General features: G+C 32.3%; 5 protein-coding genes, 1 long non-coding RNA gene and 1 other non-coding gene across 13 annotated transcripts; 4 read left to right on the top strand and 3 right to left on the bottom strand.

Moving 5' to 3' along the window:
• Positions 1-20742: 20742 nt before the first annotated feature.
• LOC111030557 lies at positions 20743-24198 on the top strand. 3 transcript variants are annotated; one of them, XM_022310107.1, is made up of 8 exons: positions 20743-21052; positions 21587-21631; positions 22572-22622; positions 22878-22910; positions 23079-23126; positions 23298-23360; positions 23429-23472; positions 24154-24198. In XM_022310107.1, the coding sequence occupies exons 1-7, from the start codon at positions 21040-21042 to the stop codon at positions 23431-23433; spliced, it is 258 nt and encodes an 85-aa protein (XP_022165799.1). In that variant the 5' UTR covers positions 20743-21039; the 3' UTR covers positions 23434-23472; positions 24154-24198. The 3 variants fall into 3 exon arrangements, with proteins under 3 accessions (XP_022165799.1, XP_022165800.1, XP_022165797.1); XM_022310108.1 differs by lacking the exon at positions 24154-24198 and having other exon boundaries at positions 23079-23130; positions 23429-23772; XM_022310105.1 differs by lacking the exon at positions 24154-24198 and having other exon boundaries at positions 23298-23772.
• Positions 24199-86000: 61802 nt separating this feature from the next.
• LOC111030558 lies at positions 86001-88086 on the top strand. The gene is made up of 3 exons (XR_002604118.1): positions 86001-87316; positions 87398-87579; positions 87742-88086. It is a non-coding gene; the product is annotated as an uncharacterized LOC111030558 (long non-coding RNA).
• A 46307-nt stretch (positions 88087-134393) lies between these two features.
• Positions 134394-324868, bottom strand: LOC111030554 (protein TANC2). 5 transcript variants are annotated; one of them, XM_022310097.1, is made up of 22 exons: positions 324618-324868; positions 260589-260787; positions 146341-146544; positions 144097-144197; positions 143894-143978; positions 143702-143815; positions 143496-143591; positions 142412-142732; positions 141919-142026; positions 141511-141798; positions 141228-141436; positions 139845-140137; positions 139042-139483; positions 138858-138979; positions 137919-138419; positions 136586-136901; positions 136343-136511; positions 135387-135568; positions 135135-135304; positions 134868-135057; positions 134700-134800; positions 134394-134632 (listed from the first exon to the last, which is right to left on the bottom strand). In XM_022310097.1, the coding sequence occupies exons 2-22, from the start codon at positions 260761-260763 to the stop codon at positions 134464-134466; spliced, it is 4356 nt and encodes a 1451-aa protein (XP_022165789.1). In that variant the 5' UTR covers positions 260764-260787; positions 324618-324868; the 3' UTR covers positions 134394-134463. The 5 variants fall into 5 exon arrangements, with proteins under 5 accessions (XP_022165789.1, XP_022165793.1, XP_022165792.1 ...); XM_022310102.1 differs by lacking the exons at positions 260589-260787; positions 324618-324868 and adding exons at positions 192798-192876; positions 196393-196779 and having other exon boundaries at positions 134464-134632; XM_022310101.1 differs by lacking the exon at positions 141919-142026.
• Positions 251838-253849, bottom strand: LOC111030555. The gene is made up of 2 exons (XM_022310103.1): positions 253506-253849; positions 251838-253189 (listed from the first exon to the last, which is right to left on the bottom strand). Exon 2 carries the CDS (start codon positions 252623-252625, stop codon positions 251870-251872), a length of 756 nt encoding a protein of 251 aa, XP_022165795.1. The 5' UTR covers positions 252626-253189; positions 253506-253849; the 3' UTR covers positions 251838-251869.
• Positions 324869-328470: 3602 nt separating the features above from the next.
• Positions 328471-396073, bottom strand: LOC111030556. The gene is made up of 8 exons (XM_022310104.1): positions 396055-396073; positions 393850-393987; positions 393593-393738; positions 380283-380458; positions 379314-379440; positions 376782-376891; positions 370321-370397; positions 328471-329032 (listed from the first exon to the last, which is right to left on the bottom strand). Exons 1-8 carry the CDS (start codon positions 396071-396073, stop codon positions 329022-329024), a joined length of 804 nt encoding a protein of 267 aa, XP_022165796.1. The 3' UTR covers positions 328471-329021.
• Positions 387385-387458, top strand: Trnai-aau. The gene has a single exon. It is a non-coding gene; the product is annotated as a tRNA-Ile (tRNA).
• A 31303-nt stretch (positions 396074-427376) lies between the features above and the next one.
• Positions 427377-428940, top strand: LOC111030559. Its single transcript, XM_022310109.1, has 2 exons — positions 427377-427648; positions 427714-428940. Exon 2 carries the CDS (start codon positions 427815-427817, stop codon positions 428913-428915), a length of 1101 nt encoding a protein of 366 aa, XP_022165801.1. The 5' UTR covers positions 427377-427648; positions 427714-427814; the 3' UTR covers positions 428916-428940.
• The last annotated feature ends 1654 nt before the right edge of the window (positions 428941-430594 follow it).

Here is a 430594-nt window from a genome sequence, read left to right as displayed (position 1 = left end):
ATTACATATTTTTATAATACTATATTTTTTTAAATCTTTTAAACATATTTATATTACATATGACTTTTTTCTAGAATATTTGTTAAATGATAAATAATAAATGATATGGCAACGTTGCACGTAAATTCGTTCTCAATCGTATTCTTTTTTGGGTTTTTTTAGGGTCAGTGGTAAGTTCTTAGTTATTTTTAAGTGTTTTCAATCGTTAAGCCAAAAAGGCATAACGTTCTCAATCCTTCGATAGCCAAATAAGTTTGACCTACATATGAGAAACCATGTTTATAATGTTCCATACTTATCCACAAAAATTACAAATTTTACAAATTTTTGACAACAAAAAATTTGAGAGTTTTCAATATTTTGATGAATTTTGTCAAATTTTGAATCTAAAATGTTAATAAAATAATCAATATTTACAATTCATTATTAAAAGAACTTCCCTATAATTTTGTATATTAATTTAATTGTCTTCGTTTTTAACCCATTATATTGTTTTTATTGTCATCTTTAGAAAACATTTTGACAAAACATTTCGGATCAAAAATGTGCAAATTATTTAGTGTTGGTAATTCATAAAAATGTTTTCATTTTATCTAAAATTTGAAAGTTTAAGAATACAATGTTTTTTTAAAGGTATAAAAGTGCAGCTACGAAATATGAAAGATTAAAAATTTGATTATGATACTGATATAAAAGAAAGCAATGCGATGGAGGGTCAGATCGTTCTTTTCTTCAAGTTAGATATTGATATTCGACAAATTCTTTTAAAGATAGTATGTTCACTTGCTGTAGAAAAAAATTATATATTATCCATGTAATAATAATACAATACAGTATGCACAGTTAAAAAATGTGTGTGCTAAAGTTCTGTTAACGACATACGTTATCACTTTTCGCACTGTAAGCATTATGTAGACAACCAAACATTATTTACATACTACTATTTCCCAGATGGTTTACTTAGTTGCAATAGATGCAAATGTTTAACCCAGAATAGCTCTTTAAATGCTGTTGTCGAACAACTTTTATTTCCATTATTACGTACTTAATCTTTTATAGTTTCGTCTTTATTATTAGTGTATTGCGTCGGTACCCACAAAAATGGCTAAGCATATTCATATGTTATTTATATGTTTGATGTTCTATATGGTGGAAGGTGATGTAATACTTTCTAAGAAAGAACGTAAGTATATTTTTTATTTTTTTGCATATAATTACGAACTACAAAATTAATATGTTTCTAGAATCTTAGGTGTAAAAATATAGCTACAATTTAAACGCATAGAATTGGAGTGGTTGTTATGAAACAGTTATCAGTTCATATTATTCGTTATTAAAAAACTGTGCTTATATAGTTTTTAGATTTTTTGGTTACACGATTAATTACTTGTATGCAATTTACGATTGTCAGCTATAAAAGTTGAACATTATATAAATATTGAACTTCAAAATAACATTTACAGTATCAATTTGATAAATTTGAAATTTATTTAATTATAAAACAAAATCGAACACTTGTAATATTAATCTTTTTCAACTGATATTGTGACAATATATCAGGAATCTTTGATTATATTTTCATGCTTTTTGACAAAAAAAAAAAATAAAATATATTGACATTTGTAGCAGAAAATATTAAAGAAAATTTGAAAATTGAAAATCTCCGTAGTATTTGTGTATGTTCACAGTTCGTTTTTCCACGGTAAGCGGGAATATTTCACTCAGACGACTCAAAATAATTAACGTATCATACAATACAGTAATTTCACACTCAATGTTCACCTATTCACCAATTACAAAAAAATATTTACCATGTACACTAGGTTAGATTTAAATTTTTTTGTCAACTTTACTGAATAAATACTTTCAAGTAAAGTAGTAAACACAAAAATTATTACAAACATTACTTTTATTGTTATAAATTAAATCTAAATTATATTTATACAAGTTTTCTTACTTCTCTAGTCAAAGGTACATATTCCATCATACGATCATGTATTAATATACAATAAGTATATCCAGTTACACCTGTAAAAGATTCCGATGCTTTTATTTCCAATTGAATATCCACAGCTTTGGCAGTGAAGTATCAGATCCTTTACAGGTGTAACTGCTTATTGTTTATTAACTCATGATCGTATCGTTGAATACGTACCTTTTTGCTAGAGAAGTAAGAAAACTCGTGTTAATATAATTTGTTTTACTTTTACTGCCCCCAAAAGGTGACGAGAGACACACACAAAAAAAACCACATAATTGTGAAATCAATACATTCATCGCTCCGCTCAGAATCTAAAATGGTCTTTTCGAACACTTATAAAGTGTGTTTTCAAATGGGCACGATACGTTTGTTTGCAGTAATGAATTTCTTTTAGATGTCAACTACCTTGTATCATATGATATACTAACCTTTAAATTATTTAGAATTTGATCGCGCAGTCAAATGCTTGAGTAAGTAATTTTATTTTACTTTGCACTATACACATTGTTCACATAAATACATTGAGTTTCGCTCAAAGCGATGTCTTGTCTACTGCATAATTGTAACTAATATGAATATGTTGAAACGAGTAATATTTATTCAATTTATATGACATGTACATTTGGTCTCTATCAGCTATGTGTGTATAAAGTATAAACAATAATGAGTAAACTGCAGGAACAAAATAATGACCTGAAATCTGTGTATATCTTTTTTTTTTATGAAAAATGTTTTACAATAGTGTTGTCTATAGAATCGTTATGTACAACCAGAAAAGTTATAATGTTTCTTTCTTTCATCGTTTATTCATCAATATTATTGAACATCAAAGCTGAAAAAAGATGTATATTCCAAACGCTGAAGTCGTTTTCTAACTTTAATCTTAAAACGTACACATCTCTAAATAATGTTCAAATACTGTATAAGTATTTATGTTTTAAGCATATTTATACCGTTGTATGTAGTGTACGTCAAATTGTGTACTTGACTGCACTCAAAAACATTGGCTTAAGTTTACTACCGGTGAAATAAACAGGTTTCATTTTGTAAACATTTTTTTTTTGGTATTACTAATTACATATTTAAATAATAATTTTTCCGAAATAAAATTGTATCTCTATTATTTTTAAACTTAAAAATCTTAAACTATTCACTATCCATAAAAATTATACATATATATTTCATATAATTTTTATTCTTTTATAAAATATTATTGTTCAGAATATTCATGAGCATTTGATGTACGATAATTTGGTGCAGGTAAACTGACAATGCACAAATGATACGCCGCAATTTGTATTGTACACTGTCGTCGACAGTATACGCGTACTAATTATTGGCGTTTGAAAAAAGATTAAATATGGGTAAAATTAATAACTGTACCTAGAAAAAGTTTTTCTTTAATGCTGGTTTACCCTCAAAAGTTATCAAATATTGATATTTGATCTATTTGTATGATATATTTGGAGGTTCATTAGCGTTCATCGTTCTTCGCTGTTAAAAATAATATTCACTATAATATAACAAAAAGTATATTAATATTATTGAATTATATTGAAGTTTTTTCTGGAACTCACACATTTTTTATTCAAATAATCGGGACCACCATTGGGGTTAATTGTCGTTGACTGAACCAAATCATTCAGCGACCCACTCAAACACACGTAACAAAATGTAATCAATCTAGGCTCAACAGTTTAGAAGTATTAACGAATTGAAGAGTTATATGTTACATAAAGATAATTTTCGATGTAATTTATGATTTTTATAGTCCAAATGTTTGATATCGAAGTTGTAGAAGTAGACCCAGGTATATTCATTTTTTCAGTAGTAATTATGCATAAATTTAGTGTCATTGCACAATTTAAAAATTATTATATGAATTATTTTGTCATTAGGTTGGCACGCATGTAGCTTATAAGATTGACTTATAAGAATAGAAACAATAATAATTATTCTTTAATAGATTTTGAATTACCAAATTCTTCTACTGGTGGAATGAATCATGTCCGTATGTATTCATTACTATTGTTATTTTTATTGTTGCATTTAATTTTTTTATAATGTACTTATACCGTTTTTATCGATTATCAAATATATTACAGTACCTAGATAATAAAAATAGTAACAAGTTACATGCATTAATTATTTAATCAAATATGAATTAATGATAACACTCAGAGCGGTCTACATCTAGTTGGTAAGTGCTGTCTGTGTCTGTACACCAAGATGGTAATAAAATATGTAGGTACTATAAAACGTAGCATAAAAGATAATCTTGTTAATTGTCTTTAAAATTAACATGTACCATTTTTTAGGCTTCTTTCTTGGAATAAATGGCAAGATGAAATGAGTTTATTTTCTAGTTCTCAGTTTTATTTTGNTTGCTTGATATTCAGTTCTTCATACTTGTTCTAATATATTGATGAACTATTAATTGGTATTTGTGTTGGCTTATTGTACATACCACACTCGTTATTACAATTTAAAAATATGTACAGTATACGTTTTACTCATGTAAATCGACTGTCCAAAATAATACTAATAATTTTAACCGATTTTTTTATGCTTCTATCACAAATAATGGCAATCGCGTAATGTTCCATTAACTATTTCGGAAGCCTAGTTGAATATCATAGGCCTACCCACCTAGCATCAGCTAGAGACATCTAGCAGTTATTGTGATTTTTACACTTTATGTAACTCGAATGAAATATTTTGTTTTGATATTCTGTCCATAAGGGAAAATCGAGTGTCATCATTTATCACACCAGGCTAAACGAATAATTAAAAAATTATTATCTAGTTTATGTTGTAACTAAGTACACACGTGTGTAGTTAACTAGATTAACTTTTAAAAACAGTAACATATTGCGATTTATGTGTAATGTAATTAATCTTTTGACAGCTATTGTCTTGGGAACTTATTATACATTTGATTCCGCAATAGAGAAATTCTGTAAGTACCTATACATTACTATTGTCATTCATATTGTTATATTTGATATACTACATCTCCATGAAATTGAGATTTCATAAATTGAAAGCAGATCGCTAAATTGTATTCTTGCAAAGTAATTTAAAAAAAAAATTAAACTTTAAAAAATATTTTTAACCACATTTTTGGTTTTTACCAGTGGTTTTCAAACTTTTATTATATACGGCATACCGTACACTTCAAAACATTTACAAAGCACATTCACCATTTTTTAGATGAGCAAATGCAATCGATAATTTATGGAAAAACCGAGGCACACTTAGTACGTAGATACTCGTTAGGTTAGGACCCAGTTAGAAAACCACTCTTTTATACTATTAAGACATTATACACAGTCCTAATTCTATTGAAAAGGAAATCAAAATGTTAGTATACATAGTAGTAAGCAGTATGTCAGTATATTACTATGCAAAAAATACTATGGAACCTACCAGTGCAGTAGGTATCTAAAATGATTCAGGGCCTAACTGTCCTAACTAGTATAATATCTAGAAATTTGAAGTCTAGGATCCAACTCAGATGCAGCCATTGATTTATGATCCATACCTAACTTAATTTTTCTTTTAAATGTTCATGTTTCTAACACGAATGATATAAATCCATGTAGATAAATATGAAAGACGCGGTTGAGATGTGTAGCATTCGGATCCACGGTTGATCAATTTTACCGTCATAATAATATATGGGTCTAACAATAACTACAGGTCAATAAATATGACATTACAATTTCCTGGCTAATCGACTGACGGCCCTGGCTTAGACCGCGTAACCCCAGGCTAGTTTGTAATATTATTTTTCTTTTTACAGATAGAGCTTATGCACCGCAAACCGATATTGAAGACGTAATGATTACATTTTGTAAGTCTACATAACTAGTTACCTATTTCTATTGTTATATCCAAATATGTCACAATAGATACTGCGCTTATCGATGATTAAATAAACTACAATAGTTAATACAAATAAAAATACGCATTCATTTGTGACGGTTGGGCCCTAGGAAATAACCACGCTAATACTACATAAGGGGAACACTCGAATTATTTAAAGGATACGAAACGATAGTTGTTATCATTGAAGTTAGTTTTTTGGGGACATATTATAGTGGGATTGCAGTATTCAATCATTAATAATTGGAGTTCTTCGATTTTTTAGCAGATCCTGTTGATATAAAATTTTATAATGTGCATCGTATGCTCGTATGCATATGGTGCTTCGTGATTTTGGATGCTATGTTATGGATTATACAGGAAGGGTCAATTGCATTAAATTATAAAGGAATTGTTTACTGGAAAAAAATATACAGAAAATCGTTGTTGCGATTCACGAAACAAAAACAATATTTATAGGTTTTTCTTTTTTTCGGTTAGTAACTAGGTAATTTTTCTGCGGAATTCCATCAATTGAATGCAATATTATAGCTTGTTTTCCTCTCGGAGTCTTTTCCGACATAACGCAGTTTTCTAAATCGCAATTTAGGTGGAATAATGTAAATTTTTAAAATACAATTAAAAATATATTTTATGGTATAACCTATGTGTAGTTATTTATATACACGTCCTATAATGTTAAAAAAATAGTATCTCAAATAATATAGAGCTTTACATTTGTCGCATTGGAAAGGAATAATGTTATCGTCGATATCAATAATGCCCAAAAGACGGCCAATAATAATTTGAAAATAAATTATATTTAAATTTAACCCAGTTTTTTTTTCGACCAATTTGAATATTATCGTTAGGTCCTGACTTTAGCTGCTCAATTTACACATTTACAAACGATAACGGAGCCAAATAAGAAAATAGTATTTTTATTCGTATTTTATTTGATAAAAAACGTAATAATATAACACACAAGTTATAACATTATAGAATACGTAATTATAGTGAAGAACTGCCGTCGCTTCAAGTGAAATATTTTAGTTAGATATTCGATTCATTATTGAATATTAAGTGTACTGTCTTAAGTGTATACTCCATCGCAACATGCTAAATTAATAATTTAAATACAATTATGTATATTAATATTGTAACTAAATACACAAGTATGTGTAGTTGGTTGGACTGCAATTTAAAAACAGTTACAAACTGTGATTTATGTTTAGTAACATTTATCTTTTATAGATGAACGTTTAGATAATGAATTTGACGACATATTAGCAAACCTTTGTAAGTAAACATTATTAGTCATTTATAGCATTATTTTTAAATACATTATAATGAAATCTGTGCTTTTAGATGGTTAAAATATATATTATTTATATAATTGTTCTATTTCTTACTAATGTAACGTTTGTGTGAAATTTCGTTCCTACGTAGAATATATCAATATGAGTTTCTAGTGAATTGTCTGTATCTTTTTTGTGATAGGGTGATTGTTGTATTTCATTGTTCTAGCTATGTATTTAAGATATTATGTTTCAGTACTTTTTATATCAGTTATAGGTTCAATAGCTACGCTTATATGACACAGATTTGACTGCTACGGGATACTTCTAGAGCTGGTCTTAATCCTCTCTAGTTGTTGATGCCATTTATTGGTTTTAGTGCAGAATAAGAAGTTGACGTCTAAAGGATTCATCCATACCTTAATTTCGAGTTTGTAATTAATTTGTGAAACTTGATTGCTATCTTCGAAGCACTTGCTCATGATGTGTGTGATCATAATTGTTGTACCCCTAGCTATTAATCTATTATCCAAAGTAACCACCAATAGTTTAAACAGATTTTTCGTTGCCATTAAATTATGTGATACAGGTGATATTAAATTATGATCAATAACTAAATTTATCTTTTAAATCCACTGTAAATTCATTTGGAATCTGAGTTGAATATTATTGATCTATCGAGAGATACAGCAAAAATTGTGAACTTAACACTCAATAAATTGAGTGAAATCCATTTTTGTTAAATATTCGATCCGTTATTGACAATTGAAGGTCACATTTCATAGCATCAGGCTAAATTGATCATTATTATATTTTTATATATTTTTTTGTTGTAATTATATAAACGGTACACAAGTTTGTGTTGTTGAGCAGATTTTAATATCAAAACAATAACAAAATGAGATTTATGAATGAAATTATTTATCTTTGTACAGTCGAATATTTAAAAGAGAATTCCAATTTCCACGCTGCCTTGGAGGCTTTAGGTTAGTATTTATAACTAGTTATATCCAAATATAGCTTTAATGAATCCAGTGCTTCTAGATGATTTAATATATTATTACGATAGGTACTACAAATAAAAATACCCATTAATTTTATAGTAAAAATATGTATTATTGATAGCACGTAGAGCTATTTATAGAATGTCCCTATTTTAATATTGTATGCATACCCTCTTATAAAATGTGTTAATTTGAGACAAATCTTCTGTGTATAATTTTTTATATTTTATGTTGTATTAGAGGGGGATGGCGTATCAGCTGAATCGTATCCTTGTATGTTATTTTTGTCAATGATCTTTAATACTCAGTATAATTAAATGTTTAAATTGTAAAGCCTTTATTATTCATATATATTTTATATTGCTCATAAATTATGTTTAAAATACACGATGTAATATTACAATCAACACTTATACTCGAACATAATTCAAATCATTTCAGTGCCAATCATAAAACTTATTAAGAATTATATGGAAATTGGACATTTACGTAGGTACTTTTTAAACTGATTACAAAACAATAAGACATAAATCTCATACGTTATATTGGATTTATTATTATATTATAATATTATATGCTCTAAAACTATGAAATGGTATTACAATTATATTCATTTAAAAACTAAATGTTATTCAATTAAATTTTTTTAATTTTTTAAAGATTACTATACATCAGTATATTCCTTTTGTGATCGATACCGAAGAGGATTAGAATTTAAAGATAGTAAGTAATATTTTAGTACTATAACAAATTCACAGATCACAAGAATTAATTGTGTATTTTCGTGTTAGATTGAGCTCGTTGACTTCAAAATTGTAAACATGAGTAGTACGAGGTTGGTAAATATTAATTAACAATATAATCTGCCTAATATTAAACAACAAGTTGGTAAATGTTTGGCTTATTATGTCCAAATTTAAATTTATTTATATTCATATAATATTTAGTGTACGGATAATAATTAATAAAAATAGTTCTAATGAGAGGTGAACTGGGTTTCATTCCCAATTTCTATGGTTAAACTCACGTTTTTAAATTGTATATTTTTGTTGTGATTTGTGGTATATTGAAAGTCGTAATATTTGTTGTAATATTAAAAAGCATGTTGTATTTACATCTCAAATTAATATTTTTGGGTTAAATAAGCTTATATTGTAAATAAGACATAGTTGTAAAAGTGTAAACAAATTATTAAAATATCTAATGTAATAAACAAAATATAACAAAAATATAAAATTCTAAAAAAAAAAAATGAAAATACCAGGAGAACAATTAATAAATGAACAATAAATTTCGTATTTTTATAAAAAAATATTTTCAATACAATGCACAATTTTAAAAGCTAAAGTGTTAAATTTTACCTAAACTTATGTGTCATTTATTTAGAAATATATGATTTTTAACCTGGTTTAAATTCATACAACCTATAAATAGTTTTGTTCCTTTTATAAATCATAAACTCAGTTAAAATATTTATTGGTACAATGATAAAATGTATTTAATCCATAATCAAAAAATTAAATAAAATCAATTAATATTTTATTTTTCAGATAAACTTTCAACTCCATTTAAATATTGTATTAATTCAATTTTATTGACTTGATACATTCATTAATAAATAATATTATTACATAACTTAATATCTACAAGAAAACTATCTAAATGTATTTATTATAATAATAAATTTAATATTATATAATACATTTTGTCAATACATTTAAAAATTTAAAAAATGTGATAATGTTGCTATATGAAAATTAATTTACTTTGTCGTTTGAAGAAACATGGTGTACATTATTACTCAGGAATAAATAATAACAGTTAAACAAAAACAAATCTTGTACAGTTAATTTATATTGCCTGTGCCTTTATTTATTTCCCGCCGTACCACCACGTTCTGGTCCTCCTCGTACATTAGTTTAAAACTATTTTGTGTTCATGTTGTATATCTTATTTGCAAAAGAAGAAGACAATAATAATATGAAATGTTATATAATTATATGTAATTGTACTTACCACTTGTTAGTTCTTTCTAATGACTGTTAAATTAAATTTAGAAAAACGCATTTAACTATGTGTTTTGACTTTGTGATCTATAAATCGTGCACAAATGAACTTCAACAATTTTACACTACTACTTGATATTATTATTAGATTACCTTTTAGTTTATTAACCGATGTTATAATTTGAAATATTAAATCCACTTACCTTGTATTGATGTGGATCCTTGTTGTGGTGGTGGTAACGTCTCTGGTAGGTGTGGATCGATGCGCATTACGATTTTTACGATACTACGTTCTTTTCTCTAAATACAGTGCGTTTACTCTTAGCCTCTGTGGTGAAATATAGCTACGTTTTCTTTTCTTACTTTAATGACACTTAGAAAACTTTAATGCAGTGAATGGATTGGAAGTAAGGAATAGAATTAGTCACTATGATTATTTTTTTTTAATATTTGCACTCTGTGCCCATGTTGGTGTTAGAACACCTTTATAGTTATTTATTCGTTTACTGTGGTATACGTTGTGTTTTGAATTTTTGCCTCGATTTCGCCTATATATTTGAGGTTCGGTTTTCTTAAGAGACAAGGAATCGGTTGTGGCGTTTCCTTCCACCTGTTCCAGACTCCTATGGTCAAAAACGTAGAACTGCAAATATATTTTAATGACCCAAGGTCCGTCATGAACAATGAACTATCAAGCGGCGCCTAGTGTGTTTGTTTTATTATTATTAGCTTTCGACTATATATATTTTGAGGTTCGGTTTTCTTAAGAGACAAGGAATCGGTTGTGCAGTTACCTCCCACCTGTTCCAGACTCATATTTTAATGACTTCCTGTTGTTTTCACGATTATATGATGATTTATTCGTTTTGAAATACCGATTGCTTAATAATAGTCTAACTGCGTAGTATTTTAATTTCGTTGATTTTTCACACCAGAACATGTCTTCACCTAGCCTTTTCACCCCATACGTTTATTATAGTATAAATTATAAATTATAAATTATAAAGCATATTATTTATATATTACAAAAATACATTTTTTCAACTGATTTTTTAACAATGTACCTATGGTCTTGCATTATATTTTCAATATATTTGACAAAAAAATAAAATAAAATAGTAATACAATTTCTAGAAAAAAACTTATAACTTCAAAATGTCTGTAAACAGAACTGATTCCCTAAAGTACCAACCAGATTAACTTTTGTACCAGAAATGATGATGTTGATGAAAATCGAAGCACTTATAATGCCCCAAAAGGTGATAAGAGATACAATAAAAAACACAAATCAGTGTGCAATCAATACATTCATCTGTCTAGATCGATTTAGAAACTAAAATTGTTTTTTCGAATAATTATAAGGTGTGTTGTAAAAATGCACACTGTACTTTTATTAACATTAGTGACTTTCACTAAGATGTCAATTCGTCAACTATCCTATATCAGATGTTATTCTAACCATTAAATTATTTAGGATTTGATCGTGCAGTCAAATGTTGCAGTAAGTTATAAATTAAATATATTAATATTTGATCTATACTTGTGATGTAATTGGAGATTATGTTAGAATTCATCTTTTAAGGGTGTTTACAATACTAACACTTATAACGGAACACTGCGACTACGTACCTGGTAGAATTTTTACAAAAATAAGTTCGTTAATTATTACATGATGTTTGAAGTTTTTTCTGTTACTCAAACATTTCATAAATCATCATGGACCCACTTAATGGTGCACAAAAAATGTAATCGACGTAAGCAAAGCAGTTTAGGTTTAGTTTATACAACTACAGCCAAATAGAAGAAGTATTTTACAATATAAAGATACCATTATTTTATGTTATTTATGATTTTTTGTGAGCAATTTTTTAGTGCCCAGCTTATAAAAGTAAACTCATGTATGTTCATTTTTTTCAGAAATAAAAAGAAACTAATTTTTATTGTCTAACTGTACTACAAACGAAATATTTAACAGCTAAAAACTAGCCAAAAGATTACAAGATACAAATTTAAAATGTCGCTGTTACAAATAGCTCCTATAGATTATAATTCTACTTTTGACACTATTTATTGGTTTTAGTGTAGAGTATGATGCTCGAAGTCGACTGAAGCTGCTACACAATTGTATCGTAGTTGAAGTTTAAATTTGTAATTGATTTATTTATTTTCAAGTGTTTGTTAGTGTTTTGTCTCTGACATGTCTGACTAATAATTATATACGAGGTAATATGTAGGTAATATGTAGTATCCATGTGAGTCGAAAGTCCAAAATTTGCCCCCTCTCAAACTCAAACTTTTTAAGTTCAGCCCATTATCACTATGCAGAATAAATGAAGAAACTAAAAAAAAATAAAGGTACTAATCATTTTAACCGAGTTGATTATACCATCGAATTATGTTTGTATGTGTATATTACAAATAATGGCTATTGAGTTTTTCTTATCATACATTAGTTCATTTGTGATTCTAGTTGAATATCATACACTTACTAAGACATCTGTAGGCCCTTATGATTAATACACTCTAAATAATTTGTAAGAAATATTTTGATTGGATATTCCATAAATTAGAGAAAATCGAATGTCATAAGTGAATTATGCTAAATTAATAATTTGAAATTTATTATACAGCTTATTTGCCAACTCTGTAAGTACTCAATTGATTAGTTGGTTAGGTTGTCTTATAAAACTGAGTTCTATGTGTAATATAGTTAATTTTTGATACTTGTGGTCGTGAAAATTTAACGAAATTTGATGGTGCAATGGATCGTTTCTATAATTTTTTTCTGTCAATTTTTGCATAATGTATTCTATGGTTATAGATAATTATATGTGTATATCATAATAGATTCAAATATGAATTATTTATAACACGACATAGAGCGGTCTCTGTATTGTTACAATGTTTCATATACCAATCTGCGAATCTATTGATATGTTATGACATTCGATTATTTGAAAGACAATTTTATATAAATGTATATATTATATCATTATTACAATTCTGCACCAGGGCATTAAGGAAGTGGGCACTAAATCTCTACGAAGCAACATAATATGCTAAATTGTATTCTTTAAACTATCAAAAAAAAAAAAAAACTGTAAAGAAAATGTTTAACCATACCATTTTTTTAAACTCTACAGGGATTTAGTACAACTATAAAAAAGGGTTTAACTGATGTAGTATAGCACAGCGCAGCTGATTATATAACAGAACTCCAAAAAACAATTACTAATCATCTAGTTGGTATGTGCTGGCTGTGTCTGTCCACCATGGACATTTGGCACTATTATAATATGCAGGTACTATAAAATGTACTTTATATGATTATCTCATTGATTGTCTTTAAACTTATCATGCACCATTATATTCTATTAGATTGCTATTGAGGAATACTTGAGTGTCATATTTTAATGAATAATGATAAACTATTAGTTTTCATATTGTTGCGTTTTTGTAGGTGTAATTAAGTATTAAAAAATAAGAAATAGGGATTTATTTGTAACATAATTTATCTCCTTCTGCAGACAGAAATTATTCATTTGATGTAAATATTACAATTACAAAGGAAGATTTTTGTGAGTATACATTACTTGTTAATCATTTTGTTGTACCCAAATATGTGATAATGGATTCTGCGCTTATAGATGATAAAATATATTGCACTTGGTAATACAAATACTAATAATCATTGAACTATGATGGTTAGGTGTGTAAATTATTTTGAGTTCTAAATTCATAAAAATATTTTCATTTTTATCTAAAACTAGACATTTTATTACAAGGGTCTTTTCTCGATTTATAATAGCAACTGAGAAGTATTAAAGATCATCAGCTCGATTTTTTTTTAAAGGTTCAATTATTGACAACATTTTTTAAAGCTTCGAAATACTACTAATTCTAAATGTGTAAACCGTTCAACTATTATAGCTAAGATTATATATTTTTAAACAAAAACTCAAAAGTAGTTATGACAATAACCAAAGAATTTTAAAATTTTAAACGCTTAGATTTTTTAGTATATATATTTTAAGTTAATGATCGGAGGAAATTATAATTCATATTTTATACTGAGAATAATTTTTTTTTTTTTGTATAGCTTAAAATTGTATTATTATATATGCTTGCAGATTGGACACGGTTCTTTTAAAATTGTATCAAGAAATTATGTTTTATTGCTCTACAAAAAGACTTAATCAACCATGTGCCTAATAATAATGATAAAATATTATGCACACTATTGAAAAATACGTATACTCAGGTAGTATTTGGAACATAAACTTTTAAAGAAGTGTTGTGTAGTACGTATTATGTATACAACCAAATAATATATTTTACAATTCTCCAAATTGTTTACCCATCTGCAATAGATACACATGTTTTTATTCTTATCTTCGGAATAACCTTTTAAATATCGTTGTTGAACAATTTGTACTACAATTTGTACTTAGTCTATTTAAACTCCGCCATTATTATTAATTTATTGTTTTTACCTACAAATATGGTTGGACAAACTAATATGTTATCTTGTTACAAACAAGATAGATATTGTAATGTAATTTTTTGGCGAAAAACTATTCAACGTATTGTATTAGGCCACGTTTAGCAATATATATACAACATATGTTTAAAATGTAGACACAAATGCATATTTGATTTCCTTACTAAAAATTTAATAAATTGAAAAAAAATATAAAGACTAATACATTAGCATCTTGCCAGCAATATGTTTGACCTACATATGAGAAACCAAGTTTATAATGTTCCATACTTATCTACAAAAATTACAAATTTTACAAATTTTGACAAAAAAAAATTTGAGAGTTTTCGATATTTTGATGAGTTTTGTTAAATTTTGAATCTAAAATGTCAATAAAATAATTAATATTTATAATTCATTATTAAAATAACTTCCCTATAACTTTGTATATTAATTTTATTGTTTTCGTTTTTAGTCCACTTTATTGTTATTATTGTCGTCTGTAGAAAACATTTTGACAAAACATTTCGGATCAAAAATGTGCAAATTATTTAGTGTTGGTAATTCATAAAAATATTTTCATTTTATCTAAAATTTGAAAGTTTAACCATACAAGGTTCCTTTAAAGTTTTAAAATTGCAGCTACGAAATATGAAAGACTAAAAATATGATTATGATACTGATATAAATAAAGCAATTTGGTGGAGGGTCAGATCGTTCTTTTCTTAAAGTTAGATATTACTATTCGACAAATTATTTTAAAGATAGTATGTTCACTTGCTGTAGAAAAAAATTATATATTATCCATGTAATAATAATACAATATAGTATGCACAGTTAAAAAATGTGTGTGCTTAAGTTCTGTTGACGACATACGTTCACACTTTTCGCACTGTACGCATTATGTAGACAACCAAACATTATTTACATACTACTATTTCCCAGATGGTTTACTTAGTTGCAATAGATGCAAATGTTTAACCCAGAATAGCTCTTTAAATGCTGTTGTCGAACAACTTTTATTTCCATTATTACTTAATCTTTTATAGTTTCGTCTTTATTATTAGTGTATTGCGTCGGTAAAAACCAAAATGGCTAAGCATATTCATATGTTATTTATATGTTTGATGTTCTATATGGTGGAAGGTGATGTAATACTTTCTAAGAAAGAACGTAAGTAAATTTTTTATTTTTTTGCATATAATTACGAACTACAAAATTAATATGTTTCTAGAATCTTAGGTGTAAAAATATAGCTACAATTTAAACGCATAGAATTGGAGTGGTTGTTATGAAACAGTTATCAGTTCATATTATTCGTTATTAAAAAACTGTGCTTATATAGTTTTTAGATTTTTTGGTTACACGATTAATTACTTGTATGCAATTTACGATTGTCAGCTATAAAAGTTGAACATTATATAAATATTGAACTTCAAAATAACATTTACAGTATCAATTTGATAAATTTGAAATTTATTTAATTATAAAACAAAATCGAACACTTGTAATATTAATCTTTTTCAACTGATATTGTGACAATATATCAGGAATCTTTGATTATATTTTCATGCTTTTTGACAAAAAAAAAAAATAAAATATATTGACATTTGTAGCAGAAAATATTAAAGAAAATTTGAAAATTGAAAATCTCCGTAGTATTTGTGTATGTTCACAGTTCGTTTTTCCACGGTAAGCGGGAATATTTCACTCAGACGACTCAAAATAATTAACGTATCATACAATACAGTAATTTCACACTCAATGTTCACCTATTCACCAATTACAAAAAAATATTTACCATGTACACTAGGTTAGATTTAAATTTTTTTGTCAACTTTACTGAATAAATACTTTCAAGTAAAGTAGTAAACACAAAAATTATTACAAACATTACTTTTATTGTTATAAATTAAATCTAAATTATATTTATACAAGTTTTCTTACTTCTCTAGTCAAAGGTACATATTCCATCATACGATCATGTATTAATATACAATAAGTATATCCAGTTACACCTGTAAAAGATTCCGATGCTTTTATTTCCAATTGAATATCCACAGCTTTGGCAGTGAAGTATCAGATCCTTTACAGGTGTAACTGCTTATTGTTTATTAACTCATGATCGTATCGTTGAATACGTACCTTTTTGCTAGAGAAGTAAGAAAACTCGTGTTAATATAATTTGTTTTACTTTTACTGCCCCCAAAAGGTGACGAGAGACACACACAAAAAAAACCACATAATTGTGAAATCAATACATTCATCGCTCCGCTCAGAATCTAAAATGGTCTTTTCGAACACTTATAAAGTGTGTTTTCAAATGGGCACGATACGTTTGTTTGCAGTAATGAATTTCTTTTAGATGTCAACTACCTTGTATCATATGATATACTAACCTTTAAATTATTTAGAATTTGATCGCGCAGTCAAATGCTTGAGTAAGTAATTTTATTTTACTTTGCACTATACACATTGTTCACATAAATACATTGAGTTTCGCTCAAAGCGATGTCTTGTCTACTGCATAATTGTAACTAATATGAATATGTTGAAACGAGTAATATTTATTCAATTTATATGACATGTACATTTGGTCTCTATCAGCTATGTGTGTATAAAGTATAAACAATAATGAGTAAACTGCAGGAACAAAATAATGACCTGAAATCTGTGTATATCTTTTTTTTTTATGAAAAATGTTTTACAATAGTGTTGTCTATAGAATCGTTATGTACAACCAGAAAAGTTATAATGTTTCTTTCTTTCATCGTTTATTCATCAATATTATTGAACATCAAAGCTGAAAAAAGATGTATATTCCAAACGCTGAAGTCGTTTTCTAACTTTAATCTTAAAACGTACACATCTCTAAATAATGTTCAAATACTGTATAAGTATTTATGTTTTAAGCATATTTATACCGTTGTATGTAGTGTACGTCAAATTGTGTACTTGACTGCACTCAAAAACATTGGCTTAAGTTTACTACCGGTGAAATAAACAGGTTTCATTTTGTAAACATTTTTTTTTTGGTATTACTAATTACATATTTAAATAATAATTTTTCCGAAATAAAATTGTATCTCTATTATTTTTAAACTTAAAAATCTTAAACTATTCACTATCCATAAAAATTATACATATATATTTCATATAATTTTTATTCTTTTATAAAATATTATTGTTCAGAATATTCATGAGCATTTGATGTACGATAATTTGGTGCAGGTAAACTGACAATGCACAAATGATACGCCGCAATTTGTATTGTACACTGTCGTCGACAGTATACGCGTACTAATTATTGGCGTTTGAAAAAAGATTAAATATGGGTAAAATTAATAACTGTACCTAGAAAAAGTTTTTCTTTAATGCTGGTTTACCCTCAAAAGTTATCAAATATTGATATTTGATCTATTTGTATGATATATTTGGAGGTTCATTAGCGTTCATCGTTCTTCGCTGTTAAAAATAATATTCACTATAATAGAACACTGTATACATTGTAGCTACGGCTTGTTACAAAAATAAGTATATTAATTATTGAATAATATTGAAATTTTTTCTGGAACTCGAACATTTTTTATACAAATAATCGTTACCGCCATTGTGGTTGATTGTCGTTCCCTGAACCAAATCATTTTAGGTACCCACTGAAACACAAAAAAAATGTAATCAATCTAGGCTCAAAAGTTAAGAAGTTAAGTATACAAGTATAAACAGATAGAAGAATTATGTATTATATAAAGATGATTTTCGATGTTATTTATGATTTTTATAGAACAAATGTTTGATATCGACGTTATAAAAGTAAACCCAAGTATGTTCATTTTTTCAGTAGTAATTATGCACAAATATAGTGTCATTGCACAATTTAAAAATTATTATATGAATTATTTTGTCATTAGGTTGGCATGCATGTAGCTTATAAGATTGACTTATAAGAATAGAAACAATAATAATTATTCTTTTAATAGATGTTGACTTACCAAATTCTTCTACTGGCGGAACGAATCATGTCCGTATGTATTCATAACTATTGTTATTTTTATTGTTGTATTTAATTTTTTTATAATGTACCTATACTGTTTTTATCGATTATTAAATATATTACAGTACCTAGATAATAAAAATAGTAACAAGTTACATGCATTAATTATTTAATCAAATATGAATTAATGATAACACTCAGAGCGGTCTACATCTAGTTGGTAAGTGCTGTCTGTGTCTGTACACCAAGATGGTAATAAAATATGTAGGTACTATAAAACGTAGCATAAAAGATAATCTTGTTCATTGTCTTTAAAATTAACATGTACCATTTTTTAGGCTTTTTTCTTGGAATAAATGGCAAGATGAAATGAGTTTATTTTCTAGTTCTCAGTTTTATTTTGTTATGCCAGTAGTGTTTATTGCTTGATATTCAGTTCTTCATACTTGTTCTAATATATTGATGAACTATTAATTGGTATTTGTGTTGGCTTATTGTACATACCACACTCGTTATTACAATTTAAAAATATGTACAGTATACGTTTTACTCATGTAAATCGACTGTCCAAAATAATACTAATAATTTTAACCGATTTTTTTATGCTTCTATCACAAATAATGGCAATCGCGTAATGTTCCATTAACTATTTCGGAAGCCTAGTTGAATATCATAGGCCTACCTACCTAGCATCAGCTAGAGACATCTAGCAGTTATTGTGATTTTTACACTTTATGTAACTCGAATGAAATATTTTGTTTTGATATTCTGTCCATAAGGGAAAATCGAGTGTCATCATTTATCACACCAGGCTAAACGAATAATTAAAAAATTATTATCTAGTTTATGTTGTAACTAAGTACACACGTGTGTAGTTAACTAGATTAACTTTTAAAAACAGTAACATATTGCGATTTATGTGTAATGTAATTAATCTTTTGACAGCTATTGTCTTGGGAACTTATTATACATTTGATTCCGCAATAGAGAAATTCTGTAAGTACCTATACATTACTATTGTCATTCATATTGTTATATTTGATATACTACATCTCCATGAAATTGAGATTTCATAAATTGAAAGCAGATCGCTAAATTGTATTCTTGCAAAGTAATTTAAAAAAAAATTAAACTTTAAAAAATATTTTTAACCACATCATTGGTTTATACCAGTGGTTTTCAAACTTTTATTATACACGGCATACCGTTCACTTCAAAACATTTTCAAAGCACATTGACCTTTTTTTTAGATGAACAAATGCAGTCGATAATTTATGGTAAAACCGAGGCACACTTAGTACCCAGATACTCGCGGCACCCAGTTTAAAAACCACTGGTTCATACTATTAAGACATTATACACAGTCCTAACTCTATTGAAATGGAAATCAAAATGTTAGTATACATAGTAGTACGCAGTATGTCAGTATATTGCTAAGCAAAAAATACTATGGATCCTACCAGTGCAGTAGGTATCTAAAATAATTTAGGGCCTAACTGTCCTAACTAGTATATGTAGTAATTTTAAGTCTACGATCTAACTTAGATGCAGCTATTGATTTATGATCCATACCTAACTTAATTTTTCTTTTAAATTTTCTCTTAATTGAATATATGTACTATATCCGTCTCTTAAGGATTGCCAATATAGAAATGCTTTACGGGACTACGGCTTGGCCTTTGTGAAATGAATTGTTTGTTGAGGTTTAAAGTTGTCGTGTATATAGAAATGTCCATTATTGAAAATTTTCATATTTTTTTAGCAAGATACAATGAAAAATTTGCTAAACTAATCATTTTAAAATTATTGTACATATATATATTGTAATTACGTACACAAAAGTGTAAATATTAAAACAATAACAAACTGAGATTTATCCATCTATTTTTCTATATCGTTATCTCGTAATCTTTAAAACTACTCGTCCGATTCCCTTGAAATTCAACACAGATATTCGGCCAGATCAGGGGAAGGTCACCGGCCACAGGAAGTAATGTTACAAGTTTGTTATTACTAAGGGCGAGCTCAAACGGATTAATATTCAATGTACATAATAAAGTATATAATCTATATAAATGAAAATGAAACTTATTGTTTTGTATAAAAAAAAGGAAAATACTAATGGTGGAGATCTCTAACGGATTAAAATTCAAAAAACACGAACGATATAAATCCATGTAGATAAATATGAATGTCGCGGTTGAGATGTGTAGCATTCGGATCCACGGTTGATCAATTTCACCGTAATAATAATACATTGGTCTAACAATAACTGCAGGTCAATAAATATAAATTAACAATTTCATAGCTAATCGACAGATGGCTCTGGCGTAGACCAGGCTAGTTTGTAATATAATTTTTCTTTTTACAGATAGAGCTTATGCACCACAAAACGATATTGAAGACGTAATGAATACATTTTGTAAGTCTACATAACTAGTTGACTATTTATATTGTTATATCCAAATATGTCACAATAGATACTGCGCTTATAAATGATTAAATAAACTACAATAGGTAATACAAATAAAAATACGCATTCATTTGTGACGGTTTGGCCCTAGGAAATAACCACATACCACATAAGGGGAACACTAGAATTATTTAAAGGATACGTAACGATAGTTATTATAGAAAATAGTATTTTTATTCGTATTTTATTTGATAAAAAACGTAATAATATAACACACAAGTTATAACATTATAGAATACGTAATTATAGTGAAGAACTGCCGTCGCTTCAAGTGAAATATTTTAGTTAGATATTCGATTCATTATTGAATATTAAGTGTACTGTCTTAAGTGTATACTCCATCGCAACATGCTAAATTAATAATTTAAATACAATTATGTATAATAATATTGTAACTACGTACACAAGTATGTGTAGTTGATTGGACTGCAATTTATAAACAGTTACAAACTGTGATGCTTAGTAACATTTATCTTTTTATAGATGGACGTTTAGAAAATGAATTTTACAACATATTAGCAAACCTTTGTAAGTAAACATTATTAGTCATTTATAGCATTATTTTTAAATACATTATAATGAAATCTGTGCTTTTAGATGGTTAAAATATATATTATTTATATTATTGTTCTATTTCTTACTAATGTAACGTTTGTGTGAAATTTCGTTCCTACGTAGAATATATCAATATGAGTTTCTAGTGAATTGTCTGTATCTTTTTTGTGATAGGGTGATTGTTGTATTTCATTGTTCTAGCTATGTATTTAAGATATTATGTTTCAGTACTTTTTATATCAGTTATAGGTTCAATAGCTACGCTTATATGACACAGATTTGACTGCTACGGGATACTTCTAGAGCTGGTCTTAATCCTCTCTAGTTGTTGATGCCATTTATTGGTTTTAGTGCAGAATAAGAAGTTGACGTCTATAGGATTCATCCATACCTTAATTTCGAGTTTGTAATTAATTTGTGAAACTTGATTGCTATCTTCGATGCACTTGCTCATGATGTGTGTGATCATAATTGTTGTACCCCTAGCTATTAATCTATTATCCAAAGTAACCACCAATAGTTTAAACAGATTTTTCGTTGCCATTAAATTATGTTTATCTGATACAGGTGATATTAAATTATGGTCAATAACTAAATTTATCTTTTAAATCCACTGTAAATTCATTTGGAATCTGAGTTGAATATTATTGATCTATCGAGAGATACAGCAAAAATTGTGAACTTAACACTCAATAAATTGAGTGAAATCCATTTTTGTTAAATATTCGATCCGTTATTGACAATTGAAGGTCACATTTCATAGTATCAGGCTAAATTGATAGTTATTATATTTTTATATATTTTTTTGTTGTAATTATATAAACGGTACACAAGTTTGTGTTGTTGAGCAGATTTTAATATCAAAACAATAACAAAATGAGATTTATGAATGAAATTATTTATCTTTGTATAGTCGTATATTTCAAAGAGGTGAACGAATTTGACGATATCATGGTGGCCTTAGGTTAGTATTTATAACTAGTTATATCCAAATATAGCTTTAATGAATCCAGTGCTTCTAGATGATTTAATATATTACGATAGGTACTACAAATAAAAATACACATTAATTTTATAGTAAAAATATGTATTATTGATAGCACGTAGAGCTATTTATAGAATGTCCCTATTTTAATATTGTATGCATACCCTCTTATAAAATGTGTTAATTTGAGCCAAATATTCTGTGTATAATTTTTTATATTTTATGTTGTATTAGAGGGGGATGCCGCAGCAGCTGAATCGTATCCTGGTATGTTATTTTTGTCAATGATCTTTAATACTCAGTATCATTAAACGTTTAAATTGTAAAGCCTTTATTATTCATATATATTTGATATTGCTCATAAATAATGTTTAAAATACACGATGTAAGATTACAATCAACACTTATACTCGAACATAATTCAAATCATTTCAGAGCCAATCAAAAAACTTATTAAGAATTATATGGAAATTGGACATTTACGTAGGTACTTTTTAAACTGATTACAAAACAATAAGACATAAATCTCATACGTTATATTGGATTTATTATTATATTATAATATTATATGCTCTAAAACTATGAATTGGTAATATAATTATATTCATTAAAAAACTAAATGTTATTCAATTAAATTTTTTTATTTTTTTAAAGATTACTATACATCAGTATATTTCTTTTGTGATCGATACCGAAAAGGATTAGAATTTAAAGATAGTAAGTTATATTTTAGTACTATAGCTAATGCACAGTTCACAAGAATTAATTGTGTTTTTTCGTGTTAGATTGAGCTCGTTGACTTCAAAATTGTAAACATGAGTAGTACAAGGTATTTAGATATTAATTAACGATATAAACTGCCTAATATGTCAAATTTTAAATTTATTTATATTCATACAATATTTAGTGTACGGATAATAATTAATAAAAATAGTTCTAATGAGAGGTGAACTGGGTTTTATTCCTCATTTCTATGGTTAAACTCACGTTTTTAAATTGTATATTTTTGTTGTGATTTGTGGTATATTGAAAGTTGTAATATTTGTTGTAATATTAAAAAGCATGTTTTATTTACATCTCAAATTAATATTTTTGGGTTAAATAAGCTTATATTGTAAATAAGACATAGTTGTAAAAGTGTAAACAAATTATTAAAATATCTAATGTAATAAACAAAATATAACAAAAATATAAAATTCTAAAAAAAAATAATGAAAATACCAGGAGAACAATTAATAATTGAACAATAAATTTCGTATTTTTATAAAAAATTATTTTCAATACAATGCAAAATTTTAAAAGCTAAAGTGTTAAATTTTACCTAAACTTATGTGTCATTAATATAGAAATATATGATTGTTAACCTGGTTTAAATTCATACAACCTATAAATAGTTTTGTTCCTTTTATAAATCATAAACTCAGTTAAAATATTTATTGGTACAATGATAAAATGTATTTAATCCATAATCAAAAAATTAAATTAAATCAATTAATATTATATTTTTCAGATAAACTTTCAATTCCATTTAAATATTTTATTGATTCAATTTTATTGACCTGATACATTCATTTATAAATAATATTATTACATAACTTAATATCTACAAGAAAACTATCTAAATGTATTTATTATAATAATAAATTTAATATTATATAATACATATTGTCAATACATTTAAAAATTTAATAAATGTGATAATGTTTCTATATGGAAATACATTTACTTTGTCGTTTGAAGAAACAGGGTGTACATTATTGCTCATTACTCTGTAAATAATTGTCAACTCTATTGGCGAGACATTCAACAGATTAGTAGAGTATACATTTATTTAAATTACAATTTTTTAGCTCATAGACTTTGCGCATGTGCAATTCACTAAAAGGAATAAATACTAACAGTTAAACAAAAATCAAATATAGTACATTTATTTTATATTGCCTGTGCCTTAATTTATTTCCCGTACCACCACGTCCTGGTCCTCCACTTACCTTAGTTTGAAGCTATTTTGTGTTCATGTTGTATATCTTATTGACAAAAGAAGTAGACAATAATAATATGATATGTTATATAATTATATGTAATTGTACTTACCACATGTTAGTACTTACTAATTACTGGTAAATTAAATTTAGAAAAACGCATTTAACTATGTGTTTTGACTTTGTGATCTATAAACTGTGCACAAATGAACTTCAAAAATTTCACAGTGAAATTGTTCTTTGAAAATATATCTACTGCTTACAGTCTGAAATAATTATGAAGAAAAAATAATAATAATATCCCAAAACCAAAATCGAAATCAGAAATAACGTATTCGGGTACAAGCGATTCAGAATGTTGTGCATATAATTTCCTTTTTTCTGAAATGTACTTGATATTTAGCATCTAAAAGAGTTTCCATCTTTCAAAATAAAAGAATTTTAATGAATTTGAAACTGCTATAATGAACTAATTTAAAATACTTTTTAAAATAATTGTTTTTTAGTATAATATTTTGAAACTGTTTGAGCCCATTATTGTATATTTTATACGTGATATAATTTTTAATGTTATTTTTTAGTAAAAACTTATTTAACCTACTGCATTAGGCTTCGTATATAACATCGATTATACATCTTCTTAAATTCAGCCACAGCGGCATATTTAATTTTCAAACTAAATATTTAAGAAGATGAAAAAAAAAAAATTACAGATAATGTACCAACCTAACAGAAGGTAATATGAGTAATATGACCTAAATATGAGAAACGTTGTTTAAAATATTCAATACTTAACTACACTAATTACAAATTTTACAAAATTTTATCAGCAAAAACATTTCCAAGTTTTCGATATTTTGATGAATTTTGTCAAATTTTAAATCTTAAATTTTAATAATAATATCATCTCTATGTTTCTTTAAAAATATTTAGAACTTATTTTTATAACAGCTGAGAATAAATATTTTAATTGTTTTTTTGTAATTTAAAAACGGTTTTATTATATAGACTTACAGATTAGACAAGGTTCTTTTAAAATTTTTGAAAGAAAGAATGTTGTATTGCTCCTCTACAATAAGACACTTTATCAACCATGTGTCTCATAATAATAATAAAATATTTTGCGATCTATTGAAAAATGTATATTCAAAGGTAGTATTTGGAACATAAACTTTTTGAGAAGTGTCGTACAGTCCGTATTATGTACACAACCAAATAATATATTTTACGAATTCCCCAGATTGTTTACCCATCTGCAACAGATACACATGTTGTTATTCTTATTTTCGGAATTACCTTTTAAATACCGTTGTTGAACAACATATACTAAAATTTTGACTTAAACTATTTTAACTCCGATTTAATTATTAATTTACTGCTCTTACCTACAAGTATGGCTGGACAAATTAACATGTTATATTTATGTTTTATGTTCTATATGGTTGGAAATATAGATGCAACATTTACACCATTGGAACGTGAGTATATTCCGTATTTTTTTTTTATTCATTTTATATTACTAAATAGGATTAGATTTCTTTTAATATTGTTTAATGCCCATAGAAAAAACCCTTATCTAGCTTGCTCAATATATTATGCTTACTTTTATTCTATACCTTACTTGAGATTTACATTGGCCGCTATTAACTATAAGTTATAAGTTATGAAATATGACCATTCATAGAAAATATGATATATTCATATTATGTTTAAATATGATAAGAATTAAAATATTACTAGTCAACCCCTTTAACCTATATCAAAATATTAAAAAGTGTTGTCTGTACTGAACTGATTCCCTAAAGTACCAACTAGATTGACTTTTGTACCAGAAATGATGATGTTGATGAAAATCGAAGCACTTATAATGCCCCAAAAGAGATGAGAGATACAATAAAAAACACAAATCAGTGTGCAATCAATACATTCATCTGTCTAGATCGATTTAGAATCTAAAATTGTTTTTTCGAACAATTTTAAGGTATGTTGTAAAAGTGCAGACTGTACGTTTAATAACATTAGTGACTTTCACTAAGATGTCAAATTGTCAACATTCCTGTATCAGATGTTATTCTAACCAATAAATTATATAGAATTTCAGCGTGCCGTCGAATGTTCTAGTAAGTTATTTATTTTACACTAAATGTTTCTGGTATCTCCAAAAACGATTTGAAATGTCTACAAATCCAGTTACATAGTTTTCTATTACCTATATATGAAACAAACACTCATTCAACTCTCATGTTTATTTAAGGGTATACTTTCTTTATTTAAAACAATTAAAACCATAAACACAAGTTACATTGTGAATTTAATGGCTATTAATATGAACATGTTTTAAAGGAGTCATATCACAGACTGTATAAAACTAGATGGTTCATTCTCTATTCCCCTCATTTTATTTTCTATAACGTAAAAAAACAAAACCTATCTCGAAAAAGTGTGACCACAAATTTGGGAAATAAGTATTTATGAGAAATTATAAATAAACAATAATGAGTAGGCTGCACGAACAAAATAATGACTCTAAATCTGTAAAAAATTTCATAATCTATCAATGGACCCACTCAAAAGCGCACAAAAAATGTAATCGACGTAGGCAAAGCAGTTCAGGTTGAGTTTATACAACTACAGCAAATAGAAGAAATATGTTACATATAAAGATAATTATTCGATGTTATTTATGATTTTTTTAGGGCAATTGTTTGGTGCCCTGCTTATAAAAGTAAACTCATGTATGTTCATTTTTTTTCAGTAATAAAAAAAAACTATTTTTTATTGTCTAACTGTGCTAAAAAGTAAATATTTAACTGATAAGCTAGATATTAGCTGATTTAGTATAGCACAGATCAGCTGATTATATAAAATAGAGCAGCGGTTCCCAAACTTTTACGACCACAGCACCCTTAAAAAATTGTTTGTGTTTCGCGGAACCCTAATTTTTAATCCAACTCAACTACAATTTTTGTAAATTAAAAAAGGAAAATCAATTCCTTAAACTCTCAAGTCTAAATAATATTTTAATGATACTGTTAATGACTTTTCATTATTAAACTTAGTTTTAAAAAAAATTTTCAATCAATCATTTTTTTAACAACAAACATTAAATAAACATAATTTTCTCAATAATCTCATACATCTAACGGAACCCTTGACATTGTCCCACGGAACCCTAAGGTTCCGCTGAACACACTTTGGGAAACGCTGAAATAGAGAGCCAAAATACGAGCAATAACCATCTAATCTGAAAGTGCTGACCGTGTCTTCCATAATGACTATGCTATACCATATATTTCTTTGTTTCATTTATTTTTATCCCAAGGGTTGCTTAAGATTTGGTTTTTCATAATTTTACTAATATATTGAGTATCTTACGTGTCAGATTGTTGCATATGCCACACTCGCTGTTACAATCACATGAGCATCAGGCTCTTTGATTGACCAAATTATGTTTTTTTTTTTTTTGCATGAATATTTTTTGTGCTCATTGTTGATCTATTTAATTGTTCTGACCACGTTATCAAGTGATATTTTAGTCCTATTTTTTCAAATTTGTTCAAATTTGTAATTGATTTTTTTTATTTTTAAGTGTTTGTTAGTCTTTTGTCTCTGACATGTATGATCATATTTTTACAGCCTATATTTAGTGAATTGTTTGGTTAGATTTTGAGGTACAATAATTATACACGAGGTAATATGTGGGTAATATGTAGTATCCATGCGAGTTGACCGTCCAAAATTTGCCCCCCCCCCCCCCCACTCAAACTTTTTTTGTTGAGCCAGTTATCTTTCTGAAGAATAAATGAAAAAAACAAAATAAAGGCACTAATCATTATAACCGAGTTGATTATACCATCGAATTATGTTTACATGTTTATAATACATCTAATGGCTATTGAGTTATTCTTATGATACATTAGTTCATTTGAGATCCTAGTTGAATATCATACACTTACCGAGACATCTGTTAGTCCTTGTGATTATTACACTTTATATAATTTGTATGAAATAGGTATTTTGGTTAGATATTCTATCCATTAGAGAAAATTGAATGTCATATGTGAATTATGTTAAATTAATAATTTGAAATTTATTAAACAGTTTATATTCCAACAATGTAAGTACACAATTGATTAGTTGGTTAGGTTGTCTTATAAAATTGAGATGTTTGTGTAATATGTCCCATATAATGTATGGTTAATCATATTTTGATAGTTATGGTCGTGAAAATGTATGTAAATTTGATGGTGCAATGAATCGTTTCTGTAAGTATACATTGCTATTGTTATTTATATTGTTATATTAATTTTTTTCATAATGTATTCTATGGTTATAGGTAACTATATATATCACAATAGATTCAAATATGAATTAATTACAACACGACATAGAGCGGTCTCTATATTGTTACAATGTTTCATATACCAATCGGCCAATCTATTGACATGTTATGACATTCGATTATTTGAAACACAATTTTATATAAATGTATATATTATATCATTATTACAATTCTGCATCAGGAAATTAAGGAACAGGGAACTAAATCTCCATGAAGTAATTTAACATGCTAAATTGTCTTCTTCAAACTATCTAAAAAAAATATAAGCTATAAAAAACATTTTTAACCATACCATTGGTTTAAATTCTACAGGGATTTAACCCAACTATAAAAATGGGTTTAACTGATGTAGTATATAGCAAAGCGCAGCTGATTATATAACATAGAACTCCAAAAAACAATTACTAATCATCTAGTTGGTATGTGCTGGCTGTGTCTGTCCTCCACGATGGCACTATTATATGCAGGTACCATAAAATGTACTATATGTCTATAATCTATATATGATTATCTCATTGATTGTCTTTAAACTTATCATGCACTATTACATTCTATTAGACTGCTATTGAGGAATACTTGAGTGTCATATTTTATTAAATAATGATAAACTATTAGTTTTCATATTGTTGCGTTTTTGTATGTGTAATTAAGTATTAAAGAATAAGAAACTGGGATTTATTTGTAATATAATTTATCTTCTCCTGCAGACAGAAATTATTCATTTGATGAAAATATTGCAATTGCAAAGAAAGATTTTTGTGAGTATATATTACTTGTTATTCATTTTGATATATCCAAATATGTGATAATGGATTCTGCGCTTATAGATCATTAAATATATTGCACTAGGTAATACAAATACTAATAATCATTAATCTGTGACGGTTAGGACATTTGAGGAAATAACTATTAACTACGCTTCTACCGCGCAAACCACATAAGGGGAATACTTCCGTGGTGACCTATATGACGTACTGCGACTCATCAATGAGAACACGTCGGAAAAAAATCTTAGTTTTTGTTAAAGTTCAAAAATAAATAAATATCATAATATTTATGGAAAATTTAAGTCAGGGACGGAAACCTAAAAAATTTGGCTATTTCGATTTTGGTTTTTAAAACCGGTTTTTTATTACTATGGTTTTGGTCTTTGGTTAACCGTTTATATATGGGTTAAACAACAACATAATTCCTCAACATGATTACACTAAATATTTAGGCATCCATTTAGACAAAAAACTAAACTGGGCCTACCACATAAAAAACAAACGAAAATCATTAAACCTACGTCTTCATTCTCTGAGACATCTTCTCCGTTCTAAGATGCCACTTAATATTAAACTACAAATATACAAACAAAATATACGCCCAGCCATGACATACGGAATTCAAATTTGGGGATCCACGAAAAAATCAAATATCTCTATCCTTCAATCCTTTCAATCAATTAACCTAAGAATAATAACAGGAGCACCATGGTATGTTAGTAATCAATCTCTCCACAAAGATCTAAGAATTCTAACACTTCCTGAACTTGCTTCTTGCTACTTTAAAAAATTCCACAGGGACACACAAAACCATCCTAATCCTCTAATATCTAATCTCCATAATCCCTCTAACCCTATTAACCCATTACGTCGACTCAAAAGAAACTGGGATAGAGACCTTCTCTAACTCATCTTAGCACAAATTAGTTTCCAATACTATTTTTCTTTCTTTTTTTGAAGTGGTGTCAATGGGCTTCTTCTTCATGCACGATATACATGCGTTGTAACTTATTGTTCAGACATTTTTACTTATTGTATTATGTATACAGATTGTAATATTTTCTTAATAAAAAAAAAAAAAAAAAATATGGGTTTAAAAAAATTTGAGACCTTTTACTTAACTAACGACTATACACAACATTTTTTCCTAGATAAAAAGAATTTAAAATATCAAGAAAATGTCTAATAGCTATATACTTAAATAGCCTTAAACTTATTATTTAATAATCAATAACGATTAAAACATCCGAATAACAGCTTAAGCCGAATAGCCAGTACACACTGACGGAGTTCAAATTCACATCACGAAATAACAGAATCACAAATCATAATACATTTAAACGAATTAATATACGACTATATACGATCTATTTGTATAATTTGTTAATAATTGTATGTATTATTGTAATGTATATTTTTTCCAACAACATGTTATTACGACTGGTCGACGTCGGACCTTATATTATAATATATATATTATTTAGTGATAAGAATAACTAATAACTAAGAATTAATAAGTATAACCAGTATTGACAAATTCAATCAAACTAATGCTGGAAAATGCTAAATCTTAATCTAATGGCTCTAATGCACTTATGCATAACAGACGGTGTTCACATAACACGAAAAAATATTGTTCTCGCTCTGGTTACCATTAAAATAAATCATCAAAACTGATTATTAACCGGTTTCCGTAACTGATTTAAGTATAATCGATATTGCCTGTAAGGTTGTGGGGATATACTTAGATGATAGATGTAACGGCAGGAAGTTCCGTCCCAGCCGTGTGTGTGTCGGCTTTACTAGGTACCAGTGCATGTTTATTGTTATTTTTCCGTACATTTGAAGAACAGAAAAGTGAATATCTGATTAAATGCATAGAACGCTGGGTTACCGAACAAACACCATTATTTTGATAAAATATGTTGAAACTAGAGGTGTTAACGATTTTGTGTGGTGCGTTGTGTTGGTTGGGCTATCCCAGATATGTTATAGTGCGATCATAATAATCAATAATTATTTATTTATGTTATACATCTTTAATCAGTTAATAATTAATATCAAAGATAATTTTGAGCTTTACACTTGTCGAATTTGAAACGAATAGAGTTAACATCGATAAAATAACGCCAAAATAATAATAATTTGAAACAAAATTAAAATTAAATTTAATTCGGTTTCTTAGACCTGTTTGATTATTATCGTTCTGTACAACTTTATTTAAAGTAAAATCAAGTTTAACTAAGTTAAAGTATTATAGAATAAGCATAATGTAAAATATTGTTTGGATATTTGATCCATAATTAAAAAGCGTGAGTGAGTGTCATACCTCATTGCATCATGTTAAATTAATAATTTAAATACAATTATGCATTTTTATATTGTAATTATGTACACTAGTATAGTAGTATGTGTAATTGATTAGACTGAAATACAAAAACCTATCATCTTTTCAGTTAATCGTTTTAAATGGGATCATGAAAATATGATTTCGCACTATCGTAAGTGAACTTAAGTAGTTATTTATAATGTTATTTTTAAGTATTTTATAATTTATATAGATGGTTAAATATATTATTTATATTATTGTTTTATAATTCTGACTAACGTTCCGTTAGATTGCCGTTTCGTTACTACGTTGTGTGATTTTTGCAATAAAGTTATTCAGATTATCTCTCTCTACTATTATTTATAGATTGAACTCTATCAGTATAATTATTACGAGCACTATATCCCTTTACATTCTTTAATGCAGTTCAATTTTATACTTAATACTTATTGGTTTTACGGTAGAATAAGAACATGCCAAATTAATTTGTAATCTTAGTTGAATATCATTGATTTATTGAGAGATTCAACAACCTTTGCGATTCTTACACTCGCAATGTTGTGTAATGTCATTTACGATTAAATACTCAATACGTTACCGAAAATGGAGGTCATATTTCATTGCACGACCCTTAATTGTTAGGTTTAATATAACCGTATGTATTTACGATGTAATGACGAAAACAGTACACAAGTATGTGTAGATGATCAGACTGTAATATTAAAATGGTAACAATATGACATTTTTGAATAAAATAATTTATGTTTTTATAGTTACATATTTTGAGGAAAAAGAAAACTTTAGAACACTCATAGATGAGTATGGTAAGTTTTCATGACTAGTTATCTAAATATTTTATATCGTATACAGTATATATAGTTGATTAAATATATAGCTATAGGTACTATAAATAGAAATACTCATTTATCCTGTACTAAAAAATATGATTAATTGTATTCTTGTTGAATTTCTTATTAACCGTGCACCGTGTAGTTAGCGGGTTGTTGTAAAAATATTTTTAGACCCAAATTATGTGTGGCTGTGGGTATGACCTATTCAATGTAAATGAATGGTTGCCTTTTTGCGTAGTATGAACTGTAGATTACAGTAGAACTCCGATTATCCGGACTACTTAATGTCAAGGATGGTCCGGATAAGCAAATATCCGGATGATTGACGTAGAATATATCAAAAGTTATATAATTGTACGAATATATTGTACGCATGTATTTATCATTAATATATAATATGTAATATAATTTAAAATTCGTAACCATAAACAAATGATTTTATTATATATTTAACTGAAAAAAAATAATCCTTAATTATTGGAGTTCGATTTTTCTTGCCTCTCAGACCATTTAAATGCCAAATTCAATGCACCAAAAGCTTCAGAATTTGTAATGTACCTACGTCGGAATGATGGATGTTATTAAGAATAAAATATAATATATATATTCTTTACCTAATCTAAAAACGACTGCGAGACAGGTGTAAGAATAATGGCACTCGCCGTTTTTTTTTTCTCATCCGGTTAATTGGATGTCCGGATGATTGGCGTTCGGATAATCGGAGTTCTACTGTTCATTTATTTTTCTGTATGTATTATTATTGAAAGATCATAAACCTCTCTTCGCTTGCTTTATTATATTCATACCATTATGTAATATGTATTATTATAAGCCAATGTAGCAGTGTATAATATTATGTTATACTAGTGAAGAAATCGCCGAATAGAGGAAAATACCCTGGTAAGTTATTTTTGTCAAAGATCCATAGTTAAACGTTTCAATATCCCCTATTGAAAATCTTTTATAATTCACCTATATTTGTTGATGTGTATAATGTATGTTATAAATATAAAATATAAGATAACAATCATTTCAGAGCCATTGAAACAGTTTTTAGAGAATTATTCGAAAAATGGAGATTCAGGTAGGTACTTATTAAACTGATTACAAAAAAATGAAAAAAAAACATAATCACAAGCCTTATTTAGTACTTATTATTGTATTATAATATATACCTAATCTATAACTATGAATTGGTGTCATAATTTATTATATTCAATTAAATAAAAAAAAAAAATGTAATGCAATTCAATGTTTTTATTTTTAAAATTATTTTTAGATACAACATCTGCCTTTTGTAATCGATACAGAAAAGGTGAAACTTTGTGAGCTAGTAAGAAATATTTGAGTACTATCACAAATTCACTGATCACAAGAATTAATTGTTCATTTTCGTATTAGATTAAACAGGTTGTCGTTGAAAATGGAAAAATTAGTAGTTCAAGGTAGGTAAATATTGAATATACATTATATAAAGTGCTAACTAGTGTTAACGAACAATTTAGTAAGGTATGGACTGTGTTTAATTCCCAGTTTATATGATTAGACCTATGTATTTTAAATGATTATTTTTGTTGCGATTTCCGATACGTTGTAAGTTGAAATATTTGTTATAACATTACGCAACATATATGAAAACCTTAAATTAATATTTTTGGGTTACATTGTGTTAAAAACATTATTGAAATGTGTATTTTTACAAATTATTATAATATCTAATGAATTAAATGTAACATTATGAAACTATAAAATTATAAAAAATAATATAGAAACAGGAGTACATTTAATAATTCGAAAATGTCATATCCTTGTTGAATAAATATTATTGAAAGAATGAAAAATTCTCAAATATTAAGTTTGAAATCGTACAACTTAATTTGTTTCTTCAATATAGAAAAAGATTGATGTTAACCTGGTTAAATATTATACAACTCATACTTAATATAGTGTCCTTTATAATTATATTATACAAAAGCAATTAAACAATTCCTTTTTACTATGATAAAATGTATTTAAGCCATAATCAATGTACTAAATTAAATAAAAATATTATTTTTTTTTCAGATAAACTTTAACTCCATCTGAATATTGTATTGATTCAGTTTGATGGACTTGATACATTAATTAATAAATAGTATTATTATATAACTTATCTACATGACAATCATTGAAATGCTCTTATTATAATTATAATTGTAATTTGTAATATTATATTATTATACATTATGAAAATAAATTTAAATATTACATATTAAAAAATATGATTTTTCCATATGGAAATATATATACTCTATTGTCAGCGGAAACAGCGTACGCATTATTTCTCATTTCCCTGTATATAATCGTCAACTTCATTAGTGAGACATTCAACCATATTAATGGATCAAACATTTCTATAAATTACAATTTTACTAACAATTACAAACTCTGCGGAAACACAACACACATAATAAATTTTAAATCACGAATGTGGAACAAAACTTATAATTGATACGGTTTCCGGAGTCCTTCGGAAATCAATAGTTCACAGTTATCTTTACGCGGCGAGCGAATGAGGGAACGAACAAACGGGAATAAGCGCGAGTGTATGTTCTTGGTAGGGAATCGTTTCGAGATAATGCTCGAAAACGGTACGACGAGAAAGTGGTGATAATTTTCTGTTGAACCGTTGGTTGTACATCTTTGAAGCTAGACATAGTAGATGCGATTGGCAAAAAAATGTAGCAGAGAGGGTTATACACTTGTGATTATGACATCTAAAAATTAATATTGAAATGCAAGTTTGAAGTTATAATACCTATTATACGTAAAACTCAAGAAATAAAGGAATGGAAGCAGTGTGCCTAAAATGCCTATACTAAACGCCGTGTGTTACAATTGTACTTTTGATATTTGTGTTTAGCCACATATTTTAATGTATAGTATGCAAATGTTATAATAGTGGGTAAATCAAGGAAAAATATTTTGCTACAGTAAAATTCATATAATAGAAAAGGTCGGTGAAAAATAAGGCCACTTTCCCCCACATCAGTAAGAAAATTAAAGAATTTATTGAAAAAAAACTTGCATTTAATGATGATTGTATATAATGAATGTTTTATTGTGAACAGTCACCAGAGTGAACTGTATGAATTATTGCCAATTGTTAGTACTGTATGAGATTGCAAATCATTGAGATCAATGGACATCAGAAATTAAATTTTACTACTTTAATATATTGTGTTACGAATATTAGTAACAATGTATGTTTTAGAAATGTATAACTGTTAATAACAGTTACCCATTTTAAGTAAATAGTATCGACCAAATCGAAAACATTAGTCTTAAAGTACTTATTTGTAATTGCACGTATTAGTACTTACTAGTTACTGGTGAATTAAATTTAGGATGACAAATATAACAATATGTGTTTTGACTTTTTGGCTTATTAACTGTGCACAAATGAACTTCGAAATGTTCATAGTGAAGTTGTTATTTAGAAATATATGTACTGCTTAGTATCCGAAGTAATTATAAAGAAAAAAATAATAACAATATCTGTAAGCCAAAATCGAAATCAGAAAAAACCTATTCGGGTAAAAGCGATTCGTAATGCTGTGCTATAGTTTCTTTTTGTGAGAAATTCACTTGATATTTAGCATCTAAAAGAATTTTCATCTTTCAAACTAAATCAATTTTAATGCATTTGAAACTGCTATAATTAACTAATATAAAATACATTTTAAAAGAATTATAATTCATCCGTTGTAGCAAATTCAAAGTTAAAAATATTAATAAATTCAAAAATGTATTGTTTTTAAAATATTATAACTTGAAACTTTTTGAGTATATCATTGTATATTATATATGTGGTACAATTTTTAATGTTATTTTTTGGCAAAAATTTATTTAACCTACTGCATTAGGCCTCGTATAACATCGATTATATATCTGTTTGAATTCTGGCACAGCGGTATATTTAATTTCGATACTTAATATTTACAAAGGTGATAAAAAAAAAAATACCAGAAATGTACCAACCTAACAGAGAGTGGTATAACTTAAATATGAAAAACCTTGTTTTAAATATTCAATACGGAGCTACAGCAATTACAAATTTTACAAATGTTAACAAAAAAATTCACGAGTTTTGTCAAAATTTAAATTTTAAATCTAAAATGTTAATAAAAATATCTTTTGGATTTTTTAAATATATAACTTATTATTTTAACATCTCACTGAAAACGTTGTTTGTTAATTTAAATGTCAACGTTTTTAAATATATAACTTATTATTTTAACATCTCACTGAAAACGTTGTTTGTTAATTTAAATGTCAACGTTTTTAATCCACGCAATACTTCTTTATTAGTGTTTGTAATTTTGTAAATGACATGTTGAAGATACAAAATGTGTAAGCTCGATTAAATCGTTCAAATTTTATAGCTATGATTTTATAATTATAAACAAAAACTTAAAAGTAGTTCTATGACCAAAAAAACTAAAAATTTTACAGACATAGTTTTTTCAATAGATTTTTTAAGTTTATAATCGGAGGAAATTATTATTTATACTGAGAATAATTATTCTAACTGTTTTTTTGTAATTTAAAAATTGTATTATTCTACTTCCAAAATTTTAGCAAGAAAGTATGTTGTATTGCTCTTCAAAAAGACTCTATCAACCATGTGTCTAATAATAATAATAAAATATTATGTGCACCATTGAATTATACGTATACTAAGTTAGTATTTGGAACATACGTTTTTTGAGAAATTTCGTACATTACGTATATGTATACAACCAAATAATATATTTTACATATTCCCCAGATTGTTTATCCAGCTGCAATAGATGCACATGTTTAAATTCGTATTTCCGAAAGAACCTTATGAATACCGCTGTTGAACAACTTATATTAAAAATTTTACTTAGTCAATTTCAACTCCGGCATTATTATTAATTTATTGTTTTCATCTACAAATATGGTTGGACAAATTAAAATGTTATCTTTATGTCTTATGTTCTACATGGTTGGAAATATAGATGCAGAACGTACACCATTAGAACGTGAGTACATTCCGTATTTCTTTTTATTCATTTTATATTAACCTATATACAAGTTGTAATACACCAAGTGATGTCTTCTTCATACATACAACCGTACACGTATAATAGCATATTTATGATCTGCAGAACTAATTATTTTGAGTCGTTTATTTTAATTTACTCACTAACTTAAATGTAAGCATTTTATCCTTATAAAATGTCTATACAGATATTTTAACTTTAAATAGTTTAATACAATTGATATTTGGCTTATTATTGACATTGTTAATGTTAAAAAACGCGGTATGTGGGTGTCACACCACTGTACTATACAGTAGGATACCAGTGGGGACTGTATCTAATGGATGGTGGTAAATTGGAATTCAATGATATAAAATCATTCTATAAAAAAAAAGCGATTCTAAGCAAAGATGATTAGTCAGTACGATATGACTAACTAATTAATTTATGATATTATTGTGATTTACGTAATTTCTTTACTATTCAACATAAGAACTAGAGGTAGGTACCTAGGTTAAATTCACGGGTGCCAAAACATTTTTTTAAGTCAGTGTGTGTGTATAATATAATCGTGATGTACTCTAACTGTTTCAAATAATTACTCACGATTGATTAATTTTAATTAGAAACAATTGATTAGATCATTATTCTTGAATAGTTTATAATATGTAATTTCGTCCAAATTTGAACATAAACTATCTTTAAAAAAACTTTGTTAATATATTTTTTTTGATCACAGAATTAACTAGTTGCGTGCAAAATTGTTGTACATTTTTGATCCTAATCAATAAAAGTAGAACACTTTATAAATATTTAACAAAAAAGTAATTTGTAGATTTTCATTTTTATAAATTTGAACTTTAAATGCTTACAAAATAAAATCGTACAACTGTCTTTTATCAGATGTTATTCTAACTATTAAATTCTTTAGGATTTAAACTACTAATGGAATGCTTTGGTAAGTAATTTGATTTTACTATACAATATACACATTGTTAATATGGGTACATTGACGCTAAATCTGTATGTATCTTTTTATTAAAATAAAATGTTTTTCTATGCTTGCAATAGTGTTAACCGTAGTATCATTTTGTACAATCAGAACAATAATGACGTTTTAACATTATAACCATGAATATGTCTCCATCTTTATGGTATAAATATTTCGCAGTCACCCACCTATACAGGTGTTCTGATTATGCACATTTCACAATCAAATCTGAGCTGATATAACTAAAAGTGTCAAATAATTCTACAGAAATGCACAATTTGCATGTGTACATCAAATGCAGTTCTCAATACTCTTCAAACGTTTATGATATTTCTAAAAACAATTTGAATTGTTTACAAAACCGGTAAATTAGTTTTCGAGTACCTTTATAAGAAACTAACATACATTTAACTTTCATATTTATGTAAGGTTATACTTTCATAATTTCAAACAACAAAACCATTAAAAATAAGTCCATTAATTATTAAATCGTTTTTAAGTTTTTTCTGGAACACGAACATTTTTTAATCAAATTATCTGGACAGCCATATAGAGATTTAACATCACTTATTGATCCACTCAAAAAAAAAAAAATGTAATCAATGTTGGCAAATTAATTTAGGACCTTACATAAGTGCAGGTTGATGAAATAATTATATACATAAAGATAATTATTATCATTTAATTATTCGATGTTATTGATGATTTTTATAGAGCAAATATTTGATGCCCAACTTATAAAAGTAGACACAGGTATTTAATTTGTTCAATAATAAAAACAAACAATTTTTTGTGACTAACTTTCTTACTAAACTGAATATTTAACTGATAAAAGTTAGTCAAAAGTCATTAACTCTTGTAGTGTAGAAGAAAGCATCTGATTAAATAACATAGAACCAAAAAATAAGCAGTGACCATCTAGTTATTAAGTACTGGCTGTGTCCGTCCACCATGACGGTACGGTACAAGTAATACTTTGTAATTCTCGGTTTTATTTTGATTATATCCCTAAGGTTCTTTTGCTTGAGATTTAGTTCTTCATACTCGTTCTTGTGTGATAATTATTTTACATGGCGGATTATAACTCGTTGTTAAAATCTCATGAGTATCAAGATCTGGGATTGACCACTTGATGTTTCTTACTCTGCATGCATATTTCTAGTGCTGGTTATTGTTTTATTTAATTGTTCTGGCCTCGAATCTAAGTGATACTTCAGGCCTTTTTAATTAGGTTTAGGTTCATCAGCTACATTTAGATAATACACATTTGGCTGCTATTATAGCCGAATAGATTCCATAACTTATAACTCTGCTGTTGATACTATTTATTGGTTTTAGTGTAGAATATGACGCCGAGGCTAGAATGAAGCTGCTGCATAGTTGTTTCATAGTTTAATTTCTAATTTGTAATTTATTTGTTTATGTTTTAAATGGTTTAAAGTCTTTTGATTATGAATGATCAAACTTTGAATGCCTATATTTAGTGTGAATTGTTTGTTAAGATTTAGAGATTTAATATTTTGTTTAGATTTTCTATCCGTCAGGGAATATTTATTGTTATACTTCATTTCATCGTGTTAAGTTAATAATTTAAAAATTATTTTATAATTCATATTGTAAATAGGTAGGTACACACTTGCGTAATTGGTTACATTGACTTACAAAACTGAGATTTATGTGTAATACAGTTAATCTTTTTATAGTTCTTCCCTGTCCAAACATATCTTTTTTTTTTGGTGCAATGGAATTTTTCTGTAAGTATACATTACCATTGTTATTTGTATTGTTATATTTAATTTCGTTAAAATATATACTATGATCATAGATAATTAAATATATAACAATAGATAGTAAATATACTAACAAGCTACATGCATTAAACATTTCATCAAATATGAATTAATTATAACGCGTTGAGTTGTCTTTGTATTGTTACAATGATTCATATACCAATCGGATAATCTATTGACATATTATTACATTCGATTATTTGAAACAACCTTACACATATATTAATGTTTATATTTTATCATTATTATAATTCTGCATCAGGGGATTAAGGAAGCGGGAACGAGATCTCCACGAAGCAACTTAATATGCTAAATTGTATTCTTCAAACTATCTAAAAAAAATATAAACTGTAAAAAACATTTTTAACCATTCCATTAGTTTAAAGTCTACAGGGATTTAGTACAACTATAAAAGGGGGTTTAACTGATGTAGTATACCACAGAGCAGCTGATTATATAATATAGAACTCCAAAAAACCATTACTCATCAGCTAGTTGATTTGTGGTGGCTGTGTCTGTCCGCCAAGATGGCACTATTATAATATAATATTATGCTGGTACTATAAAATGTACTATATTATATTATGATTATCTTATTGATTATCTTTAAACTTATCATGCAACATTTTTTAAGCTGATTTTGAGAAATAATCGGCTAAATGAAATGAGTTTTCGTTCTCGGTTCTAGTTCTCGGTTTTATTTTGATTACATCATTGGAATTTTGTTTGCTTGAAATTCAGTTCTTCATATTTTTTCTGATGTATTCATGAACTATTAATTGAGTATTTGTGTCAGCTTATTGAATATACCACACTAGTTCTTACAATACAAATATATTTGTAATATGTATCATGCGTGTAACTTACACGGTGTAAGTCGACTGTATACAATTAGTAACAATAACATTGAGTTTCATATTTTAGTGCATAATGATAAACTATTAATTTTAATATTGTTGTACATTTGTATGTGTAATTACGTACATAAAAGTGTGAAATATAAAAAAATCACAAACTGAGATTCATTTGTAATATAATTTATCCTTTCTGCAGATAAAAAATATTCACATAAATCCTATATGTATTTGGCAAAGAAAGAATTTTGTAAGTACATATTATTTGTAATTGATTCAAATAAGTCAAAATACTGTCATAGATACTGCGCTTATAGAAGATTAAATAAATTGCAATAGGTAATTCAAACACTAAGTATAAATTAAATTGCCTGTGAAGTTGTGGGGATATACTATGATGTACCGACTGAACGTTCCGTAACATCCTTGTATGTGTCGGCTGTACTTTAGGTACCAGTGCATGTTCTTCTTTATTTTTCTGTGCATTTGAAGAACAGATATGTGATTATCTGATTATCTGATTAAATATATGGAACACAGGGCTACCGAACACACACCATAATTTTGATAAATATTGAAAAACGGGGAGTTGATAATTTTGTGTACTTTATTGTGTAGGGGGGAGGGAGATCATTCCAGATGATATTGAACTTTTCAATCATCGAAGTATAGATTGTATAGTAGGATAATGTGGGTGTATGTACCACAGCCCACACTCATTCGTCGTAACCCATGCCACGCTACTGATCAGAAGACATGTTGATTTTTTCACTCGGATATCCGGGGTTGAAAAATACAGCTACACCTCATCTCGGTCGGTCTTATATGTATTGATTATTACCAAAAATATATATATGTTATTGCTAATATTATAGAAGGGATGGTTGTTATCATTGAAGCTATAGTTTCTTGAGGATATGTTATAGTGCTATCATAATAATTAATACCTAATTAATAATATATTGTCCTATATAATTTTTTATAATATACCTGTACTGTGGTTGTAGATCATTAAATCTCTTCCAGTAGATAATACAATTCCTAACAAGCTATCCGCATTAATCATTTAATCAAAAATGTATAAATGATAACACGTAGAGCGGTCTCTAGATTGTTACTATAATTCATAAAATCTGGCTAATTTAGAAAAACATTATAGTTGATTTTGATTATTTGAAATAAATTTATATATTTATGCACATATTATATCTTTATTATGATTCTGCATTAATGGATTAAGGAAGATGGAACTAAAACTAAAGGAAGTAACATATGCTTATGTGTATTGTTGTCCTATCATTAGTCTATTCTCTAAAGAGGTTATAGAATGTCTGAAGTTTTTTGAAATGTTAAAGATAATGTTATAGAAGTAGTATAGTATGTTAATTGTTAGTATGTTTCTAATTAAAAAATATTATACATCTAACTATTGCATTACTTAAAATAATCTCTGACCTAACTGTCCTAGCTAGTACCTATACCGATTTTAAGCTCATTATCCTGCTCGGATGCAGCTGTTGACTAAGACTCCGTACCTAAATACATTTTCCTTTTAAACTTACTTTTCAATGACTCTATGTAGATATTATATCCATGGAAGTTGAGGAAGTTGAGAATGCAAGGACAGATTTTTTTATTAAGTCGTGATCACAGAGACGAAGACGAATTGTTAAGCGACGTAGTCGAATATGGGCGCTTGGATGCGTCACGTTCGAGTCGCATTCGTCATACAAATATCGACAATAAGGAAAAAGACACGCAAATAGCAGGTGTAACCCGATCAACTATGGTAGCTATGCCGAAGAAGGATCATACAAAAACTGCAACAACCGGAGCACTAACTATTCGCTCGTGTTATAATTGTGGGTCGAAAGACCATATTTCGCCGCAATGTCCAAAGCCGAGAAGGGAGAAGGGCGCGTGCTACGAATGCGCGGCGACAGATCATCAAATAGAAGCCTGTCCAACACGTAAAAAACGATTCGGTGATGACGGAAAACCGGGGTCGGCTGGTCTGATGAATATTGACGTGGAGAGCGACAGTGGGCCAACAGACTAGTACTCGTTGCCTTATGAAGTTCGGTGCGAATACAATGTACCAGTGGAGGAAGAGGAGGAGTGTCATGTCAGCTTCAACGCGGTGGTCGACACAGGAAGTCCGGTAAGTTTACTTAAACGCGAGTTTGTACCGAATAATAATTTTGTACTTAAGTCCGCGGACGGCTGTAATTTTTCGGGAATTAATGGCGAGAAAGTCGATGTATTAGGTATTTTTGAAACAAAATTATTGGTAAATAATAACATGATGAATATTACGTTTTATATTGTATCAAACAATACTATGAGTGCAAGTGCGATTTTAGGAAGAGACCTTTTAACAAAACCGGGATATAAAATCGAATTTATAAATAATGAGGTCAACATAATTAAGGTGAATGACAATGAGACCGCGAAAGAAACAGTTGATAATTGGAACGAAATATTATGCATTGATTTTAACTCAGATATAAACGTGCGTACAGATACAGTGAACATAAATCCCAATTTATACTGTGATGTGAATGATAAATTTATTTAAATTTATAATGATGAATACCTAGCGCGAATAAATGTAGAACCAAATGGTGACGATAATTGCAATTTTGAAATGAAAATAGTGTTGAAACACGAACAACCTATATCTTTTGGGCCGAAAAGGTTGTCGTACAGCGAGCAAGGTAGTCTGCGTAACATTATCAACGAGTTGTTATCCGAAAATATAATAAGACCGAGTAATAGTCCTTATAGTAGTCCGATTGTATTAGTGAAGAAAAAAAATAAAAGTTTCAGGCTGTGTGTTGATTATCGAGGGCTTAACAAAATTACCGTTAAAGATAATTTCCCGGCGCCTTTGATAGATGATCAGTTAGACCGTTTAAAAGGAAAACAAATATTCACTTCGCTAGATTTGAAAAATGGTTTTCATCATGTACGCATGAACGAAGCTTCTATTCCATATACGTCATTTGTCACGCCTTTAGGGCAATATGAATACCTGAGAATGCCGTTTGGGTTGTCAAATTCACCTCGGGTTTTTAATCGGTATATTCAATCTATATTTCATGACCTAATTTGTCGGGGGGAACTACTTGTGTATTTGGACGACCTGTTAATAGCAACACAGACTTTTCCTGAACATTTTAAAATATTAACTGAGGTTTACGAGTAAGTTACGATTTAATTTCGATAAATGTTCGTTTGGATATTGTGAAGTAGAGTACCTCGGATATATAGTAAACAAGCACGGTATACGGGCTAGTACCAAACACGTCGACGCGATGCTTAATTACCCGGTCCCGAAAAACCAAAAACAGTTCAGGCAGTATTCTTAGGATTAGCTAGTTATTTTCGACGTTTTATTTGTAATTTTTCGGTAATAGCTAAACCATTATATGACCTTGTAAAGAAAAATGTCGATTTTATTTACGGTGAGCAAGAGCAGGAAGCATTTAAATACTTAAGTTCAATTCTAATAAAGACACCCGTATTAGCTATATATTCACCCACGGCGGAAACGGAGCTGCGTTGCGATGCGAGTTCGTCCGGTTTTGGGGCAATTTTACTTCAAAAGCAGCCCGATAACAAATTTAAACCCGTGTTTTACTTTAGTCAACGAACATCTCCCGTTGAATCAAAATATCACAGTTTCGAGCTAGAATGCCTGGCGGTCGTATATGCGATAAAGCGTTTCCATGTATATCTATACGGTATATATCGTTTAAAGTAATGACGGATTGCGATAGTTTCAGATTAACATTAAATAAACAGGACGTACTCGAATTTCCCGGTGGGCTTTATTTTTGCAAAATTACGATTTCAGTATTTTCCACCGTCCTAATAAAAACATGCAGCATGTCGACGCGTTTAGCCGTTGCCATGCAATTCTCGTATTAGAATCAAATAACAGGTACTCGCCGCTCGACAAAGCACGGACGACGATATTGTACAAATTAAAAATAAATTACTAACGAACGATAATAAATTTTATGAACTACGTAATGGTTTGATTTATCGCAAAGAGAACAAGCGCATTAGATTTTACGTTCCGAAAACAATGGAGAATAATGTGATACGTACATGTCACGACGATATGGCCCACGTAGGTTTGCTAAAAGTTATTGAGAACACATCTCGCGTGTATTGGTTTCCCGACATGAAAAATAAAGTACGACGTTATTTAGATAATTGTTTAAAATGTATTGAGTTCTCTAGACCTAGTGGTAAAAAAGAAGGTTTTCTCTTCAGTATACCGAAAGGAGATAAACCATTTATTACCTTACACATAGACCATTTAGGCGCGTTAGAGAAAACAAGTTATAAAAATAAATTCATTTTTGTGGTAATCGATGCGTTCAGTAAATTCGTACGCCTTTACCCGTGCCGTACTACCAAATCCGATGAAGTGATTAAACATCTGCGTAATTATTTCCAAACTTATTCCAAACCTTGTCAAATAATTAGCGATCGTAGTACATCTTTTACGGCTACTGATTTTAAAGAGTTTTTAAAAGACGAATCAGTGAAATTGACTTTGATCGCATCAGGTACACCCAGAGCTTACGGTCAAGTAGAAATAGTGAATAAATCTATAGTACCAATGCTAGCTAAATTGACGGAATTAACAGGTAGGTGGGATCGAGTGTTACAAAAGGTAGAATTCGCTATTAATAACACAGTGCACAGCTCCACAGGCCAAAGCCCTAGCATGTTATTGTTTGGCGTACACCAGGTATGTGAAATTAATGACGAGATACAGAGAATATTAGAAAACAATGGGACAGATAATCCTTCTGATTCTGAGAACCAAGGCAGTGGAACGGATAATTAGAACCCAAGATTCGAATGTAACACAATATAATGCAAAGCGTAAGGAACCGACGATTTACAAGGAAGGCGACTATGTGATGATAACAAATGTGGATGTGACGGTAGGACAAAATAAAAATTCCGAGGACCATACGTGGTAAGGAAAGTGTTGGATCGAGATAGATACATAGTAGGTGATATAGAGGGGTTTCAATTAACTCAGCGTCCGTACGAAGGTATTGTTGGACCGGACCGCATGAAAATGTGGATCCGTGTTTGAAGTACATTATTTATTATTATGCTGCTAGGTACATTTTCACATTTACTACAAATTTAATATAATATAATATGTCAATTTATTAATTTATTGTTTATTGTTACAATTTATTTCTTTTCATCGTTCATTTTTTTTTTTTTGGCACATGTAAACCATATTAATGTAATATTATACTTATGTATTTATGAAACAAATGTTGATTTATATTCGATGTAATTTTAATTTTATGTAATGTTCCGCGAATGGACTTACTTAAAATGGTCTTACGCATTGACTGATGGCACCAATCCCGATCTCGGGCAATTGAAAAGCACCGTCCAACGATGTCTCAAAGACGAGCTGATGAGATAAGTAGGTACACGATAGTGATACCCAACCAGAAATACAATATAACTTACGTAAATGCTGGTTATGATGGTGCTTTATTATAATAATAAAATAATACAACGGCTTCGTGTCGCACTGACTCGGCCGGTACAGAATTTAATGTGTCGCAATGACAGAACAGGTAATATATTATAATATACGATTAAGTCATTAAGCGTTGCCGCAGTGACAACGAAAACAAACAATTCCGCGTTTCTCCAATAGCAGAAAAAAAAATGAAACAAAATGTGTAAATTCACGAACCAACAAAAAAATATTCTCTTGCAATTAATATATATACGACGATGTGATATGAAAAATTTAACGGTAAAAATTAATAACAACAATAAGGGCGTTGGCCGCGTAATCACAACAACATTAAAAACAGATAATATAAACAAAGGCAATATGACGACAACGATAACAATAATAATAAATTAATTTATATAGGTGATTATAATTCACATATCTAACTAGTAACGATTCAATGAGGACGAGGGAGAGGGAGAGAGATAAGACTGGTCGCCGCCGCTGTGCTGTTTTGCATGTCGCACGATGGTCACTACAATGTGTCGCGGCAACACAAACTGAGATTTATCATGTATGTTTCGTAAAATTTATCGTTTTTAGATAATGATCTATACTTTCATTTTCTCACTAAAATGAACTTATTTTAAAAGTAATCAAGACAAGTTATTTATAGTGTTACTTTGAATATTTTAATATATTTAAATTAATTACGGTCCATAACTAAATTAATAAATATCAATTTAAGTTTAGGGTGTATTTCTGAATCTTTTTTGTGTAAGGCTGTAAGGGTAATTGTGCCCTTTGTGTAAGGAGGCAACCTGATTATGGCAACCGTACGACTCAACGGCGTCGACGTTGCCGTCAGGTATTGCCCGCGCTCGGAAGTATGCTGGCGTAAGGGTGCTCGTAGGCGATAGTAGTGGATTGTATGGCGGAAAAGAAAGTTGGAACGAATAGATGCGATTGCAAAATGTTTCGTGGTAACAGATAATATGTACAAAACAGTATATATTTCGTGTTTTGCAATAAATGACTCAAGACATATGTTAGTAATTTTAATAGAGCTCGAACACAAACCGATCGGGAAAGGAAATAATTAATAAATAATACAAAATAAATATCAAATAAACAAGATAAGACACGACAGGTGTAAGACGTGATAACGATGAGACTAATTGATAGCTGATGATACCGTTGTCCCGGGACGTCGATGTTCGGCAGGTTGAGGTGGACCGGGTTGCGACGATTCCCACAACAACAATCGGAGCGAATAAACTGCCGAAATACAGCGAAACACGAGATCACATGTCGAACAGGAGCGGTTCTTGAGAAGCCACAAGGGGGGGGCGGCGAAAATATTTTGCATATACCTACATTATACTTACAATTTGCATTCATCTCAAATTTTTTTTTCTATTGTTTGGTACATGAGATGTAATTGTAAATTATATAAATTATAAACTTTATACTACAACGGCATAACATAAAGATATTATAGGTATCAATAAAAAAATTAAAACAAAAATTATTTTTTATTCAAACTTAATTAACAGTCAAACTTCAAACATATTATTCATATTAAATAAACTTATAACTAATATTAATATATTATTTATATTTTATATGAAGGTAATAATTATAAATTATAACTTACAGAACATCAAACATATTACAAAATAAAGTTTCTTTTGCGGTTCTTTTGCTTGGCAAATCTTTCAATAATAGCATCTGTGTTTACTTTTATATCTCTATGAACATGCAGAAGCACCAAACCACTAAGTCTATTATTTCCCATTCTAGATCTTAACCATGTTTTAACTCTAAGGAAATAAGCAAAGCAATAAGCAATAAGCAAAAAGCAAAAAGCAATATATTTATATATTTGAATGAGTAAAATATGCAATGAAGATTTAATGACTAATTTATAATAAATTGTTTAACATTATTAATACAAATACATTTATAATTATGTTTAATAAAGTTCAAAACATAATCCTTTAGAAGTGTTTAATGTATTTAATTATTTTAAATTCTTAATTACTTAAAATGTTATAGGTACCTTTTTAGAGTTGAAAAGCTACGTTCAGCTGATGCTACACTGATGGGCAATGTACATATAATTGCAAAAATTGTTTGAATAGTAGGAAATACTGTCTTATCACATTCAGATAAAGAACGAGCGCCCTCTATACTTCAATAGGAGTAAACATTTTTGTAAACAGTAAACATTTTGACAAAAATTAAAAAATAAAAATATCGCCAAAACGATTTTTAGTTAACTGTTTGCTAATTTATATTTTTAGTTTTTACTCGGCCCAAGGGGGGGGCGGTCCATCTATCGCCCCCCCGTAAAACCGCCACTGATGTCGAATATGGTGAACTGCGCTGCGCACACAGCGGGCGGACGATCACCGGACTGTTTAACCGTGGTTTTGGCAAAACAAACGTAACACGGTTACCGACTTTGGTTCGGGATCGCGGCCAGGAACATAACACCAGTGGATCCGACCGACCAAGAGCGGCGCGCGGCGTGTGCAAAGATGCCGAGAACGGTCTCGCGGTGTGTGCCGTCACGGCGAAAGCGTAGAAACCCGGCATCATGTGACAAACACCATTGAAAGGGCAACCATTGGGATTTTATACTCAATAAATTGTGAAACTAACTTTTGTTAAATATTTGATCTGATAACGATATCTGAATGTCATATTTTATGGCGTTAAGCTATATCGATAAGTTTAATATTATTATATACATTCATGTTGTAATTATGTAACCGGTACACAATTATGTGAATTTGATCAGATAATTATATAATATATCAATATATGTAATAAATCGAGATTTTTGAATTTAATGATTTATATTTTTACAGGTAGTGCTTTTAAAATGACGGACAATTATTTGGATATAATTAGGGTTACTATACGTCCGGATTTCGTCCGGATTTCAAACACCAATTGGCGTCCGGATTTGAAAAATGTCCGGATCTTATAAAGGTAACCATTTAACGTGGTTATATTGATACAAAAAGTTATGTTTGGTGACAGATTTCCGGGTTCACTCTGTATAAATTAATAATACCTAATTTATATTTATTAGTATATGTTAATTAATTATTATAACATGTTTAACCTAATAACTCTTATGTAGACGTTTTATTTATAGATTTAAATAAAATTGTATTAATGAAAGAACAATACTGTTTAACTTTAATTTTACCAAAATCTAAATAATATTGTAACTTTTATATTACATAAACTCAATTAAACTCTACATTGGTACAACCAATAAACGCTATTACTCCATTATCATAAAACTAAATAAATAAATATGTTATTTTATTTTTCAGATAATAGTGGAGCAACACCATCTAAATATTGAATTGATTAAATTATTATATTAACATGATATATTTACTAATAAATAATAAATAATATAACTTGACTACATAACAATTACATGTTTTATTTTTATATATCTTATTTTTATGTTTCTTATTTATACGAGACAGACATTACTCACAAATATAGAAGTTAATCATTAATAATGCTATTTCCAAAGAGTTGAACAAATTGTTTTAAATAAATCTGTTTATTTATGCAAATGACATTCGGTTCAAAATATTATTTAAATTTAAATTTTACAGCATTAATAGGTAGATATCTGGCGTATGTATAGAATATAAGAAAACATAGAACAATATAAAACAAAACCAACTAAAATGCTGATATGATATGTACTTCAGACATAGTTATTAAAGTCGAATAATAAGTTCCTGTCGCTATTTGATCGCCGTGGGTACAAAATCATGCAGTAATGATAGCCATCCTTTAAATATTGTTCTTGTTCTACTTCTCCATAAATTTAATTTAAAAACATAAGACTTTGTTTTGGCTTTACAAATAATACAACGATTATAAAATAAAAAAAATAAATAAAAAAATAGAAACGGACATCGTTATCGGTGAATGTATAAGTAAATGTGTAAGTTTAAAAATGTGTAAAAATAAAATAAAAAATAAATAAGTAAAATTGTAGTGTACATAATGAGTGAAACATTTTAGTATAATAATATATAAATCTAGTTTTTTTAAGTAAAAAGTCATGTATTTTACATATTCACTCACTGATATATCTTTATTTTTATATTTTGTAAGTGTTCTTTCTAAGAGTTATTTTTTTTTGGTTTTTATATTTTGGAATTTAAATGGTGCATCTAGGCTGTTGATTTTAATGTACGTTTCTGTTTGTACTTCTTTTAATTATAAAATGACGGAATATATATTGGGGTGAGTGGAATTAAATCTTGAATTAAAATGCGCATAAAATGATCACATGCAATTGTTGTTAAATACGTTTCAACTGATGCACTGGCCCACATTTCAGGCGGAAACATAGAATCTTCTCCTATTTATGTTTTCGGGCCGAGCAGAGTCGGACTGGCCCGGACCGCTAGTCCGCAATTGTGGACGGGGCCCCGGCTTAATTATGGTAATTTGGGGCCCCTGATTTTGTACCTATTTTTATTATTATTATTAATTTAAAGTAAATAGAAATACGAAATAAATATTTTTTCTTTCAAATCAGGAAACGTATTATTGATTACAACCTTGAAAAATTCTCAATAATTATTAAAATAATGACATTGTTATTATCATTCTACGAATTTAATAGGGAGCTGTTTATATACAAATATGTATTCATAGATTATAAATAGTGTAAAATTGTTCAATTCTTGTGACTCATAAACAATATTATATTATATTATACGGGCATATGCGTACAACTTGGTATTCGCATTGCCGCTGAATACTGATTGTAACTGAATTATTATATTTTGGTTAAGTATTGTACTCGTGCACATGAGACGGCAGCCCGCAGGTTATAAATAGCTTGTAAAGTCAATAATATGTTCTTATAATCAAGCCGTTCTAAATTCAGAATTCTTATCTATGATAAATAATTATTAATATTATAATCAAATGATACAAATTACAAAAATAATAATTTATAGTTCAACAACGTTGTATTGTTCATTTATTTTGTTTAGAAAATGGTTATTTGTTATCATGCCCTTAAAGCTAAATTTAAAGATTTTAATTGTCGGTTGAATGGTTCATTTCAAATTATATTTATCCTTTTTTTGGGGGGCTACTGTTGGGGGCCCTTTTTTCCAAATCGCGGACTGGGCCTTTTCGAGCCAGTCCGACACTGGGGCCGAGTTTACAATCGATTTATTTTACTACCTGAAATTTCCGGGCCGAGTTTACAATCTACCTATTTTTATTAAGTACCTAAAATTCTCGGGCCGAGTTTACAACAAAAAAGGCTCCAGTTTACATTTGCCCAAAATGAATTGTATTTTAGGTACCTGCTCCAGGGATAATATTATAAAAATGCATAAATAAATGTTTTTAGACCTTTACAATATTTTGCAGCTGTTTAGTTTATAGTAATAAATACAGTTTATTCTTCTTATACCAACTAATTAATATTTTTTTTTAACTTCTGATAGTACAAATAGTTAAGTTTTAGTTTCCTCAAAGTCCAATTACTTACCCTCGTTACGTGTAGCTTAAAATGTATTCCATGTATCAAATTGAACGTCAGTGTTAATGTTGCGATTGAAATAAGGATTATGCTCAAATTTTGAATTACAATAGAAACATCTGAGATATAATTGTCTAAACAAAAGTCGATAAAAAATTATCTTAAAACTACATTAAATCAGTAAAAACAATATATACTACTGACATAATTCCTGATCTACAGTAATAGTTCCTATTTTATGTAATATATTTTCAAAATAAAATGGGCAAGCCGGTTCCGATCTATTCTACATTCAAATGAATCTGAATATTTTGAAAACAACTGTTGTATACTAAAAATAAATTAATGTACATGTTTACTTTTTAATTTCAAATTCATACGAATTTTGTGTATGATTTTTCAATACTAAGCTATCGAAATTGAAAATATATTAAAATTTCAACTACAATATAATTTTATATAATTTTATATTGTACATGTATATTTTTGTCTAAGTATGTTTATTTTAAATTGAGTTATATACAATGCGTTTGTAAAAATGAAATTATTTGTTCCTTTTGGGTCTCAGAGCATTGTTTATTGTAATACGGTGACATTGTTGAGTAAGGACATTGCATATTCGTTTATATGCTTGTTAGATGTATGATGTGATTGTTGAATACGTTTAACTATCTTAAATGATTTGTTGTTTTTTTCATCTGAAATATGTTTATTTGTTTGTCTTTAATTGTCTGCTTATTTCAATGTTTCTGCCTCTTAATAAATCACATTGTACTTTAAGTTGCCGGCTCGTGCGTCGTTATTAAGGGGCAAATTTTTGGCAATGAGCAATTTCGTTACTGCCACAAAATATGGCATTAGTGTTAGTCAACGATGAAAATAATAATTATGAGTCAAGCTGTATGGGGGTATAGAGGTATCTACTTACGTACTGCACGCACACACAGCAATGCGACTAAACATAAGCATGTTTTTTGCACTAAACACGCTTTACATGAACAATTCTCGCTAGTCATAGAGTGGTTTATTTTGTCAGTTAGAGGATAATTGTGACAAGGCCCATTCGACTTTCAAACATAATCAAACATAATAAAAATAACCAAACCTTGGTTGTATTCAAAATCATACAACATTCTTTAGAAATAAGATTTCGACAATATAAACCAAATGCAAGTAATAACTTATTTTAGTTAGTATCATTGTACCAATAGTCCTATAGGAAGAATTAAAAAAAAAAAAAAAAATTATCGAAATCGGATGGTTCTTCAAATCGTGAGAGTTTTTCCTGTAAGCCAAGTTTTTAAATAAAAGAAAAGCACACACCCACACGTAAACACACTTACTCACCCACCGCACACTAGCACTCTCTGGTCTTGATCGGCGATCTCGTCCACTTCTACAGAGTCGCTATTCATATATACACACCTATTACACAGGTCGGCGTGTACAAGGTGCGTACAGAGTATTTTGGTGACTGGGTGGCGCGTTCTAAAACTGTAACGTTCCCGGCCCGAACATTTCGTGGGGGATCGGCTAGCTGTGGTAATAGTTCATCTTTAGTGATGGAGATCTGTTGTTGAACACCTCTGAATATTCATCACACTGGATAAAGTCATCATCAATAAATGTCGACTGAATGACCAATGGTTTCATCTCTGTCGAGTTTAGAATTGATTGGAGGTCAAAATGTTCGGGCCGGGAACGTTACAATATTAGAACGTGCCGCCCGGTCACCAAAATACTCCGTACGCACATTGTACACGCCGACCTGTGTAACAGGTGTGTATATATCTATAGTGACTCTGTAGAAGTGGACGGGATCGCCGATCAAGACTAGAGAGTGCTGGTGTGCGGTGTGTGAGTAAGTGTGTATATGAGGGGGGGTGTGCTTAAAAACTAAAATAACGATAACACGGTTTCTGGTAACTCCGAGTTGCTTTACAATACAAATTTAAATAATACACAATAACAGAGATACTACAAATGATAATAAAATGTTGATTGAAATGTATAAACTGTTTAATTTTGTACATATGATTTTATAATTTTAAACAAAAACTCGAAAGTTGTACAAACAATAAACAAAAAAATCAACAAACTATATAGACGTAGTTATTTCAGAAGAAATTTTATGTTCATAATCAGAGGAAATTATTCATTTATATTGAGAGTAATTAATATAATTACGAATTATTAATTATATTATGGTATGAGGGAATAATATTTTACAAATATGTAGCAGAGGGGGTACTGTACGCTAGTAAGTAAGATTTCGTAGGTTACCATTTGTAAAAATACCCTTTGTTTACCACGTGTGAATATATTTCGCGAACGAATTTTAAAACTCTAAAAAAATTATCTAACAAAAAAAAACCACTTACACGTTTGTTTAAATGTTTTTAGGCCTTTGCAATATTTTGCAGTTGTTTAGTTTATTGTAATACATACAGTTTATTCTTCTTATACCAACTTAATAATATAATTAAAATATTTTTTTTTTAACTTCTGATAGTACAAATGGCTCCTCAAAGTCCAATTACATACCATTATTACGTGTAGCTTAAAAATGTATTCCATGTATCAAATTGAACATCAGTGTTAATGAGTGCGACTGTATGGGGGTTTCGAGGTATCTACTCACGTACAGCACGCACACACATGTCAACAGCAATGCGACTAAACATAAGCATGTTTTTTTGCACTAAACACGCTTTCCATGAACAATTCTCGCAAATCATAGAGTGGTTTATTTTGTCAGTTGGAGGATAATTATTGTTACAAGGCACATTCGACTTTCAAACATAACCAAAACTTGGTCGTATTCAAAATCCTACAACAATCTTTAGAAATAAGATTTCGACAATATAAGCCAAATGAAAGTAAGAACTTATTTTAGTTAGTGGCATTGTACCTATAGAAAAGTAGGAAGTGTTATCAAAAAAAAAAATTATCGAAATTGGATGGTTCTACAATTCGTGAGAGTTTTTCCTGTAAGCCATGTTTTTAAATAAAAGAAAAGTTCACAAGCAGGCCCCTTCCATGAAATCAAAAACATCTAAAAAAATACTATATTATTTTTGATGCTGATGGAGGTAAAAAAGAAAAAATTGCAACGATATAATAATAATAAATTATTTTATGCGCTATTGAAACATATATCTACAAAGCTATAGTTCGAAAAAATAAGCTTATTTAAATTTGTACACCTTCGTACAGTACGTATTATGTAGAAAATAAAACATTATTTTACCGGTACTACTATTTTCCCAGATGGTTTATGAAGTTACTTAAATACATACACATGCGTGACCTAGAAAAACCCTTTAAATTCCGTCGTTGAATATATTGTGTTACTATTCTCACTTCATCATTTTCAACTCCGTCATTATTATTCATTTATTTTTAGTACCTACAATAATGGTTAAACATATTAATATCTTATTTATATGTTTTACATTCTTTATGGTTAATTGTATAGGTATTGAATTGACAAATCAACAAAGTGAGTATATTTTAAATGTTAATCAATATTATACTGAAGAATAACATGAATATATGTTTAGAGAATCTTAGGAATAAAATATATAATTTTAATTTTAATTCAAATTCATAAAATATTTAACGAAAAAATACATTGTACATACACTCAATTTAATAAATTTGAACTTTATATGATAAAAATGCTTATAAAAGAAAATCGTATGTATAAGGTTTGAATTATTTCAACTTATATTTTAACGAGATACCAGGACAAAAATTATAGAACAAAAAACTAAAATAATTGAAAATTTAAAATGTCCGTAACAGTCACTGATAGCCTATGAAGACAAAAAAACCCATCATTGTAAAATCAATGCATTCATCGCTCCGCTCAACATCTAAAATTGTTTTTTTGAACACTTATAACTTTTAACCTTATAAGGTATGTTGCACAAATGTACAATTTACGTTTGTTAGCAGTGATGACGTTCACTTAGATGTCAACTGTATTGTATCAGTCATCAGATGTTATACTAACTATTAAATTATTTAGTATTTGATGAAGCACTCAGATGTTTAGGTAAGTAATTTGATTTTACATTAGAATACACACATTGCTAGAATCAACAAATTTTCTTTCGCTGATCGTGAACACTTATCTACTGTAAAATTGTAATGCATAATAAAACGTTTAAGAACTAATATCGCGAATTAAATAATACCAGATGGTTCATACCTTATCCTAGCCATGATATTTTTAAAAAGAAGTAGAATTTATGAAAAATTATTTATTTTTAAAGTGAGAATCACTGATATTTATCACTCACTCAAAATTTCTTACAGTTGTCGTATTATAACTTAGGTTCAATAATTATTGTAAATGTGTCTTACAATAGTATGTTTCTTAATTCTTATATGCGCTCCTATTCCACATAGGAAGGTCCCGAATATCAGTAAATTTATAAGTGCACCATTTTGTTTTATGGAACTCTGGTAATGTTTAGGCATTTCATATAAACCTCCAAGGGAACCACTCGCACATTCACCAAAAATGTATATATGTCAGTATAAGCAGTTTGAAAGGAGTTTGCAAGAGTACAGACGTAAAGAAAAATTATATAATATATAAAGATAATTATTCGATGTTATTTATAGGGCAAATGTTTGATAAAGGCCTTATAAAACTGGCCGTAGGTATGTTCTTTTTTTCAATGAAATAAACACAATATTATTTTATGACTAACATTGTTAGAAAACTCAGTTTAGTTAAAATCCATAGTTTTTAAGTGCAGGCCGTTTTTGCCCATCATGACGGTCATAATAATTATACAAGTTATACTTTCTAGTTATCGGTGTTATTTTGATTACGTCAATGGGGTTTTCTTGATATCATTTATAGTACCACCAGCAACGTGTAGAAGATACAAATTTGGATGCTACGAATAGCTTCTTAAACTTTTAACTCTGTGTCGCTGTTGCTGGTACTATTTATTGCTTGTAGTTAGGTACACACTTGTGGAGTTAATTGAATTGACTTATAAAAACAGTAAAGAACTGCGATTTATGTGTAATATAATTATTCTTTTGTTAGATGTTGACTTCAAAAATAAAGATACATTTGATGGTATCATGAATTATTTATGTATGTATAAATTACCATTGTTATTTATAATGTTGTATTAAATTTTTATAATATACCTATGTCCTATACTGTGGTTGGAGATCATTAAATATACTCCAGTAGATAATACGAATAGTAACAAGCTGTCCGCATTAATCATTTAATCAAATATGTATAAATGGTAACACGTAGAACGGTCTCTAGTTTGTTACATTGATTCATAACAATCAGCTCATTTAGATATATGTAACTTTATTTGATTTTGATTGTTTGAAATACATTTATATATTAATGTATAAATTATATCTTTATTGTTATCCTGCATCAAAGAATTAAGGAAGATGGAACTAAAACTAAAGGAAGTAACATATGCTTACGCGTATAATTGTTATAATATCATTAGTCTATTCTCTGAAGAGGTTATAGAATGTCTAATACTAAATACTAAATGTTGTGCATCTAACTTTTGCATTACTTAAAATAATCCCGGACCTAACTGTCCTAGCTACGTAGTACCTATACTGATTTTAAGCTCATTTTCCTACTCGGATGCAGTTGTTGACTAAGACTCCGTATACCTAAATACATTTTCCTTTTAAACTTACTTTTCATTGACACTATGTAGATATTATATCCATTTTCAAAGGGGTTCCAAAATACAAAATAGAAAGGCGGGACGCCCTGGATAAAACTAAATGTGCAGTGTTGAGGTTATAGTGCTTTTGTATAATCTTATAATACATTTGTAAGTATGTATACCCAAGTAAGTCGACCACAAAAAATAAACCAAACATTCAAATTTTAATTTAATTTTTGATGTTGATGATTTATGTGTTGTGTAATTTATCTTTTTACAGATACAAAGTATACAAGTATTGAGGAAGTTGAGAATGCAAGGACAGATTTTTGTAAGTACAATTCACTAGTTATTTATATTGTTGTATATTATGTAACAACAATTACTGCAATTATCAATTATTACATTTAGTTTACTTAATGATACATATACTAACACAAACATACATTAATGTGTGACGGATCGGCCTTTTTAGAAAATAACTAAGCTTCTACCACGTAAGTTGAACACCTACGTGGTGACCCTTGGACGGTACAGCTTGATGTACCCGAGGATACGTCTCCAAACCCGTACACTTTATTTAAGTTTAAAAATATATTAATCTCATAATGTTTATGAGAAATAAAAGTTTATCTACGTTTCCGTCTGCTCGGCCGCATATGAAGATACTGATTATTATTAAAAAAAATGTGCTATAGTATTAGGATTATAATTTATAGCTATTATTGAAATAATTTTCTTGTGAACATATTACACTTGGATTGTAGTATTCAACTATTAATAATTGGAGTCATACATCCTTAATAAGTTGAAAAATTTTAATTCCTTATAGTTTCATGTTTTACACTAGTCGCGGGCGAAAGGTAAAAAATATGAATTTCGATAAAATTATGCCTTGACAGCTGGACGATCAATACAAATTTAAAGGCAAATAAAATTTATATTTTCTCAAATTTCTTAGATCCATTTTGATATTATTGCTAGGTCCAAACTTTAAGGGCCCAATATTGACAAATTTATAAACAATAGTGTTGTAAATCAATGAAGAAAATATTTTTATTTGTATTTAATTTTATAATACACATATTCTAATATAATACACAAGAAACAACATTATTGAATACAAATAGTTTAGCAGTGGCCTCCACCAAGTAACAACATTTTTAATGAGATAGTTACTGAAACCTGACTACCTGAGTATCACACTTCTTTACTTCACGCTAAATTAAACATTTGAATAAAATTAATATTAACTGAGATTTATCATTTATAATTCGTAAAATTCATCGTTTTTAGATAATGGTCTACAATTTCATTTTCTCCATAAAATGAAATTATTTTGTAAGTAATCAAGACTAGTTATTTATAGTGTTACTTTAAATATTTTAATATATTTTAATAAATTGTGCTCCATTACTAAATTAATGAATATAAATTTTAGTTTTTGGTGTATTTCTGAATCTTTTTTGTGAAAGGCTGTAAGGGTAATTGTGCCCTTTGTGTGAAGAGGCAACCTGATTATGAAAACTGTACAACTCGACGGCCTCGACGGTGTCGTCAGGAATTGCCCTCGCACGAAAGTATGCTGGCGTAAAGGTACTCGTATGCGATATTAGTGGATTGTATGGCGGAAAAGAAAGTAGGAATTAATGTTTCGTGGTAACAGATATGTACAAAACAGTATATATTTCGTGTTTTGAAATAAATGACTCAAGACTTATGTTAGTAATTTTAATAGAGCACGATCACAAACCGATCGGCAAAGGAAATAATAAATAAATAATTCAAAATAAATATCAAATAAACAAGATAAGACACGACAGGTGTAAGACGTGATAACGGTGAGACTAATTGATAGCTGATGACACATTGACACCGTTATGAAACCCGGCATCATGTGACAAAAACCATTGAAAGGGCAACCATTGGGATTTTATACTCAATAAATTGTGAAACTAACTTTTGTTAAATATTTGATCTGCTTACGAAATTTGAAGGTCATATTTTATGGCGTTAAGCTAAATTGATAAGTTTAATATTATCATATACAATTATGTTGTAATTATGTAACCGGTACACAATTATGTGAAGTTGATCAGATAATTATATAATATATGTAATAAAATGAGATTTTTGAATTACATGATTTATATTTTTACAGTTAGTGCGTTTAAAATGACGGAAAATTATTTGGATATCATCTACTTTTCATGTTAGTATACATAATTAGGTCCATACAAATATTTTAAAATGTATACGGTGCTTGTAGATGATTTAACATATTACAATAGGTAGAACAAATACAAATACAAATATGCATAAATATTACTATACAATATAAATGTATGTTTATACACAGAGCGATCTGATGAACTTAACGATGTAAATTCATATATGTTGGTTATTACATAGTGATCATGTAGATTAGAGATATCGTTATTAGAGAGTCGTTTTAAAAATCCCTTTAGACCATAATTATATGTGCGACTTTGGCTACTATGTAGTTAATGTTTATTAACATACATTGTTTCTGCCTAATAAAAATTGTACAATACAATTATTCAGTACATCTCTCCCTATTTTAATTAAAACATTAAACAAAAAGATTATACGTTTTATATTATATTTAACGTTTGAATGTAACAAGGACAACAAGCCTTTCACATTTCTTCAGATTATTTTAAAATATGCTAACCATATTATATCATTTTTATTATGAGCCAATGCTGCGATGTATAATATCTTACATTTTATGTTAGCTTTTGTACTTTACCATGAGGAAGATACAGACTCAAATTACCCTTGTAAGTTATTTTTGTCAATTATCTATAATAATTAAATATAATTACACGTTTAAATTTTAGACGATCTATAATTCATATATATTTGTAACTGTGTATAAGGCATGTTCTAAATATAAATTATAAAAGTACAATGAACACATAATATACTCGAACCTAATTCAAACCATTTCAGTGCCACTGAAGAAGTTTCTACTCGATTATCGGAGTAATTCTATATCACGTAGGTATTAAACTGATTAAAAGACAATACATTCTATAGTTATATATAGAACTTATAATACAGATTTTTTTCTGAAACAGCAATCAAGTTTTGTGATGAATACGCAATAGGTTCACAGCCTTCAACTAGTAAGAAATCTTTTTTCTATCACAAATTCGCAAATCACAAACATTAATTGTGTATTTACATACTAGGTTCATCACAGGGTCGTTAAAAATTTAAACATTAGTAGTTCAAGGTGACAAGGTAAATATGAAATTAATTATATTAACTGTGTTATATTATACATCGATTTGGTACACTTTTAGCTTTTGTCACATTTCCTAACTATATATATTCCCCTATTTTAATATTTATAAAACTAGTTTCAACGACAGTTATACTGTGTTTAATTTAAAGTGTTTGTGCTTAGACACACGCTTTCAAATTCATTAATTTTTATGTGATTTTCAGTAAATTGTATTTTGCAACATCTGTTGTAACATTGGACAATATATATATATATATACATCTCACATTGATATTTTTATTAAAATAATGTGTTAAAAAACATAGTTGAAAAATGTTTACTAATTATTAAAATATCTAATACAATAAACAAAATATATTGAAATGAAAAAAACTATTAGAAATAATGAAAATATCAGGTGAAAATTACATAGTTTAAAAATGTCATGTTTCTTTAAAAGAATATTTCTGATACAATGTCAAATTCTGAGATCTAAAATCTAAATAATATTGTAACTTTTATATTACATAAACTCAATTAAACTCTACATTGGTACAACCAATAAACGCTATTACTCCATTATCATAAAACTAAATAAATAAATATGTTATTTTATTTTTCAGATAATAGTGGAGCAACTCCATCTAAATATTGAATTGATTAAAATATTATTATATTAACATGATACATTTACTAATAAATAATATAACTTATCTACATACAATTATCTGTTTTTTTTTATATATCTTATTTTTATGTTTCTTATTTAGAAGACATTTATTACTCACCAATATAGTAGTTGATTGTTAATAAAGCTATTTCCAAAAAGTTGAACAATTTGTTTTAAATAAATCTGTTTATTTATGCAAATGACATTCGGTATAATATATTATTTGAATTTAAATTTTAAAGCATTAATTTTTCGATTTCTGGTGTATGTATAGAATATAAGAAAATATAGAACAATATAAAACAAAATCAACTAAAATGGTGATAGGATTATGTACTTCAGACATTTTAGTTCAAATCGATGAATATAAACTCTGGTGTAGGTCGATGCACGCAATTGTTAAAAGATTAGTCCACTATTTATTATTGCAATTGATATACAATATTGTGTAAGTTTAATAACTGTTTAAATCATCAATTATATAGGTAATTGATATATTAGATATTTTCTAGTTATTTACCTTAAACTATCTAAAATGTGAAAGATAAGATATACAAATTTCTTTTTAAGATTTAAAATAGCAGCTAAGAAATACTAAAGATAAAGAATTGCTTTTATTTTGGAACGGTTTTTCTTTTGACAACATTTTTGAAAACCGTGAGAAATTACAAACTATTATTGTTCAAGCCCCGAAGTAACAGGCACTGATCACGTAACCTACCGACACACTCACACACATGATTAGAGCGCGGATTTATATGCATTATAAACGAACCAAATATGCGTTAAAAAACCCTAAATATGCATAACTATATGCACTAAAATTTTAAAATATGCACGAACAATACAAAATATGCATAAAAAAGATAACCAAAAAAATATTTATTTTCTTAACATTTAAGTTATACATTATATTTAAAAAAATTATCGAACACAACATCTACTTTTTTTATTTGTTTTCTTTTTTTTGTAGATAATTTTAATCTATAAAAAAAAAATAGTAATCAATTTATATCAAAAATGTATCCTAAAATAAATTTACTTACTTAAATTTGAATTTCATTGTATGAAAATCATTTTAGCTTTATTTAGCTGATATTATAATAAAATATATTTCAAAAATGTCTAAAAAAACATCGAAATATGCACTAAAAGATGAAATATGCTGTTAAAATTGTAAAATAAGCCCTTAAAATAGAATAATGTCAAAATACGCAAAAATATGCCCTAAAAAAATTTCATTTTTAAATTGTTATGTCATGAAACAAATTTTGTGCTCACTTAGCTTATCATACGACCAACCAGAATAAATATGCAAATACATACAAATCCACGCTCTACACATAATTATCATTGTTTATATTGTTATTATTTTTGTATTTAATTTTGTTGTTTGTGAATTATTAGGTAATATATGTAAATTAAGTTGGCGCGTATCGGCCGCCGCTGGATGGTCGATGTACGATTTTGCACAGCCGCCGGATGTAATTCAGTCTTCCTTTTCCGTTGTTACGTGTCAGCGCGAAAACAATTATTATTATATTTTGTAGGCGCAATTCGCCAAATTCAGTATACTAGTAATTCTCTGAAGAGGTTATAGAATGTCTAATACTAAATACTAAATGTTGTGCATCTAACTTTTGCATTACTTAAAATAATCCCGGACCTAACTGTCCTAGCTACGTAGTACCTATACTGATTTTAAGCTCATTTTCCTACTCGGATGCAGTTGTTGACTTAGACTCCGTACCTAAATACATTTTCCTTTTAAACTTACTTTTCATTGACACTATGTAGATATTATATCCATTTTCAAAGGGGTTCCAAAATACAAAATAGAAAGGCGGGACGCCCTGGATAAAACTAAATGTGCAGTGTTGAGGTTATAGTGCTTTTGTATAATCTTATAATACATTTGTAAGTATGTATACCCAAGTAAGTCGACCACAAAAAATAAACCAAACATTCAGATTTTAATTTAATTTTTGATGTTGATGATTTATGTGTTGTGTAATTTATCTTTTTACAGATACAAAGTATACAAGTATTGAGGAAGTTGAGGATGCAATGATTGATTTTTGTAAGTTCAATTCACTAGTTATTTATATCGTTATATATTATTTAACAATAAATACTGCAATTATATATGATTATACTTATTATAATGGGTGATACGTCATAATATACACATACAAATACGCATTAATGTGTGACGGATCGGCCTTTTTAGAAAATAACTAAGCTTCTACCACGTAAGTTGAACACTTACGTGGTGACCTATGGACGGTACAGCTTGATGTACCCGAGAATACGTCTCCAAACCCATACACTTTATTTAAGTTTAAAAAAATAATAATCTCATAATGTAGCTACGTTTCCGTCTGCTGGGCCGTATATGAAGATACTGTATATTATTTTAAAAAATGTGTTATAGTATTAGGATTATAAGTTATAGTTGTTATTATTGAAATAATTTTCTTGTAAGGAAAAAATATGAATTGTGATATAAATAATGCATTAACAGCTGGAAGATCAATACAAATTTAAAGGCAAATAATTTATATTTCCCCAAATTTATTAGACCCATTTTGATATCATTGTTATGTACACACATTAAGGGAAAATTATTGACATATTTATAAGCAATAGTGTTGTAAACAAATGAAAAAAATATTTTTAATTGTATTTAATTTAATAAAACACATAATATTCTAATGTATTACACAAGAAAGAACATTGTTGAATACATATAGTTTAGCAGTGGTGTCAACCAAGTGAAATATTTTAATTTGATAGTTAATTCATAACTGAAAACTGAGTATCACACTTCTTTAATTAACGCTAAATTAAACAAGTGAATAAAATTAAGAATATTAATACTGTAGTTCGTACACAAGAATGTGTAGTTGACTATACTGAAATATAAAAATAGTAACAAACCGAGATTTATCATATTTTATGTTTCGTAAAATTTATTGTTTTTAGATAATGGTCTACAATTTCATTTTCTCACTAAAATGAACTTATTTTGTAAGTAATCAAGACTAGTAGTTTATAGTGTTACTTTAAATATTTTAATATATTTTAATAAATTGTGCTCCATTACTAAATTAATGAATATAAATTTTAGTTTTTGGTGTATTTCTGAATCTTTTTTGTGGAAGGGTAATTGTGGATTAAAATTGCAACTATTGTGATTTTAGACTCAGTAAAGTGTAAAACTAACTTTTGTTGAATATTTGATCCGTTTACGAAGTCTGAATGTCATATTTTGTGGCGTCAGGCTAAGTTGATAAGTTTAATATTATCATATATATTTATGTTGTTATTATGTAACTGATACACAATTATGTGAAGATGATCAGATATTTATATACCTAATATAGGTAATAAAATGAGATTTTTAAATTCAGAGATTTATATTTTTACAGATAGTGCTTTTACAACGACTCAAAATTATTTGCATATAATCCACCTTTCAAGTTAGTATACACAACTAGGTCCATACAAATATTTTATAATGTATATATAGCTTGAAGATGATTAAATATGTTACAATAGGTAGAACAAATACAAATACAAATATGCATAAATATTACAATTCAATATAAATTTCTGTTTACAAACTGAGTGATCTGGTGAACTTTACGATGTAAATTCATATCTGTTGGTTATTACATAGTGATATTGCATTTTATGTTTTGTGAAACAACCATTATAAATTTATTTTTTAACTCTCCATTAAGAAAAATTGAATTAAGTCACCACGAAATAATCTTATACGATATTCTTTTTGCATTCTGTATTAATACAGCGATCAGACGAACTATGTAGTTTAGCTGCAAGTTGCTGTGAAAATCATTTTAGACCATAATTATATGTGCGCCTTTGCCTGCTATTTAGTTAATATTAATACATTGTTTCTGTCCAGTAAGAATTGTACAATACAATTATACTAATAATACTATTTTTATTAAAACATTAAACAAAAAGATTATACGTTTTATATTATAACTATTTAATGTTAGAATGTAACAAGGACAACAAGCCATTCACATTTATTCAGATTATTTTAAAATATTTTTTCATTTTTATACCATTTTTTATTATGAGCCAATGCTGCGGTATATAATATCTTACATTTTATGTTATATTAGTAACAAATGAGCTTGAAGCAGACTCAACTTACCCTAGTAAGTTTTTTTTGACATTGATCTATTGTAATTAAGTATAACTACACGTTACAATTTTAGACCACCTATAATTCATGTTTATCTGTATCTAACTGCTTATGCATGTTCTAAATATTAAATATAAATGTACAACGTACACATAATATACTCGTACCTAAATCAAACCATTTCAGTGCCACTGAAGAAGTTTCTATACGATTTTTCGGGTAATCATATATCACGTAGGTGTTAAACTGCTTATAAGACAATACTGAATACATCATATAGTTATATATAGAACTTATAATATAGAATTTTTTCTGAAACAGCAATCAAGTTTTGTAGTGAATACGTAATAGGTTCACAGGCTTCAACTAGTAAGAAATCTTTTTTTTCTATCACAAATTCACAAATCACAGACATTAATTGTGTATTTACATACTAGGTTCATCACAGGGTCGTTAAAAATGTAAACATTAGTAGTACAAGGTGACAAGGTAAATATGAAATTAATTATATTAACTGTGTTATCATGTTATATTATACAACTATTTGGTGCACTTTTAACTTTTATATTACATAAACTCAATTACACTCTACATTGGTACAACCAATAAACGTTATTACTCCATTATCATAAAACTAAATAAATCAATATGTTATTTTATTTTTCAGATAATTGTGGTGCAACTCCATCTGAATATTGAATTGATTAAATTATAATAACATGATACTCTAACTAATAAATAATATGATTATAATATGACTTATCTACCTAACAACTATCTGTTTTATTTTAACATATCTATGTCTATTTTTACTGGTTTGTGTTGTGCTCTGAGAATGCTATGTAGCCTATGTAGAATAGTGCAGAATCTCTTAGGGGTTGATTATGGGAGTCAGTTGTTGCAGTACAAAGGTCTGGGTTTTTTGTTTTGTCTATACATTGCTTCTTATAATGCGTTCATTTTAATGTGTTTATTGGCGATTTGAATTCACTAAACATATAGATATATACAACTATATAGACATACTCTGTGCAAATACAATATGAATAACATATAATATGATGTATCACAAAAAATGTAGAACAAAAACAATATTATTTATACGGTGTCCGAAGTCAATCAGAAATCAATAGTTCACAGATAACTTTACGCAGCGAGTGAACGAGGGAACGAACTCTCACTATATAAACAGCCATTATTGTGAGTAGACAAAATAGTCATTGCCTACATGAGGTCACTTTTCGTTCTCGGCTCTCTCAGCACCCGAGATTTTAAATATTGAATGTAGAATATTCAATATTGTGTTTCAGTATTTATGTAACCTTTCATTTTTTTTTTAATAGTTTCCAGTGAAGAAGGTTTATTTTTTTATTAAACATCATATTTAATTAAACAATTTTTAATTTTCACAACACGTTCAGTCCCCACATATTGGAGACTTGGAGATTTCTTATAGTTTTAGTTCCCTGATAATGTATTCAGAATTTAAAATTAAATACATTCCTTAATACTATGTTATTTTTATTTAATAATTTCAAAAAAAGTATAATGTAATAATCAATCAAAAGGTTGTATTTATTTCTGTATTTTGTATTCTTTTTGTACCTACTGTCTAATATTCTATTCATCAACATCTAATAGTTTAATTCTATGCATAGAAAAGCTATTGGCTATTTCCTGTGTTCAATAATATTTATAATTTTTATTATTTGGTACCATAGTATTGGTTATTTATATACATATTTTTTAAAAAATAACTTAACTTAAGTTAATACGTTAATTTAAAACAATAATAATAACTTTTAACTTAACTGAGTTAAAAAAAAATAATAAGTTAGTTGTTGACTGTGAACTCTTTAAAATGTTTTCCATCAACTTTCCTTAAAAAATTATCATTATTTTTCCACATCTTGAAAAAATGTAGTTTCCATCTTTCAAAGTATCTGTTCAACTTTTGTTGATTTCGCCGCTTATAAAGGTAAATAATACAAAATATATTTTAAAAGAATTAAAATTCATTATTTATAACATTCGTTATAAAATATTATTTAAATTTTACAGCATTAATAGGTAGATATCTGGTGTATGTATGGGATATAAGAAAAAATAGAACAATATAAAACAAAACCAACTAAAATGCGGATAGGATATGTACTTCAGACATAGTTATTAAAGTCGAATATCAAGTTCCTGTTGCTATTTGATCGCCGTGGGTCCAGAATCATGCAGTATTGCTATCCATCCTTCAAATATTGTTCTTGTTCTACTACTCTATATTATAGTCCATTATGTATTATTGTAATTGATATACTACATTATGTACGCTTAATAACTGTTTAAATAATTTATTATATAGGTACTTAATGTATTAGATATTTTCTAGTTATTTAGTTTAAACTTTATTTAATTTATTTAAAATATGCATTGCATTATTATGAATGGATACAATATTATATCACAGATAAAGGTATTGGGTAAAACTGGCAGGTATTGATACAAATATTTGAAAATTTGAGTGGTTCACAAAAACATAGTTCATTAGACATATTGGTGTATTTTTTTTTTTTAATTTTTATAAGAGAAATTAACTCTGCATTTTTGGATATTCAATTAATTTTTGTCAATTTCTTTTATTTGTATATAGTTTTATATGATACAATATTTAATGTTTATATTATTATTTTTCTATTTATGAATTATTTTAGAACGTTTACTATAATTCATTTATTTTGTATTGTTATTGTTAGGTCTATGGCTATGTCTATTGGTACTGGTTTGTGTTGTGCTCTGGGAAAGAATATTTTTTTATTGACATTAGTAGTAAATATTTGGGTGAAACCCTTCAAACTGAAAATGTGCAAATTATTTTGAGTTGGAAATTCTCAAATATTGTTTAAAAATTTGAAAATTTAAATACTTAGTTTTTTCGGTAGGCATTTTAAGTTCATAATAGCATTTTTTGGTTATACAAATAATACAACGATAATAAAATAAAAAGAAAAAAAAAGAACAGACATTATCGGTGAATATATGAAAATAATTTTTAATTATTTAATTATTATTATTATTATTACGAGGGTTCAAATCCGGTTTCCTTCGTCTCCAGAATCAAGTTAGATTCTTATATATATAGATATGTTTGATATTATATCTCAATTGAAATTTTTTTACTTCAAATGTTATTTACTTATTCCGATCGAAATATGTGTTACCATTTGTTAAATAGCAATTCGTTTAAGATATATGAATATATTTCGCTCACAATAAAAAATTGATTTACACTTTTGTTTACCGGTTTTAAGCTTTTAATATAATATGTTGCAGCTGTTTAGTATGCCTACGACAAGTAAACAAAAGTGTGAGTCAGTTTTTTTTTGTGAGCAAAATATACTCATATAGTCATATGTGTAAAACAAATCGTCATTTAACGAATGGTAACACATCTGAAGTTAAAAATTAAAATTTAAAAGCTTTTACCGCTTTGCTTTACATTAAGATTAATCAGAATATTTTGAAAATAATAATTGTTGTATACTAAAAATAAAATTATATAGATTCTTTAAAATTTTAAATTCATACAAAAATCGTGTGTACATTTTCAATACTAAGCTATCAAAATTGAAAATGCATTAACATTTGAACTACAGTATAATTTATTCTTTTACTTTGAATACAAATTATTTACGAAGATAATAAAAAAAAAATAAAACAAAATAAAGGTACTAAAATAACAGTAAGTAGTATCACCTAATTATCAGAATCCTTGTTTAAAATGTTCAAATGTTCAAAACTTAGACACTTAGCTACAAAAATTTCAAATTTTACAAATTTGAATCAACAAAGTTTTTTTGAAGTTTTCAATATTTTAATGAGTTTTATCAGATTTTTAATCTAAAATGGTAATAAAACAATCATCTCTATGTCTTTTTTCTATTGATAACTTATTATTTTAATAACTTACTATAAAACTTGGTTTTTAATTTAATTGTCAACGTTTTTAATATAGAATATTTTTTTATTGACATCTGTAGTTAACATTTGGTCAAAACCCTTCAAATTGAAAATGTGCAAAATTATTTTAAGTTGGCAATTTTAAAATATTTTTTCATTTTTATCTAAAATTTGAAAGCTTAGCAATACAAGGTTCCTTTTAAGATTTAAAATAGCAACTAAAAAAAAATTAATGATCTACAAACGCGTTTTTTTTAAAGGTTCAACCTTTGACAGCATTTTTCAAACCTTGAAAAATTACAAATTATTTTGTAGTTAAAAATTTTTAAACCGTCTAATTTTTATAGCTCAGATTTTTAAATTTTAAGCAAAAACGAAAGTAATTCAAACTATAACCAAAAATCAAAAAAATGCATAGACATAGTTTTTTCAGTAGAAATTTTCAGTTTATAATTGCAGGAAATTATACATTTTTTTGAGACTAATTATGTTTGATTATTTTTTTGTTATTTAAATATTTTATTATAATATAGATTGACCTACTATATTTTCTGAAAATCGTTTTTCATTTTCAATGGCATTATAATATAAATGTATAATATTATATTTTCATATTTTAAATTTAAATTTTTAACTTCAGATTTTATTCACTTATTCCGATCATGTGTTACCATTTGTTAAATGACGAATTGTTTTCCACATATGAGTATACATTGTTAAAAAATCTGACTCACACTTTTGTTAACCTGTTATATGCTTTTAACAAATGTTGTAGCTGTTAAATTTATTGTAACATACAGTTCATTATTCTTATAGCAATTCATCACATAAGAAGTATATATTTTTTTAAATTTCTAATAATACACAAAGTTTCTCATAGTATCGACTATTTAGTTACCCATATAATGTGTAACTGAAAATATATAAAATGTATCAAATTGAACAATTGAATTAATTTTGCAATGGAATTAAGGATTATGCTCACATTATCAATTACATTAGCAGCATCTCAGATATAATTTTCTTAATAAAGATTGATTAAAATTATCAAAGAACTACATTAAATCAGGAAAAAACAAAAATATTATCAATAATATCAATCGAACTTGAAAAGATAGACGAAATAGACTTGAATGATATTATTGTCATAATTCCTAATATCTGCAATATCTTGTATAATATATTTCAAAAATGCACAAAAATTAAAGGGACAGGCTGGTACAGCACTGCTCTTCATTTCTTGTCGAGTTTATCACAGTAGTAGTTATCTTAAGTTTAATTTTAATTATGTATCAAAGTATATGAAAAACGATACCGATGGAGAACATTCCGTCAGCCTTTTTTTATTTTCCAAAACCAAAATACTTGAATGAAATAATTAAGATATGAGAAAATAATACTGTAAAAAGATGAAGCAGAAAGGGTACTGTACGTTTGTGAGTAAGATTTTGTAATCGAAAACAATAACATTGAAAATCAAGTTTGACGTCATACTACATGTTACAAGGCGAATAGAGGGAATGCTGACGCATGCCTAAAATTCCTTTAAAAAATGCCATGTGTTTGTTATTTTTAACTTTGAAATTTGAAATTTGAGTTTTCATATCGTTTTTCATTATCAATGATATTATAGTATATAATAATATAATATATGTTATTTTATTTTATTTTCAAATTTTAAATTATTACTAATGACATTATTTTACTTATGAAGCTAGAAATATATGTTACCATTTGTGACAGCTCACTTTGTTTGACACATGTGATTATATTTTGCGCAGGTGTTTTAATATGTTAAAAAAATTATCTAACAAAAAAGATCTCTTACACGTTTGTTTGAATGATTTTAAGCCTTTGCAATATGTTGCAGTTTGCTGTTTAATTTATTGTAACATACAGTTTATTCTTCCTATAGCAATTCATCATAAAAAGAAGTACATATTTTTTTTTAACTTCTGATAATTCATTAAGTTTTTCATAGTATCGACTACTTAGCTACATATATGTATTGCTGAAAATATATGAAATGTATCAAATTGAACAATTGAATTAATTTTGCAATGGAATTAAGGATTATGCTCACATTATCAATTACATTAGCAACATCTCAGATATAATTTTCGCTGAAAACTTTTTTAGCGCGGCGATCAAAAAGAAAAAAAATATAATAATAACAATAAGATCTTACGACTTACGGTCACACTTTTTCGTTACAAAAAATATTTTTTCAGTCACCGCACCAGTCTTATGATAAAAGCTATGCAATAACTTTAATATAAAAGACAGTGCGAGGCTTTCGACGCTAAAGTAAGTACGCTAGGACAACTTGCGGTCAAAAATTAATTGCTTGTCTTGAGTCTACTATATTTAACTCATTAGATTTTGATATTAAACGGAAATTATTATATTATAATATATAAATTGATAAATTTAAGTAACTTTACTTTCCTAAATTTATTTTATATAAATAAATTAAACACTATCAACTTGAAAACATGACAAACTTACACTAGAAGATGTGACGTGAAAATAACGGGACATTCTCAATTGATTTATAGATAATCTATAATCATTTAAAATAAACATATTGGTGGCGATTATTGAACTATATTTAGATTATTACATTTATTTATATATATTTATATATATACATGTTTTTATAGGAACAAGACATTTAACCCGATTTTATCCAATAAGGCCACGACTGCTGAGGCTCGAGTTTTCAAGTTGACGTTTGTAAAATAAAAATAAACCACCATCCTAAATTTTAAATATTTATTTTGAAATAAAATAATAAAATTGCAGAGATGATCTCAACGACGACCAACGCACAAGTTCCGTATCGTACATTCGTATCAGAGAGAACGTGATTAAAATTCGATTTTTTGAAAATCTAACTAGAGATATTCATAACTAATAAGCATCTATTTTCAATCAAAGTCTCATATGAATCGGTACGGTAGTTTCAGCAGTGCCTTAATAGTTGATTAGGCAGTCAGTTTGGACACTTTCGTTCATGACACATGCATATATTTCAATATTTGTAAATTATAAAATATAATGTTATTAAACACATTATTACTGTATAAACACTATAAACTGTGCGCCGAGAGAATTTTTTTTGCTCATCGTGTGCGAACTTCATCTTTTTAAAATTAATTTTGGGCCGTTAGGAAAGGTGTACAAATGTTTATATTAGGATTACAAATGTGTACAAATAGAATAACAATCGTTGATTTAATTTTTTTTTTTTTGGATATTCGAGTATGGTGGTGCTAATGTAACGGACCTTTGCCAAACATAAAATATAACACCCAGATCAAAAAAGCCACAAAAATAAAAAATATAATACATTTATCCAATAAACACATAGGTAAATTTTATATGGACTCTGAGTCACTGTCATATCGGAGGAAACGAAGAAGCAGATAAAGTAGCCCGAAATGCTATAAGTAACTCCAACTCCTTAACACTTTCTCTTATGTCAACAGTTGATATAATCAGGAACGTTGACAAATATTGCATACAATTATGGGACTCAGATTGGCGTCCATCTACCGATGATAAATTAAGAGAAATCAAACGCTCAGTAAAGCTCTGGCAAAAACTCAACCATTCAAATCGAAAAGAAGAAGTTATAATGATAACCGACTCAAAATTGGCCACACGAGAGTTACACATGGATATACCTAATGGAAAAGACCGATCCTCCGATATGCCGTTCTTGCAATTTCTCAACCACAGTCAGACACATCATCATCCATCCACTGCCAAATCTTCACGGAGCTGAGGTTAGAAAAAAAAATGTAAAATTCCATGTAATCTATACGAAGCTATAGGACCCTAGGTTGACACACAAAACATAATCACCCTTTAAAAAAAAAAATTGAAATTTATAACTTAATTTAATTTAAATTCCATTATTGTAAGCTAATAACCTTGTAGTTGATGCTGTAATAATAAAAAATTTTATAAATTATAAATCATTTTAAGCATTATTGAAATATATATGTGTACAAAGATATAGTTCAAACATGAACTTTTTGAGATTTTTACACCTTCGTACAGCACGTATTAAGTAAAAAATAAAACATTATTTAGTATTTACCTACTTCTATTTCCCCAGATGGTATACAAAGTGTTTAAATACATACACATGCGTGACCCAGAATAACCCTTTAATACAGTCGTTGAACGAATTGTATTACTATTCTCACTTCATCTTTTACAACTCCATCATTATTATTCATTTATTGTTGGAACCTACAAAAATGGTTAAATATATTAATATGTTATTCATATGTTTTATGTTCTATATGGTTAAAAATATAGGTGCGGAATATAAAAAACAAGAGCGTGAGTATAATTTTTATTTGTTTACATATTACGACCAATCATATATTAATATGTTTGGAAAATCTTAGGTAAAAAAAAATATAATTACAATTTAAATTCGAATTCATAGAATTAGTGTTATCTGAATGAAATAGTAATCAGTTCATGTTATTAAATAGAATGCGATTTCGTATAACATTGTTTTCCTAAAATCCCGTATCTGCGTATAAATGTCGTATCCATATCGCGTTATCGTACGTTTCACGAAATGGACAGCATTTGTATCCTTTTCACGAAATGGAATCGTGGTTTCTCTTCTTCACGTAATTACACAATATGGATTATATTTTGTGAAATTGATGCCTAAGCTGTCATCAGCGGAACAAGTTCCGCGAAGTTCCTACGATTTTATAAATATTCAACTACAAAATAATTTGTATCTTTCAATTTAATACATTTCAATTTTATAATGAATATGGGCCCCCACACGAACATGTTCATTGGGGCCCATTATCTTCTTGAAGAATAAAATAAAAATAAAATAAATAAATAAATAATATGTAAATATAATAAATGTTTATAAAAGAAAATCACACATACGAATTTTTAATTTTTCAACTTATATTTTAAAAATATATCAGACGGCTTGCATTATATTTTCAATTTTTTTGACAAAACAAATGAAGTTGTATCGACATTTATAGAAAAAAACAAAAAATTGAAAATTGAAAATGTCCATAACAGTAACTGATTCGCTAAAAAAAAAAGTGGATGTCGCTCTGCTGTACATAAGGTGTCTAGGAGGTGGCTGTGATGGATGGTATTGAATTTAAATTTAATGATATCATATCATTGTATACGAAATACGATTTTGAGCGGAGACTATAATATGTCAGTCTAGGATATTTTATATTGTTATTACTTATTATTAATATGGTAGATGGTAAATTGAATTAATATTATTCTTAAATTATCAGTGATGCTGGAAAAATATTAAATATAATTAAGTATGTAAAATTGAGCTGTTTTGGAACCGAATTACAATAAAATGATTAACATTATTCTTTGTGTTAATATGCAATCTTATCCAAATTTGAACTTATAATGTCTGTAAAAAATTTTTAGAAATATCAAAATTTTGATTTTTTAGATTTTTTAGGAACTGAAAAACCCACTTAAGAAGAAACTTGTTTTAAATTTTCAATTCAAAGCAATAAAAATTGAAAATTATATACAGTTTTACCTATAAAATCATTTTCAATTTTAAATTTGATAAATAGTGTCAACATTTGAACTTTAAATACTTATAATAAAAAATCGTGCCTATGTATTTTTGATATTTTTCAACTGCTATTGCAACAACTTATCAAGTGTCTTGTATTAAATTTTCATGCTTTTTGACCCAACTAATAAAATTTGATAAACAATGATGGAAAAAAAAAATGAAAAAAAATGAGAATTGAAAATGTCTGCTCATAAAAATTTAATTTGACTTTCCGGTAGAAACTTTATTTTGATAAAGGTAGACAAACTTGTAAGAAATTTTGTATTAAATTTTTAAATCTTAGATATAAATAGAAAATTTTTTATGAATTTCTAACTAAATATAAATTGCTATTTTTCGTGATTTTACGAATTTTATCAAAATTCTAAGTTTAAACTTTCATAAAAAATTATTGTTTATTTACGATCAACTTATTTTTAAATTTCTATTAATAACAACTTACCAGGAATCTTGTATTACATTTTCAAGTTTTTTGAAAGAGCGAACATTTTTTTATTGACTTGAGTTTAAAAAAAAAACAAATAATAGCTAACATAAAACATAAAATATAACATTTAATATGCCTATATATAGTTCAACACTAGTCAAAATATTTTGAAAATTTTATGGTTTATAGAAAATGCTAACATATATATTGAGTAAAAATTGCATGTATCTATGGTAATTTTCGTTAGAGTTACACTAAAAACCAAATTTGATTTTTTCGAAAAACTGTTTTGAGTAAAAATTCCCGTTTTTCTTTAATCGTTTGTTTGTTTTTCTTGTTGCATTTGAAAACTCTTGGGAATTTTAAATGTTGACCTCCCGAAAGCAAAAAAAATACACTTTCCTACCAGAAAAGTTGCTGTTGAAGAAAATCGAAGCACTTTTACTACAAGAAACCGTCATAACAGACACACAATAAAAATTAAAAAAATATATAAAAACACACATCATTGTAAAATCAATACATTTATCTCTCCGCTCAAAATCTAAAATTGTTTTTTGAACTCTTATAATATATTATGTTGCCCAAATATACAAGATACGTTTGTTAGCAGAAGTGACGTTCACTTAGATGCCAACATTCTTGTATTGGATGTTATACTAAAAATTAAATTATTTAGAATTCACGCGTACCATCTCCTGTTTTGGTAAGTTATTTGATTTTACTTTACAATACTCAAATTGCGGAAATAAAAACATTTTGTTCACTGATCGTGATCACCTATCTACAGTCAAACTGTAATGTATATTAATATATTTTAAAGACTAATATCGCGGATATATATCACTCACTCCAAATTACTTACAATTGTCATATTATTTTTAAGGTATAAAAATTATTGTAAATATGTTGTACAGTAATTTATTTCTCATATGAGTTCCTACTGAATGTAGGTAGGTTCGAGTTAGCAGTAAACTCTTAAGTGCACTATCTAGTTTTATATAACTCTGGTTATATTCAGACATTTCATATGACATGTATACATTTTTGCTAGGTCGATATATATCTGTACATTTTTTTAGTACCTATTTATTTATTTATTTATTTATTTATTTATTTATTTCAAATATGCGGACAGTATAAAATAAACATATTTAGTATGTACAAAAAAGATTTTGATCTTGAATTAACAACTAAATAGTGCATAAAGCTTAAAGGCCTGTTAATTTTAGTTGAAAACATATTTAATACTGTAGCTTAGAACATATATTTTATTACCCACGGTCATTAAAAGGTTGGAAAGGTTGTTCGGGATATAGTTTCTACAGGAATGAATTTGACCTAATGAAAAACCTAACCTAGTTTAGGATCTCGGGTATTAAATAGATTTATTTTGAATTTTATGAGGGCAAGAAGTTCGGAGCAACCATTAGAACAAAATATTAAGTTGCTTAAGAATTTTGATAGTAAGGTACAATCATTCATTCAACTCTCATATTTATTTAAGTGAATAATTATATTTTCAAAATAACCAAAACCATAAACTCTAATTCATTTGTGAATTGAAACCTGAAGTCTGCATGTAGTTGGCTCATAAATAAGATGTGACCCAAGGAAAGGAAATTACTGGATCGCCAAAATGTTTTTCTTTAATGCTGGTTCCAGCAAATTATCAAATTTTAATATTTGATCTATTTTTATGATGTATTAGGTGATTACGTTAGAGTTCACGTTTATCGTGGTTTATACAAATGTTCACTATGATAGAACACTGTACATTATTGTATCTGCGGGTTTTCACAATAATAAATATATTTATTCAAAAATAGTACATACATTTTTTCTGGAACTCGAACATTTTTTATTCCAACCGTCCGGATCACCGTGGAGATAAATTATTTAACGTCCCCTCATCTTAACCACCAAATTACCCACTCAAACGCACACAAAATATGTTATCAACGTAGGATAAGCAGTTTGGAAGGAGTTTATGCAAGTAAAGACGGATAGAATTATTATATCTTATAAAAAAATAATTATTTGATGTTATTTATATAGAGCAAATGTATAACAAAGGTCTTATAACAGAAAATACAAGTATGTTATTTTTTTCAATGATAAAAACTCACCATGTTTTTGTATCTTACTTCTTTACAAAACTCAATATTTAACTCTTAAGAAATAGCCCAAAGAAATTAACTGACATAGTATTGGCAGTATTGCACAGAGCAGCTGATTGTATTACATAGAACCCCAAAACAAATGCAGTAACCATCTCTAGTTTTTATGTGCTGGCTGTACCTGTCCACCAGAACGGTGATATTCGCCACACTCGTTGATACAATCACATGAGCATCCAGATCTTTGATTGAGAACCTGATGTTTTTTCCTCTGCATGAATATTTGTAGTGCTTTTTATTGTTGGATCTAATTGTTCTGGCCGTGTATTTCATTGATGTCTCAGTAAATTCTATATCAAATGTAGTTTCACCAGCTGCGTTTAGGTGATACAAATGTTGCTGCTACGAATAGCTTCTTAACCCTATAACTCAGTTTTTGATCCTATTTATTGGTTGTATTGTAGAATATGATGCTGACTTGTGCATAGTTGTTTCATGGTTTAATTTCTAATTTGCCTTTGTTTTGTTAATATTTGTGAGTGTGATCATATTTTTTTTTATTTAGTACCTTTATTGAGTGAATTGTTTGTTAAGGTTTCGAGTTATTGTATTATATGTGTACGGGCCGGGAATAGAACAATAATAGTCCGTGATGCCGATCACCAAATGCTCCTTAGCGCTACTCTCCCACACCTACCGACCTGTGTATTTGTGTGTACGTAGGTATTAGCAATTCAATAGAAGTGGACTGGGTCGCCGAGCAAGACTATTGAACACTAGTGTGTGGTAGGTGTGTATGTATGTGTGTGTGTGTGCAGACCTTATACTAACGGTAGGAGAGTAACTTAAACAAATAGTAACAATTTTTCTGATAGGTAGTTGATATGTTGTATAATTATAAAGATTTAAATATAATACACAATACAAATTTAAATAATACACACACAATATAAAACATGGCCCTTCTGGGCTTCTGGCCCAACAATAATAATAATAAAATGTATAATGTTATAGTAAATAAATAAATAATATAGAAAAAACTCTCAATTGGTGGAGCACGGCTGGCTATCTAATACCTATATCTAAAATAAATACAAATTGACACACGACAACAAACAATATTGTAATAATTAACGAATAGTAATAATAGATACTTGGCGATTGATGCCTTGTGACAATGAAATAATATACAAAATGTGACGATTCGTGTCTTACAATGTGGTTAAAATGTGGAGATTAGAGCCCACAGAGAATACAACAATTTGTGGCTATTTGAGCCAAAAACATACAAAATATAATAAACCACTGGCGATATGCGCCGCGAACAATCAGTTATATCGGGTTGTTAGTGGAACGAATTAATAACGGATTGCGACGGCCGTGCTAAACATAATGTACGAACCGACTCGTCGACATCGTAATCTACAATATGTATTATCTATGCGATTCGACTGTCCAAAATTACATCAACAATTTATGATGTTTTTTTTATGCCATTGACTTCTTATGTTTATATTACACCTAATGGCTATTGATTTATGATAATCTGGTTCATTCGGATTCCTAGTTGAATGTCATAGGCTTACCGAGACATCTGACAGCCACTGTGATTTTTACTCTTCATGCAATTCAAATGGAATATTTTTCTTAGACATTCTATCCGTGATAGAAAATGTTGTGTCATAATGTATTGCATCATGCTAAATTCAGAATTTAAAAATTATCATATAGGTAGTTTATGTTGTAATTAGGTAGTAGTTTATTAGATTGACTTATAAAAACAGTAAAAAACTGCGATTTATGTGTAATATAATTATTCTTTTGATAGGTGAGGTCTTTGAAGATAAAGGTACATTTGATGGCGCGCTGAATTATTTGTGTATGTATACATTACTATTTTTATTTATATTGTTATATTTAATTTTTTATAAATTTACCCATACTGTGGTTGTAGATCATTCAATATATTCCAATAGATAATACAAATACCTATTACCTACTAACAAGCTGCACGCATTAATCATTTAATAAAATATCTATAAATGATAACACGTAGAGCGGTCTCTAGATTGTTACTATGATTCATAAAAGCCGGCTAATTGAGAAAAACTAGAATTTAGAATTTAGAATTTATATTATTATATTGATTTTGATCATTTGAAATAAATTTATTCATTTATGTATATATTATATCTTTTTTATGATTCTGCATCAAAGAATTAAGGAAGATGGAACTAAAACTAAAGGAAATAACATATTATGCTTACATGTATTGTTGACTTATCATTCGTCTATGCTCTAAGGAGGTTATATACGGTCCAAAGTGTATTGAAAAGGGAAGGATAATGTTAGCAAAATTGAAAATAGTACAGTATGTTAGTATATTAGTAATTTAAAAATATTATGCATCTAACTACAGCGCAGTACTTAAAATAATCCCTGACCTAATTGCCTCTAACTAGTATACCGATTTTTAAATTCATTATCCAACTATGATGCAGCCGTAAACTAAAACTACGTACCTAACTAAATGTTTCTTTTAATTTTACTTTTCATTGAATCTATGTAGATACTACATCTGTCTTCGAAGTAGTTAAAAAATAGACATTTTCTGAGCGAAGTGGGTTGGACAACCCTGGATAAAATTAATTGTTTGTTGAAGTTCAGAGTTGTTGTATAATCTTATGTATTACTTATGGAAGTCAACTACGAAAAATAAAACCAAACATTCTAATTTCAATTGTAGTTTTTGATGTTACTGATTTATGTGTGTATAATTTATCTTTTTATAGATAGAAAATATTCATCTCAAGACACAAATCAAGCAGCAATGGCATATGTTTGTGAGTAAACATGACTATTTTTTTATATTGTTATTTCCAAATATGTCATAATGAATACTGAGTTTGTGGATGGTTGCAATAGATAATACAAAATACAAATACGCATTAGTTAGGAAATAATTTATTAAATAACACGAAAACCTATAATTCTCCACGCTGATTCAAAACTACTGTTGTACCTGTCACTTTCATACATGTTTATTTCATCTGTATTGTCAGTTTTTCCTAAACCAAACGCTGCTTGATCTCTACCTATTGTGACATATTTGCATACATATTTTATAGACTTTATTGAACTTGTTATTATTTATATAAGCAATAAAATTACGCAATAACACAGGGTTATATGGAACTACCCACCTACCATCTAAGTCTATTGACTTAATGTTCACTTTGTAACCTCTGTCTTCTGTTAATCGTCTTCTATTTTTTGGATAGCCATCTTCACATCTTTGAGTTTCTTTAATTATAGTAAATAGATAACGTTTGCTGCATACATATTCTTTACATTTTCAACAAAATATATTTGTAAAAATTAAAGGTTTTACTTATTATTTGTAATCAAACTGCCATATAAATTGTAGACTTGTCCTTGAACTTTAAAATTTGGCATTAACCCCTCTTAAACAGTCTGTTTAGCACCAAACTATGTCATTTGAAAACAACTATTCGACTTCCTAGTACGATTAATGAAGTAATCGTGATCAGGATGGTCTTCCTGAAGTAAACTGCGTAATGGTTCTGTTAGTGGTTGCAAGGGATCGAGTTGTGTTTTACCTATATTACAGCACATGCCACGTCTTTCGACTATCCACTTTAGAGTATTACAAAATTTACATTTTTGGTACATTCAAGATTGCTTTTCACATGGACTATTTTATGTGGCATGCTGAAGAGTCAGTACGCCAACAAGTTAAGTGATTTAAGCATCAAAATTAAATAATTCGAATGTAGTTTATAGATAAATTGCATAATATCAATAAATCATTTTAATTATTCTTAAAATTATTCATATTATTCATTTTATTATTAAAATTATACAACTATTAAAGTTAGGTTAACCAAGATTACTTGGAATTAGCTAGGAAAAATGACCTGACGGGACAATCGTCTGTCTTGGTATGATGCCGTACAGTAAACGTCGGGTAATACAAATTTTTTGTAATAAAATTCGACAAGGACAAGTAATTTAGCTAGAAGTAATATAATACACTAGGTACGACATTATATAATAGGTATAATTTAGCACTCAAGTCACGCCAAGTGAAGTATTTTAATTAGATAGTCGATCCATCATTATAAACTGATCGTTATACTTCATTGCGTCACATTTAATTAACAATTTTAATAAGATTAAGAATTTGTATACAGAAATAACGTACGCAATTACGTGTGGTTGATTTGACTGAAATATAAAAATAGTAACAAACTGATATTTATGTTTTGTAAAATTTATCTTTTTATAGTTTTTAGTGTAGAAGAACGATTCCAATCTGTGATGGATTTCTTCTTTAGTAAATATGACTAACTATTTATGGCGTGATTTTAAATATTTATAAACATTTTAATAAATAATGATTCATAACTAAATTAATATTTAGATTTTAGGTTTTAGTGTACTTCCAAATCTTTTTTGTGTAAGGGTAATTGTTATAATATAACTATTACATTGCTAAGGCCATGTATTTTAGATTTGTTTCAGCCCTATTTATGTCAGGTTCAATGGCTACGTTTGCAGGACAACAATTTGAAAGCTACGTTAAGCTTCTAGTGCTGGTCTTAATCCACTATTGTTGATAATTGTTTTTAGTGTTGAATAAGAAACTGATGTGTAAAGAATTCATCCATCCCTTAATTTGGAGCTTGTATTTGATCTGTAAATCTTGATAAGTATCTTCGAGTCAACTGCTTATGATGTGTATGATCATATTTTTAGTATGGATATTGAGTAAATTGTTTGATGAGGTTTTGAGATATAGTATAATATGTTTTATCGAAAGGAACATCAATAATTTAAACTGATTTTTTGTTGCCACTGAGTTAGGTTTATTTGATACTTAGGTCCTACTGCCAATTAAATAATTATCCATGTATCATCAGATTTTAATATTGTAATATTAATAAAATGATGACTTATCTTTTTACAGTTGGTGCTTTTTCGATGACAAAAAATTATTTACAAATAATTGGCTCTTTAAGTTAGTATTCAGTTCTATACAAATATTTTATTAATAGATGATTAAATATATTAAAATAGGTAGTACAAATACAAATTCAAATTCAAATACGCATTAATCCTATAAACCAATATATATTTATGATAACACACCGAGCGATCTGATGAACTTTACGATGTAAATTCATAACTGTCGGTTATTAAATAGTGATATTACATATCATTCTTTGAAACAATTATTATAAATTTATTTTTAACTCTCCATTAGGAAATAATGAATTAAATCACGACGAAATAACCTCATATGATAAATTGTAGTAAAAATGTAGTTTAGCTGAAAGTTGCTGTAACAATCTCTTTAGACCATAGTTAGGCTTTACCTACTATCTAGTTAATGTTAATGCATTGTTATGTTTCTGTCTACTAATAATTGTACAATAGGTACAGTTATTCAATACATCTCTCCCTATTATTATTAAAACATTAAATAAAAAGATTATGCGTTTTATATTATATTTAACGTTAGAATGTAACAATGACAACAAGCCTTTCACATTTCTTCAGATTATTTTAATATGCAAACCTTATTGTATCATTTTTATTATGAGCCAATGCTGTGGTGTATAATATCTTACATGATTTTATATTATATTAGTGAAAAATAAGGAAGAAACAGACTCAACTTACCCTTGTAAGTTTTTTTGGTCAATGATCTATAACAATTAAGTATAATTACACCTTTAAATTTTAGACCATCTATAATTCATGTATATTTGTGACTGTGTTTAATGCATGTTCTAAATATAAAATATAAAAGTACAATGAACACGTCCTAATATACTCTAACCTAATTCAAAAAATTTCAGTGCCACTGAGGAGGTTTATATTCGACTATCGGAGTAATCCTATAACACGTAAGTATTAAACTGATTAAAAGACAATACATCATAAAGTTATGCAGAACTTTTAATATAGAATTTTTTCTAAAACAGCGATCGAGTTTTGCCGTCAATACTCTTATAAAGAAAATATCGGGAACTAGTAAGAAATCTTTTGGTACTATACTACTATCACAAATTCACTGATCACAAGCATTAATTGTGTATTTACGTACTAGGTAAATCACGTGTTCGTTAAAAATTCAAATATTAGTAGTACAAAGTACCAAGGTAAATATTAAATTAATTATATTAACTGGGTTATATTATCCAACAAGTTTTTACACTTTTAGCTTTTGTCAAATTGTATAACAATATATATTATTTTACTATTTATAAAACTAGTTCCAATGGCAGTTTTACTGCGTTTAATTTAAAGTTTTTGTGATTAGACTCACGTTTTCAAATTCATTATTTTTGATGTGATTTTCAGTAAATTGTATTTTGCAAAAATTTTTAACATTAGACAACATATATATATATATATATATATATATATATATACATCTCAAATTAATATTTTAATTAAAATAATGTGTTAAACAACATAGTTGAAAAATGTTAAAAAATTATTAAAATATCTATTAAAACTAACAAAGTACAATTAAATCATAAAATTAAAAAAAGAAATAATGAAATATCAGGTGAACATTATATAGTTCACAATTTCATGTTTCATTAAAAAAATATTTCCGATCCAATAGAAAATTCTCAGATCTAAAGTATAAAATCGTATGAATTAATTTGTTTGATCAATAAAAAAGTGGTATTATGAACCTGGGTATTATGCATACAACTCAAACGTAATATAGTACATTTTATATTACATAAACGCAATTAAACTCTTCATTGGTACAACAATAAAATGGTATTAATCCATAATCAAAAAACTAAATAAATCAAAATGTTATTTTATTTTTCAGATAATTGTTGAACTCCATCTGAACATTGAATTGATTAAATTATATTAACATGGAGATAATTAGAGAATAGTGTATCTACATCTAATCTATTGATTTATTTGACCATGTCAAGCTCCATATAAGGTTTGTAGATTTAATTCTCTTAGATGGACGGTTTACTATGTTTATTTGTATTGGAAAGTTTGGATAGTTACATAGTTCCAATAACATTGACTCGGTCTGGACTTGTCTGCGTAGATCCAACGAGGAGTTATCGAACCGTACGATCTAAGGTGGCCTCGCGACACTTGCGTACAAGCGCCTCCGCGAGAGAAGCCTTTACCTGTTTTTCAATGGGATACGGGAAGGTGTCACCAACATAAAATAATAACAACTATCAATTTAACTTGATTACATTGATATTTCCAAACAAAACAATTGACATATTAATGCAAACCGAGCATGATCGTGCGATATGGGGATACCTAAAACCTATGTTGTCTACACCGCGCAGACCGGCGTACATATTTAACAGAGTATTATAATATTATATAGACCTATATCAACAATTGATAATAGGTGATACAACTAAATAATAATAAACGATAATTCTTATCTGACGGCCGATGACGGGAGAGATGACGCTTGGCAGGCCAGTCTGGAACGACGTCGGCGATGATCTCTCGAAGGGTGGTACACCGGAATCGTGCCTCGCAACCTGATTGGCCTGGACAACATGGCCACGATAGGTGCCTCGGGAGAAAGACGTACAATGACGAAAAAAAAATACACTCTATATACGTCCGCTCGAACAACATTGACAATATAAACAACTAGATAACCGACTATCCCGGCACGATACAGAATTTTAAAGTTTTCCCGCCATTTGCCTAAACGGCAATGTTTGCATTGTTATGTGATAACACGATATAGATAACTAACAAACAGTGGGGGGTTACGGTTTTTTTTTTGTTATAAAATACTGTTATCACATTGAAATATGAACATTGCCGTTTAGGACAAATGGATCTTCGCAGGAAAAAACTCCGGATCCATGACGTCATCATTTTTAATTTTCGTTATCAATATTGTTCTTATCAAATGTTATAATGACAAAATACTCCTCGATTTATTTTTATTTATAAGGAGCTTTGGTTAGGTTAGGTATTTGGATTGAAAGGACCAGATAGGTTTGAGTAGTAGCTTGTAGATGAAAATAATTTTGTTATGTAGTGTGACATGTTTGTACGAAAGGAAGCAAAGCTGTCTTTGACGATTGTTTAGGACTAGTCACTTATAACAGAATTATAACTTTATTTGGTTCAATTTTTAGGGGGGGGCTATAATAATCCAATGTAAATTGATCCACAGGGCATCTTCTCCACACCCCCTTTGATTTTTTTTTGGAAGGGGTCTATTAAAATCTTTGGAGGGCTAAGCCTCTTAAATCTCCTCCTATGTCCGCCTATACTACTATCATTGTATTGTACCCAATTATTTTGATATTTAACACAATGCAATGTAGGTGCTGTAACATATAATGTGTACCATCAACAATAAACAAGAATGTTCTTTTAAAAAAATTGCAACAAAATATTTAAAACATTTAAGATGTATAGTAATCATCTTGAAACTATGCATGAACTATGAAGTAAATTTAGTACACAATAAATTTAATTTTAACAGAATTCAAGGTACGTGTATATAAGGTGTAGTATAACATTATTTTTAAGACTTTTATATATAACTGATAATCATTAAAAATTGTAATATAAGTCAAGGAAAAGGAAGGGTGTCAGTATGTAAAACAAACATCTCAAAAACACAGTGAAGATAAACAATATATATATTTCTTATGTCATAAATCTTTTGATTCAAGGACTACTAATAATGTAAGGAACTTAAATTAAGACATACAATATGTAAAAAAAAATAGTAATAATAGTAATCAAATTAAACACTTAATACAATAGGGTATAAAAACTTGGAAAAGTGGAGGGTCTGTAAAAACTTGCCATGTATGCCCATCAAATACAGTAGTCCATAAAGAGAGTTCAAAAATTAGTGCTGATCTTCTATTATAGTACTCATCTTTGGCATACTATTTAAATTGCAATGCAGCGAATCCCTATTGAAGAAAGGAATACAATTGCAGGTAATCTACATATATTACTATTGTGAAATATATTTTAAAAGATTGGTAAAAACTGTAATTTTATCATTTTTAATCTGAAAAAAAAATTAAAATTATAATTAGTAAAAAATTAAAATATTATTTTCAATTAAAATGGTTGACATACCATCCATTCTCTTTCAGGAAAGTTGGCAATTTATTGGTGTACCAGTCAACCGAACATTATATGACATTCGAGGATAAGAAGTTGGGACAGAATTAAAAAGGATTCATTTGATTTAAAAAAAGACTTACACAACATTAAAAGAGATTATTATATTTCATACAATACTAAATCACATAAAAATGATGCTGTCAGTGTGAAGTTGTCAGTCTAAAGTGGAAAAGACTTACTCATCATGTAGTTTTGAATATTTTTTACGCTGTGATATGTGTCATATTTGTATACATTCTTACAAATGCACTTGCTTGAATAATGTAATAATCTAATAAATGTATAATAAAACATTTGTAAACACATTCATGCATGTGCTACTGGAAGTGAACCAACCCAAATATTAAACTTTGAAACAAAAATTCCGGCTACATGACATAAGCGCCAAAGGTACAAAAATGACCTATCATTTGCGCCAAAATTTGTATGACATAAGCGCCAATCTAATATTGTATACCTGTTGTACTTAACACATGGCATAAGCGCCAAAGGTATAATAATGACCTATCATTTGCGCCAAATTTAATATTTTATTTCATATAATATATTACATTAAAAAAATGTTCAATAATAAATTGTTAAAATATAATATGAGTATAGGTATGTATACATGCAATAAATATAAATTTAATAAATTGGTTGAGTTTTTGTAAAATAATACATTTATCGATTAAGATTAAACGTTTGGAGTTTTTGATCGATATAGTTCTAATTATAATATTATCTGTTATTTAATATCTTTTAACCGTAGCACCAGTGGCGGCTCGTGGTGTTCAAAGTAGGCGGTGTGTAATTATTGCAAAAGTTTATTTTAAAAAAATTAGTCTGTTTTAAGCATAAATGTAATTAGTAAAATATTTATTAGCATTTTTAATTTTGAGATTATACAGTTTTAGAAAATAATATTAAGTACTTTAAAAAATATTAATTCGGAGTATAATAATAATTGTCGTTTGTTTGTTTTTAAAATTTAATTTTTTTATATAATAAATACAGTTAAACAGATATTTGTTTTCACTATTATATCTAATTAATATATGTGGTGAGCTCACACTTGCACACCTAGGCACGAGCCGCCACTGCGTAGCACACAGGTACCTAGAATTTTGGCGCTTATATACGATACGATTTTGGCGTTTTTGTAAAATACGATTTTTTTTCTCATCTCATTTTGGCGCTTATGTCTTTCACCGAAAATTCCGGCTCTCAGGCCGGTCCAGCTCTCATGTTTCAGGCCCGCTTTCAGGTCAGTCCAGCTCTCAGGTAAGTCCCACTCTCAGGTCAGTCCAGCTCCCATGTTTCAGTCCCGCTTTCAGGTCGGTCCGGCTCTCAGGTCAGTCCAGCTCTCATGATTCAGTCCACCTCAGGTCAGTCCAGCTCCCATGTTTCAATCCCGCATTCAGGGCAGTCCGGCTCTTATGTTTCAGTCTAGCTCTAGGTCAGTTCAGCTCTCATGATTCAGTCCCGCTCTCAGGTCATTCCGGCTCTCAGGTCAGTCCAGCTCATATGTTTCAGTCCCGCTTTCAGATCGGTCCGGCTCTCAGGTCAATCCAGCTCTCAGGTCAGTCCAGCTCATATGTTTCAATCCCGATTTCAGGTCAGTTCGGCTCTCATGATTCAGTCCCGCTCTCAGGTCAGTCCAGCTGTCATGTTTCAGTCCACCTCAGGTCAGTCCAGCTCCCATGTTTCAGTCTCGCTTTCAGGTAAGTCCCGCTGTCATGTTTCAGTCCAGCTCTCAGGTCAGTCCATTTCCTATGTTTCAGTCCGGGTCTCAGGTCAGTTCCACTCTCGGGTCAGTCCAGCTCTCATGTTTCAGTAAATTTGAATGGGAACGTTAAGTTATTCACAAAAATTGTATTCGACATATACATATACGTGTATAGAATGTTGGTCTTCCGCGTCATTTCTTAACGTGATTGCGAAGTGTACGAACCGATTGCAAGTGAAAACGGCATACGTACGTCTTTTAAAAGAAGTTTACTACTCGATTCGTTCACAAACGGTGTACGAAAAGACGAAAATGATGGAGAAAAAACGACTAAAGCGAAAAATACGTGCGATGTAGGGCGTAACAAATAATACACTTCACAAGGACTTAAAAATACAAACTGTTGAACAACTAAACAAACAATACTACACTAAATTTCACAAAAAATTACATCTACACCAAAATCTTCTTATCTCCCTCCTATCATCACGTACACTTCCTGATAATCCCTCTAACTCGTGATCTTCTATGATTCAATGTAAAATTTAAAAAAAAAAAATCAATAAATTATATTTAATTTAAATCTGAAGCGGTCTAATGACTTCCCTTATCCTGTCATTCTATCATTATATTATATTGTTTGTTGTACATATTATCACATTTACTTATTATGTCGTTGTTGTTACAGATTGTACATTTTCTAAAAAAAAAAAAATAATAATATAACTATCATAATTCTCAATGTCTACAATAATTGTATATCATATAATATATTTTAAAAATACACAAAAAGAAAATGGGCAAGCTGCAGGTACAGCTCTCCTCTGCATTATTTGTCGAGTTCATAACAGTAGTAGTTGTCTAAAGTTTAATATTAATAATTTATCAATGTATCAATCTATAAGATATCGATGGAAAACAGTCAGCCTTTTTTTCTTTTCCAAAATCAAAATTTGAAATAATTAAGGAAAGAGAAAATAATATTGTTAAAAAATGTAGCAGAGAGGGTACTGTACATCTGTACATACGATTTTGTCTTCGAAAACACTAATATTGAAATGCAATTTTGACGTCATAATACCTATTATACATGATAAACGAGAAATAGAGCGTAGGCAAGTGTTTATTATATTTTGTATTTTTGAAATTTGAAATTTGAGTTTTTCACATCGTTTTTCATTATCATGGGTATTATAGTATATGTATGATAAATTGTTACTGATGACTTTATTTTATTTATTGATTTAGCATTTTGTTTGCCACATGTGAATATATTTTGGGAAACGAGTTTTAATGTTTCAAAAAAATGATCTGACAAAAAAAATCGATTCGCACATTTTTTTAAGTGTCTTTAAGCTTTTAAAATATGTTGCAGCTGTTTCTATTATTGTAACATACAGTTTATTCTTCTTATGGCAACTCAATAATATAATTAAATACATTTTTTTTAATTTCTAACAGTACATCGTTTCTCAAAGTAGGTATCGTCCACTTAGGTAAAATCATATATAATTACATTATATTACACTTATAATATAATCTTTAACTTAAAATATATCAAATATTATATTATCAAATTCAACGTATGAGCTAATTTTACAATAGAATGGATTATTCCGCTTACATTACCATTTACCAGTCACAATAGCAACATCTGAGATATAATTTTCTTAATTGAAGTCGAAAACAATGTATCTTAGAACTACTTTAAATCGTGCGAAAACAACAATTTTAGCAATAATACCAACCGAACTAGAAAAAGTGACGAAATGGACTTTAATTATATTATTTAATATATTTTAAGATATACAAAATTAAAATTGGGAAGCTGGTACCGCTCTGCTCTATACTTTGTGTCAAATTGATCACTGTAGTCGATGTGTTAAGTATTCCATAGTATAATAATAAATTACTATACACACTATTGAGAAGTTCGGATAGCTACTAAAATATAACTAGGAACATAAACGTTTTGACATTTTTACACCTTCATAAAGTAGGTACATATTATGTAGGAAACCAAACATTATTTACTTACTACTATTTCCCCAGATGGTTTACAAAGTTATTACATACAAATGTGTGAGTCAAAATAACCCTTTAAATACCGTCGTTGAACAAATGTTATTACTATTCTCACTTCGTATTTTTCAACTCCGTCATTGTAATTAATTTATTCTTAGTAGTTGGTAATTAAAAACATGGTTAAACATATTAATATTTTATTCGTATGTTTTATGTTCTATATGGTTGAAAATATACATGCAACATATGCACCATCAAAGCGTGAGTAGGATTTTTATATTTCTTACATATTATGACGAAACGAATACTAATATGTTTGGATAATCCCACGCATAAAAAATATAATTACAATTTAAATTTAAATTTAAAGAACTAGTGTTATTTGAATGAAATAGTAACCACATCATATTATTAAATATAATTTGACTTCTTATAATACTGTTTTTCTAAAAAACATTATCTACGTATAAGTACGATCAATATTATGCTTACTTGTTTCTACACCTAGCTTAAGATTTGTGTTGGCGATTTGGGTTGTATTCATTTTTTGTTTAAATATGTTATTTATTATAATAGTAGTTCCTACCTATAACTTATATACAAGTATTAAATACTACTGTAATAATTTTTCCCTTATAAAACAATGTAATTTAAGAGTATTATGCAATAATAAAAAGTGATGTTTTACAAACTTATATGTACGTATATTATAAAATATATGATATGCATGACCAATTTTCTATCCTTAATTTTAATTAACTCATCATCAAACTTAAATTTAAGAATATTATCCATATAGAAATGCCTTTATTGATATTTTAACAGTTAAAAACAATTAATATTAGGCTAATTAATAACATTATTAACTATAAAAAAAAGTGGTTGAGTGGATTTCACTCTAATATACAGTATAGTACAGTATTTCATAGATTTAAAATTAAATTTTGATGTTTACAAATTATTTATATACATATTATAAAGAAAAAATATTAATAATTAATTTTAAAGCAGTAAATTAAAAATAGTATTAAGTAGGTATTAACAGGCAAAATTTTAAAAAAATTGATTTTTTTGTAATAATTAAGTATTTTTACCTTATGATAGTATGTGGTGGTTGCACTGCACAACAATATATTGTTTGCTGTGTTCAAATGTCAATGTTCTCCGGTTATCAGCTAATATTTGTTTATACTCCGAAAAACTTCGTTCGATATCTACCGAGGTGATTGGTGCAAATGTCATGTAGGTCATATCATCAAACTTGAAGTCTTCAGGAACATGAAGACATCTCGTGAAACAGTTTTTCCTTCCAAAATGCTTTTTATGTTTTTAATAGCTTTAAATCCGTTATTCTTTTTTAATACAGTTTCATGATGGACAACACCGATAACTTGGCCCGCAGTTCAAATAATTCAAATTTCAAACCAGTGGTTATTCGTATTTACCATTTACTATATTAAGTAAACGAACTAACTATTTAGCCACACAGCGGGTCGATTATTATTTATCAATTAGTAATTATATACCCGTTCATGTCGTACAAGCCGTGATAGTCTTGTAAAGAATACTTTTATTTTGTACTCAGAATACATATTTGAATAATGAATAAATGAGAATTAATGTATTCAGACAATTTAGAATATTTTTTTTTCATCGCTAGTTTTTGTTGGTTTTGGAATGGTTGGAAATTAACATTTATTAGGTAGTTAATAATTTAAAATACATCTATATAATATAATTACAAATAGTTATTACCTATATTTATAGTAAGTATTTACAATTCAATCAAATACATTCTTATTAAATTTTAAGAACATAAACACCGACACCAAAAACTCTTTCAACAGATGCCTTGGAAGGGGGTTTTATCGATTCCGCCGTTTTAATGTCAATTCCGACGGCTATTGATTCCGCACATTATTTGTTTGTGTTGATTCCGCCGAGATTTTTTATTTATTGATTCCGCCGGCTATCAATTTCGGTGGATATTTGTTTATCTTTATTAAACTGACTGTACTTTTTTAATCAATAGTATAGGTATAAGATACACTCAACTTACCATAATTTTTTTAAATTTAAATTTAAACATTTCAAAAAGAATTTTAAACATTCTTGTAAGTAAAATTTATTAAAATAATATGTTTTATAATTTATTTAGTTAATGCCAAAAAATCAAAAATAATATAGTACAAATAAAATAAATAATAGTAAATAATAATTAAAATATAATAATAATATTAATTGATTTATTTTTCAGAATAGTGCTTTAATGCCAGTCTTATATACTTAAATCTATCAATTTTTTTATTTAAATAGTCTTCAAAAATGATTTCTATATATTTTTTTTTTTCATAATTTTTATTTTAACTTATTTTATTATTATCGAGCCCTTTTATTATTATATATGTATTAGTTTGAAGTTTTAAATTTAATACATGCGAAAACCAAAATATATTAGGATGTGCTTTGTTAAATTGAGTATAAAGTTTCGAATGAAACGATTCGAAACTGTTTGTAGTTCGTTCGGAAGAAATTGAAGAAGATGCCCACATTTTTTGATTACATTTTGATGTTTCATCAATAAAATTATCACATATATAATCGCAGAATTTTTTTAACCTTGGGTCATCAGGAACGACTGACATAAAATCTTCATTAAAGATTTCACTTGCTTCTTCTGCATTTAATAATAGTCTTTTATATTTTGTTTTTATTAAAATAAATAATTTACAAATTTACCATCATTTTGGAAAACTTGTACGTGAAAAAAATAGTTTATTTATTTTGTTGGATTTTAGAATTGTTTGAACTGATTGAATTATTTAAGTAGTATTTCCTAAGTTCCTACTGTAGTCTGTAATAAGTACAATTACATATATTTTTTTAGGATAGTAAAACACCTCCATTGTATTATACTATTTCTTGTACTTTAATAAAAAGGTATGATAATTAATTGTACATGAAAAAAGTAACTTATTTTTAACTAAGTTAAGATGGTTTTTTTTCTACTTAACTTTTAACTTTTAACCAGTAAAATAAATAAGAAAAGTAACTTTTAACTTTAAACAACTTAAATTTTTCTATATTAACTCAACTTGACGAGTTAAAATGGTTAGTTAACTTGATCAGCCTTGCAAATATGTATTAATAATAACACGTAGAGTGGTCTTTAGATTGTTACAGTGGTTCATAACAATCGGCTTACCTTTAGATATATTATTATATTTGATTATTTAAAACATCCTTCTATATGTATGTATATATAATATCTTTATTTTGGTTCTTTTTTTTTTTTTTAATTGTTTATGGCATCAACTACGAGGTTATTAGCCGGAGGTACTGTAGGGTTTGGAACTGTAGGGTTTTTTGGAACTGTAGGGTTTGGAACACGTGTGTGTTTGATTGGCAGAATTTCGAATGGGGCACCCGTAGGTTTCTGCCATGCCCCGGGGGTGGGGGATGGCTGCACTTGTTCTCCGGTCACCGCGACTTGTCCGGAGAAAAATGCCGCCCGGTGGCCGAGGATCGAACAGCGTTATTATGGTTCTACATCAAGGAATTAAGGAAGAAGGAACTTAAACTCCAGGAAGTAACATGTACAATTGTTGAAAACTGGTTATAAACTAACTGAAAAAAAAAATAAACTGTTCAAAACATTTTTAACATTAACATTAATGATTAGTCTATACTATGCAGAGATTATACACAGTCCTCAGTCTATTGAAATGGGAAGGATAATGTTAGTTAAGTAGTACAGTATGTTAGTATATTTCTAACCAAAAATATTATTGATCTAACTAGTACAGTAGGTACTTAAAATAATCACAAACCTAACTGTCCTAACTAGTATAGCAGTTTTAAGCTCATTATTCAACTCTGAAGAAGCCATTGAATTATACCACATAGGTACTTTATTCAATTAGATGTTTGTCGAAGTTTAGAGTTATTGTATTATATTATGTATTACCCATGTAAGTCGACTACGAAAAATAAAACCGAACATTGTAATTTTAATTTTTTATGTAACTGGTATAAACCAACGTGACATATTGAGATGTATGTGTAGTATAATTTATATTTTTACAGATAAAATTTATTCATCTCAAGACTCCACTCAGGTTGCTATAGCGCATGTTTGTAAGTATACATCCCTATTTATATTTTATATTGTTATATAATATGTCATAATGGATACTACGCATATAAATTATTAAACTTATTACAATTGATGATATAAATACAAATGCAAATACTCATTAATCTGTGACGATTCGGCCTTTTTAAGGAATAACTACGCTCCTACCATGAAGTGGAGGTACGTTACACCAGCACCACAACCTAAACCAAATTCTTCAAAATTGATTCCATGCGTTAGTAACCGATTAGTAACCATTCGTAACCGAAAAATCGGAATTCGTAACCTAAACCGAGTACCAGGAAAACCGTTTTTCCCAACCGGGTGCTGGCGTAACGTTACACCAGCACCCGCATATTGAGATAATGTACTTAGAAAGTTCAAACCTAAGATAGACTTTAGTAACCGATTAGTAACCATTCGTAACCGAAAAATCGGAATTCGTAACCTAAACCGAGTACCAGGAAAACCGTTTTTCCCAACCGGGTGCTGGCGTAACGTTACACCAGCACCCGCATATTGAGATAATGTACTTAGAAAGTTCAAACCTAAGATAGACTTTAGTAACCGATTAGTAACCATTCGTAACCGAAAAATCGGAATTCGTAACCTAAACCGAGTACCAGGAAAACCGTTTTTCCCAACCGGGTGCTGGCGTAACGTTACACCAGCACCCGCATATTGAGATAATGTACTTAGAAAGTTCAAACCTAAGATAGACTTTAGTAACCGATTAGTAACCATTCGTAACCGAAAAATCGGAATTCGTAACCTAAACCGAGTACCAGGAAAACCGTTTTTCCCAACCGGGTGCTGGCGTAACGTTACACCAGCACCCGCATATTGAGATAATGTACTTAGAAAGTTCAAACCTAAGATAGACTTTAGTAACCGATTAGTAACCATTCGTAACCGAAAAATCGGAATTCGTAACCTAAACCGAGTACCAGGAAAACCGTTTTTCCCAACCGGGTGCTGGCGTAACGTTACACCAGCACCCGCATATTGAGATAATGTACTTAGAAAGTTCAAACCTAAGATAGACTTTAGTAACCGATTAGTAACCATTCGTAACCGAAAAATCGGAATTCGTAACCTAAACCGAGTACCAGGAAAACCGTTTTTCCCAACCGGGTGCTGGCGTAACGTTACACCAGCACCCGCATATTGAGATAATGTACTTAGAAAGTTCAAACCTAAGATAGACTTTAGTAACCGATTAGTAACCATTCGTAACCGAAAAATCGGAATTCGTAACCTAAACCGAGTACCAGGAAAACCGTTTTTCCCAACCGGGTGCTGGCGTAACGTTACACCAGCACCCGCATATTGAGATAATGTACTTAGAAAGTTCAAACCTAAGATAGACTTTAGTAACCGATTAGTAACCATTCGTAACCGAAAAATCGGAATTCGTAACCTAAACCGAGTACCAGGAAAACCGTTTTTCCCAACCGGGTGCTGGCGTAACGTTACCCCGGCACCCGCACGTGACAATAATCTTAAGTAGATTATTTTAATCCTTATTATACTTTTTGCATATATTTTTTTATCTAAACTACCATGTCCTTGATCAAAAGTATTTTTTTTTTAAATTTTTTTAAAATACGAACATATAGCATAATTTTTTTCCCCATAATTTTAAATTATTATATTTTACATACCTAATATAAATTTGTTTTTTATTATTTGTTAAATTTCACTATGTTTACAAAATATATACCAAAATTATGTTAAGAAATGTTGTTGAGTATTAAAAATAAAAATCAAATTACTCGTAATAAATAAAAAAAGATGTTTTTCAACTAATATTTTATTTTTTTAATGTTATATTCAATAAAGAAATTGAATACTTATTAAAAATAATTAAAAAGCTCAAAAAATAAATGCATTTTTTTAAAATATTTATATTTTTAATTAATGAAAAAGAAAAAAAAACATTATCATTTATAAAATATTAATGTTTTACAAGTATTTATTTTTTAAGTCCTTAGTTACTTACGTATATTGATACCAATACTATTTATTTATTTATGTGGTAAAAATTATGATAACTTTTGATAAGTACATAATTTATTTCGAACTATGGAAATAGCATACACCATACGACATACGTTAACGTTAAGGCGTGTTACAATTGATTTTTGTAGATGTGTCGAAAATAACTCGAGCTCTTCAAGAACATGATTAAATAATACCAACGATGACGACAATGCTAGTGCAAATTACGCAAGTGTCAGTCTATTACTACAATACTTAGTACTCATATTTTTATTTTTATTCGTATAAATTTCGATACAACGAGTCATAGAGTAGGTACAAAAAATATAATATTTTGAAATCAGCCAATAATATAAGTTTATATTTATAAATTGGATAATATTATACATATTACTATAGAAAAATTAAATTATTTTGGTTTATTACGCATGTTGGAACATGCACATAAATGAACTAAATCATGTTGACGGCGCCGGTGGGTTTATATTATTGGGGCAATCGTCATTACCTCATTACACCTCACTTAAGATTTTATACAGGTTCCAGGTGTTTGTTGTTAATTCCATACGATTGGTATTAATATTTATTATGGGTAGAACACCAAAAGTTTCATCTGAAAAGACTGCAGCTACCATTAAAAAATATCAAGATCAATTGATACGTGAGGATGGAAAAAGTAAGTATTTACTCGAATTTAAATTTGATTTCGTTGAGTTTAATACTTATATAATATATTTAGCTAGCTAAGATCATTACTTAAATGATTGTATAATAATAATTTTTTTTAAAAATCACTAACATAAGTACCTATAATGTATGTAATATAATATATGTAAAATAGCCTAATAAATATCACATTGATTGTTACTGCTGGGTACCTACTAGAGGTGGGTCGAACGGTTCGAGTTCGAAAACCGAACCAAGTTTTAAAAAAACCAAACCAAACAGAAATCGAACAAAAAAGTTCGAAAATCAAAATTGTTCGAAAATTAAAATAGTTCGAACACAAAAAATGTACGGACACCAAAAAATTCTAACATGTCAAACGTTTCGAACTGAAAATGTTCCCGGATATTATTTTATTTATTTTTTTTTTTTATTAAAATAATTTTTTATAAAAACATAAAAATCTGCTCAGAACCATCCCGTTATACTGTAAGTACTTAAATCATCATTATTATACTATATTTTATATTATACTATATATTTAAATTTTAAATATTACAAAATTAAAATTATAACCACGATATCATCGTTGGACACTATACTGGATGTACCTATAGGTCAAATAGGAAATGGGAGTTACATGATGACACGAAAATGAAAATACAAAATATAAATCCTTCAAAAAATCTAGATATTGAAATTTTAATTTTCACAATTTAAAACAATACATTACCTATTTTATTTTATTTTATATTTTACTTTAACAGTTTACCAGAAGGTGAAAAATTTGTTTTTTATTTTTTATAATTATTTATAATTTAACAGTGGCACAAAGTAGTGCACTACTAATTATGGACTTTAAAATCATATAGAAAATTTACAAATGAAGGTTTTTATTGTATGGTTTGGTTTATTCTTGATTTTGGGACATATGCTATCCTATTAACTCTCATACAAATAACAACTAAGGTATCTAAGTTAAATAAAAAATGAATTAACAAAAATATTTTTAATTTCAAGCAAATTATTTGTTTTTAATGTGGCATAGGTAATTATGCCATTTATTTTATACATTTTTAGTTAAAAGTATAAAAACTGAACTTTTAATGAAATGAAAATCGTTAAAATGACAATAGCAAACTCAGAAAATAATAATTAGGAAACTACATCACCTTAATATATTTTCAACCCAAATAAACTTGTTTTTAGTAAAAAAAATTAACTTGTTACATAAATATAAAATATTCTTTAGCAGTGCTATTCAAATGCGTTACGCTAAACTAACACCATATATTGGAAAAGAAATTTTCATAGTTTGAAATAAATTATGTACTTATCAAAAGTTATCATAATTTTTACCACATAAATAAATAAATAGTATTGGTATCAATATACGTAAGTAGCTAAGGACTTAAAAAATAAATACTTGTAAAACATTAATATTTTATAAATGATAATGTTTTTTTTTCTTTTTCATTAATTAAAAATATAAATATTTTAAAAAAATGCATTTATTTTTTGAGCTTTTTAATTATTTTTAATAAATATTCAATTTCTTTATTGAATATAACATTAAAAAAATAAAATATTAGTTGAAAAACATCTTTTTTTATTTATTACGAGTAATTTGATTTTTATTTTTAATACTCAACAACATTTCTTAACATAATTTTGGTATATATTTTGTAAACATAGTGAAATTTAACAAATAATAAAAAACAAATTTATATTAGGTATGTAAAATATAATAATTTAAAATTATGGGGAAAAAAATTATGCTATATGTTCGTATTTTAAAAAAATTTAAAAAAAAAATACTTTTGATCAAGGACATGGTAGTTTAGATAAAAAAATATATGCAAAAAGTATAATAAGGATTAAAATAATCTACTTAAGATTATTGTCACGTGTGGGTGCCGGGGTAACGTTACGCCAGCACCCGGTTGGGAAAAACGGTTTTCCTGGTACTCGGTTTAGGTTACGAATTCCGATTTTTCGGTTACGAATGGTTACTAATCGGTTACTAACGCATGGAATCAATTTTGAAGAATTTGGTTTAGGTTGTGGTGCTGGTGTAACGTACCTATGAAGTGGAACACTTACGTGGTGACCTATATGGCCCGTACAGCGTGATGTACCCGAGGACAAGTCTCTAAGCCCATAAGCTTTATTAAAGTTTAAAAAATCTATTAATCTCATAATATTTATGGGAAATAAAAGTCTAGCTACGTCTCCGCTGGCTCCGTCGCATATGTACTGATTGTTATTTTAAAAAAAATGTGTTATAAATGTTATAATAGGATAAGAAGTTATAGTTGTTATCATTGAAATAGGTTTTTTGTAAACATATTATAGTGGGATTGTAGTATTTAATTATTAATAATTTGAGTCATACATCCTAATTTTTTTTTTTTTAAATTAACTAATATACAATCTATACCAGATGACACAATAAGCATATAGACTCAGAGTAAGACTAGACATGATAAAATTGAATAAAGAAGCCACCCATTGGTGACACTTACAAAAGGAGAGTTTACATGTTAGTTAATTAAAAGATCTCGGCACCACTTATGCTTTAGGCGCCTTGGAGGGTTGATACATCCTAAATAAGTTAAACAATTTGTATTCCATATAATATCATTGGTGCAGTTTCGTCACACCAAGTGAAATATTTTAATTGGTGTAGTAATATAGATATTAATATAGTTAGTCGATTAATGACTGAAAGCTGAGTATCATACCTCATGGCATCATTATTAATTAAAAAAATGTTATACTGTAATCAAATTGTAACAAATTGAGATTTATGTTTAGTAAAGTTTATCTTGTTATAGATACCTAATCGTTTAAAATATGATCATTTAAATGTGCTTGATTTTGTGTGTAAGTATATACAATAATATAATTATTTAAAATGTAGTTTTTAAATATTTTACTATTATTTATATCATTATTCAATTTCAAAATAATGTAAATCTAGTGTGTCGTTTATTTTAACGTAGTGTGATTTGTACAATCTAGATATTCGGTACATCTCTACCCGTTATACATAAAAGATTAAACTCAATTAGCATAACCACATCCTTCTACATTCATTCGTGTTGTTTCAATGTATACTCACTCTGTAATAATACTAAAGTATAAATACGGTCGTACCTAATTGCTCTAACCGTGTATTTAAGATTTGTTTCAGCAATTTTTATATCAGTTATATGTTCAACGGCTACATTTGTATGACTCAAATTTGACAGCTACGTTAGGCTTCTCGAGTTGGTCTTAATTCACTATTGTTGATACTATTTATTGTTTTTGTGTAAAATAAAAAATTGATGTGTAAAGGTTTCAACCATCCCTTAAATTAAAATGTGTGTATCTTGATTAGTGTCTTCATTAATCATTGCGTCAGGCTAAATTGATAATTTTAATATTATCATACATATTTATGCTGTATTTACGTAAGCGGTACAAAACTATGTGCAGTCGACCAGATTTGAATAAAAAAACAGTAACACAGTGAGATTTATGAATTAAACAATTTATCTTTTTATAGTTGATTTTTTTAGACCGACGGAAAATTTTACAGAAGTCATAAAATATTTAAGTTAGTATTCATAACTAGACATATCTAAATATTTTGTAATGTATATAGTGCCTATACATGATTAAATGTATTACAATATTTAGTAGTACAAATATGTATTATCGATTACACGCAGAGGGATCTGATGAATGATATAATGTGAATTTATAACTATCATAATTATCATAATTATATTACACTTATTTGTTTGAAAAAAATTGGTTGTAAACACATTATTTTCTTTCTCCGCCGGGCAAAATTTTACTAAATCGCCATGAAATAACCTTATATTATGATGAATTGTATTCCATTTGCAGTTCTTATTAGCGATCCGATGAACTATGTAGTTAGATGCTGCAGATTGTTGTAAAAATCTTTTTAGACCGTATGCTTATGTGCGGCTGTGCCCACTGTCTAGTTAATGTTAATGTATTTTTGTATTTCTACGTAGTATGGTAGAGTACAGGTATTCAGCTCATCTCTTCCTATTATTGTTAAAAGATACACTGTCGTCGTTATAAACAAACACCACAAGTTTCCCATTCCTTCCGGTTGTCGTACTATGTGCATACACTTTTATAACATGTGTTGTTATGAACCAATGCTGTGGTGTACAATATGTTATAATTTATGTTTTATTAGTTTCGGATGAGCAATATAAAAACTCACAATACCATAGTAAGTTATTTTTGTCAATGATCTATAATTAATTGTAATTATACGTTTAAATTGTAAAGCCTCTATATCTCATGTATAATTGTTACTGTGTATAATGTATGTTTTAAATTCATATTTAAAAGTACAATTAACACTTATACTCGTTTCTAATTCAAATTATTTCAGAGCTACTTTATAAGTTTCTAAACAATTATTTGGCTTCTGATAGTAGAGGTACTTATTAAACTGATTACATGGCAATACAACATAAATCTCACACGTTATGTAGAGCTCATTATTGTATTACCTATACAATATGTATATATACATAGTATATATGCTCTAAAACTATGAATCGATATTATAATTATATGCAACTATCTAAAAATAAAAATTAACGCAATCCAATTAAACTTTTTTATTTTTTAATAGAAACATTTAATAAACAAGCAATTCCGTTTTGTCGTCGATATAGTCAGGGTGAAAAAGTTGTGAGCTAGTAAGAAATTTTTTAATACCATCACAATTTCACAATTTCACAGATCACAAGCATTAATTGGGTATTTTCATATTAGGTTGAGCACGCTGTTGTTAAAAATGTAAACATTAGTAGTATAAGGTGTAGGTAAATATTAAATTAATAATACTCACTGCCTAATATTAACCAACGATTTGTTAAATGTTTGTCTTTTGTCAAATTTGATAACTATATATATTTATATATTTCATGTGCAGATAAAATTTTTATAAAACTAGTTCCAATGAGAGGTGGACTGTGTTTGATTCTCAGTTTTTATGATTAGACATATGTTTTGAAATTTATTTTGTTGTGATTTACTGTATATTGTATGTTGCAATATTTGCTGTAATTAGGGCCTGGATTTATATGCATTTCCATGTTTTAGTTATTTATGATAATACACAACGCTATATCTTACTTAAATCCCACGAATGTGAAGTTTTTCTCGATTAAAGTGTATATCTGCTAGACACCGAAGTGCATTTTTATTTGAAAATGTATCCAAGTCTTTAGCAGTAAACTATAACTCTTCAGGTAATCTAGAAATGTTATACAAATATACTAAATTGATTTTAATTGACTTTCGTTCATGAATTTTTATTTAGATGAGTGAATGTACTACTAAACACAATTAAATTATTTCAAAAGTTTTTTGTTCCATATTAATTATTTGATAACGTATATACATTTTAACTAAATACATTTAATTAACATGCATTTTTGTTTAAATATTGTTGCATATTTTAATGAAAATCAGTGCATAAATTCATGCATATTTCGTACATTTTTAGTGAATATAATTTCAGGCTTTAGTTAGAGTAGTACAAGTACACAGCATGATATACGAAAATCTCAAATTCATATTTATGCATTTTATTGCTTTAAAAAACATAATTGAAAAGAGTATACAAATTATTAGAATGTCTAATAAAATAAACAAATTATAAAAGTCTAAAAAAATAACTATGAAAATATCGGAAGAGCATTTAATAGTTTAACAATTTCATATTTTTATGACAAGAATATTTTTGATACAATGAAAATCTCTCAAATCTAAAGTAATAAATTGTATTGCTTAGATTGTTTGATCAACAGAGAAATTGATAATTGTTAACCTGGTTAAGCAACTCATGCGTAATATAGTACCTTTTATATCATATAAACACAATTCATTTATTCATTGGTAGTTGGTACTATGATAAAATGTAATTAATCCATCATTAAAAAACTAAATTAAATCAAACTATTATTTTATTTTTCAGTTGAACTTTCAGCTCCATCTGAATATTTTATTGATTAAATAATATTGACCTGATACATCTATAAATAAATAATATTATTATGTAACTAAGCTACATTAAAATTATCTAAATACACTTACCTATTATGATAATAAATTTTTATATCCAATAAATAAGACGATATTTCGATATAGAATATGTATATTTGGTGGCGTCTCGTGTATACGTGCACACTTGCACTTGCATTACTTAGTAGATTTGGCTGCCAAACTCAAGAAAAATTGAAAAATTGAAAAATTGAAAACGTAAATCATAATAATACAACGAAGTTCCTCTAGCCATTTGATCGCTGTTGGTCCACAGTCATTCAGTATTCTTACCTCTCCTTCAAATCTTGTTCTTGGCATTCCTCGACGGTATGGCTTGTAGTCTGTAGTCTGTTCTTATACGATTCAGGGCCGTCCATTATGCTCGATTCAGCTCGAAGCCTGGGAATCTACTATCAGGGAAGCTTACTAGAGATTAGAGAATGGTTTATCCACATCTAATCTATTGATTCATTTGATCGTGTCGAGCTCCATTTAAGGTTTGTGGATATAACTACCTTAGATTGATGGTTTACTATGTCTATTTGTACTGGTAAGTCTCGATAGTTACTTAGCTTCAATAACATTGTAATAAGATATAAAGCTTGTTTTTTTTTAAATTGTATTATCTTTTATTTTGAACTTGTTTTTTTATTGATTTATTGACAATGATGGAATATTTAACTACAATGTTTTCATTTTTGTTATGTTATACTCATATTATACAAGTGTACAGTAAAAAATATGGAAAAGTAAGGTGACAAATAAATATTATTAAGGTTTAATGTTAACTCGGGTCACCTACGTGGTCGAAAGTGCTATCAGTTTTATATGGTGGACAGAGGTGGTTCATCACCACTTGTATGCATCGGCATGCTCTACATGACAAATGTTATTCTTTTTGTAATATTTGATTCTCTCCAAATTTGAACGTAAAATATCTGTAAAAAATAACTGTATTTATAAATGTTTTAGATTTTTTAATTACGGAAAAAAAAGCTTAGGGAAACTTGTTTTCAACTTTCAATCCTTAGCTATACAAATTGAAATTTGTATGCATTTTTAACTAAAAAATTATTTTCAATTTTAAAAATATTGTCAACATTTGAACTTTAAATTCATTTTTGAATAACAACAAAATAAGAAAATCGCTACACGAGAAATCGAGCGAATATCCATGCTGTAAAAATTTTAACTTCGAATGCTCATTAAAATTGAATTTGACTTTAAAGTGAAAATATTTTTTTTGATAAAGGTGGAAACTTATAAGGAATCTTATATTAAATTTTTAAATTTTAGATATAAATGAAATATTTTTATGAATTGCTAATACAAAATAATTTGCTAATTTTAGAGATTCTTACAAATTTTGTCAAAATTCAAAATTCAAACTCTCATAAAAAATGATTGTGGAATAATTTCCACTAACAAGAACTTTCTAAGAACCTTGCATTACATTTACAAGTTTTTTGACCGACCTAACAATTTTTTATCTACATTAGTTTAAAAACAACAAATAATAATCGAAAATTCCTTATGCCTATAAATAGTTCAATACTAATCAAAATATTTTAAAAATGTTATGGAGTATAGAAAATGCTAACACAAACATTCAGTGAAAATTTCATGTATATATGGTTATTTTTTCGTATAGTTATACTAAAAACTAAAATCAAGTTTTTTGAAAACTGGTTTGGTGAAAACATTTTCGTTTTTCCTGCCGCTCTTAAAAACTATTGTGAAGTTTAGATTTTTACCTCCCGAATACACAGACCAGATTCACTTTCCTACCAGAAATGTTGCTGTTGAAGAAAATCAAAGCACTTTTACTGCTCCAAACCTTGATGACGGACATGAAAATTAAAATGATAAAAAAATAAATAAAAAACCCCCATCATTGTGAAATCAATACATTCACTCCGCTCAGAATCTAAAATATAGAAGATAAATAGGCAATACCTTATTATACAAAATCGTTTTATAAATTATTTACAATGTTTATAAATGTTAGTGAATTGTTATACTAACATAATTTAATAGGCATTTACAAATTGATAAATAATAAAATCATACATATACTCAAATTTTAAATAACGGTGGTGATGAATAAAAATAACATTTTTTTATGAGCCTAACAAGAGAATAATATAAAATGAAAAAAGTACCTTCTAAGTGTAAATAAATAAATGTACTAAATTATCAAAATTTCTTTTTCTGATGTCAGTGTAGAACAAATGCAAACATTTCCAGACGATAGCAACCACTTGACAGAAATTCAAATGTACTAACTGCAATGGCTTACAAATATCAACTTGATTTAAAGAATAAAATAATTAGACATGCATTTAAATTTGGTTTGTCAGTAAGTTGTTGTCACTCATCAAATTAATTCGTTGACGGCTATTGCTATCAAGTATTTTGGTAAACATTAAATAATTTTAAGGTAGTAAATTATAATAATATATTATATCATTTATATCATTGATAAAATAATTTGTTAGTATAAAGCACTATCATAACGGTCTCTCATTTATTATCTAAAATTCTAAACTCATCGATTTTCAGATTAAGAAATGCAATTAGGATTTAGGACATCATAAAAAAAATAATCTGTAATTGGTTATATACTTATATAAAACGGCAATACCGATATATTATACGTTTTGTACTACCTCCTGTATACTGTATACTAATAAATTGAAAATTTGTTACCTAGATTCTCAAGGTCGTTTAACGAAAGCACTTTTAGTATTATTCACTGTTGACATTTTATAAATTAACACCAATATTCAGATGTCGATAACTCCTTCAATATTATTAACACATTAATGTAAACGACACGTCAAAATTTATTAAAATTAAACTATGCACTAATCATACTTCAAAATGTTAGGTTTCCATTTGAATTTTAAAAATTGACCCTCGCATCTCCCACTTCTCATTAATAAAAAAAATATTTAATATCAAATTAGTTTAGATTAGATGATTCAAAAAGAACATTTTCAATTAATTTAAATAATATATCACGCAGAAATCTGCTGTCACATTAAATTTAGAACACCCTATATATTATATTATAACGGATTGATCGCCAACCAATAAATGACTTAAAACGTAACTACTTAAAATAATGAATCAGTAAATTATTAACATAATTTAATGTATTTGCCTGTGTCTTAATTTATTTCTTCTACCACCACGTCTTGGTCCTCCACAAATCACAGTTAGAGGACATTTTATGTTCAAGTTGTGATTCTATTTGACAACAGCTGAAGAACAATAATATTTTGATTTTTTTGAAATGTGCTACATTTGCATAAAGATCACCACATATATTACGTTCATGTCGATGAATTTGTAGATAATTTGAATTCAAGGTCAAATTTTATAGACGATCTCAGTGCATATAGTATATACAATACACATAATGTATTATGTGGAACAATTATTGTGGAACGAAAACAATTATTTATACGGTTTCCTAAGTCTATAAAAAATTAATAGTTCAAAGATATCGAGCAAACGAGGGAACGAACTAACGGGAACGACTGTATGTGCATGGGTGGAGATTATATCGAAAATAAGTCTCGAAAAACGAAATGACAAGAAAGTCGTGTAGTTTAGCCGACATCTAATAGACAAGATTGCATAAAACGAAATAAATTTGCTATGAACTTTTATTTATTTTACAAAACCGAAATTCGTGTGGAAATAATTAAGGTATGAGAAAATAATATAATAAAAAAATGTAGCAGAGAGGGCTCTGCACATGCGATTTTGACAAAGCAACTGAAAGAGTTTCCATCTTTCAGAGTAATGCAGTTTTGGTGAATTTTCTCAGCTGTAAAAGCTAATTAATATAAAATATATTTTAAAAGAATTATAATTCAACCGTCATAAAAAAATGAAAAATTACACAAACGTATTGTTATTAAAATATTATTCGAAGATACTTGAAAGTTCATAAATTATAAGTATATCATTGTATTTTATAAATGCAATAATATTTTTAAAGTAGTTTTTACCCAAAAACTTATTCAACCTACTGTATGAGTAATATATCTGTTTAAAATTTAGGCGCAATGGCATAGGTATTTAATTTGCATACTAAGTATTTGCTCAGGCAATAAAAAAAAAAAACGTTGTAACAATTTAAGAGCAAGTAGTGTGACCTATTTATGGCAGACCTTGCTTAAAATGTTTAATACTTCGCTATATGTATAGCACAGAAGTCTCGTGCCATATATTAATTTAATTGTCAACGTATGAAATCTATAATATTTTTTTTATAGGCGTCCGTAGTAGATAAACATTTAGTATTTTTTATATACGACCATGATTTTCATACAATTCTGATAAATCTTAAGTTATCGTCTATATGTACCACAAGCTGAACAGTTAGATTCGAATAAAAAGTTGATGACGATGAAAAAATATTTAAATATGACTACAATAATAAACTAACATTTATAAATTGTAAATTCAATGTTTTCGGAAAACGTTGAAACAACATAACATGACCATAATTGGTTTTATTGTACTTATCGTATAATAAATGACAAGTCACTACAAATACAGTTTAAAAAACATCGACGGGTGAAGGACTATTTTCTATCCGTATGGTTTTTCGTATGCATCGATATATTATTGAAATTTAACTGAACACATCTAATACAGTGACCAACTTGACACATAATGTAGAGCAGAGTTGTACCATCTTGCCCATTTTATTATTGTGTATTTTTAAAATATATTATATAATAAACAGTTATTGTAGAGGTTATAAATTATGTCAATAATATTATCATTCAAGTCCATTTATATCTACTCTTTCGAGTTCAAATCACAATTGATGTTATTGCTAAAACCGTTGTTTTCCCCGTTTTATAAATGTTCAGCTACACATTATATGAGTACTTAAGTAGACGATACTTTGAGACATAATATAAGTGTCAGAAGTTTAAAAAATTATATTTTCATTATATTATTGAGTTGCTATAAGAACAATAAGTTTATAAACTGTATATTACAACAATAGAAACACCTGTAACATATTTCAAAGGCCTAAAAGCGAGTAAGCAAATACCTGGGTCGGTTTTTTTTTTTTTTGTTAGATAGAGTTTTTTAAGTATTGTGCTCATGTAATGGTTAAAGTAATAATTTATAAGTAGTAATAAGTAATAATTTAAGTATGTGATATAAAATATCATACATTTATATTATAATATCATTGAAAATGAAATCTCAGAAAAGATAGTCGGTCAGTCTCTATTATAATACAATTTTTAAATAACAAAAAAAAAAATTAATATAATATTACTTTCAATATAAGTTTATAATTTCCTCCTATTAGAGGACTTGAGGAATATTAATAGTGGCAATCACTATTATTGGTGAAAATGTTGCGTACGGACATTGCATGTTTGTTTCTATGTTTGTTGGATGTATGATGTGATTGTAGATTACAGTCTTTTATCCAAAATGATTCTTTTTCTTTTCACCTTAATGATGAATGTTTGTTTTTATTTTTATCTAGGTATTGAGTTACATGGGTATTTTTCTAGAAATAAGAATGCAATTAAGAGAACTATTGCTGTTCTCTGAACAAGTTCTCTTAAAATACATACCTACACCTTATAATGTTAAATGTGTTGAACTTGTATTATGGATACTGTATAAACAAGTTATGTTATTTTCACCTAAAAATTTAATTCACTTCAAATCTAATTGCTTCTATCATTTAATACATCATATTTAATTTAAAATCAAATCATAGACTTCTAAAACAAAAATATGAAATATTTGTTAATGATGGAGTTATAAAAAAAAGAAATGCGACCATGTTATTATAATAAAAATTAGTAAACACACTATTAAAAAATGCGTATACCTACTAAAATATAATTCGGAACATATACGTTTTGACATTTTTACACCTTCGTAAAGTAGGTACATATTATGTTGGAAACCAAACATTATTTACTTGCCATTATTTCCCCAGATGGCTTACAAAGTTATTTAAATACGTACAAATAGGTGACCTAGAATAACCCTTTAAATACCGTCGTTGAACAAATTATATTACTATTCCCGCTTAATCTTTTTCAACTCCGTCATTGTTATTAATTTATTGTTGGTATCTACAAACATGGTTAAATATATTAATATGTTATTCATATGTTTTATGTTCTATATGGTTAAAAATATAGGTGCGGAATATACAAAACATGAGCGTGGGTATAATTTTTATTTTTTTACATATTATGACGAAAATAATATTAATATGTTTGGAGAATCCCAAGTATAAAAAATATAATTACAATTTAAATTTAAATGTATACAATTAGTGCTATTTTAATGAAATAGTAAACAACATATTACTAAATAGAATTCGACTTCTTATAATATCGTCTTTCTAAAAAACCGATATTAGTATGATCAATATTATGCTTACTTTTTCTATACCTAGATTGAGATTTACGTTGGCAGCTTTAGTTATGAGTTTTGAGTTATGATATATGACAATTAGAAGATATTAATAGTTCCTACCTATAACCTATGTACAAATATTAAATATTACTGTAATGATTTGTTGCTTATAAAACAATGTCATTTAGGAATATGCAATAATATAAAGTGATGTTTTTGTCTTACAAACTTAAAAACGTATAATAGCAAATTTATGTTACTCATGATCAATTTTGTGTCCTTAATTTTAATTTACTCATTATTAAACTTAAATGTAAAAATTATTATCCATATAGAAATGCCTTTAAAGATATTTTAACTTTAAACAGTTAAAAGCGATTAATATTAGGCTAAAATATGAAGCAATAAAATCATTGTATATGAAAATTGATTCTGAGCGAAGACGGTCAATAATATTACTAAGTAATTTACTAAGTATTTGATTCTATTATTGTGATTAACTTCATTTATTTTACTATTAAGCACTAGTACTACAGTAGGTTAAATTCATATTTACCAAAAAAATTAACTTTTAAAAATCATTATGTGTATAAAATATAATCATATACTCTAAACATTTGAAGTAACCCACAAATAATATTTCAAAATTACATGAAATAACTTAAATCAATATTCTTGGTTATTTAATAATATTTATGAAAAAAACAGTGTTTAGAATATATTGTTTAGAATAAACTGCTCGTGCGCAACATTATTTTAAATTTTTGAGCGTTAGCTATAAAAGTTGAACATTTTATAAATATTTAAAACAAAATAATTTGTACATTTCCAATTTAATAAATTTGAACTTTATATTATAGAAATGGTTATAAAACAAAATCGTACTATTGTATTTTTAATTGTTCCAACTTATATTTTTACAATATTTTAGGCACCTTGTACTATATTTTCAAGCTTTTCGACAAAACAAATGTAATTGTATTGACATTTATTGAAAAAAAATCTAAAAAAATTGAAAATATCCGTTTACAGTAAAATCGCTCCGCTTAGAATTTAAAAATGTTGTTTTGAAAACTTGTAAGGTATGCTGTCAAATGTACACGGTACGTTTGTTTGCAGTAGTGACGTTCACTTAGATGACAAATATCTTATATCAAATGTTATAATAACCAATTCATTTTTTAGAATTTGATTATGCAATAGATTGTTTTAGTAAGTAATTTGATTTTACTTAACAATATGCACATTGCTCATATAAATACATTGAGTTTCGCTCAACGTGATCACTTATCTATTGTACAATTAAAATGGTTTTAGTAGTATTATCACAGATTAAATAAAACCATATGGGGCACACCTTATTCGGGAAATGTTCTTCTCAAAAGAAAGAAAAATGTATGAAAAATAATTGGCTTCTAAACTACGCATCACTGATATTTATCACTCACGATAAATTCCTTACCATCGTCATATTATATTTTAGGTACAATAATTATAGTAAATAATATGTTGTACAATAATTTATTCCTTATATAGTCATATGTGATTCTACTGAATGTAGGTAGGTTTGAGTTAGCAGTAAATTTAGAAGTGCACCATCTAGTTTTATATAATTCTAGTAATATTTTAGGGCATTTCATGTGATACGGACATTTGTGCTATGTCTATGTGAAAATCTGTGTAAATATTTTTATTTTATAATTTTCCATGCTTGCAATAGTTTTATCCATAGTATCATTATACATTTATGTGCAACTGGAAAAATTATAATGTTTCTTTCAACAAATTGACACCACATTTATTATTTATTTTGTAAAGTTTACTTAACGTTTACTTTAACTATTAATGTCACAGTCGTCTACTGTATAGGAGTGCTAATTATTGGCGTTTTAAAAGAGGTTAGGTTCACTGTTCACTGGCAATTTATTACGACTTTACATTCAACTCTTATATTTATTTAAGGTTATAATTCCTTTTTCAAAAAAACTAAAACCTTAAACGCTAATTCAATTGTTAATCGAAATCAGGGGTCGGAAATATATGGCCCTTGAGCGAGATCCGGCAAGAAGAAGAAAAATATCTGACATTTTTGTCTTAAATACGGGTTTCCCGCACATTATCAAATATTGATATTTTAACTATTTGTATGCTGAATTTGGAGATTCAGTTAGCGTTCACCATTTATCGCGGCTTATAAAAATGTTCACTATGCTAGAACACTGTACATTATTGTCTTGGGCTTGTTACAAAAATAAATATATTAATTCTAAAATAATGTATTTATTTTTCTGGAACTCGAGCATTTTTTATTCAAATTATCTGGACCCCTATTGAAATTAATTATTTGTCGACCCTCGGTTTAAACCACCAAGGGATCTACTCAAACACACACACACAAAATGTAATCAACTTAGTATAAGCAGTTTGGAAGAAGTTTATACGAGTACAGACGAATAGAAGAATTATATTATGCATAAAGATAATTATTCGATGTTATTTATAGAGCAAATGTTTGAAAAAGGTCTTGTACAAGTGACCACAAGTATGTTCTTTTTTCAATGATAAAAACGAACTTTTTTTTGTGACTAACTTTGAACAACTACTATTACTACTAACTACTAACCATCTAGTTTTTAAGTGCTTGATGTGTCTGTCCACCATGATGGTACTATACTATTTATACTTTCTAGTTCTCCGTTTTATTTTGATTATATCCCAAAATTGTTTTTATTGAGATTCGGTTCTTCTTACTTTTTTCAGTACATTGATTCATATCAGCTTATTGCATATACCAAACTCGTTGTTACAATCTCATGAGCATCAGGATCTGTGTTTTTGATCTGTTTTTTTCCACCTGATGTTTTTTCCTATGCATGCATTTTTTTTAGTGCTGGTAATTGTTGAATTTAATTTATTATTCTGGGCTTGTATTTATTACTTTGTACTGTCTTTATTATATCAGTTATAGTTTCACCAGCTACGTTTAGATGATACAAACTTGGATTCTACAAATAGCTTCTATAGCTTATGTTTGTAATTTATTTGTTAATATTTATAAGAGTTTTTAAGTCCAATATTTATGATATGTATGATCATATTTTTATTTTTTAGTAAATATATTTGGTGAATTGATTGTTAAGGTCTTGAGATATTGTATAATATATATTATTCATGTGAGGAGTCGACTGTCTAAAATAACATAAATAATTTATGATGTCTCTTATACCATTGATTTATTATGTATATCTTACACCAAATGGCTATTGATTTATGATCCACTAGTTCATTCGGTATGATAATTGAATATCATAGAATTACTGAGACATCTGGCAGCCATTGTGATTTTCACTCTCTACATAATTCGAATAAAATATTTTACTTAGATATTCTATCCATTATAGAAAATGCTGTGTCATAATTTATTGCATAATGCTAAATAAATAATTTACAAACTAATATATAGTTTATGTTGTATTTAGGTAGGTACATATGGGTGTAATTTATTAGATTAACTTATAAAAAAAGCAAAAACCATTATTTTTTTTTTTTATTGATCTTGAGCCCGGCAACTGTGGCCATTAGCTATTAGTAGGTATTGTAGGTTTGTATTGATGGTTTGTAGGTTTTGGGTACGGTAGGGGGGAACACGTGTGTGTTCGTTTTGGCAGAATTTCGAATGGGGCACCCGTAGGTTTCTGCCATGCCCCGCGGGTGGGGGATGGCAGCACTTGTTCTCCGGTCACCGCGACTTGTCCGGAGAAAAATGCCGTCCGGTGGCCGAGGATCGAACCGCGACTGGCTGCGTCGCAGCGGAAGCGTCAGACCACTCGGTCACCTCGTCCCCCAAACCTGAGATTTATGTGTAATATAATACAATTATTCTTTTCATAGGTGCTAAATTTGAAAACAAAAATACATTTGAAGGCGCAATGAAGTATTTCTGTATGTATATATTACCATTGTTATTTGTATTGTTATATTTAATTTTTTATTAATGTACCTATACTGTGGTTATAGATAATTAAATATATTTCAATATGTATTAAAAATACGAGTACTAACAAGCTATAAGCAATAGTAATTTAATCAAATATGTAGGTATTTGGTTGTGCCTATCAGTTGCTACACAAAAATAGTCAGCACTGCCTTAAGCGAGGATTTTGTAATATAAGGAATGTATTAGAGTTGTTGTAGTGGACTGTATAGTTAAGTTAAGGTAAAAGAGGTTTTTTGAATTTGGTAACAGTGATATAATTTAATATGATATAAGGTAATATTTTATAATGGGTGAATATTGATACTTAATAATAGATCTAATAATCGTTAAAATGACTATGATACTGTAGTGGTCCAGCCCACAGATCGTGGTGTATAAGACAAGAGATGATGAGGTGTAAATAATTCTAAGTCAATTTTAGATTGTTATGAACATAGACTTTATTTTAACATGTAAAACTGATAGAATAATTTTGGTACACTGAAATTTATCAGAGAGTCGACTGGCGTGAAGGTGCTCGTACTGGCTCTGGTAAATCACGTCTGAATATCGGGTGGATGGGTCTCTGTTTTATAGGCCTACTCTCCACTCTTCTCCTAGCGATGAGATAGCGCTGACCCCGTTTACTATTGCACGTGTGCGTGGGTTTCCAGGAAACGGTCGCCCGGTCGTGTTGGTCGAGAGATTAGAGTAAAGATATTGTAATATTATATTTAACATTTTTATGTCCATAGATGTTTCACGTTTTAACTCGTTTCGTTTATATTCTCGCAACGCACTTTCGGTAGTCGGATTCTCAGAACTACGCACCCGATTTCTTATTGCGTCGTTGTTCTTAAATCCCCGAGGTCGACAACTTCCTAATGTGAATAATCTCATATTATGTCCCCCTCGCTATTTAAGCCTTTAAAATATATGCGTATATGGTGGGACGTCAGTACATAGCAATACATTGTTGGTCTGGTTGGCTCAATACAAAATAAGTGATACATAAAATAATTGAAAGTATCAATATTCAATATAATAAGTATAAATATAATAAATAATAAATAATATGGCTCGGCAGCCGATTACCTGCACAGACTGATGTCCGTTGGTGGCTTTGAACCGGAACGCTACCGTCTCGGGATGCCCACACTAGCACAATAACTATTTCAATGATATAAAATAAAATGTGCGACAATCCTGGAGACGTGCGAAAAATGGGCCACCAGCTCAGACGAAAAATTCACAATGACAGGTGATATGTAACAGAAATATGAATCAAGTGGTTAGGGCAGATACAATGTACAATACAGGAACAGCTTGACATGATAGGTATAAAATAATTTGAAAAGACGGAAAAATGATATTTTGCTTTTGAGAGATTAATGAGACTAGAAAACTTGTTACATAGTAATATAGATATTTTGGCTTGACAGCACGATGCAAAAGAGAACGAAAAAAAGATGTGGTGTAAGCGTGATGCCTTAAATTTGAGAATGAGATGAAGTACCGAAACAATGCCTCAGTGCCACCTACGCAAATAACGAAGAAAACTTGATATTATGATACTTTCGATGACACCGAGGAAAAAAACTTTCGACTTTTTAGAAATATGAGAATGATAATAATATTTGTAATAAAGTTCGTGTTAAGACGTCGTACAGTCCACACGTTAATTGCCTCTCGTTCCGCTTTATCAGCTCTCGATAGCGTGTGCATTGTTTGCTGTGTCCAGCTCGTCGCGATATTCGTACCGTCGGTAATGTATAATTTATCTAAACATTACCCAAAGTCAACCCATAATTTTCTTTATCTACATCATTATGAGTTACTCTAATCGCCCACCGACTCCTACCACCAAATATCCCAAATCGTCAAAAAATAAACATTTAACAGATAAAACTATTCCACCGCTTATTATCACCAAAACACTAATAGACCAAACGGGTGTCAATAGCCCCTCGGACTTCTCTGACAACGAAAATGATTGGCAAACAGTCCAAACAAATATTTCAAAACGCTCAAGATCTCCCAACAGCTCTTCTCCTCCCACAAAAAAACCTGACAAAAATATTTTTATTTCGGCAAATCGTTTTTCTCCGATTGCTCCTTCTGACGAAATTCAACCTATGGAAACATCAAGTACCAATACAAACCCTGTAATCAATGTCAATGAAAATAAAACATCAAAGCCACCTCCTATCTTTATTCATGATAAATTAAATTACAACAACTTCTGCGAAAAAATCATCGAATTAACTGATGCTACCGGCTTTGATTGTAAAAGCTCTACCAAAGGTCTGAAACTCCAAACGTACAGTCCTGTCTCCTATAGATCAGTCGTATCTTACCTCAAAAATAATAACGTCTCCTTTCATTCATTTCAACTAAAAGAGGAGAAAGCATATCGCGTCGTAATACGAAACATGCATCATACGGCTGACACCTCTCTTATTAAACAAGAACTCTTAAATAAGGGATTTTTCACTAGAAGCATAACGCCTGTTACAAACAAGCTAACCAATACTCCCCTACCGATATTCTTTATTGATTTAGAACCAAGTCCAACAAACTCCGGTATTTTCAAACTAACTTCATTATGTTATACAAAAATTAAAGTTGAAACTCCCCACCCAAAAAAAGAAATACCGCAATGTCACCGATTCCAAACGTACGGCCACACTCGTGGCTACTGTAATCACTCTCCCCGTTGTGTACGCTGTGGTGAACAACATGAGTCAACTGAATGTACCAAAGATCGCAGCTCTCCTGCCAAATGCGCTCTATGTAGTGGTAATCACCCGGCTAACTTTAGGGGCTGCCAATCACACCTAAATCTTAAAAAAACATTATCAGAAAACCCTTCAAAAAAAATTTGGAATAAAAGTTCTTTTCCACGTCAATCAACTGTAAAAAATACCTATGAATCTACACACCAAGCTTACTCCCAAAATTTCCCTCCATTAAATCAAGATTCTTCTTCTCGCAGTCATGATAACAACTCAAAGGATAATCAAAATGAAAATATCTCTGCACAACTATCATCATTTATTAACGAATTTAAAGCATTAATAAACCCTCTAATATCACTCCTCACCACAGTCATTGATAAACTTATTAAAAATGCCAACAAATAGTTTGCAAACACTCTCCATACTGTTATGGAATGCAAACGGCATCTCGCAACATATAAATGAACTACAATTGGTCCTCGGTGAAAAAAAAGTCGAAATTGCACTTATTACGGAAACTCACTTAACTAAAACTTCATCGCTCAAGCTATTTGGATACGATATTATCAGAGCTGACCACCCAGATGGTACTGCCCACGGAGGCACTGCTCTCCTAATCTCAAACAATCCCTCTTCCTCCATACTTGTCTCTAAACATTCAAGCAGCTAGCACATCAATAAAAATTAACTCTATAACTATCTCCATTTCTTCTTGCTATTTCCCGCCAGGAAGACCCTTCCCTTTGCCCGAACTGAGTAACCTTTCTCAAACTCTAAGCTTCACTCATGTTATTGGTGCTGACTTCAACGCTAAATACCATACATGGAGCCGCACCACCAACACTAGAGGTCGTGCTCTAGACAACTTCATCTCGCTCAACAACCTCAAGGTAATAGCGCCGCACTCTCCAACCTATTGGCCATCGCATGGCAACCGTCACCCCGACACCCTTGACTTTTTTATCACCAAACTACCAAACCGCTTTTCCACTGAACTTGTAAACCTAAACGATCCAGCTTCTGATCATACACCTGTATTACTCCTCATTGGTGCTCAACCCACTTTGAAGCAAAACAGACCAACCATTACTCCGGGTACTACAAATTGGAACAAATTCAGAGTTTTCATCTCAAACAAAATAATTCTTAAAACCAAATTAAAATCATCTTCCGATGTCGACCAAGCAATCACCCAACTCTCGGATGTCATTCAAACAGCAGCCATGGACTCATCTACCCTTCGCGCACCCTATTCTCAAACACCCAACCTATCACCGGAACTAAGACAACTTATTAGTGCCAGATCTAAATGGCAACAAACTCACTACCCTGCAGATAAGACAAAGTACAATTATCTTTCCAATAAACTTAAGTCAATACTTAAAACTCACAAAGCCAATCTTTACAAAAATCACTTACAAAACCTCTCTCTTACAAATGGATCTCTCTGGCGCAAAACTGAGTCAATACTACGAATTAAGGACTCTCCTCCGCCTCTTCGCTGTGCAGACAACTAACTTGCTTCTACAGACAAGGAAAAAGCAGATATTCTCGCTGAAGAATTATCGGGCGTTTTCAAACCACATCTCATTCCTACGCCAGCACCACACATGTCGTTAGTCATGGAGTCTCTTCAGTCTACTTTACCTATGGCCCTACCTACAAAACCTACTTCCCCAGCGGAAATAGTGGGTATTATTAAAAAACTGGCAAACAACAAATCCCCAGGTCATGACCTCATCTCTAACAAAGTCGTCAAAAATCTACCCATGAAATCGATCGTTCATCTTGCTCATATATATAATGCAGCCCTTCGGTTATCTTATTTCCCAACTACCTGGAAAACATCTGTTATTGTTACAGTACTCAAACCTGGTAAGCCTCCAGAAAACCCCTCCTCGTACGGGCCCATCAGCTTACTACCCGTTCTGGGTAAAATCCTTGAAAAAATCATTCTCAAGCGAATCACCACCATAGCACAATCAAAAAACAGCATTCCAAACTTCCAGTTTGGCTTTCGTGCTCACCATGCCACAACTCATCAACTCCACAGGGTTGCGGACACTCTCCGCAGCACTCGAAACCAAAAAATACTGCGCTGGTGTTTTTCTGGACGTCGTGAAAGCATTTGATACCGTCTGTTCGACGGTCTCCTTTTCAAACTAAAAAATATTTTTCCAGCCCCTCTATACCTAATACTTAAATCCTATCTTGCCAACCGCTCTTTTAATGTCCGACATAATTTACAACACTCAAAAAAATATCCTATATTTGCTGGTGTCCCTCAAGGCAGCGATATTGCTCCTTTCTTATACACCATTTATGCGTCGGACCTGCCCACAACTGAAAATACCTTAGTTGGAACATATGCTGATGATACTGCCCTACTATCAGTTTCTTCTGACCATACCACCGCATCCCATCAACTTCAAACTCACCTAAATGCTCTCTCACAGTGGTTCACCAATTGGAAAATAAAAATTAATGAATCCAAGTCCTCTTTTGTGACTTTCTCACTCAGACCTCTAAACTGTCCAGCAGTAACAATCAACAACATCGTCATTCCCCATTCAACAGAAGTTAAATATCTGGGTCTTACATTCGACAGACGCCTTACCTGGTCTCTCCATCTTAAAGATAAGCGTAAGAGACTTAACTCTAGACTTCACCTGCTAAGGCCACTACTTCGTTCAAACCTTACCTTACCCATCAAAATCATTCTTTATAAAGCTCTTCTTCAACCAATATGGACATACGGTATTGTAATCTGGGGTTCCGCTAAGAACTCAAACAAGCGAACCATACAAGCCTTCCAAAACATCACTCTTCGCTTAATCACTGGTGCACCCTGGTTCGTCTCGAACGAGACCATAAACTCCGACCTCAAATTACCATCCATCGACCGTACAGCTGCTATCTACTACAAACGCTTCCTCACCAAACTCCAAGTTATTCCTAATCGACTAATTAATGAATTAGCTTCACTAACACTTCCAGGTAATCTAACCAGACGTCTGAAAAGGAAATAGTGCCGTGATATGATAACCTAAGTTTAAAACTTATAAATATAAGAGGTGTCACAAATGTGTGACTCCCTCCTCATGCGATTACTCTTGTTAATTGTCTGTACATTTTTATCACTTTAACTTATTGTACTTTGTATAGATTGTAGTTCTTCTAATAAAGCCAAATTAAAAAAAAATAAAAAATAAAAAATAATAATAATATGGGAACACAGATATGTACATAGAATAAACTAGATTGCTATCTGCGATACAGCTGCACCTGTGTATTTAGTTGAAGCTCCGGCCGCCATTCTCATCGAGCCTAATGTTCGTTATAAGTTATCACTCGTGTTTATGAGATAACATTATATGGTTTGTATTTGTCATCGAGATAAAGAATACACTGGAGCGCGCACTCCTAAACAGAAAACGAGCCGCCGTGATAATAATCATCCCCACCACCGTACGGCAAAAAACTATTATTTGTACGTTTGTAGTTGCAGTATTTACAGAAAAAATGTGAGGTACAGTTTCAAAATAGCGAATCAACTGTTTATTTCATTAGACTTGTTGATCGTTTATTTGATATATTAAACTCCCGAATTCCTTTTTCTAAAGGTTTTAAAAGTCCGATTAATTCGGGAAACATCAACTCAATCAAAGCTATATTCGATGAAACGACAAGTTACTTTAAAAGTTTAAAAATACAAGAAGTTCCAATTATATTAGGTGGTAGAAAAATGTTTGTTCTTGGTTTTATTATCACTATGGAAAGTACCTTAAATGTAGCATATCAATTTTTAAATAAACTTCAAAGCCCATTAAAATTTGTACTGACTTATAAAATGTCCCAGGATCATTTAGATCTTTTTTTTGGATGCATAAGAGCAAGAGGTGGCTCGAACAACAACCCAAATGCATTTCAATTTAAAAATTCGCTTCGGCAATTATTGTTCACCAAAAATATAACTGTTGAATCTGGAAATCGAACTTTGATTACTCGGAAGGTGATGGGATAGAATTCCGATCTGAAAAACGCAGTTTTTCTGATACAAATAAAACTCCTGATGATAATGAGCTTGAAAAATATTTGATTCATCTTGATAATGTTGATTTGGGTTATTATGTTAAAGATATATTATCATATTAGATTATATTGGTGGTTATATTGTGAGAAGTATTATTAATACAATTGTGTGTGTCAATTGTGTTCAGCTACTTTTAAAAAATCGTCTAGACCATGAATACAGTAAAAATTCATCTTTTACAACTTCAGTAAATAGAGGTAAATTAATAATAACTTCTAAGGCTGTTTCATTAATTGTACAACAACTTAAAAAATCTTTTCAATCTGTGATTATAAGGGAAAAAAATCTTCATAGAAATGTAAAATTGTTAATTAAGTACTGAAAGTGCTAGAAGAAGTATATTGAATAAAAATAGTTTATTTTTTTTGCGAACTCGCATCCTATTGATGTTGAATTTGGCTCACACAGTCATGAATATTCATTATTTACATTAATTTGTCAAAAATGTATTAATATTCGAATGAAACATTATGAAAAGCAATTTAATATGTGTGAGGTTTTCAAAAATCATTCTTCCCTCAGGCACAAACTTACAAAAGTTATTTTGTTTAAAAATCTATAAGTATAAATTATTGTTCTCTGTTATACTATTTGTATACAATACATTTTTTTTTTTTTTTTCTGACATGGTTCATATTATACATAACAATGTTTTAATAATCTAACTAGCGACTAGCCATAATATTATAATGTGAAGGTACACAAAATAAGAAGTGGACAGTCGCGTACTTATTTCTGTGATGTACTATGTTGTATTATAAATATTGTTGAATTATTATTTTTATTATTTAAATGTCAATTAAGAAGATAATGTCCATTAAGTATTAGGTTAAAATAATAAAATCGCATTTATAGCAACAACAAAAAAGTGAATTCTTCGAATGTTTCCTGTGTACGGCATACGTAATAATATTTTTCTTGCCGTACGGTGGTGGGGATAGCGTTTGAATCGACGCCGCCCGACGGCTCGTTTTATTTATGTGTGTAGGTATACAAGCGCGCGCTCCAGTGTATTCTTTATCTCGATGGTATTTGTAAAAATGTTCTATATTTATTATCAACCACGTTATCATGTTATCACTTATCGACATTGCATAGGTGTGATAAGGTAACATTGGCCTCTTTTTAAATGGTGGATGGTAGCTTCACATATTATCACAGTTAGCAATCTAGTTTATTCTTATATCTGTGAATGGGAAGCATAACAGCCATAATCAGTAATCGGCGGATATATCTATGTAGGTATTTCATCAGCCTTCGAAGGATTGATAAAAAAGAAACGTTTTGAGCCCCACGGAATGGACGACCCTGGATAAAATTAATTGTTTGTTGAGGTTTAGAGTGATTGTATAAACTTATGTATTAAACATGCAGGTCGACTACGAAAAATAACATCAAATACATTGTAATTTTAATTTTTGATGCCACTGACTTCTGCTTATGTCGCACTTATGGACTATTCAGTTAGGACCCATTACTAAATTTTCCTTTTACATTGAATATGAAGTCATTTCGAATCATAGTTGAATATCAATGACTTATCAAGGCGTCTGTCAGCAATTGTGAATTTTAAACTCTATAGTTCGAGTAAAATATTTTGATTGGATATTCGATCCATTAGGAGAAATTGAGAGTCATACTTTATTGCATCATGCAAAATTAATAATTTTTAGTATTATTGTATATTTATACGTACATGAATGTGTGAAATATAGAAATAATAACAAACGGATATTTATGTAGTACAATTTATCTTTTTATAGATACAATTTTATCATCTAAGAACGACATTGAGGATGCAAAGAGAGATGTTCGTAAGTACACGTCACTAGTTATGTATGTTGTTAAATATGTCATAATGCATACTGTGCTTATAGATGATTACATTTATTACAATAGGTGATGCAAATACAAATACCCATTAAATTAATGCCACTCATAGGTCTTATTAAAATTTACAAATATATAAATTTCATAATATTTATAAGAAATAAAAGTATAGGTACACTTCCGCTGATTCGGTATCAAATGTATCCATTAATATTTTTAAAAATGTGTAGTAATAGGATAAGAAGGGATAAGTTGTTATCATTGAAATTATTTTCTTCTGTACATATTATAGTGGGACTGTAGTATTTATTCATTGATAATTGCAGTTATACACCCTGTAAAAGATAAACTCTTAAAGAGGCCGAAAAAACAAAATAAATAAATACAAAATCGTACAAATTCTTATTTTATTTGGCAAGATGCATTAGAAACAAATATAAAAAAAACATAACTCGACATTATGCCTAGTATTCCACGTTTTAGGGTAAAACATAGCGCCTTTTCTCAAAAAGTTTTGCACCACTGGTACATTTCTACAGCTAATTGCCCTATATCTAAAGGACGCATTCCATAAAGATCGAAAAGTTCAATCAACGCTCCTCTTTCTTATAAAAGCTAATAAGCAAAAAACATTATTTTACATTTTTACATTATCGACACATCTGACAGTTATTTGATAATTATATTGTCCCTACTTGTACTAAAGCCAAATTCCAGTTTAAAATGGTCAAATCAAGAGCTGTTTTTCCTGACTTATCTGTATGATCGATGGATACTCCGCGATCTAGTAGATATTGATATACTGTGCAATAGCTACTCGTCCTTTCAGACAAGCCCAACTCAAGGAAGTCTGTCCCTGGCGATCTTTATTCTTCAGCACTCAATTCTGCAGCACAACTTATTTTTGTTACTTAACGTACTGCAAATTTAAAAATCAAGTGTAGAAAAGCAGACAGACTATGTAATTCCAAGTGCCATGCTTCTAAATCTTGTTCAAATAATTAGGTAATAATAAAATTATAATTTATTATAAAAATAAAATGAAGATACTTGTTAATTTTTTTTTGTTATTCCATCAAAATATTCGTAATATTATGGTACATGAATAAAATTAATAATGGTTGTTTAAAAAAAAAATCAATACTGTAAATAGGTAATGATTATAATTTATAATAATTATGATAAATAATATTAGTTGGTTAAAAAAACAATTTGTGGTTTACATTGCCCGGCCACTATAAAAAATGAAAAATGTGTTGTATCGACATTAGTTTAAAAAAAAAATTATGTCAGTAAATAGTTCAACACGAGCCAAAATATTTTGAAAATTGTATAGTGTGTAGAAAATGCTAACATAAACATTTAGTGCAAATGTATCTATGGTAATTTTAGAGGTACACTAAAAAAAAAATCAAATTTTCAGTAAATGGTATAGCTTAAAAAATCCAATTTTTCCTTAATTTTTTGTTTGTTATTCCTGTCGCTTTTGAAAACTATAGGGTATTTTAAATTTTGACCTCCCAAATGCACCAACAACATTCACTTTCCTACCAGAAAAGTGGCTATTGGAGAAAATTGAAGGAATTTTACTTGCCAAACCGCGATGACAGACACAAACATATTTTTTCTAAAGCACACATCATTGTAAAAATCGATACATTCATCGCTCCGCTCAGAAATCAGAATCTAAAAATTGTTTTATTTGTTTTTTTCATTTTATGAAAAACATAATATTAGAATATTATACACGAGTTACAACATTATAGAATACGTATAGTTCTGCACTACCGTCACGCCAAGTGAAATATTATAATTAGTTAGTCGATCCATAACTGAAAAAGTGTCATACTTCATTGCATCACGCTAAATTAATAATTTAACTAAAATTAAAATTAAAATTGTTTATACTGTTATCACACTAGTATTCTCAGTTGATTGGACTGAAATATAAAAATAATAGTAACAAACTGATATTTATGTTCCTTAAAATTAATCTTTTTATAGATATTCGTATATCTTATGAATTTAAGTCTGTGATGTGGTTTGTTTGTAAGTAAACAGGACTAGTTATTTATAGTGTTATTTTAAATATTTTATATTGTATACTGTTCTGATAGCTGGTTAAATATATTATTGTTATTAACATATTTTGTATTATACATATTATTTTGTAATTGATTTGTGAATCTTGATTAGTATCTTCGAGTCGCCTGCTCGTGTATGATCATATTTTTAGTACCCATATTGAGAACATTTTTTAATGAGGTTTTGAGATATAGTATATAATGTATTATCCAAAGTAACACCAATAATTTATATCAATTTTTGTTGCCAATAGCTCATGTTTATTAAATTCATATTAAATTATGAGCCATAACTAAGTTTTTCTTTTGAATTGACTAGAAATTCAGTCGGAATCCTAGTTGAATAGGTATCATTGATTAAAGGAGAGATTCAGCCACCATTGTGATTTTTACACCCAATAAATTGAGTGTAACTAACTTTTTTTAAATATACAAACCATTCTCGAAAATTTAAGTTCATATTTCATTGGGTCAGGCTATAATATATTTATGTTGTAATTACGTAAACGATACACACTTGTATGTAGTTGGTTAGATTTTAATATAAAAACAGTAACAAAATGAGATTTATAAATAAAATGATTTATCTTTTTATAGTTGGTTTTTTTGAACCAACGAGAAATTTTTTAAGAAATATAATTTTTTTAAGTAAGTATTCATAACTAGTTATATCTAAATATATTATAATGTATGCAGTGCTTATAGATGATTAAATATATTATAATATATTAATATGTAGTACAAATACGAATACAAATACGCATTTATTCTATAATAAAATATGTACTATTGATTACATGCAGAGCGATCTGATGAAAGTTACGATGTAAATTCACAGCTACCGGACATCACATAATTATATTACTTTAGTTAGTTTGAAAAAGAAGTTAAAAATATATTATTTTAATTCTCCATCGGAAAATATTGAACTAAACACCATGAAATAACCTTATATGATACATTGTATTCTTGTTGCATATCTTATTAATACAACGATCAGACGTAGGTACTGTGTAATTAGCTGCAAGTTATTGTAAAAATCTTTTTAGGCCGTATGTTTATGTGCGGCTGTGCCTACTATCTAGCTAATATTAATGCATTGTTGTGTTTCTGCGTAATATGAATTGTACAATACGGTTATTCAGCACGTCTGTTCCTATTATTAAAAGATTATACATCATCTTTTTAATGTTACAAGCACCGCAAGCCTTTCGCATTCCTTCTGGTTGTCATATTATATGCATAGCCTTTTATAAAATGTGTTATTATGAACCAATGCTGCGGTGTATAATATTTTATATTTTACCTTATATTAGGTAATAATAGTGTACTTGGTGACGTATATTTTCCTGGTAAGTTATTTTTGTCAATGATCTATGATTAATTATAATTACACGTTTAAATTGTAAAACTTCTATAAACCTGCAAATTTGTTACTGTGTATAATGTAGGTTTAAAATTTTAAATATAAAAGTACGATGAACACTTATACTCGAAAATATTTCAAATCATTTCAGAGCCACTGAACAAGTTTATTTACAATTATATGGACTGTGACGATAAGGAAAGCCGAAGTAGGTTTACTTATTAGACTGATTACAAAACATTAAAACAAATATCTCACACGCGTTATGAATAACTTATTAGTTATTACTGGATTACATATATGCTCTAAAACTACGAATCGGTATTATAATGATATACAACCATCTAAAAATAAAGAAAAATGGAATTCAATTAAACTTTTTTACTTTTTAATAGCCGCATTTAATAAGGAAGCAATTAATTTTTGTCGTCGATACAGTGAGGGTAAACCGTTGTGAGCTAGTAAGACATTTTTTAATTCTATAACAAATTCACAGATGACAAGCATTAATAAATTTTTTCATATTAGATTGAGTATCCTGACTAGTTCCAATGAGAGGTGGACTATATTTGATTTCTAGTTTTTATGATTAGACCAACGTTATTTTTTCATTACACAAAATAATTTAATGAACATCTCAAATTAATATTTATATGGGTTTTATTGCTTAAAAACCCATAGTTGAAAGTGTATAAAAATAATTAGAATACCTAATAAAATAAACAAATTATAATGAAATTATAAAATTCTAAAAAAATAACTATGAACATATCGGGAGAGCATTTAATAGTTTAACAATTTCATATTTTTATGACAAGAATATTTTTGATACAATGAAAATTTCTCAAATCTTAAGTAATAAATTGTATTGCTTAGATTGTTTGATCAATAGAAAAATTGATAATTGTTAACCTGGTTAAGCAACTCATGCGTAATATAGTACCTTTTATATCATATAAACACAATTCATTTATTCATTGGTAGTTGGTACTATGATAAAATGTAATTAATCCATCATTAAAAAACTAAATTAAATCAAACTATTATTTTATTTTTCAGGTGAACTTTCAGCTCCATCTGAATATTATATTGATTAAATAATATTGACCTGATACATCAATAAATAAATAATATTATTATATAACTGAGCTACATTAAAATGATCTAAATACACTTATTATAATTATTTATATTATATTATATCATACATTTTGATAATACATTTTAATATTCAATAAATAAGACGATATTTCGATATAGTATATGTATATTTGGTGGCATCTTGTGTATACGTGCACACGCAAGTGCACTTGCACTACCTATAGTAAGTTTATAAGCAAAATGTAATGCATACAGAACTCTTAACTTTTGCTTCTTTAGTACCCATACCTTCTCTGAACCCAAATTGCATATCAGAGAAAATCTTATTTGTTTCTAGGAAAATCAGTTTTAAGTAGAGCAATATACTAGTTTACTACATATATAGTTATATACTTACTAATATTATTGGTTTTTCTATCATCATCAAGTAAGTTGATCACATTTGAACTAAATACTGTCAGTCGAATAATCTTTTAACCACTAATATAAGTATGTTACAGACTTACAGTTTGAATTTATTGCAGAGAACATAGTTATTTTTGTGTACTGTATTAGTTATGTCTTGTATAATACTATATCGACGTGACATAGATGCCCAAATAACGAAAATTCAGCTACTTCTAGTATTACCGATTTAAAAAATTAAAAAATAGTTGAATTTGTTAACAAGTTTACCTTGCATAAGTTGTAGCACTTCTTCAATTTAAAAAAAAACCGTAAATATCTATCCACATATTGAGGAGTGATCGGAAATAAATATAAATCGAAGCTATTAAAGTGACTAAATACTTATCCCTACAGGTACATCCCACCGACACAATAACCTACCAAAAATGTACAAAAAAAAACGTAGTTACCTATATTCTTATGTTAATGAAATTATTTGAAACACATTTTAAGCTTATAAAGTAACGGTCTTTGATGTTCAAAAGTCACCGAAATCCAAATTGTAAACATCATTTACTGTCGGACGCGTAGATCATAGATGTTACTTAATGGTTTGATTCGGTAAAAAAAAAAAAGTACTGTTTGTAGATCAAGCCGAATGCATTTTTAGCATAGGCGTTTTTATAAATTGTGCGGCATAATGCAATGGCAATCATTTAAATGAAAAATTTGAATTTGAGGTATAATTACGATAAATACGTACGCAGAGCGCAGTGCAGAAACTACAAAACGTATTGGTTCAGTTCTTTTAGTTCTAAAATTGTCCGACAGAATTCGGTGTACGTATTTAATACCGAAAAATCACATAATACTATATTTAATTTAATTATTTATATGATGTCTTTCGTGTTACGTAATTTGCGAAATAGTGAGTGAAAACAGTTCTGAATAAATTCCGTTAAAACATATTTTCTATCATCCGGATAACAGCGGTGACTATATCAGTTAAAAACTATTGGTTATTTTTAATGGAAATCTAACTATAATGTCAAACCATTGGTGTAAAAGTGCGCTTACCATTACGAATTAAGTTCTTCAACACAGTCCCTTGAATCACTTCACATAGTAAAAAAAGGTCGTCATACATTTAAACAATTGTTTTTTTTAAGTGACAAGTGGTTCATGCAATAACCTTATACTAGGACAAGAATGGTGTACCTATAATATTTAACAACAGCATTACGAGAGGTGTAAAAACACGTCGCAATGATGTAGGCTGTCTTGATGGCAAAGCACAATAATCTATATTTCTATATATCTTACCCTACTGGCCTACTACCCCGCACTATCATGCATATTAAGTAAGCGACTAACACACTACGTGTTTACGCTTTCCATGCATTCATTGCTTGTCATTGATTCATCCGATTTTAGTAGACTATAAATATTGTTCCTGTCATTTCAGGTAAACGAAGCACCGACCATCTGAAAGGTGGGTTTATCGAGTTTTTATCGATTGCCGATAAGTCGCGATAATGTGCAGTTTAGTCATGTAACGATCAGCTACCACAACAACGGATCGGTCGCTGTAGTGCTAATGACGCTACATTTTGTCCATATACATTGTTCGCCGGATTTTAAAATCTGTGATTTTTTTTCTCTGGGGTTACATAAAAAGCATTGTTTATGAATCTCCTCTTCCAAAAGATCTTGACGAATTGAAAAGTCACGTCACAGAAGCCATCAACTTGGTTACAGTCGACATGCTTCAACAGGTTTATGAGGAATTTGAAAATCGCCTAGATGTGTGTCGTGCAAGTAAGGGGGGGGGGAGGGGGGTCACGTTGAACTAGGCATTGCACCTAAAACTTAAAATAATCCATTCAAATGTAAAATGTATTCTAACATGATTAATCAAATTTTACAATAAATATGATTTTTTGAAATCGGATGAAACATTTTGGAACACTCTGTATAATAAGATATGGGTCCATGTGTGGGTTCAGTACGGATCATAATTTAGAATATTTTTTAAAACTATAATGATAAAATATCATGGTATGGCGGCATATTATGTACCTATTATCGCGGTATAGTGCGAAATTGGCCGAGCGGCGCGCGGCGGTCGCCTACACGGCTTAACCGCGGTATAATGTAATGCGTCAGCCACTTCAACTGCGGTATAGGGTAATTCGGCAACCGCGATCAGCGTTGTATCTGGTTAACCACGAAACCAAGCGAGGGAAACCAGATATTTTCCATCGCCAGTCATTATTAGTATTTGGAAAATGCTATCGTCACTTGCCTGATTTTCGTTTAATGCTTGATCAAACAGTTTCCACGTCATCTTCGTCCACTTATACCTATTATTATAATATATTATGCCTAGTGGTGTACCGAAAGTGCATTAAAATTCCAACGAGATTATACAACGAGCCTAGGATGTATATCTATATGAACTTTATAATTTCCACTCCGGCGAAACGCGTTGTCCGTCTCCAGAGGATTAAGATTCACAGATGGCAGTTGACGAGAAAAATCACATATTATCAAGTTAGTATTTTATCTATATTCATATAGGCTTCTACCCATCTAACTAAAATCAATTAGTACGTTAATTTATACTCGAAAAAGTTGATTTTCCCAAGGTAGTAAATTTGATGCTTTGACCGCCATCGATCAATATTCAATATAATATAAAAGTATCTATATTATTCAAATAAGTAGACCATCGGCCGGTATAATAAACAAATAGAGGTGCGTTTCATCTATATAATAATATAGTTAGTTTGCTTTAAAATCCGAGCCCTAGTTATTTGTATAATAGGTTGTGCATAGATTACCTATCTTTTTTAAGTATTTCAATAACAAGGTATTGGTAACACGGAGTCATAAATATGCAATTTAGGTACATTGACATAATGAGTTAACTTTAATGATCTGATCGCTAGCGTCTAGCTAATTCATTGATATCGTGTCCACTATAATATCGAATTTCCATCGTAAAATTAGTATATAAAGTAAATAAAGATTAAATTTGTATAAAAAAATATCAATTATATAGCTAATTAGGAATTTCTGTAAAATAATTTATTTCAATCAATATAATATAATATAATAAAATATTCTTTTAATAATAATTATTATTATTATGTACACATAAGACAATTACAAAGTTAAGTAAAAAAATGTCGCTTTCCTTTATGATAACTCTGATTTTAAAAAGCATTGAAAAGATAAAATCATTTTTCCTTCTGTAACTGTTTTTAATGTGGATATACATCAAATCGCTGATGCTGTATCATATTTAATATTAACTAAATGCATGTGGATCTTAGAAACATATATACACTTATTTGATGAACACATCGTATGCAGTTCAATTGAATTTCTGTTGTTTTTTTTTTTACTTAAACTTGCCAGATGTCCACTTACCAGTTATTCCTGTCATGCGTGAGTGTGCATATTATTTTCTCTTTTTAAAAACGTTTATAACGGACGACACCGAGTATACAACAATTAGATCGATCGATTGGGGTTCGGAAAAAACAGAACAGGCCGTAGCGTTAAAAAAATCAAAACACATTAATTATATTGGTCCGGTAAACACAAACGGAATACGAAAGGACGAGGGATGGAAAACGGAAAACACGTCGTTGCAGTATCGGAGAACAAAAAAAAGATCCCAACGTTTTTTATTTCACTCTTGAAATTATCATCGCACAATTAAACCAAGTTTTTGGGCCAAAATTAAAACTTGGATTTAATTCGTAGAGTTTAATTACTCAGCTGCAATGTGACGCAGACATGATATCAGAATCTTTAGAGTAATATTGACACGGAAACAATATGCATATAACGTCTGCACACATTTTCGCAAATTAAAATTAAAAACCAGTCACTCAGACCTGTAAGATATGCGTCTGATTACAAGTTTAAAATGTAAAATAATACAGAATCTACAATTGATACAACTATAATGAGTTTTTAAATTACTATAGAATATATTATACATTAATAATAACTATAGAATACGCTCGATAACATAACTTGTGGACGAAAAATATTAAGTCCATTGAGATAAATTCTTTAAGTTATAGATCAATACTTATCGGCCACCGCTGGCCATTTACCTCTTTCACTGTTAATTGGCAATGGACATGCGTCAAACAAAAACCGGAAATAAATCGTTATGAAGAGACCAGATTGAAATGAAAAATACACATACTTTTTTTATTACTAACGGTTTAGAAATCCAAAATTTTATTTTTTTATGGATTCGAATTAAGAATGTGTAAACAACACTTAAATTAAGTATGCCCACAAGTAGTTATAATTGGATGTACTTTTTTTGATCCACTGGAAAATTACATTTAATTACACATTTATATGTAACAATAATAATTCCATTGAAACGGAAAAAATACTTTCAAATGGTTAGAGAAGAAACAAAACAATATATAAAAAAAAAACGATTATGCAATTTAAATTGTTTTAATGACATTGACATTTTGTTCCTATGTATTCTTTTGTTAGGTATCAAAATATCTTTCCAGAAAAACTTTTTAAAAAACCTAATCGTACGTGATACAGCAAAACCTTATTCTAAACTACCAGAGGATTCATTAGAACACTTATTAAAATTTTAAAAACCTACATTCTACACAAACTGTTTCATAGTAAAATTATGTCAGCACAACCTAAGTTGTATCAGAACTCTATTGTTCACTCTTTAAAGAATAATCGTTCTTCAGATGTATCATTCAGTATTTCAGTGTGCTAATTTATAAATATAGGCGAGCATAGAGTCTTGCAAATAACCAAACAAGTGATAACTTTATATATAGACAGTTTTCAGTATTTAGATCAATAAAAAAAAAAATGTTATTAATTGCCAATTACCATTGGTTATAATTCTTCAAAAATAGTAAATACTAATAATGCAGTTATCATCATATATACATTATACATGCACTGTAATACAATATAATTATGTTTATTGTTTACATTATTTACACAGTTTAGTCTACAAAACAAAACAAAATTGTTGATAAGGTTTACTCAGGTTTGCATGGGTTAGAGTCCAACCTATAGACAGTAGACAGACATTGCTAATATGTTAAGCTTGTATCCTCTTAATTCTTAAGATCAAAATTATTTTATGTTTACCTTTTACATTTAAATGTAATAACAATATTAATACTATTATACAATTTGTTGTTTAAGCAAGTACTATACTGTAGATAAACATAAATTACATGTAAAATACCAATTGTTTAGTATTTTATAAAAATATAAACAAATAATAACAAACGTTAAAATATTTAAAAACAAAAATTTAATAGCTTTTAATTTTTAACTAACAATTTTATTATTTTCATTTATTACCATAAAAAAAAAAATATATATAATTATATAATTATTATATTCATGTAAAACAAATTATATTCTATTAAGAAAAAAAAACTGTGACAAAAAATAACATCTATCTAAACTAAATAGGTACTTTTAGAATGGTATACAATAGAAATATAACTATCTCCATAAAACCAAAAAAAAACAAGCTATATAAATAAAATTAGTAACATGATTGCACGTAAATTTCATTGATTAGTCAAAACTCTTCCGTCTTTCTGTAATCACGATATTTCAAATTGAAATTAACATCACATTACAAAAATTAGTAAATTAACAAAAAAAAAAAATCAGGAACAATGTCAATAAATTGTGTATTAATAAAAAAAAACAATTGTGAATAGCACAATATTATTTTTAGTTTTCAAACAATATTTTAATAATAATGATTGTTGTCATAAACACGGCAAGTAATCGTTGTACACACTATTGATGTGCTGTTGAATATTTAATTTAATTCAATAAAATTTAATTTTTTTTTAATTTGATTAACTAGTTAACCTATCATTAAGTACGTACAGGACGATTCGTTTCTAAATAACGCTTTTATAATAATTATGGAAAACCACATAAAGTTGTCTAAAAAAAAAAAAAAAAACGAATCATTAGGAAAAATTATCTACGTTGTCATTAGGAACATTGTCATCGATTCAGAGGTAGGAAGGTCCGGCGATCTCTTGATTGAGCCCAGTGTGATCTAGAGCCAATTTGCTTTGTATGTCATCCTTGAGTCTGAACAGAACGTGTCTAATGTCTGAATTTCCAGACGGTACCAGTCTCACAGCTTCTTGGATGTCTGTTAACGCATCATCATATCTCCTATTAAATAAAAAAAGAACCATGATTATTTTCCATAACACTTTATTACTCTTTTGAAGTTACACACCTCAGGTCTTTTAGAGCTTTGGCTCTGGCGTAATACGCTTCAAATGATGTTGGTTTCAGTTTTAGCACTTTTTCTGCAAACTCGACAGACTCATGGACTTCCTACAATACAAATTTTGCCTTAACATCTTGATAATGCATAAATGTATTACAAGAACGGTATACTTACGTTCAACTTCCTTTTGCAACGTGAAGTGTTTAGGTAGAAATTAATCTGAAGTTGCTTAAACGTCGAGTCTAGTTCGTTTTCTGGTGGGAATTTGTTCAGAGCGTATGTATATCTGTAGGCGGCCTCCTTTAATCTTCCTTTTCTGTACAATGTGTTTCCATCTTCCAAAAGCTTGTTAAGCAAAACCAACCTATACAACAATTTGTATTGTCAATAAATGCAATTGTAAGCAAACAAGTGAGAAAATTGGAAAAAAATTATGCTTACATTATATCTGGTTTTCCTGATGCCATATTCCACGTTGTAGGGCCAAGCTTAGCACCTCTTCTCAAAAAGTTTTGCACCACTGGTACATTTCTACAGCTAATTGCTCTGTCTAAAGGACGCATTCCATAAAGATCGACATGTTCAATCAACGCTCCTCTTTCTAATAAAAGCTAATAAAAAAAAACAACATTATTTTACAATTGCATATTATCGACATATCTGACAGTTATTTTATAATTATATTATCCCTACCTGTACTAAGGCCGGATTCCCGTTTAAAGTGGCCAAATCAAGAGCTGTTTTTCCTGACTTATCTGCATGATCGATGGGTGCTCCGCGATCTAATAGATATTGGGCAATAGCTACTCGTCCTTTCAGACAAGCCCAACTCAAGGAAGTCTGTCCCTGGCGATCTTCAGCACTCAATTCAGCACCTGCATACAATTAACATACAATATAATATACATAACTGATTAGTAAAAAATCTACACTTATTATCTATAGTTATTATTTGTTTAACAAATTAAGCAGATTTACAAGTATAAAATACAAAGCATTAATATTGTTTTCAATTCAAAAGTGATAAAAAAAATGATTTTATTGTAATCTGAAAAGATAAAATCACCGAAAAATTTGAAAAAATGGTACACTAGCGCAATGTAGTAATTTGGAAATAAGCATTAATCTTTACAAAAGCAATAACTAATTTGAAAATATTTATGATGCATAATTTTAAGAAAACTTTTCTTTTGTAATTATAACTTGTATAGTATACACCCCCAACATAGAAATGTACACTTCATTTTATTAGTTAACTATTTTAGATTTTAAGTGTATAAACAATAGTTTTGAAAGGACGTTACTAAGAATTCATTATACTAATCTTTGGAATCATAAAATTCAAAAACTGAACACCTCAAACGCTGTAATGTTTATTTAAGAGTGTGCAGACGTTTTGAAAATATTAATTTAAGATTACTCAATGTAAATAAACTTGAAAAAGATATATTTTTCTATATATAGAACAAAAAGTTTCTGGAAAGGAGCACTCTCTCTGGAGTACCAACACTGGCAATAGAGTAACAAAATGAATTTTTTTTATAGCCTAATCCAAAAGTCATCTATTGAGTTTATTCGGCTAGCTGCAATAGCGATGCAATACAAAAAGTGTCATCGACAACGAACAAACGCTAAACATGAGTCCTTACCACTGTCGAGGAGAAGTTCAACGATACCAGAATGGTCCTCGGATGCGGCCATCATTAATGGCGTCCTTTGTTCAGAGTCGACGATATCAACGTGGGTGCCGCTGTGCAATAGAGTCTCGACCACTTCCCATTGGCCGTCACGAGCAGCCAGCGCCAGGGCATTCATACTCTGCAAACAGATGCCAAAATCGGTGGTGAGAAACGGTGTCAACAGATGGTTAAGATTTCAAACGTGGTAATTACCTTCAAGTTAGCGGATGACACCTGTGCACCACGATCGATCAACAGTACCACGGTAGACTTGTGACCGTTGGACGATGCCAGCGTCAGAGCCGTCTCTCCCGACAGGCTGTCCTGACCGTCCACTGTGACCTCGGCAACGTCCAGAAGATATTCGACGACGTCGTCCACCCCACGTCCAGACGCTTGGACTAGGGCCTGCTGAGAGGCGTCTGTATGGTCGACCTCTGCTCGAGGATCGGTGACGGTCCATTCGCAGCCCGACAGGAACGCCACTACGTTGAAACGGCCGTTTTTCGCGGCTTCTACTAGCGGACACCTGTTGAGGGGAAAATAAGGAAAAGTCTCGGTCAGTGAAAGCGAAATGCATAAGATTTTCTACATTAGTCTAGGATTAAGTTAAGTCCGATACATGAAAACCTTTTTTTTTTTTACATAGGTTTTAATTTAAGTCTGTTATTTTTCAATTATTTCTTTGGGTTTTGTTCAAAATGTTTTTCATAATAGTTATTGACAGGGGAGTGAATTTGATAAATTATGGTGTTTTTTTAATTTCACTTCCATTTGTTGATGAAAATAAGTTTGATAAAACTTTGAATTGTCTTACTCTACTGTGCATATCACGGATAATTATTTTCAGAAGCCTTGAACATAATATCAGATGGTTATATTTCAATACTTTTCATTCGACAAAAAGAATTGTCAAAACATGTGATATTTCAAAATTAGTTTATAATAGTTATATTTTAAATTTTAAAAATTGAAAGGTTGAAAAATGTTGTTCCAACATTAGTTTAAAAAAATCATGTCTATAAATAGTTCAACACGAGCCAAAATATTTTGAAAATTGTATAGTGCGTAGAAAATGCGAACACAAACATTCAGTGAAAATGTATCTATGGTAATTTTTTTTAGAGGTACACACTAAAAGTCAAAATCAATTTTTCCGAAAACTGGTTTGCGTAAAAATTCCGGTTTTTTCTTAATTTATTGATTGTATTTCTTGTTGCTTTTAAAAACTATTGGGTATTTTAAATGTTGACCTCCCAAATGCACCAACTACATTCACTTTCTTACCAGAAAAGTTACTATTGAAGAAAATCGATAAATTTTACTGCCCCAAAACCGTGATGACAGACACAAAAATATATTTTTTTTAAATTAAAAACACACATCATTTTCAAATCAATACATTCATAGCTCAGCTCAGAATATAAAATAAAAAAAGTGTGTTCAAATAAATCGGGTCTTAAATCATATATATTTTTCAGTTTTCTATTTCGGTTTATGTTTTATTTGATTCTCGATTCGAGATATTTTTTTTTTAATGACTCACCTGCCAGCCGAATCTGTGAGCCCGGGCGACGCGCCAGCCTCGATCAGTAGTTTAACCACATCGATATGACCCCGGCTCGCGGCCATCCACAGCGGCGTCCGGCCCTGGCTATTGGACACGTTCACGGAAGCACCGAACTCCAACAAAAGCGCAACCATGTCGTAGACGCCTTCGTGAGCGTAAACGCAAATGGCGGGCGCCCTTCCTAACATATCCGTCCGGACATCCGGCGACGCGCCTGCGAGCAACAGCAGCCTCGACACTTTGACGTTTGGCGCGTACGTGTTGCGCATGGAGCACAGGGCGGACGACACGCTGCTCGACACAGACGCCAACCAATTGGCCTGTAGATCCCTGGACGACGCGCCGTCCAAAGGCCGTAGCGTCACGTTCTTGTACAGATGGGCTTTCAGGATGTGATGGCCCAGTTCCAGAGTCTTTTCGCTGTCCAGCGGAGCCTGGAGCCTCGAAAACCGTAGGGCGATTCCGGAATGTCCGTTTCTGTGTTTTTCGAACGACGATAAAAAATAAAATAAAAATAAAAGTAAAAATCGATACACTCAGTTGTGGGAAACGGAGTTACACACTGTTATGCGCAAATAAAAAATAATTTAATGACTTTAAAATCGTTAAAATAGTTGAAATAATAACAATAATACCAATAAGTATAGTGTGTCTATATATTTCGAAACACGTTGTGCTTTGAATAGACAATTTAAATGTTGTTTTAAGAAAGGGAACAATTATTTTTTTATAGCGGATCCAATTACAATAATTGAGTTCGGAGAACATCTTTTTATGTTTTTTGTTTTTTGTTTTAAACGAGCAAAAAAGTTTTTTTTTAACCAACGAAATGTATTAGTTCAAAATGATGTAATTTCAACACAAGAATTCAAACCATGTATAAGTAGATAATAAAAATGGATCGATTATACTGACCTTAAATCGCACACGAATTTCTTCGATTCGCTGTCTTCGCGTCTCATAAGCCATTCCCTGAACGACGGGTGGAAGAACATGTAAGTATTGTCCAGTCGTTTTATGAGCAGTCCTGAGATCAACTGTGTAAAAAAAAAATATTTAAATATCGGCGTTCTCCCCTAAAAGTATGTTTGTGACGTACCTTGAACCTCTGCAAGAACGCCTCCCACGAAATGAAATCGTCAACGTTCAGCGAGTTAACAGAATAGTAAATTTCCAAAATTGTCAAAGGGTAGAGCGCAGCAAGACATACACTCAAAATGTCGGCAACCTTTTCGAACGAGCTGGTCGTCGGGAACCTCAGGTTGAAATGGAGCTGATATATCTGAGCCAACGTGACCGGCAACACCTTGAAGCTTTGGGACTTGGCCACCAGGTGACCTCTCTCGATCAGGTCCAAAGTGAGTTTGGCGAAAAGAAACGACCCATTACTAGCGGCTTGCAAGTGTTGACAGAACTTTAGCTGTCCCGTAGTGCCAGCTATCAAATTGTTCTGAATACTGGCACTGTTGGTAACTCGGAAACTGATGTAGTCCATCATGTCTTTTATCACATTTTCTTTGTTTGCAGAGCTTACATCCATACTATTATACAAATGATAACAAAATAATATTAGTTTCGAGGCTTATCAACCGACATTATGTTATTAAATATTCAATAGATAGGTAGGTATCGGATTTAAATGCTCTCAAGAATACTCAAACATCCACTATACAAATTAATTTATAGAATATAAGAAGAGTTTGTAATCTAGAAATATTCTGTTATTAGTTTGATTTCAAAATAAATCAGAAAATTATAGCAAAAACCGACGTTTTACTGATGTAGGACACTGAAAAATATGCCTTTATGATCGAAAAAATCTAAAAACAACTACAAAACTCGAAAATATCAAAGAATATAAATACATATTACAATGACAAACACCATGTCAGGCAGACTTACCAAACTTTGGTCAACGGCAACGGCGGTAACGCGTCTTCCAGGTTGGTCCTCAATGTAGCAATTACTTTGAGCCAAGTCGGAAACTTTGGCATGTGCTTCACTAAAAACGAAGCAATCGTGTCCCCATGATCAGGTCGGTGATATTCAGCTTCGCATAAGCCATCGATGACGATCACTAGACCACCAGTGCCGATTGTATTGGCCAGACGACTGAGTGCACTCAACGGTTCCAGGACACCTCTAGTGAATGCCGCGTCAGGATCTACGATGCACTCACGCATCGACAGTGAATCCTACAACAAATAAAAACGTAGAAATATACATTTTTAACAGTTTTTTTGATAACCCAAGTATCACAGTGTTATATATTTGAAATGTCCTTGTGAAATTGACAGTTAAAATTGAAAAATGCATTTTAAATGAATATAAATAAATATGAGGTAAAGCATATACAGTCTCGAAGATAACGCACACCACTGCCCTCCCGTCCACCTTTACTATATTATATTGTTATTATAATTATTATTATCTAGTCCTTTCTTAATAATATAATTATTAATTATGCGTTTATCGGCGATTGCACTTTTGCGATTTCGGGTTTCTGTCACAGAACACGGCACCGGGAACTCATCAGTCTGTCACAGAACACGAGACCGGTTGAAATAATCGTCGATAAACAGCATATAAAAGGCCGCACGACCGTCGACCAGCTACCATTCTTTTACCTGATCTGTAGCAAGACCCACCCGGGCAGACTTGCGCATTTCAGATAGAAACATCCACACCAAAAAAATATCGGACGGTATTTATATTGGTCAATAGTGCGATAGTCAGATTATCCGGCATTGCACCAACTGTCATACCGTTCGATAGTTTTCGTCTCCCCGTCGTGCGCACTTTTACTATCGTATGGTCCCATCATAGTGAACCCAGTGTCATTTTTTGTATTAAAATAAATAATTGGTCAGTGAGACATACAACCTTTTGTTTCTTTTTTTTACATTAGCTCATATTATTAAAACAATAATTCCAATACGCTACACACTTATTAAAATATATTATTATCTAAAATATATAAACACATAAGTTTAGAATAAATTTGATATCAATAATGTCATTATTTCTATCTTAATGCCTTTCAGTTAAGAATCGGAAAAACCATTTCTACTCAAACGATGATAATTTGTAATATTTTATTTTCTAAAATGTTCGTTAAGTAAAAATATACAATAACAAACAAAACATTTTTATACTTATAGATATAACTACCATTAACATAACGTTTGTCATTTTAAAATTTTAGATGCATTATTCAACTTTTGAATTTACAAAAACATACGGCCCCGAACCGGTTTGATTTGGGTTGATTTTTTATCTTCTTACCTGAAGGTTGAGCTCTGTCAGCACGTGTTGTCGGTATAAATTCAGTTGGGGTGCTTGGCACAGCTGAGCCGCCAGCGAGTGTACAAATTCGGGTATGAGGCACGTGCTGTTGTTGTCGGCTTGGCAGAAGTGGTAAGCGACCACGCGCGAGGCCAGTGACTTGACGTCCTCAGAAACGATCGAGGTCTGAGACGCGTTCACGTCGGACACTGGAAACAACGAAACGCGAAGGTTAGAGTAATGCGAACTCCACAACGTGACGATTGTCTAAAAATGAACTTACCATTCGATTTTAGACGACCGAAACAGCTGTGCTCGACGAGCTGCAAGACGAACGCTGTCTTGCCTGTGCCCGGCAGCCCGGTGACCGCGACGCCGGACGACTGGGCGAGTAGCATTGCTCTGCTTATGTCCTGGACCAGCCACTCGCGGCCAAGAAACAACGGGTCTGACTCTTGTTGGGGCACCTCGAAGAAAAGCGGTTTCAGCACGAGCAGTTGTTGTTGCTGCTGCTGCTGAATCTGGAGCTGTTGTTGTTGTTGCGGGGACGTTCTGTACTGGGCGAATCGCACTGCTCGGAGAAAAACACAAGTGGCAAATAATGAATTGACGTCGTCGACAATATTAAACGCGAAAAAATGAATTGTTAATTTATAGCGTAAAACCAGTAGACAGAATATAGACACCATACCTTTGGGATCGATGGGTCCCTTTATCGTACCGGATCTAGCGGACCTCCTGGTCGGCTGCCGCCTCGTTCTAAACGAACGTAAATCGTCTACAGAGCCCGCTTGTAATGCTACAAGACAAACACAAACAATCACACACACGCACAATATAAAATCGCTGTTAAAACAAAAGCCGAAGCGAGGTGAGTATATGATATACATAGAATTAGTTTAATTCTAAACCACGTCGGACGTTGAAAAAAAAAATCATCCGATAAATTATATTTAAGTAATTACGTATACTAGCAAAAATAATGGGCTCAGACACGAAAGTATTTTTTTTTTGTATTAGATATAGATAAAGATAACAGAAACGCGTTTACTGTACTTGGAGTTTGTTTTTTTCCCCTATAAAAATATTGCCTTAAAATCTGAACCCTTTAAAGGTTAATAGTATTTAGTGCTTAAATTTAAAACAATATAAGCGTTTTTATTTCATATTAAAATTCAACTCACTCGTGACAGAATGTCTTCGGGTCAAAGGGCTACACGAACCGTTGCTCTGTCCGGACATGGACATGAGAGATCCGATGCTGTCGGATGACTGTTCTTTGATCGCTTTGTGTTCAGTCTCCGAGGACCCCGTGAGCGTGGACACGGGGCTCCCATTGCTCGACACCGGCTTAGAGTTGATGCTCGACAAAGACACGTCCTCCGTAAATGATCTGGAATTACTGTCTCTCGACAACAGTAGTCCCAGTCTTGTATAAAGAGTGTCCGAATTACAACTCCTCTGGTTCAAGGATCCTCGCGGTTTCACGTTTCCACCTTCATCGTCTGCAGTACACAAAACGAGGCACGATTAATTTATTGTTATTTAAAAAGATTAAATTTTCGACAAATAAACAGAATTGAGTTACAACAAATAGGTGCACAAAGCTAATGTCCGTGTCCATGCAATTACAAGTATAAAAACAAACAAAAATGAACACAAAACAAACATGGGTGCTTTTCAAATCTGTGGCTTATTTTTACACACACACACGTATATTGTTTCCATACTCCTCACTGCAGTGTTAAATACTTGACTTTGAAGTCGAAATAATTTTACAAACATAATAAGTTTTGGGTAGCTTTTTGATTTTACTTGTTTGATCTGATTCCAAAAAACTTTTCACTAAAAATCGGCGAAACCAAAAACTCGTCCGACTACAATACATTATAGAATCGAATAAACGTCTCCATGATCCGAACAAATCGTGAATATAATGGATCACCAAAGCTCAATTGTTTTATACTCGCAGATATCCTTCGAGTGGTTTGTTTTATCGAAGAATACGTAGTCGAAATGTTGACAGTATAAGATCAATACGACGACCAAAGTTTGTATGGAATACGTTAGTTAATATACAGTAATAAAATCAAATTTATTGATTTGACCTTGTTGTAGAACAAAACATTTAGGTTAACACTCAATTTCAGAGCTCATTCAACGGTTTAACTACGGTGACATAATGTTAATAAAGTGTTTTCTAATAAGCTTAAGTGCACACACGGCCAACGACAAACAAAAACGTTTCATTTTTAGAACCTAACAAACCTCTCAACGACCACAGAGATCTAATCTTGCCCAACACCACCGAAGACCATCGCCGCTGATCCGTAGTAGTTACTGTTGATGTGGATGCTGACATTACTGAATTCCATAATGCATTGAATACAAACCGTGTTATATTAAGTGTATACGCATAGCTTAGGTATAATATGTATTATATTATTATAAAGGTCGATTTAAAAAAAACTTACCGGAGAGTGCGTTGTCCGAGGGCGACCTGGATCCACTGCGCATGGACCATTGATTTCGTATGGTTTTCGGGCTGAGAAAAAATTTTCTTCTGCTCTGCGGAGGAGTTGGACAACCTAGTGACCAACAAAAAGGATGATTGAATTTAAATATAAATTTTTTTCGTCATTTTTTTTTTTGTCTCGCCCACTCACTCTGAGTCATGACTTCGTCCAAGTTCCTGTTGGGTCTAGGAAGCCTACTAGGCGAATGACTGAGTTCCTGTGAACCTTGTCTCGACTAAAATATACGAATACAACAAACAGTAATAAGTAACTGTACAACAGGTGTACACACACATAATAACATTGTAATAGCTATTATTGAAATAGCTCGGTTATAAGTGAATGGCAATTACTTGGACGTAGGGTGAAAAGTGTCCGTTAGTCTTGACCCTTGGTCTGTTGGTTCGTGTGTTTTGCACATATATCGGCTCGTCGGTCAACGATTTCTTGGAAGCTGTACAGAGAAAGGAAACAAATATTATGAGTTGATTAGTATTCTACACGCGCGGAAACTTTCGTCAAGACAGTATTGTACAGCTGGCATACGCGTGGAGACAGAAGTATATAATATGTTTAATATGTACTCATCAATCAACTAGCTATGACTAACACGCGGGGAAAAATATTAACCTGCGCGATTTCGATGTAGTTTTTTCGACTTCAATTAAAAATATATTTATTTCGTTTTGGTTCATTGTCTATTTTTTGTTTTCGACTTCCGACAATTAGACGACGGCGACACGGCATATATAATATAGGTATAATGTGCGTATAGTTTTACCGAATATCGTGGGAAACACGACAGTAGCGGTGTCGAATAAAAACTTAACTACCGTGCTTTGCCCTCCGTCAAATGATAATTAAAAAAATATATTATAACTATATAAGTGTTAAGTATTATATAATATTTTACGCGTTGTGTACGACAAAACACATATGGGCGACAAAAAAACAGTCAACCTATAAACTAGGTATATGATGGTGTATTGTGTACCTATATAAATTGTTATAAACTACACCACATATTTTGTTTTCTTATTGGTACAATACCCTCGGCGACATGGCTATTGGGTTTAAAATGGCCACATATTTATATGTGTTAATTGTTTGAAATTATAAATTATAATGTAGATAATAATACGGTACCTATATCATGTACATAAATAATATATATATGTTCGAATTTATAATATTACAACGAGAACTTCTATGTACAATACATAATTAAAAACTTTTTCTAACCTTTGTGGAACCTCTTTGAAATGAAACTTTTTAATTTTCAATTAAAATCATTTTTCCGAGTATTTTGACGAAATTGGTCGAGGAAAACATTTTTAAACCTTTGTATTTTATACTGTTAAAACAAAATATAAACAAAACTTTGTTCGCCGCGAAAGTTTTAATACGTGTGTTATTAAAGTAATCATGAGTTCGCAACTCTTTATTTTACTATATAATATACCTACTAATAACAATTTATAAATAATCGAAAAAAATATATTTATAATATAATATCTCTTTTCATACCTGTGTGTAAAAAAACCTTACTACAACGTTTATTACAATATAAATGTTTTATTTTCTACATTTTCTAATTTTTTTTTTTTGTTTATTCGAAGAGCAAATAAATTAATATACGATTAACACGAAGTTGTGTTTTGAGTAAGTTAAAAACGAGTGTTTATCAATCATTATTATATTATTATTAGTTATTACAGCGTTACTTTGCTATATTATTTTTCATTTACAAAATGTAATTTAATACAATCGATCGAATAATGTTATTCTTAATGCGAGTAGTGGGCACCCTGCAGCAGAATATAATATGGCCATTATTTTTTTTATCAGAGTTTGCTTAGTAAGCATTTGATATTGAATTATACTTTCGAAAAAAATAAAAACAAAGTACTTTACGAAATTATAAAATTCCTAAACCCTGATTTCATTTAAACGGTTTCCCCGGAGAGGTCGTTTGAAGCATCCGGTGTATATTTTGAACGGTTATTGGTGGTTGTTGTTTTTTTTATATTCTTTGAACTTTTAAAGTGGATAAACTTTATTAAATACAGTCTTTCTTAAATTCAGTCGATATTTTAAGAATCAAAAGTCGCAAATCTATTTCCAAACTTAGAAGGATAATACGTGTGTCGAAATAAATTGGTAAATATCTGATGAAAGTCGTTGTTTAGTTGATGATCAACAGAAATGTAAATTAACGAAGGGAAAAAACAAAAAAGAACTCTCTGCAACATGTCCGTAAAAGAATAAAAGAAGTACCTACATAATTTGGAAACGACGAACGACTTAACCAATAATAAACAATAAAAATCAGCTTTGAAAAAAATATTAGTGTATAAATAAACAAAAATAAGCCAATACAATTTCAAAGAAAAATAGTAGATTATTATCATAACTTGATTAAGTCGTCCCTGACAGTTATGGTGTTTCATTGCTAGCGACTACGAGAAACACGTCGTACAGCTGTAGTACGTTACAAATTTCAAATTTGACGTATAACACGGACGAAAATCAATCACATAATAATATATTAAAATATGTGTCTTAAAAAAGTCAAGTCCACTGGATATATTACGTACCTTTTGGCACGCCGTCGTCGTCCGCGGTCGCCGTCGCGGCGCACAGCGGACAGCCCTCGTTGCGGAACATGCACGCGTAACAACGTTCGTGTCCGCAAGAGTCGATGAGCTTTCTCTTCTTGCCCTTGTCGAAAGGCATGCCACAGCTGGGGCACGTCTCGTCGCCGTCGCCTTCTTCCAACAGCTTCCGTATGGCGGCCAAATCTGAAAACAAAAAGAAAAAACCAAACCGTTATCACATGATACCGTATACCGTACACTGTCATAATATATTAATATTGTATACATTTCAATATACGCTTTAACTTTTACAGACTACAAGACGGCGGTTTCAGCGAAATTTGAGTTCATCGTCGGGCATCGCTATGAAAACTACCCTCCGAGGGGTAAGTCCAATATTTTTCATGGGAAATAATTATTTATTGCTAAACCCATACATACATATATAGTAATTATTATTATTTTAGAAAGCGCGCGGAGTCACCAGAACGAATAAACAACAATTTTCACACCCGCAGACTTGCGTGTAATATAATACCGAGTGATTATACACGACGACGACGACGCCGTTATTATAATATTTTCTATCTAGTAGTCTTTGCGAGTGACTGTCCGAATGCATCATGATCAGCCGCAAACAGGTAAAAACAACAACAATAACAAAAATACTGTAGAGGAGTTCATTCACGACTACCACGGTCGTGGTGAAGTGGCAGGACGGAAGAGTTTAAAACAACCGCTCGAATCCGGTTTTAATAGTACTGTATATTTATTATTTACTTACACCAGTTTCGACCGTGTGGGCGTATAAGAGAATCTTCGTCCCGTCCGACTGTCTGGCGCTAGTCCGACGATACTCATGTCTCCCCCCCTCCCCAAAATAAAATAATACATCGTCGCGACCGCCACGGCACCGTTTTCCACCTAAATGACGTGTTTATGTTATCAGTGCATCTGCAATGGTCGGTGTACATTATTATTAGTAACGTCACCGCGGTTGTGGCCGCACGCGGTGATCGTGACCATCACTAAAACCACTGGTCGTAAAAGGCCGAATGTTTAAACAGGGTTTCCATAATTCACGTCACCGTGTCTTATCGCACGGTACCTAAATTTAATGTGTTGGTAACAAAATGTCGGTAACAAGCGTTACCTATAAAAGTCAAATACATTCAACCCTACACATACCCTATACAACTCTATACAGTACTGTGGAAACCCGACTTCACACGGCGGCCATTTCGCATTTTTCGCACATTTCGCGACTACCACAACCACTCAATGACGGAGCAGCGTGATGTATAAGGTCGCGTATTGTATATTAAATAACTATATATATATATGTACACCTAAACTGCCGTCGTAAGGCCACCCGCCCCCTCTCTCCCGCCGACGAATAATCGTTCCCACAGTCGCAGACGGTTTCCCACGCGCCTTTACCGCGTATACAATCCGCAGCCCCGGGACGAACAACAACGGCTGCGTTTATCGGAAGTGGGTTGTTTTTATTTTTATTCCCTTCGCCCTTTTTATTAAACATAAAAAAATCAATCGCACGGAACACGATTGCTTCGGCACACTCATATAAACACGCCGAAAACTGAAATCGTTTGGCCGCGACTTGCGCACTTGCTACGGCTAGTGTAGGGGAGGAGGAGACACGGGGACGCGGTCGAGTAAAAAAATGTAATCGTATATACACGAGACTCTTCCTACATATAGACATATATAGATACCAGGACCGTGGTATGAGTAACGGCGCGCGATGTGGGAGCGGCGACGTCGTCACATATGGTCCGTCGTCTTCTCGCGTACGGTCATAAATCGTTTTCGGGACGCGCAGCAATAAAAAACAGATTCTACATTTCGAACTGCCCCAGAGGCGTTTCGGCAATTACTTAAGACACGACCGCAGATACACACATACACACAAGACATCGCACGCACATAATATACATATACACTGCAGCAACAGCCACGCATATAAAATGTTTACTTGCGTATACAAGGACCTGCGGAAAAACAGGAACGAGTTATTATGAAAACGAATTAAAATCAAATAATATAATAATATTATGGTACTTTGCAGGGGATTTAGAGATTTATGGTTGAATTGATTCGTATAGACGGGCAAATGCCATCGCTACAAGTATTAAATGACGCACAACTGTCTTGTCGAAATTAGTAAACCGTTACAAAGTGAAAAGATTCGGAATTACTTCTCGTTTACTTGTTTAAAGGATACAAAATAACATGCAATAGGTACGTAACATAATATTATGTTGTCGTTTAGAAAAAACTAAAAAGTAATGAGTTTCGAATGGAAGTATGGGACTACATATTTACGAGAGGTTTTTGTTTATACCGTATTACACCAACATTTTTTTTTGGAAAACAGAATTTTAATCAAATATTGGGCTTAAAGTTTCAACAAATATTACACCTACCTGCCTATATTTCGTTCGGAAAACAATTTTATTGACTTATAAAAACCGTAGTAATCTACAAAGTTAGATTTTTTATCTTTTTTTCAATGACTGTTTGAATCAAAAACTAAAATATGGTACATTACACGCATTATTATGGTTTCTGGTTTATTGTGTGACATTAAAATAACGCGTTGGAAACAAGCATGAAAAAAATAATAACACTCGAATCACTATACGGCGTTACTGCATATAGTGAAGTCATTAGAGTAACGAGTACATCTATACATAGCTTATTATTCATTATGAAACGCTGAATTAATGAATACACATATAATATTATATGGTGGTCGTCTGTACATAATACGATGTGGCACGCGGTGTGACTGCGGAGTGAATGATTTCGACCGGCGCAGCGGATGCTCTCGTCTGGCTGTGACGAGAACTAGTTTCGCGCGCACACACATAAATATACATAAATAATAAATATAACATTATATACGGGTATACGAATCACCGGTGAGATATTATGTATACATATTAGGTATACGAGTTTCCTTTTTACTAAAAATCTTCTTCACCCCCCCCCCCCCCCCCCACCGTCCTGATATGATATTATATTAATCGAGTCAAAGTGCGGGGTGGTCGTAGATTTGACAATATTGTGCAATTGAGATAATAGGTTAAACTAACCAAACCTACAATAGAATATCGTCGAAATACTTTAATATTATCCACCTTTTATTGTACGACGATTAAGCTACGACACGAACGTTTAGTTATAACAACACGCGATCAATGCGAAAATAAAAATAATAGAAACTATATACATCGTTTTTCCCCAGTGCAGAGGTGGCACGGTTTATACCGAGGTCAAGGTTAACATTTCGGCGGTAGCAAGTGAAATATAACTATTCTCGCCTCCAAAGTTGAACCCAGAGAGCACTCAGGCGGATCGATGTAAATATATATATATACACATACATAGATATAAGTATATAACCTACCTATGACTATACAACTTGAATTGGTTTTTATTTAGAATTTAATCAAAAGTGAAACAACAAAAGCAGGCCCCAGGATAATACGATATTATTCAATGCATTCGATAATGCCATATTCGACTGTTTAAAGGGCATACTTTAATGTTTTTTAATCATATTTGCATGGATTTTTTTAAACGTCGTAAACATCATAACCACAATCAAAGGGTACATGCAAATGCATTATACACCACGTTGCATGTTGAATCTATATTATATGCACATGCACCGTGTACCGAGATGAGGACGACGTACCGAGCACGCTGAAACTCAGGCCGCTGACGGGCCTCGGATGGCCTCCTCTGCTGCCGCTCTTCAGCGGGCGACGTGCTCCTCTTCCTCCTCCGCCTATTATTCCGCTCTTGGTTATCATGTCGAACGCGGCGAACGGCAATCACTATTATTCAACAGGCACTGTTTCTGTCGTATTTATAATATTGTTATTAGAGTCGTCGTCGAAAAGCGTGTTACACAACGAAATTAAACGCACTGCGCGCCCGCGAAACGAAAAACAAACCACCGACTGCGAAGACGACGACGACTGTGACTGCGGTGCGTTCATTGACGCGTACCCGACACGAATGGCCGAGCCGTCGCCGCCGTCAATAAAGTTCATTGAGAGAACCAGTGGGCCAGGACGACTTCCCACACGCGTGCAACGCTTACACTCGTACACGACACATACGACGACGACGACGCACGCACGCGCATTCGACCCACTGCAGTGAGCGTACAATACGTTTACGTTACCATTAATAAATAAGTTTTTATTTTTATTATTTATTATTTTTTATCTTCCACCGCACATTCAATAGTAATATACAAACACATTTTAACGTATGATATAGTAACCGGTAAGTTGTAACTGCGTGTACATATATTTTAATTTTTCTTTTTAACGAGAACCACTCGTATCCGTAATACATCGAGAGCTAATAATTTATCATTTCATTGATATTTTCTACGTTTACGCGCGCGCGTTTTATGCATATTACATAATATTATAATAATATTATATTATACCGTTTAACCGAATCGGAATGGGGCGTGTCCGTAGCTATGTATAAAGCGTGTATCCATACAATATTCTGTACCTCTATATACGTATATATTATGATCATAACCCATTTCACTCTGCACACTCACACTCACAAACCTACACACACACCGTATATTATAATCATGAAGGTATGTTTATAATAAGCCTCCGACGGGCGAGGGAATAAAATAATATTATGTCTAGTTGTTCGGAGCACGAACAAAAAATGGTACAATCGAAGTTGTTTATTATATCTAGATGTAAACACAAAGTGCGAAGACCCAAATCGAGTGGCCCCAATTAGCGGCGCCGGACGTTCAATCTATCGTATACTATTTCATCTTCATGATACGTATATTATTATTATTATTATTAATGAATATATCGTATATATATAATAATTTATTATGCACGCCGAAAAGAATGAGAGAGAGAGAGAGAGAGTGGGACAGAGATCGTATTATAACATTAATATAATATAGAGACGAAACGCCGGCCCTAACCTAAATTGTGTCAAACGACCCGACGACTTCGCTCGTCTGTATGTCGGCCAAGCCGTCGTCGTCAGAGACTGACGAACCCGACGACTTCACGATTTATTTGATCGGTATATATATATATATATATATAGTTCATGTGTGTGTGTGTGTGCGTGTGTGTGTGTGCACGTTACACGTATATTATATTATATAGTACAAAGCGATGGCGAACTTACGGCGTATACCGAGCACGATTTTATTTTTTCCAAACACCCCTAACGAGAACCTTTTATATATATATATAAACATGTATTTTGGTGCTCGTAATCAACACTCACAAATCGAGTTATCGAACGTATAAAAAAATATAAACTGTCGACTCACCAGCAAAATTTTAGCCGTTGGCGTAGATATATTATAGACGATATATATATACATGTCAACAGTATGCTACGGCATTGGGGTAAGTGTTATGACACCGGTATACATGGTTATAGGTACTGTTACGATCAAATGTCTTATAAAATACTAAACGTACATATAAGAACCGAGTGTTATAAGAATGATATATTTTTAATGCAATAACATTTTCAATACGATTTTCGATCTACCGTCAATATTTCATTATCCGATGGAAACGTATTTTTCTTTCAACCCAAACCACAACAATGAACATAACATACATATATAGGTACATATTTTGGTACGATAAAATAATAGTATTTTGTTAATGGCACATAATACGGTCTATAATAATTTATAATTTACATACTTATTTTAGAATTATCATTCAAAATGTTATCGTTTAGTTTACCTTTATTTATTTACTTTTTATAACACTTGATTTTTATCATACAATCAGTATTATGAGATATTTGATTGCATAACACTCTTACCAGATTCGCATATATTATATTATTTGGTATATCATTGTATTAAATTACACGCTGCGATCAAATCACCGAAATACACGGTGCATGCTATATACAGGTACTCCAATATACATCATCTAGACCGAGCGAGTACAGTTCGTTGAAACGTATAACACCACGAACGACTGGAATAATAAAAACACGAGTGGAATATTTCGATAAACGAGTTTTATACGTTGAAAATGTATATTGTGGCACACATTATTATTATTATTATTATAATCTTAATCTCTTGTCGAACCTACGTGTTAGCGACCGTATCGACACGGACGGAAATTAAAAACTTATACCTCGGTACCGCTACTGCACGTCGAGAGTTGTGTTTTCGTATGTGTACATATAGTGTAAAGGTGCCTCTACCATACGCGCCTGATGGCAACAACATATTTTTACGGTTTACAGGCCGGTGAAAAGCGCCATAAAAAAAAATGTTATCCCTCGTTAATGAAATTCAATTAGGGTTGTGGCGGGGTCCGAATATTATAATATTATATCACATAATAGTACATATATTACGTACACTGTACACGCGTAAATTATATGTACGGCAGGAATCAGGAGAACGTTTCGTTAAACGGATTTCAAACCCCGCTACTGCGCCAGTAAACCATTTTTTTTTTATAAGAGTCTCGTTCGTATTAAATAGGTGTATGATATATAACCAACACTCTCGAGTTTTTGGTTTATGAATAATATGTAGTCGATACAACGAGAGAAACGGGTTTTTTTTAAGCAGGAATGATGCGATTGTCACAACAATACGATTAATAATAATAACAATAACATCGACGATATTTATTTATTGTGGTAACGGTGTAGGGTCTGTAAATTACAGCACAGAAGACATCTAGTTGGGTACAATAGTCATAGCTTCATAAGTTTCAGACGAATAACTATATTATAAATATGTATATACACAATAAACTACAACATTAAATAATATAAATATTAAAATGTCATACGTCATAATTACACTATTATAGGAATTATGACTCATTTGAAATCAAAAACATAAATATTAAAAAAAAATATATACATAAATAAATATAAATTACAGTATACTGTAGTTTTTAATGAACCAGTCACCAGGTTAATACGATTTTTTGATGAATCTACATAACAATGTAGTAAAGTATTTTGGAAAAATATTCAAACATTTTTATCTGTAAATCGTATTTGTAATATATCTAATATGTTGTATATAATGAAATGTCATTTAAATATTAAGTTAATTTTAATGCTAAAACTCAAAAGCCTATGTAATTAAAGCCTTTTACCAAATATAAGAAAAAATAAAAATTTTGAACATAAAAGTATACTAGAAAAGATATTATAATACACATTTTATATTTTACGCAAAGCGATAAGAATGGATTTGTTTTCGTATTGCACAAAGTTAAATTACTCAGCAACTAAATACGCGTTCAAATGTATAGTATAACAACTAAAAATTATGATGCATTAAGATTTATTAAAAACAAGACACCTGTTTAACGATTCACAGTAAAGTAGGATGGTTCTCATTGAAAAAAGTCTGTTTCGCCACAGGAGACTTCTTAAACGATACAAAAATCTAAGCACCTGAAAACAAAAATCTAAGCACCTGAAAATATGGGGTTTAAAAATTTCATAAGTCTGAAATTGAACGAGCGCATTATTAAATAAAAAAAGCGGCGTGTGAGCATCGTGCTTCGTAAGACACCCTGCATACTGTATATATTGTACACGGGTAAAGAGAAACCGGGTGAAAACCGTCTCTGTCGTTGAACTGCGAAAACTTTTAAAAGTCGTTCAAAGGTTTTCATTCGATTAAACGAGGTAAAAAGAAACAGCTATAGCAGACAATATAATGCGTATACTTTTATTTTATTTCACGATAGCGTAGTTATTCTTTCTCCCAAAAAAAAATGGTGAGCGGTAAGCACTTGAAATATATCGACGGAAATCCAATTTCATTCTATCCTCGATTCGTTATTATTATTATTATTATACCTACATACAATCACGTAATAATATTATTCTGCATTTAATGCCTGCAACGCGCAATGTACGCACACTTTCGTTTCACGATGACACATAAATTCGACGTAAAATAACCATAACCGTGTTTCAAACAAGTTGTCGTTCGGCCGGCACGTGTTTCCGCAGCGAATTTTTCCACTTTCGAAAGAACGAAAACCAGCACCGTGTAAATTATCACGCCGCCGCCGCCGCGTCTAAACCGCAGTGACTTTTCACAAACACCGGTGGCGGCGGCAAATATTGTAATAATGAAAAAACTTTCGGCCCGTAAAAAACTCCCGCTGGCGTCGGATCGCGCCGCGGACGGAAATAATGAAGGACGGCGGCGGGCGGTGGAGTGAAATAGTTATAAGATTTGGCGACTTGAGAGCGGCCGTATTTTTCAATACGCTCGTAGTCCACCAACTTTTCTGGTCGACCGGTAAAAATATACGACGGCGATGGTCATATATTATTTTGTTACAAAGTGCGTTAACCAAACGTTATTCCGCTGCAACATTACAGAATCGTGTAGATTTTGATAACCGCACGCGGTCTTGTTCGAATGAAAATCCATACATACCATAATACCATACATATTACCGCGCGGTTGTCAATCTGAATGTCACGACCCCAATGGACAGACGGCTAGAAATACCTATATTATCGTTACTATAACATTATTTATTGGGCTACCCTCTCGAAAACACTGAATACTTATAAAATGCAAAAGGGAGTCGTCCGTTTGAGCGCATGTGCCCATCACGTCTTTTTACTCCGATACTAGCATAGGTATATAGGTCATTTGAGCTTGATTTGCAGCCACCTGACTCGCCTTAACCGGTCATCGCGAAAACGGACAGAATCCCGAGTTTAGCGATGTAGAAAGATCGATAATCGCCGACGTAGCACGATGGACAGCTAAAGCACAGTGTTCCCGTCAAGCGCAGATATATTGTCTCGCGGAGATGGTAAAAAGCGGCGTAGAATTTTATGAATTTCGTGTCGAAATCGTGTACGCGATAACACGATATTTACTGTGTAATATATAATAATCATATATACAGTATAACACTTTATTAAAATGGCGCTACAATTACGACGCTCTGTGACGTGGAAAGGTTAGGTATCAGCCGCTCGGACGTTGCTCCGATTTCGTGTCAGTACAAAAAAATATTATAATATATATATATATGTATGTATTAATTATTACCGGACGAATAAAAGCTGTTATCGCTCGGAAACCGACCGGACCGGATAATAAAAACGGTACGCTGGTTATAATATTATTATTACACATTATACCTATACGTATATTATTATTATGCACGAGCGGGCAGTAAAAAAAATGATATTTACGCGATAGTACGGAGCGGTGATAATGTTATCATCATAATTTTTAACAATATAATACAATAATATCGAGGCGTGCAGAGTACTCGCTGCAGGTTTATGTAGGGATAATGCCACGCCACGGACGACTTATTATTATCCACATCGAAATCGTCATGAAACGAAAAACGCGGCGCGCAATAAACTCGATTTCATTACACCGTGAACGTACCTATGATTTAGGTACTTTCGATTGTTCGGAAAAAGTTTTAGCTGCGATATTCGGCGATGAAATTAAAATTTGAAAACGATTTAAGGCGATACCCATCACGGTGGCGGTAAAAATAATCAAACCTAGAACCGAATTCAAAATGTCTACGATATAATAATCATAAGTCTTATACGCATTATGATATAACAGTTACTGCGTGACGATAAGATCGAATTTTATTCGTATTCATTGCCATTAGATAAAATCCATTAATTTAAAAAATCCCATGCTCACCCACCCTTTTCTAAATCTTATGATGATGGGCACCATGATACTGTACAGTCGTTGCTGCACACGGGCTGGGGGCTGTCGATATAGAGTATGAGATTGAAAATAAACCGTCTACTGCGGGTCGTAGTCAAACGGACGTATAATGGGTAGGTATATATTTTTATTTTCGAAAAAATGAACGTCGAAATCGAGATAAAAATGGTCGAACTAAATGGTCCTGCGACAGGCTCGCTGAGCGATAACGTAGGTCAAATGAGGAGTAGGTACCTTTTGACAATAGAAACGGAAGGTTTATTTCGATTTTTTTTCCTTTTTCAGTAATATTTCCGGGCTCGTCGACGATCCCTCTCAAACGCAACTCATACATAGATAACGTTATTAATAATATATCGTTTGAACATAATATATTGTATAATATAAATTCCGATAACCGAAACCGCGAACACGGTCTATATCAAGCCGACCCAGGTTATACCTTGTTATACGAACGCAGTCGGTGGTTATTGTCTGTGCGAAAATTGATAGCGCGTGTACCTCTCTTCAGTGCACGTTATCATCATCATTATTATTATTATTATTATTATTATTATTATATACTACACTGTATGCGAAGGGCACACGGAATCCACTTCGGGAGACCATCGCAAGGCGATATTTTATAATATTATGTGTGTTCGTCGTTAACCGCGGCTGCCGTTTTTAATGTATACACATTCTATTTCGCGAGTACATCATTTAATTATTAAAAACAGAGACTACCACACGATAACAGCATATATTGTACATTAAGAACAAAAATAATCGGTGAGCGGTACGCGCGAATTCGGGGCGTTTCAATAAGACCTGACTGCATAGTAGTCATATAAAATATAACACTTCAAAGTAATGTCAGATCGCATCCAATATATATTTAAATAATAAAACCCAAAATTCAGTATAAACAGTGGCACAGTTGGGGTGTTGCAAGTTTGTATATGTCTTATCCAACGTTGTATTTATTTAAGAAAAATAATAGTTAATAAATATTAAACAATACTCCATAATATCACCTATATACCTATAATACATTAATTTAATCAATAAGACTAGATCAATCATCACAGTTGTTATTACTGCATGTAAATTTCAACCATAATTGTGTTAGGTTTGCCTTTTCATTCATTGGCGTTTTGTCTTAAAACATAAAAAAAAAATTGTTGATACCTTTTTTATACATACATTTTTTTTTATCAGAGGATAGAGGTCGTTGAGGGACATGAAATATAAAAGAATTGAATATCCATTACACCATGAAAAAAACCTTGTGTCCTCGGATCACACCACTGTTAAACACTGATAATTAATTGCAATTACAGCACAATATTCGAGGTAAAAAAAAGGTGCTTGGGTAAAGCAGGTAAAACTCAGCAGGCACCCAAGGCGGGAAAATTATCGGGAAAAAAACGGTCGGCACTCTTTTCGCGGCGGCCGGTAGGTTTTAATCGTATGGTAATAATTATATTTAAAGTACATATTTTACCTTACCCGACTACCCCTCTATAACACACGACGGGGTGCGAATTTGAAAGATCGCGTTCTCGGCGGCCATACGGGAAAACTTCGTAACTGCACAATTAACGATCATCGTCGGGGGACGAAAACGACCGGTCATCACGTGAATAAAAAAAGAAAATATTTTACGCGTACCTACGAAATGGGCGTGACCGACTTCTCCAGATTACACGGTCGACGAGAGCGTATAATCGTCCGCACAAACAGCAGGCAGCAGTGGTGCAACAGTAAGTACAAAATTACACGTATATAGTTCGGTCATCGCAGTGTTTAATAATTATACGTGATAACAAGGACTGGGCGGCGCCGTGTCGCAGTAAACTGTCTCGAGGGGATTCGAAAAGCATCATTTGTATGCGCGGAGTTCTGTGTGCGGGCAAAGTAATATTCATGTTAAATAATGCGTATAATCATGGGTTGAATTGATCAGTTTTCATTCCACATCGCCCCAATGCGATTTTGATATTGAAAACGGATCTGAACGTCCTGTAATACGTTTACCTGGGATCCCATAGCCACAGATACCAAAAACTTTTTACATTTATTCATATACGAAAGAGCCGAGTTAAATACAGACTATATGATTTTGTACATTTTTACGATGAAATGTCGATATAAGCATTTGAGTCCGAATTATAGATAAAAATTGTAGTATGATCTAAATGAATAAAAAGGAGATAATAACAAGAGGAATCGAAACCCTGGTCCGAACTCTGTATGAGGCAATTATAATATAAAATACATCAGCACACGGGGCACACAGTCGGTATAGGTACACAAAGAAATAAAAATTACTATTAAGTTTAAAAAACAGTCTACCGACAAGGATCCCACAAGAACCTAAAATACACGGTCTTTCACGGCCTAACACGTTTGTTTTCGTACAGTCGGTATATTTTCATGCAAACTTCAGCGCCTCTCGTGGAAGAGGTGAGTTTTTATAATTCAGTGCCTCGGCTACCGAGGGGGGTGCCAAGTGTATAGACTTAGGGTTCGCGGCCCTGCACCGGCTTGATATTAAATAATAAAACATATTATTATGATCTTATCTACTGACATTTAATCGCGTCTGGTACAACTACCGTGTTTTTGATATACCTACGGTCAAAGTACCCAACTGACTAAATAATTTGTTGACTTATGCGCGCTTGCACCCCCGTCGCGGCAATGGTTTAATGTATAAATGCCTACCTATAAATTAAAACGAGATTGCAGGGGGTACGGTTTCGAACGTTTTTCCGAAAAAAAATAAATGAATACGAGAATTATAACGATTGGTTTCGAAAATTCCCACAGCCACCGCGCCACCACTAAACTCTAGAAACACGCCGTATTTAGCCGTGGATCGAGGGGCTGGAGAAGTTTGCCTCGACATTTTATAATGTTTCAAGTTGTTGTTGCTACACTACGATACACGTCCAGGCGACGGAATCTGCATGTTATACAGTCGTAAAATTGGGACTCGGGCAAAACGATAATATTTATCCCGACAGCGATTCTGCAGTCCTTCGAGCGAAGAGATGATCACATGCAAAGCCGGTAAAATGTTTTTGAAGGATTAGCGCGGCGGCGAAGACGATTTACTCAAAATCCTATGTACACATACTGCAGTGGAGGCGATTAAAATGAATATTTAGCGATTCCCCCGTTAAACAAAACAACTAGAAAAAAAAACGGTTTGCAGCTTTTTGTCGAAAATTATTATGTAAAACCGATGGCTAAAATAATAAAATGCTATTAAATAATTATCGTCGAGTACACGTCTTTTCTCGTTTCGCGCAACCCACTGCAAGGCGGCCGTTATTACTCATTACAATATATGGTTATAACGACGTACAATAATAATAATAATGACCGTCCGAACGAAATGTCACTGTACACCGTTGTTGGGCATAATATACATTTATTATATTATAATATTATTATACGGCTGCCGCATTGTGTTTATTGTTATTACGACCATAGAGGATTTTCGTCCCGAGCCACTAATGTAAAACTAACGACACCGAGTTGCAGTCGGCTGCAGACGCGCATCGAAATAACAATGGCCGACGTATTTATGCTCGCAATGCACTTGCTGGTCGCCGCCGCCGATGCAGTGGGCGCTGAGCGGACACTCATATTATTATAATAAATAAATAAATAAATAATATTGTGAACTATGGCGATATTCGACTGTGGTCGTACATTAATACATGCGTTTCTTCTCCGCCGATGTCCGGGGTTAAAAAAAAAAAAAAAAAAACACCGTGTTTATAACAATATTAGTTATTGCGCAGAGGAGTTCACGACGGACATCGGAGGGGACATAATTTTATTATTACGACCGTCGTCGTATCGAACGGCGATAAATCGCGCAGCGCGTACCGGCGATTACGTTATTATAATAATAATATACAGGTATGTCAGCCAGTACAGCGGGTACTTACCTCCTACACACGATCCGTGCACGAAATAATATTCATAATAGTTTTGTATTACTGTAATGATACGCGGCCGAGCGCCGCCGCAATGGCGCACACTTTTTTTTTGTTTTTTGGTCAAAACCGATAAGACGCATACGACGTCCTCGCTTTATACGCATCGCGGTCCAGCAGCCAGGCCGCCTCTGAAACCGCACCTACCCTTATCTTCTTAGGGATACCAGGCCTTGACCGCGCACGACCCGAAATCGGTCACCCGGTTTGAAATGCACGTGCCGTACCGCGGTATATAGCTGGTATCCACGACACATCTCACCCGCGGCACAACCGTGCCAGTTATGATTACGGCGCTTGCGCACAAAAGGTATGCGTTTACATTTATTCGGGCATTCCACACAACAAGTGCTCGCGTCACCGTCGTGAGCGTCTCCGAGCCGTCGAAATGGCGATTTTCCGTAAATACGTATATGTATAGTACCTGAAATAACTACACATACGCTGTACCTCGAGTCCGTCTCGGATTTAACGAGAGCAGAGGGATTCGTAATGTCACAGCGTTTCTCGTTATATGGGATATCATATTATCCAAACACCGGCACCACAACCGCGGCGGCCACGGCGCATGCGTATTGTGTACACGCGCACGAGGATGCACGGGAGCATCGCTGCACACGCAGGCATGGAGATAAAGATTGAATTTTAAAAACTCAAAAAAAAAAAAACAGAAAAACGACTGCAGTCCGTGACGAATTAGTGGTACACTCTCTGTACACACGAAACGTGAGGTATGTTATCGACTATTAGCGGGTGTGTGTGTGTGTGTGTCTGCGTGTACCTTACACATATACCGGCGATAGCGAACCTTTTTCGGGTCACGTGTCAAAATAATTATTGTGTAATCGGTTTTTTAACGCAATCATTTCTAGTGCCAGTATGCCTTCAATATAAGGTGTGTTGATGGATCGTATAGATCTACGGTATAGATATTTACGTACCCACAAACATTTTGCTCGTCCTGACGGGGTTCTACAGAAATTCACGAATATTTTTTTCAAATCAGTTTCGTATTAGTTTTAATGCGGAACACTAGCAACATCGATAATAATAAATAATTCATCCATTAATATGCAGAATGTTCATTGCCATCGGTTGGCCACCCCCGAGTCAATGTGCAAATAACACACGAGCGAGCTCCTCGAACAGGGCACTACGTTTCGACATATTTTTGCGGACGTTGTTTACATATCCCGGGACATGAAAAAAAATCTCAACCGAAATCGAAAAACGCGAGCACAACCGCGGGAACCGCAGAACAAGTATGCACGATACGTATACCCGGGTACCGGTATACCGCTGCGGGTTCCCTTGGTATAGATATACGACAATCATAATATCACATACCCCGGCGTCAGATATTACTATCGCGTGTTTACCGGATATTTTTTTTTCCGTCGTCGCAGATAACCTGTGGCTAAACACGCCGGTCCGTATATGGTGGTCTCCGGCGGGCGGACACAGTCAATAACAACGTCGTAGGCCATTCGTGAGAATGAACTCGCGTGTACATGTGTGGTGTATACCGCGCATACCAAGTACCGCAGTACCATAATACGGTATCGAAGTATACATAGAGCTATGTCTATACCTGTGATTACTATACGTAGGTATATATATACTAGCTGCAGCCGCTCGCAGCCGTGTGCAGCAGGACGGCGATCATTTGGTCCCGCGACCCGCCGCCGGTGCGAAGGACCATATTTCGCAGGTCTTCGAGTGACGATGGGAAGGAGGGGGAGGCAGAGTAACATGTGGAAGAAATACGTGACGGACGGAAAAACTATATTTATAAGTATTTATATACATATGTATACAATATATATATAGAGGTAGGTACATATGAGTTCACGTTATTATAACGGGTACGCATATATATTGTAAGTATAGTCGAACTCACGCGGAGTGTGCAGGTGGGGGGGGGAGGTTGAGAGGGCACACGCGACCCGTACAAGGACAGTTCTGGTACGGCAGGACGGACACTAGTCATCGTTATTATGGTATATATACGCGCATGTATATAATAATATGATATGAACACTTTAATAACACCGTCGGTATAGGTGGTAATATTATAATATAATATCGCGCATATACAGATAATTGTATAATGATATCTCGTCTGCGTGTCTCCCTCGGGCCAGTCCGCGACTTCGACCCGGCAAAGGTTTCTAAAACAAAAATATTTTCTACGGGTATGAGCTGCAGCAGTTGTCGCCGTCGACACTTGAGCGCGACCACTACGGCCCCACGAGCGGCGTCCGACTACAGCCGCCGACGTTTACACCTCCTTTTATTTATATACCAGCGAAGACGACAACTATTGTGATATGTATACGGAATAGGATAAAAACCGTTTACGACCGACCGCGGATAGGTGATATTTATTCTCAATATGGGGGAGGGGGGCTTGTCGTCACATCGCAAGTTGTCAAATCATTTCATAAAACTTAGTTTAGAAAAGTATTTATCGGCTGCCGGTATGATTGTCGACGAATCGTCGCTGTCGACACAATACCCTGAACCCGTCGATAATTGTATTAGTTGTATTACTATTATTTCGTTCGCCGATATCATCTATAATGCTTCATATAATAATATGTTAACAGTCAGTTATGGACTGATTTTGTCAGTTAACGTCTTCGTCATAACGAGTCAAACGACAGATAATATAATCACATATAGGAAAAAAGATCAGAAGTAATCACCAATATAGTAATACAATATGGTTTCAGTGTACTCAAATACATTTTTTGATACGTAAAAAACTACTGACTTTTTTTCTTCTTTTTGTCCATTTTTTCCACGGACCTCTTCATCCCGAGGTACATTTCAATCGCTTGGCGGACAAAAAAAACGTGCGTCGACTACATTGTAATAACAATAATACCTACGTCGTACATGGGATAGGCAGGTAAACGCGTTAAAACGCATAAACTCGGTTTATTGTCAAACCGCATATCATCGTTACACTTTTGTGGCTCAAGTCCCTCCCGCAGTGCCAGATATATTGTTTCGGAACGAACGCGAGCTATATTGTGATGATTCAGCTAGAGGCGATGGAAAAAAAACCAACACGATAATTTAATAATACGATATCATTACTATCGAGTAGGCACTCTACGGATCGTTTATCGTGGAGTATAATATAATATCGTGGAACGAGACCGTTATATATACCGAACACATATTATAACGACGACGTTTTCAAACGCCCAACTGTTGAAAAACACAAATTATCGAGAAAGCTGTATATATATATATATACATATTGTTATTACACGCCTAAGTATTTTAGTACCACTTGTACGAATATCACATTATATGGTACCTATAAATAGTGTTGTTGATCTCTTTAAACAAATCATTACTCGAAAGCGTTCAATGATCATATTACCAAGTGCTATTATTGAATGCACGCGTACATTATAATGATATATTATCGATTGACGGTCGTCATAATGAAACACATAATGTGTAAGCGATCAAACACCGGTTGCGTGGTGTAAAGGAAATTAAACAATGATTGGACGCGCGTAATTAATTACGACACGATTAATGAATAAGTACACTGCGGTCGAGAGGAGTAAATATATAAAATAAAAAAATAACCTATTAACCAAATTGTATTCTGTATTTCGTTTCTATATTAGTTTATCAGCGAGCGATGATAATGTTTAAGTATAATTATAGCAACACGCAGGTTCTACGTGTGCTAATTGATGATATCGTAACGTTGCGAAACCGCAGTAAAAATGCAATAATAATAAGTAACGAAATAAAACCGAGTAAGGAAATACTAACCTAACCGTTTTTGCCGTACAATGTAAAAACGGTCATTTCGGAAAGGGGAAAAAACACGAGAACCGCAACACTGTCTGTTTTTGCGATGGAACCGTCGAGCACAGCGCTTTTTCCTACGTCTTGCGAGTATCGTATCATAAAATATATACGATTATTATACATATAGGGTGGTCCGAATTTCGCGTTTCAAAATCGGTCGGTGTATACAGAGTGATGCATTTAACATGCTTAACACTATATAGTCTTATTTTTTCCACATAATTTGAAGTCCCCTCGGAATAAGTAATTAAGAGTTTGTTAAAATGTATATTTACGAACGCCTTACAATAATATTATGTGTACAACGACGTACAGAACTGCAAAAGTTATTCTATAACGATGAAAATAAGTAATTTAATTTGCCTTCGAAAAGGTTAATGTCTCAATGACATTGAAATTAAATGCATTTCAAAATTATCCGGAATAATAATTATGAACGTTTACTGTTATGAAAAGCACTCCGTATGTATTGCTGCGTCTTCCGTTTTCGTTGTTAAAAATTCGGAGACCGTACACATCATATACACAATTGCTTGTCCTTTGCATTACGAAAACAATATTGTTAAGAAATTCCAAAGTTAATGCACGTAATACAAGTCCGATTGATACGGAAGTGCATGTGACATATGTCATACATATAGTATATAATATTATAGCGTACAAGTAGGTGATTACTGGCGTTCCAACCAAAAATGTTGCTGTATGATATTATTGGAGTGTTGTTAACAGACCAACAACCAATATTTAATTTAATGAAAATCAAACGGAGAAAAAAATGTAGAGCCCGTAGATAGAAAAAAAATTTCCGAAATATTAACAGATTTTGTTTTTCGGTGTCATTTAAAAAAAAATAAAAAAAAACAAATTCGATACTTGAATAAATTAAAATCGATTGACACCTAGAACTTGTGTAATGACTCGTACCGCGCCGGTAATTTGATCAAAAACAAAAAAATACATATATTTTCGGATGCGATTTGGTCGTTTGTATACGTTTCAGACACAATATCACACACACGCGTGGGCATGTATATATATTATAATATGTGTACTGCAACTACAGTGCAACGAGAAAACATAATATTATTATGTAAACACAATAGCGTAGGTGGTAGGTATATTATACGAACTCGATTCCTTTTTAGACATATTTTATTTCTGCGACCATTGTCGTGAGGCGTGCGAACGGCGCCGTACTCGGCGGCGGCAGGAACGATAACACAGCAAACCTTTGTCGCGAAGAGACGAGACGACCGGACCGATAAATCTTCGGCATCGAGTACTGTTATGGCGACATGCGCGTGTACCCAACAAAGGGACGTCGTCGCCGTCGGAGACCCGCGATCAGGGGGGCAGGGATGATGATCCTGTCGTGAGGGCGTATCAGGAGCAGGAGACGAAAAAAAGAAACCGCCAACACTGACATTATGTATTGTACACACGAAGGTAAGTATGTATATTGAACACACCGATACCTATGTGAGATACACCTATGTTCGACCGTCGTATAAGTCGTTTTCCGGTCGAAACATCACATTTTACGAGCAGACGCGGAGCAATAGTGCACACAATATAATATATACACAATATTTATAATAATACATGACGTACATATTATATACATTTGAACCATTGATTCGTTCAGCCCGGGTACATGCGGTCGTCTAGTATACCAATGTACCAATATTATGTACAATAGGATTCTCTTAAAGGTCAACACATTCCTTTTCTCCAGTATTGCGTCGACGTTTTTGAAAACATTTTTTTCCTCGTAATTTATAACCATCACAAAACGGCATTTTTTTTTTTTTTGAGTTTTCACTCTTTTCAAATTATACTGCGAGTATGCATTTCTCATTGCATATTCCTAAGCAGAATATATATCTGAAGAATTCAATGTACAAAAAAATCAAATTTAGTTGAGTTATAGGTTATTAGTGGTTCGAAACGACCCGCAAAAGAGTAGCCTCTAAATGTTTGTGAACTACTCAGCTCGTCTAATATTTCTAAATATTAAAACACTTAGGTAGTAAAAACTGTAAAAACTGAATAAAACAACTATAGTTATAACATATAACATATATAAAATTGGAAAAATATTTTTTTTTTTCACAAATGTCGTGTACAAAAATTACGTCTAAATAATTACCTCTAATTTTATAATAATTATTGTTATTATATACTGCACAAACAATAGATAGATATTCCTCCAATATAGTGTAGATTAACACTTAAACCTCTTGTTATCATAAAAACCATTATATACACATTCTTCCGATTTTGTATACTGCGAGTATATTTCAGAATAAAGACAAACGTCGTCGAAAATGATTCGGCTAAAATATGTATAAACATTTTTTTTTCAAAAACCACAAACAGTCTATACAGAACGACGCGCAGAAGCACTATATATAAAATGCGTATAATATGTGTACGTGATAATTGTATGCATGTATAATGTATACTTTAAACTAAATGAGTTCTCGTTTCGGTTAAAAACATAAAATGCAATTTAAATTTATGTTAATACACTAATTAACATCAGTTTTTTTTTTATATACCCTCTACATATATTAAGCTGTGTGTGAATATAAATATAATAAATATACACAGAACACGATAATTTGCAATAGTAAAAAACAGAAGAAAAAAAACACGATCATCATTATTCATCGTAGCGCGTTTAAGGAATTAAAAATAAATCATTTCAAATTACGGTATAATATGATGTTTATATTTTAATATTTCCATATTTTAATGTCGGCATTTATATATAATATAATATTATGATGTGAAATAATGGTAAGAAACTGGGAAATAAATTTTAACGAGAAAATTAAAAACCCCAGCGACGCTCTTATTATTATATATATACATAAATACATAATATACGCGGTTCGACGGCGGCACACACGATTTTGTGTATATATGTATAATATAAATACACACCTGCAGCAGCCTACGCGTTTATCATAATATACATATATGCATATAAATTTGTAATATAATGATATATTGTAGATGCGGAAATGGACTTGATACCACTATATCCGCGGGTGGATTAAAAAAAAAAGCTCTACAGTCGGCAAACATAACGCGTAAAAAAATATTATTCAGGCAGCATTTTTGTTTTTTAATAAATATTTTCAGATGAATTACCAATTAATAAAATAGAAATATACATCAATTACTTGATTATAGCGGTGACTGTATGCATGCGAATTGTTGTTACAACATCAAAATCGTAACTATAAATAGGTTTGTTTTAAGCAAAATATTCATATTGAAGTGTAATTTTTGAAAACAATACGCAAGGATATGAATAAAAATGTATCAACACTATAATATCATGCTTGTTTGTTTATTATAGTAACCTACTCTGTGGCTTCTCCTAGCTTCAAGTTTTCGTCGTAAATTATTCGTTGTTTATAATGTTTTTTTGTTTTTTTTAACGTAGACGATATCTACATAGATACTTGCGTACAGATTGTCAATATACGAGTAAGTGTTTGAGATACAGTTATTTCGAATCGTTTTCCACTCGGTTTTCCATTATATGTTTGGTGTAGGTAGTTAAAAAAACCGAATGTAGAAGTTCGGGATACAGGCTCTCACGGAGTATATAATAATTGATATCAACCACCACCGTCCACCATCAGAAGTGAAGATTTGTTTGTGGCCAAAGTTTTGAAAATGCACACATATCGCGTTGGTACACCTATAATAATATTATGTAGGTAGCGAATGCCGTCAAAGCACCGATCTCGCGGGGTAGCGGAAAACATAACTCGAGTTTTGTTTTTCTTATCATCATAAATAATAACAATAATAATAATAATACCAACAACTGTAGTGATATTCGCGTACGATCGCGGTATAGGCCTCGAGGAATCCTCCACGCGATCGCGTCATTTGCGAAGAAAATCGCTCGTCTTTACAGCGCAAGCACGTGAGAGTTATAAGACCTCCGATAACTCGCGCGAAATAAATTTTGTTTTTTTCAGGGGGGGGGGGGAGGTGGTTAGGTTATAAGGGATGGGGCGCACAAGTGCGCCACGGCGGTGGTGATGCGGACGTGTTAAATGCGCACGTTTAGCGGAGGAGAAACTCGCGCGTGTTCAATGGCGATTTCCCGACGAAAGTATGATTAATATTTTGTATATACATATACCGAGCGACGACTGACTATACGATAACACCGCCCTCGATCAACCCTCGGGACCTGTGAGGGGAGGAAATACGTGCGTGTATCACAATATTATGTATTATTATAATAAATTGTTATAGCTGTTAACTCGACGCACCTCTATATATACGTGTATATACTTACACACGTGTGTGACCTCATCTCATCTCGCGGCGACAACAACTAATAGTGGTAGGTCAAAAACGCATTAATATAATAAATAATCTAATGCTACGCCGTCGTTCTAAATATAAAATATTGTTGTTTTTTTTTTTTTTACGATCGGGCCCGCAGAGTCCGGATCGTCCAGAGTTTCGTTAATGACCGTATATATTATTGTTGTTATTAAATTTTTTTTTTTTTCACTGCAAGGCCTACGGGAACCCTAAAAAAATGTTAAGAACGTCGTCACGGAGACGGTCGGTAAGCGTCTACTGTACAGACATGAACGACGATGAAATATGATTAGTCCTCAGGCCGGGAAACCACCACGGGAGAGGAAGACGTGTGGTACGTCGGAAATTCGATCTCATCCCGAACGCAGCGGCGACGAGTGAAACTGAAAATGATTGTTCGACTTTGACTGCGCTTGCTTTGTCTGTATTTATTTTTATGTTTTTATAATTTTTTTTGTTCATCATTCCACCCGAACGACGTCGCGCGATCCGAACAACGATAATCTCCGACGTGGAAACCGCACAAGATTTTCGTTTAGAATTTCCGTCGTCCGCGGTGCAGCAGCGACGTGACGTCGACAACTGTGTAGTCGGTTGATGGGAATTGGGAGGTGAGCAGATGAGGTGGTGAGAGTAAGGAAAAACCGATATAGCTGCAGGGTAATCGAATACGAAAAAAACATTTCAGACGGCCGTGGTCGTCTGCAGCAATGTTACCAACGCGCTTATAATTATTTAACGACGAAGTGAATTTATTGAATATAATGTTCCAATGCGCACGGTTCATTTTCGGTGCAGTGTAGGTATATGTATTTTTTTTTTTTTAAATCCTGATCATATTTTGAGATTAAGATTATTTTATAATTCCGTTATTCATTAGGTACACTTATGTAATATAGTTCCCAAAATGTTCGATGGTATAAATCTAATCTCAAATCTATCGCAATCAAATACTTTCACACTTTTTATAATAATATGTAATATACACTTGGAGAGTGTTATGATTCCGTGTAATTAGTACTTACTAGTGAGTAGGTAGGTACACACGATAGATAGTTAAATAGTTTCGATAAAAAAAAAAACACAACCGTTTTGTCGACTTTAAGATTTTCCGCTTCCATTGGAATTGAAAAATCTATAGAACCTAACAACTAACAAGTATTATTTTTATTTACCCAACTAATAATTTAAATTGATAAGGACGTGTAATATCCACAGCAGTGAAATGGTTAGTATAAATTGCGTTTGCGTGTGCACTCAATTCACGTCACACTCGTCGACCGAGCACCGTTCGTTGGAGGGGGGGAAGGGGTCATACCATATAGGTAGATACACTAATTATTATTGTTTGTACTCGCCCGTACTGTATTTATATATACATATTATACACTGCTGCTCGTGAAAATTCAATGCTTTAATTGCAAATCATTTATAACGTTTGTGTGTATATTGTCGCGCTCAGACACACTCTGATTAGTGCCACACACGTATAAAATATATATAGGTCCACCGTCCGTTCAACCGTCCACCGACACCCCCTCTCTATCACTGCTGCTCACTCGCCTCGCCATTAGCCGGCATTGTGAGCATATATATATATATGTGTGTGTGTGTGTGTGTGTGTGTGTGTGTGTGTGTGCATTATATATTATGTATACTTTATATAGCGAAACAATTTACTAAAAGCTTCTCATCCGCGCAACGGGTCTCCCCGCGGGGCGTCGTTTCAACGAGTCGACAATTACCTGCAGCGGCGGCGGAGGTGTAGGTACTATGATATAATAGAATCTATACCCTGCGATGATTTCCGTAAGCAATTATACAATTATAATTATAATATCGTTTTTTGATACAACAGTAGCGCGCGATTTGACGTGAGTACCTGTGAGTAGACCGCCCTGCCGAGCCGAAGAAAAAGATTGGACAGCGGGAAAAACGGAAAAAACAAAAGAGCTACAGCGAAGAGATGAGAAAAATTCGACGACGGACAGGGGGAAGCTCACGAAAGCTGGGTACATATACTTAACAAAATGAGTTGTGGGTAGCCGGGCGACCGGCGGAATATTGCATCACCTATGCAAACTAATAAAGTTATGACAATTATGAATATTATATGTTATTATTAATGTTTACGGAACAAAATTACCTAAAACGTTTTTTTTTTCTTTGTTTAGTACAGTTGGCGAGTACCTTGTCGTAAAAATGTCAACACTCGTTACAAATATTATCAGCGTGCGCTACCGAAAAGAGTTGCAGCTGCATGCCGTAGAGAGCGTTTTTATTAATATTTTGTTAGTGCACTAATAACATGATGAAACTATAAGCCAACTATAAATCACCTATTATGCGTTTATATTATTATTATGAATGAAACTGCGATTAAACATTGTCGTCGCTGCCACGGCGAACGAGTGAAAATAACAGTGCCTTTATAATTGATTCGTTCTTGGCTCTTGACCTTTGCGGCTGCGTGTTGTATATAACGTTATGATGTGTGAAATTAATACGAAACGATTAAAAATTAATCCACTCGACAAACTCGATTCGTTTCGGCGTTCATCGCAACCCGTTTCTGTACCTTTGATTTTTTTGCTCTCATTGCTGCGACAATGCTTGCACAATTCGAACATTTTATGCTCGACAATCCATAGACGGTACACAAGATTGAACAGGTCGTACGAAATTTCACGACACAGCGGGTTATGGGTCAGCTGCGGGTTTGGTATTGCAGATTTTAAATTCAAATCGCATCTCAGTGTTGATTTGATGACCATAAAATATTGGAAACCGATTTATTGTCGCGACAAACGTAACGGTATTTATTATGCGGCCGAGCGTTTTTACCGAAGCGTATTATTTTTTTTTTTTTAATTCTCCCCGAGAAAATGTACAACGAGAGTGGCACGAGATCGCGCCAACGGGCTGTTTTGGGAAAATGCCGAGCGCGGACGTGACGATGTTCGGTATTCAGTTCACGGACAAGGCGCTCAAAAGCCCGAAGAAACGAAAAAACAAAAACAAAAACCAATTAAGAGTCTCCCCTCGCTACCCCGCGGCTAAAAAACGGAAGCGACAGTGGGCGTTTTGTCGACGTTTTGCGGCAGACGACGGTTGGTTTCGAGTTTCGTCGCTGATGCAATAATTTTATACTCGCTGACCAGAGTGGATCTGCGGGGCACGTAATTTCGTGACGATATTTTGTGTACATCACATATCATGGGAAAAAAAGTCGATTGTCCACTCGCACCGTATTATTGTATTATTATATTATCGAGTATTGTACTAATTTATTTTAATAATATTATTCTCTCCGCCGCCTACGTCGTCGAGTGGCGACCACCGACCGCGGCTATATTATGATCGTCGTAGTTTTATCTGAAAGCGATTTTTTTCTCTCTTTTCCGTAATTAAAACCGTCAAACAAATATCAATTTAATACGTAATAACGTGTCGAACGTGTCCGCCAGAAATTATAATCTTTCCGAGAAAACCGATAGAAGTCTGATATTGATTAAAAGCCGTAGTGCTACCGGCTTTTCCGTTAACACCTCATGACATAGAAATGTTATATTATAAAAACTATTACATCGATTAATGTCGTTTGGTACGCGTATTACAATAATAAATAGGTCGTTCAAATATTTGATAAGTCGTAATCGAATGGCGCAAAGAACAAGAATTCAGTGGAAAATACACATTTTTAATATGACAGAATTTGTGTGAATTTGTATGTTAAAAAAATAATAATATTTATAATGATCCGCGTACTGAAATACTCAGATCAGCCGAGTCATACGAATAAATTATAAACGATTATTATCTCAGATTTTCTTACAAGGCGTATTGACATGCAGGTAGGAAACCTATACAGAATTTAATCCTGTATTAATTTAATCCTATTTATGCGATCCGAGTATGAAAACAACATTTCCAGGACTATATATATATATTATAATAATCTCACTACTGTAATAATAATTATATATTGTCTATATGTAAACATTTTTTTTTAACTTATAAAATTATATAGGTACTACCTTTAACATTGAAACTCAACAGGCAAGTTTCTGTGTATACACAACCCGTTTTAAATTGATAAGTACCCGCATTAAACGGACGCCGTAATCTACATATTTTATATATTATTATAAATTATAATAATAAAAATTAAAACTTCCTTACTACTGCAGCAATGCGTTGTGGATACGTTCTGTCTACATATAGAAATGCCCGCGGTCGTATTTTGTTGATAATTCCTCGAAAGGTGTCTAATTTTTGTAAATATTAAATAATAATAGTTTAATCATTTATAGGAATTCTAAACAGGATTACTTTATTACAATTTATAATAACTTGGCAAACTAATTGATTAAACAGCGCGAAATTTCAAATTTATAAGTACAAAATAACAAAAAATTTAAAACACAGCTAGTACAATAAAATTCTATACCAAACATTTTCCTGAGTATAATATACAACAATACGAATTTTAATATTATATTTAAGAGTATTTTTATCCCTCATTATTTTCGTAGAATTACGACAGAAAGACGACATCAATAAAGTCTATAACGACTTTATTTGTTTACAATTTTAACTATACATTAACCATGTCACTGTTGCATGAATATCGTTCATTCTAGCTTAAGGTGGTAGAAGTGTGGACATATGATGAGTCTTCGACGTCGATCAAAAATAAGATATCTCGAGAGGCTATAGCTATACTAGCTATTGGATACAAAAATGACTCAATTTATCAATTTATATTGACAAAAAACGGTTGTTATCGAGTAAAAAACCACTGTGCCCTATATATTACGCTCGTGTATCTCCCCCACTAAATACTAATCAAAATAGTTTCTAACTAATATAAATAATATACCTACATAATTCAGCTACTTATAAGATATTATTATATCAATGGATATAATATATTTTTAATAATGTTTTAAAATATTTATTTAAAAACCAACTCTACATCTAAATCATGTATAGGTAGATACTCTGGTGTTTCACAGATAATAACAAAATTATCTAAGCTAAATTCTGTCTATGATTAAATTTCAATTTTAAATTTTGAATAAAAAATAGATCGCAGGTTAGGTACAATCATAATTTTCTATTCATCTTATTTGTTTGGCCTGGAGGGTCCTCCATTATGGATGTTTCTTGCAGGATGCTGCCTCCAAAATATACGCCATTATGAAAAACATGCATAGGTACAGCTTTTGATTTGCAGGGGTAATCAAATTATGAAATTATGAGTTTGTATGCACGGATCGGCATATATGGAGACTTTTATACAGTAATATAATCTAACATAATGTCTTACTCTCTACACTCGACTGGAGAAATGGGTGGCTGGTCATCGCAGGGGGGACGTAGACATATTGTCATGGATCAAAGAAGAATTTTATCCAGGAGAAGCTATACATACGATTTTCAAATCACGACTGACAGCGTAAAATCTAATACATTTATTTAAAAATGCATACCAACCGCATATTGTATCGCATTAGTCGGCCGTATATGTATAGACGCTTGTGACCCGTTTGAAGCGCAGAAAACTCGATCAAACAACCGATAGACTATACTGCTAAACCCGCGTGATTGGGTGAATGAATGCATTTACATTTGCAATTGTGGTGAGGGAGGTGGAGGTGAATTATAAATTTAGCTCGTCTGGTTCACACTGAATTCGGCGGCAAAATAAACCGTGTAAACGTTCAAAAAAACCATTTCGGAAGGAGGTGTCGATAATCGATTCGGGAATAGTATATAGGTACAATAATTCAGCTGCAGTATAATCGGATAACACACGGGTGCCGACAGGACAGTGTCGTATAGTGTAACAAAATATATGTCATCGTCGATCGAGTATAATGTTGAAACTGCATAATTCTTTAGACTGGCTAGCGATCGATCGACAAATACTACTTTGGGACACATCACGCTGTGTGAGAACTCGCTAATACAAACGACCGCGCCGTCGCGACCGAACAACATATTATAGTAATACATTATTAAATTATATTTTTAGATGAGCGTTGTTCGGTAAAATAAACTGTTGTTGTGTATCGGAGACGAAAAAAATGATGAAAAAAAAACAAATCAAAAGGCCAAACCGGAATTGAAATCTCATTGCGCTGCTGCAGTCACGAACAAAAATGCGTACTACTTAATGATCGGTGCTCAGCTGTGTGTGCGCGCGCGCACTCGTTCGGAGATCATTTGGGAATAACAACACCGTGACAAAGAGTTATTGGTCGCTTTAGGGCTCTCCTCGTCCGAGACAGACAGATAGACAGACAGACAGGCAGCAACCCTTTGGAGTCGCACGTCGCTGAACACACGTACGCAACGCACACGCACACACACACACACAAGAGTCACCCTATATACGCTAGGCGAGGAGTTTCATGGCCGTCCACATTTTTCTTACAGCTCTCTCTCACACACACACACACACACACACACGGTATAATATATACAGCCCGTCATTCTTTCTCGTTTGCAGGTAGTCATTATTAGAGCCACACACACGTACGTACACCATAAACATATATATATATACATTTATTATTATTATTATTATTATTATTATTATTATTATTATTACTGTGGTGGTATCCTTTTGTTGAACGCTAGTTAATTCTCCGCCGTCTTCATCGTCTTCTTCTTCTCCGCTTCATCTACACGCGTCGTAGTATATAGCCGTAGTATATGGCTCCCGAGGCGGTGTGTATTATATACAAAATTAACAACGGACGACGACGACGACGACGAAGCGTAATTTTCACGCGTCTCCGGCGGACAGTATAAACTGCCAGTTGGGTATATATATATATATATATATACGGCAACGGGAGACTGTAGTGCGGGGAGGTCGGCAGAACGGATGTCCGAACGACGCTAATCAACACACGATATATAATAAATATAGCTGGCCGTGCAGTCGCACGAGACAAGCTTTTGAATTACGGACTACGTTTTTCGATTGAAATACGGACGAACATAATATTGTGTTGCATATAATATTTATACCTACGAGTCTGCGCGGCCTACCTGTACGACGATAACGCGACACGGCGGTCTCATTTTTCATAATATACACACTGCAAGCACACGTGGTCGTACAATCGTACGAGTAGCGAACATATACTACGTAGTAATAATATATTATGGGTGTATGTGAATAGTATACCAACTACAATATCACGCGCGTTTACTGTAATTAAAACGAAAAATTCAAAGACTTTAAGACGTCACGAGCGCACACGAGCAAGTGCTCTAGGGAAACGCACAAAAATTCCATGTGAAAAAGTAGGTAACTACATATTATCTACCTACCTGTACATATACATAACACATTTCTGAAAGAGTAATGCGTGCACTTTAGATTCATCCAAAAGGCTCTTTCTCCCTCACTCACTCTCTATATATATATATATAATAATTATATATATATAAGTGTGTGTGTGTGTGTGTGTGTGTGTCGTCACGAGCGAATATATACATAATAAAGGCTCCTGAAATGTCAACGGTTCGTACATTTGCGCGCGCGCGTGTAAAAGACGCGGTGGAATACTAATGAAGATGTGTTAAGACATGTGAAAATAAAAATGCATTACGCACGACGTTCGAAAGAACACTGCGCGGCGGGACACACGACGGGGCGCGTCATTCGTGTACGGGTCGCTGCATAATAATGAATTGTACTTTTATAATTGTTGAATATAATAAGTCGAAGCGCATTTCCGTCGGTCCCGCAACGAAAACATGTTTCTATCAAATAATAAATAACTGTAGACTGCTGAGAGAGAGAGGGTGTGGGGGGAGAAAGCAACGGATTATGCAAAGCTTAAAAGCGTATAACGAATATTACAACAAGAGACAAAATAGTATATATATATATATATGCAAACAACGACGTGTGTATAATATTCGTCGGGGCAGCGCACTGCCGCAGCAGCAGGGTTTAGAAGTTTTAGTTTTCGTGGAAAATTCCGCTTTAAAGTTTCGTGTACACTAAACTCCGCGTAGTAAATTTAAACGCAGACATTAATAACGGAAACATAATTTGTCGTAATTTCAGTTACGTAAAATATGTTTTGTGTATTAACGCCGCCGACGCTGCGTACACCTATACCCACACTATATTATCTGCACGGTATATAATTAGCACGCGCGGAAACGAGATGGCAATTAACAGATATATTATGATGGTAACCAGCTACCTCCAACCTGGTTAAAAACCTAGTGCAAATAATATTTCGTATCGAGAGCGAACCCCTACAACGCAGTATCCTCCTTCTTCGTTTATCGTTTAACAACATATCGAGCGGCATTATATTCCCCGTGCCGTACGCCTATACACTAGCTAGTACACACTTATACCTGAATATATATATATATATGCAGGCGCTTTCGAAGCGGACGTATAAATTGATCGGTTCGTGGAGGAAACGCGAAGGTATATAAATTTAGATACGAAAAAAAAGATAGAGCGAAAGTAGAATTATGGAATATATACACATAGTTTCTTTCATAAATCAACGCGAGCATAATAAAGTCGTATACATCGATAGATCTCTGCACACATAAAATAAAAACGGGAACACGGATTTTACGACGACTATTCTGTTTCCTCGCTTGTCGACGTATACCAGTGTATAATATAATATATCATGCGAAATGAGCAAGCATCACATACACGCATATATATACACATAGGTATAATAATATAATGCGTTAGGTATATCACATAATATATTATACGTGTATATAATATAACCGTGCGCCTTCGGTTTGCAAGTTAATTTTCATTTTTCTTTTTGTCAAACGATGTACTATAACGTTATATATTGGGTCTAGGTATATATACAATACAATACATGTATGTTATTGTGACAGTAAGAAGTAATTTGGAAAAAAAAAAGTCTATAGAACTGTTACGGCACGAGCACTTGATTTATACGTCGGCAGTTTGTATAGCGTAGCGTTGCAATCGTGCAATATACATATTACATTATTATCTACCGAATGAAATGACAAAACTCGCGAGGGCGTTAAACGAAAAAAACCGTAAATCGGTATGCGCATGGCGACTGACCGACGTGCGATAACGCATTATTATTATAGGTATATGATGGGTATGACGAATTATGCGACAGCGTTGATGACTCAACAACGTTTCGCGGTCAGGGTAAATGTATGTATTTACTAACTATTTACACTATGGCTAATGGCCATAGTGCCCGGGTTTAAGACCGATGAAAAAAAAATTATACATATTTAAATTTTAATATAATATAATATGTGGTCGAAACGATCGAAAAGTGTTTAAAAAAAAAAATATAGTCTTCTGCCGAAAACTGAGCGACGCATCGACACGAAAATCCGTCGCGTAATCAATATAATCACGAATTTTCTTCGCTATACTCTAGATAATATAGTTAGTATAACTAAGTATAACTACTACATTATACACCGCCAGTGATCTCTGCTCAAAACTCGTAACGAATTAACACAAGTCGGCAAATCATACCGACTGTATATACATTAAGTCTAAACGTAAATGATTACAATAATAGTCACTGTATATACGTTTATTTTATTTCATCTATAAGCAATAAATATAGTATTACCAAGACCGTATTGGGTCGATAAACATGGACAACCAATATTTATATTTGCGTTGAATCGTAGACAACAATATTATATCTGCCAGCATGTTGTTTCCTAGGGGAGAGCGAATCTTTATAGACGCATTATCGTAGTAACAACGCGGATAATGGCTGCGTGACTGAGAGAATGCGTCATCGAAATACTTATTTAAAAGTCAAATTAGCGATTTGTATTTTTAATTACAAAGTACACGTTTGTTTTTCCATCGTAAATGAGTCTACATCTTTGCACCGATGCTTACATCGGCGTGCAACGGAACATGATTTACAACATAATAGGCTCATACTCATCTCACAGTGTTGAGAATCTTAGTCGACCGCTTTCGTGGGCGAAAGTACACATAAAACCGATTTGCACATTGATATGATTAAGCCGCGGATCAACCGCTTATTTCACAGCAGATAATTTTCTTCCCGGCGCAATACAACCAGTACTATATATATATATATACCTACAGACAATACGAAAATACGATATGACGACGACGATGGGAAGTCTGTGCTCGAGAAATTTAAAACGACAGTATATAGTGACGTGTATACAGTGCATGTGTATGTATATATATATATCGCAGCCCGTCTGTGCATTCCGGATACCGGACGATTTACGATGACACCCGAAGGACACGATTTTTCGAGGACTCTGAATTCTTCGAGTACGTATATATATAAGTATACGTATAATATACGCGCATGTCGACGACGAATATATCGCACAACCGTCGTCGTCTCCGTCACAATAATATTGTAGAATAACAATAACGACGACGACGTCGATAATAATAACGTTCCATTATAATAACAACACAATAATATAATATATAACGGATAAAATTCGACGACGCATCCGAAAGACGTTGAACCGGCCGACGACGGTGATGGTTTTTTTCGTGGGAACTCGCACGTGCACAGCACTTGTCCGAAAAAAAGAATTCTTTGTGATAATATGAGGAGAAGAATTTTCTCGTCGGCTTCGCGCGTCGTCCTTCCGAACGGATCTCCTACTATGTAATATTAGAAAATATAATAGGTAGGTACTCGTCCGCTGCAATTGATACACTATACACACGGTCGTTTTCCGTTGCGGGACACGGCGTGGTGCAGGCGCCGGTGGGCAATCATTATTACAGATGACCAGCAGCTATACATGAGAACACTGCAGCTGCACATGCACTCGCGGCATTACATAACACGGTATACGGTTACCGTGGGCGGACACGGGATGACCGCGAGTCCCCGGTAGCCGTCGCAGTCGGAAACGACTCGTCGCACGTCGCTCCGGGCCTGCACGAGACCGCTCCGCCGCAGCAGCTTCCGCCGGGGCACTGATAATGGTCCACACACACGCGCATTTTATAATACACCTGAGATATTATTAAGTACGAATGAAGTACAGTGTGTGTGTGTGTGTGTGTGTGTGTGTGTGTGTGTGTGTGTGTGTGTGTGTGTGTGTGTGAGTGTGTCTTGCATAACACTTGTACGGTTTTTGAACGATCGTTAAAATCGTAAAATACCGCAGGTACTTCACTTTTGTACGCACACATTATAATATTATGTTGACGACAATGTTTTTTTTTCCGATTACTCGCCTCCCCCGACAGTGTTCATTCATCAAAACATCATCTTTTTGCCGTCAAACCGTCGAATTCTAGAAGATCCGCTAAAATATTTATATAGCAAATAACCGTTATTCACATTTATTGAAATAAAATAATATTGGAATCGCAATACTTGTTATAGTTGAGCTGCAGTTATGCATTTGAAAAATTATTGACATGTCGTTTTTCATGTGCTTCGTTAAATGTATTTTGTATTTATAATTTGAGTTTCTAACAACGTGTAGAACGGTATTCACGGTTCTGTATTAAAATTAACTTTTAATTAACAGTATAAATTATTTAGTTTTATTAAATGAAATAATAATTATTTTACTGAATTCACCTAACTATAAAAAATCTAAATAATATTATGTATAAAAACATTAAAAAAAAATTCTAGTAAATAACAGAGAAACGAATTTATTATTTTTTTTTGTTTTTAATTATATTTAATCGATCTTACTGTTTAAAAAAAACACTCTTTCATACGATGGCATGCCTGCTGACACACCCTGTATATTTTTTAATAGCGTCTTCGACACCTGCTCATTTTCGGATCGGCAAGACCACCGCCGCCGCAGCCGACCGTTCTTATTAAACGGATAATTTATTTGTAACGACAGGACCGGTATTTTAGGGTACCAACAGAAAATAACGTGTTGGACGAAGACGACGAGTGTAACAAATAAAATATTATATTGTTGTTCGCCGACATATATATTATTAACAACCAGTGCATGTGCGAGCATTATATGTTTATATTTTTCCGCGAATTCGTCCGCGATTTATGGCCCCAGCCGACACGACTCGGTGGTAGTGGTTGTGAAGGGGGGGAGCTGTTTTTGGCCAGAAAGAGAGATTCGCCGACGGCCGTACATGCGCCTATATATACACGTTATACGCACAAACGCCCCCGCACCCGACCATCGGTGAAGCGCGTTAAAAGGGATCTTGAAAATTGGTTTTTGTCCGCGTGAATAATACGCGGGGGAGCGGCGGCTTCGGTTTTCGTCGGAATGGCGTTATTTTTTTTCTCAGCTCCCAAACCCCTCTCCCCTTCCACCCCAAACGTGTTTTAAATCATAACAAAACGTTCTCATCGCGTATAATAATAATGTACCGGCAAACGGTTCCCATGGCACTTGCGCACCGTATTATACACAGGTCAGGTGGTGCTATTATAGGTGAGGCGCATATTACACACTATTGTACGACATCATCATAATATGAGACCGAAGAGATACCAACGCCATTGCAACGCGAATTATTCGCGTCGTAAACGCCGTTCGCCCGGAGCCGAAATGTATAATAATATATAAATATGTTATAAACAAATTTATTACATACGACCGCCGTCTCCGTTCTACCTATATGATATTATATACGTGTAAAATAATAGGACGTATTATTATATAATTTAATATAATATATCGTTTCGAGTAGGCGCGATGGACTCGTATACCTACTGCAGGTGTACTGAACATAATAAAAGATACGCTCACTATTCGTTTACCGAAATCATTATACTATATTATATTGTATACAAACGGAGGAAATGACGACGGAGAGGAAACGACTCGCTGATAAGAATCTGCACGGCACCGCATATCACACGGGTAGTAGAAAAGCTACATCTCTGAATAATTATCATGATTTCGCGTTCGTCCGCCACCAATTAATAACCGCGAGGATTTAACTTTGTTTCTTTTTGGAAAATGTTTAGAGTATAAAATAATATCATCATCTAACGAAGTTCATTACATAACATTACATAGTATTAAAGTGTACACCGTATAGGTACCTATATAATATGTAACATCACAGCCGTCGTTATACGTTTAAAATTTGAATGTAAATATTTAAACGAGATTAAAACCCACTGCGTTGTATATGTACCTAATGCTCTAAAAATACACTGCTGCACATGCACGGAGACGTGCAGAACAAACCGGGTTCACGTCGAATTACCAGAATATTTTTATTTTTTATGTTTCATACTACCTATCCACACGTTGAAATACGTATATTCGACCGGCTACGCGAGCTTGTTTGTTTTAATGTATCAATTTATTATAAAGGGCCGAAGCGACGCAAAAAAAAAACCAACACTCCAAACGTCCGCGTACTCGTGTTTACACGGGAAAAATGGCAGTTTATTCCACAAAAAATAATACATAATATACACGACGGATGTACTGCATGGCTTGACAGGAGTCAACAAACAATTTTCTAGGTATCCCTAAGTATAATACCCATGATATATTTATATTGAACCGTCGAAACTCAGTTTTCTGATTACACAATATTATTTAAATGTTGTTAATTTCACAACTAAAAAACCGTCGTTGTTATACTTTGATCCATATATTTCTTTATACGCGTTTATTGCGTTTCTATAAATTCTAACCACAAATACTGATAAAAGCTGTATAATAGTGAACTGTTCACAAAACAATATTGTTGTCATTATGTACGGACGATAAAAATTGTCAGACATACTGTTCACTTTTCATACATATTCTGTTTCCGGGTAGGGTGGTTGTATTTAATTATATTTCTTTAGTTTTGTTCTTATTAAAAATATATTCTGACGGTTGTAGGTTATTTTTTCCTGTTTAGCTCCAACCAGTACAGCAAAATTGCAAAAAAAAAATCTGAAAAACGATTTCTTCGAAATACACAGGTACCTACTACAATAATATTTTACTTTCCATTTTTTGCGTACGCCATAATACGTACAAGTTACACGAATCTTGTTGAAAACTTCTTGAATATATAATAGGAATCCACGAAAAACCGTTCGCAGAAAAATAAAACAACAACTACAACAATGAGTTGGATTTGAACACTAGTTATACCACTGACAACGTTGTTGTAAAAACGATATCGGTTCACATCCGGAACGTAAAATCCATAACGACCGCCTGGGTACTCTGCGCTTAGTCGGATTATCTATAAGGGTCTACGATATCGATACTCGTCCAATCGGAAATCTTTGCGTCGTCGTCTCGCACAACAAGCGATTTTGACTTACAGTTTTTCGGGGCTAGGGGGGTAAGGCGATGTACCCGAGTAAAAATGGAAACAACGGTTTGTCAAAATATTTCGGAAATATTGGAAGCTCCAACATCACGCAACTCGCTCCGACTGTACAGTGTGGTATCGTCGAAGCGGCAGATACGACGACGCCATCGTTGCACAAAACCACACAAATACGGAAAAAAAAACTTGAAAATCAGAGCTGCAGACGACTGTGAGAACTAATCCTGGTTTGTATAACTTATATATGCGTGATTCCGTGTTACTGCTTCAGTGCGTAATGTAGTTACACACGACACGCTGCACAGTGTCCGCCCCGACGGCTATATTTTTTAATGTGTACATACGTCATAACATAACATAGCTGCAGAGGAGGGTATACTCGTCAGACGCGGTTTTCAGGTTTAAATTTATGCGGACGGGTTGACGGCCGCGATCGTTATATTATTATTATTATTATTATTATTATTATATAGGTACTCTGGGGGCAAACGGGGTACACGCACATATAGATCGGAGGATTGATATACCCAAAGCCGACGCGGCGGGGCTGAGGATAAAACGCTCTTTGGATGTCTGACGAGATGTTATCCGCCGTCATAACTTTGGTCGGACGTGTAAAAATCTGTAAGTCATCTCGAACGTATAGGTAGGAGAACCACTGAGCTTCACTATATTGTATTCGGTGTGACCGCCGACCGGTATCGTCCCTGTGTAAGTATTATACGTATAGTCTAAAATATTTTCGTGCAGGTACGATATATCGGTACACATAATATAATGAACCACGCGTCACATCTTTTCCGACCAAACCTTCAACGAATATTACAAAATATCACTTAATGTGTTGAATGGACAGTTCCTCCACTTTTAAACATTTATTATTTGAATATGAAATTTAAAAAATACAGTATACATTTCAAAATATTTCCATAAGTATAATAAATATTTAGTTCTAATATTTGTCTTAAACTTATAACTAATTATTATTTTTAATATTTTTTTTTAAAACTTCCTAATCCACTGAAAATAGCCGAGGAGAGAGAAATTCGGCAAGTCCATTACTTACATTATGTATATAAGACTGCCACATAATCCACCAATCGTACATTATTATCTGGTTATTATTATAAGACTTCGTTCGAAGATTCGCTAAACGCATGACCGAGCGAGAAGAAAATATAAAGTCGTTATATTGTATTGTTAACCTATAGTTGATTTATTTGTATAGATAACATTTTTGGAACAAAAATTACCAAATATCATTTGCTTCAAAATTTAATATCAAGTTGGGTGAGGCAGGAGGCGTTAGAAAAATGTTGCCCTTGAGCAAAACACATTTTCTAAATTCACCACTGAGCCATATAACATTTATAACACTGTTTTACAAACGGATTTCGATATAATATATTATATTATGGTAATATCATAAAAACCGTGTTGCCCGCGAGTTATGACCACATACAGTTCGTGCTCCGATCCGTATTTCATGCCTCGGTGGATTTTCATATCTTCGGAACGACACCGCTGCCGACGGTAGGTCACAGGTGGCCAACCACCACCGGTATACCGGGTCGGCAAAACGGTCTTTTGCAGAAAAACAAAAACTCACAAGCCCATTCACACATACCATGTTCTAGTGTTTTACGAATAACGTTCATCATTAAAATATTTGATTATTTGATTTTTGTATTAAATACATTTGTACAGAAATGAGAAGTTTTTTTTCGTTTTCTGAAAAATTTAATAATTTTGCGAATTCACTCTCTTTTACCCTGCACGCACCGTCCAACTATATATTATAATATACAGTTGTACGTGGCACCAATAACTTGAATAATTATTGTACACGCAGAGCGCAGTTCACGAACCTCGTGTGTACCTATACAATCATGGAATTATACGAGTAATACGTAATGTAAGTTATAACTTATAACATATCATACGTACCAGTGCAATATTAGAATATTTTGCAAACTCGCAGTCTTATTAAAGTATAAAACTGATCATTGGCCCTGCGACCAGAGGGTGGTCTTGAGTTCGGACTCCTACTCCCGTGGACAGAAACAAATATATTTATTAAGTGTATTCATTTATTCTAGAATATATAATATGGATAAATTATCAACTATAATAAAGATTTTGTGGTAGTTCACATCATGATAACACAACAGCTATTTACGGAGAACATTTCCCAACGTTCGGCACATCAAACGAATTACTGCAGAGTGCGGACCTCACACACAAACAAATTCTGGTTAAGCTAATAGGAACTGTAAAAAATTTTTAGCAGTTTTTTATAGTTCCTACAATACGTTTTTATTGCTCGTAAGTAACGGAGACGGTCGAATCGGGGGCCAACTATATATATACATAATATACTACCTACACATATAATTATATATAATAACATATATATATACGACTGCAATAATATGTTCTCGAGCCCAACACACATTTGTCCGTCTTCATCCGTTTGTATACTCGTACCTATAGTTGAGCGGCGGAGATTATAATGATTTTCTGCACGAAACACGCGCGCACATATATTATTATCGTCGCATCGTGATACACACACCGATGCCTCTATACTGCATAATATAGCCAAGATGCACCGCCAAGATAAGTGCAGCGTTGTCCTGTATGCAGCAGCTCTATACCGGACACGCGTGGTCAGCCAACGACCACAAATTTGAACGATCCTGTATAGGGTTCGCTAGTTATCAGCCGTAATCAGCGTGTATCGCCGAGACCCGCGGAACCGTTTAGAAGGGCGGCTTCTGTGATATTTTTTTTTTTCGTCCAAGTGCACAACCATATTATAAAATTCCTGCGAAGTGATGACATGCGGAAATCGTGCGATACACTTATCATAATATATTATTATTATTATTATTACTAAAGCGGGAGGATTCGCGCACAATAATGGCGTACAGTTTCGCATAGGTGTGTGGTGTTATATGTGTTCTCGCCATCACGTGGTATTTAATGACGACGACGACGGTGGTGGTGATGGTGTCGCGAGCTGTTTGTTCGTCGAGATTTTTAATGATCACGACCACGAAGTGATCTCGCAACACCTATAACGGTATATCACACGATTAAATAATGATTCGATGCCGCGTCGCATCATCGCAGCGTGTTCGCGACAAACACAGCATCGTAGGGTATAACGGAAAAAAATATTGTATCGAGGTGTCAATAACGGACCAAAAGACTTGGCTCAACACACCCATCACAAAATGCAGTGTCGTCGAGGACTCATATTCGGTCGCAATTAGAATATAAATACATAATACAATATTGTCCACAAATAATTTTTATTGTCTCCGACAATAAACCAACTAACTAACTGGTAAGGTATAGGTACCTATAACAATAAAACTGTTAACGCGTTGTATTAATGCAGCGTCCACAAATAGCGAGTCAAAGCTCCAGCAAAGCGTTAAAAAAAAAAATCGTACCTACCAAGACTTTAATGTTTTTTACAACAGTTGGTTACCAATAATATGAATGCATGACATGTAAAGGGTGATTTCCCGAGCAGGTTCATCCCAATTTTTTTCTTTAATTGTGAATTTGTTCAAAATATAATTTTTTCATTTTTGTAAGTAGGTAGCCACAATAACTATGCTTAAAGACCATATTTTACAACAATTAACCTTTAAATTGCAAATACAAATCATGTGTTTATATTTTATATCACAGTGGACACCGACCGAATGATTTAACAATTCAGATTTATTAAATGTTTTTAAATTTAAATTGTTCTTTGGTTATGTTCTTTTCATATACGACAATGTATTACGTTTGTAATTTGACGATTAACAAGACGTACAAACACTATAATATCTCGTATCGACTACGTGACAACACTTGGTACTTTTTACAACGCCAAAATACACAAGTTGATAAGGTACCTTAATACAAACGAAATATAATATTATTAATCGGTATTGTTAGAGTATATACAAATAAACAACATACCTAATATATTGTTATTTTTGCTCGTGTATGTATAATATGATACACGTATTTTAATGGGACCAATTTATTATAGATGAATGTCCTTTTTTCCAATTACGGTAAAAATACAAATCGTTTGGGAGAGTGGTCGATGTATCATTTTGAAAATGATTATAATATTATTTATTTCGTTGAAATATGAGTGTATACTTCCTATACTATTACGGGTTCGTGTTATTTGCATAATATTATAGATTGTATTTGTGTACGAATAGGTATATGTATTAAAATAAAACTAATATTACAAACACGATTCCAATTGAATTATTCTATTGTATTCAACCTTCACCAAAAATATTCACTCTTCAAACAACCCACGAAAATAATTGTTTAAAGCATTAAAACAACACAATTGCGACCAGTTTTCAAAAAAAAATGGGTACATCGGTACTTACATACATCTCACTAAAAGTCGTACTAGTCTATGAAGATGTTTGTACTTTGCAAACGTAAACATTTAATCATCTAATTGATAATTTATTATAACAAAAAGGGTTGCTCTCATTTGAAAATAAGGCAGACATTTAAGTCGGTAAACCTACTTGAAATTTTCAAAAACCAAAATGTTGATCAATGCATTATTAAGGATGAAATATGAAAAATAAAATTGCACGCTTGATGAATCACTCTGTACATTGTGTATGTTAAACGGAATATCAATAGTAAAACAACGGTGGTCGGTGACGACGACAAAATATACAGGGTATACAATCGGTAAAAAAAAAACCTAACAATAATTAACCCCTCGGTATACCTAGCCTACAGTAGCCATTTACCGTTAATTCAAAAACGCATATAATATTACTCAAGTACATAATATTATATTCTAATTGGAAAGAAATACCGTAGCACATAATTGCAATAATAAGCAGATATATATACATAATATTTTATGGCTACTAACGAATCGCCAGCAGTAACACAGCAATATTATCACAACGGCATGTTTTACACGACCTTTCTTAGATAGGTCGAACGAAAAGCTACTATTATAATACCAAAGCTGCAGAAGTCAGACAATGTCGATACGCATTGTGTGTGTGTGTGTGTGTGTGTGTGTGTGTGTGTGTGTATTTGTGTGTGTGTGTGTGTGTGCACTCGCATTTAAATCGTTCGTTAATTGCCATTTTCTTTTATTTTGCAGGCAACAAAATGATAATAATATTATATTTAATGTACCATTAATTATTTTTAATTAATTAGACCGGAAGCCGACGGCTTTCACTCGGAGGATGTGCGCGTGCGCGTAAAATCCGTCGAATCCCAAAAGACGTAGCTCGAGCCGTATAATCAATGTATACACCGTATGATCTAGCATAGAGTCTATTGACTATAGAGTACATGCCTATATAATATAAAAATAAAACATATATTGTTATTAGCTACCTAGAGCGTATGACTTTATAGTATCATAATCAAACGTCGGGCACGAACGAACGAGACGTGTTCATTAGGAGTCATAGCGTATAGACGATATTTTGTTTTCGCCTCTTCAATATTCGGTATCGAAAATTAGGCGCCCGCCCCAAAAGAATAAGGACGAGACTGATCAGAGAGAGGCTTTATGCTCTATATAAATATAATTATTCAATCAACTATAAGGCGAGGTATTGTTGTATTATATTGGTTTTTCAATCACTCCGGAGGCCGTGTCTTTAACAATACGAATTACAAGCACCTAATATACGATTAAAATTCCACAAGTTCCACTTTATCGCTTCTTGGCGGTGGTGGATGCGGCGCGGGGGATACGTCTATATAATACGATCGAGTTTTCATATTTTTTAATAAATTATTTAATAAATTATTTTTCTAAATACGATGACTACACGGCGCATAACACCATCACCTAACACATAACACAGGCGAACCAAGGGGGAGCTTTTTTAAGGAATGCGTGGAGGGAGATAACCCATCACTTTGCATCTATATTTTAAGTATTATTAAACCATATAAAAATTATGATTTATATTTTTATCACGGAAATTGAAGAAAATCAAACATTTTGAGAAGTAGAAACATAATTTAATTTCTTAATTCTTCTGGAAAATCAAATTTAATAAAATTAAGAATTTTTAACAAATTGCCTCCTCCACAAAAAAATGTTTTGAATATATTTAAAAATATTACCTAATGTGCAATAAACATTAATACATAAAGCATATCATAATAATCAAAAATTTAAAAATAATATTTCTCTGGAGGCAACAAATCAAAAACGTATTAGGCTTTTCCAATTTCATTGGAAAACTTATATAGATTAAATAAAAAAATTATTTTTGTTTCTGTAGAGATGTGGGTTTAAGTTCGTTCCTAACCTCGTAAACACCCCCCCCCTCTCACTACACACGAGTCTCAAGCTTTTGCCGCGTACACGGAGTGATGTAAAGATAGATTTACTGAAATTACGCAGCGCTCGGACCTAGCAGTGAATAAAATACACGACAATATTTCAATGAAAACAATATTAAGACCCTGCATAGGTGGGTAGGGATATATTATATTAACTACATAAAAGAGTATTTTTCATACGCGCCTTTGGATCGATTTCACGCTTTCTACGAGAGTCCCGAGGCCCCGCCGATGGGTCAAATATTGCGTTTCGCGGAGAAAGTCGAGAGAGGATATTATCTATAATATTATAATAGTTTTGTGTTTTGTTTTGACGGCAAGCCGCTGCTGTAGCGTGGGTCGCACGGGACGGACGGCGCGACCGGCGGCAGAAAACAAATTCGGAGTAGACCACCACCGCAACAACAATACTATAATAATATCAAGTATATATATATATATATATATATACACACACACGATAGTACCTGTTAGGGCCGCACTACATATTATAAAAGTGTATGCGTATACCATATATATATTTTTTTCATTAATTATATGTAGGTCGGAATTAATTAGCGATCGGATTTTAGCAGTCGCGTGCGTGGGGGCCCCGGAGGCGACGTCGTTGTGTCGTCGTCTGCTGCGACGGCAGGACCTCTGCACGTAGGACCCGCGGCGTTGATGTCTCCCGAAACGCGCTACGTCTCCGTACGAGTACTCTACATAAATATTACTATATATATACGCACACGCCGCACAATACAATACGAATGTTCGTATCACACACACACATGCTCACACTTTCCAGCACCCTGGCTTGTATTAGTATAGTTGTCCGCACGTCGTCGGTAAAAGAGCTCGTGCGCGGAGGTCTGTGAACGTTTGGAGAATAGATAATAATGTCACAAACACGCGCAGACACAAACATATATAAATATATATATATATAAAAAGGTACGCGACGACGACTATACGCTCGTTATTACACAGGCACGCAGGCAGGCAGGTAGGTGTACAATACATGCGTATTATATTATATTATATTGTAGTGTGCGAGTATTATACGACGTACCGGAATTCGTATTGTTCTCGGAACGGCAACGGCGGTGGCGGTGGAGGCAGAGGTCCGAACACGCTGGAATGCATCCCGGCCGGGACTGACGACGACCGACGAGCTCGTTTTCGGTCTCTTTCCGGCGGCATCGAGGACTTCGAAAATTACTGTGCCGAGCCAATCCGACCTACGCGCCCGCCACCGTTGCAGTAGTCGTCGTCCCGGGGGTATGAGGTTCGGCGATATCTTTATACATGTACTATGTATATACCAATAAAACACGCTTGCCCGCGTTTTCCCCGTCGAGCGCATGCGAGATACACTACAACTATATACAGACATTCTACGCTATTATTATGTACCGTCAACGAGTGGCCGGGAAGGTAGGACGCCATAATAATAGTAATAATATAATATCGTCGTAAATATTATTATATTATTTCATAGCGACGAACTGATTTATGACAAAGGAGCTTATCCAGCGCGTTTTTCCTCGGGGCCATACGCTAAGTAGATTCAGTGGCTACCTACAGCATAATAATAATAATATATAATACACGCGCCCTGGATTTTAATACAACAATACACTGCACCGCCGACGATGACGGGCTACAAGACCATAAAAATATTTATTAATGACCATAACGATAATATAATAGAACGGTACACTGGCACGCTGCAGGTAACTGCAAGTAATACATATATATATATATATATAAGTAACTATAAATTAATAAGCTTGTATTACTTGACGCAACTTAACCCTCCCTGCTTGGATTTCCTCGCTGACAACCACATGACAAACTGTAACTTGACCACTACTGCATCAAAAGATAACCGACTTTCATTGAGCCAATATTTAAGTTCTTATTTGTAATGTTTATGTATGGAACGAGGTACCATTTGATATAAGTTTTGTCTACAAAATTAGTGGGTGCGAAACTACAATCAACAGTATACTTGCTAAAGGGGACGATGTGTTAACGAGTTTGCTACATGCGGCAAAAGAATAAGAAGTGATCTGGAGCCTAAACCATGATATAAAATAATGGATACCTTCATCAATAGTCGAGTAAATAGTCTACGTTTACAGCAGTACACCAGTACGCATAGAACACCTCCATCGGGTCAGCATCTGCAGTCTTTCAGTTGAAAAGTGTTGTCCAACTACGTAAGTAACGTCGAACTCAAACACGGGTAGGGGTACCGCATACCGATATTTCAAACTTTACGGTTCATGTATATTTATGTAAATTAAAGACGAAACGGAATCTTAGAAAATGTTTCTATTATAATATCGTTATATTATAATCGCCCGATTACGATTATACACTCATATATGCCTACATCGACGTGGGGACGAAAAATCGTACTTCACAGTGTGCCGATCATAATACGCACACGGTTATAACGTTGTTAACCGCTCGTTATGCGGACCGCGTAAAAAAAATAACGATTTGTTATCGAAACCGTATACGAGCGTCATGCCGCCCGCGAGATTATCTCATGATATTACGAAAAGTATGCGGGAAAATCATATCTATTATCTGATATTCTATCGTGTAAAGCGTCGAAAAACAATATCGTATAGCCGACGGGCTCCATTTAAATCAATCACCCGCCGATCGAGCGTTATAATATTATGCACAATGTACCGTCTCATTAACTATAATATTACAATCTATGGATCCGATAAAAATCTATACTCCGCAGTTGCGTCGCGCGTGTCGTACATATTATTATTAAATAGGCGTATATTCAATTTATAAGTGTTCTTATTACTATTACTTTCGTCAAAACGTGCAGAATATATTATTATTATTATAAACACTATAATAATCGCACGTAATCAATTAGGCATGGGTATACCTCGTAATGTTAAATAATATTATTTTATACTTTCTGATTTACGATAAGAAGCTGCGGATAACGTTACAACCGCTTTCGGGGCCGATAACCGTTTACCATAATATTCTAATAATATATATTGGAAATTGTTTGAATACGTTTGGCAAAATCCAGATACTATCTCAAAGTCAACGGCTGTACCTATGTTTCGCCTGGAAACCCAAAGCTCGCGTTTTGTGTAGAACGCAACGATAACGTTCGTGGCACGTATAATGCTCGCGAGCAGGTCATCAAACGCCAATGGACCACGACGACAGTGTTGTAGACGGCCAAACAAACGTGCTTCGAGTTTCATTCGGCGAGCCAAATTTGCCCACTCGACGAAAGACGAATTACTACGACGACGGCCGTGTAAACATAAACCATTAAAATATTTATCTGGACGTGACGAAGGTTTAGCATTATATAATATTAACACGTTTCGCAATATTTTTGTTTGCAGTAATAATTATATTTCGTATACACGGGTACGGGCGCTAGCGAACACGTATATAGTATATTCAACCTTATTATAATGGTAATTATTAACGTCTTTCCCGGGCGCATAACATCCCGAGAGATGAACAAAATAATAATAAAATAATAATACAGTGACGACTCGAAACGCAACACCATTCGTAAGTAGCAATATTATTCTGCGAGCTTAAAACGAGCTGATATAATTACTAGAGCTCTGCAGTACATATTATTACTGTAGGCAAACGCTTTATTTAGGGTTTATTTAAACGCCACCCGATTTTTTTTTTATCCCACCTGCGTCTATTCGAACACACTTATATAATAATATCCTGTTGGGTATCATATTGTGATGCTGTGTGTGTGTACCTGAAGATATGTTCGGCCAAAAGTCGTCGTCTTCCAGGTCGCACTGCTGGTCGTGTCCTGGCATGGTTCTGGCGATGTCCTGCAAACGTGATTATTGTAATGATGTATCGCTATATTATTTTAAACAATACCTACACGACCATAATATAGTAGTTAATATACCTATATACACGACGACGAGTATCATTGATCGCCAGCTGTACACGACAAACCGGCGCGAAAACGACCACGTTTCTCCGTTATCATCTATTTACGCATAATGCGTAGTAAACTTCATGATAACGATATAATATATTATCCATACTAAGTATAAGATCTATGATATTATCACTTGTAGTTTTATCGCGGAAAACCATTGGAAATATGAGAGTGGATGCGACCTCATCACACGGGCATTAATTGAACAGTTATTTGAGATTACAATACACATATGACAAAACATAATAAACGACCCCCGCGGAAGTGAGAGACTGACTTTCTCCATATCATACGTAAAAGACATCTGCGTTACATGCATTTACATGACCTATCAATTTTATCAATGCGAAAAACGACAACAACTGTTTATAGTTTTGAAACGACGCCACAATAATAAGACTACTGATATTATAATATACATATAGGTACCTACAAATACGAACACATACAACGGCGGAAAGCGAGTACTGGAGATAAGTTTTGACGGTTAGAAGGTCTTCCGGTCGAACGGCGCGTATTGAGTTTCTCTCAGCCTAGTGTTCGACACATGCTACACAACACCGCCGAGATCGTCACACGGCACACACACACGCCGAGACACATGCCCACTCGGATATAGCAGTGGCGCTCGTACTACGATTATTAATATTCAATGACGTAGTATTACGTATGTGTACGACGACGGTTATGGCGGGGTGCGGTTTCAAATACGGGATTTTTCACATCATCGCTCGGCTTCAAAACCCAGGTCGGAGAGGTTATTTTGGGTCGGTCGACACTGCAGGGTCGGACGGGGTGGATGACATACTGACCAGCAGCTACTAATTCAAAATAAATACCCTGCCGGTATCTACCAGCTTTAACCTAAAGTGTTACCAACCGTAGTTACTACTTTTATTTTGTTTTTATTGGCGAGAGTAAAATGGATGAGGAGTACGGATTTCAAGGGGCAGATGCTGAAACGAATTTTTGACAAAAAAAACAATATCATATCGACACGTCAATGAACCTGAGTGTAATATGCAGTTTGAGAAAACTGTAATAGAACGCGGAGGATTTCGGATGCGTAAGATGACGTTAATAATAGAATATTTCGTGAAAACAAAAGCGGCGGAATTACTCGGCTGCATTCGTTGTTCTTTTTATGGGAGTGTGTCTTAATACTTATACAGTAGACAGGTACCTAGTAGGAGACCGTTTCGAATCGCGGCGATTACCACGGTAATGAAGAAAAACAGAGGTAAAAAAAAAAGATTATTACTGCGCCAGCTGTGCCGTTCGACCATACCAAATCAAGAAGTCACTACCTGTCTGACTGACTGTACGGCGAACCGTATACCTAGAAAAAACTACTCGCCACTAGCCTCGAGCCAGCCCGTCCGTTTCGATTTTTAAAAAAGATTGCAATTCTTTTTTACCTTAGGCTGCCGTCGTTAAGATGGAACTACAAAAGACGACACTCGGCTGTGATTAATTTACGCATGGTAGGCGTATACGGTGAAAAACAGAAAAAGGCATCGCGAGAGCGAAACCATCGTAAAACGACGTTTTAATTCTACTGTTACTACTTATAGGTCAGCCAGCAGACTCGAAGACGCATCCGAAAGAAAGATAATATTATGTTAAAATATAATACGGACGGCAACGGTTCTTAATAAATACGAATGACGCGTTTGTCATTAAGACCAAGTTGAATCGACGGCAATTTACACAGCGCGTATAACCGGTAATTGTATGAACTGCGGTACATTCGAAAAATATCGTTTGGAGAGTCCGACCGGAAACCGATACGACGCGAAGATCGATCGTATACACTTGAAACATAATGTCTACCGAAGCCACTCGAAAAACTTCGATTTAAACTTTTGACACTCAAGATTTATGGGGAAATCGTAGTTGCAAAGGACTTTGCTTTGCAGGTCAAAGATACCGCTTTCGCAGTCCATTACAAGTTTAAAAAGAACTCTTTTACTACGACCGACGGTTTTCGAGTGTACTTCAAACACACTTCGGGACGTCGACAAAAAATATTAGTTCACACGTTTTTCGGGAGGCTAGCGCTGACTGATTACGTCATAAAAATTGACAACGACACGCGGACATTTTCCGCCCAGCATTACCATACTCGAGTTCGAGATTCGACACCGGTTACAATGAATGTTCAGAAAACTCTCTTCACACGACCGAAATGGGTAAAAATACAAAACTCGTCGAGTAGAATGCGTCATAACGCACCGACACCACCAACCACTGCAAGACCCGGCGAACCCCCGAACCGAGAGCCGGTTTTGGGAACCACCCTCTATTCGACCGTGTATGTTTTACTACGACCCTCCGACTGCATAATATATAATGCGATATCCCCCCCTCCCACAATACACAGTATCGATCGCGGACAACAAAAAGCCAGTCCCTCGGTTTTTTATTCAACATAAAATATAATCCGACTACGGTGCACCTGTTGTAGTTCAGCACTAGGAAAGCCTTTCACTCTTTTAGGCTTTTGACCGACGTTAAACGCGCCACGTCATATTATTTCCGGCACTGCGTAGAAGGGTAAATGGGGGATGGAAATTCTGAAACCGGCGGGACACTATGCGGTTCTAGGCGCTGTGCTCAAAACCGGGTCGGCGGTGTATAATATGCATAAAATTGGCGAGATCGACTGTAAAAATATTATCGTTGTTTGTAACATATTATATTAATTAAGTTGACGGACGGACGGTCGAAACCCGTGGGCGACGATAATATTATACCATATGATATTATAATAAGTGCTCAATAATAATAATATACGCGTTATGTCGTAAACGAATGAAAGTCCGACGCTCGCGTGTCCTCGGCACACCTCTAAACAGCTCGTGACTCACTCGCTATGCGCCGGTGACAAAAAATAAGACATGACGTATCTCATGAAACCAGGTACCGGGGAAACGGCAAGTATAAGTCCCCAAAAAAAGCCTCCCTATCCGTGAAATCAAACCGGAGAACGGGAACGATGGTGGCGTTTCGCCTATGCCTCATAAATGGTTCAATGGTAGCCATCCGCGCCGCCAGCGATGATACACAATGATACTCGTTAGTCGTCACCATAGACCTTTTACTAATAGACAGCCAGACAGGCCTTCTTCAAGTTTTCGCCGTGTCTAACCTATAGGTGGCGCTTTTCGGTTACTGAGTTACTCTGGTAAAGTACAAAACACATGTACCTACATACATAGTGGCATCGATACTCAATAGATTTTTACAAAACGGGCTGCTCCACATGTAGAGCAGCGAATATCGATAAATTAGGTATAGGATGTGCCGGTCTATGAGTAACAGGTCTATGGTCGATGGTCGTTACCTACTCGTAGCCATAAATACAATTCTAGCACAACATGACGTTGGTACGTACCTTGAATGTTCAGTGGAAGCCGCGGCGAGACTCGAGCGCACAAACTTAACGATGCGAACACGAAAGTCTAAACACTGGAAAAAAAGTAAGGTAGTTAAGTACTCGGCACTCGGGGCGGCTGCGACCACACGTGCTTAACAGCCAAAATCCGAACTATGGCGGAACGGCGATTTCGTTACGTTATAACCGAAACGACAAGAGTAAAAAATAAAACGTTATCGTGGATCACTGACCGCGGGGGCACGCGATTTTTCGAAAAACAAAATTTAATAAATAAATAAAAACGCGTAACGACTGCGACGACGGGACGAGTGGAACGCACGCGCACACGGTACGACGCTCAAACGGTCGCTGTGCAACAGACACGCACTCGACGCACACTGATCGCGCGCACGCACACACACTCTCGCGCAACCACGCCACACGCACACTACTTCAGCGCTTCCGACGGCCCAACCTGTTGACCCCGCCGCACACAACAACAATAATAATATTATTATTATCTCGTTCGGTTCGGTTTTTTCGCCGTTTTCCGAAGCGAACGTTTCGTGGACCAACACACGCACGATAATGAATAATGTTAATTTAATCAATGCGTTGCGAACGGACCGTTTCGTGGTAAATAATAAAACGTATTGCACCCGTCCACGTCTTGTAGTGTTTAACCTGGCAGCCGCACGTTGGCCGTCCGAACGGAATGCGATTAACTACACTGACGATAATAATTGTTATTGTGGTTCTCGTTATAATAATATTATAACGATGATTATAATTAGCATTTTAGCCGCTGCGCGTTATCACCGTCCGCTTTCCGGAAAAATCGCTCTAAAAATAAACGCGAAAACAATAATATTATTATTATTGCCGAGTGTTGTTACTGCAGTCGATTCCAAGCGGACCCCGTGTATCGTGTTTTTCGTACTTTACCATGTTACGACGGTTTACGTCGATTCTGACATGTCTACGGAAAAAATAAAAAAACAACGAAACACGACAAATAATGATATCATTATTGTGACGATGACAACTTAACAACGCGGGTAGGTGCCTGCAATATAATTTTATTTTTACCTACGACACATTCGTCTTACGATTTCACGACACGATGTTATATTGTCCAAGTCTAACCTATAATAAAATATGGGTCGTATAATATTCGTAACTGATTTATCCCAATCAATAATCGCAATCTACCACGCGTGTTCTACAACGAAAATGCTGACTGGTAAACAATCGCTGCGGTTGGGAGTTTGGGACGTACACGTCGTCGTGTAACGAACAAAATATTATTTAGATGTTAAGATATTTGGGCTGTTCGAACAGAAATTAAAAACACCCGCATGGAGGTAAAATTATTCGAATTATTTGTATATTTCTATTATATGTGTGACACCTTTTATAATACAGTTATGAAAAGTAAAAACGCTCGTTGTGTGCTCAGTGCTTGGCTGATATTTATTTTTTTCGTGACAGGCCTTTGGCCTAGTTCAACGTTCGATTTGTTTGAAAAACTTATTGTTTCCCACGACCGTTTAGAAACTTACAAGAACGGAGAAGTGCACTAGCACTGAAACGGACCACACAGTCCTCGTGCAAGTCTTATATTCGCCGTAAATAATGCGTTAATTAAAACTATTAAGCATTGCCGCTTGTCAGGCTGTCTGCAAATGCTGAACGGACGTTGGTAACATTTTAATGTGAATTTATGACGTTTATTTCGGGACCGTTTGAACGATGCGGGGAGAGCATGGGGAATCGTGTTTTTCGTGAAACGAAATTTAATTTTATCTATTAGTGTTTCGACGATGTCTGTTATTACACATTCCACGGAGGACTGTGCCCGCTGTCGTGTACCAAAAAGACATTAGGACGAAAACGAGACTCCAGAAAGGTTGCACTTAAAACGTGCGTTTTATAATTACACATCATGACCCCTGCAATACCGGTCCGCCGTTCATTATATGCACCAGTCGACGACTCGATCGGTCGTCCAAAATGTACCATTATTATTATTATTTTCCACGCCGTACGATTATTACCAGCTCGTGAAAAATTATGACCGCGTGAAAGACACGAGTACATTTAATTTGATTATGGCGGACGTGCAGTGATCTCTCTTGGTTTTGATTAATCGTCCGGGCACACAAAATACAACTATTAAGTAATAACATCGTGAAGACGTAACGTAATGTCCCGAAAACGTTTGGAATGATTACGATATTATTAAACTCAATCTGTTTAATCATTTTTAACAAATTCATCGCTTATCATTTATCAGGCAATTTGTTTCCGGTATTTTACCTTGTTAACAAGACCATAAAAGTAATAATTTGTGTTCGAAATGCGAGCACGTATACAATATAGGTAAGTACTGTACAATATTTATCATATTTTAATGAGTTAATTAATATATAATATTCAAACAGCTATTAGATAAACCTTGTACCAACAAAACATAAGAAAATAGATAAATTGTTTCATTAAGTATTAAATATAATAATTAATAAGTTTATTACACTCTATTGAACGAAGTTATACAATCGGTTGTTCAGCTTGTAAAAGAAAAACACCTGAGTATCTAATATGCATTTTTACCCTTAAAGAAATGATAAAGTTCAAAATTATAAGAATTTATAATTGTTTAAAAGACGTGAAACCACGTCTATGGTTGGTACATGCGTCCTATGAAACACTATCTCATACGATTGTCTGAATATTACAAATCTATCATATTATTATACTCGATAATTGTAGGAGCACTGAATACTCAATAAAGAATAATCTGAATAATCACTCTTCGTGGTAACTCGAAAATCGGTGAAAATATTCAGTGTATCGGTGTAGCGAGAATTCGAACATTTCGAACAATGCTCTGTTGCTACTGAAACTGATTCCATACATTTTTCATGTTGTCATTGCAAACAAACGTGATAGTATTTTATTTTTCAGTGATGATTTATAAATTAAAATTATACACGATATTTATTGTAAAAATAAGTTTGGTTATTATCTGTATACAAGCTACACCGATATACCAACAGGTATAGTAAATCTATCCCCCATATAAGAATCCATGTAATTTTAGAAAAGTGATACTTCTGGATATTCTGAGGTACGAGTACGAATTAATATTGTGTTGAAATAATATTTTGAGGTTTTTAGTTTTTACGGTTAGAATTCAGAAATAAAACGTAATTATGTGTGTTGTGTGTGTTATTTAAACGCATATACTGAAATCGTTAGGGTGAGTAGAAACTGTAAATAATATTCTACTCCCAGATTTTCATATTTCTAGACTATTTCAAATAATAACTCAAATAGCAATAATAATTAGTACCGCTCTTCGATGTCTGCATGGCTGATACTATATAACCACTTTGAATATTAAAAATTAATGTAATTTTGTAACGAATATTAAAATATAAGGTAATAAACTAATAACCGTTATCAATATGATTAAACAGATGATCTCGAACGTGCGGAAATTGATTGAAAATCGTGCAATTGTGCGAAATCTTAATTTCATCCATAGGAAGTATGAAAAAAATGGGTGAAAGTATATTCCTACATTAGCGTTAAAGTTAAATATGAAAGTTCCTATACATTATTAAGCTACGTATAAGGTATATATAAATGTAAGTTCCTATACTTTTAATAATATGAATTAGTAATGTGTGAGTCCTTCTTGGAACAAACAGCAACAGTAAAATTGTACGGTATTATCATGACATGATCGTCAAACTTTTTGTTTGTTATTAAATATGTATACAGTATAGTTAGCACCTACTGTATATTTTATAGTACCTTGTTAGTTGTTATGGAATTAATTTAGTTGTACAAGCAATAATATGATATTGTTGTAAAAAAGTAGTCTTGAGTGCCCAAGTCTGATTGAAGCAAATTCGTATTTTAACTTATGATATTTATTCATTTTGAAAATTATAGGAAATCCTATGAATACGTTTTATAACCCTTGTTAGGGTGTCTTGTAACTTCAAAAAAAATCTTATTTGTTTGAGAACTCACAATATTGTGTTACACATCCTTTTTAGATTCGTGTAGGTACTTTAAATTTGCCATTCGTGAAAAAATAAAATACATTGTGTGTGTGCATCATTAGCATACTACAGTTTTACTACATACATAATAAAACACACCTATCACATAAAATTAACATCGGTTTGCGCGAGTTTTATTTGGCTAATGATACTTACAAATCGCGATAAATTAACCGATACGTATCTCGAAAGGGAAAGAAAGAAACAACCTTGAACGAGAATAAAATCGTAAAAATGTGATAAAAACCGCAGATGAAGTAGTTACCTATACGGTATACGCATACACGCTGGCGGGTGGCGTAGGATAATATTATGTCCATCGCTGGGACAAAAAAAGAAGAAAAAACGTAAATAAAAAACATAATAATAATAATAATATCTATATGCGTGTCAACTACAGCCAGCGATGGATACAAACGTTCGACACGCCATGTGGTATTTTATCCACAGGCGAGGTCAAATAAATTGGACCATATTTATAGTTTTCGTTTGAAAACCCGATAAAAGCATTTGCTAATCATTTACTTAAATCAGCACATTAACAATTATTGTATCAACTAATCGCGATCGCAAGGATTGCGGGGAGTAAGCTACAACCATCCCGAAATCTATACGATAGTTTTGTGGAAATTTAAAGTAGTTTACAATATTTTATTATATTATAATACCATAAACCCTCACAGCCGTACCAGTGGCGTGCACAATGCACATCCCTCCACGAAATTCTGTGACATAATATTATGTAAGACCATACTGTAACCCCCTAACCACGTAACCATGCATTAAAATTGTAATTTGTCAATGTAGATTTAGTATTATTTTATATCCAGTAGCCACGGTATCAGCATATCAAACTTTTGGGCATCTCTGTTAAGCCTCCCCCAGATTAAATAACAAAATTTCAGCACCTCTATCCCCTCGAGTAAGATACTACTACACCACTGATTCTCATCACATTGACTCCACATATTATTCGAATAACATATTTTATAGATATTGCAAAAATTCACATCCGTGGGCGTTCAATTAAAAAAAACGCACCAGACGACATATTGTTTCTACTAACCTTCTATATAGTCGAGGAGTCTACCGGTTAACTCGAAACGCAACGACAAGATTAGCACGATTCCAATAACTCTACATCGATCACGCAAACGAGTACTTACTCGAAGTACAAAGTATGGTCCATCCGAGTCCATAAGTCTGCGTAATAATGTATAATACTATATTAAACTATAAGGTTACGTGAGACTAAATTGGATTTTCGTAAACCGCAGAGAAAGCGATCGGCTGCAGATATCATACCCATTACCCATGCGACGTTCGGTGCATAATGGATTTTTATTCCAGTCGTTCGAATGATATAAATGCAATAAATTTTTCGACTCGTTTGCACCGAGCCCGCGGTCTTTGCGTTTCCCACGACTTCAGTAGTTCAGTCATAAAAATATAAAATACATCCCGAGACGCAAACGCGGTAACCACAACAACATTATAATATAGATATAGCGTGGTGTTGTATACTCGCCGTGGATTCTGCTCATTTGTACGCATAAATTATTAGACAAGTGGCCGAGATGAGCCTATGTTACTATGGATATTATACCCACCGATGCCACGTGACTATGACGTCATACTATTATTTAGATTATTATTATTATTATTACGGCTTTCATTCTCCGATAAATTAATTTACAACAACTTGTTTTCTATATGGTTGCGTTCGCCGCTTTATTGGAAATACGGAATTCAGTCGTGCTTATATACACATAACCTTATAAATATATAATATATATATATATACATCATAATAGTAGCCTACGCAACTCGAGTGACCGGATGTTATTGGGCGGGTACGGTTCGGAAATGTTTGAAACTAAACTAATAATAATAATAATAATAATAATGTACAGTAATAACAATACATTTACCCATTGCGCATACCCCGTATTTACTATGCATTGTTGACGCCTATTTTTACAATTGAGTTTAAAAGTCATTCGGCATTCACGGCTAATTTAATATTTTAAAAACGTACAGGTAATTTGAAATCATTATAATTTACCAACACACAGGCATGCGCTTACGTTACGACGAAACATACTTTTTCGGTGTTGAAGAAGAGCACAAACGCGAAGATAGAGTTTTACGCATATAAGTATGAGTAGACGGACAAGTGGTTTGTCATTTTTGTGCCTGATATTGTTTTAATATCATCTCATTCATTATTCCTTTCGACGTTGGCGAGTGTAGTTGAAAAAATATTATAACTTACTATCAATATAGAAAATCAGTAACCGTCGGCCGGAATATTTAATAAAAGTACGTCGAATGTCGATGACTATTATCTAAAATATAGAATAGTGACTATATAGGTTTTAGGTAGGTAAGGACCGGTAGATATGTACTTTATGTACAGGAGCAGGATCGTATATTTATATAGACACATTTAGTATATAGGTTACATAAGTTCTATATGTTATACCTTTCAGGCAAATCATTACAATTTGAAAACAAAAAATTTTATAAAGAATATAATCAATAATATGTTATGTTTCTTTAGTTGTGAGTCATTATGGAATCGCTTATGGAGACTGCAAATTTTGGATAATCAAACAAAAAAAAAATTTTAAAATTGTTAAATATAGTTTTCTACAATTTAAAACTTATGTCTTTAGTCCATTTCAAATCATAAGAATATAAGATCATTCATTATTATGCCAGACTACTTTCTTCATTAGCACTTATAATATAATATGTTTTTCGTTTTTGTAAACGCATCGATGCGTGCCCCACGAGTGGACGTTAATATTAATAACTAATATGAATAACAAGTAATAACCATAATATTGGTATATTTAAGACATACTTATTAGTAGGTTGTGATCTTGCCATAATAATAAAAAATAGTATTTTACACACAACAATTTCTTTAAGTGAATTGCGCCACTAACCCACTACATATTCCACAACTAGAAGGTGTTATGATAAAAGTATAATTTATATGTAATTTAATTACCTAGTGGTAAATAACACGTTAAGCTGGGTACACAGAGACAACAACATTATAAAACAAAACGGTGTTTGTGTTTTTAAAAACAATTTAGACTGACCGTCTGTTATGGGAAAGTTCAGCTTTTGTTTGCTATTTACCATATGTGGGACCGGCATTACACCTATGCATTTCCACTATAGAGTTGTAGGTATATACCTAAAAGCTACCCATAACAATGTCAAGGTTAAGATATCTTAGGATACATTTCACATTACTAATAACAAATTTGAATTTAAGCCATTTTTGAAAGATATTCTAGAATAATATAATCAATATTGATATTATACACGATATAGCCGATGTACGTTATAACAATGAATATAATATTTTCATTATTTTAAACGTTTCGTTTCTAGTGTACGAGACATTACAATAAACCAACTTTTTTTTGTGTACAAAACTATCGTTATAAAATATAAAAATACAATTTACCTTTTTTTTCTCTTTTTTTTTTTTGGTGGTACCGAGAACCGGAGGGAGAACTGCTGTTAGCATTACATTCCCTCCGGCCCAAATATAATTTACCTAGGACGCGTAAAATCCGATATTAATATAACATGTTATTGCGCTAAATTCTACCGAGATCCGTATCAACATCAAAATTATTATTACAATAATATAGCCAATTAAAAAATATATTATATACCATAATAAATATCCCGAATAAAGCGGAACGTAAGCCGAGCCAAACGCCGGGGTGTATATAGATAATCGAAATATTTCAATCAAAAATTGTATTTTTCGCTGGCTAGTGGCCAGTCGACGGTATGGTATATAGTATAATATAATAGTAATAATATTATGTACGTGTTGCCGGAGAAACCGAAACCCCAACGCGAACGTTGTACACTTTATATTATTTTATACTGTCCACGCGTGCCGTCGGTTTATTAAATTCGTACGCGTACCACATATTATTATAATGTTCGCGACATAAAACCGACAGCGGACATCATCGTTTCGGATATTATAGATTTTTCCGACCGCAAATCTCGTTAAATTTTATTACGATTTTAATATTGCACGAGGCCAAGTGCGCTAAATCGTTCTCAATAATAATACTATATTATTTATGTATTATAACAGGCTCGCATTCGAATACCTGCGTTGCAGCCAGTCACGTCGTTGTATCAAATTGGGGGTGGCCGAGCGGTATACTTAGTATTATAATTACAGCGGCTGTCGACAAATAACTAAATTATTATGTACAGGGTGATATTTGTCAATAAATGCCACTCGCATTTATTCCACCTGTGTTTGAAACTTTTAAGCGTGTTTTTTTTTTATATTGGTATACTGCAGAAAGAACAAATTATATTATTTTTAAATTCTTATTAATAATTGTTTTGATATTCAGCCCTGTCTTGTTGGGATACCAAGTACCGAATGAGTAGTTTCTCAGTTATCAATCTTTAAAGCGAAAACTGTATAGGAATAAGAATATAGGTATTGATAATTTGAATACAATATCAATGTGAATAAATAGGTAAGTATATATAAACGAAACAGACGACGTAGTCATCCGCGGCCACCGCAGCAGCCATAAACTTATTGGGGTCTATATATTTTGTACTTATACACATGAAAATAGAATACAAGTACATTATGTAGCTGAAACATTTACGATTTTCAAAAAAAATTTTTTTATGTTTTATAATTTTCAATCCGATACAAGGGCAATATAATTTTTTTTTAATTTACTGAATGGGTTATAACCTTAGTGATGTATTCAAGAGTATATAGAGACAATATAATAATAAAGAGTATACAAATTCAAACGCTACTTGTTTGAATAATACTTGAATTTCAATTATGCATAAGATTTATTCAAAAAAATTCGTTCGCAGTGAAATGGGAATGTCTTCGTTTGGAAACCAAAGTTTGTGACAGTATACAGAGTGAATCCGTCCGATGAACCATAAACGGATTAAACGCCAAGGAAAATATTTAACGGTGTCTTGAAGTTAAAGTGCTTGAAAATATGCAAGTCCATCAGCATGCCTAAAAGTTCAAAAATCATAATTTTTTAGATGATCTTGGTTGAAAAAACACGTTACACTCGACTGTATAAAACAATAAAACGTATAAAACCATTTTAATTAACACTAATAACAATTCTCTTCGTTTATCGGATATCGCATGCATAGCACTGTTACAACATTTGTAATTAGTAATTACTGTAGTGTAATATTATTTTTTGGACCAATTAATTAATGTAAACGACGACACATCCTGTTTCTTTCTCTGCCGATTTGCCGGCGAGTGACGCGACGTCTCGGGCGTTCTCGCCTAACAATCATTGTCATTATAAGCCCTCCTTAGAAGCGATATCGCAGTCGGGCGAAAATTACAATTATTCCCGAATTGGTTGATTTCTGAAAAAATTAAAAACGATTCTCAAGGATAGCTTGACGCTTCCAAAAAAAAAAAAAAACAATAAACCTGCGATACTAATATTAGTAAATTGTCATGCGTAGGATCAAACGGTTTTAAAAAAAAAACGTCTAAGCCAACGGCCGAAATTCAGTAAAGATAGCTTGTTGTGTTACAGAAATTTATTTTAATACCAGTCACTTTAATTGGCCTTGTTTAACATCATGTTTTTATTTATTTTTAATAACAATAATAGGCATTTTTAATGATCCTGGTGATAATACGAATATACATTACGTAACAACTAAAAAAGTAATAACAGTAATAACGATGATACAGCACTCTTCTTTTTCATTACCTCTGCAGGAAAACGTTTACTACGAATAATACATTAAACGTCGATAATTTAATTTATAACGACATCTCGAAACATATTTAAGCTTCAAACTCCTATAATTAGTCTCGACTCTCGATCGAGTAGTGTCAGTATAACCAGTTTACCACTTTACGTCTTTACTCATAAACCAATTACCAAACCTATCTGCTCTCATAGTTTCTACTATATCATTATACGTTATCGACTAACCGATTAGTTATAATAAAACATGTATCACTCCTGAAATGTATACCTACGACAGATACTGTGATATTGCTCAAAATATTTCCTAATATATAGCATATTAAATATATTTTAAGATTGATCCAGAAATATTTAAACTAATGAGCTTATGAATAAATTACATAATTATGAATGCATTACCGTTGACCACTGTAGATCCAAATTTACAACATATGCTGTCGGAAAAGTAACCTAATTGGGTTCAAAAAAAAAATGTCATAAAAAAAACCATTTCCCTTCCTATTTTACAGATTTAGGATTGCCTGTACACAATAATATTTGTTAAAAAATCACATTTAAAGTATCGACATTGATAGAAAAAAATTGTAATCAATTAGGATTTAGGACTTTTTTAGGGTGGCATTCAGCCATTGTCATAAATATAAATATAATTCTAGATCTGGGCTTGAATTGTGTAATTGCATTTACTGTGTGGATCTTAAAAAGTCGAACTAAATGTATGATTAGAAAGACTTTTCGGCTGAAATGCATAATGTAATATACACGTGAGTAATAGCGGTTTACGACATGAACATAACAGTTTATCAATATTCGATAGACAATAAAGTTTTTATAACAATAAAAAATAATTACTATCATGTTCGGTTGGTGGTCTAACGAAAATAAATCACGTTTTATTGGTTTTCGTAATTTTACGAGCAGCTATCATCTCCGCTGTATTCCAGCTAAGAGTTTTATTATTGCATTTTACCGTATATCAACAATTATTTATTGACTCATTTTACGAAGAAGCCATTTTTAAAAAAACTATTTTAATACCATTTAAGATCACAAGGAAATATAGTGCGGTTCGAGATAACGGAAAATTATTAATAGTTATTAAAACGGATTTCTTTATGAAATTTCGCTGTAAATATCTTTCTAATGATTAATGTATTTACTTTACGTGTTTTGTGCGTCTAAAAATATAATGTATCTATTGAGTAAAATATTTTTTAGCACGTGTTCGTATATTTTCGTTCCATATATGATTAATATCGTTACCGGTTAACCCAGTTTCCACGAGATATAGATATTAGATATTATTAATAATCTTGCACTGAACGCGTGACGCATCGACTTATGAGTTACGACAAACCAATTTAGTGGTTACACACACGTTCACGACAGTGTTGACTGTATATTAAATTGTATTTTTGATTTAAATTTAGCGTATAAAATGTACACAATCCATCGTTTTCATTTAGAGAATTTCAGAATAACTCAACGCATCATTTTGTTGATTACTTATTCTCAGTACGACCAAAGCGTATCAAGGCAAATTTGAGTTCAGCGGAACCAATTTTATGTAAAGTCAGCTTAAGAACGGAATTCAATTGATTGACCTATTATCGAGAATAATAGAACACCTCACTGTGGCTTTTATTGTCGATATTTTAATTTTGAATTGAGTTTTGACTAAATATTACAAAATTTTAAAATGATCACAATTCGCTTTAATGTTAAATTATCAATAAAATCCAATAATATGCCCTAGGGCCTGGATAATACTCTTACCTTTAAATTTAACTGTATATAAATTCAACCTATTAAACAAATAACTAACATTCTAACAACACAAAATTGGTCCTGTCGAACACAAACTTTTTAAATTAAGTGTGGGACGGAGTAGGAAAGCTATAATAGTGCTCTGATATTCTCTTAATTGCTACCATAAAATAGTATTTTTTCGAAAGCACTTACGTGGGAGTGATTTCGTTATAAACTTAAGAAGCTGCATAACATAAAAAATTGTTGGCTGCAAGCTACTAACCACCAAGTTTATGTCTATCCGTAAAACAGTCCGAAATGACTCACAATTACTTTTTTGCTGGCTCTTTCGTATTTTTTACCAACATGGAGGGTCAGTCCTTCAATATTTGGTAAAAATTTAACTAAATTAAGTCAACAAAAAGAAAAAAAAAATAGAACACTAGGAATTATTTCTAATCAACTGACCGATGGACAGTAGTGGTGCTTGTCGCTTCGTGCGCCGAACCCACCTCTATGAAAAAATACTTCGAACGATACGGTGCAGTAAAAAAAAAAAAAAAAAATACTAGCCATAAAAAAAATTGCATGACCTAAATAATTTCGTACCTGAACAAAATGTATGTCTTGATGTGCATCAGCATATTTGATGTTTATTATAGAAATCAGAAATCCAGAAAGAACGATCCTTTTATTTTATAAAAACCCCTAAACACGATATGAGTCAAATAAACGGAAAAGTATAATATTATATATTGTTATTGTGGCACTTATTTTTGTTCGCTTTGTCTGAAATACAGTTGTTTGATATTACGTTATTATAGCTTTGGTTGGTTCGTTCGCGGTTGACGGTCGTAATAATAGTAATGTATAAGTATACATCTAAATGTAAACCTAATATCACGAACGTCACGTGGAATGACGTCGCGATGATAAGAAAAACCTATGACGGGAACGGAGAGGAAATTAAAGAGATTAAATACGTTTTGAAAAATAATTCGTTTACCTGTTCGCTAGAAAGTTACTGACATGTGTAAGAGATACGGGTAGCAGAAAAGAATTCACGTCAGTCTTTTTTCACCGACCTGGACAAGCGGTATTGGGGTCGAGTGCATGGGAGCGCGATGGTCTCGTGTGGTCGCTATCGTTTTGCCGTCACGGTATGGAGTACGGAGAGTGAAAAACAGCGAAATCGAAGAGTATAAAAAAAAATAAAAATAAAAGAGAAATAAAAGAGGCACTCGAGACATCGGATGAATCTATTTAGTCATCCGGATAAACGAGTCGTGAACACGACCGGAAGTCCGTTGAGATAAAGAAAAAAAATTCATTTATATAGGTACATTTTAATACGCTCGATTGTAATTCACCGGGCACCTCCGTGGCTACGTATTTTTATGTATATGTAATATGTATGTATAGAGACGCTAATTGCAGATAATCTAATAAGGAGCGGTAATTGTGATTATTTAATTTTTTTTCACCGCCGCCGCCGTCGCTACTACCTATATCATTTTTATTTATGGCATTATAATTTTTATATTAATGCGTACTCACCTATATAGGTAGGTACCTAAGTAAATCTAATATATGATTATCGGGGCTGGGAAGTACATGCACTAAAAATAACTTAAATTATGTGTGTGTAATAATTATCATCGTGGTCTAAAAAATGCTTAGATATATGTACTTAAATATGCAGTCGAAAATGTTTGATTTTGGTATTAAAATACATTCATGTGTAACGGCATTTACTGGTGTATATAAATTGTTCAAAATTAAAATTAATTCTTAAAACTCAGGTCATCATTAACATTCAAAGTACTTTACCTTGAATTTGTGTTTCCTCACTAAACTATACATATACTACAGATTTATAAATTTTTTTTTATTGCTGGACGTATCTGTTTTGCTAAAAACATTATATTCTTTAAGTGTTCTCACCAAAAAAATCTATCGATGGAATAAAAAGTTGATCAAAGTGGTACTTAATAAGTGTAAATGAGGAAGCCAAAATTATTGAAATATTAAAAAATATATGTAAAGATAAAATGTCAAATGTCAAATTTTATATTGAATCCTGCATGTTATTATTAATCAAATTTCTAAGTCATCTAGCATTAAATATGACCTATGGCATGATTGATATGCAAACGAGAATTGAATTGGTAATAATATTTACCATGTCGATGTACGTTTTATAGTCGCAATTATTGAATCAAAAACGATTTGTACTATAATTCAAATCGCATGCATGATCAATTATTCTGCTCAGACGAGGCAGTTTTGGTCGTGTTTTTGAAATTTAGTAGTTTGAGATTAGGTAAAATATTGCTATGTTGGCCAACGGACGATTGAATGATTGAAGTAAAAAATAATCAAAATTATGACGTCAAGTAGTTTTAATTTTATACTTGAAATGTCTACAATTTTCCAGCTGTAATTGAAACTACCTTTTTCGATTTAAAACTCATGGTTACAGTCGGGTATCTGCAATGAACAATCTCGACGGCAATTGTCAGATTCAAGATTCAATTGTCAGAAACAAGGAAAATGTAAAACCATACTTAGGTATGTGTAAGTGGTAAGTACCTATTCGAGTAAAACAGTTAGATAATGTTGGATCCTTTCACACTGGCTTCGAGTCCACATTAATTGGTCGTATGCAAATTAGTCATGGTACAAATTTGTAGTACTTATACTTAAGGTTGATAAGTCGCAGACCTCATTCTTTTTCGTAGCGATAACTGATTTAATAACATCATGATACGTGCACAATAATACCTTAATTGTATGCACATTGCACATGTATGATGTACAGGATGATTCACCACAGCGCGTACTCACCCCATTTTCATTTAAAAATGAATTTATTCAAATTCTGATTCTTGAAATCTTAAAATATACACTTGTATCCATACTATATACCTTCATACTATTTAAGTGACCGAGTGTATTTTTTTGAACTAAATAACTTATTATAACTCTGAAAACAAATAAATAATGCGATTACGTAGTTTTTGAGTTGGCTCAATGAGCCCCAAATAAAAAGTATAATATTATATAACATCATTATTAGTATTTAATACCTGTACACTATTTACTCTAAATATGATATAATATCGTGAAAGGGCACACAGCGTGGTATAAATTGTATGCACAGATAGTTGTGAAAAGATCGAATAAACGGCGAGTGTCCGTTGTTGGGCCGTTAAACCGGCAATATATAGACGCGAGTAATTACGGAATTATATATTATTATTACGAACGGAAAAACATCGTCCGCATGCAGCGGAAAAAGAAAGAAAAAACACGATTATAGCGTATTATACGTAGGCGGAACTCGAATCGCATTATAACATTGTATTACACACATGGATTGTCGATGTGTTTTAGACTGTGTACAGGTGAGCGGCACAAAATATGCAAAAGATTCCCATTATTGTGTATAGTATTATAATTTTCGCCTTTTCCAGTTTTATTTTATTGCTATTCTCTTTTCGCCCCGTCGCACACCGGCTGACCGCCGCCGCGCCGTCGAACAGGTGGCACGGGCGCTCCTCGACTAGTTTGCGAAAAATATTACAGTAAAACGCAATGACGACGACGATGATAATAATAAAATAAATAAAACGCGCACTTGAACACACACACGCAAAGCACACACAACACGCGCACGCACTGCAATAAATACATTGTCGTACGAATTATTACACAGGCCGAGCTGCAGAATAAACCGGATATAATTTATACCGTCGTCGTGTGTGACGAGCGTATCATACTTGCCTATAATACTACAACTGCTTCGTCGTCGTCGTCGGAATAATAATAATAACATAATATATTAATATATTATGCGATAAATTCGCACGGGTGTGCGTTTTGCGCGTGTACGTTAAGACTTACATAACAATATTATATATTATATTATGCGGTACGCGTATATTTGCACGCGACGAGTGACCGACCGCGCGTTATATTATTATCATATTATTATATTATGACGTAATACAATATTATGCTCAGCGAAAATGATACCGATCGTTTGTATTAAAGAGACTGTTTGGTGTTTTTGTTTTAATTCCGATTTTTCGCATTTCGAGAGGGCTGTATCGCCGTTATCGCTTCACGCGCCGGCGCGGGTGGATCTAGGAATGAATTTATATATAATAGGGGGCTAAACATAATTTATGCACCCTATTGTAATACGTAGGTAAGTGGTTATAAATGAATAATGATTTAACACTATTCGTACGGTACCTAGCATATCGTAGTTTTAAAATGTATAGCGATGATGACTCGTAAGCAAAGTATCGAACGTCACACCTATGTTATAATATATTCTATATATAGGACGTCATTTTAAAGTGTTACATTTAAATCAACCTACGAACGCGAGAGAACTACGGTCTGTCGATATTATACTATTCGAAACAGCTGCGGCGCTCATCATAAGTCATACCCAGCCATCAGTATATTCGTGCCCCGTATTTGAAATCACATCATCGTCATCATCATCATCGTATTATTATTATCGTAACATAATATAGACATATACGGTAGCAGGTGACTTTTCGGCCGCGTGACTCCTCGGCCGTATAGTGAATTTATCACTGCGGGAAAGTTCTATACAGCGATTATCGCCTCCGCCTTCGCGCTTTCCTCCGTCGCGACGACCACGCTCGTCGTCTTCCGTCCGTCGCTTATTCTCTCTACGATATATTATAATATATTATAACGTGTACACACATATATATATATATATATATATATACGCCTTATAGACATCGCGGAGACTGCGGGACAGTGATAATATGTGCGGTACACGTCGTATATTATGTGTTATAATAATTATAATGTACACGCGAACGTACATAATATAAAGTGGTGTGCTGTAGGACGACATATATATATATATATACACGTACGTGTGTATGGAAGACGAGGCGAACCGTAGTGGTGCGAACTTTACCAGTCAATATATATATATATATATATATGCTCGCAGACGGAATATAATAACGTACGGACGTTTATATGTATAATACATTCTATTATATATATATATATAGGCGTCGGATTTCGGCGGCCTTTAAAGGTTTTCGCCTTATTTGATTGCAGAATTCCCCCGGCGAGACATCGTTTATATTATGTGTAGGCTCGCTGTTAAACTTTATTCTCGCGTTCGCAAGTCCACACGATTTAACGGTCGTTGGTAGAGGTATATATAATATATAGGTACATATTATATAGTGTTGAACACTTCAAATCCTTCTCCGACGTCAAATAATATAATATTATACAATAATGCGAGTAACATAACAATATTGTAAATAGTTAATTTCGAGAAACGGCGAAGACTATACATATATTATATTGTACAATAGTTGTACAAAGTGATTGACTCTATACGCGTGTGGAAATCCTCTGTGCGAGAGTGTACTTAATCATAACACTTAAGTACATGCAGTACAACAATAATGCACTATATTGTACCGTTATAATATTGTGTGCGTGTAATATTCGTTCGGTTACTTTATTACTTATTACCTTTTACCTGCATTTCCCGGATTCTATGTTATGAGAAGTTAAAATACATTTCCCAGAATATGTGATTTAATGTATACCTGTCTAATTGTATGCACTATTCAAATGTGGAAATAAGTACAATTACGGGTTTTTTCTGAAACAAACATTTGGGTACACGGTTTTAATTAGCTATCATATATGATACGTATATACGTTGTACGTTTCATTAGAATAACAATGAAAAAATACACGCATATAAAACATCATTGTAATAATTTGTAGCCCTATAGTGGGACAAAAACATATATTGTTCTCTCTATAGGCACTAGTCGCCACTTGATTTTGTATAAAATCAATTGTACAACTAAAGTTCAAAAGTGTAGACACATAGGTTCGCTTGAATCACTCCAAATACAACAAATATAAAGGTGTTCGAATCCTGATATGTTCTATCTTCAGTTAAATTTTATTTAGGATTCGACGCAATAATTCACCGATTAACTCAGATAAATGTGAAAAATCATACGATGTACAACGAAGTAGGAAAATCTCTAAGACGTCGACAGCACACACACACATACACCCCAAGATACGGCGCAAAATTAAATTTCTTATTCCAATTCTCTGCGCCCACATGAATGAGTAGGTACGTACTTGTATAAAATACAAAACTGCTGAAATGTTTTACTCCATTCGGTTATTGTACTTTGTACGGATATGCAATTGCTTCAAGTCCTCGTCCCTGTGTATGTCTCAATATACGTATGTTCCTGTTCTAACTTCTTTTAATCCCTATTTATAGGTACCGCGGACTATTATTGCTGTTAATTATCATCATCATGATTAAATCGGAACTCAGTTAATCTAATGACGGCTATTACTTATTATAATAATATTATATCGTGCCATCACGGCGTTCTATGCGTCATACGGTGTATGTTTATTCGATTGGAGAATTTTCCGATTACTCGCGCACTTCTGGATCGAGAGTAAACGACAGTTATAATAATAAAATCATTGACTCCCGTTTTCAGTATATAAATAACAATCGATTGATTGTATGGTAAACATAATAGGTAGGTGGTATGTATAACTATATATAAGAGTACGATTTCGAAGCTGAAATTAATATTTTCGATAATACCTACGCGATGGTATTTGTGCGTAGTCATGGAAAAAAAAAAACGTCGAATAGCATTGCGAGCATTGACGATTAATAAACAATAACGTCTTAAGCGTAAATATTTATTGATGAAATTCGAACAATGTGACTTGTATTATTGTTCTAACCGTGTTTCAATACAATCGTTTCCGGTAATGTGAAAACAAAGCGCGTATAATTTTTAATAATAATATATTAGACGCATGCGCGCACGGGTGACGAATTAAACGAAAAAATTATCCCCGAGATCTCGTAAAGCTCTGCACCACGATGCGGACTGCACCCGATTGCGTTCAGTACAGTTATCTTGCAATATATTTCACGACGAAGGACAGCAGAGTACCTATATAGCGTTCGATTCTGATCGAAACTGTAATGCGACTACATAATATTATCTATACCAAGTTAAAATCGAGTCCACGGTTCGCGTGGTATGTATACAGAGTGGTTATTTTATCTCGAATCGAATGAATATACGAAAATAATGGCGATTTTTAAAATGTTGTAGTTATTTGCATTGAAACCTTACTTATTACGCCGAGAATCGTAGGAAAGCATACAACATGACGAGTTAAAAAATAATTATTTCAAAATTGCATCGAACTTCATTACTTTGATCTATGTCGGCAATACACAATTGTACAATAATTGTGTATGGTATACCGTCGGATGCCACAGGGATTATACCCTTTAAAAAATGTATCTTTTTCCCGCCGTAGACATCGCGCACACGTTCATGCAGCTATACAGTTGACCTGACGAAAAGTGCGGATCGCTGTATAAAATAAGCCCATCATTATGACGTGTGGGTGGTGGGGTGAATACTAAATTACCTATTATTATAGTATAGTCCGCGAGTCGTCAACGTCGATAAGAACACGCATTTCTGCTGACATATGATCATATTATAATATAATATATAGGTACTAAACGTGCGTATAGTATCGATGGTCATTACAATATGGGCACGCGCAAATGTATTTTTTTTCAATATGTTCGGTTTGCGCAAGCAGTTGGACTGTTTTCTAAACATATAAATATTTTGAAATGAAATCGTTTTTAATAATGTTGAATATTACATAACATTTTTATAACTGTTATATTTCCAATGCTGTTTCTGAGTTGTGAGGTATTCATAAAAGTGTAGTAGGTACCTACTCAACACACATGTGCGCTAAATTTAATCTATGATGCATACGAACTACTGTTGTCTGTTAACCTTGTACGCGAAACCGATTTTTTCATTGCAAAAAATGTCTTTATTTAACTGTGTATTTTACTATACATAGATTATAAATCGGAGGTTTTTTTTGTGAATTCTTTAAAATTGAAATTCGAACCTAGTAGTTTCTTGCTGTACACACTAATAAGGTTGTCCTGTAATGTGGTTTTACAAACATATACAATATATACTCTGTAAATTGGATTTAGTGTTTTATTTATTTATTTATTTATTTATTAACGGACCATATGATCCAATTACAATAATTTAAATTAAACATAATTCAGCGAAACATACAAATAAGTAAATCAATAATTACCAATACAAAATAACACAATAACACAAAAATTGTTGTATGCATAATTATTAAATGATGCAAAGGAATAAAAGTTACACAAATCAATTTTTTTATTATTAGCCATCTTCATAGGAGAAGCTGATGCATAATTTATTAGTGTAAAATCATAAGACACAGTGGTTGACCAGATACTTCTACACCGAGGGACATTGAAATTGAGAAAACCTAAAATTACTTAAAATTATAATTACATAATTGAGAGTTACGAAGGGAAAAAACGGGAGTGTGATCACCCTGTATATAAGACGTAATGATTTTATATATGTGCTGGGTGATTTTTATACATACATACTAAGGAATAAGAATAGGATAGTAATATATTAAATACTAAATACTTTGTGAATGGATACGATCTCGATAATTAAAATTCATTTAGGTAGTAATTATCGAGCTCATATCCATTTTACAAAGCATTTTAGTATAATAGTCTAGCTATTATACTTCTTATCTTATTCCTTAGTATGTAAAGAGGAATAACTAAGGAATTTTTCATTCAATTTCGATTGCAATACGTCAACATTTTCAGAAAAATTATCCGAATCACATTTTGCTTTAAAACATATAGGTTGTCGTTTGAAAAACAAAAGTTGGTATCGCCACAGGGTAATCCTTAAATGTTGTGAAAAATCTAAGCACACGAAAATATCGTATTTAACTACCTACGCTTAAAAATTCCAAAAATCGGAATTTGAATATACGCATGATTTAAGCATAACAATGGGGGGAGGGGGGGAGGGGAGCATGCTTAAAAAATCACTCTGTATATTATATTATATGTGTATAGGTTACACTGCTGGAACACAACACGCCACAGTACGAAAATCCGTCTCTCGTCGCACCTAACACTACCATCATACATTTAATTTGTATCAAACGAGGTCATTCGATATCGTCTGCAACGTACTCTGTACGTGTATATACACTGCACATGCACGTCGTAGCCAGTATTCTATATACAATTGCAGTATTTATACAATACATAGTATTAAATAATAAACTTGTGTATCGTATAGGTGTCGTGCGCCTGTGTACATATCACAATATAAATGACATTATCGAGTGCAGCACGCTCCGGGAATCGCAAGCGGACGCGATGCGATACGGCGACGGTGAGAAAATCACGTACCCGGTCCCCGCTGTTAAATTCTGTGACGTCGTTTCGGGCCACGTACCGAAACTCTCGGACGGAGACAGTGTGCACTCCAAAAATAATAATTGTAATATTGTAATGCAACCATGATTGTTGTTCGCTGTTACTATTATTATTATTATTATTGACGTTTAAATCGCATACGGCACCTCTATACACACTGTATAGGTATCACAATAATAATAATAATAATAATAATAATAATAATAATGACAATAGTACTGCAGCGTTCGACGATATTATATTATATACACGTTATTATTATATTTTGTATAAATCCGCAAACAATCTCGAGTGCCCGCGTGTGTGTGTGCGTGTGTGTGCGTGTGTGTGTGTGTGTGTGTGTGTGTGTGTGTGTGTGTGTGTGTGTACGACCGGTGTTGGTGAGTTGCTGCCCGTGTTTATAAAACACACGTATACGAGTTGCGGCCACATTATATTCATCACTTCGTATCAGCCTATATCAGCGTTACCCGGAAGACACCACGAGGTTGGCTGGTCGTGTCCTAAAAATTTGTTTTATTTTTTATTTTTTATTATTATTTATGTCAAAATGTCAAAATTTACGGTAAAATGAATTTTTTAAGATTATTGGTTGGGCAAAAACTTAAAACTTAAAGATTTAACGGAATCAAACTGCTCTATTTCTTTTTGTTCTAGTTTTGTCATCTGTTAATGATGTAAATGATTTTTTTTCGCGTATTTCCTTTGTTTTTATTCCATTGCTTGTACATTTGATATACGTTTCTGATTGGATTTCTACTAACACATCAATAAAATAAAAGTAAAGATGTTAGGATGACTAGAGCAGAAAGATAAATTTAGGTGAGAATGAAAACTTTCACAGCCGTTAGTAGTACGGTTACAGCTAGCAGAAAACTGTGCCCAAATATTTGGGGGAAACATGGCGTCCGGGGATACATAGTTTTCGAAAACATAGTCGGTAAATTGTACAACCCGATGATCATCTATAGCGGGTAGTATTGCTAAAAAGTCATCCGTGAAACGATCAATGACGTTGTCAGCATCCAAAAATGGCAAACCAAAAAAAAATTTTTAAATAATAACTTTCATCTGTATTTGTTTTCTATACATTTTTGAAAATAACTAAACTTTGAATATTCCTCCACCAACTCATACTACCGACACCTGCCGGCACAAAATATATAAATTTTCCGGGCCGCAGTTAACTTAGTGATAAAAAATATGACCGGGCCGCGATTCGCCGGTCTCCAACACGTTAATGACATGTCGGGCCGCAACTCACCCATGCCTGTACGACACACGGACGATGCGTGTCTGTTCGATATTATGTTACGTATAGAGTTGTGTGTGCGTAGGTACACATTATACCTAGGTAGGTACTCGTTCTCTGCAGAACGGTATTGAAAACGTGACGTCTGTTATTTATTTTTGGTCCGTTTCGCTCTCCTTAAACGTTTTTATACGGAAAATTCACAATCGAAATCGACCTGTTGTTTCCGGGAATTTCGCCCTGACCACCCGTCAAGCGTGCGTTTGTCATTGCGTTGGCTAGCTTACCCGTACCTACCGCCTATGCGAGAGCCGAGCGTTCACGTCTTGTACATTTATTATTATGTGCTCCGTCACAAAAGATGTAATATTATCATTATTATTATTGCCATTATTGCCATTACTATTATTATTATTATTATTATTATTATTATTACCGTCGTTGTCGTTTTCTATATTATTGATTAACACGCGCGAATCGACAAAGAATTTAGACGATCACGTCCACACTTAAACGCGTGTGTACGACGGCGACACAATGTCGTGTGAAGTTATTGTGTACTGTTATCGAACGTCACAAAAGAGACGAAACATTTTCAATTCAGGACGCGTTTCCAACACGTGAAACTATATATTTTGTTTCTAATCGAATTTACATTTAGACACCTTTTATCTGCACCTACCTACTATGCAGTATACCTACACACATATGGGTATGATATCGTTTTCGATATTGTTACAAAACCGATCAGTACTTGAGAGGTATAGCTTAAATTTATTGCGAATACTTAACAATAAGATATTAAAATATGTTATCAACCCTGAACCGTTATCGGCCATAACAGATTATAATATTATTTTAGCCATACGCGTGTATTAACTGGAGACAAACCATCGTTTCCCTATAGTGACAAATTTTGTTTTTCAATTTGCGTACACCCCAATTTATAAACAATACATAATTTGAGTTTAATTGTTTACATATATTATATCTTATCATAAAAAATTAAGATTTTAGATTTTTACAAGAATTCTACATGGTACTACGTTTAATATGATGCTGTCACAACCATACCCTCATGTGTTGTCTCGGTATGATATCATATAACATATTAAAACAATTTAAAATAATTTAGAAACGTTTATTACTCAGCAAAACTGTAAAATATCGTATACAAATATAAATCTATTCATTCTATTCACTCTAATATTAAAGCTAACAACATGGCATTGGTTGTAAATAAAAAAATCTGATCTTTTTTTAAGTACAATAAAATAAGATGATTTTAACATTGTTGAAGTATGAATGTGATTATTTTATTGTATCATACGAAATTAAGATCTTTGTCACACATAACATGTAAATATTTTTCCAGTCTTATGAGATTAGATTGTTTACAAATACATAGTATCGTAAACGAAAGAAGAAAAACGGTAAATTGATAAAAATAATAGTTAATACGATATGGCTAAACACAAAATCGTTAAATATAGAAAGAATAACAATTACCTTCACTTTTTTTGTAAACACATTGGCTGTATAATTCGTATATCCTTGTACTTTGTAGTCTTAGAGGTGTAAGATCGTATCTGCCGGGCTGATCGCCGTTTGCGACACTAATTATTTTTTTTTATTTTTAACACTAGGTATATTATTAATAACCATAGATCTCGAACAAATTCGTTGAACCGATTGATTTATGTTTCGTAAAAAAATAACTATATAATATCTACATCTTCTACGGAGTAAAACATATTATGATCGTGGTGAAAACATGACGCCTCACAATTTCATATCCCAATTTATACGGCAAGCACCACGTTACAGCTATTCCCGAAGGTTTGCTATATCGTGATCTATAATTTCGTGAAATCGTGATCCCTCGCGATTCAATCTTTCATCAATATATAAAAAATATCGATGCGGGGTGCCGTTGGCGCAGACGAGTGGTGTGACTGCAATAATATCTTACTATTTTTTCATTTGTTAAGGTATAGATTGTATGCATTTTTTTTAGTAGGTGCTGTAGAACAATACATTCAATTTCCAAAAAGTAAGTACATACTTATTTACTCGATTCGTGTACAACAGATACCTAAATGTTAAAAGTGTAGCTTTATTTTGAATTTTCTTTCTTGTAAAGCGTTTAAAAAAAAAATTATTTTAAGGCATTTGTACGCGGGCCCTACTTGTTGCACTTTAATAATAACGTCCGAGTCGATGAAACCATCGATCCAGCGATGTAGGTATACGAAATTGATCGTTTTTCAATCGTCGTGCTCTGTTCATTCTACTGACAGCCGCGCTTTCCACGTAAGTATGCACCACATGCTTAATGTCATATAGGTTAAGCACTCATACTCGCTGCTGCATCGATAATAAAGGTTATTATGCTAGTAGTGATATATTGTGTTAAATTTTAATTTGAAAGCACTAAAACGAACGTGCGGGCTTATAATATGTTGCACGGCGAGTGCGCCACTACACTGCACCGGAAGTGCAGTTGCTGATTTGCAAACGCCCGTACTCATCGAGTGTATTATTATAACGTATTTACAATAATAATAATAATATGTTCCTATATCATCATACTGCCAGAGCGTTCGGAAAAGTGATGTAAACAAAACGCTCGTCGAGATCCGCGATCCGTCACACTCATACATGCATATATAGTGCACTCGAGTGCACCGCTGCAGCAGTTGCAGTGTTTGTTCGAACGGCCGTGAGTGGTGAGTATTATACTATACACATAGCGTACCGTCTATACCCAGGTATAAGTACTGCTTCTAAATCACTTTCATCTCGGCTCGGTTTTTGAACCTATACACCGGTCGTGGTATCTATTATGCGGATCGTACGCGTCAATCATTCTCGACGTCGACGGGCCGATCGTATATATTATAATATTATATATTCGCGTTCGGTTCGCCTGCACGGCGGCGGCCGTATTGTTTTTGTACTTACACGCTCCAACTCGCATAAACGGTAATATATTATTATAGCACATTATATTTACCTATATGTGCGTATTATATATATATATATATATATATATATTATTATAATATTGACCGTCGAGTATGGGGAAATTTGAAAATGTATAATAATAGCCCTGCACGACTGTATATATACAGTTTGTTGTACACGAACGGAGCACTCTCGAGTCTTGTTCGAGTGTTTGCTGTCAATTATTAATTTCGCTCACGCGCAGAGGCGCCGCACGGCCCGCGAAGTCTCATCAAGCCCGCGACGGCGATATAATATAAAATACAAATATCCGAGTTCGCCATTTGCCGACGGCCGACCGTTCGTACATGTGCTTTTCCGCCAAGAGCTATTTTAATTTCTAGAAACGAGGGGTTTCAAGTATTTTTTGGGGCCGATTTCCACCGCCCTCCCTCCCCCCAAAAACACGTTTGTCGTCCATACAAAATTATTGCATATTTTTATGAAAGTATTTTTTCCTTGAAACTAAACACGGCCAAAATAATATTATATCTATGTGAAAAGTGAAACATGAATGTATGAAACCTATGGCTAAGGTCTCTATGAGTATAATATTATGAATATTGCGATGAGAACGAAAAAAAATTGGCCAGACAACGGAAAAGTTACCTTATTGTACAGCTAAGAATCAATAAATATAATATTATACTGATATACTGCAGTACGCATGTAGGTATAATACAATGAAACTTTCATGTAACGAAGTTCCATCCAACCGAATTTTCTGTTTAAAAATTTTTTTTTTTGTTAACTTTGACCACCATTATTGTTAATCATGCGTAAATTATATATTTTAATAGATTTCTGTATATTACGAATTTTTTTTGTTCCCTATGTGACTTTTTGGTGGAGAAGTTGTTTCATTTTAATTTTAATCTCGTTTTATATTGTTTTAATTTTTTTTCGCGCTAGGTATTTGTATACAAATTTCAGTTATAACACTTAATAAATAATAAAAGAATAAAAATATCCATAAACTATGGACACAATTTTCACCCTAAAATAGGTGCTTATGTTTTGAAAAAAAAGTTTAGCTGTAAATCAGCAATAATTGTTACTATTATTATAAATTATAATACAAATCGACTTCAAAGCCAAGTACTTATACGCGTAGGTATATGATAATTTACCACGAATTCGTGATAACTCTCTATTCCTATGTATAATAAGATAGCACCTAAAAGGAATTATAAAACATTAAGTCATTAAACTATAATTATTAAATGATTTATTTTCAGTAAAATTAGTATAGGTATGTGTTTATAATGGGTTAGGTAGTATAATTTATTGTTTTATAGCTCACATTGTTTTTTCAAAGATATGATGATAATATGTTCGTATAGAGGTGGAGGTAGAAACTTGACAATGATGTATGCAGTTCTGTTGTTTAACAACAGTATAGGTTCCTAGTTATAAACGTACACATTGATAAAGTAGGCAGAGCGTACTTAACGATTAATTTAGTGAGTATAATATTGTAATAAAACAATTAGGAGACAATTTAATATATGGTCGATAATGGAATACTCCTGGGAGGCATCTGAAAATTGTATTGCAAAATACTTATTTATTCGAATGATATACGACACAAAATTATCGATACCGTAAAAATCGTCGGACTATCGAAATTCAAACCTGTAATTGTGTTTGAAATTTAAAGATACGTACCCACGTCGTATTACACGCGTCTTAACTTGATAGTTCGCGTCAGCATAGTTAGGCGTCATTATTGAAACACTTAGGTAATGCCTGCAGATAACATCGCATCGATGAAATAAATATACCGTTTATTTATTACAAACATAATATACCTGCAGGTATATAGTACGCGGTATAAGGTTCGTTACACTCCACAAGTCCCGAGCTTGAGCGTCGTCGGTCTGTGATATTTTCGTTTTCAAGTATCTCATGTGCACGTGCAACGGTTGTTGGCCCAGCCTATACAGAGCAGTAAAACGACGGAGAGCTGTTATTTTTATTCATTATTTTCGATTCCATCCGGCGGATTCGAATTAGTTTCTCGTACAAACGGTCGCCTCGCACCGAACAGGTTTTAAGTGCCGGTCGCGTGACGTATATATAAATATTTAAAATCCGAAATACACACGATTCGCCGAGAGTCGGCATCGTCGCTAGTACCTACCTGCGAAAGTTTATTCACCCAAAGTTGTCATAAACCGATAGCATCATAATGACATCAATCGAAAGAGAGCACGCAGTGTGACATTATACGCTTCATCACTATACAGTATACATATTGTATCGATATAAAATAAACAGTATTATTATAAAATAAAAAACGATATAAACCCATGGAAATATCCTAAACTCAATAGAAAAGAAGAAACCATAATAAACCGCCTCCGAATTGGACACACACACCTAACGCACAGCTACTTGATGCGAGCAAAGACGATCCTCCACTATGTGACTCGTGAAATGTACTTTTAACGGTCAATCACATCATTGCAGAATGTCAAAAATATAACCAGTATCGAAATCAATACCACATCTCCGAACAAATTTGCCAAGCACCACAAGGACCAAACCCACAGGACGTAAAAAACTTAATTTTATTCTTAAAAAAACAGAATTGTACAATTTAATTTAATGCAATCATGTAAATACTAAAATACTGACAATGTAACCAAACAATTCTTGTACTAATGGCCTAGTTGTCGGTGTATATTTCAGATCAATAAAAAAACAAAAAAAAAAAACAGTACTATTATTGAATCATATGCTATAAACGGCGTAGGAAGAAAATGAAACTGCGATCTGAGATACACAGCTAATCATACATATTAGGTGATTGGTAACTGCAGCAGATTGTATAATTATATAGTCGTCGAATATGATAATTAAATAACGACGTAATTAACTGCGGTCGTATTATGCATATGGGCAGGTCGTATACCAATAATAATAACAATAACATTCGATCTGACAAGTTATTAGATCGAGTGTAGGCATTTCGTACGAGTGGGCGGACGTTATTGACTGAATACGATTTCACACGTCGTAAAATTAAATAACGGTCACTTCCTTTTGTAATCCTGCCTATAAAGATTATATTCTGTGATAACTATAATAGTTGTGTATCAATGTCCGACAAACACCGCGTAGATAGATAATATTAACGCAACGTGTCAAGATTTCGACAACGGAAACGGTCTTAGAACGATGGTAATAATTATAATATTGTTATCATTCCAAGAATATTAATTCTTTTGATACGAGTTGGTACATCTTATGATTATGTTAATTGTTCGATTTAAAAAATAAATGTGTTCACGTGCGGAAACGAATCAATGCCCATGGTCGGAAACGCCGAGTGTCAGACGGAATTAATTAAACGAGGGATTTGTTTTTTTTTTCTTCCAAATTCGTCCTGCTTACATTTCGCGAAGACTGTATTTTATTAGTGGGTGTGCACTCCGCTGTACTCAAAAATGGCATACACATATTGCAGCATGGGTGGGTAACTGTAATAATTTAAATTGTACACACGTTTTAACGTGCCGTCGTACATATTGCACGTCCACGGGCGTCTCGAGTTTACAGACGAGCGTTTATCAAATTATATCGACTCGTTATTGAACATGTTTGTTTGCAGTTTGTTTGTTTGTTTTTTTATCGTTCATTTGGTATAGGTAGTATGGGCACCTAACGTATCATATATTCGAGACGTAAAACACGGACTCGGTACAACCGATCGTAAAGTTGTTTTAATCGAGTTTCGCAACAAAGCGGTACCTATACGAAAATCGATTAAAGGTGTTTTCGAAATTTCACGTTTTTTGTCCATTGCGAATCTAAAATATACTTTTCGTCGTATCATATTGGCGTTTTGTGCGATTGCTTTTGATATTTTTTGGTGACATGGCGTGTTATGATTCACGTCAAGATTGAGCGCTGCAGCGGAAACGATGCGACCGCGGTAGGCATAATACATATTTCGTACTATAAAGCAAACGCAAAAATAAAACTGGATAAGCTCGGAATTCGCTGACCAATCGTGGTAACAAGAACGGTAACCCACACGCCGGTTCACTAGCCTGCAGTCGGCAGATACGAGCCGCGTGCACCAGTATACAATATACAGCCAGACGGTTTTTCGTGCAAACATTTTCAGTTTACATTTCTTGATAAATCTCGAGTCACGATTTTCGATCACTATTTTAATCTCCCAAACCGCATAACCGATTTTAGTGAAATTTCGTAAACGTCTCTTGTTTGGTCTAACTTGAGAGATAGGACAGTTGTCATCTCGGTAAGTGGGCCTTTGCTTTATCGCGAATTGTGTAGAAGAGATTTCGATGTTTACGACGGGAATGGTTGCAATTGGTCACATGCTTACACGCCATAATAGTAATGGGATAAATTAGAACCTAGATTTGTTGTCGTTGGTTACTCGGGCAGCGATGAGCTAAAACCATTATGGTTTCGAATAATGAAATAATATCTCAGAACAAATACGAGAGTTGAATGTCTATAGCACGCATATAACGTGCTCGGAAACTATTTTGTAAAAATTTCAAAATGTATTCATTTTTTACAAATATATTTATTAAAAATACTAATATCTGGTTCCGAGCAACTTCGATCACATAGCTGGTACCTATATATATATACCTATATAGCGGCGGCGAAACTCGGTCGCGGTATAAGCCGACTTACGAGCTGACGTTAAACCACGTCCGTGTACCTAATCCGTTTCGCCGTCTGCGCACACACTCTACACGTGCACACACGCATATACGCGAGCATTTCATATATTATTTTATTATCATGCATGTACGAGTCTCGTCGCGCATTGGAAACCGTCGTCGACGTTGTTGTAGAGTTGCAAGTTGTATTATATTTTTATAGTTGCAGCTCGGCGGCGGCGGAGTGCCAACCGGTTACCGCGACTACTTGCATCTCTCCTAAATTGGTAAGAACCGCACGACCACATGTCCGATGATTCATCGGTATCAACCACCGCCGCCGCCGCCACCACTACTCGTCCGGTATACACGTGTGTGCGCTTGTGTGTGAACAAATAAATGATTATATATATATAATATATATGTGTGTATGCAGTTATATAAATGCACAACACACTCATTTGAACTCCTCCGGCGGCAGACTCTTCGGTCCATATTGTATTATCACTATTATTATTATTTGATTATACTGCACTCGATCGTATTTTTATCCCCCCCCGCACAAGTTTATTACAATAAAATAATACACAATTATTCAGGGCCGTCCCTAGACCCTGGACGATGGAGTTCCAAAGAGTCCGAAAATAATGTCACCGACAGTATTTTAGCCGTCAAATATTTAGTCTAGGTACAATGTCATCACTCTTTTGGTGCGTAATACACGCAGATTGCACGATTTGTTTTTGCTTCTATAGTGCCCAAGGTAAGTTAATTCTTCTGAAGTTTGTTAATATTTTGAATCGATTAATACAAAAAGTTCTTAGCTTCTTAGCTGTAAAGTATAAAGCACTTGTGAGTATACATAGAAATATTATACATGTTAGGTAAAGGCCTTTCGATTATTGTCATCGCCCTGATGCTATTACATTAGGTATAACACATTTATGGCTGTGACTATGTAGCAGCTTTATAATAATTTAGCATTATCGCCCAAAAAATAACTCGTCATTTTCACAGCAAAATCGTCGCAAAAAACCATACAGAGTCACATACTCATCCGTGTCCCGTAGTTTAGACGTTTGCGATTATGAACGCACACGCACCAACGGACGAAACATTTTTTTTTTTCCGTATCGATGACGGATACTCCCGTTTCAGTTTTACCATAACGTGATAATATATCGTTATAATATACCATACGCGCATTATGTCATATAGTCATTATATTATTATGTAAATAAATACGATGTACAATATTATTGTATTAAATTACGTGCGCGCCCACCGTTTTCTGTGGACGGCGTCGTCGATCGGTTTAAACATTATAATATTATCGTTATTATTATATTACTAACGTCGCGCTGCATAAAAATATTATCGTCGCGATGGACGTATCGATTAACGAGCTGGTTTTGATTTTGAACGACGTACACGGAAAACGTTTTTGCGCTTTCGTGTACACGGCGGCGCCTCTACCATGGTACCATTTTTAAATGCTAACCTACCAATTAAGTACCACTCTACACAATGCCCAAAATACTATTGTGGTACAAATGCGAGTGACTCCACAGCTCGCTCTGCAGCCGTTTAATCGAATTGTCGAGAAGAAGTTTTCGATTCCGTGTGAACCATGACCTTTCGGTGTACGAAAAAATTGTTTCCCCAAAGCATAATGATAATACATTTTATGATTGTTATTTAAAAATTAAAAATAATAACCGTGATTAATTCTGCGGTATAATGGCCTTGCGCCGAGACGGGAAAAACGAGACTATATTATATTATATATAGTATGAAAGCCCACCACACCCCTCAACCACACTATATAATAGATATACCGTACCACTAACCTTTTTTTTTATTATTATTAAAAACGATTCTGCAGTTTTTATTCTCAGTGAAATTACCCAATTTCAACGACCACTTTGTCGGGACGGCATCATAGACGCACGTGCGGAAGGTACGAAATAAAAAAATTAATTCTTTAGACCAAGCAGCGGTTTTGCGCAAAAATACCCTCAGCATAATATAAAATTGAATAACATTATTAAATAGGTATGTATTTATTGAATTTGCCGACATTAGTTTATTAATCTAAATTACGATGAATATCATCATATAATCGATGTTAAAATCAATAAAATTTCATTACCTATACGGTTGAAGTGGTAATATTAATCATGTTCCGTGAATAAAAATGTGACCATTGACCTTGATAATATATAAATACATTTTATAGATCGTAAAATGAATTATTATCAATTAAATTACGAGAAATTCGAGAAATTAATTTTTATTGAAATTCATGAATTTGAAAATTATACATGACGCATTACAATCTAATCCACACAAGCGCTGAACGTCGAGTTATAGTTATTTTTCCCAAAACACTGTATGACGACAACTCCACGCCATAGCGGCTCTAGTCTCTCGCACGTTGCAGCAAGATAACTCTTCAGACGAGACGCGTAGGTATAAGACAGGGATGGCAAACCTTTTGAACACTGCGTGCCCAAAATCAGTAATAACCTTTTTTTTTTACAGCGTGCCATGAAAAAAATATTAAAAATATTATATTTTGTTATACTATAATTTTATTGTCTAATTAATGTATTAGTATAAAAAGGTTAGTTTAGGTTATTATAGGTCCTATAATATTATATGTATTATTATTATTACATATTATTATTGTTATATTTTTATAATATATTATAATAGTAAACATTTTTGCGTGCGCACAAAATCTTTTCTCGTGCCATGGATTGGCCATCCCTGGTATATAATATGGAAACCGTTAGACACATAGTACGCACTTGAACGAGAAACGGGGGGGGGGGTCGTCGGGGGAGGGTGTAAGAGCCAAGTCGTCTATTATTTTTCTACGTTCGACACGTCGACTACATAGTGGAACACGGTCTGTCAAAAATCTGCAAGACGTCTCAAAGTATGATATTATAATGATGCGCACTGTACGAGCATACAATAATGTGATATTATTACAATTATAATATACCGTCGAAACGAAAGCATTTAACCCGCGGTTCTGTAGTAAAGCGATACATGTTTTAGTCGAGACGTGCAGCGTACACGCGGCTGGCCCCCACCCGCGTGGTGCAGCTGTGCAAGAGTTCGATGAAAAAAAAATCATGTTTTGACGACGATGCGCACTCGCTCATCTCGTCGTACATACACGAAACGGAAACCACCTCGGAAGACGTGCGACACATGGGCGACAAATTGTTTCATTCCACGTTATGGTTTGGAGTATTGTTTTTAATTTTCGCGTTTTTTATAGCCGCGAGTGCACTGCGACGGGGCTGTGACTATGCAATGATAGAACACGTCGCAGGATCCGAAGCCGCATCGGTGTTATTTTTGGAAAAGACGATTACGGTTGAACAATATGCACGCAGTACACACATAATATTATGCAGTTGCAAGTGATCGGCACGACTGTGGCGAGTTCTGATGATTTTTTCTGCGTAGGGTGCAGTCGGTATTTTTTATAACACACCATTATAGGTATACCACAGCCACTGCAGATATCAAGTCTAATGACATTGCTCACCGTCTGAACTATTATTAATTATCAACGATTAATGTACGAGCGTTCAAGTAAATATCACACACTAGCGGTAGACGAACAGGCGATGATGGCGTTCAAGAGAAACGTAGTTTAGTCTACACTTGTTCTACAATGGATAAGAATACAGAATAACGCCTACAATTTTGGTACGAAAAAAGAAAACCGTGAAAGACCCGCACTTGTTGATTTAAAAAACGAAGTTCAACACAATATCTTTGAGTTCTACCGAACCAATTTTGTGGTGTTCGTTTTAATTTTAGAGAGACTCAGAGAGAATTATTGACCGGCCGATGTTAAACTTAATAAGTAAAGAACGTTATCGCTGTTTTGTACGTTGGTTATTTACGATATTTTAATTTTTAAACGAGTTTTTTGTATACCTATAGGGTTTCTATAATAGGTCACTCCAATATTATTAAAGGTTAAAAGGTAACCAAACAAATTTGATTCGGCTAAAGTCAAACGAATTACCATGTTATACGTTTGCAAGACGGAGACAAGCAGACATGGGGGTGTGGCGACTTCTTAATTAAAAATAACGGTGCTTTGCGTCGTGCTTATGTATTTTTATCGATAAATATTAAATACCAATATTTGCTAATCCCAATATAATATTAGGTATATAATAATACCATCACGTCTGCGGACGTAACAACATTTTAAATACACGTTTAAAAATAAAATCTATAGATTAGTAAGGATATTTATAATATTATAAAATTTATATTATTTATTTACTAACTGATTTCAGTTTGCGTTAAAATATTAATTTTGAGTTTTGACTAAAAAGTAGATGGACTGTATAGGGTGGACCATTTTTTTCGTTTTAAAAACTAAAACAATAAGCGACTGACAAACGTATAGGTACGCGATGTATAATCTATACCAGCTTTACCTCGATAATATTACACTTTGTCGTCTCCATTGGCGTATACATATACAATACGTTGGTCACGAAATGTTGATAACACGTTATCGTTCGACTATAGAGTGATTATATTTAAGCTCGGACGACACGTTTGTGAATTATTGTGAAAAACATACTCTTTTAGAGTCCGACAAAACGTGATACCCGGTACCGAAGTGTTTTTGTTATTGTTGTTGTTGTTGTTGTTGTATGCGATCTCCCCAAAGTTATTGTGAAATATGTATTTGTTCAAAAAGTTGTTTTTTTCTTTCAAGTCGTCGAATGACTATGATAATATAGTATATTATAGTCAACTAGTCAAGTATACAATTTTTTGTAACCACCAATGTCCCACGATCAACGTTTACGACACCGAAATACCACGCGCAACTAACCACTAACCGACTATAACCAGTAGATGTGTCGGACCTATATCAGCAGCGGTCGGGTTACAGCTGTTTTATTTTTTTTCGGTAGCACGCTAAAGCTATAATGCTACTCGTTATCACTACTGCTACTTTTGTGTTACATCGAAAAAAAAAAAAACATTTTCTCGACTAAATCAATCGCTGATTTATTTATTATTTGTCTGTCGTCACTATTTTCTTGGGTGCCTTATTCACGTTTATTCGTGTACAATTGACTACATGCACATTGTACAATTAACCGCGGTTATTTCGTGTAGGTACCTAAATCATAATATTTTCACCGACCGCATTGATATCTTAAAACTAATTTTTCATTTGACGCATCTGTATGTGAAATTACGTTTTTCGATATAATGTGCCGTTAAGTTTACCTGACAGATTGAATTCCCGTGCCTGAAGTCTAAACGAAATAAATGTACAGTGCCGCATACTCGCATACATGTCACACGAGTAGGACCATGGGTACTGATTATATTGTTTTATCGTGTCGGCCGATTTGTATATTTGTGTACCTTTGAATCACGCCCAGTGCTGTCCGTACTAGTAGTTATTTTATAAGTCGTTCTTTGAATTTTGAAAAGCATTTACGTTTATAGTCATGAATAATAATATTATGTCGTATATCAAATGTGAAAGGTGTGAAGATAGATTAATCTTTAAAGGATACATTTCTTTGGAAAAGAGGGTTTACAAAAATTGATATGGAAGTGTGAAAATTATAAAAAAATGAAATACAAGAGACGTCTACAAGTGAGCAGGTAACGATAAAATAATAAAAGAATTAGAACACACTTAAGTTCCGGAACTTCCCAAAAGTCGAGGACTTCAAATAAATCAACGAATTAAAACAATTAAGCAATCGAACGGCCGGATTTCAGAACACGTGTGGTTTTAGGTATAATTTCGACAGCAGTAAGTATACACTTTGTAAGTTTTAAATACATCTTTTATTTGTAAAAATATTTACAATTTTATTTGAGGTTGACATAATATTAGTTTTTATCTACGTTACCTAAATTTAATTAGTCCTAGTAAATTTGAAAGTGTATTGGTGTGTTCAAACTAGAATAATCGTTTTACTGTCCAACTTAAACAAAATCTATATTGTACAATATATAGCAGGGCATTCCATAGCCGTATTATGAAAATCCAAGGTCTTTGCTGAAAGATCATAAAAACGTTGGGATGACTATCAAAATAGAAGAGGCATAGTACATAATTTTCAGTTAAATGTTTAATCATTTGTGTAGTAACATATTTTATCAATTTGTAGTTTATATAAATGTGTATGGCATACCCTAATTTATATTCGTTTCTATTAATTTACAAATACGGGGAAATTTTACTTTGAAGAATTAATAGATTTATACATTTCATCAAATTACTAAATGACTACGCACGATGAATTATTGTACACTCGGTTAATTGTGAACGCGGTGAATTGTCACTCTCGAATTTTCCAGACGGCAGGCTTGTTCCATGTATTTCATCCATGTTGTTGTGTGTTTTCGTAAAAACTAAAAAATTTCTTCTCGTATGGGTGTAGTTGGTACTTATATATATATCGATATCTGGTCACACATTAACCGGGATGTGACCATACATAGTAAGGTGTTTAGAAAAAATTGGTAGTGGTTCGATATTTTTTTAAAAAGTGGACGCGGCTCTTCTGAGATTCATAAGTAAAAATCTTTTGATACAATATTTGTCAGTCATTACCGTGATGCAACATACGGATTGTATGGGTATCGAAAATACGACAATTTTCAGCCGCCTTGAGTGACCGCGGTACATAGGTGCTCACGGTTTATATACCACGGCCGGTAGGTAATCGCTCGGAATGACAACGACTCGCTGGCGTCGGCGGGGAGCGTTTTTTCTCTGCTCTCCTGAAGATTAACCATCATCAGGTATGCAAGTCACGTGCAATCGCTCGCGATAACATTCTCCGCTCCAGCTCAGATAAAACGTCGCGTCCTCCGTTTGTTTGTCGAGCAAGAATCACATCACAGCCAGCAATGATGCGATGACGAGGCGGTGTCGATGGGTCGTAGGAGAATGATTTAATAGTGTTATTATTGTCGTCACTAAAATACAATAGTCACAATATGTGTCGCCATAATAATAAAATAATCGATGTAGGCGAGGACAAACCGCGACACAACTGCAACCAATAGTATATAGGTAACACTGCACACTTGTGTTTGTGGTGTACAACAGGTTTAATACGGCGCTTGATGAGTAATAAATAAAAAAATTCTTCGACGACACACACGAAACGCATCGGTCCGGGGCAATATCAAAAGTTAGGGGGGGACACTTTAGACACGTGTATACATACATATATATATATAGACAAATCGAATGTTATAACGAGTCTGCGGTGACGATGACGACTACGAACGTCCGAAATAACCCTTCTAAGCCGCGTAATTATACGTCCCGCCGTTATAATAATATCATAATGGTCGTCGACGTGTATTATGTTACCCGAAAACGAAGACGACGTGATATATTATTATTATTATTATTATTATTATTAGTGCACAACGATATGCCTAGTATGATGTGCCCGCGACCAGCCCGGGCGGCGTATTTTTTTATTACAATAGATAGAAGTGTATTACAACAGTTTGTCGAACAATTTCTAATATTTTCGTGACGACGTGTTCACGACAATGGCTGCTGGTGTATAATGATCGTCCTGCCGTCGCGGTTGTACAGGGTGGTCATCACAAAGAAGTGCTCACCACCGTTTACCATTAAACCGCAATGTAGGTATACTGGGTATAGGTAGTAGGTACATTTGATTCGAATTTGTTTTGCCGGTTTTAAATAACTGATAAAATCGATCAAATACATAAAAAATAATATATAGTGTGGCTTTTGTAACTTTAGTTTTTGGTTACCAACTACCGACTAACTTTTAAGTGTATTTATGGGAAAATAATGTAACTTTTTCTGTTGAGTTTTAGAATGTGTTACTTAAAGTATTATCCGTATATTTTAGTTAGGCTTAATTGATAACATTGAATTGAGCATGCGAAATAATTAGAATATAATCGGTATTAAATTATTTTTAGTCCAATCTCGAGATGTCTGGTAATACATGGTAAAAGTCAAATGGTCGGGATGTATACTGCTTGTGATTTTCAAAATATTTAAATTATTCTAATCTTCAATAAGTTTAAAAGTAAAATCGAAAAATAAAAAACAAACTTACACAACAATTTATTGTTGTTAAACTAGAGAGCGAAAAATATTGAATATCGTGCTGGGTTTTTCCCTCGAGGGAACATACTTTTGGCTGATCGAAGTAGAATTTTTGCTTCGTTGTTTCTATGCGATCTGTCTATTGGGAATGTCCTGTATCAAAGGATCTTATTTTCACTATGACTATACCTACCGATACTTTTTAAAGTAATCATTAAGATTGCGAATATTATTTAATTTATGACTTTTTCTCAAATGAAGCATGTATTATAATATAATTAAGAGAGATGAGTCTACAGTAATTTCCTGAAATTAACAATTTATTATTGTAGTTAAGATTTAACAATAAAAAACATAACACACGTAGAAATACATAATATGAAACGTGGAAGCATAACAGCACTGACATTTTGGGTGTTTTTTGAAAAAAGCAATTATATAACACACAAATAATGTAATAAAAATGAACTCGTAATGAAAACATTTTATCATTGATTGTAAAATTTGTAAATAAACTAGAGTGCAACAATGCAATAATGCATTCTAATCATTTGATGTATAAAAATGTAATCAATTTTGTTTATAAAAAAAAAACATTGCATTTTTTAATATCACTTGTTTTCTTCGAAACTTTAATTTCTCGTATATTATCAGTTGTTTTAAGGTATGACTTAAATTATATAATAACAATTAAAAGAATTTATCGGTTCAGTCTGTTTATGGTGTATACAGATATAAGAACATTATATTAAATACATATATGGTTTGTATAAAACATATATGTAGCCAATTACTGAATAGACAATTCTATAATCGATGATTGAACATAGTATTATATAACAAATCCTAAAAAAAATTAAAAGACACTTACATGTACACGATTCAAGAAACTGCACGAGGAGCTGACTGTGTATTAATATAATATCATTAATTATATAATTATATTAAACTGTTATTTACTTTATAACATAATAATCTCAGCCTTTCTAGTACCTACCTTTTTATGTAGAGCAGAAAAAATAAAACAACAGGTTGTACTATATATAATTATAAGTATAAATCATAAAACATTTTGGGAACTCCATTGAACAAAATATAATTAATTATTCATAAGTATGTATGAAGGTCGCGATTCTAAGTCATTAGTACCTGTCTGCAAACCATATAATATATCATGTAGTTAAATATATACTTTAAATAATAAAATTGAGTAGAAATCTAATTTTTAAAACGCAACGGTGCAATATACTTGTACATCATGACTAGGCGTATAAAAGTATCAAAATCTGGTTTTGTTAGCTCGACGATTTGTCATCAATTTAATAATGCTAACACGCGAAAGCAGGTACACATCACGCATACGTTTGATCGGAGGCCCGAGACGCAAACATTATAATATGACATACGTTTGTAATATGAAAAAAACAATAATTACCAATAACATTAGTGGGCATATTACCGTAATACATAATCGATTTAAAGTTGTAAAGATTTCATTTAGCAGGTATATAATACAATAGTACAAAGTACCCATATATACAACGCCTATCTGACCTCAATAATGTGAACTATTGTATTTTCATGCATCTGTACGCGGCCCACTAGATTAAAACTGATTAATTTTTCGTGATCACTATTTACATATTTTTAATAAACGAACAGGATGTCGAATGAAGCCTACGTGAAACATTAATTTCATAAATACAGCAGGTTAGCCGTTATATATAGTTGTATCACAGCGTATAATAATATTGTATTATATACATTCGTTTATGCGGCGAAACATTTAGTAGTCAATATTAATTTATTATCTAAAAAACATAGTACTAAAATAGATATACAAGTGTATTGTAATATTATGCGAATAGATTCAAATACCACGGGTTAAGCTCACCTATTATAGTCGATTTGAATTCGGCTGTACGATAACACTGCCTTCGAGATTCAGAAATCATTTTTTTTATTTTACACTTCACACTGCCTATCGTATCTATTTACAGAGATCGCAATACGTAATTATAATGCTATTGCTGTACATAAAGTATAGACGGAACACGATATAAATGACGATTAAATATTATAATAGACGCCTATAGCGTAATATAGCTCGTCCGCGTATTTCAATAATTCAATAATTATTTTTTGCGCGTCGTCAACGAAAGCCGACAATTATTATTAAGCTATAAGCCCACACGTCGCGCGGAAGACCATCGGCTAAAGACACATTTATTTTATTATGTCGAAGGGATTGAACCGGCTACATGGTGAGACGTACCGGATGTTTTTAAATAGAAATTAATACTTTGCTCTCCGACGGCAAAACGCCTTGTTCGTGTTTGCTCGGAGCGCAGACCATAATAATTGTTTTTATTTTTTTCTAAGAAGACGAGACCCTAAACCACACATTATTATGTACATAATATACGCCCGTACACGAGCATAAAACTTACGACTACAACTGCAGTGGCTCTTTAAACCGTATTGACTTTTACCGAGACCGATACAGTAGAAAAAAACCACAGGCACCCTTTATTCGGACTGTAAATTATTTATACGCATAATAATGATTGCGTTATATACGATGACACGCAGTGGAAATCGTTTATAACGGACACCGGTATACTAGTGACATATACCGGGTTTAACGACCTAAAACCTAAGGTCCGGGAAAAAGTCTTATGATATAATGTAATACCATCTTTTAAAATATTATGTGTTTAAATTTAAATTTTTATATCGTATACTCGTGACGTGCTCAAAACGACCGTAATCTGGTGTACTGACTTTTTTTTAAATCAGTTTATCATTATTAGAAAAATATCATCTTTACAGATAAAGACCCCAAAAACAATGGTCACTGGTGAAATGGGCTGATTTTTAAGCAAAAACCCAATGAATTAATACAAGCCCGTGGTGAGCATCACGCATTATGAACGGTTCGACGGGTTGCGGTTGGATTAGATCAAGTAATAATATTGTTTTCTTGGCAACAGCGAGAAATAAAAATCATCCGAAGTACACGAAATTGGCTTGACAAGAAGTGGCCAAAGTTTCGGGGAGGACATTACACAGATGACCTGCAGATTTAAAATACAGACTAATTTTTTTTCATGCTGGTATAAATGTATAATACATAATTGATAATATTTTCATCTAATTCACAATAATTGTTGTGAAACAACGAAAACTCGTTTTTGAAGTTTTTACATTTTGATTTAAAGAATATTATAACGCATTACTTAAAATTATCTCAACTTAGGTTACTCTCAAACGGAATCTTTATTTAAAATTTGACGAAATAAACCCAAATCCATCCTTTTGATCAAATATAGGAAAATATTGTCTTAACTCCGTTATTCATGCATTGTGAAAATTACACAATGACAGTATTATTGTGACCAGACATAGGTACATTTTATAAAATAAAAAATATTAATGCAAAGCTAACAATTATTCCTGAAATGTAATTATTAAAATAATAATAATGTTGAGTTACGATTATTGTCTTTAAATATGTATATATAGTCCTATAATCTATCTGGTTACGGCAATAGTTGTGAATTTATTAGACGAAATTGTTGCCATAATATTATGTTGACACATAATACACGGTTTTTGGTATTTGAATTTTGGTTACTACCAATTATTATGTCATATTTTTTTCGGGCTTTTGAATCTTATTTTTAGCGATTTCTATTGTATTAGACATGATTATTTTTTTCGTATATGCGTTAAAGTACTCGGTGACAATTGGTTAGAAATAAATTCATATCTACTCCACTTTTACACGAGGTCAAATTAACGTGGTTTTTTATATCACGTTTTAGGGATATAGGTTATTGTGATACTATGTACTAGCAAAACAAAATATTTTATATTTTTAATATTTATCCACCTTAGTATAAGGTGTTTTCCATTCATAATGTTATCCGACAACAATGTTTGCGCAATATTAATGCTGATAATATACGGTGGGTGTACATGTTGGTAAACATTTTTGTGTTTTAAATATTGGAGCAATCACTCATCATCACTTTGCATTGTTCGAACGGAGAGGCGTAATCAGAAAATAATTTAGTAAAATAAAAAATCACGAAATCGGATCCATACACGACTATAACATAATATATTCTATTCTATTATCATAGTATTTGTAACGCGATTGATAAACATATGAGAAAAAAGCACCAAACATTTCGGGTGATGTCTGAGCACGCCAAAACACCGCAGTCCAGCGACGTGATGCCTGACTTTCTGGGCGCAGTTTTGGGAGACGACTCGCCTCAGCCGACGTACTTAACTATATTATGTTATTAATTGTTACAGTTGTCTTGACACGCCTAATCGCTATGGTTGAAATCGTCGTTACGATTAGGTGTTTTAATACGGTTGTGGTGGTGGTCGTCGTCGAACCCGCAAACGTCGTTCGCCGATAGGTATATTTTATTTCTTTCGGTCGTTTTTATAAAATAGTGTTACGTCCCAGTGCGATTTCCTCTCGCGTGTTCGTTAAACAAATCGAATTAATCGACCGATAACGGATCGTGGCACTTTGCCCCCGCACTGTGCGTCTGTAATCGACGTTCGGATCTCTCCGCATCCGTCCGGTATAAATAATATAATAATATAATACCTGGGCATATGTGATGAACGATAATAGTGTAACGCGTTGTTGCGCGTAAACATGTTAATGAGTACAATAACTATTGATAGGTATAATTATTATATTATCTACAAACAGGTGTCCGTTATCGGCTGCGCGGCCGTAACATTATTATGTGCGTTTTGTTATTTATAGACGGCCTGCGTTTGCATTTTTGGACCAGTTCTCGGAACAGAGAATATCGCAACGATGTTGTGTGGATTCGCGAGTCGCCACCGACGCCGTGAAAAAATAAAATTCCTCGCGAAATCATCATGTACGCACTTCGTGCAGGCGACTTTTGAACCCGCGGGCACACGATAATATTCCACAATATTCTATAATGTTATTGGTAGGTATTATATAACAATAATAATAATAATAATAATAATGATATTATCGTGTTCGAACGCCGCGTCCTTTGCTGTGCGAAATCGACGCGATTAACCTTCCACTCGACGACTCGGCAGCTGCTCATTCACGCCAGGTATGGGTTGTACACGCATAGGTTAGGTTAGGCTTATTAATGGCACACCGGGCACAGGCAGTGTTGAAAAAGCACACAGAGTAATAGTAATTGATCGTGTGTGTATAATATAATATTATAAAATATTATTTTTGTTTCGCCCGACTGTGTTTTGTAACACTCGCGCGCGCGTTTTCCGTCGACTTTCTATCCGATCGAAGTATTTACGAGTGAAAAAAAATATGGGTTAAGGTAATCGAGACCTCCGCGTAATCGCATAACGCGCTTACTTACATGACTTATATATATTTATGTGTACCCATGTGCTTCTTGAGTAACGATACGCGTATGTGTGTGCAAGTGCATGTGTCGCGTAACACGAGTAGTTTCGGGTTAAATCGACACCCACGTGGTGGGCTGGGGGGGGGGGGTGCTGTGCTCGGGGCGAACGTGCAAAAAATAATACGTCGCATGTTCAGCGATACTATATTTATTGCAGTAGGGTAGACCGCGTCCTGTACGTATTGGTTGTTGTACTGCAGCATCGTTGAGTGTTTTTTTTTTGTTAAAATTTTTTTTTTTAATTTATCAAACGCATTTAAACGCATTTCATAAACGTATTTTAACACATTTTATACACGCATTTTAATGCGATGTGGGTCACCTGCAGAACCGGGGTAGTGGTAACCGTTTGTAGGTATCCATGTACATTGTTTTATATACTCGATATTACATTAATGGTTTCTATAACGCTTCACTGCAAGACGTTTGTAATTTTAATACATTATTTTTATACTATATAGGCGTGTGTTCAGTATTAATGAATGATATGATGCGGTAACAATAGATTAGCTCGAACTCGTCATAGCAACAAGTCCATAGCAATATAATATGTGTCTACGATTAAAATATAAATAGACAAATAGTTTTTGTTTTTCGTTTTAACTATTGCTTTTTTTTCACCGGAGAGTCCACTGAAATTTGATACAATATGCTATGGTTACGATTGCCGAATTTTTATTTTGATAATCCGAAAACCCCAACAGTAATATTATTATAGGCGACTTCCGCCGGTGCAATTTGCCTGTGTTTGCGTAGAATTGCAGCACAATGTTGCAATATCCGGTTATGACGTGTCGATTAACGAAAAGCATCGACGGCCGTCATCGCCGTCTGGGCCCACCCGTTCGGCGCGTCATTGAATTCGCATGCCCATGGACACTAGTTTAGGTTAAGTACATAATTAAATACATTGGTACATGTGATGTACGATGCTACAAATTTTGCAACGAAATTACACGATCATCATATTATAATATGGTTTAACGAGATGGTATCGTTGGGGTTTGTCGGGTAGGATGCTTATGACATGAAAAAAAGGTGTAGATAATATATTATGCACAACAAACGACGAAGTGTGCGTGAAAAAAATCAAATTACAAAATGCGTTGAAAAATTGTTTTTGATATTAGCCAATAATTAATAATAAAAAATAACTAATTTCAACTAATTATATAATTTATACTTTTGAAAATATCTAGTATATATTGTTTTATTTAATTACTAGGCTGCAATAAGGTTTTCAAAAAACATATTTTGAAATATAAAATTCAAGAAAAATGACTTATACAATGTATACATGCAGCAGTTTACAAAAAATTACATTTGACCAATGGTGTAAAAAAATGCCTACAAAAATGTTGTGACTAAAAATTTTTGATATTTTGCAAAATACAATTTAATATATCATATCTGCTTCTTCGTCATACTTAAAACGGATTTATAAATCGATCTGCAGTAAGTTGTAACTCTACAAAACAAAAAAAAAATCATATGTATCTGCTGCACCTCTCATAACCCTGGCTGATGATACGCCGATGGTGTTTTGTCGAAAGGGCGGTACCTATACCACTAAAAATCGAAAAATGAGTTTTTGGTACCCATCAAAATTCGCAGAAAAGTCATTATTTAATGCTCGTTTAATACAATAATATATTTAGTGCTGACACATGCAGTATATTATACACGTATTACATTCGATCGGGACTCGCGACAAAAGCCGATTTCGCCACGCTGAGATATCACAAGTCAACAACCGACACAACTTATATTGTATCGGAAAAAATAAACGGTTACAATGCGAGTAGATAATATTATTATATGTCATATACGTGTATATACATTGAATAATTGTTTGTGTCGTCGACTGTGCTGCCGTTTGTATTAGGAATTTCGAGTGTTTTCGACGGCCATTTTCGAATTTATATATAATATGAACTTGGAACAAATATCATAATATTATATAGTATATAGACCAAAATTCGTATTATTACAATAATAATAATAATAATTTAAACAAGATGACGAAACGAGCATACGTCATAATATTAGTTATAAACGTACTGTATAATATAGGATGAGGTGGCTCCAAGAGGGGCCCTAGGAGCCGTGACCTCTTCCCAAGCCCGTATTTCTAAAAATCGTATACTGTTGAAAACAAAATTTCAAAAAAAACCTATTATGATGTCGAAAGTTTTCTGAAAATTATGACCAACCATGTCTCTGGACCCGCCCCTGTGTATAGGCATGTTTCTGCGTGTTTGAGTCTAAAGTTTACAATATTTCCTCAAGTTAGTCTGTACACAATAATAGTCATTGAAAACGTGTTTATTGAAATTCGACAATATGTATAGGTTCCGGTGAACTCAAATCAACAGTTTTATTTCGATCAATTTTTCGAGTTCTAGATATTTTCGGTTTATTACCAAATTAGTAAATGTACATTGTATAGTATTACTGTGTATTGTATTATGTTTATCGGTAGTATACACTTTACGATAAATTAGAACAATAATCGCCGAGGTCGTCACAAACCGTCCGAGTATGATCACAGAAAATAATCAAAAAGCTGAATATTTAATATTTTTTTTGGGACGAGGGAGTATCGCTAAAACACCCTTAAAATTCGCGCTTGGCCATTTTTCGCATTCCTCAGAGTTTGCGGACAAAGAAATGATTGTGACCGACGTTATAAATGTATATTCCGACGAGTTAAAAACTATTCACAGACGGTTAAAATATGTGAACTTTAAAGTTTTGGTCAAAAGACGTCTGCACATAAAATTTCCGATTAGTAATGATATTTGGTTCTAATTTATAGGTATAGTTTTGCTTTTTTTTTACTGGCTCTAGAAACTCATTTCCATGTCATTATTTTTTAAGTATACTTCATAAATATTTTATTACAGGTAAAGTTGAGAAAACAAAGTTTCTGATATGCTAATCTCTTAGGCCGGATAAAATAATGATAATAAAGCGTAACGTTTTCTTTCTTATATAACATATAAAACTGTTGATGTATAAAATGTCATATTGTTTTAGACCGTTTATTGTTATAGTTTCATTTAACGACCGCAAGACAATATTGCCCCGTAAGACCAAAGTCTAGTTCGAAAAATATATCCATTTACTTTAATGCGCGAAACCGTCGCGTCGTTATCATAATTGTGTAATAACATTTAAAAATAAAATATTTTAATTTGTTGGTGGCGTTACGATTCCAACATCACAACAGTAATAATATTCTATTTAATATTTTAATGAATTCAGCGCTGTATAAAAAAAAAAAAATGAGATTTTTTCATTTTCACGCCCTAAACAGTTAACAGTCTAAACGCAGCTGCCTATATACCAGTACTTATGTACAGTGTATAAAACGTGTTATTATTATAAATACAACTATTGACAATTTAATGTCGGCGATCGCGGTAAACTGCAGCACACTTTTTATTTTTATTACATTGCACGTACTTAAAATTCGAAATCAACAATAACGGTTGTGCACACTCATCACATCATTTTCAAACAGATTTTGATTTTGATTTTGACATCGAACCAAAATTGGTACCTTCTCGATTCAAACTATATATGTATATAAACTGCAAGTAAACGATGCATTGGAAATAACTTCGAAACATTTCAAATGCTCTTCAAATGTAAATAAACGCACAATTATAGGCCATAATATGCCAAATATGCCGAAAACCTGGAAGTATGCAATCAAATAAATTTTCATTTATTTTGAATGCTCGCGTCACACGAAGCGGTTTTCCATGTCACCTGTCATTTAATACGAATTCGCAAGATCGATATGCAAATGCGCGGACTTACGCGGACTGGTCATGAGTGACGTCATTGACATATTTTTTTGCACATTACAAATACGAGCGGGTATGCGGTCTGCTCAAACAGAAGAATAATTATTATAATAATTTGAGATGGATATCGTGAGCATATCAACCGTACAATGTAATAATATATATATCATTTAAGATTTTCACTATGCGCCGTTCTCAACTTACATGACGATATAAATTATAAAAAGGTCGATTTACTCTGCAGTCTCCTTATTGGTCCTTGTACTCAAAGAGCTCATAAATTAAAAAAAAAATTTTTCTCGAAATATTCATCTGGACGTGAGGAATGACCGGAATAATGAGTTTCGTCGAGACTTCAAAGTTCGTACAACTCACCCAACCATGCGGTTTTTTTTTTAACGACAAAAAGTGAACGGCCAACCGCGTTAAATATATATTGTTTAATCACTCGAATTTCAACACGAGCACTACGGCTTCTACTGCAGTTGCTGTTGTGCCTACCGACAGAAGTCGTGATGAATAAAACTTGACGGGGCCTGTTATTTAAAACGTACGTATAATACGCATTATTGTGTTTAATAGTGATATCTAATTTCGTTTGAAGGACGAGGCGCTCACAACGTCCACAGCCGGACCGATTTTTTTGGGAGTGTGAGCTTACATGTACCTAATGTATACATGATATATAGAAACACGAAAAATGGTCATGTCATATTAATAGGTAAGTATAGGGAACGGATCAACTATACGTATATATATTTTCACCGGCTTGCAGTCGTTCTGTACAATAATAATAATTATTATTTAAACGCTCATATACGTACATTTGGATCTATCGCGTAACCTGTTTAATGGATATACGCGACGGCTGAGAATTTATACGTTATATTATTCCTTTTGCTCGTATATATATATATATATATATATATACATTATTATTTATTATAAATCGTGGTCATTTGAGAAATGCTTTCGCAATTGGACATTGTCATTTATTCCGTGTGCACACACGCACGCATTATGTACGTATTATGCCGATCGCGCATCACTCCAATTAAAATCCCCGCGTTATTGCGGCGGCGACTTAAAAATACGTTCAGACCTCGGGTCTCTGCAGCAGTTTTATTTCTGATCGGTGTCCTTTGCTTTGTCTCATGACTCGACTGTGAGCACGCCCTCAAGTCGTTATCCGAAACCGGTATTATATAATGCAGCTCATAATGGAAAGACATAATGCGGTAACCGATCAAAGAGAAATAAATTATTCTACTCCAAACCGTTTTTTTTTCTCCCACAAAATTGTCGCAGTTTCCACCAACCGTCTAAGACATAGATACGTATATATATATTGTATATATTATATATATATATATATGACGAAAGCTGCATAATAATATGTAAAGTAAGAAAAAAAAATTGAGATCACGCAAACGGGATACTTTAAGCGTAGGCAATACAATCGACGTTGTGCAGTCTTCTACTTCTCCTCATACTCGGAAAAATCCGACACAATCATACGGGGGCACGTTGGAACATTATCATCGCGGGCGCATTTGAAATATTATTATTGTGAATTCGCATTTATATTATGTAGGAAACAATATTTGCGATTCAGAGAGAACCCAACTCCGTGAGTGTAATCGACGTGCGCGCAGATTTTGCATTCAAAAATATACCCTCGCGATAATGAATTATTAAAATACATAATGTATACACGGTGTTCTGCCAAGTAAACTATCATCCATTTTTCCTTAAACGCGAAAAAACTTTCAAAAAAATCGTGTGCCTAACAATTTACAGTAAAAAAAGGTTGGTCTCATTTGAAAAACAGAAGTGTATATCGCCGCTGGACACTCTTCTTAAATATATATAGTACATAAATAAATCTATTAATAATTTAAAATATGGTATTTATAAGTGTACATGTAGGTTATACGTACCTACTTAAAATCATAGTTTGAATACATTTATTGTATAGGAGGCGACTAGACGACCTACCATTTCACGCCAAACGTTGCGACCCCCCGAGATGGACATCTGTGCTCCATCCACACGGCGATGGTCATGGCTGAGTCAAAAGTCCTGACCAAACCCAATGTTCCGGTTCCGGAAGGTTGTGTGCACCTTCACCAGGAAGCGGATGCTGTCGTAACCGACCAGGCGGTGACCACACACACGGTATAGAACCTAGACGCCGGTCATTGGTCGCGTCTTCAGATTCTTCAAGCCACATGCACATGGACGAGGCGACGAGACGTGTTAGCTTTTTCGCTCAAGTTCGTCTGACGAAAATCTACCATTCCAAGCCAAACGTTGTGTTGTTGCGACACCCGAGATGTCCACTTATGTGCCATCCCACACGATACTCGGAGTAGAGTCCAAAGCCTTTGTCAAACCCAAAGTAGCGATGCTTGTCGATTGCGTGGACCTGCGGCAGGAAACGCGTGCTGTCGTTAGGTTATACCGTAACCCAGTGGTAACTACAAACACGGAAAAACCTAGGCACCGATCATTTTAGTACCAAAAAAAAGATTTTTTCGGACGGATGTGTTGCCGTGCGCAGTGCCGAGGGATTTCTGTTGTTGACACTAAATCATTAACCAACCGATCATTTTTATACCTACTTACAGTCATCCAATCTACGACTGGAATAGTTCGAATATTATATTAAGTTTGTCGTTGTCGATGAATCGCTGTATAGTTGACCCTGTTTTATTACAATTTATATATAATATATACCGTATGCCGACATACCGTGTACGGTACAACCATAATTATTTGAAGTTTTTCGATACTCCGTCGTTGATGTAAAAACGTAAGGGATGATTATAAAAATGTCAGGGAGATAAAATATAAAATAAATAATATTTGAATCATACGTAGATAGTACATAATACCCACAGGCCACAGATGAGTATGATGTTTATTCAAACGATTAATACTTATATTTTTTAGGGATACATTACATAATATGTTATTATATATAATATACACTTTTGATGTACATTCCTGCATGTAAAAAATATTTGAAATAATTATATAAATTTGTAACTACCACAATGCGATGATGTAAAACGTTACGATTAAATAACTCGTACCCACATTCGAGCATGTAGTGCACACCATATAAATTGTTTATCATACATTACCTATACATTATGATTATGTGTAAAAATTGAATAGTATGCTCGAAAGTGTCTTTAATCAATACCATAGACATTTTCAGACAGATTTTAAAATTGCATTTTCTCAAATCTACATTGAATCAATAATTTAAAATTGATACATCGTGCATGTATAGGCTGCATATAATATCATACACCCGAGCTGCGCAAAAAAAAAGTATTTATACAATATTATATATCAACCCTTCAATATCTACCGCATAACTTGTGGTCATAAAAACCGACCACAACTTCTATACCCGTAGTTGAAGTTTGGTGGCTCATGATCGAACATCACGGTATTATACGACATTGTAAAGTGTATCATAATAATATGCCTAGGTATGAGGGGGGTGTACGAAGTATTTAAATTTACGATATTATTTGTGTGTGTGTGTGTGTGTGTGAAGGAGGGGGGGGGGGTATAACAACAATAATGCTTAACGTGTCGTTGGCACATATACCTAATGATGAATATACTGCAGCTTATCAATTACAAAAAATATAATTGGAGATTATTAATAATAGGCCTCATTACGTATTTGGGCGAGAAAATCGCGATTCCGTTCCAAATTGGACTTCCGTCTATTATCAAATGATTGAACGAATGATTTTCGACGAGCGGAAGAAATTGAAAAAAAAAACGGAGATGAGAGACGAGAGTTTTCGGTCAAGGTTTGTCGGCTGGAGTTCGGGTATAATAACGTTCACACAATTTAATAATAATAATAATAATAATAATAATGTATATTAAGGTACTCCGCTCTGCACGATACTTTAGCACGGCCGTTAAGCTCATAGGTCGTTTATGCGCAGTCATATACATCATACGCCTTGTACAAGTATAGTATAAATACGTATGAGCGGACAAATTATGCCTTCGCCCGGAAAACGGCCGCGGAGGATACCGTAAAACCGCCGGAAAATCGTCCGACCCGGGCGGTCGGGGTTCTCCGCGTCGAGCATTAACGCCGGGGCGTAAAAACTTTGCACACCTGCAAGAGGAGGGGACGCCACTTGGGGGGGGGGAGGGGAGGGGCTTGTGGAGGGGCGAGGGATAATCTAGAGTGTGCGAAAAAAAAGAAACGTTCCGTCGTCGCCGATAACGCCGGACGATTAATTCCATTAGTTCATATTATTATTATATGCAATTTATCCAATTAAAGACCGTACCTGCGTGCATATACACGTACAAAATGATAATATATACCCCGCGAGCACCATAATATAATAATAATATACTCCGAGTATATACCTATATACATATATATTATATATATATATGCGTATCGGTTTAGGTTTATTGTTGTTGTAACGCGCGTCTATCCTGCTGGAACGTTTCCAGCTCGTTTGAGAAATATTTATACAAGTACCTACCTACCTACCTACCTACCTACCTACCTACCTACCTACCTACACATCGTAATGTGCATAAAGTGTGTTTAATACGTCGTATATATATATATATATAATACCTACCCATTACCCACCCGGCGCAATAAGTATATTATACATATACGTGCACCGCGAAGAAATGTAAATAAACCGAAACGAACTCCGATCGCACAACTCTGGAAGGCGATTAGCATTTTTTTATTTTTTTTTATTTAAGAGACGACGACGACGGTTTTATTTAATTATCGCAGTGCACGTCGCGGGTATATTATTATCATTGTTGTCGTAATCATTTACCGCCGCACTCGCTCCATTGCCCGCGCCAATAATCGACGATTAAAAGGTTCGAAACCGTGTCGGGTGTACACTATACGATTATTATAACTCATGAGGCGCACCTGCTAATGCACCAGTACATAATATTATTGTAATTGCATGTAGAGACAAACGAACGGGTCGGGTGACGGGTGGCGTTTTCGTATTGTCCGAGAAAATTAATTTTATTTTCGTTTATTCGTCTATCGCGTGTACCCCGCGATCCGAGCATCACTGTGCAAAGGATAATCACGTTTGTTTTCTTCGCGATTTTCGTTTTTCCATAAAGGCGGATTTTTGTTTTTTTTTTTTCAGACTTTACGGCCGGAATACTGATTTATGCGAACAGTTTTCGGCCTCATCAATAAGCGTTTGACTATAGCGGACCATAACTTTTGACTATGTGCATGCACTTTGCGGCGTGTACCCTTCTGCACCCTTTCGTCCGAACTCCAAACGCTTTTCGCGAAACCGTTTATTCAATACTCGTATTATACGTTTTGAACGTCGGGCGAAAGTCGTTATTTTGCAGCGTCCGATTACGAAACGACCCGCTCGACCCGCGTAAACAGGGTGTGGGGGGAGGGGGGTTCATAGGGCTCTGCGGGACGGCTTTGGTCGCGGCGGAAACTTGAAAACAATGTACGATACCGACTGGGTGGGGGGAGGGTGGTAATGAGATAGGAGGAGATCGCGACGACGAAGAATAACTACGGTCTCCTGGGGGATGGCGAAAACAGACGTGTTCACATCATCCCAAATGGGATTTGCTAGACGTTTAATCCGCTCGGGAGCTCCCTTGATCATTCCCATTTTTGCCATGTGTTCGCGTGCTCGAGTAATAGTTAATAAATAATATTGTATGGAGCGAACTCGCAAGTATGGATTAAGTCCGCGTGTTCGTTTACTCCATTATGCACGTTGCTCCGACAAAGAAACTTCACAGCCGAGTAAAGGCTGCAGGGCTTTGCACACGAATCATATTTTATTCGAGCGTCGGGCCTCTGGAGCTGGATATATAGGCGCAGGGTATTTGGTTGTTCAAACACCGGAATAAAAAATTCAAACAGACGATTAGGTACTCGTGACCGTTATTAATCGGGTTGACATGGGTTAATGTGGGTGATGAGTTGTTCGGGAAAAACTTGGTTTTAAAATTATGTAGGTACAAAATCTTTTAGTTTGTATAGGATATTGTTTAATTTCATAAAATATTTCAGATAAAAAGGTACCACAGTGTACACTGCTCAATGATGGATGGAACAAAGCATATGATAATACATCATTTAAGTTATAACATGTCGATAACGAGAAATTTATTATTTTATAGAAGTATTATTACCCTCAAAAATACATTCTCAATTATGTACACATTATTGTCACATCAAACTTAAAAAATTATTCTGGTTTCGGTTGTAATATTTCAGTGTTTCAATAAGAGAAAATCGTTCTGGTTACATGAGAGTGTTGGATATTTTTGGGGTCTCTGGTTCCGGTTAAATCGGATGCAAAGCCCTGCCTATTATCTACATAGGTTTACTAACATCGTGAACCACCAAGCAACTTACTATGAGAGATGATACCATATTATTGTTTTCAATCCACACTACGACACTGCGATGACTGCAATGGCTTCGATAATTTTTAAAACATCTTGTATACACCGTACAGTGCACCAGTGCACGCGTCATCCGTCGCCACCAACATCTGTGCGTCAAATGTTGAAGTGTTCAATATTATAACATAACTCCTATTTTCGTTCTGTTTATAATCAACGTCATAGCTGTGAATGAATTCGCGATCATGTACATTGTACAACATCACACAGTTGGGTTATTTCGACGGTTTAACATTTAAAAACAGCTCTTCGAACAATTTTCGAATCTTATACAATTCTACGCACGAGAGTAGAAATCGGCAATTTAATTTTCACCTAGGAAGTATATTATCATGAATAATAATATTATACAATGATGTGCGTGCGGTCAAACACTAATAATATTGGTCAACTCGTAATGACTGTGGTTTGGTGTTGTTGTTGTTTTAAAATCGACCAAATTTCGTTGACGAGAGATCGTCGTACATGTGGATGGACGTCCGACCTGAGCCACGGAAGGTATATATTGTGTATATTTTAACTATGCGCAGGCGATGTCCGTCGGGTAATTGATCACGATTTGACCTACATTCGGTCGTCGCGGGTAGATGTTCGCCAGCCGCGTGAGAAAGCATTCGAATAAATAACGAAAAACATAATCCGACTTTGTGCGCGTACGATTGTCAGTGTCGGAATACAACACACACACATACACACACACACACGCATCGGCTTTAATTATACGGATTTTTTTTCACTTTTACGCGGGTATGTGAGAAGTCGTATAATCACCGCAGCAGCAGTGTCCGCCGAGGTGTAATCGTGGAAAACGTGCCGCAGAAATGGTTCGTTCACACACCGAATGTGAACCTATATAATATCACGTGTAAAACCCGTAGGTATTATAATAATATGCGGAAAAAAGATTTTTTTTTGTCCCTACGTTTGTTTTCGCAATGCGCGCGACGTGATTTTTATGTTTTTGTCCGCTAGCGAGGTTTCAATTATAATAATATTACCAGCCCGTCCGATTGAAAATCAAATGACGTTTCCACTCGTGTTAATAAGTTTTCATTATTATTATTATTGTTATTATTTTACCACGATTATATTATGGTACATAGGGCTGCAAACGAGTTGAGTCCCAACACGGAATTGTGTCCCTCAGTTTTTTTTTAAATCTACACGAGTTGTGTGTATCTGTGGTATATTTTTGTGAGATACCCAAAGTAACCCACTAGTTGTGTTCTGAGTCCTGACGAAAAAAAGTCAGCACACACAATTTGTGTCCGATAAATCATAATCGAGAAATTCGTTTATTACAATAATACCTTTATTTTACACAAGAATAAATGTTATAAAATGTTGTAAAATGTATATAAATTAAAAGTAAAAACACATAATTACGAATCACCGACAAAATATCGCCGGTAAAATATCGCGTGACCAAAATATCGCAACTAAAATATCGCGAAACCATGATATCGCATGGAATAAATATCGCCAGTACATATATCGCCAGCATGAAATATAGCAGTAATTTAATTATAAATAAATAATATATTTCAAGCATATAATATTGTTGTATTAATATATAGTAGAATTGATAAAAATTATAAAAATATGTATAATTTAATAAAATTGATTTTAGTATTAAAAAAAATAAAATATGTATATTAATTAATGGAAATATATATTCAAAGAAATACCTTGAAGATAATCTTCAAACTCTCGATTATGATAATCTGCTACTACTTTCTTTACTCGTTCAGCCCAACTAACTGTCTTGTTCTTTTTATTTGGCTTATTTGGATTTCCTACTATACTTTGACTGTTTTTAATTTCCGTTAGGTTTTGTTGACGCCTCAAACCGTTTATAAATTTATAGATTGAAGGATGTTGAGCTGAAAGTAAATGAGCAAATCCGTTGTTAAATCCTTTACATATGTTGTTTGTTTTATCCCAGTCACTTTGTATTGCCTCGTATACATTCCATAGAGGTATAGGAAATAACGGAGGATATCTTCGTCCTCGTTTTTTAGTACCAATCCAAGTCTCCTCAAAGTATGTTAGGAAAGGAAAAATAATTTGATTATTTTTAACAAAAAAATCTAATTTTAATATTTTTTCATAAGCATCACAAACATCTGATGGTGGTATAAAAGCCAGAGAAGCAAAATAACGAATTTTTGAAGAGAAAATTATATTTTCCTTGTACAACTTTTGCATTTCTGGAATTGTTTGTATTTTTTTCCAAATAGCTTTCATTAGATGAAAGTAGCAACCCCGTTGTTTTGTAGATGGAAAACACTTACTGTATGATTTTCTAGAAGCCATTTCGAAATCTGTCATGATAGACTCTGGTTCGAACTCTCCAAGTTCATCAGCTAGAAAATTAAACAAAATATCGTAAGCTTGTTCTGTTCTGTGAGTCATTATACTGTATATCAATGGGAATATGGATCCGTCATTTAATTTTCCGTGAATTACAAAAAACTGATTAAAAAGTGGCGGAGCAGATTTAAATGTTCCATCCGCATACCATTGTGAACATTTTTTTAATATTTTCAAATTATCCTCAGTACAAAATACCAAAACACGTATGTTTTCACTTCCGGAGTCAAAATATAAAATTTTTTCTTTTTTATCTGTTATTTGATATATATCAGGAATTGTTAGTTCTTCCACACAATTAGGGCGTAAAGTTGGAAATTCCTTCTTCCGTACTCGCTGAATTGTTCTTTTTAGGGAGTCAATTTTTGGAATATAAGAAATTATTTCACGAGGTAGTTCTTTTGAAGTTGAAGCTAAAACTGACGCTGAAGTACTAGTAGAAGTTGTTGCATTTTCTTTTATTTCTGATATAAATTGGATTGCAGCCAATCTGGATGCCTCCGGTAAATGAGTGTGATTGTCAGAGTCCCAAACAACGTTATTTGATTGTGTATGACACCTTCCACGGCATTTTTTACTGGCATATTGACTGCACTTCCAAATAATCTGAAAATAATAAATAATTGTAAATAAATGTGGCAACACACAATTATAAATTTCCCGCCACATTTTGTATTTTCTATAACCAATAATTTATATAAAAATGTACGATTAATAATACATTTACTATAATAAAATATAAAAAAAAAAAATAATAAATTACGAATATAATAAAAAATAAAAAATAAAAATTATAAATTATGCAGGTGGCCAAAACTCTGCTATATCCTTCAAAATGTCTTTAAATAAATAAATCCGGTCTTTATTAATAATTAATGGGAACACAGATTATTCTAATAATAAGTAATATTATTTATCTTACCTTGGAATCAGCACCATATTTTTCTTAGTAGTAAAGTATATCCGTTATGGACTAATAAATTTTTGCCTTTTGCAGTTTTTAAAAAATTCAACTCCATTTAAAATTAAAATGAATAAAAAAAAAACTCTGTAAAACTGTATAAAAGTGTCACGGTGACAGTACGAACTACGAAGTATTACTAAATAAAAATTATAAAATGAAAAACCAGTATACTTGAATGCATTGCTAGCTAAAAGGTGAATACGATTAGATAAGATTAAATCAAACGCAATTTACAGACGCGATAATAATGTACGGCTGTATTATTTCTTTACGATATAATGGTTTCGCGATATTTTAGTTGCGATATTTTGGTCAAGCGATATTTTACCGGCGATATTTTGTCGGGGTACCCATAATTACGTACTGGGCAAAAGGTTAAATGAAACTATTTTTAAAAATCAAATTTTCTCCACATACCTATAATAGTATACCCTTCTTTTTTCATCGGAACATAACTTTTTAACTGTGATAAATAATTTAATATAAAAATAAAAGCAACAATTTAAATTTGCAGCAGAGCCGTCATGACGTCATGACAACGTGTCGTTAGCCTTTGTCGTTATAATCTACATTGCAACTACACATAGAAGGAGATAAAACAAGTCCAAGTTGATAGGCTGTGCAAATATGAAATACTTAAAGGGACGCCTAAAATAATGTGAACTTTTCCTCAAAAATGAATAAGTTATGTAACAACTTACATTTTGTCTCTATTAAAATAGAAATTAATTTATTCTCCTAATATTATAAGTTATATATTTATATCATCACAGAGATTTTGAACTGCTCCGTCAAATTCTTCAACAACAATTTCCTTAGACTTTTTCCAGAAAACCAAATGTTAAGTGTATGAATATTGAATTATCGGAGAAAAAATGTCTTTCGAGGGTTTTCATGGAGTCGGAAAGTACTCTGCAGAACAACCCATTTGCACTCATATACGAATCGATAGTCAACGAGTACCGAGACGAGGCGGGTCGTGCCAAAGATAAGAACTTAACGTGGACTCCAAAAGTGGGCCTCAAAAAAACAGAATGAAATTTAAAAACCATTTGAAAACAATAACGAACCAGTATATACGACCACGACGGAAACTGCAACGGAACAATAATGCTCGTGAACTTTTGGGGTGCTCGGGAATCGGTCCGCCGATCACCTCCGCCCGTGTGTACGGTCCTAAACTCGAGCGTAACCGTCTCGATGTACCACGGTAACGCACTGGTACAATACATTATCCTCCGCTCTATGATCATATCGTCACCGGAGGGTCCAAAAATATAAATGTATCGATCACTCGCACGCAAACAGCCGTAATGGGCGGCAGTCTGGTCTGTCCCTCGTCTTAATAGTAATATTTATTTATATATATATAATATGTATCATCTATGCACCGACACTCGACAGTTTGGAACTCTGCTGTGTCTATATAATGATACGTGTGTACATTAATAGTCACGTAGACTCGTCGAGACGAACACGACTTTACCGGAGATTTTTCATTAGCGGTCCGCAGTCTGTGTAGCCCGTCGTGTAACGCCTTCACCTATACGACATAATATAATAAGACGACACTAACGATCTGTCGTTATTCACTGTGCCGCGATAGGGTCCGGAGACTACGGCGTTGCAAGTGTAATAGAATATTATTCTCGTATAATATATGTTTAAAATCTATATTTGTATTTCGTGTGCGACCGCGGAAACCCATTACATATTACACTCGGCGGCTCGGCATCTCAATAATGTTGTATACCTGATACCGTGTTCGAAATAATATCTGCAACGACACACACGGCGGAATGACGTCATCGCCGCGGTTTCTGTCCGACTGCACCGACGATCCGAGACACGATATTATAGGCACCTCCGAGAGTATGTTTAAATCAATCGTTAATAAATAGTAATGGCGACTTAGCAGATCTTTCGAGACGTGCGATGTGGTGACGGCGAAACGCGTTCCGAGTTTTCTGTAATTGAAAAGTCGTCTATAAATAATACCGGTCGATCCGCATTTGACGGAAGACATCCATAATCGTCACTTCAAAAACTATTCAGGTTTCAGTAGAATATTATTCGGACTATGCCGGTCGATGAAAAACAAATTTCGGACCAGCAGTTTACTAGGTAAGTAGTTATATACTAGTTAATAACTAAAGTATTTCGAAGTTATGCCGAGCGGAGCGGAGTGATTATAATATATAGGGATACACCACCGCAAAATGTTGGTTCACTACTCTGGTCATCAAACTTTAAATGTTTACAGCAGTTAGTAAGCTGATCGTTCGAAATTTGATTTTTTTAGTTTCCGAACACTTTTAATAATATTATTTTACCAAAATTTTAATAGAGAAAAACTGAAAAAATGATTGCGATAAAAATAGTGAGAAAATTATATTTTTCTCCAAATATGTCGTTTTGCAACGACTTAAAGTTGTGTATAATTTTTTCCTTAGTGTCTAACAGTGAAATAAGTGAAACAATACGAGCGAGAGAAGAAGACAGAGAGTCGAAAAAAAAAATTGTGAAACGAAGTTGCGCCTGTATAGTTGTCTTATATTATAGATAATATTACTATGTATAGGCGCATATAGCACTTATAAAAGCTCGTTTGGTAAGACCCACACGCATGCGTACACGTGTGTGCAGGTTATTTACTTTAAAATTTTTTTTTTTTATATTTCCGAATGACGTAGGTTGATGGACGTTTTTTTTTTCGTACGTAATGTATTTATCCTTATCCGATAAAGTTATCGGATTGTTTACTTACAGATGTGATGCGAAAAGTATATACTTTTTCGGCGCGTTTTCCGCGAAAGACCTGTCGAGGGTGAATTTTTCAGTAGCGTATTATGAACTACAGTTAGTCGGTTCGTGCGATTTCTCGCAATCAAAACAAAGTGTTCCATACAACACCCGAAATGTACATCGAAATTCATTTTTCCGGTTTCCTAGTACGTACAGATTGTTTTCGAATAACGTCAATAAAACATATGAATATTTAAAAAAAATATATGTTTATATATCTATGCTTGCGGGCAGAGATTTATTATGCACACTGACCAACGGTGGTCTTACACGCGTTACGTATACCATATATGATGTATTATTTACTTTTTTAAAGCAATAATTTTATTGGTTTTTCGTTCTTCCTAGTATACCTACCATACATCAATAAATTGCAATATGATACCATGTACTATTTATGACATAGGTTTTGAACGAGTTGCGTGAAAAGCAGTACCTAATGAATATCTCGCGTATACCTGGTATGTGTTATGTAAAATGTAGGTGTACGTATAACGCATTATATAATTACGAAAAATGTTCATACCTTCCCGATTTACACATACACAACAATATCACAATAGAATACTTATTTTATCGTTAATCGATAAAATGTTCGTATTATTTCATAATGCGAATCAAAGGTCCCATGTGAAATATTTAACGAGTGCGCTATCTTACGGTTTAATGAACAATTCTATATTATATTATTCAGTAGTTATGTTCATGTTATTTTTGTCCATTGGTAAAAATATTACCTACAATTATTTTTGTGAACCGTTCTTGCTGTAAAAAATTGTTGATCTTGATGAATTTAAAATACACGTGACTGCGGCAAAAATATACACGCACGTTGTATTTAAAGCGTAGGTATACATGCATATTGCAAATGCAGCCGGAAAATCGATTTCTTAAAACAATTTCGAATTTTCTGTCATATTGTTGGTAAGAAAGTCATTTGAATGATAAAAAACAACAATATTTTTAAACTTCTGGGATTTAATATTGTTATCATTTCCATTACGGACAAATGGAACACAAACTCATCTTACTATATCATAATATAGTTTTTGATAGTTGGATAAACTTCGCATAGTACCTATATGATAATGTAATATTTTAAACAGTTATTAGTTATTAGTTTATTACCATAATACGAATCGGGTTGGAGTCGATTACGTAATAAGTTCGGATTGATTATTATAATTTTGGAGGTTTACAATATATTAATATTACAATTTTTTTTTATTAGAAAAACGGTCGTTCTACCGAACCAATCTAAATGTTATTTCTGAATAATAGTGATAAGCGTTTATCATCGAATTTTAAGCGCATGCTGCGGCATTGTCAAGATAATTAGAGTGGTACAGTACAAGCGACAAATAATAAAGGGACATTTATATAATATTATGAACGAAGTACACTTAGTTATTATTGTGCATGTTTAGTGTCGCTTATTGTCACCTCTGCAACTATACGGCCATTAGCTGTCTGTAAGTTTTAGTGCGTTTATTACTGCCGGGGAAGGTACGGTGTGTTAGAACACGTGACTGCTCAAATTAAAAACCCGGGTGGTCACCCATCCGAGAACTTGTGATACCGGCTCATGCTCGCACTCAGAAACCGAACGTGACTAAATACATCCAACGTGCTATACCAGGCCACGACAACTTACAATAATTGTCGTAAGACGACATTAATTACTAATTATAAAATAAGATGATAAAATATGTTTAAAAATATTTACAAATTAGTGAAATATGTAAAAATATGTAATTATACCAAAACATGTAAAACTAAAGTAGGGTCATTTTAATAGGAATGATTTAAATCATGAACATAGCTTATCGAATCTTAAATATCTTGTTTTAATAAAAATATGTATTCACATATAAGCCCGTTCCCTATTAATTAATAACATCCATATACGACTGTACACGGACAATATCATTCAATTATTATAGAACACCATCATGTACTTTGCATGCTTCGAGCGATATCGAAATCTCGTATTACTTATTCGTGATTGCAGTGCAGTTGTGACTGCAGGAGACAGCAGCAGGAGTGATGTGCGAGAAACAATAAATCATTAGTATTTTAAAGCTATTGTAGTCCGTACGGCTATACAGACCGACGTTCCGGTGGGATATGAAAAAAAAAAAAAAACAATTTTTCGGTTCGGCTCGAGAGCAGTGTAAAAATACAACAAAAGAAAATCTCTAGGCTTTTAAGCCTTTCAATTCCGACTGCAGCAGGACTTATCACGTGTTATTCGATTTATAAAAAGTCACGGTGCATGATGCATATACCTAACCTACAACTGTGTATAGTGCGCCGAGTTGTACGCACACAACAATTTATAAGCTCGCGCGCCTTCACTATTATTGTCGTATTTGAACGGCCGTACGAGAGCGATCCGAACCCGACAGACGGACGGAGAATAATACAACGAATAATACTTTTTCCCAGCATTTCGTATTTTGAACTGCGCGAAAAAACAGCTGGCCAATGTACGTAGTCGTGTATAGGGTAAATATGGTTTTCTCCGTTTGACACAAAATAGTAAAATACGCTCGTATACCTGCACGCACGGCGTTATATATTGCAATAATATAGACCCAATTTAAACGAGCGTAGTACCGAGTGTATACCAAGTACCGGGTACTGGGGCACCTGACATCGGCGATACCTCGAAAACGGGATTTGCGCGGGGCTTAACATGATATGTCAACACAAGAGAGTTGCGTGCACCGCGTACGAATTCACGCAATGGTAATTCTCAAAATTGTACTCAAATGATAATTGGAAAACTCCGTGTGCGTTGTGCTGCGACGGGAGAGAAATTTCCATGGTCGGGTGGCGTAATATTTGGGTGAAATTAATTTAGGAGGCATACGCGCAGTGACGGTTTTAAGACTGAAAGGATGTGTACTCGGAAAAACACCAAAGTGGCCTCGGGGAAGACTTATCCTCGACATACCTACCTTTTACAAATAACCTTTGTGCTGTAATTTACTTGTGCCCTTACATTTTATAGAACAAAATAAAGGCGTCTGCGTTCACCGACTGAACGCCAGTTAAATCCTCCGTTGGAGACGCATACCTATACATATATATATATATATATATAATATAAGTATGGCTTTTGGCTTTCGAAAATTGTACCGATTGAGAACACTTATTAGTTCACAAAGGGCTCGTTGTTGACAAAAAAAAAAAACATCCAATACAACTGAACACAATATAACGTTGTTAGGTATAATATATCTTTTGTTTAATAAGGAAAAGTCACACAAGTTGGAATCAATTTACGAAAAATCTTCTCATTTATATTTCTGATGATATGCAACCGGGGATGAGCAAGTCACTCGATTAAGTTGTAACTGCAGATTACGTAATACAATACACTGTGACTTGGAAATCTGTAACTGATTACGAGTTGCACCCAAACTTAGTTACGTTTTAAATATTACAATCCACCAAATTAATTATTTTTGTTTATTCATTCGAGAAAATAATGACGCTACTAAATATCTGTTTGTATGCGAGATTAGCGTGAAAAATTTATTATGTAAGTTATAACTAATTAATTCAAAATGATTAATAGGTATAACAAATCATTAAATTATTGGTTACAAAATATCAGACGATGTAATAACTAAAATGTGTGTTGCGTTATACGATGTGCGGTAAGATCGTATTACATTGATAAAATGTATAAACATTAAAACATAAAACGACAAACTATGTGCAATATATTATTATGTTGACACGATCTACGGATAAAAACCTTTAAACGCAGACAGTAACTTATAATACAACAATGTTACAAATCCTTTGCATTACAAAGACGATTGGATTTGGCAATGTCGGAACAAAGAAAAAAAGACACCGTGTTCGATCGAAATACGAACAATATTTTACTGCGATGGTATAAGGACCGTGTTCAGTCGTATTTTACCGACAAGGCAAGACGTATGACCCGATGGATTATTATTTTTTTTCTTACCTTTCCTAATTCGATTTGGGACGAATTACGACGATATACGACGTTTGATATACCACCCCGCGTGAACGCTTTTAGGGTTAATTTTCAAGAATGTCTACCCCATAGTCGACCGGCGGTGAAAACACTTGAAATTCGCTATCGGGACGTACGCCCAAAAATGCTAATAGATATCGTGGACTTTCAGCCCAGCTGTTGACCTACACGCCTGAAAACAGTCAAACTTATTCGGATTTGAACACATCACTTACCGTTCGCCCAGTTGGACTCGATGGTGACCAGCGATTGGACGTAGTCGTCGGCCGCCGTTCCCGTGTCGTCAGCTGCGTTGTCGCTTCCGTCTTCGTCTCGGATATCCGGTTCCGGATCTTCGGTCTCGGCCTGCAACGGCGTCAACACGTAATCGTCATCGCCGTCGACGTCCATCGCGGCCGTGCCTTCGGATATCAGCTGAAACACGACGGAATCATTACCATCTCATCTCTCATCCCTCCGTAAATCATAATGATAATATCATGCAAAGAGGATTTTGGACCACCTTCTTTCACCCTCTCTGACCCATCAATCATCATTGTCGAACCAACCCTACGATGTAGAGCTATCTATCAAAGCTAAGAACGTTAACAACTGTGTTCGCACGTTGGATTTTCGTACAATATTCAAATTTATCAATATGCAAGTTACGAGTACGAAAAATATTACTAAAAATAAGCATGCGCCCATCTCGCTTCAAATAATTCTAAAAAAAGACAACTTACGAACACACTTGCATAATGTTCTTAAATTTCAGTTTGATAATGGGTCAATTTAGTCTGATACTAATGCTCACAGCACAAGGTTGGTTTTGCTAACTCAAATTTTCAACGTTACGCTCGCGAGTCAAAGAGACAAAACAAATGGTTCGCTGACGTTATCATCGCTTCGAAAGTTTGGATGTCTGTTACTCGATTACCGATCGACCTAAAAGATTCGGACGAAACTTGTCGGAGGGACAGCTATGGGTAGGTACATGTCCGGGATTAGCAAATAAGCTATTTTTTTTTATTCCTAAAAAAACCGCAATTCCTTAGTTCCACTATATAATGTCCCGCTATCCCACAATGCATATTATGTACATAAACCGGGTAGGCAAAGTTGTTGACGTTGTAACGTCATTACGCGTTGGCGTTTTAGTATGCAAAGTTTGCACGCCTAAGTACATAGGTACGGTAGTCGGTATGAAGATGATTCATTTATATTTTATGGCACGGTGCAGGCGGCGGCGGCCGTGACGTATATATTTTCAACTCGCGTGTATTATTGCATGTTTTGATTTCTTTAAAAGCGAAATATTTTTAAATTTTCTACCGCACTAAGTACCGACTTTTGAGCCCCGGTTGCCACTCAAGCACTCAGGCAATTTTGTTATTCATACCACCTATCCACGAGTAAAAAATACCATTATATTATGTTGTAATTTTTATTGTGTATAATGGTGAGTTCTATACAGGTGTGACTGCGTGGGGGTATTATTGTGATAATACAATACGGTTCTCGAAATGGAAAATTGTTCGAATAGCAACGATTATAAAAATTAAAATAGCATTAATTGTGTCTTTTTGTTTTCATCATTTCAAAATAATGTGTACATTAGATATGACTGGAAGTTTTTTTTGCACTCAAACCTTCGCGGTATTACACCACCTCGTTTTAACGATAACAAAGGAGGCGTATTTATATTATTTTTTTTTTCAATAAATAACTTAATATAATATAATACATTTCTATTTATAATTTTAATATTACGTAGGTATGAATAATATTTATTTGATCAATCCTAAAAAAATATACATTTTCTTAACGAAAATATATTACAGATTTCAGACATCGTACACTAAGCTGTTACATTTACTAAAATAACGTTTGTTATTGTATTTAAATGTTTGTACATTCTACAGAAATGCAATATAATATTTTTTTAATAACATACTTTTGATTTTGTAAATTCAATTTTCACTGTGAAATGTTCAATTTCCACAGGGCTTCGTATGTGTTATCATTTTTATTTCGTTTTCGCAACTTAAAGTGTCATCAGCCGAATGACTATACCTTTAACTAACCACCAGAGAAAACATTTTTCTGAATTGAATTCGGTGAACAATAAATAAATAAAAGTGCGGGCTTTAAAATACGTAAATGTTTAGCCATATCTACACGAAATGGGACAAATAGTGGTGGTCGTTTCGCATTAAGGACATTTAACCAATAACGGCCAAGGCGAATCGTCCTAGATCCAAATCTACAATAGGTTGAAATGTTAAATTCGTAACCACGAGTGCGTCAATATATTGCCCACATACAAAAATAATTTCAACTTTTTATTTATTTATTTTTTATCGTTGTATCATAAAGTAATTTATCATATTTATACATTTTTTTTCAACAGGTAATTATTAGTGTTTTAATGAACCAGAACTGGTAGAACTCTTTAGTTAGAAATATTAACAACACGAACGGACGCAAAGGCTATAATATTAACTAGCCGGAAAGCCGGTTCCCGGCCACTACGAACACAGATAACACAATGATGTGTACAGGTGGTGGTGGTCAAACTTTATAGTGTATATCATATACGACTAGCGGTAATAATAATGAAAACAAATTTTCGACCCACTGCCGCCTCGGTGGATAGACCGGATGTGTATCAATCGTCGTATCAATCGCGTAAATATATAATAATAAATACCGGCACACCGGAAATAATATAATATGACACGCGCCTTCAGCGGACGCTGTGGACGACAAGTCACATTACGGAGTATGTAATAAGTTATGACTAATAATACACGATATTATAAGGATAATATATTATTTAGGATATATTACCCAAGGTTCTTACCCAGTTGCACAGCATCGCCATAGCAAATATGTATAGCACGCCTACCTATAATAATAATATTTAATATACGCGCAGACGACGATCACCGACTGTCGTCGACGTAACTGTTATTTTTTTTCCGTCAAGTCGTCGACGGTGTATTTCTTATTATTTATTATCATTCATCCTATTATCGCGTATACAAAATATTATTATAAAAGTACGCTCGACCCTCGCGATAATAATTATAATAAATCCGCCCGCGGTGCAGCCGAGCGAATAATATGACACCAGCCATAGCACCCTGCAGACTCACAGGAAACAGTGTCGTGTCAAGCAGTGAGGTGATTTTTATTTATTTCGTTTCTCCCTCCGCGAGACGTATTTAAACTCACTCGTTTTTCGGAACGGAGTCGGAAATACCGACGCTGCCACTCCAACGCGTGTGAAATATATGTTATATACCGTGGTCCTAATATTTTCAACGGTTATTACCGCGTCATTCACTAGTTTAAGACGCTCGTGTTGTTAGTTTTGAGGTTAGACGTAATATTATTATTGTAATAATATTATATGCTCGATGCTATACTCGAAATGTCGTCGTGGCCTATCTCGTGACATTTTAGTGAAAATTAATTTTTGAAAATTAAGAACTTGTGACACCCATAGAGTTAATAATATAATATAATGTCCAGAGGCTTGCTGACTTTCAAAATTATTCCTATCAATAGTGGTTTTCGGCCGCACAAAAAAGTTGAGAAAAACAGAGATTGGCCGGCGATGAAAAATAATATAATAATACATACTGCGTAGTATATATTTTTCTCTTTCTTCTTATTTCGTGGGTATTTTTTCCTTTATTAATTATCTCGGCGTGTCGGTTTCGTTTTTAACGAACACGCCCGCGATGGTATCGTTTTTGCGGTTTTCATCTCCGGTATATACCTATACACTACTGCACTTCGCCGAAACCGTATAAATCCGTCGTGGCGGGTCATTCGATCGGTTATTATTATTATTAATTATGGTTACCGCTCGTCCTGGCCGTTGCATGCGGTATATGGTTAGGCGCGACGGATTAACTTCGCGGACGCAATGAGTTGCGCATTATTAGAAGTGTAAATCATTTTCAAATACTATTGACGCGAATTGACGGCGAATCCGACGGATTTAAAAATACGCCCGCGGAATGATAATCGGACAAAATCACGTCGTCATTTTTTTTTTACACGCCGATGGGTATTATATACTATACGATATGATATTATATTAAAAATAAATAAAAAACACGAGTTACTTATGTGGTCGTGGAGGTTATTTTTGCACCACCGTCATCGTGACTCGAAATCAAAATGCACGGACCTATATTTTACCTATATATTGTTATTATGCGTTCGATATTATTATTATTATTATTACCACTATTATTGTAATATTCTCGTTCGTTTTTTATGCACGCCCACACCTTAAACCGAACAGCGCGTACATCATAAGCGTATACAATGTTTATTACTGTTACATGATAGGGATATTGTTGTGCGATATTAAGTTATATTTTATTATTATTATTTATCATAATGTATATTGTCCTAGTTTCTATTATAACATCACGAGGATTACCTCCGGGCTGGTAGTTGCTTTTTATCGCTCGAAGTGTAACAAAAAAAAAAAAAATCATACATCAATGTTTTAGAGAGTTTGCATTTATTTATCCCTTTGATATAAAAGCGTACAAAGGAAAACATCTCCTGTAAAAATCATAATATCGTGTTTGTATAAAATTTGCTGTTATTATATTAAATTGTGATAGGTATACGGATCGATGGACCGTGCTTAAAACACAAATGTGTATATAGAACTCTACAACAATTAGGTACAAAAAAATTACAGTAAATTGCTTGGAAATTATATTTTAGTAGAATTCAAGTAGAATTAAACCGGAGTAAAATAAAGTAGATAAAAAAAGTTTTATAAAATAAATTTGCAAATTTTGATATTGATAATCGTTACAGCAACGTATTAACATGACATTATGATACTGTTGTACAGTGCATATTTTTATATATGAGACAAATAGTTTGGATTTTTTTGTTATGAATAATTATAACATTTGTGTGATTAAAAAAAAATTGTGAGTAGGTAAATCCTTCATAAAACTAAAGTTTAAAAAATATTAATTGCAATATGTATAAATAGTTATAAGTCGATCATTATAAATTCTATATAATAACTGTTAAGTACCAATCACATTATGTATATTACAATTTCGAAACGTATAAAAACATTAATTGGGACGAGTGAATAAATAACTATAAGTAGATTATCAAATACAAATAGGTAACTACCTATTAAGTATATTAACTATCAACCATATTATATACAATAAATATATATATATAAACTGATAATTTATCACGTATTACAATTTATGTGGTTGTTTAGTCTTCTAATGAAATGAAAATAACCAATCTTCTTGGCACTACAACTTGTATTATTAATGGAATTCATGTCGTTATTTTTAATTGTATTGTGCCTAACAAGTGTTCGAAGCAATTGTCCGCGCACATAAATCAATATTCTTACGTTATGAATTTAAAGCGTGAAAGTCGATTAGGAATCTATTAAAACACTTTCAATTGATAATTAGTGTATGCCTAAGCTGTTATAAGTTATAAGTGCTTACCTACTTACGAATCGAGTTTATTTATTTAATGAGCGAAGAAAAAAACGTAAAACCCATTCATTAAGCGTTCGTTAATGATTGTTGTTCCACAATTGAAGATTTTCTTCAAATAATTTCTCTTACATTGCATTTCGTTTCAAGTGTAAGTATTAATTTGTAGGAAACATTTTTCGAAAACCGAAATGCAAACTTCGTATGCGCTCTCCGACAAGACGTGCGGTACTGTCTCTCATACAACACTAAATAATTATAATTATTAAATGTACATAATACACTATTATTATACCACACTGCGTATATGGCATAAGGTTATACGAAATATGACTTGTAAGAGCAACCGCAAAGAAACAGTTTAAAAATGTATTAAGCTGAAAAAACACACGACTAACGAGGGCGAGCATAGAATTAGCCGAGGTCGTTTGTTTTGGGCCCCATTACTGTTTAGTGTGGTTTTAATTTATATTACATTTTAATTATCCGACCGAGGCGAGACATTCACAAAAACACGGTGTACATAGCCGACTTCCCTTTTATTCGCGTGTATTATGACACGTAGCCGGAGCTATATAAATATATGCGAGTGAGATAACAACTGTCGAAATATTATAATTGACGTAGGAACCTAAACAATTCTGTACACAACTTAAAATATGTCCTACAGACATGGGTCGAGTTCGGTGAAATGATCCGCAACTGTATACATATTATATTGTTATTTATTAAGTGCTTAAACGCACGTAATTATTATGATAGAAAAGAAAAAATACACCTACCTAACCGCGGTATTCTCAGGACCGTTGCGGTTACCCGTCGTAGTAGGTAATGACGTTTTAAGATGAAATATCAAAGTTGCACGATCAATAACGTACAATAATATTATACAGTCGTATAGTTCTAGTGAGAACCGTGAGCTATCTCAAAGTTGTCTACAACTTATACGTCACGAGACATGGATACACACGTGAGATGCTACACGAGTTTCTTATTGAGAGGTCTTATATCGTATCATCGCCATTGATATGATAGACGATACTGGACGAATGTATTATAGGCAGGGGTTAAAGTGGGGGGGGGGGCAGGAGGACTCAGTCTCCCCACCTCTGACGGCTGTTAAAAAGAGTCCGCTTTAACGAATTAAGATTTTATACATCAGGCATCATCCATACAATTATCTATGGAACGCTTAAAACTATATGGAGACATTAGTCCCTCCCGAAATGTTTTCCCACTTTAAACCCTGATAATAGGTGAGGTATGTCTGTAGGAAATTGAGTGACTTTTGCCAAATAATGGCTTTTCATTCTAGTAATAATATAGTGATAATAATGCTCCAAAGTTCACCAAATTAAAAACAATATTGTTTATCGTTTTGAGCCAATGTACATGAAATATATAGACAATAGCGCTGCTATCGCGGTCAGTTGCAGTATAACAATAGTCGTTGATAAACGTCGTACACTAAGTTATTATTTTTAACACTAGATGTTTTTTTTTTTATGTGAATAGCACAACTTTTAATGGAACTATTGTAATTTACGAAATAAGTCTGAACACTAAAGATTGAATAAACTCGTATTTTCTGTAATGTAAAATATTATTCAATATACCTACCCACATTTTGTTGGATTATATAAACAAAATAGTTGAAAATGTCGGAACATTTTTCTCGGACGGCCCTGACGGCAGGCTATTAAAAACGATGTGCCTCGCCAAACCCACGATGGAGCTTAATCCGGCCGCGGACTCGGTAAAATTTTCCAGCAAAGTTTCATAGAAGGGTGTTTTTGATTACATTAGTTGTGAGGTCCTATGTTGGTCGACATGCAGTCTGCGCGCCAACACGACAGACTCTAGGCCGGAATTCAATACGAAATTCAATCATTTCCAAGCGTACGCTATTAATTAAAGTTGAAAAAATACACAATGTGCAGAAATCGCTGTATATACAGAATAATGGCGCACAGAAAATATTAGATTTTTTTCACGCAGCATCCGCCGTCGTATACATTATATATCGACCATAATTCACGAGTCGAGTCAGCACTTGTTTCCCGTTTTGCGAAAGACCGTTTGAACTGGATTTTCAAACGTCAAACCGGATATTAAAACGACGTATGCGTGAACGCGATAAACATCAGCTTTTTAAAATGTTTCCAATAAAATATCGAGTGCCTACACCGCCACCCGTGTCCAATGTATCTGTGTACACAATGTGGGTAACTACTCGCACGTTATTATTATGCAAATACGTGATATATATATATATATACGTGCGATGGTATATTATTTTTAATTTCGCATTTAGCCGACTGCAGAGACCAAATAATATAAACTCAAGGAAAACGAATAAACAGATTAAAAATAACCGTCTTTGACAATATAGCCCGCAGAAAATCCCTATATATATATATATATATCATTTTATAATCTTATTTATTTGTCATCTCTTCCGGAGCAATATGAAAAACGTAATAGAGCTTTTTTTTCTCCGTCTCCGCATAAAACACTCGAACCTCGGCCCGTGTCGGCTAACGCAATTATATTTGTTGGGGCAAATAACCGTCGTCACTTACAGTTTTTAGTCGTCGCTCGCACTATACAGTTTAGCTATACAGGCGCCTCCTATACATACTGTTTAGCATATATATATATATAAATTTTTTTTTCTGTAAATAAGCTCAACAAGCCGATCGATGTAATTAATTAACGAGAGACCCGATGCGAATCTCTACAGTAACTTCGCGCACATCGCACTGCACTCGATAAATCCAATACAACGTACAACGTACATAATAATATGTGTGTGCGTAACTCACACGGCCGCCGCCGCCGCCGTATAGAGAATTATTTATGTACGAGCATTAAGTTATTGGTAAAAAGTTTTCAATTTTATTTCGTCTCTGGGGCGAAATATCTTTACGCTGTACAACACTGCAGCACCGCACGCTAACTTTGTCCCGTGCACTTCGGTAGACGGAAACCGTGCGATATAATTTAGCATAGAACTTTTAGGTTCCAACAAGCACTGCGGCCGTATACAGTCTGTGCGTGAATCACATCGCGGAAAATACGTCTTGTGTAGGTACAGGGCGATTCGCCGAGCATGAGGTTACCATTTGATCACGGGCGCTCGCGATATAAAATATGTAAAAAAAATAGGTTTTAAAATGTTTGGATTGGCGTCCGTTTGTGAACGCAGGCGACGAAGGCTTATTTTTTCTAGCCGATAACATGCCGGCGTTGTCCATTTTTTCAGTAAATCGTCAAGCAGATTTTCGAAAATACTCATACATTTAAGTCGATTAACGAGTAATAATCGTGCAGTGTTAGTGCACAGTGCACATACTACCCGTACATGGGATAGTAGAACTTGATATTGGTTTTGCGTGAAATATCAAATACGAGTAGGTATGTATTACGTAATATTTTAGTCTATTATACTCATTATCAAAAAACGATTTTTTACAAATGATGTAGTGTCATATAATATTTTGAATTAAATTTAAAAAAAAAATAATAATAATAATAATACCTGCCCGCTTATCTTCAACACCTATCATCGTATTATTTTATTTAGTGCACGAGGTTTAATAACTCGGAAACTTTAATCGTCAGAATTTAGATTTATTATATTATGCCTCAGAATTTTCACAAAATTAACCAGATTAAGGCTTTCAAAATGTGCAGTAAAACCGGAGATTCTAGTTTGAAAAAATGAAATTTTTTATTGCTATTGGACATTCTGCACGTGACGTACAAAAATATCTACGGTGTTATAGATTTTAGAAATTAGAATAAATACACCATTAGAGGGGTAAAAGTGGGAGTGAGCATGCTTGAAAAATCACCATGTATCATCACGTTCACGTTAAAAAATATTTGTATTGCAATACTGTTCAAACTCTTTCGTTGAAAACAAACGAATTTACATTTTTTTACTACGTGAATGAATTCATAATATGGTTTTCGATAATCGCTTAAAAATACATCAAACGCGTATGTTATTATAACCAATTATGTTATTTTATTCACCAAGTATGCCATCCATTTTTTCTTCTTCAATAATGCATATTTTATTACTCACAATCTGATTTTGGAATTTTTAATGCAAAGAAACCATATTCCAAAAATCAGAATTTTGAATACATTCATTATATAAGGAACAAATATAGGTCAATCACTCTGTAAATATTATATACATCCATATTCGTGCAGACATATTATCTGTTTTTTTTATTTTGTGGGACTTCTAACGTAAAAACTTTCTGCAAACTAAATAGTGCACAAAGTAACGGTTTATAGATATGATTTTTTAAATTTATTCTTTCATTTTTTAGAGGGTAATTTATTTCGTAGACACTTTTTAGTTTATATCTGACAAATAACACTTAACCGTATAGACAATACTGCCGTTGCATGAATATTAATTATATTATTAATATACATGAACATTCTGTACTTGTGTGCGTAAAATACGCATAATTATTGTTTCAATGTTTCTTTTAAATAATTTAAGTTTTAATTAAAAGTCGATTACCTAATTAAAAATTTAAAACCATAAACGACACAAAGAAACATTCTTGAGTCTGAATAATAATTGACGTCCAATACAATTCAAACAAAATGTGCAAATGAACGTAAACTGTTATTACTATATAGCACTCATTTTTTTGTTTGTACAAAGGACCTAAGTATCAAGAAAATTAATCGACAAATATTCTGAAGATCTGATAAACAGTGCTCGAGACTTAAGTAACAAACCGTAATTTATTATTGACATTGAAAGTGATGTAAAATTGAACTATTTGGGTAGGAACGTGGAAATGTTGAGTTTAAGTAAATAATTGATGTGAGCGTCGAAAGTGATTTTTCATACAATCTCAAAATTGCACAGAATCAAAAATTAATATCAAATTGTTTTTGTTATGTGCAATTTTATACATATTTCCTATGATGAGACTTTTGTCGGAAAAATTCAAATCTAAGATAAAAAAAATAAAATAGGATAATCATTACAAATAGTAACAAATATATGAACAATTTTTTCTAAAACTATTCGTGATGCAAAGCTAACTGCCGACTCGCAGCTATACCTAGACCACCTTTGATGTATAGGTACATTGAAATGACACAATTAAAGAAATCTCTAATGTATTATTCACTTTTTATTGGTAATTTATCTTAGGTATATCCTATATTTTATTGTAGTGCAGTAAACTCGCAATAAAAACTACGAATGGGAACGATTGATAAAATAGCGCAAATAAATAAATTATCAAAATCGAAAAATGGCTTATCGTCTTTAAAAACCGCAAGGTTATAAATTTTATCGAACGTCCAATGATTTCAAAATGCATTGTGGTTATTGTGTTTACAGAGTATAAATCACGATGGATATTTTGTAATAATTGAAAAAAAGGAGGTACTTATTAGGTATTTTTAAAACTAGAATGATATTATCATATACTTAATTAATCCTATGCCAAATGAAATGTTTAAAAAAAAAAAAATCACTTGTTTGTAGCTATCGTGTTACAAAAGGTAGAACAAACACGTACCTACACGATAGAAATTATACACGATATTGTACTCAAACAGTGCTTTTTCAGGCAAAATAAAGTGGCAGGCGCACCACATACGATTGGACAAGAAGAATGGACGAGCCTCGGCGTTTTGTGCAAGGAAATTTAATTAAAAATAAACAATAAATTCAGTAGAAACGTGCATTTTAATTAGATTATATAGTTACGATGAGCCGAGCACAGACGAGTTTATTTTGAAATTATTACATTATATTGTATGCTGTATTACGAAATAATCAATGCGTATTCATATTTCTATATTTTGTGTATAGGTAAACCTATATATAGGTGTTGTTATTAACTCGTCTGTAACATTTCGCAGCTAATTAGCTAATTGACAGCAGTCGTGATTGATGTGAATTGATGATAATGTGTAACTATAATAAAACAGCGTATTTTTCAACTCGAATGCTAAACAGTCGAGAACAAAGTCGCTCTCGGTATTTTTTATTTCAATTTCTACGCAACAGTATACCTAGGTATATGTACTAGGTACACTGCGATGTGCGTCACTCATCCGTTCATCTCCGAACATTTCGACTGTTTTTAGGGGAGGGTTCGACAACGTTCTTCGAGTTTTTTAAAAAACAAATCTCGTTGGTCGTGCATGTGTTTTCGGTATCGAAAATCCCTGCAGGATAAGAGAGCGATTACGCCAACGCTGGAAATTTTCCACGTCTCGGGAAACGGGTCGGATGCTTGACATCACAGTCCTTTGCCGGCTGTTGCCCGCAGCCATATCGTACCAATACGTATGTTATATCGTACTCGGACGGCTGGCCGGCGGGCACGTGCACAGTACAATGTCCTTTGCAGGGGTAACGGCTCATAAATCGTAACCAAAATAAATGACAAATTAAAAGTTTCAACGTACACGACGAAAAATGTTTTCACGCTCACAGTTCGATATAACCTCCACCCATTCGCGCCCACCGAAACATCAACCCTGTCTGCATACGTGCCCCCCGATGATGGGCGTTTCTGCTGCAGCAAGGATAATGTGAGTGAAGTTGGCCCCCCGACTTCGTCCGATCGTTTCGAATCTATGCCAATATTTTGCAAATTAATTGAATCAACCGCGAATGACTCCGGCGATATAGAATACTTATGAAAAATTGTTTTAAATATATATATTTTTTGTAAACGAAATTAAATGATCTACATACCAATGCATAAAAAGTAGTTGTGCAATAAATTACAAAAATATATGATAAAAAAATTTTTCATAAGTATTCTATAACGCCAGTCATTCGGTTGCAAGAAACTTGTAAAATTTACGAAACGATCGGACAAAGTTGGGGGGCTGGCTAAAAAATTCACCAAAAATAAAATATCGATTTGCAAATCCTAAAAACTAATTTGAAATTATTTGCAACTAATTTGCAAAATATTGGCATAGATTTCGAAACGATTGTACAAAGTCGGGGGGGGGGGGGCAGCTTCACACACATGTAAAGACACGGGTGCAGGTGGATTTCTTTTCCTTTCTCGAGAAAACGCGTAAGTCACGACGGTCAGAATTTCGCACGACGATGAGACGTGGAAGAAAAAAATGTACTCGTAAAATCTCAGAGCTGCAGAGTGTTCGGCGCCTGCGTGTAGACATTTGGTGTTCGTATGGACTTTTATTTCCACTGTAACGTATGCGCGTGCAGGTGTTTAATTGAAGTTTGCAAACAAATTAACCTATTGTCCAATTATAAAGTTTGTTTGGATAAATAGAGCATATTATGCGCGTGTGCTTGCGCTCACGTCCATACATATATATATATATATATATATAATATAAGCTGGGGATGCTACGATCCCACGGGGATTTACTAATTATAAGTGGTTATAACTGCATTATCTCCCACAGTTTTAAATTAGCGAATATCCACGAGACACTCACCGTCGACCGTCAAATTATGGAATATACGGTTTGATTTATTTTAAACACAATTCACGATGAAAACTAATAATCATCCGCCAAACTTGATGGCTTTACATAATTCAGCTTGTGAACAAAAACAAGTTAGGTGTACCTATATATAGGCATCTGAATTGTTTTGAAGCCATCTTCTAATTGAGGAATTCAAGAATTTTCGTAATTCTATTAAGCCTCGTGGTGTGAAGAAAACTGCAAGGTATATATACGTAAAATAATGTTCCTGATATATAATTATTTTAATGAATAACGTCTGGAGTTAATATTTTATGCCTGCCCTATATATGTATACATAACGAGCGTATAAAACACTACGCCTCAGGACCGTATAATTATTTGTTCCGTTTATTTTTGTTATGGGTGCATAATAATTATTATTTTTTAAATATAGCTCACGCCGCTGCAGATGCTATTTCCAAAACAGGAATTCGCATGTAAATACAATTGGTAACTTTTCGACTTAATTGAGTAGGTCCTAAAAATGTTTCTCTCCGACGGCATTATGTACTTAAACATTATATAGTATCATAGTTTATCTATATATAAAAAGTTGTTGGATAAATCTTCGATTTTATATCTCAAGCAAATCGTTATAAAGCGTATAAGCAAAGTTATATTATATGTATAGGTACATTATGTATATATATATATATATATATATATTAATGGAGGAAGTGTATGAAGTGTATTCAAAGTTTTATCGCTGTCTTATTTATAGTTTGCAATTTTTATGGTGGCTAAGCCTTAGGGGAATTTTGAGTTGATAAATTAAAAGTATTTCAAAAGTGAATATTTTTAGAGATAATTTTTGTAAGGGTATTATAAAGGTAACCCTACGTATCTTTATTCAAAATATGTTTATTAGAGAAAGGGAAAAATGACGCAATACTGTTACATTGGAATTGAATAAAATATATATTAATAAATAATAATAACTGAAGTAAGTAGGTATTAAGGCACGTGTTTTATATATACATAACATAAATAAAAAAAAAATAAAAAAAGGACATAAACATAAATAAGCTTGTGCATAATAATACAGCAAACTGTAAATAAAATCATTTTTTTATATTATCTTCATTTTCATATTTAATAAATTCACCTACGCAGTACCTAACGGAAGTAAACATCTTAAAATATTAACAATTTTTGGTTTTTTTTTTTTAGAATCTACAAAAAAGAAAGCTTATAGTAGTTAAAAATTATTATGGCACTAAAATATTACATGCCTACTAATATATTATTAAACTATAAAAATCTATAAGTAATATTGCCCAATCAAGTAATTGTTTGTCAATTGAAATCTTTTAATTTACTTTATTTTACAACTATTACTATTTATTTATTTATTTTATTTATTTAATTTTAATTTCATACATATATACATACATATGAATTATGAATACTGTATACATACTATACCTGTTATTATACATTTATTTTTCCATACCATCAAATAGGTAATGTGCTTTTTACTAAACAATTCTCATTATCAGGAAAATATGGTAAACAAACAAAATTTGGTTATTTTTAGTAACATTTTATTAAACACAATCTTAATAAGTATATATTCTCGTAAATAAAAACAAAAAAAATGCAACATCGCTCGTATCGTTATAATTATACCTATTTGAATGTTGGACGTTGTAAATACAAATGTTTTGATAAACCAGCCATGGTGCCGTAGTCAGTAATATGCTTAGCAATTTATTTATTCTATTTAATAATACAACGATATGATCTTTAAAAGCAAAATATTTTTTAAATATTAAACAATTAAAATTAGTTTTGTGTTCATAATAGGACGCCGTGGGGGCATTTTCGGCATTAGCTGCAGTCTTACGACACTCCGACTTGTCGGTGTTGTCAGACGGCCAGTTGAATCCTATAGTTGTGCTTGAAACACGAATACAGAGTAGTCCTAACAAAATATAGGCACGTCAATGAAACGACACCTCCTGAACGAGTCCAAAAATCAATGGACAACCGATGAACTTACGACGTTCAGATAACGGATTCCAACCTCAATATTTCATTCGAATAGTTTTTTGTTCAATCTCGTGTCTTTGTTCGTATGCGTAGGCGATATTAATATAATGACGACGAACAAGTCTAAAGTTAAGAATTGGAAGTCTGGAAATAATAATTATCGGCTAGTCTTACGACGCACTGTCATAACTTTGTAAACAAAAATATTATAGTGTACAACTATTATAATGGTAATCGATATCGCAATGAATTATGTTGTTAAAATACAAAATATAATAAGCACAGGTTTAATCAATAACGATAACAACTGTTATAACTTATAAGACACATACAGTTCGAGGTGTTCAGGCGTAATTAAATCGCATCTGGTTTGCAGACAATACGCAATCGATAATAATAATAATAATAATAATAATAATAATAATAATAATAGTAATAATAATCGTCCGTAAAGCATCGATAAAAATATAAAGTGAATCGAATGGTGATGGTGATAATTAGTGTAGTTACGATTTTAGTTGCCGTCCAGTTGTTGTTGAGGTTACGATGAAACCCTTAGCCCAACGTTTAGTTTGTAGTCTGTAACAGCTGTACAGGCATTGGCCATGCATAGTATATTATAATATATTTAATAATACTATTATTATTATAATACAATTCTTACGACAAACCTTATAAAATAATGCATTATATTTCGTCGGAGTTATTAATTTTTTCCCCTCGCATAAGTTCACTAAACATTGTGACCAATTTAAAACCGATAAATAAGTAGCCATAAAACTCACATCATTCGCCAAACTGTCGTTAATAATCCATCGTGCTGTTATACTATTTTTATGGTGTATATGGACGTGTGGCGAGTAGCGTGTCATGTCACGCGAATTCAGATCGTCCAAGAAAATAAGATATTCATTTTTTATTTTATCTAGATAAAAAAATAACTCATCTATTGTCTTGTGTAGATAATTATTGTGCCAGTTATCTTCCTTAACGAGTTTCGTCCAGATAAATCAAATTTAAATCACCCTCAGTAAATTAATCATTTCTCAAGAATAGTATTAATGTTTTTGTTAAAATTTAAAAGTACTTAATCAGAAGATTTTTCCAATCGGCAGTTGTAGCACAATTTCATTTAGCAAATGTTAAACAGTCGGTACTTTTGAAACTCTATTTTATGAATTGCTGACATTTTAGACGAGCACGGGTAACAAAAAAACCACCAATAAATTAATCAAAACCAGTACAATCACAATTTCATCAATTTAAATCTTATTAGTACACTTAAATGGCTTTTTATTTTATTTGACATTTTGTTCAACTTTAATTCTAACTAAAACCGTGTAGCGCTCGAGTTAAAAGTTTAAAATACAATAAAATAAACGAAAATGCATGTTAATGGAGTCAACATTTGGTTTGAATCAACTTATTTTTGACGAACTCAGACTTTATTAAATTATAAAGTTCAGCAATGTTTTGCATAAGGTTATTATAGAATAATACTGTCCACTATAATATCTCCAAAGACGCAAACATACCGACAATGCATTTATTTTATCGGCGTTGGTGATACGATGGATGCCCCGTGACTCTGTAAAGTGTTGTGTAATTTGAACCTCCTCTGAAAATTGACGAGGTCTAGTCCAGTCACAGGGTCCGAGGGTAGGATTCGGACGAAAAGTCGAGTAAAATCTCAAACGCACCCAGACGAGGCTCAAATGATTTGACACACCTAGGCGAACTTAAGTTATGCCGCCCCTTATACATTTAAATACTATATCGAATATTTTTTTTACATTACTAAAATAAAATAAATTCTGAGCTCGTTAGGTGTCATTAGCAACTTGCTGCGATCGACGGTCCGCCGAAAGCGTATTACACACTTTTATATATTTTGTCCGATATCGTACTGACCAAATTTTATATTTTCATTTTTCGGTACACGCGATTTCATACGAATAGGTGCCAGGATTTTGATAAAAAAAATCATCTGATGTACAAAAATCTTAAAATCTCACCTACCCCTTGAGCCGGGCCCGAACGCACCGCGGTAGTCGGGTGCATAATAATAACATGACATAATAATAATAATAATAATAATAATAATAATAACAACGCAATATATACACATGACCGTCGACCCACGGGCCGTAAAAATGATATATCATAGATGTGACGTTATTATCATTGCCCGCTCGACTGTGGGACGTCGAAAACGAAACACATTATTTTCTAATCGGCGTATTATTATTTTTTTTTCGCCCGTCGTCGATAAATTAACGCCTTTCCGTGCATATAGCGACGGCACAGTCGATACACTGCACTATATAGGTATACACACGATATGTATATTAATACACAACATGCGACACCTGAACTGCGTTTCACCCGTCCTCACTTATATATTATTATTTTACACGCGACACGTATAATACGTACGTACGCGATAAACACAATATTTTTATTATAATATACTTTGCGCACCGTAAATCACGTTCTCGTCGAAATCCCCTTGCACGGCAACAATATAATCGCGTGCCCCCCTCTCCGCCACTGTCTTCCGTCGTCGTCCTTAGTCGTCGTCGACGACGATGATAATAATAATCCTGTGCGCAGCCCTTAGCCAGTGAAATCCGTCCAGAGATTTTCTCCGCCACCGTCATCGTCATCGTCATCATCGCCGTCACCGTCGTCGTCATCCCCGACTAATTAATGCCTTGTATATATAATATATAATATATTATTATTATTATTATTATTACCATCTCGCGCTCTTGTAACGCCATCAATCACTGTGGAGGCGGCGCGCGCACACACACACGCACACACACACACACACACACACACACACACACACACACACACACACACACACACGTTGTAATGTACGATCTCGTCTCGTTTATCGATTCGTAAGAGTCTGCGGTTGTTGTCAGCCACGTGTCTCCCGCCGAGTCCGGGGTGGGCGCGGCGGGGTGGTCCTCGTGGTTCGGACCCATCCTGCTCCTCCTTAAACCGACGACGCGTGCAGGAACGTTATTATTTATTTATTTTTCCCGGGTGACGCGCGTGCATGTCAATAGTATACGTATATATACAGGTAGGTAATAATATCGCAAGACGTAGTCGGTGCGCTTATCCCGACCGCTCATCGCTCACCCTCAAAGGGTCTCGAAATCGAAATCCTGACCGCGGTAAACGATTATTATATTTATTTTATTTCCACCCTAGCGCCTTTCCGACGCCTGCACGTGCAGCTCGCGTTCGACAAGTCGCGAGCGTCCCGAACACTGCTGTCGGCTTTTTGCTATCACGTCGTCGACAAACTGCAGACATTTTGTTGTTTTTTAAAATCCACCTTTCCTAAATCCTTTTTTTTTCGCAGCAGGAGCAGCCGCGATGCCGGATATGCGCCGTACCGGCTGCTGTAGACTTATTTCCGCACGCGTAAAAGTCGGTCCAACCGAAAATCGTTTTATCGTCGGGTCTACAATATTAGTTCATTATTTTCGTGGACACAAATTATGTTCATGATTACTAGTTATGAGGACGGACTACGTGGAAGGACTGTACAATATACGGATATGCGTCAATATCGTCGACAGTGCAATAATGGCAGATGAAAGTTACAAATGACAAATGTGTACCTCGTGATTCTCGTCTGATTCATATTGTACAGCATTACCAAATGACATATTATAATTGTTCTAATTTCTCGTAGCTGTGTACGATTCTTCTGTGAATTTAGGCTCGTACAATAATAATGAGTCTGCACTAGCTCTCCTGCCTTCATATTATTATTGTTCGTATTGTATATCTAATCAAATCCAGATCATTGTGCATGTGAATCATGTCACCATGAATGTTGACAATCTGCAGTTATTCTCGGTAATGATCGATACTAAAATTGAAAGGTAGTCAAAGTGAGTGAAATTTAATTTATCTATTTGAAAATATTCAAACGACTGAGAAATATTTATTACATAATATTTTTTCATTTATATTAACCAGTAAAAAGTTTTGAATGCGTCCAAAAATTACGGTTGAAATTTAAAAAAATTTGTTTTGGTGAATGAGATCGGTGAATATTTAGCATGCAGCTTATATTATGAGTTTATGACGTTCGACTGTTCTCGAAATAATCGTTATATTTATCAGTTCGTTCACAAAATCATGTTTGTGTTGTAGAAGTCACGAACGCACGATATTATCTAGTACAATATGTCACACGCGTTTTGTTTACTGTTTCCGACTTTTTTTTATTCGTCCCCAAACTGCAGATATTCTGCTGCTTTTCAAAACGTCACTCGTTGCGAGACTCGACATGTTAAACTATTAAAGTCCTATTTTTGTAGCGGTCTCATTAACGGATATATATACTGCACCAGCTGTAATAGTTTTATCAGGCATATTTCCGCACGTGATTAGTAAAAGTCGGTCCAACCAAAAACATTTTTTTCGTCGACTCTAAAATAATATATAGGTAAGTTTATTATTGCGTGGGCACACAAATTCATGATTATTAGATAACGGATTGAGCAGAACTACTGAATAATGTAGATAATATTGCAATTGCAACTGCAGAAATCTGCATAATATGACAAATGTGCATCTCGTCTGATACGTTGCACCTCATTACCGATCGAAATTTAATTAACTATTATCTAACAGACAATAATAATTGTTTTTTATAGTTTATTCAACTATGTCTTATAAACATGTTCACGGTGTCGAAAATCTACAGAATTAAGATCATTCTTGCACAGAGCACGTGTGAACTTCTCCCGATTGAAAAAAGTCTAGAATCTAAACAACGACAATAATATTTTAAACGAAATCGGATATATCAAAGACTTTGGATTCCAATAATAATATTATTGATCGCTTCGATGGTGGATAACAGGGTACTAGGGTAGGCATATTTTCAGTTGTCATTTTAAATGCCTAGATAAAAATATTTTTAACTTTTGTAAGTAAATATGTATATAATTATATACGCATATTATGTATACATATTTAGTTTAATATTCTTTTATTCAATATCATTCAACCGGAAAAAAAAAGTAGATGACACACCATATACTTCGCTATGAATTATGATTATCATATACTCGAGAACGGTTGTACGTAAACCAACAGTTTTCGGCCAACGATTGACGGGGAAAATCCTGTACGACCCGGTCGCACGTACACATTTTATTGCGTCTTCGCCGTCTACTGCTATATTCTATATTAAAGTACCTAACGTATCCAAGTTTGGACGTTATCGAATCGCGAAACGAATGACGTGCAGACTACAGAATAACGTGTGGGAAGTTTTTTATTCATTGGGTCTCATAAGACCGCCCTCTTTTACGCGGTAATTGTATGTGACTCGAAAAAGAATGTTTCGATTTGGTTTATTAAGTCGCAGAGCATATTTTCTAACGCTATAATTTAAGGCGTAAGCTCAAAACCCGGATGCATTTATTGAATTTTAACGATTTCATCGAGAAGAAAACCAATTAAAATACATAATTCTATATGCGGTTGTCTCGCTTAAAAATAGAACTCTGTTATATATAATGTGTTTTATTGATCAGACGCATATTTGTGTCACGCGAGGTTTGTGCTCTCACGTATTATAATGCCGTTTGCACTGAGCAGACGGTATATTATTGTTTATTAGAATATTAGTATTGTGATATCTCGTTTAATCCAGATCGTCGTGCGTGTATATATGTTAGCGTCAATGTTGGTAATCAGTCATTCTCTGCAGTAATGACTGTGACTAAAATTGATGGTCAAAGCGGGTGAAGTTTAATTTATTTATCATAATCCTGTGTTACTTGAATGACTCAAGAATACTCACTCATATGATACTATTTTATTTATATTCATAAGGCAATATAACTGCGAAGCACTTTGAACACGTACGTGCTGCCCCCCCCCTCAACCCCGATTGAATCCTAAAACCAAATCGGAAAATATTTAGAATGTATTTGTCCGACCGTTCTACCGAAACTATATCGTTACCAGCTTAGTTCGTTCGCAAAAACCGTTTTTGTAATTCGCACGTGCCCTCTCCCGCCTTCCTCTATATGCTCGAAAAAGGTGGCGATAAAACCAAACGGTAATATTCAGTATCGCGATCGATAAACGAATTATCACCTTTTTGAAATACTTTTATAAAAATACGACGACAAAATTTATCGGTCAATATCACGTAAATACATACCGATTGCACCAATACTGGAGTCGCCCGGCATTGGCTGAATATTTTCGCTCGACATTGACGGGAAACATACGTGTAATGTTATACAACGACATGTCATGACACGTTTATGGCTCGAAAAAGGCACGAGCGATAGAAAAAATAGTTTCGCTAAACCTGTGCGATAGAATACAGAAAAACGAATATACATATACGTAGATTACTGAGCAGTAGTAGTAGTAGTAGTAGTAGTAGTAGTAATAATAATAATAATAATATGAAAACGAACAAAATAATATTCAAACCGTCTTCCGGAGCGTCCCGTCAGTCAAACGTCGACTATTATTATACACCGACGTTGTCACGCGGATATAACGATTTACCGGTTTTCGTGTGCACGTGAAATGAGATCCTTTTTAGTCATTTCGTCCCGGAACCCGTTGTTGTCGTAGCCGATATATTATGTGCGATAGTATAAATTATATTACATATCTTATGATTTATTAGCGTTCGCCCAGTCCCGTACGGTACCACTCTAATATATATGTAAACATTTTTTTTTTTATTACACGATGGTCGTACAACTGTACAATAAAACACAACACGGACCAACGACCGGGTTCGACGTCCGCGTCTTCACAGTCGAATGTTTCGTGTGGTGTGTGTAAAATACACTAAAAAATGTACAAAAAAAAACGTATATTAACCGATTTCGTAGGCCGATTAGGATTTTTAGAATACGATAATATTCACTGGAGCCTGTCTACAATATTTAACGTCTTGCACCGCGTGTAGGCATTACTGTAATATCGCAAACTATCGCTTCAAATCGAATTGGAAAGGATTTTTTTTCCACGATTGTTATTAACGAGTATAATATATAATATTATCATATTATATTATTATTATTTTCAAACTTCAGATTTAATAATATGTGTTTAGAAAGTAATAAACCTATGCGATTATTATGGAAACTAATATAACTATATACGCTATCGGATCGCTATAACTTGTAATATATATTATATATAGGTAAGGGAACCTATACGAAACGTGACTGCAGTTTACGAGTAAACGGTTTTCGAAGGATGGAGCTTGTTACTGCGGATCAGACGACGCTAGGCTTCTGCAGCAGAGTTTTGTGAGAAGGTTAAGGTGAAGGCGAGACGAAAACGACGGAAAGACGATAGAATTTCGAATTCGGCAAACATTTATCGCAAAGTGGTGTGCATACATCGGAGTTCTCTCTCAATCCCACTCTCTCTCTATTTGCACGCTCTTCCCATGTATATTTTTTATTTCTCGTAATTTTCAAAAGTGCGCATCTGTATAATACAGTCGAGCACAAGGTGTGTTGTATTGCGGGTGTATATGCAACTCTAGTCTATATTGTACACTTTTATCGGCGACGATAAAGTAATTTTTTTTTTAAATTTCAATTCTCTATATCGTTTTTTCGTCCTTTTTGTTTTTCTTTTTTGACGAGTACCTATATATTTGGAAATTGTTACTTTTGACCCTCACCCAAAGCACAAACCATGCAGATGTAATTTGCTACCAAAAATCTCGCTTGAAGTTGGACATTGGAGCATTTCGTCTTAGAAAAAAACACATATCAGTGCTTTTTATTGTAAAACAATATTATAGATGTTGAACTAACTACAAAATAATTAAAAATGACCACCTTTGAAAGAACTTATTTTGAGTATACGTCTTATTATGTGGGATCAACAACAAGCTTCTAGTAAATGAAAATCCACACGTCATCTTAGTTATTTTAATACCAATTCGCGTGGAATTAAATACATTTTTCTACCCGTGTAACCAATACCGGGCAATACATAGGTATTACATTCATCCCTCTCAAAATTATCATGAATTATTTTTCATCGTATTTAATTAATTTCCTAATTCAAACCATTATACGATACCAATCTACACATGTATAATACATGTTCAAGTGATTGATCGTTTGAATATTATTTTAACATAATCATAAATTATATATAACTCGTTATTTGCAATTTGCAGTGTTATTGAATACAAAAATGTCCGTAATGCATCAAACACCCAGAGGTAAACGCAGACAAACATACTCATTTAAGACATATTGATTTCCTCTATATCCGTATACATTATACTTTATACTAAAAATTGTTTATATTGAAATAGTGTGGAAACGAGAAGGCGCCACACATTAAAGGACAGACGATTTGATCGATTATGTCGTTATATAAAATCAAAGTTATAAATAACTGTCCACCATAATGAAACTTTAATCGACAGCGTAGGTACCTGCAGCCAGTCATGCGATTTGTTGGAAAGCATCAGATAAAGAACAAACTCAATATAATTTTCTTGACGTCCGAGTGAGCACGCGTCAACAGCATAATATATATTATAATTACAGTTTTTAGAAAAGTATTTTATAAACAATAATATTAATAATGTAATACGTAATAATCGGCAGAGAGATCGAATACACAGTATTGTATTACGTTTATAGGCATTTGGGCACAATTTCAACCGTTCCAACTGTTCAATTCGATTTATTATAAATTATAATATTGTAATTTTCATTTCGTTTTGCGTAATTAATTATCCACTTGTTTAGGTACTAAAAAATATATTGTTCGTAGTATAATGATATTGGAGCACGGATGTGTATGTACATTTTAATTGTTTTCATGTTCGTAGATTCTTACAGTTAAACTTCAGTATATGGATCTGTACGAGTCGTTTTAGCTATAACTCTATGAAAAACTTTTATTATTTTAAGTAACTATAATAACTAAAGAAAATAACGTCATGGAATGGTTTTTGCGACGGTAGTTATTGTGTATTCAAAATATAATATTGAATAATGATTGATTTAAAAAGACGAATCTTCAAGATTGTTTATTGTTTTGACATATTCAATAAATTCCTCAGACATCTGGGGGCTTCTTTAGTATAAACGAATTAAATGACGAATGAATTATAATAATAGGTAATCTGGTAATTGATGATAGTCTCAGACCTAAAATATTAACTAATCTCAATCCTACAACCCGAGCGTGCCTGGTTGAATAATAAAAACGTATAATGGCGATATTACATTGAAATAAGAAATGTATTTCTGGATATTTGAGAAACGCATTGTTGCAGTGTTAATGTTATTTTCTCGAATGTAAAATATTGGGAAATGACTTAGAAGTCGTTTGTATAAAAAAATCTCAGTGAGGACAAAACATTTTAATACAACCATAGAAATGAAAAATCGTATTTAACATTTCCATTTCAATTAAACGTGTACACAAATTATTTCTTTTACATAAATATGAATTATTTAAATATGATTTGAATAAATTAAATTTGAATAATCAATTGAAAAATGATAAAATTGTTGAATCGAGGAGAGAAAACGCGTGGGAATGCGTACGGCGTTCAATCTACGTATATACCAATAATATAGTAGCCCAAGTTATATTTACTTATTATGTACCTAATACCTATACACACACATATATATAAAATAATATATTACCTACATTTATCGTTATTCGACGGAGTTTCGCTTATAATTCTTATTTTAATACTATATATATATATATACCTAATGTCATACCAACGGACAAGCGTTATAGGACTATGTCGACTGAGAATATTATAATGGGCAGGAAAAGTTTCGCTGAATAAACGTTTCAAATTACACGCAAATAGCCAACCGTACAAAGTGCAAACGGGTTTATGCTATACATTGTGCGCGTATCATATTATAATATAATATAAATATATTATAATATATTAGAAGTGAGAGATCGTAACTATGCGGACTAATAAACGACGGAGATTATTGAAATGCTCACCGGAATGGAGTGCGCATAATATAAAAAACATTATAACATATTGGCACGTGAGCGCTATTTTCTCGGGACAAACGACGAAGGTTATTAATTTTTTTTGAAAAACAGAAATCGCGGCTAGGCACTACACTCACGTGACTGTGAGTGCCATCATGCTTTAAGCGGACGAATGAAAACTGACGGCCCAGAAGGTCTAAGGGGAAAATCTTAACCAGCAAACGGTTTTTGATATTATGCTCATACTCGATATCACAACCTAATCCGACATTTGTCATTATTTTTAATTGTACGTACCTGTATAATTATTTTTAGAATATCGTACGGTTTACCGAGCGGCGTGCTCATGGCGTATAACCCACTGCGACTGCGTGGATCACAGTCTGCAGATGTGTTTGTATTTATTTATTTCCATGACAAAGTCTGCTTGCTAACTTCATACACTTGAGTTCGGTCGAAAAAAAAAATATATTATGTTGTATCACGCGTGAATATAAAAATGATTTATGTTAAAAATATTAACTAGGTTAAGATGTTATAAAAGTTTGTTGCTCGTTCATTGTGTATCTGTGTACGTCGAAGTGAGTATACGACAATAATTAATATAAAAAATGAATTATCTATTATATTGGCATCGTACAATTCGAAGTGAATTTTTTTGGGGCAATATAATGTAATATGGACAAGACGTCAACCGCAGTCTTCGACCGATGACAAGCAGCGCGAACGCAAGTCCGAAAATCACAGTTTTTATATTACGCTCGGTCAAAATGTTTAACCACTTGTTTAGAGCCGAGTTAAGCCCCCGGGGGTAAACGTTTGCAAGGGCGCAGTTTTAAGCTCGGATTTCCCTTATTTATTCCTTCAAATCAAAGCCTTACTCCACCTTAACAGCCCTAACCTAAAACTGCGTAGGCTCTATGACATAGATTTTTACCTATTACCTTTATTCTATAATCTATTATATTATATATTATATAATATATAATAGTAAAAATTTTCGCGTGCCCACAAAATCTTTTCGAGTGCCATCTCGGGCACGCGTGCCATGGATTTGCCATCCCTACTCTATGTAATGTTAACTATAAAAAAAAAATGTTTATAGGCTCTATGTAATGTTAACTATTTATAAATAGTTTTTTTCCCCCGAGTTTTTTTTCAAACCACGACAAAAATCCTCTTATATCTGAGCATAAATAGATTGATAACAATATTTTTCTGTCACAAGTCCTCATAAACGTCGAACTATTTCCAGTCATTTGAAAAGGTTCAAGCTGGTTAGGATTGAGAACCACTCATTCAACATTGCTGCCAGAGTATTGATATTTACAGACTACATATTATCATAATCATACAGTGATAATGTAAAATTGTTAACATTGTTTTTCTTTTACTGTAACATTAATTTATTTGGACGATCTACATTATTCAATTATTTGAATCATCAATTATTTGACCACCGAACATTGCGGTAAATGTATAGTATAATACAGAATTACAAGAGAACAGTAAGTCGCCAGTCGAATAACTCGCATGCGTCATCTGTGTTTTTGCATTTGCGTGAGTGAGTGTCCCTGGAGTTTTGATGGTCTCGGGTTAGGGCCGGGGGTGTATACACTTCGTGGTAAGGTATACGCAGTTGTTGACCACAGCGTTACATTCCACCCCCCCCCCCCACCCCTAGAAAACGAATACCGAGAATTTCGAAAACTCTCCAGACGCGATGGGCACATATATAAAAATCGATCTCCGCTTCCGCGGCCGCGGCACAGAAACTTATTATCGCAGCTTCTCTCGGCATTCGATTCATCCCCGTACCTCTATAATATTGTATAAGGGCACGGTTCCAGAAAGTCTCGAAAACCTCAATCCGCCAATACGACCGAATACGACGTAAAGGATACCACTCACCGCCGCCGCCGTCGCCCACCCGCGCGCGTTTCCAATCGCTTGTTGTCGTGACCGGGTGGGCTAATTAAAGTCTGCACGTTATACAATATATATATATATAATATGTAGGTAACGTAACGCGCACAATCGATCGGCATTATTCACACACACACACACACACACACACACACACACACACACACACACACACACACACACACACACACCTAACCGAAATATACGCGACCATTATTATTCGTGTCAAGTGCGCGTCCTACGGCTGTTTGCCTCGGTGTGTAGGCATGTACGAGATTCTGAAACAATACTAGAGATTCATAAGACGTATAGGCAGTCGTTATTAAAAAATAAAAAATAAAAGAAATTGGATGGTTTCGAGATTTCCGATGTTCCCTACCACCATGATGCGTATTGTGCGAGACAGAGTTGTTGTTATTTGAGGAGTCCTTTGCCATTATAATATTATACTTTAGAGTTTATTGCGAACTTACGACTGCAGTCACGATTCTTAGAAACGTACTGCCATCGCTCAAACCGAATCAACGGAGCACAAAGGAATTTCTAGAATTTGTGTGGCAAACACGCTGTGCAAACGGTTCGAATAGACGACTTAAGACCGATCCGCGTGCACAGATCTTTTGAAGTTAAGTCAAAACAAAACCAAATAATATGACATCATACTATAATACTAATATAGTACTATAATAATATTTAGGTTGGTGGTGCAGCGTATATTGTGTAAAATGCATGTTTATACACGTTTGCGGAGAGTCTTTGTACCTTCATTACAAATAAAGTCAAATAAATCGTGTACAATAGGCAAAAGTATTATTATCATTATATAGGAATCTTAAAATTAAAAAATGCCAAAAACAGATAAATTTTTTTTTTAAATCTCTTTATACTACTACAACAGAATAAACGATGGATACGTTAATTATAAATCGAAAAATAGTTTGTAGTTTGTACCAGTCGTATTATTATAGTATACTGCAGCTTATTTTTCTGCTAATGAACAAATAATATTTTTTTAAATAATACATTTTTGATTTTATTAAAACCATAAGACTTTCCGGACAAACACGCTTGAATGGGCACGATCAAAAAGTTCTCGCATATGGACGTTACTAGAAATTTTCTTTTGAACTGAATGATTTCCACGAGTCAGTCGCGGGATAGTATTATACCGTCGAATTGTATAGATAGGCGTCGGGATAGACTCGCGGTACCTACCTGTTCGCTTCTATACAAATCGTCGTTTTCTGGTGAATTACAAACAATCATCTATTCGCACATTAATTTTACGACTAATTACAGATAAATCGGCCGGAAAACGTCATCGACCGACATCTGACCACTGCTGTGCAGCCCTCGCGGCCCGAACCTTATTCGCCCGGAAGTGGATAACTTCACGGAAACACACTGAAATATGAGGTGTGTGTATGCGATTTACGCGTTGTGTGCACACGATAAAACGCTAGCGGACGTTAAGGCGAATTGCGGTTTATTATAGGCGACAAAGCAGGCGACGAACGGCACGAACAAACGATGTAATGTACATTCGTATGACCAGCAGACGTCTCGTATCGTATAGTCTCGCGCACGTGGTACTGTTTGCCAACTCACATTATATACAGGGGCGGATCCAGAAAAGCTCAAGGGGGGGGGGGTATTTACCCATTTACCCCTCCGTTGGATCCGCCACTGATTATATAATGTATGGCAACAATAAATATTATACAAATTTAAATATTTACTCAAACTAATACTGACACTCTGCAGTTCAAAATTACAACTCTAATTTTTTATTTTTTTTTTATTGAAACTTATTGTTCAAGTCGTTATTTATTTCATCAACGATCATGCTTTTACCTACCTCATCTGCAGTAACCACCGATGGACATAAACACTAATTTCTCCTATAATTGCTATTATTATAATATTATCGTTTGTAACCAAAAGCAACCAGTTTTAAACAACAATTTCTATCATTAATCTCAAAATCCCCTCTCGCCATTTTATTTTTTAATACTATTATAAACTATTATTTTTAGGTATTTATTTTTATCATTCTGAATTCTGATTGTTGATCGAACGAGTGTAGTTACTGACTATAGCAAATATTTACATGAACCAAAGATAATACTATTTTTGTCAATCATAATGGATGATGGTGATGCTTATTAGTTATTATACTCCAATAATATGTTATTCTGGAATGGTATAAATATTGTATTGTATTCGTAAAATTATTTTGGTACTACGGCATTTGCAAAATGTAAGCACAATGTACTTGCTAATTACACTTGTCACTTCGTCCACCGCGTGTGTCGAATCCAGGTCAAAATATCTAGTACTAAAATATCCAAGGTCAAAATGTTTGAAGCTCAAAAATCCAGAGTTGAATAGAAACAGAGGATAGGACTTCTATGAGAAAAATACTATTCAGGTCGATGTTTGATCGAAAACCGGTTGAAGTCTATTTTTTTTTTTTAATTAAAAGCCAAACATTCAATGACGTTTCTGAAAACCGTAATAAAAGTTGTTTTTATCAAAAGCGCATACAAATTTAATATATATTGAATCTGTACCTTTATACCATTCGTTATATTATTATAATGTGTTATTTCCTTTGACTTTGAATTGTATGTAACTACATACTTACATTATGAAATATGTTTTTCAATACTTTCCTGGAACTTCTTCGTCGTCATATGTGTACATATATTATTATATTATTTAGCTGATCGGAATGGACGCAAAACGCTATAATAATATTGTGTGTATATTTTATATATATATATATATTCCAAGCACTCGAATGTGTACGTAAACCATGTATGTATATATATATTATATTTATGCCATAATAATATATCCGGCTAGAAATTATTGATCTGAAACGGCGTGCACGTATTTCGTATTTTTTTATATTTATTTTTATCGTACTCTAAACCGTTTATTTATGAAGTTTTCCAAAGCCGAGTTTGCGGGCTTCTACCTATAAAATAATAATAATATATATATATATATATATGTGTTATTAGGTACTATTATTATTATTATTATTATTATTATTACTGTACGGGTGCGGCTGAGAACACAAGACCAATTCAACCGTTTCAATTTATTCGCTTGTACCTATATTCATATAAATACAACGGTCGCTGCACATATTTGTTGTACGTTACATATATTATTATTGTTATTATACGTATATATTATTGGCGACGCAAAACGAACCGGCAAAATCGAGTGCCACGGTAAGGCGGTTATTTGTTGATAGAAGACAAAAAAAAAAATAAATAATAACAATCTAATCGAAAACGCGGATCTCTAGCCGGACATAAAAGCAATGTCGTGTATATATATATATATAGATGTATGCACTCCTATTATTATCGCAGTTATGCACCCGTAAAGGAGCTGCAGACCTACAAAACTATTAGACTAAAAACTCGACGACGCCATCGATGCCGAGCCGCGATTAAAAAGAGACAGCGACCGCGGTGTTTTGAAATTCAGACGAAAATCTATATCACACGGGTGCGGTTTATAACGCGCGCCCAAAACCCAAAAAATGGCGGAACTATATACGGGGACGATGTGACGGGAACTGAAGCACCACAAACCTGGATTTATGAAGCATATTTAATTAAATTTTTCTAAGAATTCATCAACAGTTCACATTTTTTTTTTATCTCGCATTCCGATTGCATTGTGCGTATTGTGTGTCGTAGTGGAATCGTATCGAGTTGCATTAAATTATCATCGCCGTAAGTTCAGCAACGTGTGAATGTAGTTTTTCCTCGGTGCGATTATGATTAAACAGTCGGTCAGGTCAGTATGCAACAGAGCTTCATTACAACTCAAGTATCATAGTACTCTTAAACATCGAATGAGACTCGGCTGATTTAACTGACGCTGGGAGCAATATCGAAAAGTTTAATACATTTGCTTGGACATGGATCGAAAGTTATGTTTAATATCAACTACAGCCTACAATCGTAAAAATTAAAATGTGTTGAAATTTTTTTTTTAATAATAAATTAATATTATATTTTGGTATAATGGTATAATATTGACATTGTCGTGTGATGTGTGGGGTTTGAGCCCTCCCCCCCCCCCCAAACAAGTCCGCGAGCGTTACGTTGTTTTTAGTACCTCCGAAATTCGAACTCTAGTTTTCTTGCCCCAGGGCCCAAAGCAGGGGGGAGGGGTTAGTCGTTTGCTTTTCCGCTGTACCTGCTTAATATAGTGTGATATAAATCGAGTGCGGACGACGCACGCTGAAACAGCGCTGGCCAAACGGCTAATATTATATCGTATCAGCCTATACCGATAGATACGCGCTGACGGCTTAAAAATAGCACGTACGAACGTTAAACAGGACTCGCGACGTTTACCGGGGCGGGGAGGTGTGTGCGAAGAATCTCTCGGGAAAGGGACGTGGCGGCAGAGGAACAGCGGGGAGGGGTGGTAAAAATGTCGACGACGATTCGGGTCCGGAATCGAAAAATGCCGATCCGTCCGCTCACAGACCGGAACGGCTATAAGGACTGTGCAGGCGCGGCGGCGGTCGGGCGATCGGAGACCTTTAAAAGAATTCGAGTATTGTGTCTACCACGCGGCCGATGTGTGCTTGTGTGTGTGTGTGTGTCTGTGTGTGTGTATGTGTGCGCGCGCGAGTGTGTGTGTGTGTGTGTGTGCGAGTGTGTGTGTGTGTGTGTGTGTGTGTGTGTGTGTGTGTGTGTGTGTGTATCGTACCTCCGCTCGTCCTTGCCCGTCGTCTATTTCCGTTTGTGCCGCGTCTGCCGCAGCGACTCAGCACTCCTCTCCCGAGGGTCACACTCTCTTTTTTCAACCCCCCTCCCCCTCGTCCACCCGGTCATCTGCCAATGGCTTGCGCGTGTGTCTCCTGCAGCCTCTGTACAAATGCCAAACAACCACCGTTTGTCCGCCAGAGTCGCTCTATTTCTGGTGACCGTTTCATTAACGGCGGCGGCGGCGGTGTATCTCGACTCTCATTCATCGTGCCGTGTATATATATAGGTATATTATATAATTTACCGTCTAGACGGGACCCCACCGTGAATTTTTAATTTTTTTTTTTTTTAATACTTATTTTTACGATTTTCCAAATGCGCTGGCACGCGCGCACGCACGTATGTGTTGTATTAGGCGAGCGTGATGGTGTATACGCAGCCACCGTTTTTTGTCATGCTCGTCATATTATACAGTTTGAAGTCCACAGTGATAATAATAATAATAATACCTATATTATACGAAAAGGATATTTTTGAACCAACTTGAAACAATACAATATTATTATAATATGTTTTAAACAACCGTGGTCGCATTCGGTAGGCGGGTGGGTAGCGCCACCTGCAGCACTTGTGTGCGAGACACGTGGTGGGCAGTCGGTATTTTATAACGACCGATGTAAAGACATTTCCATACGCCTCGGGTCCAGACCATATTTTGTAGACGCTGAGGCATAGTACAAGCACAGGTGGTTAACTTATTTCCCAGACATTGCTTTTGTAAGCATAGTATACAAATTTAAGATCAGACAAAAGAACGAGCGGTCTTGTATAATACTCAAATGATCGGTTTATTTCCTGAAGAAAATCCTGTCTACATAATAATATAGTATATAGTGATCCCTGAGATGGCCGCGTAGAGATGTGTATAACATCATTGATCATAGAGCAGTATTTAAGTGTAGTCAAATGGCAATCATATATTGTGCACACATAGCGATACAACTCGATCAGCGGCTTGGCGGAAGCAGCCACGCATCTATTACACACGATTATTACCTATAAGGTAATAAAGTAATGAAAAGAAATGCGTTCGGGCGCGTAGGCGACACCTCAACAGCAGCCGACGAAGGTACCTACGTAAAATCTTTACAAGGTAATTCGTTCATCGTTAAACACACATATTGTTTCAAAAACTATTTACGTTTTTGATGATATTCGTTTTACATAACTCAAAGTCGTTGCATTTTTGATTACCTATATTTTTAAGTTATCGCTTGTAAAATATTTTACTTTTTTTAATGACAACTTGCATTATTTTAGTCATATATTCCGGAAGCGTAGTATTATTCGGGGTATTGCGATATATGAAAATACAATTTCGGAATATCAGCTGATTAGACATTAACTATAAGTATTTATGGTTTAGACGATTGGAGTAGAGGGCCAACATTGTGTTAGGTTAGCTCTCTTGGGTCACTCAACTTAGCTCATTTAAACTTAAATTTCTTATAACTCGTAAGTTTAAACACCTAAGTAGGTAGGTACTCCGAAAAGTGTTCTGCTGTGGAATAAGGAACTCAAAAAGTATATTTTCACTAAAAAAATATACATTTTCAGAGAAAACACTCGACGTTTCGCCATACTAATAATTCGTGGAATATGCGAGTCTGATAATAATATTATCTTGACATGTATAGGCAGGTATATTCTACCTACATTATGTGCATCGTCGCGTCTGTCCCGTGCCGGATTTCGGTGTCGTTGTTCGTTTCCGGTTTTGACGCGTTCCTCGAGAGAAAATATGATGAGTAAAAATATGTAGGAATTTAAAAGGGTTTCGAGCGTCGTCACGACGGGCGTTTTCACGCGCTGTCGTCTCTGGCGACGGAGACCGGAACGGGAGACGTGTCGCGAGTCGGAAACGACCGCGTCGTTGTGCATAACAACACGCGAACGGATCTCCCCCGCGCGTTTGGTGACTCTAAATATATATGTATATGACGTGTGCAGCTCACACACGCACACACGTATATGTGTGGACGCGCTCACAGCCTACGAAACACGAGGGACGAGGGAGTCGACAAACTGTGTCAGTTCTACTTTGCTCGGCTAAAAGCACTCGGCACCGGCGTAGCACGTGGTGGGCGTCGCAGTCGTGTGCCGCCGCCGCCGTAACCATAAAACATGACAATAAATAATACGCAATATTATTATTATATACAGAGAGCACGGGAGAGCATAGTGTAGGACCGACCGAAACCCGAGACGTTATAAAACGCGTATAAGCCGACATATTTAGCTGGTATGCACTAATGCCCATCATATAATATGATATACCGACGGATTTTTTCACGTGCACACTCTACTTACATATATCTGTTGTGACGTAGTGTACTCTATTTTATTTTCATTTTGTTCCGCGAGACGTTTCTGAAAGTCGAAAACCCAAAACGATATATTTTCATCGTTTAAATCCCGAACTCTGCAAGCCTAAGCGGTTATTATTATTTGCTCGCCGGTAAAATTCCGTCGGCTCTACAATATTAGCGTGGACCATAAAATATGGTGATAATGGTCGAGGCTCGGATTTGAATGATCTAAAAAACAGGGGAAACACGACACAGTGCCCCGACATAAGCAATGTCAATAAAAAAAAAAAAATAATAATAATATTTTATGATCTCAATTTGATCCAATTTCACACATTCATATTTACGAAATATATGTATACGAAAAAAAGCCCTCAAAATAAACTAAACACGGGAAACAACAATTTATTTCATTTTTCGATTCTATATGACATGCATGAATAAATTAATTTTCTGGTAGAGAAATGCAAGTTTTATTTTAATCCAAAATGTATAACCCGATTCTTTAGAATTCGCAATATTGGGGTCTATATAAGAGTGTTATTGATTTTTTTTATATTTATACATTATTATCAATCAAATCATTACAATAATATTACTGTTCAATAACGTACTTCAGTTAATCGTTCTGACATTAAATTATTTTTATTTTTATCAGATATATTAAAAAAATTATAATATACTGCAGTTATCATCATAGGATTCGACTGTATTAAAATGCATTTATTATTATCGTTGTTTTGTGCCGAGGTATAGTTTCGATGCCAAGTCCAATTATACAGTGTATACTATGTGGTTCACCCCACCTACCACGGTTGGATATTATAGGTTTATCTGTACATTAACCCAACAACAGTTGTATACAACTATTCACGTATTATTTTTGTACGTGTTTTATAACTCATTATTTAATTTCACTAAACACGGTGACGACACATGCGGATACGACCTTCTCCCAAACTCGTCGCCTAATGCCAGCTGTATTATATTAAATTATGAATCATATTATTTACTCTTATTTGACTGATGTAACAAATCTGTGAAAATCTGCCATACACGAGGGTGGGTTAATGATACAATTTTATCGAAGTGCAGTTAAATTGCTTTGTCCGTAAAAAAAAAACCTTCACTTTGCACCATTCGTCGTAGTCGTCGGGCTTGTGAAAAATTACAGAACGCGTTGAAGTAGAACCATAACAGTTATGCGTTACTCATAAAAAGTGTAATACTCAATATTATAGCTACACTGTTTATTTTTTGGGAGGTATCTATTCTTGTTGGCCAGAACGAATCCGATGGTCGCAATGGTCGAATGTGGATCGAGCCGGCGGAGGGAGTCGGTGCGGCTTGCTGCAGTCAGTGTCAGTTGTCGATGAAATTATTATGTTCGACAAGGAGTTCGGAAGTGATGAAGACTGCGGCACCAACAAGGACATTTTGGCCGACTTCGGAAGACTGGTTACGCAGCGGTACTAACGCACGGGGTGATGGCTGCGTCAGTGACCAATAATTAATTACCACTTTTGTTATGTACCTACCTTATACGCAGGTAACCTAAATCGATATATTATCGAGCGATTATTAGGTCTTTGATGGCTGGTCGCAGCGAACTTGTACATATTAGGTGCAAAAAAAAGATAATAAGCTTGAGGCGATTTATTATTATCATTGAAACGGGCGAGATATTCGATCGAAATATTATATCGTGTTTCCCCCGCTCCGTTACGGACGTAACGCAGTGCTCGAACCGAGCATTCCTCCGTTTTCGTTCGGCATGGCAGACTGCCATTTTCAAGTCTCGCTAGTTAAGCGTTTACTTTTTAATCAAAAAGCATATAATACAGTTTGTTCACTGCGAACACACACTCCTCGCGAAATTCAATTTCACCCGTTTCGCATGTATACAATGTTATATGCAATCGTATCATAACACTTTGCAGCCGGCTAGGTGTTATCGCGCCGCAGCCGATTATGCGAAATCCGTGGCAGCGTTATGGCAGTAGTTGTAGTTGCACAGTGTTTTCTTTTGAGATTTTCTCGGAGCGTCCGAAACACTCGAAATTGATTACTATCATGACGACCTGCATCGATTGTTCGAGCCTTCAGCCCGATGCGAACTTTGATGTATGGCCGCGGAGTATAGTATTATACATGTATACGTACATAATATATAATATTTATATATATAGGCACAAACGTGGTGGACGTGGCCGTTTGCGTTTTTCGAGATGGTTTCGCTAAAAACATAATATACCGCGAATATCGGCGATCCGATCGTAAACGGCGGACGATGATTTGAGTATATTATATAATACACACACACACACACACACACATATCCACATATATATATATAAGTAGGAGAAAAACTGTGGAAAAAATAATCATAAAAATCCAGCCCGGAGAAACTTCGGAAACTCGTGCGATATTGATAAACCCATCGAAACGACATTATCGTAGCTCCGGCCTTTGCCGTCGATATAACATTATATATATATATATAGTGTACGATATACGACACAAACGGATCGAAGCATCTGCCGTGTTTAAAAATCGTTTTTATTTTCAATTCGTGTTTTATTATGTTATCAGTGGATTTTTGTATCCGATGCAATATCTGCAATGTTTTCCGCTGTTTCGTAGTAATTTCGTGTACTTACCTTAGAGCCACCAAGCTTGAAAACGAGTGGAAAATGAGATATATACACAGGTACTATTAATATATATATATATATATGGCGTAGGTACACTATATTATTATGTACACCATACACTCACTGTACTGACAAATAATAACTTTGGTTCTAGTCAATATTTATAAACTATAATATTTGCGATAAATATCGATTAGAGTTAAGTGTTTACGTAGTAAGTCATAATTCTGTTACATCCTGTTGGTGTATAATATTATAAACGGTTCGAGTAAGCTACATTACGGTAAATATTTATTGGCATACAAATCTCGAGAGATTAGTTTCAAGAGTTTTGTATATTATTATTATGTTAGTTTTATTGTGATGTTTACAAACCGATGTTTTTCTATTAAATTATATCAATGCCAATACATTTAATGAAACATAATACAATTATTATGTTTATGACGGTTATAGGTATTATACTACAATCGCCGGTAAGTTTATCAGGAAAACATAACAGCAAAAATCTCAGTTCAGCCATCAATATGATGGCTCAAAATAATGTCGATATCAATAAAACCAAAATGTTGTCAATTGTCAAATCAAAAAAAGTCGCAAGTATATTCTTAATACATTTTAAGTATTTAGATAAGTACCTTAAAACTTGTTTTAATTTGTAATGACTTTGTTATGAAACTAACTAATAATTATCTGCTGAATTTTTTTCAGAGGAATTAAAATTACAGTACAATGTTTAGGCTAAAAAAATTTAATGATTTGTATTATATTTTTTTGTTGAATACACGTGGGGACATTGTTTTTGTTTTATTGTATTTTGTTAACAAATAAGTATGTTTTTTTAAGATCATGATTTTAGTAGCAGTTAACCTTTTTTTCGCATGAAGTAAATTCATCAAAATAAAGATAGTTCAAAGTTGTTGATTTTCATCACTTTGCATGGCAAATTGTAAGAACCTCATAAAAAAAAAAAAAAACGTTTAATGTAAGTTTAAAAACTTAATATACAGTACAATCGACATAACAGTAATTAGTTTAAGCACTTAAAATTTATTTTAGCATTAAAATTAAATTTTTGACAGAAGCTTAGAGTTAACAGGTAAGTGAAAAACGTAGCAATTCGTCCCATTTCGGGTGCATTAATCTCGTGTAGCTGGTATACAGTATACAGATTCGTAGGTACAAGTATCAATCCGTCCACGATAATTCAGATATGTTGTTTAATTGTACGTCCTATAATAATATAATAGTTACCTGAGTTCAGCGATCTAATTTCGCCAAGTGACTTTTTCGGTCGAACTATCATAATATTTTATGTTGAATTGTCACAGCTCGGGTCCGGTAAAATGATTTATGCAAATATTGCACTGAGTTACAATAAGGTGATTTTTTAACGTTAGTACGGCGGCGCCCGTTAGAAAACTTTTTGGGAACAATTGTTTCATTTATAAAATTCGAAGTACTTCTAAGACTTCCTATTTTTCATGTGTGTTATTTTTTAGGTTTCGCACTTTTTCGTAGCTGTTGTAATAATGACAGCCGCCATGATATATATATATATATATTTAATTTCATAATCCTGCTGCTGTATAGAGCGTATTTTTCTAAAAAAAAAAAAAACACAACACTGACGCACGAATACCGATTATTGAACCATTATAGTTTTATTATTTATGAGCGTTTAAAGTTTGGACTTTTGTATACGAATTCTCCGTGGTCATATCGCTCATTGATCTCGTGAAATCGCAGTTTGCTCTACTGAGATAGTGTCATTACTCGCCGACCGTGAAAACTTTAATGATTGCTATTAATAAATAAAGTCACATGAATATTGAACCGTCATCGGTTCGAATCAATCGATATTCGTAAGTAGGTGCTCAAAACTATTCGGGTTCAGCGTGACAGTACCTACCTATATGTATGCAAAATTAAAAAAGGTTCAACTGTTGTGTAAACTGCTGTTAAAACCACTAAAATTAAGTAAGTATAACTTGTTGGCTGATGAGTATATTATAATACAGTTAAATTATATTTTAATTATTATAAATACAGAGCAGTTGTTCACAAACAATCCAAAAATAACAACTTAATTAGTTTTAGCCGATTGTTGATTTAGGCCATAACATGATTATATTATAATTTATTTATTATATTATTTTAACAAAACAGTTTTGTATAATCCAACTACCTACATTAATAGCAGCGGCCCGTTGTTTTTTCAACCCGGTTGTTGTGGTTTTTGGCAGTTTTTGTATTTTGCTCTGCCCAAGCCCCGGCAGTAAAAAGTATTATAATATAATGTTACCTAGTCATCAAACTTTCCTTAAAATTAATAATTATTGATGTGGCAATGCCCAATTTACTCTAGAGCAGTGTTTTTCAAATGTATTGTCTTTTCTCACTTCATCGTGGCATATTATTATAAGGTATTAAAATTTTCAGCACAAATTCGATAAATATTTTATATTTCTAAACAAAGAGCAGTTCTAGAGCTGAGAAAACTCATCTCCTCCATCACACTTAAACATATTTTATTACCATTAAACTATTGGCATATATATATATATTTGTATTTAATATTTCATATTACCTACTAATTGTAATATACATTATTTTTACAGGTCTGTAAGCGAGTTCATATTTGGACAGCATACCTTCTTGGGAAACACTGCTTTATAGAAAATATTTGTACAATTGATTGCCCACTGTGTCTACTTGCGTTAGTATACGTCAATTTTATCAGTGAAATACCTAAATCAGGGCATTAATTGTATTATTAATCGTGTACTGTCGCAGGTACAGATTGCCGGTGTGGTGCGCGTATAATACTATGAAATAGTTTGTTAATATTGCATTAAACGAAAAACCACTAGAGAGTGAGATAGCGCACCAGGCTCTATGAATTATTATATTTGTGGCTCCGTGGCATACCTTAACTCCTGCTAGGTTATGAACCATGGTGAATTGTGGTCGATAGATTACTCGAGAGAAGTGGTCAGGATTTTCGCACCCCAGTGCCACATTATTATGTTCTTGCAATTTTTAATAAAATGTCAATTTTTGACAGTAAAAGTTAATTTGATACTAGTTTTATGATTAAACGGGAAAAACGAACTAGGCAGACAAACAGCTGTTGTTAATTAAATTTCAATCGCTGATATTTTAATAAACTGATACGAGTGACGACGGTGCAAGCTCACATTTGGTTGAATTTTTTCGGCTTACACGATTTACTCCGATTACCATTATGTACATGGTCCACGAACTCCAATAACAGAAAGTGTAAAAAAGGTGCATTTGCTGATTGAAGAAGTCGAACTATATCGATTGATTCGGATTGTTCTATTAAACATATTTATCGAAATTATAGTTTATACAAAAAAACTATGGGTCGGAATTTTGTTTTAGATACATAAAAATCGTTAAAAAGTTTGCAGATTGACAATTCACTGTAATGAGTAACAAATAATTTTCTCTCTTGAAAAAAAAGGATGATATCGCCACACGTCACTTCTCAAATGATAGGTGAAGTATTTGAAAAAATGGTCTGTGAGTAAAAATTCAAAATTCCAAGACAGACAGAATTTGAAAGAATCCATTGTTAAAGGAAAATTGATGGTGGGCGTGCTTAGTGAGTCGCTCTGAGTACTGTGGGCTCGGCGTGTGTGGTGGTGTCCTGGGTAACGTGCCGTCGCAATACCGTACAGTGTTTTCGGTTTGGTTTCGATCAACCACCGTCGTCTGTGCCGCGGCAGTCAACAAGTCGTTGCAGTTAGCGTCATTAATCCGTAGGTACCTACTAGGTTGATCGGTTTGGTTTTAAGTAAGGTGTATTAATGTGATTTGATCTACCGACATATTAGCCCAACTGTGTTTTCCATACATACTACCACACTTAATATTTGATAAAAATACATTTTACTGGGCCACAAGATATGTGTTGTTCACACCAGCAGTTAAAAAAATAAATGCAGTGTGACGTTGCTCAAAAATGGCCGGCCTAAAAAATGTCCGTCGGAGTGGTTGTTGTGGGGCGATAAGAGAGCACCGCTTATTCATGATATTATTATTGTTGTGATTTATTGTTCCTCCGCGCCGCTCGCTGTTCCGGCTTCCGTTTTCCCCGCCTCATAGCGATATATTTTTTTCGATTTTTTAGCAGCGACCGCTCATCGTTCGATGTCGATTTCACAGTCTTATCTCGGGAACCCACGAGCATATATACACGTCGCCGGGGTTCAGTGCGGTCCGAAACATATTAATATCGACGTTGAGAACGGAGCTTTGTACCCGATTCAACCGGAACACGGGACTACCGTAAAGACCATATTAACCGTAATGAGTAATAACCAGCTAATATCAAACATCAGTAAGATGTTTGAAGGGTTCATTTTTAAATTTCTAAATATTTCTATTGAAACTCGAGAAAAATTATTTGGAAGAAAGTGTTGAGGAATACTCGAATATTCAATAGGTACAATACAAATATATTATATAATAAAATTATATAAAAAAAAAATGCGATACTCGGCGATAGACAGAACCTATTCTAAATATCTACCGAACAGCTATACACTGGACAAACAATATTTGAACATCAATGCTCAAATACTTCACAACAACGGTTCTCGATATTTTTATAGCCAAGTACCACCTACACAGTTTGAAAATGTTCATGTGCCACTTGACAAAATAGCTTTTTTTTTGCTGATCAAAAACATATTCGTTGTCTTACGTGTATGGGATTTTATTTTATTGGGAATTGCCAAATTATAACAATATAATGCTCATTTAATGCAGAAAAATAAAACTAGATATGCACAATTATCATTCATATTATTATGATTAATATCAAATAAACGAAATGGTATTTAATGCGACTATGACCATTGATTCGTAGGATTTTTTTTTATAAAGTGATATTTTCTTCGAGTACCAACTATACAAGCTTTTTTTCACGTACCACGAGTGGTACGCGTACCGCATGATGAGAAACGATGCTTTACAACACTGATAATAACACTAAGTGCAGCGTACCACGCCGACCCGCTCTCCTCCTCACCCTCCCCCCCCCCCCCAACAACGCCGGGTCGGCGAGCGTTAAAAACCGTTTCCGTTCGGGCCCGGCGACTCTCGGGTGCCTCTGTGGGTGCCTCCGTCGGGACGGCGTAAAAATGTACAAAAAGGGTTGACGGCAATGCTCGTCGCACAGACAGACGACTATAGAGTCCATAAATAGAGCCGCCGCCGTGTAGAACACATTATTTGTATATTTATATTACACACACACAAGACTGTGATTATTATTACGCTGGGCTCGACGACGGCGGCGACTTGCGTGCGCATTTCCGGAGGGCGTTATGTTTCTTTTTAAAAATCATTTTTTTTTTTTTTATTCTCAGACGTGACTTTTTTTCCGTTCATAAAAACGCAGAAGACTCGAGTCGTTAACATTTGCAGAAATCGGAGAGGAGGGGTGGGGGCTTTGCCCACTAAAGAGTGTCCCGAGCCCACACCACCTCCCCTTAAAAACAAATAATAAACATTTTCAATGTTATTTTTCTTTACAATTATTTTCCAAAACGTCCGTAGAAGAAATTATTATGTATGATATTATGATTCTCTGTTAGTAATATTTTAAGTTTGGTATTCAATAATAATTGTTGAGCTTACGTCTACTGCGTAGTCGATTTGAATTCAATAATTAATTGTAGCTTAAGTTATAAGAAAAAACAATTCCAAGCGAAGGCGACTGGCAATATTTGAACAATTGTTTGGAACGAAGTTGTGAATATAAAATAATTTTTGAGTTTTTGGGATTTGAATAACTATTAAATAAAAAAAAATTTTAAAATTTTTCAACGTTATCTATAGTGACATTAAAATTAATTTTTATTGCATTTTAAGGATTAGTGCCCTAATTATAGTATTCGTTTTCCGTCATATTATAATATGGTTCTAACCCCATTTTACAGTGACTCAATATCCAGTAATATTGGTAGACGGGCACACGAATAACTTTACTGATAAGCGATAATATTATATAATATTGCGCTGTGATGTCATAGTTAGATTTCGAGGTTTTCGAGTTCTAGTTCGTTTGATTCTATGGTTTGAACAAGGTCGAATAAAATATTATACGTCACTATATTATTTAACATCCAAACGAATTTCATTATAAAAGCTCAAAACGTCCAACTTGGTTATTTGTCCGAATTGTGTAGTTAACTGTTCCGAACACACGCCACTCGGCCCTGTCCTGCGGCTGAAACGTCGCGAAGCCAATTCGTTCCGAAACGAAGGATTTCCTAACACCGCCTCGAGCCCGGTTGAAGCGCGGTTCGCGGTTATGTTGGACAAAATATATTATATAAATATATAAATATATACATGTATTATATTGCGTATGTTATGGCGTGTTTACCGCGGCGGTCGTCGGGCAAAACAAATTCGATCGATTTGTGTAATATATTTTTATTTTTTTTTTGCAGCTTTACTGCAAACAAACTGGGCAATACTGTACAATCTATACTATAGACATATTATAGCCGCGGTACCTACTGCAATAATATGTATCTGTGTGGGACTACCGAGTTATACCTATATACCGCTAAAAGTATACCACTCCGCTCTGTAGTTGATGAAACGTATGCATTTACAGAAATAATTACACATACACACACACAATATAATATATTGTTTATATATTGGTAGGAGGTATGCGTACATATGCGTTTTATTCAAATGAATGTATGGTAACAATGTACACGTCCGTTTTAATTAAAATTCCATTTTATAATTTTTCTCTTTTCGGCCGTAAAACATCGGGCTAAACGCAATAAAAACGAATGAGCCTGGCCTAAAAATAATAATCCTGTAGGTACGCCGTACATGGAATTAAAAAAGTCTTAAAAAATAATAAGGACACAACACTAAAACCGTAGAACGAACTGCGGCCGACATATATTATTATTATTATTATTATTATAGGATTTGGTTGCCAAATGCCTACGATTTAGTATACCTACAGAATGTTTTAATATATACAAATGTAGGTACGCAGTTGGTACAGAAATTACTGCGTTGTCGTCGAAATTCGATAAAAAAGAAAAAAAAACTTGTGTATAATTAACAATTTTATGTTGTGTGCTAGCGATGGTTGCATGGTAATTGCGTCTCGTTTTTGACAATAAATTCCAATAATACGACAGGTAGTAACACGTGAGACGTACGCAAGTCACCCTATCTGTAAATCAATATTTTTACAACAAGCGAAATAAGTGATGGGTATTGGATATTTCGGATAAAGCGCTAGGAATCCAGTGGTGTATTTACAGTGGTTGGGGGGGGGGGAGGAGTTGGTGATAGATCCCTTTGGACTTTTCTAAAATAACTTTTTGCATTCCAAGACAGTATTTATTTATAAGTGAGTATTTTATAATGCAGAAAAAAAACGGGTCCGAGGTAGTTGGCGATATTTTTTCGTACAATGTCTCAGAATAATAATAATATAATCAATGTTCAAATGTCCGATGGATATTCTGAGAAAATGACCATTAAATAATATTAAATCTCACTATAATATTTCATGTAATATTATCGTAGGTGTATGTCCTCACCTAGTTATTAATTATAATTTTATAGTCATAATTACTATAGCCTATAGTCAAACCCGTCTTAGGTCCTCTGCCTCGGGCCTTCAAGCATTTGTATAAAAATTTGAGCCTCACGTTATAAAACAATTATATTCTCACGCTTCGCTTAAAAAAAAATTCCCCTACTAAAGGCCGGACTATAGTTGTAATTGCTTTAGCCTTTAAACCGGACTTTAGTGATTTCACCTTATTTTAGGGCATGGTTTAATGGTTTAATATTAATGTTATGTGTTGTCCTAGGTAATAACTTTTACTCAAAAAATATGTTAGACTATATAGTTTAGTTTTTAATATATTTTCTAATTATTTTGATAAACAAGATAACTTACACTGATCGTAATTTATTTTTAGTATGTTTTAATAGTTTAACGAACGATCAAATATATCTAATAGAAGTAATTTAAGTTTTCTTACAAATATTGAGTTTAAAGATGGAAAGAATTTAGTGTGTCTACAAAAATTATTTGGTAAATATACGGAAACATAGTATACGATTTCATAGAGAAAATAATTGTTTTAACTACTGTTAATACATTTGAACCTCACTTTGATTCTGTTTTGGAATAAAATTTCTTTCAAATTAGAGGAAAATAATCAATAATTATAGCCAAATCGGCCGATCGGTGGACTATATTATTATTACGATCATTTTTGCTAACATAATATCATAACACGACACAATATAATAGTTACTGATAATATTTATATTGTAATTTATAATAATGATATTGGAATATTTTATTTTTTGATTACTAAAGATATTTAATTATAATATTATGTATCCAATTATTTTTTTTGTAAGTACATATTTTGTTAAATATATTTTGGGCATTGAAATTCGTTTTATAAAGTGAATACGAAAGTTGGGCTGCAGTTTATTTTAGATGCTGGACATTTGGAACACGTTATTGATTCAACTGCCGAAGATGCATTTTTTAAATAGTTTGTTACAAAAAAATCACATTAAGCATATAGTATTCATTTAATTTATATCTACAACCCCAGTATCAACCTGAAATATATTTTGCGAGGGGATTAATTTTTTTTTAAATAAATACCATGCTCAGTTGCTGACTGATTTTCGCAGAATTGGAGAAAACCATAATTTATATTTTATTAGTTTTTTATTATGTGAAAAATACTAACCGCGTTACAATTTATGAATACATTCGTATGAGAATCAAAAAAATATAACCAAACAACAATCTTGGACATGGGCTGCTGAACAATATTTTATTTCGATTTTTGATTAGGTATATTATCCTTGTTGGTTGTCGTATTTTTGTTTTTACAAACTTATAATTCGTATCATATAACCTAATATTAAAATTATTAAAATCTGTACAAAAAGTACTTTTATATTACTTTTAAATAGTCTTGGTTTGAAAATGACTATTTATTTCAAACCGAAACAACAAAAAAAATGTAAATAAATTATTGGTTCAATCAAAAACATTGTTAAAGAACACGTGGAAATTGATCTAGATACAGATGAGAATACAATATTAATAATCTACAACGATAATACGAGTACACGTGTTTAAATTCCCCGCCACTCAAAAAAATTGACAAAATCCTAAATACACCTCTGTAAAAATATCCATCTACATCGGGGACGGGACTCCTGACTAGTGCTGCTGTATTTATTCATAGATATTCATAAATTATTACACCTATATGCGTTTAGAAATTAGAGCTGTACGCTTACCAAACGGGTCTGTCCACACAGGCGCTTCGGTACATAATAATAATAATAAATAATAACAATACGACGTGTACCTAACACGCCGGCGAGACGGTATATTTTACTACGACGGGATTTTATTATTTCAAGAGCGAGGAAAATTCTCGGGACTTATTTCGTGCATGGATATTATACGTACACACGCGCACACCTTGGCCCGGGGTCGTACGGCATAATTATTAGTATTATATTTCTTCAGATTTCAGCGAAAAGCGGCACTGCAATCTTTCAAAGGTTTTACACAACACTGAAAAAATATTTTAATACGCACACCGTACAGTGTTCTTTTGCATGTTAATTCGTCGGCTGCAGAGGAGTCGTCGTCGGAGCGCGTTTAGCGATGCGTTAACACTCGTGTGTACAGTATATACATGTTTATATGGCTGCGAGTGTGTCTGTGAATATATGTACAATGTGAGTGTGTTTGTGTGAGTGTGCGTGCGTGTAGTCGTGAGCGCCGCGAACAAAAGAGGAAAAAAATGTACCGATGTACATATATAATATAATATAGTCGTAAAACATTTGCAAAAAAAAAAAAAAGGAAGAGGCGAGAGACGCACGTCGTCGTCGGTCGACGTTGTAGTCGATGGCGGTGGAGCTCGTTCGGTTTAATTTTTTTCCGTCCGTGTCCCGATAACGCGCAAACACGACACGCCCATATTATACAGGGCGATTCACGCCCGAGCATTATTATAACCTCCCCAATTTCGTACCTACCCCTGATTATCATTCGTTCGAGTTCTGATCTTTGACGGTTTCGTATCGGAAGCCGACATCTCATGAAGATCGCATGTATTCAGGCCCCTGGAGAGATGTTTCATATCAACTCACATCAGATTTTTTTTTCAAATAAATCCTCACTTTTTTCGGTTTATTTTAATTAATCGATTTTTTATAAATCAGCTATAGAAGGAAAAGTCGGGGATCACGAGTATAACTGAACCGCCTGATTGAGGTACGACGTAAGTCCATAAAAGGCGATTCTGAGAAAACAAGAAAAACTGTTTTAGAACTACCAGTGATTGGATACCGGCTTGGATGAATGTTAACAATCATTCGAAACATCGAAACGAAATAATAATAATAGTGATAGTGCAACCAATGTGCACAACCATGATATAGCTATAGTTACTTGAACACTCGAAATAAATAAGTTATTATTTCGGCCCACTTAAACTTGGAGTGATGAGCGATAACGACTTATGAGTTGTTCAGAGTACAGTCAATATTTCCGGGTAAAAGATTAAACAATAAATATACGTCCAAACGTAAAGGACACTGTTTCTAATGTTTCCATGTCAAGAATAGCCATAAGTCGAAAGTGTGAAGAGTGAGTTATCCAACAGGTAAGTACCTATAACATATTAATGGAAATAATGCAAAAATAAATGAACCCCCTATTTGAGAAACGGCGTAAATCCATAAAAGGTAATTTTGAGAAAACAAGAAAAAATGGTTTTTACCCTACCAGTAATAGATGGTTATTTCTCAATCATACTGATTATTATAAGTGGTAAAATTGAATATTTTTTTTTGCAAACGTTCACACATGATCCGTCTATTATTTGATAACGAATTCCGCTAAATTTCTCAATTTGTGATATTTTGTGACGTACGTCGTTTCTCAAATAGGTGGTTCAACTGGGGAATCGCCACCATGTATTAATTGATAATGTTATCGGTTTGTCGATATAATATTAAACTTATATTTGGTCATCGAAAAATGTCGCATACAAGTTATGGACAAAATCTGCAGAACAAACATTATAAATTGTTGGTCATGAAAGGCCACGGATCATGCATTGCAGCTTATGTAGGTACATATTTTATAATATTGAGCACATATTAAAAAAATATCATTATTTAATACGTTCCTATTATCCTATTATGTCATCACTCGAAAATGTTACTCTATAAACCAACAAATCTGAATGAATAAATAAATAATTACACTGAAAAATGGCAATGATAGGTACAAATTCAAGTTTTAAAAAATATATTTATGTTGTCTGTCTCAGTTTTTTTTTCATTTCTAAAACCTTCAGACAAAAATCACTCTTATTGTATCACATTTATAGTTGTGTAACTACACTTACACAATATCACCTAAATAAACACACTAATCATGTGCCCTATATACCTATGCACAATGATATGGATTTGAGTCGGCCCGAATCTATATTTTACCTAATTAATATTGTCTATTCAGTCACGACTACATAGACGTCTGCCTCATAAATATACCGCCCCGCAGTGCCCATAATAGTAATATAATATCGCGTTGTTCGTTAACCGACCGGAAATAAAAAATAATCTCGACACCTCTCCTCCAGCGGCGTGTCGGAGGATTGCGGGGGGGGGGGGGTGGTTGCGGTGTTCTCGACGACGGGTCGGTGCTCGGTGCAGGGCCGATGGGTGGACGCGAGCCGGCGATAAGCGAAAATTAAACCCGACGAGATATAAGTCACCCACCACCCGCCACACGCCCACACCACCCAAGTCGTGTACGTGCCTCGGCAGCTCGCCGCCGCCCGCAACGCTGAGAAAATGATTTTTCGCCCGTCCATCATCATCCGCGGCTTTTATAACACACCCGCCGCGCACCCACACATACGTATATACCACACACACATACATGGGTTAAAACGTATATGACTTGTGTCACACGTGCTGTGTGAGTACATCTATGATCTATATATATATATATATGTGTGTGTATATGACTGCTTCAGGCGAGTATATACGAGCACGTATACCTGTATATGTATACATTATTTTACACGTATATAATACATATATATATATATACTGGCAGTGAGTACGTGCGCTGTAGCAGTGCCCATAGTATATACATATATATATATATATATATGTGTGTGGGTACAGTATATACACTTATATACATACGTGCGTTCGGATCAATTTGGAGACATGTCCTCTGGCTGAGTTATAATGGCGTGCAGTCGGGTTCGTCTCAATCTCGCAGCAGTTCGGCGCAGTTACTTAAAATACACCCCACAAATTTGTGTGCGCATAATACTTATTACCATCATATTATACCTGGGTATGCGAAGTGCATGCTTTTATGATACACGTCAACAAATATCGTGACATACTATACAGAACGATTAAAAGTGAGCACAACACATCTCTCGCGGTGTGTCAAAAAGTTGCGGGTAGGTATTTAAAAATATAATTATACGACGACGGATTTTTTTCGGAAAGAGTTTTATTTTTTTTTAACGACAGGCAGGTATTATATTATATAGTTCTATGACGAGATCCACTTTTGTCTCAAAACCACGGAACTGATTATTAGTTAAAAAACAAATATTTTTAATTTATAAGATTTATAGAGGGCCCGGGCAAACATTTCGTACAGGGTCCCAAGTTTGTGTGTGGGGGCCCCGGGTAGGTAAATACGGTTTTTACCAATTTCCAACGCGATGAGCTGTTAAAAAAAAAGCTCGGTATACACTCTTTACCTGTATGATGTTATTGCGTGTCTAAATCAGTGTACAGTCGGTAAATCATCCAAGTACACCAGGATGGGGTTCCTACCATATGAAAAAAAATGGCCTCCTATAAGGCTCTAATTATAATATTATACATACGGCTCACATTTTTTGTGTTCAGGATAATATTTTAATAAAACCCACCTGCATTTCACTAAGTCGACATATTTTGGGTCACCCGTATGTTTGTCCGGGAGATAGCACCTACAATGAATATTATATTTCGTACACAGAAAAGACGCGGAAATAAACAGTATCGTTTATCAAATAACAAAATCTAAATAAATGATTTTGCAGCGACGTGTAGTTGCGGCCACAAATGTTTTTTTTTGTCTTATCTTGCGAGCAGAATTCGAGTAAAATATGACAAAAGAAACAACAGGATGTTAAAAACTGATATTTTTCGGATATTCCAACTATTACTCTACTAACTATTTCTAACTCTAACTTGTCGATTGTTTTTTATTAGACAAAAAACGTGTGTACAGTAATTGTTCGAAAAAAAAATAGTCCATCCAAATCCGCAGAGGAGAATAATATTGAAAAATAAAGGGCGTAAGTACATTTTTTCAATACTTTTAGGTATCTCGGAGTTCACAACTTTCGACTCACGAAAAGTCCATTTAAGTCCAAGGTCATCCAGCTGAAATATTTAGTGGTACCTATCTTAGCTCGAACGCAATGCAGACACGCGAAACGAAGGCAGGAAATATTCTCCGACGACTCGTTATCTCGAACACGCAAGTCGTCGGCGTGTGCATAATAACAATATTGCGTGCAGATCATGTACGGCTGCTGGGACAATGATTCTGAACGAAACTGCCTTGGCGGCGGAAGCATCCGTTTACGAGAAACGTCTTATTCGAGCAGTGAGCTGAGTGACGTTTTTTTCCCATCTAGATATGATATTGTGATGTTGAATTTTAGAAATTTAATCGTTTAAAAACAAAACCTAAAAACATCCTAAAAAAAATGAAGTCTTGTAAAAAATGAACGAATCCTCGCCCATTAAAATAAAAATAAATAAACTTGTGTATTAATTGGTCATAATATTATGATAGATCCAAATAGAATTTCGTAACAATTTTACACAACCAACCGTGTACACAACCACCGGCATATTTATTACAGTATCGGTCAAAGTTCAAATTTTCAAAACAAATTTTCACACAAAAGAAATGAGAAAATAATATGATATTACAAATATGTGATTAGATTTTAAAAGGTTTATAATATAATTAATGATGCGTCCTCGGGAGTCCCCGTGTCATTATATTAATTAATGATTATGATAAAATTAACCTGCAGATTTTTATTTTTTGCTACCAGCAGCCAGAGAGTTAAAAAATAAATTTCAAACAAAACGTTATTCGCTGAATATTGCTTTTCAGTGAAATATGTATCATACTTGTATATACATATACCTACCATGAATTATGTTTTCATAAATTCGGATAATTAGTAATTATAAACTCCTCGTTGATGATGATAATATTATAGTTTTATAAAACGTAAAAGGGTGTGGATTTTTTTTTATCATTAATTTTACATTAATCAAATCGGCAGGTTAATATCGTTTTGTTTACAAACTATAGGGTTGAAATTAAATTTGGAAGTGTATGATTTTAAAACAGCGTGCACCGTGGACTGGGTGGGGTGCTAATATAAATTGATTAAATCTAAAATACAGCAGGTTAAGGTTTTTACTTACGGAATTATATTTTTTTTTCATTATCTACTTTCTTTAATTAAAAACGTAAATGGACAAAGGAACGATGGGTGGATGACGTTCAAGGATATTAAAGTAATCAGAGTAAGGTATTCGTTAATTTGATTTATTTTATTCAATCCCTTGCACGGGAATCGTTCGAAGATATAGTATTTATAAATTTGCTGTCCAAACGATAAAAACTAATAGAAACCACCCCATTAAACAGTGAAGAAAACATTTTTTAGTAATGATAATAATTTTCATCTAATTCATATTAGTTTAAATAAATGAAAAATACAAATTTTAACTTCTCTGCTTAGATTGTGACTAGCAAATTGAATATTGCCTATTGTAAAAAATGACAGAATATAAAAAAATAAAATATTAATTTTTAGGTAATAAGTGAATGGATTCGTGAGAGGATACCAAAGACAGTTTGAAAAAAAATATATCCTTCCAGTGCAACATTTACAGTCACTGTTGCTCTCTCATAAGTACGAAATTGCAGGAGCAACACAAATATTAAGTGGTGTACACAAATACTATTGACCATCGCACGCATTGATGTGCTCTTTGTATCAAAGTGCTGGAACGTTCAGTAAAAACAAAAAAATATTTAAATTTCTGGCTCGTTATCGAATCGCAGAAAACTCGGCCTGGCTGCAGCACAGCAAGAAAAATAATATTATATGGATATCATACAATATTATATTATTATACTCTCAGAGTCTTCTGCGATTTGTCATGTTTTACCCACCCATTGGTTTCATAATGCGTCAAATGTACGAGTACGTAATAATATTTCATATAACAAAATTACCGTGAAAACGTAATATCGTCAAAGCCACGTGCAGCCTCGCACTGCTGCGCGAAACATACAATATTATGAAGTCGAATTATATTTAATTAGACGACATATTCGCAACGTGCATAATATATTATTATTTTCTGTACAATATATTACTCTTATCATATTATTATTATTATTATTATTATTATTATTAAACGATGTTGCAGATGATGTGATTTGACGTAACGCTGTACGGCGATGTCTCTTACGGGGAAAATTGTCAAAGAAAGTCGAAATCGAAACGTATTCGAGTACACACGGCTGCAGTGCATACGAGTATACATTTATGTACTTTCCACGCTGATGCGGCTTTAACAGTCACTCGGACGGGAAAAGTTCTTCCCGATAAATTTTGAATGAGCGCCACGAAAACCGAAAACTTAGTCTCTCACTAATTCATATTCATCATAGACCTACCCCGGTATACCGAGACCGTGACGGCGACGGTCACTGCGAAAACCTTTGGCCAGAGACTGAGCATATATTATTAAACCTATATAGACATAGGAGCTCTGTGCAGGCTCGAGGCCGTCTGCGTCTTTCGCAACTTACCCATGTACCTACTTGTGCTCCGAGAAAAAATTTCGATTTTCAGACAAACTCGACTGTCCGAGTTCAGAGGTCAGAGGTTGTGGCGGTGGATGGGTGTGCACACGCATGACGCACTATAATATGTGTGTACGACGTAATGAAATCACAGAGGCGGCGGCGGGGAGGACATATACCGACCAAGGGTTGGGTGCGACGACGGTGCGTTGATATAATTTGTCTTGCGAACACCGCAAGTCGACTCACCGGCGTATAAATGCGTTATGCGTGGACACATAAATAATTTATAATATTATACTTTACGAGATATCAATCGTCGTAGTTGACTTTGCGTCTTGTGAAGTTTTAACGACAACGTCCAATCACGAGTGGCCAGTTTGTGGTGTTGGGGGGTGGGGGAAACCCGGGGCTCTCGCCGTCTGCGGAAAAATAATAATACAGTAGACGCCGCTTATAAGACTCACGGATATAAGGTTCAGTCGCTTATTAGACTCAAAATCGTCTGGAACGGACCGGACGTATCAAAATACATTTAAAAAAAATCGGGTATAAGACTCAAATTTCGTAAAATAAATAGTAGAAAATAAACTTTTTTGGTTATAATTTATAAATAAATTGGTATTGAAAAATTAAATAATATTCGTGTTGATTATTCCTAGTTTCTGTTGGTACCTTATAACGTACAATAATTTTTATAGCAGATAAAAGTTCATATTTATCGCAACGATTATCGTTATTATAGTGAGGTATCTGATTATCTGGCGGCTGCACAGTTATCGTAATTACGGGTACATAAATACACATACGTATATACCTAACCTTTATAATTTTTTATTAATGTAAAATTTTTATAATATTTTTATATGTAATATTTACCTATTATAATTTTAGTTTTTTTTAGCAGGATTATTAAATTTATTCAACAATAAAGTATGTAATATGTAATATTATGTGTTAAAGTATTAAAATCAAAGCAAAATATGTAGTAAAATAAAATTTATAAATACGTAATTAATTTTTTTTTCCACTTCGCCTATAAGATTCATTCGGTTATAAGACTCACTTTGTGCTGGTCCCAAAGTGAGTCTTATAAGCGGCGTCTACTGTATATGGACTTTTAGATTAAATATTCATTGAACGTTCATATACCTAGCGAAAGGATGCAGAACGCGTGCGATGAAGATAATTCCTGCACACTGCAGATGGAGTCAATACTAATGACATCCGTAACAAATCAAGTTTGGAGTGTAACGAAGACATTTTCAGTACCTACTGATAACTCGAATAAAATGAAGACCTCCCGTGGAGATCGGTGTATGTTACAATATTTTCAAAAACCGTTTTATTACATTAATTGATACAACTCAGTGTTGACAACACATCGTGCTACATTATGTATGAATAAACGTACATTAAGAACTCCGAAAATTGATTGCAAGAAAGCGTTTACGTATAGATGTTAGACTATTTGGAACCGAAGTACCGCGAATTCTACATACAATTATATAGTCAACAATAAAAACACGCAAATTTAATAATCATATTATAATATATTAATTTTTGTTGTAATTACCTAACCATGTACTAAACATGCACATAACTGACTTCAGTAGTCTATATACAGTTATTTGTCTCCTCTGAACAATTTCATTTTTGTAACATACACTGATCTCCACGGGAGGTCTTCAAATAGAAAACAGTAAAATATGTTTGTACTACCTATAACCGACGGCAGTATACACATTGATCATTGCAGTGCGTCTTGTTCTAATTTATGTCTTAGTGACAATCAAAGATTATATAATTTTTAATTAATATGCTCATCCATAGCGTATATATATATCTGGTAATATAAAACTCGTTTTTTTATGAGCATCCCTATTTTATTTTACATCCACTCTAAAGTTGAAAATGCCTGAAAGAAATTGTATTCACGTGCAAATAATTTTAAATTAATTTTGCAAAGTAAGAAAAATTACGATATCCCGTGAGGTGATTATTACAAATGTGGTCACATCAGCAGTATAGGTACCTATTTAGCAAATATTATTGTCAAAACCACGACGGACATAGCCACCATTAATATATAGTAATTAATAATAATAATACCGACTTAAAAATATGGTGCATTTAAGTTTTAACTAAATTATCGTATGATAGGTATTCTCCAAAAGTATGATTTAATAGTATCGAACTGTGAATTTTCTGGTGATATTTCTTGTCCGTTGGGTACACGAGCGCGGGACACGCTAGACCAGCAATTGCTGTCAGTTCCCAGCCAGGTGCAGTGTTCGTAACATTATAGTGCTGAGCACCCTCCCCCCTCCCCTAATGATGTCGTGTCGTTCACGTGACGAAATGGAAAACGTAATTGGATTTTCGGGCAGTGGAAAGGCGAGACATACGTCGCATAAATAAGGAGGCAAACCGTTAAGACCGGGTCAGCGAAACATTTTTCGGTTGCTGCTAAGTGCCTTCGCCCGACGACGCTGGCTGTACCGTATACCACACGTATACCAACTCACGCACACACACGCACACACACACACATACCTCCGAGCTCAAGTCACATACGTGTACGCGTGCACCTATATATTATACGGTATATGGCTTACCAGGTGGTACTTAAATCGGTACCTACCTAAATACTGGTTGTTGTTGTTGTTGTTGTTGTTATTGTCGTCGCCGAGCGGTGGATAGAATAAAGTGTGCGGCATGTACGTATGTATAAAATACACTCGCGTGAAAAACGCAATAACGGAGTGGTTAAGTCGAGTTAATAATAATAAAAGAAAAAAAAAAAAACCAATAATAAAACGGAGCGTGGCAATAACGCGACGAAATCGCGGACATTTTTATATAGAGTTTTAAAAATAGCGGAGACTAACGCCCGCCGCACCACCATCATAATACGATTCACGAGAGTTTTCCGCTTGTCGTGTGCGGTACGTAACGATGCGTAATACTAGATACATACACATATAATATTATTATACGAACCGAGTGACGTTCTAATAATATTATATATATGCGAGTCCGACGCGTAAGATATTATTATTATAATAGTTATTACGGCGGCCGACGACGACACATTGACGGTGACGACGACCGATAATGGTATCCGCACCGTCTGCGCCGATCTACGAAGCCTCCGACACATTATTTGTAGTTCATATAATAGGATATAATAATATCTTATACGATTTGGACGTCATATACCCCGAGTCACCGTAATCTGCATAATACGGTTCAGTAGTCGCAACACCCGCCGGGAGTGATGATACGTTTTTCGATGGCATAAATTGGTACGTCGGACGATCTCGCGATCAGAACATTAATATGCGGTTTAGGTATTAGATTACAGAGCCGTTTCAAGTACGAACCGCGGCTGCCGCGCGATACACGATCTCGAAAATATAATAATATGATTTGAACACTGCCGACGATGACCCACGTATGGGCATGATTTTTACCGAAAGTTCTACGATTAAAAGTTTGCATAAGACTTCGAAGAGGAAAAATCAATGGCAACATACGTTTTGGATTTTTTTTGTGAAGTAGGTCGTTTGGAGAACATAAATAAATCGTTTATTCGATGTGATAGGGTTCGAGTAGTAGAAGAATAAGATTTTCGAAAATCTAAAAAAAAACGAGGACTTGTGCTATAATATAGTAAGTAGTAACTGAACATTCAAACGCCCACTCATATACCGCTGTACGACAAACAACACTTTTAAAAATAACCGGTGTGTGTAAAATACGGTGTTCATAACTTATTTTTATTCTATATCGTTAAACTGATTTGACCAAACGTGTAGGTAACCCCCCCCCCCCCCCCCCCGTTTTTTTGTCAATAAACTATTCGTATTATTTCGATCCCTTATCCCGTTCCTCGTCTCGCTCACTGCAGAATCAACGCTGTTCTTCAAATAATATACAAAGAGAAATACGCTGGCGATTTGTAAGGCGGCGCTGTGTACATACTATAATATTATTGAAACACACACACATATATATATATTAATAAAGACATTTACCGACTGTCGGGTACACGAAGAAACGGTGCGCGCTCTAATACATTATAAGCACAAAAAGACTTGTCACGCGCACCGACGACGGACGAACGGAAAGTTGCCGTCTAGAAATCGGATTGCTATTTACGCGACATCGGTCGTATATTCGGTATTATATTAATACGTATACAAAGTAGCTGTACGACCAGGCTTTGTCCGGGAAAAATTGGACAGACATAGAATACCCAGCTATGTGATGTCGGCGTGGATCTCGGTTTTAGGAAACTTCAGTTAATATGCTGGAAAATCGGTCCATCGGCGTATACCTCACTTTGTGAACTCTTATTCGACCGAGGTCCGTCCGTGTTGGATTGAATGTAGTACGTGGTATAAACTATACTCTCTAAACTTTCCCGATATTTCTAAGAACGACCTCTGAAACTTTCATCGAAATCGGTTGGAGTAGTTTTTCAGTCTTCGAGCTACAAACATAAGGACATTGGCTTTTCATTTGATGTTCGTTAGATTAACAAACAAACAATTAATTGAATATACAATTATGTAATTTGATTTTAAAAATAAAACGCGTAGCAAAGCAGGGTGGGTCGGCAAGTATAAATCAATTTTTTTTTTAATTGTATTATCGTGACCAACGACTGCAGTCTGCAGTACTGTGAAATATATGAATAAAAAAACTACTCGATTTTCATGAGTAAAAAGGAAATTCACGTGTAAGCCAATCTATAGCGGTGGAGTTGAATAATGAAGCTTAAAACATTGAGAGTCTCAATAGGACTTTATCGACGTGTTTTTTTTATCGAAATCGGTCCATAAGTTCCTGAGATTAGCCTCCAGTGAAAACAACTCATTTCACATTTATATAATAATATATATAGGTACCCACTAGTAGATAACATAACATCTTATATAGAAATATAATAATTCAGTGAAACGTACATGTTATCACAAAGCAACAAACACAAATCGTATTGTCGAGAAAATTCCATTAATTATAATTACATAAAAATTCTGAGACTTCTCGGTTCTTCAATGAAGAATCCACGTGCTCCTCGACCGACCGTCACCGTCCAACAAAACGGCCACAGTTGCCAGTGTTGAAGATCAATGGAAAAAAAAAGAAAAGAAAAGAATCGTGTCGAACACATACGCCGTGTGAACGGACGCACTTTCTGTTCGTGGCAAACAAACGCGGATTTCAGCTCGAAATTCGGAGTGGAATGCGTCTGACAGTAACATTATCGTCAGCTGTTGTTATATTTTTATCGTATGATATTTCCCATCTCTCGTCAGTGCTTTCGTAAGCATATTATACCGTCGTCGCACTTATACAATATATACATGATGACCGATCGACAGATTTCGTTTGGTGGACGACGCGTCGCACCATCAAATGTATCATTGTGGCGTTTCGAGTCACAGCAGCGGGCTGTTTTACCGAAAGGGATTGCGATTTTCTGTATTTTCCGCCGTCGCCGCCGTCAATAATACTGCTGTGATGCCAGACCGCGTCCCAAGTTCTAACACACACAATTTATTGATTGTTGAAAAACCTCATAAGTATTATACACGTAAAACAGATATAATAAGAGTGAAATTTCATAAAAAATACGTATTCCGAATACTATGGTGAAATGTTTAATATTGTTATATCGTTTATCAAAACTTCAACAACTTTTATTCGTAATGCTTACTCCGTTATTTTTTAATAAAAGCGAAACTTTAAGTTCAATATTGCTAAGATTGCTTTATATTTTTAATTCAACATTTCAAATACTTCCATTATTCAAAACACTTTACAAGATTAACCAGAAATAAAACGATAAGTTATTAAGTTATAATAACCACTATGCTGAATGTAAACAGTATTTCCTACAACAGTTTTAGGATATTTAATTAGTTTTGATAATCGCTGAAATCGGTATTTTCTACACATAGGTACTACTACTATGTACGGGCCGAAATCGAGGTATGAAAAATAAAAAAGGTAACTTCAGGCTTCGTCAATATATTGTATACTCGTATAACGTATATTTATAGAAATTTAGATGTGTTCTATTTCAGGCTTACCAATCGATGAGGATTCAGAAAAACGGATTCGAATACGTCGTGAAGTCTACTCGTAATCGACTTAACCACATTTCCGATTTGTTTGCCTAAAGTTAACCAAAAAAAATTGAATACGGCAAGACAAGCTTTAAAGTTCTTATTTTGTAAATTCACTCGGGTGTGTCTTGTTGAGAAAAAATCAAAAACGAGTGTAAATGGATGTCAAGTAAAGTTTGCGCAGAATTCAAATCTGCTTTCATAATATTTATTATTAGATCGATTGGTGCCTACTTTCGAAACTGAATACGTCATATATTTTCTATACTGTGTGTGTGTGTTAGAGAAGACCACTTCGAATTATTTAGTTAAGTTTGTAATTGATTATTTACTAAAAAAACCATCATGTTATATAATATATTTAATAAAATATTTTCGACTTGATTGTTTAACTGATTTCAAAATCATTAAATAATAATATGTAAGGTTATACATGTCTAATTATTTTAATCAAGTACGGAGATATAGATAAAAAAAAATATTGATAAGTCGTTGTAATTAGTCCCATAAATCTTAATTAACATGTTTTTAATTTTGATAATATTTCCAAATTTAAACACATTTAATTGCTTATTTTATGTATCGGTATCATTTTTAATTTTCTTGAGCTGAATTACAGTTTTTTTATTTTTATTTTTTCTAAACAAATATTATAGGTGTTTTGCTGTTTTGCCGACGAAGCGCTATTCTATAAAATAATGCAAAATGTGTTATTTTTCAACAAAACCGATTGCCAATTTTTTAATTACGACTAACCTAACGATTTTGTGACAATACAATGCAATAATGTATATTATTTTCCATAAAAATCTATGCCAATAGTATAACACACTAACACAGGTATTATTATTATTATTATTATTATTATTATTATTTATTATTATTATTATTAATAGTATTACCACAGATTAAATACATTATTATTATTTTTTATTTAATCTGTGGTATTACACACAATAATATGTAAATATTATACGCAAACGATCTGCATTTCGGGAGTTGACTAAATTATTGCAATTTTTTTTGTAGTCTCGTCACTATATTATATGCATACACTGCAACCAACTTGACCTACACATGACGGGACGGGATGATTCAACGACATTTTACGCACCTAGATGTACGAAATAATTTTGTATAACGGCACGTCGTCAGCCGACGGGAGTTTAAAACGGTCGATCGTATCTGCAGACAGTTTTCCGCTTCCTCTTCTGCGGCGGTTTAATAACCGCGTTTGCCCGTATAATGTTATACCGGGTAGGTCGTAACGATAAATTGGACCATTGCGCCTTTCGGGACTGAAAATGTGCTCATCGTTCTCGTCGGAATGCCGAGAGACGCTTGCAGTTGGATACCTATTTATAAGCCGTGCTGCAGGTCGATACGCAATAATAGTAATAACTCTAATGATAGTAATTATTGTTATTGTGATTAGGTGTACGCGGTCGTGTGCGGTGCATCGGTGCATTCCGTCGGCTGCAGTCGTATAGTATTATATCGTTTCATATTATCATTACGCAAGACGCTCGTATTATAAGTCTCGGCCGTGTATATAATAATAATAATAATAATAATAATAATATAGAGGTAGGTACGTAAGAGCGAAATAATATTATGAATTATGATGTACGCGCGCGGTAATATCACTATAACTTCGTCGTCGTTAAGTACGACAATTAAATCGTATACCTTACAATATTATATATATGTATGTACATACCTACGCGTGTGTATATTAGCATAAACTAAACGACAACCGCGCCGCCGCGTTATCAATGAAACGCGATCGCCCAGAGTCGTAAAAAGATATAATACTAGTATAAAATTATAATTTAATAATACAATATTATCATGGCGAGTACCCGTGCACAAAGGCCGTCTCCGCCGCTGCATCGTGCGTATCCGCCGGAAACGATAATTCAGAGTTCGAACGACGTGCCATTACGGTTGTTTTTTTATATTTTTTATATATTTTTTTTTCATCCGCGGCGTCGTCAAACACGTAGGTATTATCGTACCAGACGGCGGCGTGTGCAATGTATTTTCGTAATTTATTACGCATAATACTATATACAGGTGTATATATGCATAAAAAATTATAGCACACGTGATGGCGTATAAATTAAATCCACGGCCGTAGTGTTGTATTAGGTCTGCAGTGTGGTGTCTGCGAAGCTCAATCTCGGCGGTGTGTGTGTGAAAGGGGGGGGGGGGGTAATTTGTATTCCGATTTCGTGTGCACACTTGGCTTTAATAAAACGACGATGTACGGACACAGACATGGGCGGATCCAGCCCGTGTTTAAGTGAGGGGAGGGGGTTATTTTTAGTGTTTTTGTCATAATGTAGAAACGGATAAATGAGGCGAATGGATCAACCACCGAACACAGATATAGTATGATTATCGTTACCTCCGATATAGTTTGATATCAGGTCAACTCTCACTAACAACTAAAGCCAATACAACTCAACATTTGCCATGCCGGTGCATTGCGTCTTCTCATCAACTGCAGTACCTATTGCTTTTTTTCCTTTTTTTTACACCGTACTTATGTTGAAGAAATTAAAGAAAATGTGAAGATAAGTTGTGTTAATAACTAATAAGTGACTGTCGCGATTTATGTCTATTGCTATTATTATTTTATGGTCTTAAAATGATTGCAGTATACTGGCCAGCTGCAAGTATAGGAGCCGGCATAAAATGTGCATGTTCGCTGCAATATCGCCAGTTCCTTTTTAGGCTATGGGTAATTGGTACCCAATTGAGTGATGTAAGTGTCAGTACACGTAATGAATAATCAACCATTCAATTATAATTATTCACCGTGATCACCGTTTATTCGACGTGAGAGAACACATCAGATTAAAAAAAAAATAGGTCATTGGAGCCAAACTCTTCACGACACCTGCCGTATCCGTAAATATACGACTGAACAGTCGGCCATTTCAAATCACAAATGCACTGCCACCGTGAACCGTCGAACTTACGTTTATACGAGCACAGTTGGGAAAAAAAACAGTAAACATTTACAGAGCACAACATTATTTACTCATCAATTCTACAGACCTATTAATCGACACTTTTGACAAACAATCTCCAGGGGTAGTTCATACACCCTTAATATAATAAATCCCTCTCTGATATTTTCTTATCGATGTACCCACACGTTACCACCTAGGCACCCTTTGCCCGTAACCACGTTTTAATACTTTGGTATATCGGAATAACTCGCAGATCAGCAGCGACCGCGGTTTTGGTATACATTAGTGTTAAGCGTGCGACGACGACGATTTCGAAATAGAAATAGAAATCGATGCCGACTGTATTAATAATTTTTTGACCGGAAGCGTTAAAAATAATAATAGTTGGTTTCGAAAAAAAAATATATATAAAACGGAACTCGACAGACGAGACAATTGGACGCGTTTCACGGTGTGACGTACGGACGTCGGTGTTCGTTAATGGACTACTATTACAAATTAACATATTATTCGCTGAATGTAAATGTATAGCATGTATATATATATGTATGTAGTTAGTGACTCATAAAGTCCCGATTGTTTAAAAATGTCTGTCAAATTGGTCGATTGTATAGATTCATCTGTTACGCTTCATTTATCCAAGTTGTCTATAATTTTAACATGTTTTTCACCTCTGAAACGATCGCACTATGCAACTATTTGTACGCATAAATATTGGTAAATAATATTATATAATATAATTCGATTCTTTATAAAAAGTTATAATAATTATTATACATTGATTGTAACAATTTTAAATAAAAACCATGAAGGCTGTTAATAAAAAAAAAATTATACTCTTTTGGACATGGTACTCTATTTGATTACAAAAGAAAAATCAACTATCTTACTATCAACCTGCTATTATTAATTTTACGATAAAAAATGCTTATATTTCGTTTGTAACTATACAAATTATTTTTTGCAACCATCGTGGTGTGGTGCAATATTGTAATTTCGTTATTATTAATTAATTTTTCCTGCGAAAATGTAGCATTATGATATTGCTTATCAAATATAAAATATCTGAAATTCAATATTCAAAGTTAAATAAAGCACGAATCAAAATCGTAAAAAAAAATAATTTAAATACCTACAATGGAGTTAACAATATATATAATATAAAGTAATATGTATTTTAGCTTGGCTTATTATAAATTAAATAAAAAAAATATTTAATTAAATTCTTTTGGTTAGGAATGATGGCGTTTTTTCAGCTATACCTACACATTTTATGTATACAATTAAGTTTGTGAAGTTAATATTTGTTATTAACCTTTTCCTCCTCTGCAATGCTTACCTCGAAATGTATACGAATAAAACGCTTATAGTTTACATTTCAATTTTCGAATTTATTTACGTGAGCAAAGAAATGAATAAATGTTGTAATAATAATAACAACACATCCTGAAGTCCTGCTCTGATATTTCGTTTAAATCGAATTCGGATGTTCCTTATTTTATTGATACCGTGAAATTACATAGTACGAAGAGTTAATACAATGTTTAAAAAAAAAAAAACCAATAATAGAAAACAAGTATTATAATATTATAAGCCCACCCACCCACGAAAGATACACACGACGAGCATCAAGCTCGAAACTTATTTTGTTATAAAATAATAGTACCTACCTTTAATTTATGCGAGCCCGGCAAACTATAATGACTCATAAGTTATAATGCTTACAATTAATATTGATGCATCAACTACGTGCAGTTAAGTAAATTAATCACAAAATACGAATTTTCGGCGTTCTATTGTTTTTTCCGTTTCGAAATAAATTATCAAAACGTGCAACGGCTCAGCTCAAACTTTTCGTTTTAAATAGTTCAGTGATAAGTTCCGTTACAAACACAGTCTATTAAAACTAATAATTATTGCAAGCAGCATGTAAAAAGGTTTTTTAATTTTCAAGTGGTATCTGGAGTGGATTTTCTGGGAAAATTGCTTGGCGAATACCTACAAATAAATTAATATCATTCACCGGAAACTCCGTACTCGACGGTCTGGGATCATTTTTTATAGTCTGGAAGGGGGGGGGGTAACAGTAGTGTTGTATCTCATTTTCGGATTGTTGCTAATCTCGCCAGTTATATAATAATATATTATCGTGTGGAGTCTTCGTCAATAAAAACGACGCATTGCATTACAGAACAGTAGTAGAACGTGCTGCATTTCGCGTCACCTATAATGCGGTTGAGACCTGTTTATTTTTTACCATAGATGTATACTATTTTGGATCCACTGGGGCAACGGAATCCACCGTCGCAACTTTTCCACACCCAAAAACGCCCCCCTTAAGCCAAAAAATGTATTCGTTATCGGTACTCACCTCGCGTGCGTCCGTCGAGTGCGGTCCCGCGCGGTTATATCGTCGTCGTGTGCACGCTTTGTCCTCGGCCACTGCAGGTCTGTCTAGGCGGCGGCGCCAACGAATAATATATTATTACCGCGCTAATTGCACTGCATTACGCGTATTGCAAATTATTACAATTTTTTTTTTTCGTTTTTTAAATTACTATTATTTACTACCGCTGTCGTCTGTCGTCGTGACGATTGCACACTCGGTTACTCGAAACGGACGCGGCGCGACGACTGCGACTGCCGATGCCACCGCCTCTGATATCCGTTGGCGCCCGGCGTTTAAAAATACACCCTGTGCGACGCGTCGTCCCTACTTGTCCGCTGTGTTATGTGCCCGACGTACACTCTGGACGGGCCACCAGAAATTATTGCATCCTGTGTAAGCCACGGCGGTCGTCGGCTTCTTCTTCCTCTTCTTCTTAGGATTTTTGTTATTTTTTTTTTTTTACCGGCAAGCGCGTGCCACCCGAGAGGACTTATGAGCTTGCATCGGATTTCTCCGATCCTCCGCGGCCGACGCGTACACGGTATCATATCGTATATTATTTGACTTTGCATGAAACGATAATTTATGTCCCCCGCGGTCGTGGCGATATCGTAATAAATAATAACGGCACCATTGGTTGGGGTTGGGGGGGGGGGGGGGGGGGGGGGGGGTCGAGGAAGAAATGAATTCCTCGTATAAATATAGAGCGTTTAAACATGGTCGCGTTATTATAACCTTACGTAACAGTACTTGCCAAAAAATCGAAAATCGTTCTCCGTGTTTGATTTCAAACGAAAAGTATACCTGTATACCTATATGTACCAGGGTACTAAAATGGAAACGGTACACGTTATATCTCCCTAGCATATAATATTATAGTCATGCGCATTAAAAAATACACAAAACCGACGATTAAAGCTTATAATAGGTAAGGAATAATTATATCTGCAGCAGTTTAAAATATTGATTACATTTCAATACATGTTTTCTATATTCATCAATTACTATAGTTAGATAACTGAATTTATAAATACTTACCGTTTTTGTATTAAATGAGCCATATACAACGCACGGTGTATTATTATGTTAATAGTTTAAAATTAATACAAATAAAACTTGAGTAGAACAACGTTAACCGTAGACATACTATAATTGGATTTTTAATAATTATACCTACCTAGCCGGTTTATATTCAAGTAAATTTTTAGTTCTCTTCAACATCTGCAGTGCTTCATCATTCATCTCGGTCCTTATTTTACTCATATATTATAAATACGAATGTACATATTATTTTATAGAAATGTTATGGACCATAATCGTTGAAAATATCGATTAGATAGTAGTACAGTTGTCTTTCTCGGCGACGACTGCACCAAGATAAGATTATAAATTATTATAATAATATTTTTGGAAGGTTTTATACAAATTAAAACCGGCAACGTGATTGGCGCGGTTGGCAAACGTCACCGCGAATCGAAAAATATGTTACTCTTCAGCAGGCTGCGCAAAAAGTTCTGCGCATGTCTATACCCCTTTCGCTTGAGAAGTACGTACAACTGAGAAACGATAGTCGGCGTTGCATACATAAACCACCGGAAAATTTCGTCGGGATTTTTTTTCAGCCCCTGTGTGGCGCGTTGCAAATGGTTAGTTCAAGATGTTCGAAAATCTTTCTTTTCTGGAACTTGGCAGGGAGTACGCAGTGTGTCCGTTGCGTTTAAAAAATCGATTTCAAAATATATGGTTGGCTACAGAGTGTTCAAGTTTCGCTTATATTGTATGCACCGAGATGAAAGGTGCCAAATGCGTCATTTCAGATTTCACCAAGTGGGGGGAGGGGGGGGGCAAAGGGTTTCGAGAATATTATAAAATAATATACCTAATAGTAGCAACACCGTGGGTCCGCTAAGACAGGGGACACGGTATAATTTAATATTACTAATTACTCCATGTATAAATATATATATTTGAATTGTGTTTGTGGGACGAAACTAAACTATTGAGCCATCAATCTGCCGCAGACAAAACTATAAAATAATTATGGGTTACTGATCAATGTATAGGTAACTGATAAGTGAATATGCAACCAATGTATCCCGAACTATAAATTCATATTTAATAATATTATAATATTATTGTTTATTATTGTGCATGTAAGAACGTTTCTCCCCGTTATATTATTATGATTGTTGAACTATCGACTTTTATACATTTCTCAGAGCTGCAGAACGTTCCCTTTCAAGTCTACCGACCCCTCCCCCCTCACACCCCACAAATGACGAGCCCCCAGTGGGCACGTGGCATGAAAAAAAACATCTTCTTACAGGGAAGTGCGGACACATCGTTTTTTGTATCACAAGTCGTCATTCGGCTGCTGAGGCGCAACACACACGACGTACAACAGTACACAGCTGTAAAATTGAAACTAAGTTTTTTTAAGTGTAACCCGTAACATAATGCTATAACAACAATAATGACAACGGCGCAATGAGATTTTGGTCGTATGCATTTATTTATTTTTTATCGTGTACACAAAAACAAACATAATGTACAAACATTTCTACGAAAACTATAATAATAATAATATATATATAACCGTACGGCATAATAATACTCAATCGATTTTATACATATACACAAGGGGGACGGCAGTGGCTACTCGATTTCTTTTATAAACTATATAATTATATAATAATAATAACGGTGATCACAATAATATTGTGTGCTAAATTGTATAATTTGTCGCTATAATATTATAATCAGGTCGAGGTTGTAAAATATTAAAAAACGTTTCGTTGGTACACGTGATCAATTATTAAAATGTACATTTAATATCGACAAATTAAAAACAATGAAACACTAGTACAAGTCATTGGAACCATATGTTGTGGTAAGACACACCGCTATATAGCCAAAGTAAGATTAAAAATATTTTCGATTTTTTTTCAACCCGCAGATCGGAGAGAGGACATTTAAATACTTTTTTGGAGGGAAGCTACATCAAACTGTTTTAAATCGATAAAAAAACCGTCAAGCCGTAAGATTTTACCAAAACGATAAAACCGTAAAAAAAAACTTATACCTAAATACACACTGTTTATATAAGAACAGATATATTATATTATAAAGTCAGCCTTTCAGTCACGGAACCAAATAATAATAATAATAATAATAGTAATAATAATAAAAATAATGAAAAAAAAGATTAAACATTTAAAAGTTTTGATGATGAGAATTTAATAATGAAAACAAACTTGTTAAGATCTATCCGTTGGGTGGCTCAGAGTCGCGTGGTAGTTTGATCGCCGCCGTCGTCACACAAAATAATAATAATTGAAATAACGACGGCCATAATAATATTATAATATAGGTACCTGCTGGCAACGTCACTTTGGAGGGATCCGCGACTTTTTTTTATTTAGTTTTCATCGATGCATTTTGTATAATATTGCGACAATACTATTTACATTTTACACTTAATATAAATACACATAGGTAGTAGTTATCGAGATAATACAGTTACAGGTGTATACGACTTAAGGGCTAAAACGACATTAAAATAAATTATACATATAATTATTACAATATATTATATTAACTGTATGTACATGCAGATACACCGGTGAAAACCTCGAAACGGTTTTGTAGTTATTTTTTTGTATTTTTTAGGCTCCCTTAAAACATAATATTATTATTGTTAATAATGTCGGGAAACTGGTATTTTTCGGAATATCGATTTCGTGTGAATACACACACTAACTGTATACACAAGACCTACATAATATTTTCGGTCTCGCTTATTCCGATCGATTGCCATTGTTGCTACCGTTGTTTGGTTTTTTTGTATTTTTTTTTTTTTATATTACATTCATATTTTTATTTATTATAACACAACATGTACCGCGAAAACGAGACTGCGCGTGAAAAGAGGAAGTCCGTTGATGAAAAGCTTATCGTTTTAATAGTTTACGGATAATAACATAATATTATTATAATAATTACAATAAAACATTGCTCGCGTACACAACACGCACACGCAGACACACAACGATGTGTGTGCACTGTGCATATAATATTATTATCGTATTTTTGTAATATAATTATATACAAACATCAAATACATATTATTATTATTATTATTATATACATCGACATCATTCATGGTACGTCTTATTATGTGTGCACACCTTGTTCCGAGAACTTCGAACAATAATTTCGTTATTATAATATTTTATAATAGTTATCGAATATATTTTTTTTTTTTCAATACCGACTATTATTATCTTATTGTAACAATAATATGGTATTATGCATAATACACGGTTGCGTTGATACGTCGTCGTATTCTTTGTTCAGTCTCCGATCGAGGTCCATCCTCGGGTCTCATTAAACGGACTCTGAAACAGAAATAATAACCGCGTTAGACGCAACGTACAAAAATCAAAAATCAATACAATAAACACACATCAATAGTAATTATTATTCATAATTATTTATTCGCGCGTTGCAGAGACAGGTTTTCGGCTTACCCATACATGGAACCATCGATTACGTGTACGTATTATGGTTTCGGTGTCTATTTTTCTACCCAACACACGTGATGACAAATTTCAGAGATTTCGTCTTAATATTTTACTATTTAAAATCGTCGAATGTCAACGAATGAACCTTCGTTGAACTCGTAAATTCTTTAAATAAGACTTCACCGATAAATTATTGTACGGGTACAATGTGACTGTGAATAAATTAGGCATCGAAATTCATCATTAATTCTAAACACCATGTCTGTAATATTAGTTTTATGACCATACATATTGGTATCGGGACAGATTCAACAGATGTTTAAGTTTGATGAAAATCATGAATTTCAAACCATATACAGCTATAGTAATAAATGAGAGTAAAGACTCCGAGACCATTGCCGCGATTTCGAATACTGTTCGAAAACTTAAACAGAAAGAAAACACCAAATATTGACTTCGTTTAGGTATACTATACAACATAACGTACAATTTTGTTTTAATCGTCATATTTACACGGAATTGCGTGCTTTATCAACGAATTTTACTATTATATTTTATCAATACTGCCTACTTCCGTTACGCCTGAGATTACAACATTGAAACAATAATTTATAATCGTAATAATATAATGTGTGCGCACTATGAACTCATCATCTCGCCGTGCACCGATCGATCGCCATCATATGAACTGTAATCACATTAAGTTTGTGCGTCTGTACAATTATATACTCTTTGGAATGAAAGAAAAACATTTGATCCGGTGCAATTATGACGGCCGTTTTGTCTTTGTCTTTATTTTTTTAAGCCGCAGACAACAGACGTCGTTTAATAATAAATAATGTTTTTTGTAGTTTTCATTGCACGGAATTTCGTTTGGTTACTGCGGTCTCTCTGGCCTTTAGGTAATATATTAATGTATAGAGTAGTTATTTCACTCGGAATAACAAACATTAAAAATCTAAATTTACAACCGCCCGTAACTGTTACGGTCGAGCTTGTTTGCCAACATTTCAGTCGGTTCTCCGTCTTCCCGTGCCCGCGAATCGTCGGCGCTCATACAACGCGCGTACCACATAATATTAATAATAATAATTGTAATAACAAACGCTGTACTCTATTTAGTATTTAGCCGGAAAACCGAGTGCGATAAATAGTTCGGACGCGTTTGCAGGTAAAACACGATAACACGCGTTGTGGGCGAGTCACGTGCGAACACAAACGGGCGAATAGTTTCGACTCTCTCTCTCTCTCTCTCTCTCTCTCTCTCTCTCTCTCTCTCTCTCTCTCTGGCATGGCGGTTCGTAGGGTGGTTACGATATTTAAAAATTAATTGTTATTGACGCCGGTAAATAATCGTCCGAGTCGTGCGTTTAGAGTAAGACGAGTGTGTCCGTATTGGTTGTGAGGACGGGAGCGAGAGGAAGTACAATATCGAACGCGGCCGATCAACGGTCCGCGAACCGCAGACATTGCGATAATAATAATATTATGTAAATCAATTCGGTACACGTGATTCGCTTTGTTCGATGTGCCACCGCTGAAGCGAAAACATTATACTCTTAGAACAACGAATATAAACGACAATGTTTTTTTTTATTAAGTCGTTCGGATCGCAGTTTGGTTGTCACTTTGCTTACATGTGCGTGTGAGTGTGTGTATGTGTGAGTGTGTGTGCGTGTGTTGCAGAATCAGCGTTTTAACATTGAAATCGTTAGCGACATTAACAATTGGTTTTGCGTCGAGAAACTACCAGCTTTAAAGTCAACAAGGCGCAATGTCAGGATCAGTTTCAAGTGTAACACTTTTTGACTTTAATTCGTATACAGCTATGTATATTATGTCATTGAATTGTGTTGGGTTTTAATAACGTATAGCAAATAATCGTCTTACAGTCGACACTACATAGGCAACCAAAGAAGTTAGATGAGATATTTTCTTTCCGGGTATTGATTCAATAGAGGCACTGATTTCAATCATAAAATTCACATTGAAAACATAAATATTTAAGCCTCATAAGATTCGACAACTTATGCCGATGCATTTATATTACGTATTGTCTGTTGCACTGTTTTAACTAACACGATGTAACTCGCATAATGTCATTAACACTGTCGAACCACAATCGCCGGAATGCACCTATATTGCCTATACAAAACGCCCGTTAAACCGTATAAAGGGTTTTATTATTATTATTATACTTTGAGGGGGTTTTTCCCGTTAACGAATGCAATACCTTTTTTTTTATTCGTCTGTTGTTTGCATTGAACCGCTCGAAACAAATACATACATCATTACGGACTGTGTCATTTTCATAATTTATATAAAAATATAATAGCACACTGCCCGCTATGAGTGATTTATTTTGATGAGCTCCGATAAATTACAAAATATATAAACACAATCAGACATCGTGCGGTAAAAATATATTTTACAGACATTTTACCTGTGTAATGTTTGTTCAAAAATGATTTACACTTACACAATTTGATCGTGGAAAAGTGAACAAACTACTGTGAACAATATTATTATGAAAAAACGAGATTATTAGATTGATAATATATTGAAGTATTTCGGCGGTACAATACTCGTAAACATTACTGATACTTTAAAAATCAACAAATCGATTAAAAATTGTATACTTTTAGTAGGCAACTAAAAATTTAAAACACGTATAAAAAAAATGATTTAATAGATACCAATGGTCTATAGGTACAAGCTAAGAATGATGATGGTTAATAACAATAACAATAATGGCCACAGCAATACCATTAGCAATAGATACTTTTTACTTGGAAATCAGCCAAATGGTGTTCGAAAACGAGTAAATTATATCTCAATAATATAAAATACGATCGGGATTATCCAATATACGTGTAATTTTATTTTGTTATTGTCTGGTTCACTAGGGGATTTGATAAGAATATTTTTAATTTTATTATGTGATTAGAATTCAGATGGTGGTTCGAATAATAATATACTGTATAATAATACAGTGCTAACTGCCTATACTCTGTGAACAAAATCACATTTGTGCAGGTATATTATGATGTTTTTTTTTCTGCGGATCCGAAATAATTATAAAAGTTGATGTTATTGTTTGAAATTGGATATGAAATTATATCACACAACCTATTTTATGCTTTAAAAAAATATTTTTGTTTTGCCCAACAAAAGTTCTCCTCGTGTTGAACATTTTTAATTAAAATTTAAATTGTATGCGACACTCGATTAGTTCACAATTCGCTGCTGATATATTTTTAGTTATCTGTAATACACATAATGATCAATATGTTGGAGTAAAATTGACCACAATACCTGCGATAGTATAAAATCGAATGTTTCCCGGAATCGTACTTAAAAACTAACAACCCGGGTCAACGGATAAAGTATAAAAATGTCTCTGGGGCTAGTAAAGAAAAACCATTAAAAGAAAAAAACTTAACCTAAGTAGAAATTATTGAATCGAAACTTCCAGGAAAAAAAACCCGGGAACATAGTTTCAGGAATAATTCGTGGAATTATGTACGACACGAGACTAATTGCAAACCATCGACGTGAAAACGAAAAAGTATTATTATTTGTATATAGTGTCTATGAAAAAGGAAAAACACCGAAAGTCGATGCGATATTTTAACCAAACGACTCGGGTCTATATAATGGTCCAACGTCACTCTTTGGCTAAACCGGGCGGTAAAAAAATGCATCCAGGTTTTTCAAACAAAGAGTCCTCTCATTATAATGACAATATAATACAAATTCAACGAACTAGCACAACTACAGCATAGCGATGAGATTATCACATATTATTGGCGATAGTTACTATTATGATAACGAGTTTATTTTTCGAGTTCACACACATTACCACTCGGTAAATTTCTAATGTGCAACAATCCATCATTGAAACACTAGAATTGTATTTAATATTACATAAATAATTATACATCAATGGTAAAATACTTTCAAACACATAATCTTATAATATATCAATGCTGACACTCCGTCCACTGTTTTCGATCGGGCTAAAGTATACAGCTTAGTAAGGTGATAGTTGTCATTATCGTCATAAGTCTGTTGGGCGATGGTCAATGGGGGGGGGGGGGGGAGATAGACAGGGTCGCGTTGATTTTTCCTCATCTATATATATAAACCATAATATGTGTGTTGCACTCGTCGAGAGGTGTGGTGTGAAAAATGCGATCGGTTATTGATGCGTCGTTGTTCGAGACCTAAGATATAAAAACAACAACAGCGATAGTAATAATAATAACATTCGTATAGTAATAACTAGCAAGCAGTGAAATCGGATTTCGCACAACAAACAAAGGAAAACTGCGACGAAGAACTATAGCCACCGACCTCCGCCGTCGAAAAATATGTTTTCAAACGTGTTTTTGACAGTAGGACATTTGTCAATAGACAAAAAATAAACACTGTGGATGAAATATTTTTCTCGGACGCGATCGACGCATAGAAACTTTTCGTTTTAAAAAACTTTTCCGTCTGGACAAAAACAAACGGGACAGTGTAGCCAGGCGTGGGCATACTGCAGTCGCTAATCGCATCGATTAAACACGACGTAATTTATTCAATCGAATTTATTCACTCGGCTCCCATTGCGTCTGGCCATTCGAATAGTCGTTGCACAATGCAGCAGCAGCTGCAGCAGAATACTTGTACCCACTCTCGGCGTTGGGTGGGCGTTGACGGTGTAGTTTTCGTACCCAACATACTCGCGAATAACATTTTATTATACTCAGGTATATACCTAATAGCGTGATAAAAACATTTTTTTTTTTTTTCAGCATCGAGTACGCATATCGTTATAATATTACAGTCGGCGGTTTCGCCGCGTGTCATATCGACACAGACCTAGACTTCCGGTCCGGGGAACAGGAGATTTATCGTCGGCGGCGGCGGCTGTGACTGCAGGTATACGGCGGCGGACCGGTTGGTCCGCGGCGGAGAGTGGAGAGCGCGTGGGCCGCGGAGACACGCGATTTCCCGGCAAAAGCGAAAGAAATTTAATAATAATATTGAAACGATCTCTGTCGTTGCGCGAACGAAACGCGGTGGCGAAAAAAAATTTCCGACGGATGTTTAGTATATGCGTGTGCGAAATCACACGTGTTTCACGCCCAAGTCTGTTGGAGTTGGGATTTTGTGAGATTTACAAGACGAGAAAACGGTCGGTCGATCGCTACGGGCGCGGGGTGGTGGCGGTCGGTGTCCGAGTGCGGCTGCGAAACAGCTGATCGTCTTCGTTCGTTCGGAGGACCGTGCGCACAGCCAACAAAAATAAAAAAAACTTTCGATATGATATTATGTGAATAGGTAGCGAACAATAAAGAATAAAATAAAATAATTTATAGCCGATAATTTGATTACATCGAGAAAACCCGGCGAGGCATACAAAATGTGAGCACTCAAACGAGTCTGCGAAATAAGCGATGACACAAAAACGAATGGGATTGGGAAATAATGTGTAACCGCTAAATAAATAACAAAATGAAAAAGTGATTTGACCTTGGTATTTCACATAATGGTGTTAACATATATTATATTATATTATATTATATTATTATACTTCCAGTGATGAGTGATTACGTTCATATTGCTAATATGGGTACTTTAAATGCGTATAATTACTGTTTGAAATTTGGTTTCTGGCGTTCATATAAATATGCTTTTGCTCAACCTATTTACCATTCTCAACCTTTGAGAATCTAAACAATCGATAAATCGCAAAATATTATTTCCGGCAAGTCTACTGGTCGGCTCGTTGTGCAACGGTACATTACGGTTTCCAGCCTAAAGGCTTTGCATAAACCAAAAATAATTAGTCACATTGCGTAAGATACAGTAACCATTTGATGACTAATTTCGAATGCGGAATAATCATTTTTGCAGTCAGTGTACTTATTTTAAAAATGAGGACATTCTGCTGCATTCTAATGTTCTATTTTATTAGTTAAATGACAATTAACACAAAATCTGTGTTATTTAATAATACTAGTATAAAATATACACTGTTAGTTTTTATGCATGGCATAAGACATTTTGATATTGGATAAACATTAACTAGTATCAGGATTAATTTTTTTTTACTTTTGTTGGTGTGCAGAGGATTTATAGAAAAGTTTTTTTTAATTGGCAATGTTTCATACAAACGTGCAAGGCATCATTGAGGGAATCTCGGTGAATATTATACGGTTTTATGTAATTTTTTGCGCTGCCTTTGAACGTATTTTTTTACACTCTAAAACACGCGTTCACAATTTTCGAATTTTAAATTCGCAATATGTTACAAGACGTCGTGTATCATAATATATTGCGCTCACCCGGCACAAGACATAACCGACCCAGAAAAAAAAAATGAAAACACACACATTAAGTATATTATTATTATGAAAGTACTTGTTCGGGTTATAATAGGTTGATAGTGTGTATTTCGCATAGACGTTTACAGAAAAAAAAAACATTCTGCCACATATTATTCTCGAGAACGAATAATTAAAAAAATTACGGGACGCCATTTGCAAAACGAAAAATAAAAATCACCAAGGTAAAAAAATACTACAAAGCACTAATTACTCAATTAGTGAATCCTCTCGGGACACTCAGTGCATTGATGTAACAATAATATTATAATGTTATACTCGCGGGGCGGCTCGGTCTATGTATACTGTATAGGTTCAACCAGGGGGCTGAATTTTAATTATTTATTTATTTGTTTTGAAAAATAATCCGTGTTTGATGTCATATTTTAAATACCAAAACAACCCGAGGTATGTGGTTCGACATATAAGTCACGAGTAATATAATAATAAAAATAATAATTTAAACGTTATTAGTAGATATTTTACCTATGGCCGTGAAAAACAATTCGCTATTCATTCGTAAAATCTTTGTCCTTATTATTACGAAAAATACTATTTTAACGAAGATTAGGTATTTCTCAACATTTTCTTGGTTTTTTTTTTAAATAATCTAGGGTTGTCAAACTATCGTGTACTTTTGATTAGATTTTATAATATAAATCGTATAGTATGTGTGCATCACATTTTACGTGGTACCTACCCTAGTGCGCCCACTCAGTTCTTCAAAACTTTAGATTCCTACTTAGAACCAGGAATGAACTATTCGTCCGAAATGTAGCAAAGCACTAAAAAATAAATTCTGTTTTAAAATAATGAATGAGGAATGTATGCTGTCGCTAAAAAAAGTGAAAAGTAAAAAAAAAAATAATAATAAATACTATAAATAAATTACTTTTTTCAAAAACTAATGGATTTTCAAACAATGAGTGGTCTTTGATACAATGATCGTCCGGTCCTGGTTTATGTAAAACGATTAGATTATTAAAACAATACGGTGCATAGGCAACAATAATAAGCATAATATTATAATATGTCACTATTAATATTAGCAAAAATTCGCTGTGTAAAATATTAAATGGGAAGTACCTACTCCACGATTGTGTCTTGTGTGGAAAATGAAGACGATACGACCGTCGTCAAACGATATCATTAAAAATCGAGGTTGTGTTTATTGAGACCGGAAAACATAAATTATCTTGTTTCTTTAAGAAAAAAAATTCTTATAATATAAATAAATTTCGAAAATCAGCTTGTTCGTTTGCTGCTCGCACGGCCTCGCCAAGTACCTGCCAGTAGTAGGTAGTAAGTACTCACATATATTTATATTATTATGGTTGCGCACGGTGGTTTCGAGGTCGGTTGGAAACAAAAATTGTTTATTATACTATCCGTAGGTACACCAGAAAGTCAACATTTTCATATTTATTTAGGGAGCTAAACGGCGGGACCCTCGAATGCATTGATTTGACCGTTTTCCGGGCTGTTTAGAATACACAAGCGACATATATTATTATTTCACGTTTTTATTTATGGAAAATGATTAGAACCCGCCGCAGAAAAACAAAAACAACATATAAATAACGCGTGAACGTGTACCGAATGTTTATGCATTCGGAACACATGTCGTTATTCTCACTCGGAAAATTCGCATGATTAAATTTTGTCCGGTTTGTAGGTCATCACGCCTTGGGCGGATTTCGCCGTACACGTCGGACCGTCTTAGAAGCCACGCACACGAGTCCAACAATAACGGCCGAACTCAATAATATAACAACAGGAATAGTAATAGTAATAAATAATAATATATTATTTTCGAAAAAAAAAAAAAATGATACCGTGGCGAAAAAGAAAATTGTTTACACATTAGCATGACAATAACGACGGTAGTTTATGTATATAATATATATGATGGGTAATCCTACAGCGTCGCGCCGGTCCGCTGTTAATGTTTTACTGAAAATTTAAAGGTCACCGCCGGATAAGTCACGACGGCGGCGGCGGCGCGTGGGATTCGCTCGTAGAATGCAAAATTGTCGGTGCGAAAAAAAATTGTCAACGTGTTGTGGACCCACTTATGATTGTTTGTATACGGGGTGACTCACAGCCCACACCCCCTTTTTCGATTAATAATATTAATTTAATCGAGTTCTGATTTTTGTAGTTTTTAAATGCACACTCCTGTTATCGATCCGTACCACGCTATGTATTAATGCAGTATTGCCTTAAAGTTAAATGCCAAAGAAACATAATTTAAGAATTTTTTTTTTTGTATACTTTAAGTGCGTATCAATTGCGAAAACGTTACTACAACATTAAAATGACTGCAAAAATAATAAAACAAAGTAACACAGCTCCTGGAAAATTAGCAGTATAAGATAATATTTTAAAAATGCATACTCGTTATTTCCATAAAGTTTCTAAATACGAAAATTATTTTATGAGCTTATGACGAAGAAACTTAAAGGTTTTACACGCTTATGTACAAAATGTTGAGTGCTGGGAGTTCTTGAAAACTTTTTGTCTTCAAATGGCTGTTGTTCGTGAATTTTTTTTTTTAATTGACTCGGGTGCCATCTAAAAGTTTAGATAGCACCCATCTCACTTTACAATACACCTTTTGAAGATTTCCGAAAAAATTATAAATTATATATTGCATCATAATAAAATAAACACATGCGCAAAATTGTCTTGTCGATGCACTGCAGCTGCGGTGTTTAATGATCGATACAATTATTTCAAATACCAAAATGGTGAACCTCATCTCGATGACCGATTGGTCTCAAATTTTATTTTATGATAAATATAATAAAGCCTCACACGGATATACAAAACATCGTAATAATCGATTTTGATTTTTTTTTTGATTAGGGTAATGTGTTTTTACTGCAACTGGAATAGCAGTGGTTATAATATATTTGTATATGGTAATATTGTTATATTTTAGTGCTGCGCACTAACTGTAACCCAAAATGTATTGGTTTAAAAGAAAACACAAAATAAACCAATTGGTAATTTTGTTGTTGTTATAATCGCATAACCACTAACCAGGTTATAAGTTGACCCCCCCCCCCCGGAATTCAACGCCTAGCTTTTATGCTCAGACCAGCAAATTGTGATTTTTCGTTCGCCATGTACTAATATTAGGCCGGTAAACATAATATTATAATTTAACTGCTCAACTACCACAACTACCCAGTTATATCAGTTATATACCTACTACTTAATCGTAAAATCATGCACTAAAAAATCCGAGATGGGTCAGATAAAAGATATCAGAGATGGGTTTATCCGTTTATCGATTTGAACTTGTAAATACAAAATACATTTTATTAATCTGTGGTTTTACTTTATCGTCATAATAACAATCTACTGAATAATACAACAATATAATGTTAATACTAAAAGAAATGTATACGTAAATGTCGAAAAAAATTGAATCTCCGCGTGTTTCGCTGTTTCAATTTACGCGCTTTCGGTGCTCCGTATCACAAGCTCGCTTTCTAGACTCATCAAATTCGAAAGACACAAATGTGACATTTGGGATACCCGACTGCAGTTTTGATACGAGCACCTAAGTTATAACGGTCCATCTCAGTGTAGGTACATCTCACGCTGTATTATTGTATATATAGTGTATCGTTGCTGTTTTTAAAACGTTCGTATATACGAGTACACCATACGCCCGAGCCGCGAGACTGCGGAACGACGATCGCGGGCGACGAAATCCAATTTCAAACGAAACGCGCTACCGTGCGAGTGCACCGATGAGTTATTTCAAGAGTCGATTTCGAGAATATTCGCGACGGTATAAACGGACTGCGACGTTCGCGACATAATAATTGTTATGAACGCCACCGCATATGCCTGTGGTGTTGTGTTATATTTTATATTGTGTCTCTGGTTGTATCCGTAGACGTCAATTTGTTGAAAACCGTTCTCTGTGTAGCGGGTGACAGTCAAATGTTGTTTAATAGATTATTAATAAAAAGAACACACGTTTTAGATTTAAATGAGAATATTATACTTTATTAGTTTTAAGAAATATAATTTATACTACAAGCATACTACTTAACTCGAATGAGTCGGGTTCAAGACTAAATTGCCGACAGGACCGATACTATAGTCTTGTCGCGCATAAGCACATATCTGCGATAAGACGGCTACATACAGGCGTTATTATATTATGTAAAACAAGCGTCTCTATAGTCTCTATAGTGGTGGGCATATAACATAATATACTGTGCGCGCGGAGCCCGCGGGTGGGTTCGACGGCGATCCGATAGCGACGGACAGCAACAGCCGAATTAGACATTTGATCCGACAACAACATCGTCATACAATGCGTGCAGTGTGAGTGCATACGAATGCCATACAGCGCCACGCCGTACGCGATATTATTACATCGTATCGCACGCGTCCCGTCCGATGGCCCGCAGACGTCTCTACAACCGTAACGTTTCATGTGGGATATAATACTATATATAATATTGTTGAGTACGAACACCGAGAGTAGCCCGACGAGATGCCGGAAGCGTTCGGCATCGGTCGTTTCGCGTCCGTAAACCGAAATTTCATTGGAAATATCGTTGTCGTTCGACCCGCGAGGCGCCGTTTTTTAAAAGCCTGCAATATAATACAATACACAACAGTGTAACGTTTCCCCAGACTCCCGCCGACATCGTGTTTTCTCAATTTTTTATTTATTTATTTATTTTTTATATCAGTAATACAGTAGGTAGTTCGTACGCAGTATATTATATAGTATACTCAATTTGCGAGACTAGAACCGACATTTGTACGAATATGGTACTGTAGATATTCACGAATTCGCGTGTTGTCGGTGGTCGGTTGGGGGGGGGGGAGGGTAGGTAGAATCAGACGACTTCTCTCGAATTTCTCCGATGTCCGTATAAATTCGTACACGTTTTTTTTAAGGAAGACCGGCGCTGATGTTTTTCTTTTTTTTTTTAGAAAAAAATTGGTCTTGAAACGAGCCCGGTTCTAGGAACGTTCTCGTCGAGTTTACGATTATCTTTGGACCTAAATTCGTAGAATTTTCGGTTCTAGTCGTAAAACGAAGTACTGAATATTTTGACGAATCGCTTAAATACAACGCGAGGGCCTGGCGAAACGCAGGTGCGTCATATACAAAACTGGAGATCGTAAATACTTAAAACGGCCACGGTCGAGTACAGTTTACAAACGCCTGCCGATAGAATATTATTACATCAATTTTTTTAATATCTGTAGGGTCTATACAAGGGGTGTACTATACAATATAGACACACATAAATGTAATATATTATCACTTGTAATTATGCTAAAAGCTTGAATTAATATTGAGATTGAAGAGGACGTCAGCTTGATCAATGCTTAACATAATAATATATCATGTTACAAAACGCATTCAAAATAAAATCAATACTTCATAATATGGTTGTTGAGTAAAATCTTGTTTTTTTATAAAAAAAAAAATTGATCAATATTTTTGAGGATTCGACATAAAAGTTTTGTGTTTTATTTATCGTCGGACTATATTCGACTTTACAGATATATTATATAAAATATTCTATACAATTTATTATGCACGTTTATAGTTGTGTGATATTGCATGCGTGTTTTTGTCTATCGAGAACATTATCCTATAACGTTACCTAGTACATTATACTCATAAAGTTGAAAAATAAGTCACAAAAAATTTAATTCTTCATGATTTTCGCCGTTAAATTATATCACACATTATATTATTATCACACAATTCTTTTGAAGTCAGTTTTTGGCGTTGCGTAACGCACCTTTTGAAGTGAATGTCGGAAGGAACTCTTTTTAATCGGTTTCCGAGAACTCAGTCCCTCACTTAAGCTTTCTCTCACTCTCAGACTCGTATTATACAATTGTATGTAATATAATATTATGATGTATGTATGAGAGTGAAAGTGTCATCGAATTTCTGGAATGTAATATTCAACTCGTTTAAAAATGCTGTGATTTTATTTGTTGGACGGAATAAATTATTATCGTAACTATTTTGCGAATAAATTGAGTATTTTTTGTTTTAAAATTCGCGATGAATCGTCTATAGTACTATATATTCGTGTTGGATATACAAATTATATTTCGCTCCTTTCTCTCTCCGGATTAACTTTTGTTTATTTATTTACTTTTTATTGTTATCTTGTCATCAGTTTTACTCGTTGCCAGTAGTCAAAGATTGTAAATAATAGTTACAGAATGAAAAAAAATATATATACAAAACTATATCAGCTGTGTACCGATTCAATAAATATAACTAACACAAACTCACGGGCCAAACGTAAAAAAAAAAACATATTCGCTGTTTAACAATATCGACTTTTGCACTTGCAGAGCGCCAAGGTGGATTTTTTTTCGAACGTCGAACGGTTTTTTCCTTACTAATCTGGTAAATAAAATATCGCTATTTTTACGGTAAAAAAAAAAAAAAAAAACACAAAACAGTCGGGATTTAATTTCGGAAAGTTTATGGCGTGAAAATGAAACCGTATATCTTTCGCGGGGCGGATTTCACTGCGCTTATGAATAAATGTTGCGCCAAACTCACATTTCACGGATAAATTTCCCGGCGGGCCACACGATTACAACAACAACAATAATAATAATAATTATTATAATCATCGACAAATTACGACCACCGGAACACGATGTGAAACAAACTCGCAAGTGTGCCGTCTCATATGACGATGACCACGGTCACAAACGGCGACGGTTTCAGCGAGTAATGTTTTTCTTATAAAACATTAAACACCTAAACTTATGATGCATACAGTTTAAAGTATTAAAAAACGATATTGTTATCTAATGTGTATTGTGTTATTTTTTGAAAACAATATTTATGATGTCATTTTTTGTTTATTCTGCCTGCATAGTGATTTTTTTCAGAATTGTATGCACATAATAATATAGATTACTGTTATTTTTTAGTCCACACCGTTTCGCCCAATAACCCTCCGTTACGGACCGCCATAATAAAAATATTTATTGCGACGAAAGGCGTGAGCGGCGATATCGGAATAAAACAGACCACGGCAGTGGTGTAGCTAAATTGCCTATCCGCAGAGCCGTGTTACAGTTTTTTATTGTTGAAAATAATAAATTGCAAAATATCATGATTGTACTAGCACAACACAATTAAGTCACGATATTAGATTAAAGTCATTGTTATGCGTGCACTGTAGATTATACCAAAGACGGTTGACACGGAAATAAGCGTTTTGTTATGCGCACGACAAACACAATAAGTTGAAAAGTTTTTCGGCTCATCCTTTGTCATATTATACATGTTCAAGGGAGGGGACGGAGAGTTTCATTGTGTTTCGGATGCAGTGCTCTACGTGCAAATCTACTGTTCTTTTGTCTTAAAAAAAAAATTGCTTATTTGTTAATATTCCAAAATGTCTTTGATATCTGCGGCCCCGTAAACATGAACACAACAGTAACATTGACCAAGCATGAGAATCCGGATGAGAAAAACATTCAAATATTTTTTTGAGGCCCGTCTGGTACAGTCTAATAATAATTAAACGAGCGTCATACACAGACCTCATTATCCGAGATATAAATATCATAATCTATATCGACGGTTATCAACATTTTTACATCCACTTACCACCCAACTATTACCACCGTTTTAAATATTTTCGCCTACCATATGAATGGAAAAACTCTTTGAAACGCAATTAGTTATGAGTAAACGAAAAACTTTAATTAGTAACTAAATAATATTTGAAAATGCTGCGCCGTTGATTGTCAGACATTATTGTTCCCGACTACTTTTACCGTCTTGTTAATTATCACAGCTGTGTGGAGTAAAAATAATTATGGCATACAATATAGTGTACCTCCAAGGTGGCCACCTTTACTTAAAATACACAGGTTGTTTCACCATGCACTCCTCATTTTTTTTTTAATTTAAGAATATATTTATTCGAGTTTTGATTTTTCAAATTTACTTCAAGACTATATTCTCAAATTCTTGATATTTTTTGTAATACGGCGAGAGTAAGACAGTAAAACTGATGTGGGACGTTGGTGTTTGATGAACTCAAAAACTACTCGTTCGAATTTTGATTTTGATACGTCAACATTCCCAGTAAGACTATCAGCTAAATTGTTGGTAATAGGACAAACGGAAGGGGTACTTTGTCATATTTTGAAAAATAACAACTGGTATCTCCGCTGTGAAATTTTTAATTAGTATACAAAAAGTTTCGAAAGTTGAAACTGTGGTCTTGCTATTCGAGATAATTTGTAAAGTTCAAAAATAAGATTTTTAATAACTGCGTTACTGAAAAAACGGGGTGAGCATTATTGACGTGTCACCTCACACATGCAATATATAATAATAAGGTAGGTACATCGACACTGTTTAGAATTTTCATTTAAAATACATTTCCTTCGTCCACTAACTATATTACCTGTGATCTTTCAACTATACGCCGAATAAGGTGAACATAACACCGACAGGGAACCACCGATCTAAATAATTCTAAGCACGGACACAACAGTATCGTTAAAACTGTGCTTCTACGGTTCGCAGGAAACCGCTGACTTGACCCGTCGATCATTACAACATCACCTCAGTTTGCATGTTTATCCTAATAATAGTTCGTGAAATCCGGCGACAAACTCCAAGTCGAACAATCCTAATCCCACGCCACCATGCCTTTGGTCGACTTTTTGCTGTTGCTCGGCAACCATCCCTTTCTGTGTCTCACTCATTCTCTCCCTCTCTCTCCCTCTCTCTCGCTTTCTCTTTCTCCGGGTGGGTGGCCTCGTCGTGGACGGACAAAAGTGTTATTTTTTCCAAGCTTAGATCTACGAAACTGGATAAAAATCGAGAATAATATATGTCATGGAAATCAGATTTATGTCTGCTACGGTCCGCACAGTATGTATTCTGCGATACGCGTACAAATTACTCTCGTTTTTTAACACCCGTTTTTTAGAAATGGAAATCTGGGAGAACGTTTTTTTTTCTCTTCTCGGGGAAAAATAAACATTAAATTCCTGCTACTGATACGAGTGTTTCCTGCGAGTTCGTATACCGACGATACAACAACTTACGTTGTACCTGGTAAAAAACAAACTCAAGCTGTTTGAGGTTTTTACGCCAAATTCAAGCATTCAATCACATTTTAATTTGTATTTTACACATTACACCTATCCATGTTTCTGGTGTTAACGCATTTTTTTATCTACCGGAACTGTTTAAACGGCAAATTAAAAAAATAAAATTAAAAATAAAATATCATATTATACTATTATCTTAATGGTATTATGAACTTAATAAATGGCAGCTTGGTAGTAATTAATAAAATAAGAGTGGTGGTAGATGTGTAAATAAAATCTACTAAAAATATTAGTTTGCTAATATAATGTGTAGGTAACTCCTAGTGCAAAAAAATCTAAAAAAAGATCTTTACTTATACCTATAATACCATTATGTCGTCTAAAATAAATTGATTTAAGTGATTTAGTAATTTAGTATACACTTCCATTGAATCTTATTTAATGTGTCGTATGCGACGTAAATCGATATGTTTACATTTTGGACAAAAAGAACCCGAATACAGACAGACAAATGTTCCCTAATTTTAAGCGATAGAGAGCCAAAAGAATAAAATTGTAATAATTTTCGCTTAAACGGTATTTCACTTTTTCAACAACCCCTTTATTACGGAAGATCAAAAATATTTGACGCGCAACACAAATAGGATTTCCAAGAATGATTATTATTAAATATTTCCTTAGGATTTTTCAGTGAATAAGACCAATATTGTGATTTTAATTATAAAACATAAAATATTCAGTGTAAACGGATTATGAGCAGTCGATAAAGAAGTTACTTTTAATAGTGTTGTTATTATAATAGAAAATAAGTTGTTTATATAATATTTTATGAAACTTTTTAATGATAATAATAAAAATGTATGGAATGAGAAAAAGTTTTCATTTATTATTCATAAAATGTTATTTATTATTCCTAGCTAGTCTAAGTATTATCCGCATAAAATACATTTTAAAAGATAAGGCCGAAAATTAAAAACAAAAATAATTCAAATACAAATTTATCGAGAAAACCAGGCATAATGAGGAGACGGTTTGATTAAATTCATAACTATAAATTATTTCAACAAATAAAATACGACTTTTTTTGTCTTTTCGCTCGTCGCTTTGGCACCTGAGCGGAATAATGCGTTCAGTCAACCGAATTTATTACCATCTACGTTTTTATTTATTTCCAACGTGCTCGCACGTGTATAACTAATGTCAGGGACTACAACAGATGTCTACGACGTTTTATACGTATAAGTCAGAAATAAACCAACGACGTGCCGTTGATAGTGTTACTATATTATGACGGACCTGACAAATGTGCTCCGATTAAGAGACGTTTCGTCTAATGACTATGGAGGTACAATGTAATTGAGCTGTGTTACCATTTTCGTCTAGAATTAACTAACCACGCCTATCTGTATAGTGGCAGAGGTATATCGTCATATTTGCCTACACCTTTGGTCATTTTTTTCTTCGATACTTTGTACCTGTTATACAGGTGAACACGATGTACGTATGATGAAAATGTGTAGGCAATGTATACTAGCGAGCTACCACTAGAAAATATAATTGATAATATACTTTTCAACCTAACAAAGTTAGATCAGGTTAGGTTGACAGCGAGTGTTGCTTATAAAACACCCGTTTTCAAATTGCACATTGTTCTGTAAAAATGAGTTTATTTACAGTTATTATTTTTTTATTTGTAAAGTGTTCTCGACAAGGTCATCTTCCGTCGTCGATAACATTATTTTAACATTTTTTTTAGCTGTTTAACCAGTGGTGGCTCTTGGGTTTTTAATGAAGTAGATTTTGTACGTATATTTACGTACGACATAGTCGAGCACTAAGAAATTCTAAAGTTTGTTAAACAATAACGACGCTTCCATCACGTGATAACCTGTAAAACGATAATAGTTTTCTCTCCGCGGATAACACAGGTAGCATTGGAGGGGAAAATACTAACGCCAAAAATCTAATTAAGTCACAAGTCACTACGAGATGTTGAATATTTTCTGTAATTAAGCACACGAATCAATATTTTATTTAGATTCTTCTCAGCGGCCCCACTCTGTAGTTTTGATGGAGCAAAATTCTCGAGAAATTGTAATAACATGACAGGATATACCCAACTGTTTGTGATTGCCATGGGAGATGGAATGTTATAATATAACCTAATTAAAAACACTTCTGTTCTCACCTGATTTGACAGGTTTTTATTCATCAAGCAACAAATTCATTCAACCAATTCAGCATGCCACTTAATCGAAGCGTATTAACAAAAATATGTTGTGGGGCTGAGTAAACGTGTTTTTTTTTTTTGTTTCTAACCGATTTTTTGGAAGGGTTTCGGTGTCATGGTCACTTATTAACAAAAATATATTTACGATTTATGATGGATTTCCTTTGTAGAGTATATAATATGTTTTTTTTTTTAAATTTTTAATTTTTAATTAAAATATAAATGCTATTATTGTATGTTATTATAAACTTGCAGTTTTTTGAATATTAAAGTTACTTAAACTTTCACTCAGAGCACATTTACTAGTTCATGAATCAAAATCCGTTTTGAGAATTGAAATCTCGTGGTGTTGTCAGACGACATAGTTTATTATTAGTACATCGTTTTTATTGGCTCGAAAATGTACACATATTATAGTGACCGTCGATTGACTTGTGCATGCGGGAGTGATGTGATTAAAAACCATTCATTTATTCTTCACGTCAATAAAATATTTCCACGCAAGCCTCACATCCAACTATATTATGTCCCCGCGACGGGTAAACGTCACTCACTGACAAGTCATCAAAAAAAAAAAAAAACCACTCATATCGATTTGCCCAAAGCGTTCCGTTCAGAATGCGATTGATTACGGTCTCCGAAAAACAAAAAGAGCACTATTTTAGAAGCCCGTCAGAAAATTGCGACGTACCCGGGCATAACAATAATACATTTTGTGCGGAAGTGTCGACGTGCTATGAAAAAAACTATAGGCGGACGAGAAATAATTTTACTTTGCGCCATCATTCTAGTTGGGTCGGTTGAACTGGCTCGGCTTTGAAATCGAACGTCATGGTAATCGTAGTACCGCGAGCACGACCACCCGGTATAAAATAATATACAATATATTATGCCAATATTTAATATTTTTACACACACAGCGAGGAATACGAAAAGTTTGCGATCCGTCAATATAATACACCGTCCGTCGCGTGTATGCCGCCTTCTGGGCGGCGTCCGCTGTCTGGGGACCTTATGTAATTCATATAATCACACTTTAGTGTGCACCGCTGTCCCGCGAAAATGTATATCATATTCGGGCAAGAGATACAAATCTTGTGATAAAAATGAAAAACGAAAAGTTTTTTTTTGCAAAATATACATGCGTATAATATTGTACGATGCACACACGTATCGCTTTCCCCGAGGACCCAAACTTGTTTGGTCATTTCGTCTTATGTTCTTTTGTTCCCGCGGTCATACACTTTTTGTGTCGTTACTGTCCTTCGGTCGCGCACATTTTATACGAAATATATATATTTGTGTACAATAATAATATTATTACACGGGTCCGAGGGCGAGTTTCGTGAAACATTTTTATTTTTCATCTCAAATCAGAATACACCGCATAATATTGTACGATATTTTTATTATTTTTTTTTTTTACCCACAAAATCATTATTATTGTTATTATTATAATCACGAACTGCGTTACTCTCTGCAGACCGCGACATGTAAGGCACGAATATACATACTATGCACATAATGTGTGTGTATATTTGTGTAATAATAGAGAAGTTCGTCGTGGTAGGTACGCAGTATAAAATATTTGCTTTTCACTGAATCTTAGTAAATCTGATGAAAAAAAAAAACCAAACTGCGCGACATAGATTTTTCATAATATATACGCTGCATGTGGTAAAGCAAAAATATATATTCGACGAATATTGCACGAGTGGAAGGAAGAAATGAATGTTTGGCTTCCAACGCACAGTTTGTGTATGTGTAGTGACGTATAGTCGAATACAAGCTCGACGTCATTATTCTGGAATCGAATGGGAGAGCATGTCAATGAAAATTCTGTTATATACCAAAAGTATATACGTACTACTGTATGACGTATATTATAATATGCCGGACCGAGTAAGATGGCTAATATGTTTTGTAACTTTTTAAATTGAGTTAACGAAAAAAAAGTGAAAGTGAAACTTCAAGTCAACAGTCGCTTTTGTTCTTTCTAAAATGTTAAAGTTTTAGGAAAATAGGAACTTTACTTAAAAATCAGTTACGTTAATTTTGAAACTCAATATGTAAATAATCCATATCAAAACAAAATTACGTATATTATATTTTGATAAAAATAAAATATGCATACCTATAATACACACTAAAAATAATGTAATATTGTAGTTAAAACCGCGCGTAATTTAAGAGTGGATAATATTTTAAGAGAACAAATAACAGTAGGAGTATAAATACGACGATTGACAAAACTAAAAGAGTTGTTAACTATGTTTGTCAATTTCTTAAGGAATCACGACTCCAACATCTATTTGGTGATGAATGATTCATTTGCTTGAGGGATTTGAAATTAATATGTTTCGGGGAGACTGCTATTTTCTGTGGACATTCATATTATAGATTTGTTTGATTCCTATTGAAACAAAAAAATAGAAGGTTAACCCTTCGATAGTTTACGATTTAAAATTTACAAGACATATTAAAATATATTCTCATTTTTTTTTTTTTGTAAAAATAAAAAATATATTTTAAATCTATGGGATTTATATGAGAAAAAAAATTAACTTAATGTTACAATAAAATTAATCATCTAATTAGTGACTTTATAATATAATGGAACGAATTTTAGTTCTTCAAGTTGAAAGTAACTTAGTTAACTTATATTTTTTAATTCGTTAACGCCCAACCTATTGGTACGAAACTGGTGCGAGTTTGAATTAAAATTAAACAAAGCCAATGATATCCTTTGCCGTGCCTTTAAAATGTTGTGTGGTTGCGTGCGTTACAAATATTGCTGACGAATATCCATGTCTGCTTATTGAGAAAGGCCCTCAATATTTTTAGACGGGCGTTTAAAAATCGGGAATACTAATATTTGTCTTGTTTATTACCGAAAGGATCATATTTTTTTTATCATCACACTCGCCGTAAAAATACGCATTATAAATTATAATACAGGAAGATTCATCAAACATTCTCACCACTCTTATCCACAATTATGCGATGAACGTATTCAAATTTCAAATTTGGATTTTTCAGAACAAACTTTTTTTTTTACTTCGGTTTAGAAGATTTTATTTTTTGTCCAAGTATTCCATCGCTATCAACATTAATGTACTAAGGATAGTAATCTTTTATAATGATTTAACATCAAACATCTATATAGGCCGCTACATTATATTGAAACCTATTATCATGACTATTATGATTAGTCCTTGGTACAACACGTTAAATAATTCAGAACTTTATTCATTCCAATTTCAATTTATATACCTACATAAAACGTTTTAAAAAAACATCTGCTTAATAATTTACAGTAAAAAGAGTGGGTTCTAAGTCAATGAGTTTTAATCACAACAAGTTTTTTATGACAACAGGGCTCGCCTCATTCAATGGCCTGAAAAAATGAAGCACTTATTCGAAAATCCCAAAAATCGAAATTTCAACAACAATAATAGGGGTAAGTATAGATACTGATCATGCATATTATTAATTATTAAGTATAATAAACGCTAAGCTACTAAGCTACACGTCTCTTCACAGTGTTAATATTTCAGTTTCTTTTTTTCTCGGCGTAAAATAAATACGCACCAGATAATTTCGCTTTATTAAAGTAAACTAATTAGACCGAATAATTACGTTAGGGGAGCGCAGTAAGAGAAGTATCTCGCTAATTGGAGTGCCGGAAATACGACGCTCGTTTTTATACGTTTTGCGCAGCATCAGTCACAACAACTATACTTACTTCGTATTCGAAATAGGTCTCTCTCTCTCTCTCTCTCTCTCTCTCTCTCTCTCAGTTTGTACGTCTCTCTGAACTCTCTCGGCCACTCTTTGCGAACGTAGCGGAATTTGGCAGGATTACATTTTTTTGAAAATTAATTTTCGAGGTTGTACGATATTTTTTTCTTCGGCTAAGCCGCGGACGACCGAGAGGTACAAGAGGGATGTAGAACCATTACTTAATGGAAAAAGTAGAAAAACCGGCAGGACCTAGATTTTTATTATTGTACAGCGTCATATATATGTATTTATTTATTTTTAAAAAAATATCACATTTTACCGAGGGATTTCGCCAATCTTCTTTTTATCGCTCTAAGAAACCGTATTTTTTTCAGCACGAGTGCACGACTTTAATCCAAAGCGTGTATAATATAATGTATAATAAAACCTCAAAGCAACTGAGTGTTTTATTATTTTGTACGAAATAATATCACATAATATACACTCACAACATCGAGACCCAATACACGGATGTATAATATTTATTGATATGTGCGATTAACAAAATTAAAACGATGATTATATGGGTATAACGTCAATAATACATTTACTAAACCGATTCCTATATTGTCGTATGTCCTATATGCTGTGCGTAATATCTGATTGTGAGCTGGACTCATTGTACTGAAATGGTTGTGTAAACCGTGAGCAAAAGGATCGTGTAAAGAAATCTCGAGATTGAGAATAAAAGGACGTTAACAGGACGCACAAAGTCTGTCGTATACATAGATACGTGTAAAAAGGACGGCGACGACTGTGGAACACACGTCATATAATACCTATGGCGTATTATACGAGAAAGTGTGTACAGTGTTGATCGATCGAGAGGACAAACGTAGGTATACGTACGAATCGGTCGAGACGTCGAAAAGCGTAGCCGACATAATATTATACACGAAATTCTAAACTGAATCGAACTAAACCATAATATTATGGTTTCTAAAGTTGAATTATCATGTTGCGAGCAAAATAAACTTTTACCTATAACGATTCACGTTGCATACTTCTAAACACACTTCTCGCGACCAACCAAGAGCTATAATCAAACAAATATAATAATTATTCACCTACAAATCCGAGATCTAGTTATGATACATATTATGTATGCAGTAAGATTGACATTAGTCATGAGTGACAAACAACGATATATTATCACAGCCGGCAAAATAGCAGCTTCACACTTTTCCGATTTTTTAAGACGCCGTACAGTTCGTGTTTAAATTTTTTCCCGTTACATGAACAGCTTTTATAACAAAACAGAATATAGATTACTTAATTTAATATATTTAATACATTGAAATGATAATTTTTAAATATTTTTTCTTTTGAGTTGTGAACATCATAGTATAAGGGTTTGATGTACTATTTAGACCCACCAAAAATTTCGTTGACTTATTTGTAACCATTATAAATTGTTGTTAACAATAAAATAAAATAAAATAAATACAATAAAATATATTTACAATGTCTCATTTTAGACATATTATAAATAATAATAATAATAATAATAATAATAATAATAATAATAATAATAATAATAAAATATAAAGGGCTAATATCAGTATTCTAATATATTACAATAATGACAGGGTTCATTGTTGTAGGGTGGGAAAGTATTTTATATTTCTTTAATCCGATTATTATTATAAAATATCTGAACTGGGTTGTTTTGTTTTTATGCGGGCATATTTTTTCTCAGAATATGTGTACATTTTATTTTTAAGTAGAAAAAAATCTTATGACAAAAGTGCCATGTGTATTAAGTATACTCTGGATTTATATGTAATAAACTCGAGTGTCTAAATCCAAATAGTATTCAAAAGTAGGAAAAGTTGTAGTTTTTATAGTTTATAACATTTAGCGAATCTACCCTGATTTTCCCAATGGCTCCGAAAACAGTTACACAAACTTGATCGAAGCAGCATTTTCAACTGTGTCTGAGCCTGAACGATTAGGTTTGGTTAGGTTAGACAGTTGCTAATTATTATTGTTATGTTATTGAACCCCATCGTTATCAATCCTCCGTCAACATGTATAGTGAACATACAGGTGCAATTTCATGACGTCTCTACTGAATTTTCCGGAAGATCTTTAGTCGACGAGCGACGGAAAAATTATCTCTGAATGGTATCCTATATGGTCTTTGGCATATTGTTAACTAATATAAATGACTCGATGAAATGTTACATTAGAGGCGTAATAAAATGTATTGGCGCCGACAACACAATATAGCAAATAACAATGTTTAAAATACGAGCTAAGAACTGTAAATAATTTAAAAAAAACTACTTATATTTTATACTTTTTATCTATACAAATATCCCAATTCAAATCAAAAATCAATTTAGCGCGTCTTCTACAGAATTCAATAATAATTTGTTGGTTTTTGAATAGTTAGCTACTGACAAATTATATCGTCGTGCAGACGTTAAAATATTATTACAAATCAGGCTGTTTTTTTTTTTATTATTATATAGTTAAGACTCGATGCGAAAATTAAAATTAAATACAACGATTAGGCGTAGGTAAATACTTACTGGAGTGAAATTGAATTGAGTAAACAATCATAATATTATAATATACCGCGGGCTTAACACGTTGTTTACCTAGACGATTATACAATATCGTTCACCGGTACCGGGACACTCTCTGTGCATATTTACAAAGCGGTATTATTAACAGTGTCGTATATGCATAATCGTCGTGAGAAAACGAGCGCCTCCCCCAAAACCAGGTAATTTTATTATTACATAATTTAATTAGACCATCGTGAATTCGACACACTCTGTCTCACACACACACACACACACACACTTGCACATATTTATTTAAGACTTTGCACGTGGTGTAGTAATTTTATTATTGTACACCCGAGCGACGGCGCGTATTGCGTTTCGTCCGTCTTCTTTGACAGCGAGAACTGCATTTGTCCACACACAATTCTGTCCGGGACTTGTGCACTGCACTGCATACACACACACACACATACACACACACACACACACACACAAGTCGCCCTGACACGAAGAAAAGTAAACTTTCGGAAAACCGCGGTACCTCATTAAAATTATTTACGAAACTGTAATGAGCGTGGAGCGGATATTCGCGGAGACTTAATATTCGCGCCCGGGCCTGACGATTCGAAAGTTTGCGTGGAAATTACTTAAGCCCCGTGGAAGTTTTCTTTACGCGAACGAAAATCTTTTCACACGTAAATCGTTTAGGACACGGTGACTTGATTTGATAACGAGACTAAAATAAAAAAAAAAAAATGGTAGGTATTACAGTAAAATAGTTAGTTATTATAATGAATTATACTACAATCTTATAAGCCTTTATTATCTAAGCCAAAGAATTTCGTTGGAGGCAAGTCTGATAACAATTTTAAATGTAAGATTTAGATAGGTATCTACATGTACATATACAATATCAATACATTTGAATGACGCAAATTGGAAAACTTGAACCAACATAGAATATAAATTAAGTGCCATTATGAAAATGAAAAGTTTTGAAAGGTCAAATCAAATTAAAACCGTACCGGACGATTGAAATTTGAAACTGTAGTTTAAATTTAATATTTACACCCCAAAGCAATTGAACAATGAAGTATTCTTAACCTAATAAAATTATACAAACCAAAATAAATTAAATGTTCGGTTTTCAAGGAATCCCTGGGTTTTTTGGTGGTTAATTGATATATTATAGTTGGAAATATTATAGATGTATAATATAAAAAAAAATTACCTTATATTTTCATAATTAACTGAATCTTTTCTATATCCATGGCCCGAAAGAAATAACGTAAATGACGCTTGCGTCTTTTCGATTCACATTCGTATAGAATTTAAAGGTAGATTATTCACTGTCATAGTACTCCATAGTCCGAGGGTTCCCAGGTATTGGTACACAACGACGATTCGGATGACCGCGCCGAAGCGAAAATAAAAAATTCGAGAATTTCAAATTTCAAATCAATATGTTTTCCGTTATTCTGGATAATATGCGAACTTTCCTTACGAATGAATACAATATTGACTTCGTATATAATAATATGTACCTATATATGGTTTTCAATAAGTTTGAACAGTGGCCAATTGAGTTTAAGCACAAAAACATAATACAAATCATAACAAGGTTTACTGATTATATTTTGACATATTCACTGTAGCACCTACAGTGGGCAATAAACTCACATTTTTGCCGCGTACGGTTTTATATATTTAGCTGTATAGGTTCAATGAGATTCCTTTATTTGATTCAACAACGATGTCGTCGAACTTTTTCGAAACGAGTCTTATGACGATATATCACCTTTTTGTTTTTCGCCGACGGTAAAAATCCGCGTAAACACGAAATCGTGACTAATCGATAATATTATACAACCATACTACCGCTGTATATGCGATGGTATCGCTTCGTCGCAGCCGATTGTTTTACACCGAAAATGCGGAATGCTACGGCAATATCGTTTAATTATTATTGTACTGTTGGAGTGTTGTTATAATATTATTGGCACTCGGCGCTGCGCTTTGCCAAATCGAAATTATGCGCATACAGGTCATAGGAGATAACCTCCGCGGATATTGTAAAATATTAAATTTTACTGCAGGTAAGCGACGTCGCTATATCGGGGCTACCGGCGAAAAACCACGGTCGCAGCAGCTAACCGGTGTCGAGAATCACCGGTAGATATTATTATCATGGTTATTACCGCAGTTTTCCAATAACGGGGCCTCCAGCCAAAGTGTGCTGCAGCAGTGCACCCACGTAATAATAGCATTACACCTTCGGTTTGACGATAATAGTGATCGCAATTATATAATATAGATGCGATGTGGGTAGGGGCACCACAGCTGCTGTTGCGCGTGCGCGGGGTACATTTGCAGCCGAAACAAGAGCCCGTCGGGGCGCAAAGGGTTCGTGTGCGACATAACGTATTATTATTATTTAGTAATTAAAAACAGTGGCCCCGGGGGCACTCGGACCTGACGGAGCTTAGATCCTTTAATATACAGCACTCGACGGCATACGCACATAATGTATGTCCTGCTTGGTCCTCGTCGACCCTGCTGCCCGAGGCTTGTCTTATTTACGTTTTGCGACGCGCCTGCGTTTGAAACTGTTTTAGTTATCTCGTTGTAATTCGAAAAAATTAAATCGTAGGCACTTGCGCACTTTTCGCCACTATTGACAAGTCGTAGTATATTATATGCACGAGGATTACTACCAATTATTTCCTGTACACAACGGTACATTCAAAACATTTACACTAGTTTCAAGCTATAAGTACACTCATCGAACCTTTTAGGTTTGAGTTGAATATAATAATAATAGTGCTGTAGTAGATGATATTATTATAACGATTTATATATAAAAAAATTGAAACGCCAGGTTTTCCGCAAAAAAGAGTCCAATCTATCGTATAACAAATATAAAAAAAAACATAGTGATGTCTGGGTAATGTAAATAAATTATAAAACACCCTCAGGAATAGAGGCTGACACACCGTCTCCGCTGAGAATCGTTTTTCGAATGCAATGATTTATCATTGAATTCAAATTTAACACATCCATTACAATGACCTCCTCAACGACTACACTGACTATACACTGTCTATCGAAACCTTTTATACAGAAAAGTGACTTTTTTTGTTTTAATTTAATTGTACGCCTCATCATTCATCGACTAGCCTTAACGACCTCTGCGTTCCTCCAGAATTTCTAGAGCGAAGATCATTTACATTCACGTTAAAGCGTTTCATTTTTTTAGTATACGTTTTGGATATCGAGGAACATAATACCTTTAGCACCCCAAAGAAGACTTCTATCAGACATTCAGAATAACTTGTATAAATTTAATTGAAAGGCAAGAAAAACTCTATAATTTTACAGTTTTAAGGATTATTATGGTTCTCACTTGTATATATTGTAGATTGGAAATTTTCGTTGATTAAATGGAAAAAAAAATGGATTATTGTTATTTTTTATGGTTCAAAATTCAGAAATTGCAATCAATATGATTGTACATTCATGACTGTTTCAGTAAATATAAAATTGCTTACAAAATAATATATTTTTTTAAATTTATCTTATAAATATAAATATTAGTAAGAATAATATTAAGTTCTACTAGGTATTAGTTCCCTGAAATTGTAATCATGAAATATGAATAGTAAATGACACGTTTCACCAGCTAGTTTTTATCATAGTCATCTTTTATATATTTTAAGTTTTACCATCAATAATAATGCGTTATTTTAATTATTTAATATTGATTAAATATTGACATTAATCAGTTTTAAATTTTACAAGTAAAATATTTACCTATTAAGTTATAATGTTTAATCATTAGCTGATCATAATATAGTGTTTTTTTCATTATCGAATGTAGAGACACGCAAGAGGCTCGACAAAAATAGAATATACCTGAACACCTTCACGACGCACTGGACCCCGACAAAGAATCGGTCAAAAACTTTATGAAAGATATTTGATTGTACAATTTAATTTAAATTATTTAAGTACCATATAAACAAGTAAAATAAGCAAATGGTCACGTCTTTGGGCTTTGTTCTCTGATAAAAAAAAAAATAAAGTAATTAATCCAAAATTGTATACAGCATATGTATTATCTACATATGCGAAGAAAATTTAATTTAAATATAAATATTTCACCATCGAATTTAATTAATAAAAATATTTTGTTGTGAGTGAATTGCGTGTATATGACGGGAACAATGATATTATAAAAATCATTGATCTACATGCTAATTTTAGTCGGAGGGCAAACGAATAATAATTAACAAGTTACTATAGTGTTTTATGACAATTTTCACAAGTTAAATAATAATAATAATAACAATAAAATATTCAAAAACCCGAGAAGAAAATTTTAATCGAATATTTGTCTTTCTCAACTTCTAAAGTCAAATATTTGAATATGAAATAATTAAAAAAGTAAAATAAAAGTATTCTGTTGTTAAAAAAAAAACTTTCACCGTAAATCTTCAAAAAAATAAACTTACATACACCGAAAGCTTTACCTACATATTGTATTATTTTTTTTAATAATTTATTGAAGTTAAAGAAAACAAAATTAATATTTTTTTTTTTTTCATTTGAAGTTTTCCAATTTAATATTTTTTCCGGCGCATATATTATTATAAACAATACATTTTCCTGTCCAAGATTGGCTAATAACATTATAATAATAAACAATGTATTATTATTAAAAAAATATTATGTCTCTACTCCATGAAATGATTTTGAACAATATATAGTCTTCAAGACTAAACGCAGTTTTGTCCTTATATTATGCGATATATCTACTTATTTGTTATTTGATTAAATCGTAACGACGAGTAAACTATAATTAAATTACTATTAGTATATATATACCGTGCTACTGGTATTTGAACATAATTAAATCTATTTTAGATTGTAAACGGACGAAGAGACGTAATGCATTTATGACGATGCGCGACGGGCTAGGCCACGTTTTTCAGAAAAAAGTGTATTTCAAAAGTTTTATGTGGCAAGTTTCTAGAACGAAATTTGTACGTGGTCGATTTGTGATGGGTTGTTCTTTGAAATGGGTTACTTCTAAGTTTTCAACGGGATTTTGGCGAGTGTATGGGAAAAAACTACTGAAAAATTAAAAAAAAACCTTTGAATCGTCAAAATTAAGGTTATATATTTCGTCGTAAATTGGAAATTTATAAGTCCGGAATTTATAAGCCTGGACATTTAGCGAATTTCTTGCAATGTGCTCAAAATAGTATTATTTAAAATAATATTTTGTTTTAATTTTTAATAAAATATAACTTTAATTATTTTGTTTTTTTTTTCGAAGATCATAGGACTTGCGTCAATACAAAATATTTTACTCGTATCGAATACTCACGATTATTTTCTATTATCGCCGTGAAGTACACAAACCTCCATGGCTGCAATACTGCATGGACCTAAATATGAAACTCAAACGACGATAGAATACAATTGGCGGGAAGAGAATTTGCAAACAAAATATTTTTCATCATCACGACACGATATTACGGAGACTGCGAAATGCCGCCATTGAACCTTGGTATGTGAGACGTATTATGATGGATGTAAGAAGTCCGTTTTGCTCTCGAGTCAAAAACATCCGGTGGCATATTATAATAATATAGGCGAACTCACGAGGGCGAATAATTTTCTCGAGATTTACCGCTCCTAATTATTGTCATCCGTCGGTTTCGTTTTCTACAAACGGTTTCGGGTGACGTTGCATAATATTATCATCGCTAACGCCCTCTGCCCGTGATATGCAACACAATACGCTTTAGGGTCATAATTAATATGGCCGATTCACCCAAATCGTGCTCACCCCCTTTTATCCGTTTCCCTCCTTAACCAGCTTATCTGTACAGATCCTAATTTTTATAATTTTCAAGTATGCCTTCCTAATTGAAGATAATAATATAACATTGTTTTACAATACCGATTTCATTTTGTTTGTTTTTATTACATCGAAGGGTATTAAAATAATATCAATTTTACATAAAATATACAACAAGTAGGCTCACCCCCTTTTTTTCTTTAATATTGAAGTTTTTCAAAATCTGATTTTTGGAATCTTTAAATATACTCAAAGACCTTATTTTCATATTCTTGAGATTTTTTGTACCACTTAAAGAGTGTCCTGTGTTGATACGAACGTTTTTCAAATGAGAACCCCACTTTTTTTCTTTAAATTATTTAGCAAATAATATTTTTGAGGATTTCGATGTATGGAAATCAAAATTCGAAAGAGTAGTTTTCTAGTTATTACACATTTTGTGCTAAGGATAATATAGTTTATAATAGGGAAGAAGGACATGCTTATATAGTATACGTTGTTATCTACAGTCTATACAGATAATATAAAATAATACGTAATTTTATATTTATTTAGTCAAACACTTAGATAAGCAAGTAAAATCCTTCTTGATTTATTTTAAGTTATTTTTTTTATTCCATGTGTAGAACTGTACAAGCGTATCCCTATTATGGACTAGTATCCTTAGTACGAATTCTCCAATAACTAGGAAACCACACGTTTGAATTTTGATTTCCATACATCAAAATTCTCAAAAAAATTATCCGCTAAATAATTTAACGAAAAAAAGTGGGGTTCTCATTTGAAAGACAAAGGTTCGTATCTCCACAGGACACTCCTTAAGTGGCACAAAAAACTCAAGAATATGAAAATATGGTCTTTGAGTACCTACATTAAAAGATTCCAAAAATCTGATTTTGAAAAACTTCATTATTAAAGAAAAAAGGGGTGGAGCATACTTGTTGGATCACACTGTATGAACAATCCTTTTAGTCTAGTATTTATTATATTCAGATATGATTGCATAAGTTAACATATGGCTCTATATCGCATCATTATCATCTTTAGTAGGTATAAATGCAGTTTTTTTTTCTTTAAAGAAAACGATGTTTTGAATTCCAAATTATAAACATATTTTAAAAAAATAATCTGCTTGACAGTTATCAGTTATTTAGTTATTTTGAGAAAAAAAAATTTGTTCTGTTACTACGGTACACGACTGACATGAAAAAAAGTAAAAAAGTATTTGCAAATCGAATCTATTATAGCCGTATGAATACTAAAAAATTAAAAAATTTGAAATTTCGACAAATGCTAATGCATAACAAAATAGTGTGTGCTCATGAATATACTGAATATCATGTAAGTATATAACTCGATAATCCTTACACTTCTTCCCTACGTGTGATGTGCATAATATAAAAATGAAATTGACGTTTTATTCGACGTGTGAAATAATACTCCGAACTCAATCAAAGACTTGACGCATTGTATTGGCACAGTTGCATGCAGTGGCGTGATTTTCGAACGGTGGATGGCAGAAAAATGGTGAAAAGAAAACCCGAGGACAATACGGCAGCTTTACCAATTTTCAAATACATGTTCACTATATATAAAGCATACCCAAACGTATTTAATCTTTATACATAGGGATAACGAGTAATCTTGGTTGTTTTCATAGTAAATTATAAAAAAAAATATAAAATCTTTATTTTTTGAAGAATTTGTGAAGTGTTTTAAGTGAAAATATATGGTGAAATTTCTTTGATCGTTTTCTGAGTATGCAAAATTTTCGTAAATTAGAGCTAACAAGTATTTCGTATATTGCACCGCACCCGAGCACTGAGCAGCACTGTAAGGCATAATGATCTATGAAATTCAAAAACACTTGTTGCTGCCATCAACGTGCATGATTTTAATTCGAAAAATTAAAAAAATTATTCAAATATTTATGTAATCAAATAATTTTAACCGTTGAATAAAGTAGATCATTGGCTTTTGTATTGATGATTAACCATTTCGTAAAATGTTTAAATAATTTAAAATCTATGCGACATATTGATACATTTTAAAGCGATTCGGAATCTGTACAGAGATCAGCAATGATTGTTCTGTTTGAGAAAATTAAGACCTCCGGTAAACGTTGAAAAAGAACAAAGGTTCCAAAAATGTTTTACAGATTTCATTCATCCAATGTGATTTAGTACTATTTACCGTAAACATAATATTGTAATTCAATAAATTTGACATTCCGCTTAATCCCATTAAATCGAAGCTTCATTTTGACTTCGACGTTATACCCTTTTTTGCCATACATAATGTAACACGTTCGACGTACCTAAATATGACGTAATATGTTCATATTTTTCCAAGATTATTTTTATAACCAATAATAAAAAGGGAAAAAAACATATTCTCGAAACATCACTACGGGGGTGTAAGCTTCTTGCGAAAGTTTATGTAGTTACGTTTTTATTTTATTATTTCTTCTTTTGATCTGGAAGTGATGATGAAATTCCTCATAAGGGGGAATTCTAAGCGTAGTGCATTTAGTATGGAGATAAATATTTGTGTAAAAAATATAAATAAATGCAGATTGTATGAAAAAATTTGATTTTTGATTTTGAAAATTTTTCTTTGACAGAATATGACGAGATTAAACTTTTATCATAGTGCATGATCTTTCAGTATACCTAAGTTTAGTTCCTAAGCATAAAGGCAAAAAATAACCTTTCAGCTCAATATAGTTCAAATACCAATATAAAATGGTAAAACTGTTGAAGATGTATTTTTCCAAAAATGATTGAAAATTTCAAACCATAATATTATATTATTATGGTCATCGCAGAAATGTAATACACGTCTACAGAAATCTCACTGTACGCGTTTAATCCAATTTGTTTCCATTTTACCAAAATTCTAAAAGCAACATGGCAATTGTACTGATACGCTTATAATCCCAATTTGTCGACCGATTTCCAGATACATGTGATATACGAATCGTACGGAACAGACCAAGGTGGTCGTCTTACTAAGTATTGTCTGGAAAAAACCCATCATAATGGCAAAAACTAATTACCTCGCTGAGAATCTAAAATTCAGAAAGATCCATTTGATAGTACCAAATATTTTGCATTTATCAGTACCTATACAGTATTTATAAGTTCGCATTTTCCAGCTGTAGTAAGAGTTATAAAGAAAATTATATTGACTGCAAAAAAAAAAAAATAAATATAATACACGAAATATATTTTCATTAAGACAGTCGTAATTCGATTATAACGGAGGCTGAACATTTTATAAGTCTACCGAGTTTGTCATACTAGTTAACGACATTGTATTCGGTTATAATTGCAGAAAACATAAGTACCTGCCTATTCAACCTAATTCAGAAATTTAGAACATATTATTTTCGTTTAGCTCCATAAATAAAAACCTTTAACCACACCTAAATTCATACTTAATCAATTGATATTATTTCGACCGGAAGAGCCGCCACAAAAATGCTTAGGTAATGTATTACATGCAGTCTACTCGTATTATATACTGTAAGACAGTAATTATTGTTGAATACAATTAGTAACGTTTCATTTTCTCAGGAAAACAAATTATAAATAGTGTGAAACAATTTTATTTCCCACCTGAATGAACCTACTGACGGAACCATATTATAAAAATAATATGTAGCTGGTGTATAACACAATAATAATTATACACTCTGATTGTTAGAGAACAACGACAATCATTTTTTCGAGCATTTCGTACACATATTTTTAAACTATTATAAATAAAACAATTGTTTTACTTTTGTGAACAGAGCTATCATATATATTATTTATAATATGCGTACAGTGTCTTAACCGACTATTAAATTAAGGTTTTGAAAAGTTATAAAAGAATTTAATAACGTATAATATGCACATGCGCCGAAGGTGATCCTGGTTTTAATATTATCTGGCACGAGTGAGAAAAAATGAGTATAAAGAAGTAAAAACATAAACTTGTCAAAACAAAAATATCAAACAAACAAAAATTACACACATTTTATGAATTATTTTTTAATTTTAGTCTTATAAAAATAATTGAACAGGTTCTATACGCACGTCATATTTCATAATAATATCTCTAATTTAAAACATTTTAGACATGATAGATTTTTATATTTTTAAATAATAATTCTTTAGTGGGTATACTCATAGTGCATTTTTCTACTGAAATTGTTGTGATCGTAATGCAATAAAATCACAGCCATAATAATAATACTGGACGACGGCAAAAACAGATACTCAACTACACGTCAAGACAATTTTCAATAAGATACCAACCATCTACAGTAATAATATCATGAAATCAAATATCCATTCAATAAGGTATTAATAATAACTAATGTGACAACTTTCAAATCATTTGATTCTAAATTCCCTTACAGAAGCCTCAAGTTTAGCAACATATTTAGAATAAAATGTAATCCATGGAAGTACACTGAAGTTATCATATCCATAGAAATCAAATTCAAAAATGTTCAATATTTGACCAAAACCAAAAAACAATTGGTGTATTATAATAATTTATTTTTGTGTCATTTAAATTTAAATTTATATTCCATTAAGCCACGGTTGACTCAATTTAATATGTACTTAAAGCCTAATAATAGAAGTAAAACAAAAATAAAGCAAGTCGAGTAAAAATGTACCGAATAATAAATATGATATTCGTCAAGAAAACAATCCCATCTGGTGGAAACCTATTTTTTCTATTTATTACATCCGATGACATTTGCATTACAATATTTTTATTTTTTACCATCTCAACCCCCCAACTTTCCAAACCGTTGTCAGTTATAGATAAATAAATAAATTATTACTGAGCGACCTTTGGGTTTCGTTTTAATGAAGCTGTTTATAAAGTTCAGGATCTTCTACGCAGACGAAATAAATCGGTGTGATGTAACGAGATGACTCTGCACGTATGTTATAAAGTTTTTTGATCGACCAGTTTCAGCATTTAATAATTTAATTAAAACCTACAATATGATATGCATGAACTCACACTCGTTTCGTTTGAGATGTTCAAAAATTGCAAAATAATATCTTTCGTTCTTTTTGCTACAGTTTACATTGGGTTGATATTTTTTCGTTGTCAACATTAAAAATATCGGAATTTAGTCACTATTCTAATCGTATATTGGTACGTCGAGTATTTAATGACATTCATATTGCCGTTTGGCTTGCATTTCTGAAATCATATTATATTATGTACATCGTTGCTGTTTCATTATCTTCGTATTATGCATTTATGCGCTTGGGGTTGATTTTTTAACATTGCATTCCATTGTGATTTGTTCATCGGTTATTCTAGTTTTGTCGACCCAAATTAAATTTAAATGAATAATAGATATCTCATTCCTGTTTTTAAAATAATGTAATGCTTCATCTAATTTGTTTGAAAATTTTAAACGCAGTAAAGATTTGAGGTTTAACATTTAACTTAGATACATCTTGAGTATGTGCTTTACGAATCCTTTAGTCCATATCTTGCTTTTCTGTCCAAACTCTATGCTTAGGAATTTTATATTCAATTTTTGTACTACGTTGACGTGTTGAAACTATTATTCAACAGAAATTTATATTTTTTATTTTGTTTAAGAACATTTTTTTTCTAAATGTCAACTTAACAAAGAAAATTGTTGTTCGGATATTCACTGTATTATATTATTATTACAATTTTGAAGACTCTCAACAATAATTTTTTACCGACAAATGTATGTATTATTATTATAATTTTTTTTTCAAATGTTTGTATTATGCAAGTATAATTGGTACATAATTACTCCATATACATCATAATAATTGTTCGATTTATTATTTGTACGCTTTTTATTGTCAGATTTTAATAGGTTGGTGCATTATAATTTCTTAAACATTGCTTTTCTAAGGCCCATCAAAAAGCGGATGTATGATACATTATTATTATGCTCTTAAAAATATGAATTATCTAAATTAGAACCCAGTATTTATCGATATTTATTTTTGTGATCCTGGATTTTATCTACAATATTTATGAAATTATTACTGGCAGCGCCGCAATGGAATTCATGGATTTAATCTGTCATTTATTTATTTGTTGTCAGAAATCCAAAGCCATTTATATGTATTGGAATCTAAGTATTACAGCATTATAAGGTTGAGTAATAAATATTTCTGTATCTCAAATGCTTTTTCACAAAAAAAAATATATTATTTGATGGAACATTTATTTATTTTTATCCAAAATTGTATTGTGTTACTTAAAATAATATACAGGTAAATAGTTTGTAATTATTTTTAATCCTTCATGTGAAAATGTTTGAAATAAATAACTTCAGTTTTCGATGGTACCTATAATGCATTTAGCACACTAAAGTTGGATACTTGAATAAAATTGATTTTTGGCTTATGTAATATTATAATTAAAGTATTTCAAAATTATATGTTAGTTATTAGTTATTGTGTAGTTATGTATTAAATCTAATAATACATTTGTAATAAGGATTACATATTATTATTGTTTTACAAAAAATAGCTTCTACCCAAGGCTGCAATTTGCGGAACTGAATAGTTTATTGTGGATTTTGGTGATCGAACTTCAAAAGAACGGTTTTAAATTAAAGCTCATTTCATGTGGGATAATAAGGGTAGACTGTGAACGTAAAAAAAACACTATAATATGTATATATATTCATCAATAATGTATCTATGACGCTGATGGACGACGTACACTATAGGTATACTGTATGGGTAATATTAAATAGCTAGTCTGTAAACTATCAACATTTAAGGTGACGTGTGTAACAATAAAAATACAGTAATTATAACGGTTGAAAAAAAAACAATTGAGGATAGATAAGCTTTCAAATTCACCATTTTAGTTCGCAAATACTTGTAACGTTACGGGCAATAGCTCGTAGATACTAGAGAATGAAATAACATGTAAAACCTTAGGCATGGAACAAAATTTGAACGGAATGCGCTTTAATCTTAAGGAGACCCAGCCGTGCAACAGTAACTATTTATAAGGGTTGTCGTTTAGATGGTTTTGTCAAAATACTTAAGACCAATGAAACCGTAATGACACGATTCGGAGAATTTTCTACGTATTTTTAGGGCGGTCGCGTTTTGTTTGTGCTTATTAGACCAATAATCCGAACGAAACGACGCAAAGTACACTGATGCATGTCCAATTTCATTTTCCGAAAACAGATTTGGATTATTTTACCTTTTTCTTCGTGGCATAAGTACGTCGAATACGAATGTTTTACATTTACATAAATTAGCATATTAGGTACTCATCATGAAATATTTCGGGAATCAAAATCGGTTTTCCTAAGTATTAGTAGGATAAATAATTTAAAAACTCGAATGGGACGTGAAGACAATAAATAAACAAACAAACAAACAAATATTTTTAGTTTTGAGTTCGTACAACTATGTGGAAATATAATATCGCTGTTAATTCGAAATGTTATATTAAACTATGGGTACAGAAAACTATAAAATTTCAATAGTTATGGCACCGGCACTGATATTTATAGATATTTTAGAATACTGAATTTACTGTAGGTAGGTACAATTAGTTACATTTGTAAAGAGATTATTATTTTATCGCCACACTCCTTAAATTATATAAAATATCTTAGTATTTTAAAACAATAATATGGTCTCTAAGTAATTCCGAAAATCAGAATTTGAATAAATACATTGTTATAATGGACTAAATTGCGGTGGGGGGGGGGGGGTATTCCCCGTTTGCTCGTACAGCAGAGTACCCATACGACCTACAAAGTACCTATATACCTACAGACTACAGAGTACAAAGCACGAGTCTGAGAACAATGATTTTTTTATTATTTCATCTCTTAGCTAAGACAGAGGTTCTCAAATTGTCTGTTGCGCTTACCGAGGTACGTATATTATGACGAGTATTACGGACGAGCCTCTACTGTAATGATGACAGAAAACGCGAAACTATTCAACACAAGGATCTGGGAAAAAAATATTATGTTCGTTTCATCAATATTTTGCATTTTGGTCTATTGCCCGGCCCGTACCTCAGCAGTGTTGTGGTTTGAGATCCACTGCAGCGGCCTAGATACAATGCAATAATATCATAATATCATACGGCGCGTGATCCGCCAAAATGTTATCGCCACTCTTCGAACGTGCACACACACACACACACACATACACACACACACACACACATAGTTAAAAACAATAATAATAATATTAAATCATACGTCATTCAAGGTGGCGCAACAATAATAAGGAATATAAGGATTGCCATTAAACGCGGACTGACAGACGAGGAGCCCGAGTGGCTGTTGAAATGCGCGCCACCGGATTTATGGTTTTTAATAACGTGGCGCCCATCGGGTGCGGGCAAAGAATATATATATATATATATGTATACATTATGTCGGTTCTGCTTCCCGTACGACGAGTATTATATATTATATTATACGTCCTGAGGTTCGTGAGAGCAGGGCCCGACCGTGGTGCGGCTACAATCGTTGGGGGTTTTGGCGGGGGCGAGTGCGGCTCCCGTTTCGGGGAAACGACCTTAGGTATATGAACTATGTGGGTAAGCGTACAATATATTATTACATAACACTGTTGCAGGTGTATAATAATAATATAATGCTGGCTGGATGGCTGGCGGCGGCGTTGTCGGATAAAACGACGACAACCGACCGGAACCGTGGGGCAAAAAAAAGTTTCATTTCCTATCAAAATAAGAAATTATTACAACAGGAAGAGAACGAGCGGGTCGACTCGTTAGACGAAACAAAAATATCCAAAAATAAAGAGGTGGAATTCGCTCACTCCTTCATTAGGTTGACATTAAACATGGCATTGCGGGACGGAGAGGGTGACCTTCTTTTTTTCTTTTTTTTAAAAAAAAATAATTATTGTAGTATTTTCATCCCTTTTTTGTTTTTCGTTTTCTTTTCTTTCGATACTTTTTTCCCGCTCCCTCGCCGGGAAGTCAAATAAATTTAATCACGAGCGTTTAATTAAACGTTTGATTGAAAGACGCAAGAACAAAGAGCAACGGCTATTAATTAAACTTTCGAGTGGAAAACGTTTTGTGGAAACGGCTTAAACCTTTATAGGTGCCCACTGAGCCTTGTAAGAGAGGGAATATATTATTATATACCTTTATATTATTATCTATGAATACGCGTCTGCCTGGACAAACCGTTTAAACAAACATTTAATTTCACTAAAAATGTTCATTGTGTTCATCTTTTTCTGCTCATTTATGAACTTAGTAAAATAAAAATGAACTTAAAGCCATTTAACCCAGACAACAATCAGTAGGTAACAATACAATTGACGTTCGCAAATACCATAAACTCAGTACAACAGAAAACATAACGTTTAGGATATAATTTATATTGTGTGCATATCTGCTTTACCGTTACATTAATATTTGAAGTTTCTCTTTCCATCGGAAGCACGATTTGTGTACACACAATGGAAGACACAAAAAGTACACACTTTTGAAATGAAAAATACAAATTCCGATACACTGCGTACGAATAAAAGATGCATCAGAGGGTGGGAGAAGCAACAAATGGTGAGATACGAACTAGATCCATTATGAAAACCTCCTAACTGTTTCAAGTTAATTTGAAAATAATACATCAAGTTAAAAGCATACATATGAATATCTATATAACTGTAAATGAAACTAATTAATTAATTATTGTTTATGTCGATATAAGCTCTGGACATGGGTTTTTAAAATTAAAATAATACAATGAATATTCCTTAATTTTATCATTTATATGACACAAGTCAATTACATTTGCCTAAACCTCTACGGCTAGTTTGAAATAAAAAAATAATAGTAAAGTCAAAATCATTATTCAATTTGAAAAAAGCGAAAGTTGCTCTATATACGTGACTCAAATCGTGATAAATGTTAATTAAAACAAATTAATGGTAAATTCGTTAAATAATTTAAGTTGTATATATCCTAACTTAAAATGTTTAGAGTTGAAAATATAATTTGTCCATGATGTGTTTATTTAATTTATTCATAACTTATAGCGTTGAACTATTTTAACTAGGTAGCACGAGTTAATTTTTGTCATTAGGTTGCCCACTTATAGAAGCTATCCATTTAACTGTGGTTGATTTAAAGTTTTGAAAAAATTATCTTTAATTATGTTATGTGATAAATAATAAACAGCTCAAATCAAATTTTCAAATATAGAATCAAATATAACTCATAAGTAATTAAAAAATTTAAAGTTTACTTTAATCGGTGAAACGTTTTTAAAGAAAACCACATGTACATAAGTATGACAAATACTAGTCAACAAAACAATATTTAGTTTAAAAACTTCAACTTTTTATACACTCTGTTATCGATAATTTATTATTGTCATAAAGTTTGCATAGTACATACATTTTAAACATTTAATTTGGCGATTTATTCAACAAAATTTATAATATTGTTTTAATTCTAGATTTTCAGGTTCAACGTTTCAGAGTACTTGCATTTCGATATTTTATACAAACAATACAAACGAGATAGCAACAATTAAATAACGGACTGAGTCTAACAACTATTTTATTTGAGTTGTTATATTTGGAGGAAATTTTTGATCTCTGCAGACATAAAATGAGAATTATGTTTCACGTTTTATTTTAACAATGGTAGTTCATAAACATAATTTTGTTGTACATTAATTTAATAATTGTTTAACAAATTCACTAAAAGTACTTCACTGGAACGATCCGATAATAATCGTATAATATATTTTTTCCTTTTAAATGTAGAAATCCATTTGAAATTAATTAAAACATAAATTAATATTTATGTACAGAAGTTGTTTTAATTTTTAAAGATAATTACAATTATTTATGCAGATTCCTGTAGCTAATAATTGAGATAAGCACCTAATTCTTTAAATTCATTTTTTAAAATTATTTTTGCTGCAGTACTTTTATAGTTGGACGAAAATCCTCTATATACATAATATACCAATAAAAATAAGCAACTGAAAGGATTTTTTTGATTTATGTTTACGCTTTAGTTGATTATTACTGTTGGTGAGTAAGCATATTATTCAGTAGGTGTATTTTTTGATACAATTTAATTAAAATCTATTTATTGATATCAGGAATGTACCAATGAGAATTATAATAGAATAGTAAATGATCAAATTGATATATAAATAATGTATTTTCCGTTTGAAGTTTGTTGCAGTAATTGGAAAAGAAAATAAGCAGTAGTTGATAAATTTCACTTACCCGAGTGTTTGGAAATAGTTCTTTTGGTTTCATGTTCACCGTTAATTATTCCATTGGTGCCTGGTTGAGATTTATCTCTGAAAAATATAAACTGATTTATAATATATGTATTATTGTTTACGAGATTCTAACTCAAAATATTTAACACAGATTTGAATATTAAGCAGGGAGGCTTTTTTTATTCACATAAAGTCCGCAATTTGTAACACTTAGGTAAATGGTATTTAAATAAATATTTGTTTTTACAAATTAATACTATTTATTGTTAGATTTTATTTCTGTAGTGTAAAATTAAATTAAATTATTTTTTTGAATAGGAGGATGTTTGATTAATTACCTATAAAAACATTTAAATTACTATCTTGCTTCACAAATCGATAACATTATATTAATACAACTTAAAAACGCGATGCAGTAGTAGTTTAAAAAACAAACAATTGTAGTAATTATTAAGTTTCTACCTTATCTGCGTATCATATAACAGCTTTTAGTTGGATATTCAAAGCTTTAAAAACCAATTTTATTGTAATATGTTAAAATGGATTTACAAAAACGAAAATATTGTTTTTAAGCTTTCAATATTTAACCAATTTATTATTATTCCAGAACTGTGTAAGCCATTTTATTTGTTCTTATACAGGAATCATATAATTGTAATAAATCTTAAAGCCATAACAAATTTTAGCACCTAAGTTACACAATTAAATTGTATATTTTAAGAGCTCACAGTTATTATTACGAAGACATTTATAATGATTTTTGAAATATCAGCATCATTTTTAATGGTGTTGGATGAGCTGTAAAATCTTAAATTTTAATTCGTTAAATATTACATATTTACAGAATTTATCATTATATTCATTTAAATACGCATATTAATGAAACATTATTAGTTATGTGATACATTTGGATTAATACAATAAATCCTTTATTCCTTTAAAAGTTTGTCTACACATTGAAGTCTTAAGATACTTGAGTACTTTAGTGATATAAGAAAATATTATTTTTGTGTTGAAAAATAATATTTATTGTATAAATATTTGTTTACCACATTGTATCTTACAAAAGCTTTTAGGGTATAATTTAAGTAATAAAGCTGTTTGGTTATCGTTCTTTGGTTTTTATACTTATAAGACATAATAATAATAAAATGGTGCATCTCTATAGTTTTCATAAAATGTTAATAACATAATAATTATTTACTCAGCGCAACATTTTAGCTTTTGAACAAATTTACACGGAAAGTGGTATCAAAATTAATTATTAGAACTCCATATCGAAACTCTCCGTATTTCGAAAACAAACCCCAAGAATAATTTAAAGCCATGTTTTAAATCATTTTAACTTGTAGCGAGTAAATCGCAATCGTAATGTTAATATTTTTCAATGCTCTGCAGTAGTAGACAATATCACAATGTTTTAATTATGAAAACATCCAAAGAATCCTACATTTTTACAGTTAACATTTTAATATTTAAATTGCCCATACAATGTTACTTTTTAATCACTTTTTACCACTTCATAAGTGCACGGTATACATAATTTGCGTGTAAAATGAATAATAATGTGTATTTTTTTTCATTTTAATTTCAACAGTTCACAATAACCTCATCCATTAGTTCAATAACAACACAAATACTTAGGAAGTTTTGTAATTTGCGTACTTTTAATTAGTAACGGAATTTTGTTCTGTTTTTTTTTCAATGCAAAATCGTACGGCCCCCGCCATGTTTATATAACTACAATTTAACAAAGATAATACATTAGCTTTCAAAACTAAACAATATTGTACTGTAGTAGTGATCGACATTATAATAGCTTCTTATTTTTTATTATTATTATTGAAAGCCTCAGCATCTAAAGCCATTGGCTGCAACAGTTGTACAAGGTTTATATTACATTATCTTACAATGCATTAATATTACTGTAGTAATTGCAAATGATTTATTAAATTAGTCTTAATTATAAATGTCAGTGTGTTATTTATGTTGTATGGATGTTGGGTTCCAGAGAGGATGTCGGGTTCTCCTGCTTCCCGTTTATCCATTTCATAGGAGAGACATTCTGTTATGATATGTTTGAGAGGTGAGAGAGGTGTGCCACAACTGACACATACAGGTGGGTCTTCCCTCTTCGTCAGATACTGGTGGGTTAGGGTAAAATAGCTTAACTTGCTATACAGCAGTCTTTATTTAGTTATTTCTAAAATGTTAGAGTCGTATACATTGTTTATAGACCAAAAATGATAAACTATAGTCATATTAAAACGATTTATGTGAAAAAATGTGGTATTTAATATAAACAATTACATTATATTCTTAAACTAAAGGCATTTATTTTAAATAAATTTCTTAAATATTCTGAAAAGGATTTACATCGAGGATATATATTTAACTGAAATTTACTTTAAATTTATTGTTTTAATAACATTTTTACCAATTACAATATTGCACAATATATAACCTCATAAGGAGCGTACAGTATATAAATTATTATTACAAAACTTTTTTTATAATTTTAACAGTATAAAAAAGAAAAAAATAGAAAGTTACTAATAAGTAATAAATAAATAATATTTTTATTATAAAAGTTTTAAAATATAATATATTATTAAATACGTTACTTTTCATAAAAAAATTTCAAAACTTGAATAATTAAGTTTCGTAATAATTTATCTACAAATAAGTATAATAAGTACGCCACTATAATGTCTCATTAATATTTTTATAGTTGGTAAGTGTAAGTTTACAAAATTATAATCGTAACGTAAGTTCAATCGGTAGGTATAATAATAAGAATTTTGAAATGACCAACTTTAACTGTATACATTTACGGTGTGCAAAACATTAGTCATGACGGGCTCTGAAAAAAAAAAACATTTACCCACACTAGTAACCTATTGTGTAATAAAACCTTAAATAAAGTTGCCTATACATAAACCGTTAAATATAATTACATAAATAATCGCTCCGAATGCCCAAGGGATGCTCTCAACTGCGAAAAACGTACCCAACCTTAAAACACCTAAACCTCACTGACGAAATTAAAGTTAAATTACCTTATCGGATTTTCTGTATACGAAAAAAATATATTTTTAAGCTACTACAGAATATTAAATAGTAAATAATGTTACATTAGTTACATGAGCTATAATCATTTTTTTAAATTATTTTTTTATTAACTGTTGGAGGCATCAACAACAAGGTTATTAGTTGACGTTACATTAATATACAGAATTTACTATTTAGTATAATCATTTTAAATCAAAACAATATATAAAAAATATTATAGTAAGATTCGTTTCATTTCTTTTAATATATCATTGCAATACATTTGGCAATATTTTCTTTTTCATTTTTTCTACCATTTAAATTCACACATTTTTGCGATTATATTAATTGTCTTATATAATATTCTCTTTAATTGGTGCACTATTTTGACGAGATTAATTTACTTTTGAGTCCGACGTTGGTATATTAAGTCTATCACTATTGGATACTTTTTATCGATGGTTAGAATCATATATTTTTATAAACACAATTTATTCAACATAACAGTTTTGATAATACGGCGTTTTAAATAGGCAAATCAGGTACACTGTCATGACTATGTTCTATTTTCAAGGCACGATATTTAGAATATTTACGAAATGTCGATAAATTTTTTTTTTTAACACTTGACGAAGTTAAACACAATTTATTAAACTTTTTCACTTTAACTAATACAGGTATTAATGTATAGCCAACCTACACAGAAATAATTGCTGAAAAATTAATATTTCTTAAAATTCTGTAAGTATTATAGTGTATAGCATAGCGACAGTCTACCATTAAGTCGAGTATCAAGTCTAACAATATTTAACTTTTAATTATTAGAAATTCTTGGAATTTTTACCCAAAATGCTCTCGTTATTCGATTACTACTCTCTGAGAAATGTTATACGAGTTTACCCTTTGGCCATTTTGACACCTTAAACTTTCAATTGGAAACTGTCAAAGTTTTACATCTATGGTGTCTGTTTGAACCTCTCATCCAATTAAACTTCTGTATTTTACAGCTAATCGAGTAATAGTACTTTATTTGTCGTGTGTTAAATGAAATTGCGAGATAATACAATTATTGGCGATTTAAAGACGATGCTAACGTTTATCAGATGTGCTCCACAAAATATAATAACAGAAGATAATAAATTGAATAAGAAACCATAATCGAAAGCCATAATAATACCAATATAGGCGCAGTTCGCTGTATGAATATTATTATAAACTTAAGTTAATTTACTAGAGATTTAATGACAAATTTGCTTTAAAACTTTACAGTCTTCTGGTACGCAGACGATAATATTACATATTATAAGAAATAAATCGAATTACTTATGTTCCTTCTCTTTTTTCATGATCATTCTTGGACTGAAATTCTTGTTAAAAATAATGAAAAACTTTTTAGTTAGATACTTCTAGTCTCGTATCACGTCCAAACGTTATCCGGTATTTCCTCTGAGGGATTGCATAGTACTTCCGGTTGAAATTTTCAGTATCCTTTATTATATACAACTACCGCGTACGAAAAGAACAGAACATTGTTTAAAACGTGCTTAAATATTTAGAGAATATTATCCACTTCGCCTAAGACGGTCGGAATGGGTAAGTATACAGATACGAAATCGATAACCATTAAAAGATTGTAATTTATAATATAAATTAATAAATTCAAGGTGTATCCTAATGGATTTTCAACAATTTATATGGTTTAAAATAATAATAATGAAAATTGAGCAATTAAATTTTTCGTAGATACTATTATTAAGACTAATGAATAATAACTATAATATAAAAATAAGTGGGCGTACGTCAAAAATAATAAAGTAGATGTTTTTTTTTTGGAACGCCTATTTGATTGTTACGCCCTTTCGCATAATAAACGGCTTCAATTGTTTTGAGTGTGACTAACAGAAATTCACATACCTATCTATACATCATAAATTTTGTCTGATTTATTATGCCGGTGACTTTTCTTCTTACTTATTAATGGTTTTTGCATAAAAAATTGAAGTCATAAACATCCAAACTAAACAATAACATAATTCCCACTATGTCCTATGCAAAATACATATCTAGGCTAAATGTTTGACAGACCTGAGCTCCTCTGCTTATATTTTAACAAAAATCAGCTAATTCCAGACTCGCACTGTTTCGTCCTCTTATCTGATAAAAATGATTAACCACCTGCAAATTCACTATCTACAAAGCCATAATAAGATCATTTTGTTAGTCTCAGAATCAACTCTAAAGAATGGCAAGTATAGTAACTGATTTTAAAGGTTGCATTCTTACACAGACATAATAATCAAATCATGTAAGTGGGCAAGCGGCACACACAAAAATATGGTACCTATTTGATTTCTATTTTATCATGATTAATTAGCAAGAGAGTTATTTTTTAACCAATGAGTACAATATTGCTGAGTTTATTATTTACAGTTAACAATATATTCAATAAATAAATTAGCATAATGACAATATTCTTCTGCAAAAATATTACACTTGAAAATATAAGGTAATAATGACTATAGTATTTATAATTTACTGTACAGAAATCAGTATAGCGTCAAATTACCAAGTTTTTTAATTACTTTAGTTATACGACGTTTGTTTGTTCAAATTTCGCAAATATGATGTTGGGTTAATACCGAAAAATTTTTCAAGTCAAGCTTATTCAATTAGTTGTGCACTACGCTCTAATTCTCTATACTGTTTTTATGCAAAACGACGAGCATACGAGTACTATTTAAACATGTGTTTAGAAACAAACATTTCAAAATCAATAAGTCGATCAATTTCGACCAAACCGTTACCAATCATTGTTCTGAAAATGTAGAAAATAATTTAAGCGATGCAAATTTAATATTGTTGATCGATAATGAAAATACTCATGATCAATATTGCCGTTTACAAATTTATCTTTAATAATTATTTTTGGAAAACACGTTATTTGAATATTTTTTAAGATGAGTTACTGTTTAAAGACCAAGAGACCCATGTAAATAATAATTTCAATAGAGAACAAAATATTATTTTTTCAATTTCTTTTACGAGAACTACCAAGTTAATAGGTACCTAAATAGTATTTTATAATAGAAGTCTGAAACGTAATTGGTTTATTCATTCCGACCGTTGAAGCTGTAAAGAATAAATTTAATTGAAGGATATATTTTTTTCAAGGAAAAAATACGAACTGTTCAAACGAGGTCCATTGGCCGATCGGCCACTCCTACACTGTCGTTTATAATACTATATATTTATACGATCGGAAAACAAATAAGTCTGGTTATATTATATTATAATGGGGGTGGTTTCTCTGCGGATTTTAATGAATGCATAAAATAGCAGTGGATTTATCTCGACTATTCACTATTATATTATTACTATCATTATCATTATACAATATTATATTACACTGACCTTATTTTGGTTTTGACAATCTCCGTGTCCAGCACGGCTATCCGAAACACGGTGCACTGGTCTGAAACGGCTGTTGGGTCCGGCACGACGATCATTTGCATCAAGTCCGCCTGCGAAACACACCCCAATAACGATGAATTCCAATTAATATACTATTATTTATATCCACTGCAAGCCAGACGACACACCGGAAGCTCCTCGCCATAATGCGTAAGAGTCAAAGACAGATCCCTTTGGGTATATAACAATAATAATAATAATAAACCGATCCGTCATTATATGTTATCGAAATAGGTTGCCGATCTATTATTAGGTATACGTAACGTTCTGTGATGTTGATCGCACATTCAACCACGATTTCATACACGATATAGTACACAATATTATGATATGGAGTGAACGTGATTCATCGGAAACGGTGGTTATTTAATTTAACCATTGATATAATATTGTAATTACTGGTTTTACGTTTGTGCACACACGCACATTTGAATAGGCATTCAATTTCATGTGCCTACGTCATCATGCCAAATATTTTTAACAATCGTGTTTCTATTCTACCCAATTAAAACGTATAATGTTAACAGCAATAATGTATACGGTGCGATATTTTAACAGCGAGCACTCAACTTTTTGAACAATTTTAAATGCACTGAATTCACATTTTCCATGTATAATTATTATTGTACTCTTTTATGTTTGACGGTCAAACCTTTATCGATTTTTAATTACCTAGTATTTATAACAAATCATATTTTTAATATAATAATCTGAATAGTACAGTCAAATAAAAATAACGATAGTTGTCATCTGAGATTCAAGTCAACTGCATATACCTAACCTTAATTTAAAAACAACTGTTTTATAAATCACCCAACTGTTTGTAATTTGTTTGATTGACGTACATCAGAATTTTTAGGAAACTATTAAGTATTTACTAATTGACTATTGTATAGTCCCCTGGCTAAAGTTACTAGGCCCTCGACAGTAAAAACGAGAAATATAATCTGAATACAATTAATCTAGTAAATGTTCCTTTCTATGATTGCAATGTATTGAAAATATTATTAAATAGACCAATGTATTTTTAATTGCCTATCTACGAAGCCGTATAAATAATTTAACAATTAAAATTTAAAAAAAAAACGCGAACTCCGCTATGGTGTATACTGAGTATTTTATCATTGAATATGCTGAAGGTCACTACTAAAATGCCCATTAGAGATGTGTTAAATTTAAATTAATTGTGTTAAATCATTACATAGCTACGAAAAAACGATTATCAATGAAGGAATCGAACTTACTTGATAATAATATAGTAATAACGCATGAGTAACTTAGTATTAGAATCTCAAACTTTTTGACGAAGAAAAAAATATATTATGAACATAAATCGAAAAAAAACTTGAAAATTCCTTATTCCTAAAGTAGTCTAAATATTTTTAAGCTTTTATTGTGTATAGATGCCAGAAGACTTTACCGGCAACCGCATTTGTTATTAATGATAAACAATTAATCTTTTTCTATAAGGCACTGTCGTAGGTTTATTTAAATGGAATTTAAAAAGTAGAATTTGTCAAAAAAAATCAAAGTATAATAGAAGTGGGTACCTATGTATAATAGACTTACATTTAAGTCACTGAAAAAAGTGAAAACTGAGAGGTTCTCAATAGTTGTATGTAAATGCAATCCGATAGGTTCGAATAGTTATGGCGCAGTATATTAATTGAAAAGTTCCACACTTCAAGATAATAAATATATTATTAGTAGTTAAATTTGAATTATTTCAATCCATTTCAATACTTTAAAAAAAAATGTTTTAAATCATGTACGCTTTTTGCAATTGAATAATACTCAAGACAAACATTGCAATTATTGTACGCAGTTCTCAATTTGAGATACGAAATATTATTGCAACAGTGATGTAATGTGCTTCCAAGTTTAAATCTTAAAAGAGTCATTAGAGATAATGTGTACCATGTACATAGTTATGAGTTTCTTCGTTTTGTTCTCAACAACATTTTAACACCATTTGCGAAATCTATTCTAGTGGATTAAGTATGTCAATTAATTCAAATCCAAAAACCGATTTAAATCTAAGATTAAAGTATTTTATTAACAAATGTAGCTCATTTATTTGTATGAGCCTTTCCAAGTAACTTCTTAACTACAGGTTTTGTTTAGACTTTAGTGTTACAGAGCCTATTAAGATTTTAAAAATAGTATCAATTTATTGTTGCATGTATTATAATATTATAAATCATTGTACGTCGAGCTTAAATGGAGCATTTCAAAAAATAATACAACAAGACATTAACAAACTTTTATAACTGTTTGATAAGCATAAAAATACTCATATTTTATAAGAGCAAACAATTTTAGAGGTTTTTATGAAATAACTTTTTTGAATAAATATTTAAAGAAACAATTACTTTATTATTACTTAAAATTATATTGATATAATATTTTAGAACATAATTTATGCGTATTATAATATATAAATAATGGAATATCATCAAATATAAAACATACCGTTAACGATTCCTCGAAGACGTCCATGTCATAATATTCCGGAGATGAGGCATATGAATTTTGCATCAGCGTCTCAGTCGTAACCCATCTACAGTCCAAATACGCTATGATTTCATCTTCTTGAAATCTACAAATAATATTATATTAAAAAAATGGAAAAAAATAATTCTGTAAGTGCTCTTTTGAATAATAATAATAATAAAAGTAATATTGGTTAGTATGAACGAAATTAAAACAATCGAAATTTCTTTGAATAAAATTTGCTCAAGAACTCATTTTTCTTAGTTAATTAAGTTAATATTTTTTTCCTTAAGTCTTTTCTGTTTTCAGTTCTCAATACGAACTATGGGTACACTTTATTATTTTATATATACTTTACTAAAATGATTACAAAACATCTAAATTTGTAAACATTATGCTATGTACTAAAAATTATTTATGATTAGGTATAAACAGAACTCAAACGTATTGACTGGATGCTACTAAATCAGACTTTCGTAGTTGTAACTTGTAATGGTATTAAAAAAAATATTCTATAAAATCCATCATACTGTCTTTTTATCTGCGGTTTATATATAAAAACTTATCCAATACATACTAATATAATTTATTATTGGAATATTGTAGTATAGTAGTAGTATTATGCCACATTAACTAATAACTAATTATAGAAAAATGTGCATATGGATAATAGATTATAGGTATTAGGTATATAAATTAAAAATACAATTTTTATAGTCCATACATTTAAGTATCATTTATTAGTTTATTACTCAATACTTACTTCATATTTTAATTGTTAGAATATCGTCAAATGATTTATAAAAATGATTTATATTGAACTGAACAATTTTAAATTATTGTTAACTTGTAGGTATGTTATACTGTACAAATATAATTTACGACTGGTTTGTCGTTAGGTTAAATAAAATATGCAAAAAAAAAAAAATTACAATGCTGTGAACTTACCCCAATCCTAGCTGATGAGTAATTCCATCGGCTAAAACCGCAGCGATCAGCACTGATCTATTCGACTGCCTCGTGTTTACAGACACTCGTAATAGATCTGGACCACTGACTTCAAGCGTTATGACCTTCAATGGTTCTACCGATGAAGATAAACGGAATACAGTACCAAAGTCCACCTGGAAACAAAAAATCCGAAATTAGGTTAAGTGCAATCTGTCGAACAGAAAGATTTATTTAAATAGGTAGCAAATAAACTTTAGGTTTTTAAATGGTGAGACCATTTCAAATGTCTTTAATGGTCGATTTTTTATCAGCTGGTGCTCAACATGAAGAATTGTTTTGTGAGTATGAAAATAGTCCAATGATTTAAAATAATAACATTCCGTTATATCATACACTGTTATATTATAAGTTATAATCTATTATTGGGTATATTTAACAGTAAACGTACACTCGTATGATATTAAAGGTTATATCTAAATCAAAAATTCTCAGAGATTAATTTTGAGTTATTCAATTTTATGTATTAAGACTTAAGAGTGCCTAATGGTTTTTAATAATTAGTGGCTGAACTTTTACACAGTGACGTGCTCATATTTTTTTTTTTTTGAAAGTGGAGTTTGAACTTTTGATTATTCCCAGACCATGTTATACTTATTTATTCGTGTATTTTATATCGACAAAAATAAGCCAAGGGAGATATGACACTCTCATCACCTCTGCGAGCACGCTACCGCTATTACATAAAATATAGAACATAATCAGATGTAATATTTTGTTAAGTACTTAAGTAGTACTTGGACATTTTTTTATAAATATATTGTAAAGTGTTTAGATATATAATAATGTAAATTAGTACCGAAGTGTAATTTTCCAATTATTATAGCATTATATCTTCTAAATAATAAATAAATACCAATATTATGGTGTATTTTTATTTTTTATGCTTAGTAAATAAAGTTTAGCACCTAACTCAAAACAAACTATCAACATTTTCAAATAAATCATCTGCTTAACAATTTAAAGTTAAAAAAGTGGTTTTCATAAGAAAAAAGAAGTTGGTATCGCAACGGGATACTCCTTAAATGGCATACAGACTCTAAGTACTTTTTTGAACGTATGAACTTGAACTTGTATGTTGGTGTAAGAATTCTTAAAAATGCAAAAATCAAAATTTGAACAAAATAAGGGAAATGCATACATACATTAAATGTTCATTACATTTTGGGAAATATATATGGGACAGATCAATGGATTTAGGTCTTTGTTTGGATGATTTGATCAGCATATTTGGTCCCAATTGAAATAAAACTTATAAATTGCACACTACAGTTTAAAGTAGATTAAAAACTATATTTGAAGTTTAAATTGTTGAAAAATATTCAATATTGTCATATTGAGGAAACAGGAGGAGATTCTATTGCCACAGATCCCTAAATTTAGAAAATATAATATCTTTATCAAAAAAAAATATACATATTATGTACATGGACAATTCTGAAATTGAATCAATTCACTGATCACTTTTCAACTATAATATTATAATTTAAATATTAAATTTATATGATGACGCACGATATTAATTGTTATGGTATATTCAAAACAGTTGATGACGATTTATACTTCCCTTTATGAACAAAAACATTTTATGCGACTCACGTGAAGCAGTCATGTATATAATATTGCAATCAGTTGGCGGGTAAAGCCAAAATATATTTATACACACATACCCATATAATAGATGTATAAATAATATATAAATATATATATATTATACGCACACATGTCATGTACACGCATTATTGCGTTTTCGAACCCGAAATGATTATAAATTATGAATTTTCAATGAGATTTAAAACGAACGAAAACAAAAGAGCTGCAATAAAACGTAATAATATATTATAATTGATTAACTGAAATTTTTGGCGCATTCGACCAAATTGGTTTACTCCACACCCACACACACACGTGCATATTTGTGAAATAATTGCCACCGCCATTTTGAATGGAGATTTGGATAGGACATCGTACGATGAAACACTGTTAATAACCATGGAGGTCAAAAGTCACGTACACTCAACGTCCCTCCTTAGTTGTTAGGACGTTAAACGTACCTATATACTGTTCAGAATCAAACATAAACGAGTTTTAATTAAGAAATCGCGTTGATGACGACGTTTCAAATCCAAACCTTTAATAACGTCCAATTGTACGTAACCACTTATCCTATAAACGTCCATTTCCAACTGATCATCGATTATCGTTTTCTAAATAGGCAGTAATAAAGGAAATTCATCAACCATCAATTACAATGTAGGCAAGTCTAAATTGTTTTGATTATCATTGCCTATGTTCTACTGAAAAATGTTTTAAACACATTATAATATTATAGTCGCAAACTAGTTAAAAATCCTAGTCCATAAAGGTTGATAAAAGTGACTTCCCGTGACTATAGGTACAACAATATAAATATACAGCGATAATCTTCGATAATTGTCGATAATCGTCAATCACGGAAGCATAAACTGTATCAGTATTCAGTATAGTTTATAATATATACTCCACACACAATATTTATCTGATAAATGTTAAGTTTTTATACTTTGATTCAGTATCTGGTCTGTTTGTCAAACAGTTAATATCGTTCTCGCCTATATTTGTACTATAATTAATATTTTTGTGACATTTTTAAGTATTTAAAAGAACAAATATGTGATTTTTTTTAAAACACTAATTTAATTATGCCTATATTCGACTAATGCAGAGGTTCCCAAACTTCTTATTGTGCGACCCATTTAAAATTTTTTTTTAAATATAGCGACCCACAATATCAATGAATGACCTTTTTTTTTTTACCATACAACAGAAAATTAAACTATTTTATTACATTTTATGTAATTACGAAAAAAATGTATAATAAGTATAATATATAGTATTTGACACGGCCGCTGGTAAACTCGTAATTGTCATACTCACAGATAAGGATTGACGATAAAACTGAATTTGAACTTTGAACATCAACGAAAAGTAATAGATGATTATATTTTTGTATTATTTAAAAAAATAGTGCGTCCCACCAAAAGTATAATCGCGACCCACTTTTGGGTCGCGACCCACAGTTTGGGAACCTCTGGACTAATGTATTATAATTATTATTATATATTATTATTACTTTCATTATAATTTGAAATATCTAAGTATTTAAATGTACAATGGTTATGTGATATGCAATTATATAATGATACGAATATGTTATAGTATTTGTACATGGTTCTCAAATAATAATTGGGGAAACGTCTTTTTACAAAAATAAATTTTGGCCGAAATAGGAATCGTACCTTTTTTGTTTTTGGCGGAATAGGGTTTTGCGTAAATTAGGGAACTCGTTTTTTGACGGAAACCTTCCAGCGAGGATCTACCTATAACCCTGTACTATATAGGACTCGATACGATAGTAAATATATAATTGAGAATAAAATAATTTTTTTTCTGAACGCCCAGTAGAATATACAACTCATACACGACCATAAACATTATTTAGTTAGACAATATGGCTAGTGTGCCTATATGAGGCCTACGCGGGAGGCGAAATTCCTACACAACATTGTACACGCTACGCGAGTTTTGTTTTTAATAAGTATATATATATATTATATATATATATATATATATAGGTATAGACTAGAGCAAAACTATTATTTGTGAAGCTCTATATTGTTATTACTACGTTTACTGCAATAGTCATTTCACAATCATTAGCAAGCACCTACCTATATATTACAACCGTGGTGCAAAATCCCTGACCACCCCGCCGAAATGTGCGCCAAAGATACCGCGGTGTGGCGAGGGTACTCCTGTCGTCATTACCTACGAGAATATTATCGACCGATCGGCCGTGCGAGGTGAGTATAATAAGGATGCGAAAAAAATCGTAAACAACTATTTACTTCCGCTTATGTACACCTATACTCGTTTTTTTCCACGTTCAGCGACACAACTGCAATGACAACGAAGACGCATTAACTGCTTCGTCTCTAGCAATCGGCGCCCAGTGAACAATATGGACTGCGGTATTGTTGATTACCCATACGCTTAATATTCGACCATCAACAACATGTTTCGGATTTTTTGTGTGTATCACAGTTTTTACATGTCAATAACACCAAGTATCGAGTTGTCAGGGTTCGGCCGCGGAAAACTGTGACAACTGAAAAGCGTACTCCAGTAATAACAACAATATATTGTATTAGTTTAGTTATTTGTCGATGTATAATATATCTGATAAAAAAAATTAATAATCAAATACTCGCGGAACATTTAAAAACGGTACGTGCAAAAACCCATAATAACTCCAATTTACGTTAAAAATCTGTTGTTGACAGTATTTGATTGAAAACAAATTTAGAGTACAAGAACGATACACTATTCCAACAAACCGTATGGAAAATATAATAACGTGTTTGGGAGTTGTCTGCAGGTTTTTGCATCACCTTCAACAGTGCAACATCACAATCACAGTTTGCGTTAGTCTGTGACTTTTTTCAGTCACGCAAGGTGTAATGTATTTACTATTTCCCTGAAAATTTTATTATTATTACATTAATTATTTTGTCCTGTCAAACATTCTAGGTAGGATATTGATGTAGTGTTTTTCAAACGTATTTTCCAATGCGAAAGAACACGAATAATGAAATTTAATTTTTGAATGAATAAAACGATAATAAAATATACCAATATAGGAAAGAAGATTGATACGAAAAATTAATAAATAAACACATGCGAATGGCGCATCAAAGTCTGGGGGTACCGATCGTTATCGTTATGGATCGAGTTGGCGCATTATACATTTATGTATAGAAACACGGGTAGGTATTGTGTTTTACTGCATTATTATGCTGCAATGGCTGCCATACCGTTGCCCGCTGGGCGCTGGTCCGGGCGATATCATTCGTATTACATCATTGTAATTTGTACACGGAGTCGCGCGAGAATCGGAATGGTTTGACTTATTATATTACACTATACCCACATTATTATACCTAGGTATAACATGGTATATTGTCGATGAGATGAGCAGATTGGCAGCGGCGGCGGTGGCGTCCGAAAGGTTATATTAATAACGGACCGCTGCGGGCTGCAGTCCGCCGACGCTTTAAATATTTGCGCTCAGACTGCTGTACAAAGCCCACCCATCCCCCGACCCGGTAATATTCACAGACAATCCCTCTCCTGCAAAGGAACTCTGAGGGCGAACAATAATTGTTTTATATCGATGCATGTGCATTGCACCAACGAATGGTGTTGATACTGTTACAATATTATTATAATATATTATAATAGACGAACCGCACAGTTGCGGCTTGAAACAATAATATTAACTATTAAGTCACCGAAATATTATGAAAAAAAAAAAAAAAGGTGAGTAAGTATACTATTATAATGTTATACATTATTATTATTGTCACATTCCCATGAAGATACCGATCACATTTTTCTGCCGTTTAATAGGTATAGCGATGATGATCGTATTATCGTACATAAAACATGTTATAATAACAATGTGTCTGGATAAGGTATAATTACATATTATTAGTATCGTACTTTTAATAAATTGTTGGTAACGTAAAAATAGAATAATTGAAAAATGAGAAATACTATACAGTGTTGTAGGTATTTGAAAAACTCAAGACATATTTAACAGATGATTTGACTATTTAAGTATCTACTTTTAAACATTTTTTGATTTTAAAGCATAAACTAATTGAAAAATTTACATAAATATCACAACGAAATCTATTGATCGACGAATATTAATGATATCGAACTGAATTGAAAAACCTGCAATACTCTTGTGTCAGAAGACCGTGTCGGTCTCGGTTAGCTTATTCCTGGTGTCGATTGACATTCGTTGACATTATCAACCATATATGTCATATCATAATAAATTATTAAGTTTATTTGACACATAAATTCGTAGAAACAATAGCAATCATTATCGATTAAAAATTCGCAAGAAAAATGTGTGCAATTGGGCAAGTGGGTAGGTTCGGAGGTGCCGGTGAATCACTCTGCTGTACAGTAGAATTCAAGTGGCTCATTATTGCTATCGATGTATTAAATTTGAATTCAATGATATAAACTCATTGTATACCTACGATGAAAGACTATGATCGATGACGAACTGTTGGCCTTTATTCAATGGTGGGAATGTGGGAGGGGGGGGGGTCTTAGCTTGATGTGTAGGTAGTTACTAGCTTTACAACTACTTGTATAATAATATAAATTGCAAAGTTTCAAGTACCTACGAGTATTATTTTTAATTTACAACAACATAATTAAAATTTCTATTTTTTGTTCAAACATAACTAATTTTATTCAAATTTGGACAAAATAAGTGTAAAAAAAAATGTGATTTCACATTTTTTTTATATATTTTTTACAGTACCTACATCCTTAGCTAATGAAAATTAAACATTTTATAAATTTTAAGCAACTAAATAATTCGAAAATGTTTGGAGTTTTAGTGAATTTTGTCAAAATTTGAATATTAAATGTTTATAAAAAAAAATAGTATTTGAAAAATGTTGAAATTGCTATTAATAATAACGTATATCCAGGTGACTAGTAAGTACTTTTCTATATAATATTTTACATTTGTCACCACCTGCGACCTGTCTACCAAAACCATGATATAGCCTACATTTCAGAGTTACCCATCCTAAATTTATAAGTCAGATGCTAAAATCATAAATGCCAAATTAACCAACAGGTACCTTGTACCTACCTATTTTAGCATAGCCACATAGGTGATTGGTATTGGCTAATGGGACGTTAGTATATAATTTTGGATAATACAATTAAATTAAGTATAGTATAGTATGTAGTCATATTGACTATTGAACCTATTATATATTTATATTGCAATTACTAGTATAATAATTTTGATAGTAAATTTAGTGAATGAAGAATGATTATTATACAACAAAATGAAAGTATGCAAAATAAGTAAAAAAAAAGTATTTTACATAATATAAAGAATAAAATAATATTCAGTATTACTAAAGTAAGTTAAATAACATAATTTTACTCATTCCCAGCATCTGGCCCATTAGCTCAGTTGGTTAGAGCGTCGTGCTAATAACGCGAAGGTCGTGGGTTCGATCCCCCCATGGGCCAACAATTTTTTGCTTTTTTTCTCATCGTAATCTTCATAGAATTAAAGAATACTTATTTCTTTCATAGATATCGATTTTTCGATCCATTGTAAAACTCTTTTTATAATCATAATAATATAATAATTTCATTTTATTTAATGTTATTAAGAATTTTAAAACAAAGAATAAATTAATAATTATTTATCACCAAACCTTATTTACATTTCAATCAATGCCATTAAAATACTTATAGACATGGGGATTTTCGTCTATAATTATTAATTTTTCTTTGTTGAATGAAATACCTAATATTAGCACGTACTCATAAAGTTAATACTTATGGTGTAAAATTTACAAACTTAAAGAGATCTTGCCTGTTAGTGTGGGTAGTACAAGAACATCTAAAACTGAGGTGCGGCGAGTATTGTTGGGTGTCATTATTTAATTGAAATCAATCACTAGTAGACACTTGACAGTGATATGTCGGAATGGTTATCTTTTAGCACGATTAAAGATAGTACTATCTATATATAGCCGTGTCTATTACCTACAACTGGTAACAATTACCTTAAGTCCTAAATTTCAGGAACTCTACGCTCCATGAGCATTTGTCTTAGGGATGGCCTACAGTTAATATGTTTTTGTAATTAAAAATATATCATGTAGAACATTTTTTTTTTACCGGATAGCGTATATTACAATAATAAATTATCTAAAAATAACAAAATGTTGCTACATCCTATTTAATTGCCCTAATTGTTATTTAAGTGCAACACGTTCTTATAGAGTATACACTATACAGGATATTATTTTTTGTTTAGAACACGAATAAAAACAGGGTGACTCTGTATCATACGAATCGTCGAAAATGTGGATTACACGCTAAGGTATCCAGAAAAGTTTTGTTTTTTGTCAACACGATATTTTGCAAGTTTCAAGTATGGTTTGGGTTCTTAATTCTTATTTGGAAATCCTCAACGAAATGTTAAACTTGTGCACATAAAATATAAAAAACGTAAGTACCTACACCAAAAACTCCTGATTAAAATGGAAATTTTGTCAGCCTTTTGGATAGCATAAATATTATTATTGTAGAACTTGTATTACATGTACACGAAAAACAAATAACCAACATATATATAATATGTATTATAATATGTACTATACAATATGATGCGAATTGTAATTTTCAGAAAAGTTTCAAATTTTAAGTAGGGCAACTTTGACAAATTACAAATAAGGATTTGAAAAATAAACAAAATAAAATAATATCTTTTATATTATAATATGACGTGTCTTGACGATGTTTCCTTTGATGACCATCGTGAGAAAACAAAGACGATTTTATAATTTCTGTTTTTATATTATTCTACAGGAATGATTTACTTATTTACTTATTTAAACTCGGAAAACTTTTTTTCATTTTTGATTGCGTATTTTATTTTACTTTTATTTTTATATATTATACAACGTTGTTGGTGTTATCGGAGAGACAAAAAATGCGCGTCGAGCAGTTGTTTGAATTGCGACCCATTCGTTTTACGAGAGAATTATAACATTAATATTAAAGTTTAGGTATCCTATCAGTAGTTTAAAGTGTTATACACATTGCAATATATAAATGATGTGTATTTTTTTTATTTTACGACGGATGAACCGTCGTTGGAACGGCAGGTGACGTTTTGCAGACCGGATATTAATTCGACAATAATAATTATTATATTTACTGTCGTACCTTTATATTATAAAAGTATAAAATATAGCTATTTGAACTTAATGAAATTATTATACAGAACCTTAGCAGTTGCGGTAGTCCCATTCATCTTAAAAGATTAATTTTATCTGTACCTAGTGGCTATGTGTGCCCATTGAATGTGTTGAAAACGAAACGTAAGAGAATAAAAGGATTATACTACGCGTTCGATGTTAAACTTTTGAACTGATAGAAATTAAAATGTTCGTCTGACTTATGATATTAACACAAAAATGAAAATAATGTATAGTCGATTATGGATGATTCCTGATTTACCGAACATGTTCATCAATTCTTACCTATAGTGAATTTTTTTATCAAATTTGTATTGACGAAAATAATATGTTTGATCATACTTAAGGATCATAATTAAAAATATTTAGATCTATCAAGACCATGGAGAGTCCTGTTGCGGTACAACCTTTTTTTTAGACTATAACCTACCTTTTTTATTTTAAATTATTAAGTAAGTTTTTTTATTGCAAATGTTGATGAATCTATATCGAACTTTGATCTAAAGTTATTTCTGAGCTGATTTGGATATATAATCAAAATTTAAAAAAATCATCTATGTATGGGAACAATTGTGATTCCCATTTGGAAAAAAAAGAAGTTAGTACCGTTAGGATACTCATTAAATAATATAAAAATCTTAGTAGGCATAGGTACTTGAAAATACGATGAATAAGTTTACTTAAAAATGCCAAAAACCATTATTTAAATTAATTAATTATGAAAGGAAATAGCACGGGGTTAGCATACTTTTTTAATCACCTCGTATAAATGTATAATAAGTATGTAGGCACTGGCAATGCACATTATGCACTGAGTATCTGAAAGATATAAACATATTTAAATTTAATCAAAGTGTGAAATTGCTTAACATTCCAGATCGACACATTTTATAGATGTATTCAATATGTTATATTTGTAAAATATCATTGGGAATGGGTCCGCAATGAACACTCGATGGTCATACTAATTTATTTAGTTATGAGTGGAAGGTGAGTGCACTGCAAAGGGCATTATAATAATACACTAATATTATATGTGACGGTTATTCAACTTCGAAAATTTTAAATAAAGTTCATTTGATGAGTGATACAAGTCATGTTTGAATAATACATACTAGGTATATGACAACATCAGAGCGTATACATGCAGATTGTATAAGTAGTTCTGTTTAAAATATCTGACAGCCTACCGTCATATTATAATATTATAACGATTTCCGAAAGTTACTCGATTTTCATCTATTGAAAATAAAAGGTAATTTTAAATTTCTCACCTCTGCTAATTTACATAATTTCGTTTCGTTCCCACTACGCACTGCAGAATATTCCAAATCGATTATAATATTGTACAATATGCTTCGAAACGCCGACTACCTACCAATTTATTAAATTATTTTAGTATTAAGAATTTATAATTGCTTCATTCCAGTTTTCATATTGTATAGATATTATAATGTCTACATTGTTGCCAATACTGATAAATGATTTTCATAATATCTGCTAAAAATCACATAATATGCAAGAGTATACTATGTTATATACATATAGGTTCATAATGATTAATGATTTATGATTTGTTCACTGAATATTCCATACACGGATACATCGGTCACGAGGATGCCCAGTCTTCAAATATATATTCTTAAGGACAGGGGAAAAAATCATTTCAACTGTCATAAAAATACTCCTTATCTTAAAGAAAAATCTTCTGAGCTATTTACTCCATTTAGGAATGTCATCAGCCCAATTCGTCATAATAATATATTATATGCTTTTGTTATACGTCTAGTCCTAAACCTAATAGTCTACATAAAAATTCTAATATTGAATTCATCAAAATTCCTTTTCCAATTTTTAGTTAGACCGATATTATATGCTTCTGTTACTTATAGTCCTAAACCCGAAAGTTAACCTAAAACTACTAACATTGAATTCATCAAAATTTCTTTCTCAACTAAGATCTAACAAATTATAACATTAAATCAATTTACAATGCTGTATTTATATATTTATTTTATAATAGACGTTCCATAGTCAATAATAGAATAACATCGTGTACTCCGAAAATAATTGAAGTCGTTAATACCTCATCGAATTTGTTATTATTATTTAAAAATCACTCACCTATCACTACCTATGTATAGCTAATAACTAGTCATATTTTATAATTATTTAAAGTCAACTGATTTGTAAAATAATGTAATTAACTTATCTTCTAATTTCCATAATTTCCGGGAAGTAATAACTTCTGGTTGAAAATGCAATTAAAAATAAATAAAATATCTACCAAAAAATCGTTAACAATAACAAATAAAAAATATTATACCTACTATGATAGATAGTGTTTTTCTACGTATATTTTTCAAATTTATTTTTAAACCCATAGCAGCAGTTGTCGTTAAAGAGAGCAACTAAAGGGAAATGCGAATTTTTACATTACATTTATTTTCCAATTTTTCTAAGAATTTTTTCTAAGCATTTTTTACGGAAAATATTCATTATTAAAAATACAACAATTATTTTTCAACAGTTTTTTTCTTTTTGAGTGTTGAAAGGACTTGGAAGACTTTTATGCATCGAGAGCCTATACCTATAAGCACAAACCAATTTCTGTCAATGCCATAATATATACAATACGTCAACGACATGTATTACACAACACGACACTTTTAATATGTACTACATCATAATATTATTACGTACATGCATAATATATATGTCGTTCACTTTGCTTAAGACACTCATTATTTAAAATAATTACAAGTCGTTGTAAAACAACATTTTTTACAATTTTTTGTCGTTATAAATATTATTTTTTTTAATGATAACGTTAATTCATAATTTCATATCCTATAAAGTAAAATATTATCCAATTAATTTTTATAAAAAAATTATACTTCGACGACTAATTTAGTAGTTGTTATAGCCTTATAGGTATGTATTTAAAGTTTAGATGATATAGGATTATTATAGTAGACCGTCATTTTACGGGGTATGCCACTCCACCCCACTTATCAAAACTTTTGATACTTTTAAATATTAATACTAATAAAATACTCTTCCAAATTTGATTTTTATACATCAATGTACACTTACATCGATACACTGTGATTTATACTAAGAAATTACAATTTTACCTACCTATTACCGATGTTGTTATTAAAAAAAGTAAAAATTTAATAAAAATATTGTTTTACAAAAATGTTGTTTTGTAACGACTTAAAATTATTAAAATATGTTTTTTTTTCAAAAATTATAATAGTATTTTTACTATAATAGTAGTTACAGTATTAATTATAATTATTGTATGCTTAGTTAGGTATATGGTATTAACTAACACTGGTTGAACGCTACTGATGTAAACAACGGGCGATAACAATGATTTTGAGATTTCAGTATTAGGTATTTAACAAAAAAAGCTATTTAAATAAATGGCAAACAAATTATGAGTTTATTTATAAACAAAATGTATAAATTTGCCACGTAAAATTTAAAATCTAATCTATGATTGTTGATAAATTAATTGTTGGTAATATTATTACTTATTATTATCAATATAGACGTCATTCACATTAAATTTGATTTTTAATAAGTTAAATATGTTATGACAGCATAATTAAAACTGACATATTTTATTTTTAGAATTTTTTTTTTGGACACTTCAATAGGTACAGAATGTAGAGTGCATTTACATGGGTATTACGAGACATTAGATGCCTACCTAAGTATTAAAGCTTAAAAAACGTTATTTTATTGTTATTAAAACATGAGTTATGTACTTGGTCATTAAATTTAATTAATTAATTTAATTAACAATAAAACTCAGCTTCTATAGCTACTTTACTGTAAACTTTGTAGTCAACGTTATTAATAATGATCAGTGCATATTATAACAATACCAGTTCGCATTTTTACATAATAGGTGCAGGTATTTACTCTAACCGAGAAGAAAAAACTAAATTTCCAAGTTTGGGGCTAGAAACGAAAAAATTTGCTATCATAGACCCAAAATATTTTTAGATATTTTAAAGAATAATACCTATATAATTTAGAGACGACATTTTTAGGTATTTTGATTCTGTGCCGGAACTAGAATTCAAACGTTTTCTAAACGATGGTTAAATAACATATATTCGAGGTTATCAAATAAGGTGTACCTAGTTACTGCGTGAACCATATCTCTCGTTTTAATATTATTTAAATATTTTTTCATTAATTAGTATGTGTACCTATAATATTTTGTTCAATTTAGTTGAGGTACGCCACACGAATGCTCACAACTATAAGACTAAAGACACTATCAAGTCCTAAAGGCGCGAAGAGTGTATTGGATATTGTTATAATATATAATATTGTTATATGTTTAAATCACAAATAATGATCACTTACCTTTGGTTGTACTCTCAGCGTGATCAACAGTGAAAACGTGTTCGTGAAGCCGACTGCGTCGAGAAGACTGAACCCATTTTCGCTACCGTTCAGCTTACCACCGACGGTGCGCACGCGGTCGCCCGGCGCAACCAGTTCCATGACACCTGTTTACCGAAATTGTTAGATCAAAAGGCGGTAACACAATTGTTTTTGTCGTTGAAGCGATGTCGTCAAACCATAATGCAACTATGTAACTAATGCAGTGATATTCATACCGTCGCACGGGAAATCGTTGCACTTTCGCATTTCTTTGTTGTGCCCTTGCCCGCACTTCAGACAACGTCGGTGCCGATACTGCAGGCCGGTGTCACACGACACGTTGCATGCCGACCAATCACTCCAGTCGCCCCATCCTAAGATTTAACACAAAAAAATTAATAAATACAAAAAGAGGGCAAAAACAACGCGTATATTAGATTAAATTGCATGCGCTAACATTTTACTTAAGGACAATTTCGAAAAAAGTTCAAAGTTTTCCGGATAAAAATGAATATTTTCCGTTAAAATAATCTCACTCTGTGTGACTGTGGTAAATATATACATGTAGGCATACATATTGTACAAGCAAAACGAGAGTTTTCGATTTGACAAATTATTACTGTGTAAAATGACAATCAATATTCACTCCATTTTATAAGAGATTGCATGGTATTTGTGTTTAATTATACGGTATGGTTATACTTCGAATGTTTATACATTTAATTTCCGTAGCAATAAAGCGACTGAAGAAATAATTTATACTGAATACAAATTAATACATTTCAAGAGCTTAATACATGTATTCTATTACCAATATACAATTCCATTTAGTTTGATGAAAACGAAATGACTGTATTATTACAATGTATTATGAAACGTATTACGTTGTTATTAAAAAAAAAATAATTGGGAAAACACATTTTGAAAGGCATAACTTTCGAGACATTTTATTTGATATTTAATATAAAATCAAATTCACGATGAATAATAGATTATATAATTCATTTCTGGTTATAAATAATTATAATAATTCTGATTTTACTGGGAATTAATTAAAATATAAAATATTTGGTTTTAAGTTTTTGAATAGGTCGTATTAAATAAAATAAAAAACTATAAAAATGCTAGCATTAAACACCAAAAATTAAGTCGTATCCAATTAAATAAAAAATGTGTGTACACAAATTTAGAAAAATATTGTCTGTAATTGGTAACAACAAAATATTAAAATAATAAATAGCTGCACTGCGGTTGGCTTGGGCCACACGGCGGTTAGGTTAGAGTGTCTTCGTATTCGAAAGCAATGATAAATTATTCGAAAAACTATTCCGTGCAGAGCTGAGTTCACCAGAAAACAGTCAACATTTCGTCTAAAAACAAGCTATTATATTGTACACATATATCTAATATAATATATACTTTATTTATCGTAAACGTTCACCGCAGTTATTCGCTATTTCCTTGAAAACCACTAAGAGAAAACTAAACTAAAAAAAAAAAATACTTTTAAGGTAAATGCCATATTTGTGTTCCATTTCCAATCTAGAAAAGTGCTGCATGGAACTTTTTGAGCTTTTTTTACTACCCCCAAAAGTGTTTTCAGGAAAAAAAACCAGTATAGGTGTACAAAAAAAAAAAAGAAAAAAAAAGACATCTTTGTAAATCTAATATTTCTCTCAGCTCTCTCCTTAGAACAAGTTATACTAATATCTTATATATTTTCTATACTGAAGAAATATGGCTATGTTTCGTTGTTCACGATTTAAAGATCCTTACGAATTTAATGTATTGTATACTTTCGACGTTAATGTCTTTGTATAATAACAGTAATGTCGTACACGTAAAATCAGATTAGCAATGGATTTAACGGTGAATAAAAATAAATTTTAGAGGTACTCGCAGAGGCGGTTGGCTACAAGCCAATAAGACGTATTATAATTTTGTAATATTATTTCGTAGGTATAGATAAGAGAAACAAAACAGTTTACAAGACGATTCGACCAGTAAACTTCGTAAATAAATTTCATCCAAAAATTAATTTCCACCGAGTAATTAAATTTCATTATTTCAATATTCGAGTACATAAATACACGAGAGTATTGAGCTCTTATTTAATGATAAACATTTGTTATTTTTATTCGTATAATATTATACAAGGCTACCCTGCACTAAATATTGTGTACTATACTGCTATACTAAGCTAGTGCTTCAGGAATCAATTTTTGTTTTTTGAAACGACATACCATCACAAAAAACATTTACCAGGTATCTGAACATAATTTATTTACATAATAATATAACTATCATGTTATTTTAATATTTTAAATTTTAAACTGTACCTTATTCAGGCTTAGGTATGTTTATTATTTTTAATTGAATTTATACGTCATGAGTGCGGTAACACGGCGTCCTGGTTAGATAATCTAGCTACATTCACTCACCACACTGTCTAGAGACCATTTTTCTAGTAAATTAACAACTGCAGGTCATGTAAATAGTGAATATCATTAGTGAATAATATTATTTATTTTTGTTTCGGTAAAATTGTAGACTATAGTTTTATGAAAAAAAAAAATTTAATTATTTATAAAATCATCTTTTTAAAACGTTATAATCCTTAATCCATATTGATTGCGACGAATTCGATCAATTTCAAGTCGTGTTGAAAATAGTTTTCTATAGCGACCATCTACTGTAAGTTACAGACTCTAAACTTTTTTTTAGCGTTTTTGACACCACCGCCACTGACACTTGACTGCGGTTACTGTGATTTCGATTTCACGGCCCTTGCCACTTAGCTGCCCGCTGAGCGTTTTCATTCCGAATAACTGTGCTAACCGCCGACGGACACCCGTTAAACAACCGACCCCGCTGAGTCTTATATCAAACTAATTGTTTACAAGCACTCCGGAAATCGGATCGATAAAACGTATGCTTTGTGTCATCGTTACCAGTAATGTGAAAAATAATCGATCAATACATTTTAAAGGTGAATTATGAAACGTCCATAATACACGCAGTAATCTCTCGTCATACACGGGGCAGGTTAAATTACAGGAAAATTGAGCGGATAACGAGAGCACATGATTTCTGATTGCTAATATTGTTAGTCGTGCATGATATGTTGAACTGTAATATGTGTTTATCCCTTATGGCATAGTATGTTCATATACGCAATCATATTACGAAGACAATAATCATCCAAAACAAATTACGTAGGTCTTATTATTTGCTGTTATTGTAGTATTGGAATTATAATGAGTTATTAATTTATGAGTAGTGGAGGCCTACTATACAATTTTATTGAATAGTGAGAACAAAAAAAAATCGCGACAAAGTAGGTAGGTACAGCAAATATTATGCACTCGATAAAAAAAATTCCTAAAAATAATGAACAATAAAATGTTAATGATCTGCACGTCATTCAACCACTTTGTGTGGTATGAACCATACATAGTAATATACTATCGTCTATCAGCGCTAAAGGGAAGATCACTGCGTCTGTTTCCCATCTTGTTTCGTGTTAATACTTCATGAGAATTCATGAAAAGTGAGTGGCACACATATTTTAGAAATAAAATGTAATTGCGATTATAACGATCACGTTACTGCTCAAGTGCACAACTACATCATTATATTATTACAGTATCGATGTATAGTTAGTGTAACCGTATTGTCAGCACAAACAACAGGTAGGGCAATGAGTTCATTGGGTACATGTTTTTTTCAACCGAACCGAAAAGTGTTATGAAAGGTTAAACCATTTTTTTTTGTATACCAAAATGGTGGACATTTAGAACATATTATATGGTACTGCGACCTTTAATATCGCGTAACGAAAATCCAGGATTTATGCAAAAATAATAATTATTATTACATACATTTTTATACTACAGCTATACATTTCGTCTTTCGTGCACAGCGGCGTACTCGTACTTATCATAACACCGGCTTTGTGTATGAAAATGTTGAAGGATTTAATCTCATCCTTCTTCGTTATTAGAAAGGATTATAATATATTTAATATTATCTTTTTGAGTAATTCACCAAATAATTATAATACTGCAGGTTGTAATTGTTCTCGCTATTGAACGTTACTCTATTTAATCGTCACTCTTATACACACAATCAATACTCACTCGAATCAGATATTATGATAATGCGTTACTTATGAAATATAAATTATAATACTTACATTATAATAAATACAATAACCTGCATCCCGATTTTGCTCGTTGTTAACAATATCCGTTTCTCGATTATTTAGATTGGCAGTGGGTAGGTACTCATAAATACGTTTGAGCGATTCGCTTCGTTAAGCTTTAAACGCACAACAGACGAGATAAAATGTCGAGTATGAATAAAAATAACGTTAAACTTAACCTGCCGGTCGAAACGATTTTTCGTGGAATGACCGGGGAAAAAATATAAACGGTAAGAAATCATTTTTAGGGTCTGTGCGTTTAAGACAATAATGTACGTAATATGATGGCATGGCGAATGAGGCATAGTCATCAGTTTTCCCACAGTGCACATTTCATTCGGCTAAGCAAAATATATGTTTAGGCACGTTTCACGTAGTGTAACAATTCTGAACTGTTATGTACATTTTGCGGTAATCCCGAGCGCATCTCGCGCATATGTTGTATAGGTACTTAGATAAGCAAACGTGGTGCTTGTGACCTCGTTTTTCGAGGTCATTGCCTCAAGGATATAACACGTTTTGAGAGAGAAGAGTATCTCTCCTCGCACACTCAAGTGGAGGATGATATTATGGACATTTTAGTAGTGAACCGGCACCTGTTATACATACTATATCTTGGGGATTGGTACTAAATTATTAAATCGCACTAATTACTCAAATCAATAAAATAAAAGTAAATTCAATTAGGAGGATTGGTGTTCGTGTTCGACTGGCTGGGGGATAATAAAGGCCTATCTTCGGCTTCATCCTCCCTCCCATACTTCTGGGCTTTGGATCTGACCAAACCGTAGTGATCCCAAATGAATAAATTACAATCGAATCGACAAAATGTTTAATCGAACGCTTTCGCCCGGTCAACACTCGGCACGTTTTACCGTACGAATATCGGAATATTCAAATTACGAATAAATAAATAATTGTTAGCGTTATTAAAATGTATAATGTACAAAAAGCAAAAAGTTTTTAACCGTCGCAAACCGCAACTCGACTGAAACTTAACGCTTGGGCTTTACGGTTTTGACATCACCTGTTATTAATCGACAAATTTACCTAAGCTTAGATCAAACTCGGGCCTCGATTAGGTACTATAATTTGTATTGTCACGAGTCGAGTTTAAACCAGACAAATGTATTGTCTACGAATATAAAGGTTAAATAGTTCGATAAACTTATATTATCTCTCAAAATCGGTTCAAATCGTTGTCCAAAGACTCCACGAGACGTCGCAACATGTTTGCCGATAGTGCTGGTCTGGTGAACTTTAAGGGGCTAGTCTAATATTTCACATACCTACCGCGTTCAAGGATTTTAACTAACTGTCGCATATAGTTATTGTTAAACTATATTCTTTGCCTTCTTCCAAACCTAACTGACTAGAACCGAGAAAACGTTTAGGGTTTCAATGCATCCTGATATCAATTACTGAAGTGTCCCATCGGATTGAGTAATCAAATTTTTTTTCGAACAACCTATTTGTCGATTAACGTTTTATTCGTTTACCTAATTAGGTAATAATATCAATTATAGGTAAAGCGTATCTACCTATACACAATATTTATCTACATATTTTGTCAAATATTTAATTAAATAATATTATCTCTCCACCACTGCTAGGGGTATATTATGTTGGGTGTGTGCGTGTATATTTGCATGTGTATGAGGCACAAATGTCATAGATTATAATACCGGAACGATTATATGATTATAAAATACAAGTTGGTTTAGGAGGAACATTGTGTTGTGTGATTTGTTACTTCAATTATTATGATGGAATAGAATTACAGTGCTCTAAAATGGCTTTGCAGTCGTTAAAATGCACACGAGCACACTGTCTGCTCAATACACTTCTTCTGCAAATCCCCAGGACGATTTATTAATAATCGCACTCCATAGTATTTATTTATACAATAACTCAAACGGAAATGTACAAATAGAACACGATACGTCATAACAGTAGAAAAGTCAGAGAAAAGGTTATTATTATAATGCATGGCTTTTGCAAAAAGTTTGTTTTAATTTATCATCAATAAAGTTTGCCATTTTAACAGTGATTAAATAAACTACTATTATTACTGTAACTTGTTATTAAATACTGTATTCCAGCGTTATACTGTAAGCTATTAATATTTCTACCTGTTCGTTATTTTCTATACTATCTATATGAATTCGCCCCTAAATGTATGTTATTTTTAATATTACTATTATCAAAAACTTTAGAAAGTTAATACATCTAAATTATATAATAATATGTTGTTAATTAATTGTTTTCTAAATAATAACCTTACATAGATGTTCCCATTATAAATATTTATAGCTAGGCAAAATCTGATATGCTCAGATAATACAAAATACCATGAAAAATATATTTTACGCGCGAACATCAAATAGTTTAAAAACTATATATTATTTTATGATACCTATTAGATTTGATAAATTAAATTAAATTTGTCAGTAAATATTTCTAAATAATAAAATTACAATAATAACATGTATTTATTAACTATAATATTATACGGTTGTACAAAAACAAAAAAGAATTTTATATTTCTTCCACAAAGCTATATGAATATGATACTTCCTTATACTAACCTTCTTCCTTACATAAAACGATTGGCTATACATTATACACATAAAATTATGAGAAGGAAAAATAAAAAACTTGCTGCTAAATAAAATAAATATAAAAGCATACAGGTAGAGTAATTACAAACGTATGTTTCACTTTTTATGTAGAAAATTACGCACATTTATGTCATTTATTTATTAATTCGCCATTTTTTAGATTAATATATTAGCGTCTTCTAAAAGAAAAAATAAATTTCTAATAAATCCACTTCCTGGTTATGACAAATTCAAACACATATTGTGCTGAGAACAGAATTATTATGTGATTATTGTCCATATTCATATATTAAATTATTGGTACAAATAGGTTTAATTATATAATGTACAGTGTACAGCGTTGTATTGGATCTGGTTCATAAACAATTAATTTTCAAATATTTAACATTTTTTAAACATGATTTCTCGAATTTCAGCCGATCAACGGAACCACTACCAGTCATCTCTGTACTATAATATGCTAATGAAATTCATTTCCCGATAATATTTGCGAATTGTCCCCGACTACTGCGATAATAACAACAGTTATTTCTGCATAAAGGGACTATATTATTATAAGCCATGTTACAATAGACACAGCACATGGCATGGCAATATTATAATATAGTTGCATAAATTTGGCATATCAATACGTGGATATAGACATATAGTGAGTTCAATTGTATTATTATAGTGTAGGTACTACAGTGATGATATCGATTTACAAGTTATCAGTACCGCAAAATTGTGGCTGCACTATAAAACATTACAATATAGGTGTAGTACAGCGTGTGACGGGATGTAGTTTTCAAGCGAAAGAAAAAAAAAGTTTGGTCAACTATACTTTCTTATATGGGTATTGTACTCGACGACTTTAAGACGTTGCAGAAGAGCCAAGAACGTTTATTTGGGTTTTTTACTAGCCGTTAAACAAGGTGAATTGTATGCGAAAGGGTTGCAGTAAAAAATGTCGGACGGCCGTTCGCTTGCACTAGGTATCGTCTGCTGCACCGAAGTACCTATTCCGTTTGATTGATGCTCACTAAACTCACTGTACAGTGTACATACTATGAACTAACACTATCCGGCAGGGCTCTTATTATTATATCGGATTATCATCAGTGTGACGACGACGGCATGAAGTCCCCCATCGAAAACAAAAATATATTGTCGTGAAAAGTATTACTACAAATCTTTTTATCGGTGTGATGTACACACGTATAATATATAATATGTATGTTATATCTAACGATACGAAATTCAACGAAATACTTTTGCTGATAATATTCCGTTTGCACCGCGAGTCAGACCAACATCGAGGCCACGCGTAAGTCGATAAACTAAACAGCCCTGCAGCTGCATAATGTTAGGTTACGTGATTATACCGAGTAGTAAGAACAGCGAGTTTAGTGGGCATAAATTAAACGGGATACTTCGGAGCAGAGGAGTTGAACGGCCGTTAGGTTCTGTGCGATTATTTACGATTCTTATACGACACATCGTGAGATAAGAAATCCGAGTGAACGACCACCCAAATAATATCAGAGTATATATTTTAAATTTTAATTGTATTATACACGCCGATTTGGTGTTTAACGTTCGTTATAAACTATAATCGGAACTCAATATACTCGAAAAATACACTCCGTGACATGTCAAAGGTCGTTTAGACGTATACCTACCTCTATAGCACAAGTATAGAAAGTCAAGAAAATATTCTTGTGTACGTGATTGTATTTCAGACAACTTTTAATCGTATCATATTATAAAGTCCTATACATTGTATTAATACTTTTACTGCGACCCATAAATCGCATTTCAAATTCTGAATGTAATAATTTTCACAGCACTTTGATTTATCTGGTACCATTATTCTTACTTATTAGTATTGAAAACTTTGAATGTATAAAGTTTTGATAAGACATCCAGTAGTGGTAGTAGTGTATGTAAACTATAATAATTTTTAGCAGTACTCGGAGATAAAAATATAACATTTGCACTGTTTTACTACTTCACCTGCTTAAAGCTGAATGTTGTTCGGTATTATCAATAAATTTTACCTAAAATTCAAAACTTTAAAAATTTTCAAGTTCAAAATCAAGTCCAGAGAAAAATAATCAAAATTATACTTGTTTTCTAGAGTAAGGATAATATTTTGTACATCTCTGAAAACAAATGCAATTACAAAAAAATATGCTTTTTTTAGATCGTAGTACCTGCCGATTTTTCGATAAACACAACATTTTCGACCGCAATAAAATGTCGAGTAATGAGAGGTTAATTCAACAAACAAAAGATATTCATCGCAACACCGCCATCGTCATTATTGTAATAATATTATTGAAATACTTGCAGTATATCGATTCGAACTCAAATGTTTGGTATTTCGACGTCGGCATATTGTTATTTTAAGTTATCTGGAACATTCGATTTCGGTTTATCCACTTAATTATATGTTCAACGTCGCCCACCCCACCGTAAAATATCGTGGTGCTGAGGGATAACGGGGGGACCACCACCACCCAGCTAATAGAATGCCTGGTTCCAGGAAATATATTACATGAAATCCCGGTTACCGTGGTCCAAGAACACTACTCGGTATCTGATATTATATACCTACGCCGATGACGCTGCATAATACACTTCATAAATTAAATCATTATTGTATAATATATATAATATATACTATAATATGGTTCTTAAAGAAACTACATCTTTGGAAACGGCTTGTAAAAAATAAAAGTTTAAAGATGTTTCCTATACCTTTTATCATAGATCCACAGGGTGACGTGACCGCTCAACTAGTTTTAAGTCACCTTGCAGCTCTTGAGATCAGTATGGCACACTGGCACAGTATTTTCTCCATATCTTAGTTGACAAGTATGACTTTGTGCGCAATCTTCACGCTACTTTATCAGAATCAACAACTGACCTATCTCTTGAGAAAAATGAACAGCTGGCAGAAATTCAGGATGATGGTACACTATGACTGAAGTTTAATGAATTACCACTAATTAGATTTCGGATGAACGCAAAGACAGATTATTCTGTAACAGTAGATGAAGCAATCAACATGGTTGTTACACTTTTTAACCACCTACTTATGCGAGTTGGTCTTTTCGGCACTAACAAACATAAAAAACAAAAAACGGGAGAGGCTTCTTTCCATTGATTTAGGAAATGCGTATGGGCTTGCCTTCAATTCGACCGCGTATCGAACTTTTGTATAAAAAACGACATGCTCAAGTTTCTCACTAGTAATTCAAAATGTATTTTCTTTATGATACAATATTCCATTGCTTAAATAATTTAGTTCTTAAAATATTATTTTGTTGCTGTATTTAAAAAAAATAAATGTATTGAAATAAAATACTTTTTTCAATATTTTTTTAAAAATTTTACAACTTTTTTCAATAGTCACAAATATAAGACGTTTCTTGCGACACACCTAGTCGCTCTCGCAGCACACAGGTTGAGAACCACTGCATTATACTGTGTTGTTTAGTGATCGTTGTGCTTACCCTTATTGCAGTAACTAATGAAAATACACATCCGGCTGTCCGGTAGGAATCGACAAAATCCAAGGTCGAATATTTCACGATTATTCGGAAAAAAATAGGTTAATCAGTGCTTCTTATGCGTTATTGGCGATTTTCACTCTCCGTGGCAGCTGAAAGCGAAAAATAACTGTAGGGCCAAGAACATCCGTCAACAGCCAAAGGGCGCGACACACGTATAATTTTTTTTTCTTTATTATATTTGACGACAAGACGCGTGTTGTTATCAGCTACGATTGATCATTGTAGGAGAGCAAAATATATTCTTCTGGACGGAGATTCGAAAATGTCCGTCGACCGTCATTGTTGAGCGGCCCGGTAAACATAAAGTACCGACGAAACGGAAAAATAATTTATACCAAACAAGTTTTCGTGTAACGGGTATCGCGGTTACGATGGCGGCAATAGATATGATTTCCATTTTATCGGCTCGCTTTAAATAAATATACATTAATAAAAACAAAAAGGAACAAACTCAACTTTGTAAAGTACTGTAAAATATTAAACAAGGGATTATACTATATCTGTATAATATATTTATGAAGTATTATAACTTTATTTGATGTTTTATTGATACAAAAGCATTATTATCGAATATTGACGCATAATAATAATATACTCGTCGAGAGAAGACGATTAGCTTTATGTCTGTCCAATTAAAAATCATTGTATTTTATTCAAAGTGTTTTTGAATATTCATTTATCTTCTTTTTCGTTGTATTTACTAACGGTGCGATTTTAATTGCTTATGCCTATATATTAATCATGGAAAATATAATTAATCGATAAAAATTGTTTACCACTGTACACAATGAAAATTATTAAACACGTAGGCTACCTACTTAAGAATATACAAAAAATGACGGTTGAAAAAATATAATTTTTAGATAGTTTTAGATAGATTTTTCAAAAGTTAGCATTTCAAAACGTATTTAAAGTAATAGTTTAGCAGTTTTAAATACGGAAACTAATCAAGGAATATTTTGAGGAATTTAAATACAGTAAAACCACACATCAAATAGTTTTTTTTAAATTTATGATCGTTTACATAATATTTTGTTTCAATAGAAAATATCGAGGAAAATATATACGATGGCTACCAGATCAATAAAAATCACATTACGAAGAGAACTTCGTAAATAAATACTTATAGAAAGTAAACTTCATTATTTAAGGATTTTGTTCAAAATAGATTTTTTTTAATCAGACTAAATTCAAACAAGACTCAACTATATTAAATTATTTTATCTTAACTTGTACGTACAAACTTTTCTTTAAATATAATTATTTTTAAAACAAATTGTGTAACCAATGAATTAAAAATTTATCACTTTTGATTTTAATCACCTAAAGGGGGTCTTATCGAAAGTCTTGTTTTATTTTTTTTTTTCGATTAAAAATGTATACCTACCCTACATCTGTATTTTAAAACCACCAACCTTTATCAATATAATATTCAAAGGTATAATAATAGTTTATAGTTTTATATAAGTAATAAAATGTACAACTTTTTAAATTTAATTTAAGGTATATTTGTGTTTTTGGCAAAAAAAACCTTTTCATTATTCTATGCCATTTATAAACAGTATATACAATTTAAAATTAAAAAAAATCTTCATAAGATCTGTTATAAATACGCATTATGTTGACATCAAATATTTTCTTCAAATTAAAAATAGAACAGCGATGTAAGAAGCTAAGATCAACATTAAATATTGTTAAGTAAGATAACATTTTTTGAGAGTAGAAATAATTTTTTGCGCTTTATTATATGATTGGTAGTAAACTAATAATTACTTATAAATAATTGACCTGTTGTTTTTTTTACATTAAAATTTTATTAATACATTAATCGCCACTTATTTCGTTTTAAGTTTGTGTTGTTCATATTTGTAATTCATATACAACTACATTATTATGTTACCTAGATAATCTAAAATATAGATCACGTAGAATTATATAATCTCTTTTATAAATTAAAAGAAATAGAGGGGGAACATATTAATTATTGTCTTCTAAAAATGTACTGACAACATAGGTATTATTGTTATGACATAATATTATTTGTAGCGAGAAATATTAGTTGTTAAGGTAAGATCGTAACACGGAAAGACGGTAACATAACGGTTATAAATTCGAAAATACTTTTTTTTGTCAAGTACATAATTTAAACGAAAAAAAATGTGCTTCTATCATGTTACAAGAATCAGTTTCATTATTTATAATTATTAAAGATTATTATGAAGATATTATTAAAACTCATATTTCTTTCTACGGCTAATGAACTTTGTTAATTATTCATGAATGTAAATTGATTTATTCATCAGATCATATAAACAGTATTAAGAAAATGGTACAGTTCAAAAAATATTTAATAAATAGACATGGCAAATGTTAAATATATATATTATTATTTATTTTCGTTTCTGAAAGTTGTACATGATTGCTATAGGTATCTATGAGGTACGCCGTGTTTCCGCATTAACTATAATCTCTATTTTTTGAGCTGAAAGATAATATAGGGTCAATTTAATAATGTTGAAATCGATGTACTTGATGAATAGTTGAATGTAAGTTATGGAATCCAAATTTGGTGTCGGGTTTTATGTTACCTTAACTGTAAATTTATGATTCCTCTATAATATGCTTTTACCTATATATTATGCATTCATTTAAGAATAGGAGAAAAAATACTACGAATGCGTTTAAAACAGAATACTATAATATGCAGTCACTGTAGAAAACCAATAATTATTATCGTAGCTTCTAGATATTAATCGTTTTGTAAACTTACAACAATGATATCATAATACTTTTACATTGAAATTTGGTTTACATAAAAAATTAAGGCAATGATTATTAACAAAACCGATTAAATTATTGTATACAAGCATTTCTAAAATTGATCAATCGTTACTATCATGTTCTTGAATAATAAATAAAGAAATAAATAACACAATATATTATTATGTATTACGACATGGCTTTTTTTTCGTTACGGGATCGCCACATGGGAGTGAACCGTTTTCACAATACTTGTCCCTACATTATAACTTGGCTATGGAGTTTTTATTATTATTTTTCATCATTGAAAAAAATAACTCTAATCAAAATAAATGATTTACAGAGGTATGATTCCGTCTTTTTTTTGTATGAATAGTAAATACATTAACTGAAAAAAATTATTGGAGTCATAATAATATCATACTGCCTAATCGCCTGGTTACATATTTATAACTACTGCAATATATTAATCATATAATAAGTTGTATGGACGAAGAACTGATAAAAAAAATACAATAACTGGTGTAGTCGTTTTGTTTATCTTAAACGGTTTTGCCGAGAAGTTATTCGCGTTGTTCTCATATAATACGTGCACTTAAGGGAATATCATACGAGGACCAACGAATTCAATTTCTAAATCGTTTATGATCACTTTCCTAGGATTAAATTTATTTAGTTAAAATGAATATCTTATTAATTATTAGATAGGTATATTACTTTTATTATATACGATTCTCCATGCATTGTAATTTGTAAGGGATATTTTATGTTCACTGAGCGAGAGTAACATATATTGGACATTAATCAAGCTCTAAGCTTCATAATATCGGTATTCCGTATAATAGTACCATAATCTAAAAATTTACCTGAATCGTTTCTAGGGTTCGTGGGACTGCGGCGTTTGAAAAACTAATGAGACTTTTTTAATAACTATTAAAAACGTCTGGGTACCCATACAATTGTATGGATATAAATGGCATTATGTTAAGATTTTACTTGGTCATACTATGGATTTTATAATATAAGTACAATAATAATATATTATAAAATCAATGGTCATAACTGCAATTTAAATGTTGAAAAATCAATAAACATGATCATATTATTATTGTATTAGGTGTATATTCGCTTAAAATGTATTTCAATAGCAAAAACAAAAAAAACATCGAAACAATGATAAATATTCTACCACTGGTTAAGCGATATAATCTACCCAACCTTAGATAATTTATTAAATAATTTAGTAAAATTTCAAAAATTAGTAATAGGTACTACAGTTGATAACAGAAATTATAAAAACGGTTCTGTGGTTACCTATACTTTATAGACTACGCCTAAAGATAATGGATATAATATTATACGTACGCGAAGTGCCTCCCCCCCCCCCACACTTTGACCTATCAACTATGGGGAATAAATTTAAAATTATTTACAGTGGATTTACAATTGTTTACCATTTTTCCGGAGTCGATAAGTCAAAGTGGGGAGGCCTACTTCATGTACGTTAATATTATAATCATGGATTTTGTAAGTTTATCATTGTATTATGTTAATGCGTGTTTGATTTGTCTGTAAGAAGTGAATAATATACGTTCGGTTAGGCGTTTAACTGTATTTGGACCGTTTTGTATGGTTTGGTAAGTCATCGTGAACTTAGTGTTGCCCATACGGAGGTGATGTGTATTTATGAGTGAGTATTTACACTTATGAATGTAGGTATATAATACATAAACATAATATGAATAACAAATTATTGAGTTATATAATGAATATTAATTATTATTATGTTATTATCTAAGCTCAATTGTTTTTTTTTTCGGAAAAAATGTATTTGAAAAATAATACGATGGACATTTTTTTAAAATAAATGTGGTCACCAGATGCTTATATTATGGTCTTACAATTTTAAAAATATAGACCATATAACTAACACGACATCACATGATATGAAACACGAATATATAAAGGATTGAAAAGTTTTTTGGACGAGGTAAGTTTTAAAGCCGTCGTGGTCTCACTATCCACTTTCATAAAATTGCCTAAAACTTCAGTGGTTGCGTGCGTATTAGCTATGCTGGTAACTTTAAATCCTGATATTGTTATGAGTTTGACGGGTTAAAATTAATCGCACCCCTGGGATGTTAAACAAATATCAAATATACTAAAATGTTCGTTTTATTTGCACATTTATGTCAAAAAGATTGCGGGTGCTTGAGCCGAATAGTTTAAAATAAATTACACGTTTTTCTGTACTTGACTTCTCTAAGCCTAATGATAAAATGAGACACGTACAAAAATGAAATTAATAATTTTAATTTATTAATACCATAAATCACAATATACGAAATCACATGTTAGAGAATTAGTATAAATAGTTTTGACGAAGAGTAGAAATATATTATGTCGAAAATTTCTGAACCTACAATACTGGTCTGAGTTACATATAGGTAACAAGTTAACTCATCTAGAAGAAGAATGATGTTGACAATAGATGATAACTTCTACATTAACTTTTAAGAACAAATGTTTCGGGCACTTGCATAGCATTGTATTATAGTGTATATGACGATTGCGTCGTTGCATAATATTTTAAATGAACAAACGAAAATAAAATAATAAACAAAAAGAGTAAAAGCTAGTTTTCATTTCACCGATATATAATCGTTGTTTTTTTTTGTCACAATGGTATATATGTGATTTTATAAATTTCGATTTATCTGAACACATGAAATGGTTGATTCGAAAGAAAATTTCCAATTACACACTCGGCATTAAGACCTGATATGTTTTCCCCATAGTACTCCAAAGTTTACAGTGATTATAAAAGTTGGGAAAGCCTTTCGATGCAGTAACTTTTGAGAAGTTAGTATTGATTATTTCTCTAGTAAGTTACATCACAATGTATCTTAAAGAAATTCTTAACATTCGACATACAGCTGTATAAGAAACATTGTTTCATGGTTTCTTGCAAGTAGCTACACTTTTCTTTGGTACATAATTTTTGTAGCAATAAATAACGATGGTACTCTATTGTATTTGTAATACACATTAATCGTAAAAAGTACCTATACATATACAACAAAGTTGTTTCGCGAGATCAATTGGTTTAAAACACGAACTCGAATAAATATTTTGTTTAGGGTAATATATTAAAAAGTGATTGTCATATTACAAAAGCGGATGACAGAAAATCCCGATTTTATACCAGAAATTATTTCACAAAACATTTATAATATCTATTCACTTCAATCTGTATCCGATTTCCAAAAACACTTTATGCCGTTTGTAAAGTTCAAGTAGTGATAGTATACATATTATTAAATTCCTGGTTTATTGATAAATATCACCGTTTGAGCACATAGTGTAAGCGTAATATTATCTATATTTTAAACGAAATATATTATAAATAAATACTGTCTATTCGTATAGTACACAACTCATCGACGAGTACCTAATAGTATCGTAATGACTTGAGATATAATTTTAAAACAAAAAAAAAACATAAGAGTTAATTAATGAGACTCGTCTGGAGAGGCAATTGTAGAAAAATTCATAACACAATAAAATAATGAAATTTTAAAATAATGTTCGTTACCGCTGTAGTAAAAACGTTTTAATTGTACACCCGCCAGTTGTATTATTGTCGTATGCGTGTTATTACGCCGCGAAAATTCGAAGAACAAAAGATTCGATAAGAACAGTGTTTACACGGAGCTGGCCTGTTGGGAGCTCGGCTACAACACTCTACTATAATAATATATTTTCGAAATAACAAATACCTACCTACAGTACGTATAAGTTTCGGACAAACCAGGAAAGGCGAGGCAGACAAAAGAAAATCCCTGACCGGAATGATTTTACAAAGGATTCGACTGACTGCTAACACACCTCGGGGACAAGACCGACCTCGGAGTGAACAGGCCGCAGTTAATCAGATCCTGCCTGGGCACGCGGAGTCTGGGGGAGGGGGTGAGGATACTTGACACACACAGGGGACTAATCACCTTTTCTGAATGCAACTTTATAATATGAGGACCATCTCCGCAGTCGGCCATGAGCTCACCACGCGTAGTTTTGTAATAAACTAATACTTTATCCCGTGGTTGTGCAGGTTTTTTACTATTTTTTTTTAGCGGGCGCCGTTTTTCATTATCACACAATATTGCGGTTGTCTGCAGACTAGATTCGTCGCACTCACGTTTTACCAACCACGTTATTTAAGTTTTTCGAACTAATATTATAGTTGCGAAATTACTAAACAAAGTTTTGTCACCGTTTTTTCGAGACATTTGTTTTTTTTTTATAGAATGACTTTAAATATGATTTATAGCATTGGTATTCATGGTGATAGAAATTCAAACTAGGTGCGTACTTTTGACGTAAAGTACTTTTAGTTAAAAACAAAATATATTAATTTATTTTTAAAAACATTTTCTTAATTAGAAAATGAGAAAAACTCCTACTCGTGCGAAAATTACTTTTTCGCGTGGTTTAGATGAACACATTTTTCATTATTTTGGCTGTATCCCTCACGTTGATATCAATAACTTATATGTGAGTGAATTTTGGACTCTAGAATGGTCACAACTCATTCACATACTGCGTATAATTTAGTATGGTTCCTAGTTCCCATTATTAGTACCTACACTGGTGTAATTGATTAAGCGTATAAGGAAATTAACATTACTAACTTCGTATACTGAAAAAATATTTTAGAGTAGAACAAACAACTTTGTCATAAAAATATATTATATTGTATACAATATACAATATATACTTGGAGCAAGTCTGAAATGTATTCCTGTCAAAAACACGAACAACTTATATTATGTTTAGTTTTCAAAAACAACGGATTAACAATAGTATATAAATGCAACACAAGGACGACAAGATATTAAGCATAGAAAACGTTTTATAAAGTTTTGGACACGACATTTTTAACAAGATACAGTGAAAATCCAATAATGTATTCTTCAAACACAAAAACTGCAGTTTAGCATAAAATCTAAGCAACAACCACAAAACAGGGGATTTCATTTACCTCACCCCTGTCTTTTGAAAATTCAGTATCTGAACAAAAATCAATATTTTAATGTGTTAACTTAACCTTGTCAATAACTGTGTTTGGTACCTATACACACTATAACGATTAACAATGCAATTTCGTGCTTACGCTATAAATTTTGAAATTTGAACTATTCTTACATCCCAATACATCATTACGACCTATCTTCGTATGAATCATAGCATTACATTGGCCTCTTTAACAAGAATTAAATATATTATACCATTAAATAAATGGATCAAAAACAATAACCAATATAATTGGCAAATAAACACTAAGTGACAAAATTTCCACGAAATACTCCAAAAAAAATTCTATTTTTTAGTACCCCAGTCATTACAAATATATTTCAATGACCTTTTTAGTTCATCGGAATAGGGGTTAAGGTGTTTTTTGATTCCACCTTCAATATTTGCTAATATTATGTTCCGATTTAAATTTAATTTTAAATTATGAACACAAAAAGTAAATAATCGTTAGTCAATTTCAAGCATCTATATATCATAATTTATGTTAAATAGATAAATGTATACATGAAATAAAATACTTAAATGCCTAATGTAGGTTTTTAATCAAACAATCAAGATAAAATATGGTTAATTCTTACAATACTACAAAATAATTCCAATCTTATGTGGATTCTAAAATATTAACAAAATCAAATGTCAGTCATTTATGATTATAATTATAAATGTATAGCCAATATTTTATTGTACACATTGCAAAAATTAATTTCGAAAATATTGATTACATTTGAATAATGATTTTAAATGTTAAAATACATATCAAATTATATACTCATTATGCATACATTGCAGTGATATTAAATATAACTATAAAAATAATTTCAAGTTCAATTAACCTTATGGAATAAGCAAATTGTTTTTAATATTAAATCAATGACAACTCATACTTGAGTATGTTTATGTAAGTACTTTTTTTTGTGCACAACTATTCAAAACGAATTTTATTTTGAAATTTTTAATATTTTTATTTATTATTGATAAGGTTCTTTAAAGTTTAAATATTACTGTAAACTATACAACAACAGTAATTTTTAAATTAAATTATTGTAACCATGTCAAATACACATGTTTAATAGCATTTGATTATATTTAGCATACCTAAATTATTCCAAGATTTATTTTACACAAAAAAGTTAAGCACAAAATAAACAAATCGGTATATAATGCTTATTTACACCACTCAAATGTTTTGAGTACAATTATACGTTTTAATTAGTTGACTTTTTATATACTGATATGTTAGCTAAATCTAATAGTAGGCTATACTGATTTAATCAATTTTCGTCAAATTCCGTCCAATTTAATTTATGGACTACCTAAAAAAATTATAGATAGGAAGCTAAGCGTGTTATTATTATAATGGAACTATTTTCCCGTAATTTCCTGCAAACTTTGTCCGACGATAATAATATATCGCTATAAATCTAGGAAGACTGAATAAGAAATAACTGTGGGAGATTTTTTGTGCTAATGTTTTTGCTATTTATTTTAAAACAAAAATAGGTAGGTAGGTAGTCACCTACATCAATTGTGACTAATTGTTTTCTATTTCAACAATTATTTAAAAATTGTTAAATACCTAGCGATGGTTTATATAAACTTTATACTTCACAATCATCTCGTACGGCTATTTAGGTGGTATGAATATGAATATAAAACTGAACTAATATGAATGAATACCAGAATGTAACCCTTTTGATATTATAAATACACATTTTGTTAATTATGAAACAATGCAAATAGTATCATAATATAGGAAGAAATTATTCTCTTAAAAATACCCATTATTCATTACGTTCAACAGTAAAATTTACACTGTAATTATTAATTTGAACAATAAAACGGAATTTTACTCCTAATTCGAATTGTGTACCTATTCCATTTATGATTAATTGTGATTTGCACTGTAAAAGTAATCGCTGGAGGTAACTTTGGCTAAACTCATCAAGGTTGTGGATTTCAATGTTGTGTATATATTTTGACGAAACTTCTTAAAAAAAAACAACAAAATTATTACAAAATATAATAAATAATGTTAATTTAATGTTATTTTAAATGTACGAAGCTTTAGTGAACTTTGTGGTATCTACTTTCATATTATCATAATGATCTAAAAATAATTGACGAATAAGTGGGAGAACCACAGTTAATTGTAAGTAGGTACCTATCTATACGTTTGAGTTTTAATCGTATTTGTCTAGCACTTAAGATTCAAAAATATTAATTGGATATAACGGTGTCTGGTTACTTGGGTTAGAAATTATGACTGAAATACTGGGTTCACACACTATTACGAGTACCAACTAGTACCTACATATAACTCAACTATAAAGTCTATTAGTCTGTATAGTATACTGACTTATTAATAAGAGTAGTGCAAATGTGCAATGTGTGTTGAATAAAGTAGATAAACCATTTGTAAATAAGTCACGTAGGTACATACAACAATACTTGTACTCTACGGTGCAATACAATAGAACAAAAAAATGTGCATTTTTAGTTGCAAAGGTGATCTGAAAAAAAACATGCAATTAAAAGTAGTGGAAATTGCTGAACCTTTATTAAAATGAAAATTATAAATGATTGCAGTATAGTGAAGCTTTGAAATCTAGCTGAAGAAAAAAACGTATTACTGACAATTAATAGTCCTCCAGTGAAACTCGTTGAAACGCTTTTACAATTATTTAATTGTTTAAAATATTATTTTGTATAATATATTTTATTGGTAATTAGAGATTTTCCTTAGAAATTACATAATATTACAACTTTATTATTCCATTTGTATATTATGTACTCTTATAATAGTGTTTATAATTTGCTTCGTGTGAAGATCTTTTACCTAATTATAAAAATATTATATTAACCCATTAATATTTTTTAAATTTTAGTTTTAATTTTAAAGTATTGCCTTTATCATTAATTTATTACTATGAGGTATGTAAAATCCATTTATGAAGTTATTTTTAAATTTAATATAATCAGCAAAGAGTATTGCAAGTAACTAAAGAAACCTCTTCTCTTACTCAATAGTTATATGCCGGATATTAAGGGTACATAAATTATACATAATATAAGATAATTATAGTATAATAATAATATTCCTATATTTTTAATACTAAATGGTTGTTGAGTACCTCTTATATAATACTATGTTAAGTGAAAAATATTAAAAGTAGTTATTTGGAGGTGTTATGTATGCTAAACAGAGATAATTATAATTCGTGTTTTGTATTTCATGTTTTCTTAAGTAAATATTATACTGGATAAGAGAGATAAAACTACGTATTAGGTATACTGTATATAGTGACTGTTTGAAAATGCGTTGATTGAAATCGGATTTATAATTTATGAATATTGAATTCATAAGTAAGCTGAAGTTATAGTTATAATAATATAATACTAAGGTACCCAGTATAAACCAGATAAAACTTAAAATTATAGATTGAATATTATGATATGTACTCAAAAATTAAAATTAATATTATGAATACATTATTGGTTTTTAATAATAAAAAAGAAAACATAAACAAATTTCGACTAAAAATAATATTATTATACGAGCTTAATATTTTTTGTTGGCAAGTTGATGATGATTGATAAAAAGAGAAAATAAATGGACGAAGTGGTCGCAATTCTTTTTGTTATTGTTGATTGCTATTTAGAGGAAAAACAATTTCGTTCTGCTGATCATTATCCTTTGTATTTTGTGCCAGTCAAAAGGTATAATGGCATTATTATAAGTTAAATTATTTTGCTTTTATCGTCCAAATGACAAATATATTGTTAAGGGTGGTTTTATTCGGCTAATACGTATTGAATGCGGCGACAATAAAGCTAAAAAAAAAGAAAGTTTTACGAAAGAATATACAAAGAAAAAAATGGAAGAGAAGCAAAAAAAAAAAAGGTGCAAAATTGGAATTCGTTATTCATTTTGTAAAGATTGAGAGGTGATTGATGACTGGGTCGACCGACGTTCGTTCGCTTTTTGACACAATACATTTTAGTGCGCCCAGCCTATCCCTACACTATGCTTTCATTCATCACCATGGCAAAAAAACTCCTTTTTCCTTTAACCAATAGACCAAAATTCGACGGTTCCCATTTCCTTAGTCTGATAATTCATGTTATTTGTCGCTGATATGTGAACTTTCAACGGTAGGTATCTACCTCTCTTTATAGATGAGTACAATCCAGGTTTTTGATCGGGATTTATGATCATTCAAAAAATAAACAACGCGTTTACGAGCACAAAATAGCGTGAATTTGATCCTGACATAAGTTGATGTTGTTCCCGCTTGATTTATAATATTACGTACCAAGACTAAAAGTTGTATTGATGAATTCCAGGTCATATAAACTGTTTATAATATTTTAAAACCATTTTATGAGCACCGTATTTATACATTATACATCATATGTCGTTTGGAGGAATAAACCTGCTATCATATTTGACGATTTCAAAAAAATTTAGGTCAAAAAAGTAAATAGATGGATTTTTTCTTTTTTGCATAATCACATTTTTTTTTTATAAAAATTCAAGTACTGCTGTTAAAGTTATTAGTAAGAAGGTATTTAAATAAACCATGATTTTTTTTTTAAATATACGTAAGACCAAATAGATCATAGTATTCATAAGTAACTATTACTGTGTATTCTCCGTTGGAAATATTTTCACATTTCAAACATCGATTATTGGACATTCATTATTTTTTTTAAAATTATTTTATAGTCTCAGCATAATAATTTGTGAAAACGGTTAAAAAAATCTGAATTTAATGTTTTTTCAATGAACACCTGTGGACGCAAGATACTGCAATAATATATTGTCAGATTGCGTTTGATAATTATCAAATATCTAATTCACAGAAAAATACTCAACGTTTAGGGTACGTTAATTTGGAGTGTATTTAATATAATTTAAATTTTGAAGATTTAATAGCATTGCAACATGTTCAAATTTCAGCTTGGTTTCGGATTTACGACGAGACTGTTATAGCTGGCTTTAACCATAGTATATGGACGCAACTGATTGAATTTGCACCGTTCTTACGTGCACCAATACACTAGTTAGTTCGGATTTACTTGATTGTCATTATCCAATCACATAGTTAGTATATAAACCTTCGTATACATATATATATATATATATATATATTCAAACACAACAATCGTTACGACAAAACACATACCCAATCAACAATCTAATTTAGGTCCGTGTAGATATCAGAGATTTTCACTACTGCGGCGATCTGCTGCTGGAACTTCTCGGTTTCGGACTTGTAATAACAATAATAGCCGAAAATCGCCCCAGCGCCGCTAACGAGAACGGAGGCGATGAGCGGCGGCTGAGCTCATTTGCAGTTTCGAAGCCAACTCGCACATAGTTCGATTAGCCTGGCTATAATCCAATACACCTAAGGTTATTTCGTTGGCAGTGTGCAGTGTCTCTGGCAGTGGCGGCTGCGGATCCTGTATTGCCCTTACCCACCCGACCCCCGCAAACGAATTCCTCTGATTTTGAAATCCGGCGCCCCACGACGCACTGATGTATTCAAATCGGCCGCGACAGTTTAAGGTTTGATTACCCACACTTGATGTACGTAGAGTACGCATATGCATACGACATTCATCAGCTTTAATACTACCCTGCTACAGCTTCCATCGTGTGTTTCAGTATCCGTTTCTTCCACCGCCGCCAGTATAGCTTAATACCCGTTTGTGAACGCCGTCGTCGACGGTGGTAAAAGGGTAAATTAATGACATTTACCAGTAAGCGTGTAACAAGACGATATATCCGATTGCTTCACGACAACGATGCTCACCGAAATATATTTCCCCCCGACCGGGAGGGCTGCAAAATCGTGACTTTACACCCTTATGTGATTGCAAAATGTCGATAATGTCCATCCGATGTTTACGCGGTTAATTTAATACCTATACTGCGTGGGTACTGTGTTTGTCACGCATCCACATTAAATAGTTCATATTCCAGTATTTTACTATTTTACACTATTCTTCTGGAATATTCGCGTTAGTAGAAAATACAACTTACCAGCTGAAATATAATTCAAATAGATTTAAAGCTATCGTCATAAGTGATAAATCTGATTTGGTTCTCTGAGCACAATATTCCACTGTTTTGAATTGCATAAAATACGATGTGCTCAATACAAAATTTTAATAATTTTAAATGCATTAAATTACATTGTACCCGTGTGATTTAACAATAGCAAAAATGATATATTATAACTCAATACAACAGTGTAATATAATAATACTGTTAATATAAAAGTACTACAGCTATACTGGGGACATTTAAAATACTGAATAAAGTAATGGCTTTCGTTGTTTCAAGTGACCGCAGATTAAACTTTATACGATACTACAAGTTATATATTTCTGTTCGTATATTTTTGTTTATTAGAATATTATTTACTAGAATATACAACAAAGTTGGAATTTAAAATCACTAGTCACAAAAAAATATGTTCAACCAACCACAGTTTTTCTCAATTACATTATTTGCATTACAATACCCGTGGCCAACTAGGTATATAGTCAATAAAGACGGAATCTTTTTCATTAAATAAAATAATTAACTTGGAAAAAAATACAAGTTTTTCAATTAGGTTTATATATTATAATGACATTAGTTTCAACACTAAATAATTTAAATCTATAAGTATGTGAATTAATTTATGGACTAATGTATATTCAATAACAATTTGTACAAAACAAAATAATTTCTCTACATTTCTTCGTATTAAACTTTCTAACAATTCGTTGTCTAAACTTAAACACTGTACAAGTATCACCACTGAAAAACCCAATGATCGAAAATGAATTAAACTTAATTTTAAAATTCTTCTACCCACAGTACTTTCAAGGAAAAGTTATATATAATTTAGAAAACTTACATTAACAGAAAAGTTGCAAAGACTGTATTTATAGTTAATGCAATTTTAATAAACTATTTCATCTTCAACCTATTAATTATTAATTTCTAATTTTATTTGTAAAATAAGTATAAGGATAACGAGACTAATAAATGATGTAAATAAATACATAGTAAAAAATGTATTTTACAAAAGAAAACTGTAAAATATTATGTTGGAAGATATTTTTGAAATATAGGTTGGGCTATTATAAAATAAAATAGTTGTATTCAATGTCAGATAATGTTTTTAATTTATAAATAATAAGCTAAAAATGTTTTGATTGAAAAGTTTTGACACAATTTTACCATCGTCAACCACTTTAGAATATTAATGTATAATGAATATAAAAAACCAAACACAAACCCAGAGGTTGAGAGTTCGGGGACTATTCTCGTTTATTTCTGCTCAGGCTTGTAGGATATTATAATTTAAAATCTTAAATGTATTCAAAAGCAACAATACATGATTACATTGCAAAAATGGAACTTAACTGAGTTTGGTTTACCATAATAAAGAATATTTATCACATCTTAAAAGCTCATAAGTCATAAATAAACACTTTGATATAATTTATTTATATTATTATATAATAACAATACAATATAGACCTAAATTTAAATCTTAATTTTAACATTACTAAAAAATGCATGAAAATTAGGTAAAAAAAAAAAAAGTAATGTCAACATGGTCGCGATATTAAAATATGAATATAATGTAATTAATAGTTATAATTAGGGTTTGAAAGTTTAATTTTTTTTTTTGGACTTCTTAGACGACGTTTCCTTACCTATAAAATATAAATATATTTCAACGGCATGCGAATCTAATCAACTAATTTATATTTTCCACTTTCTGCCTTTTTTTACTATTTAAGTAATTATTTGACATTTTTTGTGATCTAGGGTCAATTTTACTCATTTCTACAATGAAAATAACGAGTTTATCAAAATAAATATTATTAATCTTAAATCATTTAGAACACATTTTTAGAAAATACATTTATGTTTATATTTTATAATAGGCTTGCAATTTTACTTATCAACGTTTTTTCAAAATATTGAGTACACATAATATGGTTACATAGTATACTATTCTATTTTAATATATAAATCTTCTTTAAGGAACTTTGAAGGCAGGCTTTATATTAAAAGGTAATAAGAAAATTAATTTTAAAAAAATCGTTATAATTGAAGTATATACTTCTATAAAAGAATTATCTGGTACTTGGGAACAATGCAATGTTTATTTGGAAAATATCATTAATAATAATGTGTAATATTATAATCTTTCTATAAAATCGTTAAGAATATTTATCAGCTCATAAAATAAACTCTAATTACTTAATTCAATCCAAATACGTACGTTCAATTTATAATACAATACTTCATATAATATGTAATTTCAATGCAATATAATATTGCATGTATTGAGTAATATTTTCGACTGCTATACCTATTTTGTATAAATTACGGTGGAAGCAAATAAAAATGAGAGTTCATTTGAATGTGTCATGGCAAATTCCTTATGGTTTATTTTGTGTGACGACTGACAACTCATTTACGAAATTATAAGATCGTTAATAATAGTAAACGTGTCGGTGTTCATCCTGAAAATGTATACTCATCCGAGTCGAAAACGTTTGAGAACGCAACATTGAAATCGTCAAGAGTAAAAGAAAAAAATAAATGTTTGAATAAAAACCATGCTCGAGAGGAAATACATTTTAAACACCCCAATGGGCAATAATTCCCTTGGTAATTTTAAGAATTTAATTTTCTGAAAAATCCATTTATACATGTCCCCCGCACCGAGGAACACATTACATTTTACAGTCTTTTCAATAAATGTCTTCGAGTGTATTTGCATTCTAAGTCCTTATAATATAGTGTATGACGAAAAAGAAATACACATAAATATCAGCGGTCGTGTCGTCCGTGAACGATATAATATAATAATAATATGGTGGGAACCGTGAATTACTTTTATTACTTAACGGTTTGTTTCTCGAGAAAATCTTAAATTAAATAATACTAATGGCTCTATATTGTATTTTATTTTTTATTTTTATAAACAAGAACTTTACATACATCGTCATAACGCATCGAATAAATGTTTAATGTTATTATTATCACTTATAATGCGACCACGCGCTCATTTTTAATAATTTTGTCGAGTTCAGTATTATAATTAGTCATTAGTCATTGGAGATTTTGTGTATAAGTGTAATTTTGTGTATAAAAATAAGAGGAAAACAATTACGTGAAATACACTTTTTAATTATTCTTCATTTTTTGTGGTTTATGTTTACCTCGTTGACAGTTTAAATCATTTACATTGTGTGCATAAGACCTTTTTTTTTGGAAACTCCATGGTATTTATTTATTTTTCATCTTTTACCAGTGGCGATGTTGGCAAGATTAAATTACATATTATATTATATTATTACAGTGATGTGATTATACATTTATAAAATATAACATTTCCGTGAATATGCATTACGATTAGTTATAAGTTGTAACTTCCATACAAAAATTGAATAACCATTGCAGATAGATTAAATAACCCAAATGAGTCACAAGTGAGAGATTTCAGGGATGTTATTATGTTACCTAATTATTATGTATGTTATTGCAATCTTACAAGTTAATAAATCCAAAAAAAACATTCAGTTCGAGAATTTTGGACATATTTTATAAATGAAAATATTTTTGGTACCTAATAAACTTATTTAGGCACTATTTATATTTTTATTAAATTTGTTAGTGAAATTCAAAATTTAAAATTTGCCATAAAACCCTTTAAGTTTTCATTGAGAATGTTGTCATAAAATTTACTTTTTTAACATTTAATTATAATTTTTGTATTAAAACATAAGTACTCTCGCTCCTACTCTTACTCTTAGTTCACAAACTTTTAAAACATTATTATTTAAAATTTAAATATATCTATATAACATTTTTTAATTATGTATATTTTCTATTTACTATGTTTTATTTTAGCGTGAAATCTCTTTACATCTAGCATTGGTACGTATTATAGCATTAGCATTCAAATTATATTGAAAGATTATATATTTTCTTTTATGCTCTCATATTATGAAAAGCTGGAGCACTGATATAAACAATTTAATTTTAATTTAAAACCATGACCGATCAATTAGAATTTGGAACATATAGTCTCCACGATATAATTAACAACTATGGGCTATAATTTAAAAAACAATACATATTCTTTAACTTATCTGTTATACGTGTATTTGTTTATTTTATATTTAGCTGATCTGCAGAATATTGTATAGTAGCAACGTATAATATCATCAGCATATTATTGTTATTATGTGGGGAGGAGTTACGGAGGTAGAAATGACGTCAGGCGCGGCTTAACAGTTAATAATGACACGATGATTATCAACCCTTCCCATATTGTATACATTTTTTTTCTTCATATTATCGTAAACTGAGATTAGAAGTGAGTAATTTTATTGTATTATAAGTATAGTGTTTAAGTAACACATGTTTTGTAGTTTTAACTAGGATCTATGAAAGAAGTAATTTTTAATTAGTAACTCCCCTCGTCTATCATGGGTGATTAAAAGCACTTGTATCAATCCTATATAGTATGAGGAACAATGGCGAGCGACTGAAATCGTTTGTAACAGTACAACAAAGAAAATATATTTTATACATTAACATCATGTTTAATAACATGCATATAGCATATCATATAATTAAAATCGTTGTCGAGTCTTCAGTTAAAAAACTTTTAAAATCAGATTATTCTGATGTAATAATATTATTATATGATTTCAAATTTTTATTTTATGGATTATCTATTGTAAAAACAAAGATTTGAAAATAATTATGCCACATTATTAAACGATTAAAATAATTCACATTCATATCGATATTTTTTTTTAATTTAGAGCAATTAAAAAAATGTATTGTTTCAATTAAAACATTATTGTTATATATATATATCTTTTGTTACCCACAGTATATAATTAATATCTGTACAATAAAAGCGAGTCGTAAAGAGAAAAAGTTAAACGAAATTTCATTTTCCCTGTTCATAGACACGTTTTCATTTCTTAAGTCTAGTAGAGAACAAAAGTGACATGAATAAAATAAATATGACATGAGCAAGTATATAAAAAAGTGTAAATAATAATATGTATATCATTCTATGCAAAATGTTGACAACTTAAATTGTAGTAGATTTTAAAAATATGTTTACAATAAATTTTTCTTTTGATAATATGGAAATATTGTATAATACTATTTCGAACTGAGCATTAATTATTATAAAGGACATGCAATCATGATGAATTTTTGTTTTAATTTATAAAAATCATAAATCAACCAGGTGTAAGATGGCTTTGAGTTCAGCGTAAAAAATAAATCATCAATCACTAATATCGATGCACACTTGAAAGTTTAATTAGATTTATCATTTCACTGATTATTTGTTTATGAAATTTAATTTAACTAGATACATAAAAAAAAAAAAATAATAAAAAGGAAAAATCCAATCCGTAATAAATTGTCATTATATACCAGTGGTTATTACAACAAATTATTCTGAGTGGCTTGGTGAGGAGCGATCGTACGTTCAATTGGTGGCAACTCTCTGAGCGTGAGTACCGGCAGCCATTTCTAGCACTCGGATGGGTGACCACCTGGGTTTTTAGCAACACATAATTGCCATACATATACAAATACGTGTTTAAAATCAATCGCTCACCTCTACAAACAGCTAATGGCCATAGACCATAGTTGCCAGGCTTTAGATCAAAAAAAAAAATTATTATTCTGACTATTATAAACACTAGCTTTTTAAAACGCTAATGAATGGAGTAGTTATGGTTACCAATGGATAATGAAATAAATTTAATTTTTTATCATAAATACCATGTCATAAAATGAGTCAAAATGCAGAATAATTCAGTATTTCGTTTGTACTTTGAAAATATTACATTTAACATTTTTTTTTCTTTGCTAAATTAATGATTTACCTCTAGAGTGCTCACTACTCATTTCTACTTCAGGCAAAGTTTCTAGGTACCTATTTGTTGAAATATATTTTTGAGAAAATATACATAACAAAGTAGAAATGAGTAACGTTGTAGGTTAAAGAGAAACAATTTATATTAAAACTTTGATACAACGGTGACTTAACGATTGTAACAACAATATTGAAAATCATAACTAAATTTATTATTAATAAAGTCAATATAAATTCAAGTTTGAATTTAAAAATCAGACTGTTTTGTAGTTCATGCAACTATTTAGACTGGATATGATTTTATTATAAGTTTTATTAGCTCCTCTACTTTAATTCAACTAAACAAATAACTTTTAAACTTATCTGATACCACTATAACCCTTTAGTATAAGCTTAATGTTTACATTTCTAAAACTAATTTATTTACAAAATTGATCATTTGTGTGAATTTTGAACTGAAGTTGCAAAATGTAGGTATTCAAATTTACTTAAAAAGAAATTAAATTTAAAATAATAGTTAAATAGGTTAAGTGAATAAAATTTAATATACCTGCCTATACTTGATAACCAGAATGTTTTGATGTAGTACTTTTGAAACAGTTTGCCAGTAATAAGCATCACATAAAGCTTAAAACTTGAAACGTTTTTTTAATAATTACATACGAACATTTATGTGCATACATAATAATTTAACATAGATAATTAAATTTGTTTTAGGTATAGGTGCTAGAAATCTTATTTAACATTGTGTGATTTTATAAAACAATTTTTAACGCTTCGTAAACTTTATAAATTACCCATTGTTGAAATTGTTAAGTTATTGAGTTTAAGTAAATTACAAATTTTAGCACATAGTTAAGATTTTATATACAATTTGGTTTATTCTATTATCAATTTGAATATAAGGGATAAACAAAAATAATGAGATAAATAATTACCTTAATAATTTATTACGACTTGTTGAAATAAAATATAAACTCTTTTAATTAACAATAGTAGGTAATAATAATTCATTAAGAAATTCATCAACATTTGTTAAGATAGATAGCTCTACGAATTTAATGAAAAAATGTAGCATTATTATTGCACTTAGAAGATAAAACAAGATGTACACAATCTTGATTTTCTTATATTTGTATACCTTGTCTAGCATAAAAAACAAATATGAGTACAACATCAAAGGTTTGCTAATATGGTGACGAACTATTGAACAATGTCCTTTTGAGTTTTGACTCTATTTGATCTCAGAAGTTCAACTATAAACATTTTTTAAAAAAGCGCTGAACTTCTTTTGTCTGAAAATTGATTGGGATATATTTTCTTAGAAAAAAAATGTATTCAAATTGTTTATTTTGCAAACGTTTAAGGTAGATATAATGCAAAATAAGAGTGTCTTTCTTATTAGATATGAGTACAAATATCTAGAGTTATGTAAATAGAAACATGTTTATAGTTGTTGATATTGTTGTTGTAATTGCTGTTGTTATCTAGTTTCTTAAATTTAATTTTTTTACTGAGATATTTGAAAAAAATTATTTATTTATTTAAAAAAATGCAACATAATATGTACATTCGTTTTTTGGTACATAATATTAATTAAATAAAATAAAATAATTCTAACAAAAACTTTTCATAAAAACTATACATGTTTGAATGCTATATGTACAGAAGGAAACTCAACTAACATATTTTATTATTAACCAACTATGTATTAAAATTTAATATAGCATGTTGTGTGTTTTTATTGTTTTCTTGTAACGTTGTGAAATACACATTACTTCAAAATTTGGTATTGTACGGTTATTTTACAAAAATAAAATGGTTTTGAACATGAACACCATAGTCGAATGAATAGTGAATACTTTACATAGCTTTTAGATACAAAAGGGTTTAATTTAAACAAGAAATCCAATAAACAACTATACTATACCTGCGAATAATATACACGGAATAACAAATATGTAAGTATGAAACCCAAAACATTTGTTTTTATAATAATTATTTATTGGATGCGGATTAACTGGCCCGAATAAGTATTACATACAGAATTTATTTAGTCATTTCTAAAACTCATTTTTATTCAGCAAACTTCCATTTAAAAAAATATTTGTTGGTGTTCCTCATTGTGATTCCATTAAATTTAAATTTGTGATGAGTTAGAAGCAAAAAATGTTACTTAAGTTAGGTTTATATTCTATCGTAGTTGATTACTTATTGCTTTTAATGAAACTGTTGAGTAGTTCCATTATTATAGTTATTGTTATTATTATCATTTAAATTTTTTTATCTTATTCCTCATAAACGTGTTTCAATATTATATAACTAAGACAATGTGAAAATTAATATATTAGTATAATGAGTATGAATGATATTAATGATGATGAAAAGTAAGATAACGTATTTTAAATCATTATAATCTGTTGTATACAAAATCAATGTAAATAGGTAGTCATGAAAGTATTTACAGATATCATTAGTTCTAACAATTTCAGCGCCTACATATTGGTAACAATAAAAGAATACATTTTTTTAAAAGATCAAAATTCGGAGTTTAGCCCCTACCAATCTATCAAAGCATGTTTTTTTAGTTGTTTCTAAATTATTGTCAGCTATTGAGGACATAGGCCATTCTGTTAGACAAGTAACTAATGTTATACATAAATACCCAAACATTTAAATACTGTTGTTTGTTGATCTCGAGCACGGTAAGAATAATTATGACACTTCTTGTACAACATCCTTAATTTACACCAAAATCAAAATTATATAACTGTGCAAATAATGTAATATCCATGTGCTTAAATTGTCAATCTTGCTGTAAAAAAAAGATAACACAAGTCTTTTTTTTTATCAATTGTTATGAAAGCCATCTCACTACAGCAGTATCAAACCAAGCGAGTTTCCAGATATTTGCATTCGATACAATAGTAACCATCCTTAAACGACGAGGGATGTATTGAGTAATAAAAAACTACAATCATTTTATTGATTCACCTCCATGTCCAGTACCAACAGTCAACCAGAAATACTGACCACATTACTAACACACATGCTCAATCCTATGCTAATGACACACGCAACGACACCACTCAAAATAACACAACTGATGCTACTTCAGCCAACTAGACAACATGTTTTCTAAATTTTAGAGAGTCTAATAAGAAATCTCTTACTCGTCATTTTGACCAATGAAATTCCCAAAAATGACTAAATAAAAATATAATAAATAATTTGTACGATCCAAACGCTCTCATCTTCATATTATAGAACGCATACAAGTAACTCAAAATAAGGTAGAAAATAAAGTGATATTGTTACTTGTTTGACTAAAATGAAAATATGTAGACCCATATAAAATAAATTTAGTAGGCACAACTACTTTTTCATACAGAAGTACCTCCTCTTTACCCTTATGTTATTTTCATGTCATAGTTTATATTATTTTATTTACAAAACTTATTGTTCAGTTTTTGTAACAGATTGAATAAAGTTTATGTTGTACTTTATTCCATTTATGAAACAATAATATGTTTTAATTTAATAATTGTATTTTTCAACAATATAATAGCCATTAATAGATACATATAAGAAGTATACTTCTTAGGTATTTGAATTCGCGTTAGTTGATAAGGTAGGCTGATAAGACATATTATGTGATATCATATTATATCAATTATTTTGAATGATTTGATAAGATACAATACCATGTGAATATGTGATAGGATAAATTAATTATTATGTTTAGAGTAATTTGTTATAATTGTTAAATTAATTTGTTAATATATATTTTGTAACTTGTGACTTTGTGAGAGACAAGATTGGGATCAATAAACATTGAATGTTGTTTCTCACTTTTACAGGTTTGTAAATTATCTAGTAAATAAGTTGTAAATATCATTATAATATAATAAACTCACTTTTACAGGAGAAACGTTTCAGTTTATTATACTAATCTTGCCCCAGAGTGACAATAATTAAAATATATTATTATAAAACAACATTCTCGTTTAAAGAGAAAAAGAAACAATGGAAAAATTGAAGTTTGAATTTAAAATGAGAGGTAGTACAGATGGAAAAACAAATATACTCTGCATAACCTCAATTGAAACTCCAGATGAGAGGAAGTTTATTTTGCCTGATGAATTACAACAGGCATCATTACATACAGTGATATCAAACAATGAAATATTTTCAAAAGTGAAAAAAAGTATAACAAAAAGAAATCAATTTAGGAAAATCTGGATGACGGTTACTGATAAAATTAGAGAAGTCTACCTCGATGAAGAGGAAAATTTACAATTCAGAGATTATTACTTAGAAGAATTAACAATAGATAATAATACTACGAATGAGTCTGCACAAACAACGACATTGGAAAAATTAGTAGAAAAATTAATTGAAAGTAATCGAAAGTCAGATGAAAAACCTATTGAAAAAATTGCAAAAGAGTTAACTATAAATAAGTTTAACAATAAAACACAAAACGCTAGTCAATGGTTGAATGAATTTGAAGATGAATGCAACAGATTCAATGTGACACAAGATGAGAAAAAAATTAAATTATTGAAGCTTTTCCTAGAAAAATCATGTATAGATTGGTATGAATGTGTCTTAATAAAACTAACTATTAACTCACAATGGTTGGACTGGAAAAAAAGATTCTGTGACACTTTTGCTAATAAAGGATGGAATCCAATCAGGTATGCAATTAATTTTAAATATCAAACAGGATCACTAATAGAATACGCATTAAGAAAAGAAAAGTTGATGTTAGAAACAAGGAAAAGTATTGATGTGAGTACACTGATTGATTTAATTGCAGTAGGTCTACCCAACTATGTAACCGATAAAATTGATAGAAACACTTTAATTGAAACAGAGGATCTATATAATGAATTGGGTAAGTTAGAACACCTAACAAATAAAAAAAAACCAGATATACCTAAAAAAGTAAATGAACAAGGATTTAAATTAAAAACACCATGTACAATTTGTAAAGAAAAATTAAACAAAGTTCGTTTTCATCCATTAGAAAGTTGTTGGTATAAAGATGCGCAAGAAAAAGAGAAAAAAATAAACAATTCTTTTATAGCCATAGAGACAGATGAACAAAATCCAAAAAACTAGTATACACACCATTGATTGAATTAAAAGTTACAATATGTAAAAAATTTGTTATAAATGGGGTTTATGATACAGGATCAAATGTATCACTCATTAATGCAAAAACACTAAAATTAAAAATAAACAAATCTGAATTTAAAAAAGCAAAATTAAGAACAATCAATGGTGTGAATGAAACCGATCACTTAATCAAAATAAAAGTTAAAATTTTCAACATAGAAAAAGATGTTGATGTCTTTGTGATAGACAATGAAAATTTCAAGTATGATTTTCTCATTGGACTAGACCTAATAAAACAATTTCATTTATCTCAAGATGAAAATCTGTGTATAGTACAAAAAGGGAAATAATCTAATTGTGACAATAATAATTGCAAAAAAGATAATCCTGAAAAGGCATATATAACAGAAAAAAATAAAAATAAAGAAGGTATCCATGAAATAAATTTCAATGAATGCATCGATACCAATAATTTTAAAGCAATTACAGATCACTTAAGTGTGGAAAATAGAAAATCAATTATTAACCTAGTAAATAAATATAAACAAATATTTGCTAAAGATAAATTTGATATTGGAACTGTACAAGAATATGAAGCTAGAATTGATCTGACAATAGACAAATATTGCAGCAAGCGACCATACAATTGTACAATGGAAGATAAAAAAGAAATTGAGCAACAAATAGCAAGGCTGTTAAAGAGGAACTTGATAGAAGAATCTTATAGCCCCTTTGCAGCACCCGTGACTCTTGCATTTAAAAAAGATGAAAATAAAAAGTCTAGACTGTGTATAGACTTTAGAGAATTGAATAAAATAATAATACCACAGTCACAACCATTTCCAAGAATAGAAGACTTAGTAACAAAAACTAGAAATTGCCAATTTTTTTCAAAATTAGATATTAATTCTGCCTTTTGGTCAATTCCATTAAGAATTGAAGACAGAAGTAAAACAGGTTTTGTCACCCAGGATGGTCATTACCAATGGACGTGTCTGCCTTTTGGAATGAAAACGTCACCGGCAATATTCCAAAGAATTCTAAGCAATATAATAAGAAAATATGAGTTGACAAATTTCACAGTAAACTACATTGATGATATATTGATATTTTCAAAAACATTTGAAAAACATTTAGAACACTTAAAAAAATTATTGGATGCAATAATAAAAGAAGGTTTCAAGTTAAAGTTATCAAAATGTTTTTTTGCAACAGATACAGTAGATTACTTAGGTCATATAATAGGTTATAATACAGTGAGACCTATGACAGATAATCTAAAATCAATAATGGACTTCCCAACGCCAACTACACAAAAAAACATTCGTCAATTTCTAGGTAAAATTAATTTCTATCATGAATATGTGCCGAAGGTTGCAACTATTTTAGAACCACTGCATAGATTGCTTAGAAAAAACCAAAAATTTATTTGGTCACAAGAATGTCAAAAAGCCTTCAATTATTTAAAAAATTATTTATGTAAAACACCAATTTTGACTATTTATGTTCCTAAATTACCAATCAAAATTTATACTGATGGAAGTATTATAGGATTGGGAGCAGTATTGAAACAACCTCAATCAGATAATAACGAAAAACCAGTAGCATATTTTTCAAAAAAATTAACAAGTGCACAAAGTAAAAAGAAAGCGATATACTTAGAAGCATTAGCTATTAAAGAA

The sequence above is a fragment of the Myzus persicae genome, unplaced genomic scaffold (genome assembly GCF_001856785.1).
Source record: "Myzus persicae strain clone G006 unplaced genomic scaffold, MPER_G0061.0, whole genome shotgun sequence".
NCBI classification, from domain to species: domain Eukaryota; kingdom Metazoa; phylum Arthropoda; class Insecta; order Hemiptera; family Aphididae; genus Myzus; species Myzus persicae.
Note: the sequence above shows the minus strand (reverse complement) of the source record. Positions and strands in the feature narration are given on the sequence as shown.

Coding starts and splice junctions, on each gene's coding strand:
- LOC111030557 (XM_022310105.1), top strand. Junction 21,632..22,571: donor CAACATATTAGCAAACCTTT/GTAAGTAAACAT, acceptor ATCTTTGTATAG/TCGTATATTTCAAAGAGGTG. Junction 22,623..22,877: donor CGATATCATGGTGGCCTTAG/GTTAGTATTTAT, acceptor ATGTTGTATTAG/AGGGGGATGCCGCAGCAGCT.
- LOC111030555 (XM_022310103.1), bottom strand. CDS start 252,625: ATGACTCACAGAACAGAACAAGCTTACGATATTTTGTTTAATTTTCTA.
- LOC111030554 (XM_022310097.1), bottom strand. CDS start 260,763: ATGGACGTCGACGGCGATGACGATTACGTGTTGACGCCGTTGCAGGCC. Junction 141,437..141,510: donor CGGTCGTCTAAAATCGAATG/GTAAGTTCATTT, acceptor CGTTGTTTCCAG/TGTCCGACGTGAACGCGTCT. Junction 138,980..139,041: donor CGTTCTTGCAGAGGTTCAAG/GTACGTCACAAA, acceptor TTTTTTACACAG/TTGATCTCAGGACTGCTCAT.
- LOC111030556 (XM_022310104.1), bottom strand. Junction 380,459..393,592: donor CGCTGAGAGTACAACCAAAG/GTAAGTGATCAT, acceptor TTTTGTTTCCAG/GTGGACTTTGGTACTGTATT. Junction 370,398..376,781: donor ATTGTCAAAACCAAAATAAG/GTCAGTGTAATA, acceptor TATATTTTTCAG/AGATAAATCTCAACCAGGCA.
- LOC111030559 (XM_022310109.1), top strand. CDS start 427,815: ATGGAAAAATTGAAGTTTGAATTTAAAATGAGAGGTAGTACAGATGGA.